Source organism: Delphinus delphis, chromosome 2, assembly GCF_949987515.2.
Source record: "Delphinus delphis chromosome 2, mDelDel1.2, whole genome shotgun sequence".
NCBI lineage: Eukaryota > Metazoa > Chordata > Mammalia > Artiodactyla > Delphinidae > Delphinus > Delphinus delphis.
In genome coordinates this window covers 130,348,697-130,879,254 of record NC_082684.1, presented here as the reverse complement: position 1 = coordinate 130,879,254, position 530,558 = coordinate 130,348,697, and the positions used below count along the sequence as shown (strand labels likewise).

The 530,558-nt window shown below is 40.4% G+C and overlaps 2 protein-coding genes, 1 non-coding gene and 2 pseudogenes across 13 annotated transcripts; 2 read left to right on the top strand and 3 right to left on the bottom strand.

The window, feature by feature from the left end:
- Positions 1-6,213: 6,213 nt before the first annotated feature.
- ADPGK (ADP dependent glucokinase) lies at positions 6,214-33,857 on the bottom strand. 4 transcript variants are annotated; one of them, XM_060005653.1, is made up of 7 exons: positions 33,571-33,857; positions 26,592-26,817; positions 22,684-22,746; positions 16,634-16,754; positions 11,991-12,187; positions 11,270-11,368; positions 6,214-8,611 (listed from the first exon to the last, which is right to left on the bottom strand). In XM_060005653.1, the coding sequence occupies exons 1-7, from the start codon at positions 33,801-33,803 to the stop codon at positions 8,060-8,062; spliced, it is 1,491 nt and encodes a 496-aa protein (XP_059861636.1). In that variant the 5' UTR covers positions 33,804-33,857; the 3' UTR covers positions 6,214-8,059. The 4 variants fall into 4 exon arrangements, with proteins under 4 accessions (XP_059861636.1, XP_059861637.1, XP_059861638.1 ...); XM_060005654.1 differs by having other exon boundaries at positions 6,214-8,608; XM_060005655.1 differs by lacking the exon at positions 33,571-33,857 and adding an exon at positions 33,285-33,444 and having other exon boundaries at positions 6,215-8,611.
- A 111,473-nt stretch (positions 33,858-145,330) lies between these two features.
- LOC132419811 (ADP-ribosylation factor 4 pseudogene) lies at positions 145,331-145,873 on the top strand (annotated as a pseudogene).
- Positions 145,874-279,270: 133,397 nt separating this feature from the next.
- Positions 279,271-518,233, top strand: NEO1 (neogenin 1). 8 transcript variants are annotated; one of them, XM_060005644.1, is made up of 30 exons: positions 279,271-279,323; positions 279,782-280,098; positions 350,513-350,830; positions 356,479-356,754; positions 359,709-359,862; positions 372,067-372,203; positions 412,859-413,013; positions 414,385-414,505; positions 454,106-454,325; positions 461,364-461,518; positions 465,864-466,012; positions 466,389-466,527; positions 473,332-473,381; positions 474,345-474,492; positions 477,379-477,489; positions 478,572-478,766; positions 485,324-485,419; positions 487,980-488,203; positions 488,284-488,422; positions 490,286-490,393; positions 492,213-492,407; positions 493,097-493,129; positions 496,122-496,190; positions 500,504-500,651; positions 505,159-505,397; positions 505,972-506,064; positions 509,742-509,900; positions 514,221-514,484; positions 516,545-516,681; positions 517,456-518,233. In XM_060005644.1, the coding sequence occupies exons 2-30, from the start codon at positions 279,969-279,971 to the stop codon at positions 517,537-517,539; spliced, it is 4,446 nt and encodes a 1,481-aa protein (XP_059861627.1). In that variant the 5' UTR covers positions 279,271-279,323; positions 279,782-279,968; the 3' UTR covers positions 517,540-518,233. The 8 variants fall into 8 exon arrangements, with proteins under 8 accessions (XP_059861627.1, XP_059861629.1, XP_059861626.1 ...); XM_060005646.1 differs by lacking the exon at positions 279,271-279,323 and having other exon boundaries at positions 279,717-280,098; positions 454,166-454,325; XM_060005643.1 differs by lacking the exon at positions 279,271-279,323 and having other exon boundaries at positions 279,717-280,098.
- Positions 447,864-447,970, bottom strand: LOC132421501 (U6 spliceosomal RNA). Its single transcript, XR_009518745.1, has one exon. It is a non-coding gene; the product is annotated as a U6 spliceosomal RNA (small nuclear RNA).
- Positions 518,234-524,253: 6,020 nt separating the features above from the next.
- LOC132419810 (sorting nexin-4-like) lies at positions 524,254-525,608 on the bottom strand (annotated as a pseudogene).
- Between the last annotated feature and the right edge of the window lie 4,950 nt (positions 525,609-530,558).

The following is a 530,558-nucleotide window of genomic DNA, read 5'->3' as shown; positions in this document are numbered from 1 at the left end:
ATTGAGGCCCAGGCTACTGAGTATCCCAGCTGCACTTGCCCAAGAGCATCCAGAACAAGTCCCTATATCTTGTTCTTGAGAGGTCAGAGTGTAGAGCCAGACCATGTCAGGATGAAAAGAAGTAAAGGGCTGGTCTGGTGTCAGCACCAAGGATTTAACAAAACGGAAGTGCTGCTTAACTGAGGAATTTTTATTTGACAATCAATGATACCACTGACCAGATGTTATCAATACATTATATCTATAGATACTTTTCAGAATAAGGATTATGTATCATCCCTTTGGGGAAAGTTATTCAGGTATAAAAATGAGGGATCACAAAAAAAAACTTTTTAAAAGAACCTCGTACCTGCCCAGTCTTTGGGGCTTGTGGATTTGCAGTCTCTCATTCACTCTGTTGAGAAAGGAGCTATTCTAATTCCTAGTATGGGAGTTGCTTATGTCATCACAGGAAAATTACATGACAATTAGAAAAATGAGACCAAGTACACAGTTACAGATACAGACATGGTTTTAGATGGCTCAAATTAGAGGCAAGAAAGCAGAAGCGTGTTCTTCTTACTGAATAATATTAGTACAAAACGAAGTAAAATTTTGGAGTGTATGATTACAATGATCATTTTGTTCTTAAGGAAAAATCCCAATTGTCTGATAATAGAGAGTAGCTCACAATGGACCAATCCTCCCACAGACAACAAATATAAACCAGTGGGTAAATGTAAAATACTATCTATCTTGGTTTAATTAAAAAAAAATACACATAACTGTTCCAAGTAAAAATTATAACATTATAACTAAAGGACAAGGGGGTATATGGAAACTTATGGTTGAAAGGTTTTTATATTTCACATGATATGGTACAAAACTAATCCTAAATAGTTTGTGAAAAGTTAAGGCTGTATATTATAATCCCTAGAGTAACCATTAAAAAGATGCAAAGAAGCACAGCTATTGGGTTGGCCAAAAAGTTTTTTTTTTTTTTTTCCTCTGTAAGACAGCTCTAGTAGCCCTTAGCTGGAAGACTGTAAAAGGCACCTGGAACAGTTCTTTACTCAAAAAGATAAAAAGTTTCGGGAAGATGGAATTATGAAGTTGCCTGAAAAATGGCAGAAGGTAGTGGAAGAAAACGGTGACTACGTTGACTACGTTGTTCAATAAAGTTCTTGGTGAAAATGAAAAATGCATCTTTTTACTTAAAAACCAAAGGAACTTTTTGGCCAACCCAATAAAAAGACAGTAGAGAGGGGGGTAAAAAAAACAGATGGAACAAGGAGAAAATAAATAGCAAAATGTTAAATGTAAATCCAGTCATGTCAATAACTACATTAAAATGTAATTAGACTTAAAAATGTAAGTGGACTAAACATGTCAGTTGAAAAGCACAGAGGGGCTTACCTGGTGGCGTGGTGGCTGAGAGTCCACCTGCCGATGCAGGGGACAGGCGTTCGTGCCCCGGTCCGGGAGGAGCCCACATGCTGTGGAGCGGCTGGGCCTGTGAGCCATGGCCGCTGAGCCTGCACGTCCAGAGCCTGTGCTCCGCAACGGGAGAGGCCACAGCAGTGAGAGGCCCGCGTACCGCAAAACAAGCGAATAATCAAAAAAAACACAGAAAGGATAAAAAAGCCTAGTGCTATACTAATGTTAGATAAAGTAGACTTCAAAACAAGGGGTGTTACCAGAAATAAAGGGGGGCATTTCATAATGATAAACAGTCAATTCAGTAGAAAACCATAAATATGTATGCAACTAACATTACTTCACAGTACATCAAGTAAAAATTGATAGAATTTAATCCACGATCATAGTTGGATATGTTAGCACTTTTTCTTTCAGCAATTGATAGAATTAATTAGACAAAAAGTGTAAAAGGACATATTGGCCAGCTTGTCAATTTCTGTTGACATTTATAGAACACTACAAGCAGTAACTGTAGAAAATACATTCTTTGCAAGTGCACATAATACATTTAGCAAGACAGACCAAATGCTGGGCCATAAAATAAGTCTCAAAAGTCAACAGATTGAAATTTCCAGAATATGTTCTCTATACACAATGAAATTGTATTAGAAATTAATAATGATATCTAGAAAACCTACATATTTGGAAATTAAACACACATACTTGTAATAAGGAAGAAATCAAAAGAGAAATTAGAAAATATTTTGAACTGAATAGTGAAAACAAAATTTGTGGGGTTCAGTTAAGAGCTGTGCTTATAAGGAAACTTAGAGCTATAAATGCTTCTATTAGAACAAATGAAAGGTAGAAAATCACTGATAAAGGTTTCTACCTTAAGCTAAAAAAAAGCAAAATAAACCCAAAGTACAGAAAATATTAAAGAAAAATCTAAGAAGCTGAAAGTTCTATGAAAAAACACACACGCACAAAAATGGACAAATCCCTAGCTAAACTGATGAAGGGAAAAAAGAGGAGACAAATTACCAATATCAGGAATGAAAGAGGGGATAGCATTACAGGTCCTGTACAACATGGAAAAGATAAAGGAATGTTATGAAAAATTTTATGATAATAAAACAACTTGGATGTAATATACAAAATCTTTGAAAAATGCAACATACCCAAACTGAAACAAGATGAAATGTAAAGGCTTCATAGGTCCGATCAAAGGAATTGAATCTGTAAATCAAATCCTACCCTAAGCAAACTCTTGGCTCAGATGATTTCACCAGTGAATTCTATTAAATCCAGTCTTACAAAAATTTTTAAAAAACAGGATCAAGAACTTCCCATTATGCCATGAAGAAAATGAAAGTCAATCTACAGATTGAGGATATATTCACAAGATACATCTGACAAAGGACTGATATCCAGAAAATACAAAAACTCCTACAACTCAATAATATAAAAACTAATAACCCAAACAACAACATACACAAACCAAATGAAAAAAAAAATGGGCAAAAAATTTGGACACCTCACAAAGATACATGAAAGGCCAGTAAGCATGTGACAACGTGCTCAATGTCGATCATCAAGGAAATGCAAAATAAAACCACAATGAAATACCACTGTGTACACATCAAAATGGCTAAAATTAAACAATGACAACTCTAAATACTGGCAAGAACAAGAAACAACCAGAACTGTCATGCATCATTGGTGGGAGTGTAAAATGGGCCATCCGCTTTGGAGAAAGGTCTGTCACTTATCTCATGATATACATTCTTCCCAGCAATTCTACTCCCATGTATTACCCAAGAGGAAGGAAAATGCCCACACAGACTTGTCGATAACATTATTCATAAAAGCCCCAAACGGAAACACCATATTCACAGTGGAATACTATTTAGCCACAAAAGGTAACAAACTACATGCAACAACATAATCTCAAAAACATTGTGCTGAACGAAAAGGGTTTTTACAGCTACAGTAATTAAAACAGTATGGTACTGGCACAAAAACATAAATATAGATGAATGGACCAGGATAGAAGGCCCAGAAATAAACCCATGCACTTATGATCAATTAATCTACCACAAAGGAGGCAAGAATATACAATGGAGAAAAGAAAGTCTCTTCGATAAGTGGTGCTGGGAAAACTGGACAGCTACATGTGAAAGAGTGAAATTAGAACATCCTCTAACACAACAAAAATAAACTCAAAATGGATTAAAGACCTAAATGTAAGACTGGATACTATAAAACTCCTAGAGGAAAACATAAGCAGAGCACTCTTCGACATAAATTGCAGCAATATCTTTTTGGATCTGTCTCCTAGAGTAATGGAAATAAAAACAAAAATAAACAAATGGGACCTAATTAAACTTAAAAGCTTCCAAACAGCAAAGGAAACCATAAACAAAACGAAAAGACAAACTACAGAATGGGAGAAAGTATTTGCAAACGATGCAACTGAAAAGGGGTTAATTTCCAAAATATACAAACATAACAGCTCAATATCAAAAAAAACCCCCAAACAACCCGATTAAAAAATGGGCAGAAGATCTAAAAAGACATTTTTCCAAACAAGACATACAGATGGCCAAAAGGCATGTGAAAAGATGCTCAACATCGCTAATTAGAGAAATTCAAATCAAAACTACAATGAGGTATCACCTCACAACAATCAGAATGGCCATCAAAAAGTCTACAAATAACAAATGCTGGAGAGGGTGTGGAGAAAAGGGAACCCTCTTGCACTACTGGTGGGAAAGTAAATTGATACAGCCAATATGGAGAACAGTATGGAGGTTCCTTAAAAAACTAAAAGTAGAGCTACCATATGATCCTGCAATCCCACTACTGGGCATATATCCAGAGAAAACCATAATTCGAAAAGGTACATGCACCTCAGTGTTCATTCACTGCAGCATGATTTACAATAGCCAAGATATGGAAGCAACCTAAATGTCCATCGACGGGTGAATGGATAATGAAGATGTGGTACATATGCACAATGGAATATTACTCAGCCATTAAAAAGAATGCCATTTGCAGCAACATGGATGGACCTAGAGATTACCATACTAAGTGAAGCAAGCCAGACAAAGACAAATATATGATACTGCTTATATGGGGAATCTAAAAAACTGATACAAATAAACTTATTTATAAAACAAAGACTCACAGACATAGAAAACAAACTTAGGGTTACCAAAGGGGAAGGGGGGGAGATAAATTAGGAGTTTGGGATTAAAATTTACACACTACTAAATATAAAATAGATAATCAACAAGGACCTACTGTATAGTACAGGGAACTCTACTCAGTATTCTGTAATAACCTATAATGGAAGAGAATGTATCACTCTGCTGTATACCTGAAACGAACACAACATTGTAAATCAACTATATTTCAACAAAAATTTTTTAAAAAATCAGTGAGGAGACATAAAAAAATAAAACTGAAGAAAAGAGCTTTATACAAAAGGACTAAATACTGTATGATTCCATTTCTATGAAGTTCCAGAACAGGCAAAACTAATTTATGGTGAAAAAGATTATAGTGGGTGCTTCAGGGGGCTGGGGTTGAGGGTGAGGCTGAGTATAACTTGGAAGTAGCCTGAGGGACCTATCTGAGACAATAGAAGCATTCTGTATCTGGATAGGCACTTGGGTTAGATAGGTATATACTTTTCTCAAAACTTACCAAATGGACTTAAAATTTGTAGTTTCACTGTTTGAAAATCTTTACCTAAAGAAAGAGCAAAAAATAAAATGTTAAATTATCATTGTGGTAGCTTTTCAATGATTTTCAGTAGTCCTAAAGACACCCAGAAAATTGCCTGTTCAGTTTACTGACAGTTATTAAACTTTTATGTACATGCTACATACTGTGCTAATACTTTGCTCCACATTCCTCTTTAATTAAGAACCCTATGAAGGTAAGGACCCTTATTAGCCCAGTTTTACAGATGAGGAAAAATGAGGCTCAGGAAAGGTACCTTGTCCAATGTCATACAATACTCACCACCTCAAACTCTGCACAGAATTTGAATTTCTTCTGCTGATGAATAATTACCTCTGCCCCACTCAAACTTGACAGAGTAAGAGAATAAAATGCAAACTAAATCTGTGCAATAAATATTACTGATTTTTGGCTGAATTCTTATCTCCTGACAGTGTTTTGTGTGCTGCAGCTTTTCCCTGGGTGTTAAATCAATTTCAAGGGAATGCAAGAGTGTTAGAACATTTTTAGGAAGGATCATTTTTCACCAGGCACCCTTTCCAGTATAGGGGATTTTCAAGCTTTTCTTCTTCATATAAAATCATACATGGAGATCTCTGTAAAATATAGTTCAAAGCAAAGGGGCCTGAAGCTCCAGCTCTTGTTTCTCCTGCCTTTCCAACTCACTTCTGCCTCCACCTGTCTGTCCTGGGTGATACAGCCCAGTTAATCTTACTTCCAAAGCTTAGCCTACTTCTCAACAAGGTGGGACGTTCACAGAGGGATGCATGTATATTCGTATCTACACACACACATTCAGGAATACAGAAAGTTTTACAAAACAATACTTAAAATAATTATCCCCATAATGTATGATGCATTTTGATACTTTCTATAAACACCAAGTTGATTTAGTAATGATTAATCGTTCAAAACCCACCTTTTGAAAAACACTGCTCTGAGGTACATGCTGCCCACGTCTCCTGAACGCCTTCCTCGACATCACCAGTGAAAACTGGAGAAATGTTGAGAATATGCTAAGGACAGGGGCTGCCTGTAAGAAAAAGGTCACATGGAGAACACTGCTGCTTAGGTTTAGAACGTAAGTGATGAGTTATTCTAACTCTTCTTGGGAAAATAGAAATCTCTTCTCACTTAAGCTTTTCTAAAAATAGACTAGGAAGTGGTTTAATTATTTTTAATTGAGCTTCAAGGCAGACTGATGAGATAGCAGCCAGAGATTTTCTTAATAAGCTACTTGCTTTGAATTTCAAGCTGCATAATTCCCTAGGCTTGTCTTTGAAGGAGTAATCAAGCCTTTCCTTCTCATGCAAGGCAGGGGGGAAGGTCGTAAATGGAGAACTTGAGCTAGCTTTGAGATTCCAGAAGCTGCTGCTGTGAGCCCAGCGTGAATGATTACCTGTGACCTAAGCTGGCCTGCCACCAGCTGACACGTGTCTATACTGCTCTTTGAACGTACTGAGAAGGCTCACCACACTCTTTCCAACTGCTGGGTCATACTGGCTCGAGTACTTGATACTAGTATCTTGTCACTTTTTTAATTTTAATTTTCTTGGCTGCACTGCACAGCATGTGGGACCTTAGTTCCCAGACCAGGGATCAAACCTGTGCCCCTGCATTGGAAGCATGGAGTCTTAACCACTGGCCTGCCAGGGAAGTCCCTCTGCTGTCACTTTAAACCAGAAGACAGACCTACAGCTCAGACTCAGTGTGAGGGGCTGCCTAACCTAGTGATGGGGAAGACAAGATAATCAAACACCTCAAGAGCAGAGGAATATGTAAGTCACAAGTCAAGATCAAAATGATTTATGGCTCCAGAGTCGTGGTAGAAATGAAATCAATCACAAACAGACTTCACATTCCTGAAACGTAAATTGTTTTTAATATTTAAAAGCACGCTGAAGTCTCCTTGATTTATAAAAAATAAATACATAACATGACAAACTTATTCATGATCCTGGGACCCTTATGAGGTCAAACTCTTTAATGGATGTGATGTGTCAATGTAAAACACACATGATCTGTTATACACCCAGAAAAGCATATTCCAGTTGCAAGATGCCTTCAAGGATCAGAAAGAACATAGATCAGTCTTCTACTGCAGAAAGCACGTCCAGAGCTGGGCGATGAGGTTGGGCCCAGGCACAGGAGCCTCTGACCAGCCAGCCTACAGTTAAGGAGCCAGGGCAGGAAGGCGCAGCCCTTCAGCTCACAGCCCCACCCTGCAGGCCAGGCAGGCTCCTCAGCTGCAGAGTGACCGGCTCCCTCAAGGGAACCACGAGGCTCCCAGCCTCTGCTGTGTCTCTGACGCACAGGAGGGCCTGTTTTGTCCTTACTTGTGGCTCTGTCCTAAGTTTGAGAGCAGAAGACTGAGAAGGTGTGCTCATTAAATTTTTTCATTAGAACACTGAATGGAAATCATGATCCTGCCATGAGCGCTGAGCTGAGAGAACGCGAGAACTCACACTGCACTTTACCAGAGACATGGGAGCGGGTGAGGGAGCACGCACTCCCGAGGTTGGCAAGGAGGAGTGCTTTCTCCAAACCGACATGCTCTCGAGGGTAAAGAAGTCAGGCCTAAAACACTTGAAGAGGGGATCTGGGAATCAAGTTTTCACCCCTGTAACACACAACATAAAAAAAAAAACAACAAAAAACAAGAAGAAAAATCCAGTCTTGTTAGTAAATAGCTGAATTTTGATTAAAACCTGAAATGTTTCTGTGTAATCGTCAACTGGCTGGAATGTATCTGGTACAGTTTAATCTGCTGTTGTTTCTTTGGCTGTCTTCCAACTAGATCTAGAAACGGTTTTGACACTCTCAATCCTGTTTCCCAAACCACTTAATTCCTGTCATTCTTAGGTTGGCTAGTTTTCCTCCTTCAGAAAAATGACCCACAACAATCTTCCTACTAGTGAGGGTGTACTTCTGAATAGAAGAGTCCTTCGGCTGAAATGGCATCTCCGAGGCCCACAGTTCGAACAGGATCTTTACACACCAACACTGGTGTGAAGTGGAAGGACACTCCCTCCCTGTGCCATTCGACCACTGGCTCGTTTGGGTTTAACATGACCCTGGAGCCATCCGCCGAACGGGACGTCATGAACTCACGGGGCGCCTTCAGAGACACTCGGCGGGTGTCTATGGTTTCTGTCGCGCAGGCCTGTGTCCCGGCCACGCGAGCTCCTGCAGCCACGGCCGCCAGCTGGTTGGCCCAGTGTCCGTCCACAGTTGCCAGGATGTGGTAGGCCAGCGTGTGGAAGTGGATCCTGGTGAGGTCTGAGGCTCTGCTTTCACTCTTCCCATGTTCCTTCAAGATCCAAAAGAGGATGTCGCTGACCATGCCCACATCAGGAACACCGGTCCAGGAAGAGAGGGAAGAATGAGGTCCAGATGCCGACTGGCTGAGAAATAACAGCTCCTGTTCATTCAGCCCAAGGGAAGTCACGGCAGAAAAGACCTGCTAACAAAAACAAAATGCGGGTCTTTTTCTGATGGACATCTAGCTCCCAAGTATCCTAGGACACAGCCGACGACTAACGTCAGGGAAGGCAGGCAGGGCCGGCATCTTTCTTCTTTACCACAAGACTCCCTGCTCCTGAAGTCTGTGGGGGGAAGTGACAGATCAAGGTCCCTATTTTGGCTATTACACCTCTATCTCCACGCTCATCATCACTTGCGGTCAACTGGAAAGTTGCAGTAACTCTGTATTAGAGCCAGTCTTCTGTTTATATGCTGGAATACAAAGGCAGAGGGGTACGCTCTGTACTGCTTTCCACGGTGCCCAGTTTCTGCCTCTGCACACACAGCAGAGGCTCTCACCACCGACGGGGCCTGACTCTCAGTTCCTGAATGTCAGCAGGTGTCACACCAGTACAGTGGAGAAGCCCACAGGCAGGGTTGTAAGGGTTCCTCGCACACAACACCAAGAAGCAAGGAGAGTGGCTTCACGTCTGATCTAAGCTTTCTAGGCAGGTGTGGGTTAGGAAGACTGAATTTAGTAATAACACTGTGTGTGAAGGGGTACCAAACAAGAGCCATGGTTTTCTATCTTGAGGGGTACCACTATGTCCACCTTGCTTTCTTTCTTACTTAGCACTTCCTTCCTTAGAGCCAGGGACCTGAATAAGGTGAATGTTTGTGCAAGAGAGATGAGCCCTGTGGGTATGCAGGGGTGTGTCTGCACGCGCATATATTTTTTTAAAAATCAAGGGCCTGGGAATCCCCTGGCGGTCCAGTGTTTAGGACCCCGCACTTTCACTGCCGAGGGCGTGGGTTCAATCCCTGGTTGGGGAACTAAGATCCTGCAAGCTGGCACGGTGTGGCAAAAAAAAAAAAAAAAAAAAAAAAAAAAAAAAAAAAAATCAAGGGCCTGTCCCTTTGCTAATGTAACACCACTTCCGTTTACTGCATGTTCTGTTACACATTGAGCTACTGGCTCTATTTCATTCACTTCTCACTGTAATGCTCTGAGGGAAGGAGGGATTGCCTCCATCTTACAGATAAGGGGACCGAGGCTTAGAAAGGTTAAGTAGACAGTTACACAGAAAATGAAATAAAAATGGCTTTTTAAAGAAGTGAAAAAATAACCTCAAAAAGAGAAATATGAGAATAAAAATTATACCGAATGGGACTTCCCTGGCAGTCCAGCGGTTAAGGCTCCGCGTTTCCACTGCAGGGGGTGCAGGTTCGATCCCTGGTCAGGGAACTAAGACCCCACATGCCGCAAGTTGTGGCCAAAAAGTAAAAAAGAAAAAAAAAAAAAAGATACTGAAAAACACCAGGAGTGAACCCTAATGTAAACGATGGACTTTGCGTGATGTTGACATGTGAATGTAGGCTCACTGACTGTTGCAAACGCCCCACTCTGGGGCAGGGGATGTTGATGGGGGAGGCGCTGGGTGTGGAGGGCAGGGGCTACATGGGGCTCTACATTCTGCTCACCTGTGCTGTGAACCTAACACTGCCTTGAAAGTAGTCTATTAAAAAAAATTATTCTGAAATACCACTTTTTACCTGTCAGACTGGTCAGAAAGCATGTTTTTAATCACATTCCAGTGGCAAGGATATGAGGAAACAAGCACTTGTAGAGAATTCTAGTGGAAGTAAACTGGTACAGTGCTCATGGACGAGAATTCTGCAATATCAAACTTACAAATGCTTTTTGTGCCCCAATCTAGCAATTCTACTTCTGAGAACTTATCATACACATGTACCTGCTCATGGGCAAAATAAACTCACGTACAAAGTTACTTGCTGAAGCGCTGTATGGGACAGCAAAGGGCAGACAGCCAAATGCCCAGCTTTGGTTGGAGTTAAAGACACTGGATGTACCACACGCTTCTTCTAACCAAGTGATGACAAAGAGGAGAGCTCCAAAACTCATCCAGTGAAAAAAAGCAAAGTGTACAACAGTGTATGCAGTATGCTATGCTATCTTTGGGGGTAAAAAGGGATGAAAAAATAAGGCTATATTCCCATATTTACTTATATACGTACACAATACCTCTGGAGGGAGCAGGTGAAACTAGTAAAGAGGTTACTAACAGTGGATACAGGGGGCAGGAGGAAGTGAGATTTCATGAATATATTTTAATATTTTTTGGGTTTTGAACCACATGAATATATTACCCATTAAAGAGGTTAAATAACAATAAATGAAAGGTTAACTAACCTGCCTAAGTTCACAAAGCTAGCGAGTGGCAAAGGTGGCATTCCAACCCGGTTTCCAAAGTCTGTGCTCTTAAGCACCGCACTCTTGGATTTATCTGATCATTGCTACTGTCGAAAGGCTGAACACCTCAGGGCCTGACGGTGAGGGAGTGAAGCGCCCCCCCAAACTTCCTTTCTCTGAACTTCTTGAAGTTCAACTGAAAGCACCCAAGTTGGGCTTTCAGTTTTCTCCTTTGAGTTCTGCTGCAAAAGGCATTCACTTCTGACTTCCCCATTCCAGAAGGAGAAACACGCCCCAAGAGCCCATCAGCAACACCGCCATATTCCTAATCTAGTAGGAGATCCTGTTCCAGCACAGTCCTGGCTCCTGGACTTGGATCTCACGGACCCAGGTCTGAGTGAGACAACACCCACACCTCAGTGACCCCCCGTGCTGCCTGTGGGTTACCTGATGCACAATGCTGCTCATGAGCTCCCTGTTGGTCATGCTGGCCAGCTCCAGGTGAACTGGAATACCCGTGGGGATGTCAGAAATGGCGGTCATGACCTGCAGAGACAAGAGGAGAGCACTGCCATCAGAGACAGAAGGAAGTCAGGCAAGAGGGAAGGAACAGGTCCCGAGAGGCAGTGCATCCTCATGAAAGCTCCCGGCCACGTGGGCGGCCACAGACACTGTGGACAAGGGAGGCTTTTCCCAACAGGGAAAACCAGGCTCTGCAGAGAGGCACTGGGGTTAAGGACTCAGAGAGCACAAGGAACCGCCCCTAAACGTTCACGCAGCCAGCCTCTTCCTGGGGACCTAAACTGAGCAGTCAGTTTCAACTGCTGTGTGAATCTGCAGCACAGCTGATGTGAATGAGATGATACAGAAAACACGAAGGACACAAACTACAGACACTGCAGTCTGCAGCCACGTTCAGCTTAGCACAGGAAGCAGAGGCTCAGGCAAGACGATGTTCTGATCTGTCCTACTCAAGATGCTGCCCGTGCCTGAGAGAACCCCATGAGGAGCCTCGCTGGAGTGGGAGGCAGGCTTCTCGGCTGCCACGACACGTCCCGGGAGGCCAGGACCCAGGGCAAGGCAGCGCAAGCTGCAGGGGCTGAGAGAGGCAGGGATCTGAAGGAAAATGCTAGCTGCGATCTGTGAAATCCCGTAACAGTGCTATTACCTCCAAGAGTCTCTTCCTCTGGAACTCCTTGCTTTGTCCCTCCATCATGTGCAATCCAGAGAGGACCACCAGGTCTGGCTGAAACTCCTCCAGGCTAGACACAAACACCTCCAGCATATTCATGGCCCCGTTGGAGAGGTCGTGGGAGAAGATGAATCGGTTGGCATGGGGAGCTTTTAACTGGCCCCACTCCTCCCCTAGAAAAGCCCAGTCAACACAATGGGAAGAAAAGGAAGAGGCTTTAAGTCTCCTAGCTGTGCGGGGGCTGGCGGGGGCCTCACTGGAGCCTTGGCTCTGGGCAGGCTGGCCTCTGGCTGAGTGGGCCCCGGATGCCATGGCCTAAGGGAAGCATGGTGCCGCAGCCAGGAAGATGGTGGTCAGAAAGAAACAAACCCAAAACCCCAACCCCAGCCCCACAAAAACACAGAAACACAGCACGGGTGCTGTGTGCCTTTGTCAAGGAGCTGGCAAGTAGCTCCCCTCGAGTCCCAGGGAAGTTCTCCTGTCCAAACACAGGATGCCCGTGTCCCTCCCAGTCGCAGAGCACAACTTCCAAACACTGGTGCACAGTGGGCACCATGCGGGTCTCCGAACGTAGGACATGCTGCCTTTCCCAAAGCACCTTCCACCTCACAGAAACGCCCCAGCACCTGTCATTTAGCTGGGACCTAAGGAGGCTAGAATGACTGTACCTCCTCCTCCCTGCCGCCCACTGGTGGTTCCTGGGCACTGGATCCAGAAGCTAAGAGTATCTGGCTGCTCTAGCCTCCCGTGAGCGAGCTGCTTTGGAATAATGAATAATGAATAAAAGACTAAGTTCAAGTGTTACTACCGCCTGAAAGGGTTGCCAACTGCTCCAGCCTGAGGTGTACTTTCACTGCTTTGAGGATCCAGAGATTCTCCTTTACGTGGTTTGGTGATTCATCACTTTGCTTTGAGTCCTCTCTTCTACTATGTTAACTAGTATTCAAACTTGTATCATTACTTCACTTTTCGCAGGTTTGTGCCCCATCCCCTCTCAACACTGTATGTCTCTGATTCCCACAGCCCAGTCACAGTCCCCTGCACAGATTTATCTGATCATTGCTACTGTCGAAAGGCTGAACACCTCAGGGCCTGACGGTGAGGGAGTGAAGCGCTCAGCGTTCACTAATCTGATTCAAGCAGAGGGAGGCCAGACCCTCCCCGGTGGGGTCTTGGGCGGGGGCAGGAGCTGGGAATCTGTGTGCAGCTACAGGGGTGCCTCTCAGCACCGCGGCCAGGAGGAAGCATCTCCAGCGGAACCTAGTTTTTAATGTGCAGGTGGCAGGGCCCCACCCCTGGAGACCCGGATGTGCAGTCAGGTGGGGAACTACCAACTGCCAAGCACTTGAGGGGAGGGCGCCAGTGCCCGAGTCCTAGGGGAGGGGGGGCAGTGGGGGGCGGAGAGGCCTCTCCAAGTTCACTCGGTGCTATCCCACGCGCATCCCACATTCCTCTCCTTGAAGTCCTGAAAATCTCAAAACTCAGCCTGAGGCAGTGCCTTGGAGGCCATGTCCCCCGAGCACCAGGAGGAGCAGTCATCCCCAGCCTGGCGCGCTGCCCGAGACTGGGGGGCAAGGATTTATGACCTAGGGTTACACAGCTCTCCCTCCACGCAAAGGACCGGTCCCATTTACAAAATCAAAGCCCATATGCTGAAGCCTAGTCTTTCATTGGTTTTATCATTTACTGGCTATTCCTTCATAAAGTTTTTCCCCACGGCAGCCACCCCAGCAGAGGGTCTCCACGCTGCCAGCAAATGTGCCCCCCCAGGGTCAGGGCCCTGCTTCCTGCTTCCTCTGCCAACAGCAGCAGCCCCGCCTCCCTGCAGAGTGTGCGTGGGGGGAGGGGAGGGGCTTACTCTAGAGCGGGTGTCAAGGCGGGGAAAACCTATCCTTCCTTTGCTCCGAGTTCACTTTTACCGAATCCATTCCTCTGAAAACATTTCATATGTGGGTCGTTTGTATAACAGGAAAGAAAACATCACCTATTTCCTAAAACCTGATGCAATGGTTATACTTGTTAAAACACCACGTTCCTTTCTTAACTCCTGGCCCATGCCTTATTATTTGTCTAAAGAAAATACCCAATGGTGATCCACACGGCTGACAGCAGCATTCCAACTCTGCTTCATTTCTGAAGACCCAACGCAGGGACGGCCTCCCCTAGGAAGCCTTTCCGAACTCTGCCACCTCCAAGCAGACTCGATTACAGTACCTCCTTCCCTGGGCCACCACTGGGCCTTATTATAGGACTTGGCACATAACTGTGCAATCATTTATTCAAGACTCCACCTCCTGTAGGGAAATGTGGACTGAGGGTAGGGCCTGTGTCTTCTTCTATCATCATATTTCTACTGCTTCATATTGTACCCAGCATATAGCCACATGACTGAATCAGCAAAAGAACACACGAGGAAGAGAACAGAACGATGACTCCAATGTCCATGACACAAAAGATGCGGGTATGAATTCTAAACGAATACTTCCCCAACTAACACGACGCTGTACAATGGGAAAAACACACAACATGAGTGTTCTCCACGAGTAGAGACCTGGAACTGCCGCTCAGAGTGAAACTGTGAATAAGCACTATCTAACTTAACCTAGGAGAGAAGAGCCACATGGCATTCAAAACAAATTAATCTGCTCAGGGAAAAAGTGAGACAGGCAAAAATAAACAGGCTTCCGCAAGGCAAAGACAAGGAGGGATGTGGAGAGCTGTTCACTGGCAGTTTCCACAGGACGCAGGACTGACTGATGGAGTGGCCCGAAAAGCAAAATGATTGAAACGCAGACAGGGTGAGCCCGTAATAATATTCAACGCCCCTCTTTTCTCACTAAGCTTTGAATTTATTCCCTTAAGTGATCCCTTCTCTCAACTTATGATCTTGCCCTTCAGTCAGTAAGTCAGCAAAACCTATGCAGTGACTCACTGGATCCCCAGCCCAAAGCCTGAAAATAAGCTTCTCTGGAAAGGCCTGGTAGGAGAGAAGGAAAAAGAAGTTGACAAATCCCCTCTGGGAATTTATTCATTTAGAGAGAAGCAGGGGATGGATTTCTGTTAAGAGAGCTGACCTGAGGGCTGCTAGACTAGGTTTCCTCCAGGGGCCAATGAAAATGTAACTTTACATAAAGTTGAGTGGAAGGCCACTGCTTTGTACTAAGAAATAAGGCATAGAAAAGAAAAACTGAAATGGGAAGCTTGTAAACCCAAGGATGGAGACAATCTCCTTTCAAGATAAGCTGTGCTGTCTTCTGAACCACATACAAGGCACAGCCGTCAAATACAACAGCAAAGTCTTGGTGAAGAAACTAGTTTCTCTACTCTGTAGTCACCAGGGAAAATGACAGGCACAGGGACCAGAAAGGTCCCAAGTTCATGATGTGAGTGCCAACAGAGCGGATGTGAGATGAATCTGGAACTGGCAGCAGCAGCAGCGCCTCAAAGGCATATCTTCAGCTCTTCTAGATCCTTCCAGTCAACAGACTTGCTCACGCCTTTCATTTGAGCAGCTCACTCCATACCACTACCTTCAGGCAGTAAGAGCCATCATTCTGATTTCCCACTGAGAGAAACTCAAAAACTGTGCAAATGGGAACTGCCCACTCCAACATCTTGTCTTTAATTTTCTGACCCTGCCCTTCCTAACTCCTTCATTCTAGTAAGCACCCCAAAGAGAACCAGAAACAATTATTTTTTTTTGTACTTGGCGGAAGGCATAATTTTTAAGATACACTATATTTTGTATCTTATATTAAAGTCAATTACTCTAGTAGGTGAGGTTCTCTTAATCGTCTGACTCGGAAGCAGTTCACTGATGCATATTAAGCAAGTACTGCTTTAAGGTACCAATTAGTCTGTTTAGATGCTTGAATCTTTAACGTGAATTAATAATGTGTTGAATCAGAAATTCAAGAGTCTGAGTTCTGAGCAGGGAAAATACACGGGATCAAATAAACAAAATTAGAATACGTTCAGGTATTTAGGATTCTCTCAGAAATCAGATCTGTAGTCTGTATAACACATAAAATCTACTGGGGGGAGGTAGGGTGGGATGGGGTGGATTTGGAGTTATAAACATTGGAACATTATGTAATGGGAAATAATAGGTGTTGTTGTATACAAAACACTTCCACTTACACACCCAAGGGAAAATAAAATGCTTCAAAGGAACTTTGCCAGAGGCCTGGTATTACCCTAAGCAGCTTGGAACAGCTGGCCAGAAAGGCCTAGGACAGAACCCAGCACAGAGCTCAGCAGATTCTACCTGCCCTTCTTTCTTCTTAGTAATAAAGAAAAACTTTATATATATGCGTTTAACACATTTTCATTTTTATTCAAGATGCTTGCTTTCCTACAGCCTGATGTCTCTTGGGTTCAGATCAATTACATTTGCAGACCTGGGAATTTTCTTCAGTGCTGTAATACTCTACATCACTCTCCCTTGAGACAATGGTCAGTACCAACTCAGCAGAACCAGGGGCCAGGAAGCTTTTGGTAAGGCAAGAACAGGATCCTGCCAATTTACAAAGATGAATTTCTAGCACAGTGATACCCCCATCTGACAACACACAGCCCTCTAGCCAGGTTTACACCATTACTTACTCATTTCCTCTTACCTGCCTGATACTCTAAAATGAGGTGGAACTCATCCACTTCCTGCAGTGACTCTGGTGGAACAAATACATTGTCATCAAGAAGTTCATGCAGCTTTGGACCAACCGGACCACAAAGAAGAACCTGGAGACAAGCAATACGAAATCTATCAGGAGATCTGCCCCTTGTCCCACGGAATCTGTTCATTAAGGTACATCCAGCACTTCTATTCATTTCAACAAAACGCTGGATTCCAAATCCAATTTTGAAAGCTTTTGGTTTGGAGGTACAGACTAGAGGGGCTACTACCAGGGCCTGGGGGGTATAGACACAATGTACCCAGAAATGAGAGGCTGATAAAAGACCCATGTCACACACGTTACACAGGTACCTAGGCTGCTGCTGAATCCCATGCACCCTGTTAGGGACTGAACGTTTGTGGCCTCCCCACCCCCACCCCAATTCCCATGTCGAAGTCTAATGGCCAATGTGATGATATCTGGATAGGGTTTTCAGGAAGTAAATGAGGTCATATGGGTGGGTTCCTAATTCAACAGGATTGGTGGCCTTATAAGAAAAGGGAGAGAGAGAGAGAGAGATCTCTATTCACCACACCTGTTAAAGAAAGGCCATGTGAGGACACACAAGTAGGTGGCTGTCTGCAAGCCAGAAAGAGAGCTCTCATCAGAAACCAAACCCTGCTGGAACTGTGATCTTGGGTTTTCCAGCCTCCAGAACTGTGAGAAAATAAATTTCTGTTGTTTAAGCAACCCGGTCTATGGCATTTTGCCATCAGGGCAGCCTGAGCAGACTAAGACACACTGTACCTCACTTTCTCTCTTTTCTTAACTGACTCACATCCTGTGTAGGCAAACAGATACAGGATGCTGTCTGCTCAAAACTGCCAGATGAAAACAACTGTTTGAATTTACACAGTATAGAAAAGGACCACAATAATCAACCAGGGGACCTAATTTGTGGGATCAGGCTCCCTACTATACTTAGCTGCTTTGTGAACAAGACAGCCTTCCAAATAGAAGAATTAAAGAGCACCTCGATTCTAAAAGTATGGGGGGAGGTGCTCTGCAACTTTTTAAAAACCTTTTCTTCAACTCCAACCTCGGCCTCTTCCTGGCTTTTCCTTCTAGAAGCCATTTCACACCTGCTGCTGTTTCTGCCATGCCGGCTCTGGCCCCACTCATGACCAGGTTAACAGACTCAAAGCCCCTGAACCATGAGGGCCTGGATCAGGATTCGAAGGAAAGTCCTCAAAGATGATTGTAACCATTTCAGATTTGATATGTCCCATCCAGAAGCTTCGAAAAGCATTTTTACTTGCTAATTAACTACTTGTTTGTACAGAGGCATTTTCATGCATCTAAGAAATCCCAGCTTCTGGGTGAAAATACACTTCCCTCTCGACACATGCTCGCTATTTGCCAATTCTAAAAAGTCTTGCCCCTATAATTTTATTTATTTTAAAGTTCTTACATTCTATCTGGTGGTTTAATAATATCACTTGAAAGCAGACTGTGATAAGCTAAAAATGTACATTATAAACCCTAAAGCAACCACTAAAGAAAACAAGTAGCAAGGTGTCAGATTTAAACCTATCTGATATAGCAATAATCATATTAAATGTAAATGGTCTAAACTCCCCAAATAAAAGACAGAGAATGTCAAAGTGTATTAAAAAGCAAGCCCCAACTATATATTGCCTACAAGAAACACATTTTAAATATAAAGACACAAATAGGTTAAAAGCAGAAGGATGGAAAAAGATATATCATAACACGATTCAAAGCTGGAATGGCTATTTTAATCAAAATAGATTACACAGCAAAGAATATTATGAAATTATTTTCTTTATCCCTGGTAATGATAAAAGGGTCAATTCATGGAGGGAGGTAACAATTCTAAGGAGTTATACATCTAATAACAGCTTAAAAATACATGAAGCAAAAAGTTATAGAACTGCAAGGGAAATAGACAAGTCCATAAGTATAGCTGAAGATGTCAATACCCCTCTCTCAATAGTATTAGATAAATCAAGTGGACTGAAAATCATTAAGAACATAGAAGACTTGAACAACATTATCAACCAACTTGGCCTAACTGACATTTATATATAGAACACTCCACTCCAAAACAGAAAAATATGTACTTTTCAAGTGTACACTGAACTTCACCAAGATAAGACTATATTCTGGGTCATAAAAAAGTCTCAATAAATTTAATAGGAATCAGAGAAGCATATTCTCTGATCACAATGGAAGTAAAGTAGAAATCAATAACAGAAAGATATCTGGAAACCCTCCCAATATTTAGAAACTAAATAACACACTTCTAAGTAGTACATAGATGGGCCATTAAATACCTCATCTCAAGAAATCAAAGGGAAATCAGAAAGCATTTGAACTGAATGAAAATAAAAACAAAGTATCAAAATCTGTGGGATACAGCTAAAATAGTATTTAAGGGGAAGTTTATAGCACTAAACACCCTGTACCAGAAAACAAAGGTCTCAAATCCGTGACCTCAGCTACTACCTTAATAAACCAGAAAGTTAAATTCAAAGCAAACAGAAACCAATGAAATAGAAAAGAGAAAAATACAGAAAAAAAAAAAAATCAGTAGAATTGAAAGTTCATTGTTTATTGAAAAGATCAAAATTGACAAACCTATAGCCAAACGTATCAAGGAAAAGAAAAAAAGAAAAAGACATAAATTACCAGTATCAGGAAAGAGAGAGAGAACATCACTACAGATTCTACAGACCTTAAAGGAATAAGGGAACATTATGACTAACTTTATGCCAATAAATTCAACAACTTAGATGAAACGGACCAATTTCTTGAAAGATTAAACTACCAAAGCTCACTCAAGAAATAAAAAATCGGAATTTCTCTTTATCTATTAAATCGAAATTGTTAAAAACCTTCCCGTATCAAAAACTTCAGGGCTAGAGGGCTTTGCTGGTGAACTCTACAAACATGTAAGGAGGATATGATACCAATTCTACACAAACACTTCTTTAAAAAAATTGAAATACTTCCCAATTCATTCTATAAGGTCAGTATTACTCTGATACTAAAACCAGACAGATATACAAGAAAAATACAGACCAATATCCCCCAGGGAAATTGATATAAAAATTTTAAACAAAATTTTAGTAAATTGAATCCAAAAAAAAGGGTAATACATCAGAAGCAAGTGAGGTTTATTCTGGGGATACATGGTTAGTATCCCCAGAATAAACCTAACATTTGAAAATCCCCTAACATTTGAAAATCAATGTAATAACCATATACCAAAGTTAAAAAACAAAAACCACAGCAGCATTTGACAAGATCCAACATCTACTTCTAATTCTTGGCTAAATTCCAAAATATATTCCATAAAGACACTGCTCTCTTCTGCAATCTGGCTTCTATTTCACCATTCCACTGAATTTACCTTTACTATATTCACCAGGGTCTATTTCTGAGACAACATAGCTTGGTTGTAAAGAGCATGGACGCTGGAGCTAGAGTACTTGGGTTCAAATCCCAGCTCTACTCCTTCCTAGGTATGTGACCTTGAACAGTTTTAACTTCTCCATGCCTCATTTTTTCTATCTACAAAATGGGGATAATAATAGACTTCCCTTATGGGGCACTGTGAGGATCAAAAGAGTTAATATAATGTAAAGCACTTAAGACAGTGCCTGGCATACAGTAAGAACTATGAAAGTGTTAATGATTATTATTGCCTTTGGAAAATACCTAATCCTTAATCTGCGGTGGTTCTCAGATGATCACTTGGTCCATGTCGAGAAGCATTGCATCAAGTTAAATGGAATCTCTCTGAGAGAGCAATATGAGGTGGTGAGGTCATGGCAGAGCCTAGTGTTTGAATCCTGGCTCCATCATTTACTAGCTAGGTGACCCTATGCACAATACTTAATCTCTTACATTACTTAACCTCTCTGGACCTCCTGTCTTTAAAACGGTGATAATACCTTAACTTCATCAGATTGTTGTGAGGACTGAGTAACAGATATCCCTTTTCTTTCCTCAATCTTCTACCAAGGCCAGACATTTTTTTTTCTTTTTTTAAAAATCAGAATGCTTTCCAGTCAGACTGGTCTCAGGCCCAGCTTCTCCAGAGACCAACAGCAAATACTGGTCCCAGACGAGGGCAATATTGAAAGGTCAATGTAACCCAGGACTTCCAGGGCCAGAATTACTTCTCAGGGTCAAGAGAGTGGCCTTTTATGGACCCATTCAAATGCCCAGGATTCTGATGGGAAGGGCCTGGGTTCTCTCTAATTAGTTTATGACTGATCTTTCCTTCTCTTCCATCCATTAGCTGGTAATACTTCTGAAGGTCAGCCCTGTAACTTCTAATATTCTCTGTTTGGGAGTTAATTACTATCTATAAAGATAATGACTATTTTAAAAAAAATTTCCCACACCCTAATATTTTATGAAACTTTAATTCTTATTAAAATGTGAACGTTCACACTTTAATATGCTCTCCACATCTAAGCACATCCATCCCTCAGTGTACAGTGTGGCTCCATATGAATTTTTTCCCCTTAAACTGTTGAACATTTATCTGAATTTTTGGGTCCATCTCTGGGCTTCTGATTCTGTGCCCCTGAGAACTGTTTATGGTTTCCTTTCTCTGCCGTCAGTAGCCACATCTATTCTGCACTTCTCAAGTTCACTTACTCTAGAATCATCTTTGTTAAACCTATCTTCTTTGTCCCCATGTATGGTCTAGCACCAAGTGATTCCATTTTAGTAGGCTTTAGATAGGCTTCTCCTCTTCTGGCTACCATATCCAAACCTCAATCATTTTATAGCAAGACAGCAGCAATAACCTCCTTGCTGTCTTTCCCCCTCAGACCTATTCCACTTGTAGCAAAAGAGCTTCTTACTCAGATGTTATTTTGAACATAGCAGTAATTTTTAATTCTACTTAAACCAAATGGCCTAAGACTTGAAGACATGTCCCTATCTAGTGGCGTTCATTTTTCAACCCTCTGGATCCAGGCTCACAGAACAGCCAATTAAGTCTTCTCTCATCATTGTACAATTCCCAGCCTCAGGCACTGACTCCAGAGCCCACGTGCTCTTAACCATTACATGATAAGGTACTCAAGAACGTGGACTCTGGGGTCCTAGGTTAAAACTGTTCTATTTCTTTTCTTTCTTTCGTTTTTTTTGTTTGTTTGTTTTTTTGCTGTACACGGGTCTCTCACTGTTGTGGCCTCTCCCGTTGCGGAGCACAGGCTCCGGACGCGCAGGCCCAGCGGCCATGGCTCACAGGCCCAGCCGCTCCGCAGCATGTGGGATCCTCCCAGACGGGGGCACGAACCCATGTCCCCTGCATCGGCAGGCGGACTCCCAACCACTGCGCCGCCAGGGAAGCCTTCTTTCTTTTTTTAAAAAATAAATTAATTTATTTATTTTTGGCTGCGTTGGGTCTTTGTTGCTGCACACGGGCTTTCTCCAGTTGTGGCGAGCGGGGGCTACTCTTCTTTGCGGTGCGCGGGCTTCTCACCGTGGTGGCTTCTCTTGTTGCAGAGCACAGGCTCTAGGAGTGTGGGCTTCACTAGTTGTGGTACATGGGCTCAGTAGTTGTGGCGCACGGGCTTAGCTGTTCCGTGCCATGTGGGATCTTCCCTGACCAGGAATTGAACCCAGGTCCCCTGCACTGGCAGGCAGATTCTTAACCACTGTGCCACCAGGGAAGTCCTTGTTCTATTTCTTATTAGCTATGAACTTCCCTATGCCTCAAGCTTCATGTGGAAAGCAAGACAACAGCAGTACCAGCACGAGTACCAACTAGCCTTACAGGTTGTTGCAGGGATTAAATGAGGTAATCCACATCAAACACTAGAAACAACGTCAGGCACACAGTAAGCATTAGCTACCACTCCTCTCCTTCCACTACTATATTCCTAACAAGAGCCTCAGGGTCTGGCACAAGTTGAATCAAGGAACAGAAAGATACTCATTCTTACTCCTAAAATTACTTAAACACTAGTGAAGGACACAGGTTTTAATCTGGGAATTTGACTTACCTTTAAATCTGAGTTGGCTGCAAATTTCTGTCCAATTAAAGCTGCATTTCCTCCTACATAGTGCTATAAGACAGTTCAAGGTTATTAGACAGTATTTTAGCATTAACTATGTTACTCAAGCTTAATAATGTTTTGATTTATTGAATTAATTTACAGTCCATTTTTTTCCCAAAAAAATTTGCGGTGACTTCATAAGTACATACAGATGAGGTTAATAAAAACATTAACCCCATAGGTTAATAGACAATGAGTTATAAGGAAAGGTGGAAAAAACATATTGCTACACTTGGAAATTAGTATAATTGCCTTAACTGTAGATCAAATTTGGCCTTGAGCTTCCAGGCAACCGGAACAGATAAGGAAACAAAAGGAAATATGACAAGCATGGATAGACCTCATCTTCAGCACTGTAACCCTTCTAAAATGAGTATATGACTATGACAGTCTCCTCCTGAAAATCAATCAATAAATACTACAGTGAACTAAAATCCAACTCAATTTTTTTATCAAAGCATAGTTGATATGTAATATTACTTAAATTACAAGTGTACAATAGAGTGGTTCACAATTTTTGGAAGTTATACCCCATTTACAGTTACTATAAAATATTTTCTATATTCCCCATGCTGTACAATATATCCTTGCAGCTTATTTTATACCTAATAGTTTGTACCTATTAATCCCTTACCCCTTTACTGCCCCTTCCCCATTTCCCTCTCCCCACTGGCAACCACTAGTTTGTTGTCTTTATCTGTGAGTCTGTTTCTTTTTTGTTATATTCACTAGTTTGCTGTATTTTTTGATTCCACATATAAGTGATATCATACAGTATTTGTCTTTCTCTGTCTGACTTTATTTCATTTAGCATAATACCCTCTAAGTCCATTCATGTTTCTGCAAATGGCAAAATTGCATTCTTTTTTATGGCTGAGTAATATTCCATCTCTCTCTCTCACACACACACACTACATCTTCATCTGTTCATCTACTGATGGACACTAAGCTTGCTTCCTTATCTTGGCCATTGTAAATAATGCTGCTATAAACATTGGGGTGCATGTATCTTTCCGAATCAGTTTTAAAATCCAACTCTTAAGTGAGGCACACAGGCCTTTCTTTTTATCTGTCCCCTGCTTTCCTTTCTACTTCCATCTCCTGCCCTCCCTTCCGTACCATGCCTGCAGCTCTCCAAGTCTGCCTTCCTCCCTGTCTCTGTGCCTTTGGCACATGCTGCTTTCTTTGACTAGGATGCCTCCCCATTCTCATTCGTTGGTAAGACCCTGATCACTTTTCAAGTATCAGCTGCAGCATCACCTCTTCTGCAATGCCTTCTGTCTCCCTTTTCCCATGGCCACCTCCACCTCCACAACCCCCCTTCCAGACAGGATTACAGATCCCTTGCTACTCGCCACCCCTATACTCAGAACAAACCTCCATTACAGCCCTTGTCCACTTGGGCTAATGTCATCTGGGGACATGTCTAGCTCTTTCAGGGCAAGGACTGTCTTCTTACAATAAGTGCTCAGTAAATGTTTGTTGCCAGATTTTGAGAAAGGAAGAACACACTGATGCATCAGGAAACATAAGAGCTTTCCTGGGAGTAAATTCTAAAGGTAACAGACTCCAATAGAGGACAATGTTTTCTCCTAAACACCACATCTCTCAGCTGAGGACCTAGAGCAGAAGAGCAAATAGTTCAAGGCTAGTATTCCATTGTGCTAAGGACGGATTCATGTGTTTTGGAAACCTGACAAGTAGGAAATACGGCGGATGCTCTAGTTGAGAAACCTCATCAACTGCCTTGCCTGGGAGGAACGCTAGCACCTCACCTTCCTAGTTCCCAGTCCCATGCAGAGGCACAGAATAAATAACTCATCTCTGGATGCTAGACCTCACTTTCAGCCCAACCAAGGTTTGTGCTGACCGATCACTGGTTTCGGGTGGGACAGTAATGGCTTACTATAGATAAATTTAAAACTGTGATATACAGGCTGAAATTTGGCCTTTTAACATGTTAACCTTATTTTTTATTTACTATGGTGCCTAGAAGAATTTACTAAAAATCTTGGGTGAAACATTAAGATTCCATGAAGTGGATTTTAGAGTTTTCATGTAATAGTTATCATTAACTGCTGTTTATCAGTCAATCTGCCTTATAGTTTAAGGGAGTTTGACAAGGCGCCAAATGAAGTGTCACACTAGTGGAAGACAAATAACACATTTTAGGTTTTACAATGTTAAGAAATAATTTAGATGATGTAAAAGCTAGATAAAATTTCTGTAGAAAAAAATGTTTGCATTATGAAACAAAAGGCAGAAGAAACTAGAATAGAAAGCAAATTGGTGGTTTAAATGCTACAATCTTAAAGACTTTTAAGCAGTAGACTTGCCATCTTTTTAGAACTATCAAGATTCTTTCATAAAAGATAAGAATCTCAGGAGTTCCCTGGTGGTCCAGTGGTTAGGATTTGGTTGGGGAACACTGAGATCCCCCAAGCTGCGCTGCGCAGACAGAAAGGAAAAAAAAAAAGATCAGACTCTCACTACCAAACTCAGCTGTCAAAATGATTGTAACTGAAGTTTTAATAGCTTGCTGTTTCCTTTAGAAACTCAGCTGGGTAATGCTCATGCCCATTTCTAATGTTCAAATGGGTGGCTTCAAAGGGAAAAAAACTTTAAAATCTTAATAGTTATAAAAATAAGTGGTCACAAAGAATGGTCTATGAAAGGTACCAATCAAAAATGGCATTAAGAGCTCCCCCTGTGAGAAGTACACCCAGACTGGGGTGATGGGCCAAAGGAAGATTTTAGGTAAGAAAATTTGGGGGTTAGATGTGGTGGGGTGGAGAGATGCTTAAACAAACAACCAAAACTGGCCGGTAAGAGGTGTGAGGGCAGGTGTAGCAGCAGGTGTGTGAGCCTTGAGGAAGTGTCTGGACCATGCAGGCCCCAGGGCTTTGTTTATGATCACCAGGTGGGCTTGGGGAGCTCTAAGTTCTATCTCTGAGAGGCTCTACCCTGTAGAACAATGGTTCTCAGAACAAGGTGTTCAGAACAACAGCATCAACATAACTAGGAAACTAGCTGGAAGGGTAAATTCTTGGGTCCACCCCACAGGCACTGAATCAGAACTCTGGAAGTGCGGTCCAGGAACCTGTGTTTCAATATCCCTCCAAGTGATTCTGATGCACACTCAGGTCCAAGAGCCACCAAACTAGACCAGTGGTTCTCAACCAGGGTGATTTTGCATCCCTCCTCTCCCTGACCCTGGAAACATATGACCATGTCAGGAGACATTTTTAACTGTCACAACTGGGGAAGAAGAGGACTGAAACTGTCATCTACTGGGTGGAGGCCAGAGATGCTGCTAAACATCTTACAATGTGCAGGACAACCCCCACAAGGAAAAATTCTCTAGCCCTAAAGTCAATAGTGCTGAGGATGAGAAAACTTGCTCTGGACCAGCAGAGCAGAGGTAAGGACCCAGCTCCCTCGTTCCCAGGCAAAGGCTAGAACTCTTTCTCTGTGGGTTTGGCCTTGTTTTGCTTAGGAAGGACTCAGGCATATTAAGATTACTGCAAGTTATCAGCCAAGCAATACCCAAACAAGTTTGGAGTAGATATCTTTCCTACCTTAAACATGAATAACACGAAAAAAGAGCAATTTAATGGATAACCCAGAACCAAAATTTTAGGAAATATGCTTCATAAACGTTGGCTGAATTGCACTGACTAGGAACAGCAGAGTTAAAGGAAGGTCAGATACAGTTTTCAAAAAAGAGAAAAACACTGTAGAATTGGATTCCTAACAATTACCCTCTTAGGGCAAACTGGAGAAAAAAGCTGCTTGGTTGCTTTTAGAAACCATACAAACAAGGTGTCTTTCCCCACCACCACTGGCAAACAGACCTGGGCTCCTGGGAACTCTGATGCAATCTGGGCGATGTTATGGAAAGTTTCCTTATCACTGAAGAAGCGTTCAGCAGCTGCTCCCTTCCCCATGAAGTGAATGAAGGCTTCTTTTAGATCATTCCTCGAACGCAGCTCAGTGTGATCTTTCCCATTCCCAGGATTCAGGCCAAGTGCCTGCAAGAGCTTCACCCCTGACAGCACTACATCCACACATGCATTGACTCTGGAAGGAAGGAAGGAAGAGAGAGACAGTGTGAAAGAAACAGAAGCACTGGGGCAACTACTTTGCATTTAACAACCGGGAAATGTTTCAGAGGCCTGTATTCAGACAAAAAAACAGATGAAGTGGATTTGAAACCTGAATTGGAAAGTAAACAGCATATGGCAGAAAGAGGATTACTTTATCTGGATGTATGTCTTAGGATCAGAACACAGGACTCTTGGCAAGAGTTTGGCAAACTTTTACACTAGTTACAAAGAGAGAAAACAGGTGCTCAGCATTTCAGAACAAAGTATCATGATAACACAAATTTAGCATTTCTGAGAAAATGGTGGCAGAACCAAACTGTCTGGATTCACCCTGGCTGTGTGATGTGGGCAAGTCACTTTAATTTCTCTTTGTCTCAGTTTCCTCATCTATAAAATGGTGTAATATGAGTATTTAACTAAGAGCTGTTGTGAAGATTAAGTTAATAAATGCTTAGGAACACTGCTTGCTGCAGAGGAAGCAAAATAAAAGTTTTGGTCAAAATCCATCTTCCCCTGAAAGATATATTAGGATGGTAGTAAAATACACTAAATACCTAAATGTCTAAATACTCCCAGTTGAAATTCTTAGAGCTGAGTGGTGCCTTAAAGACTTAAGCGCACCTGCAGCCTGTAACAACTCATCACTTCGCAGGTGTTCACCGGACCCATCCATGAACTTTAAAGGCTGGTAAGAAGCCAGTGCGACATCACTTGGTTGGTGCTACAGAAATTATAAAGTACGTATAAGGCTGTCTGTCATGGCCCCTCCTATGTGTGCATGGAAGAGTTCTGGCTTACATTTTCAGTGTTTCTTTGCTAAAAGTCATCCCTTAAACGAGAAGTTCCAAACACTTTGGGTAGCTAAATGAGGTCTTTCTGCCCCACCACAGGCACCTTTATTCCTGCCTCTGCCATCCCTGACAGTGGGGCTGGAAGACCAACTGAAACAGCTTCTGGTGACAAGGCTGTGCTTCCAGGTTAATTCCGAGTAGCTTTGAAACCAGAAGGTAAACTCATCAATAAAGAAGGTCCAATGGATTGGATTTTAGTGTATAATATGTAACTACAGTGTTTCCCTTCCAGTCTCCTTTAAAAATCTGTTGATCAAATCATTAATGGTGGCCAACTCTAAGATGAGGAATGAGATGGTGGTAAGGGAGAGGAGATATATTTTTTTTCCATCAGATATATTTCTAATTTTTACAAGCATACATTACTTTTAGAACTTAATAACAATTTTTAAAAGGTTCTCATGTGGGCTAGATATTATTTACATCACTCAAGGAAGGTTTACAAGGGCAAGGAAGAAACACATCCCTCCTCATGACGCAAAACTGACTGCATACTCATCATAAAGATTCTTTTATTAATTCTTCTCCTATGAATCCCAAGTTTTTGAAAAGGTTTTTGCCTACCGCACAGCATTTAAATACTCAAATGTTCTTATTCCTTTAAAGTCAAACACACATATAATTACTCTCGTCAACTGGAAAAGCATAATCTAAAAGTGAGTATACTTTTCAGCACATAAAACACATTGACATGCATGTGGAAGGTTCTTAATGATACATTGAAAACATAATCCTTTCACAGCCTTACATAATAATGAACCAACACACCTTGTAAACTGGTCTCAATCCTACCTCACAGGAAGTGTCCTTTATTTCTACTGGATGCAGCGTTAGATGTCTGAAGGGTAGAATCTTAACAGGAATACAGCCATCCCTGGCTCTCAGACTCCAGTAGGCTACCAATGTTCAGACAGTGAGAGTTTGGATAGCATGAAACACCCATTCCCACCAAGCAGCCCTACCTAGAAAATGTATCCAAATGGATTTGGGTCCTGAGTCTGGACAGCAAAAGTTCAGGTACTGAGGGATATACCCATATTTGGAAATAACGACTTCAAAATCGACTTCAGTAAACACCACCTCCATATCTAGTTGTGCTGAGACTTTAGAGTTTGATTGTTTAAAGATGAGAATGGAGGAAGCTGCACTTACAGAAAAACAAAACTGAACGGAACAATGTTCAGCACATTTTGCAGCAAAGACAAAACCCAACTGAACAAATTTTGAGTTAAAACAATGTAACTATCATAGGAACATTTTCTATCCCCCACCTAATCATGTCATGAATACTAAAGGAAAAAATCTTAGGAAAAAATTTACTTGGTAGCTTTTTAAAACAAAAAAATCATTGAACACTACTATGTGCCAGACAGTTAACAAAGTACTTTTAGGTGTGCTTTCTAGTTATATTTTATAATACTTCAACCAGAACAAGAATCTTTCTCTGCACTTCAACGGTATACTAAAATGTAAACAAGCACATTACCTAAGGTGCTTTCTTACTGGGGAAAATTAAAGGGCGGCAGGGAGGTAAAACAACTAGAAGACAAAATTATGCTCATTTGACACTTAGGCAGAATTTCACAGCTCAATGAGAAATGTATAAAAGATTACAAGGTGAGTTTTGAGAAAACACAGACACAGATGAAACAACTGGAAGATAAAGTGAGGCAACAGATGCTGAATGCCTGAACAAGTGGCTGTGCTAGCAGAGAGGATGCTGGGAGCCAGGGTTGCCAGGCATATTATTAGAGACTTGGGGGTGGGGTGGGAATGAGGGACAGTTTCTTCTGGGTCGTAAATTCCTTAAAAACAAGGATGGTGGTCTTTATCACCTCTCCTCTGTTTTACTGTCTGTAAATCGTTTCCTAAGGTACTTTCTAGCTTTCACACTCTACCTGAGATATTATGAGAGCTAATCATAATCGCTGTAAGATACAGAACCGTAGAAAAGAGAAATTCAAGAGGCAGGAATAGTGGTCCTTGGGCCACACCCTGGATGGTGCTCTGGACAGAGAAAGAAGACAGGCATTTTCAGACAGACCACACCAATCTGCAAAACGTTCTAAGATAGGGAAGTAGTCATCACTGCTTGCAGCTGAGAAAAGTGAGGCTGGGGGTCAACTAACATTCCAAAGGCCATGACTGGAGAAGCCTAAATTCAAACCCAGATTTATCTGATACTGAAACCCACGGGAAGCATACACAAGCAAAGATGTAGACAAAGGGATTAACCTTGTTTCTGGACACAATAGGAATACTGATCCAGTTAGGAGAGTTTCAACAGGGGAGAAGAGCTAGACAGGTTTCAAAGGTCAGGGTGAAGCCAGGTAAGGGAGAATGAATGCTAGGATGAGGGGTTCATCATTCACCCAATGAACCTTAGGACCAGGGCCCGATTCTGAAGCAGGGGAGGGAGCACATGCTTTAGAAAGATGTGGCAGTGGGCTCGCCATTGACCATCTTCTTGAAACCTCTCCTATCCTTTATTCCCTGGTCCCTTCCCACCTGCCCCTTACATAGATGGCAGTGCCTCCCCGAATCCCACCCTTGCCATTTACCTCCCCTTCTTTCTCTTCCTAGGTGATGTTGTCCAGTCTCTGGCCTCGGCCTAAATGCTGGAGTCTCCAAGGTCTACAACCCTGCTCCTCAACTACAGCCTCTGGCTGTCAGCAGCTGAGGGCCCAGCTTCCTCTAAAATTCCACAGGAATGTACATTTCCCCTCCTCTGAAATCAAAATGCTTACCTTCCACCACAAACTTGTTCCTTTTTCTTAATCTCTTCGTGGCAACAACATGGCACGAAGGTGGAGCCAGGCTGCACCTCGGGCATTCGACAGTTGTGTGATCTTGGGCAAATCAGTATTTCCAAGCCCCAGTTTACTCCCTGTGAAAGCTGGATGACAATCTCTGTATCTACGTGCATAAGGTTGTTGTAAGATCCCCAGTATTAAGATCCTGTCATTTTTGATGCCTCTATTTACTGTACAACACCCAACCTCTTCTCAAATCTCACCTGTTGAAAACCACTGCCAAACAAGAAAAAGCTCTATGGACTCTTAACTAGCGTCAGAGTCTCAAGACTTTCCTTTTTTATGAGTCATATTAAATTGTGTGCTTTGACTGAGTATGTGAAAGATAGTGAATGTGTATGTGTGTGTGTGTGTGTGTGTGTGTGTGTTGTGTATTCTCCTAAAAGATCAAACTACAACACACACGCACCTGCCAAATGAGATTCTGGTACCAGTACTGCACCCACCTACTCCTTGTACATTCTCATCTTTAGGCTGAAAATCTGGGTAAGGAGAAATGTTGGTAACAATGGATGTCTGTTACCCACAAAAATAGCATGAAGCAGTCAAATAGGTTACAACCACAGCTCAAATTTCACATTCCACTGGTTAGGCTCTGCAAAGAACTTAGCATCATTTACTTGCTTATAAACCTTTATGGCTTTCCCATCACCTACCCTGATACAAAAGGCTCCTTTCAGCATCATCGCTTGACATCCCTCTACCATAAGGTCCTTGCCCTAAATACAGGGCCAACTTGCTATTCACAAACAAGCCAAATACCTTTTCACATTTGGTCCTCTCTGCCTAGGTGGGCTTATTCCCCCATCTTCTTGTGGAGAAATTCCATTTCTTCTCCAGGGCCTGGCCCTTGCAAGTCACTGTAGCAGAATATGTTTTCCAAGATGGCCACAAGATGTCCCATCCCACATGTTCTTTTTACAATGTGACGCTCACATTCCCCCCATCCAGGTGTTGTTCTATGTCCCCTCCCCTTAAAACCATTTGGACCTGAGACTATGACAGAAGCAACACTATGTGCTTCTAAGAGTAGGTCACAAAAAGGCATTAATGCTTCTGCCTGGTCCTCTTGGGGAATTCCCTCCCCTAGTCACCCTGCTGTGAAAAAGCTAAATAGAGAAACCACCTGTAGGTGTTCAGGTGAAACCAGTTGAGGTTGTAGCCGACAACAACAATCAACCCTTGAGATGATCCCAGTCCCAGCCATCATCTGCCTGAAACCGCACAAAACCCCAAATGAGAATTGCCTAGCCGAACCCAATCAAACCTCAGAATAATGAGAATAAAATGACCATTGTTTTAAGCTACTAAGTTTTGGGGTGATTTGTGATGTAGCAAAAGTAAATAGATTGTCACTTTCTCAGATGGAGCTTTTCCTGAAACCTCATCCTGGGAAGAATCAGTAATTCTTTGGGACACAAGGCTACCTTGTTTCCACCATGAGTTCAGCAAAGCACTTTTCTTAATCATTACAAACAGCATTGTGTCACCTCACCGCCCCCCGCCCCCCATTCATATTGAAGCCCTAACCACAGATGGACTGTATTTGGAGGTAGGAGCTATTTAAGGAGGTAATTGAGGTTAAACGAGGCCATTATCTAATAGGACTAATGTCTGTTTAAAAAGAAGGAGAGACACCAGAAGTGCTCATGAATGGAGGAAAGGTCTAATGAGTACACAGGGAGAAAGCAGCCACCTGCAAGTCCTTAAGAGAGGACTCGATCTTGGGCTATCAGCCTCTAGCACTGTGAGAAAATAAATGTCTGTTGTTTAAGCTACCCAGTCTGTGGTATCCTGTTATGGTAGCCCGAGCAGAATAACACAATAACGAATATATTTGTTTCCAACAAACGAGGCTGGGACCTTGCCTCATTCATCCCTGCATCCTCAGAACCTAGCACAGACCTGACACATACCACGTAGTTGACAAATATTTGTTGAATGAATGCTCACAAAACCAGGGAGGACAATTAATGAGCTGATAAGGATGCAGGTGAAAGGGCTTGAACTTGAAAGAAGAGGTAAAAGAGGATACATCTGAAGAAACAATAAATATGCTGATATAAAAAAATAGTAGCTAACGTTAGGTGTCTGCTCGTTAAAGCAGACACCATGCTAAATAACATGGATTATTTAATTGAATCTTCAGGATAACTCTGCTTTACCTTAACCTTTCTGGTCCCAATACTCACAGGAACTAGTAGAGCAGCAGAAGGCCTGTTTCTGTGTTGAGGGCAAGATACTAAAGTCGAACTGAGACAAGAACTAAACAGGGAATAATTACACGCGGGAGGGGAATACAAAGAAAGGAGGCACTGTGATTTGGGAGAACCCTAAATATGCAATGTCACTGAAATCAGGGGAAGAAAAGAGTTTCAAGGAGAAGGGTGTGCTTAACGCGCGGAAGGCTGCAAGCAGTCGACAGAGAAGGCTAAAAGAAGCCGTTGAATGTGAAAATCAACTCGGTTCCGGTGAGCTTTGAGAGAGAAGTTTCAGTAGAATGGTGGTCTCCAGACTACGGCATTAAGGAAGCGGAAACAAGGCGTAAAGAAATAAACTCGGTAGCTAATGGCACGACCCCTCCTTCAAGTAGTTCAGAAGCAAGAGGGTGCCGCCAAAGTGCTAAGACCAACCATCGCTGACTGCCAAAGAGCAGCCGCCAGAAAAGGAGGGCTTGGAATGAAGGAGGCTCGAACTATAAGGAGTCAGGCTGAGCGGGATTTGCAAGAGGCTATCAGGCTGGTTCTATGGAGATGAGAGAAGGGGGCTGGTCCTACCGAGACGAGAAGGGCGCAGGGGCCAGCCGACAGGAAAAAGCAGTCTGGTGAGTCCCTGCAGCAGTGACGAACGGGGCTCGTCCCAGACGTCCGACGCTTCTCGCCAAGGAGGCAGCGTGGACACCAGCGCCGAAGGGCCTCCCGGGGACCTCTGGGAACCCGTTTCCGCGCCGGCTCTACCTCCCAGCTCCCAAGCCGCCTGACCTCCGCCAAGGCGGCCCTCGGAGGCCCGGAGCGCCCGCACCTCCTGGAGAGGTCCAGAGAGGCAGGCTCCGCAGGCACTCACCCTACGGCCACGCGGCGCCAACGCCGGGCCGGCCGCACGATGAGCGCGTCCCAGGCAGCAGCCAACCGACCCTCAGGGGAGCCGGGTCCTGGGGGCGCGGGCGCAGGCCCCAGCTGCAGCGAGCTCCACAGCGAGCGCAGCGCCGACCCCGGCAGCTGCGGCTCCAGCAGGAAAACGCAGCCCACCGCTAGCGCCAGGAAGCCGGCGTACGCGGAGCCGCGCCACACCGCCATAGACACAGAGGTGTAGGAGCTGCTGAGCACAGCTCCTTTCTCGGTCCGCGCCTCTTCCGGGCTTAGCTCGTGCCGACGTCGACATGCGCGCTACGTCACGCCGGCGCGCCGCGGTCCCCCCGGAGGGGCGGGGCGAGGGGCGGGGCGATGGACGAGGGAGAGGGCGGAGAGCCCTCTTGCTTTGTCCAAGTCCTGGCTCTTGGGGACGCTCGCGGTTCGGAGGCCCTGAGGGAGGTTGGACAAAGGCCATAGTGCCTGTCCGGGCGCTGTACCCCTTCCGGGAACTCCATCCGTACCCCGAAATAAAGCGGCACGGATACGTTTATTTTCCCAGTAAGATGAACCCGACGGATTTTGAAGAAGCGGGCAAACCTCATGTCAATCTTTGGGCCAGTCGGTGTCCTCATTTGAGCTGCGCCTGCAGTTCCTCAGAGAGGCGCAAATCACACTCCCCCTGTTTTAATGTCCCTCTGCCCGTCTGTCCATCCTCCACTGTTTTTTTTTCTTTTTTTTTTTTTAAGTAGAGGGAAAGATTTTTTATTTATTTATTTTTGGCTGTGTCGGGTCTTCGTTTCGTGCGAGGGCTTTCTCTAGTTGTGGCAAGCGGGGGCCACTCTTCATCGCGGTGCGGAGGCCTTTCACTATCGCGGCCTCTCTTGTTGCGGGGCAAAGGCTTCAGACGCGCAGGCTCAGTAGTTGTGGCTCATGGACCTAGTTGCTCCGCGGCATATGGGATCTTCCCAGACCAGGGCTCGAATCCGTGTACCCTGCATTGGCAGGCAGATTCTCAACCACTGCGCCACCAGGGAAACCCCCCATCCTTCGCTTTTAACTAAGCTCATCCTCTTTCAGGCCCGGGGCTAGGCGCTCCCCCGAGGAATCAGATGGCAGCAGCGCTGCTGTGAGCCCTTGGGGCACGTGTGGCAAGAGGGATTCTATCCCTTTGGAGCGTGGCGGAGACCCGCAGCTGCTCGGGGCATTTGCCGAGACTGGGAGAGCCCGCAGTGATCGTCCTTGCTGGATGATCAGATTCAAACCTTAAAATAACCCTTTTGGGGGCGCTGTTCCCTTTAACAACCTCAGAAAATGCACAAATGCACACATTCTTGTGTACCGCATAGGGGGGTTTTGGACCTGGGTTAAGAAACCCTCATTTCTCCTCTTCTCCCTTGGTAATATGACTTAAACCCAGAAGGCCTTGTCTTCACTGTGACTCTTTTGTGTGTGAGCCTAGGTCGAGAGCCAGTGAAACTAGGCTTGCTGCCCACTCATTCTCAGCGCCATCATGCCGGGTCTGGTCTTGTTCCTGGCCAGTTTCCGTTTTTCCAGATCTGCTGGCTCCTGACTTTGGCTCTGCATCTGATTTTCCACACTACCCCTGACCTTTGGACTTGGCAGTGGATCTCATTTCTCTAGCTTTGATCTTGGGCATTAGGCTTCATTTCCCCCAGCCCCGTATCGCCAGCACTTCCCTATCCTGGTCATCTATCCTCTCCGGCTCACCCCACCCAGCCCACCTGACCATAGCATCGCTTTCAAAGGAGATGTTCACACAGGAAGAGATTTGGGCTATCACGGAAAAGAAAGAAGCCAAGGAGCCAGTGAGATCTGTGTGAAGCTGTCTTCACTAGAGTTGCCCCTATCCCTTCTCTCTCCTCAGGGAGACGTGTCATTTAGTTCCCAGAGAAACTGCTCCCCCAGATGACCCCCAGTGAGCAGGTTTTCCTACCACCCCAGAAGTGACTGAACCAGTACTTCTCTCAAAAGCAATGAATTCACTGGCTGGCCAGAGACCATTTCTCTCTACTGAGAATTTGAACCAAGAGTCTGTAGCTAGTTGGTTTTGGTTGTGGACCTGCAAGATCACATAAGATTGAAGGTCAGATAGGGCCAGTTAAATATATTTCCAAGGTGAAGATTTGGGGGAGCAGAGGAAGCTGAATTGTGGGAAGACCATGGAGCAGACAGGCTTAGAGGAGCAGGGAAGTGCTCCATGCCAAGTGATGTGGAGAGAAAGCCACCTGGGGCCTTCCCTTCTGGCTCCCAGGATACCTGCTGAACTGCCAGCGCTTTGTACTGAATTCTTCTGCTTCTTCCTAGCCTTGCGAGAACTTTTTCCCCCTCCAGTTTTATTGAGATATAATTGACATATAACATTGTATAAGTTTAAGGTGTACAACATAATGATTTTCTATACATATACATTTTGTGCAGTAAAATGGGGATTACCACAATAAATTTAGTGAACATTCATCACCTATATAGTTACTATTTTTTTTCTTGTGATGAGGACTTTTAAGATCTACTCTATTAGCAACTTTCAAATATACAATACTAGAATTTGGGGCTTACCCACAGAGGCGAAACAGAGGCAGGCTGGAACCTGGGACCTGGGACCCTTTACCGCAGTGCTTGCACCCGGACAAACATCTCCTCCTCTCCTCCTGGAGCAAGAGTACAAAGAAACTATGAGGGACTAAAAATAACTGCATGCATATGGGCAGTCGCAGCAAATTATGAACAAGATACAAAAAGGCCAAAAGCCAACTGCCTCTTCTTTGTTTCTTTTAATTTATTTTTAAAATTTATTTTTATTGAAGTATAGTTGAATTACAATTGTTGTGTTAATTACTGCCGTACAGCAAAGTGACTCATTTATACATATATATATATATACATTCTTTTTCATATGCTTTTCCGTTATGGCTTATCTCAAGATATTGAATATAGTTCTCTGTGCTATACAGTAGGATCTCGCTGTTTATCCATTCTGTATATACAAGTTCGCATCTGCTAATCCCAAACTCCCACTCCAACCCCCTCCCACCCTTCTGCCCCCCTGCCAACCACCACTTCTGGGGTGCGGGAAGCAAAAGCAGGGTACTGCCCATGCCCCCTGCACACAGCACCAGCAAGGGGGTGGGCACACCACCTAAGCCACCCCTCCAGCCCGACCCACAGATCCCCCCCTACCCTCACCCCACTTAAGGGACCAGCTTGCTCCCCTCCCCCCGACCTCGGGGAGCCAGAAAGAGCACCTGTTACTTGTTTTCACTCCCTTGTGCTGCATCATGAGTCCCAATAAAGCCTTGCCTGAATTTCTCATCTGGCCTCTCACTAATTTCTATCAATTAAAGAGTCCAAGAACCCAGGTTGGTAACAAACAACAGCAGCTTGAACAAAATGGAAGTTCATTTCTCATGGAAAAGTCTAAACAGGCTGCTGGTACTCTGTGGGTGGCAGCAGGAAGCGTGCCCCATCTGGTCGTTATGGAGGTACTCTGGGGCTCCTGTTTGTTGTTCAGTCAGCATCTGTTTGCATTGTAGGTGGTGGCGAGGCTGGACAATGTACCCAGCACCAACTTCAATTTCAACAGACAGTTAAAGGCAGGAGCTGCAGGAATTGAAGAACATGAGTGACAGTTGCCAGTCGTGGTGGAGCCTGATGTGGGTTCTGGTCTTATACACAATCACAGGGGCCTTGATTCCTTCCACTCCTCACTAGAGGCTCAGGGGCAGGCATTCAGCTCTCTTGGTAGTATGGTCCCTCTTGAAAGATTTCCTTAGTGAACAATAGTCATTTCAGATTCTGATCATCTATCTATTTAATGAGTTTGGAATGCTTCGCAAGCCAATTGTCTGTCTAGAAGTTAGATTTCTGGGGGCAATTATACAAAACAGCCCTGAGTGGGCAGCTGTGGCTCCCCTGCCTAGTCTGAACAAAGAGAAAAGGACTGGACAAGCCTCAAGACACCCCTCCCCCAACCCAAATTGCGTCCAGACATGGCCTTTGTTATTGGTTCTCTCTCCCAGGACCTTGAAATGAGAGATAAAAGCAACTTTATTCCAGAAAATTCAGAGGCAAATGAAGGCTACAGGTGTCCCACCCAAGATCCTGACCTGGAAGGCCAAGGAGCAGATCCCATATTTATAGAAGGGATTAGCAGAATCCCATCAGTCCCAAATTAGCTTAAGGCTTTGGCTTTGACATAAATGCCAGTCAACACAACCCATGTGATCTCAAGGGTTTTAAGGAGCACGTTTGTTCCCACGTTTGGAACAGAAACTAAAGTAGGACCAAACATCCTCATGAAACCTGGGCTAACCCACTCTTCCCGTAGCTCCAAGCCTCTGGGGTTTTATCCAAGCTGCTCGCTGAAGTCTGCTCTGTGTCAAGGCCTTTGCTGATGCCAAGGACACCACAGGCTATACCCAAAGGCCAGTGTCAGAGCACAGCTTTGAAGGTTATAGAAAACTCCCAGGAGACAAAAAAGAAGGAATAAAGGATCCCAGGATCTGAAAAGGGAAGGCTTTGTGTCTGCAGCCACAGCTCTGGGCAATTAGACATCCTCCTCCCTGACCTGCCATCAGGAGGGCACTAGCAGAGTGCAGAGGATGGGCTGCTGAATGGGGAGAGGCAGGGCCGTTGAAGGCACAGGAGCTGGGTGACAAGAATGTTAGCAGCAAAGCAGTGAGGAGGGCATGATAGCTCCTTGACAGTGACAGAACTTCCTACACAGGTTGGGAGCAGGGACCTTAGTTTGTGGGGATGTAACAGTGTGGTGGCTCTGGATTTCCACTTTGGGACGAACTGCTTGGACTCAGAGGGAGTGCTGAGCAGGGGAAAGTGGAAGGTGCAGAGCTGTTTGAACTTCTGTGTGGCAGGGACCCAAGAGCTTCACAGGGCAAATGAGTCAGGGGGTAGGGGGGGCAGGTGGTGGGGAAGCACAGGCTGGTCCCACAGTGCTCTCTCCTGGAATGGCTCAGCCTCCCTGCAATGCTGCTATCACACTGCCTATTGCAGCCCTTTTGCACGTACAGGCCCTTCTGCTTGGCGTTCCTCTGCAGGCTGTGTCAACCAGCCCTGATGGAGGCCATGCAGCATATGTTATATTTCTGATTTGGGTTCTGTAACATTTGCTATGTACGTTTGGAAGGCAATGGAAAGTGTGCCTTCCAACGGCCTTTCCTTCTTCATTCAAGAACCTTAACGGTTCTCGAACCACTTAGCCTAAGAGTTGTTTTCCAAACTACAGTAAAGGAAAAAATAAATGAAAGGAAGCAAAAACGTTCACCTGGTCTGGCAGGACGTCACTGCTCTCCAGTCGTCAGGGGCCCAGGCTTGTTCTGTCTTTGGCTCTGCCATCCCTAGGGTGACAGCACAGAGGAGGGGGTACATCATGACAAAATCAGGGTTCTGGAAGAAAGGAGAGGTGGTGAATGGTTGTTGCCAGGCAATCACCACTTGCTACTTAAATGGAGAGAATGTGGGATTTGATGCCTGGTTTTAAAACTCCACTTCTGCCATCCACTGTCTGTGTGACCTCAGGCAAGTCAGTTAACCTTTTCTGTCCCTCAGTTTCTTTACCTGCAGAATAATTCCTACTTCACTGAATGGTTGTGGGAGCTAGAGTTATCTTAAAAGAGCCTAGCACATGTCTGCTACATGTGGACACATGTCAAAACACTCCCTGCCATTGCTATGATTGGTTCCTGAGAGCTATATTTAATTTTCTTCTCAGGCCTCCTGGGTTGCCACTATCTCACTATAAGGAAAACAGGCATCTCTTCATAGATCACTGTACAGTGACCTTTTCTAATATTTAGCTGCTCAGAACCTAAACAATATTCCATTGAATGAAACTACTATAATTTATTTATCCACTTTACTGTGTATAGAACATTTGGAGTTTTCCCAGTGCTTTAGTATTATATATAATATTGCTCTGCACATACTACTGATACACAGGTATAGAAGTTCCTTTAGGGTATAAACTAAGCGTGAAATTTCTGAGTCATATGATAGCGCTTGTCCTCCTCAACTTTACTAGATAATATCAGACATCTTTCCAAGTGGTATATCAGTTTACCCTCTCACTGGCAGCATATGAGGGTTTCTGTTGCTCCACGTACACACCAACAGATTCTTAAAATTTTGCCATTCTGTAGGATGTTAGAGCAAAGAATGGTGTCTCACTGTGGTTTTGACAAGGTTTTCATCTGTGTCTCACTGTGGTTTTGACAAGGTTTTTATCTGTTAGTTAGTTGCGAATATCTTGTCTTCCACCCCCGTTGCGTGTCTTTTCATTCTCTTTATACTACCTTTGGTGAATAAAGTTCTTAATTTTAATGTAGTTAATAGTTTCTTCCTTTTTATTGCTGCCTTTTCCTTTATCATTGGTACTTTTTGTTACTTGTCTAAAAACATATTTCCCTACTTGGGGTCACAAAGATATTCTCCTATACTACCTTTTCAGAGCTGTATGTTTTTACGTTTCATATTTATGTGTTTAATCCACTTTGAAATTGATTTTTGTGTACTGTGGGAGGAATTTTTATAGATACCCAATTGACGCAGTGCCTTTTATTGGTCATTTCTCAATGACTCTGCTTTCCCACCTCTGTCCAATATCAATTGTCTACATATGTGTGGATCTGTCTGGGGGCTCTTTTTTCTGTTCCATTGGTCTGTCCTCATACCAGCACCTCGCTATTCTGATGTGATAATGTAAATTTTTTACCTTATTTTTCAAGAGTGTCTCGGCTGTCCTTGGCCTTTTTGCATTCCCGTATACATTTTCAAATTGACCTGTCAAAAAAAAAAATCCAGTTAGGATTTTCATCAGTTTCAGTTTGGGGAGGACTGACATCTTTTCAATGTTGAGTTGTACCATCTAAGACTACAATATGTCCATTTATTTATTTAGATCTATCTAAATGTCTTGCAATAACATATTAGACTTTTATGTGTAGAAGCTTTGCACATCTTTAGCATGATTTATTTCTAGGTACTTAATATTTTTTAGTACCTTTATTAAGATCAAATTAACATACAATAAACTTCACAATAGAGTATACAATTTAATAAGTTTACCCTATATACACACCCTGAAACCATCACTACAATTGAGATAATAAGCATATCCATTACCACAAAAGCTTCCTCATGTCTCTGTAATCCCTCTCTCCCACCATTTCCTTTCCAGACATTCTTGCTTCCTACTCTGTACCCAGGCAATTGATGAAATACTTTCTGTTGCTGTGGATCAGTTCACACTTTCCAGAAGTTTATATAAATAAAATCATACCGTATGTGCTCTTTTTGATCTGGCTTTTTTCACTCAGCATAATTGTTTTGAGATCAACTAGGCTGTAGTGTTTATCAATAGTTAATTGCATTTTAAAACCCTTTTACTTTGAAATAGTTATAGATTCACAGGAAGCTGCAAAAATAGTACAGAGAAGTCCTCTGGACCCTTTATCCAGTTTCTCCCCTGGATCTCTGCATGCCTGCCATTCATATCTCTGCTCAAATACAATCTGCTCACACAGGGTTTCCCTGACCAACCAATATAATAGCATGAGCCTGTAAGGCTCTATCATCTCTCCCTCCTTTACTTTCTGTCTAGAACTTATTCATATCTGATTTTCTCATTTGTTTATTGTGATCTCATCCAATTAGAATATGAATTCTATGAAAACAAACAGCTTGTCTGTCCTAGTCAGTGACTAGAATAGTGCCTGGCATTCAATAAATACTTGTTGAATAATAATAAATCTTCCAGCTACTGCACAATATGAATATTGTTCTTTCCATGTCACAGATGAGAAACTGGGAAAGATTAAGCAACTTGCCCAAAAGCACACAGTTAGTGATAGTGGTGGTTGGGACATTGGGTGCTGAGATTTGAATCTCTGATTTCCAAAGACATGCTACACTCTCTTTTAAAAAAATTCTGAGATAGAAAGAAAAAAATTCTTCTGAGAATGAAGCCGGTTGCATCTATCTCCTTCTACGGCAGAAGCCCTTCTTTATACCGCAGACTTAGACCATAGTGCTCAGCCCAGGGGCAGCAAACATCCCAAGCGGTCAGCTCTTGGGGTCACTGGCCTCAGCAGCAGTGGCAGGGCCTGCAGGTTCCAGTGTGGATGTTACTTCCCTACCTCCCAGAAAGGGCAGGCAATTCACTTCCCACCATCCTCATTCAAGTTTATGTTTTTCTTTTTTTTTTAGCTGTTAATGACTTAATACTTCTAGCAATTTATTTCTAAATCTTTCTTTAAAGGGTCATCTAAATCTTTCTTTAGAGGGTCATTACAGTTCATTACAATTTATTGCAGATTCCTTTAAACAAGTCATTCCTGATGTTAAAACTATCATACATGTTTTTCTTAGTTTTTGGCACTATGTACTGTTTAGAACAATAGAGAATAACTTTCAAAACAAAAAGTGGATACTACTTCACTGGAAAAATATACTAACAATTAGATTTTATTTTCACACATGAAAATTCTACATATCTTTAGTGAAGGTTTACGAAAAAGTTAACTTCCAAGAAAGATACAGGCTTAGTAAGTCATGATGAAAGTTAGCTGGCTTTCTTGAGAAATGAAATTAAAAACAGACGGTACTGCTTACTTTTCAGCAAATTCCGCTTTGCCAAGTTTCAAAAGGAAAAAGCCTAAAGTAGTTTTCAGTGTTGTCTCCTTGCCTGGGAGAATATGGACGACTTGCTCCTTTCTGACAGCCTACTTGGCCACCACCTTTCCCAATCACAAATGAATCCATCAACAGGATGGCTTTACATGCTCACCATGCACAGCCTAGAGCTGCCAGCCCAGGTTGGTGCAGAGAAATCCCCTCCTTCTTCAATGGATTTCAGACGTTGCTCTACGTGCTCCAGTCGATTTGCATGGAGCTAGTGCGTGAAAGGAACCGCATTACTTACTGCATGTTCGTCAACTTTCTGGAATCTGGCACATTGGTCAGTTACTTTATCCATTACCACTTGAGTGGGTATCCAGTAGCGATTTTTCTTCCAGAGCTCCTGATTTGTGGCCAAATGCGTGATCCACCAATTGAGTCATGTTGCAATCTGTGTTATAATCAACACTTTGGAAAATGTATCATCACTGTCACATTCTTCAGAAGGAGCAGCTCTTGGTGACCATGATTCCTGTGGCTGTCCTGGGATGGGGGAAGGAAATGCCCCAATAATCCTCTTTCTTACTTCCTTGATGCAACTCTTTAGGCTGCTCTTCTTGGGGTAAGTGAATACTGGGCTTTTTCTTCTTAAAAAAATAAATCATAAAACAATACATATTCAGTATATATCATTTAGAAAATACAGAAAGGTATAAGTACTTTAAAAGTCACCCTTAATCCCACTGATCAATGTTAATTTTTTGCTGTATATCTTTGCAGACTTTTTTATTTAATGAGTGTACACGGATACATCCATCTTTACAAAAGTGGAATTTTATTATTGTATATGTTGTTTCGTAATGATTTTTTTCTTAACAATATAATGAACATTTTGATATATCACCAAAATTTTTTATCCAATATGATTTTTCATGGCTGCATAGACTAGTAGTTATTTAACCTACTGGTAGAGAGTTAGACTTCTCACAAGTTTTTGCTATTACAAACAATGAGGGATGAACATTCTCACAGCAAAATCTGCTGAGTTTCTTAAACGTCTCTTAAGGATAGAGTCACACCTATGTCCAAGGGCACAACCGGTGATGTTCTCAGATTTGCCTCCAGTAAAGTTACTCTACCTCCCTTCTGTAGTAGACAGGAATAACCCCACTCCACATGCACTGCTGTCCACACCGCAGCCTTGCCAGCCCGTTCCATGAAGGATGCTTCAGGCGACCTCTCCGGCTCCAAGAAACCCTACAGAGAGGGAACGTAGAGTGCACTTCAAACCATCGAGTCTGTGGCCACACTAGGCTCTCTAGGGCAAAGGAAGTGGTCCCTAGGCGGAGAAAGACGAACGTGAATGAGGATGGGCCTTGGGGTCCCACAGACTCCACCTGGTGCCCGTGGATGCATCAGGCTCCGACTTTGAACCTCGGCTTCCTCATCTGCGGAATGGGGATGGAATTCCCTCGGTGATGGACATGCGTGGATGCGGCACCTTCGGGAATGCATGCATCAGAACCAAGACCCGCCTGCAGGAGCGTCCCCGGCTCCTCGAGGGGGCCGAGGACCCGACAGCCTGGCCGGCATCCTGGGGGCGCCCCTCAGGCTCCGGCTGACGCCTCCCCCGGCTGGCCCGCGCCAGGAGGGAGAGCCATTCGGAGCCCGCAGGGGGCGCCGAGAGCCCACGGCAAGAGCGTCAGACTCGCGGGGCGGGGACCGCGCAGGCCAAGGGGAGGGGTGTCTCGAGCCGAGCCGCTCCTGACTCTGGGGCCCGGCCAAGCGCCGGGTCTTCTTCTCGTGGGATTTCTTTTCCCACACAACAAAAACACTATCAGCTCAACCGGTCCGCGCTTGGAGACTCGGTTTTTTTCATCCCCTGCTCAGTCCAGCAGCCGCCGTGCTCCTGGGCTTGAAGTCTCGACTCCAGGGTTTTCAAACCTCAGTGCGGAGGCCACCGGCTCCGGGTAGCCTTACTGGACTCCCCCAGGACTCCGGGGCGTGGCGCCCGGAGCGGTGCCTGGTTCTCCAGGGGGCGGCCCACTTCCCAGGTTGCGCTGTCTCTGAGGATGCGGCTTGGCCTGCCTCCCAGGACTCGAGCCCCTATCGCAGCACCCGAGCACCACTCCGCCTCTGGCCCACGGTTATAAGTGAGGGAGCCACCTCTTCCCCCTGCGTGGCACAATCGAGGGTCTGCGGGAAGGGACCACGCTCCACCCCCAGACCTTCAGACGCTTTGTAGAAGAGAACCCGTGTTCCAGTGGTGCGCGCGCGCGCGCGTGGGCAGGAGGGGGAGGGGAGGGGTCCTGCATCTGTGTGGGAGTTCGTACATTTCAGCAGGGTGTTTGTGCGTGTGTGACTGTGTGTATACATATTTGTGAGAAAGCATCTTATAAATTAACGATATTCTATACGGAGTAAGTATTCAAGTCAAATTGGGAAGGGTTTCAATCATTAATAATGTAGGTAAAATAGACAAATTTGAGAGCACCTAACCTTGGGAAAAACTTTTCGTCAACTGGTCCTCACTGTCTCCACTTTCTTAAAAGATCATTGTTTAAACGGAAAAATCGTTAACTCATAAAAATATAAAATGAACACGTGTCAGATTTTATTTAATTAATGAGGGAACCAGTGATGTGTTAAACATCAGTTCAAAGGACAATACAACGACCAGATACACAGGACTTCCCTAGTGGCGTAGTGATTGAGAATCAGCCTGCCAATGCAGGGGACACGGGTTCGAGCCCTGGTCTGGGAAGATCCCACGTGCCGCGGAGCAACTAAGGCCATGTGCCACAACTACTGAGCCTGCACCCTAAAGCCCTCGTGCTGCAACTCCATTCTCCCAATGCAGGAGGCCTGGGTTTGATCCCTGGTCAGGGAACTGAGATCCCACAGATGGCGACTAAGCCTGCATGCCACAACTACTGAGCCCGCATGCTGCAGCAAAGACCCAGCACAGCCTAAATAAATAAATAAATTTTAAAAACCCCTGAAGACAGAAGTACAATGATCCAGCAATTCCACTCCTGGGTATATAGCCAAAGAAAACAAAAACACTAATTCAAAAAGATACATGCACCCCAATGTTCATAGCAGCACTGTTTACAATAGCCAAGACATGGAAACAACCTAAGTATGGAAACAACCTAAGTGTCCATGAACAGATGAACATAAAGAAGATGTGGTATAAACAATGTAATATATATATATATAATGGAATACTACTCAGCCATAAAAAAAGAGTGAAATTTTGCCATTTGCAACAATGTGGATGAACGTGGAGGGTATTATGCTTAGTGAAATGAGTCAGACACAGACAAAATTGTATGTTATTACTTCTATGTGGAATCTAAAAAAATACAACAAACTAGTGAATATAACAAAAAGGAAACAGATAAAGAGGACAAACTAGTGGTTACCAGTAGGATGAGGGAAGGGGGGAGGGGCAAGGTAGGGGTAGGAGATTAAGAGGTACAAACTACTATGTATCGAATAAATAAGCTACAAGGATAAATTGTACAGCACAGGGAATACAGCTAATATTTTATGATAACTATAAATGGAGTATAACCCTTAAAAATTGTGAATCACTATGTGGTACACCTGAAACTTATATAATATTCTAAACAACTATCCCTCAATAAAAAATATATTGTGGACATATTTCCATGTCAGAACCATAGAGGTCCACCTCAGCATTTTAATGGCTAAGTAGTATTCCAAGATATGTATACTTAACTTTTTTAAAATTAATTTTTATTAGAGTATAGTTGATTTACAATGTTGTGTTAGTTTCTGCTGTACAGCAAAGTGAATCAGATACACACACACATATATATCTCCACTCTTTTTTAGATTCTTTTCCCATTTAGGTCATTACAGAGTACTGAGTAGAATTCCCTGTGCTATACAGTAGGTTCTTACTAGTTATTTATTTTATATATAGTAGTTGTATATCATTAACTTATTTGGCCTTTTTTTTTTTTTTTTTTTTTGCGGTACGCGGGACTCTCACTGTTGTGGCCTCTCCCGTTGCGGAGCACAGGCTCCGGACGCACAGGCTCAGCGGCCATGGCTCTCGGGCCCAGCCGCTCTGCGGCATGTGGGATCTTCCCGGACCGGGGCACGAACCCGTGTCCCCTGCATCGGCAGGCGGACTCTCAACCACTGCGCCACCAGGGAAGCCCGGCCAGTTTTTTATTAATGGATTTTTTTAGATGTTTCCAGTTTTCTGGTTTGTAAACAAATACTGCAGTGAACTTCCTTAATCAGTATGTTTGTGTGGTGATCTCTCTCTATATATATGTAAAATTTTATGAGTGGAATCACTGGGATTAAGGGCAGCTGCATTTAACATTTTGACATATATTGCCAAGTTACCTACCCCAGAAGTTGTAATTCTTAATTTTTTTCTGCCAGATGGCCTATCTTTACACACCCACCAACACCGGATATTATCAAGCTTTTAAATCGTTGCCAATCTGATAGAGGGAAATAGCACCTCATAATTTCAGTGTACTTTTCTACAATTATCTCTAGCAGTTATAGTCTTCCCTTTGGTGGGAAATTGCTTCATTATTTGTGTGACTTCCTTCTGCAAGATAATTCACATGGCGTGATTTGAAAATGCTTGAGCTGGATTGATTCTCTGGGATCTCATATTCCAGGAGGCAGTTTCTCTGTAAGTGGGGATTGGGCTCTGCTGGGCCAGCGTGGAGCTTGTGTGTCACCTGCGTGTGTCTGGGTGTCTGATGTGCGTCTGAGTGCCAGTGTATTCTTGTCAATGAGTGTCCATGTCTCCCTGGCAATAGGGGAACAGAGATAGTGCAGGTTACAGGGGGTGGGGGGCAGTTATTGTAGGGCACAGAGATCTCTCCCAGGTGGGAAAAGAACAGCTGGGTCTTCTGTGACCTAGAACTGCAAATGGGAAGGGGGCAGAGGACAGAGGCAACCTTGCGCTCTCTGTCTGTCTCACCACATTCTGCTTCTCCTGGAGTGCGCTCGCTTCTCTCCGTGGACTCATAAACTTGCACCTATGGGCCCAGAACAGCCACCTCAGTATGACTCTGCTTGCTTTTCAGCTGAAGAGGCCATTGCTGTCTGGAACAGCACCTCAGTTCCCCAAGAAATCAACCACTCAGTGTGACTGGGGAAGAGAAAGCAGCCACCAACAAGGTCTGTTTGCAGGGGCTTGAAGGAATGATTATAAATCCCTGCTTCATCACATGCTCCATTGTTTGGAAAGTGGCTGGAAGCTCAAGTCACTGTCCACTGGCAGTGCCAACAGTGTGTCTGGAAGAAAGAGTAGGCACTCAGGAGGGAGACAGACCTGGGCTGCTCTAATCTCAGCTCTTACTAGCTGTGTGACTGAGGGCAGGCTGCTTGATTTCTCTGAGCCTCCAGCCTTCATCTGTAAGTCGAGGTTAATAGTGCCCCCGTCATGAAGTCATTGTGAGGATGAAATGAAGTAATAAATGTCATGGATCATAATAAGTACCTCAGTTAGCACTCCCCTAAAAGTGACATAATCACACTTTTCAAAATGAGAATCTCAAAGAAGGTCCCCAGACATCAGAAATGGAGGGGATCCTTCCTTCTCTGGTGCACCCATTCAACAGTAGCCTTGTGCCTGTGGACTCTTGCGAGGAAGACAAGAGCTGGTTCTGCCTCCCCTCCTGTGCCTCTTGATGCTCACACTTCTAATTTTATCCACATCATGCCACTTCATGCCTCTGTGCCTTTGCTCCTGCAGCCCCGTCAGCCTGGAGTGCTGTCCCCGACCTCACTCCACCTGGCAGATGCCTACTTATACTCAAGACAAAGCTGGGCAAAAATACATATTATTTAATCTGGCACATCTGGCTCTTTGTCTGAAATAGAGTCAGGGTGGACTCCTATCTTATGATATACAAACATAAAATTCCAGCTGAATTAAGGGCTTAACATTTAAAAAAGAAAATATTAAAAATCTGGCAGGACAACCCACAGAGCAACACTAGCATACACCCACCTAATGAAAAAGTCAGATGATAACCAAGTTCTGGGATGGATATAGAGCAACTAAGCCATCTCTTACATTACCGGTGAGGGTGTCATTGGAATCACCGCTTTGGAAAACTGGCAATACCTCCAAAAGCTGAATGTACACCCCTCCTGTGATCCAGAAATTACACTCTTGGGTAAATATACAACAGAAATGCAAACATAAATGCACCAAAATTACGTACAAGAATGTTCATAGCAGCACTATTTGTAAAAGACCCAAATTGGAAGCAACCCCACAATAAGACAGATAAACAAAGTATGGTATATGTATGTAAGGAATACTGCACAGCAATGAGAATGAGCGGACTACATGAATGAATCTCGCAAACACATTGCTGAGTTAAAGAAGGTAGACACAAAAGAGTACATATGGACGATTCGTTTAAATAAACTTTCGACACTAACTTATGATGTTCGAAGTCAACGTAGAGGTTAATCTTTGGGGAGGGTAATGACTGGAAGGAGACACGAAAGAGCTTGTAGGGTGCTGGGAATGTTCTGTTTCTTGAGCTGGGTCCCAGTTACATGAGTGTTTTCACTTGTGAAAATTTATGGAGCCACAAAAATATGTGCAGTATTTCATATGTATGTTATACTTCAATAAAAATTTGGCAAGGAGGCCTCATATAAACTAGGGGTTAGAAGACCTTCCCAACCAAAGTTGGAAATCTAGGAGATCAAAAAGATAGACATTTTTGCATAAAGATATTTTAAAAGCACGTTTATGGCAAAAGATACTGTAAGCAATGTCAAGAACAAACATTAGATTTGGAAAAAATATGTGTAATACAGCTGATAGTCAAAGCTGTAATATGGAGAGAGCTCTTACCCATTGATAAGATAACCCAATGGAGAAATAAATAAAATGATAGTAAATGCAAGTCAGAGAAGAAAATTATCCAACGCTATGGAAAGATGCTTAAATTCATTAGAATTCTGGGTAATGTAACTTAAAGTAGTAAAAAGATATCAGTTTGCACCTTTCAGGCTGGCAAGATTAAAAAGGGCTTCTATACCTATTGCATATGGGGGAAAAGTGTGCACTTAATCATTGCTGGTGGAGGGGGGCGGTGGTGGTGGTGGGATGAATTGGGAGATTGGGATTGACATATAAACACTAATATGTATAAAATAGATAACTAATAAGAACCTGCTGTATAAAAAATAAATAAAATTAAATTGAAAAAATCATTGCTGGTGGAGATATAAATTATTACAGCCTTCTTGGAAATCAATCTGGAAAAATCCATTAAAGTTAAAAATACATATGCCCTTTGACCTAGTAATCCCACTCCAGGGAATCTATTCCAGAGAAATGAAAGCCTCCACCTAAGGGCCCATGTACAAGGGTGTTTTATTGCAGCTTTGATCATAGAGGTGCATGCACAATGCCTGTCTGTGTGTAGACACACACACAGACACACACACACACACACACACCCCCTGAGAACAAAGCAAATGCCTCTCAGCAGAGAGATGGTGTAAATGACAGTGCTTTCTCCCAGGGCTCACGGTCCAGAGGCCCCGGGGTAAACTGTGATCTTTTCTGTCCATAGGAGATCTCCACCTCTAGTGTGGGGCAGGGTGGACAGTTGTGGACGTTTGGAAGCTCACTTCCTCCTGTCCTTAACCAGCAGCATTGATTCCAGAGCAGGGCTTGGAGGAGTGACCATCTAGGACAGAGGCATCCTCTCTCAGCAGGACTCAGATCCTGTCCCTCCAGGATCAAAGAAGGGACACCCACAAAGGAGGATCACGGAGGTGGCTCTTACAGACATCCACTGTCAGTCACACCCACGGTGACTTTCTTAAGCCAAAGTCAGACAAAAGTCTCTACTAACTGAAGAATAAATGAGACATGAGATCAGTTGCAAATAATTATGATCTAAAATCCATGTTTCCCTTTGGATATTTGTGTTCAAGTCATGTCTCCATCCACCTGATGCTCCCTCTCTTAAGTGAAGTAAAGTGTGCAGTGAACTCACTACCCTCCGGTCAACTGCTGGGCAGCCCTAGCCTAGCTCAGGAAGACAACTCTAAGCAGGTCTATATACTAAATGGAGGCCCATGTAGTACATGGGTAAATATTTAAAATTATAAACAAAGCCAATAAACTATTAGGTAAAAAATTCTATCCCCCTATCTTGAAAAATATACCTTCAAAAGATAAAAAAAATTATTTACAGTATAACACAGTGTAACACTGTGGTTTTTATAGGAATGAAAGTTGGCAAGCCAGTTAAGATAACAGAATTTAATTATTTTTGCACATATTTGGACATTCTGTGGACTGGCTGGTGATGTTTAGATAAGTAATAAGATCAACATCTACATAAATCATAAATTGTTGTGTATCTTTTCATTAACTTTATTTTTCTTGCTTTCCTTATTGCAATATTACTTAATTACCTTGATTACTTAATTACCAAAAATCAAGATTTTTGCACAATTTATGTTCTATTGAAAATGATGATAAACTAGACTATCTTTTTTGAATCAATGTAATTCTTAGATAATTAAAAAAATTCATTTTGATTTGGAGAAAGTTTCAATAATAAGTGAGATTGTCATCAAAATTTTTAAAACCATATTTAAATTTGCAAGTGAACCACGAATTGTACACATTCTATTCAAATATTTTAACGGAGTTAAGATAAGTTATCATTATTACAGAGAATACTACAAAATATTAAATTTCACAATATAAATTTCTACCTCTTACATTGTAAATTTCACCATCTCTTAAAGTAATATCTAGATTCATGCAATGATGGGAAGAATTAGTGTCATGTATCTATACTGAACATATATATGGTTTTAGAGGTAAAATAAAGTGTGAACATTGCAAAATGTTCCTCAGCCACCATGTGAAACTGTCAGTCCCACACCATTTCATGAGTATCCCCTGGACCACGAACTGGAGCACAAAGAAAAGCAAGAAAATGGATGTATGGCCTTCCTGGGAAATGACGCTTCACCCTGCAAGAAACTACTGCATTCATGCTATCTGAGAAAAAGGATTTGACAAGTTAATTAATTTGTCTTTTTTTTTTTTTCTTACCTAAGTGCTTCTGCCACTCAAATCTTCCTCTTACTCTGAAGCAGTGTCTGTCTCCGATGTGGGTAGACACACAGCCAAGAAACCTTTGGGACATTCAGACACAGTTGTTTTCTGTGACTAGGGCATAGGGCAGTGGTGTTTCCTGAGGCCTGAACCGTGTTACCTGCATACCTGCGCTATGCCCGTGCTGAGCACCAGATCCCAAGTGCTCCTTAATCAATTTATTTTGTGTGTATTTGTGATGTGTGGGACCTTCTAAAGCAGGGCTTTGCACATTTTCTGTGGTGCAGGATCGGTTTTTAACTTTCCAATCCAATCCAAACCAATTCTTTTGTAAAAATCCAATAAAAATAAATCACTAGAAAAATGAGATTTAAAAAATCCATACAAAATACAAGGCTAAAGTTTTACAGATTCAACAGACATGAAATTAGTCTCGGTTTTTGTGTGAACTCATCAAGAACCAGTAATAGACCGTTTGTGGACTGGCACTGGTCCACGGACCACACTACTCAGAAAGTCAAGAGACCCTGGGTAGGGTTTACTCTTGCCTCTGTCTAAGGGTGGCACCAGAAACCAGCAGGATGAGTCCTACCCCTCAGTCTTTTTCAGTCTCTGGTTGAGCTTTACCCTATGTCATGCGGCTCTCATTTCAGGCCACCAAGACCTCTATTCTCTCAATGTCCTGACATAGGTGCAGACCCCGAAGTTCCCATCATTTCCACACGCCTCTGCAGCTCCTGCTTCTCCCTGAGTCACCCCACATCTGTGTACAATGAGGGGGCCTTGAGTGTCATGCCTGGAGAGGAGGCTTCTGAGCCAAGGACCACACCAAGATTGTGATGTTGCCTTCAACACAGCCAGGACCTCTCCTGGGCCTGATGGTCAGCTCCACACATTGTTGGGATAGGGGGTCAGGCTCAAGAGGGCTTCTTTGTCCCTTGGACTCAGGGAATGTGGCTACTTCTGTGGTAGGGCCAGAGGGCAGGTGCATTTCTAGAGCTGAGAGTAAACTATTTACCTGTCTTTACTCTTAGGGGCTGATGCTAAAATCTGAGACTGAATTGCTTCAGTTGTTGTGTCTGCTGGAGGACTTGGGACCCTACATCCAGGGCAAATGGTCACGCCTGTCGTAGGAAGCAGGAGATGTTTGCATCTGAGGTGTTTATGAAGATGAGACCAGAAAGCCTATGGTCAGTCCCCAGACAGGCAGCTGGTGAAAGAAGGCCACGAGAGCTGGTCAGAGCTGATGCCCCCCTATGTTGGGGAGAGCAAACGGGAGAGAAAGAAGATTCCCAGGATGCTTTCCGTTTTCTTAGTGGAGGTAGGAACTTCCATTTCTACTGGGGTCGGCAGTAATTCCAGAGCTCACAACCTGCTTCCAGAAATCCCACATGGGACAGATATATGCCTCTAAAATCATCCACATATTTTTTTATCCCTACATATTTTTTATGACCCAATTCAAATTTTCTATGCTTGTCACTTCTCCTTCTCATAGATATTTTTGCAGTTTTATTCATTACCAGCTACTGGCAATTCATTTAAGCTTTCTCCTTTAATGTTTTAAAATTACAGAAGGAATTTAGAAGCATGCAAAGTGGGAGTCTATCTTCATCATTCCCACAGTCCTGTGCCCCTCAATCCCACTCCCAAGAGTTAAGGATTTTTACCAACTGTTAACAGTATGTCCCTCCCAGTTCCTGCCTACACATTTGCAAATATGCCTCTTTCAACACTCTCTGTGGGGGAAGCAATGTCATGAACAACCCTGTGGAGAAGCCCAAGGGGAGAGGAATTGAAGCCTCCGGCCAGCAGCCATGTGAGTGAGTTTAGGAGCAGATCCTCCAGCCGTCACCAATCCTTCAGATGGGACTGCAGCCCTGGCTGACATCTTGACTGCAACTGTGTGAGACACTCTGAACCAGGACCACCTTGAGGAATTCCTGACCCTCAGAAACTGTGTGAGATAATAAATGTTTGTTGTTTCAAGTTGCTAAGTTTTGAAGTTATGGGTTATACAGCAATGTAATTAACACAACTTTCATTCCTCTCGAATTCCTGCATCATTGTTTAGTTCCCCTCGACAGCAAAGCCCTTCAAAAGAGTTGTCTCTGCTCATCGCCTTCTTTTCCTCCCCAGGCCTTTTATCCTCCCAATGCTATCTGTTCTAATATGTTAGCCAATAACTACTACCTGTGGGACTAGGACGGGATAGGGCAGTGCCACATTCTGATTAGCTGAAATGTTCTCATGTGAGGTACCTGTTGCAGATACTGAGATGAGGGGTCACCTAAAAGGGATTTATTAGGGAAGAGCTCGTCAGAAAAATTGGAAAGGGAGTGGGGAAAGCAGGACAGGGGAGAGGAAGAGGTGAAGCAAGAGTGAAATCTCAGGCAAAGTCCGAGTCTTAGACTGATCCTGATGGCTCTGGAGAAAATTACCCCTTAGTTTGTTCCACCTCGAGGCAAGAGAGCTAGGCTTTCATACTGCCATACTGGTTGGTCATTGTGTGGGCTACCCCAGGGGACATAAACTCCCAGACACTTCTGGCTGTCTGCATGTACAGACAGAACAGCTCCAGTAAGGATCCGAGGGGAGCTGGGCAGAGTATAGTCAATATTTTCTTCTGCAGTGCTTCTTAAACTTTACCGTGCGCTCAACTCATCAGGGGTTCTTGTGAAAATGCAAACTCTGGCTCAGTAAATTTGAGATGGGGCTGAAATTCTGCATTTGTAACAAGTTTCCAGGTGGTCCTCAAGCTTTGAGTAGCAAGGAGCTACAGTACCATTCGTGGGAATTTAACGTTATGGGAACTGATCCTTCGGTGAAACATCATGCATGCTCTGGGTATCTACTGCTGTGTATCAAACCACCCCCAAACAGAGTGGTTTACAGCACAATGTATTATTCTGCGAGTTGATTGGGCTTAGCTCAGTGGAGCTCACTGGGCATCTCTCAAGCATTTGTAGTCAGAAGTTGGTTAGCGCTGTGTGGTTTTCTGTGCTGAATGTCCAGGAGGGCTCACTCACGCGGTTGGCAGCTGACACCAGGCGTTGTCAGGGAGCTCGTGTGGGGCTACTGACTGTCACGCCGCCCTGTGGCCTCTCCATGTGGCTTGGGCTTCTCATAGCATGGTGGCTGTTCTAAAGTGTACCCAGGATTTGTTTTAGTCAGGTATGGTAAGACATGCAGACATGGAAATGATTGACACGGAGGAAGACGTTTACACTCACAGATCCCTAGAAGCAGGAGGCACTGCGTGCCATGCAGGGCCACACAAGGAAGCACTGGGGTCATCAGGAGGCAGAAATCAGGGAGAGGAGTGCATGTTCCAGAGCCTTTATCAGGGTTTTTGCAGGAAGGCATGGGTGAGGCAGGGTAGGCAAAGTGAGTAGGTTTAGGATTGGATAGTTTGAATAATCTTGGTAGGCCCTGGCTATGGGGGTGGTCCTTGGTTGTCTGGTACATGGCCCTGGAGTGAGGTAAGGCACAGGGGATATTGGCTTAGTATGTAAGAATATGATAAAGGAGATAGTGGAAATGTGGGCTCTAGATTTGTATATCAAGGGTACACTCGTAAGGGAGGGTCTAGGAATGAACTAACCCTGGGAGGGGCATTCTCTCCAGATCAAGGCCTCAAATGCCAGAGCATTAAGAATACAGAAAAGAAAAAAAAAAAAAAAGAATACAGAAAAGAAGAAAATATAGTCAATAGCGCAGTTCTGAAAGGGACCCAAGAGAGAGCATTCCCACAGGCAGGAGGAAGAAGCTACTAGGCCAGTTAAAAGCTATGCCCAGAACTGATGCAATATCCCTTTTGCTGTATTCTATTGGTTGAAGCAAGTGTTGGATAACTTAGACACAAAGGGGAAATAAACTCAACCTCCTGATAGGGGTGTGGTAGGTTTACATCATAGAAGGACATGTGGGATGGGTGATATTGCTGTGGCCATCTTTGGAAAGTACAATCTGTCAGATGCCTATCTTAATCAATGTAAATATCTGTATAAATATCTGACAACAGCCAACTTGGTGGATTCTGCAGGTAAAATGCTCCCAAACAAAATGTCTCAATGTATGAAGGCTCTGCATCCCCACTAATCTGAATAACAGGAAGTCCAATCCTTCCAAGTGTTTCCCTCCTCAGTATTTCTGAAGTTTCCAGTAATGCGGAAGTCAGCCTACAGACTACTTCTGGTTCTTGCTCATTGCTGCCCCCTTCTGGTGAATCAGAAATTCAGACACTCCCCATCAGCCAGGACTCCAAACCACTGCTCCCATCCTCATCCCAGCCTACAGGTAACTCTAAGTCACAGGCTTAAATTCAAGTGCCATTAAGTTGAGCCCTTCCTAGGGGTTCAGCAATGAGACATCTATCTGGGGCTGCCCCAGTCCATTAGATATGTTTTTCTATCCTCCTCTATTAAGAGTTATAATTTTTTTCCCCCAGGGCAACATGTGGGTACAAACAGATACTAAAGACTCAGCTGAATTCTCCTGCCAGCAGCTTTCAGGCCCACCCCTGTAGAAACAGCTGTATTCGGTTACCTGAGTCGGATCGGCATGGCAACCCCAGCTTTTCCAGGTGGAAATAGGTGGGCAAGGCTTGAAGAAGAGAGGAGGAATGTGGTTGTCTCCTTTTCTCAAGGCATGTGGGAACCCAGCAACCACCCAATCAGAATGTCCTGTGACTTGAGAGTTTATAGTTTATAGAAGCTGCCCTCAGGCAACTGAAACATGGGCATCTTTTCCTGTAAAGATCCATTCTTGCACTTTCTTGCTTTAGTTTGGGTCTCTTTTTCCTGTGGTCTGGTGAGGCCTTTGCAGCCCACCTCCAAGTGGAACAGCCCCTGCTAGGCTCTTCAGAAGGATCTCAGGGCAGCCTGGACAGGAAGGCCCAGGTGGCTCTGGGGAGGTCCCGCAGCCAGAGTGACCACTAAAGCTGCTTCCTCATCCTCAGCCAGGCCTCGAACTGTGCTTCCCATGGAGTTCTGGCGCTCATTCACAAGCGAAAAAGGTCTGACGTGGAAAAATACTGTTTGCTATTTACAACTTCCCACTGCCTTCTGAAGAAGATGGAACTCAAAGACTGTTGAGTGAGCTCATGGGAGGGAGACTCTAAAATTGGAAGCAAGACGAGGAAAAGTTAAACTTCTCTTCAGAAAGAGAGAGAAATACATGGGGGTGGGTGGCAGGAGTAGAGGCTGAAGCTTCCTGAGAGGGTCAAGGGGGAGGGGAATTGTGTGGCTGACGAGAAACTTTGCAGGGAGAGTGACATGTCTAATTGGAATTTCTGTTGAGTTTGCTGTGTGCTCTGCGATGTGACCCTCTACTGTGTCTTCCTTGTTGAAACTTCAGAACCAAATCAATTTCTTACTCTAATGCATTGTGTGGTGGATTTTCTTTGGAGGAACAAGGAGGTATGCTTGAGGGTTGGTGAGGGTGGATCAGAGCCTTGCACTGCAAGAGCACCAGGCCCAGGTTCAGGGCTACATGGAGCACTGGGTACCTCTACACTGTGTTCTCCAGTCTGACAACTCCCTTCTTTAAGGAAAAGAACATTTAAAATAGAGGGCACAACTGGGTCAAAAGGTGAGTTTGGAGAAAAATGAAGAGACTCGTCTGGTTGGGGAATGTGAGCGGGTAAGGAGCACAGAGGCAATAGGTGAGTTAGGGCTCTGGGTAGGACCTTGCTTGCCTTCCAATCAAGGATTCTCCCAGATGTCCCACTCGTCAAAATCTAAGGGTACTCTCAATTAATCTCAGCGCTCCATGTGTTACCGACTCGGGTACTTGGACTCTTTTAATCAGTAGAAATTGAGAAGAGGCCAGACGAGGATTCAGGCAAGGCTTTATTAGGACTCATGCTGCAGCATGAGGGAGTAAAAACAAGTAACCCTTGCTCACTCCCTGAGAAGGGTGGCTGGTTCCTTTAACGGGATGAGGGTGTGGGCAGATCGGTGGGTCGGGCTGGAGGGTGGCTTAGATGGTCTGCCCCTGCCCTTGGCGGTGCTGTGTGCAGAGATCATGCGCAGTACTCTGCTTTTGCTCCCGGATCCTCAGAAATGATAGTTGGTTTGGCCTTTTTGTATCTTATTGTTCATAACTGCCCCGACTGCACATGCGTGCAGTTGTGTTTAGTCTCTTATAGGTTCTTTGTATTCTGTTGCTCGAGGAGATGAAATGTTTGTCCAGGTGCCAGCCTATCTCACTTGTGGCCCAGGCTTGATTCGGTATCACAATCCAAGTAACACAGTCCGTCTCCGTTGTGTGAGCCCTATTAGCTCTAATCATCCATTAGCTTCCTCCAGATGAAACCTTCAGTTCTACAGTGAGGGAGGCTCCCATGCTTGCTCTGTCCCTCCAGCTGGGGCAACCACCATGTTAGGACTTGGCCAAGGCATTGCACAACCCTAGGCTGCTTGAGAAAGTTTGTAAGGCATGTCCCAGTGGGAGATGAACTAGTACTGAGAGGCAGGGTCCTGTTGGCTGTAGGGAGGTGTTTCGGATACCCTTCTCCTCTCTGTATGTTACCAAAAAGGTCCCCAAAGTGTTTCCTGGCAAAGACATTTCACACTTTTTAATTACTTGGCGAGTGGCTTACAAATCCTTCTAAACGCCAACAGATTAGTCTGTGGAAATCCAAAACTTTAGAAAAAATTAATTGAAAGAGCTATTGAATTGAGGAGGTTTTGCCTGAGTAAATATTTTCTCTGTGGAATTCTGATCTATTCATTTAGTAATCCTAATTATGGTTCTGCTAATTTGGGGGTAGTTTCAGAGAAAGTGCTTTATTCCATCAGGAGCCGGTCACTAGGTTAAGAGGATTTTGTTTTTCATTTGTGGTGTTTCAAAGGAAATTCTTTCTTGGAACGGCTTTAGCTATTCTTTGCTTACGTCTGCTGCTTTGCCGCTCAAGGTTGACAAGAAGATACCTCTGGCTTTTGTTAGTTGCCGTGGCTGGTCCCTGGTGTGCTGGCCACGTTCTCTCTCTACCAGCCCTCCTGGGGGCTCACAGGAGATACAGGCAGAGGTGGATGTGCTGCATTTTCCAGGAATCTCCATTTTCTTTATTATTTTCAAAATGAGGGCCAGACTGTCAGAGCAGAGGCCAACTTCTCTCAGGCCTTGGGGTCTTCATGTACGCAGTGCCTTCTACCTGAAGCTCTCCCCCTTTCTCTTCACCTAGCTCTCTCTAAGTCATTCTTGGGTTCTCAGCTCAGCTATCACTTCTTCTGGGAAGTCTTCTCTCACCCTATGTCTATATCCATAGCCATGGACCTGTCTTCTGAACTCCAGACCTGTGGACCCATTACTGGACATTTCAGTGGATGTCTCATAGGCACCTAAACCTCAACATGTCTCAGACTGAACACATCACTGCCCTTTCCTTCTCACCTCCATCTCTTCCCTCTCCTCTGCTACAAACCTGTGTCTTCTGCAGTGTTCTCTGTCTCCAGGTAGGGCACTGTGGCCCATAAAATGACCAGTATCAGAAACCTAAGAGTCATTCCAGAATCTTCCCTTTCCCTTATCCCCATGTCTCTCTCAATTCTACTCCATTCCTGAATCCAATGGATCCCACCTCTTAAGTTTCTCTTAAGTCCATTCTTTCCTTTCCTTCTGTTACAGACTTCATGTTTGTATCCCTTCAAAGTTCATATGTTAAAATCCTAATCCCCAGTGTGGTTATATTTGGTGATGGGGCCTTTGGGACTTCCTTATAAGAAGGGAAACAAGATGGCTTGCTTCTCTCTCTGCTGTCCACCATGTGAGGGTACAATGAGAAGATGGCCATCTGTAAACCAGGAAGGTGGCCTTTACTAAGAACCCAACCATACTGGTATCCTGGTCTTGGACTTCCAGACTTCAGAACTATGAGAAATAAATGTTGGTTAAGGCAGCCAGTCTATGGTAATTTGTTATAACATACTAAGCTGAGACTCCTTACTCTTCCTAGCTTGGGATGCTATCTTTGTTTGCTTGGATTACTGCATTAGACTCTTAACTTGCTTCTCTGCCGCTGGTCTCATCTTCCACCCTGGCCACCATACTAATCTCTGATGTGAATCATGCAAATCATGTAATTTTACTCCTCGCTCTGGATGCTTCAGTTTCTACAATGCTTATCCCATTGGATAGAATCTTGTATGTGGAGTCTAAAACGTGACACAAATGAACCTATCTATGAAACAGAAACAGAATCAGGGACATAGAGAACAGACTGGTGGTTACCAAGGGGCAGGGGATGGGAGAGGGTTGGATTGGGAGTTTGGGATTAGCAGATACAAACTGGTATATATAGAATAGAAAAAAAACAAGGTCCTACTGTATAGCACCGAGAACTATAGTCAGTATTTTATATATATATATATATATATTAACTGAGTCACTTTTCTGTACAGCAGTAATTAACACAACATTGTGATAAACTATACTTCAATTTAAAAAAATTAAAAAAAATAAAGAGACTGAAGAGGTCACATAGACTTTAATCCTGGATGCCACCCAGATAGGAAGAGTAACAGCATCATGGATCACAGAATCAGGATCCACACAGAGCTCAATAACCTGGAAAAATGGACCAAATCTGCCAAGATAAGTTGAAATAGGACTAGGTGAGTAGTTCTGTATTTAGGTCTAAAAGAGCACTTATTTAGGTGGGGGTGGTAGGAATATCTGGCATCGAAACCTGGTAGTCTTTGCGTAGCTACTTAAAAATGCTAATATGATCTTAGGCCACATTAATGGAAATATGCTATTTATTCAACCTCTGATTCTTGGCATATCACTATCTTCAGTCCACACAAGCCCCTTTCCTTGTTTCATTTGTTTTTTAATTTGTTCTTCTTTCTCTCCATTCCTTGCCTGCCTAGAATACGCTCTTCTTATTTGTATATCTTCTTGTAAAGCGTGTATTGCTGTCATTCCAAATTTATATAAATGTATCCTATCATAGAGCTCATTCTGTGTTTTATTTTTCCCAAGCAGCACTTTGTTGTAAATTCCATCCATGTTGCCACAAGTACATCAAGTTCATTGCTTCTAAATGCTTCTAAAATGCTGAATCCTCCCATATTTACCTGCTCTCCTGGTGATGGATGCTCAGATAGCTTTCAACTTCCTGCAATTACAAACAACTGTATGAACATCCTTGGACATGTCCTTATGGACCTGTATGAAAATGCCTCTGGGCATTTAAATACCCAGGCAAGGATCTACTGAGTCAGAGGGTAGTGTCTCCTTATTTTACCTGGGCAGTCCAGGCTGCTGTCCCAAGTTGTTGCATCATTTGACACTCTCACCAGTGGTGAGAGTTCCACCACCCACATCTCTGCCAATAGTTGGTATTACTTAGCTTCTCTTTTTGCCAGTCTAACACATATAAAGTAATCTTTCATTGTTGTTTTAACTTGCATTTCTTTGATTGCTATACAGTTTGAGCATCTTTTCAGATACTCCTCAGCCTTTTGAGTTTCCTACTCCTTAAATTGTCTGGTTGCTATCCTTTGCCAATGTTCACGGTGCCTGTCTTTTTTACATTGATTTGTAGGAGATCTCAGAATTTTCTAGATATCAGTCCCTATCCCTACCTTGTTTTGGATATGGCAAATACTTTTCAACTGTCCTGCCTACTCTGATCTGAGTCTGGAGAATCATGTTGAATCCTGGGGGTCATATTTCAAGAGACCATGACAAAGCTGGCACAGGGAAGAGACACTTGGTTTGTGAAACCTGTCACATAGAACCTGTGTCAGTGAGTGGAATCTGCAGGGATACTGATTTCAGGTAATATAAGGAAGGTATTTCCAGTGATCAGAGCTACCTGATAAAGAGATGTACTCCCTGGAGTGGCAGTGAACACCCTAGGTCCCTTCATGAGTGTTTAAATGGAAGAAGACAGCTACTTTTTGGGGGTGCTGCCAAAGGGTTTCAAGCATTAGATGATTCTGTCCAACTCAGATTTTTTCAGAATGTTTCTGAGTCACCATGTGCTGAAAGTCAGAGAAGGTATACAGAAGAGGAGGAGAAGGGAGAAACACAATTTTACTTCCTTTAGTTCCTGTCTTAGTTTGGGCTGCTGTAACAAAATACCATACACTGAGTGGCTTAACCAACATTTATCTCTTACAGTTCTAGAGGCTGGGAAGCCCATGATGAAGGCGCTGGCAGATTTGGTGTCTGTTGAGAACCCTATTCCTGGTTTATAGACAACCATCTTTTTGCTGTGTCCTCACATAGTGGAAAGGGAGAGAGGGCTCTCTGGGGTCTCTTTTATAAGGGCACTAATCCCATTCATGAGGGGTCCACTCTCATGACCTAATCACCCCCAAAGGCCCCATCTAACTGTATCACATTGGGGGGTTAGGATTTCAACATGTGGATTTTGGGGGGAGACACAAACTTTCAGTCCATAACAATTTCTTTTTCTGCTTTCCTTATAAGCTTTTCATATTCTTCATTTATCACGGTATGGCGCCCCTCACTTCCTTGTCCTCTGGAAGAGTTGTGTGCATACATGCACACACCACTTGTGCTCAGTCATGTTCAAACAAACACTTGCACATAAGCAGACCCACATACACACATGTCCCACCCACAAGCACACAGGCACACACACATGTTGCAATGAATATTCCATGCCGCCCAAACCCACATGACTGGACACACGTATCTCTGCCCTCACACAACGCCTCACACATATTATGTGTGTCCCCAACGTGTGGGGGAATGGTTTGGGGTTCAATGTGAAAGGCCACAGTCCCACAACGTCTTCGGTGTGGAGGCCGCATCTGTGAAGGTTCAATGTCCTCAGCACGTATGAAGGAGGTGTGGCCCATGTTCTACAGGGAGGTTAATATTCTTCCATAACTCACCTCACTCCACAGGCCAGAAGCCTGAGCGGGCACAAGGAGCCCTTGGTAATCAGGGCTTCGCTCCAGCCCTCTCCACTCCCAACTTGGTGCCTGCCGGAACAATCGTTTAGCCTTTCCCGACAGGGGCTAAAAAAAAACCTCTGGAATTTGGCCTTTTTCCTCCCAGGAAGCCCGCCCACCAGACAAACTGCTCCCCAGTGTAGCATCTTGGTCACTGAGCCTCTGGGTCTTGCACATTCTTCACCCTGGTTTAGGACTGCTCATTTATTTAAGCACGTGTGGGTGAGGCAGTTCAGGAGACAGCGTGTCCGGGGAGGGCTGCAGCTCCAAACCGTGGAAGCTGTTTCTGCGGGTGGAGAGAACTCTGAGTCCAGACTGATTCTTTCCCTCCCAAGAGCCTCTGGGCAGAGCCAAGCAGCTGAGAAGCAGGCATAGAACCATGGGCCAAGGGTAACGACCAATTTATGGAGGAGGGAACTCAAAATGCTAAGGAGTATTTAAGAAGATGCTCAAACCGCATTAGTAATCAAAGAAATGCCAATTACAACAACAAAGAAAGACTGTTATGTGATAGACTGGCAAAAAGAGAAGTTGAATACTACCAAGTGCTGGCAGGGATGTGCAGATGGTGGAGTGTCGCATGGTGCAACCACCTGGCTCCGTGCTCGCTTTCTGCCTGCACACACACAGAGGCGCTGGCCACGAGTTCCTTCCCAGTGACCTTGGGGCACAGGGGCCTGAACACCTGAGAGCTGTGAAGGCCCAGGGCAGTGCTGCAGAAATGTCCTTGCTGATTGTGGGGGAGAGAGAAGGGAACAGATGTGGCTGCACATCTTGACTGGGAGAAGCCTTCTTAAAAGACATGATGGGAAACCTAGGAGAGATGTGCCACCAGGAGCCCTGCCCTAAGTGGTCGCCCACTGAGCCTCCATCTGACCTGGGGAAGGGAAGGGAGAGAGGTTCGTAAGTGGCTCTGTGTAATTTCAGGTCCCCTTGAGCTCCAGCTCTGGCTGATTCACAGCCTCTCCAAGGCCCGCAGGAGGCAGTCATGTGCTTAACAGGCTACCTGGACAGATTGCATGCAGGTCCAGATGACACTTTGAGAAACACTGGTGTGGAGAGGGAAGAGGACCGAGGGCAGAGCATGGAGGGAGAGCTTCATCTGGGCGTGGTCAGAGAGCAAGGAGATCCTGGGAGGAGGCGTGGGTGCAGGAGCCTGGGGAGGTGGAGACCTTATGTAGGATAAGGGGTGAGAAAGGGCCACGGTACTTCAGGACAAGGAAAAAGGCTACAAGATGCCATGAAAAGGCTTTTTCCCTCATGATGTATAATCAAGACTAAACGGTATTTAAGCATGATTGAGGAGATGAAAAATTCTGATATTGGGAACTGAACATCAGATGAAAATACATGCGCCTCTAAGTCTGATGCTTATTCAGAAAAAAACCCAAGAAGTTTGCCCAAGGACATGAAGTGTCCATAAAACTTTCATTTGTTGCCTGTAAAGGCTGCTTTCATTGATTCAAAGATTGTGCTGGCCTTCCCGATGCTACAGAGAATAGTAACGCTGCACACGGTAATGCAGAAGCAGCAAAAAGCTTTATGAAAGGGAGAGCCACTCTCCTCACAAGGGTCCCTGCATTGCTGACCTCAGTAAGATTCATGTGAGGCGCAGGACCGTCAGTGTGGCTTTATGTCTGACTCTGGGATTTCAAGAACCAGTAAGAAAGGTTTTTTTTTTTTTTAAAGGGAGGTAAACTTTAAATGGAGTATAACCTATAAAAATATTGAATCACTATGTGTACACCTGAAACTAACGTAGTCAGTCGACTATACTTTAAAAAAATAAATAAAAAGGGAGGCAATACTAAGTTGAAATTTTTAATTTGTCAAGTAAGTATGTGAAAAAAATATCTCATCATATCATAAAAAATAGGAAGGACAGAACCTGAGAATTAAGGACAGCGCTTTGAATGGAACACGTTCAGTTCAGGTGGAGCCCAGGTGTGACCGAGCGTCTGCTATCACCTGTGCCCCATGCTGGGGCAGGACTTAGCATGATCACATCCCTCCAAGGTCAGATAGGACTCCACAAATCATTAGCAAGGGATGCAGGTTTTACTGATGATTTGATGAAGCAATGGGACAGAGGGTGACCTCGCAAAGCACAAAACAGAACTAAAGTCAGATACCCCTGGGTGATCTCTGTTCAATCCTTGAATCTCTCTTTGGTGGCCACTTGCCTCATCTCCGACTCACTGTTCTCCATGCTGCTTCCACCCTTCCCCGACTCTCAGAAAAGCAGATGTAGACACCAAAAAGCCAATCTATTGCTTTATAATAAAAATCTGCAACCCAGGGAGCAAAATAGTTGAAATCTGTAATCCAGACGCCTCAGCATTCCAACGTTCTAGGCCACCCTTTTCATTAACATCTAGGTAAAGTGACTCCAGCGTGGTGGGGAGGAAACCAATGCTGTCCCCTAGAGCGTCAGGGCCGGAAGGGCTGTCGGCACAGGGAGCCCCTTGCGGCAGCTGCCTTTTTCCTTGGGCCCCTGACTTTTCCCTTCTTGCTGGGGACCCCTTTTCTAAGGCGACCTCCTGGAATGGTTCCAAAATTCCTGTGAGTTTTTACGTAGTGCAATTTAGCTTCCTCTTTGTCTCATCCTCACATCCAGAGCGGCTCTGGTGCCTCTCTTTGCATAATTAAGAGATCCATTAAGGTGTTTTCCCAAGAAAAAGAGCAGCTCTCTCCCTCTGAGGAATTCTATCATCCTCTTAGGACCACGTCTCCGACTGCAGTCAGATTTAAAAATAATAATAATAGTAATCACACACACGATACACACACACACACACACACACACACACACACACACACAATGTATGTAGAGAGAGATATCAGGGCTTCTTTTCCCTATGGTCAATGTACACATAAAACAGATCATACCAGAAGCCTGGAGTGCATTTCCCAGAACTGACCAGGAAGGCACCTGTGGCCAGCACCATGTCTCTGTGTCCCAGACAGAGAGGGCACGTGGAGTCAGGAGAGCGGAAGGCTGGGTGCTTGCATTTCAGGATTAGAGATGTCTCACCTCTAGGACTGGAAGGCCTCCTTGATCTGCTTCTCCCGACCCCTGTGTTCATCTTCACGAATATCCCCAGGGCCGTGGGCAGTATGCTTTTCTCCTAGGACAGTTTGCATCACCTCTCTCTACACCCTTCTTGGCTCCTGTATTCTCTTTTGGAACCCTTTCCTAGTTCCCTTGTGGGACTAACCCAAAGGCAGGCTGGTGCCTGGACACTGGTTATAGTGGGTTAGTGCAGGGCCCTGCTCTGGGTGTCATCTCCCACATCTAGGGAACTCTCCACATGCCTCGTGCAGCTGGTGTCAAGAGATGGACTAAGTCGTTGTTGGTGTCTCACCATAGCACCCAAGTGCCAACAACCTGATACCCCGCGTTACAGCAAGAGGTATCAGAATTGGCCTAAGGAATGACAGAAATGTTGGAGTTTTTGAACTGTGAAGCATTTATTAAAGTTTGGGGGCAACTAAATGATCAGCACCCCTTGCACCTCTCCTCAGACTGCTAGGTTCTAAGATGCTCCTGTAGAGGAGGAAAAGCTTCCTTCTGCCCTCTTAGGTTCTGTGGCTGGCCTAAGAATTAAGCAGACACAAGACCGGTTAACAGTATAATCTATCTGTTAGATTTGTATACTGAAAAGTATACAAATTTATTTAATATTTTTATGTGCACATGGGAGTCTTCAGAAGGAAAATGAAGACCCGAAGAAGCCATTAGGCCCAGAAGTTTCTATCCCCTTTTGTACAAAGAACGATAAATTGTGGGGATGTGTCAAGACAAAGGGGACCGGGCAGTACATTGTGGAACAGAGACTAGAGAATATATGGGGGAAATGAATGGAAGATAAGGGTTATTTTAGTAGGTTTGCTTGTACAGGCTCATTTAGGCGTCGGCTCCCAGGCTCTGCTAATGAGAATGTTCTTCTCTTCCTGGTGCAGGGAGAGCACCTTTCTCAGGGAAGATTTTATGACCTGCTTTTAGGTAGAAAGGGGGAGGGCAGAGAGCCCTTCCTGCACCTGCAGTTTCTCAAGTGCCTTCAGCCCAAGATAATCAACATGCCAAAGCAGTATATTTGGGGGTAGCATGTTCTGAACCACTTCACATCCTTTGCTGCCCCCCAAGGGGGATCACAGCCCCAAACATTTCCCCTAGTCCTCAGAGCCAACTGTGAGACCTTCCTCTCACTTTGTGCCAGCTGAGACACAGATCTGCCCTTCTAGCAGTCTCTTCTCTCCCAAGAATCCTCTTGGGGCTGCTTGAGCCCAAGAAGAACACACTTGGGGATGTCGTTAGCATCGTCTTTGAGAAGATTGTGGATATTTGGGTGATGTCCAGTCAGAGAGTGATACTGCACTGAAACTTCCCTGTAAATACAGAAGCCAAAGGTAACAGGTTACAGCTTTTCAGGATAGAGTCACTCAGGGCCAGACTGAAGGTGAAATGAAGTTGGGATGTGAGCAGGGCCTCTGGTGAGGCTGGTTATCAGGACTGGATTGTCACGGGTCCTCAGGGCCTGTCTCAGAGCAGCAGGGTAGAGGCTGCAAACCTGAGCAAGGGTACTAAGGCCAGAACTGGAGGAGTGAGGTGGGGTGAGCTCTTGGAAGAACACTGGGTTTTCGCTCGGGTCAGTAATCCCTCCTTTCTTCAACACCAGCAGTCTTTATTTTATATGGAACAGAAGCAAGTAGAGTGAGGAGTGTGGGAGCCTAGATCCTCTGCCTTTGCCCACTATACTAGGGGGCAGGTGGTGGTCAGGTCTCCGGGCAGAGCGCAAGGATCCGCCCCTGGGAGACAATGTTCTTGTCTGTTGGGCAGATTCAGGTGGAGTTACTGGTGGGTGGCTGCAAGCCGGGGCCTTGCTTCTGACATTACTAGGGTGCTGTCATTACTTCTGTAGGCTCAAAAGATGTCTGCATGTAATAGGACTCCATGCTTGAGCTAAACCAATGTCCATCTCCAGAATTCAGATGAGGCTAGATATTTCTGGCAACTGGTGAGACAGCATCCTCTTTCGTGTAGACCATCAATCCTTTGGGAAGAGGTGACCAGGCTATTGAGTTTTTCCAACGGAGGCATTAGGGGCGAAGTAGTTCTGGGTCCAGCCTTGCCTCTGTCTCCATTCCCAGCGCCCACGGGCTCACGTCTGGATGGTAAGGCACAGGAGGGGAGAATGGCTGGGATGGTCAGAATGGCAAAACTCATTTCCTTAAAATTCTGTAAGGCAGTGGGGCCCAAGCAGCCCTGCTCTGGATGCCTCTGACTGAGCATGGCAAGGGAGGAGAGAGGTTTTGCCCCACTTTGCCTGGCTGGGGAGCAGGCTCTGGCCCCATAGAGGTGTCAGAGGGACCCAGAGCTACCCAGCAGAAGTGGCGGTGTCAGGCGGACACAGTCCCTAGCAGAAGAGGAATAAATCTGCAGGTGTTGTATAGCAACTGACGACCTTCATCCACGAGCACATGTGGGTCACCTTCTGGGACCCCCTAGAAACACTTGGGGGGATTTGGCAGGTGGTTGGGGTCCTGCATGAGCCAGGGATCTCGTGTGCCTACTGGTTTCTTCCTTTCTAGAGTTTGTCAGCAGACTTGGAGTTATGTGAGATGAGAAAGAAACCAGATTTTCTGTTTAAGAAAACAAAACCCCATCTTTGTCCACAGACAGATCCTTCCAAGCAGCTGCTTTCTAAGAGGATGGGCCCTCAGGTTCCGGTCTCACGTGTGCCCAGGTCTGAGAGGCTGCCTGGAAGGAATGTCGGTGGCTGTGGCTTGGGCTGTTGGGGTCTTGGGGCCTGGATGCTGTGTGATCTGACCCTGGGGGGCACAGACAGCCCTGCCAGGGCTCACTGCAGCCAGAAGCTGCCGGCAGTCCCTCAGGGTGGAAGCACTCACTAGTTTGGTCATTCTGGCCACGTCTGAGTGGTTTTCTGTTCGCGGAATCATTTATTTCTGATGTCAGAGAGGCCCAGGGCAGCTTTTCCCACTGGCCGTAAATGCTCTGAGCCTCATCGATTCCTTTGCTCCCGCCCCTGCAAATCTGCTGGAGCAGCAGGTCTGCGTCGGGATTCCTAGTGAGGGTGGGGGGAGGGCAAGGGCCGGGAGGTTTTATTTCCCTCCCTCTCAGCAGAAGCCCCCTCAGGCCCGGATAGCAGCCCCTCCTTTGGGACACTGGGTTGGAGTTTCCTGCAGTGCAGTGTGGGCAGCGTGGCTAGCTGTACACCCCCAGACTTGCAATCGCCTGACACTTCTTCTGGAGCCTCCCCTGTCTCAGGGCCACTGGATGCATCCCTCAGCCTGGCTAAGGACTTCCTCAGAATGCATCTTCTTCCCTTCTCCATTTCCCCTCTTCCCGTCAGAGGCTTCAGACCACCCGGGTAGGGGCTGTGCTATACCCCAGGCTGTAGGGAGCACCGCCCAGCCCCGGGGTAGAGCCACTGTGATGCACGTGCGCACTGTGATCATGAGATTCGGGCAACCTCACGCGAACTAGTCTACGTGCAAGTGTCTGTGTGCCATGGCTGCAGCATGTGTGTATCTCCGTATTATTTTTGTGTTTGCCCATGACCCTGTGTGATGATGTGAGTGCCCTATGTCAGTAGGTACGTTTATGTGTGCATTTACCTGGGTGTGACTGTGTGCAGGCATTTGTGTGTCTAAGTATGTGTGTTGGTATGCTTGTGTGTGTATGTGTGTGTGTGTGTGCGCGCATGTGTGAGCGTGCGCCTGGTGTTTGTGTCTCTGTGTGCCTGTACATTGTGGCATGTGTGTGCGCCTATCCGAGAGGCATGTGCAGGCCTGAGTCTGTGTGTGCACAAGGATGCCTGTGAGCGTGCACCTCTCTCCAGTCCTCCCTCACTCTTCTTAGTCCTTTTCTCCCTGTCACCCAAGGATTTATGGAAAAATCCCAGGGAGGAGGTGGTGGCTGGGGAGAGGGACCTCAGCTCCGGGTCTCTTTGCCCTCAGAGCTGCTCTGGACGCAGAGGGAGCAACATTTCCCAGGCTCTAAGAGCCTCTCCTGAGAGGAAAGCATCAATCTGCTTGTCAGAGGGAAATGGCTATTTGTCCGCGTCTGGAAGGACCTGAGGGCAGGGCTGGCTCTGCATCATTGCTGTCTCCCAGGCCCAGCGCAGAGCAGGGGCAGGGAAGGTGACTGACTGATGAGCTCAGGGCTGTGCACTCTGGGGGCTGACACAGGTGGGCGTCCTGGAGGGGGTGGGAGGGTCTGGGGGCTGAGGGAATGGGGCTGGTGAAGGCTGTGTCAGGGCTGTCCCAGTTGGCAGCTGGGGCAAGAGGCTGGGGATACTGGGTGAGCACTGAGGGTTGGTGGGGGGAGGCAACATTCCCCTCTGATGGACCAGGAAGAACACGGCAAGTTCCGGACCAAGAGATACTCCCAAGACCTGGCCCTGCTTCGTGGGGTTCCTGCTGACGGGAGGCCTCAGGTGGAGAGAGGGTTCTGTTGGGGGGATCCCTGGGGAAGGGACAGCCTCCTCTCTCTTTGCTCACTCTATTTCCCCTGCACCCTCTCCTGAGCGCCAGAGGCAAGCCTTCAGATCCAGGTCAGTGTCTGCTGAGTGACCCTCTAAGAGAATAAATGGACTACTAAAGGTCAGACCCCCTGGCCTGAGGCATGGCTGTGCCACTGACCAGAGTCTCCTCTCCGGGCCTCCATTTCCACCTGTGCAGTGGCTCAGGCCCTCCATGGCCTATGGTTCTGTGGCTGGTGAGGTCATGCTGTGGTGGGGACATTCCCGTGCATCCTCTTGTCCACCCCCTCCTTTCTGTTCTTTGCCATCATTCTGGGTCTCTGGCCCAAAGCTGCTGTGCTGCTGGACTTCAGGGGAGAGTCCATTGCCATCATGGTAACCCAGGCACGATGACTCCAAGCGGGGAGCGGGCGGGAACCTGTGGCTACGAGGGTTATCCTTCCGGTCTTGGCTCCACATCTGCAGGTGAGAGTGGAGAGGAGGGGGCCAAAGCCAGAGCTTACAGTGAGGGGATGGCGATGCAGCAAAGGGCAGGACTGGGGCATTTCTCTCTCCTGGGGCAAGTTACTCTCTCAGTCAGTGAGGAGAGTAGGTTGCACATGTTCATTTGCTCATCTGTCAGCACTGACTGAGTACTTACTCTGGACCAGAGCCTCTCCTTTGGCCTAGAGGGTCCCAGACCAATTCCAATCTTTTAGGCTCCTGATATACTATTGAGAACCAAAGGTGCTGAATTTGTGCCTTTCTGTAGTTCTCTCCCATGATGAATCTGGGCTGGGCTCGTGACTTGCTTGAGCAAAGAGAATGCAGAGAAAGGGATGTTGTGCAAGTTCTGAGCCTGGTCCTTAGGAGCCTTTCCTGTTTCCTGAGACTCCCTGTAAAGGAGAACATGATAGCTTCCTTGACGATAATAATCCTCATGCAGAGAATGAGGCCCAGGCCATCTTCAATCATGTCAGTCATCCCAGCTCAGCCTAGGCATGTAAGTGAGGCCATCTTTGTTCCTCCATCCCCAGCTGAGGTACCAGCTGGCTGCAAATGCTTGAGTGAGTCAGATGAAACCATCTGCTGCAGAGACAAATTGTCCAACTGAGCATAGTCCAGACTGCTGACTTTAGGCCACTAAGTTTTGGGGTAGTTTTTTTTTAATGTATCAGAAACTAATTGAAACAGAACTTTGTACTTAGGAGTAGAGGTGCTATTAACAAAAATTTAAAACGTGGGTAGACTTTGGGGCTGAGTGGCAGCTAGAGGCTGGAAGGATGATGAGGATGTGGTTGCTGGAAAGGCAGTGAGAAAACTGCTCTTTAGATCTGGAGAAAGGGCAACCTGTGTTATACTGTGGAGGAACAATTAGTGTTACCTCTGAGAACAAAAAAATGTAGTTAATGAACCTGTGGATCTGGCTAAGGAGGTTTCCAGGAAGAATATTCAAAGTGCCCATTGGCTTCTTTTAGCAGCACATGATAAGGTATTGTAAGAGAAAAAGAAACTCAAGACTATTCAGTTTGCAGGAAGAATTTAGAGGCAATATGGAGATTCCAGGACACTCTTCGCCAGCAAAAGATTCTCAAAGTAAGAAATGGTCTCAGGTAAAGAATGAATCATGATTATGACTATAAGACTCTTTGTTTAGATCTCAGAAAGATTTAAGGTGGTGCTTAATAGATCCTCTTAGATAGACACGTGAGCTTCTAACACAACCCTGACACCAACCTAAAGTAGAAAGACACATAGTTTGGAAAGTATGAATGTGGTTTTTGAAGCATGCAGTGATTTTCAATCAGATTCATGGGAAACCCACACAATTTTAGAGAGAATTGTACCAGCAAAAACATTACTAGCTTGGATTAAAAGGAACAGAAACAGCAAAATGAAAAGAGGTCTCTGGGCTTTTAAATTTTTGCAGGCAGGAAGCAGGTAGAGAAAGCTACCCAGCTGTAAATATGATCCACTAATTATTGAAAAGGAAAGAAGTCTCAGATGGTGGAGCAAAGAAACAAAGCGAACAATAACTAGGGAACTACTCCCAGGAAGCAGAAAATAGACCCCTAATAAAGGAACACTCTTTGACCCTAGAGTTGGGGGAACTGCTGACATGTGCCCAGCTGGATTTCAAAAATGCTATGAAACAGTTACTATGATGTGTCTCCCATTTACCCTCTTTTTAAATGGAGGTGTCTCTTGGGGGATAGCCTATTCCTGTCTTGCCACTTTCTGTTAATTGTGTTGAGGTCAAATAACTTGTTTTTTTAATTCATAGGTCTCTGGATCAACATGAGCACTCTCCAAGGAGCTGTTCCCAAGAAGCCCCATCTACAGTTGAATCTGATTTAGATGATGAGCTCTTGGACTTGGAAACTGATGCTGTAATTGTTTGAAAATTTGTGGGTCTCATGAGAGGGTGAGTGTATTTTGCATGTGGCAGGGATGTGAATCATTGGGACCAGAGGGCAGTTTGTGGTAGATCATTATAACAATGGACCCCAATGGATCCTGCCCTCCCATGGTCACACATCTTTATAAGTGATGTTGCCTCTTCTTTCTTCATGAGGTAGAGTCAGTTCTCTACCCCCTTGACTCTGGGCTGGCTTAATAACTTGCTTTTCTCAATAGAATGTGGCACAAATGAGCTTGTGTGAGTTCCAGAGCCAGGCTTTCAGAGGCCCTGCGGTAGCTAATCTCCCTCTCTTGGAATGCTGCCCCGAGCCCATCATGTATGGAAGTCAATGCTGGGAGATGAGAGTCCACATGGAGGAGAACCAAAGTGCCCCAGCTGACATACAGCACTAGGCATGTGAATGAGGCTATCTTGAACCTTCCAGCCCAGCTAAACCTCCATCTGAATGCAGCCAAATGAATAAGCCCAGGAGAAACCAGGAGAAGAATTTCCCAGCCAATCAATATAATCATGAAAAATAATAAATCATTGTTGTTTTAAGCCACTAAATTGTGGGGAGATTTCTTCCATGGCAATAGATAACAGATACATCTGCTATTCATGCAACTAAGGAAACAGCTCCATTCATAATTGCTTAGAAGAATATTCATTGGTTTAATCTTTTTTTATAAGGACAATTTGGAAACATTCGGGTAGACATAAATTTTAGTCTGTTCACTCAGGTGTATAAGAAATACACACGTTCTTCATTTCCTTTAAAGTAACCTAATAATGATGCTGTAGCTTTATCCCACAAGGGTAATGGACAATTCCATTAGAGTAATTATTGAGCCTCCTTTTCCTCTTCAGGATCTCACCAGCATATCGAGGCTGATGTGGTACCTGGAAAATAGGGATAGGGTGTCTAATTGCCAATCTGTCAGGATTGCCGCTGATACCCAAGCGCCTCAGCCTCTGCCTCTGCTGTTCCCTGATGTTCCTCTGCTTCTGTACTGTGTGTGGAGAACAAGAATTGCTGCTCAGGGGCCCTGGCGTCTTGGGTTCCACTTTCTCTAGGGGAACAAGTAGCCCTGCTGACCTCCGAGCCCCCTCAAAGTCATTCTTCTCTTCTCTTGAAAGATAACAGTTGAGTAGCTCTACTGTCTGGTTTCCTGCCTGTAGAATTCCAGCAGTCAGTAGCGTTCCTTCATTTTGTTCCATCTCTGCTCTCTTGCGCCCAAGCTGGTAGTGTTTCTGATGGCATAACATCCTCAAAATCCTTGTGGGATCCATGTCACGGGACATGAGAGTTCTCTCTAGGTCCTTCCTGGATAACCCCAACTCTCCTCCTTACTTCTGCCGAGATGGTTAGTTGGATCAACAAATTACACACGAAATCTCTTGAGTAGAAGGTCTGGCCACACCCTTGATGTTATCTCCAGAGTGTGCCTTAGTATCTTTTATAATATAGATAAGCTGAGAATTTCCCAAATCATCAAGTTCTGGGTTTTTCTTGCTTAATAGTTCCTTCTCAATTTATCTCTTTCCTCTCACAGTTTGCTATAAGCAGCAAGGAGAAACCAGGCTGCACCTTCCATATTTTGCTTGGAAGTATCCTTAGCTAACTATCCTTACTAAGGATATCCTTATCTAATACCCTTAGTAAGTAGAAGACCTACTTTCCACACAACACTAGAACACAATTCAGCCCAGTTCACTGCCACTTTATAACAGGGGTCACCTTTCTTCCAGTTTCCAATACTGGAAGGAAGGTGACCTCACTTTCATCTGAGATCTCACCAGAGACATCGTTAATGTTCGTATTTCTATCAATTTTCTGTACATGACAGTATATGTTTTCTCCGAGATAATAGAAGTGTTCTCTATTATCCTCTTAACTTCCTTCTGAGCTCTCAACAAAATCTCCTTTAATGTCCATATTTCTACTAACACTCTCTTCAAGGCAGTCTAGGCTTTTTCTATCATTCACCTCAAAATTCTTCCAGCCTCTACCTGTTACCCAATTCCAGAACACTTCCACATTTTTGGTATTTGTTATAGCAGCACCACTTCCAGCTACCAAAATCTGTCTTGGTTTCCTATGACTGTTGTAACAAATTACCACACACTGGGTGGTTTAAAACAACAGAAATGTATTCTCTCACAGCTCAGGAGAACAGAAGTCCAAAATCAAGGTATTGGCAGGATTGGTTCCTTCTAGAGGCTCTCAGGGAGATTTTACCTTTCTCTTAGCTTCTGGAGGTTGCTGGCAACCCTTGGCATTCCTTGGCTTGTAGCTCCATCACTCCAATTTCTGCTTCCATCTTCACATGGCTGTCTTCCCATGTGTGTTCTCTGTGTCTCTGTATGTCCTTCTTATAAGGGCACCAGTCATTGAATTTAGGTCCCACTATAATCCAGTATGACCTCATTTTAACTAATTACATCTACAAAGACCCTATTTCCAATAAGGTTATATTCTGAGGTTATAGGTGGATGTAAATTTTGGGGGGACTCTATTCAACTCAGTACAGACATTAATTAATTTCTTAACTCCTATAGAGGATAGATATCAGCCACATTCACAAATGCATAAACAGGAGGAATAAATGTACTTCAAAGGAGACTGTAGAAAACATCTAGTCTTCTGTTCCACACAAAGGTATGTTACCCTCCACAGCATTCAATGTGGTCTCACACCTCTTCCCGGGCTCTTTCAACGCAGTGTTTTCTGGTCATTCCAACTAAAAATACACCCCCTCATGCACCTTAACATTTTAAAACCCACCTCCTTACTTTATTTTCTCCCTAGCATTTATCATCATTTAATAAACCTTATATTTTGCTTATTTATCTTGTTTATGGTTTGTCTTCCCTGCTAGAACAACCTCTGTGAAAGCAAAGCTTTTCATTCATTTTATTATTTCTCTATCTGCAGTGCCCAGAATAGTATCTGACATATAATAGCTGCTCAATAAAATTTGGTCAAATAACTGAATGCATACATGATTCAGGAAATTCCTGAAAGTGAGCATCTAGCTGCTATGGACAGGGAGCTGATTCCTTCATTGGACAAATTTTGCCCTTTTATGTCACTTTAAGTCACTTAGAGTGAATCATTAGAAGGGGCAGTGTCAGGCCTGCAGAGTTCTCACTTAAAGCCCCATGGGTCTGTTTGACAATATTAGACTTTAGGGAGACAATTGGGATTGTTGGTTAGCTGAGAGTAAGGAATAAAATAGAGTTGGGATGCTCCAGGGCTGCCACTGACCCACTGGGTCATCTTGAGAACTTTGTTCCATGTGCACCTGGCTCCCTGACCTCAGCTTCCTTTACTTGACTGTCAGGAAAGCAGTTGCTTTCTCTCTTGGCCCCTATTTCTTCTGTCTGGGATGTGAGAATTGAAGACAAAAAGTCTCAAAATCACTTTGAACTCCATGGAGGAAGATGCCAACTAAGCTGAGGACATTATTAGTAAAAAGAAAAATCCTTTGGAAAGGGAAGTTGCCGTATCACACAATCTCCCAACCATGGGGTGGAATTAATGAGGAATTTGCTCAGGATTCACAGCGTCAAAATGATCTTCCAGGTGGCCAAAGGAAATTCACATTTACACTTCAATCAGAAATTCCTTTGTAGAATGTAAGAGGGGAAGGCTTAATTTTCTGAGATCACAAATGGCCATCCTCTTCCAGAGAAGAAGAGAGCCTGAGATAAAGACCACCCTGGTATCTGTGAATTCTTCAGCTAATTAGAAAAGTGAATCTAATTTCACAGATTTCAACTCCAATTAATTTATTCTGAGCTTGTTGGTAATGAAGGCTGTGTGTTTGTTTCTTAAGAAGAAAACATCAGAGAGGAAAAGAATGGGTGTGAGGCTGTGCTGTTTATTCCCCTGACTTCATTACGTTAATTGAGGAAATAACATATGATTTAATATATATTACAATGTCATCAACACAGCTCTTGGTAATTTAGCTACTAAAAGAGCCCTGTGTGGTTAGCCCAAAAGGGGAATCTATTTTAACAAGACTAAAACACAGACCTTCTGGGGTCACTGAACATGTGACCCCATGAGAACACCTTTGGTGTAGATCAATATGGATGTAATTGTTTCCAGACACGTAGTCCAATCACGGTTACCTCATCCCATGGTCAGCACCCACATTTCCCTGGAATAAATGGCAGATTTTCCTTGGGAGCTTAAGTTCCATTTCTCAGGGCTGATGTTGAGGAAATCTAATGTTTACATCTCCTGAAACAGGTAGTTAATGTCGGCCTTGGCATTGGAATTTCACATTTCTGTCTTGAGATAGACCCCACTGCCTACTCTTGTCAGTATTGGGATTATACCTGGAATTGAACTTTTCTCATCTCTGAGGCCAAAGCCTTTATTTTTCTTTGGTTAGTGCCAAGTTTGTCCAGATACTGTTGATACTAGCCTGTTACAGAATTTTACATTTATTTAAACACTTACTTACCTTTATGAATCTTTACTGCTTAACTCTGAGTAGTTAATACACTAAGTAATATCTGAGCACCTAGATGAGCTTTGTCCTATAATGACTACAGAGGATTTATGGAAGGCTCAGGGCAGTCTCTAATGCCTGAAGTTTCCTATCAGGCTGGCTGGCAAGATATATATGTGGGAATAGGAAGGACAGAATACACTACTTCTTTGTAAAGCCCTTACAGCAATTGTAAACACATAGTTATTTATAATGATTCTCTGTCTAAGACTGCCTTTCATAGATTCTAAAATCTTTATCTGTCTTGTTTAGTCTAGCTTGCTTGGAACACGGGAGACATTCAATAGATACTTGTTGGATGTTGCAGGAAAGGGTTAGGCAGTAGAGATTAGAAAAGGTACGGATCTGCAGCAGACCCCATGAGCCACTTCCCCATTATTTATTTACTCCCTCTTTCTTCTTTCTTAGCTGTAGAAGACACTGTAAGCTGTTTCATTCATTACTTATTCCGACCAGCTTCAGCTTACCTTCCTGCCCTGTAGAGACTGGAAGGCTCCAAACAACATTTCTCAGACTCCCTTGCAGTAGGGTTCTGCAGGTGATCTAGATCATGCCAGGTAAGACCTGGATATGGAAGTGATCAGTGAGGGGGTGGTGGGAAAGGGGAGGCTATGCAGAGAGTGACAGGATCTTCTGATGCAACAGGTTGTATTTTCCCAAAGCGGCCATAATGTATCAGTTCTCATACGCTCTTCCGGAACTTGTTACTGCCTCATCAAGAGTTAGATTCCATTTCCCTTCTTCTTAAAGCTGGGTGAGACTTCGTGACCGTCTCCATGAGTAGAATGTGGTAGAAGTGACACTACAGGACTTCTAAGGCTAGGTCATGACAAGAGATATGGCTTCCATCTGGTTCTGTTTCTCTCTATCCTGATTTTGCCCTTGGAACCCAGCCTCCATAGTGTGAGGAAGCCCAGGCCATGTGGAGAGGCCACAGGAGACATGAAAAAAAATCTGCAGGGGGCTTTTGGGGAAGGTTTTCTCACTTCTAATAAATATCCTAGGAACAGATGGTCGCTCTTCTTCATCCAGCTGTGATGCCTGGAAACTTCTGTGACCATCTTGCTACCAGCCAACACATAGAGTGGGGCAGCTCTCAGAAAACGGCAGAGAGAAAAACTGGAGTGCTGAAATACCCTGTCTGGAGTCCTTTCCTCTCATCTCTGGGTTTCCTGATATGTGAGATGATAAACTCTCTCAGAGATATTGTACTTTGAGTTGAAGTTTTCTGTTACCTGTAGCTGAAAACATCATAACTGACCCAGAATTTGCTCCCTGATGTTTGTGGTCAATTCCTGCCTTCTCTGTGTGTTCTGGGGACTAGGGGCTCTCCCAGAGGAGCCATCAAGCTACAGAAAGCCCAGTGGGTCAGATGGGGGCAGAGCTTGTGCTCTGAAAGTCAAGTCTGAAACTTCTGGGGTTTGGATCCCTCTTCTAGAATCTTCATAATTTCAGCATGACCTGCTTTGTCCTTTCTTATGAGGGTACATGTGTGAGCTGAGCCTCCTTTGAACTTTAGAGATCATTTCCTGGGATGAGAAGTGGAGAAGGAGGCAGGGGAAGGGGGTGACAGAGCAAAGAAGCCTTGCTAAACACCAAACAAAATTAAAACCTTACATTTCCCAGCCCGGTTCTGGCCACTAAGACGTAAGTTAAAGGTTTCCAAGAAAGATTTGCTTTCCTTTCTTCCTGCCTAGATCATGATGATTAGAGCTACGACAGCCATTTTGTGACCATGAGGAGAAACAGAGACTGCAAACCTGGCATCTTTGAACCACTAACACAACACCACTACCTACCTTTCATAATAAACTCTTAGGTTTTTAAGTTCCATCTCTGTTTTCCTTAACTGAATGTAAGTCCTAACTGATAAACTATCCTTAAACCTGGGACCTGGGGCTGGGGCAGGTAGCTGAAGACATGCCTGTTTGATATCTTCCTCCCTCCCTCCCTCGTTTTTTTCCCTTTGTCTCTCCTCTCCTCCATTTCTTCTCTTCCCATTGAGCCTGTACTCTGAGCCCAGCTCTGGGCCATGCATTGAGAGAAGGGAGTGAAACTTTAGGTGGTCCTGGGGTCCTGCCACCTTTTCTATGGGATGATCTTATCCCCAGAGATAAGCCTGGGTATCATAGGTGCTCTCTAGGGCTCCCACCTCTGCATGTGGATCTTTCTCTTCTTAGGGAGACAGGAGGTAGAGAGGAAAGAGGATACATCTCTGAGTCAGACAGACCTCTGTTTGAAACCCAGCTCTGCCACCTGTTGGCTGTGAGATCTCAGGTAAATCACTGAGCACAGGCACAAACTCTTCTGCACCGTGAGTTTATGTGTGCATTAAATAATACAGCAGTAGTTCACCCATAGTAGGTGCTTTCTCTGAGGCAGGTGAGGCTCACATGAGGGTTATATTAATAAGAAAGAACGAGGAGGGGATGGGTATTGAGTAGACATTTGGCAGTATCAACCACGAATGGGAAAATAGGACCTAATTCCTGATTCCTTATTGAACCCGAGCGGTGCTCCCAGATCTGGTGATAACTCCCACACTCTCCTGGCCTCTGCTTTGCTCTGGGAATGAGAAGCTTCCCCTGCCTTTGCCCCTCCCCCTGCCGTGACCCCCAGAGGGTTATCCTCCCTCAGTGAGTGTGCTCAGGGCCCCATGAGTCCAGCAAGACGGTTGGAGAGAATCCATGTGTCTGGGGACAGCTGGACCACAGCCTCCCTGCCCTGGCTGCACACCTGTTAGAAACTATAGTTAGAACAGTCAATCTTGGGACAAGGAAAAGAGAGAAGCCAAAGGAGAAAAAAAAAAAAAAGCAAAGACACAGTCCAGAAAATAGGATGCTATTCCTGTGCAGCAAAGCCACAGTGTTCTCTGGGCACTCCTTGGGAAGAGGGAATGGCCTGTGGACACTTGTGAGCTAGCCTGGAATTAGGAAAACCACAACTGACATGATTTGGGAAGTGTAAACTTGACCTGCGCCGGCACGAATCCTTGTCCTGAGAAGCCCTAAAAAGCCCTTTACAATCAGGGGCTCCGGAATCTTTTGATTGTGGCACCTACAGGGAGAATATAAAGCTTTGTGTTCTCCCATCTCCTTGAGTTTCCACTAGGAAAAAACTCCAGGATTACAAAGAAAGAGAAGAAACACAACAAGTTGGATATATCATGTTGCCAGCAACATAAATGATTCACTTATTAGTTACCTTAGAAGAATATGAACATACTACTAAATTTTGTGCTATAAAACAATTTCCTAAAAGCTTAAAAATAACTCAATAATTTGATTTTACTTATTAAAGTAGCCGATAGTCACAAGCAGTCCAACACACATGACACCTTCCCCTACAGTCAACAGAGAGGTGAATAATTCACATTTGAACATCTGACTCACAGTCTTGAAGTCTATTATAGGAATATTATCGGTTAAAAATTATTGATGCAAATCTGAATCACTATAGACTGTGAAATTAACCTAACAACCTACAAAAAGCTAAATGGATACTGATAAAACTAAACGAAAAGAGACTTCTATAATAAAAATGGCAAGGCCATTAGCAATGAAAAAAAACACAGCCAGTTCAGGGTAACGCTGATGAAATACTGACAATGCATCCTTCCCCCAAATTGTGAAATTCTAACCATAAGCAAGTGTGCGTGCAGGGTAAGAGTTTGACAACATTGCTAAAGATTGGGTCACAGACAGATTTCTTAGCGAAGGACACAATCAAAGTGTGGGGTCATTTTCGTTGATGAATAGCACATTTAGTAACCTTTCATGACTCATTCATGACCTGACTAGTAAGTAACCCTGAATTGACTCAAAATATGAGAGTCAATTTGGATCTAAGAACTGAAGAGAGAACTTGTACTTTTGGGTCCTGTGACCCATTTGGGAGCCCCTGTGGCCTGGCAGGGAGCCTTAGGACACTTGAGGAAACTGCCTTTAACAAGTAGTTCTCACCTACTGGAGGCCTTTTCTCCTGCAAGTATCTCTTCTCAGTATTATAAAAAATTTCTCTCTACTAGATTACTTCACTTAGCACACAAACAGGCTGTAATGACTTCCATCTTAAAACTTACTTCCTTGACTTCACACCCGCTCCAGCTCTTCCCACCATTTTCTTCTCACTACAGCAACAAAGCTCCTCAAAAGAGTTGACTATATGCAGTATCCCCGATTCTTCTTCCCATCATCCCGCTGAGACAACTTTTGACAAGGTTGCCATTGACTTCCGCAATGGATGCCCCTATTACTCTTGTTAGTGTCGTCAGCAGGGTAACCAGCTCATCCCTATATGCCTGGGACTTTCTCAATTTTTAAAATGGAATGTCTTACACACACCTCAGTCCCTGGCAAGTCCAGACAGTAAGTCACTCTAGATTGTTAACCTCCATGTTACTGAATCCATTGATGAAGTCCTTTCCTTACTTGACTTTTCAGCAAACTTCTTAAAAAACAGCTTCATAGAGATATAACTCACATGCAGTAAACTACACATATTTAAAGTGTATAAATTAGTAAGGTTTGACATATGTATACACACATGAGACCATAGCAATTAAGATAATGAACGTATCCATCACTCCCAAAACTTTCTTCATGCCCATTTGCAATCCCTCTCTCCCACCTGTCACACCTGCCCCTACCCCCGATCTACAGGTGTATCAGTTAGCTATTGCTGTGTAAGGAATAACCCCAAAATGTATCAGCTTAAAACAATAAACAATTATCATTTTCTGTGGGGCAGGGATCTGGGCACAACTTACCTGGGTGCCTCTGCCTCAAGGTCTCTCTCAAAGTTGTAACCAAGGTGTTGGCCAGGCCTGTGGTCTCCTCTTACAGTTTGACCAAGGGAAGAGCTGTATCCAAGCTTACTTATATGGATGTTGGTGGGATTCAGTTCCTCATAAGCTGTTGAGTGCATAACTTCCGTTTTCCATCAGCCTGTCCTTAGGGCAGCCCTACAACATGGCAGCTGTTTTCATAAGAGAGAGAAAGAGAGAGAAGTCATCATCTCTTTACGATCTAATCTCAGAAGTGAAATATCATCATTTTTGCCACATTCTGTTCATTAGAGTAGCTACATCCAGCTCACTCTCAAGGGAAAGGAATTACACAAGGGAGGTGGCAAGTATAAGGAGCCATTTTAGAGATTGTCTATCACACCAGAGAATCATTCCTCTGCTTTCTGTCAATATAGATTAGTTTGCATTTTCTAGAATTTTATATAAATGGAATCACTCAGTATGGACCTTTTTTTGTCTATATGCTTTCCCTCAGCAGAATTATTTTAAGATTCACTTATGTTGTTGCATCTATCAACAGTTCATTCTTTTCCTTGCTGAGTAGTATTCCCTTGTATGGTTACACTGAAATTTTTTAATCTATTCATCTGCTGATAGACAATTGAATCATTTATAGTTTTTGCCTATTACAAATAAATCTGCTGTGAACATTCATCTATAAGTCTTTGTTGGGATATGTGCTTTCATTCTCTTGGGTAAATATTTAGAAGTGGAAAGGCTGAAACACGTGGTAGGCCTATATTTGTCTTTTTAAAAAACTGACAAACTATTTCCCAAAGTAGTTGCACTATTTTATATTCCCACTGGCAGTGTTCCAGTTTCTCTGCATCCTTGCCAATGCTTGCTGGGGTCATTCTTTTTTATTTTAGTCATTTTAATAACTGTGTAGTAATATCTCATTGTGGTTTTAATTTGCATTGCCCTAATGATTAATTACATTGAAAATCTTCGTATGCTTATCTACTATCTATATGTATTCTTTGGTCTTTTAAAATCTTTTGCCCATTTTTAATTAGGTTGTTTGTTTTCTTACTTAATTTTGTGAGTCCTCTGTATATTCTGTATACATATCCTTTAACAGGTAAATGATTTACAGATATTTTCTTCCAGTCTGTGATTTGTCTTTTTTCTCTTAACAGTATTTTTTAAAGAGCAGAAATTTTTAATCTTCAAAAAATTTAACCTAATTTATCAATTTTTCTTTTTTTTTTTTTTTTTGGCGGTACGCAGGCCTCTCACTGTTGTGGCCTCTCCCGTTGCGGAGCACAGGCTCCGGATGCGCAGGCTCAGTGGCCATGGCTCATGGGCCCAGCCGCTCCGCGGCATGTGGGATCCTCCTGGACCGGGGCACGAACCCGTGTCCCCTGCATCAGCAGGCAGACTCTCAACCATTGCGCCACCAGGGAAGCCCCAATTTTTCTTTTATAGAGTGTACTTTCAGTGTTATATCTAAGAAATCTTTGTTTCACCTAAGGTTACAAAGATTTTGTCCTATGCTTTCTTCTAAAAGTTTTATAGTTTTACAGACTTACAGACATAGAGAACAGATTTGTGGCTGCCAAGGAGGAGTGAAGGTGGGGGAGGGAAGGATTGGGAGTTTGGGATTAGCAGATACAAACTCTTATATATAGGATGCATAAACAACAAGGTCCTACTGTACAGCACAGGGAATATTCAATATCCTATGATAAACCATAATGGAAAAGAACATGAAAAAGAAAAATATATATATAACTGAGTCATTTTGTTGTACAGCAGAAATTAAACACAACATTGTAAATCAACTACACTTCAATAAGATTTAAAAAATTTATAGCTTTAGTTTACATTTGGATCCATGATTCATTTTGAGTTAATATTTGTAAATAGTGCAAGGTATGAATCAAAGTTCATTTTCCTGCATATGGAGAGCCAATTGTCCCTGTATCATTGAAAAGAATATCTTTTCTCCATTAAATTGTCTTTGCACCATTGCTGAAAATCAATTGTCCATGCGTGGATCTATTTCTAGATTCTATTTTCTGTTTTATCGATTTGTCTGCATTTACAGCAATATTTATCTTGATAACTGTAGCTTTATAGTAAGTTTTAAAATTAGGCAGTTAGTCCTCCCACTTTTTTCTTCTCTGCCAACTTTGTTTTGGCTCCTCTAGGTCTTTTGTATTTCAATATGAACTTTAGAATCAGTTTATCAATTTCTACAAAAAAGCCTGCTGGTATTTTGGTTGGGATGGCTTTGAATCTGTATATCGATTTGGGGAGAAATAACATCTTATTAAGTCTTCTGGCCCATGAACACAATTTATTTATTTATTTTTGGCTGCATTGGTTCTTTGTTATTGCACGCGGGCTTTTCTTTAATTGCGGCGAGCGGGGGCTACTCTTCATTTCAGTGCGAGACTTCTCACTGTGGTGGTTTTTCTTGTTGTGGAGCACAGGCTCTAGGTGCATGGGCTTCAGTAGTTGTGGCATGCAGGCTCAGCAGTTGTGGCACACGGGCTCAGTTGCTCCGTGGCATGTGGGATCTTCCTGGACCAGGGCTCGAACCTGTGTCCCCTGCATTGGCAGGCAGATTCCTAACAACTGCGCCACCAGGGAAGTCCCAACATAATATGTTTAGATCTTTAATTTTTCTCAGCAATGTTTTATAGTTTTCAGTGTTTAGATCTTTCACATCTTTTGTTAGATTTGTCCCTAAGTATTTCATATTTGTGTATGCTATTTTAATTGGTATTTAAAAATATTTCAACTTCTGATTGTTCATTGCTGATATCTAGAAATATAATTGATTTTTGTATATTGATCTTATATCCTGCAATAGTGCAAACTTATTTATTCTAGCAGCTTTTTTTTGTAAATTTCATTAGATTTTCTACATAGGTGATAGTCATCTGCAAATAAGGACTAGATGTCTTTCATTTCTTTTCCTTGCCTAATTGCACTGTTGAATTATGCTCCAACATAATGTTGAATAAAGTAAGTAGAAAGAGCAGGCATCCTTGCCTTGTTCCTGATCTTTGGTGTAAAGCTTTTTGTCTATCACCATTATATGATATTAACTGTAGATTTTTCATTGATTTTTCTGAAGCCCTATTTTTACCATTTTATCTTTGAGATGTACTCCTAGAAGTGTGATTGCTGGGTTGAAGACTGAATGCCTAGATAATTTTGCTAAATTTCTTTCCATAGGCATTGTACGATTTTGCATTCCCATCCTCAAATTATGAAAGTGTCTACTTCCCAGAGCTTCACTGACAGAGTAGGTTGTCAAATTTTGAATTTTTGGATTTCCCTGGTGGCGCAGTGGTTAAGAATCCGCCTGCCAATGCAGGGGGCACGTGTTTGAGCCCTGGTCCAGGAAGATCCCACATGCCGCGGAGCAACTACGCCCATGCGCCACAACTACTGAGCCTGCATTCTAGAGCCCATGAGCCACAACTACTGAGCCCGTGTGCTGCAACTACTGAAGCCCACGTGGCCTAGGGCCTGTGCTCTGCAACAAGAGAAGCCACTGCGACGAGAAGCCTGCGCATTACAACAAAGAGTAGCCCCCACTCGCCACAAGTAGAGAAAGCCTGCGCAGCAACAAAGACCCAACACAGCCAAAAATAAAATATAAACAAATAAATAAATTTAAAATTTGAATTTTTGCCCTCGTAACAGATGAGGATGAAATCCCTGTTTGCATTTCTCGTATTACGAGCAAGGTTGAGCATCTTTTCATATAGTGAAGAGGCATTCATTTGCATTTCTTTTCTGTTAATGGTCTGTTCATGTCTCTTGCTTATTTTTCTAAATAGTTGTTGATTTCTCTATTTTAGAAACTCTATTAAAAATTAGGGATGTTCACTCTTTGTAATATAAATTGACAATGTTTTCCCCCAGTGTGTTGGTTCAGACTTTTTTCCTAACACAACAAGAAGTCCAAAGGTAGGTGGTTGTCAGCGTTGGCTCAGTGACCCAACAGTGTCAAGGCCAGCCTCTCTGAGATTCTCTAGGCATTTCTCTTAGAGTCACATTATAACTGTGTTAAAGGCAGGTAAGACCAGGAAAGGATGGCTCCAGAGACATCTGTTCCTGTTAGTAGGAAGGTGAAAGCTTTCTCAGAAGCCCCCAACAGATTTGCATTCATATTTAATTGACCAGAACTAGGTTCAGAGAAAGCTGGGAAAGAAAGTATTTCACTTTTCCCTCCTCTAGAGTGGAGGTGGGCAAGGAGAAGGGGATTGGAATGTATCTTTTTTTTTTTTTTTTGCGGTACGCAGGGCTCTCACTGTTGTGGCCTCTCCCGTTGTGGAGCACAGGCTCCGGATGCGCAGGCTCAGCGGCCATGGCTCACGGGCCCAGGCACTCCGCGGCATGTGGGATCCTCCTGGACCGGGGCACGAACCCACATCCCCTGCATCGGCAGGCGGACTCTCAACCACTGCGCCACCAGGGAAGCCCTGGAATGCATCTTGAGCTGTCCAACAAACTACCACGGACAAGAATGGGCAAGTTTAGCTCAATGGAAGACTCATCCTTTCTCCCATTCTGTGACATGTCTGAAAATCCACAGTGAACCAGTAGTTGGGCTCACAGCTCCAAAAGGGAATTCAGTCTTGGGTGCATCAGCAGAGGTTTAATGTCTGCAGCAAGGAGGTGGGATGATATCTAGAGACCTGAGTTCCACCCTAGGAGCCTGTCTTGAAGGAGCACTGCTAAATGGGAGCATGTCCAGAGGAGAGCAACCAGGTCAGGAGAGTGAGGGCCCCAGAAACCTTGCCCCATCAAAAATAAGTGGAAAGATTTGGATATGTCACAGTAGAGAAGATATGGAAGGGAGCAAGATATATCTCACTGAAAACCTAAAAGACGGGCATGTGGAAAAAATGAGATTTGATCTGTGGTAACAATGTTAGAGTGAGGCAGATTTCAATTAATATTAAACAAGTATTTTTCACTAATTTGGGATGGGTTGCTTCATGAGTAGTGAGCTTCCTATCCACTGTGTAATCAATCTTACTGCTCTCATGGTTCCATCCTTCAGTGCTCCTAGGTTTTATCCTCCACCTCTATGTCAATGACTCTCCCACATGGGTCTCTAGTCCAGTCCTCTCCCCTATGCTCCCAAGGCTCCAGACTCCTGTCTTCACCTCACAGTGAAGCTCTTTCTTATTTAGAGTTGGATCAGTCAAGATCTAACCAAGAAATAGAAACCACTTGAATATTTAAAATGAGGGACGTTAATGAAAGGAATTTGTTAAACAACAGGTGATAGAAAGTCCAAGGAGTCAAACAGAAGACAGTGAGACAACTCAGAGATTAACAGTAGCAGGAAGAACTATCACCCTTAGGCTGGAAGGAGCTCAGTAAGCATTTGAACCAAGTGGGCTTGTCTGCCAGGAACTGGAGGGATGGAAAAGACACAGCAACTGCCAGAGATGCAATTAAAGCAGAGGCAGAGGGAGAAATAGCCTGGCTCTCCAACCCTGACTCAATTTCCTGCCAGTGCTCCCCAAGGGCCAAACACCATCAGAAGCCAGATGACACGTGAACCTGGGAAACATAGCCCAAGAGAGCAGGAGGAAGGTGAGGGAAAATGGGTGGAGGACAGGGACACAAGTGAAGGAGGGGTAGAAGTTCCCTTAGATTTGTGTTCTTTCCTCCCTCTGTGCCCTGGGACTGAGGCTACAGAGGGAGCTGGGAAAGTTGGATAAAGTAAGCATGTGGGCCAGAGTCCAGCAGTTGGTGTCCAGTATTTCAAAGGAGCAGCAGATTCTTCTGGGAATGATGGAAGATGCTTCCCAAGAAGGACAGTCGTTGGGTTGGGTTTTGGAGGATGACATAGGAAGAAGCATTCCAAAGAGAGGTTAAGAATGAATATTAAAGTCCAGAGGTGGGGAAAAGTCACGGTGTATCTCAGGCACTACAAATGATTCAGTGTGGCTGAAGCTCTGTGTGTGAAGATATTAGATTTATTAAATGTAAAATAAGATAACCTGTTAACAGATTTTATGTGGGGTGAGGGAGATGGAGGGTCTGAGGATACTTTTACCCTTCTGCTTAAGAACTGGAGAGGATGGTAGTGTCATTAAGCATAATGATGATAGGGACTCCCTGAGTTGTAGGTCTGTGGTGGTTGTGAAGTTGGGGGTAGGGTGGGGATAATTCATTACGTTTTAGACATATCAAGTTTGAGATTCCTATGGAATATCAAGGTCGAGATGTCTAGGAAGTGTACGAGCTGGAATCTTGGGGAACAGGTCTAGTCTGAAGATGGCAACTTGGGAATCTTTGGAGGTTTAAACCTTGGGGGTCTACGTGATCATCCAAGGGAACTGTGATGATGAAGGAGGCATTATAGCAGAAGGTAGATCCCTGGGAAACATTTAAGGGATGACAGGGGAAATAGAGGTAGGACACATCCTGAGAAGGAACAGTCAGAGAAGCTGGAGGAGACCCAAGAGAAAGCTATGTAAAAGCTGGGACCATGACTAACACAAGGATTAAATGAATCTACTGTGTTTGGCAATGAGGAATTAATAGGTTATCCTGGCGAGAGCTGTGTCCAGGAGAGTGATGGTGTGGAAACCAGCCTATAATGGACAAAAGAGGTGAGGAAACAGGGTGAGGGAGAATAGTCTGGTTTTCAGAGAAGGTTGGCTGTGAAGGATGGAGAAAGTATCAGGATAGCTTGAGGAGACCTGGGTCCAAGAATGTCCAGAGACTCTGTGTTCTAAAATATGGAGGGTCTTGAAGGAGACAGGAAAAGGGGGTAATTAATAAAAGGAGGCCCTCAAGAGGATAGACTGGTATGAGGGCAATTACAGGTGCACGGGCGTGTTTGGGGCAGGAGAAAAGGTAACTCTTCCTCTGAGATTGAGAGCAAGAGAGTGCAAGGCATTTGGAGCAACATATTGATATATGAATTATGTGCACAGCCTGTCCTTAAGAAATTCACAGTCTAATAGGGAGATATGGTGTCTTTAGGAATACTTGGCATCAGGATACAGAAACACACCCAGAAGTTTAAGGCTAGTGTGAAACAATAGACAAAATATATATTGGTCTCTGCCCCCAGTTCCTGGCACAGAGCTCCTAAAACTCTTTGAATTTCCTGGGTGATAGGAGTGTCTTTTATTCTAATGGGACGATGCTCGGTTGGCTCCTGGGTGAGGTCTGTTCACCAGAAAGAGCAAGCCATGATTAGAAGCTTGGAACTTTCAACGCTATCCTCATCCTCCATGAAGGGGAAGGAGAAAAGGGCTGCAGATTTTGTTAGTGATCGATCATGCCTACTTGATGAAGCCTCCATAAAGATCCCCAAAGTGTGGGGTTCAGGGAGTTTCCAGGTGTGTGAACACATCCATGTGCTGGGAGGGTGACACATCCCAACTCCATGGGGACAGATGCTCCTGTGTTTGGGACTCTTCTGGACCTCACCCCACATATCTCTTCATCTGGCTCTTCATCTGCATCCTTTATCATATCATTTATAATAAATTGGTAAGCATAAGTAAGTGTTTCCCTGAGTTCTGGGAGCTGTTCTAGCAAATGATTGAACCCAAGGATGGGGTTATGGGAAACTGATTTATAGCTGGTTGCTCAGAAGCACAGGTGACAACCTAGATTTGTGACCGGAGTCTGAGGTGAAGGTGGAGGCAGTCTTGTGGGATGAAGCCCTTAACCTGTGGGGGTCTAACTAACTAACTCTGGTTAGTGTCAAACTGCATTGAATTGTAGGATACCCAGCTGGTGTTGCAAAGAATTGCTTGGTGTGGAAAACCTCCACACATCTGGTGTCATAAGTGTTGTGCATGTGGTTGTGAGGAAGTAGTAAAGGAGAAACGCAGGGGGAGGAGGAGCCCGTTTATCAGGAGGATACAAAGAAATATCCAGTGGACCCAAGTATGAGACTTTGTTTTTAAATAACTTTAGTGAGATATGTTTTCTATGCCATAAAATTTACCTATTTTAAGTTCAGTGTTTTGCTTTTTAAAATTTATTTATTTTATTTATTTTTTGCTGCCCTGGGACTTGGTTACTGTGTGTGGGCTTTCTCTAGTTGCGGTGAGCGGGGGCTACTCTTTGTTGCGGTGTGCAGGCTTCTCATTGCGGTGGCTTCTCTTGTTGTGGAGCACGGGCTCTAGGCACGTGGGCTTCAGTAGTTGTGGCTTGTGGGTTCAGTAGTTGTGGCTCGTGGGCTCTAGAGCATAGGCTCAGTAGTTGTGCACAGGCTTGTTGCTCCGCGGCATGTGGGATCTTCCCAGACCAGGGTTTGAACCTGTGTCCCCTACATTGGCAGGCAGATTCTTAACCACTGTGCCACCAGGGAAGCCCCTAGTTCAGTGGTTTTTAAAAATATATATATATATATAGGGTTGTGCAACCATCACTGCCATCTAATTTTAGAACAGTCGCAACACCCCCAGAAGAAATCCTGGATGTATTAGCAGTCATACCCCATCCCCACCACCTCCCTCCACCACAGCACCTCCAGGCAACCACAAATCTATCATCTGTTTCTCTGCCTATTCTGGACATTTCACATAAATGAAGTCAAACAATATGTAATATTTTAGGTCTGGCTTCTTTCACTTAGCATAACGTGTTCAAAGTTCATCCATGTCAGAGCATGTATCAGTACTTCATTCTTTTTTTATTGCTGAATAATATTCCATTGTATAGATATACCACATTTAGTTTATCCACTCATCGGTTGAGAGGCACTTGGGTTGTATCTACTTTTTGGTTACTGTAAAGAATGCTGCTATGAACATTTGTGTACATGTTTTCATGTGGATATGTTTCATTTCTCTTGGGTATATACCTAGGAGTGGAACTGTTGAATCATGGTAGATCTAGGTTTAACAATTTGAGAAACTGTCAAAATGTTTTCCAAAGTGGCAGCGCCATTTTACATTCCCACCAGCAGTGTATAAAGGGTCTAGTTCCTCTACATCCTTGATGACGTTCGTGACTGTCTGACTTTTGGACACCTACTGGCCCTCCTAGTGGCTGTGAGGTGGTATCTTGTTGTGGTTTTGATTTGCATTTCTCTAATGATTAATGATGCTGAGCATTTTCTCATGTGCTTATTGGCACACAAATTGTGTTCCCCCAAATCAGTATGTTGAAGAACCAACCCCCAATGTGATGGTATTTGGAGATATGGTATTTAGGAGATAAGGTCATTAGGGTAGGGTCCTCAAGATGGGATTAGTGCCCTTACAAGAAGAGACTCCAGACAATCTGCTCTCTCTCTCTCTGCCACATGAGGACACCATGAAAAATCAAGAAATCTGCTGTCTGCAAGCCAGAAAGAAGGCTCTCACCAGGAACCAAATCAGCCAGTACCTTGCTCTTAGACTTCCCAGCTTCCAGATCTGTGAGAGATAAAAGTCTGTTGTTTAAGCCACCCAGTCTATGATATTTTCTTGTAGCAGTCCAAGTGAACTATGTATTTAAGAAACCATTGTCTAACCCAAGGTTGAGAAAATTTACTCCTGTTTTCTTCTAAGAGCTTTATAGTTTTAGTTCTTACATGTAGAATGATTATCCATTTTGAGAATTTAATTGACTCTGCATTGATAAGGAATCCACCTGGTCTAATTAGCTGTGGCCAGGGAGGTGAAGTCCTATGGTATGTAGAATTGCCATTTTGGGGGCTGTGGGCAGAGTTAGGACACTAGGAATAAGATTCTCTGAGAAGCAGCCTCTGAGGCAAGGATTTGAGCTCAAGGGACTTGCTAAGAAAGTGTTCCAAGGAGAAATCAGTAAGGGAGTGGAGGAAACACTATCAGAAGGGGAAGGTCAGTGAAAGGAAGGATTTCCGTTGAAGTCAAAACCTCTGCCTGGTCCCTGGGGAGCTCTGGAGTATAAATTGCATCTGAGAGTTTGCATCTACTCAGGCAAGAGAGGTAGGCTTTTTAACCCTGTACCAGCTAGTCATTGCTGGAAGGTGGTGGGGAGGGGATGGGGAGTAATCTCTTAGGCACTCCCAGACCTGTAACTCTGGATATGTGGATATGTTTGCAGCAGCTCCAGGAGCCCAACGGCAAACCTCTGAAGGAGGTCACAGCTGCAAACAATTAGTAAGGGGATCTGCAAAAGGGGATCTGAGGGGGATCTAGGTGAGGGGCTGAGGGTGTCCTCCAAAGAGCTTGTAGATGGAAGTGTACATGATACGACATGAGATAGAAAGTAACACATGACATCAGAGAGATGCAGATAAAGTGCTGAGGGGTGTCTATGGGAAGGAGAGGTTTTCTCTTCTTTGCTCTGTTGTGTAACGAAAAATTAATTGTGGTAACTATCAGAGATGTAGAAGTGCTCTTAGGGTGCTGCAAGAGTCTCATGAAGGTAGATAAAAATCATCCTGTTGAGACAGTACCAGAACTCTTCTTCTGATCACTGAGTGAACTCTCAACCCCTCAGGGACTTCTCACCAGGCATGTTGTGTCCTTGTTATCTCCTGGTTCTTGGGCCATATTCCCACACCATGCAGACTGAAACTGCTGCTTGCTGGGGATGTCTGGGGATAGACCCTACAGACTCCTGGTATCTGTCTCTGCCCAGCCCCAGGTATTCTGAGTAGCAACCCTTATTATCTTTTACCTTTCCAAATGGTAGCCCCTCCTCACCGTGCCCCAATAGCAGGGCTCTCTGTTCTATCTCTTTAAGAAGCTCATTTCTAAATATGATCTGGTGTATTATGAGTAGATGTGGTGATATAGTTAATGAGTCTCTAATGTGGACAATTATAACCTAGAATGAAGCCTGGCTTCGTTCTTTCCCACTCATGTGCACAGACTGATTCAGTAACACACACCCACTCACAATTATACTCTTGTCTCTGGGAAAATACCATACCCAGAGCTCACAGGCAGCAGACCAGAGCTGGGCACATGCATGCACACACAGGCAAACAAACGCTCACGGGCCCTTAGGCCCTCTCAGAAAATTCTCCTGTGGTAAATATGTTTGGGGTACCTTCCCAGACAACACTGCTTCTTAGAAAGGACCTGCTATTGTACCTGTCGGAGAGGTGGGTCAAGGTGGCCATTTGTAGCAAGTGGTCCTGCCCCCTCTCCTACCAGCTATGGCTAATGGGACCAGATGGTCACATACCCTTGGGTTCCATAAGCACAAATGCTTTTAGGAATTCTTTGGTAGCAAGAAACAGAAACCAACTTAGAGAATCTTACGAATCAAAGTTATCCACAAAAAACACGGACAGGAAAGACAAAAGGGCCTTATGAAGAAATGGAACTGAAAAAGGAAGCCATCGTCAACCAAAGCAGCTACTTTCGCTTCTTTCTTTCTCTCTCTGGGGCAATGAAATTCTTTCATTGCTCATCTGTTTTCCTTCCCCTCTTGCTGAAGTACCTGCATTCAAATCATTTGAAGCATTTATTAAAAATTCAGAGCCCTGCATCTCTAGGGATGCAGCCAAGGAAACCACATTTTTAGCAAACATCCTACATGATCCTGTGACACGCAAAAGGTTGAGAACCACTGTGCTAAGGCGCTACACAATTCAAACATTGACACGTGTCTTTGAGACATGTCCTCCTGGGTACACTACCATGAACTAACTCACATGTCTGTGTCCCAGTCCCAAATTTCTGGGAGTGAGAAGCCAACTAATGCCACGTGGGTCAGACGTCCCAGTTCAATGTGCTGTGGCTGTCAGTGAGGGGGTGGTCTGGTCCAATCAGAAGGTGCAGACTCTGACAGGGTAGGGAAACTGACCAACTTGTCTGTTACAGTGAGATGCTCCCAGTTCCTTATGATAAATTCCTTTTTACTTAAGTTGGCTTAGGTGGGTTTTTTGTAGTAAATGACTCCTTAGCCACAAGTTCACAGAAACACTTAGGCATACACGCTCACTTGCACACGCACACATATGCACGTATCAGCTCACAAGTACACACCCGTCACCTGGGGCACTGTGGGAGAAGTTTGTTCTGGTAACGATCTCTTTGCAGTCCAGTAAGACTATAAAAAAGCTGGGGTACCTTTATTAATTATATATCTTACATTCATTGAAACATAATATTTAATTTAAATAATTGCAGGAGGCAGCTGTGATACTTGGATTCACTTTCCAGAACAAATGGCTTCTCTCCCTCCCTGGCCTGCTGTGCTGATCTCTTATGATGAAAGACCAGCCTGGTCTGTCCCTTTCATAGGATTTTTGTCCTAGAAAATGATGAAATGCTTCCCTGACTGAGTAGAAAGCAGGGGTTGCAGCCACTTTGCCAGCTTTGAAAGGGAAATGCCAGGGAAATAGATCTATTTTATCTTTTCTAAACAACAGGTTGGGGAGATGATGCTTAGAACAGGATGCTGCTGTGTCACAGCCCGAGAGACTGATTGCAGGAGGCAAGTGTCCTGTGCAGATGGCCCCACAAGTGTGCTAATGCTGGACACTGCCTGTCAATCCACTCCCCCCACCCACCATCGGCCATGTCTCCTGATCTTGGCCACACCTTCTTTTGTGCTGGGCACTGTCCATCTCTGTGGGCTCTCAGCAGTCAAACGAGAAACCATCTTCTCCTGTAAGCTCTCTGGAGGTGAAAGTTTGGTCCCCTGCTGACAATTCTAGCCAACCCCACAGTCCATGATACTACAAAACCCCCTACAAAACTAGAACTCTGACAAAACGGGCTAGGAATTCCTGTTTTGACAAAAAGCTTCCAGAGTTCAGGAGGTCAGAGGGCTCATGCCAGGGTCTAATTGGAAGTAGGAATCTCAGGATCCTTTCTTCCCTGGGAGCTTCCCAAACAACACATCTGGCCAAGTCTGGGCCAGCTGGCTAAGTGCATCCCTGGAATTGCCTCTCTTCCAAAGGCAATAGACTTGAGACACAAAGACAAGAGACTTGGCACTGAATGTAGGTCAAGTTTGTGTCCAAGATACTTTTCTCTTTTTTCCAAGACAAAGTCTGAGAAGTAGCTGGGCTGGGAGTGGTTTGGGACAGGGAGGAGGGAATCTAATGTTTGTTGAGTGTCTCCCATGTGTTAGAGACAGTGGCTGGTGCATAAACGCTATCGCACTTGATCCTCACCAGTCTTGTGAACTAGGGAGGCTTAGCCCCACTTTACAGATAAGGAAACTGAGACTGCAAGTAGTTACTTGCCAAGGTCACATAGAGGCAGAGCCAGGATTTTAAGTTACATTGTCTGCATCCAAAGGGTCTCCTTTTTCCACTGCACTTGCCATAGGGGGCGGGGCTCCCCTTCTCTGAGCTTATTTCCCCAACTTCTAAGGGCTCATGGCGGTAGAGGAGGGGCCCAGGCAGGGCTTCTGCCAGTGAGCTTCCACAGGGCCAGGCCACTTTGTTCCATCCGTGGCTGTTCTCTCTCCTGTGTCTTCGTTCTCTCCCTTTGCCAATCAAATACCCTCCAATCAATCAGATGTTAAAACAAACAATGACCAACAATGAAACCTCCTTGACTTTCCTCCACTTCTAGACACCATTTTATCTCTATGGGCTGATGCAGTCCCCTTCTCAGCTGAGCTTCTTGAAAAAGTTATCCTCATATCACATCCCCATTCGTCACCATCCTCTCTTCATCCCATTCCAGTCTGGCCTCCTCTCTCTGTGCTTCACTGAAATTTTCCCACTATGGCTACTAATTACCTTCTTGTTGCGAAATTCATTAGATACTTTCCATTCTCATGATATTTGACTTCTCAGCAGCATTGATCTTTGACCTCTTGGTCTGCCCACTTTTTCTTTTTTTCCATGACAACATAGTCTCTGGATTTTCCTCCAACCTCTTGGCTACTGCTTCTTCATCTCCTTTCTAGCCTCTTTCTCCTCCATCCAACTTTCAAATATCCAAGTTTTTCGGGGCCTGACCTCATCCTCCTCCCTTCTCAAGCTCCGATCTCATCGCCATCCATGGCTTAATTACCTTTGGATGCTAACGACACCCACATCATCAGCCTACATGATCCTCCTGAGCTCCAGATCCATGCATCCAATCATCTATGCAAGGGCTCAGCAAATGTCTTTGTGTGACAGGCCAGACAGTAAATATTTTAGGCTTTGTGGGCTAAACGGTGTCTGTTCCAACTACTCAACTCTGCCATTATAGTGCAAACTCAACCATGGAAAATGTGACAATGAATGGGCGTGGCTGTGTTCCAATAAACTTTGTTTATGGACCCTGAAATTAGAATTTTACATAATTTTCATGTGTTAGGAAATACTCTCCTTTCAGTTTTTTTCCGATCATTTAAAAATTAGAATTTAATGTAATTTTTACATGTCAGGAAATATTATTCTCATTTGGATTTTTTCCAATTATTTAAAAATTTAAAAACCAGATGGCAAACCAGATGTGGTCCATGGGCTGAGATTGGTCGCCCCCAGGTCTATGTTTTGTCACTTAGATGTCTTGTAGATGCCTCATACCAGAATGTCTGTAATGTAATTTTGGACTTTCACCTCCAGATCTCAGTGTCCCCAGCTCAGTGAAGGACACTTGGTAAGAAATCTGAGGGTCATCCCTAAGGGATTCTTTTTACTCACCCCAACATTCAATCACCAAGTCCTCCTGGTCCTCCCTCCTACATACAGGTAGCAGGATAATGAGACAAAAGAAATCATTGCTATTCATATATGGGACTCTTTAAAGCAGTGGTTCCTGACCCTAGCTGCACACTAGAATCATCTGGGAGCTTTAAGAATCCTGCCGCCCAGGCAAAGCCCCAGACCAATTAAATCAGAAGTTCCTGGAATGGAAACTTTTCAGGTCCCTACAAAGTGCAGCTAAGAACCACTGCTTTAAAATGATGGAAATTTTAATGGTCATAAAAGCAAGATTTTCATTTGTTAAAGTCAGACTTTGTGGTGGAGAAAAAAGCATTTGTGGGCTCTGAAGATCCCAAGCACAGAGGACTGGGTGTTTGAACAGGGAAGAAAGAAGAGTAGGACACAGAAAGAGATAAAAATTCAGGCTGCGGGGCAAGCGATGAGGACCAGAGAGAAACATGGTGGGGCTGGTACCTCAGTCCCCACATCATGGTTCATGATGGGTTCGGGGATGTAAAGATGGAGGAGACTTTGTCTCATTTCTTCTAGGATATGAATGCCAGAACTTTTTGTCACAGAGAACCTGAATTACCCTCTCATTTCACCCCACCCAGAGACTCTTTCACTTCCAGTGGTTTGTGAAGGGGGTAAGAAAATGTTCCTGGGCCCTGGAGAGGCGCCAAGCAGATGGCTGACCATGGTGAGCTCCCATGGCTGCCAGGGGTCTCCCTTTTGTTGTAGGGCAAGGGGACCCTGGAGCAGAGACAGTGGGAAGGGCAGTCCCAGGCCAGCACAGTATAGCGATGGATCAGAGGACTGACACGGCCGGCCACTGTAAAAACGGGTGGTGGCTCAGAAGGGAGTAGACCACCGTACTCTTAACCTGCTGGGAAAATGGACCGCATGTCACGCCAGCAATGGACACTGTTGCAGGAATGTTGTGGGGACCCAGGCTGACACCTGGACAGTCCAGGTCACCTCTGCAGGGCTCAGCAAGGACCAGAGGACAACATATAGACCAGGAGCCCCTTCCCTGCCACCATGATGTCTTCCAAACCGTGCTAGCTCTCACTTGTGTTTTTCCTTCATGTCACTTTCACAACTGGCATTACCCGGTGAGTGAAAAATCGTTCAGTGATCACTTGCTATTGGAATTGGAGAGTCTAGGAAGGCAGGAACCACATCTGTGTCTGCAGAGCCTAGTGCAGTGCCTGGCACGCAGGAGTGGATATTTACCGAATGAATGAAGATAGGAATGGATGGGAGGCACACGCTTACTGCTGGGCTGAGGGATTGGGGCAGGATTCCAGACACAGGGACCGCTTGCCTAGCTCACCAAGGTGCTGCTGGGAGGAGGGAAGTCCTCCTCAGGTGCCTAGAGCACAGGGATCGTGTAGGCTTTTGCTCAGTTCTGCGGATTTGCGTCGGTCTGGACTCGTCTCCGAGTGACCAGGCAGTGTGTGGGAGTCGTCAGCCTCACACAGGTGTGCGGGGCTGGGCCACATGTCATGCTGCCTCCTGCCTCAGCACCCGCCTCCTCCACATTTGGCTCCACGGACACCCAGAGGGGCCTTGTCCTGACCAGGGGCTCCCCCAGCGCCCTTTCCACCCCCTGCTTTGTCCTTCCTACCGGCTGCAGAACATCCCCCCACCTCCCTCCTACAGGGGGCCCTGCCTTCCTGTCTTCGGACCCATAAAAGGTCACTTTGGCCTCAATCAAAAGGCCGTCTCTTTAACAAGGGAGATGCTGGTATGCAGAATGGAGCTTCCACTCTGGGGCAGGGGCAGGGGCAGGGGCAGAGCTAGTTCCCCCAGACAGCTCTGCTTTTCAGGATAATGCATTAGGCTTCATCAGCAGATTTTTGCTTTTTATGAGGACATAGAAGACTCCCCAAAGAAACCTTCCAGAGAGGCATGGAGAGGGTGCAAGGGCAGGGAGCAGAGTGAAGAAACATAATTCTGGAAGTTTAAAAAGAGTGCTGCTCAGATTCTGTCCTCTGACACATCCTGTCCCTTCCTTAGAGTCTTTTAAGTGCACCAGTAGTGCCGTTTCCCCACGACGTCCACACACGCAGTGTAAATACTCATATCCACCCAGGAACAGAACACACGCGCACAGGGGTTTTGGCTTACACACCCCACAGTCAAACATAGGGGATGCTGTTCCTTTGGCCGGCTGGGTGCCCCCTGCCATTCTCACCTCTTCTCATCACCCAGCTAACGCCTGGTCTTCCCTCACGTGTTAGCTCTTTCTTCAATCATCCCTTCCTCAGGGTGCCCCCTGGCCCGGTCCCCCACCACTGCCCACTGCCTTTTTGGGGCATTTTCTGTTGTAGATTTTGATATTCATTTGCTTGTTTTTTAGTTAATATGTGTCTCACCTTCCAGATTGTAATCTTCAAGCGACAGTCACCACTTTGTTCTATCATCCACACTCAGCATGGTGACTGGTACATAGAGGGTCCTCATTAAATAATTGCTGAATGAATTAATGGACATGGTAGGCAGCTTCCAAAACAGCCCCCAATGATCCCACTTCCTGGTAGTCATGTCCCTGTGCAATCCCCTCCCCTGAGTGTGGGCTGGACCTAGTGACTCACCTCCAATGAGTAGAATATGGCAGAAGTGATGGATGTCACTTCTTTAATTTTTTAATTTATATTTATTCATTTATTTGGCTGTGCCAGGTCTTTAGTTGAGGCATGCGGGGTCTTTTTTTTTTTTTTTTTTAGTTGCAGCATGCGGGATATTTTAGTTGTGGCATGTGGGCTCTTAGTTGCAGCATGTGGGCTGTTAGTTGCAGCATGTGGCATCTAGTTCCCTGACCAGGGATTGGACCCGGGCCCCCTGCATTGGGAGCACAGGGTCTTAACCGCTGGACCACCAAGGAAGTCCCTGGATTTCACTTCTGAGATTAGGTTATACAAGATCATGACTCCATCTCCCTCTCTCTCTCTCTCTCTCTCTCTTATTGACTTGCTGGCTCGATGAAGCCAGCTGCCACGTTGTGAGCTGCCCCATGGAGAGGTCTATGCGGCTAGGATTTGAGAGGGGCTTCCAGTCGACAGCCAGTGAGAAAGTGACTCCTGCCAACAGCCAGAAGAGTTGGGCTTTGAGGTGACTGCAGACCAGGCTGACCAGGCTGATTGCAGCTTCATGAGATTCTCATGTCAGAGGATGTAACTCAGCTGTGCCTGGATTCCTGACCCACAGAAACAGTGAGATGAGGAATGTTGTTCATTGAAGCCACTAAGTTTTGGAGTCATTTGTTATGCAGCAGTAAATAACTAATACAACAAATGGAGGACGGAGAAACACACAATAACCACCAGCCCATCCTGCACCAAAGCATGCCCTTGTCAGAGCCTCCATTGTACACTCAAATATTCCCTCCACATAAGCCAGTCCTATTTTGTCACACAGGAGCAATGTTTTCACACACACAGGCATACACACACACACACGCATGCATGCACACACACACACACACACCATATGCACACAAACCTGGGCCCTGAGAGGCACTCTCCCTTTCTCTCTTTTCGCTACCGTCCAACCCCACTCAGGTGGACATATTCCACCAGTTCCACTGTGTCAGGCCAGAGGGCCAGGCCCACGAGGAAGCCACCCCTTGCCCTGCTGCCGAGCCTCTCATCTCTACCGACCTCCCACCCGGCTCTGCATCACTGCCAAGGCCAGAGTCATCAATCACCCGGTATTCTTGTGAGAGGGGCTAAGTGAAGGCCCAGGCCAGCTCCGGCATGAGGAGCAGTAGCAAGGAGTGGGCAATCGCAGGGGGAGTTGTTCCTCAAGCATCCCCAGCTGCCCGCCTCTGCCCCACGTGGGCCTGCTCTGCTCCTGCAGCTGCTCAGCCCCTCTCCTGCTGTCAGCTTCAGCCCCGACCCAGCCAGCATGGAGGGAGTAAAAGGGAGCCGTTCTCAGCCTGGAGCCCTGCACCTGGGCAGCTGTGGGCAGTGGGTAGCACACACTCCCTCCCGGGCTGGTGGCTGGCAGGGTGGCAGGAACAGAAAACCCCCTTTCTCCTTGCTTACTCTGTCCCAGCTTCCCGGAGGCCTGGGAGGGAAGCCTTTCCTAGCCCTGGACTCAAAAGGTCCTTCTCTGGGAGTTGTTTATCTAAGTCGCATCACCATTAGAAACTGTGAAGGGAGGAAGCTCAGGGGACCAACTTTTAGAGACCTCTAACCTAAGCAGATTTGCTGGCAATAGCGTGAGTATTCCTGGTTGGCTGGCAAGAAGAGGTCCAGAAAGCCCGCATTTCCCGCTCCTCTTTCCTTACCCTACCATCGACGCAGAGGTGCCTGCCTTGCTCTGGGTCTAATGAGGTTACTCGCAGTCCAGTGCTGATTTCTCTGGGAAGGACGGTTGAGGACGATCTGTAGGCATTTGCTTCTTGCTGTCTCAGACCCTATTCTCCCCTCAGCCCTGCTTTCTTTGGGCAAAATATGGGGGCAACTAGAGCTCTTCCATCAGGGAAAACAAGCAGCACAGGCAGGTTGAAGAACTGAATCCTCTGGATGGACTGGCCGTCAGGACCCTCAGGGGCTCCTGGGGCCACTCTGCTTAGCTTAGTCCTCAGGCCGTGGGCGAGGCCGGCTGGCACCCTCAGTCATTCTCCCTGTGGGAGGGCCAGGGGCAGCTGGCTCTGTGGAGCCTGCTTCATCAGTCCCAGAGTATGGGTGGGAGGCCGGTTCCTGGTCTGAGAGGCTGGCACCATCAGTCTTTGGCCATGACCGGAGAGGGGAGCCCGGTGCGGCTGGAGTGTTGGTTGAAGAACAAAGTGGAGATGGCTTTAGCATTATTAGCGGTGAATCCTTGTGTTGGCCTCAGTCCATGTGCCCCCAGAGGCCTGCACTCTGCACCCTGTGTTTGCCTATGTCTGTGCGTGCTTGTGTGATGGCCATAAAAGTGGGGACCCCTACCTGGCAACTCCTCATAGGTAAAGGAACTGAAAATTTTCCCTGATGCAAAATCAATCTATCTATCTATCCTTATCTGTCATCAATGGCCAAGTAGCCCTGCATATCATGGAACTCATAACATAGTTAAGGAGACCCAAATCGCGAATGGGTGTTGGGGGCAGGCGGTAGCCTCTGGTTGGTATCAGGTAGGGGCTTCATGAGTGTCTGTGCCCAAACACACCCTCTCCACCTGTTCTCCATCCTCCCACTTCCAGGTTCCTCAACCTTCCACTTTAGCCTCTCTCTTAGCCTCCTCTCTTCCCTTCCCTTCCCTCCTTATCCTGCTTTCCAAGTGCCTCTACTCTGCTGTTCCTCAGTCCTGTAAAATCCCAACCCCGTGTGGGCTCAACCATTTGCTTTCTTCACACCTGTACTGATACTGCTGAGAGCGGCTCCACACGTCAGGTCATCCCTTTAGGTTTCTTCTGGGGCTCTGTTTCCTGTTCTCCACATGCACCATTCCAATCCTTCTCCTCAAACCTCCACCCTGACCATTCCCTGGCCCATTACCTCTTAGCCACATGCTGCCATCAGCAATAACCTTGCTACTACTTCACAGATAAAATTCCTCCATTTTTCTGCCATCAAACCTCAAACCTATCTGAACTGGCTCCTATATTCCCCTCTTACCCTTCTGTTACTATATGAAGGCTTATGCTCTAGATTCCAGTCCCTCTCACCTTCCCTGGGACTGCTCTGTCTCCTCCCTCACTTATAGCTGCAATCTTTTTTTTTTTTTTTTAATATTTATTTATTTATTGCCTGCCCCAGCTCTTAGTTGTGGCACATGGGATCTTCGTTGCGGTGTGCAGGATCTTTAGCTGCACCATGCGGGCTCTTAGTTGCGACATGCTGGATCTAGTTCCCTGAGCAGGGATTGAACCCGGGCCCACTGCACTGGGAGTGCAGAGTCTTAACCGCTGACCACCAGGGAAGTCCCAGTATAGCTGTAATCTTTACCTTCCTATTGGTCTCTTCCCATCAACATTTAAATGTGTTCACATCTTTGTTATCTTAAAAAAACTTCATTGACACGACCATGTCCTCTCCAGCTGTCATCCCGTCACTTTCCTCCCTTTACAACCACATTTCTTGAGTGTTTTCTACACTCGTTGTGTCTACTTTCTTCCTTGCTTACCCCTCAACACTTGACCAATAAAATTCTACCCCCTTTTGTCCATTGAGACCGTTTTCATCATGATCACCAGGGATGTCCCACTGTTAAACCCAATGAAATTTTCCATTTCTTTTTTGTTTGATTTCTCCGTAGCACTTGATGATATTGACCAAGCCCTCTTACAAGTCTCACTCCCTTTGTCTTCCATGACCTCACTCTCCTTGTTTCCTTCCTACCTCTCTGGCTGCTAGTCTTCAGTCTCTTTTACCTAAATGTGAGACCAGATACTATATAACTCTTAGAGGAAAACAGAAGCAGAACAATCTTTGACATAAATCGTAGCAATATCTTTTTTGATCCTTCTTCTACAATAATGGAAACAAAAATAAACAAATGGGACCCAATTAAACTCAAAAGATTTTGCACAGCAAGGGAAGCCATAAACAAACCAAAAGACAGCCCATGGAATGGGAGAAAATATTTGCAAACAATGTGACCGACAAGGGATTAGTCTCCAAAATTTACAAACAGCTCATGCGGCTCAATCTCAAAAAAACAACAACCTAATCAAAAAATGGGCAGAAAACCTAAAGAGACATTTCTCTAAAGAAGACGTACAGATGGCCAAGAGGCACATAAAAAGATACTCAACATTGCTAATTATTAGAGAAAAGCAAATCAAAACTACAATGAAATATCGTCTCACATGTCAGAATGGCCATCATCAAAAAGTCTACAAATAATAAATGCTGGAGAGGGTGTGGAGAAAAGGGAACCTACTTGCACTGCTGGTGGGAAAGTAAATTGATACAGCCACTATGGAGAACAGTATGGAGGTTCCTTAAAAAACTAAAAGTAGAGCTACCATATGATCCTGCAATCCCACTCCTGGGCACATATCCGGAGAAAAACATGGTTCGAAAGGATACATGCACCCCAATGTTCATTGCAGCGCTGTTTACAATAGCCAAGACATGGAAGCAACTTAATGTCCATCAACAGAGGAACTGATAAGAAAACGTGGTACATATATACAATGGAATATTACTAAGCCATTAAAAAGAATGAAATAATGCCATTTGCAGCAACATGGATGGACCTGGAGATTATCATACTAAGTGAAGTAAGTCAGACAGAGACAAATATCATATGATATCACTTATTCGTGGAATCTTTAAAAATGATACAAATGAACTTATTTACAAAACAGAAGCAGACTCACAGACTTAGAGAATGAACTTATGGTTACTGGGGGAAATGGTAATAGGGAGGGATAGATTGGGAGTTTGGGATTGACATGTACACACTGCTATACTTAAAATAGGTAACCAACAGGGACCTACTATATAGCACAGGGAACTCTGCTCAATATTCTGTAATAACCTAAATGGGAAAAGAATTTTAAAAAGAATAGAGACATTATATGTATAACTGAATCACTTTGTTGTACACCTGAAACTAACACAACATTGTTAATCAACTATACATCAATATAAAATAAAAAAATTTTAAAAAGCTATCAAAATACCAAATTTTAAAAAATACGCATACACACACAACTTTCTCTGACTGTTGCTCAAATGTTCCTGCTCTGTGGGTCTCTGCCCTAGTTCTTCTGCTCTTGTCGGGCTACATATTTAGCATCTAATCTATTCTGTTAGTATCTAATCATGATGCCATTCATATAGTGAGCACTTTCGGTTGCAAATGATAGAAACTCAATTCACACTAGCTCAAGTAAAAATAAAGAGAAAATTTTGTCTAGTATGACAGACTAGTTGAGAGACAGCATTGACCTCAGACATTTCTGGTTCTGGGGACTCAAATAATGTTGTCAGGCCTCTCTATCTCTCCATTCTCTTCTCTGGTTCTTTTTCTGTCACTGTATTGGCCTCATTTTCTTCTATTGCAGACTGGCTTCCTCATGCAGTGTAGGTGGGGGCAGAGGAGTGGTTGTAGATAGCTCAAGGTTTTATCACCCTAGAGAACCACTCTGGAGGAAAGAAAGAACTTCTCTCTCCTGATATCATTATTTCATTCCCTGGCTCTGGATAATCCAGCTGGAGTCACAGGCCTACACAATGGAATATGTAATGAGTCTGGGGTAGTGGAGATGGCTTGTAATTGCCAACCCCCCCAGGACCACAATGAATTGTGTGGAAGGATGGCTTTCTAAAGTAAAGGTGAGGTCCTATTACCAGAAGAAGAGAGAAGAATACAGACTGAACAAAACAGATACTATAATTTATTCCTCCAGTCCAGACCTTTCCCCTGTGCTTCAGTTTTAATCACCTGATAGATATCTCTACTTGGATGTCCCAAACTCAATAAGTCTTGGCATGGATATCTTAGGAAATATATTCTGAATCAAATATTAGGGTGGGCCTTAAATCCAATATCTTTGGGGTCTTTATTAGAAAAGGAAAGGACACAAAGAGACACAGACACAGAGTGGAGAAGTCCTGTGAAAACAGAGGCAGAGACCGGAGTGATGTTGTCACAAACCAAGGAACACTTGGGTCCACTACATGCTGGAAGAGGCAAGGAAGGATTCTCTGCTAGAGCCTTTGGAGGTAGCACAGCCCTGTAAACACTTTGATTTCAGACTTCTGGCCTCCAGAACTGTGAGAGAATAAATTTCCATTGCTTTAAGCCATCCATTTCTGCTACTTTGTTACTGTGGCCCTGGAAACTAATACACCAGAGTAGCCACAGCTTCATTAAAAAGTGTTATTGGACATGGACACAACTTAAATGTCCATCTACAGATGAATGGATAAAGAAGATGTGGTGTATAGAATACTACTCAGCCATAAAAAAGAATGAAGTGATGCCATTTGCAGCAATATGGATGCAACTAGAGGTTATCATACTAAGTGAAGTTAGAAAGAGAAAGACAAATACCATATGATATCACTTATATGTGGAATCTAAAATATGACACAAATGAACCTGTTTATGAAACAGACTCATGGACATAGAGAACAGACTTGTGGTTGCTAAGCGGGAGGGGGTTGAGGGAGGGATGGAGTGGGAGGTTGGGGTTAGCTGATGTAAGCTATTACATATAGAATGGATAAACAACAAGGTCCTACTGTACAGCACAGAGAACTATATTCACTATCCTATGATAAACAATAATGGAAAAGAATATTTAAAAAGAATATATATTTATGTATAACTGACTCACTTTGCTGTACAGCAGAAATTAACACAAGATTGTAAATCAACTATACTTCAATTAAAAAAAACGTTGCTTAGGCACATGGAATGTCCTCTAGACGGGACTTAGAGAAGAACCATGCCTTGGAGAACACTCTTTTAGTGTAGGAGGCATAGAGAGAAAGATTTACTTGGTGGCTTCTTCCTTTCTCCTGTACCTCATGGGTCAGATCTGTTTTATGATTATTAATTCTCATGCATTTCTGGGTTGTGCTGGAGAAACCAGATCACAAACTTCCAGTTTGGTGAGCCTAAAATTGATCAGAGAAGCCATAGCTTCAGTGGGTCCAGCCAAGTCCAAGGAGAGCTGGAGCTTGAAGGAACTATTGATGCAGAGAGTGGGCAGAGATGCTGCAGTGCATTATGGTAGACAAAGAAGTGGAGATGATGGAGCTTCACCTGGGAACATGCTGGCCAAGCTGCAGTACCTGGGATGGAATAGAATTAACCATTTGTGACAGCTGCCTGTGGAACATGTGGAGAAGGTTCTGGCGGCACATTTACCCAAGTCCTGTCTACTACATCTGTCTACTACACGAGCAGCCCTAAGAAGCAGTTCAGATAGCTAAAGAGAATCACTCCAAGTCCAACCTGATGAGGGATGAGGTGAGTGGGCACTAGTGATTGCAGCTGAGGATCCTTATTGAAATGGTGACTAAACGCTGAGGGGCAGGTGAGGATGAGAAGATCTTGGGGTGTGGGCATAACATAACAGCGTTTGGTATAACGTCCAAACTGCATTCATCATCACCCTGCTCCAAACCCAAACCTGCTATGTCTATGCTTCCTGATTCAATGAGTGGTAGCACCATAGACTCAGTAACCTAAGTCAGAAATTTTGAATCTCTTCTTGACTCTTCTCCTTTCTCCCATGTTCAGCCCATTGTCATGTGCAGTCCAAACATCTCTAGGTTCTGACCATGTCTTTCCATCCTGATTACCGCAGTACTCGCTGGGCTACCATTTTCTCTAGCTTGGATTTTGCAATAGTCTCCAAATGGACTCCTTACCTTTTTTTTTTTTTTGCGGTACGCGGGCCTCTCACTATTGTGGCCTCTCCCATTGCGGAGCACAGGCTCCAGACGCACAGGCCCAGGGGCCATGGCTCAGGGGCCCAGCCGCTATGCGGCATGTGGGATCTTCCCGGACCGGGGCACGAACCCGTGTCCCCTGCATCGGCAGGCAGACTCTCAACCACTGCACCACCAGGGAAGCCCCTCTTGTAGCTTTTCTACCATGCTATGCTCTCACCTCATCTCTCCATTCATTCATCCAGCAGGTGTCTGGTGAGTGCTTCTATGTCCCAGCACTGTTGTAGCCCTGGGAATGCAGCAGGGATGCTCTTACTCTCAAGTTTTGCACATGCTGTGCCCCCTGCCTGAAGCACTCTCCCCTCGTGGAAGACAATGGGACTTGGCTACTCAAAAGCTTCTTCCTTACCTTCCTATAATAGAGGTTGGAAAACGAAAAGACTATTACCCAGGCTTCCTTATGAGTAGAGGATATAGGATATAGGATATACACAGTTCTGGCCAATGAGATCAAGGCAGAAGTCCATATGAAAGGTGTCCTTTCCTGAATAAAAATCTCACCAAGAGCCTTTTGCTTTTCTCTCTTTTTTCCACCCGGAACATGGATGTAATACCTAGGGGTATAGCAGCTATTCTGTAACCATGAGGAGCCGAGAATGTGGACAAGGGCCTCCATGCTAAGGGGAGATAGTAGAAATAGGGAAAGAGCCTGGTGCTAAGGCCACTCTGCACACTCATGTAGATTGTGTGTTGCACAACTTTAAGGGCACCATGATCATAGACTGTGATATTGTTAAGCTGCTGCACTGGTCCTGGGTCTGGTCTAATCTCTGAAGGCGGGAATTAGAGGGAATGATAGGAAGCTTCAATTTCTGTGAATTGTGAATTCCCCCCAGTCTTTCCAGCAACCAAACTGTTTCCATAACCCTTTGTGACCAGGCTATTGAAACTCAAAATCTGAGAATTGACTCCATCTTTTGCTCTGTCAACCTGTCCCTGAGGCAGTGAAGTATGACTCAGTTCAGATGGGGAAAGGAATCTGGGCTGAAGGAAAGTATGAGAAGGGGTTAGAACTCATTGGCTAATATTTCAAACCATTACCCTGCAACAAGTGTACATAAGGGAGGTCTGGGCCAAGCAATATAAATATTCTTAAAGGCAAAGCAATGATTCTGCTCAAGTTGCAGTAGGAAATGAGGAAAAGTTGGAGAAGGCTCCCCAGAGAAGATGACGAGGGGACTGGAGTTTGAATTTATTTTCATGAGACAGGGAAGAGCGTTCTAGACAAAGGTCTGGCTACAGAAAGTCAGAGAGGCCTAAGTGTGCATGGCACATGGGAGGAAGTGATTCGATGCAGCAGGGAGTGGCAAGAGAATGGCTGGGAGGGAGTCTGGGGACAGAGTAAGAAGGTCCTTGAATGTGCAACTTTCAGAGAGCTGAGAAAATGGTGAAGCCCTATCTTCTTACAGACGTGCCCACCCTGGTCTCAGGTGACTATGCAACAATCCCTTCACCTGTTGGATAAGTGGCTGCACAGTGCTGGCCCATCTGGGAGGGGTCATGGGAGCTTGAGCTGGCTTGGGGAATGTGTGCACTCCAGGCAGTGGGGCTGCCCCCTGGCTCAGGGGCTTCTGGCCTCCTGAGAGCTTGGCCAAGATTCCTGGTATCTCCTGGGAAAGCCCTTCCCCCTCAGGCCCTTAGGCACATACCTGAGGAGATAGAGAGGTACTATTAGCAGATCTGGCTGCAGCAACCCCTGGCCTCCACCAGCCTGTGGTTGGGGAGAAGGAGCTTCCCTGGGTGCTCTGTAGCTGCCCACTGTGGGCCCATCATGTTTCTCCTGCACTGCCTTGGCACTCAGCATTCTGTGTGCCCAGCCCAGAGATGTAAATTGGGCTCCATCCTACGTTTAGCCCCAGTGTAGGATTCCTTCCCCTGCCCACCCCACCCCCACCCTTCGAAACAAGTGATTGGGAGACTTTCACATCTCTGGGGGTGGATGAAGACAGACATCTCCACACACGCCCCACCCCCGCCAATAGGTAGGAAGAATGCTGAGGCTGGGGAAGTCCTCTGGGGTGCATCCCTCCTCATGCCTCCCTACTTGCATCAGTGGATGGCAGACTCCAGTCCCCTGTCCCAGCCAGGGCGGCTTCCAGGGAGCTGAGGGAGAACCCTGTGGGCATGGGATCATTGCAGGCTTCAGTGAGGAGCTTGAGCTAGTCAGAAAAAGAGAAAGACCACCTGGCCACCCATGGAATCAGGGAACACTTTTCTGAACCCCTTTTACCCTGTTTGGAATAGAAAGATGGTGATCTTTTTCTGATTCTACTCTCACCTTGCCCAAACCCCCATCTTCTAGGGTCTAGGGAGCCAACCCCTTCATGGGTGTAGACCTTCACAAAACCTACTCCAGTCAGCTACAAGCCCATAAGGCCCAGGCTGGCTCCTGCTCAGTTCCCAGCACCCACTGGGATAGGTCTATGGAGGGAGATGTATTAGTTTTCTATTGCTGCTATAACAAATAGCCACAAATTTAGCAGCTAAAATGACACCTGCTTACTATTTCACAGTTCGGTAAGGCAGAGGTCCAATACTTGTCTTACTGGGTCAAAATCAAGATATCTGCAGGCTGCATTCCCTTCTGGAGGCTCCAGGGAGGAATCCATTTCTTTGCTCATTCAGGCTGTTGGCAGAATTCTGTTCCTTGCAGTTGTAGGACTGAAGTCCCTGTTTTTTGTTGGCTGTCACTGGAAGACCATTTGCAGCTTCTAGAGGCTGCCAGCATTCCTTGGCTGTGGCCCTCTTTCTCCATCCTCCATCTTAAACCAGCAGTGGTGGGTCAAGTCCACTCATTTAAGTCCTCTTTAAATTTCTCTTGCCTCTTCTTCCATGGTACCTATTTGAGTTCAGCCTGGAAAGGTTCTCAGTTTTTAAGGGCTCCTGTGATAAACTTGGGGCCACCCAGATAATCCAGAATAATCTTCCTGTCTCAAGATCTGTAACCTTAATCACACACGCAAAGACACTTTTGCCATGTTATATAACACGTTCACAGGTCCTGGGGATTAGAGTGTAGACATCTTTAGGAGTCACTATTCAGCCTATCACAGTGTGACCTGGGAGTTTTGTCTCTATACCCTCTTTCCCATTCCCCCTCACAAATTTTGGTCCCTTTACCTCAAGGTGGTGGAGAAGCGCAGGGCTCAAGAGAAGAGCCCAGGTGTCTTCTTGGCTTACAGGTTAAGGCTGCCCTTCTCTGAGGTTATCTGCATGACTTCTCCAAAGGCAAGCTGGCCTGTGAGCTGGAATCTCACTTATGATGTGACCTTATTTTGAAAGTAGGAATGAGTAAGGAAGAACTGGGGCCTACCTGCCATCCCTGATCCCTTCTTTCTTGCCCTGCCCCAGACCTTAGCCTTTACCCATTTACTGGCAACATGGAAACAAATGTTGATATTACATAGACTTCTCTCACCAGCTTTTAACTTTAAGCACACCCTAGACTCCCTCTCCTTGCCAGGGAGCCCAGGTCAGACAAGCAGGCTCTAAGAAAACACTTACATTTATTTATTAAAGTTTTTCATTGTTAAAAAATATAATTTGGGGAGCTGTTTGGAAACATGAAGCCTTTCCACCAGGGGCTGGCTGAGAGTCAGGGGACCCAGCAGGGACCGCTCCATGGGCTGCTTCTGTGCACCCTCCCCTTGTGTCTGCTCGGTATCCAGGTCCCATTGACCTCCTGCTCTCTGCAAGGGGCTACTATTAGTCTCACTGGCCAGATGGCAAACCTATAGGAGGCAGAGCAATCTGTGGATTTTTTTTTTTTTGCGGTACGCGGGCCTCTCACTGTTGTGGCCCCTCCTGTTGCAGAGCACAGGCTCCGGACGCGCAGGCTCAGCGGCCATGGCTCACGGGCCCAGCCGCTCCGCGGCACGTGGGATCTTCCCGGACCGGGGCACGAACCCGTGTCCCCTGCATCGGCAGGCGGACTCTCAACCACTGCGCCACCAGAGAAGCCCTGTGGATACTTTTAAGGACCAAATCCTTAGCCACAGACAGCATCTGCCCCTAGGAGAACTGGTGTCTGTCCCCCAGGGCTGACTACTACTTCTACCCCAGCCACTTGGAGGGCTGCGGTGACTCTGGCTACTGGATTGGCTTCCTCCCTGGCTCTTGAGCTCTCAGCCCTTGGGCTGTGCCAGCACGTCTCATATCCTCAGTGATGTAAACACACTTTGTGATCAAGAGGCAGGAGAAGTGTCGAGGTGGTACCTTACTGGGTACAGGGCTGGGAGAATAAGAACCTCATGTTATAACAATACCCTAAACATCTTCTCCACCACCAAGGGGAACTGGTGATTGAAAAGCACTTATCAGTCCTTTCAGAGTTGTTTACTTCAGGAGCCTAACCTTCATCTTTTGACCTTCCCAGTATCCACTGCCATCCTCATCTCATTTGTTCTGGTTCTCACCTCTTTACAGTGTCACTATAAATAATTCCACTAACATTTCATGATAAAAAAGTCACTAGATGTATTTTGCCATAGTAACATTGTCACTATATTAGTGATCCTCAAACTTTGGTGTGCTTGGGAGTTGCTTAATAGCAACCTTGAGGTGGCTTGAGCCACATCGTGAAAATGCTGATCTGGGCCTAGGGTGGGTCTGAACTTCTCTATCTTTAACGAGATCCATTTTTAACAACTCTCCAAGTTACTGATTCAGCTCACTGTCTGTGACCTGGATGACCAATCAATGCTGCATGCAGCCTGACCTCCTTTTCTTGGGGTGGGTATTTTTAAGCTCTTTGTTAATTTTATTTTAGTTTCTTTCCTTCATAAGTTAGACGTATCTTTGACTTGGACCAAGTCCAATCCAGTATTTGGTACAGGTATACTGGTAATTTTCAGTCAGTACTTACTACCCAAGATATTTTTGTTTGAAACTAGATTCTCAACTCTGAATCAAGTCGCTATTGGATACGAATTCAGTTTGCAAAGATAAATATATATATATTTTGTTTTTGCATACTTGGCAAATGCAAAAGTACTCTTGGTGTGATCTCAGTGGGTGATGGTCCATTTTCATTCATTAATTCATTGGTTAAGCAGGGACATAAAGATGAATAATGACCAAACACCTTCGCAAGTCCTGTGTGCTGTGTACTATGACACTTACCTGTATCTCAGCCTCATTTTGAAAGTACAGGAACTTCCAGCCCTGCACCAGCCACACTTGACTTCTTCCAGGTCCTTGAACTTGCTAAGCTCCCTCTCACCACTGGGTTATTGCTTATGTTATCCCCTTTGCCTGGAATACGCTCTCCTCTTCTTTCTGGTTAATTTATACTATATTCTTCCACCCTCAGCTCAAAGGACACCATATCTTCAGGGAACTTCCTCTTGCTTCCCAGATCTGGGTTAAGCTGTGTTCTCACATTATAAGATATCTTAGTTGTGTGTGCTTCTCCTTAGCTGTTCTTACATGCCTAATGCATATCAGGCTCTCGGTAAATATTTGTTGAATGAATGGATGCATGTGAGCACGCAGATCTTTGAATCCTTAGGTTGTTTGTTCATGGCCTAAGTAGGAGAAACGGATGTGTGAAGTGATCATTGTAATAGGTGCTATAATAGAAGAACATACAAGATTTTGTTGGAGAAAGAGAAACACAAAGATGGTTTGATCAGTATCCCTTGTGGAGTTGGGCCAGGGAAGATCTTAGAAAGAAGGAGATTCTTGAGATGGATTTTGAAGAATAACTAGGAATTTTCCAGGCATATGAGAGGAGGGCATTCTTGGCTAGAAAAGACTGTATACATTGGCAAAGGGTCGAAAGGTAGTGATGCTGTGGTGTGGCCTGTATTGGAGGAATGGAGTTTGGGCTCAGTCTCAGGACTTCACCCAATGCCATTTGGGGGCCAGATTCTACTCTGTAGGGGTTGAATTGTGGCCAGCCAAAGATGTCCAAGTCCTAACTCATCATACCTATGAATGTGAACTTATTTGGAAAAAGAGTCTTTGTGGATGTACCTGAGTTAAGGATGTACAGATGAGATCATCCTGGGTTAATTGGGTGGGCCCTAAATCCATTGACAAGTGTCCTTATGAGAAGAGGAGAATACACATACAGAGGAAGAGAAACAGGAGAGAAGGCCATGTGAAGATGGAAGCAGAGGCTGGAGTTATGCAGCCACCAGCCAAGGAATGCCAAGGATTACTGATAGCCATCAGAAGCTAGAAGAAAGGCATGGAACAAATTCTCCCCAGAGCCTCCAGAAAGAACCAGCCCTGCTCACACCTTGATTTTAAACTTCTGACCTCCAGAACTGTGAGAAAATACATTTCTGTTGTTTTAGGTTGGTGATAAATTGTTATGACAGCTACTGGTTACTAATACACATCATTAGGTGCCCAGCCTGGATCGAGCACGGCTCTAAGGCTGGCAGCATGTGTTATTGGAATCCAGAGAGGGGCTCTAATGAGTTTGACTCCAAGTCTGGCTTTTAGTTGCTTAACATAGAGGAAACTACAACCATAATAGACGTGAACTTGTAAACAGCCAACAAATTGGCTGCCCAAAGGGGGCAACCTTTTCAGAATTAAGAAAGGGCAGTCTCTCTGGCTGGGAAAAATTTTCTAAAATCCCTTTGTCTGGACTAGCTCCTTATTCTGACTATTGGGTGAGATCCTGGGGGTTTGGCATCATTTCCTCCATGAAGTTGGAGAACTGTAAGTACCTTTATAAAGACAAGCATTTACCTGAGTGGCTTCCAAGATCTCTTCATCAGGGAGAGAGCAGTGGGGTATCATTGGTGATTTTTTTTATGCCATGAATTAAAGCAACATTTCTCCTGTTCACCAATCTTCTTGTCCAAAGCAACTTCGAAGAAGCTGCTAAGATTCACCTTTGTCCCCCACTTCTTGGAAACATAAGATTTGTTTAATCCTTGTAATTAACTAGACATTTGAGTTTTTTGTGTGTATGAGGGGCAGGGATGGTAGGCAGAATAATAACTCCCCAAAGGTGTCTTTGCCTTGATCCCTGGAACCTGTGAATATGCCAGATGACAGGGAGGAAGAAAATTAAGGTTGCAGATGGAATTAAAGTTGCTAATCAGTTGACCTTAACAGAGAGAGATTATGCTGCATTATCCAGGTGAGCCCAATGTAATCACAAGAGTCATTGTAAGAGAAAGAGAGAGGCGGAAGAGTCAGAATCAGAGTGATGTGATGTGAGAAAGATGTTTCATTAGGCAAAATGCTGACTTTGAAGGAGGAAGGGTCATGAGACAAGGAATGTGGGTGACCTCTAGAAGCTGGAAAAGGCAAAAAAGTATATTGGCCCCTGGAACCTTGGAAAGGAAAGCAGCATTGCCAACGCTTTGAGAGAGCCACTTCGGACTTCTGACCTCAGACTGTAAAGTAATAAATTTTTGTTTTTGTAAGTTACTAAGTTTGTGGTAGTTTGTTACAGCAGCCATAGGAAACTGACAGAGTAGGGTAGGTGGAGATTGGAAAGGGGGAGGTTGGTAGGAATTCCCTTCCATTTTTCCAATGCTGCTACCCTAAGGGGAACTGTTGAGGAAATACAGGCCTGAGCTACTGTCAGCGGCAGAAGGAGACAGTGATACAGTGTCACGATCCCCTGACCCATGTCAAGAAAACTGACAGAACCCCTTCGCCAGCTTCCCCCTGGAGTGTGACTGTCTCAGACTCTTTGATTGCAGCCGGATCCCATGGGGTTCCAGGCTAGGAATGGCAGCATCCTGACGGTGGCTGCAAAACGTAGGGATATGTGGGATTCTCCCACATCTCTCTCTCATTGGCCTAGAGCCAGTTTGGGAGGAGGGCGTGGCCTTGCCAGCCCCTCTGACCTAATCAAACCGTCAGCCCTCTGCCGGTGTCTGGTTCCTCTGGCAAAACCCCCTGAGGCTTCACTGTGTCTGCTGCTCTCTCTTCTGGTTCTTCCAAGGCCCTCCCAGGCCTAGTGAGACATCCTAGAGCACCTGTCATGACTGGCCCCAGTGCCCCCCCCCGCCCTTCCCCCCACTCTGGGAGGATTCAGAGAAGCGGCTGAACCTGCAGATATTCCAGGCATGCCTTCATGTGTCACATTTCCCGAGAGCTTTCGTCTTCATCTTCTCAAATGTCTCTTGGAGCACTGGCTCCCAGCATCCTGGCTTGGAATTCGTGAGGCCAGGAATTGAAGCTTGTCGAGGATGGCTGTGCCTGCCTGGCCTCAGAGCATCCGGAGCAGAAACAGGAGGGGAAGGGCTCGTGGGGCTGGGCAGCTCCGAGTCTGCATGGCCCAGCAGAGTCTGGAGGGCTGGAAACTGCTCTTATCGGACTCACGCTAACACCTCCCTAATGTTGGAGGAAACGCAGGGCTCCCTCTGGTCTCTTCTGGAAACCCTCTAGTGATCTGGTTAAGTGTATGGGATCTGGATCCAAATCACTATCCCACCGCTCACTGACTCCGTGACCTTGCACAAATGCTTAGCTTTTCTGAGCTTCAGTTTCCCCCCATATAGAAATACAAGATAGTAAGCAGACAATAAACATTAGCTATAATAACAATAATAATTATTATTTCTAATATTATCAGTTGGATCCTTCTCTTTAAGAGTCATGAATCCCAAAGTATTCCCCAGTGACCTTCCCCAAACATCTCAGGCCTTCCTTTCCTACTTCTCCTTGTCTAACAATTTTATTGAAGTATAACTGACTTCATATTAAAGTGTATAATATGCACACTCAGGAAACCATCACTACAATCAAGAAGATGAAAATACTCGGGACTTCCCTGGTGGTGCAGTGGTTAAGAATCCACCTGCCAATGCAGGGGACATGGGTTCGAGCCCTGGTCCAGGAAGATCCCACAAGCTGTGGAGCAACTATGCCTGTGTGCCACAACTACTGAGCGTGCACTCTAGAACCTGCGAGCCACAACTACTGAATCCGTGAGCCACAACGACTGAGCCCACGCTCCGCAACAAGAGAAGCCACCACAATGAGAAGCCCGCGCACCGCAACAGAGTAGCCCCGGCTCACCGCAACTAGAGAACGCCCACATGCAGCGACGAAGACCCAACACAGCCAAAAATAAATTTAAAAAAATAAATATATTTTTAAAAAAAAGATGAAAATATTCACTGTGCCCAAAAGTTCCCCTTGGCAATCCTTTTCCACGCCTCTGTGCCCCACATCCTCTGCCCCCAGTCCTCAACCACTGATTTGTATTCTGTCCATATAGATTAGTTTGTATTTTGTAGCATTTTATGTAAATTGAACCATATAGTATGTACTATTTTTTTGTCTGGCTTATTTCACTTAGTATAATTTTTTTTTGAGATTTATCCATGTTGTTGTGTGTATCAAGGTTTATTATTTTTTTATTGCTGAGAACTATTCTATATCATAATTTGTTTAGCCATTCACCTGTTGATGGACATTTGGGTTGTTTCCAGTTTTTGGCTAGTTTGAATAAAGTTGCTATGAACAACATTCATGTATAAGTCTTTGTATGAACATATGCTTTCACTTATTTTGGTAAAACATATAGGAGTGGAATGGATAGGTCACATGGTAGGTATAAGTTTAACGTGTTAAGAAACTGCCAGACTGTTTTCCAAAGTGGTTGCGTGATTTACGTTCCTACTAGCAGTGTATGAGACTTCCAATTGCTTTACTTCCTCACTAATGCTTGGTATGATCAGTCTGTTTAATTTTAGACATTCCAACGGGGTATAGCGGTTTTACTTTGAATTTCCTAGATAATTAATGATCAGTGATGTCAAGCATGTTTTCTTGTGCCATCTGTTTATCTTCTTTGGTGAAATGTCTCTTCAAATCTTTTGCCTATTTTAGTAATTGGGTTGTATGTTTTCTTCTTACTGAGTTTTGACAGTTCTTTGTATATTGTCGACATAAATCCTTATCTGATATGTGTCTTTGAAAATATCGTCTCTGAGTTTGTGACTTTTTTTCTCTCTCTCTCTTAACAATGTCTATCAAAGAACAGAAGTTCTTAGTTTTGATGTTGTCCAGTTTGTCAATTTTATCTTTTTATGGATTGTGCTCCCTTTTGAGTTCATTCTTGTAGATAGTGTGAGGTAAGGATGAAGTAGGTTTGGTTTGGTTTTGTATTTTACACGTGGATATTCAATTGTTTGAGCATCATTCGTTTAAAAGGCTATAATTTCCACACTAAATTGCCTTTGCACCTTTCTTAAAAATCAATTGATCATACATGGGTCTATTTCTGGACTCTATTTTGCTTCACTGATCTACTTGTCTATCTTTACATCAATACCACAACTTCTTGCTTATTGTAGCTTTAGAAGTCTTGAAATCTGGTAGTGTAAGTTAAGAATCCGCCTGCCAGTGCAGGGGACACAGTTTGAGCCCTGGTCCGGGAAGTCCCCACACACCACAGAGCAACCAGGCCTGTGCGCCACAACTACTGAAGCCTGTGCACCACAACTACTGAGCTTGCGCACCTCAACTAGAGAGCCGACATGCTGCAAACTACAGAGCCCACGTGCCCTGGAGCCTGCCTGCCACAACTAGAGAAGAGAAGAAACCTGCATGCCACAACTAGAAAGAAGACTGTGCACTGCAAGAAAAGATCCTGCATGCCTCAACAAAGAATCCACGTGCCGCAACAAAGACCCGACGCAGCCAAAAAATAAATAAATAAAATATTGGGGAAAAAAAAGAAACCTATCTCATTTACAATTGCATCAAAAAGAATAAAATAACTAGGAGTAAATTTAGCCAAGGAGGTGAAAGACCTGTACACTGAAAACTGTAAGATATTAATGAAAGAAAGTGAAGAAGACACAAATAAATGGAAAGCTATCCCCTGCTCTTGGATTGGAAGAACTGATATTGTTAAAATGTCCATACTATCCAAAGCAATCTACAGATTCAATGAAATCCCTATCAATATTCCAGTGGAACAAATTTCCATTTTTTCACAGAAATAAAACAAATAATCCTAAAATTTGTATGTACCCACAAAAGACCCTAAATAGCCAAAGCAATCTTGAGAAAGAAAAAAGAAGCTGGAAGCATCATGTTCCCTGATTTCAAACTACATTGCAAAGCTATAGTAATCAAAACAATATGGTATTAGCATAAAAACAGACATATTGATAATGGAACAGAAGAGAGAGTCCCCAAATAAACCCACGCCTATATGGTCAACTAATTTATGACAAAGGAGCCAAGAATACACAATGGGGAAAGGACAGTCTTTTCAATAAATGGACAGCCACATTCAAAAAGAATGAAACTGGACCACTACCTTACACCATAGACAAAAATTAACTCAAAATGGATTAAAGACGTGAATATAACACCTGAAACCATAAAACTCCTAAAAGAAAACATAGGCAGTAAGCTCCTTGACATAGGTCTTGGCAATGATTTTTTTGGGAATCTGACACTAAAAGCAAAAGCAACAAAAGAAAAACAAGTGGGACTACATCAAACTAAAAATCTTCTGGACCGCAAAGGAAACCATCAATAGAATGAAAAGGCAACCTACTGAGAGAAAATACTTACAAATTATATGTCTGAAAAGGGCTTAATACCTAAAGTATATTAAAAATGCATACAACTCAACAGCAAAAAACAATCCAATTAAAACATGGGCAGAATATCTGAATAGACAGTTTTCCAAAGAAGACCCACAGATGGTCAGTAGGTACATGAAAAGATGTTCAACAACACTAATCATCAGGGAAATGCAAATCAAAACCACAATGAGCTATCATCTCACACCTGTTAGAATACTATTTTCAAAAAGGTAAGTAATAATGAGTATTGGCAAGGAGGTAAAGAATACATAACCCTTGTACACTGTGAATGGGAATGTAAATTGGTGCAGCCACTATGGAAAATAGTATGAAAATTCCTTTAAAAATTAAAAATAGAACTACCATATGATCCAGCAATTCCACACCTGGGTATTTTTCCAAAGAAAACAAAAACACCAACTCAAAAAGATACATGCACCCCCATGTTCATTGCAGTATTATTTACAATAGCCAAGATATGGAAACAACTTAACTGTCCATTGATTGATGAAAATGTGGTATATATATACAATGGAATACTATCCAGCCATAAAAAAGAATGATACCTTGCCATTTGTGACAACATGGTTGGACTTCGAAGGCATCATGCTAAGTGAAATAATTCAGACAAAGAAAAATACTGTATGATGTCACTTATATGTGGAATCCAAAAAAAAAAAAAAAAAAAGAGAACAGACTGGTGGTTGCCAGAGATAATGGGTGAGGGGTGGGTGAAATGGGTGAAGGGTGTCAAAAGGTATAAATTTTCAGTTATAAAATAAATGTCGAAGATGGCAGAAGAGTAAGACGCGGAGATCACCTTCCTCTCCACAGATACACCAGAAATACATCTACGCGTGGAACAACTCCTACAGAACACCTACTGAACGCTGGCAAAAGACCTCAGACCTCCCAAAAGGCAAGGAACCCCCCACGTACCTGGTTAGGGCAAAAGAAAAAACTAAACAGAGACAAAAGGATAGGGACGGGTCCTGCACCAGCGGGAGAGAGCTGTGAAGGAGGAAAAGTGTCCACACACTAGGAAGCCCCTTCGCGGGTGGAGATTCGGGAGGCGGAGTGGGGGAGCTTGGGAGCCGCGGAGGAGAGCACAGCAACAGGGGTGCGGAGGGCAAAGCGGACAGACTCCAGCGCAGAGGATCGGGCCGACCGGCACTCACCAGCCGAGAGGCTTGTCTGCTCGCCCGCCGGGGCGGGCGGGACTGGGAGCTGAGGCTCCGGCTTTTGTCGGAGCGCCGGGAGAGGACTGAGGTTGGCGGCGTGAACACAGCCTGCAGGGCGTTGGTGCGCCGCGGCTGGCCGGGAGAGAGTCCAGGGAGGGGTCTGGACCTGCCGAAGAGGCAAGAGATTTTTACGTCCCTCTTTGTTTCCTGGTGCACGAGGAGAGGGGATTAAGAACGCTGCTTGAGAGAGCTCCAGGGACGGGCGCGAGCCGCGGCTAAGAGTGCGGAGCCCAGAGACGGACATGGGACGCTAAGGCCGCTGCTGCCGCCGCCAGGAGGCCTGTGTGCGAACACAGGTCACTAGCCACGCGCCCTTCCGGGGAGCCTGTGCAGCCCGCCACTGCCAGGGTCCCGGGATCCAGGGACGGCTCCCCGGGAGAGCGCACGGCGCGCCTCAGGCTGCAACGTCACGCCGGCCTCTGCCGCTGCAGGCCCGCCCCGCACTCCGTGACCCTCCCTACCCCCCGGCCTGGGTGAGCCAGAGCCTCCGAATCAGCGGCTCCTTTAACCTCGTCCTGTCTGAGCAAAGAACAGACGCCCTCCGGCGATCTACACGCACAGGTGGGGCCAAATCCAAAGCTGAGCCCCTGGGAACTGTCAGAACAAAGAAGAGAAAGGGAAATCTCTCCCAGCAGCCTCAGAAGCAGCGGATTAAAGCTCCACAATCAACTTGATATACCCTCCATCTGTGGAATACCTGAATAGACAACGAATCATCCCAAATTAAGGAGCCCTGTGGATGAAAGGCTCTTGGTGCTGCAGCCAGGACTCAGTGCTGTGCCTCTGAGGTGGGAAAGCCAACTTCAGGACACTGGTCCACAAGAGGCCTCCCAGCTGCACATAATATCAAACAGCAAAAATCTCCGAGAGATCTCCATCTCAACGCCAGCACCCAGCTTCACTCAACGACCAGCAAGCTACAGTGCTGGACATCTTATGCCAAACAGCTAGCAAGACAGGAACACAACCCCACCCATTAGCAGACAGGCTGCCCAAAATCATAGTAAGTCTACAGACACCCCAAAACACACCACCAGACGTGGACCTGCCCACCAGAAAGACAAGATCCAGCCTCATACACCAGAACACAGGCACTAGTACCCTCCACCAGGAAGCCTACACATCCCACTGAACCAACCTTAGCCACTGGGGACAGACACAAAAAACAACAGGAACTACGAACCTTCAGCCTGCAAAAAAGGAGACCCCAAACACAGTAAGATAAGCAAAATGAAAAGACAGAAAAACACACCGCAGATGAAGGAGCAAGATAAAAACCCATCAGACCTAACAAATGAAGAGGAAATAGGCAGTCTACCTGAAAAAGAATTCAGAATAATGATAGTAAGGTTGATCCGAAATCTTGGAGATAGAATGGACAATAGAATGGACAAATTGCAAGAATCAGTTAACAAGGACCTAGAAGAACTAAAGATGAAGCAAGCAACGATGAACAACACAATAAATGAAATTAAAAGTACTCTAGATGGGATCAATAGCAGAATAACTGAGGCAGAAGAACGGATAAGTGACCTGGAAGATAAAATAGTGGAAATAACTACTGCAGAGCAGAATAAAGAAAAAAGAATGAAAAGAACTGAGGACAGTCTCAGAGACCTCTGGGACAACATTAAACGCACCAACATTCGAATTATAGGGGTTCCAGAAGAAGAAGAGAAAAAGAAAGGGACTGAGAAAATATTTGAAGAGATTATAGTTGAAAACTTCCCTAATATGGGAAAAGAAATCGTTAATCAAGTCCAGGAAGCACAGAGAGTCCCATACAGGATAAATCCAAGGAGAAATACGCCAAGACACATATTAATCAAACTGTCAAAAATTAAATACAAAGAAAACATATTAAAAGCAGCAAGGGAAAAACAACAAATAACACACAAGGGAATCCCCATAAGGTTAACCTCTGATCTTTCAGCAGAAACTCTGCAAGCCAGAAGGGAGTGGCAGGACATATTGAAAGTGTTGAAGGAGAAAAACCTGCAACCAAGATTACTCTACCCAGCAAGGATCTCATTCAGATTTGATGGAGAAATTAAAACCTTTACAGACAAGCAAAAGCTGAGAGAGTTCAGCACCACCAAACCAGCTCTACAACAACTGCTAAAGGAACTTCTCTAGGCAAGAAACACAAAAGAAGGAAAGGACCTACAATAACGAACCCAAAACAATTAAGAAAATGGGAATAGGAACACACATATCGATAATTACCTTAAATGTAAATGGACTAAATGCTCCCACCAAAAGACACAGATTGGCTGAATGGATACAAAAACAAGACCCATATATTTGCTGTCTACAAGAGACCCACTTCAGACCTAGAGACACATACAGACTGAAAGTAAGGGGATGGAAAAAGGTATTTCATGCAAATGGAAACCAAAAGAAAGCTGGAGTAGCAATTCTCATATCAGACAAAATAGACTTTAAAACAAAGACTATTAGAAGAGACAAAGAAGGACACTACATAATGATCAAGGGATCGATCCAAGAGGAAGATATAACAATTGTAAATATTTATGCACCCAACATAGGAGCACCTCAATACATAAGGCAAATACTGACAACCATAAAAGGGGAAATCGACAGTAACACATTCATAGTAGGGGACTTTAACACCCCACTTTCACCAATGGACAGATCATCCAAAATGAAAATAAATAAGGAAACACAAGCTTTAAATGATACATTAAACGAGATGGAGTTAATTGATATTTATAGGACATTCCATCCAAAAACAACAGAATACACATTTTTCTCAAGTGCTCATGGAACATTCTCCAGGATAGATCATATCTTGGGTCACAAATCAAGCCTTGGTAAATTTAAGAAAATTGAAATTGTATCAAGTATCTTTTCTGACCACAACGCCATGAGACTAGATATCAATTACAGGAAAAGATCTGTAAAAAATACAAACACATGGAGGCTAAACAATACACTACTTAATAATGAAGTGATCACTGAAGAAATCAAAGAGGAAATCAAAAAATACCTAGAAACAAATGACAATGGAGACACAATGACCCAAAACCTGTGGGATGCAGCAAAAGCAGTTCTAAGGGGGAAGTTTATAGCAATACAAGCCCACCTTAAGAAGCAGGAAACATCTCGAATAAACAACCTAACCTTGCACCTCAAGCAATTAGAGAAAGAAGAACAAAAAAACCCCAAAGCTAGCAGAAGGAAAGAAATCATAAAAATCAGATCAGAAATAAATGAAAAAGAAATGAAGGAAACAGTAGCAAAGATCAATAAAACTAAAAGCTGGTTCTTTGAGAAGATAAACAAAATAGATAAACCACTAGCCAGACTCATTAAGAAAAAAGGGAGAAGACTCAAATCAATAGAATTAGAAATGAAAAAGGAGAGGTAACAACTGACACTGCAGAAATAAAAGAGATCATGAGAGATTACTACAAGCAACTCTATGCCAATAAAATGGACAATCTGGAAGAAATGGACAAATTCTTAGAAATGCACAACCTGCCAAGACTGAATCAGGAAGAAATAGAAAATATGAACAGACCAATCACAAGCACTGAAATTGAAACTGTGATTAAAAATCTTCCAACAAAGAAAAGCCCAGGACCAGATGGCTTCACAGGCGAATTCTATCAAACATTTAGAGAAGAGCTAACACCTATCCTTCTCAAACTCTTCCAAAATATAGCAGAGGGAGGAACACTCCCAAACTCCTTCTACGAGACCACCATCACCTTGATACCAAAACCAGACAAGGATGTCACAAAGAAAGAAAACTACAGGCCAATATCACTGATGAACATAGATGCAAAAATCCTCAACAAAATACTAGCAAATAGAATCCAACAGCACGTTAAAAGGATCATACACCATGATCAAGTGGGGTTTATTCCAGGAATGCAAGGATTCTTCAATATACGCAAATCTATCAATGTGATAAACCATATTAACAAACTGAAGGAGAAAAACCATATGATCATCTCAATAGATGCAGAGAAAGCTTTTGACAAAATTCAACACCCATTTATGATAAAAACCCTGCAGAAAGTAGGCATAGAGGGAACTTTCCTCAACATAATAAAGGCCATATATGACAAGCCCACAGCAAACATCATCCTCAATGGTGAAAAACTGAAAGCATTTCCACTAAGATCAGGAACAAGACAAGGTTGCCCACTCTCACCACTCTTATTCAACATAGTTTTGGAAGTTTTAGCCACAGCAATCAGAGAAGAAAAGGAAATAAAAGGAATCCAAATCAGAAAAGAAGAAGTAAAGCTGTCACTGTTTGCAGATGACATGATACTATACATAGAGAACCCTAAAGATGCTACCAGAAAACTACTAGAGCTAATCAATGAATTTGGTAAAGTGGCAGGATACAAAATTAATGCACAGAAATCTCTGGCATTCCTATATACTAATGATGAAAAATCTGAAAGTGAAATCAAGAAAACACTCCCATTTACCATTGCAACAAAAAGAATAAAATATCTAGGAATAAACCTACCTAAGGAGACAAAAGATCTGTATGCAGAAAATTATAAGACACTGATGAAAGAAATTAAAGATGATACAAATACATGGAGAGATATACCATGTTCTTGGATTGGAAGAATCAACATTGTGAAAATGACTCTACTACCGAAAGCAATCTATAGATTCAATGCAATCCCTATCAAACTACCACTGGCATTTTTCACAGAACTAGAACAAAAAATTTCACAATTTGTATGGAAACACAAAAGACCCCGAATAGCCAAAGCAATCTTGAGAACGAAAGAAGGAACTGGAGGAATCAGGCTCCCAGACTTCAGACTATACTACAAAGCTACAGTTATCAAAACGGTATGGTACTGGCACAAAAACAGAAAGATAGATCAATGGAACAGGATAGAAAGCCCAGAGATAAACCCACGCACATATGGTCACCTTATCTTTGACAAAGGAGGCAGAAATGTACCGTGGAGAAAGGACAGCCTATTCAATAAGTGGTGCTGGGAAAACTGGACAGCTACATGTAAAAGTATGAAGTTAGATCACTCCCTAACACCATACACAAAAATAAGCTCAAAATGGATTAAAGACCTAAATGTAAGGCCAGAAACTATCAAACTCTTAGAGGAAAACATAGGCAGAACACTCTATGACATAAATCACAGCAAGATTCTTTCTGACCCACCTCCTAGAGTAATGGAAATAAAAACAAGAGTAAACAAATGGGACCTAATGAAACTTAAAAGCTTTTGCGCAGCAAAGGAAACCATAAAGAAGACCAAAAGACAACCCTCAGAATGGGAGAAAATATTTGTAAATGAAGCAACTGACAAAGGATTGATCTCCAAAATTTATAAGCAGCTCATGCAGCTTAATAACAAAAAAACAAACAACCCAATCCAAAAATGGGCAGAAGACCTAAATAGACATTTCTCCAAAGAAGATATACAGAGTGCCAACAAACACATGAAAGAATGCTCAACATCACTAATCATGAGAGAAATGCAAATCAAAACTACAATGAGATATCATCTCACACCAGTCAGAATGGCTATCATCAAAAAATCTAGAAACAATAAATGCTGGAGAGGGTGTGGAGAAAAGGGAACCCTCTTACACTGTTGGTGGGAATGTAAATTGATACAGCCACTGTGGAGAACAGTATGGAGGTTCCTTAAAAAGCTACAAATAGAACTACCATATGACCCAGCAATCCCACTACTGGGCATATACCCTGAGAAAACCATAATTCAAAAAGAGTCATGTACCAAAATGTTCATTGCAGCTCTATTTACAATAGCCCAGAGATGGAAACAACCTAAGTGTCCATCATCGGATGAATGGATAAAGAAGATGTGGCACATATATACAATGGAATATTACTCAGCCATAAAAAGAGACGAAATTGAGCTATTTGTAATGAGGTGGATAGACCTGGAGTCTGTCATACAGAGTGAAGTAAGTCAGAAAGAGAGAGACAAATACCGTATGCTAACACATATATATGGAATTTAAAAAAAAAAAATGTCATGAAAAACCTAGGGGTGAAACAGGAATAAAGACACAGACTTACTAGAGAATGGACTTGAGGCTATGGGGAGGGGGAAGTGTAAACGGTGACAAAGCGATAAAGAGGCATGGACATATATACACTACCAAACGTAAGGTAGATAGCTAGTGGGAAGCAGCCGCATAGCACTGGAGATCAGCTCGGTGCTTTGTGACCACCTGGAGGGGTGGGATAGGGAGGGTGGGAGGGAGGGAGACGCAAGCGGGAAGAGATATGGGAATATATGTATATATATAACTGATTCATTTTGTTGTGAAGCTGAAACTAACATACCATTGTAAAGCAATTATACTCCAATAAAGATGTTAAAAAAAAAAATAAATGTCATGGGGATGTAATGTACAGCATGGTGACTATAGTTAATAATACTTTATCGCATATTTGAAAGTTGCTAAGAGAGTAGACCTTAAATGTTCTCATCACAAGAAAATATTTTTTTTTACTATGTATGGTGATGGACCTTAACTAGGCTTATTGTGGTGATCATTTCTCAATGTGTATACAAATATCAGTCATTACGTTGTACACCTGAAATGTTATATGTCAATTATACCTCAATAAAAAAAGAAATAGATTTTTGTTTATTGATTTTTGTCCTGCAACATTGCTAAATTAATTTGTTTGTTCTAGTAACTTTCATAGATTGCATGGAATTTTCTATGTAGGTGACTTGCAGATGTCTACAAATAGAGTTTTACCTTTTTCTTTTCAATCTATCCCTTTTCTTTCTTCTTATTGCCTTATTTCACTGGCTAGAATCTCCAGTACAATGTTAAATATAAATGATGAGAACTGACAACTTAGCTTTTTCTGATTTTAGGAGGAAAGCATTCAGTCTTTCACAGTTAAGTATGAGGTTGCCTGTAGGTTTTTGCTGATATTCCCTGTTGAGATGAGAAACTTCTATTCCTAGTTTTCTGAAAAGTTTTATCAGAAATGGATGTTGGGTTTTGCCAAATATTTTTTACGCATTTACAGAAATGACCATATTTCACTTGATGATTTTTAAATGTTCAACTGATATTACATTATTGGAATAAACCCCGCTGCGTTGTGATATACTTTTTATATATTTTAGATACAATTTCCTGTAATTTTGTTTTTATATTAATGTTTATTAGGGATGTGGGTTGGTAGTTCTCTTTTCTTCTGTCTTTTTCTGATTTTGGTATCAGTGTAATAATAACTTCCTCATAGAATGAGTTAGAAAGTACTCCCTCTTTTTCAGTATTCTGGAAGAGTTTGTGTAACATTGGTATTATCACCTTTTGTTAAAGTTTGATAGAATTCACCAGTAAAGATGTCTAGGCCTAGAATTTGTTTTGTGTGTGTGGGAATGTTTTTAACTACAAATTAAATTTCTTTAATGGTTATTGGGCTACCCAGATTAATGGTCCCTTATTCTTTTAATATCCTTAGAATCTGTAGTGATGTCTCTCTCATTCTTGATAATGGTGGTTTGTGTATCCTGTTTTCTTGATCAGTCTATCTGGGGGTTATTAATTTTATTGATCTTTTCAATAAATATTGAGCTTTTGGTTTCACTGATTTTTCTCTTGTTTTTTCTGTTACCAATTTAATTGACTTCTGCATTCTTTGGGTTCATGTTGCTCTTCTTTTTCTAATTTCTTAAGGTGGAAGATCAGGTCATTGACTTGAGATCCTTCTTTTTTTATGTAGGCATTTAGTATTATAAATTTCTAAGTATTGTTTTTAATTGTACCCCAGAAATTCTGATATGTTGTGGTTTCATTTTCATTCAGTTCAAAATACTTTCTAATTCCCTTTGATTTCTTCTTTGACCTGTGGGCTATTTAGAAGTATGTTATTTAGTTACCGAATATTTGGAGACTTTTCCAGAGATGTTTCTGTTATTGTCATATAATTCAATTCCATTGAAATCAGGGAACATCCTTGTATGAACGGACTCCTTCTAAAGTGTTTGAAACTTGGTACATGGCCCAGAATATGGTCCATCTTGGTAAATATTCTGTGTGCACTTGAGAATAATGTACATGCTGCTCTTGTTGTGTGGAATGGTCTATAAATATCAATTAAGTCAATTTTTTGGGTAGTGCTTTTAGGTCTTCTATGTTTTACAGGTTATTTTTCTACTCATCCTGTCAATTATTGAGACAAGGGTGTTGAAATCTCCAACTCTAATTGTGAATTTTTGTCTATTTATCATAGTAGTTCTATCAGTTTTTGCTTCATGTATTTTGAAGTTCTGTTATTAGCTGCATAAATATTTAGAATTATTATGTCTTGAGTAATTGATCCCTTTATCAATATGAGATGATATTATTATCCCTGGATATATTTGTTGCTCTGGAATCTACTTTGTCTGGTATTACCATAACTACCCCAGGTTTTTTAAATTAGTGTTAGAATGTGTAGTGGGTTGAAAAGTGTCCCCCCCCCCCCAGTTCATATCTACTTGGAACCTCAGAATGGGATCTTATTTGGAATAGGGTCTTTGCAGATGCAATTAAGGATCAAAATGTGATCATACTGGATTAGGGTGGGCCAATGAGAGTGTCCTTTCGAGACAAAAAGACACACAGAGACAAAGGGGAGGCCAGGTAAAGATGGAGGCGATATTGGAATGATGCTGCCATAAGACAAGGAACACGAAGAGCCACCAAGAAGGCTGGAAGAGGCAAAGAAGAACTCTTCATTAGAGCCTCCAGAGGGATCATGGCCCTGCCAACACCTTGATTTCAGACTTCTAGCCTCCAGAACTGTGAGAGAATAAATTTCTGTTGTTTTCAGTCAACAAGTTTGTGATAATTTGTTATGGCAGCCCTCGGAATCTAATGAACTGTAGTATATCTTTTACCATCCCTTTCCTTCAAATCTATTTGTGTCTTTATATTTAAAATGGGTTTCCTATAGTTTGAGTTTGCTTTATTTATCTAATCTTATAATTTTTTTTTCTGGGGTAGTTTAGAATATATTCCTTAATTTGATTTTTTAAAACTATTTGGTTGGGTTTATTTTTATTTTTGGGTGTGTTGGGTCTTCATTTCTGTGCGAGGGCTTTCTCTACTTGCGGCGAGCAGGGGCCATTCTTATTCGCGGTGCGCGGGCCTCTCACTGTCACGGCATCTCTTGTTGTGGAGCACAGGCTCCAGACGCGCAGGCTCAGTAGTTGTGGCTCACGGGCCTAGTTGCTCCGTGGCATGTGGGATCTTCCCAGACCAGGGCTCGAACCCGTGTCCCCTGCATTAGCAGGCAGATTCTCAACCACTGCGCCACCAAGGAAACCCCATGGTTGGGTTTAAATCTAACATTTTGCTGTTTGTTTTCTGTATTCTTTTCCTGCCTTCTTTAGAATTAATTGTGTATTTTTATTATTTCATTTTATGTCCTTTGTAGGGTTACTAACTATACTGTTTTAAGCAATTGGTTGTGATATTTTTTGTACTTGGATCTCGTTCAGCTTTTTGGATATGTGAATATATAGTTTTCATCAAGTTTGGAAAATTTACAGCCATTATCTCTTCAATATTATTTCTTTTGGTCCTGTCCTCCTTTGGGGATTTCAATTACCCATGTATTTGGCTTACTAAAATTGTTCCACAGCTCACTGTTGCTTTGTTTATTTTTTTCGGTATTTTTTTCTCTGTTTTATTTTGGATAGTTTCTATTGCTGTGTCATCAGGTTCGCTACCCCTTTCTCTGTGCTGTCTAATCCCACCCAGCTTATTTTTCATCTCAGATATTGCAGTTTTTTCATCTCTAGACATACAATTTGGATCTTTTTTATACCTTTTATGTCTCTACTAAATATGCTCAATCTTCCCTTTAGCTTCTTGAACATATGGAACACAGTAATAATAACTTTTAATATCCTTATCTATTAATTCCATCATCTGTGTCATTTCTGGGTCAGTTTCAATTGGTTGGTTTTCTCCTCATTACGTACCTTATTCTCTATTTTTCAATCCTAATTTTTTTTTTTTTTGCAGTACGCGGGCCCCTCACCGTTGTGGTCTCTCCCGTTGCGGAGCACAGGCTCCGGACGCGCAGGCTCAGCGGCCGTGGCTCACGGGCCCAGCCGCTCCGCGGCATGCGGGATTCTCCCGGACCGGGGCACGAACCTGCATCCCCTGCATCGGCAGGCGGACTCTCAACCACTGCGCCACCAGGGAAGCCCCATCAATCCTAATTTTTTATTAGATGTCAGGCACTGTGAATTTTACCTTGTTGGGTGCTGGATATTTTTTTTTTCTTCCTATATGATTCTTTAGCTTTATTCTGGGATGCAGCTAAATTACTCGGAAACAGTTTGATTTTTTTTTTTTTCCAGATCTTACTTTTAAGCCTTGTTAGATGGAACCAGAACAGAATTTTTTCTAGGACATTTTTCCAATGTCCCATGATTTCTGAGGTTTTCCAGTCTGGCTGTTGAAAACAAGAATCGTTTCTAGCCTTGTGTGAGCCCCAGGAATTTTTCCTTCTAATCTTTTCTCTTTCCATGGTCTTGGATTGTTTCTTCACATGTAGGTACTGATGAGAACTTAGCTGAAGACTCAAAGAAGTCTCTCTGCAGTCCTCCAGAGCTCTCTCTCCGTGTATAGCCCTCTCTTTCCCAGTTGCTGGCCTGTGAATTGTAGCCTCCTTGCCATCCCACCTCCATCTCCTCAACTCAGGAGACTGCTGGGTTCTGCCTGGGCTCCCGCTTCCTGCAATGTGGCCTGGAATCTCTCTGGGCAGTTAGGTGGGGCAATCATAGGACTTACATTTATTCCCATCTCCCAAGGATCACCGTCCTTCTCATTCTGATATCTAGTATCTTGAAAACTGTTGTTTCATATATTTCGTCTGGGTTTTCCTTAGTTGTTTTAGGCCAGATGGTAGCTGGCAGCAGAATCCATAACCTTACCTCACTCTATCCATTCTCTGTTCTCTTGTATGTCCCCTCAAGCCCCACTCTTGCCAGAAATGTCATCTATGTTGAACCTTCCTTCAGATCAGCAGGAGGCAATGTGGCAGCAATTAGGGACATGCCCTTGGAGTCAAACATAACGTGTGCAGATCTCGGCCCTGCCAGTTCCCTGTGTAATATTGGCCAAATTATTTCACCCACTTGAGTCTTACTTTCCGTATTTGAAAAAGAGGAAAAAATGAGACCTAGCTGCAGTGTCGTTGTGAGGATTAAATAAGGTAATGCATAGAAAGTAACTAGTACCAGGTAATGGGCTCAATAATGTAATTCAATGACTGTATGACCCAATGAATACAAGCAGGATTGGTTTTTTAAATTGCTTCAATTTCTTCATCGTCTGCTCTAGCTCTGTTCCTAGGGACAGTCCTACCATTACTGTACAGCTCCCAGAAAGGGTGGTATGACCAGCTCTAAATTTCTTGCACCAACAGAGGGGAGCAGTCATGTGGAGAACTTCCAACAGCACATACTAGAAATATCACAGACATTTGGCTGTATGAAGCATCATAATGATCTTTTCTTTGCGGCAGATTGACTTTACTAATTAGGTTGGGTTTCAGCCAATGTTAAATACAGTTTGCATGTACAGAACACAAATCAATTGGCAGAACCAGTGGAACTCAGAAACATTTTAGGTATCAGAACAAGCCAGCTATGATTAAAGCTTTGCTTCAGATAATCCTTTCTCTCTCCCCCGGCCTCCAGTTTTATGAGCTCTTTAAATATTAGGGCTATTAACCCTTTATCATATCCTGCAAACATATCCTTCCCATTTGTTATTCAATTCTGTTTTTAAATTCAAATCTGTTGTAAACAGAATTTTAAATTTTCTTTGAAGTTAAACTATGGATCTTTTCTTTTGTAGCATCTTCTACCACTTTTAGGCCTTAGAAAAACCGTATCCAGAGGTCAAATAAACATTCATCTTTATTTTCTTCCAGTTTTTAACATTTATTCTATCTAGAATTTATTTTGATTTTGATGTGTGCCATAAGGTGCGAAGGCGTTGTATTTGAGATAATTAACGCTAGCTGCTACAACTGTTAAAACCTGAAATCTCAAAGACTTAACACAACAAAGCCTTAATTCTCACTGATGTCAAGCCCAGTAATGGTCAGGTGGCACTCCTGAGTGTGTTCTTCCAAGTGGTGACTCAGGGACCCAGGCTGCTTCTGCCTGCAATTCTACCATCTCAGTCTTTTGCTTCCAGTTGGGGGACCCTGTAGAATTTTGGGTAAGAACTAACTGCTGCTGCCTGAAGACCTAATTCGATTTTTCAAACAGCCAACCAATTACGTGGCAGCAGTTACTGATCACATTTGAATTTGTTATGTGTGTACTGTGGTCTGGACTACTTATTTTGTTCTGTTGGGTAGTATACTAGATTTTTTTCAAACTACCTTTATAATATGTTTCAGCATCCTCTAAAGTGAGCTCCTCCCTCATTATTTTCCTTTTTCGAAGTTTTCTTGGCTATTACACAATAGGTGATATTACATATTACATATCATCTCTTGGCTCTGTGAGCACATGAACTGTATTAGCACCTCAGAGACTGCACTCACCCCCTGGGGTTCAATGAATAGCTCAGGTAGAGGATGTCTGCTATATTCTGCACGTTTGTGTCTCCCCCCAATTCTTATGTTGAAGTCCTAGTGTGATGGTATTTGGAGGTGGGGCTTTGGGAGGTAATTAGGTCATGAACGTGGAGGCTGTGATGGGGATTGGAGTCCTTATAAGAGGAGGAAGGGAGCTAGCCCTCTCTCTCTTTGCCAAGTGAGGATACAGAGAGAAAGTGGCTATGTCTACAAGCTAGGAAGTGGGCCCTCACCAGATACTGGATCTGCCAATTCCTTGAGCTTGGACTTACCAGCCTCCAGAATTGTGAGAAATAAATGTTTGTTGTTTTAGTCACCAATCTCTGGTACTTTTGTTATAGCAGCCTGAACTGACTAAGACAATGTCTAAATCCATGTCTCCATCTTTTAACCCTTTTCCAAACTCCAGACCCACATTTCCAGGTGCCTGATATATACTCGGAAATACCTGGAAATTTGGCTAACTCCTCTGGGGAGACCTAGATCACGCAGCAGCAAACGGCTGATTTTTTTTTTTTTTTTTTAAGTCAGAGGTAGAGGCAAGTTGGGAGAAGGAGAAGAGCTGATGCTTCAGAATATTGCCCCATCACCAAACAAAACCTGGAGGAATAACAAGAAAGGAACGATAATTCAAGCATCTCTTTACTTGGGAGGGCCTGCTTCACCTTGGGAAACCTTGAGAAAGCAATTTCATGAGTCTACACTCTCTTCTCCATGGCTGGGGTTGAGGGGCAGGAGGAGAGAAAGTGCAGCAAGGGCTCCAGGAACGGTTTGGACCTTGGTCCCAGCTGTCAGCAAGAGGACCTTCAGTAAGATTGGGGTGAGTTTTCACAATCTGCAATGAAGAACGGATGTCACTAAAACAGTAATAATAGCAATTGCTCTCAGTTTTTGAGCACCTGTTATGGGCTGGGTATTTTTGAACATCAACTCATTCGACCTTCACAACTCCCTGACAAGCTAACCAGTGTGACTCTGGTATATGGACGAGGAAACTCAGGTTCAGAAATGTCGAGTAGCTTACCCAGGCCACAAAGATAAAAAGGAGCAGAGCCAGGAGTTACACTTGGTCAGTTGGCTCCAAAGGCTGTGCTTCAGCTATGCTGTATCTGCCATGTTTCAAAACAGTAGGGAGACCTGGAATGTTTAAAAGCTGGTAAACAGAATTGAAAATTGTTTTGAAAATTTGTAGCAGGTGTGTGGAAGGAGTGATGCTCCATCCTACTGGTGTGGTGGAGGGAGAATTTAATTTAATTCAAACGTGCTGAAGAAGAGTGATGTGTGGGGTGAAGTGGGAGCCAATTGGCTAGAATAACCAAACGGAGTTTCTAGACATTAGACAATTGCTTATATTTGCCCTTTGCTTTGACAGATAGACCAGCTATTAAGGAGGAGTACCGTCATATCTAACATACAACAGAGAGGAACTGTTGTATAAGAGGAAATCTTATTGAGCCTTAAACTGAACTAGGGCTAGGAGAGAGCTGGAGTGTGGACCAGGGTAGAGACCAGCCAGCCTTCTAGGTGACTGAAGGTCAAAGAAGAAACAAAAATGTCTTATTTGTGTCAATGGAAATCATGTGTGTTCTGAGGCGACCGCTCTTCCACGGCATTCAACCTTCAGAGCTTTAAATACAGTAAAGCAGTTGTCCTAATTGGCCCATGATGGTCAGGAAACTGGATGACCACATTCTTTTAGCCTAAAGGCTCTGATTCCGTGATGGGTTATTCTGACCAGTTTGGATTGCAAAGCAGAAAGAACCCTTATTCATAGAGCGTATTTCAAGAGAAATGCTTGGGAGAGAGAGTAGAATGGGTTTAACCCTGGCCATGCTCCCTCAAACGCCCTTTGACAAAGAGAGTCTCGAACAAAGGGAAAACTCTAGCATGTTTGGGATTTGCTGGGCATAATACTCTTTCTGCACAAGAAATCATTATGCATTTTGCCTAGTGTGCCTGTTTCCTTAATGATTACATACACGTGTATTTTAGGAGAACTTCAGTCTTCTGTTTCTTATTCATTTACACTTTACACTTCAAAAGATTGTTTTATAAGAGCTGCTCAATGCACAAGAAATCTCATGAGTTTTTCTTCTAAATGAGCCAGCAACTTTCCAAGAATCCGGAAGCAGCAAGTTGCCAAGAAGGAATAAATGAACTCCAGAAGGTTCAAGTTTGATTTAAAACTCTGTAAGGTTTTAAGTAGGTTCTATATCTGGCTTATGTCCATGTCCTCATCTAAGACATAAACCACAGGAAGGAAGACTATTCCTGGCATGCAACTTTTTCCCAAGCAATGAACTTAATGACCATTTCCAATAATGATTAATTAGAAAATCTTAGCAAAACAGTCATAAAACAATGATGTGAGGAGGAATGGGGTATGGTGGAATAGCTCTTGCCTGAAAGTTAGGCAGCCTCAGGCTTGGTTCTGCTACAAAATTTGCTGCACAAAGTAAATCTTGTCTATCTGTGCCTTAGTTTCCTCATTTATGAAATGAAGAAACAACAGTAGATGGTCTCTAAGATTCTGTGATGAAACTTCAAAATGACCCCTTGTCCAATCTGTGGAAGCGAGTAGTCTGGGGTTTCAGTAATGTTGATCAGGACTGGAATTAGGTGATTGTGTTCCTGTCCAACTATGAAGGTTTAAAAAAAAAAAAGTGAAAGTGATAGACCTGTCCAAAAAAAATATGCGTAGGAAGAGAAAAAGTAAGGGGGCGTGTCTTAGTCAGTTAGGGCTGCTGTAACAAGATACCGTGGAATGGATGGCTTTAAAAACAAACATTTATTTCTCACAGTTCTGGAACTGGCTGGAAGCCCCAGATCCAGGTGCCAGCATGGTCGGGTGATGGTGAAGGCCTGCTTGCTGGCTCATAGACAGCTGTGTTCTCACTGTATCCTCACATGGCTGAGAGAGAGAGCTCAGGTCTCTTCATTCCCTTTGAAGGGCACCAATGCCATAATGGGAACTCTACCCACACGACCTCATCCAAACCCAATTACCTCCCAAAGGTTCCATCTCCAAACACTACCACATTGGGGATTAGGGCCTTAACATATGAATTTGGTGGGGAAGGGGAACACAAATATTCAGTCCATAGCCGGGGGTGTAACAGATGTCAGTGTCTCACCCAGATCCCCAGTACCAGGCTGGTGCACCCAACCTCTGGCTGCTGTGGGTGTTGACTGCTAACAGCTTACACCTGCACTCTTGCCTGGAGGTGCGCCCTCAGCTGATAGAAGCTGGAAGTGGAGGAGGTTACAAATCTCACCTACTCAGGAGGCATCAAGAAGCCAAGGGCTGACCAGCGGGGGAGTCTAGTAGCCCAGCCCCCTCGCCTCTGGGCACTTGGTGACCCAGGGCTCTCCACTGATCAGGCTGTGGCTAGATTTCCCCTGACATCTTTGCAAAGCTTCCTCCCCTGCCTTCTCCTGTTTCTCTCACTCATCTGCAGGTTTCTCCTGAGAGTACTCCCTCAATACATCACTTGCCCAAGAATCCGTCTCAGTCTCTGCTTTGAGGGACCTGACCGACAATGAAGGGAAGAAGGAAAATGAGTTGTGTAACTCATTAGTGTTATAAGAACCATGCTGGGCTCAAGTGTCCTGGGCCTGGCATGGACCAGGTCGTGATGGAGAGAGCAGGGACGCAGGGCACTAGAGAGCTCTGGAAAACAGAGCTGTGTGGTCTGGGTAGGAGCTTTATGCAGTCAGCCAGCCAGCCAGCAGCCATTTGCAGAGCACTATTACTGTCATGATTCAGGGTTGCCAGCAGCTTCGCTCAGGTCAACTCAGTTCATGCTGTAACTTGACCAAGCTGGGCCTTGCGTGTGCTGAGGACTCAGCAGTAGGCTGAGGAAGGCAGGGCATGGGCATTGTAGCAGGGGATGGGAAGCATCTGTTCTGCCCAGGAGACATATGAATACAGGACTAGGAGATTTGAGAAGGAGGAAAGATCACACTCATCTGAAGATCAGAGAAGACTTTCTGATGGAGACGGCATTTATTCCAGACCCTGAAGGATGTGTCTGATTTAAAAATGTGGAGACATGTGGGGAGAGAGCTTTCTAGGAGGAAAAAGAGTCTTATCTAAATGAATGAACTTTTTAAATATTTTTTCTTTTTCTCCGTGAAACTATACCGAAGTAAAATTTCAACCTTGGGCGTGATTCACAGGTCTGACACTCCATATGGGGAATTGAAACTAAGGTCCCCTGGGACTGAGAGCCCCGGGATCTGTTTTCCTCCTGGCGGAAGCTATATGTCCCTTGTGAGCGCTCTCAAATACTTTCCAGGATGCACTCCCTTTTCTATGGTCCCATGTGGTGGCATATATAACACTAGGGGACTCATTCGGGGAGGGCTACAGACCTCAGTCCCCAAGGGGAAACCAGGGCAATGCTAAGTGAAGGGGAGAGATTGTGAAAGCTCCCTAAAGATAAGGACCCAGGCTGAGCAAGGGCAGGAGAGAATACCATGTGCCTGGATCAGGGAATTCTCAGGGGAGACGAGAAAGCTAAGACAGACGGCAGCTGGTGTAGGCATCAGCAGATGGTCTGCCTCGCTGCTGGAGATGGGACAGCAATCGTAGACAAAGGCGCCATCCTGGAGAGAGGAGGACGGCCACACTGGCCCTTCTGCAGGAGTCCTTGGCCAAGCTGGGGAGAGAAGCCTCTCGCCTTCTGCCAGGAAATGGGATAAAGGAGGGAAAAAGGCGGTCTCTAGCTTTCATCTCTACGAGGGTCAGGAAGCAAAGAGACGGATGGAGAGTGTTGAGAATTGTAACTGCTTTATGTCAAGGTCAAGAAAGAAAGGAGCCTGTTGCACTAGAACCCTTCAGGTTGTCTTCCCCGAGAGGTGGGAGTGGAAATGAATAAACGGGCCAATCTGAGCCACCAAGGAGAGGGGCCTGGAGAGAGATTACCTCAAAAGGGCTGAAGGGTTAAGAAGGCTTATGTTAGCATTTCTGTCAAAGTGTGAAGTCATAACCTTGGGACTTGAGATACTATTCTGACTTTACAATATTATAGAATTTTTATACAGCAAATCCTTTTCTTTGTGATTTCTCTGAGTATTCATACGTTTAGAAAATTACCCCCTTCAAGCGGTTTGATTTCATATTCTCCAAGTTTTGTACAATTTGAAAAGTTAATTCTTTAAAATCCCTGGAATTAGTTTTGGTGCATATAGTGAGCTGTGAGGATCTCATTTAAAAAATAATCTGTAACTCTCTCATTGATGAAAAAAGAAAATTGGTGTTTTGTTATTATAGCAGTAATTAGGAAAATAGGGAAGGACTGAAAGAAGAAAAAAACATCATGTTCTCATCACCCAGAACTAATCATTTTTGGTACATTCCCTTTCATTCTTTTGTTGTCTATAGTTTTATTGATTGTGATCATATGACACATGCAAAATTATATAGGCTAATTTTTAAAACTGTAACTATTTTGATAAAATAAATGTTATGTAGGCTCATTAGAGAAAGTCTGGAAAATACATAAGTTTATGAAGCAGGAAATGAAATTCAGTTTTGTGTATTTCCTCATAGTATAATTTTTATAACCATACTTTTATGTTTTTTAAATCACTGAGACCATACAATACATGGTGAACTTTAAGCATTGGGAACACATGTTAGCAGGCTCTAGATGAAAGATACTAGAATGAGGGACACAGAAATATATCTACATATATATCTAATCTATGTCTTCTGTGTATCTGTGGAACCTGTGATTTATTAGTCTTTCCCCACAAATATATCAACACTCAGGTTGCTCAATGTAAATTTTTTCAATTAGTAATATTTTATTTCTTAAGGTGGATACATAGTATTTATTGTACTATTATTTTTTTAATTAAAATTCAGGGGACATCAAGATGTGTTTAGGGACTTCCCTGGCGGCGCAGTGGTTAAGAATCCGCCTGCTAATGCAGGGGACACGGGTTCAATCCCTGGTCCGGGATGATCCCACCTGCCACAGAGCAACTAAGCCCGTGCGCCACAACTACTGAAGCCCGCGTGCCTAGAGCCTGTGCTCCACAACAAGAGAAGCCACCGCAATGAGAAGCCCAGCCCGCGCACCGCAACAGAGAGTAGCCCCTTGCTCGCCGCAACGGGAGAAAGCAACAAAGACCAAACGCAGCCAAGAAAAAAAAATCTGTTAACTGTTTAAAAAAAAAAAAAAAAAGGATGTGTTTAGTTTCTTTTTAACGTTTTATCTGGCAATAATTTCAAATTTATAAAAATAGAATAAGAAGCATCCATATACCCTGATTTACTTATTGTTAACATTTTGAACCCATTTGCTTTATCATGTACCCTCTCTCTCCAAAATTTTTTCCTGCACCATTTGATGGTAAGCTATATGCCTCATAGTCCTTTACCCCTAAATACTTTGGTGTTTCCTAAGAATAGAAATAGTCTCTTACATAACTACAGTACAGTTATCAACTTCATATACTTACAACTTACATTGCTACAGTAATTGTTATCTAATCTACTGTCTGTATTCTAATTTCGTCAATTGATCTAATAATGTCCTTTATTGCATTTTCCCCTCCAGCACAGAACCCAGTCAAGGGTCAAGTACTGCTTTTAGCTGTCATATCTCTTTAGCCTCTTTTAATCTAGAACATTTCCACAGCCTTTCTTTGATTTTTATGACATTGACATTTGTTAAGAATAGAGTCCCTCTCACCTATCTTTTAAACTAGAATATTCCTTATATATACAAATGCTCATTTTGATTAAATTGTGGTTATGACTTCATGACCAGAATACTGTATCGGAGATGTGGTGTCCTTTCAGGGTATCACATTTGGAAACACACAATGTTCACCTGTCCCTCCTAGTTGTCATTAATTTTAATCACTCTGCCAAGGTGTTGCCCTATTTCTGTCATTGTAGAATTAGTTCTTCGCCTCTCCCTTGCAACTAATAAGCAGCCTATAGATAGACACTTTAAGACCATATAAGTATCCTGCTTCTCATCAGAACTTCCCCTAGAATTAGTATCCACTGATGATTCTTGCCTGATTCAATCTTTATAATGATGATTACAAAATGAAGATTTTCCTAACTCTAGAATTCCCTCCACATTCACCAGCTGGCTCTTGACATTCTTCAAGAGACCTCCTTGACATTCAAGAGACCACCCCCCGACTCCCACCCCTATGTATTTATTTATTATTTGTTATTTATCAGTTTTCAGTGTAGGCTCACAAACCCTTATTTTTTCTATGGTTTATAACACATTACTGCACTTAAGTATTTTGGGCAGACTGTCCCAGATGTGGCCAGTGGGGATCCCTTCAAGCTGGTTCTTGTGTCCTTGTGACACACCCCAGCATTCTCTAAGTACTTCCTTACTTTCTGGAATAACAAGCTGTTCTAGGCTCATCTTGTACCCACCCTGTCCTAGCCTCGGGATCAGCCATTTCTCCAAGGAGCTAGGTGTTGTGTGCTTAGTTTTAAGAGTTCTGCATGGTTTATTACAAAATTGTAAACTTATCTCTTCTTCCCTTAACTTCCTGCTTCCCAGAGGCAACTATTATACTTTCAACTCTTTAACTGATTCTATTTGCCTCTGAATTACTAAATAACATGCTTCTGCTGCTACTTCTAGATTTTTCACAAGCATGAATATTTCCCATCTCCTTATGCTCTCAATGCACTTATATCATAAATTTGGTTACCTCAATATTCAATGTTTACATTATTATGGTGATGTAAGTACTATTCATGGTTGAACTATGAGTGTCCTATGATTAAGATGACTTTTCCCTTCCTGCATAAGGTTTTACTTTCCCTGGAATTAACTGTCTTAATTTTTCCATTTGCTTAGTTTCTTTGTGTGTATTATCATCACTAATTCAACCCCAAATCCTCTACCAATTCTCTAAATCTGCTCATGATTGCTCCAGATGCATCAGATGTACATTCAATTTCACTTTCTGGAAGTACCTGTCCCTGGAGCCTTCTAAACTGCTCTGGTATGGGCTGGTTGTGATACAGATGTGATCTTGGTTTCCTTCACCATTATCTTGGGGAGTTCCCTCATACCTTTTTTGGATCCCCTTGTCCCTGATTCCCATCTCTTTCTATATTTAGTCCTTTGTTTTGATGAATCACAACCTCTAGTAGTTTCTTAAAAAAAACAACCATTAATTGACAATTTGACTTGAATTAGGATTCTAGGTCAGGTATACAAGTTTAACTCAGAATTTTGGAGGAATTATTCCCTGTCTTCCAGCTTCTAATGTTGCTATCAAGAAGCCTAAAAAGCAATTTTGATTCTTAATTATTTGTATGAAGACATTTTCCCCCTTTCTGGAAACATCTCCTCTTTATTTTTAGTTTCTGAAATTTTATCATGACATGCCTTGGTGTGGCTCTATTTTTATCCATTAGACACTCAAAGGGTTCTTTTGATCTGGAAACACCTACCCTCCAGTTCTGAAAATTTTTCTTGAGTTATTTCTTTGATGATTCCCTCCCATTTTTCTTTCTGTAATTCATATCACAGACCTCCCAAACTGAGTCTTGATTTTCTTTTCTATTTTCCATATTTTTAGGTGTTTTCCCCCCTCCCACTTTCTGGAAGATTTTTTTTTTTTTTTTTTTTTTTTTTTGCGGTACGCGGGCCTCTCACTGCTGTGGCCTCTCCCGTTGCGGAGCACAGGCTCCAGACGCGCAGGCTCAGCAGCCATGGCTCACGGTCCCAGCTGCTCCGAGGCATGTGGGATCTTCCCGGACCGGGGCACAAACCCGTGTCCCCTGCATCGGCAGGCAGACTCTCAACCACTGTGCCACCAGAAAAGCCCTCTGGAAGATTTTTTTTTTGTTGGAAGATTTTTAAAAAATAATCTTCCATAAGAATCAATATCGTCAAAATGACTATATGACCCAAGGCAATCTACAGATTCAATGTAGTCTCTATCAAATTACCAATGGCATTTTTCACAGAATTAGAACAAAAAACTTTAAAATTTGTATGGAAATGAAAAAGACCCCAAATAGCCAAAGCAATCCTGAGAAAGAAAAACAGAGCTGGAGGAATCAGGCTCCCTGACTTCAGACTATACTACAAGGTTACAGTCATTAAAAGAGTATAGTACCGGCACAAAAACAGACATATAGATCAATGGAACAGGATAGAAAGCCCAGAAGTAAATCAACGCACCTATGGTCAATTAACCTATGACAAAGGAGGCAAGAATACACAATAGAGAAAAGAGAGTCTCTTCAATAAGTGGTACTGCGAAAACTAGACAGCTACATCTAAAAAATGAAATTAGAACACTCCCTAACACCATACACAAAAATAAACTCAAAATGTATCAAAGGCCTAAACGTAAGACTGGATACTATAAAACTTTTAGAGGAAATCATAGGCAGAACACACTTTGACATAAATTGCTGCAGTATCTTTTTGGATCCACCTCCTAGAGTAATGAAAATAGAAACAAAAATAAACAAATGGGACCTAATTATACTTAAAAGCTTTTGTACAGCAAAGGAAACCATAAACAAAATGAAAAGACAATGCACAGAATGGGAGAAAATATTTGTGAATGATGCGACTGACAAGGGATTAATCTCCAAAATATACAAACAGCTCATGCAGCTCAATATCAAAAAAGCAAACAACCCAATCAAAAAATTGGCAGGAGATCTAAATAGACATTTCTGCAAAGAAGACATACAGATGGTCAAAAATCACATGAAAAGATGCTCAACATTGCTAATTATTAAAGAAATGCAAATCAAAATTACAATGAGGTATCACCTCACAGCAGTCAGATGGCCATCATAAAAATGTCTACAAATAATAAATGCCGGAGAGGGTGTGGACAAAAGGGAACCCTCTTACACTGTTGGTGGGAATGTAAATTGGTGCAGCCACTATGAAAAACAGTATGGAGGTTCCTTAAAAAACTAAAAATAGAGCTACCATATGACCCAGCAATCCCACTCCTGGGCATATATCCAGAGAAAACCATGCTTTGAAAAGATACATGCACCCCTATGTTCATTGTAGCACTATTTACAATAGCCAAGATATGGAAGCAACCTAAATGTACATCGACAGAGGAATGGGTAAGAAAGATGCGGTACGTATATACAATGGAATATTAGTCATAGAAAAGAATGAAACAATGCCACTCGCATTAACACGGTTGGACCTAGAGATTATCATACTAAGTGAAGTAAGTCAGACAGAGAAAGACAAATATCACATGATATCACTTATATGTGGAATCTAAAAAAAAATGATTCAGATGAACTTATTTACAAAATAGAAACTGACTCACAGACTTAGAAAACAAACTTATGGTTACCAAAGGGGAAAGTTAGGGGGAGGGATAAATTAGGAGGTTGGGATTAACATATACACAGTATTATGTATAAAATAGATAATCAACAAGGACCTACTGTATAGCACAGGGAACTCTACTCAGTATTCTGTAATAACCTATATGGGAAAAGAATCTGAAAAAGAATAGATATATGTATACGTATAACTAAATCACTTTGCTGTACACCTGAAACTAACACAACATTGTAAATCAAATATACTCCAATATAAAAAATAAAGATAATCTTCCAACATTTCTATTCAGTTAACTTTTTTTGCTATTGTACTTTTAATTTATAAGAGCTCTTTTCTTGTTCTCTGAATATTCTTTCACTATAGCAATCTTTCTTATTTTGTAGGTGTTGTATCATTTTTTTGAAGCAAAGTATATCTCAGGATATTAATAGTAAGTTTTCATTAAAAAATTTTTTTGGCCCATACACAGTCTGTTTTCTCCAGCTTACTTTTTCTGGTTATTTCTCTTGGCCTCTTTCTCCCATATTAAATGCTTTCCTCAGATGTTCAATGATCCTTGAATATGTAATGAAGCTTTTTAAAAAGTAAACTTTATGAGATATAATTTGTATTCTCATTCCACTGGTATAATTTACATACAATGTACCAATTTTAACATGTATTTACGGGTATATACCCATGTAACCATCACTACAATCAAGATGTAGAATATTTCCATCACCCCCGTACCCTTTATAGTCATTATTCCCCCAACTCCAACCTTAGTCAAACAGTGATCTGCTTTATGCCACAATAGATTAGTTTTGCTTGCTCTAGAATTCCATACAAATGACTTCATGTGTAATGTTTCTGAGATTCATTAATGATGTGTGAATCTGTAGTTTATTTCCTTTTTTATTGCTGAATAGTATCCCATTACATGAATAGAGCACAATTTGTTTATCCATTCATTTAGAGATGGACATTTGGCTTGTTTCCAGGTGAAGCTATTAGGCATAAAGCAGTTATGAATATTTGTGTACAGTGTATTGTATGGACAAATGTTTTCATTTCTCTTGGGTAAATACCAAGTTGTAGAATTGCTGGGGTTTATGGTAAGGATATTCTTAACTTTATAGAAAAAAACTGTCAAACTGTTTTCCCAAAGTGGTTGCACTGTTTCTACATTCCCATCAGCAATGTATGAGAGTTCTAATTGCTCTGCATCTTTACCAACACTTAGTATAAACAGTCTTTTAATTTTAGTCATTCTAGTGGTATGTAATGTTACCTCATTATGGTTTTGATTTACATTTCCTTGGTAATTAATGATGTTGTCTTCATATGCTCTGCTCAAGGTGTAGGGCACTAAAAAGATGATTGGATAATCAGGCCAGCGTGAAAGACTTGTCAACTGAGGCTTCACTGAATAGGTTTTTTTTCCCCTCTTAGACTGGTTAGATTCCCCATAGAAACCTGCCAGAAGCCATGCATGGTTTCTAGGATTCTGAAATCCAAGTGTGAGAAGAGAGCAGGATGTTTCAACTTCCAGCATTTAATCCCTGCCTTCAACTGAGTCTGGTGTTTCTTAGGACTTGTTTTGTGCTCTCCAGAGAATAAAACTACAGTTTTCTGCAGAGTGAGGCAGGGGCTATTCCCTAGCTGAGCTAAATGGATGAGGGCATGGTTGGTGGTGGGGCGGGGAGGCGGTAGGGGGGGTGGTGGAGTCTAACTGTTCCTTTAGCTGACTTTCACTACCTTTCTCTTTCCAGATCTACCTTTACTCCTACTTCCAGAGGTATCCGGTCCTGCAAATTTCTGAGCCCTTTGAGCACTGTACAGTGTAATTGATTAGCTTCTCGACTACTCGAGTTCCCTAATTGTGAAAGTGATTGCTATGTCACTTTATGCAGCTCTATTTTTGTAAAGGGAAAGATAAAAAAATGTGTTTAGTAATTTTCTCAGCATACGATACCAACAGCATAAGGATGCAACCCCTGTTAGTAAGTGCTGGGCCAGAAGAGAGCTGCTATTGTTCAAGTTGTCAAACGGGGCAAGTTGTAGAGAAATGGCAAAACCAGAGTTCAGACATGGCTGCAACTTAAAGAAAACAGCAGAAAACTCACCAAGGAAGCACTTTGGGGGTCTAGCTTTGCCTTCGGCTTATAGACTGTCCCTGAGTACATGCAGTTCAACTGAATTCAGGATCCAAGATGACTTGCCAATCATTTAATGTCATTACTTCCATGTTGTTGATGTTCTTGTTTTTTTTTAGTTAATAGACTTTAAAAACTGTTAAGCCGTTTTAGGTTTACAGAAAAATTGAGCAGAAAGTACAGAGAGTTCCCCTCACTTCCCAACCCCAATTTCTCCAATGATTAGCATTTTGCATTAGTCTGGTACGTTTGTTACAGTTGATGGACCAATATTGATATGTTATTATTAACTAAAGCCCACAGTTTACGTTAGGGTTCACTGTTTGTGTTGTATATTCTATGCGTTTAGGCAAATGTAAAATGCCACGTACCCACCATTACTGTATTATGTAGAATACTTTCACTGCCCTAAAAAGCCTCTGTGCTCCACCCATTCATCCTTCTCCCCAACAAACCCTGGCAAGCACTGATCTTTTTACTGTCTTCATAGTTCTGTCTTTTCCGGAATATCATAGAGTTGGAATTATACGGTGTGTAGGCTTTTCAGATTGGCTTCTTTCACGAAGTAACATGCAGTGAAGTTTCCTTCATGTCTTTTTGTGGCTTGATAGCTCTTTTCTCTTTAGCACTGAATAATATTCCATTGTCTGGATGTATCACAGTTTATTTATCCATTCACCTACTGAAGGACATTTCGGTGCTTCCAAGTTTTGACAATTATGAGTAAAGCTGTTACAAATACCTGTGTGCAGGTTTTTGTGTGGGCATGAATTTCCGACTCATTGGGGTTAATACCAAGGAGTGAGACTGATAGATCACATGATAACAGTATTTTAGAGTCGTCGAGCAGGTTATCACCCTGCTAATTTCTGTCCCAGAGGGGAGCTCCATCATACACACCGGCTAGCGAGCCGTCCCTGCGGCCCTCAGCTCCTCTTTCCTCCCTGAGTTTGCCAGGAGCATGAAAGAAGGCCCGGGGTCGCCCCAAACCCCTTCTGCTCCTGCCCTTTGCAAGTGCCACTACCACCATGGCCTTCACCATCTCCTCCCTCTTCTCCTGTCTCTTCAGCAAGAAGCAGATGTGCATTTTGATGGCTGGATTGGATGCTGCTGGCAAGACGACCATTCTGTATAAACTGAAGTTAGGAGAGGTAGTCACCAACATTCCTATCATTGGTTTTAATGTGGAAACAGTAGAATATAAGAACATTTGTTTCACAGTATGTGATGTTGGTGGTCAAGATAAAATTAGGCCTCTCTGGAGGCATTACTTCCAAAGTACCCAGGGTCTTATTTTTGTGGTCGATAGCAATGATCGTGAAAGAATTCAGGAAGGAGCAGAAGAGCTGCAGAAAATGCTTCAGGAAGATGAGCTGCGAGATGCCATGTTTCTGCTTTTTGCAAGCAAACAGGATTTGCCGAATGCTATGGCCATTAGTGAAATGACAGATAAATTAGGTCCTCAGTCTTTTTGTAACAGAACATGGTATGTTCAAGCCACTTGTGCTACACAAGGAACTGGTCTGTATGAGGGACTTGACTGGGTGTCAAATGAGCTTTCAAAACGTTAAATGAAACTCGATATCTAACCAAGGACATGTTTGATGGAATCGGTCTAGGCTTGTTACAACGAAATTAGTTTGCATCTTGGTTATTAAACAGTATCTGGGACTGGTTTGGGCAGAATAGTACAGCGTTTTAACTTATTTTGTTGCCAATTATTGTTTACCAAGTATAATGTTGCCATTTAGCAATATGCTTGGTTTTAAAGAGATTCTCTTGGGGAAAAAAAAGTGTCCTCTTTTAATTTTACTTTCCTTAAGCCTAAATGCCTGGACGTAGCTAATGTGACACCTTTAAATAAATCCATTTTGAATGTTTTTTTGAGCCCACAACAAATAATGTTTTAAAGTTATCCCCTTGCTACTTTACTGATACCTTTATCATTCCTGGGACAGTCAACAGCTGATTTAAAAAATGTAGCATTCCATTTGTCTTTATTTTTCTCCCTTGCCAAAAAGACTTTTTTTTTTTTTTTTGCGGTACGCAGGCCTCTCACTGCTGTGGCCTCTCCCGTTGCGGAGCACAGGCTCCGGACGCGCAGGCCCAGTGGCTATGGCTCACGGGCCCAGTCGCCCCGAGGCATGTGGGATCTTCCCGGACCGGGGCCCGAACCCGTGTCCCCCGCATCAGCAGGCAGACTCCCAACCACTGCGCCACCAGGGAAGCCCTAAAAGACTTTTTTTAAAAAAGCGTTTTGAATACTGCTTGTACCAGCCAGGGAAATGCTCCAAAACACTATTCAGTTCTCTTGCACTGAGGAGCTTATATTTCCCCCCATTATTGATTCCTGGCTTCTATCAGCCAAGCTTACCTTGGTGTGGTTTGGATTTGATAGCTAATTCGTTCTATGCTAGTTGTGAAGAGTTCATATTGAGATGATTTTTAATACTCAGCAGATGGTCTTCCTTTATATTGTACCTTTTTTATGTTGCATGTTGCTTTTGGTATCAGCCTGACTCTTGGCCCAGTACATGATAGTTCTGCTGATGTTTTATCGTTTATTGGGGAACACGTCTTCATTAAGAGTTTTTGGACAACTCATCAAACTCAATGAATGAGTTTTATTCATAACCCATCTGGAATTATTCCTAATAAAATGATAAAACATGTAAAAAAAAAAAGAATATTTTAGTTTTGTAAGAAACGGCCAAACTGTCTTCTAAAGTGGCTGCACCATTTTGCATTCCCACCAGCAGTGAATTAGACTTTCTGTTGCTCCACATCCTTGCCAGAATTTGGTACCGTCTTCTTGGAGAACTGATCTCTTCATCACTATGTAATGCCCTTTTTATCCCAAATAACTTTCCTTTCTCTGAAGTCTGATCTGTCTGAGATTAATATGGCTATTCTTGCTTTCTTTTGATTATTGTTAGCGTGGTATATTTTCCTCCATCCATTTACTTTAAATCTATATGTGTCTTTAGGGACTTCCCTGGTGGCGCAGAGGTTAAGAATCCACCTGCCAATGCAGGGGACATGGGTTCGAGCCCTGGTCCGGGAAGATCCCACATGTCATGGGGCAACTAAGCCTGTGCGCCACAGCTACTGATCCTGCACTCTAGAGCCCATGAGCCACAACTACTGAAGCCCATGTGCCTAGAGCCCACGCTCCACAACAAGAGAAGCCACTGCAATAAGAAGCCCGTGCACCACAAAGAAGAGTAGCTCCCGCTCGCCGCAACTAGAGAAAGCCTGCACGCAGCAACCAAAGACCCAACACAGCCAAAAATAAATAAATAAAATAAATTTATAAAAAACAAAATCTATATGTGTCTTTATATTTAAATATATATATATATATATATATATATTTTTTTTTTTTGCTGTACGCGGGCCTCTCACTGCTGTGACCTCTCCCGCCGCGAAGCACAGGCTCCGGACGCGCAGGCCCAGCAGCCATGGCCCACGGGCCCAGCCGCTCCGCGGCATGCGGGACCCTCCCGGACCGGGGCACGAACCCGTGCCCCCCGCACCGGCAGGCGGACCCCCAACCACTGTGCCACCAGGGAAGCCCTGTGTCTTTATATTTAAACTGGGTTTCTTATAGACAACATCTAGTTGGGTCTTGTTTTTTGATGCACTCTGACAATCTGTCTTTTAATTGATGCATTTAGACCACTGATGTTCAAAGTGATCATTGATACAGTTGGATTACTATCTACCATATTTGTTACTATTTTCTATTTATTGTCCTTGTTTATTGTTCCTATTTTTGTCTTCCACTCTTTTTCTGCCTCTTGTAGTTTTACTTGAGCATTTCATATGATTCCATTTTCTCTCCTTTCTTAGCATATTAGTTATACTTGTTTTTTAAGACTTTTTTTTTGGTGGTACCTCTAGAGTTTGTAATACACATTTACAAGTCCATTTTCAATAACATTTTACTGCTTCGCAGGTAGTATGAGGACCTTATAATAATGAAAGGGTCCTAATTTCTCCCTCCCATCCCTTGTATCATTGCCATCATTCATTTCATTTATGTATAAACATACATAAGCATATATATAGATATATATTCAAACACATTGTTGCTATTATTTTGAACAAATTATTATTTTTAGATCAATTCACAAGAAAAATAAGTTTTTATTTTATCTTCACTTACTTCTCCTTCAGTGCTCTCCCTTTCTTTAAGTAAATCCATATTTCTGAACTATATTGTTTACCTATTCTCTAAAAAAACTTCTTTTAACGTTTCTTGCAAGGCAGGTCTATTGGCAACAAATCCCCTTAATTTTAGTTTCTCTGAAAAAGTCTTTATTTCTCCTTCATTTCTGAAGGATAATTTTGTAGGACACAGAGTTCTAGAATGGAGATTATTTTCTCTCAACACTTTAAATATTTTACTACACTTAAGAATTAATATTGTGAAAGCAACTATACTCCAATAAAAATTAATTTAAAAAGTCAACACTAAAAAAAAAAAAAAAAGAATTAATATTGTTAAAATGGCCATACTACCCAAAGCAATCTACAGATTCAGTGTGATCCCTATCAAATTACCAGTGACATTTTTTTACAGAACTAGAACAAAATAATCCTAAAATTTATACAAACCCATAAAAGACCCGGAATTGCCAAAGCAACCCTGAGGAAAAAGAACAAAGCAGGAAGCAACACCCTTCCAGACTTCAGACAATACTACAAAGCTACAGTAATCAAAATAGCATGGTATTGGCACAAAAACAGACATACGGATAAATGGAACAGAAAAGAGAGCCCAGAAATAAACCCACAGACCTATGGACAATTAATCTTTAACAAAGGAGGCAATGGGGAGAAGACAGTCTCTCCAGTAAGTGGTGTAGGGAAAGTTGGACAGCCACATGTAAACTAATGACATTAGAACACACCCTCTCACCATACACAAAAATAAACTCAAAATGGCTTAAAGACTTAAATATAAGACAAGACACCATAAAACTCCTAGAAGAGAACATAGGCAAAACATTCTCTGACATAAATCGCACAAATGTTTTCTTAAGTCAGTCTCCCAAGGCAATAGAAATAAAGCCCAAAATAAACAAATGGGACCTAATCAAGCTTACAAGCTATGGCACAGCAAAGGAAACCATACACAAAACGAAAAGACAACCTATGGACTGGGAGAAAATATTTGCAAATGATGTGACTGATAAGGGCTTAAGTTCAAAAATATACAAACAGCTCATACAATTCAATAGCAAAAAAAAAAAAAAAAAAAACCCAGTAGAAATATGGGCAGAAGATCTGAATAGACATTTCTCCAAAGAAGACACAGATGACCAATAGGCACGTGAAAATATGCTCATCATCGCTAATTATTAGAGAGATGCAAATGAAAACTACAATGAGATATCACCTCACACCAGTCAGAATGGCCATCATTAAAAAGTCTACAAATAATAAATGCTGGAGAAGGTGTGGAGAGAAGGGAACCCTCTTACACTGTTGGTGGGAATGTAAACTGTTGCAGCCACTATGAAAAACAGTATGGCAGTTCCTCAAAAAACTAAAAATAGAGTTATCATATGATCCAGCAATTCCACTCCTGGGCATACATCCAGAGAAAACTGTAATTTAAAAAGATACATGCGCCCCTATGTTCACTGCAGCACTATTTACAATAGCCAAGACATGGAAAGAACCTAAATATCCATCGACAGATGAATGGATAAGGTAGATGTGGTATATACATACAATGGTATATTACTCGGCCATAAGAATGGAATAATGCTATTTGCAGCAACATGGATGGACCAAGAGATTATCATACTAAGCGAAGTAAGTCAGAAATAGAAAGATAAACACCATATGATATCACTTATATGTGGAATCTAAAATACGACACAAGTGAACATATCTACAAAACAGAAACAGACTCACAGACATAGAGAACAGACTTGTGGTTGCCAAGGGGGAGGAGGGGTGGGGGAGGGAAGGATTGGGAGTCTGGGGTTAGCAGATGCAAACTATTATGTATAGGATGGATAAAGAGCAAGGTCCTACGGTATAGCACAGGGAACTATATTCAATGTCCTGTGATAAACCATAATGGAAAAGAACATGAAAAAGAAAAAAATATATATAACTGAGTCACTTTGTTGTACAGCAGAAATTAACACAACATTGTAAATCAATTATACTTCAATAAAATAAAAAATGTTTTACTGCACTCTCTTAGTGCTTGCATAAGAGGTTTCTAAGGAGAAGTCTGATGTAATTCTTATCTTTGCTCCTCTGTATGTAAGATGTTTTCCCCTCTCTGGCTTCTTTGAGGGAATTTCTTTGTCTTTGACTTTCTTTAGGTTGAAAATGATATACCTAGGTTTGGTTTTTATTCCCCAGCATTTATCTTGCTTACTGTCCTCTAAGCTTATTGGATCTGTGGTTTACAGACATTACTTTGGAGAAATTCTCAGTCATTATTGTTTCAAACATTTCTTCTCTTCCTTTGTCTCTTTCTTCTCCTTCTGGTATCCCCAACTACATGTACGTCACACCTTTACAGTTGTCCCATGGTCCTTGGATATTCTGTTCTGGCTTTTCCCCCAGTCTTTGTTCTCTTTGCTTTTCAGTTTTGGAGCATTCTATTGATATATATTCCAGCTCAGAGATTCTTTCCTCAGCTGTGTCCAGTCTAATAATAAGCCCATCAAAGACATTCTTCATTTCCATTACAGTGTTTTTGATCTCTAGCTCGATTCTTTTTTAGGATATCTATCTCTCTGCTTACATTGTCCATGTGTTCTTGCATGCTGTCTACTTTATACATCAGAGCCCTGAGTGTATTCATCATAGTTGTTTTAAATTCCTGGTCTGATAATCCCTGCCAGGACTGGTTCTGACACTTGCTCTGTCTCTTCAAATTGTGTTTTTTGCCTGTTATTATGCATTGTATTTTTTTGTCTTGATAGCTGGACATGATGTACCAGGTAGAAGGAACTGCTGAATATAGGCCTTTAGTAATGTGGTGGGGAGGTGTGGGGGAGGGGAAGCATTCTATAGTCTTGTGATTAGGGTTCAGTCTTTTAGTGAGTGTATGTCTCTGAACTGTGAGCTTCACAAGTGTTTCTCAGTTTTTACCCCTATTTAGGTGGGAGAGGATGGCTAGAGTGGCTGGATTTGTGTATTTCTAGCCTCCCACATGGGAGGCTAGAGCTAACTGGAGGTGGGTATTTCCCTTCCCCTAGATCACTTAGGCTCTGATAATACTCCAGTTTTATAGACATTGTGTCTTTCTGCAACCTGTTAAGGATGACAAATGATTTTCTAATTCTTTTCTGATTCTTATAGTAAATAATATTCTACTAATCTTATGTTTTCATAAGTTCTACATATGCCCCTACTCTACACTCCATTTGATTTCAGATGATGGCAGGTGGACATGCACAGCTCACCCCATGTCTGTCTGAATCTTATAAGACGTAGCCCCTGGATCTTCTATGATGGAGTGCATGAAAAACTCTAATCCCCAGTAGGCATTGTTCCCAGGACGACTCCTGTTTCCAACTCTGCCTGCAGTGTTCTATGTGAGCAACATCTTGCAAGATGAAAAGCACCATCACTAGCATTTGGAATGGCAAGAGGAATGGCTGGCTATCATGCCCAGCCACCAGTGGCTGGCTATCATGCCCACTAACCACATTTCTCCATTGATAGGTTTACTAGATTGAAATGTAAGAAGAGACCTTTAAATGTCTTTCATTATACATTGTATTTATTTATTTAAATGGTGCTTATTGAGCACTTCCTGTGTATAAGGTCCTGTTCTAGACAATAAAAACAGAGCAGTGAGCAAGGCAGACATGGCCCTGCCCTCAGAGCTTACATCTCAGGGCGGGGTGGGGTGAATATTAAATAACTGATTACATAATTAATCACTGTAATTAGAGTTGTGATTAGAGTTTCAGAGAAAACATCCAGCCCAAGGGGCAAGAGACAGGATCACTGGTGTTGGTGGTTCCAGGATGGTCTCCCTTGGAGAATTGGTGTTTGAGTTGAGCTCTGAAAAATCAGAATGAATAAACTAGGAGAGAAGGAGAGTATGAATGTTCCAGGCGTAGAGAAGAACATATACCAAGGCCCTGGGGCAGGAGGGATCAAGGCGGAGTTGAAGGTATATAGAAAGTTGCTGTGGCTGGAGTGAGGAGGGGAGAAACCAGAAGAGGTGAAGCCATGTTCATTGTTGCCTGGGCAGAGCAGGGGCTCTGTAAATGATTTTGTTTAGCAGATGAAAGAAGGCAGTCACGGCTGGTCTGTAATGAGGTTCCTAATGGTGGCTGTGGGGCTGCCCTCAGCTCCTTCTTGTCCTCACACTTTACCAGTGACTAGAGTGAGAATGCAGAAGCCGTGCCCAGTTGGCCAGGAGACAAGAGAATGAGGGAAAGTTAGAGAAGGTCTAAATGAGGGATGAGCATTTAGACCAAATACTAAGCCACCAATGTGGCTAAGACCAAAAGGAAGAGAGATCATGCTGATATGAGGAAGCCTGGAGGTTTCATGGGGAGATAGCTGTAGAGGCAGTTCTTGAGGAGTGGGGGGGAGAAGGCACCCCAGCAAGTAGCAGGGCAGGAAGCAAGGGCTCAGAGAACAGAACAATGTGAACAAAAGCTTCACAAAAGAGAAGCTTGGGTGTGGGGGTCCTGCTGGGCTGTAGGACGAGGGTGTGCAGAGTAGGAAGGCTGGATCATGAAGTGGATGAGGCAGCATCTCAGCTGCAGTCTGACCTGAATATGTCTTCAGACTACACGTGTCCCTTTCTTGGAGCCCATCAGGATGAAGCCCAGATCAGCCTTCTCTGTCCAGAGCCCTGAGGTCTACTGCTTTTCTTATTCAAGCACTGGATAAAGGTACCTGCTTAGGACTTTGGTTTCTGGGAGGTGAAGAAAAGTGGCCAAAGCTGGGAAAGCTCCAAATCTTCAAACGCAGACTTGACATCCTACTGCTTCCCAGTGAACTTGAGAAAGAAGTTGCCCCATCTCATCACTCAGATCTCAACAGATCTGAGACCTAGTGAAAACTCTGCTCTAAAGTCCTACAGAACCTGAACAAGGGAAAAGAGAAACCAGAACAGTCATGACTGCAAGCCATTAGTTTTGATAAACATTAGTTTGTTTTGACTGCAAAACATTAGTTTTGTGTCTGTGGAGCCAGGGTCCTTCATTCAACAAACATTTCCTGTGTGCCGTCTCTGTGCTACACACACCAGCTGGCATCAGCTATCTCTGTTGATGCTGAGACATGCCCTAAACAGCACCATTTGGGACATGAGACATCCCAAAGAGCAGTCTCTCAGGAAGTGGCTTGGCTTCTCTGAGCTCCCAGGAGTCTTTGTCATCCACTCTTAGGGGAGAGGATGGCTGGGAGGGACACGTGAGACTTTCTCCAAGACCAAGAAGCCACGAGGCGGCAATTCCCCAGGAGCAGGCAGAATTGTACAAACTTAAATGAATCAGGAGTGTAAATGGAGCGGTTCGACTTGGCTTGCACAGTACAATAAAGATCTGCAAACACTCAGCTCCGTATTGAACTCGAAGCAGGGTGATTAGTTCATTATTCACTTTCCATCCTGGAAGGGAAAGCGTGCATACCCGGGGGCCAGCATGGATGAGCACAGTCGTAAATCATACCATTTACAAGCCTTGCAATGAGAAAAGCAGCTGGCTGGAGGGGGGACGCTCTGCAGGCAGCGACAGCGGCTGGAGGACCGGCCAGTCGAGGCGGATCAATCTGCTCCCTGGAGTTGCACCAGTTGGCTAGTCATTCAGCCTTCCAGCCAAGGCAGCCAGCCTCTTGGCCACCCAGCTGGGCGCTTCCTGGCCAGACCACAAGGAAACAAACTCCACTCCACCCAGGAGGAGTGCTTTGGTGACCTGAGGTAGCCTCTCCTGAAACTGGACAAAATACTAGGAATAGTGTTAGGATCTTTCCAAAAGACCTCTCAGGTCCAATTGGGATAAACCACTACCTGCTTCCCTCCCTGGGCTGTTCTGGGTCCCAGGTCCTTCTGGCCCAGCCAGAGGGCCAGGCTTGTGTCTGCTCAGCATCTTCCAACAGGGGGCCCTGGATATCACCAGCTGCTAACCATGCCTCACAGCCTTTGCCCCCCCACCCCCGCCAATTTCTGCTGCTTTCAGGGCAGAGCCTCTTGGGGGATCAGAATTTCATTTAGAGCTGAAAGGTGCTATCGGCACAGGACATCCTTGTCAGGTGGCTGTTTGGCCACTACTGGCATACTGTGTAGCCCTTCAAGTAGACAATTCTTTCTCTTCCAAGCAAAACCCCCTTCGTTTCCTTAACTGTTCCTCGTATTTCAAGATTTCCAGACCTCCCATGATCTGACATTTTGTCATAGACTATTTCCCACTTTATGTTTCCTCTTAAATCTCCAAACCCCCAAAACAGGGTACAGCACCTCCTGTGTGTTATCGCGAGAACAACAGTAATTAAGACTTATTACTTCTTAATGCTTTACATGTATCATCTAACTCTCATAATGACCTGGTGGCGTAGTTATTAACTCTACACCATGAGATGTAGATGAGGCCTGTAAGCTAGAGGTAAAATGGCTGGTCAGGATTCAACCCTTGGTCAGTTTGACTCCAGAGGTTGTGCTTCTAACCTTTCTGATATGCCTGATCACTCACCCAAGAGCCTGGTGGGTTTATTAGCTAAGACACTAGAGACATCTGTTTCAGGGCCTGCTAAACTTGGGGGCTTTCTTCCTCAAAGCCAAGCTGAGTTTTGAGAGACTGGCGAAAACCCTTTAATCTTTACCAAAGGTACCATCAAAAAACAAATAATAATAAAATAATGAAAGCATTATCCACACTGTTTTCTACTCTTCCAGAAAAGGGAGAGGCGGTCCTTATTTCTCTCATTCTTCTCTTCCAGGCCAGATATTACGGCTCAGGATGCAATCTACTCACACCTTCCTTCTACCTTATTTCGGACACAGAGGAACATGATTCTCCCTAATCTGTTTATGGCACAAAAGAGCAAGCCAACAGGATTCCTGCACAAAAGGGTCTCTAACCAGGGATTAGGGGATAATGCTCATTCTCCTCAGGGCTCCCAGACAGACATCTTACAAAAAAGAGCACTGGGACTCAGTCTACCTTGCTTAAAAACAATAGGCCTAATCTATTAATACCTTCCCTTCCCCTAAGAAGGGGAAAAAATGTTACATGGCCAGAACTGGGGGCCCAGGCTCCAGTTGGGGATTTTGCCAAGCATTGCCCACAGCAGCACTACTCATGTATTAACAAAACTTCCAGGGGGTATTTGCAGAGGAGTATTCTGATCTTACTTCCATGTGGGCTGTATTGGACATTATCGTCAAGGAGAGAGGATGGGGGATTGGGCTGCTGCTTCTGTAAGGGTCTCTCATCCTAGGAGAAGTTGAGTGACCTGGAATGGGCATGCAGGTGGGGCCTGCAGAGCTATTCCCTGAGAGGTGGTACAAGGAGTTCAACCCCTACGTTCCTCTGGCAACCTCAAGGCAGTTAGAGTTACTCAAAGCCTGCCCATTGGGCTGGCCTTGCTCCAAGCTAACGGGAATATGGACGCAGGACACCAGCTGGTGCCTGCCAACCCTCCGTTAGGATCAGCATGGGATGTGGGTGGGTGAGAGCTGTCTATTTCGGGCAAGGGCATGAAGACTGAGGACGATTTGTGGAAAACTGCTTGTGGCTCAATCCCAGATGCAAATATCCACAATTGCCTGAACTCGGGACGCTGTGTGCTGACGTGTATGTTCAGATCCATCACCTGGCGTGACTTTTCCAATTAGATGTTATGAAAATTAAACTGTCATGGAGTTGAATATGCTGAGGGATGTCGCACATGTCTACCATTCAAATGAGGCGAAGCTCACTAAACGGGTACCACCCTGAAGGTGTGCTGATTTTCCTTCGAAATTAAAATTTTACCCCCCAAAAGTATTTAAAAACTTCACTAAACTTCAAACCAGAGGTAAAAATATTCAAACTCGGTGTGCTTTTGAGCGGAAAGTTACATATGAAATATAAAGAAATATAAACAATAATTTAGTGAGCTGTTAATTTACACCTAGTAAAATGCACAAATCTTAAGAGTAGAGCTTGATGACTCTTTGTGTATCTATGACTTTTTGCACATGTGGCCACTTTCCAGATCGAGACATAGAACGTTTCCTTAGCCCAGGAAATTCCTTTATGCTCCTTCCCAGTCAATTCCTACTCCTGGATAAGAACTGTACCAATGCTTCCACCATATTTTAATTTTTGCCTCTGCTTGAACTTCATACACATGGAATCATACCCATGCCTTCCTGGCTTCTTTTGTTCAATATGTTTTTGAGATTAATCCATGTTGTTGCATGAAGTAGTAATTCATTGTATGTAGGTAACTGAATTTGTTTATTCTTGTGTTGATGGATACTTGTGTTATTTCCAGTGTTTGGTTATTATGAATAAAACAGGAATGATCTTTTTTTGCTCATACGTGTTACACAAGTCTTTTTGTGTAAAAATACGCTGTTTTCTCTAGGGTCTATACCTAGGCATAGAACATTATTAGAATTTGCCAAATGATATACTGTAAGTTTAAAAATAACTTACAAAAATGTGACATAAACGTAGAAGTCCCTTAAATTTGCTTACAAATTCACAAAATATTTACAATAGGAGGAGTCCTCCAACACTCAAAATGCTGTATAGAGACAGAGTGATTTTATTCTTAAGAGCCACAAATGTGCTCTTAAGATATACATTTTCAGGACTTCCCTGGTGGTCCAGTGGTTAAGACTTCACCTTCCAATGCAGGGGATGTAGGTTTGATCCCTTGTCGGGGAGCTAAGATCCCACATGCCTTGCAGACAAAAAACCAACACATAAAACAGAAGCAATATTGTGACAAATTCAGTAAAGACTTTAAAAATGGTGCACATCAAAAGAAAAAAATCTTAAAAAAAAAAAGATATACATTTTCAACAGCCGGAACTTTAAGCAAATTGACTTTAGGCAAAATGGTCTTAGGCAATTTGGCCCAAAGGCTCAATGTAGAGTCTTGTCAAGGCAAGTCTCCCCCAAATTTAATTGAATTTTTAAACAATGCAGAATTGACATTCATCCCTGTGAGACTGCATACCGGTGGGAAGTACATATATATTTATGCCCATGGATATATGGGATTAGGATGTTGAAACAAGTAGACACTTGGTGGAAGGAGGGAAAGGAATTCCTGGTCCTGTTCACAGAGCTCTGGGGGACTGATAATGGGCCATGAGCTGGCAGGATGCCCAGAGAGTTAAAACGTGGCTGAGTCAGGACAGGGGCCTAAACTGGGAAGGTCTTGATGGAGCTCAAGTGCAGCAGTAGGCTTTGCCTGTCAATGTTGGGACCCATTTGTGGGGAGGAGCTGGGGTGTCATTAAGTTAACGAGAAGAATAAGATAGAGGATGACCCTGGGGCTGGTGGCATAGGGAACTAGGTAACCAAGAGGGCCCCCAGCGTCAGCGGGCTGTGCAAGTTAGCATTTGTTGGAGAGGGTGAAAAGATGGCTTGAATCAGCCCTCAGCAGGCTTTGCCCTGGTTGCCGCTATTTCAACTTTCACTGCCAAACTGTCAGCAGATATGACTGCAAATTTTAAAAAATTTATAGTTTTTCACGTGTGTTCACTATCTCTTCTGCCTTAGTGTCTCCCACACTTTTGATAAAATGGACTTCTATGTCATCTTCCAAGTTATTAATAAAAAATATTAACCTGGACAAGAGCCCGAACAAAGCCCACTGGAGTGCCTCCAGAGACCCCCGCCTCCTGGATGACAGGGATTCATTCATCAACACTCCTGCAGAGCAATTGTTCAACCAACTATAAATCTACTTCTCAGTCCCCACTGACAGGTCTCTACCTTTGCACAAGAGAATCAGGAGGGATTTAGTAAAAGGCCTCGCAGAAATAAGACACTGAGTCTACGACATCCTCCTGAGCCACTAATCTAATAATTCATACAAAAAAGAAACCAGGTTAGGCTTATGCTTAGTGACTCCATACTCGCTCCTGGCAAAAACACTTTCTTTTTAAAGTACTCAGAAAACCACCTGTTTAATAATCCTGTCAAGATTTGTGTTGGCGCTGGTGGCACTCATCAGCCAGGTTGTAAATTTCATCTATCGCCCCATTTAAAAATCAGGACATTTTCATGTTTTGGCTGTGCTCTCCATTTTCCAGGACATCGCAAAGATTTTACAGGTGACTCTTGTGGCCATCTGGAAGGTCGTTTTTCTGGACCAGCTGACTTAAACTCATTTAAGCAAGCTAGGCAGTGTATTCGGTCCAAGTGAACTTCTGGGGTATAAGCAGAAAGCAACTTTATTTCATCTCCATCTGTTTCTTAAAATTATTCCGGTGGGGGATATCCTTCTGCTGTTTGTGGATGAAAATTCGTCAGTCCCGTGACTTTTCTGATCACTCATGATAAATGAAAGTTCTATAATCACTTTAAGTCACCAAATACGGTCTCCATTTAGATACAGAAGTCTCCTCTACGTAAGGAGCAGAACTGTGACCTTTGTTGCAAGTTAAATCTTCCTCATCAGCCTGGGCCTGCTGCAGACAGGAAGCTTACAGCTGGTCAAACTGTGTGTTAGGCATCTTTTTTTTTTTTTTTTTTACCCTTTCCTCCTACTTCGGCGTACTAACCTGGAATTCTGACTCCTCTGGGGTGGGGTAGTGCTGAGAAATCTTGAGGGTAGGGAAGCTCTTCTCTTGTACTTCTGTAAACTAGCTCTTCACTCCCTGATCCTGGCAAGTGCTGCAAGCCTTCTCATTCTTTTCTGTTTGTTTGTTTTTTACATCTTTATTGGAGTATAATTGCTTTACAATGGTGTGCTTCTCATTCTTTAGATTTTTCAGGCAGGAGTCAGACCCCAATTTCCTGTGTCCCGTCCTCAGCCTCTGCCTTCCAACTGCTCTCCTTTGAAGCCTCTCTCTCTGTCTCTTTCTCGTTGAAGGGGAAGTACCCACAGGACGCAAACCATTCTCTCCAAAGACCTCTTTCTCCCAAATCCTCTCCCCTCTCTGCCCCCCTGACTCTCAGTGCTCTCAGTGTGGTTTTAAGGGGTCCAAGAAAAATTCTACCAGATCAAAGACACTTATGCAATATTTGAACAGTGGCCTCCCATGGAATGCAACTTTTCTTTTCATGTTGCAGCCAAGAGTGAGGCAGAGTCCAATTTGTGTATTTGGTTAAAGTAGTTTCCCACTATCTGTGCGCCTGTCTTGGCCTTCAGTTTCCTCCAATCTGGTTTGATGGCATTTCTCCTTGATAGGGAGACAGATGAAAATAGAAGTTAAGAACGTCTGTGTTCTCTCTGAAACCTCCCCTTGTTACCTGCCATCTTCCTCAAGCACAGAGATTTTCCTCCTTTCTGAAACATGTGCTTTTAAAAACCACAACTATCAGGCCATCCAATTAATTTATAATGAATAATAGAATGGTACATAGATCTAAATACTCACATTCTTTTTATTACTTCCTATTGGTAAAAATGAAAATAGGAGTGGGGAGGGGGGAAGCAGGAGAAAGAATCCAATATTTATTGAACACTTAATATGTGCTCATCACTTTATATTCCCCTTATTAAATAATCAAAATAGCCATGGGAGGTAAATATTATCATTCCCATCATACAGATGAAGAAACTCAGGTATAGAGAAATGAAGTGACTTGCCTAAAACCTGCAGCTAGCTGGATATGTGCCTTTTCTACTATACCTCTGAGTTCCACATTACTGTCATAAGATAAATTGGTGAGCTTGGTAGAATAACAAATAGATCCAATTATTATTTTTTTTAACATCTTTATTGGAGTATAATTGCTTTATCCAATTATTTTTATAAACAACAAAAAGCTGTCTCTTTGGTGAGGGATACAAAGAAGAAAATAAAGATCACCAGCTATGAATACCTAAAGGGTTGATATATTTCTTTTTAATATTTTACTTAGGAATACGCACATAATCATTTTATAAAATTAAAATAATATTAGATACACAGCTCTGAATCCTAATTCTTAAGCTTACCATACTATGACCATTTCCCATTGCCAATACAATTATCTGAAAATCACTTGTAATGGCTTCATGCTAGTCCAACATATGGGTATACAATTACTTAACCTTCTTCCCTTATAGTCAAACACTGAGGTTTTCATTTGTTACCACTCTGGGTGACACCTTAACGTATACCATTGTGTGTAAAGCTGTTTGAATTTCTGACAGTTATTAGAAGTGGATTTGCTGGATCAAAGTGTATAGACTTATTAAAGGCTCTTGATACAACTTGCCATTATTGCTTTCTAGAAAGTTCTGTAACAGATAGGCTTATCTTAATGGACAGTGGCATCATCAAATTCCACTAGTCTAAAGACCCATTTCCACACTAGGGCCAGCCAACGAAACCAGGACATTTATGAGGGCTGGCCAGATCATTCCCTTCTCTGGACAATGTCAGACACACAGAACAGAAGTGTTTTCTTGGCTACAGTAACCATTTTCTCAAAACTAGGAATCCGTTTGGAGGGAGTGGAAGGAGGGAGTACATTTGTATATCTGCATATTCCTAGTCAGGGTTCTCCTGGAAGGCTGTGTGCTCCTTTGATCCAGCCTGCATTGGGTTCATTGCCCTATAACACAGCCCTGCTTCAGCCGGGTGGGCCAGAAAGTCACAGGCAGGGCAGTTTTGTTTGCTTTCAGTCACATTCCGGTCACACCTTCCTACATGTAACTCCAGGGCTCCTCCCTGGAGCCAGGGTTTCACTCAGGAATCCCCAGCAACACATCTTAATAAACACATCTTAAGGTGGGTTTGCTTTGCGTCTATCACAGGTTGAACTGTCCTAGTTTTGCTTTCAAGTGATGACCTTTATCTAGAGCTTATTCTAAACCCTGCCCGTTTCCCACCCCAGAAGCACACTTTTAAGACAGAAAAGCAACATTCGGCAATACTAAAGATACTTTTAAATAACAGTATTTTAATAACTTTTCCCTCTAATTTCAAAAGCAGCACATGTTTAGGAAGAAAACTTAGAAATCCAGGAAAGAAGGAAGAGAAGGATGCAGAGTGACCAGCACGGACTGTGGCCTGCCCAGCAGATGGGGTGTGTACAAGTCTTGGCAGACGTCTGTGTGGCGTCAGCAGGGGTGATGTTCAGCTCAGCAGATGTTGGTGGACATACAACAAAGACTGAGAACGGGTAAGAACTCTCCCACTGGATGCTCTGTAAGCCCAAGAACTTACTTCCAATGCCAGGAAGAAGGGGAGGGGGAACTCCTGAAATGATTCAGGAGAAAATCGTCAGAGCGGTAGAATGGTGCTTGATACAGAAATGAAGTTCACTTGTACGAAAACAAAGAGCACGAGAGTCTGATTTGTATTCTCTTTCTAGCTCTCTGTGGCTTTTGGTCTCCAGCTTCAGGTGTACCAACCACCAGCCTCTGCTGGTACCTCGGCTGGGTTCTGCCCTGGTACCTGAGAGGACTGGAGGAACAGAAGTAGAATCTTTTGGGCTCCCCATGGGAGCTAACCTGCAAATTGCCGTGGAAACTGAAGATACTGTGATTGTTCATGCTGGGCTCAGATTGAGGTTGTTCCCAGGTAAAGGCTGGGAAACCCACTTTTACGAAGGCTGCCAATGGTCCTCTACTTCTGAGGATTTTCTTCCCCTAATTCTCATTGGAACTGGGGGAACCAAATCTCTGAAAGCAGCAGGTGGATATAAAACAAGACAGCAAAATAAAATAAACAGTCCAATAGGGCCATGATCCTTGGCAGAAACATATCAGGAGGAAAGGAATCTGGTTTCCCATGATGCTGGACCTGGCTCTTTGTACCACAAGGGCTCTCAGAGCCACCTGACACAGTTGCCTTTCTCTTGGGGGTCCTTATTTTTGCACTCCTGCACTCTTGGCAATGTTTCAGGGGAGCCCCTGGGTAGGGCAACATCCTGTCAAGACGATGCAGTATCAGAGAGAACCACTGAGGCAGGCTCTGGAATCCCTGGAGATCTCCAAGAAGAGAGCACATGTGCCAGGATTGTCATTGCAATGAGGTCTACAGTTACAAAGAACTTGAAACATCTGAAGTGTGCTGATCCACAGGAAACCACTTAAATTAAGGTACAGTCATACAAAGGAGCACTATGCCATCATTAGAAAATACACAGATTTATGTAAATTAAAAGGGAACATGAATACATGAATATGTTTGTAATGTATTTTCAGTGTAAAAAGTTTAAAACAGTATGTAGAGCATGATCTTATTTTTATATGTTATAGATAGAAAACCTCTAGTGGGATAACAATAATTTCCTTTTCTTTTTATACTTTTCTACATGTTTAAAATGATGATGATACACGTGCTTTGCTTTAATTTAAAAATATCATAACCTTTGTTGATGGAAATGTTGCTAAAACCTCTTGTGGCGGCCGTGGAGGTGTGCCACTTGGATCTCCCTTCAAGAGAGAACTTGATATCGTTATGAGGAGTGCAGTCAGCTGACAGCCTCTGGCTATAGTGCCTTGGGGATTCACTGGAGCTTTTGCCCCAAGCTCTAGGTGCACTTCCTGGGCAGCCCCTGGCAATGACCTAGCATGGAGGGTGTACTAATTCCCACTCTTGCTGCCCCACGTTGAAGTCCTGTTGGGCGCCCTTGGTGCTAGAGCTCCCTTTTGGGCTGACAGCTTTCTCAAAGCTGCCCCAAAGTCTGAGACTCTTCCACGCAGCCATTCCTCTTCCCCTCTCCTTCCACGGGTGTTAGACTGGCATGGCAACATGAAGCTTTCCCTGCCTCCTCTTTCTCCCCCCTTTATTCTTTACTCCTTACAGGTATCACTCCAAAAATCTCTATTGATGTCTGCTTCCTGGAGGAAGGACATAACACGATGCCTCTGTGTTCCTGAACCTATAAGAAACTTGGACTTGGTTTTACATTTTTTTACATAGAAATACCATCTCCCCACCCCTTGCAAGGAATTATTATCCCAGATGACCCCCAAGTGGTCTCACAAACAAAATGAAATGCCTTTTTTTTTTTTTACCAGGATTTTCTTCTGATTGTCATTATCTGCAATTTTACTAGAATATTGGCTGTTGTAGGCTGATTTTCCCAGATATGAGATGGACCTTTCACTATGAACGTTCAAGTCTTATTTCAGAAAAACTTTCTTAATTTAAATATCTTTGTATTTGTTTCATTCTGTTGCTTTAGTCTCATCTTCAGGATTTCTATTCCACATGCATTAGGTCTTCATTGCCCAATGTGTGTGCACACACCATCTTCTCTTGAATCATTTTTCACTTTCTTCATTTCTTTTTTATTTAAAAATCTTTGATCCTTTGCAACTAGTGTTCAGTCATATTTAGATTCTGTGGTGGCTTTAAAACATGGCCACAGAGAGCCGTGAGAAAACATTTTAAGGTGAGGGAATTGTTCTATATCTTCACTGTGCTGGTGGTTACAAGACTATATATAATCATCCCAAGTCATCCAATGGCATGATTATAATGGATGAATTTTATTGTATGCAGATTATACTTTAATAAAGCTGAGAAAAACAGACAAAAATTCTTTGACACTCTTCCCAACAAGAGATAGAATCTATGTCTCCTCCCTTCAATTTGGGTGGGTCTGTGACAGTGCTGACTGATAGAGCACAGTGGAAGAGATGCTATGTGACTTCCAAGGCTAGGTCAGAAAAGTCCCAGCTAGTCTGCCTTGGTCTTTGGGACATTCACTCTTGGAAATTTGAGCCGTTATGTATAAAACCTGACTACCCTAAGAAGGCTATGCAGGACAGGCCACCTGTCAGCACTCCAGCCGCCAGGCCTAGCTGAACCCGCCCTCCAGCCAGCCAAGCCCAAGTGCCAGAGATGAAACTGAAGAAGCCGTCTTGGAAGTAGACCTTCAACTCCCAGCTGTCTCAGCCTACAGCCATTCAAGTCATCCCAGCTAAGTCTAGAATCCATGATCCCCATACAATTATTGTTTTCTTCCACTAAATTTTGGGGTAATTCATTATGTATCAGTAGATAGCTGGAACGTGTCCCTTCCATTTTAATCTTCATTTACAAAATTGTTTTTTATTTCTTATTCTTTTCTGAGTTCTGTCACTTCTCTTTTCAAACCTTTCCCTTCTCAATTACCTCATCTCTAAGTGTTTCCAAGCTTATTAGAATCTACTAGTATTAGGACTATTCTTTCATAACATCATTTTTCTTAATTTATTTTAGTTCATTTCATATATTAGGTTACAAGGTTTATCTCTTTTGCGGGCATGTCTTTCTAGCATGCCTTTGTCATCTGCAGAGACAGTATTATGCCCCTTATTTTCTTTTCTCTTAGAGTGACTTGGTGGGGGATTTGCTCACGATCATTTTCTATTGCTCATTTTAATGAGAGAAATTTTTGTACCTTTAGGAGGGAAAGGTAGGCTAGGATTACTTTCCTAGGTTCACTACCTTGGAAGTTCTCCTTCACTGTTTTCACAACATGATTAAATCTCGTGAAAATCAATCAATCAACATCTCTCTCCAAGTATTTTCTCAGCTGTGTCTCCACTGCTCTTCTCTCTCACATCTACATGAATCCCCTCTCTCTCTTTTTTCATCCCTGTTATACTCAATTTAAATTCTACTCCCAGCAGGTACCCTAGAAAAAACTTTGGTTTGTTAGCTAAGAACATTCAGAAAGCCAGGACTCTTCCAGCACCTTCCACCTCCTGAGATCCTCTTGCACTCACATGCAAATTGGAGACTTTGAACTTCCTCCAGCTTCTGGCTGATGCTCTCAGGTTGGGCGACCAAGATTCCCAAGGCAATCTGTGGCTCCCTGGTTCTCAGGGCTACTGGACCATTTCTGTTTCTCACCTTCCTCCCACCTAATTGCCAAAATCACGTGATCTTGCAGCTATAAGTAGCTTGTACCCACCTGCTTGTACTTTGGAGTTTGTTATGATACCTTGTCACCCAGTTCAGTTGTAGATCAGTGGTTCTCGAACTTGAGAAGCAGCATCACCAGATGCCTGGAGGGCTTGTTGAAACACAGATGCAGAGGTCTAGTGTGGCCTCTGGGATCTGCATTTCCAATAAATTCACAGGTGATACAGATACTTCTGGTTTGGAGACCCCACTTTCAGAACCATTTTTGTTGATGTTTGTGGGCTTTTTGTTTTGCTATCCTTTCTGTTCTGTCTCTCCTTTTTTTTGGCCTTGCCTCACGGCTGGTGGGATCTTAGCTCCCCAACCAGGGATTGAACCTGGAACCTTGGCAGTGAAAGCACAGAGTCCTAACCACTGGACCGCCAGGGAATTCCCATGTTCTGTCTCTTCTTATGGAGGAAACTGAGGAGTTCAAAAATTATGCCCCTGCCACTTTGGCAAACAATCGGGCAGTTCTTCAAAATGTTAAACATAGAGGTACCATGTAACCCAGCAATTCTACTCCTGGGTATATACCCAAGAGAAATGAAAACATATGTCCACACAAAAACATGTACACGAACGTTTACAGCAGCATTATTCTACCAAAAGGTAGAAACAACACAAATGCCCATCAACAGATTAGTGGAAAAACAAAATGTACTATATACATACAATAGAATATTATTTAGCTTTAAAAAGGAAGGAAATTCTGAACCATGTTACAACGTGGATGAACTTTGAAGGCATTATGCTAAGTAAAATAAGCCAGACACAAAAGGACAGATATTGTATAATTCCATGTATATGAAATGTCCAGAATAGGCAAATCTATAGAGACAGAGAGTAGATTAGTGGTTGCCTAAGGCTAGGGAAAGCGGGGGGTGGGGGTGGGGGAATGAAGTGTGACTGCTAATGGGCACCGGGTTTCATTCTGGGGTGATGAAAATGTTCTAAATCGATTGCGGTGCCGGTTGTACAACTCTGAATGCAGTATGGTATGTAGTACAATCATGTAGTATGGTATGTGAATTATATCTCAATAAAGCTGTTACTAAAATAGCAACTATGTTGCCACCTCTGCCACCTTCCCAGTATCCTCTTATTTTTAAAAAATATTCATTATTCACAAAGGTTGGTACTTCTCTTCACTGTAACAAGTTTCGCATAACACTCCTTGCAAACAAGCACACACGGCCGTTGTTGGAGGGTTCGGTGATTGAAGGTGGTGGCTGAGGGCACCCAGAGGAAGGCTTTGTGGCTCCGAGCGTTGCTCCCAGTGTAAGCTGTGGTGATGTAAAGTGGGGTTTGCCATGATAAAGCCCTGTGTCTGGCCTGAGAACAAAGCCTCTGGGCTCCGGGAATCCGAGCCCCGCCCTGGCCCTCAGTGCCGCCCACTGCCGGTTGCCTCTACCATGAAAGGAAGCAGACACCTTCGTCCGTCCGCTGGCTAGTCTTTTCTCCCTGCAGACTCCTTCCCAGCCCTTCCCTCGGTTCCAAGGGCTGTCAGGGTCACCCTCCCTCTCCTCAAATCCCCCACCCCCTGCCCGATCAAGACTCAATCTGCTTTCCATCTTGTCAGACAACAAAGACACTGGAGGAATTTATTTATACGTCCAGCCAGCTAATGAGACAATTCAATAGAAAGCAACCCCAGCTTGCTGGAACCTCCTCAGGCCTTTGATTGTCTCTTCTGTGTTCCAATTCCCAGCATTTATTCTACATATAAATTCTCCATGGTGAATAGACACCATTCTTCCTGGAAACCCATTTGTTCCCCTGGTTATTTCATTTCAATCTCTGGCTTTGCTTTTTATTATTATTGTTAAACTGTAATTAATTCTTCTCCTATCAGCTTCTCTTTAGTGTACAATGCCTAATGCGGCATGAAGTGGCTTCACTCACCCCAGCTCCACACCCATTCTTGAGAAAAAGGAAGCCTCTGACATTTGAAAAACACGCCAGCTGCTAAGTCCTTTCCTCTCTGGGATGGGAGTCAGGGAGGGAGGTTTGTGCAGGCAGAGTTGAAATGGTTTCATAGCTGAGAGACTGTGGATTTCAATTTAGCGGAGATACTTTTGACTTTTAGCAGACAGACGCTTGAAGGGTGAGGAGTCATGGCCAAAGACTGAGAGAAAAGCCAAGATGCTCTTTAAAGTGTGGCCCCTGTCTTGCTGCTCACATTTGGAACCACTGTCATCCTACCTCCAGAAGAACTTTGCTGCACTGTGCGCCCTCTGTTTCTTGCAGCATCCCCTTGAAGTCAGCCTCTTTGAAAGATTTACCAGCACCCGTGGACAATTATGTGATGGTGTACGTAGTGGCCTGAAAGGTGACCCCCCCAGATAAATCCACATCCTGATCCCCCAAACCTGAACATGTGACCTTATTTGGAAAAAGGGTCTTTGCATATGTTATGAAGGATCTTGAGAGGGGGAGATCACCCTGGATTATCTGTCATTGGGCCATAAATCCAATGACAAGTGTCCTTACAACATACACCCAGAGGGGAGAGACAGACAGAAGAGGCTCTGATGGGAAGACAGAGGCACAGACCAGAGTGATGTAGCTACAAGCCAAGGACGGCAGGGCAGCCACCAGAAGCTAGACGAGGCAAGGAATGGATTCTGTCCCAGAGCTTCCAGAGGGAGTGTGGTCCTGCTGACACCTTGATTTTGGACGTCTCACCTCCAGAACTGTGAGAGAATAAATTTCCGCTGTTTTAAGCCACCAGGTTTGTGGTCATTCGTTACAGCAGCCCTAGGAAACTAACGTCACATTCACGGTTTGCCAACTCACAGCAAGCTGAAAACGCAGAAGAGAGAGGGATGGATAATATCAAGTCACAAAACTTTCAAATGTCAGCCTGCTTCCGTCAGAGGGTGACAGGCTACGTTGTCAGATCAGATGAGGCTGTCCCCATAACTCAAGCCTAAAGCACTCATTGGATGCGAGAAATGAATTCCTGCAACTCAGATCTTGCCAGAACTGTCTGCCCACAGTTTTGCTTTGCAGGAATATTGTTTCTCTTGTGCACGTATGACACGGCATGTCATTGCTCAGCTGTGACTTCTTGTTTATACATAAGATTCCTCCATCCCAAAAGATTTCAAGGCTCAAGATTTCTGTATTTCATCCCTCCTGCCCCCTATCTTCTGCATCTCTTTTAATGGCTGGAAAGAACACATTTATGAGTAGTTAGGGAAATGTCCTGGAATCACAGGGCCGCATGGGACCTTTCTGAGAAGTCACATTGTTTGTGAGCGGATACCCTGCCTTTGTCTCAGAAAGGGGCCTGTCCCAGCAGATGGGTGCCCCACTCTACCCATCTTAAGAACTGGCTCTTCTTTGTTATTCATTCATTCAAATAAATGCTTGCTTTTTAATATTTAAAATTTTCTCATCAGTTGATGACACCTTATAGGCATCTGTTTTTCTTTCTTATTCTATTGATTCAGGCAACTTCTGGTCATTCTCCCTGTAAGCTTCTCCTTGGTTCACTTGCCCCCTACTGCCAACCTCCCACGTAATATCCAAAACATTCCGTCGTCCTGTCCCCAGGACTGAAGGCAAGTTAGTTGAGGTCTGTATTTTTCATCTCTCAGTAGAAACAGAGACTACATAGGACCTGGCATACAGTAGGTCCTTACAAATGATCTGTTGACTAAAAGGCCAAGTTTCCAGTTATCCTAGCCATATATAATACCACTTTGTTATACTTTGATTTTTATCTTGTGGGAAAATGTTTGAAAATTTATATTGAAATTGCCTCTATTTCTATTATTTTAAATAACCTTCTCTTGCAGCTTACAGAGTGAGTTTTTATCCTAAATGACTAGCTATGTGTCTCTGTTTGACTTGTTGTAGCTGTGTGTGTGTGCTGCATCTGTGTGTGCATACGTGCGTGTGTGTTTACACACAAAATCCCACTGGTAACAGAAAGTTTATTTTTCCTCTTCCCATAACTCAAAGTCCATTGAATGAATTTAACTTAAATTACCTCTCCTGACCCAAATAAATAAATAAAATATCAACAGGGTAAATTTGGGCCTAAAACATTATTTCTTATTTTCAAAAAGTGAAAAGGTGAGCGTAATTGAGTTTGCTGCTCGAATCGCAGCTCTCGCTCTTGGCAACACCCTAAAATAACACTTTCCACCTCAGTTCTGTAGCCCAAACACAGAGGCAGCCAGGCCCCGCTTCTCCACCGATGAAAGGTTTTCATTTCTGGCAGGGCGCGCTGAAAACCGAGGCCCACAGCAGTGAAACAAGAGGTGGTGTGGAATTTACAAAGCTCAGAGGGGCAATCTGCATCCATTTGTGGTGATTAATATCTCCTTCCTGTGGGTTGAATGCCAGTCTTCCATTAGAAACAGAAACAGAACCCTGCTTGTTACAGAGCAGTCCCCAGGAGCCCTGGAGGTGACTGCCCCTGGAAAGGAAGGCCTGGTAAAATGGGAGGAGAAGAAGAGCTGACATTCCCGTCTATTAGCAGAGGACACTGCCTTCCCGTGTCTTCCAGGCCTTCCCTGCTGGGCACGTTACAACATGCCAGCCTTACCAGTGAGCTCAAGAAGGTGATGACTTAAGGAAGGAAGAAGACTTAGTGAATTTCTTCTTTCGTTTTTTTGTGACTATTTTTATTAAGGGGAAAAAAAATCCCAGGAGTCAGTGGGAAATTTCCTAGGTCTCATTGGTTATGAATGGGATAGTCTAAATGGATGAAAATGGAAACCAAACAGGGCTAGATTACTCTGAAAAGGTCACCAGTTTTGTCCTGGCAATCGGGTAGAGAGAGTCTCCAAGGCCCTGGGATGGGAGAAAGATCTAGAAAGGAGATAGTAAGAAAGAGAGCAGGTCCAAGGAATGGCAGATGCTGGGGCTCAAGGATAGGCTGGCCACTGACATCCTTGTGGTGGGGATGGTCCAGGCCTGTAAGATCCCATTGGTCTAAAATTCCACTGTAGGTTGTTCCCTGCTCCGTACCGTCCTATAGACCCCTTAGTTATCCTCAGACCTTTAGAAAAAAGAGTCTGTCACACAGAGATATCAGCTCGGTGCTTTGTGACCGCCTGGAGGGGTGGGATAGGGAGGGTGGGAGGGAGGGAGACGCAAGAGGGAAGAGATATGGGAACATATGTATATGTATAACTGATTCACTTTGTTATAAAGCAGAAACTAACACACAATTGTAAAGCAATTATACCCCAATGAAGATGTTTAAAAAGAAAAAAAGAGTCTGTCACATGTAAAACCTCATGTGAGTGGAGCTTTAGAAAATCAAAGAGAACACAAAATTGTTACTCAAAGGCAGGCAACAAGAAAAGATCAGGAATTCAGAAGGATTAGGAATTTGAATTTGAGTTTGTAAACCAGGAGAATGTGAAACCTTTTGGGATCCCTCAGAAATCGTGGGGAGGGCGGTAAATGGCCATGGCACATGGGATGGAGGCTTGAGCAAGTTTAACTGGCTACTAGAGTAGTGGTGATTCCAAAAGACTGAAGATCTTGAGGCTATGTGAGTTAATATAAGTAAAAACATGCTAATTGATTTTTAAAAATCAGAAACCTATAAAGAAGTAAAAATTGCCGGCGTAGCATTTCCATCCATTTGGTGTAATACATTCTCGCATTAAAAACTAAACTCATGCACTGCGCCCTCCGACTTTCCCCTCTGCCATCGCGTCTGATGGTCCAGCTTTTACAGTAATGCAGTACATGGAGTCAGAAGCCCAGAGATCCATAAACCATCCAGACACCTAATAGTGCTTTAAAAGGGACCCTGAACACAGGAGGGCAAGGGGCCAGTAATGGCTGAGTTGGGTGGTGAAGGGGAGGAGAGAGGGCTCAGGGCTTCAGGGAAAAGTGAAGTAGCCAGTGAAAGGAGAATTTTACAGTGGCTATGGAAACAAGCCCCACGCACGCACAGCTAGATTCTGAGTTGGCCAAGTAAACTCAGGCCTCTTGCTGTTTGAGTTGCCAGGCTTGGCTTCAGTTCTGGCAGCTACTGTCTTAAAGACCCAGTACAAAACACGTCAAGAGAGAAAGAGGCACCACCATCTCATTGTGTGGCCGGTGCAAGGATGGCTCTCAGAAGGGCTCCCTGTTACCAGGAGTTACAGGCAGCAGGCAGTCCTCCTGGTCAATAGGCTCCTGGCAAGTGATTATTACTATTCAGCACCAGCTTTTGGTTCCTGGGAACCAAACAATTATTTAGGCTTCTGAGCGAGGGCCACGCTTTGCAGACATGGAAGGGAAGGTCAGTATTTGCAAAATGCTATGATATAGGGTTGCTGACCCAACAGCCCATTCCCGTAGGAACTCCAAATGCAAACGCTCACCCATCAGTACTCCCGAAACTCCCTGCTCTCAACCCGTCCCCGGTGACAAATGGAAATTTCCCGCCTCGGCCCTGCTCTCGAGAGGTCAGAGCACAACTGCTGGCTTCACTGAAACTCCCAGTTTAGATGTGCTGGGAGAGGAAGGCCAGACCCGGGCTGATAAATGTTCAACCACCAGCTCTCTAGGGGAGAAAAGCCCTGATTTGTAGCATTTGCTGATTTCCATGCAGTAAATACTCCCACCAGCTACCAAATCATTTCTCTGGACAGAGTCGGGAAGAGGAGTTCAGTGGCACACCATGCTGTCATGGATGGGAATAACCCTCGGAACAGAGAGAGTCATAAAATGCAGTAAGAGAAGGAGGAAGTGATGTATTCTGAGTATTTATTACCTTTGTCTTTGATATAATGTATTTAACGGTAAGCGGATATAATTTAATCTTTAATAATCACTGTGTTTAACAACTGGCTTGCCAAATTCATGAAAATTTAGCAAACGACTCTCATGAGCTGGTGTGTGAACTGGATCTTAGCACACCAGTGGCTGGGCCCTGGGGCCTCCTTGGTTTGGGTTCTGGATCTAATTTCCTTCTATACATTTCCTCCACGCTTCTCTCTTTGTTCTTCTCTTCTCTCCTCCTCCCTTGCTCTGGGCCTTTTCTCCCCACTTTTGCCCTATTTATCGAGCATGTAGCCCCTGTGCTGGGCATGTGACATGTATGATCGGAGAGGCCCTCTATGGGGCAGACTTCCGTTTGTGCTTTTCTTTTGGCGCCAGGAGGATGATACTGCTCGGCCTCCCAGCAGTTAGAGCCGTATGGCCAGCTCTGGTCACTCATTGGTTGTAAATGGAAGTGACAGGTGTCACTTCTAGACCAAAGCATGTAACTGATGGTGGGAGACTTCCAAGGCTCTCTGTTTCTTCTGCAGTGGTATTGGAGAAGGACTTGTGTAAAGACGGCGGGGCCAGAACATGGAAGGGGCTCAGGTCACTGGGTCACCACATGGAGTATGGTTGCCCTAAAGAATCATCTGGACCTGGGGTGGATTTACAGGAGTAAGAAATAAACATTTGTGCATTAGGTTACAGAGATTTTGGTGTTGCTCATTAATCAAGCATAACCTAGTCTATCCTAACTAGTAACCCTCCTTATAGTGAATGGCCAGCCATGCTTGTATTATCAGGAAATCCAGTGTACCTCCTTCAAGACTCCCCTCCCCTAGCAAAATCTTTGTTTAGGAATTTCCGTGTGCTATAAGTGTTGGGGGTTTGTTTTTCTTAGGGGGTTGGACAGTTCAGTCGGTTTGAGTTTTATTTACTGAGGATGTAGACAAACCAAAAAATATGGTGAGTTATCTAAGGTAGACGTTTCAGATGCCTATTTCTCTTACACATAAAAGTCCATACATCAGCAATACAGGGTTGTTGAGGTACGTCCTGAATATGTGGCTTCCGCTCTGGGTCCAAGGCCTATGACCCATTTGTTACTCTTTCCCACCCAAAACAGAAGAGAAAAGGGAAACCCAGTCCCTTCAAGCTAAGACCGCAAAGTGGCACACACCACTTCTGCTCACATCTCATTGGCCAAACACCTCGTCACATGGATATACCTAGCTGCAACATAGGCTGGGTTATATAGTCTCTAGCTGGGCAGCCACATGGCTGGCTAAGATTTGCTGGGGCATTTCTGTTACTAAAAGTAAGAAGGGATACAGGGAGAAAGAACACATTCTCTGCCATGATCTATTGTGTTGTCCAGGCAGGGAAGGAGCTCTAGCTGCCGTGGAGAAGCTGCCTGGGGCAGAGGAGCTGTTCCCAAGTAGAGTAACTGGTCCCCTCTGGCTTCTACCATGGAATAGGCCATTTGGGGTAGAGGTGAGTCCACTTCTCCAGTATCATCATAGCTCCACCCCAAAATGGCCAAGGCCCTCGTGTCAGGGTGCTACATAGTGCTACATTTCTTCCCCCAGCCTTGGCCAGGGTGAAAGTCCTCTCCAGTGAGGTTGCCTATCATGGAGGTCAGAGATAGAGGGCAAGAAGCACTTGTCAGACTGTCTACAGGGAGACGGCCAAGGAATGGTGGGATATGTGGGCTCTGGAGTCAGACTCCCTGGGGGAAAGTGCTTCATCTTTACTCTCCTAGATTTGTCATCTGTAAATTGGGACTATAATGGTACCAAGTTCATAGCATTCTTGGGATTATTAAAGGAGGTAATGATGTCAACGAGCTTAGCATAGCGCTTTAACACCCATTAGCTATGACTGCTGCTACCATGGTAGGGAGTGACTGCTTCTTGCTGCTTCGGCAAGGTGGAGGTCTCCATTAGAAGGGGGAAACACAGCAGGCTCCAGCATGCCTGATATCCTAAACCTAGAACCATTCTCTCCCATTTCTCATTTATGACTCATACAGAATGCGGGTCCATTTCTGCTCTCATGGCAGCTTTGTTTCGGTGTTCTTCTTGCTTTCTCTGGCACTGGGCCTTGGTCAGGGGACCAGCCCGGGTCTCAGAGAGGAGTTGGGCTATCAGTTCAATCCTCCCAGAAGGGTTTCTGGGTGCTTTTTGCAAATTGATTCTCCTGCTTTCCAAAGTTCTGCTACTCAGGGCACTGTCTGGCTTTGCCACATCAAATAAAAGTCCTGTTACATCTTTTCTCCAGGGCTGGACTGACAGTTTGCATAACTGAGAGGGGTAGGTGAGGTGATCCCTGCCCACAACCAGACTGAGTTGTGGCTGGCAGCTTTTCTAAAAAAACAAACCAAAATGAAACAACAAATCATAACATCTTGGTAAGACACCCGGCTGGACCTCTCATTACATAAGTTTTATCTCATGTGATTCCCCACAACAGACCTGTGAGGTAGGCATCCTAGAGCCAGATCTATTTAAGTCCAAAATATTGTCTTGCTCTGGTCATTAACCTATTTAGGCAGAACAAATACAAGGGAAAAAAGACAACTTTACGTCCATCAGAGCTTATTTTTAAGATTTTGAGAAATATTCTTACGTAGGATTCTTATAGATACAACTGACAAACTCAAATCCAATTGGGTTAAACAAAATCTGTACTCCATTGACTCAATAAAGGTGAAACCCAGTGGAATCTTCAAATGGAGCTGGGTCCAGGTGCTTAGATGTTGTCACTAGTGCTGTGCCTTTTCTTTTTTTAATCTCTGCTCTCCCTGTGTTGGCCTCCTTTCCAGGCCCACCCTCTCTTCATGGTGACCCCAGAAACCTGAGGCTCACAGGCTACGAGCTTTAAGCCCAGGAGAGAGAGTTTATCTTTCTTGATAGCTTCAGGGAAAGTCCAAGGTCAGCAGCCTAATTGGTTCACTGAGCCTCGCTGAGTCCATCTGGGCCCTGTACCCACTCCAGAAGCTGGGGAGGATTGGGAGAGAGTGGGCAGAAATGAGAAGAATTGCTCCCCAAAGGAAAGTTGCTATGCAATTACTGGAAGGTAAAGCAAAACCCACAGATGAACCTGTAGCGCCTATAAAAATTGGGAGGATGAGAGGCCATATTTTGGACTCCCTGCGATGTAAAATGAACTTCTCTCAATCTCTCTGATTCAGGGGTTCTCACTCCTGGCTGAACATTGGTATTAAATATCTTTGATGTTTGGGCCACATCCTAGACCAGAGAAATCAGACTCTCTTGGGGTGGGGTCTAGGCATCAGAATTTTAAAAACTTACCAGGTGATTACAGCGTGCAGCCAGGATTGAAAGCCAGTGCTCCAATTTCCTGGTCTCATTATTAAAACCTGTGCTTTGTGAATACATTGATTATGCCAAGTTCCGAGTGCTGTTATGAGCTGTGTACTTGGGGCGGGTGTGTGTGTGTGTGTGTGTGTGTGTGTGTGTGTGTGTGTGTGTGTGTGTGTGTGTGTGTGTGTGTGTGTGTGTGTGTGTGTGTGTGTGTGTGTGTGTGTGTGTGTGTGTGTGTGCCTCTTCTCTTCCAAATGCTGAGCCAAGGGCAGGTTACCTGGGCCCCCAGAGAAGTCTCTGGACATTCACAATTCAACTCAGTGCCAAGAACCAGGCTTGGCTCAAGGGAAGAGGCCAACACCCCAAAGGGCCAGGGACCTGGCCATCACCCTCTCAGCACAGCTGTAGCCCTGTTAGTGCAACCCCTGCCCTCTGAGGGCCCCGGGAGGCCTGATGCTGCCTGCCCCCCAGGGTAAAGTCCTGGCAGGATGCCAAGTGGGAGGAAGAGATGGTGTCCCCTGAGGGAGAGAGGAGTACCCCACTCAGAGCAATGTGGGATTTATCTGAGGAAGAGAAGCCAGCTGCTTACACCACTGGGACAAATGAGTCTCTTGGCAGAGAGGGGGCTGAAGTGGCAAACACAGGCTCAGCCTTCCAGCGTCCATGCTGGTAGACAAGTGCTGGAAAGACAGCAGGGAGACGTACTGTGTTCTGGGTGTTGCCCGTCAGAGTCCCCATGCACTAGGATGGGTGGTAGGACTCATCTGTGATTTTGGCAAGTGCCCCTGCTCTCTGGGCCTGTCTCCCCTGCTCTATGACAAAGAGGCTATGTGACAAAAGGACATCCCTGAAGTCCTTTCCTGGAGGTTGTTACAGGGTTTACTTCAATGCTTGATGAATGATTTCCTTTCGAGAGGCTGCATGTCTGTGCTCTGCCCCGACATTTGTCCAGAAGGTGCGAGTCTCAAGGGGCCCCCTGGACCTGCCCTTACCACTCAGATTCCAAGGCCATTGCCCTGGTCTGACAGTCAGCCAGTCCCAGTTCACTACCTCAGCTGAGCCTCCCGGATGCTCTAGGGAGATGTCAGATCAGGTTTACTTCAAGGACCCCGGGTTCTGAGCAGTGCAAGTCTCTCCTCTGCTGCCAGCCTGAGGCTGTCCCCAACAGCCAGGCCCTCATGGCAGCTCTCCTGAGATACAGATTTCTCTGGCTCTATAGGACTGTCCTAGGTTGAGGATGCATTTGGAGTTTCCCTTGGCTTCCCCAAAGGCTGATCCTCCCAGGCTCAGACCTCCTGAATAACCAACCAGCCCTACCAGTTCCTCCCCGAGTTTCCTACTCTTCACCCTAATAGGAAACCTTGTTTTCTTATCTTGAACCCGGTCTTGCAGTTTCAGGACATGACATAGGCACCTTTCTCGTCCCCGCTAGTCCCCAGATCACTGCAGCCATCTCTTAACCTATTTCTCTGAGGCTCTCTCCCCTCTCACCCGGCACCATACTAGTAACAGGGTCCTCTTCCTGAAAGGGCCCTTCCTTTGGCTCAAGAACCTCCAAAGGGTCATGAATACTTCCGCACTCAGTACAAATTCTCTGCCCACCTTTCAGGGCCTTGAGGCCTCGAGCTGGTCTGTGAAGACAGCCTCTTTCTGGGTTGGTCCCGGGGAGCCCCTTCCACTCAGCCCGGACGCCTCCACCCCGTGGTGCCCTGTGCTTCATCTATTAGCCTGTGTGTCCTCCCCCAGCTTGGAATGTTCTCCATTTAAAAAATCCCACCATCCATTTAAGGCTCCCGCTCTGGTCTCACTACCTCCAAAAGTCTGTTCCAACTATTCCAGCACATACTGGTCTCTTCATCCTTTTATTTCTTTTCTTACTCAGAGTCAGTATCATCGTTTTTGTTGCACTTGACTGATACTGAGCTCCCTGAGGGTGGAAGCCACAGCTTGTACTTGTTTTGTGTCTCACTGTGACACCTGGCACCAGGCTTTGTGCATCTCAGGGTGGGACACACAGTTGCCCGGTTGCCCACCCAACGGCGACCCCTTCTTGCTGGCCCAGCCAGCCTCGCTGCAGGATGGCGTCAAGAACGGAACCCAAGGGTTGTGTTTGCCAGCCTCCTGTACAGCAATGGAACTGATGCAAGAGTCAGTCCTCGCCACTGGAGCCCGAAGGGAATTCCCATGGCTGGGGGCAGGGCGGTTGGGGGGTGTCTGGGGGAGATTCCTTCCTGTGTGAGGCAGGAAATTCTTTTACTTCTCAATCTGTGGAAATCAGAATGGAACCAAGAGATACTGGTCTCAATACCAGCCCCTCCCAGACTTGAGCCAGCACCACTGAACCGGAGCGTCCCCCAAGGCTCTTGGCAAGTCAGTGAGACCTCGGGAACAAGCCCAGAGAGAAGCACATAAATCCATAGGACTTTGTTTCATTTCTGATCATTTCATCAAGCCACTGACCAGCAATTAATGCTTCAGAAGAAGGTAAAAGTCTTTGATAATGGGCCTACCCACTCATGTAATCCTAGAAAATATGCCTTCCTAACCCCTCCAGGCAATCAGCTCATACCATGAAATATGAAATCCACGCATGCATAACTGTGAATGTTATTAACGGTCATAAAACCATCCAACTCCTTCGAAAATCTCAGCCTTATTTCCGACACAATTACCCCCTGCTGCAGGCTGGTTATTCATGATGAAAAGATACCTTTCCTTTCCTTTGTTAAAATATACCAGTCATTAACTCTACTAAATGAGAGACTTCTCATATTATGGACAAGTTGAAGCTTTCCCAAGAAGGGAGAACTGCACACCAAACGCTCCCAGCCTGGGTCTGGAGATGTCCAGAGACGGCCTTTGCTAACCTAGAAGAGTTCTCTCTGTTCGTTCCATTAATACCCATCTATGAGTGTAAGTTGGTATCTCTGCCGAGCAGGGTCTGGGAGCTGTTTGCTCTTGGGGAGAGGCGTGAGGTAACACATCAACCCTCACCCCCAGCTCAGTATCAGCCTGAGTGTATTGATTAACATGACAGGACAATGCTTTGGTAAACTATGGAATATCAGCATTGGTTGCCTGACAGACTCTGCCTGTCCCAGCATTGGAGAAACTCCCTCTTCTTTACCCTTCATGTTCATATTTCAATTGGAACAGCCAGGTTCCCACCAGATGACCCTGGTCCCCTCCCTGCTGTTGAATGGACCAGGGTCAGCACCTGATGATGGCAGCAACACACGGCAGAGGTGACAGGAGCAGTGGCAGTCATGCACGCAAGCTACAGCAGTGCCCAGCAGATGCAATGTCATTTTCCAATTAACGCGATGGGGTCAAGGAGTCCTACTGTATCCACAGTGATGTCTGGCAAAGCCAGCAATGCCCAGCAGGTGTGGTGGGTCCAGTGACGTAAGGATGGGAGTAAAGAACTCAGAAGAGGAGTAAAGGATCAAAATGTTAGTAGCTGCCTGGACAGCTAGATGGAAGCCTTAAAGTTAAAGCAGTCCCAGATGTAAGTTGGTGCAGCCACTGTGGAAAACAGTCTGGAGGTTCCTCAGAAAACTAAAAATTGAATTACCATATGATTCAGCAATCACACTCCTGGGCATATATCCGGAGAAAACTATAATTCAAAAAGATGCATGTACATCTATGTTCATGGCAGCACTATTCAAAATAGCCCAGCCATGGAAACAACCTAAATGCTCATCGACAGAGGACTGGATAAAGAAGATGTAGTACAAATATACAATGGAATATTACGCAGCCATAAAAAAGAATGAAATAATGCCATCTGCAACAACATGGATGCAACTAGAGATGATCATACTAAGTGAAGTAAGTCAGAAAGAGAAAGACAAATACCATATGATATCACTTATATGTGGAATCTAAAATATGACACAAATGAACCTATCTATGAAATAGAAACAGAATCATGGACATAGAGAACAGACTGGTGGTTGCCAAGTGGTAGGGGATTGGGGGAGGGATGTAGTGGGAGGTTGGGGTTAGAAGATGCAGGCTTTTTTATATGGAATGGATAAGCAGCAAGGTCCTACTGTATGACACAGCAAACTATGTTCAACGTCCTATGATAAACCATAATGGAAAAGAATATAAAAAAGTATATATATGTATAACTGAATCACTTTGCTGTACAGCAGAAATTAACACAACATTGTAAATCAACTATACTTCAATTTAAAAAAATAAATAAAGCGGTCCCAGAAAACCTCAGTAGACTGCTAATGCCTTATTGACCAGAATTTTGCCACATGGTCACCCCTGTGAAACAGCAGGTTAAAAAAACAAGTTTTCAACTTTTTTTTTTTCTTAATCTAGAAGCAAGCAAGGAAGAGGAGAAATAGGAATGAGTACTGCCTTGATAAAGGGGAGTTAAAAACAGTATCAAATTAAATATAGGCAGATATTATGGGGAAAAAATCTATAAGAGTTCTTCATTGAGACTGTAGTTTTATGACACATAGCCTTATATCAAAAAACAGTGAATGGGTGTTCATTTATGTGTTTTAAATGGAAATAAAATGTTTAACACATGCTTATGTCATTCTTTATGATCCCCCACAGTAACTGACATTTTCCAGTTTGTCAACCATGGGTTTCATCACTTCCAGTAGATCGAGTCGACTTCCACCACATTTCTTCTTCTTTTATTTTGAAAATAGCTTTATTCTGTTCAAGATTCATGCTCATTATAAATGTTGAAGTAATAAGAAATACACAAAGAATAAAGTAAAATTCAGCTGTTAAGGTAAACATCCTTCCAGACCTCTCTCTATGTGCACTTATTAAAATATTTTACAAGTGGGACCATGCTGTTCTGTTATCCCCCTTTTTGCATTCAATTACATGTGTCATAGGCAAATTTCCATGTCATCAAATAAAGAGCTCCATCATCATTTACACATTATCTATATGGAAGTGCTATAGTTTCTCTAACCAGTGATTTAACCCATCCACTTTTTTACTATTATAAACAAAGCCGAGATGGAAACCCTTGTCTGTAGCTCATTGTACGCTTTGGTAATTATTGTCTTGGGGAAAATTACAGGAAGTGGGATTGCTGGGTCAAAGGTACACTCATTTAAAATGTTCCTTCCTCCCATCCTCATGCATTCCGGAAAGGCTGGGCCAATTTATGTCACCACCAGCAGAGCATGAAAGAACTGGGCTCCTGCCTCTCACCAGTCCAAGGTTTTGTCATTCTTCTGTTTCCTCGAGTAAAATTTCAGAAGAATTCTCTTCATTCATCTTTTGTCTACTGTAGTCTTTTATTGTAGGTGCTTTTTTGCATAGGTGCCACGCTGAGTTTTTTGCTGCTTACTTATCTTTGACAGCAGTTCTATTAGGATTTACCATTTGCTTAAAAAATAGTATGAGTGAAATCTCTTTGACTCCCTTCCCTGTTGGTTTGGTTACTGTTAGGATCTCCTTTTTAGGATTTGAGTTAAAGGCTACAATCTAATTGGGATTTTCCTGTCCCAATTTATTAATTTGCCAGAAAGATTTGGTGAAAGGATAGAACCCTGGTTTCCCTCCTAAACTGTTACCACCTCTGCCACCTGGACAACTTGGTCAAGTTGGGGCTGTTTGGGTTTCTGCAAAGGCGGTCCACTTAGGTGAGAAGTTGGGAGTAATGCCTGGTGGTTCATCAGATGAATCTGCTCCTCTTTAATAAGGAGAGCAGGCCAATTGAGACAAATACAGTAAAAACCCAGCTGCATTAACATCCTCTGGCTAATTGGATCCAATCTGAGCAAGGTTACCTTCTAGATCATTTGTGTCCAGGCACTGTCGCCAGGGGGCCTCTCATGAAGGTTTAGGCCTATCCTTGGCTGATCCCACAGCTCAGAGCTGACATAATTCCCTCTGACCTGGTCTCCAGGAGGACTCAAAGACTTCTCAGTTGATACGTCTGTCCTCAGGGCCTAGAACCATACTGTTAGAGACAAGATACTACCTTTGATCACCACAACTCTCTCCTTTTGGGTCACGAAGTATGCTGTCCCTGGCTGCACTAGACATACCTATTCCCTGCCACTCTTTCTGCTTGGAAGGCCTCAGGGCAACTGTGGGGTCTCCACACTCAGAAAGCTATCTATCAGCAGGTGAATGGGACCAGGATAGCCATAGGAGGGCCCAGATAACATCCATGACAACAGTGTATGAGAAAGACGCAGAGTTCACTGCTCAGAACCAGAGCCCCCAGAGGCTGGTAGGGCATCCCAATGAGAATCAGCCTGTGTTTCAGGAATCCTACCTACCAGCTCTTGAAGGAAGTGCAGATGGCCAAGTGCATTCCAAGACCAAGGTCACGGACTGACTCCGTAATACCTTTTAGCCTTCCAGTTCTGTATTGGTTTTCTATTGCTGCCATGACAAATTACCACAAGAGGCTTAAGAGGCTCTGGGGGAGGATCCTTTCTGGCCTGTGCAGGTCGCTGGCAGAATCCAGTTGCAAGTAGTTGTAGGAATGATGGCCATTGGCCAGGGGTCATTCTTAGTTTTTAGAAACCACTCACATTCCTTGGCTCATGGCACCCTTCATTTTCAAAGCCAGTAACAGAAGTTCAAGTCCTTCTCATGCCTTATCTTTCATGCCTTCTCTTCTGCTGGGAAAGTTTCTACTTTAAGGGCTGTGAGATTACACTGAGCCCACCTGGATAATCCAGGATAATCATTCATTTTAAGATCCATAAGCTTAATCACATCTTAATTAATTAAAAGCTATAATAATCTTAACTACATAAAAGTCCCTTTTGCCACATAACTTAACATATTCATAGGTTCCAGGGATGACGTGTAGTCATTTTTGGAAGCCATTATTTGGCCTACTATGACCTTTTTGGCCAGGATTCATTCAGGAGTAAAAGGCCCCTCAGGGATCAGTCCAAGAAACACTTGCATGATTCCTGCCACCTCCCAACCCCCCTCTCCACACACACCCACCTCCCCGGGACCAACTGGTCCAGGCCTCCCAGCTGAAAAGCTTGCCAGACTCATGCCACAGTGCATCATGCTCCAGGAAAGGCTGAGCAACTGGCACAGTCTCCTGCCTCTGGAGAGCTGAAGGCAAGGCTGTTACTCTCACCCCAGGCCCTGAGCTGCCCAATCTGTCTGCCTACTGCTGTTTCCTGAAGCTGAGCCAGTATGCCTGGGAGGATCCCAAGGACTTCGGGCTTTGGTCCAAGGTGCCCATAAACAGAAAGCTCTGCCTTCCCTTTACCCTTAAAGGCCGGGGGTAAGTTTTCAGTGGAATTATAAATATTATAATGGTAGTATAACCAGGGACTCAGGAAGGCGAAAATATTGATACTATCCTGCCAATCAGCCTGCTCCTTTGGAGCCCGTATAAGGAAGAGTAGAAAGATGAGAACTAAAAAGTGCCACTTTAAAAATCAGCCTTGTGAATGGCAGACACGAAAATGAAGAAGCTGGTGCAACGATGATTGTGTGAGACGACTCAGGTCTACGCAAGATGCACCACTTCCCCTCTTCCTGAATCTAAATCTAGGGGGAGCAAATGCAGGTACACGTGCCAAAGAGTGAGCGGGCCGAATCGGACTCATTTACCTATTCAGGGAGAGAGAGCCGTGGCCAGGTTTGTCCTGGGGCTGCTCACCACATACAGGCAGGAAGCACAAGCACAGTAGGCCCCAAAGACGAAGACCTTCCTAGGACCAAGACAGGAAGAAAGAGAGAGAAAGTGGAACCTAGGGTGGGGGCCTTTAAAGAACAGTAAACTTGCTTGTCAGTAAAATGTGGCCCAATGAATATTCTGGACTCTGACCTGTCAGGCTAGCAACTGTTCTTCCTCTGGGCCAGATGGGGAGCCAGGAAGGAGCTAGAGGCTGTGCTGGCGTGTGAGGAGTACACCCTGGGCTAATTGATTCGGGCGCGCCTTCACCTACTTCTGCTCTCAACCCAGTGGCTGCCCCCAGATTTCTAGGGATGGACAGTATGGGTGCCTGTCTACCCACATGTTTGTGAGCCCGATTTTCTTGAAAATCAGGTGCCCAGCCACTGTGAGCTCGAGATGACCACACCCACCAGTGGAGGGGACACATCACCCAGTGTGAGCCACTCGGCCAGAGACCTGCAATGGTACAGCTACTTTGAGACCTCCTGGCCTGTAATGGCTGGGGTGAGCTGCTCCCTGAAATGTCAAGGACATCCTAAATTCCTAAAATGCAAAGACCAAATCCGGTGCCAAATTTCTGCGCTGAGAAATTTCTAACCTGGGTTAGGGGAACACAGATGGTTTCCTGGGTTCAAGAAATTATCAAGATTCTCTCCAGGAAGTTTTCCCTGACACCCAGGTCAGAGTTAAGTGTCCCATCTGAGGCTTCCCTGCCTGCCTCATACTGCACTGAAATCACTTTTTATTGGTCTGACTCCCCTAACACACTGAATTTTTTGAGGCCAGGGACTGTGCTTTTTCTCCATTATTTCCCTAGACTGATGTAGGATGTAACTCCGTAAGAAGTCAGCTAAAAGCTGTTGATGAGTACTAAATGATTGAAATACCCGTCCTACCCAACCCTTGACGGATGCCCCCCACCACCCCTATCCGTATAGCCCTTGCTAACCTCAAGCTTCCCAGGCATGGCATTTTTCAGAAGGACAACCTTTGTCATGGCCTGTACAGAGTCTCCTGCAAGCTCTCCCTGCCTCACATAATCTGACCCCTATATTGGGTGCTCCATATTGGAACTTCCAAGGACCTACTGAACCAGAGGAGGAAGGTTTCTTGCCATTTCTTCAAATTGTTGAAGGCACCAGAACTGTGGGCCTGATGGTTGAACTTAGAAGTTGGAATGCTTGGCCAGCCTGCTGGTCAGTTCTCCTCCTGGCACTCTGCTATCATCCCACTTCTTACTCTTTTTGTCCTGCTCTGCTGATGCCGACCACTCAGTCCTTTCATCCAAGAAAGAATAAGGATGGGATCAGGTGCTTTGCAGCTTCTACTTTAAGACACAGAGGGAATAGCGTGTCAAGATTCCCTGGAAAGAGCCCAGCCTGATGCCCTAGGCAGTGAATCTCACCCACCTCATTGCTTCATGGACCATCACTGACTCCCTACTCATCCCCGCCATCTCCTCTGCTCCACCCCAGGCAACTACCCTGTGCTTATAATCTCACTCTCTGCCCACACTCTCCTTGGCCTCAGACCTAGTTGTATTTCCTACGGATCTTGCTCTTGACTCTCTGCTGTGCCTCTCTGGCACTGATCTTCCAAGGACTGTACTAGACCCTTGGATGTACACTGCAGACCATTCCTATTCCCCAGCTTTCAGCCACCATTCAAGGCTGGTTCCATGCTCTTCCCAGAACCCCTTTCCAGTCCCACCCTGAGCTGTCCATGTAGACAGAAGAGGGAATGACTGGTGACTAGGAGGAATATGACCCAGGCAGGTGACAAATCCCCAGGAATGTAGGACACTTACACAACGCTGGGGTGAGTGGAGACTGACAGAAAATACAGAAGGCCTTCTACTTTTTTTTTTTTCCGTTACGTGGGCCTCTCACTGTCGTGGCCTCTCCCGTTGCAGAGCACAGGCTCTGGACACGCAGGCTCAGCGGCCATGGCTCATGGGCCCAGCTGCTCCGCGGCATGTGGGATCTTCCCAGACCGGGGCACGAACCCGTGCTCCCTGCATCGGCAGGCGGACTCTCAACCACTGCGCCACCAGGGAAGCCCCCAGAAGGCCTTCTACTTTTTAATCTGCCTTCCTTACCCTCCAACTGAGTATCATTTCATTATCTGCTCAAATCAGAAGACTTACATCCTCCTTGTTTGTTTGTTTGTTCTTACTTGTTCCATACATTGGTAAGACCTTTGGGATGGGGGAGAAGGAGTAAGAGGTTAATGAAGGCTTGTGAGCAAAAGATGACATGATCAGAGTTGCTTTGTGGTAAAACCATCATGGCAGCAGAGAATGGAGGAAACTGGAGACCAGTTTGGGGGTATTGATCTGGGCCATGTGAGGGATCTAAACTTGAAGTAGGTTAAGGGACTTCCCTGGTGGTCCAGTGTGTGAGACTGTGCACTCCCAACGCAGGGGGCTGGGGTTTAATCCCTAGTCGGGGAACTAGATCCCACATGCATGCTGCAACTAAGAGCTCGCGTGCTGCATCTAAGAAGCCCGCATGCCACAACTAAGAAGCCCGAATGCCACAACAAAGATCCCGTGTGCCACAACTAAGACCCAGCACAGCCAAAGTAAATAATAATAAATAAATAAATAAAATAAACTTCAAGGAGGTACAAAAACATGGTGATGGTGGTATTACTACAGATACAAAATATAGTCAACCCCTGAACAATGCAAGGATAAGGGGCACCAACACTTCGCTGCAGCTGAAAATCCACATTTATTATAATTTATAGTTGAGCCTCCATCTCCACATCTACGGTTTTATCCAACCTAGGATCGTGTAGTGTACTATTTGCTATTGAAATAAATCCACGTATAAGTGGACCTGCACAGTTCAAACCCATGTTGTTCAGGGTCAACTGTATTATGGAAGTAGAATTGCAGGATGTAGGAAGGGATTGGCTGTCAAATTTGGGTAGTGGGGAAAAAATCAATGAAAACACCAAAGTGAACATCTTAGCTGACTGGGACTGTAGTGGTGCCATTAACAAAAATACTGAACATAGGAAAATACGTTCCTAGGAGATCATTTTGAGTTCCTTTTATGGTATATTGAGTTGGCAGGCTATCTAGGTAGGATACCTAGATAGAGCTGTCCAGTAAGCAGTTGGGACTACTGCACATCAGTTTGGGAGAGGGGAGAATTGAAGTTGCAGCGATAGGAGTTATCTGCATAGAAAGGACAGTTGGAAACAAAACAGAAAGCAAGCTGAAAGGGAAGAATACCCAGACTGTCCCCTTGCCTGCAATGCTTTTTCTCCCACATCTGGTGGGGCAGTTAGCTATTGTTGGGTAACAAGTGACCTCAGAATTAGTGGCTTAAAACAACAAGTCACTTTATTGTTAACTCTAATGGTTCTGTGGATTGATTGGGCTTAATTGGGTGGTTCTTGCTCAGGATGTCTCAAGTACTATTGACCCTTGAACAACACAGGTATGAACTGCACAGGTACACTTATATACTGATTTTTTTCAACAGTGAACACTACACCATTCATGGTTGGTTGAATTGCAGATACAGAGGAACCTTGAATACAGAGGACCGACTATAAGTTAGAGGCAGATTTTTGACTCCACTCCTCTAATTCCCTGTGCTGTTCAAGGGTCAACTATAGTTCTAATCAAGTGGTGATTAGGGATGAACTAGTCATCCCTAATAATGAAGGTGGTTCCTCTCCCTCACACGTCTCTAGCTCAGGCTGGGAAGAATCCTACAGGTGGGGCCTGGAACAGCAGGGGCTCTTCAGGCGTCTCTCTGTCTCACCCCCTCTCTGTCATCTCTCCAGCATGGTGGCTCAGGTGTCCAGGGTAGCCAGACTTCTCACATGGTGGCTCCAAAAGTGTTCATGTCTCTGGGCTTCCCTGGTGGCGCAGTGGTTTAGAGTCTGCCTGCCGATGCAGGGAACACGGGTTCGTGCCCCGGTCTGGGAAGATCCCACATGCCGCGGAGCGGCTGGGCCCATGAGCCACGGCCGCTGAGCCTGTGCGCCCGGAGCCTGTGCTCTGCAAAAGGAAAGGCCACAACAGTGAGAGGCCCACGTACCGCAAAAACAAACAAACAAAAAAGTGTTCATGTCTCAAGAGAGACAGCCAGGAGAAAGCCACATCACCTTTTATGATCTAAGCTCAGAAGTCATGCAACATTATTTTTGCTACATTTTGTTCCTCAAAGCAATCACAAAGGCCCACTCAGGTTTTCAAGGGGAAGGGACATAGATTCCAACCTTCATAGGTCAGTGCAAAGGTTCTACAAGAGCATATGAGACCAGAAATAATATTTTAGTCACTCCAGGAAAAAAATCTGCCTTGTCTTCCAAAATCCAGCATAAGAAGCCTCCCTGAATCCTCATGGGTGGTGTAACACACCCTCCAGTGGCCTTCCAGCATCTTATACCCCTACAAAAACACTCGCCACTATAGGCATTTTAATTTAGTTCTATATATTGGCATCTATATAAATTGTAAGGCTCTATAAGCCAAGGCCCATGTCTTGTCTTGTTTTGGTGAAGCACAAAGTAGCAGGTAGATACGGCTTACTGACTTTAATTTCAAGACAAAAGGAGAGGACTGAGTGCAGAACACTGGGGAAAACCTATTTTGAAACACCAGGAGCAAGATCACCTATGAAGTGTTTAGGAAAGTGTTTTCAAAAGCAAACTGTAATAGTCTTTGCAAAAATATTGTGCGCATTTTTCCTATGTATGAAAATTGTTGCTGAATGAACCTAAGCACGTCTATGATAATTAGCAAAATTTGAAAATCCTCCACAATTAACACTTTTTAAGTAATAGTTTTGAACATTTCCTTATTTTTATACCAGGGAACTTCAGAATAAACCCTGTAATAAATCATAATGATAAAATAGAACCAAAGCTTGAAAGGATTTTTTTTTCTGCCCAGAAACTTACGGTATGATAAGGCATAACTTCACCAATAATCAAATAGTCTTAGAACAATACAGAGACATCATTTTATGTCTATTAAATTGGGAGAGCTTTAAAAAATATATTTGTAAAATGGCCTAGTACCATCAAATGGACAACACTTTTCTGACAAAAGGGTGAGTTACCAAGGCTTCTGGAGGATAAAGGCCTTTTTTTTTTTTTTTTTTTTTCCTTTTCCGGTACACGGGCCTCTCACTGTTGCGGCCTCTCCCATTGCGGAGCACAGGCTCTGGACGCGCAGGCTCAGCGGCCATGGCTCACGGGCTTAGCCACTCCACGGCATGTGGGATCTTCCCGGACCGGGGCACAAACCCATGTCCCCTGCATCGGCAGGCGGACTCTCAACCACTGCGCCACCAGGGAAGCCCGAATAAAGGCCTTTTAAGAGTGCATTCCTTTTGATGCAAAAATTCCACCCAAGACATTTATTCTAAGGAAATAACCCTGGTATTATTCATATGAGGGTGTACAACAAAGTATATTTTATGACAGTAAAATACTGGAAACCACCTACATGGTCAGAGGTTGGTTAAATGATATATTATGGTTAATTCAATCACTGAATAATTATACAGCCATTAAAAATAATGTTCTTGAAAATTATTTGACAGAAAGGGCATGCTTACAATATGATATTCTCTATAAATAAAACAGAATACAGAAGTCTAAGCTCTGCTCCAAGTCTGATGTGGCTAACTATAGGGAGCTCCATGACCCTTCAGTATGGAACCACTCCCCTCGAACATCCATGTGGCTAACAGGGTCTTGGTGCTCTGGCCAGGGGTCAGGCCCATGCCTCTGAGGTGGGAGAGCCAACTTCAGGATACTGGTCCACCAGAGACCTCTCAGCTCCATGTAATATCAAATGGCGAAAGCTCTCCCAGAGATCTCCATCTCAATGCTAAGACCCAGCTCCACTCAATGACCAGCAAACTACAGTGCTGGACACCCTATGCCAAACAACTAGCAAGACAGGAACACAACCCCACCCACTGCCTAAAATCATAATAAGGTCACGGACACCCCAAAACACACCACCGGAAGCAGTCCTGCTCACCAGAAAGACAAGATCCACCCTCATCCACCAGAACACAGGCACCAGTCCCCTCCACCAGGAAGCCTACACAACCCACTGAACCAACCTTAGCCACTGGGGTCAGACACCAAAAACAATGGGAACTACAAACATGCACCTGTGAAAAGGAGACCCCAACAACAGTAAGTTAAGCAAAATGAGAAGACAGAGAAACACACAGCAGATGAAGGAGCAAGGCAAAAACCCACCAGGCCAAAGAAATGAAGAGGAAAGAGGCAGTCTACCTGAAAAAGAATTCAGAGTAATGATAGTAAAGATGATCCAAAATCTTGGAAATAGAAAATACAAGAAACGTTTAACAAGAACCTAGAAGAACTAAAGAGCAAACAGACAATGATGAACAACACAATAAATGAAATTAAAAATTCTCTAGAAGGAATCAATAGCAGAATAACTGAGGCAGAAGAACGGATAAGTGACCTGGAAGATAAAATAGTGGAAATAACTACCATGGAGCAGAATAAAGAAAAAAGAATGAAAAGAATTGAGGACAGTCTCACAGACCTCTGGGACAACATTAAACACACCAACATTTGAATTATAGGAGTCCCAGAAGAAGAAGAGAAAAAGAAAGGGACTGAGAAAATATTTGAGGAGATTAGAGTCAAAAATTTCCCTAATATGGGAAAGGAAATAGTCAATCAAGCCTAGGAAGCGCAGAGAGTCCCATACAGGATAAATCCAAGGAGAAACATGCCAAGACACATATTAATCAAACTACCAACAATTAACAACAAAGAAAAAATATTAAAAGCAGCAAGGGAAAAACAACAAATAACATACAAGGGAATCCCCATAAGGTTAACAGCTGATCTTTCAGCAGAAACTCTGCAAGCCAAAAGGGAGTGGCAGGACATATTTAAAGTGATGAAAGGGAAAAACCTACAACCAAGATTACTTTACCCAGCAAGGATCTCATTCAGATTCAACAGAGAAATTAAAACCTTTACAGACAAGCAAAAGCTGAGAGAGTTCAGCACCACCAAACAAGCTTTACAACAAATGCTAAAGGAACCTGTCTAGGCAGGAAACACAGGAGAAAGAAAAGACCTACAATAACAAACCCAAAACAATTAGGAAGATGGTAATAGGAACACACATATCAATAACTACCTTAAATGTGAACAGACTAAATGCTCCAACCAAAAGACATAGACTGGCTGAATGGTTACAAAAACAAGACACATATATATGCTGTCTACAAGAGACCCACTTCATACTTAGGGACACATACAGGCTGAAAGTCAAGAATGGAAAAAGGCATTCCATGCAAATGGAAATCAAAAGAAAGCAGGAGTAGCAATTCTCATATCAGACAAAATAGACTTTAAAATAAAGACTATTACAAGAGATAATACATTAATGATGAAAAATCTGAAAGTGAAATTAAGAAAACACTCCCATTTACCATAGCAACAAAAAGATTAAAATACCTAGGAATAAACCTACCTAAAGAGACAAAAGACCTGTAATGCAGAAAATTATAAGATACTGATGAAAGAAATCAAAGATGATACAAATACATGGAGAGATATACCATGTTCTTGGATTGAAAAATTCAACATTGTGAAAATGACTATACTACCCAAAGCAATCTACAGATACAAGGCAATCCCTATCAAACTACCACTGGTATTTTTCACAGAACTAGAACAAAAAAATTCACTATTTGCATGGAAACACAAAAGACCCCGAATAGCCAAAGCAATCTTGAGAAAGAAAAACGGAGGTAGAGGAATCAGGCTCCCTGACTTCAGACTATACTACAAATCTACAGTAATCAAGACAGTATGGTTATGGCACAAAAACAGAAAGATAGATCAATGGAACAGGATAGAAAGCCCAGAGATAAGCCCACACACATGTGGTCACCTTATCTTTGAAAAAGGAGGCAACAATATACAATGGAGAAAAGACAGCATCTTCAGTAAGTGGTGCTGGGAAAACTGGACAGCTACATGTAAAAGAATGAAATTAGAACACTATCTAACACCATACACAAAAATAAACTCAAAATGGGTTAAAGACCTAAATGTAAGTCCAGACACTATCACTCTTAGAGGAAAACATAGGCAGAATACTCTATGACATAAATCACAGCAAGATCCTTTTGGACCCACTTCCTAGAGAAATGGAAATAAAAACAAAAATAAACAAGTGGGACCTAATGAAACTTAAAAGCTTTTGCACAGCAAAGGAAACCATAAACAAGACCAAAAGACAACCCTCAGAATGGGAGGAAATATTTGCAAATGAAGTAACTGACAAAGGATTAATGTCCAAAATTTACAAGCAGCTCATGCAGCTCAATATCAAAGAAACAAACAACCCAATCCAAAAATGGGCAGAAGACCTAAATAGACATTTGTCCAAAGAAGATATACAGATTACCAATGAACACATGAAAGAATGCTCAATATCATCAATCATTAGAGAAATACAAATCAAAACTACACTGAGGTATCATCTCACACCGGTCAGAATGGGCATCAACAAAAAATCTACAAAGAATAAATGTTGGAGACGGTGTGGAGAAAAGGGAACACTCTTGCACTGTTGGTGGGAATGTAAATTGATACAGCCACTGTTGAGAACAGTAGGGAGGTTCCTTAAAAAACTAAAAATAGAATTACCGTATGACCCAGCAATCCCACTATTGGGCATATACCCTGAAAAAACCATAATTCAAAAAGAGTCATGTACCACAATGTTTATTGCAGCTCTATTTACAATAGCCAAGACATGGAAGCAACCTCAGTGTCCATCGACAGAGGAATGGATAAAGAAGATGTGGCACATATATACAATGGAATATTACTCAGCCACAAAAGAAATGAAATTGAGTTATTTGTAGTGAGGTGGATGGACATAGAGATTGTCATACAGAGTGAAGTAAGTCAGAAAGAGAAAAACAAATATCATATGCTAACAATATATATGGAATCTAAGAAAAAAAAATGGTCATGAAGAACCTAGGGGTCAGACGGGAATAAAGACCCAGACCTACCAGAGAATGGACTTGAGGACATGGGGAGGTGGAAGGGTAAGCTGGGACAAAGTGAGAGAGTGGCATGGATATATATACACTACCAAACGTAAAATAGATAGCTAGTGGGAAGCAGCCACATAGCACAGGGAGATCAGCTCGGTGCTTTGTGACCACCTAGAGGGGTGGGATAGGGAGGGTGGGAGGGAGGGAGACACAAGAGGGAAGAGATATGGGGATATATGTATATGTATAGCTGATTCACTTTGTTATACAGCAGAAACTAACACACCATTGTAAAGCAATTATACTCCAATAAAGATGTTAAAAAAAAAGAAAGACTTACAAGAGACAAAGAAGGACACTACATAACAATCAAGGGATCAATCCAAGAAGAAGATAGAACAATTGAAAATATTTATGCACCCAACATAGGAACACCTCAATACATAAGGCAAATGCTAACAACCATAAGAGGGGAAATCGACAGTAACACAATCATAGTAGAGGACTTTAACACCCCACTTTCACCAGTGGACAGATCATCCAAAATGAAAATAAATAAGGAAACACAAGCTTTAAATGATACATTAAACATGATGGACTTAATTGATATTTATAGGACATTCCATCCAAAAAAAAACCAGAATACACTTTCTTCTCAAGTGCTCATGGAACATTCTGCACGATAGATCATATCTTGGGTCACAAATCAAGCCTTGGTAAATTTAAGATAACTGAAATCTTATCAAGTAACTTTTCCACCACAATGCTGTGAGACTAGATATCAATTACAGGAAAAAATCTGTAAAAAATACAAACACATGGAGGCTAAACAATACACTACTAAATAACCAAGAGATCACTGAAGAAATCAAAGAGGAAATAAAAAAATACCTAGAATCAAATGACAATGAAAACACGACAACCCAAAACCTATGGGATGCAGCAAAAGCAGTTCTAAGAGGGAAGTTTATAGCAATACAATCCTACCTTAAGAAACAAGAAACATCTCAAATAAACAACCTAACCTTACACCTAAAGCTATTAGAGAAAGAAGAACAAAAATCCCACAAAGTTAGAAGGAAAGAAATCATAAAGATCAGATCAGAAATAAATGAAAAAGAAATGAAGGATACGGGCTTCCCTGGTGGTGCTGTGGTTAAGAATCTGCCTGCCAATGCAGGAGACACGGGTTCGAGCCCTGGTCCAGGAAGATCCCACATGCCGTGGAGCAACTAATCCTGTGCACCACAACTACTAAGCCTGTGCTCTAGAGCCTTTGAGCCACAGTTACTGAAGCCCGCTCACGTAGAGCCCGTGCTCTGCAACAAGAGAAGCCACCGCAACAAGAAGCCTGCACACTGCAACAAAGAGTGGTCCCCACTTGCCGCAACTAGAGAAAGCCCGTGTACAGCAGCAAAGACCCAATGCAGCCAAAAATAAACAAATTAATTAATTTAAAATAGAAAGAAATGAAGGAAACAATAGCAAAGATCAATAAAACTAAAACCTGGTTCTTTGAGAAGATAAACAAAATTGATAAACCATTAGTCAGACTCATCAAGAAAAAAAAGGAGAAGACTCAAATCAATAAATTAGAAATGAAAAAGGAGAAGTAACAACTGACACTACAGAAATACAAAGGATCATGAGAGATTACTACAAGCAACTATGTGCTAATAAAATGGACAACCTAGAAGAAATGGACAAATTCCTAGAAAAACACAACCTTCTGAGACTGAACCAGGAAGAAATAGAAAATATAAACAGACAAATCACAAGCACTGAAATTGAGACTGTGATTAAAAATCTTCCAACAAACAAAAGCCCAGGAACAGATGGCTTCACAGGTGAATTCTAACAAACATTTACAGAAGAGCTAACACCTATCCTTCTCAAACTCTTCCAAAATATAGCACAGGGAGGAACACTCCCAAACTCATTCTATGAGGCCACAATCACCCTGATACCAAAACCAGACAAAGATGTCACAAAGAAAGAAAACTACAGGCCAATATCACTGATGAACATAGATACAAAAATTCTCAACAAAATACTAGCGAACTGAATCCAACAGCACATTAAAAGGATCATACACCATGATCAAGTGGGGTTTATCCCAGGAAAGTGAGGATTCTTCAATATACACAAATCAATAAATGTGATAAACCATATTAAAAAATTGAAGGAGAAAAACCATATCATCATCTCAATAGATGCAGGAAAATCTTTCAACAAAGTTCAACACTCATTTATGATAAAAACCCTCCAGAAAGTAGGCAGAGAGGGAACTTACCTCAACATAATAAAGGCCATATATGACAAACTCACAGCCAATGGCGTACTCAATGGTGAAAAACTGAAACCATTTCCTTTAAGATCAGGAACAACACAAGGTTGTCCACTCTCACTACTATTATTCAACATAGTTTTGGAAGTTTTAGCCACAGCAATCAGTGAAGAAAAAGAAATAAAAGGAAAATTTAGATTTTCCAATTTAGATTGGAAATTTAGATTGGAAAAGAAATTTGAAAAGAAGAAATTGGAAAAGAAGAAATAAAGCTAAATTGGAAAAGAAGAAATAAGGCTGTCACTGTTTGCAGATGACATGATACTATACATAGAGAATCCTAAAGATGCTACCAGAAAACTACTAGAGCTAATCAATGAATTTGGTAAAGTAGCAGGATACAAAATTAATGCACAGAAATCTCTTGCATTCCTATACACTAATGATGAAAAATCTGAAAGAGAAGTTAAGGAAACACTCTCATTTACCATTGCAATAAAAGAATAAAATACCTAGGAATAAACCTACCTAAGGAGACAAAAAACCTGTATGCAGAAAACTATAAGTCACTGCTGAAAGAAATTAAAGATATACAAACAGATGGAGAGATATACCATGTTCTTGGGTTGGAAGAATAAATATTGTGAAAATGACTATACTACCCAAAGCAATCTACAGATTCAATGCAATCCCTATCAAATTACCAATGGCATATTTTATAGACTAGAACAAAAAATCTTAAAATTTGTATGGAGACACAAAAGACCCCGAATAGCCCAAGCGGTCTTGAGGGAATGAAACGGAGCTGGAGGAATCAGACGCCCTGACTTCAGACTATACTATAAAGCTACAGTAATCAAGACAATATGGTACTGGCACAAAAACAGAAATATAGATCAATGGAACAGGATAGAAAGCCCAGAGATAAACTGACAAACCTATGGTCAACTAATCTATGACAAAGGAGGCAAGGATATACAATAGAGAAAAGACAGTCTCTCCAATAAGTGGTGCTGGGAAAACTGGACAGCTACATGTAAAAGAATGAAATTAGAACACTATCTAACACCATACACAAAAATAAACTCAAAATGGGTTAAAGACCTAAATGTAAAACTGGACACTATAAAACTCTTAGAGGAAAACATAGGCAGAACACTCTATGACATAAATCACAGCAAGATCCTTTTTGACCCACTTCCTAGAGTAATGGAAATAAAAAGAAAAATAAACAAATGGGACCTAATGATACTTAAAAGCTTTTGCATGGCAAAGGAAACCATAAACAAGATGAAAAGACAACCCTCAGAATGGGAGAAAATATTTGCAAACGAATCAACGGACAAAGGATTAATCTCCAAAATATATAACCAGTTCATGCAGCTCAATATTAAAAAAACAAACAACCCAATCCAAAAATGGGCAGAAGGCCTAAATAGACATTTCTCCAAAGAAGACATACAGATGGCCAAGAAGCACATGAAAAGCTGCTCAACATCATTAATTATTAGAGAAATGCAAATCAAAACTACAATGAGGTATCACCTCACACCAGTCAGAATGGGCATCATCAGAAAATCTACAAACAACAAATGCTGGAGAGGGTGTGGAGAAAAGGGAACCCTCTTGCACTGTTGGTGGGAATGTAAATTGATAGAGCCACTATGCAGAACAGTATGGAGGTTCCTTAAAAAACCAAAAATAGAATTACCATATGACCCAGCAATCCCACTACGGGACATATACCCAGAGAAAACCGTAATTCAAAAAGACACATGCACCCCAATGTTCATTGCAGCACTATTTACAATAGCCAGGTCACAGAAGCAACATAAGTGTCCATCGACAGATGAATGGATAAAGAAGATGTGGCACATATATACAATGGAATATTACTCAGCCACAAAAGAAATGAAATTGAGTTATTTGTAGTGAGCTGGATGGACCTAGAGACTGTCATACAGGGTGAAGTAAGTCAGAAAGAGAAAAACAAGTACCGTATGCTAACACATATATATGGAATCTAGAAAAAAGAAAAAAAAAAGGGTTCTGAAGAACCTAGGGGTAGGACAGGAATAAAGATGCAGACGTAGAGAATGGACTTGAGGACATGGGGAGGTGGAAGGGTAAGCTGGAACGAAGTGAGAGAGTGGTGTGGACATATATACACTGCCAAACGTAAAATAGATAGCTAGTGGGAAGCAGCCACATAGCACAGGGAGATCAGCTCGGTGCTTTGTGACCACCTAGAGGGGTGGGAGAGGGAGGGTGGGAGGGAGATGTAAGACGGAAGGGATATGGGGATATATGTATATGTATATGTATAGCTGATTCACTTTATTATACAGCAGAAACTAACACACCATTGTAAAGCAGTTATGCTCCAATAAAGATGTTAAAAAAAATAAAAAATTAAAAGTGGAAAAAAAAACCCCACAAAAAACCACAGCAGTTGCTTCTGTGACTAGCTAGGTGATTAACAAAATGGATAATGGAGAAATATTTTTCTGGAAGGAAATTAAATAATTTATGATAAACGTCTTGGTATAGAATAACTCACACTTTTTAAAAACCTAACATGCAAGAAAGCAGCCCGGACACACACAGAAGTGCTATCTCTGAGGTGTGAAATTTCACACATGCCAAAGCCTGTGCAGCCCCACTGAGTATTTCCTTTAATGGCACAAGGGAACTTGGAGTCCTCCGGCTGTAACTAAGACAGAATCTAATGCGCGGCCAGAGTGCTGAGCTGTGCCTTTCTGGTTCTGCCTCGGACTTCCTGGCTAACAAGGAATAAATCCTTTAACCTCTGGAGCTCTTCCCTCTCGGATATGGAAACCCACTAACATCAATAGAGCTCCTAAGGGCTTAAGCGGAAGAGAAAAAGAAACCACAAATAAGGTGGCTTTAGATGCCCAAGGATGGGGACACTACATATCTGTCTCCAATTGAACGGCCAATGATCCCTGGCTGGGGGGTTTCCCGATGCCCCTTGTCATAGCCCTCTCACTGCAACACTGCTGTCGGTGCCCAAGGAACAGCTGAGCTTTTGGGAGCTGCCTGGGACCCACCACACCTCCTCTGATAGGAGGAGCCTCTATTGCAGAAACTAGTTACCATAATGCCATAAAGGTGTCTGCCCTTGGCCATGCATCATGCAGTGGTGACAGGCTCATAAAACCTGACTTCCCTGTGGACACTGAGTGCTAGCCCTAAGCACATATATGGTCAGTATTCAGGCCATTCCCAATTTGCAAAATGAGCCAGGATTTGCAAACCTTGTTTGTAAAGCAGTCCTGAGGAACCTGGATGGCCAAGGAAACCACGTTATAAATATAGTATAGTACGTGGCACATAGTAGATACTGAATAAATATTTGATAACCAGTGATGGCCAATTGGAGGTCAAGGTCCAGTTCTAGCTCTTAGAGGCATAATGTAGAGAAAAGTTGCATATTTTTTCAATATGGGAAACAATTTTGCTTAATGCTAGCAAGTAAAATAACTGAAGACCATCCATAGCATTAAATAACTGAATACTTAGTCTTAAATATATTTATCTTAATGTGTTTGAGGAGAAAGCAGTCTTAACTAGAGGAAGTTGAAAATGTAGGTTCTAGCAGAGACCAAGGAGGAATCTAGGCAGTTTCAAAGAGTTTAGAGATGAGAAGCACTGCATTTTTATTCTTTTACTTTTTGTATCATTTCTATAAATGAAACAGCACTTATCTTTTGGTTGACAGCCAAGATAGAGGTCATTTTACAACAACTACAAGAGAAAAGAGGCGGAAATAGAGAAAAGGAGGCAGTGTAAATCCACGCTCAGACATTACAGAGTCGCAGGGACTTCCTGCCACACACCTGGGGAGCAGCCAGGACCAGCACACACAAATCTAAGATTTAGGAGCTGGTTCAGCCACTCACCAGCTCTGTGCCTTGCGATTCGTGACATCCCTCTCTGAGCTCCAATTGCTGAAGCATAAGCGTACCCATTTCATAGAGCGATTGGGAGGATTATATAAGGTCCTGCAGGTAAGCACTCTTACAATGGCACATAACAAATGCTAAATAATGGTTGTCTTTATTATTATCATTATTGGGTTTTCTTGACCTTTTCCTCTGAACTCTAAGTTTCATGAGAGTGGGACCCATGTGGCCATCTTGTTCACTGCTGTATACGCAGTATGTAGCCAACAAATATTTGCAGGGGAGAATTTGTTCTCATTGTTTCCTATGGTCAGCGGCAACATTTTTTATTTTGCTTACCTTTTTTCTCAAGTATTTTGTAATACATTGTAAAAGTCATAACACTTCATTCTTAGATATTATATATAGTATGCTTCTCTAAAAAGGACATTTTCCTCCATAGCCATGATATCATTATCATACCCAACAAAGGTAGCAATAATTCCTAAAAATCGTATAATACCTAGTCTGTATTCAGATTTCTTCCTTATTCCTAAAAATACCCTTTACAGCTGATCTGCTCACTCCAGGACCAAATAAAGGATCATTTGGTAATTAGCTCTTCTAAGTCTCTTTTGATCTAGATCTCACACCCCACTCCTTTTTACTATGACACTGACTTATTGAAGATACTGCAGAATATCCCATCTTTTGGATTTGCCTCATTGCTTCATTGAGGTGACACCTAACATGTTCCTGCCTCCCCTGTTTTTCTCCTGAGATGGAAGTTAAATCTAAAGTCCTGTTGTGATTCAGGTTAAATATTTTTATCCAGAAAACCTCATAGATGATGCTGTGTACTTAGCACTGCATCCCATCAGGAGGCATATACAGTTGACCCTTGAACAACCTGGGTTTGAACTGTATGGGTCGATTTATTTGTGAGTTTTTTACAGTAAGCATATTGGAATTTTTTTTGGAGACGTATGACAACTGGAAAAAACTCACAGATGAACTGTGTAGCCTAGGGATATCAAAAAAAAAAATTAAGCTATACATGGATTTCCCACTGCACTGGGTTTGGCACCTCTCAGGGTCAACTGTAATGTTGGCTTGGCCCATTGCTAGTAATGCCAACATTGATCACTGGGTTAAAGTGGTGATGGCTTGGTCCCTTCACTGCAAAGTAAGGTTTCCCCCTCCTTGGAACTAGCAAGTAAACTATAGGGTGATAATTGGTACCTTGTCAATATGTAATTCACTATCAAACTTTCTCTGGATGGTTTGAGCACCCACTGATGATCCTTGTCTGAATCAAGTATCCCAATAGGGGGTTGCAAAATGGAAACTTTCCAATTCTATCATTCCTTTTTAATTTATAAGCTTGCATTGTTCTGTAAAAAAGAGCTTTGCCTCTCAACTGGGGCTATTTGGTTATTCTGAAATATAGCACCTAATGGGAGAACAGGAGATATATAATTTTCCCTTTAAGAAACAATTTTTCAAAAAAAAAGTTATTGGTAAATAGCAGCAAATTAAAAAAATACTGAGAGTCAAAGCAAAGCATATAAATGGGCTTTTCTCTATTCTCTGGTCCCAGTAATTGTCTTAGCATAAGCCTGTGGAGGGATTGGGGGGCTGGGGAGTGTGGCAGTTACCCAGACTGCTTGGGTGGAAATCACACCTCTGATCTCGATTCCTCAGATTCTTTCTCCAGTTGGTTGATCCTACATCTAAGATAACATGTGTCTATTATGTTCCAGCTGGTCCTGGATATGTAATTTGTGAATTTGGTACTAATTTCCCCTCTATAATTGGAAATATCTCCTAACATTATTTTTCCAACACTTCCCTCAGAAGAGTATTCCACAAGCTGATAGAAGGCGGGGGTGTCATTGATTTTGCGGAAAATTTTATTTTATACATTCCAATGAGAACTCTTCATTCTGAAACCTCGAATCAGAGTAAAGTAACTCTCCTCCTTCCCTGCATACATGTGGTTGGACCCATCGCTAGCATAAAATCTTGACTCTCCTCTCAGCCAAGCAACACAAGCCACACTGAGCTCTTGAACGTGGCCCCATAAATCCAGCCCTGCTCAGTGCTTCTCCATCCCGGCCCTATCAGTGCCCTGGGATTCTGCGGCTCCAGATTTGCTCTCCCAGAACCGAGCTCAGCACTACTGTGGCAGGGTGGCGAGGTGCCCCCTTCCTGAAATCAGATGCAGAATGTCCTACCCTCTCTCTGACCCCTTTGCCGCCACGCTGCAACATAAGCTCCCATCTAATTGCTGCTCTGCCTCTCTCAGCAGAACTTGACCTCTTTCTGGGCTCCTCTCTTAAAGCAACTGTCTGTGTTTTTCATTATGTTTGCCAAGATGTATTAGCTTGAACTTTCCCTGGATGAGTGGATGAGGTTCATTTTGCTACTTTCCCTTCAAACCTCTGAGGCAGTAGGTTCAAGAATGCAGCCTTTGGTGGGGAAGTTTTTCGTCTCAGAGCCTTCAGCCAGACAGCTGAGTTCATCAGACTGTCCCACTGGTGCTGCGTGAGAACTGGCCCTTTAAGAAGTGGACAGATTCGGGTTCCAACTCCAAACCTCAGTTGGAAGTTCAAGCCACAATTGGAACACACACGTCCTGCCCAGAAAGCTGCCCCAGCCTTGAGTTGACGTCCTCCTACAAGGCTGTCCTCCTCAAACCCATCCCACGCAAACAGAAACATCTCCTTTTAAACATTGAAGTCTCAGAGCCTCCACCCTAAGAAGGAAGTTGAAAGCCAAGTTCCGGGTACCCTCAGCTTCTCTAGTCTGACCAGTCAGCTGGCCAGAAGCAGTGGCGGTGGACAGCATGTGTTTGTCCAACACAATGGCAATGAGAATTCCTTTGTGATCCCTGAGAAGATGTCATCTCTGTGTCTCAGCTAATCCTTCCCTTAAAAATAAAAGTGCTCCTGAGACTGAGAGAGAGGAGAGAGGAAATGTAGTGATAAGAATGCTAATCAGAAGGAAGGGAGTTTTCCAGCATTTTCTTTGCTAGCACACACACACACAAAAAAAAACAAGGTCGTCTATAAAAAGTGCTGGAAGTCTTTTTCATGCAGCCCGGGGCCTTTGCCAGGGGGACAGATTTCTCTCCCTCATCTCAGTTTCTTCCAGGCCCTTTTCTTGTGTGTTCTCCTTTTCTCTTGCTTCCTTTCTTCTTTCGTCTAGCAGTCCTCTCTGTCTGGGAAGCAATTTGTGGGGAATCAGAGGGGCCTGTGCTGTGCAGGCCCTGACAGCAGATGAGGGAGAATCCCTGCTGTTGGGGACACTGGACCATTTGGGGTTGCAGTAGGGAGACCCGACTCCTCAGCCTGGTGGGGTCCTGGTGAGGTCCTACCCAGAGCTCCCTGCTGCTTTTGCTATCACTTTGCTTGCTGTTTCATTCCCGTTTCCTTCTTCTCCTGGACTTCCCTCTCGTGCAAGCCCTTTCCTTTGGCAGCAAGATGACCAAGGGAGTCAGCACTCTGGAGGCTGCATCCTCACACTCCCTCCCTACACGTGATTTTTGACAAGACTGATCTGTGCAGCTCAGCACATGCAAAGGATGGCCTTCTCCCTGACTCCATGGTCCGGATGCACGACCCCAACATCTTTGTAAATAAAATAGTATAATCTCAACCTATACTGGAAAAGAATCTAAAAAGAATAGATGTGTGTATATATATATATATATATATGTATATATATATATATATATATATAACTGAGTCACTTTGCTGTACACCTGAAATCAACTATACTTTAATAAAAATTTTTTTAATCTTAATATAAATAGTATAATATTATACTATTAATAGTATAATCTCAAGAGGCTTGCTGCTATAGAGAGAGAAATAAATAAATAAATATGTAAATAAACACACAAGGGAGGTGGGTGGGGCTATACTAGGACTTTGCAAAGCTGTGATAAAGCATTTTAGAAGGTGGATGTTGCTGCATTTCTGGTGAGCTGATTGAAGGGCTAGGATTCCAGCCATGGGCTGTGGGAGAGAGAAAGTGAGCCGTGACTAAAACTCCCTCATGGATTGATCTGACTTAAATATATTCCAGGAGCTGGTCTAATTCCTGGTTCAGTCTCAGGCTTTGATTTTCCTTCTCTCAGTTCCCTGCATTTCAAATACTTTTTATCAAGGGGCCCTGAGCTGCCTTCAGTTCTACTGAGAATTTTTCTGGATTCACGATCGACTCTTCTGAGAGCACAGTGCTGAAAATTCTGCCCTCTGCCAAAGGGAGAACCAGATAGTTCCCACCTGGGAGAAACATTCTGGTAATTTCCAGGGAAAAAGGTGGTTAATTCTCATTTTGAAATGGGAGTACAGATGGCAGGCTTTCCCTGTTCACACAGACTCAGAGCCGCTTTGCTATTGCGGAGAAGGTGGGAGGAGAGCTTCCAGTCTTGCAGGCCCTCTCACATCGCCCAGCCAGCACGGAAGGCCACAGACGCTGATCTCTGGAGTCTAACCACAATTGCCAATTCACAGTCCCCAGCCCCACCCCTGCTGCCAGTCTCCTCTGCTCGACCCCCTGCACTACCACCTGATTCATTCTTCCTCCGCCTTCCTCCTCTTCTCCTTCTCCTTCTAGAAAATCTCAAGGATATACAAAAGTAGAGAGAATAGTGAAATGATCCCCCATATACCACAAACCCACCACCCAGCTCCAGCAATGATCAATTCATGGCCAATCTTGTTTCAATTTTATACCCACTTACTTTCACCTCCACTCCTCATCTGTCATTTTACTGGGATGATTCTGAAGCAAATTTCAGATATCATTTAATCTGTAAATAGTTTAGCATGTATCGCCAATGAGAAAAACTTTTTTGGATGCAATCCCATTATGACACATAACAATAAACGATTCCTAATGTCTCCAAATGTTCGGTCAGTGTTAAAATTTCCCAATGTGTTATTTTTATATTTGCTCAAGTGAGGATCCAGATAAGATCCATATGTCATAATTGGTTTATGTGGCTTAGAAGTCTTTTTTTTTTTCTCCATGTAGCTTCTCTTTTTATCTCAAAATTTATTTACTGAAGAAACTCAGCTATTTGAATTGCAGGGTTTCCTGCAGCCTGGATTTTGCTGATTGCATCCCTGTGGTATTATTGAGCATGTTCCTCTGTCCCTTATATTTTCTTTCATTTGGTAAAGAGCTTCAATGACTTCAGGTTTGATTTTTTTTTTTTTAAAGAAGAATACGTTATAAATGGTGTTGTGTTTTTCCATCAGGGAGTACGTAATTCTGTTTGTACTTTTTGTGTGCGATGTTAACAGCCATTGAGTGTCACTGTCTGATCAACTATTTCAACTGTTTTATAAAGGGTTGCAAAATGGTGACCTTCTATCTTTTGGTTTTCATTTATTTGCTAAAATGCTTCTATAAAGAGAAATTCTTTCCATCAACCAACTGGTTACGCTTAGTTCACGCATTGCTTGGAAACTGTAGTCTACACAGACAGAATGTGAAAGCTTTGTGGCCAGTGTCCCCTAGAACTTGTGGTAGATTCCACAGGAGGAAACTAATTTTCTTCCTGGGCCACCTATGCCCATTTTTTTCAAAGATATTTCAAAATTCATTTGCCAGCCAAGAGATTGGCCCTGCTTCAATATCTGTAAATTCTGTGTTTACCAATATGAAAATATACATTAGTTTCAGTTATGCAGAAAAAAATCTCCTCCACTAAGTTTTTAGAGACTCAAGTTCACCCCTCCAGAGTTCAGAGCTGGAGCTCACATGGGGTATAGAGCCAAGAACCCACCATTCCAGGGTTGTCCTATTGGCTGCACGGTAAGGAAGATCTATCCTAGGGTTTGGAGGTACTCAGTATAGGCTCTGAGGAGAAAGAAAGCATAAACTTCTCCATGTAGAGAGGCCTTCACTAGCTGAGGACAAGGGTGAGGCCAGGGTCCAGCTGCTTACCTTAAGCCACCCATAAGCCATGCTCGCTGACCATGATGGCTCCAATATCAGAGTCCCTGCTACCCTGTGCTCTGCAGTCTCTTTAGCCAGGTTTCTTTGCAACTGTGGAGATTTGCAGGCTGCACCTGGGTCATTGTCCATCAGATCATACCAATAGAGGCTTGTCTGCCCACACCTAATGCGGGAACCTAGAGGTGGGTCTTCCTGCATAAGCTGTCAACAGCCCACACAAGGGTTCTTGGAGTCCCAAGAGATCCACCTAAGCAGATACCATTCAGCACCCAGGGCCCTCTGTCAGGGCCAGGCCAGCTGGCTGCACCAACAGGATCTCTGAGGAGCGAGCCATAGTGAACCAGCTTGGACTGTAGCCACTGACTCAAAACGCTACTAGGCACTGGGACCAGGGTTGCCTTACTAGGGGTTTGAGGAGAAGTAGTGGCAGGAGTACAGCAGGTTTTCTATTCTTAGCCCCAAGCAGTCAGCCACAGAGAGAATGCAATGAGGAGGTAGAGCTGGGTACCATTTACCCTGATTACCATAGTGAAGTTTGGTACTTGGGGACCCAGTTGGGTGGGCCCTGTGTCCTTCTAGAAGAAATGTGGGAAGAGGAATTAGCCAGCTCTACTTGAGATTTTCACGAACCACCTCAAGTTCCTCTCTGATCCAGAGAGTGTTTTGACTACTCACCAAAATGCAAGGAGATTTTAATTAAAATCCATCCATTCCAAATTTGGGAGCTGGACTCTGGTTCAAAAGCACCCATAAACCACCCAGTGCAAGCTGGTCCCAGTCCAGGTGAATATATTGATATCTTTCGAGCATCCACATTTGGGGCAGAGTTTAGTAGGGAGTGGGAGTCGAACCTCTCACCTATAAGATGCTTTGAGTCTTACCTGTGGAGTTTGAGGTGGGTGGCTGCAGTTGGACGGGAGGGACCCAAGAGAGGTTAGTATTGTCACTCACCTTATGTTCATGTTTTTATTTCCTGCTAATAATCAGATGTAGCTGGAATGAATCCCCTGGCTCTGCCAGCTTCACTCTAATGTCCCGGTATCAACAGACCATGCAAATACCCTCATAGCCCACTTGGATAAGAACCAAGCAAACATGCCACCTCTGAGCTGTACTGGGACAGACCTTGCCAAGTATAAGGACTGGTTTTCAAAGCCTCATACTCAGGTCGGCAGGAGCTCAAGGGCACATCAGATTTTTGCCACATCCTGGGGCTTTTTTTGCAGGGGAAGCTCCAGATAAACCATGCCTGCAAGGAGGGGACATGGTGATGATATGAGGCTACCATTTGCTACTACTTGACACCAGCTTTTGGATTATCTCAGATCATTCCTAGGATTCACAAAGGCAGCCTTGCAGGGAGCAAAGCCTCATTCAAATCAGGAACCAGTGGAAACACTGAGCTAGTAGTCATTAATGCTATTCACCAAATACTCTTGATTCTCTGCCTTCTAGACACATGGCATGGCTGCTCTTCTTGAGCCCACTGTGTTTTAGTGTGACCAGTTGACTAGCTTTGACCAATGAATTGTGAGCAGAAGTGATATGTGTCACTTCTAAGCCCAGGTGTTTAACTGCTGGGCAAGACACTCCTCCCCCACCGTGATCTCTCTCCATCCTTCTGCCATGACAATGGGTGATGTTTGCAATGGTGGTTGCTGGGTCTCTGAGTAAGGAGCACAGAGCAGAGTCCTGTTGACCCATGATGGATATGGATTTACCAGGTTTACCCAGTAAACCTTGGTTGTTATAGGCTATCAAGTTTTGGGGATTATTTGTTACCACAACATAACCTAGACTACTCTGACCGATACACAGATAAGAGATGCTTAGGGGCAAAGTGGCTATCTAGGATGGCCTGGAAGACAGCCTTCTACAGGTTTCTTGAAGTTGTAGGTAAGCTCCTACATGATCTCTTGGACCAGGAGTGATTATCCATTAAATGACACATCCATGGACTTCCTGGCCTGCCTCCTTCCAGATACCCAGAATAGTGTCCTGGACTTCTGAGTGCAGGGCATCATGAAAGATGCAAGGCCTATCTGTAGGGCATGAGACAAATGATAGGCCGAGGAAGCCCAAGGTTTAGTAGGAAGAAGAATGGCCCCCCAAATATGTCTATATCCTAATTCCCAGGACCTGTGACTATGTTACCTTAGATGGCAAAAGGGACTTTACAGATGTGATGAAGTTAAGGATCTTGAGCTGGGGAGACTACCCTGGATTATCTGGATGGACCCAATGTAAGCACAAATGTCCTTCGAAATGAAAGAGGGAGGCAAGAGTATTGGAGTCAGAGGTTTGAAGATACTCTGCTACTAGCTTTGAAGTTGGAGACAGGGGATGATGTGCCAAGTAATGCAGGTGGCTTCTAGAAACCAGAAAAGGCAAGGAGACAGATTCTCCCCTAGAGCCTCCAGAAGGTACACAGTCCTGCCAACACTTTGATTTTAGCCCAGGAGACCCATTTCAGACATCTGACCTCCAGAACTGTAAAATAATATATTTGTGTTGTTTTAGGCAATCAAGTTTGTAGGACTTTTTACAGCAGTAGTAAAAAACTAATTACTCAGCCATAAAAAGAAATGAAATTGAGCTATTTGTAATGAGGTGGATAGACCTAGAGTCTGTCATGCAGAGTGAAGTAAGTCAGAAAGAAAAAGACAAATACCGTATGCTAACACATATATATGGAATTTAAGAAAAAAAAATGTCATGAAGAACCTAGGGGTAAGACAGGAATAAAGACACAGACCTACTGGAGAACGGACTTGAGGATATGGGGAGGGGGAAGGGTGAGCTGTGACAGGGCGAGAGAGAGACATGGACATATATACACTACCAAACGTAAGGTAGATAGCTAGTGGGAAGCAGCCGCATAGCACAGGGTTATCAGCTCCGTGCTTAGTGATCGCCTGGAGGGGTGGGATAGGGAGGGTGGGAGGGAGGGAGACGCAAGAGGGAAGAGATATGGGAACATATGTATATGTATAACTGATTCACTTTGTTATAAAGCAGAAACTAACACACCACTGTAAAGCAATTATACCCCAATAAAGATGTTAAAAAAAAAAAATTAATACACAAGGGAAAATGCCCTCCTGCTCCTGGGCATTCTCAGGAGCCCGTCACCCAAACTTGCCAGGGTCACAGCACAACCTGTGCTGGATGCAGCCACTAGAGCCCCCAGCAACTCTACAGTGGCTATGTGCCTATCAATAGACCCTCATTCCTGTAGTGATTATGGTAGATATTCTTCAAGATCCTCCAGGTTTGAATCTTCTGTCCACTGCCCGTCACTCTCAAATTGCTAAGTGCCCTTGAACCAATGCACTGCATCTTCCTTATTCACTGTTGTATGTCAAACATGGAGTAGGTGCCAGTATATATTAAGTAAATGGAAGAATAAATAAGTGAATAAATGCCATGAGGAATTATCTGATTATATGTGTAGATCTTGATGATTTATTGAAAATCTCCAGCAAGAAACACATCAAGCTGAGTTACTTACAGTAAAAAATTCGAACAAAACAGCAAATGAATACAAAAAAGAATTTAATGCTTTGCCCACTCACAGTGTTGTCAGGTGCAAACACAATCTATATGAGTCTCTTTACCTGGCTGATTCTTTTCGTTCCTTCTGCCGTGCATGTTTTATCTGTGTGTGTGCTGGCAGAGGGGTTTTCTGACAGTGCAACAGATTCATTCTCCCCTGGGCACCTGCTTCCTCCAGCTTATTAAAATTTCACTCATTTTTTAGAGAAGTAGCTTGGTTTTGTAAGCAAGGATGTTCAGTGGGACTAAAATGAAGCAAATAAACTCATATTTTAGTGACCTGAATACAGTTTCATCCATTCTTATTTATTCCGACCCTGCTATTGAATAATAATTACGAAAAGAGAGTTTATGCTTCCATAAAATAACATTTTGCATGACAGCTAGAGAGATACAATCCCATCTTAACAAAAACAAGCATATCTAGGGACTTCCTTGGTGGTCCAGCGGGTAAGACTTTGCTTTCCAATGCAGCGGGTGTGGGTTTTATCCCTGGTCAGGGAGCTAAGATCCCACATGCCTTGCGACCAAAAAGCCACAACATAAAACAGAAGCAGTATTGTAACAAATTCAATAAAAACTTTAAAAAAATGGTCCACATAAAAAAAAATCTTGGGCTTCCCTGGTGGCGCAGTGGTTGGGGGTCTGCCTGCCGATGCGGGGGGCGCGGGTTCCTGCCCCAGTCCGGGAGGATCCCGTGTGCCGCGGAGCAGCTGGGCCCGTGAGCCATGGCCGCTGGGCCTGCACGTCCGAAGCCTGTGCTCCGCCACGGGAGAGGCCACAACGGTGAGAGGCCCGCATACCGCAAAAAAAAAACCCCCAAAACCAAGCATATCTAACTTAACAACAATAGTATGTTCCTGAAAAACCGAAAGTTCTGCTCCCAAACACTGATCATTATTTTAAAAGGGGATAATCCATTCTGTAACAACCCAAAATTCTAATTTCCTAAAACATAACTGAAACATAGGAAAATGCCTGTGTATGTAACAACTATCATTTTTGCTTGTTAAATGCTTAAGACACCATCATTTGATTCTCAAAATTATAAAGTCTAAATCAAAACGGATCTAACACTTAAGTGAAAAATCTAAACGTATAAAACTTCTAAAAGAAAATATTTCTGACTTTGAATTAGGTAAAAATTTCTCAAATATGACACCAAAAACACAGTCTATAAAAGAAAAAAGATTGCTAAATTGGGCATCACCAAAATTGAGAACTTCTCCTCTTCCAAAGATACTGTTAAGAGAATGAAAAGACTAGCCATAGACAGGGGAAAACATATTTTCAAGGTACACATCTGATAAAGAACTTGACTCAGGAATCTATGAAGAACTTTCAGACCTCAACATTAGAAAATATAAATAATCCAACTTTAAGTGGGCAAAAGATTTAAACAGAGAAGTCACTGAAGAAGATATATGGATGACAAAAAAGCACATACAAAGATGCTTATCCTCATTAGTCATCAGAGAAATGCACTATGCTCCCATTAGAATAGCTAACGTTTTTTTTTTTTAAAGCTGACAATAGCACGTGCTGACGAGGATGTGGAGCAACAGGAGTTTTCATTCATTGCTGGTGGAAATGTAAAATGGCACAGTCACTTTGGAAGACAGTTCAATGGTATCTTATAAAGAGAAATATACAATAACCACCTGACTCGGCAATCCCTCTCTTAGATATTTATCCAAAGGAAATGAAAATGTATGTTCACACAAAAACCTGTATGTGAATTTATAGCATTTATTCATAAGAATCAAAGTCTGGAAACAACTCAATGTTCCTCAGTTGCAGAATGGATAAATGAACTGGCCTATCGATGCAATGGAAGGTTATTAGCAATAAGAAGGAACAAACCATGATACACACATCAATACAAATGAATCTCAAATGCATCATGCTAAGTGAAAGAAGCCAGACTCAAAAGGCCACCTACTGTATGATTCCATTTATATGTTACTCTGAAAAGGCAAAACGTACAGTTTTTCTGAACTTGTAGGTAAGAAAACAGATCAGAGGTTGCCAGGGTGGCAGGGGTGGGGGAGGAGTTGACTACAACGGGGCACAGAGGGGAGTTTTGGGAATGAAAGGAATATTCTTTATCTTGATTGTGATGAGGTTTGTCGAAACTGCAGATCTGTGCACTTTTTTTAAAAGAGCATATTTTATCGTATACGAATTATACCTTAAAAACCAGCAGCAGCAAAAGCAGCAAAGGCCAGTTGCTTCATGTGCAGTTCCCATGACCCTGTGAACGTATGTGATTCTGATAATCTACCATTTACATTTGGAAAGTAAGTTAAGACTTCTCTGCATGTTGTTTTGTTAAAAATGTTGAATTGAGTTTTTGGTATGTAAATACAATTTTTTCCTATGTAAACATCATACAAAAATATATTGACAAATACATGTGTTCAATAAAGTTTGGGTATTAAAAACCCAGAGAGATTCTACTGGGAAAACAAACTGAAGAGACATTCTGCAGGGTATGTGAGTCTCAGGATACTGTTGAACTCTATTTTTATATCCTGGCTGACAGCCTATACCATCACTGTTAAACTGACCTATATACAACAAACCCTGTTGAATAAAAAAATCCTCTGTATTTAGCATATCCTTTTCAGTTGCTGTCTGTTAAGCTGGCAAAATAGAGAGAAATCCAAAGGAGTTGAATAATTGAAAGAACAAAGATGATCTAATATTAATACTAATATTGATTTCCAGATCTGGTAACTAGAGAATACACAGTGTTTTCATGCCCGTGGAATATTTATAAAACTTGATCTCTTGGTCTATGAGACATTCTAAAATGTACAAATAAACTATATTCTCTGATTACAATTCAGTGCCACTATAAATAGGTAATGGGAGAATAACCAAAAACTTCTTGGAACAAAAATGTAAATACAGAATGTTTGTTAATATTAATAGTGTGAACAGTACACTTTGAAACTTTTAGGATGTAGCCAAAGCTGTACTTGGAAGGAAATGTATAGACTTAAACACCTCGCTTACCAAATTAGAAAAAAATGAAAATGAGTTAAGTAATCAATTGAATATGTCTGGCACATATTAAGCAACCAATAAACATTTAGCGAGTGAAGAAACTAGGGAAAAACAACAAAACATAGTTAGGGCAAATAGGATAAAAGAAAACATTTTAAAACCTTAATTACTAGTTTGAAAACAATAAAAAGAATTAAGTGAGATAGCTGGATGGGGAGGGAGAGGGCAATAAAATAGATTATCCATAAAGCAGTCAATTCAAGGAGAGAGAGAGAGGAAGCATAACTCTGCAAAATTTAGAATAAGGAAGGAGATGTAGCCACAAAGCAGATGAAATTTAGCAGAAGTTAAAGAATACTTTCTATGCTATGCTATTCATTTAATAATCTAAATGAAATGAGAGATTTCCTAAGAAAATACAGACTAGTAAAAAGTATGCAAGAAGTATAGAACCAGGAGACATTATCAAAGCAAAGGTAGAAAGTACAGAGCTTGGAGCCAGACAATCCTCATTTCAGGTCTGAGCTCTGCCCTATGGGAGCTGTGTAACCTTAACAAATTACTTCACCTCTCTCATCCTCAGTTTCCCTATCTGTGAAATGATACAAACAATAGAACTTACCCCATAGAAATACTATGTGGAGATTTTAAAAGATATATGCGAACAGCTTGTCTGATGCACTGCTGTGACTGTGAAAATTTAAAAAGACCATGGAAGAAATTAAGAATGTTGGCAAAGAACCAGCCCTCATCAGAACACTGCAAACAAAGAGTTTCACTGCTTGCACTGCTATTTCAGGTGTTTTAGAACTTAGAAAAAGTGGAAAGGCACCCCATTTCTTTTTAAGAGACTAGTACATCCTGACACCAAAACCTGACAAAGATAATACATGAAAGAAAAGTACAGACCAACCCTCGTAGGAATACCAATATAAACTTTCCAAATAAAATCTTAGAACTCAACCTCAGTAGTATTTATATATAGATATGGGTCAAATTAATATTGCTGCATTATGTCTCTGATCATATAGTGCACTAGTTTCCCATTGCTACTGTAACAAATCACCACAAACTTGGTGACTTAAAAACACAAAAATTTATTCTCTTATGGTTTTGGAGGCAAGAAGTTTGAATTCGTTTCACTGGGCCAAAACCAAGGTGTCTGCAGGGCTGTGCTTCATCCAGAGACTCTAGGAGAAAATCCATTTTCTTGCCTTTCCCAACTTCTAGAGCTACATTCCTTGCCTTTTTCAGCTTCTCATTTCTGCCTGTATTCCTTGGGTCATGGCCTCTTTCTCCATCTTCAAAACCTGGAGTATCTTCCAATCTCTCTCTCCATGCTGAGGTCATCACATTGCCTTTTCTCTGTGTGTAAACATTCCCTCCTTCTGCATCCCTTGCATAAGAATTGCATTAGGGCCAACCTGAAGAAGCCGGGATAATCTTTCCATTTCAATATCCTTAACTTAATCATATCTGCAAAGGTATTTTTTTCACATAAATTAGGATATGGATACCTTTGAAGGGATCATTTTTTTCCCACCCTACCACAGTCTACCCTTTGGCCTCAAAGATTCATACCTGTCACACATGAGAAATACAGTCACCCTATCCCAACATCCCCAGAGTTTCAACCCATTATAGCATCAACTCAAGTCCAAAATCTAATCGGCTCAGAAGTCCAAAATCTCACCATCTGTATCAGGTATGGGTGAGATTAAGCATCATCCATCCTGGGGTAAATTCTTCACTATTTGTGCACTTGTGAAACTAAAAAACAAGTCTCTGTTCCCCAAATAAAATGGTGGTACAGTCACAGCATAATAGTTGTAGATATTCTCATTCCAACGGGAAAAAAGTGGAAGGAATAAAGGGATCACTGCTTCTAAGCAATTTCCAAAGCCAGCAAGGGAAATTCCATTAGGTTTCAAGGCCTGGGAGCAATCCTCTCTTGTTCAAGAGTCTTTGCTCTGGGGCCAGGGCTCTGACTTCGGCCTCTTGTCTTCTGGGCTCAAGGCCCAAGGAGTTATTCTTCCTTTTCCTTGTTTGCAGCTGAGTAGTTTTCCTGCCTATAGAATTTTGGGAGTCTGACAGACATCCTCTATTTCATCCTCTCCCTGTCCTTTTTTTTTTTTTTTTGCGGTACACGGGCCTCTCACTGTTGTGGCCTCTCCCGTTGCGGAGCACAGGCTCTGGACGTGCAGGCTCAGCAGCCATGGCTCGTGGGCCCAGCGGTTCCACGGCATGTGGGATCCTCCCGGACCGGGGCACGAACCCACATCCCCCGCATCGGCAGGCGGACCCTCAACCACTGCGCCACCAGGGAAGCCCTCCCTGTCCTTTTTAATACAAGTTACCAGTATTTCTGCTGGCTTAATGTGCTCAAACACTTTGTAAGTCTCCCCTGTATTTCAGAGACTCATACCATTAGATAGAAGGGTCCTCCACAGACCCCTGGCTCATCCCACATCTATTTCTGGCTTCTGTTGAGATTATTAAGTGGCTCCATGAGTCCCACCTTTAATGCTTCAGCATTAGCAAAAGGTTGTCCAGCCATAACCTTGGCTTTCTCTCCAGAGCACAATTTCCTAACAGTTAATCTCTTCATATTAGCATTTTCTGCAATCTAGATAGGCTGTGAATCTCCCAGATCATTAAGTACTGGTTCCTTTTTGCTTAACATTTCTTTCCCGAATTTGTGTCTTTCCTCTCACATTTTATAGGAGCGATAAGAAGAAACCAGTCTGCATCTTCAACACTTTGCTTGGAATGCCCTTCTGCTAAATATTCAAGTCTATTGCTTACAAGTTCTGCTTTCCACATCACTGTAGGACACAATTCAGCTAGGCTCCCTGCCACTGTATAAGAAAGATCTCCTTTCCAAGTTCCAATAACATGTTCTTCATTTCCTTCAGAACTCTCACCAGCAGCACCTTTAATATTCATATATCTGCCAACATTCTATTTATGATACGTGTTGTACTTGAAGATGGTACAGGCTTTCTCTACCATGTTCCTTACTTCCTCCTGAGCCCTTACTGGACAGAGTCTTTAACAACCATATTTCTACCAACAGTCTGTTCAAGACAATCTAGGCTTTTCCTATCACGTGCCCCCAAATCCTACCAGCCTCTACCCATTTTCCAATTCCAAAGTCACTTCCACACTTTTAGGTGCAGTTGACCCTTGAACAACGTGGGTTTTAACTGCACAGATCCACTTATATACAGATTTTTCTTCACGAACTATATACTACAGTAGTACACAATCTGAGGTTGATTGAATCCATGATGTCAAACCATGGATACAGAGGAAGTGCAGATACAGAGGGCCAACTATAAACTATGCCCAGATTTTTGACTGTGCAGAGAGTTAGCGTATGTAACCCCTTGTTGTTCAAAGGTGAACTGTATTTGTTACAGTAGCACTCTACTTCAAGGTATCAAAATCTGTATCAGTCAGGGATCTGCCAGAGAAACAGAACCAGTTAAAAAAATTATATATACAATACATATATACACACACATAGGTCTAAAGTGTGTGTGTGTGTGTAGAGAGAGAGAGCGAGCTAGAAGAAAGGTGGGAGGTTGATCAATTTCAAGGAACTGGCTTATACTGTATAATTTGGGGCTGGCCGGGCATGTCTGAAATCCATACGGTAGGCCTTCAGGAGGGGGAGTCTGGAACCCTCAGACACAAGCTGAAGCTTCAGGCCCCAGGTGGAATTTCTTCTTTAGGAAAGCCTCAGTTCTGCTCTTAAGACCTTTCGACTGATTGAATCAGGCCCACCCATATTGAGGATAATCTCCTTTAATAAAGACAACTGATTATAGAAATTAATCACATCTATAAAACACCTTCACAGCAACACTTATATTAGTGTTTGATTGAATAACTGGGGACAATAGCCAAGCCAAACTGACACATGAAACTAACCATCACACACTGTAAATAGGTAATTCATGCAAAATATTTAGACAAACTCCAAATAGAAAATATGATAATGAAAACTACCAGGAGACCTACCAGCCAGAGATACCACTGCTAAGCTCTCAGTGAATATCCTCCCAGACTTTATTCTATGCAACTACAAATACAGACACACACACACACACTTTAAAATAAGATCATCGTATAAATTCTGTTCATTTTTACAAAAGAAAATAACTCTGTATTTTTTTATTTTAGAAGTAATACATGTTCACTATGCAGCATTCAGAAAGATATAAAGGAGAAAGTAAATATTATTGACAGTGTCATCACTCAGAGATAAATCACCATGAACATTTTGGTGTATTTAAAAAAAGTTTTCAGAGACATATAGATAGAGATAAATATATATTGTTATACACATTTAATTTTAATAGACATAGGCATTTTATTCTAAGGATGTACTAGAATTTATTTAACCAGTCTTTTCCTGGTGATCCTTGCATTATTCAGAACTGTTTCTCTTGCAAATGACAAATGCCCGACTCAAACTAGCTTGTAAGAAACAAAGGAATGTACTGGTGTAGCTGGGAGGTTAAAGCACAGCTGGAACAAGGAGTCAAATGATGTCTGACTTCTGTCTCCCCAGCTCTTGGTAGGCTCTTTCCATATGCTGTATATGATGACTGCCAGCTGCTCTACACTCACTTTTTATAGACTTAACAACCTGATGCAGAGATTGCTATTAGTTTAGCTCGTAACCTTATAGAACTCCAACTTTATTTTGGGACTCAATGTACCCCGATCAAAACTACATTTCTGAGACTCCCTTGCAGGTAGGATTCAGTTCTGACCAAAAATAACAGTCATAAGATGTGGCTACAGGCAAAGCTTTCTAAAGGGTGTTGACCCAGTTAGCATGCATTATTCACAATAGACAAAAGGTGGAAGAAACCCAAACGTCCCTTGATGGATAGATAAACAAAATATGGTCTACACATCCAACAGAATATTATTCAGCCTTATAAAGGAAGGAAATTCTGAAACATGCTATGACATGGATGAACCTTGAACATTATACTAAGCCAGTCACATATATAAGGCAGTCACAAAAGGACAAATACTGTATGAGTACACTTACACAAAGTGCTTAATCAAATTCGTAAAGATACAAAGTAGAATGGTGGTTTCCAGGGCCTGAGGGAACGGGGGAAATGGAGAGTTATTGTTTAATGGGTACAGAGTTTCAGTTTTGTAAGATGGAAAGAGTTCTGGAGATGGATGTTTTCTATAGCAGCTACACCATTTTACATTTCCACCAGCAATGCCATGACCATTTATTTAGGTTGTCCTTAATTGCTCTCAAAAATGTTTTGCAGTTTTCAGAGTACAAGTTTTGTACTTCTATTAAATTCATTTTTATTTTTTTGATGCTATTATAATGGAATTGTTTTTTAAATTTTATTTTCATATTTTTCATTGCTAGTGTATAGAAATACAGTTGACTATTTTTTATTGACCCTATGTCCTATAACTTTGCTCAACTTGTTTACTAGTTCTAGCAGTTTTTAGTGGATTCCTTAGGATTTTCTATTTATAAGAACATGTCATCTGAAAATAAAGATAGTTTTATTTCTTCCTTTTCAATCCAGATACCTTTTATTTCTTTTTTATTGCCTAATTGCCCTGGCTAGAACCACCAGCACAATGTCCACAAGAGCAGACATCCTTGTTTTATTCTTGATCTTAGGGGGAAAACATTGTCTTTCACCATTAAGTATGACTATTAGCTATGCTTTTTTGTTGTTTGTTTTGTTTTTTGCAGATGTACTTTATAAGGTTGAAGAATAGAATGGTAGGCAGAATAGAGAATAGTGGACCCTCAAACAGGCCCACATCCCTGGACCTTGTGAATATGTTAGGTTACCTGGCAAACAGGAATTAAGTTAGCAGATGTGATTAATGTTGCTAATCATCTGGCTTTAAAATAGGGCAAGTCACTGGGAATATCCAGGTGAGCCCAATGTGATCACAGTAGTCCTTAAATGTGGAAGCAGGAGAGCAGAAAAGTAAAAGAGATATGACAGTAGAAGCAGAGTCAGAGAAATGCTATGTTGCTGGCTTTGCCATGGAGGAAGGGGGGCACTAGCCAAGGAATGCAGGCAGCTTCTAGAAGAGGGAAAATGGAAGGAAATGGATTCTTTCCTGGAGACTCCAGATGGAACATAGCCCTGCTTATGCCTTAAATTTTATCCCAGTAGCCCACAAGTGTCAGACTTCTGACCTCAGAACAGTAAGACAATAAATGTGTGTTGTTTAAGCCAGAAGTTTGTGGTAATTTGTTACAGCAACAATACAGAATGAATACACCTTGTATTTCTACTTCGAGTATCCTTATCACAAACAATGGGTTGATATTTTTCTTTAAGCCTCACACCTTATGAATTCTAAGGAAAAAAGAACATCTTAAAATCATCTAGTCAGAAAGTAATACATTTGCTACCATGAAAAGTGAAATAGATTGGTGCCGCACTTTTCTTCTGTAGAGATACTAAATATCGGGAGATGACAATGTTCACAGACTTCTGAAGGTAGAGGATTAGGCCCGAAGAGTCTATGGCAAACCAATGGCTGTTCATGTGTAAGGAGAGAGAAAAACATGCTTAGACATGCAAAGGTTTGGGAAGGGTGTCACTCATGTATCCTTTCAAGAATTTTTCTCAAAGAAAAATTTCATCCAAATGAAAAATAGGAATAAAGGAATGAAAGGATGAAGGAGCATGAAAAACTGAAAAACAGTTAAATTTAAATGCTGATACTCTCAGTGTAAATTACAATGCAAACGTGTTTTAAACATTTCTTTATGGAGAAGGACATATGATGTCAAACAAAATCAGTAGTACTCTCGAATTCTTAAACAAGATTATAAGGTAGCAGAGGAGGTAAGAATTGATAACTGCCAACTGTCATTTCTTGTTGAGCAGGGAACTCAGAGAAACATAGGCTCAAATATTTTTGTTACAAATTGTAGGATAAAGGTAACCATAGGCAAATCAGAAATAGAATATGCAGATTTCAAATCCTAAAAGAAGAGAGGAAACAAAGCCATTATGAGAGGTCAGGGTGACAGAAAAAGAAGAAAGGAAACAAAACAAAAAATAATACATTAAGAAGGCAAATGACCATAAAACACATAAGAGTACTGGATCTCTCTATTAAAAGGTAAAGATTGAGGTTGGGATCATTTTTAAAGGTGAAATGAGCTGTCAACTACATTCTAGAGCTCTGCCTAAAACAAAATGACATAGCCAGTTTGAAAAAAGACGGATGGACAAATGTATTCCAGGTCAAAATAAAAAACAAAAATCTGGGCTTCCCTGGTGGCGCAGTGGTTGACAGTCCGCCTGCCGATGCAGGGGACGCAGGTTCGTGCCCCGGTCCGGGAGGATCCCACATGCCGCGGAGCCGCTGGGCCCGTGAGCCATGGCCGCTGAGCCTGCGTGTCCGGAGCCTGTGCTCCGCAGCGGGAGAGGCCACAACAGTGAGAGGCCCGCGTACCGCAAAAAAAAAAAAAAAAAAAAAATCTGGGTCCGAAATCTAATTTTAGACAAAGAAGAATTTGGGACTTAAAGAACAAGGCGAGAGCAGATACTACTCGTTGGGTAATCTAACATCAACTGCCAACCCCTTCATCTTTTTCTTCCTTAAATACAGAGGCTAGAAAAGCTAAATATTCACTTCACCTTTCCAACACCCCATACAGCTCTGGGTGGCCTTGTGAATAGGGTTGCCAGATTAAGCAAATAAGAACACAGGAAGCCCAGTTCAATTTGTATTTCAGATCAACCACAAATAATTTTTAGTAAAAGTATGTCTTAGTCAATATTTGGGACATTCTTATGATAAAAAATTATTTGTGGTTGATCTGAAATTCAAACTGAACTGGGAATCCTATATTTTTTTAACATCTTTATTGGAGTATAATTGCTTTACAATGGTGTGTTACTTTCTGCTTTATAACAAAGTGAACCAGCTATACATATACATACATCCCCATATCTCCTCCCTCTTGCATCTCCCTCCCACCCTCCCTATCCCACCCCTCTAGGCAGTCACAAAGCACTGAGCTGATCTCCCTGTGCTATGTGGCTGCTTCCCACTAGCTATCTATTTTACGTTTGGTAGTATACATATGTCCATGCCTCTCTCTCACTTTGTCCCAGCTTACCCTTCCCCCTCCCCATATCCTCAAGTCCCTTCTCTAGTAGGTCTGCGTCTTTATTCCCGTCTTGCCCCTAGGTTCTTCATGACCGTTTTTTTTTTAGATTCCATATATATGTGTTAGCATATGGTATTTGTTTTTCTCTTTCTGATTTACTTCACTCTGTATGACAGACTCTAGGTCCATCCACCTCACTACAAATAACTCAATTTCGTTTCTTTTTATGGCTGAGTAATATTCCATTGTATATATGTGCCACATCTTCTTTATCCATTCATCTGTCGATAGACACTTAGGTTGCTTCCATGTCCTGGCTATTGTAAATAGAGCTGCAATGAACAATGAGGTACATGTCTCTTTTTGAATTATGGTTTTCTCAGGGTATATGCCCAGTAGTGGGATAGCTAGGTCATATGGTAGTTCTATTTTTAAGGAACCTCCATACTGTTCTCCATAGTGGCTGTATCAATTTACATTCCCACCAACAGTACAAGAGGGTTCCCTTTCTCCATACCGTCTCCAGCATTTATTGTTTGTAGATTTTTTGGTGATGGCCATTCTGACAGGTGTGAGGTGATACCTCATCGTAGTTTTGATTTGCATTTCTCTGATGGGGAATCCTGTATTTTATTTGGCAAACCTACACATAACCAGCTCTGGCCAATGAGACATAATTGGAAGGGGTTAAGACGGCAATGAGTCTCAGATGGAGCAACAGATTCAATACAAAGCCTATCAAAATCCCAGCTGCCTTTTTTTCCCCAGAAATTGACAAACTGATCCTAAAGTGTATATAGAAAACCAAGAGGCCCAGAATTACAAAACAATCTTGAAAAAGAAGAATAAAATTGAAGGACTCACTTCCCAATTTCAAAACTTACTACAAAGCTACAGTAGTCAAGACAGTGTGGTACTGGCAGGGGGTAGATATATAGATCAATGAAACAGAATTGAGGTCTAGAAATAAGTTCTTACATTTATAGTTAACTAATTCTCCAAAAGGGTTCCAAGACAATTGAATGGGGGAAAGAATCATCTTTATAACAAATGGTGTTAGGACAACTAGAGAGCCACATGTAAAACAATGAAGTTGGACTCTTACTTCATACCATATACACAAATATTATGTGAAAATGGATAATAGACCTAAAGAGCTAAAACTATAAAACTCTTAGAAGGAAATCAAGGAGTACATTTTTGTGATCTTGGGTTAGACTGCCTTCTTAGGTATGATACCATATGCACAAATGAAAAAAAAAGATAAATTGGACTTAAGCAAGCTTAAATTTTTGTGCTTCAAAGGACACTACTAAGAAAATTAAAAGACAACCCACAGAATGGGAGAAAATATTTGCAAATTATGTATCTGAGAAGGGTCTAGGACCTAGAATATACAAACAACTCAACAATAAAAAGACAAACAACCCCATTAAAAAATAGGCAAAGAATTTGAATAAACATTTCTCCAAAGAAGATATACAAGTGGCCAATAAACACATGAAAATATGCTGAACATCATTAGCCATCAACGAAATGCAAATGGAAACCACAACAGGATGTCATTTCATTACCCACTAAGATGGTTAAAATCAAAAACAGGCAATAACAATTATTCTTGAGGATGTGGAGAAATTGAAACGCTCATGTATGGCTGGTGAATTGTAAAATGGTACAGCCACTTTGAAAAACAGTTTGGTAATTCCTCAAAATGCTGAACATAGAGCTACTGAATGATGCAGAAATTTCACTCCCAGGTATATGCCCAAGAGAAATGAAAACATACATCCACATAAAAACTTGTACACAAATGTTCATAGCAGCATTATTCATAACAGCCAAAATGTGGAAATAATCCAAATTCCCATCAAGTAATGAATAGATTAATAAACTGTGGTATATCTATACCATGGAATATTATTCAGCACAAAAAGAAATGAAATACTGAAACATGCAACAGCATGGATGGACGTTGAAAATATGCTAAATGAAAGAAGCCAGTCACAAAAGACCAATATATTGTATGATTCCATTTATATGAAATGTACAGAATAGGCAAATAATAGAAAGTAGATTAGTGGTTGCCTAAATCTGGGGGGTGGGACAGTGGGAGGTAGAGAATGAGAAATGACTGCTAATAAGTATGGGGCTTCATTTTGAGATTATGAAAATGTTCTATAATTAATAATTGCATGACTGTGTATATGCTAAAAACCATTGAATTGTACACTTTAAATGAGTGATTGTAGGCTATGAGAGTTATATCTCAACCAAACCTCTAACAAAATAGAGCCAGCCTCTCATTTGGTGCGCCTTTTGATCTGAAGATGATCTTCTATTATTTGTTTGATAATTTCATCTGCACTTGTTCATTTATCTACTTCTGGAACTTCTGTTACATATAGTATATTTCTGACATCCATCCTCCATTCAAGACCACAACATTGGGACTTCCCTGGTGGCACAGAGGTTAAGAATCGGCCTGCCAAAGCAGGGGACACAGGTTCGAGCCCTGGTCCGGGAAGATCCCACATGCCATGGAGCAGCTAAGCCTGTGCGTCACAACTACGGAGCCTGCGAGCCACAAATACTTAAGCCTGCGCGCCTAGAGCCCATGCCACGAGAAGCCCACGCACCGCAACGAGTCGCCGCAACTAGAGAAAGCACACATGCAGTGACGAAGACCCGACGCGGCCAAACATACTTACATAAATAAATTAATTTAAAAAGAAAAAGACCACAACATTACACAACCCGGAAGCCACCACTCACAGGTGGTGAAAGGTGCACAAGCAACCCACCTCCCATCCCACGCCCCCACCCCACTCCCGCTGCCCCAACAGAGTTTTGCACCATTATGGCCCTTTCTGTGCCCCTTATTGTTTGTTGTTTCTCAAAATTTCCCTCTATCTTTTTCTTAAGGGTTCTGGGAGAATCCCTTAAGCCTGTCTTCTGACTGAATGGTTCTAAGATCTGGTACCCCATCAAAATGACCTCCAGAAGCTTGTTAAAGATATAGATTCCCAGCCCCCACCTGATGATTCTGATTCTACAAGTCTAGGGTAGGGTCCAGAGACATTTTTAATATTAAAGTGCACTGGAAGATTGCTGACTTTAATTCAGCTAGTGGGGCATTTAGAAACCACTTTTATAACTAATTCCTCACCCTCTAATATACATTCTGCTATTTACTGCTCTACCGAGCATTTTAACAATGCTTTTCATCTCTAAGAACTTTTTGTTCTCAGATTGCTCCTTTTTCATGGCAGTTTTTTTTTTTTTCTATTTTAGCACGGCAATGTCTTCTCAAGTCTCCCTGAGAATACGAATTAGAGGGGTGTGTGTGTGTGTGTTTAAGTTCTCTTCTTTTTTTCTGTATTAGTTTCTGTGCGTGCCCAGAGTACTCACATTTTAGGAGACTTCTCTGCTGCCTTGGCCGCTCATGTCAGGGCTGTGAATGCTCAGTGTGGCGGGCACCCTGTTTACAAACAGGCAATGCGGCAGGAAGAAGACTCGAGTTAAAGTGCAGTTATCTCCCCGGCATTGCTAGAAATTCCCGTCAACAATCATGCAACAAACACTCACCCAGCGTCTTCTTCAGCGGTGGTTCTCCATCTTGACTGCGTGTTAGAATCACCTGGAGAGCTTTTACAAATCCTGTTGCCTGGGCTGTACCCAGAGCAATGAAACCAGAACTCTCTAGAGCTGGGTTCCAGGAATGGGTCCGTTCTATAAGCTTCCCAGGTGATTCTAATGTGTAGTTAAGGTTGTAAACAGGCTATTATCGAAATCAACACGTTTCAAACTTTCATGGGATGTGAATCACCTAGGGATCTTAGTAAAAAGCAAATCCTGATTCATGAAGTGTGGCGTGGTGCTTCAGATTCTGCATTTCTTACGCGGGCCTCTCACTGTTGTGGCCTCTCCCGTTGCGAAGCACAGGCTCCGGACGCGCAGGCTCAGCGGCCATGGCTCACGGGCCCAGCCGCTCCGCGGCATGTGGGATCTTCCCGGACCGGGGCACGAATCCGCGTCCCCGGCATCGGCAGGCGGACTCTCAACCACTGCGCCACCAGGGAAGCCCAGATTCTGCATTTCTAACAAGCTTCTGTGTGATGCTAATGCTGCTGATTTCTAGGCACCATATTCTGAATATTAAGGGTCTAAAGCAGTGGGTGGCACAGTGTGATGTCTAGACCAGCAGCAGCAGCAGGATCACCTGGGACCTTGTTAGAAATCCGGGTTCTCCACAAATTTCTCCTGAATCAGAAACTCGGGGGGTGGAGCCCAGCATCTTTGTTTTAACAACCCCTCCTGGTGATTTCTGATGCTTACTCAAGTTTGAAAACCTACAGCACACCTCTCCACGCATGGGCCTCTGACCACCTTAGTCAGAATCACCTGGCTTTATAACATGCAGATTGGTGGACCCCACCCCAGCTCATCTAATCAGATTCTCAGAGGGTGAAGCCTCAATTCTGCAGGTTACACAAGCTTCCCAGGTGATGCTAATGCATGTTCACTTTAAAAACTACCCTGCCTCACCCTTGCTAGGCTTCTGAAGATATTTCAAAGTCCCAACACCAAGCAGTTTTGGTTATTTCAGTGCCCCAGGGTATTTCTACCCAGTTAATTACCTGTGTAGAAGCTTAACGTGATTAATTCAGGTGGATACCATCTTGGAAGTCCCATAGTACCCTATGATTATGTGTGAAATACACATTTAATTTAAACACAGGGGTAAAGATTGCTCTGATGATGCCCAGGGGCCTAAGGGTGTGAAGAGCAGGTTTTGAACAGGGGATGAGAACTGTTCCTTCCTAGGCTTATGCCATAGCCATCTGGTGCTGGTAGGATTCTCAAGATTTGGGCTCTCCCATTCCCAAGTCAGTCTTTACAGCATCCAATCAAGTCGTAGTGCCGCTAGGGGCTTAAGCTCAGAAAAACGACAGTGGAGTCCCATAGATAACACCCAGCAGAGATCTAGGTGTAATTATTTGGATAACTTGACCACAAAATGTGCAAAATGAAATGTAATTTTATTTTCCCCAAATGTATTTTTGGGGTCTGAGTGGTCAACATCTCCTTGGTCTCTTGTTTTGTCTCTTGCAGTAACTTGGTCACTGTTTGATTTTTGCAAAGAATACATTTTAGTGTGCTGGCCTATGATGTGTTAAACAAATGGAGAGATTTGGGTTCAGAAATTCTTTTTTCCTCTGTACTGGCCAAGAATTTCAAATGATTTGGCTTTAGTTTCAGCGTTCCTTTGGAGAGCTGATTTTTTTTTTTTTTTTCTGGTAATGGCTTAGGACAAAAATTTAAAAGAAAAATCAACTCCAAAGTGCCAAAGGAACAGCCAGCGCAACTCCATAACTGCCACCCCACCCCTGGGCAGAAAAAGTAAAATCCAAACAACACAAAATAGCTCAACAGGCTGTCCCCTAACTAACTGAAAACAGGTCTCAGGGGAGTGTTTCCTACCATGGCTTTCTCTCCACTACTGGGTCCTGGCTGAGGCTGGAAGGGGGCCAGGCCTCGGCACCTCCTTGCTTTTGATTGCTGTTTATCCCCCAAAACATGATTGTCTATAATTATGTATAATCTCTCCCTTGTTTACTTTTTTCCACCGAACCTTGAACGTGGTTCAATCTTTCTTTGCTCTGCCCAGGCCCAGCGAAGAAACATTTCCTGTATTTTCAACCTTTTTTTTTTTTTTTTTTTTTTAAAGCAATAAAGGCGTTAGGTCTCCCTTTGTCCCTTCATTCTCCAAAACCTGACATTCTGGCCATTCCTGAATCGATTCATTCAATATCATTGCCAAGCACGGCGCTAAGTGCCTTGGAGGAGTTAGAAGTGAAACCAAAACGGACCTGGCTCCCAAGGATTGATCAGAATCGGTATCTTTTGTATAAAATGTGTGATAACATAGGGAGAGCATATACTTGAGATAATAACGGGAGGAAGTAAAGCTACTCATGTTCTCTTAACGACAACATATCACTCGTCAATATATTCTCCCTTTCAGTCACTTGCTGGTTTAATTCCAGACCTTGAATTAATCATTAATAGCTGAGCTTATTAGAGGAATGGGCCCAGGAATATCCTATTTGGTTTATTCCATTACAGGCCATCTCTACTGCTCTGCTTAAAGAAAGTGAAGTAGTGTTCTCTACATGCAAAGCAGATCCCTAAGACCAGAACAGGCACATGGATACATGCTTACAAGAACATGAATCGTACAGGCAGCCTGTGCAGTCACATAGGACCCCATGCTCAGACAGACCCTGTACTTGTTTTAATGCCCTGCTGTCACCTCTGTGACATTCTTAATACTTTTTGAACAAAGGGCAGGCATTTTTATTTTGCATTGTGTCCCACAAATTAGGTATCTATTCCTACAGATACCCCAGAACCCATCTTCTTAAGGCCTTCTCATCCAACTTTGAGCAAAAAGCAAACGGAAATTCATCCAGAATCTGATGGCAAAGAGGGAGTGGGGAAAGAGAGAAAAGTTTGTGTGTGTTCATGTGCTAATGACTTTTGTGGCACTCCTCCAGCCCGTGTTTAGATTTCTTTAACGTGCCTATTAATCTTGTCAAGTTTAAGCCTAGCTCTTCTGAAATAGAACTGCCACCAGAAATATCCTGGCAGTGGGCTGTTTGGACCCTGCCACCTTTCTCCGGCTTCCTGCTCACTGAGGGTGCTGTTAAGGGGACATCTGTCTCCCTTGAAAGGAAGCTGCTAACTCCTGTGACTGAGCTTGGAGGACAGACTGAGTGTAAAAAACGCTTCCTCGGGGCAGTGATGGGGGCTGTTTGATAAACCATGTCCAAAGGGAAGGGGGACAGAGCCCGTTGGCTAAATCACCAGAGAATTACATAAAGGGAAAGCAGGGCCCTCTCCCGAAAACCTTATAGATTCCAAAAGGAGAGAGGGGAAGGTTACTTCCCAAGCTGTGAAGAAGTTCAGCCCCATCTCTTGAAAGGGCTGTGGGAGAGGAAGAGTGCCCCAGGGCTGTCTACATGGCCCAGTGGTGAATGAGAAAAGTACAGTTGTCTTATAAGGTTTACTTTGTATTTGGTGAGGCAAATATTGGCGAGGGAATCAGTTTCTTAAAAAAAAAAAAAGAGCAAAATCTTGAAAGTCAAAGCTTTCAAAAGACTGGAAGAAAATGCAACGAAATGTTACAGCACTTGATTTTGGATGGTAGGATGACGATTGGGAGTCCCCCCCGCCACATTTTATTTCTGACTTTTTCAAATATTATACAGAGATAACCTTATCACTTTCATCATATAAAAATAAGTTTATTGACCAACTACTTAAAAATGGAAGGGTTAAATTTTAAATAGAGAGACGTAGGCACACATTTAAGTATGCTTGGGTCATCTGCTGAAGCGGAGAGCTTTTCTCCTGTCAGTTTCCCACCCCGAAGCCTTACGAAGAAGGTAGAAAATCATGGACTTACACATCTCACTTCAGTATTTTTAAATCTTCGGGATTATTTGTATGCAAACAGGAACGTGCGCTGATGCTGGCAGAATTCATTTGTACCTGCTGAACATTCCCACCTGAATCTCCAAGTCATTCCTCTGCAATTTCCAGAGCGGAAGGAAGCAAAGCCATACAAAGCTGGCTGTGAAAGGCGGCTGTCAAGGGGCACAGCTGTCCCACAGAGAAACTGGGTACTCACTTTTCCAAAGGCGAGACGGGCAAGTGGACCATCGTTGTAAATTACCTGGCAAGCGTAAATACCGATGTTTGTGAGAAAGTCTTTCAACCTTTTTTTCCCAAGAAGGTTTGGTGGCTCTTTGAAGTACCAATTATAAATTTCCAAACCCCAGACATTTGGGTGCCAGTCTGAAACAGGGACTGTTAATGCTAAGACTTGTAGTAAATTGCAACAGTTTGGAAAGTGGGTGATTTGTTTCCCAGAGTTCAAGCATGGACTGTAGCTGCCAGTGGCATCTCTTCCAGACGCTTCTACACAGGGCTTTTGGCTATTCCAAGATGCGAAATAGCTTTCACAGGCTTCCTAAAGGGGAGGAGTGACAGGCAGGAGACAGAACTCTCCAGCCTTTGGGCTCTAGGCTCATCAGTAAAAAAGTAACGGCTTAATGCAGCTTCCAGCTATGAGAGGAATAAAAATGAACACTGTGTTCTTCCAAAGGCATCTAATCTGAGGTGCCCGGGGGATGAATGAATGTGTTAAATTTATCTATAAAGAGTCAGGTCTTGTGGATGTCCCTTTATGACTTACAAGTCAAAATGTGTGCAGCAGTGGAAGTTAACTTCACAGATTACAGCCTTGTTTCAGAAAAAAGGCCACTGGGCTGTCACTGAAAGATTCAGTGAGAAAAAAAAAAGGTGCACAACGCCTCAGAATGGCAGCATATTAACTTGGGTAAACACCAGCATGTGGTGTGTCTTACACATGTATGTTTATGCCTCAGTCAGATGAATAGCACCACGAAACGGCTATTGAAGTGATTAAGTGTATTTGAGATTTTATTGATTCTAGAAGAGGTGGCACGTGAAAGGAGGGATGGGCAGGCAGAAAGCAGTATGTAGGCTGCAAACAAGAGAAGGATGTGCTGCCTTGCTGGGTGGCTGGGAAGTCTTGGCCCAGGAGAGAAATGCTTGAGTTAGCCACCACCATCTGGGACCAGATCCAATATGGCTACTGACTTATCTGAATATAGACTTCAAAGGTCTACAGGCAAATCTGGCCATACAACCTGGCACCTTAAGAGTTGACATCAAGACCCACGATCTCCTAAAGAGGAGGTGAAGTCAAAAAGAACTTCTACCTCAAGATAAAACCTCTAAGTCAAAGAGAAGGCACAGGCTTCTTCCTAACTCATCAGAGTTCCCTGAAACAGTAAGCAAGAGACCAATCAGCAGGAGGGGAATGGGGATGCCTGGACTCCACCTGCAATGCTAGGTACCAAAGGGCAACTTGAATTTTGACCCAAGGTGGTACCACTTGAACTGGGAATCGACAGAACCAGGGAGAAAGTTCCTCAAGAGAAAAAGCTCTAAAAACAAACAAAAACCTCGAGGGTGGATGGTCATCTTTTCAGTAGGCATTCAGAGTTGTAACACTGACTATGTGAGCCCTTGGCCAGGGCAGGGAGAGATCAAGGACCAACAGGAAGAAATCCAAGGGAAGGTGTGACCGGGGGAGCTCTGGCAGCTGAAGGGCAGGTCTTGGAAGGCTTCAAAGCTTTCTCTACTGGTGGAAGCTGGGGCTCGGGACACCAGGAGAAACTAAGGCTATTTAGAAAAGGGTGACAATGACTTGAAAAACTTGTTGCTAAATATGAACTTGAAAGTTACAGAACCAGAAGCATGGGCTATGGCATCAAAGAGCTGTGACTTCATCGCTTACTACCTTCCTGAGCTTGGCTTAGTTAAACAATTTGAGCCTCAGTTTCCTCACCTTTAAAATATGTGTAATAAAACCTACCTCACAGGGCTGTTGGAAGGATTTAATAACAAAATACTTGCAAACAGTAGGCTCTCAAAAAGTGTTAGTTCCTGGGCTTCCCGGGTGGCACAGTGGTTGAGAGTCCACCTGCGGATGCAGGGGACACGGGTTCGTGCCCCGGTCTGGGAAGATCACACTTGCTGCGGAGCAGCTGGGCCCGTGAACCATGACCGCTGAGCCTGTGCGTCCGGAGCCTGTGCTGCGCAACGGGAGAGACCACAATAGTGGGAGACTCGTGTACCGCAAAAAATAAAAATAAAAAGTATTAGTTCCCTTCTCCTTCCTTCTCTCCCCTATTTAACCTTCTTGATTCAGGTCATTTATTCTTTTTTTTAAAAATTGAAGTATAGTTGATTTACAATATTATATTAGTCTCAGGTATACAATATAGTGATTCACAATTTTTAAAGAATATACTCCATTAGTAGTTATTATAAAATACTGGCTATGTTTCATGTGCTGTACAATATATCCTTGTAGCTTATTTATTTTACACATGGTAGTTTGTACCTCTTAATCCCCTACCCCTATATTGCCCCTCCCCTTTTCCTTCTCCCCACTGGTAACAACTAGTTTGTTCTCTTTACTTGTGAATCTGCTTCTTTTTTGTTATATTTAGTAGTTTGTTTTATTTTTTAGATTCCATTTTTAAGTAATAACATACAGTATTTGTCTTTCTCTGCCTGACTTATTTTCCTAAGCATAATACTGTCCAAGTCCATCCATGTTGTTGTAAATGGCAAAATTTCATTCTTTTTATGGCTGAGTAGTATTCCATCACATATATATGCACCACATCTTCTTTATCCATTCATCTGTTGATGGACACTTACGTTGCTTCCATATCTTGGCTATTGTAAATAATTCTGCCATGAACGTTGGAGTACATGTATCTTTTCAAATTAGTGTTTTCGTTTTCTTCTGAGATGTACCCAAGAGTGGAATTGCTGGATCATATAGTAGCTCTATTTGTAGTTTTTTGAGGAACCTCCATACTGTTTTCCATAGTGGCTACACCAAATTACATTCCCACCAACAGTGTACTAGGGTTCTGTTTTCCCTACATCCTTGCCAACATTTGTTATCTGTGGATTTTTTGATTGTAGCCATCTGACAGGTGTCAGGTGATATCTCATAGTGGTTTTGATTTGCATTTCTCTGATAATTAGTGATGCTGAGCATCTTTTCATGTGTATGTTGGCCATCTGTATGTTTTCTCTGGAAAAATGTCTATTCAGATTCTTCTGCCCACAGGTCACTTACTCTTCTCCTTCAATTATGTCTTTTCTCAATTTCAACTCCCTCTATTGTCATTCAATGAATGGTGGAGGCTAAAGGTATACATCAACTTTCCTTGTCCTTGGCCATGCCTCCAGTTCTGAGACCTACTTCCCCCTTGTTGTCAGATGGGTTAGCCATGCAGAGAACTCCCGGATACCACAGAGCTGACAGTAGAGCCCCATGTTGACTTCGATCTGTGTCTTGATTCTAGAATAGTCTGGAAAACTGCATTTCTCTTGGAGTAGGCTACTTATAACTTTAAATTGGGTTATTGTCATTCTTTGGCCTAATAATATTCAGTTATACGCCTCTTCCAAAAATCTTTAAGAAATTGTTCTGCTCAGCTGCTACTGCCTGCACTCTTGGACCAAACACAACTGACCTGGTTCTAATTTGCACGGCTGATAACTTTGGGATCAGTTCACTGTTTTGAAGATAGACCAAAACTAGGTCAGCCTCTGTTAACCAAGGCTAAAATCAGCACACAATGTTGAGGAAAGCAGCCAACAAACATAAATATATAGACAAGTAAGTATTTTTGGTTCTTTTTTTTTATTAATGTATTCTCATGGTTAAAAATCAAAGCAGTATAAAAAGTTATAGAGTGAATGTAAGGTCTTTCTCCCACACCCCACCACTTTGTTCTTTATTCCTCTGCTCCAAGAGACACTTTTTAACTATTTTACATTTCCCTCTATTTCTTTATGCCAATGCGAATATATTTTTATTGCTTTTTCCTTTCTTAAGAGGTAACAAATTATATACCTTCTTATGTGTCTTTTTTAAAAATTTTGCAATATGGCCTGTATATTTTGACAAAACAATATTTAGAGAGGTTCCTATATATTTTTCCTTTCATTTTACAAATGCACAGTATTCCACTGGGTGTCTTTATCCTAGTTAAATCAGATCCCAAATTATGGACACTTGGGTTATTTCCAGTTTGCCGAGACTAACAAAGCTGCCATGACTTAACTTAGGCATCTGTCATTTTGCACATGTGCAGGTGGATCTGTAGGATGAATTCCCGGAAATAGACTTGTTGGGTTAGAAAGTCAGTGCATTTGTATATTAATAGATATTTTCATATTGCCCACCACAGTGTTGTAGCACTGTGCACTCCCACCAATGGTGTATGGAGGAGAATGCTTCTTTTCCCAAATAACTTCACCTACAGAATATGTTGTCAAATGCTTGGATTATTGCCAATTAGATATGTGAAAAATGGTATCTCAACATCATTTCAAATGACATCTCATTGCATTTCTCTTATTATGAGTTAGGATGAGAATCTTTTCATATATTTAAGAATCATTTGTGGGCTTCCCTGGTGGCGCAGTGGTTGAGAGTCCGCCTGCCGATGCAGGGGACATGGGTTCGTGCCCCGGTCCGGGAAGATCCCACATGCCACGGAGCGGCTGGGCCTGTGAGCCACGGCCGCTGAGCCTGCGCATCCAGAGCCTGTACTCCACAATTGGAGAGGCCACAGCAGTGAGAGGCCCGCGTACTGTAAAAAAAAAAAAAAAAGAATCATTTACATTTTTTCCTGTCAACAGCCCATGTCCTTTACCTAATTTTCTATTGAGTAAGCAGTCTTTATCTTCTCAGTTTTTAGACCTCTTTATATAAACAGAGATTAGTCCTTTTTCTGATATGTGTTCATTTTTTTCCATTTTTGTCATTTGTCTTCTGACTCTTTTATATAATTGAACTTACCATGGTTTTCATGTATGACTTTTGAATTCCTGTTAGAAAGGCTTTTCCTACCCCAGTGTTATAGAGGAATTTGTCCATGTTTTCATCTAGCATGCATATGACTTTATGTTTATACTGAAACATATATTTGATCTATATGGAGTTTGTCCTAGTGTACATTGTGAGTTAGGGATCCAATTTTACCTTTCTCCAGATGGCTGCACACTTGCTCCAATACCATTTATTTATAAATCCTTTTTTACCTGCACTTTTTAAAGATAGGCCCTTTGGGGGCTTCCCTGGTGGCGCAGTGGTTGAGAGTCCGCCTGCCGATGCAGGGGACACGGGTTTGTGCCCCGGTCCGGGAGGATCCCACATGCCGCGGAGCAGCTGGGCCCGTGAGCCATGGCCACTGGGCCTGCACGTCCGGAGCCTGTGCTCTGCAACGGGAGAGACCACAACAGTGAGAGGCCTGCATACCGCAAAAAAAAGAGGAAAAAAAAAAAAAGGCCCTTTATCATCTATAAGACACTCACATGTATTTGGGTCTATTTCTGGACTTTCTACTCTGCTCCATACAACCCTGGAGATGTACCAAGGGGGTGATTAAGAGCAAGAGGTTTGGGGTCAAACTGCCTAGATTAAAATCAAATACATCACATGCTGTGTGGGTGACCTAGGACAATTTACTATCTTAATCTGTAAAATGGGATTAAATGTACCCTGCACTATGCCTGGCACAAGGGCACACTATGTTAACAATGAGGATAAGAATGTTGGTGTGGTTCCCACCCATTACGATGGGTGATGGATATTATCTAAGAAGCTCCTGGGAGGGGTGCCTCGTCCTTTCCGCCTTTGCTGGGTCCTCTGTGAGAATGTTACTGCTTGTCCTGAAGTCCTCTCTCCTTGGGTTCCCAGTGTTGCCAAAGAAGGCCTATACCAGCAGAGTTCCTTACTGCGTGGGAGCTACCCAGTGATCTCTGGGTGTTTCAAGTCCCTGTGGAAATTGTTCCTTCTTCCAGTCCCTCTCTCCACAGACCTCAGGCCTGAGTCCTTGGGAGAGGAGCATAGAACAAGTTTCCAGCTGACACTAGCTCTCCCTTCATAAGCTCCAACCAATGCCTTATGTTTCATACTAAACCTTCATATAAATCAACTCCTTCTTGTGGATCTGTCCTTTGGTTCATCAGACATTCCTGGATAGGTTTGAATCTCACTGCATGCCAAGGACAGGTCTTTCTCTCTATCTTACACACATACACACAGACACATACACAAATGCATATTAAACAGAGACCTGTAGAGCTAAGAATGTGAAGGAATGAGTCCTAAGGGATTGAAGAGAGAGGCAACTTGGGTTCCAAAAAACACTGAGACGGCAGAATGCAAATGGGAGTCAGGAACCCACTCTTCAGGCATCCAACCACTTCCCCTGTTCAAGATCTCTCACTGAACAGACCACAACTAAATTTTGTGGAGGAGAACAAAAGAAAGTGAAAACCTCAGATTTTTATTTTTATTTTTTTAATCTCAAAGGGGTCTCCAGGTTAACATGTACCCCAAAACTACAAAGACATACAACAAGCAAGAGAAAAAAGTGTCTGATAGCAGCTAGCCCATGGTACACAGAAACACAGATCTGGTCACATTTCCTTCAGTAGTGATTGGAAATCCATACGGAGCAGGGCACATTACTTTTCACTTGATAATAATGGTAACGTCTACTCTAAAAGTCCAAAAATACCAATACCATTACAAAACAAACAGCTAAATCAACTTTATATATAGGAGTGCACAGTTAAGGTCTCCTGTGAACCACTGATGAATTTGGGCCAAGTCAATGAAAACAGAGCTATTTAACAGACCAAGCACATAACATGCAGGTAAACATTTACTTTGTTTCTTAATCCCTCAGGCTCTGTCTCACGGACCCTCCCCAGTTTTAGCTACTCAGCAACTTCAAGGACACAACACAGTTACTGAGAATTCAGAACACAAATGGTCCATATTAAGCATTTGGGGTCAGGATGAGAGTTAAGAGATTTTCCTCTTGTCAGGAATCTCTCATGGTACATGTGCTTCACTATATAATTTGGGTGGAAACACCAGCCATTGTAACAGCAGCATCTGGTACTAGTTGAGTCCTTGCTGTGGGCCAAGCACTGTGCTACTGTACTAAATGTTTGACCTGGGTTTTTATTTAACCCTAACAGTTGCTCTCTGAAGCAAGTACTATAATTATTTCCATTTCACGAATGAGGAAATTGAGGCCAACATAGTTCAAGTGACTTTCCCAAGGTCTTAGAGCTACTCAGTGGCAGAGCTTGAACTCAGGTCTGTCAAAGTCCATACTCTTAACCTCTTCATTAATGAACTAATTACATGTGACCTTCGAGTACAAGCACAAATTGAATCGTGCGCTAACAGCACCTGGAGGCATCAGTTACACCTCAGGAGCTGGGGCAGGTGGTTTGACCCTATTCTCTTCCAGTTCATGTGGGTGAGCTCATTGCTAAACACTCTCTTTGCCTAAAAATATCAGGCTGTCCACACCCTGGAGCCCCACAGCTGCTCACGGCAGATGCCCTAGAACTAGAAAGTGCTTCATAAAGCCTTTAGAAAGGCTTTTTGACCAGGGTGATGGTGATGGTAGTGAGAGGAAAGGGAGGGAAGTGAAAGCAAGAAAGACCAAGAGAGACACCGTAGAGGTCCTGCAAACAAGGCAAGAACTAACGACATAGAGGTCCTTCAAACAGGGCAAGAACTAACAATGTCTGCTCCCTTAACTGAGGGGGAGCCAGGCGCCAAGGCCCCTCCTTGAGGAGTCAGTCTCGGCCAGCTCGGCCAACCACCTTTACCTCTCCCTGGCCTTCATGGATCCTTCCTGAGTTCCAAGGGATAGCTAAGGGTAACTGGCCGATCATTCAATCCTTCTATTAAATGTCTACCATATGCCAGGCATTGTTATAGATTCTGGGGCTAGAGCAAAAAACAAACAACTCATTTCCCACCCCACCCCACAAAAAAAAAATCCCTGAGTGGGCCTCATGGCCCATTCTAGAGTGGAAGGAGGAGCTGCAGAAATCAGACAAACTATAATAATAGTAAGTACATATCGTAGGTCAGAGAGTGAGAAGGACTATGTAGAGAAACAGAGCAAGTATGAAGATGGGAAGTGAGAGAGGAGAGAAAGGCAGAGAATGAGGGCAATTGCTATTTCATTGAGGGTGATCAGGGAAGGCCTCCTTCGATAGGTACCTCCTGTGAATCATTCTGCTCTCCAGGAAAAAGTGTTCCAGCCAGAGGGAACAGCTAAGGCAGAGCTCCAGAGGCAGGGACAGGCCTCACTTATTTTATGAGTGGCATGGAGGTCAGCATGTCTGGAACACAGTGAGCCAAGGGGAAAAGTGAAAGGAGCTAAAGTGAAGTAAGCGGGGGCCAGATTACATAGGGCCTTGCAGGCTGGAGTAAGGACTTCCGGAGTCGACGGAAGGTGATTGAAGAGCTTTGAGCAGGAGGATGACACAATCTTGGGTTTAAAAGAGACCAGTCTGGCTGTTCTCATGAGGGCAAGAGAGACCAGCTATAAAGGTATTGCAATAATCCAGATGAAAGGTGAGGATGGCTTGGACCAGCATTGCAACTGAAGATAGGACACAAAGTGATCAGGTTTGGGCTGTATTTTGGAGGTAGAACAGAATTTGCTGAAGGAATAGATGTGAGCTGTGGAAGAATGAAGGGAGTCAAGGAAAACTCCAAGGTTTTTGGCTTGAGCAATTGGAAGAATGGAAGGAGATTGCCAGAAGGACAGATTTGGAGATAAATTAATAATTTGTGTTTAAAATCTAAGTTTAAGATGCCTATTAGACATCCAGTGAAGATGTTTAGTAGATAGCTTGGCATCAGTGAAGCTTGGATCTCATAAGAGTTACCTGGGCCTTTCTGTGTGTAGCCTTTGCAGAAAGACTTATTTTCATTTGTTCTCACTATATAGCCCATTGATTAACTTTGCTGCTATGTTGATTAGTACAAAAATATTCATTGCTCTTGTATTTCATTATGGCCATAGTATTTTCCATTTAGCACTTTTTGCTTTGAATTCAACTTTATCTGATAATAATATCTTAATCTGTTTGGTTTTTTTTTTTTGGTTTGTTCACATTCCTTGCACATATTTTCCCATGTTTGAATTTTCCATTTTTCAGAGTCAGTATATTGTAAAAATATCTCAAATAAATAACCCATATAATGTAATTAAAAAAATAAAAACCCAGTGAGTCTTTTACTTTTAATAGGTAATTTTATCTCATTTACATTTACATTCATTTACATTCATTGCTGTCGAATCAGAACAGAGTCTAGGTAAGATTTCCACTGGTTCATTTGTGCTAAGAACTTAATTTCAAAGCTCACCAAATATATTTAGGCTTAAAAATTAATAGTATTTAGTTTCATTCCAGAATATGGGTTCACTGATTCTCCCTTCGTTCCTTTTATAAAGTCTGTCCCGATATTACAAAACATACATTTCTGGTTAGGAGGCTACTACTCTGACTATCACAATAAAGGCCCTGGGACCCAGAGTTGGCAAAACCTGGAAAGTAGCTTCTTGTTCACAGTGTTTATCTGAACTCATTTTCATCTGGGTACACAATATATTCCAGGAATCATCAATTAAATCTGACTGGTTGGGAGGGACATGAGAAGGTTTTTCAAAGCAGCGGGCATTTGAACTAAATCACAAAAGATATGGAGGATATACAAGTGAAGGCTATTTCATAGAAAGGGAAAAACACGAATGCAGGCATACTCCTGGGATCTAGAGTCCAGAGTGGCTGGAAAGTGGGGAAATTAGTAAAGGGATGTAAAGCTATAACAGAATAGAAGGTTGGAAAAGTAAAGCCAGACTGTGAAGACCCTGAACACCATGCTGAGGAGACTAGACTCCCATAAGTAAGAAATAAGGAGCCATGAAAGGTGTAAGAGGAGGAAAGTGAATGTTCCTGACTATTTTAGGAAGATAGTATTATGCAGGCAAGAGACTGAAGATGAAGAGAGAGTGGGGAAATTGTTAAAACACCTGGGCCAGGGATGGTGCATGCATGGTTGACATTCTGGCCCTCCTTCTGCCACATCCACAGTAGACATCACTCAGTGATCTTGATATTCTTTCCCTGTGTACCTGGATGAGGCCTCAGAATCCTTTTCAATACAGCGCCATTTGAAATGGCACAGGAGTTATATATATCTTCTATCCTTGGTTTAGACAAGAGGTGTTGAGAGTCTGAGCTGGGGTAGATCTGAGATATGAAGTGTTAATAATATAAAAAAAGAATCGAAAGAGATGGATAAGGAAGAAAAAGGTGTTTAGGATGAGTGGACCGTCTTTAGCCTTGCAGAAATTCTATCATAAAGTGTATTATGAAAGCATCACCCCCAGGGTCTTTGATTCTATCCCATGACTGTATTGAGCTATGCTGATGCAAAGAGGAGATTTGTGTTCAATAGTAAATATGCAGATCAACAAACACAGCAACTCATTTTGAAATTAATTGGTATGAAAATGCAATGTGAAAAAATGTTAAATTATTTTTATGTCTTTTCCCGTCTGTAACTGGTTCTCTTATTGAGTGTTTTATGTTAAGTGCTTTATGACATGGAGTATTAAGGAGATTGCATAAAAATGAAATGGATTATACAAGGTAGACCTCATATACATAACCCAAACTCAACTCCATTTGTCATTGCCTTAAATTATCTTCGGCTATTACAATTTTTTTTTGGTCTTTTGCAGCTGTTCATTGATTTTTTCTTCCATCTCCTCTCAGTGACCTTTATTACACAGTCCTTTCTGTTGCTAGTCCCTCCTACTCCATTTCTTCTTTTCAATTTCTCCCTGATGAGATACCTTATCTTGCTGGTCCTGTTTCAGACAGAGACTGAATTATATAGATTCCCCCAGAGAGCCTGCATCGAACCAAGGAAGTGACTGATATTTCTACAATAATACGTCTGAGTTTGTAAAAATGTTCTTTCACCCTGTTACTGAAAATTGGCATTAATTAATTTATTAACTTAACAAATAATTATCTGGCGCACTCTACATTCTAGGTACCACCCTAGGCACCGGAAATACAAATGTCTATCTGCAAGCTCAGTGTCACAATTTTTACGCTATTGACATTAGTAATTGAGTCAAAAATTTATTTGTGCTCCAACTCAGACGTGCGAAGAGAATGTTGCTTCTCTAGGTTGTTCATAACAAATCTTTGATGAGGTCTCACCTACTGGGAAGCCAGCAAAAACGTTTAAATTTTAGGCCAATCTTATAACCTGGTATAGTGGTACAATCATTTAAACGATGTCTTTAAGAAAATGCTCAATCCCTTTAAGTAAAAATGCTCTGCCTCTCAGATATCTAGCTGTTCTCCCTGCTCCTCTGCAAGATGGCACCTAGGTGTGTGAGAAAGGGGCATGGCTCAGTGCCTGTGAGCAGGAAAGAAGGTCCTAGATCCAGATCTGTGTTCCTGTGTGGCTCTCCACATCCTCACTGGCCTCTCTGGCAATGGTGTCTCTTTCTGACACCTTCATTTGCTCTGTGAGCCTCCTCTGCCATTGTCTGTGGTCTGGTCTCAGCCTGAGCAAGCCACAGAGAAGCTCCCTGGCTGACTGGTTCCTCAGCTCCTGTGGGCATCACGGAGCCCTCTGAGGTTCTGCCTTGGCTTCCCCCCAATTCCTGGACAGGTCCGACTCTTTGCCCCTCACCATCACAAGCCCTCTTGCAGGCCCCCCAGCCTTCAGATCAGCTGTGTCTTGAATTTGCACTCACACAGGGGCATGTGGAAACTTCTAGGTTCTACCCACGTCTCAACAAAACCAGCAGCTACTCAGAAAAACCAAACTCCTTCTGCAAATCATGCTGCCCCACCAAACAGTACTCTGATATAACCCCCAAAGGCTGGGGCAGTGCAGCCTTTGAGACAACTCCTTCCAGAATGTCAAAGACATCTGCCCCCCACCTAGCATCCCCCATAACCCAGCTAACACTCCTCCCCACTCTGAGCTGAAGTCTCCCTGAAGAATTCTGGGCACAGTCTCGTTTCTCCTGCTTTTGTTCTCATTCTTTGTTCCAGTCTCCTTGGCCAGAGGAGGGGGTGTTTCTTTTACTTCCTCTTGCTGTTTGCCTGGGACTTCCTTCTCAGTAACCTTGGCCAGAAGAGGTGGGCGCCCTCTTCCTTTTCCTCCCTACTTTCCCTCCTCCTCCTTTCAGTCTTATGGCTAAGCCTTAACAGTCAGTGGGGAGGGCAGGAGAGAGAGGCTTAAAAATAATTTAACCTTCGCTGAGAGATATTTTGAAAATACCGTCAAACACTGAAAAAGAACCAGGACATTTTTTGAACCATTAAAAGTTTAGGTCATAAAAATTTAGCTCTGAAATTCTGGAACAAAGAATAAGCCTCTTTGTGATTTCCTTGTGATTCAAATCACTCCATGACATGCGTTTCTATTGTTGCATGGTCTGATGGTATATAAAAGTATTACATGAATTTAAATATTATAATGTAATGTTTCAATTATAATCCCAGCCTGTAACAGGAAAGTGGAATAGAAATCTTACATTAGGGATCATCTAATTATTTGTCGCCTCCAAGTAGGAACCCTGACCTATATCTCTGAGCCCCTGACTTAACATATGAACTCTAAGCACTAAGGAAATGCAACAACTCAGCAGGCAGCCCCTCTCAGAGCTAAATAACCCCCATTGTGAGAAAATTCTCCCTCTCACTGAGTCAAATTTGTCCCCTTGAGACTTCCAGGCATTTTTCTTAGTCCTGCCCCCTGGAGCTACAGAGGCAAATTGTAACATCTTTTCTCCATAGGGCCACTTAAAATATTCTAATTCTAAAATATTCTGCCCCTTTCTCAATATGTTCTTCTACCATCCATGGAGTGTTTGTGTGTGTGTTTCTTTCATTTTAATTTCTGCCACCTGGATACTTTTTCCCAGGCACATTGCATTCTCTCAGTGTAGTGTGTCTGTCTTAAAATGAGGGGCCTGGATGTGAACACGATGCTTCCGTTGTGGTCCTGAGTCCGGCAGGATCTGGATCACAGATTTCTTGTGCCAGAGTCTATTAACAGAGATTAATAAATGTTTGCTTCCCACTCTCTACCCCCAAGACCCGGTGGTTCATTGAAAAACCCCAGCTACACCTGCTGTCATGTAACATATTTCCTTGGCCCGGCATATCCCTGCCTCACTCTACAGTTTATGAAAAATCAGGGGCAGGACTTGTCCAGGCTCATACAGTTAGTAGAGGCAGAACAAATGCTGACATATCAAAGCTTAGGGCTGCTGCATTTCATAGCAAAGAAACAACAGTTTGGTGCGGGGGAAGGCTAAGAAAAAAAATTAAAATATTATTTTCTCCTTTTTTCCTCTTTGTTGTCCTAGTAACTCATTTGCCCTCCTCCCTGCCCCTAACTTAAAAAAATCTCTTTTCACATTTGAAGGCACTATGCAGGACTCCTTAGAAAATAAAGTTACTGGGACTTCCCTGGTGGCACAGTGGTTAAGACTCCATGCTCCCAATGCAGGGGGCCTGGGTTCGATCCCTGGCCGGGGAACTAGATCCCACATGCATGCCGCAACCAAGACCCGGTGCAACCAAATAAATAAATATTTTTTAAAAAGAAAGAAAAGAAAGTTACTAATATCACACTAGGAGAAATGTACCGATACAATACTACACTTTCTTATAATGAGACACATTTATGGTCAGTATGAATCATTTTGAAATGGATAGATTTGTCAACCTCCCCTCACCAGTATAATATTAAGATAGTCCCCCTTAATACGCACATCTGTAAATAGTTAATTCAGTCCTAATGAAATATTAACCTGTGACTGTTGCATTAATACATGTAAAGTATGAAGTACCTTAGATTATTACTCTGCCTCTTAGGTGAAATACCCTAAGTGAATGCAAAGATGGTGATATAATATTCCCACAAGAACTGCAAATTTTGCATTTCCTGAACTGGGTAGGTTTTAAGTTACATCATTTACTTTGAAAAAAAGATATATAAATGGCTTCTGGTTGGCAGCAGAGTGCTGTTCCTGATACAGTTCCCCCTGCCTTCTCATTAACATGCCAGGAGGATAGACCATGATACAAAACTAGCAACAGTGTTGGAAACTATAAATAAGACCATGTCATAGGCCTGCAGTGGGGCAGACAAGAGGAAGGATTAAGAAGCATATTATTTGATTTGCCTCCTGCATGCTCTAACCTCTGAAGGAGAACAGGGCAGATGGCCTAGAGAAAGAAGGAATTACTTAGAGTCTTCCTTCATTATCTAAACATAATTCAGGTGCAGACCAGACAATCCAGAAAAACAAATTGCCGTTTCCTAATTGTTCTGGAGTCACATTCTGAATGAACTGGGCTCAGCCTCCTGTCAGTCTACCAGCATTCACATTGCTCTCCAGGCACTTGGAGACTGAAACTCCCAGCATGCAATAGAGCAGGAAGTGGCAGGAGGCAAGCCGAGAAGCACCACGTCCTGGACAGAGAGTCACCTCTACAGTGAGAGCAAGAGTGGAAATAGGAAGACTGCTGGAGGTGTGCGGCCTTCAGTCTGACACTGTTTAGAGAAAAGCCACCAACTGCATCTGAAAATTTACAGGTTGAAATGGATGGCAGGTAGATTGGAGTATGTCTCTGCGCCCAGCAGAAATACGCCAAAAAATGTCTGCTGGGAACTCCTTTATCAATCCAATCTATGGGTTTCGAGCAGAAAGGGTCAAGCAAATTCCTGTATCTTGTCTGTTGGCAAACCCTGAGTCTGAATCTACTTACTTCATTCACTGATGACTAAACAGAAAAAAAAACAACATGAGTAAAGATGCAGATGTAGAGAATGGACTTGAGGACACGGGGAGGGGGAAGGGTAAGCTGGGGAAAAGTGAGAGAGTAGCATTGACATATATACACTACCAGATGTAAAATAGATAGCTAGTGGGAAGCAACTGCATCACACAGGGAGATCAGCTCGGTGCTTTGTGACCACCTAGAAGGGTGGAAGAGGGAGGGTGGGAGGGAGGGAGACGCAAGAGGGAGGGGATATGGGGATATATGTATACATATAGCTGATTCACTTTGTTATAAAGCAGAAACTAACATACCATTGTAAAGCAATTATACTCCAATAAAAATATTTTTTAAAAAGATAAAATATTAATTATAAAAAAACAACATGAGTTTTATGAAAAGATTTATGCTTTTGCCATTGATAAAGAAATGAAGATTTAAGGATTACTTTTCTAAGCTGAAAGACATTAGTAGAATAGTTTAAACAGAACTTCTGAATTATAAATTACCACAGATAATTCAAGCAAATAAAACATTCCTATTACAGGATGTGGAGAAAAGGGAAGCTTCCTACACTGTTGGTAAGGATGTAAATTGGTGCAGACACTGTGGAAAACAGTATGGAGATTTCTCAAAAAACTAAAAATAGAACTACCATATGATCCAGCAATCCCACTCTTGTGTATACATTTGAGAAAAACAAAAAACACTAATTTGAAAAGGTACATGCACCCCGATGTTCATAGCAGCATTATTTACAATAGCCAAGATATGGAAGCAACGTATGTCCATCAACAGATCAATGGATAAAGAAGATGTGGTGTATATATATATATATATATATATATATATATATATAAAATGGAATACTACTCAGCCATAAAACGAATGAAATTTTGCCATTTGCAACAACATGGATAAACTTGGAGAGTGTTATTCTTAGTAAAATGTCAGAAAGAGAAATGCAAATACTGTATGATATCACTTGTATCTAAAAAATACAACCAACTAGTGAATATAACAAAAAAGAAACAGACTCACAGATATAGAGAATAAGCCAGTGGTTACTAGTGGGGAGAGGGAAGGAAGGAGAGGTAATATAGAGGTAGAGGATTAAGAGGTACAAACTATTAGGTATAAAATAATCTACAAAGATATATTGTACAACATGCAGAATATAGCAAATATTTTATAATAACTATAAATGGAGGGTAGCCTTCAAAAATTGTGAGTCACTATATTGTACACCTGTAATTTATATAATATTATATATCAGCTATACTTCAATTTAAAAAAAACCAATAAAGCATATATTGCACAATGCAAGGAATATAGTCAATATTTTACAACTATAATTGGAGTATAACATTTAAAAATTGTGAATCATTATATTGTACACCTGTAATTTATATAATATTGTACATCAACTGTATTTCAATTAAAAAACATTCCCATTATTTTTGTTTGTTTGTTTGTTTTTGCAGTATTCAGGCCTCTCACTGTTGTGGCCTCTCCTATTGCGCACAGGCCCAGTGGCCATGGCTCACGGGCCCAGCCACTTCGCGGCATGTGGGATCTTCCCAGACCAAGGCACGAACCCGTGTCCCCTGCATTGGCAGGCGGACTCTCAACCACTGCGCCACCAGGGAAGCACCCCATTATTGTTTTTAATACAACATAGAATATGGAATAAAATATAGAAAACAAAGGAAATACCTATAAAACACAAAAAGGAAAAAACAATTTGATAAAAAATAATCCCTTTGGCAAAAGATGTAAATAAATTTATATATTTAGTTTCTGTGAAAACAACAAAAATTTTACTTGGAGGTCATGAGAAAACACTTGCCTAATGGAGAATCAGGATAATGATATCTTGCAGGTGAGAGAAACTTACTCTAGGAGATTATAAACATTTTATAAAGCTATAGAAATTAAAACAGTCTGGTTCTGGCATAAGAAAAGACAGATCAATGGAATAGGATTCAAATTACTGGAAATCAGATAACATTCAATAAATGATGTTGAGACATCTTGCTGGCCATTTTGTGGGGAAAAAATGGCTAGATCCACATTGCACTTGTTCATATCAAAGTAAATTCATGGGTGATTACAAATTTAAAATGCAAAAACTTGAACCATAAAGATGTCTAGAGAACAAATGGGGAAGTTTTCTTTGAAACTTGCCATCAAAGGCAGGAAATGTAAAGAAAAGACCAGTAGGGTAACTATCTTAAAATTAAAAATTTGTAGAGAGGGGAAACCACTCCATAATAAAAGTTAAAAGACAAATATGTGCTTGCAACATATATAAAAAGGAATTAATTTCTTTAATATTTAGAGTTCTTATGAATTAATAAGAAAAGATGAGCACCCAAATGTAAATATAGGCAAAAGACATTAACGGGCAATTCACAAAAGAACACAAATGACCAATAGCCATACAAAAAGATGTTTAGCCTTACTAGTAAACAGATATACAAATTAAGTAATCAGTGAAGGAGCTTTTTTTTTTTTTAAATGATATTGGCAAGGCCTAGAAAGACTAATACTCCTCAGCGATGTCAAGAATGTGGGGAAATCAAATATAGCTCTGCTTCCATCTCTGCTGGACACGGCATCATGCCATCTCTAGCACCAGAGACCACTTCCGATACTAATGTCTCTGAATTAATGACATTAGAATTAGAACGGCACTAGAATGCCGTTTCTGCTAAAGGAGCTGACAGACAAGGAGAAAGCAGAAAGGTCAAAGGAGTAGCTCCAATGAGGCCCCAATATTGTTGAAGGGCAGAAATGGTGAGTCATTGGATGAGCAAGATAAGATAAGAAGTGGTGGTTAGATTAGCAGGATGTTGAAATTAGTGGCAAGGACATTAGTACAGTTTTGGGGAAATGACAGGATCCAAACAGAAACAGTGGGAGGAGATGTCTGGGGTGGTGTCAGAGGGAAGGCCTTTGGCAGTGAAAAAGTCAGTGACTGGGAGACCAAGATTTTGGATGGTTGTTCCTGCAGAGACCTTGAAGTTCCCCAGGATGATGGCATGCATTGGGATGGAGAGAGAGTCTGTGAGTCAGGGGCAATGTCACCAGTAAATGAAGGAGAGATACTAAGAGGGCAGTAAAAGGCGGCATCAAGATGAGGAGAGGGTAGTAGGGCTAAAAATGGGCTTCTTAGTTTCACAACAGAATAAGGAGATAATGTTCTAGAAGCAGCCTTTTGGAACAAGGAGGACAAGATGTCAATTTCTGAGGCTGAAGAACAGGAAGCATATAAAAACAAGCAGCCTCCTTTCAGGAGGGCAGCAGAGCAAGTGATGTCTCTGGGAGAAAGTTTGGCACCAGTGAAGATTGGAAATGCAGGAAATATTTGAGGAAAATATTGAAGATATAAAGGAATTTGGTAATAAAGGAATGGGAGCATCAGAGGAAAAGAGATGGGGTTTGGGAGGGAGGGCAAAAATAGAGTTTGAGTAACAGAGAGGAAGTACCGAGCTTATAAAGATGAAAGGTCAGGTAGAGAATTTATCGTAGGAGAGTTTAGCCACTTTAGCGCAAGCTAAACTGTTTAGCCACAAGCCAGTTTAGCCCAAGACCATAGCTTTGGCTGGTGCAGCTGGTAAGTGATGGCTCCAGCCAGGGTCTCTCGCCTGGGTTTATCTCCCACTGCAACCCATCGTGGACTTAGGTGTGAAGAAGGGTAGGTATGAATACTGAATGAGGAGTGTCACGGTGTGGTGAGTATACTTCGGTTTACAAGTAACAGGACCCAAATTAAACTATCTTACACAAATTTGACTCATGTAACCAAATCACAAAGAAGGGCAAGGGTTCAGCCGGGCCTGAAATCCAGGTCTCTGCTTTTCTCTGCGTGCTGGCTTTCTTTTTTTTTTTTTTTTTTTTTAATTTTTATTTATTTTTGGCTGCGTTGGGTCTTCGTTGCTGCACGAGGGCTTTCTCTAGTTGCAGCGAGCAGAGGCTACTCTTCTTTGCGGTGTGTGGGCTTCTCATTGCCGTGGCTTCTCTTGTTGCCGAGCACGGGCTCTAGACACGTGGGCTTCAGTAGTTGTGGCTCATGGACTCTAGACCGCAGGCTCAGCAGTTGTGGTGCACGGGCTTAGTTGCTCCACAGTATGTGGGATCTCCCCAGACCAGGGATCGAACCTGTGCCCCCTGCGTTGGCAGGTGGATTCTTAACCACTGCGCCACCAGAGAAGTCTGGATCTTAAGATTAAACATGAAAAACTGCACATTCTCTCATTTAACTAACTTTTTAAATTCTGAAAGAAAGAAATTATTTATTTAAAACAAAGAATATGGAAGATATAGCATACAACTATTTAAGGTGAAATGTGGAAGTCCCATGCTGACTTTCTTGACTCAAACCAGTTCTAGAAACTTATCTGCCAGCAACTCCCAAGTTCACATTAGATTGACCACTCTAGAGACTTGAGTTCCCCAAGTTCAAAAATTCCAGGGAAGAGCCTTTATTGGCTCAGTTTAGGTCACTTGCCCATTCCTAGACAGTAAAGAGGACTGAAAACATGACAATAGTGTAAGCCAAAAAGAGAGATACAGTAGTTATTTCCCCTAGTTTGCAATAGAACATGGGGACAACTATGCACCAGCAGCAACCAGAGGAAGCAGCAGTAGTGCCTGGCTAAATGCCAGCACTGAGTGGACTTGAGCACTCCCGAGGGAAGGAGTACAGACCAAAGGAGAAGAAAAAAATAACAGAACCTCATGCAGTGGACCTAACATACTTGCTAGGTGCATGAGAGACACCCCAGGTATCTCACTGGAAGGCGAAGTCCCAACCACTGGACTGCCAGGGAAGTCCCTGAATGATTGTTAATACACTCTTGTTACAATGAAAAAGACAATTTATAGGTAAAGAAAGAATACATTCACTTTTACTAACCACCTCTCTCTTGTCCTTTCCCAAACAACGTTTTTCAGATCCAAACCTTTCCTTTCATAGGTGCAGAAGAGTGCCTGAAACTCAACCAATTTATTTAAGAGCAGGGTCCACCAAAGATATGAGCTGTGTATTCTGAATCCCTCAGCAGGTTGTCTTTTTTAAAAAAAAAATAAGAAACACACCCCATGTTTCATTGAATCTAAAATACCATTGTTTTTAAGACATGCCATTGTCTTATGTTCTTCTAAGAAATAATAAAGGCTGCCAATTAAACTCTGATATCACGCTGTTTTATTGCTTAGAATTTTTTATACTTGTTGAAAGAACTCTTTAAATTTATTTAGACATAGAATTTTATCCTACATTACTCTTGTGTGTACATAAAAAGGAAAAATCTAAACAAAATAAATTGGTTACAGTGTTCTTAAAACTTTTCACATTCAGAGTTCGGTTCTGGTAAGTTATTTTTTGAATTAGTGTTTTTTTTAAGACTGTTCCTTTCCCCTCCTTACACACACACACACACACACACACACACACAGAGTATCATCCTTGCTGATGCAACATTTCTTTTAGAATTTTAGAACTAACATCTCTTAGATTTTCTTCCAAGCCCCTGATCAAATTTTGCTGTGCACGTGCAGGCAATGACAGCCCCCTCACCAACTGCTACCTGGAGGACAGACATTTTTAAGACACATCCTGATTTCAGAGTTCTTAAAATATGACAAAAAGAGTGTTTTAGAACCATTGAAACACGGTATTCATAACAGGTTATTGCAGGCAGGGTGCCATGAGTTACATCAGGAAGTGCCATGTTAATGTCAAGGACAAAATTTCTGGTGACATTTAGATTCAAGACCATGCAGTAGTAACATCACTTTAGTAGGTACAGTCTTCTCCAACATACTGTTGCCAAGTCTATGACTTCTTTGCCATTTTCTGATAAGACTAACCTTAGTGGTGATGCTGGGGCAATTACTTTTTTCTTTTTTTTTTTTTTCTGCGGTACGCGGGCCTCTCACTGTTGTGGCCTCTTCTGTTGCGGAGCACAGGCTCCGGACGTGCAGGCCCAGCGGCCATGGCTCACGGCCCCAGCCACTAGGCGGCATGTGGAATCCTCCCGGACCGGGGCACAAACCTGTGTCCCCTGCATCGGCAGGCGGACTCTCAACCACTGCGCCACCAGGGAAGCCCAAGGGGCAATTACTTTTAAATATGGCTCATGTGACCTTAATCAGAAAGACAAGTCATGTTCTACATACCTTGCTTTTTTTTTCACTTAATAATATGTTCTGCAGACCTCTCCATATAAGTGCTTAAAATGAATTCATTCTTTGTAATATCTACATAGCATCCCATTGTATTAAATAAATTTAAAAAGTTTATTTTACTAGTCACTACCAATGAACACTCGGTAACTTCTAGCCTTTTTGTTATTATAAATAATGCTGCAGTGGGCATCTTTGAAAACATAAGAAACCATGAATAGAGGTTGCCTTTTAAGAATGGGCCCACAGATTTGAAGTTAGAAGGAGACTTCCTTTTCATTGTATACACTTTTGATTACTTTATTTTTGCAATATAATTTTTATTTTAAAATTAAAAAGTAAACACTTAAAAAAAGGTTTCCCTGATTTTGTTTTGACTGGTGGTTGATGTTTTTGCCTTGGTTTTAGAATGAATGTTGGGTTTAGGCCTCCCCACTGATTCTGCTCTGACCTGGGAAGTCTCTGGCTCTCTGTTGCTTGATTCTTGGCCTTGTTGGACTTTTCCAAAGGACAACTCGTTTCTGCAAATCCAGTTGATTGTTCTCTCCCAACCCCAAGTTAGAAAGAGGCACTTTTTCTTCAAGAGATCCTCCAGGCTGCCTATGGTATCAATACTGCAATTTTTTCTGCATTTCCAGACAGGAGAAGCACTATCTCTGGTCTACACTACCCCGTCAAGCTTCTGCTCTCTGGTTTGTGAAGGAGCTTGTACCCTTCCTTTTCTTCTCTTTTTAATCCTGAAGATTAACATTCACCTTTCACAAGAGACAAGATCATTTTTTCCCTGAAAATTCCCCTCTATGGCCTCAATTCAGAAGTAACTCCCAGTCCTTAGCAAGGCCTGTTGAAGTGGACATCTCGTGATTTGATATCTTTTCTAATAACTAGTATGTATTACAAAGTGGTTAAAGAGAGGGTATTTTAAAGCATTTTTTAAAATGAAAGACTCCATTAACAATTTCAAAATTCCATGATTTTGAAATGGGATCTAAGCCTTCTATTTTTTGATTCTTTTTTTTTTTTTTTTTGGTATTCTTGCCTGAGAATACTTGACTTTGTTTCAGACCAGGAGCGTTGAACTTCCAGGGCATGTACTGTGATATTTTAAAAATGGATATCTCATAAATAAGTGGGGAAAAAGAGACAAATCTTCCCAAATAATATATATATAGATACTCTCTCCTCTCATCCCCCACCACCCAGGGTTAGCTGGACTTAGTGACTCACTTGCAAAGAATAGAGTATGAAAATATAACTTTACAGTGGAGAAACTTGGCAAACACCACCCTTATTAAATGATCAAGGTTAGCATCATCACTGATGTCATGTAGCTATCAGGTACCCTCTGATATGGTGTGATGAGAAGGGCACATGACCCCAGTGGTATTCTTTCCAAAAAAAAAAAAGCCATAACCTCAGTCTGATCATAAAAAATATATCAGAACAAACCCAAATTGAGAAATATCCTGCAAAATACCTGACCAGTATTTTTCAAGAATATCAAGGGCATGGAAGACAGGGAAAGACTAAGGACCTGCAACAGATTAGAAGAGCCTAAGGAAACATGACAATTCAATGCAATGTGAGACCCAAAACTGGATCCTGGAACAGAAAAAGGATCTTAATGGAAAATCTGGTGAAATCTGGGTAAAGTTAGACTATCGTTAACAGTAATGTCCCGATGTTAGTTTCTTAATTTGACAAATGTCCCTTAGTAATGTAAGATAACATTAGGGGACACTGAAAATAGCGGAGAGGTATACAGGGACTCTCTGCACTATCTTTGCAACTTTTCTGTAAATCTAAATTTATTCCAAAATTTAAAGTTTATTAAAAAAATTTATATTTGTGTTGTCTCTTTTCAAGATTGTGAACCAGTGCAGTCAGGACTTTGTTTAGCCTGATTGCCTTTATCCAGAGCCTTCTATGATATGATGAAGAAACTTGTGGCTGCAACAAAGAGTTCTCATTTCTCCTCTCAGTCTAACAACCAGAAATACTGGTGAGAAGATGACATCAGCAGCCAGGGCAAGAGTGAGGGAGTGTGTGTTTCCCGGAAGACCACTGTCTCTGGTCTTCCTGGCACCTGGGGTACCATCATCACTGCAGCTGCTGCTTTCTAACGTGCTGTCACATTAGAAGGGGTCACTCTGAGATCTCCAGCTGCTGCCATCTCTCCCAATGAGCTTAGGCTGCTGGTAACTGTACTGTGATAAGTGAGATGGCAGTAGCATCTTCCTCAATGGCATTCTTAGACCCCATCTTTAATAGCAGAGTCTTTTAGAACAATCATGCTAGTTGTTTGAACACTATTAAAATGATAAAGATGCTGTAAACCACAGAGAATCAATAACTTCTTTCAAAGGGTTCCAATCCACACGTGAGACAAGGAAACAACAAACAAACATTTTTATCACTGGGCCAAAGTTCCTGACCCACAGGTTAAAGACTGCCTCCACCCCAAATAAGGGAGATTTTGCAGGGCTTCTGAATAGATGAGAAGATTTTGCTTCTCTTCCCTCCATCCTGCAGAAGAATGAAGGAGATTGATAAGGACTGTGTTGTGTCCCCCCCAAATTCATATGTTGAGGCTCAAATCCCCCACGTGACTGTATTGGAGATGGGGCCCTTCAGGAGGTGATTTTTGTTAGAGATCATAAGGGTGGAGCCCTGATCTGATAAAACTGGTGCCCTTATAAGTAGAGGAAGAGACACCAGAGCTCTCTCTCTACCATGTGAAGACACAGGGAGAAGGCAGCCATCTGTAACCCAGGAAGAGAGGCCTCACCAGACCCCAACCCAGCCAGACCTTGATCTAGGACTTCCCAGCCTCCAGAACTCTGAGAAATAAATTTTGTTGGTTAAGCCACCCAGTCTGTGGTATTTTGTTATGGAAGCCTGAGCAGACTAATATAGAGCTTTTTCTCCCTTCTGCTTTTCCTCTTTTCACCGGAAGGGAAGAATGTTATAGGTAAAACTCAGAATAAGGCCATTATAAACAAAGGGACTTCTATCACTTTTAATCCCAATAGTGGCTGCTGGGGAAGAGACAAGAATGATAGAAAATACATCACCTTTCCTGGGCCCTACTCAAACTCCTAGGCACAAGGCAAAGTTTAGCTGGCCAGAACACTAACTTGTTACTACTACTAGTACTACTACTAGTACTACTACAACTACTACGACTACTACTACTACTATAATAGTAATAAAAACTGGTCTTTGGAATTTTCCCCACTTTTTTTTATCCTATTAATCGTATGACCTGGAGTTTCTTCCTGGGTCCTTTAAAAGCATCTAAAAGTGAACTTATACAATTTCCCTATGCTTTCTCCCACCGTAGAGGTCTCTGAAGGCTCTTGTGAGGAATTGCATGAGGTAATGGATGCCAAAGTATTTTGTAAAATACAAAGCATTCCACCCATGCAAGCTATTATTGGAAGGAAGCAGAAGGATGAATTTAAATCCCAAGATCCCCTGAAAATGTGTGAAAGGTGGCCCTGTTTAGATTGCCATCCTCACCATGAATTTACAGATTGTTTAGCAATTTCTCCAAGTGCTCACACCCGTTCCCTCGGTGACATCCATGCCCTGTGCTGGGTAGAGCAGGGAGAGGCTGACTCTCCCAAGTCTGGCCTGGTGGACAGCAGCAGTGCCTGCAGAGAAAGGGTCTTGGTTGCTAGGAAACCGGCAAAAGTGGGCAGCCAGCTCCCAAGCAGGTTAGAATTCATCGAGGAAGGATTTTAAAAGCCTATTTCTGTCTGCTTCTGATAGAATTGAAATTCTCTTCAGGGTCCAGCCACCAGCGATACAATCTGCTTACATTACTGGTATTGAGAGGCCCTTGAAAGGGATCTATTTGGCCATTTCTTGTGTCTCCCTCCCCACAGTGCCTAGAAAGGCAGGCACTTTAAATAAAAGGGGGATGGGGGTTGGGGGGAGGCAAGAGTTGACAGAGTCCACAGCAGAATCAGAGAAGTGACTGCAAGAATTAACCCAAGCACGACTGATCATGACCCTTAGACTCCAAAGAGGAAATAATTGTGCTCAAGCTATGTTAAATTACAGTGCACCTTCCACTGCTTCTAAGTACATCAAGGCCAATGGCTACACAGCACTGAAACTGTTTTTCAAGTCCACAAGGGGTATTTCAAGCAGGTCCTTTTTTCTGGAGTTTATCTTCACAGAAACAGCCTGACATATGCTTCTGGGCTAATTGGATGAGGTTGACACTGTATTTAAGTTTTCCCTTTGAGGATTATGAAAAGAATACGATTTTCAAATAAGAATTGTTTGTTTGGTTTGATTTTCCCAAAGCATGCAGCACACCCAAGAAATCAAATGCTTTCTCCAACCCTGTGAGCCTTCAGCAAGATACAGGGATGCTTACAACTGCCTAGAACAGAGTATTGAACTCAGGAGGAGTCAGCTGGAAAAACAGTGGAATAATAGGTGCATTTAGAGTCACTTATGGGCTGAAGCTTGACGGTCTTTGTGCCTTGTTACTGCTGGAGCACTGAGAGTAAAGCAGCAGTGCTGATTTATCAGGAAGAAAGAAGCTCGCAGGTGGTATGAAAATAAACCATCTCTGAAGAGGTTCCTGTGCCCTCAGCAGACATGATTTATTTGGTTAAAGGGTAATGTCTAATGACAAAACACAAGAACAGTTTCAGTATTTACTGGGACATGCTGGCTTCCAGCCTGCTTTTACAGGCAGTTGGGGTGGGGTGGAGGGACTCCAACAGGGCACAGTAATTGGGTGAGCAAAGAAAGATTCAGGAAAATCAAGCACATGCATAGGACAGTGCCTGTTTAATGGAGGTGAAGATGAGGGCAGATCTGAAATCTGAGAGTAGCGTCCTTCTAAAAGACTGCAAACCCTTCATTGGCTAATGGTAGGAGGTGTGAGAAACACAAGGATGATCAGATGTGTGAATCGCAGCAAGGTGGGGAGATGAAATACCATGATACTATGCATATAAACGAGAAATAACTGAATCTCATGTATGCTTCTACATCAAGCTCACTGAATGAAAGTACCAAGCACTATAGCCATTTCCCCCTAATTTCTCCATTGTAAAAAGTGGAAATAAGTACTTTGTATATGGAGACTCTTTTGATGAACGAAACAATCATGGGCTTTGGGGTTGCACAGACCTGTGTTCAGATCCTGGTTCTGCCATTTACTAGTGTGGGACCTAGGACAAGACATTTAATCTTCTGAGTCTCAAGTTTTCTCATTTTTTTTTTTTTTAAATTTTACTCTTTTTTTAAAAAAATTTATTTTGGCTGCTCTGGGTCTTAGTTGTGGCACACGGGATCTTCACTGCCACATGTGAGATCTTTTAGTTGTAGCACGCGGGAAATTTTTTTTTTTTTTAAGTTGTGGCATGCAGACTCTTAGTTGCGGTAAGCATGTGGGATCTAGTTCCCTAAGTAGGGATCAAACCCGGGCCCCCTGCATTGGGAGCACGGAGTCTTACTCACTGGACTGAGGGAAGTCCCTCAGTTTTCTCCCTCAGTTTTCTCATCTTTAACACAAGGGAGGTGCTGCCTTCCTTCAGTGCAACAGTTTTTGGGGAAAGCCCAGTTCCATCTGTCTTATGACTCTCTGGGTTCCCACTCCAGGTTCAAATACCTGGGAAAGAGGGTCTGTCCAGGGATTGTGATAGAAGGGTCAGGTCCCCCTAATTTGTAGCTTTCCCTGAATCACACAGTATGAGGGAGGGACATTTTTCCAAGATGAAAGATGCCTGGCGGACAAAAACATAATCCCAACCAAACAACGTGAAAGGAGTCTTTGAACACCTTAGTTCGAAAACCAGGTGAAACTGTACTTCTTCGGAAGTTTGTGTTTATGGTAAAGTGGCGGTAGCTCTGCAACTTCAAAGAAACATCACTCTAGGACTTGGGTCGCTCTGACAGCACTGGCCACGTCTCCTAAGAGGAGACCCAGGGGCTTGTCATCGGGTGGTTCTCCAGGTTTTCTCTAAATACCTGAATACCTTCACTACCCCTGGGTCCCAAAGGGCAAACTTAATGTCTCCTGCTGGGCAGTGGAATCTACAGAGCCAAGTAGCTCTGGGAGATGCCTTCTCCCCCTTCCTCAGTGAATGAACACGATTCTGTAGGCCTGGCTGCTCCCCTCAAAGATTCAGCTTTGGGAACCTTGGGTCCCTTCACCGGATGGATGAGGAAGAGCCGGTATCAGCTCTCAGCAAATGCCGCATTTAGGCCTGGTGAGCAGATGGAACCTCAGCTCACTGGTTACTGTTTTTTCCTTTCAAATAGCACCAGAACCCTAGCAGAAGCAGCTGAGTTTAGGCCGAAAGGCACCTTGGGGCTGAGTCTGCGGCAAGGCTCTAACTGAAAACTAAAGAAGGGGGCAGTTCCTTGACTTTCTGCTCCCTGGGAGGCAGTCTGTATGTCCTGGGTCATCCTGGTACCAGGAGGGGAGAAGGGTGAGAGGTCCCCCAGGAGCAACGCCCGCCCAGGTGTGGGTTACTATGGCAGCAGTCCAGGTCTTTTCTGGCTCAAGTGTCTCAACCTATGCATAACCTAGCCACCTGGTCCATGGCTGGAGGTGCTTCTGGGAAGAGTCTCATTTGTTCCTCTATCTCCCCCTCTCCAGCATGGGCCTGACTACCTTTTGCCATGCCTAAGGGAGCAGACTGCCAAATAAATTATCTATGCTTACGTGTCTAGCCGTACATGAAGATGACCCACTTCTTACCCTCACCCCAGCAGGTGGAAGCCCAGAAAGGCCCCTGTGATGGTTAATTTTACGTGTCAACTTGACTGGCCATGGGGCGCCCGGATTAAACATTATTTCTGAGTGTGCCTGTGAGGGTGTTTCCGGATTGGATTCACATTTGAATCAATGGACTCAGTAAAGTAATGGCCCTCCCCAATGTGAGTGGACATCATGCAATTCACTGGGGCCCTGGACAGAACAAAAAGCAGAGGAAAGAGGAATTTGTCCCCTTTTTTAACTGTCTCACTGCTTGAACTGAAACATCTCATCTCATCTTCTCTTGCCCTTGGACTACGGTTTACATCATTGGCTCTCTTGGTTTTCTAGCCTTTTGATTTAGACTGAATTATACCACTAAGTTTCCCAGGTCTCCAGCTTGCAGAAGGCAGACTGCCGGACTTCTCAGCCTCCGTAATCTCATGTGCCAACTTCCCATTTTATATGTATGTATATCTGTTTCTCTGGAGAACCCTGACTAATAGAGCCATTCTCTCAGTTACCCTAAGAATTACAAAGTATGTAGGGTGATAAGTCTTCTAGCCATGTCAGAAGCTTCAGCACTGCATTCCCCAAAAGCCAAAACCTGAGCCCTGACCCACCATGTTCATCAAACCTTCACGCCCAAGATACCGTGTGCAGGTTTGTGTCCCCATCCTAGAATAATCAGATAGGGGCTGCCGCAGGGGAGCAGACTGATGGAGAAGTACTGGAGTCCAAGTCAAGTGTGACCTGGAAAGCAAGTCATGGGATTGATGAGCTAAGGGAAGATCTGAAAGCAATAGTGAGGATGTTGTAGTGAGGTTAGAAGCCCAGAGAACTGAGTGGTTTATAAGAAGTATTAGTGGAAGATGAGTCAAGGGGTAGATAACAAAGAAACTAGAGAGAGCTGCCATTTTGCCAGGGGAGGGCTGTGTGTATGTTTAGAAGAGTCAAACCAGGGGAGCCAGTGATATAGAAACTGGCTCCAGGCTGGAGAGGGCCAAGGTGAGGTTGGGCAGGGAGGACAGAGTCCTGGGTTTCAGATCTCAGAGGCTGAGACCTGGTCTGATGGGGCGGGAGGGAGGAAGCACCTGATATGCTGCCAATAGCTGGCAACCACATGAATTCTCAGCCTGTGCTACAGGAGTCGGAGGATACCTGCCACACCTGAAGTTACCTTTCAGGAAAGTGGCCCAAACCGGTTCTTTCCTGTGGCAGTTGCTATTGCTTATGCCATGTTTTGAGTGAAACCAAATCATTACCCTCACCATAACTGGCTTCATCAGACACAGATGCCAAACCAAAGGCAGCCACCCATGAGCCGGGCATGGTAACTGCCTCTGGCATAGTGTGGCATAAAATCTGCCCAGTGAGGGAAGGTGGCAAACTCACCTGTTAGAGGCTGACTTGTGTTCCTCCTCCAAAACCATATGCTGATGCCTTAACCCCTAGTACCTCAGAATGTGACTGAATTTGGAGACAGATCCTTTAAAGAGGTGATTGTGTTAAAATGAGGTCATTAGAGTGGGCCCTAATCCAACCTGACTCTTGTTCTTCTAAGGAGAGGAAATTTGGATACACACAGACAGGCACCATGAGCGTGCACGCGAAGAGGAAAGACCATGTGAGGACACAGCAAGAGGCAGCTGTCTGCAAGCCAAGGAGAGAGGCTTCAGAAGAAACCAAACCTGCTGACACTTTGATCTTCAACTTCCAGCCTCCAGAACTGTGAGGAAATAAATTTATGTTGCGTAAGACATCCAGTGTGTGGTATTTTGTTATGGCAGCCCTCGCAGACTAATATACACCCAATTCAGTTCTCCCTTTTGGGGAAACTAAGTGCAAGGTTTGGATCTCTCATAGTACAGTTGGAAGCCCTGGAATCTAGACAGAAAGTCCAGCTGAGAAGACACGTCCCTTATGACCCCACATTCTTAACTCTACTGACAATCAATTCTCACCAGCAAGGATCTCTTGCTTGAAACGTTATGGAGCCAGGTTAATGCATAGGAAGATGTTGAGGGGCAGGACAAAGACTGCAGGTAATGGGCATAGTGTGAGCACCTAGGCTGGGCTGGGCTGGGCTGTGCAGAGTTGGGCTAGGCCAGAAAGAAGCTCACAAAGTCCCAGGCCCTGACCTGGAACAGGAAGCACTCTAGGAAAGAAAAACAAAAGAAGGTAAAAGGCTGAAAGTGTGTGTTCATGGTTATAAGAAACACTAGAGGTGAATGGGGCTCTAACTAGATTTACAGACTAAGAGCAAGCAATTGTGTCCCAAATTAGCTCTGAGCCAGTGGCAGGGTTCATAGAGAGTGGATGTTAGAGTCTTGGGGGCTGCTGGGACCCTGGAAGGGTTTCTGGCGGTGGAATTTCTATATTGATTGGAAGTGAATCGCTCCCGGTGAGGACTTGCCCTAGTGGGGTTGTAGAGTCTAATTCTTAAGGCTGAAGAGAACCTATTTGCTTTCCCTGTCTTCTCACAGAAAAAAAATTAGATTTCTTTTTATAATTGGCTCACAAAATAGTTAAGCCAGCTCTTGTGCATACTTCTTTTTCCCTCTTTCCTACAATGTTGCTTCTAAGCATATTTTAAAACTGTTTGGGGGAATATTGCTATTTTGTTACTCCACAGAACTTTGGATTTTTCTGGAGAGACGGGAATCCAGGGAAAGGGAGATAAACTCCAGTTGCCCTTTCAAATGAATTCCGGCAACTGTGTGAAGAAGTTTAAGAGCATGCTGAGTGTGGTAGACAGGCCGCGTGCAGGAAAGGCTGCTTGTGTCCTACAGGCTTCCATATGTGGTCTGCAGTTTTGCACTGTCTGCTTTGCTTTGCTTTGCTTTGTTTTGATTTTTTTGCTTTGCTCCGCGGGAGGAGGGACCAACACGAGGAAAAGCAGAGGGCGAGGGGAAGGGCACGCTGGACCGGACACATGGGACCAAGACCATCTCCATCTCCTGCTGTTCAGTTTGTCCTTCCCCTTCTCTTCTCTCATTCCTTGAGGGATGGGCTGGTGCTCCGGGGCAGGGAACAATAAAGCGTTAAGAGTGAAGCTGGTTTTGTAATGGACTGTGAGAGTCTTTAGTTCTAATGGGGACCCAGAAGAGCATAGAACTCTTGCCAACAGCTAAATTTATTTTTGTTTTGACCTCCCAGAAAACTAAGATTTCTAGAAATTGCCTGTGGTCCTATGGACCAGAGGCATCAAATAGGCAATCAGCCCTGCACAAGCTGGGCCATGGTGGGCCAACACCTGAGGACCCTTCAGGGCAGGGAGAGAAAGAGCCTGGAGGGAGTAGAGTCTCCTGTGGACTTCAGGGGTGTGTGACATTGGATTTCTTGACAGATTTTCTAAGATCATATCCCTAGGGCCTTCCCTGGGAAGGAAGACAAATGTGATCCTTCTTTTTTGTGGCAATTCCCAAGGGGTTGTTTGTTTGCTGTAAAAAAACAATTTTAGATATGTAAATAGGCTTCATAGCAGAATAGAGATCTACAATAAGGGAACATTAACTCTCAATTCTGATTAGTTTAGGCATTTCCTCTGCTTACAGATAGGTAGGTCGACAAGATGCTCTCTTGAGAATTCTCTCAGATCTATGATACTATATTTTCTCTGGGTTGGGTAATATTCCAATTGTACTACTTGAATTTATGACAAAGGAAATGAGTGACAAGTATCTTTTTATTATGTGCTCTGCATAAGTACCCGCGTTATGTATGCACGCTGCAACGTAGATCTGCTCGCCTACACGTTTATTTCGCACTCTGGTGCAATACCGTGACCGTGCATTTTGAATGCATTTCAAAAGCTACCTAAATAAAGATAGTTTTTAAGACTTGGATGTATTTCTGTTTAACCATGACCTCTTTAAAAACACCAATTCCGGGCTTCCCTGGTGGCGCAGTGGTTGAGAGTCCACCTGCCGATGCAGGGGACACGGGTTCGTGCCCCGGTCTGGGAAGATCCCACATGCCGCGGAGCGGCTGGGCCCGTGAGCCAGGGCCACTGAGCCTGCGCGTCCGGAGCCTGTGCTCCGCCACGGGAGAGGCCACAACGGTGAGAGGCCCGCGTATCGCAAAAAAAAACCAAACAAAACACCAATTCCTTTGGCAGCAATTCATTTGAGGGTCTCTCAGTGGGCTGCACTGATTCTGTGTGCTACAAGGGTATGTGAAAAGCTGAGTGTAGGGCTGTTTGAATCAGAGTTTGCTGGAGGAGCGCTGGGAAGCTGCAGTGCCATGGGAGCGGTAATCAAAATCCAGAAGGCAGCCGGTAGCACGTCATACTTGGGCACCAGAAGCCAGGTGACTCAGAGCCCATCTGCCCAAATGCCACCACAGCTGCTCTGTCTCCTGTATGAGGACCAGATTTCACATTTGAGGGATATGGCTGAAAGCACCCTGTCCATTTGTCCTAAACTTCCAAAGAGCATATAAATCATACAGGAAACTAGAAAGAGGCAGTATGCACAGAAATTGGCAAGCTCTCCAAAAACAGCAAAACAGAAGGCCTAGCGTAAAGAAAGGAAGTGGAAGAAATCTAGTACTGTACAAAGAAATCAGGAGTTAGGTAAAAAGAGTCAGGTGTGTACAAATCCAAAGGGCAGAGAAGGAAGAGAAAGTTATTCCAGGCAGGAAGGTATAGTACAAAGAGCCCTAGAATTGCAGAAAAAGGGCTTGGCCTCTGTTCACCAATCTCTGGCTGTTTTTTCTTGGGAAAGTTGCTTGACCTCTTCTCGCCACCAGTTCTTGGGCTGTAAAAAGAAGAGCGGGAAAGAGAAAAGCAACCAACCCTCAGCACCTGCCAAGAGTAAGCACTTTACACACATGGCCTCACTTAAGTTCAACCTCGTGTGGGGGATATGATTGTCCCCATTTTACAGATGAGGACTTGGAGGCTTAAAGGAAAAGGCAACTTTCCCAAGGAAGCTTAAAGAGATTAAATGATCTCCCCAAGTTCCCATGGCTAGTGTGTTGCTAGTGAGAATTTCAACCCCGATTACCCGGCCTAGGTCTGGGTTCTTGCCCCTGTAAAACAACCCCCCTCCCTGTATCACAGAAATGAGGGTTTAAAGAGCATAATGTATGTGAAGGCTTTTTGATAATTGTGAAAAGCTAAATAGTTGTAAAGAATTCTTACAATTTAAAGTCAGATCTCTCCAGACCAGCCCACAATGAGATCGTGGAAAACTGTGGTCCAGAGAAATGCTCTCACTTGCCAAGTCAGTGACACTCCTTCCCAGATCACCAACAGTAATAAAGTGAGTTAATGACTGAATAAAGCTTTTAATGGTGGGTTGGGCTAGATGACCTCTAAGGTCCTGCCAAGTCAGTATTTCTGAGGATCAGGAATTTTATCAAAGCAGTAAGAATGTAGCTCTGTGCTGAATCTGACCTCCTAGAAAACTGAAAAGTCAGCAAAATGTTTCCTTTTTGTCTCTATTTTCATTTCTTTGTTCTTTCCCCTCACTTTCAACCCTCTTGCCAGGCAGTCATCGCTCTCAAGGCTATCGTTAGGTTTGCTGTGCCACAGAGGAGAGGGATTTGATAAATGAATTCAGACGGAGGGAGGGAAAGGTCACATTTGACTCTTGGCTCCTACACTGAGGGCTGTGTGATCTGGCAGTTTGTCATTTAACCTGTCTGGACCCCAGATTCCTCATCAGTAAGATGAGAAAAGCTTCTCTTAGAGATCGTTGTAGGAATTAACCAACGTGACATGTGAAGGGCCTAGCACGCAGTGTGACCCCTTTCAGTGTTAGTTCCCTTCAATCTTCTGGATGTAGTGACTGTTAGCAGAGTATGATAACTTCCTCCAAGAGGTGTCTGCCTATTTTTAAAAAATGATACCTAGAGAAGGCAATCCAGTACAGTCCCATGGTGGATTTTTTTTCCTGCAGTGAGACATCTGGGTAGAAGAGAGAAATTGGGGTAGGGAGAGGGGAGTGTGGGTGGATGGGACTTACCTGGCTTTTCCCAGTTGACTGCATAATACATGCCATTTTATAGCATTGTACTTGTAAGACAAACCTACATGCAACAGTATGAGAATATTTCCTTATTTGATTTGATTAACTTTCATTGACCCAAACTACTTTTTCTTATATTACTAGAGATGTGTGAAGAATGGTTGTTTCATGCGGCAATCAGGTAAACCTGAAAAATATGTTGGTTATTTACATAAAGAAATTCTTCCAGGGATTCAGAAATGTTTTGTCCAGAAATGGACCATCCATGGTTTCAACAAATTACTGATGGGTTTGACAAACACTGGTCTGGGCAGAGGAAGAGTTTGGAGAGGGATACTTCTCAGTCCTTTTTTCCAGGAGGGTACCACCCAGAAAGAAATTTATAATCTGACTGTGGAAGCCTGGATTTCTTTAGATTCTAGTAATCTCTCATGGACTATATATACTTTTAGTAAGCTAGTACTGTTAAAGGAACTGTGACTTTCTTCTCACAGCTGTAGAATGCAGGGATTTTCCTCTATTTTGTTTGCTGCTGTATTTCTGGTGCCTATAACAGTGCCAGGCAATAAACATTTGTGAAACAAATGAATTGTGAAGGTGATACTTACGAGAAGCAATTCCTCAGATCCACAGTAGAGTTGCATTTCAGCAGCCAGTTGGGTAACACATTCTTAGAAATATAGTCGATGTGGTAGGATTTCTTTTTTTTTTTTCCCTAGGCTTGGGGATACTTTATTGTTATTGCTAAGAACTTATATGTGTGACACAGAGCCTTCTATTACAGCCTGTACCTTTTTGCTAATATACAATAAATAATTCCTTGGAAACATCTGCCCTTTATGGGTAATTGGAGAAATGTTTGCTTTGGTGTTACGATGAGAAAGATGTGACCTTTTAACTTTTATTCAATTGTTAGGTGAGGAAAAAAAGGAAAAAATTATAAAGTGGAGAAGATAATATTCTGGCAAGCTTTCAAAAAATGAAAAACCAGTACAGTTTAATATAGTCCCAAAGCTTTGTATGTTCCAGCTCTTTTTGGCAAAAAATGCTTCTTAGCTCAAAACAGAAGAAATTATTAAAAGAATTCATGAGGTGCTCTTAGATATCAAATAGCACTTTAAAAATACATCATTAAATGAAAAACGAATAAAAATCATGATTAAATATCCTTTGAAATCCATCTCTATTTTAAAGATTAGGAGACAAATTTTAGGGAGACCACATTTTGTATACTGTTGAAAACCAAACATTTGAAAATAATTCTAAATAGTTGATGGAACACACACTTTTGTTATCTATATATCTTCCTAACATACATAGTTTGTTTTAAAAAATGGCAGAGCAAGTTACTGTACTTTCTTTTTTAAAATGGTTAATTAATTAATTAATTAATTTTGGCTGCCTTGGATCTTCGTTGCCACCTGAGGACTTTCTCTAGTTGCAGCGAGTCAGGGCTACCCTTCGCTGTGGTGCCCAGGCTTCTCATTGCGGTGGCTTCTCATGTTGAGGAGCACGGGCTCTAGGCACGCCGGCTTCAGTAGTTGTGGCACGCATGCTCAGTAGTTGTGGCTCGTGGGCTCTCGAGTGCAGGCTCAGTAGTTTCGGCACAGGGGCTTAGTTGCTCCGCGGCATGTGGGATCTTCCTGGACCAGGGCTCGAACCCGTGTCCCCTGCATTGGCAGGTGGATTCTTAACCATTGTGCCACCAGGGGAGCCCTGTACTTTCTTTTAACAGTACATTTTTAAGTTAAAAAAAGAGGAGGTTCAGCATTCAACAATAATAATTTAGGTTTCTAGGTTTTTTTCTATAAACGTACCAAACATGCATTTGGGATGGGGCTTGGAGGGAAGAAGGGATGATATAAAAGCTGATTTAAATAATTTATCTGCCTATTTCAAATGTTTGTGTTTATCATTTGTGTAGCATCTTATATATATAACATTTTAGAAATAGTTCTTTTATCTCGTCAGTATTCAGAAATATGTGCTTTCTTTTTTAAAAAAATTTTTTTTTGTTTTGTTTTAACTAGACAGGAAGTTAAAGTACCAGATTGTCTGGTTCAGTACCAGACACCTGGCAAACCTATTACAACTTTATAAGTTCATATAGCTCTTTTCCTGGAAACTTTGAACATGTTTTGTACAACCTTAGTGACTGGGGGGGAGGGGGACTGGGAGATGCTCACGAAGCAGGTCTCCAGGTAAGGGTCTTCCCACAGCTATGGTAAGGCGAGGCCACCAAAGTTATAAGAGGGGAGCCCCCAGGCAACGTCAAACCTGACATTGAGGTGCAGAGGCTAGGCTCTAAATCCGAGGGTTAGTATTCCAAAGGCAGAGCCAGGCCCAAACGGACAGCTGTCAAACCAGCTAGGCGGCTGCAAGTGTTAAACTCAACAAACAGCCGACAGAGCACAGACCAGGGAGAATTCCAGAACTGAGCTGTGATCAGCCATCTCCAGCTTATGGTCAGCCTCTGAGGCTACTAGTATCCTGTCCCTCAGAGTTAAAGATATTAGTGGAGGATGGACACATTTGGAAATTCCTTGTATGTTATGTCTATGTCAGGATCTCATTTAAGACCTGGGATTTGGTGTCACCTAATTCACCACTCTCAGCGAGTGGTCCAGGCAGGATGGAAGCGGTGTGTGTGTGCCTCGCCTAAAGAGGCAGCAGTGCATGCATCCTTGTTCTAGGGAGATGGGTGGGCCTGGTTGAAGAAGGGTATCCAAAACAGATCACCAAAGCAAGGAAGGGCTAAAATGAGTCTTGGTTGCCAAGGGGCAGAGAACAAAGGAGGTCAAAGAAACTGGAGACAACAGTAGGGAGTAACAGGTTAAATAAACAAAGTAGGAAGTAGCCTTAGTGACTCTGGAGACTGGGCTGGAGCTGGCATAAGGAGGTGAAGAAGATTATATTAACAAGATTACTTACTGGGGAGAATACTGGTGTTGTTCAGTGTCTCTTTGGGTGAGGGTGAAACCCCCAGAGGGTAGGCTTATATAATAATAAGTGGTTACTAACTTGCCTTCTAAAGAGGGTGATAGGTCCAATAACTGCAAAGCTTTTACTGACAGGACTCTGCAAATCAGAGGGCAGAGCTGAATTTAGAGCTGTGTGGATGAAGGGTAGAGAGAAACACAATGCACATGTAGATGATGTCTGGGGGGTGTTTCTGGGTGGTATGAATGTTATTTCTCTTCTCCATTCCTTCTCTCTCCCCCAGTGAAATCTTCAGCAAAGTTGACGTTAATTACCGAGGTTTTGTGCCAGTGGATGAAACAGGGTTGGCGGACCGCATGTAAAGCTGCTAGAGCTGCGTCAGAGCAGTGTGTAGTGGAAACAGAGCACACACATGGTGACAGCTGACAGAGGGTCAGCTAGCTGAGGGTCACTGGAAATTTATGAACTTTTCCACGAGTGTATTCAGGCTCCTTGTCTTGATTCACTGGGGACATCTCTGGGTGTTGGTGAGCTGAATGTAGGGCTGAAAATGAAGTGGACGTACCTGGAGAGGGGTAACTACTATTAAATAAGAATATGCATTGATTGACTTCACAACCTCGAAGGACTCACAGTTATCAACTTGAGCAGTCCAAAGATGTTGTTTTTGCTGTAATGAGAGTATAATCCCTTCTGGATAAAGTGAAAAACATGGTGAAAATGACTTCCAGACTGAAGTGGAGTAAGTAAAGTGCCAGTCCTTATTAAGAAGTAGATGATCCAACGTCAGTGAAGTGGCTGTTTTGTGCCAATAAGTTGTGTTTAGCAATCAGGAATGGAACACATGTATCCCTTCCCCCACAGACTTCTCCTCACTCCACGCAAAACAAATTGGAGTGAAACAACACCATCTGCTCATTTCACACTCTGAAGAAGCACGTCAACTCCTTCTCAAGGTTAGGAAGTCCAAACTCAAAAAGACACTCTCTAGCTGTGCAGTAAAAAATGCTTCCTGAAAGCAGGAACTCCATAAACTTAGAAGAGTCTGATATTTCCTGAAAGCTGACACTGCAAGGGCTGAGCTGAGGAGGGCTAAAAAGCCAAGGGCTTTCTTACAGGGGCATCACAGAGGCTTTACTTAGTGGCAGAACGTCCTGTTTCCCTAGTAAATTGCATTTCCATGATTTGGGGCCTCTGATTTAGATGAGAAGAATAACGTAGATACTACTAATCTACATAATCACCACAGTTCTTGAATCCCAGCACTGAAAGGAAGAGAAGGAAATAGAAAGGTGAGTCTTTCTCAGTTTGAGTCCTGTTTTATTCTGATATTTTTCTTTGCTGTAGCAACCACTTTTTTTGGAAATCACTGTAAAAGACCCAAATCCCTAATGAAACTTCATTATCCTATTCAGAGAGGATGCTTTGAATTAGAGAGGAAACTCAGCCATTTGATTCTAGTCTGTTTACTTTACTCAGCTAAGCTCTGGGCTCAGAAGTAAAGATAAGGGAGTGTTCTTACTAATTCATAAGAACACCTCCAGAGATTAGAAGGAGGGCAGACCTTTGGCTTTGGCAACAAATCTTAAGCTCCACACGGTTCTAACTGGTTGCCCATTAAATAATGCTGCTCCCAGGAGGACCCCTGGAACAATAGGGGCTGGACTTGTCTTGGAGACCAGACATTTGCAATACAAAGTCCCAGAAGAATCAAGTCTCTTGCTACCTACAGCATGCCTCACCAGTATGTATGTTGGTAAGTTATGATCTCCTGGGAGAAACAGGAGATTAATATAAAAGGATAAATTGTGACATGCTAAGTGCCAAATGAGTGTACATTATATAAAATTTTACCTCTATTTATTCATAAAGCTGTTGTACCACAGTTTTGAGATTTTGTGAACAAGGCCGCATTAACTTGAATTCATTCATCCATTCAACCATCTGTTGGTGTGTCCATCTGCCCAACAAACGTTACCCTAGCATCTACAGTGCCAGCCCTCAGAATTAATGAGAAATATAAGGCGTGGTCCCCGCCCTAGTGGGAGAGCCAGACCTGCAAATCATAATATGTCAAAAAAGTACAATCACAGAAGTGTGTTCAAGATGGTAACTATAAAGGAGGGAGCTGTATGATGGTGGGATTGTGGGAGTATGGTGTTTGGGGCAAGGAAAGCTTCCTAGAAGAGTTGATGTATGAAAGAGGACTTGGAATTTACCAGGCATACACATTCTAATCAGAGGGCACAGCTTGAGCAAAAGCATGGAGGCGTGAAAAAGCATGGGATAACTAAGGAGCTAGAAGCTATGTGATAGTGCTGCAGGGTTTCGGGTGGCAGTATTGGAGATGAGCCTTGGAAAGTAGACAGAGGCTAGAGTAAGAGGGATCTGATAGGCCACGTTTTGACATTTCCCTGTAGACAATTGGCATCACTGATGGGATTGAAGGAGGACATGTGTTTTGAATCATCTTTATGATGGCTATAAGGAAAATGGACAGGAGGAAAGTAAGAGCAGAACAGGAAACCCAAGAAGGGTGAGTTGTCACTGTGTTCACACCATATCTTTTTAAAGTTTTGGTCCTATTTTAGCCTTTGTATTTCTAGACTGAGAAATGTCAATATTAGTAAACCCAGTGTTTTTAATATCTTGGACCTTATAGAAACTGATAATATGTTCACAGCGTGCTGGGGTTGAACATTCTACTGAGTATGCTTATGACCCCTCAGCCACCCCAAGGGCTGAGGAAATCAGCATCTCAGCTTCACCTGTAACCCAGTGGAGATACTCTTCGTGCCTCAGCGGCACTCAGAGTCTAGCTGTATTGGAAACAGATGAAGTCATAATAAACAAGTTCAACTAGAGTAGAACAGGAAGCCAGGCTTTGGCCTCCTGACTCGTGTTATACCTTCTTTTCCTCTAATTCATCCATGCTGCCTCTTGGAGCTGTGCTTTAGGAGAATTACTCTCTCAGGACGTAGAAAAATGGGCAAATAGTTCATAATGGCCAATCAGGGAAGCTGTGGATATTCAGGGCTGACCCCCTGGAAGAAAATCATGTTTCCTCATAAAGTATCTTTCAGTACCAAAGTCGGAGGAAGAAAAATGAAGTATGTAGTTCGTAGATTACTTTCTACATTGATATGGTCCACCTCATTGCTCATAGTTGTTGAAGTATCTCTGGAATCTGGCACATGTAGCTACAGGGAATTTGGGTAATCTATGAAAGTAAACTAGTGAGTGAGTGGCAAAGCTAGGCACACAAAAAGTTCAATTCTTTTGAGTTGTGGCTGACCTATTCTACTTGCCATGGTTACCCTTTCTTTCTCTTAGAGTTTTTGTGTTGGCGAAAAAGGATTGGGCAGTAATGCTATTTTTAATTTGCTATTTGGTCTACGAATAATTCATTTAAAATAAAATATAAACATCTTTGAGCTCATTTTAGGGTCCAAAGCATTGATGAAAATAACAGCACACGGCAATCCTCAGGAAAATGTCTTCCTTCCATGTGCCGTCACACACTTCCAGTGGATTCCTTTTGCATTATATCATATTGAATTATATTACAACATTTCCTTCTTGCCATTAACTTTACAATCCAATTATTAAAGGAATCCTCTGATTTTTCTCCCTAAATGTTTGCTTCACTGTGATTAAAAGAGCTAAACTGAACATTTTGAAGATAACTGTCGAGTTGGCTGAAATAGTAAAAGTTATATGTTGTCACCTCATTTTTGTCTTCAGAGCACCACATCTAGGACTGAGAAAGGAATGTATGCTGTTGGTAACCTTATACTTCTTATTTGTCTTGCTGAGACTGTCAACACAGTAGCCAAACAACTGTAATAATTTCTAGAAGGCATTTGTGCCATTGACATTTGGCATATTATGAACTACACCAAACCCCTCTGATCATTTCATATGAGTCTGAAAGTGGCTGTCAGGCAATAAATGCTCTCATTTGTTACTGACTTGGGCTAGGTTTGTATTCTACTTATGAATTTACATCTGGTGTTTCCATTTGTTTTTTGAATCAGGGCAAAGGTACATTTGGACTCTTAAAATTCGTTCCGTATTTCTTTTAATCAATACAAATCAAAGGCAGCCTCAGAAATGCTTAGCTGTCAATATGTCCAGCCAAGTCACAAGTAAATGTTGTGGCTTCTGAAGGTTGCGTTTTCTCAAGGAAGCACTATTCAGGCATATTTGTTACCTCAATTAGTCTGATTTAGTGGTTCAGTCGGTGAGCTAGAGCCTCTGGCAGCCAGCCAAGTAATTTGATTTCTAAGCTGCTAGTAAGGGACTAAAACTATCCATAACGATGACTCCAACGTCCTGAAAGCAGACGTACAGATCTTGACATTCTTGGTGGCTTAACTGTCAGGGAAATGTGGTAGTCTTTGATTCCGTTTTCATCTAGGATCAGTACCCCTCAGTGTCACGTACCTGGAGAGTGTGACTTTGACCATCAATTCCCTAAGAATGTTGGGAGGTGACAGGACAGATGTTCCTTTTGGAAAGTCAGTTCCCTGAAGTGATTCTTTTTCTTCTCTAACTACCTTTATCTGGCAAAAGGTACAAGCTGACAGTCCTGGGGACAGCACTGCAGGGCATGTTTTAGAAGGGGAGTAGTTTATTCTCAAAGGCTATCAATCTAGTCTCTTTTCCTCTCACTTCATCCAGAGGCCATGAAACTAGCTGGCTGCGGCCCAGATATGTGCTCTGGAAAAGTGGTCACATTGTGACTAGACCACCTATGACCTCAATCCAGTAGGAGAATTGGTGGCAAAAGAGGTGAGGGGAATGGGACCTAGATAACCTAAACTAATGTATTCTTCCCGCTCTTAGTTCTCTGATGAACTGATCTGGCCAATATAACATCAAAAACAATTATTTATCACCTTGAGAAATTGGAAAGCTATCTCACTTGCATTCCTGCTTCAACAGTGAATCTCAACTGGTTACAAAGATATATATTATATTAGCTAGGAATCTTTTGATTGCAAGTATTGTTGAACAACTCTAGGTGCAGAGATGCAGCTGTACCTCAGAAACACCAGAAACTGAGGACTTGGATGACATTCACCCATTCATTGTTGCTGAGCTTCTGTATATCAGCTTCATTCTCTCTTGCTGGACACATGCTGAAAAACATGGCCTTGGACAGTTTCTGGTTTTAGAATTTTAGACTTTAAACCACCAGAAAGAAACTAGACTCATTTTTTCAGGATTCAAGTCAAAGAGTCCCTTTGGACTCCATTTAGGTCAGGTACACATACATGAACCAATCAAATATGGCCAGTGCATTAGGGTGCCACGACTGGCCAATCTCAGGTGAGCTGTCTACATCAAGCCCAATCAGCTGTGGCCAGGAAGTAGGGTCACACTGAACTAACATGGTAGCACCAAGTGCTTGGAAGAGAATGGGTGAATGACAAGCACTCCCACAAGTGTCCACTATACAAAGCTAAAACAAAAAGGATAAAATTTAAAAATAAAAGCAAAGCAAAGATATATTAGGCATAAATAAACATAAAGAAAGTAAAATTCAAAGCCAAAACCATTCAGTAAAGAGTCTAATGTTATTTTGATAAGAGGTGTATTTCAAAATAAAAACATAACAGTAATAAATCCTAAAACATCAAGTAACATCTTATCAAGAACACAGAGTAAAATCGGTTAGAAAGAGAAGGGAAAACGAATTATATATCTATAAAACCAAAGAGATTCCATTAAAAAGCTATTTGAATTGGTAAAAAGAGTTCAATAAAATGGTAGGATTAGATAAACATACAAAAAATCAATAGGTAGCCTGTGTAACAGCAATAATGTATTAAAATGTGATGAAAAAGGAAATATCATTACTAAATGGCATCAAAAATGCAAAAATGGTAGGGAGCAGACTGGGATGAATATTTGATCAAATTAGTATAAAATTTACTTAGAAGAAAAACCATAAAGAAAACAAAAAATATATACTAAAGGTAGGCATAATGAGGGAGTTAGCCGGGCCAGATAGTAGAATGTCTTACACTTGTATAGTTAAAACAGTGTGGTATTAACTCAAAATAGACAGATAAATGAACAAGGTAAATAACCTTGAAACAGATCCTGATGTACTTAAAATGTTAATACTGTATATGATAAATGTAACCGCACAAACCAATGTATGAGGGAAATATCATTCAGCAGAGTGTTGGGACAAATAGTGGTTATGGAAAGAGAAAGCAGCACACCACCAAAATCGAGTCAATCAAGAATCTGGAAAAGTTATATGCAGCAAATATGATAAAAGTTAATTTTGTGCTCCTTAAAATCTCATTCAAATCAACAAGAAATCCAAATAAGCAAAGATTATAAAATAGTGTAAAAACCCAATGATGCCACTGCAAAGGTAGGAATACAGATTGCCATAACCCTTTGGAATGTAATTACGAGTATGTATCAAGAATATGAAAATATTCACACTTCCTGACGCAGTAAATCTTTCACTGGTAAATTATCGTGACAAAATAATTTGAAGAGGTTGAAAGTACTGTAAATTAATCTACTCACTGCAGCATTATTTGTGCTAACTGTGCTCTATAAAATAGCAGTCATCTTCTAGCCCCCTTTCCCTGTTTTATTCTTATGGCATTTATTATCATCTGACTTTTGTTGTTTGCCAGTCTCCCCCCACTAGAATGTAAGCCCCGTGAGAATGTGCCTACTTTCTTTTCTTCTTTTTTTTTAAAATAAATTTATGTATTTATTTTTGGCTGCATTGGGTCTTTGTTGCTGTGTGTGGGGGGCTTTCTCTAGTTGTGGCGGGCAGGGGCTACTCTTCATTGCGGTGCTCGGGCCTCTCATTGCGGGGGCGTCTCTTGTTGCGGAGCACAGGCTCTCTGCTCTCTGCGCGTGGGCTTCGGTAGTTGTGGTTCACAGACTCTAGAGCACAGCCTCAGTAGTTGTGGCGCATGGGCTTAGTTGCCCCGTGGCATGTGGGATCTTCCTGGACCAGGGCTCGAACCCTTGTCCCCTGCATTGGCAGGCAGATTCTTAACCACTGCACCACCAGGGAAGTCTCTGCCTATTTTCTTTACTACTGTATTTCCAGGCTCCAGAACCCTGCCCAGCACATAGTAGGAAGTTAATAAATATTTGTGGAATGAATGAACAACTCCAAATGTCCAATAATAAGAAATGGTTTCGATAATAATGATTCACCTACCTAATATAATATTGTGAAGCTATTACCTACCTTTTTTTTTTTTTTTTTTTGCGGTGCGCGGGCCTCTCACTGCTGTGGCCTCTCCCATTGCAGAGCACAGGCTCCGGACGCGCAGGCTCAGAGGCCATGGCTCACGGGCCCAGCCGCTCCGCGGCATGTGGGATCTTCCCAGACCGGGGCACGAACCCGTATCCCCTGCATCGGCAGGCAGACTCTCAACCACTGTGCCACCAGGGAAGCCCTACCTACATTTTTAAGAATAATAAGTTATAACATGGGGAAGTATTTATGATGAAATAATAAGTTTAACAGAGCAGGATATATATGTAAGGATAACGAATTTTCCTACAAAGTTAGAAACTAGTTTAAGAAAGTACATATAGAAAAGCTTATAAAGTTTCTTTTTCGATATATGTTATGATTATAAATATAGAAAAAGAAACTTTGTGGAGAGAAATAAAAATGGAAGGAGATACAGCTAAGCCTTCAGAATGGTGTGGGAAAAGGGAATACAGGTGATTTTCCTCTTCTATTTACTTTTGACATTTTCAGGTGTTCCATAAGATGCATTTCTTTAATATTGGAAAATATGATAAATGCAACACCAAAAGGGACAGTTCTTAAAATCATCAATGATAGGAGGGTATGATATCAACTTAAAACAATGACAAGCAGGAAAAAGAGAGGAGAAAAAGCAAAAGTGCTAAAAATAAGGAATTATAAGAGAATGTTTTGATTTATTTTAGTATAATTATATAAGTTTGGGCTTAAGCATATGAAAATCTATAAAGCTGATTATACTTCGAGTCACTGCTTACTTCTGTTACCTAATTACATCACCACCCTTAAGTTCCTCCTATACAGAAAGTCACTGAGTGACTTCTCAAAAATACATATTCCTAGGTCCCACCCCTGGGAGTTTCTAATTCAAGACGATTGGGGTGAGGTCTAGGAATCTGTGTTTGTTTAAACACAGTCCCTGGGTGACTCTGAGAATACCTGACCTAAGTGGCAGGGAGGCTTTCCCTCCGAGGAGCAGCACCCTTGAACTTCTGGGGTGGAGGAACCTCTCTTACATTTGCCCTTGGGTCACCTACTGCTCCTGCAGTGTTGCTCCAGCTGCTATAGTTCTTGGCTGTCCACCTGAAGGTGTGTGTGAGAGATCTAGAACCCTCATGCGAGGAGCCAACAGACTGACCCTGCTCTGGCCCTTGGGCCTCCACCTACTGACCCGAACACAGTCCACAGACCTCAACATGATACATCGGCTTAGTGTCACCACTGAGTCAGAACCCCTCATGCTAGTGGTCATTGTCCTGCAGGCTTATTTTAAAATGTTCTGTGCTTCCTCCTCATTGATGCAAGCTCTCAGTGCCGACCCTCCATTCTAACCATTTCTTCTGTTCCCCTGGAAGTCCCCCTGGATGGTAAACAAACGCCTCCATTCCCCCAGTCTCTGCACAGGGACTCCCTCTATCTCCTGCTTTATTTGAAAGCTGACTGTCTCTCCTGAGGCCACTTCTGTGGACCTCATTTGTTCAGATCTCAAGTGACCAGGAGGTGGTGTTAATATTCACCTGGGCCTCCACTGTCATTTCTCAACATTTTGCTTATGTTTTGAGGCAAAAACGAAGAATCCCAAGCAAAATAGGAATTCTGTTTGATTTTGAGAATCATGGCATCCAGGCATCCAGTTCACTGTCTTTTTTTTTTTTGTGGTACATGAGCCGCTCACTGTTGTGGCCTCTCCCGTTGCGGAGCACAGGCTCCGGACGCGCAGGCTCAGCGGCCATGGCTCCCGGGCTCAACTGCTCCGCGGCATGTGGGATCTTCCCAGACCGGGGCACGAACCCGTGTCCCCTGCATTGGCAGGCGGACTCTCAACCACTGCGCCACCAGGGAAGCCCTTTTCTTTGGTCATCTAATGACTGACATCTGAGTCACTTCTCAGATATCTTATGTGTAGAGTGGCTTGCACTCTTTCTCTCCACTCCACACCTAGCATCCTGGGTGACTTCATTGGCCTTGTGGATGACCCATCTCTTGAAGACACTGCCTCTGCTCTCCTTCTCCCTCCCCACCACCTTCAAAACCTAGGAGGAGATTGCATGGCAACATGCAGGGCAGGAAAAGACTGATACAGAATAGCATTCCCATTGATTCCTTCCTCCCACTGAAACCTGGAAAGAGGCAACTCTCTTTTGTTTCCCGATTAGTGGTAAGGTTGGGGGTGTCTTCTGTATGGGAGTTTCTCAGCTCAGGATGGCCCAGGAGGGCTGAGAAAAAGGGACCAAAACACAGGTGACCCTTATATAGAACATAAGCTAAAGGAATAAATAAGCTTCTTGGGGTTTTTTATGTTGCTTACTTCAGCTTCCTAGTGTTGGAGAGCTGTCTGTGCATGTGCCGGGGGTTGTAACTTGGAATAAGGAGCCTGGTAATCTCTGCTTGAGTCACTGCTTACTTCTGTTATCTAATTACATCACCACTTCTGGTAATCTCTTTTTTTGGCCACTTCAAATCCTTTGTGGAAAGCAGCTTGGTGTGTGTGTGTGTGTGTGTTTATCATATGCAAGCTCAATGCAGGCAACTGGATGGAGTAAGAGCAGTAAGAAAGAAACTCCCAACATTTCCAACACGTATGAGTAATGCACCCCAAGGCAATGCACCGAAGACTACTATCTAAAAGTTTCTCAGTTCCTTAACTCTTCTGAAACAGTAAAGTTTTAGTGTTGAATACATAATCTTCTCTTTTATGCTTGTGCTTCCTTTCTCATACATAGTGCATTTACTCTTTGGTTTTCTTGAGTGCTCCAATTCCTTGACACTCTCCTTTTATCTTAGTCATTCTGCCCATTTTCGATTTATTTCCTCCCTATATAGACTAAACCACATGATTTACCACTTCAATAAATTCACTTTTCAGAATCCTTCAGTGCCTCAGTCCCTTGTCCTTTTGCTTCTTCACCTACTCCTAGAAACTGGGTCATTGCAACCATCTACCGTCTCTCTTCTTACCATGCCTTGCCTGATGGAGAAAAATCACAAATATATTATTACTACTGATAATTTCAGCTGGGCTCATATATATATATAGTTCTTTCTCTTAAACCCTTCTGTGACTCTTTCAAACATTTACTACTCTCCTCAAACACCCTGCCACAACCCTTCTCTTCTTGCAGTAGATGGTCTTGTTGCCTACTTCACGGAGAATATCAAGACGCTCAAGGACAAATTTTGTATCTTCTTACAACCCTATTTGCTTATACCCATCTTTGCCTCCTTCTTTTCTGGCTCTTCCCATCCAAGCAAATCCCTTGACCTATATCTAAATTCCCTTCCATATTAAAAAAATCTTTATATCAACATCAAATATCTATTCCTTAGACAAATGTTTATTAAACACCAGGTACCAGGCTGGGCAATTGAGATATAGCGACAAATAGAACCCAGCTGCCATAATGCCTATTGAATTGTTTGGCACCTCTTTTCCATGAATTTCACATTCCTCTTTTATTTATTTGGTTACAATGGGAGCTGTCATATTACTCCCCGAATGATTTGGAGTAGGCATCTAAACCAAGATTGGCAATCAATCCCTTCACTGGGAAATTTGTAATTGGGACTGACAGTCAGCATCACACGGCAACAGAGTAACTTGGAAGTTGATGGTAGTGGCCGTTTTCTGTGATGTGGACCAAGACACGCAGAAAGCCATTCTGTAACAAGAGTGACGCTGAGGCAGATTCAGAGATATGAATAGAGGCAAGGCACTTTCCAAAAGAGGACTTTCTGGGTTCTTTAAGGTGCTCTAGGCTCTGGTTCTATTCCTGAGGTCCAGCTGCATCCTTGCTCTAAGATTCCAGGGTTCTTCCATTAAAATTTCTTTCTGCTTAAGATAGTATTTTGTTTTAGGTTTTTGTTACCTGCAATCAAAAAGCAAGATTCTGTCATTCTTACTGGAAAGCTGGACTGCCTTGTTTTGTGACTGCTGTCTGTTGGAACCCAACCACGTATCCTTTGAGGTTAGAATTTTAGAGGACTGGGTAGCGAATGTCAGAATACTGCCTCTTATTTTCAGTCTTCATTAAGGTGTCACGAGAAGGGAACATGCTCAAATACAGCTGAAAGCTGCCTGGAAACCACAAGGCCAGGGTGTAACTCTGTTCTGTGAAGTCCTTTTTGCCTATTGCCAGTTGCCTGAGACTACTGAGGTCAGATAATCACGGGCTTTACTGAATTACAGCTGCCAAATTATCTACTACGCTTTTTCTACAGCTATCAATTATTCCCTTTCTCTCTTGAATCTTCAACACTTCCCGCTATATTTGCTCCTTATATTAGCATTGAAGTCCACAGCCCTCTCAACAAAATCCTAGATTTCACAACTCTTTCTTCCTCCTTCTTCTTCCTTAAAGAAGTTGTTCATACTCAGTGACAAGCTGTAGCAATCAGGTGGCCTTACTCTCTGCTGTAACTGCACTTACTAAGGTTGTCCATGACCACCTTATCACCAAATTCAATGGGTGTTTTTCAGGTCTTACCTTACTTGACCTCTCGGGAGCACATGCCACTACTGACTGCTCCTGTATTCCTGAAACACTTTCTTTCCTTGGTTTTTGTGATACCATATGCCTCTGGTTTTCTTTCACATGTCTGCTTGTTTCTTTGCAAGTTCCTCTTTCTGTTCTATACTTTAAACATATTGGTGTTCCTTGGGTTTGGTCCTAGTCCTCAATCCTCCTTTCTGTCCTCAACTTTCCTGGGACAATCTCAACCACTTTCTTGGCATTACCGTACATACCTGAATATAAGACCAACACCTGCCTTCTTCCAGCTCACAATAATCTCTTGAGGAAGTCACCTTATATTCTGACCCTTAAAAAGTCCTTGAATAACAAAATGCTCTTTGGGGGAATACACATTAGCATGCAATGATCTCATTCAATGTTCATATAGAAGTCACCTGGCAGAATTGGTAAGAAAGGAAAGAAGGAAATTTAACACAGATTTAGAAATTAGTTCTAGAGAAATTCCTTCACATTTGCAAATATTGGATGTCCTTGTAAACAGGCCTTTGAAAGATGATATGGAAGATGATATGATAGTGGATATGATTACAGGATGAATGATATAATGTGATTAGATACAGTGGCCTGGAATAAAATTCCCAGTGACAACACCATATATAGGGTCAAAAACTTAGGTGGAAGTGAAGATGACTGTACTTAAGAATTATGTCAGAGATTCAAAATGTGACCCTGGTGACCATAAATCACTGTGAGGAGTTTCAATAAAATTATTTTAAAAATTACATTTTATATAATATGTAACTTAAAGTACTTAAGTATAATTAAATTAATACAGGGAACATTATAAGTAGATCCTTGATTATTTCATCTATATCTCTAAAAATTTATACATGCAAGTTGACCACAAAATTTTATTAGGTGGATGGATTTTATTTGGGAAAATGGGGGCCACCCTGTATTCAAAGGCACCTTATATCTGGGAATATATGGTATACACTGATGACTCACCTCTCTCTGGCCCAGTTCTCTCTGCTAAACTACAGAAACAGATAACAGTTTACTGATATTTCTACTCAAATATCACATAGACACCTTAAACTTGTCCAAAGTTAAACTCACAGTGCCTCCAATCTACTCCTCTTCCTTGGTCCCTTCTCACTGAATGTCGCCACCTTCATTCAGTGGCCCAAGCTGAAATCTATCACCCATATCGCCTCTCTCCCACACACCCCTGTGGTTTCTATCTCTTAAATCTCTCTCTTATCTGTTCGCTTCTCTTAATTCCCTCTGTTTTACTCCAGGCCACCCACATTTCCTCCCCAGACTACTGTTAACAAAAATCTAAACTGGTTTTCTTGGTCTTGTCTCCTTTTACCCTACACTCCTTGAAGCAGCCTGAGTAATCCTTCTAAAATGCAAATCTGATGTCAATTCCCACTGCAGGGGTAGTCAAGTCCTTCCCTTCTTCCACGTTCGTCTCAGTTTAGAGACTCATGCTGCTTCTCTAATTCCCCAGCCCTCCTCCTCTTTCCTCCCTAGCGCCTCCCCCCACAATTTAGTGAGATTAGATGCTCTTACTATGTTTTCCCACACTCCTTATCTTTCCCTACCATAACACTCTTCACACTTCTTTGTTATAATTGTTTATCTTTCCTGCTAGGCCGGGAACCTTGTCTATATGGCTAACCATTGCATTCCCCTAAGAGAGGGCAGGACCTGAGACATATGAAGTGCATTATAAATATTAAACAAAAGAACAAATAATTTTGTTATCCCAGTACCCAGGATATCTGGCAAATAAGAGGTCCTCAGTAATATTTGTTGAGTCAATAGATTGTTGTTGAACTAAAGATGTGTGATTAACTAAAGCAACGTGTAACAAGCAAAATTAATACTGTGAAGGCTTTGTCCTTAAGGAGCACATATCCTTCTTAACTGGGCTTAATTAGAGATGGCTCCCTAGAACAGGTGGCTTTTGGAAGAGAAAGGGAGAAATAAAAATTCTTACCTAGTGGAATGTAAAGAGCAAATGTAAAAATGTCAACATCTATGCAGAAGAAAATCATGTTCTTAAGACCTGGGTAATTCCTAGTTTAAAACTGCTGTGACTTGGGAGTGTTCTGTACTGGGATCTACTTGTCAAGGAGCTAGCTTTCTTCTCTACCTTGGATACTGGGATTCAGCCAGGGAATCAGCTGCAGAATCTAATTACTGCCAGCAATTAAACACTGAACTATATTGCCTCTCTAAAGTTGAAAAATAATCCTTTCACTATAGAGAATAAGATTCTGACCAAGTTTTATATTCATAGGCTTTATTAATTTTTATATTATAGTACTTAGAATAAATTTCACAAGAATATTTGCTCTAGTTATTTTTGGCCTGCACTTTGATAACTTACACTAACACAATGGCCAGTCTGTTTTCTTTGCTGTAAAAGTTTCTTTGTGCACTATTCCTTGAACATGGGTCTCACGTTCTAACTTTACTTAGATGAAAAAAAGTGTTAATTTCATGAATGGTTTAATATCACTTCGTAGATTAATAGACTACATAAAAATACGTTGGCTAGCCGTATAAATGTGGATTGATGTATTAGTTGGAAATCTTGTTTGGAGAATGAAAATGATAAATAAGATGCCTAATAAAATGTTTTCTCAGAGATGCCTTACTAAAGAAAGGAGAGGTTAATTACTCCAAATGATGATTTTGAAAGGGAATGTCTACAATGTCGGTTACATTGAAACAAGGTGAAGGATCTGAATTCAAGTGTGTGGGTTACTTTACAATCTTACTCTTGAACTGTTATAAAGTCTGTAATTTTTAATCTGGGGCTTCATTTATTAGTGGTTTATTAGAGTGGGTTTTGTTAAAACTGATTTAAGCACAAGCCAGCAATATACTATTCGGTCACCCTATTTTACAGAAGGTGCTTTAAACTTCTGATTTAATCCTGATACACACAGTGGACTGATAAATTAACTAGAGAGTTCACAAAGGTCATACATGAAAAACAATCTGATTACTTTATTAGCCACAACTCATTTATTTTTCAAACTTGGAGATAAATGCAAGTTTCCTTTTCAAAGTCACATTATTATGCATTTTATACTTATGATACAATGAAAATTTTCCAGACTTAGAAAAGATGACTGAATATTAACATTTGCCAGGCAATTTACAGTTTCCAAAGAGCTTTCTCATTAATTACCTCAGAAAACTGAATAATGATGTGATTATTAAAGGTTAATTAAGCAAATACTTGTGAAGTAATTGGGAGGTAATCTATTTCTAATGTAACTGGTCAATCAGGGGTATTTAGGAAATATTTTTGCTGGTTAACAAGTCTAACCAAAACAAAAAGATATTTAAATTGTTTCCCTAGTGGAAAACAATAAGCCCGTGTTTGCTCTTTTAAGCGTCAATTGTTTCAAAGGGTTCCTGATTCCACCGTTTTGATGGTTTGAGAGGTTTTATGAGGACTCTGAGCTTACCCCTCCCAATGTTACCGCAAACCTCACACTGCTTTCTGCCACTTGAGAATAAAAGAAAATATCTGAAGAAAGTAATTACGAGAAGGCACAGAGGGCTGTGGAAGTCAGAGAACTAGCCATCTACTTGCGGAAAACAACACATTTTGGTTACTGGGTATACGGAACAGTGAATAAAAATCCAACTCATTAACAATCGAACATGACTCTCCAAGTGCATAACCAACACAACAAAATTTTCTCAAAATATTTTCCATGGGTGTAACTTATAAGATTTTCAGTATTCTCATCAGCAGTATAACTCCAAACTGCTTACTCCTAACTTTGGGTAGCCTGGGTGCTGCCTCACGATTACCAAGTGGTTTAAAATCACATCCCTCCTGCTCCCGCTTTACCAGCGAAGAGACGTTATTTCCAGGTACGAAATGCGAGGTGGCCCGCAAAAGTAGAGGTAAAAGGTCTCAGTTACAGCCCGAGGATCAGCCCTGGGGAGTCATGGGGCTCGGCTTAGGTCCCCGCACTGGCTGGTGGAGTGGACACCGGGCACCTTTGTCTGCGCCCTGCTTCCCTGGACCCGGGCGGAGAGCCGCGGGTGGGGGGGCGGGTCCAGCGGTCCGGGCGGGCCCGGCACTGTCCTGGGTAAGCTCGCGGCGAGGGCGGCCCGGCCGGGAAGCGGGAGGTCAGAGGCGGGGCGGCAGGCCCCCTCCCACGGGAGCCGCGCCAGGTCCCAGCAAGAGCCGGGAGGGATCGCTATTGTTTTTGGCTGGCACGTTAAGCCCCACGCCGACCCTCTGCGCACCCAGGTTTCCTCCCGGAGGCCATTCGGCTTCCTCTGAGGCCCTATATAGGGGCCTTGGGCCCAGGCTGAAAGAGGTGCGCGCCCGCTCCGGCCTCTCGGACAAGCCCGGGCTCAGAGCGCCTCTCGCCCTCAGGTCTCCGTAGCCAGAGGCGTCTGGAGAGGTGAGGCGGGGGAAATTTCTCCCCGGTGCGAGGAGGCCAGGAGGAGGAGGAGAAGTAGGAGGAGGAGGAGGATCCGCTTCTCCGGGGTTTCCCTGACGCCAGCAGCAGCGCTAGACGCGCGCTCCCCGCGCCTGTCCCCGGCTTCGGGGACAAGGGGGAGGGGAGCGTGCCCGCCGCCGCGGCCCGCGAGGCGGCAGCCGGGATTGGAGCGGGGGCGGGCCGCGCGCGGAGCCTAGGAGGTGTCGGCGAGGGAGGCGCGCGCCTGCGCGTGCGCGGGGGTGCGCGCCCCGGGTCCCCGCCCCCCACCCCTACCGCCCGTGGTCTCCGCCCCCCTTGCGCTGCTGTGTGGAGCCGGAGTCGGCGGTGGGTGGCGGCGCCTGGAACCTGGAGACAGACCCACCTCCCCGCCCCGGAATGTAGTGACTCCCCGCTCTCCTCCCCTCTCCTCCCCACTGCAGGAGGGAGGCGCCCCCGAGTCTCCCCTCCCGCGAGAGGGGCCGCGCGGGCCGGGCCGGGCTGGAGCAGCGGCGGCGGCGGCGGCGGCCGCGGGAGCCTAGCCTGCAGCGAGGGACCGGCTGAGGCGCGCGGGAGGGAAGGAGGCGAGGGCTCCGCCGCGCTGCCGCCGCCGCCGCTCGCGGGGAAGAGATGGCGGCGGAGCGGAGAGCCCGGCGACTCCTCAGCACCTTCTCTTTCTGGCTCTGCTGCCTGCTGCTGCTCGAGCGCCGGGCGTCGGGCGCCGCGGCCGCCAGGAGCGGCTCCCCGCCGCAATCCCCAGGTAAGCGGCGGTCGTGGGGTGCGGGCCCGGGAGGCGGGGGGTGGGGGTGGGGGCGGGGGCGCGGCACCGGCACCGGCGGCGGCCGCTGCGGTGTTTTTGTTTAGGATCCAGGAGGAAACGTGTAGGAACTTCTCTGCCTCGTCTCGGGTTGCCGAGGAGAAAGGGGGTCGCGCAGGGTAGAGAGTGAAGTGGGCAGGCGGGGGCGCTGCTGGGGGAGGGGCGGCCGTGGGGGCGCATCGGGGGCTCCGGGCTATAGTTCTGCGCTTTGTACCCGGAGGCAGGTTCACCCCTCGCCTCCCTCCCCTCCCCCAGGCTCATCCCACTTGTAAGAGTGGGACATTCTTGTGCTCACACAAGCACCAGTAGAGGCCACTACACACCTCATTAAATAAACAATCGTACGGCCAATTCATTAATTTTCAGGAAAGGAAGCGGGAGGGGGGCTTGAACTCCGCATTCCCTGGCCAGGGATTTCCGAGCTGAAGTCTCAGGGAAGCGCTGGTTGATCTCGAGGGACTCCTCGTGCGGGATTTGTAGCCCCGAGGCTGTGGAAGATAGAGGGTGTCCGAGGGACACGGTTGTCCCCTCATAACCAGTGGTGTTGACTTAACGATGAGGGCGCCTTGGAGAACAGCTCCAAGTGATTCTGTTAGTGTTCCCGTTATGAAAATGCTTGTTCTTTCCTGGGAATTACAACTATATTTACAGCCTGTTAACTGCTCTTAACCTAGGGAATGGTCTAAGCATCGGATTTTAAGTACTTGAACGTTGTTTTCAGGTGGCAATATTTAAGTATATTTAGCCGCAAAAGCCATTTTCAGGTTTTCTATATCATAGATTATTGAAGTCACCTGCATTCCTATTTATTTAAGGGGACCAATTAACAAAACGCCAAACCTGCCCGTAAGGACCTTACAGTGTAATTGCGGAGCAGATTCAGCAGATGAAGGACAAATTAGCATGTAATCTGTTTAAATTGTTTGACCAAGGTGGTGTATCATAAAACTTGACAACTTTCACCTACTTGCATGAGATCCGAAATTTCTGTATTTGAAAGTCATCTTGTCAGGCACAGTGGCAGCTTCTATTCACTAAACCATTACTTGTTTTTCTCTGGTTTATATTTAAAACCACACGGCAATGTAATTTGGCTGATAAAAGCTTTCTTTTGATATTCTTACAGAGTATATGTAGTACACGGCTTTTGCCAGTGTTAAATGCTTTAACCCTGAAGTACCAATGGGTATTATCAAAACAGCCACATAAACAATAGTGTTTTAGTATCACACTTGCACATTCAGCCTAGAGTACACATGTTGGTCCTGAAATGTAGGTAACTGATCCAACCCTTTCTATGCTTGTGGATAGGCAAGAAAAATGTAACTATCTTGGAAGACTCTTATTTAATTTTACATGTAGTTCATCTATTATGTGTGTGTTACTGCTTAAAATTTTGTCAATAATTTTGTAAGTAAAGTGCTAGTAATTTTAGATTAATAAAAGTAATAAGTCTCTTAGGAAGTCATAACATCTGTCTCAACGTTAATTCAATTGATGGGCTTTTATTTTGTGCTGATGAGAGGTGTAAAGCATGGCTGAAATGTGCACTTTGCCTTCATGGAGTTTGCCGTCTGGCATGTGGGTTAGAAAGATAGCCATTTAGCCACTAATTATATAGTAATTAAGTTGTGATAAGCACTACTGAGGAGAAGAGTAGGTTTTGAGAAAGCGTATACTGCAGGGACCTAACCTAGACTGGGTGTCAGGGTGTCTCAGAAGTGAGATCTGAGTAGGAGTGGAGGTGAGGAGAGTCACAGCTAATTAGTGGTATGGTTTGGTCTAGAGCACGGATCTTCTGATCCTGTGCAGAGTGCTTTCCACAAACCATTCTGCCTCACTTCCAAAGGGAAAGGAATAACTGCAGCAAGGAAGGGTTGGTCAGTTCTTTAGCCAGCTGCAGAGACATCAAGGGGATTGAGAAGGGAGTAAGCAGCAATGGAACAAGCTGTTTCAATAAATCAGATGTCATTCGTAAGTGGTTTAATTTTTTAATTGCTGAGATACCTTTCTGTAGGGGATTACAGTGAATAGGTGCTAGGGTATGGAGATATTTGGTAGTAAAAGGAGAACAATAGGATGTGGGACAACAGGATAAATGGAGTGTTTTTCCAACATTGGGTAGACATGAGGAGGTGGAGGAAAGAGAGAAGGACTGGTGATAGAAAATGGTCAGCAGTGGCAGAGGGTTGGAAATGATTAGGCACACAGTCTGGCTTTAGGAAGCAAGGAGGGGCAGATTACTGAAAAGATATGCAGGGACCTAGGGAAAGATGACATGATAAAGTCACCCGCGCATTGCAGGTCTTCTCTAATCAGAGTGAACAGGTTAAGGAATGGTGCTCAGGTGGGATTGGGATGCCAGAATGGAGAATGTTAGGAAGACAATGTGAGAGCTTATTTGAAATCAGTTTGAATTTGAAGTAGACTAGATCAGCTATTTCTACCATTTCAGCATCAATTTTTTGTATCCCAAGAGCAGAAATAGTGAAAAGTTTTAATCCAGTATTGGTTGCTTCTGAGTTACATGAAATATGTAGAAATTGTTTTTTAAAACTTTTCTTAGAATAATCAAATATCCAATTCTCTGATCAGATTGCAAAAGAACATTTGATGTCCTAATGATGCTGAGGCTAGCCTTGACCTAGACTTCAGAGGTGTACTATAGAGGTCATGTAGCTATACTTCTCATTTAAGGTAAGAATCCTCTTGTCAACATCCTGCATAGGTGACTCTGTCTGCCTGAATCATTAACTTGATGATGTGATTCATTACCTCACAAGGTAGTCTATTCCCGTTTTGAATAACTTCTTTTAGTAAACTTTGCTTTATGTAGTACATTTAACTTTAATTTTCACCCTCCCCACCTTCTTGAATTTTTTTTATCTTCTCCTGCCTTTTTTTAGCGTCACCCTATCTCCTGATTCATCTCTTACTCCTCTGATCAATTCTTCATTTCTTTTCAGGTTTTTCTTTCATATTCTCATCAAATATTGGTATCTAAGGTTGATCTCATTCTGTATACTTTACTTGTGTTCAGTTGCTACTGTAAGCTAATGACTCTCCTAGTCCACTCTGCTTCACGTGTCACTCTGTAGCTTCACTGAAGAGGTACCTTGCATTACACAAGACCAAAGGTAAACTCATCTTTGTACCTCTTCCCTCATCCCCTCTCTCCAGACAATAACAAACCAGTTTCTGGTCCAGGACTCTCATTGTTTGAATGATTGCATGGACTTGTCTTCCTTTGTTACCCACCTTGGACATCACTGTTCATCACTCAACCAAGTTGTGATCTAGAAGTCATCCTGGACTCTCCTCCTTCCCTCTTTCCCATAGCCAGTAGTTCTCCTTGATTTTTTTTTTTTTTACCTCCTAGATATTTCTCGAATCATCATCACTCCACCTAGAGTAACAATAGTAGCTCTGTAAATTAATCTCTTTATCTCCGCTATTAGCCTCTAGAAGTCTGTCCTCCTGCTAGAATGAACTTTCTTATATATTTTTCTGAGCATGCCACTCTGCTACTTATAAACTCTTAGTGTTCTGTAGCTTGAGTGTTAGAGTCTGAACTTCTTGGCATGAAGATTGTGAGGCCTTTTGTGTTCCTTACTACAGGCCTCCCACACTCCCAGCTTAAAGCCTCATCTCTTGGCACTTCTAATGTGTACCTGGTGCTCCACCACTCCAGGTTAACTGCAGAGCTTCAGGTCTCCAGGCCTTTGCACATGCTGTTCTTTCTTCCTGGTTTTTTTTTAATTAATTAATTAATTAATTAATTTTTGGCTGCATTGGGTCTTTGTTGCTGCGTTTGGGCTTTCTCTAGTTGCGGCTAGCGGGGACTCATCTTTGTTGCGCTGCACGGGCTTCTCATTGCGGTGGCTTCTCTTGTTGTGGAGCATGGGCTCTAGGCGTACAGGCTTCAGTAGTTGTGGCATATGGGCTCAGTAGTTGTGACGCACGGGCTTAGTTGCTCTGTGGCATGTGGGATCTTCCCGGACCAGGCCCCTGCATTGGCAGACGGATTCTTAACCACTACACCACCAGAGAAGTCCCTTTCTTCCTGCTAATGCCACTTCCCACCTACTCATCTATTCAGTGCATTTTTTTCTAGTAGCCCCCTCCCCCAAAGAGAGTTAGAGTCATCATTCTCTGTGTGCCCATAGCTTTCTGAGTCCTTTTCATCTTGTGTTACTTATTTCTTGTCTTCTCTACTAGTCTGACCCTCCTGAGGATTTGGATTTTTCTTACGTGGTGTAGAACAAACATCTAGCACAGAGTAGATCCCCATTAATTGTTTATTGAATGAATATTGAATTTCTTTTAACTCCCGGGCCTTACAGCACAAATCTGATCCCTTTATATGATGGTCCTTCACATGTCTGATGACAAAATTTGTGTGTGTGTGTGTGTGTGTGTGTTGCTCTCTCCTTTCTAAATTAATCATCCTAATTCCTTCAGCCACTCTTCATCTTACTTAGTTTTTGACCTTTTGTGAGTTTGGTCATCATCTTCTGGATATGCCGCAATTTTAATATTTATTAGTTTTGTCATTTTTGGAAAGATCAGTGATCATACTAATTGATCTGTAAACAGAGAGTGATGCCCTGCTTTGCCTGCCTAACTGGATGAAGTATAAAGGAGTTCATAGATTTCCAGGATGAATGTTCAAAGGAGATAAGAAATGTGACCGCTTTTAGTAAACCATATGAAAGTTAATATGTAGAATGGTGAAAAAAGACGTAGGATATGGAGGCAGAGGATTTGGATGTGACTCATGGTTCTACACATTTCCATATATCTGTTGGGGGCTATAGGCAGGCAAGAATAATACCTTGCTTGCCTAACTGAATTGTCAGAAGAATGAAATGTAAAATTGCTTATAAACTGTAAAGTACAGTGTTTGTATAGAATGGTTTTAATTTTTTTTGTGAACTTAAAAATATAGTATAATTCTATTAAATTTTTTGAAAGTGTAGTTTTCTTTCCAGCAATTTATCATTGTTGGTTTCTTCTTTACGAGTTTTCTCTATGCTAATATAAAATATAGGGATAACATTAATCTCATTATGTGGAAGTTCTGTTTACCTATTTCATAGTCTTTCTTGCCAAACCCTTCATTTTATTACTGACTTTTGTGTGTTTGGGAGGTATTTACCATGCCATTGGTAGGCATTTTGGCTTCTAGGTAAAATTGCATCAACAATAAGAGAACAGTCAGTGGAAATGACTATAGGTAAGATATTATTGACCCAGAGAGCTAATAAGGTGAGGAAAAGTGTTTATGATGTTTAAAAATTGACTTTGTCATGGGACACAAGCCAGTGAAAGATGATATTAAAATATAACCCCAGTTTTGGATTTGTTTACAATCAAAGGAGTTTTTTGACTAAGGATTTTGAAAACAGACAAAAAATTCCATTTAGACCCACTGGTATAACTGTTGGTATATTTCTTTCTAGTCACTATCTATATGGCACATCATTTTTATGTTGTAATCATGGTGTATGTACAACCTTATATGTGCATTATTCCATTTTTCTTTGTTGCCGCACTATCTTTAAATCGTCAATTAAAATAAGTTTTTAAAAAAATACTTAAATACATGTTTGTTTTGAAGTAAAAAGAAAGTACATAAAGTAAAACTTCCACCAGCACATTCCTTTTTTAACCCATAAATAACCACTGTTAATACTTTTTCTTCTGTATTTACAGAAGATATGTGTGTATAGTTTTATTTTTTACACATAAGCAGGATCATACTAATTGTTTTTCAACTTGTTTTTCACTTAATAATGCGTTGGAGATCTTTCCATACCACTGAATACGGATTTTCCTATAATCATTATTTAAAATGTCTGTACTCTTCCAGTGAATGAATATAATATTAATAGTGGCCAATAAAAGTATTAACTGAATACTCACTGAGCTGTAGGCACTGTACCACTCTCTATTACATGCATTTAATCCTTTATACATCCTCGTGAGGAAGATGGTAATATCTCCCCATTCTACAGTTGAGGTAACTGAGTGTCAAATATTAAGTGACTTGTCATAGGCCTCACAGTTCTCATGTGGAAAAGTCGGCATTCAAATCCAGTCCTTTACAGGTCAAAAGTCTATGCTCTTTATTATACTGCATACTGCTGCTAACAATTATTCTCCTTTTATAGATGTTGACGTTGTTTTCAGTATTTTGCTCTAATAAAGAATGCTGTAATGAACATCTTCCCATGTGTAGTCTTTCCTTCCGTATTTTGGATTCCCTTGGATAGGATTATTGGTGAAAAGATAATTTGTGTGTGTATGTGGGAGTCAGGGTTCCATTTATTTTAGAAGAGTAATGATACCATTGAGTAACACCATTCATTGACCAGTACTTTTACAATTTCTTCAAGATATTTCATCTTTAATTGTGACCTTAAGGCCATAATTTTAAAATGCAGGTCCCATAGCTTCTCTGTTTCATCTGTTAACTGAAGGAATTAATTAATAATTAATAGGTGATCTCAAAGGTCCCTTCTATCTCCAAGTTTCTATAACTCTGTAGTCTATAAAATTGAGTAGTAGATTTATCTCAGCTAAATGACTTCTGCTAAGTTTTGTGTTTGAACACTGATCTCGTTTCTGTTCTTTGATTCAAGAATTACCTTTTGTCATTCTCTAAAGCCCAAGTTACTATGCATCTTTTTTTTTTCCAGTGTGAAGTCGGATATGATTGGGAAAGTCTTTTAAATTGCCTGTAAATGATCGTGTATGATTTTATTTTATATGTGTAAAAATAGCTTTAGGGCTGATTTCAAGAAATAAAACTTCAGTGTTAAGCAATTGTGAGATATTTTAAGTTGCAGTACTACTTGAAATATTAGATACTTAGGCTTATAACGGATGTAAAGTAAACTGGCAAGGTTACTGATCTAGCTGATATTTTGATTCTGCCTTCAACTTCTTTATGTAAAGAAAGGAGAGAGAGGTAGTGAGTGGTTTTATATGTCCTATTTTACTAAAATCAGTACTTGAGTTCTTCTTGTTAAGGAGTTAGCAGTTGGGCAGTCTGAATTTCAGATTGTGTCTTTGCTTTTCCTATTAAAAAGAAGCATGAGAAATAACTTCTTGTTAAAAATTTGTTATTGAAGTATAGTTGATTTACAAGGTTGTGTTAATTTTTGGTGTACAGCAAAGTGGTTTAGTTATACATATATATTCTTTGTCATGTTCTTTTCCATTACGGTTTATTATAGGATACCCTGTGCTATATAATAGAACCTTGTTGTTTATCTATTTTATGTATAGTAGTTTGTATCTGCTAATCCCAAACTCCTAATTTACCCCTTCCCATCCCCTTTCCCCTTTAGTAACCATAGTTTGTTTTCTATGTCTGTGAGTCTGTTTCTGTTTTGTAAATAGGTTCATTTGTGTCATATTTTAGATTCCACATATAAGTGATATTATATGTTATTTGTTTTTGTCTTTCTGATTTACTTCACTTAATATGATAGTCTCTAGGTCCATCCATGTTGCTGTGGATGGCATTAAGAAATAACCTCCTTTAAGTTTGTTTTATGGCAAGAATGTTTACATTTAATTTTGTAGTCAGTCGGATAGTTCTTGTATAGCCAAAACTAGAAATTTAGGTAATTTTGACTAGTTGCAAATATGTTATCTTTGAGGTATAATTATGCACAAAGCCATGCACTGTGGAGATACTAAGATGAATTGGACATATTTTCTATCCTTGGTCTAATAGCAGAGATAATAACTTAATTTGGAGAGAGAAAGTGTAATTACTGCTGTAGGTGGAGAAACAAATTCTGGAATCATTGTGTTACTATTAATCAAGTAATAGTACTACTTTTCTCATAATTTTGGTTCTACGTCTTTAGTCCCAACTTAGTTTTAACAGGTCAGTAGACTATAACTCTCAGAGAGAGTTATTTTTCATTTCCTCTGTGTGAAATGATTACTGGAATGTTTGAATATATGAGAATGCTAATAATGGAGCCAACTGGGGGTGCAGCTACTTCCATGTCTTCAGGAAATCCGGAGATTGATCGTACAGGTTTTCAGGATTTATTACTGGTCAGTAATAGCCAGTAAAACTTACTGAGGAGTCCTGAGCAGAGTGAATTTTTAAAGTGATACCACATGGAAACTGAATACAGAACATTTGTTTTTCAGGTGCAAAGTAAATGAGTAAAAAAAAAAATTACCAGGAAATATCTTTATGTGTAAGGTCTAGTTAAGATTATAGCATTATCATATACAAATTCAGGGAATAGAATAACAAATTATAAGTTTTATTTATAATTTTTATTCATAGCATGACTTTTAATGTAAAAACTAAAATTTGAGGATCTTTTTGGTTAATAGTTGAAAGCTTTTGGTTTGAAGTTGGGTTATTAGTTTTAAATTCACACAGTGTTGTGTGTCCAGGAGATTGTATGTACACTTCCTATGGCGATAACCCCTTTATTAATAGCACCCCACCTACATAGAACTCAACCATCATGCACCCTCACCTCCAGAACGTAACTGAAGACTAGGGAATAAGAGAAATAATTTTCAAAGTCTGTACATTGAAGTAAATAAGTTTCTCAGAGTCCCAAAAGTCTTTATTTAGAGCCTATTTATCTTTAATTCATATGTAGTTCTAACAGACTGTATTGTCTTATTTCTAAGTCGATAGTTGATCAGAAGTGGTAGAAAGACTGTCTTGAAATGCCCCCTAACAACAGCAGTTAGTCACCTTTGTAAGGAATAAGATTTAAAATAAACATAAGACCACAGAGATCTTCCTTAAACAGAAATGGTTGTCTCAGCCAAGTTGAGGAAAGTTTCTTTTCCTTTCCATCACTGCCAATGGGTATCTCCTGCCCCTGGCCATTTCTTTTGCCCCTCCTCCTATAGATACAGCTGCTGTCTGGAAAGAAATATCTTCCCTCAGAAAATTCTGTGGAGTCCCATCTCACCTCAAATTAGTGTGAGTCCAGGCTGACACTCGAGGTGGGAGAAAAGGAAATATGAATAGGAAAAGAGGTGAGGTGCCAGGGCAGGGTTCCTTCTCTGCTAGTCCCTACTCCTCAAAGCCATAGAATTTCTCTATTAGCAGCATTTTTAACCCTGATGGCTAAAATATGTCTGTCAACTTTAAATTTGGGGGTAAAATTAATTGTTGGTTTGATTTTAAGAAAATAAAAAATATTAAAATTTTTTCAAACAGTATGTAAAATAAAAAGTGAGATCATACATTCCAACCCTCTCCCCAGTGATAATCACTTTTAATAGCTATGGACTTTCTGTTTTATCTATACAATTAAATATTTAAAATATATAATATATACATGTATAACTAACAAGTGATGTAGTGCTGTGCATACTGTTTTCCAGTGTGTTTTAGGACATCTTCCCATGTGAGTACATACAAATTTATCACAGTTGTTTTGATAGCCACATGGTATTTTATAGATGTATCATAATTTATTTAACCAATTTCTTTTGATGCTCCCCAATTTTTATTGCAGACATATGCAGTGAACCCACTTTTACAAAATATCTTTGTGCACATGTTCAAATATAGTATAGAATAAGTTTGTAAATGTGGAATTGTAGGGTAAAAGAGCATGTGTGTTAAATTTTTTGCTAGTTATTTCCAGGTGGTTCTCCAAAAAGCTGATTTTTCTCTATCAACAGCAAATGAGAGAGTGCTGTTTCCCCACACCCTTGCCAACATACTAGTTATTTTCAGACCTCATAGTCTCTGCCAATCTGATAGATGAAAATGTATATCTCTTTAAATTTTATATTTTAAAATTATTAATGGAATTGAGCATCTTTCAGATTTTTATTAATGGTTTATATTATTTTTGAGAATTGTCTATTTGTCTTTTGTTCATATTCCTTTATCCTGTCTTGAATTAATGGTTCACTTGTAAATTAAACAATATAATTAAGAATAGGAACAATTTAAAACTTACAACTGTCAAAACTCCCATGGCTACTTGTGGTTCGTCACGTAATGAGAAGTGCATAGAGTAGTCGACTCAGTCTGCTTACCCGACTTCTGCTAACCACTGTTCATGTTTGCTTGATATAGATTCATAAACTTTCAAACTGCTCTACTTTGAAGGAAAAAGAGCTCATTGATTTGAGTGAAAAATAGGAATTGAAACAGATGCTACTACCTCTTTTAAGACAGAGCAATTTTAGTTTGGAGTAAGTTCAGTTAATCAAATACTTGCATGCCAGTTTGACTCAAGATACTGAGGTGGTGGTTTAAAGTAGAAAATGGATTAAGGATGTAGCAGGAAAGACAAGTTTAAGGGACAGGATATGATTTCCATTTTTGAATACCCTGAGCCTGAGATGTCAGCAGATCATCTCTGTAAAGGTATTACAGAATTGGGGCTCAGATGAGAGGTCTCTCTAGACCTCTGGCTAGAAATATAGGTTCAGGAATTATCTGATAGAGGTGATAGTTCAAGCCATGAGACTAGATCATTTCACTGAGGAAGGAAGAAGAAAACCTAGGGCAAAGACTTGAATATACACCCATCATTGGGTGTCCAAAGGAAGGAAATATTACTCTGTCTGCAGAACAAGACAAGTACCTAGAATTAGAGCTATGTAAAATGATAAAAGTTCATTTTGCCCCTACATATCTTATTCAGAAACATCTGTGTGAATAAATGGGATAGTGCTAACATAATGTTTGTTCTTTTCCCTTCTACATGCATGGTGTGACCCTGGGTTAGAGTGCTAGGCAGGGAGAGGGGAAGCTTAAAAGGCAATTCTGAACAATTTTTTTTTTAAAGAATTGTAAGATATTTATTTAAAAACATTTATTTATTTATTTGGCTGTGCCGGGTCTTCGTTGCGGCATGCAGGATCCTTTAGTTGTGGCATGTGAACTCTTAGTTGCGGCATGTGGGATATAGTTCCTGGACCAGGGTTGAAACCTGGGCCCCCTGCATAGGGAGCGTGGAGTATTATCCATTGGACCACCAGGAAGTGCCCCCAATTCTTTACTATAAATAACATATATAATAATTTATCACTCTGAACTGAGGTAAACAATGAGTTAGTATGTGTCTGTGCTTAGAACAGAGCCTGGTTTATCTTAATCACTAATTAAATGTAAACTGTTGTTTGTTTTTATTATTTCTATAAACTGGATGGAGAGGCTAAAAATACATGAAAATTAGATAAAACTTATATAATTTGGTTTATATTATCTGATGGCTGTGTATAATTAGATTGTTAAATGAGTAAGCTTATGTGGGGAAGGATAAGGGTTTGTTTAATTTGGAGTATTTGGTTAACAAGTTTCGAGGAGCTAGACTTGAGCTGGTTTTGAAGGCGTGAGTAGGCTTTTTAGATGGGCAGGATTTTCTGGCAAGGAGAGTAAAATGAAGAGCAGTATGAGTTGAGGCAGAGTAAAGGCAAAGGCAACAAAAATGTTCTTGATCAGTAAACCATTTCTAGAAGAGGCTCACTTTTGTTATTCTGAAGTTTATCTTTTGTTATGAAATGGCAGGTGATTATTAGATGATGAAATCATAGGCCAGGTAATCTTTAAAGATTGTGATGCTAGAAGGGAAGCTGAAGGTAGTGCTTGTTCCAATTCTTAATGCCTGAAAGTTAACCTTATCATTACATATTTGCTTCCTAAAACTTCATTTATTTCCTGTTAGGCTTTGTGGGTATCTTTTACGAAACATTGATTTCTCTGGATTTTATTCAGAGCCGCAGAAATAAGCTTCAGGATGATGTGTATTGGGAAGTTACTGAGGAATTAATTTTTGCTACTTTATGAAGAAATCCTTATTTTAAAAAAATTCTGTGGAAGTGTGCACTTCCTTCTTCAGAGTAGGTGTATTTAGGTAGAGATTTTGCAGTTTCAGAATCAGCCTTATTTATCAGTCATTAATGTTCGTGGGTAAGAAATATCAGGTAATATTATGGTACTAACTTGGTATGTAGTTCCACTTTGTTCAAAATTGTTTTAAGATTTGCCTCTGCATACGCATAATAATTTGACCTTGATATAAGGTTCCTTTTTCTTTTAGAACTCACTGGACAGCCCCCCCTGCCCTCCAAATTTAGTGCTATACATAATAGTAATGTCTACTAGGTACCCTCATACCCTCATCTTTTTAAAAAAATCTGTATATTTGTAGAATTTTGTGTGTGCGTGGACTTTGAGATTTAGAAATTTCATCAGGATATGATTAGATGGAAGTTTATTCATTGTTTTTTTTTTTCCTCTTTAAAAAATGGTACAGTGAAGTTGCATTTTTGGTTAGGCATTAGGTTTAAATTCAGCCAGTAATGTGAAAACTGCCTATTATCATTTTCTCATTTAAATACCTTAGGAAGACCCTACATTGGAGGCTGATATTTCATCTCAGTAAGTTGGGCTTAGATAACTTTTCTTCTTAGTCTTGGAACAAGTTATTTCTTTTGTTGACTACTAAATAAAGATGAAGACTTGCATTTGTATTGTTCAAAATCATTTTTTTTTTTAACTCTAGAACTGAAGTGTGATGAGATGCACATACTAAGAGAGGCACACTGGAGCTGAGCTCAACTAGGAGAACAACAAGTTCATATCTCATATTGCATGCTTATACTGAATGGCAGGTAGAATGGTTCTATTTAAATTATTTCATATTTTCTCATGTATGATTGAATTCATTTAACTTAAAATGTGTGTATGATATGATTTCTCTCATTAGTGAGTTTTGTTGTTGTTCTGAACACACGAATCTATTTTAGGGTAGGAAAATTTCTTCTATTACTTTACTACGTATACTCTGTATTCTCTTTCTGGAATTCCACATAAGTATATTTTCTCTGTCTCTTTTCTCTATGACACTTTATTTCCCCCTTTTTTGGTGTGTCAATTTTTGCTTTATATGTTTTGAGGCTATATTATTAGATGCGTATGGATTTAGAATTGCTGTCTTTCTGGTGATTAAAGTCTACTTTTTTCTGATTTTGATATAGCTATATCAGCTGTTTTGCTTAGTGTTAAAATAAGAGTTTTCACCCTTTCACTTTCAGCCGTTTTTATAGTCTTATATTTATGTTGTGTATGTAGCATACTCTTAGGTTTTCTTCTTCTTTATTTAGACTGACAATTTTTGCCTTTTTTTCTAGAGCTCTTAGTCTATTTACATATAATGTAATGGCTAATATATTCAGCTTTAAATCTTCCATTTTTATTATTTACTTCTCATTGCTTTGCCTGTTCTGTGGTCCCCTTTCTCTTTTTTCTTGATGCCTTTTGGTTATCTTCAGTTATGCAGTTTTTCCCCCTCTTAGTTACCAGTTATATATTCTTTTACTATTCATTTAGTGGTTCTTAACACATTATTGACTGGGATTTTTGCAGACACTAACGCCTGTGGCCATAATACGTCTCCGGTCAAAAATGTGTTAAATGTATCTTTGACTTATTACTTTTACCATTTATTGGATAATACAAGACCTTTTGAACACCTTAATTCTATTTGTCCTTTTCTTCTAATTTTTGTTATTATTGTTATATATTTTAGTTCTGTTTATATTTGATAGCCACATGACATTATTATTTTATAAGCCATTATTGATTTAGATTTACCCATGTTGCTTGTATTTGTCAGTTGCTCTTCATTTCTTTCTGCATCTCTGAGCTTCTATTTGGGGTCATTTCCTTCTGCCTGGAGAATATCCTTCAGTATTTAGTTAGGTCTGCTGGAGATGAATTCACTCAGCTTTTGTCTGTCTGAAAACATCTTTATTTCATCTTCAATTTTGATATTTTTGGTGGGGGCTGCTGAATGTAGAATTCTAGGTGACAGTTTTTTTCTTTCAGCCCTTTGAGAATGTCATTCCATTGTCCACTGAACTCCATTTTTGATGAGAAATCAGCCATAAGTCTTATTTTTACTCTCTTGTGGGGAATGTGCTTCTCTCCCTCTTTCCCCCTTTGGACACTTTTAAGATTTACTCTCTATCTATGATATTCAGAAATCTGACTGTGATGAGCCTCGTTGTGATTTTCTTTGTATTTATCATCCTTGCTGAGTTTCTTGTATCCGTGGAATGATTACTTTCATCATTTTTGGAAAGTTCTTGGCCATTATGTCTTCAAATTTCTTTTCTTCCCCATTGGAGTTTAGGCTTAAGGCTTCTTTGAATCCTCGTCATTCTGATGGGTTCAGAAAAACTATGGTTTTTGTAGTTTATATGTGTTGTTTTGGTTGTTGAGGTAAGAGTGACAGTCTCTTATGACTTTCTGCATTCTAACCAGAGGCAGCACTCCATTTATTGATTTCTTAATTTCATTTATTGTATTTTTCAGATCTAGAATGTCTGTTTTGTTTTCTTTTATAGTTTCTAGGTCTCTGCTGAAATTCTCCATACTGTATCTTTATTCCTTAACCCATCCTGTCATACGTGTTACCATGAAGGTTTGCTTTTATATTTGTTATTTCTCCTGGTTTTGGGGTTGTCTTTTGTTTTTATGTGCTTGTTTATTTGTGATTGAGTGCCAGGGATTGTTTATGAAAAATTATAGACATAATCTGAATGCTACTATCTTCTCTCAGAAAGGATTTACCTTTGCTTCTCTTCTGGAATGTGGTTATATGAAGTCACTAATAATCTCAGGTCACTTTAATCCATTCAGGGATTGAGATGATTTAAAATTGGGCTTCAGACCTTATGAGCTGAAATATTTTGGGTTTACTTTTATTTCTTGTATGTAGCCCTTTGAGGTCCTAATCCACAGTTTAAGAGGTTTATCCTCCTCCTTGGCAGGTCCTCACTCCAATTTTTGTCCCCTCAGGGCTTACGTCTGTCAAGAGCTATGCTCATCTTCTCAGCCTCTTCAGCAGTAGTGGCCTTTAGAATCCACAGATACCTCTAGGTTAAAAAAAAACAGCTCCAAATACCAGGTTTATTTATTTTGATTTTCTCATTTTCTAGATCTTGGTCCCTTAATTCCTCATGACCTTGATTGCCCTCACACAGATCTTTTGTATTTTGTCTAGTTTCTTTATTTCTCCGTAGTGGAAGAGTTGGTCTGAACTGCCTACTCCGTCATTCCTGGAAGCTGAACTCTTGCAATGCCCCTTTCGTCTTTTCTCTTATTTGTGTTCTGTTAGAAATTTTCACGCTTGTCTGGTTTTTTGTCATGTGCAATCTGCATTTGTTGCCCCTGTTGTATTTCTTTGAAAAATTATTCAGTTGTTTTGTGGCTGAAAGCAGTCTGTCCTGATTTCAGATTCTCTTTTCATGTGCATGGTATTCTCAAGTTTTTTTAGGATTTCTACAGTTGAGATTTCTGTAGTTAGGAATTCTAGTACTTTAAAGTTTTCTCTCAGTAAATTTTCCAGGTGAAAAATTTTGTTTCAGTTGATAGAACAATCACTCCTTTAGCTCCTGGGTCTTTTAAAGTGTCTATTGATGGGTACTTGTAATGATGGGATGGTGTCTGTGTGTGCAGAGTATTGCTAGTTGAGATGGACTCTTAAACTTACGTGGGTTCGTGTTCTGATGTTTCAGGTCTAGATGAAAGGAGAAAATTTTAGACTTGCAGTAATTTTGTGTTGCTAGATCATTGGTTTGTAGGGAGTAGGGGTGCAAGGTATAGTCATACTGCTGTGAAATAGGTTTACTGTTACCGTGTTTGTTTTCAGTGCTGGAATTAAAAAATTCACAATTTAAATGCTGGCAGTTGGCTGTGGAACTAGCAGTAGCAGCCTCTTCTCTTTCTGCCCCTTGTCTCAAAACTTCACTTCACACATGATCTGCAATGTGAATGCTCTGCCAGGTGCTTTGCCAGGCTTTTTTCTTGGAGGCACCCCAGGCCCACATATGGTTGGCACTCTTCTGTGATTTTCAGTGGGCTGCAGATTTTTCCCCTGGGTTTTTCTTTTAATCTATTCCTTTGATTATTTCAGCGGGTATTGGGGGTGGAGTGTTGGGTAGGCATTGATTACATTTATGAGCTCAGTTTTGCCATCTTGAACTGATAATCTACACTGTGTGTGTGTTTTCTCTTTTTTCAGTTGGTTTAGTTTGGTGTCTGACCCAATTAAAAAAGAATAGTTTTATTATTTTCTTTTTACTTTTATGTACATATAGATTATAATGCAATTTCTGAAGGACTCTAATAGGCTAATTAACTCTTGCCTGATACGAACTCGTATGGAATGGGGTATTTTTTATTCCACAGACATTTTTGTGAATGTTGAGTATGTTTTCAGGACTGTGCTAGGTTTTGGGATTACAGACTTCAGCAAGTCTCTCAATCTTATATACCTATTCTTGAGGCAGAGATACATTTCTCTGAGGCTGAAAGACTTTTCTTCGGGAGAATGACAGCAGCAGTGTTCTTAAAATTTTGATTGTTTTTACCCATTGTTAAATATAAATGGGTACAAAGTATTGATAATAGTTCTTAATGTATGTAGAAAATATTCCAGTTAAAATCTTATTTATAATTTTGGCTGTGTTACTCATTTTTTTCCATATATAGTAAATTTCAGTGTATTCTCTGACCAGGTGATCATATCAAATAATAAGGGTTTATGTTACATGCATTATTGCATTTATTCATATGTAACACATACATGGAAAGTAGGATGGCATGACTTCTTTTTAATAAGGAATTCAGAGTTCAGTAAGGTAGGTAGGACATGAAACAGAAAAGTAGAAGTGTTATGTATTCATTATGCAACCTTTTACTTACGGGAAGAAGAATTAGGAATCTGCTTCAGTCTTAAATCTAGAATTTGCCAGTCTGAAAATCATTCTTTGGAAGTGGTTTGAATGATAAGGTATAGTAGAAGGAATTAGGAAAGCAGGTAGCTGAGGCCACAGGGTGGATTGGAAAAGAAAATGGCTAGCTTCATTATGCTGTTTCAGGAAGGACAACGTTATTTCTATCATAGACATAAAATACACTATAAGGAATGTTGGCTGTCTTCACTTTATATCCAACAAGAATAGTACAATTTAGGAAAAGCTGTTTAAATTGAATCTTCCTGACTAATGTTTTGTTGTGATATAAGTTGATTTTCCTCATATGTTCATCTTAGGTTAAATACATTATTTATGTAATGTTATAAACTTGATATGCCAAAGTACACTTGCTGCCAGGTTTTCAGTTTTTAATGCAGTGGCTTTCACACTTGTTCAATTGTTAGAACATCTGGAAGCAGTGGTGTGCTTTGTGAGATAATTGTGAAGTATTAATACCTTTAATTACATTAAACAAATGAAGTATAATTCTGCAAGCTGTAAATATGACATGAATGCGGTTCAACTCAGTTTCAATTGAAGAAATATTTAATCAATATTTGTTGTGTACCATAACACAAGATAATTTCGTGATGAAAATGAATTATGGAAGAGGTAACAGAAAACAGAAGTAAGGTTCCCCTCCCCCCCACCTCCTCCCCCAAATCAATGGTTTATAGTATCTTTTAAGATTAGTTGAGGTCTTCATAGGGGCTGGTTGCTTTAGCCAATGGCAGCATGCCTAAGTGATTCTTGAAGTATAGTCAGTATTTTTCAGAGCATCATTATACATATACTGAGGTAAATCTGTGCTCCAGAGGCCTGGTAATCTGCATTTTAAGAAGCATCTGCGAGATTTCTTACTCACAGAGCTTGAGAAGTATTTGCTAAATGTTGCCTGAAAAAAAACCCAGACTATTGCTTCTGAATTTAAAAGAAATAGTGTTTTAGAATGAACTTCCTCTCCAAGGGAATATAATTCATATGATAGGGTAGTTGCTATTTCACTTATATTTAGGAAATGTCTTTTTATAACTATGAACATTTGGAATATTGAAAAGAATTGCCATTTCGTTGAAAGTCTTTTGTTTTTTTCCATGGGAATAATCATATCTAATGATTTTTCAAATGTGAAATTTATTAGAATTTGGACTGTATTAATGTAATATCTGGAAGATTCAAAGTTATAATACATTTTAAAAAGTTTTAGTTTTGCTTTATTAACTGCTTCAACTTTTGGAAGCAGGAACATAAATGAAAAGTTAAACTGAAAGTCTTATATATATAAACTTTAAAAAATTCTTTCTCCAAAATTGTGAATTTGAGACTCATTCATTCAGTAAACCCTTATTGAGTATATGCTCTATGCCAGGCTCTGTGCTGGGGTGTTGAGGATGATTCAAACTTAAACCCTGTTTTTGATAAAGTTCATTTTAGTGGGAATGAGATAGGGAAGGAATATATATATATGTATATATATAAATAAACAAGTGATTTGTGCATTGCCTAACTTTAAAGAATTTGAAATTCCAGTAAAAGGTATTTAAATAACCATTATATTACATGCAAGAAAAAAAACCACAGTGTGTATACATGTGTGGTGGTAGTGCTAGTGTTGCCTTATAGGCTGTTTGTTAGTCTGGGCAGTCTGCAATGATTTCTTGGATTAGAATGATGGAGGTGCAGAAAAGTTTATGGAATGCGAAGACATTTAGGTGATAAAATAGAATTTGGTGATGGATTGGATTTTGCAGTGAGAAACGTGTCCAAGATGATTGCTAAGTTTCTTTAGGATTTGTATAGCAGGATGGTTGATGTTATTTTTGAGGGGAAAGAAATAAGTTTATGGGGGACAAGAAGAGCATGAACTTAATTTTGGATATAGTGAATTTTGATATGCCTTATCCAGGGGGCAGTTTGTTACAGTCTGGAGTGTAGTGAAAGATGTGGACTGTAGGTTTGTGAGTCATCTGCTTAGAGTGTATGGTTGAGTAGAGAGGATGGGCTGTTACAGGACAGAGAAGTGAGTGGAGAAATAGGAGGAAAACCAGGAGAGGGTTGTATCATAGAAGTCAAGAAGGGAGTATCAGACTTGCTGGTAGATTAAGTATGGTGAGAAGTGAAAAATGTGTTTTGCATTTAGCTACCCATGAGTCACCCATGACCTTACTAAGAGCTTTAATTGGAATTTGGAAGCAGCTTGAGGGACAAGTGGGAAGGGAGGAAATGAAGACTGTGAGAAGTTCCAGAAATTTAGCTGTGAATGAGGATGACTGAATGCAGTGGTTGAGTCTAATAAGAATGGTGTGTGTGTGTGTGTGTGTGTGTGGGGGTGTGTGTGTGTGTTTATTGGGCAAGACTCTTGAGCATGTTTAAAAGGCAGTGGAAGACTATGTGAGAGGGGTAGTTTGAATAAACAAGGAAAACAAAATAATAATATAAGTTTCCTGAGAAGGTTGGGAGCATATGGGGTTGGTTCTGAGCACAAGTAGAAGGATTTCCAGTAGATCAGAGAGGACAGATAAGGCTACTCTTTAACTGGAGGGAAGGAGCGTAGAATAGGTGAATATTCTTTTTTTTTTTTTTTTTTTTGCGGTACGCGGGCCTCTCACTGCTGTGGCCTCTCCCGCTGCGGAGCACAGGCTCCGGCCGCTCCGCGGTATGTGGGATCCTATCCCGGACCGCGGCACGAACCTGCGTCCCCTTCGGCAGGCGGACTCTCAACCACTGCGCCACCAGGGAAGCCCAAGGTGAATATTCTTAATAAGGAAGTGAGGTCTTCTGCTGTGCATGTAGAGGTTTGAAAAGCAAGAAACAGTTTTCAGGAGAGTTGGTGAGCAAGTAGACCAGAGTTAGGATTGTCAGTACTTTAAAAAGTACTAATATGAGAATATACTGTACTAGATTTACCATGAATTTAAATTCTGTGGGGATAACACTGTTTTCTATGCCTTTTCTCCCCTCATATGCTAGGGGCTCATGAGGTGAGCACCTTGGAGATGGTAGGTTCTCAGTAAATATTTACCCTAAACTACTGTCTTTAAGTGAAAAATGCATAAACAGCAACTACTCTTGACTGACTTAAATTTTGTAGATTAATGATAGAATTAATAAGTGAAGGAAGCCTCTTCCTGTAATGGTGTTTAATTCACCATTTCAACAAAGCTCTCCCTGCAGCCTACTAAACTTTTCTCTTTAATTAAGTAGCTGATTTACACAGCAGATTTTGCTCATTTGAGGACTCAATCCATGTCTAAACAGATAAAGGTAACAGCTCAGGCATAGTTAAGATACATTGTAAATGTGATCAGAATTTCACCTCAGGGCAATTCACTTTTGAGACATCCATCTCTAAAAACCTGTTGTGTCTAAAAGTGGGGACTTTTATAACCAATTCTCCCTTATTCAGAGGCTAATTATGTAGTTTATTTGTCTCAAGATTAGGCACAGTCTCCTTGTTTCTCCCCTTCTAACCTATCCCTCGGTTTGGGCATTTTGTTACTCTAAGCTCATGGGTAAGGTAAGGAGAAGAAAAGCATAGAAAGTAGATAAATTAATGACTAAAATGAAGGTCTCTTGCTTGTTAGTTTTTCTTTTGTCTTATTTCTGTGGTCCATTGGAAGCTGTCAGAAGTGACTTCAGTATTCAGTGTAATAAAATGGGTTTTCAGTGTGTGAGGGAAACCCTCATCTTGTTTAGATGATAGAGATAATAACAGTTCCAGGCAGATAGAATTATTTCCCTATGTTTCCATATAGGCATATGGCTCTTTATGGGTGGGGAGTAACCCTTTTCTCTGTGTCTGTCTTCACACCCCTCCCCAGTAGCTGTCCCCTTTCTGTCAGTCTTATCCATAGCCGTAGGCATCCCCAGCCTACTCCCCCTCCTCACTGCTTACATGGATTGCTTTGCAAACATGAAATGCTGTCATCTGGTGACCTGGGCAGAGTGTGACCAAGGTCAGGCAGGGTGCAGAGACCAGATGGAGGAATTCAAATTATGATAACTAGACCACGCCCCCCTAGGTAGTGGCCTAAACTTTTATCTCAGTATCCTCAGTGGCCTAAACTTTTATCTCTGTATCCTCAGGGCTTCAGTATCTGGCACATATTATGTCTCCAGAAATATTTTATTTTTGAATGAAAGACTATTTCAAAATCAGAGTATAGGAGGAATTATTTAATTTATCTTTCTGCTTTTGTAGATGAAAAATGTGAGGCTTAGATGCAGTAGTAGCTATTTATGTTCCTCTGACGTAGCTAATTATATTGTAGACCATACAGAGAGGTAAGTGAATATAATATGCAATTGCACCCTTCCAGGAATCCCAAGTTAAATAGAAAGTCAGCCATTTATCTAGCAGTTTGTGTGTGTGTGTGTGTCTGTCTGTCTGTCTGTCTGTCTGTGTCTGTGTGTTGGGCGGGTTGGTGGTGGTGTTTTTTGTTTGTTTGATTTTGTTTCTGGTGCCTATATTTTCTGGATACTGTGATATGGCAGGTACAGAGTTGCAGAAGACATAGACAGCTTTTGCCCTTAAGGAACTTTTCTGATGTAACATGAGACAGTGTAAGAATCAATATGTCTCAAAGTGGTATATGATTAAATGCCAAGTAAGTGGTACACCTTTATATGGGCCAACGTTATAAAATGAAAAAAATGCTCATGATCCATCATTAGGAAGATATATATTTTCAGTTGTTTTTCTAGAAGTGGGAACAGATTTGAGTTGGGAGAACTCTACATCTGGAAGTACATGTTGGTGCTTATTGTCTACTTGATGGAGACGATGGAAGGGTGTTGCTCAGTGTAAACTGTCCACGTGGAGACCAGGCTGGTTGATGGATTCTTCTGTGTCATATGATGCCTTGAGAACTCATGACTTTTTTTCCACTGGAAGGGGACCTTCAGGATCATCTGTGTCACCCTTTCCTTTCTCTCTGGTCCACTTGATTAGATCCACCATTACTTGAGCTGTGACTGGCACTATGACACTTTGTCATGTAGCTTATTTTCTCTCTGAATTTCCTTTATTACTAGATTTAGCAAAAAGTTCGTCACGTATAAAATGGATTTCTCATATTTTCACTGTTTGGGGAATAGTTGAGTGTGGAAAGAGAGTGTAGAAATCTGGGAGGGAAATGGTGAACTATTGATTCCGGTGAATTTATCAGAAGTACAGAGAACCAGGAACTTAGGTGCAGTTCTGGTCTCCCTTTTGGCTGCTTTTGGTTTGTGATGGCATAACTTCACCTGCAGATAGTCATGATGAATATTTTCCTTTTTATTGGTAGCAACACGGGGGTATGAATAGATCCTGTGGCATATCTAGATATAAGAAGCTATGAGGATAATAACATTTAGTACATAATATTTACCTTACTATCAAGGTGTTTGTAATCTAGTTGAAATATATTACCTTCAAAAGGTTTATAGTCTGATTGAGGGTTAAAGGACCTGAAAAAGTTAAATAACAATAGCATATATCTTGTTCTTTGTGCCAGATGAATGCTCATTACTGTTTTCCCAGTGTCTAGAACAGTGCCACGTACATAGTTGATTTTCAGTAAGTATTGGTCGATGGATAAATAGAAGGTACTGACAGTAAACATAGGGGGCCTCTTGAGGGCTATGGCAGTTGGAGAAGGACTGAGATCTTGTACAGTGCAAAGGATAAGTAACTTCATTCTGTCCAATTTTGTGTTTCTGATTCTTCCTGACCTCAACACTTCCCCCCACCCCCAACCTCGTCAAATCCTGAAGCTGTTTCTTCCTTTTGATCCCTGATTTTTTCCTTCAGAAGCAAGCCTGACTTCTCTTTTATTTTGCCACTGCTTTGTTCATCTCCTTAAATCTTCCTTGCTTCTTCTCTTCCCAAGTCATTGCTGTTTATTTCCTACGATTTAGAAGGATCATGTTTTGGTTTATAAGGTGACTATGTTTTCTTACGTCCTAGTTCCCTCTTCCCCTGAAGAGGAGGTGAGGCACTATCTGGGAAAGACCTGAGTTATCAGAAAAAGTTCCAAAACATCTATGATTAAGAGGAAAATTCTGTAGGATAGGTGGTATCTTATAATAACATAGCAATTTTTGAGCCACATTTTCAGGCTGTCATAACTACATTTTAATTGGCTACGTTTTTTTAAACACAAATTAAACTAGTTATGTTCTCCACCCTCCTCAATTTTGGCAGTATAAAGGCCTGTTTCACAGAGAAGAACACGTAAACAAGTAAGTACAAGGAAGCTTGTGTGAATGAAATTCTGCTCTATAGCTCAGTGACTTTCTCTGATTTAAGATGTAGCTCTTGGCAACTTCAAATAGTTTGTGTTCTCTGAGGGAGAAGTCCAGTCTATTTAACTGTTTACTAAAAACTAATTATGATTCTCCAATGGGAAATAAGATTCTCAGACTCATTCATTCAACAAGCATTTATTGAGTAGCTAACATGTGTGAGGCACTGTGCTAGGTATTGAGAGATGGGAGAAATAAGAGTTAAATGGCATATCATACATAAAAATAATCAAAATGCTGTGTAGCAAGTGATGATGCTGTAAAAGGAGTGCAGAGTGCTTTACGAGTTCTAAAAACGGAGAAGTTACTTCCAGACAGAGGAACTCAGGGTAAACTTTATAGGAATGGTAGAATTTGAGCTGGATGGTGAAGGGCTGAGTACATGGTCTCTTCATCGGAACACAGGCTGTTGGCCCTGGCTGAGTAGAGTATGTGGAGATGGGAAGGGGGGCAGGAAATATAATGAGCAAACACCTATGAGTAAGAAAGCGTTTGTGATATGGGCACAGAAAGTGATTTACTTTGAGGTTTGGAGTGTTAATGTGAAGTGGCACAAGATAGGGATGGGTGCTTGATTTGGCAATGGGGTATGCTATGAATTGGAGGAATGGGTTGAGTCTAGGCTGTTTACCAAAAATTGGTGTTTCGTGGAACATTGTTCCTCTAGTCAAGAAGTTATTAGTTTTATTGTGGGAAAAAAATAGTATTCTCTGCTCAAATAAGTTAGAGAATTCCTTAGGAGAGGGAGAATGATATTGATATCTTAATGATTTCTGTGGTATACTGTTTTCAGTTATGTTGCTGTATTAAAAATAGTGGCTGTTCCAGTGTTCTATAGATTTTGTCAGTTGAAATTTGTTGCAGTTTTTCATGATGATGTCCTTCAAGGATGGTTGAAGAGCAGCAGTGTGGGTGATTGGGCTGGCCTCACTCCCCTCTTCTCATTCCACAGAGGGTTCTGTGTAATTTAGATAATGGCAGTGCTTCCTACCTTGCTGCTCAGTAAGAAGTCCAGTACACAGTAAAAGATTCTTAGAAGGCTTTAGGGACACTCTGGAGTAGGGTGTGGCATGAGCAGTTGTTGGTTATACAGGTATAGGAGATGCCCTATGTTTCGACTGTGTAAAATACAGTTGGCTAGGGGCCTTCCCTGGTGGCGCAGTGGTTGAGAGTCCTCTTGCCAACGCAGGGGACACGGGTTCGTGCCCCGGTCCGGGAAGATCCCACATGCCGAGAAGCGGCTAGGCCCGTGAGCCATGGCCGCTGAGCCTGCGCGTCCGGAGCCTGTGCTCTGCAACAGGAGAGGCCACAACAGTGAGGGGCCTGCCTACCGCAAAAAAAAAAGATGGCTGTATTTTCCTCGTCTTTCTGTAAATCTCACTAGCAGTGCTGGGTGTTCCCAAGGTTTTGGGAACTTTAGGCAAGTTGATTAACCTCTCTGTGCCTCAATTTTCTCATTGTGGAAAGCTCTATATGCCAGAGACTTTAAAAAAGTGCGTCGCATGTAACAAGTCATTTACTCTGTGGTTATATAACTAGTAAGTGACAAGCAGGAATTTAATTTAGGCAAGGCTGTTAACCAGCTGGCTATACTACAATACACTAAACAGTGTAGTTTTCCCTCCTGGAATGCTGGTTTTTTAACTTTTTTTTTTAAATTTTACTTTATTTATTTTTTTATACAGCAGGTTCTTATTAGTTATCCATTTTATACATATTAGTGTATATCTGTCAATCCCAGTCTCCCAATTCATCCCACCCCCACCACCACTTTCCCCGCTTGGTGTCCATATGTTTGTTCTCTACATCTGTGTCTCTATTTCTGCCCTGCAGACCGGTTCATCTGTACCATTTTTCTAGGTTCCACATATATGCATTAATATATGATATTTGTTTTTCTCTTTGTGACTTATTTCACTCTGTATGACAGACTCTAGGTCCATCCACCTCACTACAAATAACTCAATTTCGTTTCTTCTTATGGCTGAGTAATATTCCATTGTATATGTGTGCCACATCTTCTTTACCCATTCATTTGTTGATGGACACTTAGGTTGATTCCATGTCCTGGCTATTGTAAATAGAGCTGCAATGAAACTGTGGTACATGACTCTTTTTGAATTATGGTTTTCTCAGGGTATATGCCCAGTGGTGGGATTGCTGGGTCATATGGTAGTGCTATTTTTAGTTTTTTAAGGAACCTCCATACTGTTCTCCATAGTGGCTGTATCAATTTACATTCCCACCAACAGTGCAAGAGTGTTCCCTTTTCTCCACACCCTCTCCAGCATTTGTTGTTTGTAGATTTTCTGATGATGCCCATTCTAACTGGTGTGAGGTGATACCTCAATGTAGTTTTGATTCGCATTTCTCTAATAATTAGTGATGTTGAGCACCTTTTCATGTGCGTCTTGGCCATCTGTATGTCTTCTTTGGAGAAATGTCTATTTAGATCTTCTGCCCATTTTTTTGATTGGGTTTTTTTTTTTTTTAATATTGAGCTGTATGAGCTGTTTATATATTTTGGAGATTAATCCTTTGTCCGTTGATTCATTTGCAAATATTTTCTCCCATTCTGAGGGTTGTCTTTTCATGTTACTTGTAGTTTCCTTTGCTTTGCAAAAACCTTTAAGTTTCATTAGGTCCCATTTGTTTATTTTTGTTTTTATTTTCATTACTCTAGGAGGTGGATCAAAAAAGATCTTGCTGTGATTTGGGTCAAAGAGTGTTCTTCCTTTGTTTTCCCCTAAGAGTTTTATAGTGTTCAGTCTTACATTTAGTTCTCTAATCCATTTTGAGTTTATTTTTGGGTATGGTGTTAGGAAGTGTTCTAATTTCATTCTCTTACATGTAGTTGTCCAGGTTTCCCAGCACTACTTATTGAAGAGACTGTCTTTTCTCCATTGTATATCCTTGCCTCCTTTGTCATAGATTAGTTGACCATAGGTGCGTGGGTTTATCTCTGGGCTTTCTATCCTGTTCCATTGATGTATATTTCTGTTTTTGTGCCAGTACCGTATTGTCTTGAGTACTGTAGCTTTGTAGTATAGTCTGAAGTCAGGGAGTCTGATTCCTCCAGCTCTGTTTTTTTCTCTCAAGACTGCTTTGGCTATTCGGGGTCTTTTGTGTCTCCATACAAATTTTAAGATTTTTTTGTTCTAGTTCTGTAAAAAAATGCCATTGGTAGTTTGATACGGATTGCGTTGAATCTGTAGATTGCTTTGGGTAGTATAGTCATTTTCACAGTATTGATTCTTCCAATCCAAGAACATGGTATATCTCTCTATATGTTTGTATCATCTTTAATTTCTTTCATCAGTGTTTTATAGTTTTCTGCATACAGGTCTTTTGCCTCCTCTAAGATCAGGAACCATAGAAGGGTGCCCACTCTCACCACTGTTATTCAACATAGTTTTGGAAGTTTTAGCCACAGTAATCAGAGAAGAAAAAGAGATAAAAGGAATCCAAATTGGAAAAGAATTAAGACTGTCAGTGCTTGCAGATGACATGATACTATAGAGAATCCTAAAGATGCCACCAGAAAACTCCTAGAGCTAATCAATGAATTTGGTAAAGTTGCAGGATACAAAATTAATGCACAGAAATCTCTTGCATTCCTATACACTAATGAGGAAAAATCTGAAAGAGAAATTAAGGAAACACTCCCATTTACCATTGCTCTTTAACTCTTTAGTGTGCACTCATTCCCATCCTCTTTATTTAGTCATACCTACTTCTTCTGTTCCAATGCGAAAGGAAAGAAGTTCTTTTTAAATTGTTCAGGAATGTATATGGTGAAGAGAATGCCCATTATTGGAGTCTTACTGTTCCTAGTTATTTACTACCCCAAATCCTTTGCTCCAAAGAGCAGAGGTTTTGCTGTGAAGTTTGGCATGTATTATATGCTGTTATGCCATACAGTAGGCCCCAAATTGTGACCCTAGGAATACAAATTGTGTATTAAAAATATTCTGGTGTTAAAACAAGGTAATTTCTAGGAAGCATTTTCCCTGAAACTAGAGTTAGTAAAGAATGCCAATAATTTTTCTTGTTAGTGGGTGAAATTACCCAATCTTACTCTTGATCTTTTTTTTTTTAATTTTAATTTTTTACTGAAGTATAATTGAAATGTAGATATAGTTGAAATGTAGATGTATATTTTAAATGTACTATTCAAACAGTATGAATATACAGTTTTAATTTTTTTGCATTTTTAAAATTGGTTTGTGAAAATATATTCTGATTTAAATAATTGTCTCTCTTTGCTTTCTGTGTGTTTGTTATGAAATTCATATGTATTTTCAAGTCATATCTTTTTTACTCAGACATATGTCAAACAATAACCTAGTAGTGGAGGTAATCTTTTGTATGATCTTCTGGTATATTTGAATAGTTTCCCTTCGAAAATGGACTGTTAGTGTTGGAGCTACATAGAGTGAATAAATTTCCTGGGAGGAAACGATAATAAAATATTCAGGAAGTTATTAGGAAATGAGAACTTGTGTTCTTGTTCACTTAGATAAGCTGCTGAGACCTTTGTGTATATCAGAACAGTTTGTATTAGAGGAAGGAATGAGAGGTTTGGCAACTTTCTTCTGATAGTGTTAGGGACTGTGGTCTATAGAATGATGGGGTGTATGGTGCAAAGTTGTTTGAGAATTGTTTTTTCTCTATTTGAGTGTTTCTGTCAGGGAAGAAAAGTGAGAGTTTTCTGAAGCTGGGTTATGTAAATAAGAGCCCAGTGGGGAAAACTGTTCCCTACATTCCCCTCCTTGGTTCTACTAACAGTTTTTCTTCCTCATGCTTTGTTCTCATGTCATCATTAGACTGTTGGGCTCTGTCCTTAATTTTAGCCATTTTGTTCTAAAGTAACTAAGAACACTGTAACTCTCTAGGCAGTGTTATTCCTTTTACTGGCTGGAATTGATGTACCAGTTGTATTTAACAAGAGGCTTGTTTTTCCTTAGCATGTGTTCATGGCAGGACGATTCACCCGTAAGTTGATGAGTTCTGCATCCCCTCATTTGCAGGGACACCTTTTAGGGTCTGGGAGAGGCTCTAGCAATGTGTTCAGTACTTATATATTTCTGTACAATCTGCAAAAGTGAGACTTTTTCCCTATTCTTTTTCTTACAGAAGGCCCCCAAATTATATATTCTTCAAACCCAACAAAACTCAGATCAGCCCTGGTTCATGAGGCAGCTTGGGTATTGATTTCTAATCGTGGCTGAAGTAGATTTGAAGGATATCAGGAAGGAAATATTAGTGAGGAAGCTGAGCTATTGCCTGGTATTTGCAGCGGCGAGGGGTCTCTTTCTGAATGTCGGGAGCCATGGCTGCTGCTTCTGCAAACATGAGCCAGGAAGAGGCAGGAGAAGTTGGATTAGGGCTGGAGGAGGAGAGGTGGAGGGGAGGGTTTGCCACAGCCAGGGTGGTGAGCAGGTGAGGATGTTCTCCTTAGATTGAAAAGATGCATTTGCAAGAAGTGTTTCCAATAGCATCTTAAAATAACTGAAGAGTCATTCCAAGGTAGTATATTTCATCTTGAAATTTAATACATTTTTAGAATTTAAGAATCATTTTAATGAAAATTTTTGAAAAGTCAATTTCTTAATTAACTGCTTCACTTGAGATTAGTGTTTATTGATTAGAATATTTTTCTGAAAACACCGAAATGTCACTGGTTTTTTGGGTTGCTATAACTTGGGTTTTGATAGCTTCTTGGTTTGGTAGGTGTTTCTCCTCTTTGTCCTTTCTTCTCTTTATTCATGTCTTTCTTCACAATTTCTTTTCGTCTCTTGCTTTCCTTACTTTTGGATTCAAAGCTCTTTCTTACACTTCTGAGGGTTTTGAATGACTGGACTGTGGATAACCACATTTTAAAATTGTATTTTAGTGTTCTGCTTTCTTTAAAGATAATTGTGTGCCCTGCATGGCCTGGAGACAGATTTACAGTTAAATAGATGTGTAATGTTCTAAGGAGCAATCACATCTAGCCTGTGGTTAACTGGCTTAGGTTCAAATATGCTTAAAATTATTTCACTTTTGCTAAAATTCCTTCTAATTGGACTAACTTCTCAGGACTGATAAGAGCATTTCTAGAAAGTTGCATGGATCTGCCACCTGGTGGTGAAGTATTACAGCAAGCACTAAATATTTGATGAGAGTTTAGATTTAGAGTCTACTTAGCCTCTTTAGATATGACATTTTCTTCCCGTAAGTTTTCTTTGAGTGAGAAAAAGTTACTTAAACATGACAGAACAGGGAAATTTTGACTAATGTATTACTGTTGACTACCTTGTATAGGACTCTTCCTGGCTTATGAAATTTGTTTATTACTGAGTTGAAATAGTTACTCTAGTCACTATGAGAATGTACTCCTCTTGAATTCGAAAGAGATGAACTTTTTGAGAAGAAAAGTTTGTCGTTAATTATTCTAAAACTTTTAATATGAATAATCATTGACTCAGAAAAAAAAAGATATCAGGACAAAGACAGTTTTTTGGAGAGAGAAATAAAGCATTCTGTTTATTCACTTTGAAAAACAGCCAAAGGCGTTTTAAAGTTTTTTTTAAGCAAATACATTAACAGTATTTAATGGCCCTAAATTAGCTTATTAATACAAATAAATATTTATTATATACTGGGCACTGTATTAGGTATAGAAGAGAAAGGCGTGAAAAACAACCCAAATGTCTTCTGTCCTTGTGGAGTTTATAAACTAGCAAGGGAGGCATACATACAGCGTACTTATAATTTAATTTCACTAAATATGACCTGATTGTTTTCCAGAATGTTTGTATTCATTTATACTCCCACCAGCAGTACATATGAATTACCATCCTCGCCAATATTTGATAGGACTTAATCTTTCTAACCTGCCATTTTGACACAGGTATAGTGTTATTTCAGTGTTGGTTGAATTTGCATTTTTCTGATTACTAATGGGTCTTGCGATGATTGCAGCCATTTAGCTGTCTGCTTCCTTAACTTTCCTATTTACATCCTGTATGAATTTTTATGTCAGATTTCTGGTCTGTCTTGTTGATTTGCAGTTCTTTTTATATTCCTGATAACTAATGAGTCTTGTAGTGATTGCAACCATTCAGCTCTCTGCTTCTGTAACTTTTTAATTTACATTTTATATTCATTTTTGTGTCAGGTTTCTAGTTTTTCTTTAATTTGCAGTTCTTTGTACATTCCTGATATCATTTTTGTTGATTCTAGACGGTGCAAATCATTTTTCTCTGTCATCTGTTTACTTTGCCTGTGGTGTCCTTTGAACAGAAATAATTAATTTTCATGTGGTTAAATCCATTGTTTTTTAAAAATTTCACTTTACTCTTTGGGCATTTTTGTGTTAGTGACCCTTTGTCTCCTACATTCTCTTCCTCCTTAATAGTTTTAGATTTCACATTTAGATAACAAATATCTATCGAGTACCTGCTATATTCTAGGCATTGGGTACAGAATTGTCAACTAGATATAATGAGTACTTAGCTGAACCATAGAGCTTTTCATAAGCTCTGTGAAAGATGCTCTTTCATAGAGCATCAGAGCAACCGGATGGATAGTGGTATTATTTACTGATGTAGGGAACATAGGTGATGAGAAAGTTTGGGGCAAGAGTGGGGGTTGGGTGAAGGTAATTAATTCTGTTAAAAATTTAAATTAATATATTATAAAATTAACTTTGCATGCATGTACAGTTCTGTGAGTTTTATCAGTGTATGGTGGATTCCTTTAACCATTCACTTGGTGAAGGGTGACTGGATTGTCTTCAGTATGTGGGGATTATGAATAAAACTGTTACTAACATTTATGTACAGGTTTTGTGTCAACATTTTTTCATTTCTCTAGGGTAAATATCCCTGAGTGAGATTGCTGGGCCACGTAGAAGGTGTTTAACTTTATAAGAAACTGCCAACCTGTTATCCAGAGTGGCTGTACTTCTTTATATTCCCTCCAACAGTATATGAGAGTTCTAATTGCTTGGTATCCTTACGAGTACTTGCTATTGTCAGTTTTTGTTTGTTTTGTTTTGTTTATTTGTCATTCTAATAGGTGTGTAGGGGTATCTTGTATTTTAAGTTTGCATTTCTTGGGCTTCCCTGGTGGCGCAGTGGTTAGGAGTCCGCCTGCCAATGCAGGGGACATGGATTCAAGCCCTGTCCAGGAGGATCCTGCATGCCGCAGAGCAGCTAGGCCCGTGCACCACAGCTACTGAGCCTGAGAAGCCCGTGCACCGCAACAAGGAGTAGCCCCCGCTCGCCGCAACTAGAGAAAGCCGGTGCGCAGCAACGAAGACCGGACGCAGCCAAATGCAAATAAAATTGATTCTTTAAAAAAAAAAAAAAAAGTGCATTTCTCTAGTGACTAATGTTGTTGAGCGTCATTTCCTGTGCTTACTTGCCATCGTTGGTGAAATATCCATTTAAATCTTTTGCCCGTTAAAAAAAATTAGGCTGTTTTCTGATGGTTGAGTTTTCAGTTTTTAGTTCTTATATAGCCTGTTTACAATTTTCTTTGTTAATGGTTTGCAAATATTTACTCCCAGTCTTTTATCTTTTCATACCCTCAGTTCTTTCACAGAGCAAAAGATTTAAACTTTGATGAGGTTTGAATTATCATTTTATTTTCCTTTATGAATTATGTTTGTAGTGTTATGTATAAGAACACTTTGTCTAATTCAGGTTTACAAAATTTTTTCTTCTCTGATTTCTTTTAGAATTTTATAGCTTACATTTGATATTTAGATTTATGATTCATTTTGAGTTTTTTTTTTTTTTTTTTTTTTTTTTGTGGTACGCGGGCCTCTCACTGTTGTGGCCTGTCCCGTTGCGGAGCACAGGCTCCGGACGCGCAGGGTCAGCGGCCATGGCTCATGGGCCTAGCCGCTCCGCGGCATGTGGGATCTTCCTGGACCAGGGCATGAACCCGTGTCCCCTGCATCGGCAGGCAGACTCTCAACCACTGCGCCACCAGGGAAGCCCTTGAGTTATTTTTTATGTAAAGTTTCTCTGTCCTCTTTTCTTTTTGTGGCATATGGATGTTCTGTTTTTCCAGCCCTATTTGTTGAAAAGACTGTCGTTTCTCCATTGAATTGTATTTGCATCTATGTCAGAAATCAGTTACCATAATTGTGTGAGTCCATCTCTGGATTCTCTCTTTGGTTCCAGTGATCTATATGTCTGTCCTTCTGCTAATACCTCATTATTATTGTAGCTTTGTAGTGAGTGTTAAAATAGGGTAGTTTGAATTCTCCAACTTTGTCCCTAATTTTTGAAATTCTTTATTCTACTTTGTTTGCCTTTGCACATACATTTTAGTCATCTTGTCTTTATCTACAAAAATTCTGGTTGGGATTATGATTGGAATTGTATTAAATCCATAGAACAATTTGGGAAGAATTGACTTTTTAACTGTGTGAGTCTTTCAGTCCATGAACAAAATGTCTTTTCATTTATTAAGGTCACCTTTGATTTCTTTCATCCATATTTTATAGTTCTCAGATACTTAAGTATTTCATGTTTTTAGAGCTGTTGTGAATGGTTTTGCTTTCTAATTTTGATTTCTGATTGCTGATTGCCAGTATATAGAAATATGATTGATTTTTTGTATGTTAACCTTGTGTCCTTTGACCTTGCTTAACTCACTTAATAGTTCTAGAAGCTTTTTTGTAGATCCCTTGTGATTTTCAAATACGGTCTACAACTAGTGACACCCTTATTTCTTTATTTCTGATGTGTATGCCTTCTATTAGTTTTTCTTGCCATATTATACCGGCTAGGATTTCCAGTAAAGTGCGATATAGTAATGGTAAGTGTCGACATCTTTGACTTGTTCCTGATCTTAGGAGGAGAGCAGTTCAGTCTTTCACCATTAAATATGATGTTAGCTTTAGAGTTTTTGTGGATGCCATTTATCAAGTTAAGAAGTTTCTATTCCTAGTTTGCTGACAGTTTTTATCATGAATAGAAGTTGAATTTTGTCAAGGACTTTTCTGCATCTTTTGGTAAGATCATGCAGTTTTCCTTTTTTGTCTGTTACTCTGGTAGATTACATTGATTAATTTCTGATTATAAAAGTAATCTTACATTCCTGGGATAAACTCCTACTTGGTCATGACTTAGTATTCTTTTAATATATTGATGGATTTTATTTGCTAATATTTTCTTAAATTATTTCATCTATATTAAAGAGGAATTTTGATCTGTAGTTTTCTTGTTCTGTCTTTGTCTGGTTTTAATATCAGGGTAGTGCTGGCCTCATAAAATTAGTTATGCCGTGTTCCTTTTCTGTTTTTAGAAGAGATTGTGTAGAATGTTATTTCTTCTTTAAATATTTGGTAAAATTCAATTCTGAAACTAAATGTAAAATATAAAAACTTTAATAATCAGCATAGCAGTGTATTTATTGGAGAAAGCTAAGAAAATATTATTAGAAACTATAGAAATTGATTAAGAGAACCCAAATCACTTATCTCACAATTCAGATGATTATGGTTAACATTTTGGAATTTTTTTTCTAGTTTTCTTCTTTTGCATATATGCTTGTATATGTTTTAAATGCATATAAGTGCGTGTGTGTATTTAAAACAAAGTTTGGGATAATATTACAAATGTCATTTTCTACCTGGACCCAGTATGGCTTCCTAATTTCATTGTATGCCATAATTTTACATAAACAGTATTCTAATGTTGAACATTTAAGTGTGATAAATGCCTTTTTTATAATTTTTTTTCCTGACAGTTTACTTAAGATTTATTTCTGGAACTAGAGTTTGACATATTGACTCTTCATAAACATTGCCAAATTGCTTTCTAGAAAGAATGTATAATTTTTTTCTCCCTAATGGATACTTGAAAAATGTTTGTGTGTATATATATTTATATTTTATATATAAATACATGTTAATATATGAATATGTATATACATAGTTTAAGAAATTTTAAGGACTGGAGTGTACCATTCTTAAAAGTTTAGTTTTTCAAATGACCGTGAGTGTATTTTATAAGTGTGCACACGGAGATAGTTTTGATATAGAAATTAAAACTTTTAAATTCCGACTGTGAAAAAATATCAGGAAGAAATTAATTCTGATCATGCTAACGGTGTGACCTGTGATTCACAATTTCCATAATATTATTCTCTACTGATTTTATTGAGTAATTTACACGATATACCTTTAATGAAATTGTTCTCAAAAATATGTGCTTTAAATTTTTCGTAGGAAATACTTATGTCATTTGTGTCAGATAGACATCTTGATCTACAAGGTTAGTGAAACAGATTCCTTTGGTGTAAAAGTAGAGAAGACTCCCAAAATAGTAGTCAGTAATCTGATTTTAGGTGTATTTTAGCAAGGTTACATATATGTAGTTAACATAAGTCATGGTTTGCTTAGGGCAGTTTTTACCTGTTGTTGCTGGTATAATTATTTTTAGTGTTCCCTCTCTCAAGAAATGTCCTGGTTTGGATAATAAATTATATAATCACCTTGTATTTATAATAAATTGGGCCTTTTCAGAATATAAACTTGTCAAAAGCTTTGAACCAAGTTTAACCGGCTAAGGAACTTTCAGATTGGTGTTTAGGAAATTATGTGTGCTCAAGAAAAATGGCGTTTTTTGACATCTGGCACTCCCTTGTGAAACATGGTTTTCCAGTGACAGTTTTGAAAAAATCTGATTTTGTATTTGTGTACCAACATTTTAAAATTCACTTTCTCAATGTATGTTCAGTTTCATTCAGTTCCCTTTAACAAAGTAACAGGACAACAATTATTGCTTCCTCCCACTGTAGACTATGTTTTCAGATCTTTGAGGTAGTGCAAAAAGCAGAAATTTTATTTCCATGTCTTGGTATGTATAGATAAAAGTCTAGACTCAAAAAATAAAGTTAAGCCTTGCTTAATTTGTGACAGGTGTTTTGCCAAGATTCACAAAATGAAAAAGGAATCCAGATACAAAGAACACTCTCATTTCAGGACAGCTAGAAAACAGATACAACCTGCAAAACACAAAACTATGGGATGTTTAACAAATTTATTTTATGTGTACTGTGTTCTAGGTACTATTCTAGGTTCTGGGGATGAGCACTGAATAAGATAAACATAGTTCGTGTCCTTACGGAGCATATAGTCTAGTGGGGAAGACAGAACGTACACTCTATTAAAATTAGGCATTAAGTACCCTAAGCTTAAAGTAAGTACTAAAACTGCAATATCCTGGTGTGATGTGATAGGAATCCACACTTTACTGTATAATTTACACAAACCACACGGAATAGATGTGTGCAAGTCTTGCTTAGAATTTAATCAACCTAGGTGCATTTTTTCAGTTCTTGCTTACACATTTTATGTGCGTTCTTATGTAGGTTTACATTTAATCAAAATCTCAGTATTATAGTAACAACTTTTTTTCCCCACATCCTTATTGGAGTATAAATGCTTTACAGTGTCGTGTTAATTTCTTCTGTACAACAAAATGAATCAACTGTATGTATACATATATCCCCATTTCCCCTCCCACCCTCCCTATCCCGTCCCTCTAGGGTTGTCTCAAAGTACAGAGCTGATCTCCATGTGCTATGCAGCAGCTTCCCACTAGCCATCCATTTTACATTTAGTAGTGTATATATGTCAGTGCTACTCTCTCACTTCATCCCAGATTCTCCTTCCCCACCGTGCCCTCAAGTCCATTCTCTGTGTCTGTGTCTTTATTCGTGCCCTGCCACTTCAGTACCGCTTTTTAAAATTCCATATATATGCATTAGCATACGGTATTTGTTTTTCTCTTTCTGACTTACTGCACTCTGTATGACGGATTTGAGGTCCATCCACCTCACTACAAATAATTCAATTTCATTCATTTCTATAGCTGAGTAATATTCCATTGTATATATGTGCCACATCTTTATCCATTCATCTGTTGATGGACATTTAGGTTGCTTCCATGTCCTGGCTATCGTAAATAGTGCTGCAGTGAACATTGTGGTACATGTATCTTTTTTTTTTTGAATTTTACTTTATTTATTTTTTATACAGCAGGTTCTTATTAGTTATCTGTTTTATACATATTAGTGTATATCTGTCAATCCCAATCTCCCAATTCATCCCACCACCCCCCGCCCCGCCACTTTCCCCCTTTGGTGTCCATACGTTTCTCTATATCTTTGTCTCTATTTCTGCCCTGCAAACTGGTTCATCTGTACCATGTTTCTAGGTTCCACATATATGCATTAAAACACGATATTTGTTTTTCTCTTTCAGACGTACTTCACTCTGTATAACAGTCTCTAGATCCATCCACATCTCTACAAATGACCCAATTTCGTTCCTTTTTATGGATGAGTAATATTCCATTGTATATATGTACCACTGCTTCTTTTTCCATTCGTCCGTCGATGGGCATTTAGGTTGCTTTCATGACCTGGCTATGTAAATAGTGCTGCAATGAACATTGGGGTGCATGTGTCTTTTTGAATTATGGTTTTCTCAGGGTATATGCCCAGTAGTGGGATTGCTGGGTCATATGGTAATTCTATTTTTAGTTTTTTAAGGAACCTCCATAGTGGCTGTGTCAATTTACATTCCCACCAACAGTGCGGGAGGGTTCCCTTTTCTCCACGCCCTCTCCAGCATTTATTGTTTGTAGATTTTTTGATGATGGCCATTCTGACCAGTGTGAGGTGATGTCTTATTGTGGTTTTGATTTGCATTTCTTTAATGATTAGTGATGTTGAGCATCTTTTCATGTATTTTTTGACCATCTGTGAGTCTTCTTTGGAGAAATGTCTATTTAGGTCTTCTGCCCATTTTTGGATTGGGTTGTTTGTTTTTTGATATTGAGCTGCATGAGATGCTTTTATATTTTGGAGATTAATTCTTTGTCAATTGCTTCATTTGCAAATATTTTCTCCCATGCTGAGGTTTGTCTTCTGTCTTGTTTACGGTTTCCTTTGCTGTGCAAAAGCTTTGAAGTTTCATTGGGTCCCATTTGTTTATTTTTGTTTTTATTTCTATTACTCTACGAGGTGGGTCATTTATGTGATTTATGTCAAAGAGTGTTTTGCCTATGTTTTCCTCTAAGAGTTTTATAGGTCTGGCCTTACATTTAGGTCTTTAATCCATTTTGAATTTATTTTTGTGTATGGTGTTAAGGAGTGTTCTAATTTCATTCTTTTACACGTAACTGTCCATTTTTCCTAGTACCACTTATTGAAGAGGCTGTTTTTTCTCCATTGTATATTCTTGCTTCCTTTGTCAAAGATAAGGTGACGATATGTGTGTGGGTTTATCTCTGGGCTTTCTATCCTGTTCCATTGATCCATATTTCTGTTTTTGTGCCAGTACTGTACTATCTTTTTTTTTTTTTTCAGTACGTGGGCCTCTCATTGTTATGGTCTCTCCCGCTGTGGAGCACAGGCTCTGGACGCGCAGGCTCAGCGGCCATGGCTTAAGGGCCCAGCTGCTCCGCGGCATGTGGGATCCTCCTGGACTGGGGCACAAACCCGCATCCCCTGCATAGGCAGGTGGACTCTCAACCACTGCGCCACCAGGGAAGTCCCATACTGTCTTGATTACTGTAGCTTTGTAGTACAGTCTGAAGTCAGGGAGCCTGATTCCTCCAGCTCCATTTTTCTTTCTTAAGATTGCTTTGGCTATTTGTGGTCTTTTGTGTTTCCCGACAAATCGTAAAGTTTCTTGTTCAGATCTCCAGTCCAGTATGAAATTTTCATAGGTCTCCTCTCATAACTGAAACCTAGCTCCCCCTGGACAATCCTTGTCATTTCTCTATATCCTGATGTCCAAAGAACAGCAAGTGTCGTAACTTTCTACTGATACTTCCAAAGCATTAATCCAGAGTTGTGTAAAAACCCCTCAACTATCATGAGGGCAGAAAATTTGCATATAATTTCCGAAAGAGAGGAGTATAGAAAAAGAAAAGAGGACTGATTTTTGTGAAATACTTTGATCTAGAGAATCACAGAAGGTGGCAGGGAAGTAGAGATGAAAGACAGAATTTTGAAAGTGCACTGTCACAGAGGAGAGAGCCCCAAAGGAGGTGGGGGGGGGAGTGGTCAACATGAAACACCTGAAGGCTTTAGAAGTTAGAGGCCTTTGATTTTTGACAAAATGGAGAGTGTTGGTAGCCCTGGAAAAAGTTTCAGTAGAGCTGATGAATGCATAAGCCAGGTTGTAAAATGTTAAGGAATGAGAAGTGAGGAAGATGAAGGCAGGAATACAGATTGCTATTTTAACAAGTTTGACAGTGAAAGGAAACAGTGAGAAGAGAGTATCTCAATGCTTTTGCAAGAGTGAGGGAAAGATAAAACATTTCTTTTTTCATTTGACAAATGGGGCATTTTTGTGGATCAGGGCAAAGATCCAGTATAAAAGAAAAGATTGAACAGGAGCAGGGGAGCAAGAGAGTTGCTCCAAATGATGAAATAAGATCTAGATGAAAATATGGGGCAAAAATGGCACCAAGGAGACAGATGGAGGGAGCAAAGGAATTGTGCCTCTTTTAGGGTTAAAGCATATGAGATTGCTGATATTTGACCAACTTTTTACCTAAAAAGTTTGTAATTTCAAATGGTTTAACGTGATGTTTGTGACAGAAAGTAAAGAGAAAAGATGAAAATAAAGAAATTTTGAAGTATTGATATAAAGGAAAATCCAGTTTATATAAAGCAGATTGTGTTTTCTCGGTCAAATAGGAGGCAGGGTCATCTTAATAGAATGGGCTCAGGCCATAAAAGAGGGAAAAGGCTTGGGATATATACTGTGTGGAATGTGAGGTTGGAGCGTCAAGAGACAAAGATAAGTCAAGAGGCAGTGGTCTCAACATAAAGGAGAGGCACTAGGAGCGGAGAAGATGGGCACCTTTGAAAGAGATCATTAATTTGGTAAATTAATTGGATCTGGGATGGAGTTGGGTGAGATAGAAGATAATAATGTTTTGAGACTACAGGAGTAGATAAATGATGTTTCTTCCTAAAAAGATTTGGAAAGATAAGGAGGGAGAAGTGTTAGGTTTTACCTTGTTGAGCTTGAGTTGACATGAAGAGATTCAAATTTGTGCACCATTGTTACAGCTGATAGTTGAAGTTCGGAGAATGAGTAAACTGTTTGAGAAAATACAGAGAAAAGGTAATTTTATTTTTATTGGCGAGTAATTCAACAGTGTCCTGTATTTTCCAACCACTTATCTTGCTACACCTGTTTGTTTCTTTGAGATGTAATTGACATATAACATTGTATAAGTTTTAGGTGTACAATGTATTTGATGTATGTATGTATTACAAAATGATTATCAGGATAAGTTTAGTTAACATATACTTACATTTTTTTCCTGTGATGAGGATTTTTAAGATCTACTCTCTTAGCTTTCAAATATGTAATACTGTATTGATAACTATAGTCATTAAACTGTTCATTACACCCCCATGACCTCTTTATCTATAACTGGAAGTTTGTACCTTTTGACCACCTTCAATCCATTTCACTTACTCTCCACCACCAATCTGTTCTCTATCTATGAGTTCAGTTTTTTTTTAATAGATTCCACATATAGGTGAGATCACAGAGTAGTATTTATCTTTTTTTTTTCTGACTTAATTCACTTAGCATAAATGCCTTGGAGTTTGTCCTTGCAAGTGGCAGGATTTCTTTCTTTTTTATGACCAAATAATGTTACATTGTATGTATATTCCACATTTTCTTTATCCATTCATCCATCAGTGAACACTTACGTTGTTTCCATGTCTTGGCTTTTGTAAACAATGCTGCAGTGAACATGAGGGTACAGATACCTTTTTTAGATAGTGGTTTCATTTCCTTTGAATGAATACCCAGAAGTGGAATTGCTGGATGGTATGGTAGTTCTGTTTTTAATTATTTGAGGAACCTTTGTTCTGTTTTCCACAGTGGTTATACCAATTTACATTTCCACCAACAGTGCACAAGGGTCCCTTTTTTTTTTTCACAGCCTCTCTCCAACACTTGTTACTTGTCTTTTTGATAATAGCCATTCTAACAAGTATGAGGTGATCTCATTGTGGTTTTGATTTGCATTTCCCTGGTGATTAGTGATGTTGAGCATCTTTTTATGTACCTGTTGGCTATTTGTATGTCTTTGGAAAACCTTCTCTTCAGATCCTCTGCCCAATTTTTTATTGGATTTTTTTGGGGGGGGGGGGCTGTTGAGTTCTGTTGAGTTCTTTATATATTTTATACGTTAATCCTGTATCAGATACATGATTTGCAAATATTTTCTCCCATTCCATATGTTGCCTTTTCATTGTTGTTTCCTTTGCTGTTATGGAGGCCTTTTAGTTTAATGTAGTTCCACTTAACATATTTTTGCCTTATTTTGCCTTTGCTTTTGGTGCCATTATTTCATTTCTTCATATGTATTTTTTAAATAGATCTTTATTGGAGTATAATTGCTTCACAATACTGTGTTAGTTTCTGTTGTACAACAAAGTGAATCAGCCATATGCATACATATGTCCACATATCCCCTCCCTCATGAGCCTCCCTCCCATCCTCCCTACCCCACCCCTCTAGGTCATTGCAAAGCACTGAGCTGATCTCCCTGTGCTATGCTGCTGCTTCCCACTAGCTAACTATTTTATATTCGGTAGTGTATATATGTTGATGCTATTCTCACTTCGCCCCAGCTTCCCCCTCCCACCCCGTGTCCTCAAATCCATTCTCTATGTCTACATCTTTATTCCTGCCCTGCGACTAGGTTCATCAGTACCTTTTTTTTTTTTTAGATTCCATATATATGTGTTAGCATACGGTATTTGTTTTTCTCTTTCTGACTTACTTCACTCTGTATGACAGACTCCAGGTCCATCCACCTCACTACAAATAACTCAATTTCGTTTCTTTTTATGGCTGAGTAATATTCCATTGTATATATGTGCCACATCTTCTTTATCCATTCATCTGTTGATGGACATTTAGGTTGGTTCCATGTCCTGGCTATTGTAAATAGTGCTGCAGTGAACATTGTGGTAACTGTCTCTTTTTGAATTATGGTTTTCTCAGGGTATATGCCCAGTAGTGGGATTGCTGGGTCCTATGATAGTTCTATTTTTAGTTTTTTAAGGAACCACCATACTGTTTTCCAAGGTGGTTATATCAATTTACATTGCCACCAGCAGTGCAGGAGGGTTCCCTTTTCACCACACCCTTTCCAGCATTTATTGTTTCTATATTTTTTGATAATGGCCATTCTGACTGGTGTGAGGTGATACCTCATTGTTGTTTTCATTTGCATTTCTCTAATAATTAGTGATGTTGAGCATCTTTTCATGTGCCTCTTGGCCATCTCTGTGTCTTCTTTGGTGAAATGTCTATTTAGGTCTTCTGCCCATGTTTTAACTGGATTGTTTGTTTTTTTTGATATTGAGCTCTATGAGCTGTTTGTATATTTTGGAGATTTATCCTTTGTTGTTTCATTTGCAATGTTTTCTCCCATTCTGAGGGTTGTGTTTTTGTCTTGTTTATGGTTTCCTCTGCTGTGAAAAAGCTTTTAAATTTAATTAAGTCCCATCTGTTTATTTTTGTTTTAATTTCCGTTGCTCTAGGAGGTGGGTCAAAAAAGATCTTGCTGTGGTTTATGTCAAAGAGTGTTCTTCCTATGTTTTCCTCTAAGAGTTTTATAGTGTCTGGTCTTACATTTAAGTCTTTAATCCATTTTGAGTTTATTTTTGTGTATGGTGTTAGGGAGTGTTCTAATTTCATTCTTTTACATGTAGCTATACAGTTTTCCCAGCACCACTTATTGAAGAGGCTGTCTTTTCTCCATTGTATGTTCTTGCCTCCTTTGTTGTAAATTAGGTGCCCATATGTGTGTGGGTTTATCTCTGGGCATTCTATCCTATACCATTGATCTGTATTTCTGTTTTTTGTGCCAGTACCATACTGTCTTGATTACTGTAGCTTTGTGGTATAGTTTTAAGTTGGAGAGCCTGATTCCGCCAACTCCATTTTTCTTTCTCAAGATTTCTTTGGCTATTCAGGGTCTTTTGTGTTTACATACGAACTGTAAAATACTTTCTTCTAGTTCTGTGAAGAATGCCATTGGTAGTTTGATAGGGATTGCACTGAATCTGTAGATTGCTTTGGGTAGTATAGTCATTTTCACAATATTGATTCTTCCAATCCAAGAACATGGTATATTTCTCCATCTGTTTATGTCATCTCTGATTTCTTTCATTACTGTTTTATAGTTTTCTGAGTAGAGGTCTTTCGCCTCCTTAGGCAGGTTTATTCCTAGGTATTTTATTCTTTTTGTTGTGATGGTAAATGGGATTGTTTCCTTGATTTCTCTTTCTGACCTTTTGTTTTTAGTGTATAGGAATGCAAGAGATTTCTGTGCATTAATTTTGTATCCTGCAAGCTTACCAAATTCATTGATTAGTTCTAGTAGTTTTCTGGTGGCATCTTTAGGATAGTCTATGTATAGTATCATGTCATCTGCAAACAGTGACAGTTTTACTTCTTCTTTTCCAATTTGGATTCCTTTTATTTCTTTTTCTTCTCTGATTGCTGTGGGTAGGACTTCCAAACTATGTTGAATAAGAGTGGCGAGAGTGGACATCATTGTCATTTTCCTGATCTTAGAGGAAATGGTTTCAGTTTTTCACCATTGAGAGTGATGTTTGCTGTGGATTTGTCGTATATGGCTTTTACTCTGTTGAGGTAGGTTCCCTCTATGCCCACTTTCTGGAGAGTTTTTATCATAAATGGGTGTTGAATTTTGTCAAAAGCTTTTTCTGCATCTATTGAGATGATTGTATGGTTTTTATTCTTTAATTTGTTAATATGGTGTATCACATTGATTGTTTTGCGTATATTGAAGAATCCTTGCATCCTTGGGATAAATCCCACCTGATTATGGTGTATGATCCTTTTAATGTGTTGTTGGATTCTGTTTTCTAGTATTTTGTTGAGGATTTTTGCATCTATGTTCATCAGTGATATTGGCCTGTAGTTTTCTTTCTTTGTGACATCCTTGTCTGGTTTTGGTATCAGGGTGATGGTGGCCTCGTAGAATGAGTTTGGGAGTGTTCCTCCCTCTGCAATTTTTTGGAAGAGTTTGAGAAGAATAGGTGTTAACTCTTCTGTAAATGTTCGATAGAATTCACCTGTGAAGCCCTCCGGTCCTGGACTTTTGTTTGTTGGAAGATTTTTTATTATGGTTTCAATTTCATTACCTGTGACTGGTCTGTTTATATTTTCTCGTTCTTCCTGGTTCAATCTTGGAAGGTTGTACTTTTCCAAGAACTTGTCCATTTCTTTGTGGTTGTCCATTTTATTGGCATATAGTTGTTTGTAGTAGTCTCTTATAATCCTTCGTATTTCTGCATTGTCAGTTGTAATTTGTCCTTTTTCATTTGTAATTTTATTGATTTGCGTCCTCTCCTTTTTTTTCTTGATGAGTCTGGCTAAAGGTTTATCAATTTTGTTTATCTTCTCAAAGAACCGTCTTTTAGTTTTATTGATCTTTGCTATTGTTCTCTTCGTTTCTATTTCTTTTATTTCTGCTCTGATCTTTATGATTTCTTGCTTTCTACTGACTGTGGATTTTATTTGTTCTTCTTTCTCTAGTTGTTTTAAGTGGTGGGTTAGATTGTTTGAGATTTTTCTTGTTTTTGAGGTGAGATTGAATTGCTATAAACTTCCCTCTTAGAACTGCTTTTACTGCGTCCCATAGGTTTTGGGTCATCATGTTTTTGTTGTCATTTGTTTCTATATATTTTTAAATTTTTTCTTTAATTTCTTTATTGATCTCTTGGTTATTTAGTAGTGTACTGTTTAGCCTCCATGTATTTTTGTTTTCTATAGTTTTTTTTCTGTAATTGATTTCCTATCTCCTAGCATGTGGTCAGAAAAGATGCTTGATATGATTTCCGTTTTCTTAAATTTTCTGAGGCTTGATTTGTGACTCAAGATGTGATCTATCCTATAGAATGTTCCATGTGCACTTGAGAAGAAAGTGTATTCTGCCACTTTTGGGTGGAATGTTCTATAAATATCAATTAAGTCTATCTGGTCTGTTGTGTCTTTTAAAACTTGTGTTTCCTTATTTATTTTCTGTTTGGATGATCTCTCCATTGGTATAAGTGAGGTGTTGAAGTCCCCTACTATTATTGTGTTACTTTTGATTTCTCCTTTCATGGTTGTTAGCATTTGCCTTATGTGTTGAGGTGCTCCTATGTTGGGTGCATGAACATTTATAATGGTTATATCTTGTTCTTGGATTGATCCTTTGATCATTATGTAGTGTCCCTCCTTATTTCTTATGACAGTCTTTATTTTAAAGTCTGTATTATCTGATACAAATATTGCTGCTCCAGCTTTCTTTTGATTTCCATTTGCATGGAATATCTTTTTTTGTCCCTTCACTTTCAGTCTGTATGTGTCCCTAGGTCTGAAATGGGTCTCTTGTAGCAGCATATATATGGGTCTTGTTTGTGTATCCATTCAGCCAGTCTGTGTCTTTTGGTTGGGGCATTTAATCCATTTATATTCAAGGTTATTATTGATATGTATGTTCCTATTACCATTTTTTAAATTGTTTTGGGTTTGTGTTTTGTGGGTCTTTTTCTTCTTTTGTGTTTCCCACCTAGAAAAGTTTCTTTAGCATTTCTTGTAAAGCTGGTTTGGTGGTGCTGAATTTTCTTAGCCTTTGCTTGTCTGAAAAGCTTTTGATTTTTCCATCGAATCTGAATGAGATCCTTGCTGGGTAGAGTAATCTTGTTTACAACCTACAGAAAAACCTACAGGTTTTTCTGTTTCATCACTTTAAGTATATCCTGCCACTTCGTTCTGGCCTGCAGAGTTTCTGCTGAAAAATCAGATGATAATCTTATGCGGATTCCTTTATATGTTATTTTCTGTTTTTCTCTTGCTACTTTTAATATTTTTTCTTTGAATTTAATTTTTGTTAGTTTGATTTATATGTGTCTTGGTGCATTTTTCCTAGGGTTTATCCTGTTTGGGACTCTCTGTGCTTCCTGGACTTAGGTGACTATTTACTTTCCCACGTTAGGGTAATTTTTGACTACAGTCTCTTCAGATATTTTCTCAGACTCTTCCTTTTTCTCTTCTTCTTCTGGGACCCCTGTAATTCGAATGTTGGTGCGTTTAGTGTTGTCCCAGAGGTCTCTGAGAGTGTCTTCAATTCTTTTCGTTCTTTTTTCTTTATTCTGCTCCACGGCAGTTATTTCCACCATTTTGTCTTCCAGCTCACTTAATCATTCTTCTGCCTCAGTTATTCTGTTATGATTCCTTCTAGTGTATTTTTCATTTCAGTTATTGTGTTGTTCATCTCTGTGTGTTTGTTCTTTAGTTCTTCTAGGTCTTTCTTGAACATTTCTTGTATTTTCTCAATCCATGCCTCCATTCTATTTCCGAGATTCTGGATCATCTTTACAATCATTACTCTGAATTTGTTTTCAGATAGATTGCCTTTTTCTTCTTCATTTATTTGGTCTTGTAGGTTTGTACCTTGCTCCTTCATCTGTGACATAATTTTTTGCCCTCTCATTTTTAAATTTTTTTTGTGGGTGAGATTGTGTTCCTTTCTTTTTTCTTTCTTTTTTTTTTTTTTTGCCGTACATGGGCCTCTCACTGTTGTGGCCTCTCCCATTGCGGAGGACAGGCTCCAGACGCGCAGGCTCAGTGGCCATGGCTCATGGGCCTAGCCGCTCCGCAGCATGTGGAATCTTCCCGGACTGGGGCACGAACCCATGTCCCCTGCATTGGCAGGCAGACTCTCAACCACTGCCCCACCAGGGAAGCCCCTGTGTTCCTTTCTTACTGGTTGTTTGGCCTGAAGCTTCCAACACTGGAGTTTGTAGGCTGTTGGGTAGATCTGGGTCTCGGTGCTGAGATGAAGACCTCCGTGAGACCTCACTGTGATGAATATTCCCTGGGGTCTGAGGTTCTCTGTTAGTCCAGTGGTTCGGACTCAGAGTGCCCACTGCAGGAGCTTCGCCTGACCCCCAGCTCTTGAACCAAGATCCCCCAAGCTACGTGGGGTGGCAAAAAAAAAGAAAGAGAACACTAACAAAGTAAAACATAAAATTAGACTGGAAAATTAATAGATATGTTAGAAAGAATATAAAAATAAAAATACAGTTGAATCAAAAACTGGGAGGTACATCAGTACTACAATAGTAAAAAAAGAGGAGGAGGGAAAAGAAAAAAAAAAGGAAAAAAAAGGGGGTGGGAAGGCCTTGGCTGTGGAGGGCGGGGCCTAAGCAAGGGCAAGATTTGGGCGGTGGGTGGGGCCTATGCTTAGGACCCACAGGACTGGAAAAGGCCCTGGATGCTGTGGGGTGTGGGGCTTAGGCTCAAGGAACAGAAGGGGCCCAGGCATGCCTTCTCACCTGGGAGCCCAGCTGGCTTCCTGGGCTGGAGTGGGCAGGGCAAATGCCCTCCTCTTCTCTCCTCCTCTGGTCCCGGAGGGCCCCTCCGACCTGCTTCTACTGATCTCCCTGGCCTCTCTTCTATGCCCCTAAAGACCCACTCGGCCTGGAGGGGGCCTTGGAGGGCAGGGGACGGGCCTGGGAGCTCAGCAGCTCTCCATGCCTGAGTGGGTGGGGCAAATGCCCTCTGCTCCTCTCCCGCCCCTCCTGCCTGCCTCTCCTGTTCTCCCTTCGCCTCCTTCCTATGCCCCAAGGATCAGTGCAGCTGCAGGGAGGGTGAGCCTTGGAGGGTAGTGGACCAGTCTGGGAGCTCAACAGTCTCCCCTGCCTAAGTGGGTGGGGCAAATGCCCTCTGCTCCTTTCCCTCTCCTCCTGGATGGCTCCTCCCACCTGCCTCTCCTGATCTCCCCGGCCTCCCTCCTATGACCCCAAGGACCAATGCGGCCTAGAGGGGCTCCGATCCTGTCTGGCCTCCACTTCTCCTCCCCCCTCAGTCCCCCCACATCTAGCTGGTTCACTTGGCGGTTCCTCCTGTTTCCTTGGGCATCAGGGTCCCCCACCAGTGGCCGGCAGGTGCCCTAGTTGTGGGAAGACGTCAACTCGGTATCTTCCCACACCATCATCTTGACTCTGCCACCCTCTTCATATGTATTAAAATATTTTTTTTATTGAGGTATAGTTGATTTATGATATTATATCAGTTTCAGGTGTGCAAGAGCGATTCAGAATTTTTATAAATTATACTTCATTTAAAGTTATTATAAAATATTGGTCATATTCCCTGTGCTATACTACATATCCTTGTAGCTTATTTTATATTTAGTAGTGCGTGCTTCTTAACCCCTATCTTGCTCCTCCTCCCTTCCTTCTCACTGGTAACCACTAATTCTCTATATCCATTAGTCTGTTTCTGTTTTCTTATACATCTTTTGTTTTATTTTTTAGATTCCACATATAAGTGGTAACAGACAGTATTTGTCTATCTCTAGCTTACTTTACTGAGTATAATACTCTCCAGGTCCATCCATGTTGTTGTGTTGTTTCTTGATTATAATTATGAAACTAAATTTTGTTTCATTAAAAGCAAATTTCTTTTGTCCCCTCGTCCTCTTTTCAGAAGTAGGAAATTTTGCTTTTTCAAGACAGGGCATATTAATATGTAGTAAAAGGAGTGGGAGTACAGATTATAATTAATTTTCTCAGTGATTTGTAAATAACCTGATAAAGTATCATTATTGTTCTTGATATCTTAGAGAAAAATGTCTGATAAGCAAGCCAGTTTTTTCTGGTTATAAATAAAATGTTTTGAAATATTATATAGGACCAACTAGTGGACAGTCACTTGACTTTTTAGACATCTATGTCACCTTGCATAGAATGAGGGTGTAGTTAAGGTTCTTTCCTGTCTTAAAACAATTTTTAATTCTGTAATTTTGACTTTTAAAGTACTTTTAGAAGAAAAGAATAAAGACTTTGTTAAGCAGTCAAATAAAACTATATAATGCATGGAAGATGTGTTAAAAAGATGCTTGGCTTTACCCATTATTGAGGGAAGTGCAAGTTCAAACAAATTTTTAAAAAGCTACCCAATTTTTTTTTTTTTTTTGAGGTACGCGGGGCTCTCACTGCTGTGGCCTCTCCTGTTGCGGAGCACAGGCTCCGGACACGCAGGCTCAGCGGCCATGGCTCACGGGCCCAGCCGCTCCGCGGCATGTGGGATCCTCCCGGCCCGGGGCACGAACCCGTGTCCTTTGCATCGGCAGGCGGACTCTAAACCACTGCGCCACCAGGGAAGCCCAAAGCTACCCAATTTTGATAAAAGAAAAAGGAAAAAGTTATCTTACATACTATTGACAGGAATTATAAACTGATACATCCTTCTTGTAGGTGATGGTATTTATCAAAATTTAAGAGATATATATATATATATATATATATATATATATATATATATATATATATATATATTTTTATTTTGCTGTATGCGGGCCTCTCACATGGCATGTGGGATCTTCCCGGACCGGGGCACGAACCTGTGTCCCCTGCATCGGCAGGTGGACTCTCAAGCACTGCGCCACCAGGGAAGCCCCAGATAGGTATTATTTTTGACTCAGTAATTCTGTTTCTTGAAACCTACCCTACAGATATCTCTTACATGTGCAAAGAGTTATAGGTACAGGGATGCTCATTGAGGCATTGTTCATAGTAGCAAAAAATTTGAGATGACTTAAATGCTAACCAGTAGGTATAGCTCTCCTTTGTAGGGTGGTCATATGTCCCAGTGAGCTTGGGATGGGTCTGATTTATACCTGTGCTACCAGCATAATTTTAAGAGCACTCTCAATAGTGTTCTGGTTTGAATGGTAATTTAGATGTTATAAGTACACATTAATAGCATGGATTACTATGCATCTGTTAAAAAGAATGAACTATATGCATTGACATGGAACTATATCAAGACACATTGTTAAGTGAGTTGCAGAATTATATATACTGTTCCTTTCATTTTTTAAGGTAAAACCCCGAAACTGTGTGTGTGTGTGTGTGTGTGTGTGTGTGTGAATGAAAGACAGAGAGGATTGTTAAAAAGGTGTGGAAGGATTCACACTAATTTGGTAATAAGGTAACCTCTGGAGAGAGGTGGTAACCCCATGAATGGGCATATGTTGATTGATTTTTTTTTAATAGAAACAACAAAATGGAGGGAACTGTTGATTGCCAGCAGATTCTATAATTTTTAACTAGAAATCATTAATAAAATAACTATTAACATAAAAATTATAACTGTTTTATTCTGTCTTGTATAAATAGGTTTATTATAGTTTTTTAAATGTACTGATGGAAATTTTTAAAGTTATCACTATAATTCCAACATTACAAATAAATAAGGTTTTCATATTACCTCTTTCCTGTTCCTTGTATCTGTATATACATAGTTTAACATAGTTATAATCAGAGCACAGATATAATTTCATATTTTTTTAAAGTCACACTCTGTAGCATAGTTTTTTGCTACAATCTAGTACTTGGCATTTATGAATGCCTACTATGTGCTAGGTACTGTTCTAAATGTTCTCCATGTATTATATGATTTAACCCTCCCATCTGCATTATGAGGCAGTGACTCTTATTTCCATTTTATAGATGAGTAAACTGAGACTAGATAATTTGCCTAAGGCCACATAATTAGCAAATGATAGAAATGGGATTTGAAATCATGCGGCTTGACTCTTGAATGCTTGCTGTTATGCACTACTCTTGTTGCCTCCCTTCACAATTTTTCGGTGACTTTATAATATCAATGTGCTGTAATTTACTTAGCCATTCTCGTTATATAGCTAGTTTATAGACTTTAAGATTTGAACCCCAGAAGTTTTTAATTAAACAAACTGGTGCCTCCTCTGCAGGAACCTGTATGGGCATCGGTTTACGTACATGCAGTTATGGTTTAGTATTATTTGACCTTGCATTATGCATTACATTCCTGAAAAGTGGAGTATACGAGGCAAAAGTTTGTTTATGTAACCGTGTTTTTTCCAATTAGTTTCACAGTTTTAAAGAATTAGTCCTATGGAAAACAATATTTTTCTCATAAATAATAAAAGTATTGATACTTAATAAAAATCAGCAGTGAACTCAGCACTGTGTTTGGTTCCTTCACAGATTCTTCTTTTGTGCTCTATTATATTCTTTCATATGACACCTGCAAGAAAAAATATTGAAATAAACACTTAAAATGATTTGTCATTACTCAGTGGAGGTGCATGAAGTTGAATTATCTGTTCAAATGGAGAGATTATGTGGATAATTCCCAAATCTTTTGTTTGCCTTTAGAATATGCCTTTATGCTTATGTTGAAATAGGGTAAAATTACAGGGTTCTTACAGAGAAGTCACATTTGTAATGCAGGAGGGGTTAGATGGCTTTCTGACTTCTGTTCCCTGGATTTAGGTTAGTTACTGCTCTTTTATCTTTGGGTGATATAGAGTATCAATGTAATAGAGAAATCTGGGTACTAGACAAGTGTCAGCTGCTGTCTTGGTCTGAGGGAGATAATTAAGAGCTTTATTTCAAAGCTCACCTGGATTTCTAGGTACTTGTTAACAGTGTGTTTTGTTCTTATTTTATCTAACAAATACCTTAGAATCCTCTTTGCTAAATTATATCATTTATTTTTGATGGCACTTCTAATCTTGCAACAAAAATTTTGCATTTATTGTAGCATTTAGTTGATGACACTTTCATTGGAAATGTTCATTAGTCCATTGATCTTGAATGTATAATAGTTGGTATTTGGTTATACCATGTAACTTCTGTATCTGTTCTTTTTCAGTTATCTTATTTTCTTGGGTTTATATTTTATGTCAGTCATAAAGATTTTCACACATAAAACAAGAAAAGTGAAAATACTGTGTCATATAATACCCACTTAGTGTTTACATTTCTAATTGTTTTATAAATGTCATAATTATTACTTTTTAATAAATTTATTTTTAATATTAGTTTTAGACTTACAGAATTATTGCAAAGGTAGTACAGACAGTTCTCATACTCCACACGGTTTCCCCAATTATTAACATCTTATATTAGAATGGTACATTTGTTACAATTAGTGAACCTATACTGATGCATTATTGTTAACTAAAATCCATACTTTGTTCAGATTTTCTTAGTTTTCACCCAGTGTTTTTCTGTTCCAGAATCTCATCCAGCATACTATACTACATTTAGTTGTCATGTCTCCTTAATCCCTCTTGGCTGTGAGAATTTCTCAGACTTTTCTTGTTTTTGATGACATTGGCAGTTTTGAGATGTACTGGTCAGGTATTTTATAGTGTCCCTCTGTTAGGATTTTTCTGATGTTTTTCTCATGAGTTGACTGGGTTTATGGTTTTAATAGGAAGACCATAGAAATAAAGTGCTAACTGTTGTCATCATATCATTTCCAGGATATATAATATCAACCGACTTATCACTATTGATGTCTACCTTAATCACCTGGCTAAGATAGTTAATGTTAAGTTTCTCCACTGTAAAATTAGCACCACCTCCTCCCCCCAGTCCAATACCATACTCTTTTGGGAAGGAGGTCTGTGCACAGCCTGTACTTAAAGAGTGGTGATTCTGCTCCTCCTCCTTGAGGGTAGAGGATCTGTATCAATTATTTGGAGTTCTTGTATATGGGAGATTTGTCTTTTCTTCTCTACTGTTATATTTATTCAACCTTTTATTTATATCAGTATGAATAATGGATATTTGTTTTATACTTTGGGTTATACTATAATACCACTTCATTTTGTTGCTCAGATTGTTCCATCTTGGGCATTGGAAACGTTTATTTGTTCATTTGTCCCTTTCATATAGCTCCATCTTGGTTTCTTTTGTTTTGTTGTGTTTTTGTATTTTTAAGTACTTCTTACTTTCTGTCACTACAAGATGCTCCAGACTTTCCTGCCCCAATCCTAGAATTAGCCATTTCTCCACGGAGCCCTGGTTGCTTTCATAATACTTGTTTTTTAATAACAGCTTTATTGAGGTATAATTTACATATCATATATTCACCTGTTTAAAATGTTAAGTTCACTGGTTTTTAGTATATTCACAGAACTGTGTAGTTACACCACAGTCAATTTTAGAACATTTTTATCCCCACAAAAAGAAACCCTGTACCCCATTAGCAGTCACTTCCCATACCCTATCCGCACCCCCCACCCCCCAAGGTAACGCTTTCTGTTTCTGGATTCACCTGTTTTGGTCATTTCATATAAATGAAATCATACAATGTGTAGCTTTCTGCACATTGCTTCTTTTACTTAGCATAATGTTTTCAAGGTTCATCCATGTTGTAGCTTGTATCAGTATTTCATTCCCTTTTATAGCTGAATAATAATCCATTGTACGGATATATCACATTGTGTTTATCCAGTCATCATTTGATGGTTATTGGGTGGTTTTTTTTATTTTTATTTTTTATTTTTTGCGGTACGCGGGCCTCTCACTGTTGTGGCCTCTCCCATTGCGGAGCACAGGCTCCGGACGTGCAGGCTCAGCGACCATGGCTCATGGGCCTAGCTGCTCCGCGGCATGTGGGGTCTTCCCGGACCGGGGCACGAACCTGTGTCCCCTGCATCGGCAGGTGGACTCTCAACCACTGCGCCACCAGGGAAGCCCTGGGTTGTTTTCTTGTTTCTACTTTTGGGCTATTATGAATAATGCTATGTATGTTTGTATACAATACTTTTATTTTAAGATTTCTTTTTTGTTTGTTTGAATCCGAATCAAGATCTACACAGTTGTTTGGTATGTGTTTCAAGTTTCTTTTAAGTTAACAGTTATCCCCCCTACCTCTCTTTATTCCTTGTAATTTATTTGTTGAAGTAACTGGGTCATTTGTCTCAAAGAATTTTCTCTCAGTTGGTATGATGTTGATTGCATCCCCATGGTGTCTATCACCATATTACTCTGTCCTTTTTATTTATTTTTTCTTAATTTGTAGTTGGATCTAGAGACTTGATTGAGGATTTTGTTTTTGTTTTGTTGAGACTACCACATAGGTAGTGATGGTGTATGCTTTCATCAAGAGGCATATAATGTGTGATTGGGTCGGTTTCCCTGTTGCTATTAGCCACCAGAGTTCAGCATACTATGGCCATGGGTCACATCTGGTTTGTGGCCTGTTTTTGTACGTTCTATGAGCTAAAGTTGGGTTTTATATTTTTAAAGGGTCTTTAAAAATTTTTTTAAACAAAGAAGAATATGTGACAGAAACTGTATGTAGCCTGCAAATCCTTAACATACTTACTATCTGGTCCTTTTCAGAAAAAGTTGCTGACTCCTGGGCCATTGATGTTTATTTCCCAGAGCTGTTAATTCATTAGGGGTTGCAAAATTGTGATACTGTGTCATTCCTTCATTATTAGGTGGGCAACTTCTATAAACAGAAACTTACTTGATCAACAATTTTATTGCTATAAGGAACAGTTTGATTAGGAAAAACAATTACATGACACCTTTCAAAATAATAATTTGATTCTGTAACATTCTCCAAAGCTGACCAATTAGTGTTTGTTTTTTAGGTCATTATAAAGTAATGGTATTCAGCATACTTGAGTATTTCAGTTTATTATGTTATTATGGTGATTGATGCTTAAATCTCCCATATTTGGCCAGTAAGAGCCTCTTGGGTTTTTTGGGATGACCCTAGTAGTCATCGATAGCTTTGCGTTTTCTGGTGTGACAAGATGTTGCAGATTCATCTCATGTTCCAATTGCAAACCTAGAATTAGCTAGTTTATTTGAAAGTTATTTTGTGTGGAAAAATGGAATTTAGAGGCCAAATCTGGGTATGGAAAGTATTTATTGATACTGGGTTGCTCATTGTCACTAGTCCTTTTCAGTGAAGTGCACTAGGAAATACATGTTTTTAAAATAAATAAAATACAAATTCGTGTTGCTACATACAGGTAAAACTGAGGGATGATACATGGCTTTTACCTAATCTTACTGATTTTACATCTGTATTGCTTTTCTTCCACACTGAGAATCTTGTTCTCTGTGACCTCAGTGAATTTACTCATTTCCTTTATTCCAACACACACACACACACCCAGTCTCAATATCAATAGCAACTGCAACAAAATGGTTATTAAAAGAGTTTAAAACTTTTGTAGTTCTTTTGGTCCTTAGGGTTTATTCCACTGTGTACAGTTTGGCTATTGTGTTCCTAAATTCTCTTAGACTAGTTTCTTTCTGTGTGGTTAAAAGGACAGCTGGAGATGTGGGTTTGTTTCATTTCTGCTTTTAATATTTAGGAGCTTTGAAATTTTAATTTTTTGTTTTTTAACTATGTAAAGTATTTACATGGTCCTAAAGTCAAATCTATGAACAAGATCCATTCAGAGACATCCAGCTTCAATTCCAGTCTGCTGTAGTCATATTTTTTCTCTTTAAATGGATTAAAAATTATGTGTGTATGTATTCATATTTTACCTTTCTTAGATAAATGTACCCACTTTCTCCAACCTTGCTTTTTCACTTAATTTATTCTAGAGATCACTCTGTAGTAGACTACATATAAAGTTATTCTGTTATCCTATTTACCACTGCATAGTACCTCATTGTGTCAGTGTACCATAGTTTGTTCAGTGTGGCCCTTACTGATAGGTATCAGGATTGTTTCCAGGCTGTTACTGCAAGTAGTGCTGCAATGAATAGTCTTGCTTGTACCTTAGTCTTGCTTTTCATATTTTGGCCAGTCTACTGTTGGGATAGATTCAGAGACATGGGATTGCTAAGTCAAAGGGTAAAGACATATATAATTGTGCTAGGTGTTGCAAACTTCCCTCTGTAGTGGGTATGCCATTTTGCATTCCCATCAGCCTGTTTCCCTATCCATTACCTGGAGAGTATGTTGAAAACATATGGGTTTTTGCCATTATGATAGGTGAGAAATCGTATCTCAGCATAGTTTTAATTTGCATTTTTCTTATTATGAATGAGGTTGAGCATCTTTTAAAATGATTGAGGACCATTTGCATTTCATTTTAGTCTAATTCTACATCTGTGTGAAAGTGGTAAGCAATTATAGTAGCATAGAAAAGTCTTATTTTATTCCCACAAATGTATTTAAAACTGTTTGGTTATTATATATATGCACATATGTGGCTTCATTGGGAGGATTTTGGGGCTCGTGTCTTATCCTTCTGATACTATTAACATCTTTCTTAGGTTTTAGAGGTTTTCACCTCTTTTTCCTCCCCCCAAGATTATTTCACATCAGAAGTGTGTTACCAAGAGATTAAGAGGTCAATGAATGAGATTTGAATTTGTCTGTGACAACATAACAGCTTACTAATGCAGGCTTGAATTAACAAGCCTTTGAATTCAGTTTATTTTCATTAGTAAATATACAGTTGAATAGAAGAATTCTAGAACCTAGTCTACAGACCTTGTGAGACTATGACATGGTTTTCTGAAACATCTGTATATTTTGCAATGAGAGCTTGTACATGCACAACATTCTTTGCAGAAAATAGCTTTGATACTATAAGATTCATTATTAAGGATTTGTAGTCTTGTGTTATTCTCTTTTGTGTATATTTAAGTTGTTAGATTGTCCTGTGGGATTTCATAAATATTGCTTTTGTTAATAAAGCTGCTGACAGCAAAAGCTTTCAGTAAATTATTCATATGCTGTTTGTTTTCTGTGTTCAAGAATTAATGCATCTTTATGCAGGGTTTTTTTAAGCTGAGCTTGGTAACAATTTGTAGACATGGTGTACAGTGCACTTGAATAAAATCTGTAATGCTTGTTTTCCATATGAGAAAAGTACTCTGTGATATTTAGAGCAACATCAGCTCTCTAGAACATAGCTGATCTCTGAAGTATAATGGAAAATAGCTTTCAGAAATGTGAAATAATTACTCAGAGAAATTTCTCGTCTTTAAAGATGCGGGCCACTGAATTTTATCTCTTTTTCTTGTTCACTATCATTTGTGTACTTACTGTTCTCTTTGGTTCATTGAAAGCTTTACATCTTGTTTTACCATCTTCCCCTTCATTCCAAGTCTGTCATTGTTCTGGATAATTTTGTGTGTCTGCTTGGCTTATCTTTCTAATACCAGCTTCATTACTTTCAGTACTTTAACTTCCTCATCTCCAGTGACTTCTCTTTTATGCTACTTCAAGCATCAGCTTCCACAATGGCACCCTACCCCTTGTCATCACTCAGCAGTGCTGAAATACTGAAATAATATCACAGTCTCAGCACAGTCTCCTGTCCTTCCAGCTTTCTCACATTGTACTGGCACCATTTTTACCTATCACAGTTCACTTCTGTTTATTTCCTTTCCTATCTGTTTTAGGTTCCATTGACAACCACTTTCTGATATCTTCAGCTCTATTTCATTGTCACTTTCTACTCATCTGCCTAGAAAAATTCAGTTTTAAATGTCTAAACTTTCTCTTCACTTTATACTCTACAAAATCATGTTCTCTTATTTGAACCTCTTTAAATACAGTTACCAACCTTAACTGAGCTTTCAGTGTAGCTGAGTAATCCTATTTTCCCTTTTTCTGTGCTCTCTTCCTTTCTCACTGAAGCTGCTTCAGGTGTTTATCACTACCAGCAGACACCTTCCTCACACCACCCCCCAGCCTACCCACACCATCAACAGTTGTACTCACCTTATGCTTAAGAGACTATACAAGCAATTAACAATGACTCCCTTAACTACCACCAAGCCTACTCGTAATCTTATCCTAACTTCTTGTTATAACAAAGGAAGTGTCCTTTGTCTGATCCAAAATTAACCCTCCTACATGTCTTTTTACACTATACTTTTTATACTATAGATATTAATGCTATTGATACAATTTCCCTTTAAGCATTGCTTTAGTTTCATTGTGCAAATCTGACATGCTGTATTTTTATCTTCATTAACTTCAAAATATTTTGTAATTTCTCATGTGATTTCTTCTTTGATCTATGGGTTATTTAGAAGTATGGTGCTTAATTTCCAAATATTTTAGGATTTTCCAGGTATTTGTTATTGATTTATAGTTTAATTCCATAATGGTTGGAAAACATACTTTGTACAATTTCATTTCCCTCATATGCACATTAGTAGTCATCCAAAGATTTAAGGGGACTCTTATGCCAAACTCAGGAGATCCTCTCTCCCTCCTTCCCTCTCTCCCTCCCTCCTTCCCTCTCTCCCTCCCTCCCTCTCTCTGCAGCTTCCTCCTCTTTCATACTCTGCCCTGCAAATTGTAGTCACTTTGGCCTCCCCAACTCTGACCTCTGTCTTTTCAATTCTGTGTGATTTTGGAACTCCCTCTGCTTTGCTCTTCCTCAAGCTAAGGCTTGGAAAGATGGGATATCTATAGGCTGTAAGATGTGGTAATTTTAGAAATCATCTTGTTTGTTTACTTTCTCTCAGGGGTCATAGTCCTGTGCTGCCTGTTGTCCATTGTCTGAAAAGCATTATTTCATTGATTTTTGTCTAGTGTGCTAGTTGTCTAAGGCAGGAGGGTAAGTCTAGTCCCTGTTACTTTGGATCCTAATCTTACCCTCTTCTTGTCTGAATATTCTACTTTACCCTCTACTGGTTCTATCTTTCAACATGCTCAAGTCTCTCCTCTGTAACAAAGAATATAAAAGAAGACCAAGGTCAGATTTTCTTTATTTACCACCCTGTCTCTCCTCTACCTTTTATAGCCAAACATTTTGAAAGTGGTCTTGATACCCTTGTTTGTCAAACGTGTTGTTTGGTGAAATGGCAGAATCTGCACCACCTGGACACTTGTTATGTAGAAATCCCCACCCTAAAACTACTGAATGAGAACTTGAATTTTAACAGAGTATAACAAGGTGATTGGTCTATACACTAACATTTGACAAGTGCTGTTCTACATTTTACAGGCTCTGTTTCTTCATTTTTCCGTCTTGTTCCTGAGTGCATTGTAGTCTGGCATCTGTCTTTGCTAACTATACTAAATCTGTTCTTGCCTAGGTCATCGATGACCTTCTCAAAATGTATCCAGTGAATGAGTGTCCGTCTGTATTTTACTCTCAGCAGTTCATCCTCCTCCTTGAAATATTCCTTTGGCTCCTGGGATGACATGTTCTCTTACCCTCTGACCTCTGTGACTTTTGCAGGCTTTTTCTCTGCCTTAAATGTTGGTATTCTGCAGAAACTGGCCCTCTGCTTTCTTCACATTTTACATTTCTTAGTCTATCTCATTTTCTCTTGTAACCTCAGTTTCAACATGTATTTCCATCCTGAATTCCAAGCTTGTATGTCCTTAAACTCTCCATCTCTGTGACAGACACCGTGATCCCCCTACTGTGTCCTTTTCCTCAGTGATGGCACTTCAGTTTAGCCATTGTTCTGGCCAGAAACTTGTCAGTCGTCTTGGACTCCTCCATCGCGCTTAACTCCATACTTACCTCACTTCCACATTTAATCAGTCTCCAAAGCTTATTGCTTTGACTCTAAAAATTCATTAAATCTGCCCATTTCTCTTAGTCACTCTAGCTACTTGTCTAAATAGGACTTCATCAGGTTTTAACTGAGATCACTGCAGTGGTTTCCTATTTTCCTTATCTCCAGTCTTGTTCTCTTTAAATTAATCTTCATTTTGCAGCAAAAATGACCCTTTTAATAAGTAAATGTGATCTTCACTTCTTATCTTAAAGCCCTTGCCAAACTTCTTAACTTCTTAACTTAGCATATAAAAATCCTCATGACCTGGTCCCTGTCCACCCAGTTCTGAATTTCTTTGAGTGCTTTGCCTCTTCCACTACCATCTTGTTTCTAGGCTTTTGTGCCTGCTTTTCCTTTGACTGGGCACATCTGCTCTTCACTGGCTGGCTCCTCCTCTCAGATATCACATTAATAATCACATTTTGCATGTATGTCTTCCCTGACTCTCTAGGCGAGTTTGCCTCTCTCTGTGCAGCTTATTATACATACCCTGTCGTGGCTCCTACCATGTTGTTCTGTGGTTGTATTTGTGTGAGCTGTGATTATATCATTGTGTGTCTTCACTGTAAGCAGTCTGAGGGTGGGTACTAGTGTCTAATATTGTAACTTAGGTGCTTATCGTCTTTCATTCATTCAACAAACATTCATTGAGCACTTACTGTAAATGCCTGGCAAGGTTTCTGCTCTCATCAAGCTTACGTTGGATTGTGGGGTTGGGAATAGCTTAAGGGTGGAGCGAGAAACAATAAACAAGAGAAGAATTTTTTATTCTTATTCATGATAGATCCTTAGTAATATGTTTGAAAGAATTATTGTATAAATTATTATTTTAAAGAGCCCTTGAAGTCCAGAAATCTTTGATGTCATTGTTATTAATTTAAGCTCTTGAAACTCTGCTCTCTAAAAATGTAATAACCCTTTTGGACCTAGTGATCTGTGGTAATTAGCTTATTATTCAGGAACTTTTACTCTACCTAGTCTTAGTTTTATTTTATCTAATTTCCCTGAACAAAGCTGTGGTATCAAAGGTTATTAGAGGTCACTTTAGAAATAGCAGTGAGAAGTAAACTTCAAAAATAATAAATTATGTTATTATTAAGAGAGGATATTTTATGTGCATTGTTTTTTATAAAGGTCAAGATCTAGATCCTAAAATTAGAAAAATTTCTCCTTAAATAGCCAAAATATAGATTTGATAGTCAGTAGGTTAAGTTAAACTGAAATTGACGTAATATTTGGAACACTTTTCTTAAAACGCTGTCACTTTATTAATTTCTAACTCTTTAATTATATGAAAAAGTGATATTAAATTTATTTTAAAATCTTGTATACCCAGAGTATCAATTAAGATTTTTTATTCCAAGCATTACAAATTTTAACTAACTTCAGCAAAAAAGAAATTTATTAGAATGATGTGGGGTAGCTTAAAGGATCAGTGGAAAAACTAAAGAACCAAACAAGTGTCTACCATATCATTTAGGTCAAAGAGATTATTTTTTTATAAATTATAACTCTTCTGGGTTATATAATTAATTCTACCTGTTTGAATTTTCTTGAGACCTTATGCCTAAGAGTATATGCTTCATGTTGCATAGTTTCTGATATATTGTAATTGCCTAGACAATCAACAATCCAGTTGAGTGTTTTGCTCTTAATGTTTTTATATTGCAAAAGCATCTAGGAGTAAGGACATTTTCCTACATAACAGTACCGTTAATCACATCTAAGAAAATTAAACTGAGTATTATCTAATATACTAAAAATTTTAATTCACCCGAATATTCCCTACATGCTTTTTGAAGCCCAGGACTCAATAAAAGTCCACTCATTTCATTGCATTTGTTTTTGTCTCTTCAGTCACTTTTCATCTAGAATAATTCTCTTGCCTTTGTTTTTCATGACATTGACTCCTTTTTGAAGAGTCCAGGGAATTTGTCCTGTAGAATGTCTCACATTCTGAATTTGTGTATTATTCCTTCATGCTTAGATTTAGGTTCAACACTTCTAGCATAAATATTACGGTGCTTCTTACTGCATGCCGTCAGGGAGTATATGATGTCAGGCTGTCTCACTACTGGTAATACTGAATTTGATCCCTTAGTTAAGGGGGTGACCACCAGATCTGTTCATTATGAAGGTACATTTCTTCTTTATAGATAATCAGTAATTTGTGGATGACACTCTGAAATTGTGTGACTATCCTTTTTTCAGAAACCTTCATCCAATAGTTTGAGCATTCATCAATAATGAATTGATTATTACTGCAATTTTTAATTAAAAGTTTCCAAAATGTTTCATTTCTAAATAGGCATTTCTGAGTAAGTGTCGAAGAGAGGGTGCTGATAGTTGCTTAAAATTCTTTAATTTTTACTATTTAGATATGGTAGACCGGTTATTTATATTTGACAGCCAGAAAGAGCTTTGCTTTGATCCCTCATATCTACTGTCATGATTCATAGTCTTTTACCCTTTGCAGAAACAATGCAGCTTTTTTTTTTTTTTAGAAAGAACTTGCTTGTTTGCTTTAAAGCATATTAATGAAGAGTAGCATAGTCCATTGCAGTGCTGACCAGTAGAAATATAGTGTAAGCCACATAATTAAAATTTTTCCATGTACCACATTAGAAAATTTAAAAGAAACAAGTGAAATTAATTTTTAAATATTCTATTTAAATATATCCAAAATATTTAAACATGTAATCAGTATAAAAATTATTAATGAGATATTTTGCATTCTTTGTGTGTGTGCATACTAAGTGTTCTAAGTTTGGTTTGTATTTTATGAAATCTTAATTTAGATAGTCACATTTCAAATTCTCAATAGCCACATCACGAAGTGGCTACTCTATAGGTTAGTTCCAATATCCATTTGGATATTGGTTTAGTGGTTATGATCTTGGGCACAGGGAAGCCAGACTAACTTGGTTCGAATCTCACCTTCTTCATTGGTAGCTTCATGACTTTGGACATTATTTATTCTCTTTGTGGCTTAGTTTTCTCATTGTAAATGGGGATAATAATAATTACTACCACTAGTTTTGGAGGATTGAAAGAATTAATATAGGTAAAGCACTAGAATAATGCCTGGCACATGGTAACTGTGCAGTAAATATTAAGTATTATTATAGTACCTTTAGACTTGGTCCCATAATTACTATTTTGTCTTAGAAGTATCCTTGTATTTTGTTAGAGTTAGGACTAGTTCTTGGATCCCTTGACTTCTGTTTTGTATCAGGCTGTTTCTTGCCCTCAGTCTCCTGCTTTACCTCTTCTGTGGTGACTTTATAAATGAATAAGATGAACTAGATTTTCCAGGACAGTTTTGGTTTCAAGTGTTCACTCCTCTGGTTACTATAATTTGGTGAAATGAATGGGAAAACCCCAAAACTCTGCAAATGGTAATGAGTTAGTAAAAAATTTATTGTTATGACTTTTTAAAAAACCCACAAAATATTGACAGCCACAGTAAACTGGGTTGTTGTTGCCTTTCTCTTTGTAAAACCCACAAATGCCTCTGTATTACAAAAGCCTATATAATTGTAGCAGCAAGATAAAGCGTTAGCATACGGAGTAGAGGTGGTATTGAATATTCATGAGTATAGTTGTATCCAGTTCAGAGTTATTTAGAATGTGTTTCAAATTAGATTACTCTCCATTTTTGTATTAGGTCAGATTAACTGTAGATGATTGGAAAGGAAGTATTTAAAGAAGTTTTACAAAGGAGATACCCTGTTTAAAAAAAACTTGACAATTTATTGTGATAAAACATTTTGTAGTCAAAACACTACTGCTCATGGTAGAAAAGTATGAACCATAACAATCAAAGAAGTATTGAATTACAGCGTAAAACTGTCACCATTCAGATCTTTGGATTCACCTCCAGGTTAATATTCGCATTATATTATCATTGAGCTTATATTTTCTTCAGTATAATATGCAAAAATGGAACTGAAAAAAACTCTTGTTTCAGAAATTCAGAAGACCCATCAAGTACTGAGTGAGATGTATTACTCTTAGGACAGTCTTCTGGCCACAAATAACAAAAAATTGCTTATAAAATGTTTAGATAACTATCTAAACATGAAGGTTTATATAGTTAATAGAAGTTCTATATAGTTAATATAAAAATTCTTATATTTTTCTCATCTAGCAGAATGAAAACTGACCAATTCAGATTTTCCCTCTATTTTGATGTGTAATATAAGTATTGCTAATATTGTTGGCATGTTAACTATTATTAACATACTTTTTCTAAGAATTAGAGAATTTTCAGTTAACTGTTCATAACATTAGTGGTACTGTTTGTAGGTTATCAGATTGTACCTAGTCTTCTTGCTGATCACATGGAAATGATAAGGTATTAATATTATTTATTTATGACACTTTAAAAAGTGATACTAAAACATTTTTACAAAGGACAGATTTGAAATCATCTGAATATAAAATTTTTGAGAATGAAGCTGATCTTAAAAAACAGTGGAGATTTGATGTTATGCAAAGTCACTCAGAATCACTAATACTGAATTCCATCTTGGCCCACCCACCCTTCAAACCTGTAGGATTCTGAAAAGGATACAAACAAACAAAACACAAGAACAAACCAAGGTACAAATAGCAAGTAGCAGTGACAAACGAGGGGTCACTTTAATACTCTTTTGTAGTCTCGCCTTCTAGTTGGGAAGATAGGCCCTTAAAAACAAAGTTAAATGCTGAGAAGAGCACATGTTGGGCAGGATAAAAGACTTTTTCAGAGAGAGTTGTCAGAGAAGGCCTCTGTAGAAGTGACAGTTGGGTTGAAACGTGAAGGAAGAGAAAAAGCTAGCCCTGTGACAGTAGAGTGGTGTGGAGCTAGTGTTCACGCAGAGGGAGAGCAAATGCAAAGACTTCAGCATGGGAAAGAAAACTGCTTGTTCAAGAAATTGAATTATGTGGCCAGAGTTTATTGAGTTAGAAGGAGTGTGATGTAAGATTAGGCTGTAGAGAGGCAGGAACCAGATCCTGTAGCCCTTCTGAATGCTGTGGTAATGAATTTGGATTTTATATTAGCTGTAATAGGAAGCTGTTGAAAGATTAGGCAGAGAAGAAAGATGACCACACTTGAGTTTTAAGATCACTTCACATTATTTTATACATAATTGTCAAAATGTGACTAAAAGTAAAAAAATAAGGTCCATATTTTATGCATAACAATTTCTAAAATGTGACTGGTGAACACTGAGGTCCTAGATTTTAGCAGTTTGGGGGGAAATATTGTAAGCTTTTGAACTATGAATAGTTACTGTTTATTGAGGACCAAGTAATGAGGTGGGTGCTTTTACACATGTCTTCACAGAAATTTCCTTAAAAGGAAGCTATTATTTTTCCTATTTTATAGGGGAGAAAATTTTGGATACAGAGAGAAATTAACTAGCATAGCAGAGTTAGGATTCGAAACCATGTCTGCCTGACTGCATTTTACCAAAGTTTTTTTCCACTATGGCTGTTTTTGCGGGGGGAGGGCAAGAGGAGGAAGGCTGAAAATTGAAGAAAAGGAAAGCACTCTTACTATAATAAATGTTTATTGAATAAATTCACATAATTTCATTTTGAGGAGTGGTGGGGAAGGTAGATGCTGTAAATTAGAACAATCAAATGTTACCGATTAGGATATTATGATCTTGAAAAAGAATTTCTGACCCTGCTTTGATTAGAAGTTCACATTTGCTGTTTTTATGGTATATCTGTACCATAAAAGTTTTTCAAAACATATGTGTTTGTCACACAGTTAAAATCATCCATGTAATATTAACTACTAACCACTTATCTTACTTGAAATCCCCAGGAAAGGAGTTTTGCATGCTCAGTAGTTCAGTTTAGCGGAATTAGCTGTGTGAGGAGGAATTAGCTATGTGAGGCAGAGAGGGGAGCAATGATTGCTGTATAGCAAAACGGGGTAGAAAACATTTAACTCTAAAGTGTTGTTTGTTCTTCTTAATAGATAACATGAATGTATTTGGTTGAGCCCTTAGAATGTTGAATTATTTGAACTTTCTAATTTTTAAATGTTTTAATTATAAATTGAGAACTAGAAGCTAGAGAGCCTGAGCTATATGGAGATAGTGGACACCAAGAGCTCAGGAAGGATGAAATATAGGATTTAGAGACTGACTGGATGGGTTGGGATGATCAAAAGTAATGTTAAGGAGTAAAAGAAATATGAAGTCCTTCAACATTAGTCTCTTAGCTTATAGTGAAGAGATAATTTTCCTAGGATGAATAACATTCTACAGAATGCTTATATTTGTAGGTATTTAAAAATGTTTGCTTACCCTTCTGTTCTGTATTTCTGCTACTGTCAATAACTTTGAACCTCTTTGGGCAATAAGACAGCTAGGTATCATTTTATTTCTGCTAGTATTTATATACTATGTGGTGTTTTGTTGGTTTTTTTTTTTTACTCTGGGTACAGTAAATTTAGAATAATTATTGGCCACATAATTAAAGTGTGCAGTGAGTGTTATGATTTGTTGATATTTGGGGGTGGGGGGATTCCAACTGAAATGAGTTCCCTGTGGATATTTTCCTTTCACAAGATGGAATTCTGTCAAGAAGTGTGAAATATTCTATCAAAAAGTGAGGAATAGTCTATCAAGAAGTGAGAGCTATTCCATTAAGAAGTGAGAAATTTGCAGAGAACTGAGAACGTAGAAGAGATCAGATAGAATCATTAAGCCTATTTCAGAATAATTTGTACAGTGACTCTGGTTGTAGTAAACTAAAATTAAGCAAACTTAAGTGGATAGGGAATCAGGACCCTGGTGAGGAGTATAGGACAGTTTTTATACAAAGTCAGCCAGGGAGTGAGTGTCTGATAACTCTTCTACTGTGACAAAGGAAAAGTGGTTAAAGACAATGGTGATGGATCTTTTGAAAAATAAACCCTCTGTCCTCAACAAAAGATTAATCACCACCACCAACAAAAAATTTTTTGTCATAGAATAAAAAGATGACAAGAATGCATAAGCAATTGTTCATATTTTTTAAAGTGAATAATACAGAAATCCATGGAGTAAAAAGCCTTCTCCCTGTACACTCTCCATCAGCAGCTCAATCCTGCTACTCTCCCCAGGAGAAAACTCTGTTGACTTTTCTTCCAGACTTTTCCCTCTATATTTACATTTAATTATATGCATACACACACACACACATATATATATATACCTGTGTACATATAGTTTAATGTAAGTGGGGTCATCTTATACACATTTTAAAACTTGAATGTTTTTTATTTAACAAATATATGTATTTTGACAATCATTCAATCTAAGTATATGAATATACCCCAGACTTTTCATCTTGTCCCCTCCTATGTACACTAAATATAAAGATGAAAATAGCTTTATTTCTGCTTAAAGAAACAATACTATTTTTAATGTAAAATATTCAGACAATACCAAAGATGAAAGAAATAGTTAAAAAGCAACTGAAATCTCACCACACTGAGATGATCCCCATTTTGGTGACTAGTTAAGCCTATCCCTTTAGGTATTCACACAAGTGTAAACATACACCCATATCTACCACATACATGTTTATAATATTTATCAGTGGATTACATACAAGCTGATTTTTATCACAAAATTGTTTTACTTGTGCTTGGGGATTTTTATCCTCCCTCCCTGTCCCCCCATCCCCCACCAGTCCCCTCTCATCTTTCCCCTCCCAGTGACAGGTCGTAACAACCTGGTGTATACTTTCCTATGTTTCTCAGTGCTCCTACAATCATATGCATATGCCTGCATTGTTCATTTTTCACAGAACTCATTTCAGATCAATTGAAACGTAGCTTACTCGTTTTTTGCTTGCTAAATATTCTAAGGCAGGAATCAGTAAACTACAGCCAATAGATCAAATCCATCCTGCTGTTTTTGTAAATAAAGTTTTATTGAAACACAGTTTCACCCATTTTTCTGTTGAGTGGTGTGACCTTTTAAATTTTTTATCTGTTATATGTGATATATTTTCTTCCAATCTGGTCTCTTTTGCTTTGTTATGGTATTTTGCCATACAAGAGTTTTTTTGTTTTGTTTTGTTTTTTAATTTAAACACAGTGAAGTAAAGCAAATCTATCTTCTCTAGCTTTAAGGTTTCCTATTTTGATTTAGAAGGTTGCCTAACTCCAGGGTACTCTCTCTCTGTATTTTCCTAAAACTTTTATGACTTAATTTTTTCATAAGTCTGGAATGTATTTTTCTATATGTATATGAGTGGTGGTGTAGTGTGGTTAAGATCACAGACTCTGGTTCTGTCACTTACTATATACCTGTGTGACCTTGGACAAGTTAATTAACATTTCTGTGCTTCAGTTTCCTTCTTTAAAATGGAAATAATAATAGTACCTATCTCATAAGGTAGTAGTGAAGATTGTGTGGTTACTATGTAAATAATGTTTAGAACAGTGCCTGATACACAGAAACACGTGTCTATTATTATATGTTGTGAGTAGATGTCCCAGTTTTCTCCTCTGTGGATAACTAGTTGCCCTAGTAACATTTGTTGAGTAATTCATCCTTTTCCCAAAATGCCATCTCTACTGCATATTAAGTTTCCAAATATATATAGCTGTATTTTGGGGCTCTGTAGCTTGTTACGTGGCTCTGTTTTACCCTGTTTCAGAACATAGTGGCTTAATTACTGTAGCTTTATAAATATTGGTAACTGATGAGTGCAGTTACTTTACTTTGTTCTTCTAAATTATTTTGACTCTTCTTGGTTTTCTTTGCTCTTCTATATAATTTTTTTTAAAAGCTCATCAAAATTAACGAAAACCCTGCTTGTTAGTAAGTTTTATTGTGCAAGAGAGTGATACTAATTGCCTAGTATTGGAATGGAACCTGTGGTCTCATTAATACTTTAAGCAGTGGAAGTTTTTAGAAGTTATCTGGTTGTATAATCTAAAGATTGATACCATCCACTGTGCTAGGTGGGCACTGAGAATATGGTGAATAAAAACACTGGAGAAAGATAGATCGTAACCCTGCAGTTCCCAAACTGTACCCTGAGATACCCCACAGCACCTCAGTGAACTTACAGGAATATTTCAGACTTTTTAGGGAAACATATCTGTTAGACACCATGTAAACTTCTAGGTCAAGGTAGTTCACAGTTCAACATTTAATTGTGCTGCTTTCATCTTGATGCTGCGATATCTTCCTGAAGTTGGGTTTTTGGTGGTCACTGTGATAAAAAGCAAGTATCATGCAGAAATGTGTGGAACAGGAAATGAGGATGGCAATATCCAATGGGATTTCAAGGTTTGAGAAGTTGTGCAAAGCCCAGTAGGTGCACACAACCCATAAGTAATTGTGATTACTGAAAGATGAAATTAAAATATTTTTCAATTTATGTGTATTATTTTTTCAAACGGGTACTAACTTGTTAAGACACAAGTATTTATTCATTCATTTGAACCTAACAACCAGAACTCTTAGGTATTTCTTTTAGCCTAAGGAATTCATGAAAAAAATTACTGAACAAATAAGGGTACCAGGAACCAAGAAAATTTGCAACTCTCTATGCCTTAACAAGTTGTTACAAACATTTAAAGATTAATACATTTGAAGTGCTATGTGGGTAGATTACTGTATGCCATGCCTGCTTGTAACAGGGCAAACTAATCTTGCCTGGGCTTTAGGGACAGATAGCTTTTCTGAGAAAGTGATATTTAAGCTGAGCTTGAGGGAAGACTAGTTAATTGGAGAGGGGTGCCGGTGAGAATAGCTTGTGTGAAGAGGGCAGATGTTGTATGAGACTGACAGGAGTGCAGCATGCTTTACCGGATGAAGGAAGAGCGATTCAAGGGGAGGGGCCTGGAGAGGAGGCAGAGACCAATCACAGAGTGATGCGGCAAGCCAGTTAAGGAGTTTATTTAGATTTTTTTAAATAAAAAGTAGTGGCAAGCCTTTGAGAGATTTTAAGTGAAGGAAGACTATCTTAGGTCACCCCCTGCTGAGAGAATAAAATAAAAGATGATAAATGTAAATATTTAAGGAATGCTATATTCTAAGTATACTGAATGGATGGATATTTTTTGGTAAAATTTTGAAGTGCCTTGATTTTTCAAAGGCATTTGTAAACTTTAATGAGTATAATTTTTTCTTAATTTTTTGAACACATATACTCTTTTGTTCAACTTGGTTGATATGACATAGGCTTTTTAAATGAAATAAAACCAAGATAAAACATTAAACTGTAAAATATTTATATTGGTGTAATTTTTTTGTATTTTTTGTCAAATGGCAAAGACTTTGTCCAAATTTTTAAATTAATTTTATTTATTAATATAGTTAATGACTATTTTAAATTGTTAATTTGCATAATTTAACTGCCAATCTAATATATCTCTGAGTTTAAATTTGGGTGGTGTAATGAAGACTTAATAGTTATACAGAAAAGGTATAAAGGTAATTTTTCTTATTTAACCATTTTTTACTGCCCTGAAGTTTATATTTTGATTTATTTTACTATAGTTCCAGTAAATTAATGCAGTATAAAAATTTTTATCGTAATAAGAAGCAAATTACTGTAGGTTACTTCTGAAAATTTCCTAAAGCTCACTTTCAAGAGTTTTAGGACTTGAAGAATCAGTTTCATATTCATCATATGGGGATTGAAACCCCTCGTGGTGTTTGGGAAAGGGTGCTTAGTCTATTTGGAATTTATTTATCGTTGTAAGTGTTGGAAAATGTTAAACCAAGTGAATATTATTTCCTTTCCTCTGCCAGTGTGTTTCATATTTATTTATAACTATTCTTTTATTAGGTAATAAAGAATTAGTGTCATACTTAAATTCATAATGTAAGTAACCTATAAATAAAGGGCTGTGTAGATGTATATTTGAAAAAGTCTTGGTTTCATTTGTTCATATGAAGAAATGTGATTCCAACTCGAGTTGTTCACAAAGGAGTTGATCAGTAGTTCTCGTGGAAAAAAGAGGTAAAACTAAGTTGGAAAGCTTTCTCTGGCTGAGAATATAGGGTTTATAGCAAATGTTTTCTTTAAATTATGTTTTTTCCATGTTCAAAGAACTGGCTGAAGACTTAGAAAAATTAACCTGATCCCTCCAGTGGTCTTTACATCAAAATGAATTCTAGATGAAGATTAAATATAGAACATGAAACCACAAAAGTACTAGCACAAAACAAAGCTGAATTTTAAAAAATATTCTTGCGATAAAGAAAACCTTTTTAAATGTAACAGATTTACTTTTATGTAGTTAAAATATATTTTCTTATAACAAAAAAATCATAATATCAAAGTAGAAAAAAGAACATTTACAAAACTTGATAGCTATGTCCAAAAATTGCTTTTAGTCAATAGGATGAATAATCCACTAGAAAAATGGACAAAGGGTGTGTATAGTGAATTTATGAAAGAAATACAGCTGGTAAACATAGAAGAGATACTGTATTAACAAAGAATCATTTCAGTTTTCTACCTCCTTTACATTCTGTAGAAAATTTCACTTTGAATACCGTAATTTTAAATATTTTTAAATCCCATTGTAGGGTTTGAAATAAAACTTTTACTAGATACTCACATCATCTAACAAGGTTGGATTATCTCTGCTAGCAGGGTCTTTTTTCCTAATGTTCTTCTAAGTGGGTCAAATTTTGATTTTCTAATAAAAAGCAGATTTTATTTATTAGATATTCATAGTGAAATGACTGTATTTGTGTATCATACCTAAGGGGGAACCACTTAAGAATAATTTTTGGACATGTTATATTTTCTTACAGCAGTAGTAGAGGAAAGTTTTGCTTAACTTTGTTCTTTTTCTTTATTATTTTGGCAGGATCCAGCATTCGGACATTCACTCCATTTTATTTTTTGGTGGAACCAGTGGATACCCTCTCAGTTAGAGGCTCTTCTGGTATACTAAACTGTTCAGCATATTCTGAGCCTTCTCCAAAAATTGAATGGAAAAAAGATGGAACTTTTTTAAACTTAGTGTCAGACGATCGACGCCAGCTTCTCCCAGATGGATCTTTATTTATTAGCAATGTGGTGCATTCCAAACACAATAAACCTGATGAAGGTTATTATCAGTGTGTGGCCACTGTTGAGAGTCTTGGAACTATTGTCAGCAGAACAGCCAAGCTCACAGTAGCAGGTAAGTTTTGTTGAGTAATTTATTTGTATTTTCAAATTTTTTATAAAGGGTAAATCTTGATGGAAGCAGTATTGTCTTAGAGTTTTCATTAAACTGGTTACAGCAAATACACTCATTTAACAAGTATCTATTGAGCATATACCAGGTGTATAGGATTATGCTAGGACTTGATCAGTGCTGTAGGGATTAAACTATACCACTTTTCCGCTTTCTAATGGTTTAGATGGCTTAAAGTTGCTATCAGAAGTACTGAGCCAGGGCTTTTTATCTTTTTAACTTGGAAATGGCAAAAGAAGTTGTGCAGGAAAATTGTCACTTTGATTGTGAACTTTTACCCTACCCACATAACCATTTAGCATGAGTCAGTCTTGGTTCTTTATGCCTTAACCAAGGAAATGACATTTAATTGGAATATTTAAAAATCTGTAGGATACCGTGCTCTGAAACGGGAGAGGCCACCGTAGTGGGGAGCCCGCTCACCGCAGTGAAGAGTGGCCCACACTCACCGCAACTAGAGAAGGCCCACCAAAAACTAAAAATTAAAAAAAAAAATCTGTAGGATATATATGTATATATATAAAGAGCAGAAGGTTGTAAAGAGAAAAATTCACTCTCTTTTAGCGCATTCCTGTTTGAAAAATGTTGGAAAGTGTAAGAACAATTAAAGATCTAGAAAGATAAGCTATGGTTCCTAAAGAGATCATAGTGTTTGCAGTAGATATTATAGTCCTCAGATCAGTGTTTTTACACTTGAGAACCAGATGAAGTAAGTTTCTGTTAAGGGTCAGATTGTACAAAAATTGTTTTATCTTTAAGTCTTATATTTATTCTCACCTTGGTGAAATGCTAACATGTGAACAAAGAATATGACTGAGACAGTAGTTTCCCATCTTGTTCCCACTCTTGGATCATGGCTCCCCACCTCCTACTCACTACAGGTTGTATTTGCTTGTTCATTCAGAGTGTGATGGCTCTTTTTCTCTTTGCAGCCAAATACTCAAAAGTTGAATTTGAGTGTGATGTACAGCCACTGTAATTATTTCATAATCACAGATTGAGGATGGAAAAATAAAAGGAGAAAAGAATCAGGCCTTTTGACAGTTTGCCTTTTCTCTTTTTTCTTTCTTCTCTTTCTTTAAAAATCTTTTTGCCATACTTTCTCCAAAATGTTGATAAATAAGTTAGCATTATGACTGACTGCCCCTATAATGTCACTTAGGTCAGCCTTTGTTTATCATTCACATTTTAAGCTGGGCTTTTGATCTTAACTCCTTCCTCTCAGCTGTCCCCCACGTCCAATCACCAAATCGAGTGAATTCTGCTTCCTAATTCCTCTGTACTTGATCCACATGCTCCTTCCTGAGGCTACTCCTGGTCATCCCTCATCACAACCTTGTAACTGTCTGCCACCTCATTTTTTCCCTCCTCCAACCCAGTCTCCACTGTGTGGTCAGAGCACTCTTTCTCACCCTTCAGTGGCTCTCCAGTAAACAACATCAAGTTAATGTCTAAACTCTTTAACAGGCCTGTTGAGTTCTTTCGTGAGGTTACCTCCACTTCTCCAGCTTCATTCCTAACACTCCGTTCTGCTTCTGTCCCTGCCCCCTACCACCATCAGCACCCTCACCTCATTTTAGGCTCTGGCAGTACTGAATGTTTTCACTTCCTTTCATCCTCTGCCTCTGACCTTTGTTCACGGCTTCCTCACTGCCTATTAATCCTGTCCTCCACCTTTTCTTCTCTTTCTTCTCCTCTGCTAGGTTTGTTCATCATTCCTTTTAGCTTTCATATCCTTTAGGAAACATTTTTGACCTAATATCTAAGTAAATAGGCAATTTTAATACAAAACCCAAGTTCTTTTGCTGCATACAACATTCTGTAGGAGATTTGTTTAACCTGCTCTTGGCCTGGGTATCAGGAGGAAATAATATCTAAGCTAAGACATGAGTAGAAGTTCTTCTTAATAGTTGCATAGTATCCATTGTATTTGTATATATTGTGATTTATCTAAAAATTCCCTTTTTGATGAATAGTTAATGGATAAAAATTGTTTGATCTTATAGACAGTAGTATAGTGAACAAACTTTTGCAAATCTTTATTTCTGTAGAATAGAATACGACTGGAGATGGGGGGAATGAGGTCATGAAGAGGGTGGGAAAGGGGTGGGTACAAGGAACGGGAATGACTGCAAGTGAATACAAAGTTTCTTTGGGGGATGGTGAAAATGTTCTAAAATTAGATGATAGTGATGGTTGCACAACGCTGCATATACTAAAGACCACTGAATTGTGCACTTTAAATGGTAGCCTTTATCATATAAATTGTACCTCAGTAAAACTATTTTTAAAAAAATGCTGCCAAAAAAAGATACGCTCCTGCTAAATTGCCATTCTGAAAAACTATTGGTTAGAGTTCTTTGTTTGCAAGCAATAGAAACTGACTCTGCCTAAGTCAAACAAGAAGGGGAATTTTTGAAAGCACACTAAGTAGATAGCTCATAGAATTAAATGTGACAGGTCTTCTTCTCTGGGCTGTCTCATATCTCCACAGCAGACATTTTTCTTTTACTGCCTGGGCAGTCCCCTGGCTGTGGGTGTTTTGTGCCCAAAGGTGGGGTAACTGGGTAGTCTAAATACACACACTGTTAATCCCTTCTTGTCAATCCCATGCCTCACTCCCACTCTCTCTCTTTTCTCCTGCAATTCTCCAAAGACAGCAGGACAAACTGGCCTCCTACTCGTGAGCAAAAGAAGCTGCAGCGTTTTCTGCCTCGATATGTCAGTTACTAGTTCCTCCATCTGCTTTCCCTATCCAGAAACTTTTTGAAATCTCTTGTCTGCCAACTTCCCATATGTTGTTGTGGGTGTATATTTTAAAAAATTACTCATTTTCATGAGAGCACAGGAGGGAGAATATTTTGACTTTTTAAAAATAGAACTAGTTCTTGGTTTTATTTGATTCCTTTTGTCCTCTACTTTATTAGTTTCTGTTTATCTTTGTTAATTCTTGCTTCTAATTTTCCAATTTCTGAAAAGTAGATATTTGGTTAATTTTATCTTTATTTCTTTCCTTCAAAAATCCCCTTGAAATAAAAAATAAGAAAAAATTTGTAGCAGAGCTAGACAACCTGTGTGTCATTTCCATATAGACTAATTGACTATCATAGAACTAGAAAACCTGGAATTATGTTTCTCATTATTTAATGTTTGCTAGTCTTTGAAGAAACATTTTGTTGTGTTCTGAGCATATCAGAGTCACTTAAAATTTTTTTTTTATTTTTATACAATTTTTAAAGGTTACTTGCCATTTACAGTTATTATAAAATTATTGGCTATATTCTTCATGTTGTGCAATACATCATTGAGCCTATCTTATACCCAATAGTTTGTACCTTCCACTCCCCCTCCCATGTGTCCCCACCCCACTTTCCCCCACGTTAACCACTAGTTTTTTCTGTATATCTGCTCTTTTTTTTTTTAAGAAAAAAAGATAATTTAGATTTTATTATAAGAAGAGGTTCTGCTCATCTAAGGCACCTTTAGAAATAAATAGCCCACAGATTGGGGAAAATATTCACAGTATATGCTTAAAAAAGAACTCATGGCTGCAATATATTTTTAATAACTACTACAAACCAACAATAAAAAGAAAAACAACACTTTTTTTTTTTTTTTTTAAATGCGGTACGCAGGCCTCTCACTGTTGTGGCCTCTCCTGTTGCGGATCACAGGCTCCAGACGCGCAGGCTCAGTGGCCATGGCTCACAGGCCCAGCCGCTCCGCAGCATGTGGGATCTTCCCAGACCGGGGTCATGAACCTGTGTCCCCTGCATCGGCAGGTGGACTCTCAACCACTGCACCACCAGGGAAGCCCCAACCCTATTTTTTAATGGGCAAAAGACTTGAACAGACATTTAATAAGAGAAAATGTAGGTGTAGCTGATATCACATGTAAAGATGCTCAAAATCATTAATCATTAGGAAAATGCAAATTAAAACCACAATGGGGTACCATTTCACACCTGTTAGAGTGGCTAAAAGTCAAAAAGCACGCCAGTACCAAATGAGGATGTGGAGCAGTGGATCCTTGTATATCTGCTCTTAACCATTACGTTCTGTGGCGTCTACAAAGTATTTATGACTACATTTTTTTGGTTAATATTCTATTTTGAAATAATTTTAAATTTGTGGAATTGTCATAAGAATGAAACCAAGAAATCTCATATATTCTTCAATCAGATTACCCGATTGTTAACATTTTACCACATCTGCTTATCATCTAATATGCACATACCCACATAAAATTTTTTCTTAACCATTAAGAGTAAGTTGCAGATGTTACCCCAACCTAAATACTTCTGTGTGTATTTCCTAAAAACAAGGACCTCTTCCTAAGTAAACATCCATCAATATTAGGAAATTAACCTTAATAAAATTCTATCATTTAATCCATAGATACAATTCATATTTCATTGGTTGTCTCAATAATGTTCTAAGTAGCAGAAAAAACAAAAGCAGAAACTTTGCCCCATCATCCCCCTTCCTTTCTGGTTCAGGGTTACAAGTTTTACTTAGTAGTTCTCTCCTTAGATTCTTACGATCTCAAACCATTCTTCAGTTTATCCTTGTCTCATTTCAGATTTTCTAATTTTCCTCCATGAATAGATTTAGATTTTGCATTTTGGGGAGAAATATCACAGAAGTGATGCTGTATTATTAGTGCATCATATCAGGAAGCATGTGGTGTTTTGTTCCATTACTGGTGATGTTAACTTTTATTACTTGGTTAAGATTGTCTGTACTATGTTTCTTTACTCTAAAGTTAATAAATACTTTGTACTTTTATTAATTAGTAATAAGTATTTTGGGAAGAAGTAATTTGATACTCTGTAAATATCCTATTCTTCATCCAACTTTCACGTACTAGTTTTAGCATCCATTCTTGATTCTTCCTGCATTAATGTTCATTATCCCAGATCTAGCCAGAGGAAACTCCTTTTGATCTGACTTCTGTGTCCTTTTGATATGTCCCTGTTATCCTTTAGATACTTCCTTACTTTCTCTCACAAGATTTTCCAGACTCATATTGTTCTTTCCCTACTCCAGTCCTAGAATCAGCCATTTCTCCAAGCTGCGTTAGTGGAGAATAGTATTTAGAAATCATGATTAGGTCACCGTATGTACACATTGCTACTGAAGTGACATTGATTCTGGACTCTCTGGCCAGAGTTAGTATGCGTGTGTGTGTATCTGTAATAACTGTATATGAAACGTATATATATTTTACGCATATACATTTATATCCAGATATACATCTATCTATATACATCTATAGTTTTATAAAACTGTTAAGTTTACACTGATACCTCTGTTCTAGTGCAATACCATGGGATTTATTCTACCCTTCTGCTTTTAATATTTGTACCTTGCTTCTTCAACTGTGAGGAATCTGACTCCAGTTATTCCTAGTACATTTATTTACTTGATCTGTATCCCTGTATGTAGCCAATATCCTGACCCATGGACCTTCTTGACCCTGGTTCCACTACACATGTGGCCACACCGGCTGACTTGCTCCTGGTTCCTATGACTACATTTTAAAGTAATATTTAACTACTTTTTATTTTCTCGTTTTCTTTATTGTCTAGGTCTTCCAAGATTTTCCAGCCAACCAGAACCTTCTTCGGTTTATGTTGGGAACAGTGCAATTCTGAATTGTGAAGTTAATGCAGATTTGGTCCCATTTGTGAGGTGGGAACAGAACAGACAGCCTCTTCTTCTGGATGATAGACTTACCAAACTTCCAAGTGGAACACTAGTTATCAGCAACGCAACTGAAGGAGATGGGGGACTCTATCGCTGCATAGTTGAAAGTGGTGGACCACCAAAGTATAGTGATGAAGTTGAATTAAAAGTTCTTCCAGGTATTAGATTATTATCAGCACTGATGGTTTTATGTTTATTAATGGATAAAAATTGTTCTGTTAGAATTTTTTTTAATAAACACTGTTACAGGTGTGGGTTGAGATATTAATGTCAGCATAAAGAGTTTCAGTTTCTTACAGGGAGACAAAAGAAGAAAACATACCAGACAGATTTTTAGCAAATGTGTTGGTCAGTAAAAATTTACCAAGCAGTAAAGTATGTTCAGTATCTGTGGCATTCTTCGTGGCCAAAGAAACATTAGCTCTGTGTCTTTTGTCAAACCTCTATCTTCTGCTCTCTCCCCCAATAGCATACTTTTTATAGTTCTCTTACCTCCCTGTAATAAGGTTGTTTTTATAGTTCTCTTACCTCCCTGTAATAGGGTTGTTTTTGTAGTTAAGTCTTTTTACTTATAAGAATCAGAGACTCACTCAGGCTGGTTCATATAAGGGATGGGCAGAGTAGTAACTGTTAGTACAGCATCTCTAGAGACACTGGTGAGCAAGAGTTCTTGGATCTTTGTGATGCTCCCCCATTTTAATGAACGCTCCTCTTTCTGTCTTTCCTTCTCTTTGTGGGTTCTCATTCTTTCTGCCCTTACTGGCTTTCCTCATAATCTGTTTTGTGCATCTTTTCTCAGCTCTGTAACTTCTGCTTTCTTGTAATGTCCTCTCACTTGTGGCTCATCATAGTCCCTCTACCCTCTTGGTGTTTCATGACCTTTCAGCTTCTGTTCGCACTGCTACATGCCTGATTCTTTCCATATTTCTCATTTCAAATCTGAGTTGGACCATCCCTACATTGTTCGGACAGTTTTTATATATAACCATTTTGTAGGCATGTTTTTAGCCTATGGATTGGCTTGCAAAGGGAGGCCAATGTTATCCAATGTTATGAGCAGCCACTCTTGAGAGTATTCCTAATGGGCCTTGAACTGATTTTTTAAAATGCAGTTTCTTCCTTTGTCATCATCGTTCTTGCTCTTATCATTCCTATCCCAGTGTATTCTCAGCTCAGCAGCCACAGTTAATCTTTTAAGATGTTTATTAGATCATGTCACATCTTTGCGTAAAACCTTCTAATGGTTTCCCATCTCAGAGCAAATGTTAAAAGTCCTTGGCCTGTAAGGTTTTGTATAACCTTAATGCCACCTCCCTTCCCCATCTCTCTTCTTACATCTCATACCCTTCTCTCCCTCACTCTGTGATTGTTGCCACCTTATGTTTTTAGAACACTCCAAACATGCTCTTGCTTTAGGGTCTTTCTACTTGCCGTTTTCTCTGCCTGGACTCCTCTTCCCTCAGATATCTCTGCCTGACTCACTGTCTTACCTCTCTGCTCAAATATCACTTTATCAGTGAAGCTTTCTTGGACCACTGTTTAAAACAACAGTCTTCCATTTGTGCCCCAGCACTTTCTCCTTCCCCCTTCATTTTACTTGAGAACATATCACCAGCTGACATACCATGTCTTTTATTTGTTGTCTCTCTCCCCTTATTAGTATGTAAGCTCAACTAGGGCAGGGAATTTTGTCTGCTGCCAAGAATGGTAACTGGCACATAGAAGCCAATAAATATTTGTTCAGATTTGTTTGTTTTGATCAAAATTTGATTAATTCTAGGTAAATAGTTCAAGGTGAAAGAGAACTATTGCTATATAGCGATGTCTTCCTGCCTACTTCCTGACTTGCTTTTATGTGACAGAGGGCATATTTGATAGCAGACAGAGGTCATATTTTTTTCTCTAAATCTGTGGTAGCAGTCAAGCAAATCCTAAAACCAGATTCAAGTAAATAAGATTCTTGGTGTCAAAAGGATGAGCCACCATGAAATATCTGAAACAAAAAGTACAGAATGTTTTGTTTACTTAACGGAGAGCTATGCTTGTAAAGCGTAGTCGTCTTGAATAATGCAAACTGCTAATCTCCTATAAAATTTTTGGGAAGACATTGTTCTTGGTGTGTTGGTTAGGAGGCTGGGTTGGGTTGATGTCAGTAATAGAAGCATGTTTTGTGGTTGGTTACAGAGATGAGAGCAGTGTCAGCCTTAGAAGCAAGGGATTCCACCACTGAATGGCTGACTTTTAAAGGCATTGGTTAAACTCATTGGTTGGCTTTCAAAGGCATGTTCACTGAAGCGAGTTGTACTGAACTATTAGACAGTGTTTACTTGTTACCATAGCTACAGAACTGTCATCGATTGGTTACATAAGTTTAAGGCCAGCTCTGGTGGTTGTGGCTATAGAACATCTTTTTCTAAGAGTATGGGGATAAGAGTCACATCTCTTTGCCTGAGAACAGTCTTTTTTTCTCAAAACTTAACATTAGAAATAGCACCCCCATCTAGTAGAGAACCCTATCTTCTACCCCACGAGTATGGCCTTTTCATATGCTCATAAGAGGGCAGCTGTATGAAGTGAACACACGTATAGTGGTAGCCTGTTAGTTGCACCATTATAAAATCAAAGGTTTGACAGTCTAAGTGAGAAAGTCAAAGCGATGAAGATCAAAGATTTTCAGAAGTAACACACAGGTGTAGGGAAGGAAAAGAAACCACTTATGGTATCCCTGTGAGTGGGGAGGATACTGCTAAAGGTCCTGAGCTTGATCAGTCTTTTTTCTATTTGTACCACTCATGAAGCATTTACTTTATGTTACCTTTTAAAATGAAGGGGATTCATGTCAGATCTCACTCAGATGACCAGTAAGCACATTGAAAGCAGGAGCTATAACTTATACATCTTTAAGGCCCCCAGAGAGCCTAGCACAAAGTTTTGCACATGGAAATTATTAAGAAATGTTTGCTAATTTAAATGGAATTTTCTTGTCACTTTTGCTTAAACTATTTTGTTGTATAAAGCCACACAGACTGAATAGGAATTTGCCATTCTTTATCATTAAAGTGGTAAAGTGCTTTCTTAATTATTGTCTTTTGTTTAATTTTTTTTTTTTTAGATCCTGAGGTTACATCAAACTTGGTATTTTTGAAACAACCTTCTTCCTTAGTCAGAGTCATTGGTCAGAGTGCAGTGTTACCATGTGTTGCTTCAGGACTTCCTACTCCAACCATTAGATGGATGAAAAATGAGGAAGCGCTTGACACGGAAAGGTAAAAATGTCTGCCTAAAAGCCTTTTCAGCCTTAGTGTGAGACTTGATCTGATCTTATTTGGGACTCTTGATTAATTTTAAAACGATTATATCTTTCATTTTTATTTAACTATATCATGATGCTCATTTATCATTCTTGAAATATGTTTATATTGCTGTATATGATTAGGATGTTTAAAGAAAAAAATGCTTTTAAGATATTAAGGGATAATTATTCCATTGTTTTTTTCTGAGCTGCAGTACACTTAAATTCAGGCCTTAGGACCTCCTTCCCTAAATTGTTGCAAGAGTTTCTGATCCTGACTACCTGAGACGTCTCACTTACTCTCATATGCATTTTGTCGATAGTAGTTTTTTTTCTTTACTTAAACAATAAAAGAAAATGTATTCCTCATTCTTTTGTTTTTGCCTTTTAAAATCATACCAGCTTCCTTGTATGATCACAAAATTTTCATCTTACACACCAGCCTTTTCTGTTGACATCAGCCACCTGTCATCTCTCCCAACCCCCCTCATTACTTCCTTAGGTAATGGATACTTTTCTCAGTTGTATTTTGGTAAGAGAACTGAGGTGGTGGTGGTGGTGGTAGTTAGGTATGTTTTGTTTACAAAACAAAGTCGTTTTGTGCATTGTAGGATGTTTAGTAACATCCCGGGCCTTTGCCCATGAGATGCAGTAGCACTCCCAAGCTGTGACAACCAAAAATGTTTCTAGATATTGCCAGATGTCTCTTGGGGAACAAAATTGTCCCCAGTTGAGAACCAATGTCCTAGAGCAGTGCTTTCCAATAGAAGTGTGATGTAAGCCACATACATATATAATATTAAAATTTCTAGTATACACGCACTACTAAATATACTAATTTATGCAGTGTACAGGTGAAAGGGAAATTTAGTTCTACCAAAACAGTGAAGTTTGTGTTTAATGCTGCTTCAACTTTTACACTTAAATAAAAATTAAATAAAATTAAAATTCTGTTCCTGAGTCAGTCTGGCCACATTTCAAGTGTCAGTAGCCACATGTGGCTAGTGGCTATTGATTTGGACAGAGCAAGTATAGAGCTTCGCAGTTGAGTAATTCAAAGTAAGCAGATAATCTTAATTTGTGTCGTTCAGTAAACAAGACATGGAAGGGGATATCTGACTAGTCAGCTTAGTGATCAACCTTTACTGATCAGTGGGGATGCTAGAATACAATCAGATTGTTCCTCACTTGTTCCATTAGCAAAACTGAGAGTATCATCTTCAGTATCATCTGATTTCTTGCTGAACACCTATGCAGTCACCAACTTCTGCCTGTATTTTACTTCCTTTTTTCCACACTCTTTTTCCCAGCTAAATATTATGCAAAGAATTTCTAAGACTTCAAGGGAATTATTTTAAACTTACGCTACCTGAAACATAAGGAACCTTAAAATAGGGGATACAAATTTCAAGCTCTTAGAGTAGAAATTTTAATTGGCTGCATGTTAGAACAAAGTATCAGGAATGGGAAAGCTGAGCTAGGTTATTTTTAAAACTTTTATATTTCATAATCATAGACGTACATTCTGAAGATAAATAATGATATAAGAGTTTGATTTCTTAAGTAAGAAATAAAAGTGAGAATTTCTGTGATTCTCATTTGTTTATACAGTAATTATTCAACAAATATTTATTGAATGCTGATTACGTTAGGCCCTATTCTAGCAGGGAATAGAGTAGTGAACCAAATAGAGGTTTTTTGCTCTCACGGAGTTTGTATTCCAGTGCTGAAGAGTGAGGCAATAATCATATGAACGTATGAAATTTTAGTTTATGATAAGTGCTATGAAGAAAATTAAGGCAAATTTAGTAATTTCCTAGTAATATTACTCTGAATTTTAAGGATAAATAGGAGACATAAGATTGAGTAGACTGTTTCCAACCTTGAGTTCTGTAGGCTTCTGAATACTTGCGTTATATGGTAGAAAAGTCTGAGAAGCATTGCTTTGATATATCACTGTCTCAGGAAGCTTCAGAAGAATATAAGAGCAGGATACTGTTGGTGTTGTTCACATTGATGTTTCCAGACCCTGGCACAGTGCTTGGCATATAATTGGGTAAGGATAGTGGTGACCAGTATATTTTGGTTGAATATCTGAATGTAGTATAGGAAAATGTAAGTAGATGAATGGAACACAAGAGTGCTTCAGGTTAGATGCAGGTAATTACTCAAAATATCTGTTTCTCCCAGGGCCTTATGAGATATATAGATGGACCTTAGTTAATAAATTGTTTAGACTTCAAATTAGAAAGAAATTTAGAAATTGAAAGGAAAAAGTGGCTAGAAATCCAGGTAGTAACTGGGCTGGGTCTAGTAAAAAAACTTAAATTATTGGACATCCTTCTCTATCGTTAATTTTAAGACCTCTTTGAAAATGAATATTTTAAAACATTTCCATGGCTTTTATAAATGTCTTAAGAATTGATATATTTACTTAATCTTTTGATCAGATTTGTTCCGATCCAAACCAAACATAGGTATTGAAGTGGAGGTGGTGGTGGAAATGTATCCCATTCATTGAGTAGTTTTATTTGAAAGGGGGAGAATTTAGAAAATACAGATGCCAAAGTACAAGGTGACTGACAGCAAAATGTAATTTAGTAATTAAATAATGTTATGTTTTAGTGGAATGATAGATTAGAACCCAGCTGCAAAAGAACAGGTTATAGTTATAAAGATGCTTAATGTTATTACAGTTGACAATAGTAGAAAAATTAGAGTATTTAAAAAACAAGTAGAGGACTTCCATTTCTGGGAAGATTGAACAGTATTTTTCTGTATTCTTCCTGCTAATTACAACTAAAAACTCTAGCCATTATATGTAAAACAAACATAAGAAGACTCTGAAAGATGGAGAGAGGAAGATTGACTGGCTAGGGGCTTTTAGACCGAAGGAACACCATGATGGTGTGTTCCCTGGTTTTTGTTTTTGCCTCGTATGTCCCAGCTTGAGCTGAAGAAGCTGATAACTTGGAAACACCACTAGGCATAAAAAGAAAAGCTCTACCAAAAGTGTGCTCTCTCTAGCCAAAAGACCAGGAAAGAGGCAGCCTGGCAAGATAAAAACTGTTAGACTATAATCGCTCCTACTCCAGCCATACACCACATAAGAAACTGTGGCCCCATCCTCTCCCATGCCAGCAAAGGCCAAGTGGGAGGCCTAGACTTCCATCCTTACCAGGTTGTAATGAGGTCTCCCATCCTCCCTGCTATATGGTGTCAGAGGCTAAGTAGAGAGCCAAGATTTTCATCCCAACTGGGAAGTATTGAGGCCCCCACCCCTGCTGTATCAGTGGAGACACACGGGGAGCCTGGACTTTTATCCCACCTGGCAATAAGAGACACTCCTTCCCAACTTCCCTTTTCCACTGGAGTGGTATCAGAGGAGGCCTGTAGAGAGTCAGGACTTTCAGCACCATGTAGCATTGACACCCTCTCTTCATGGTATCATTGGATGCCATGTGGGGAACAGTAATGAGTTACTGTTACTGCACCCAGCCAGGGGGGCAGTATCAGTGGAAGCCTGGTGAGGAGCCAGAACTCCCAACCCTGCTAAGGGGTAAAGAGGAGTCCCCACTTCCCCCTCAGGTATCAGTGGAGACTGAGTGTAGAACCTGGACTTCTACCTCCACTGACATAATGAGGTGGCACCTCCCCTTTCCTCTGGGTGTCAGAAGAAGCCAGCTGAAAACAAAAGGTTTAGTAAGATCCAGAGTCTTATATAATATGATGCCCCAAATATCCAGATTTCAGTTGAAAATCACCCATTCATACCAAGAACAAGGAAAATCTCAAAAGAGAAAAGAGAGTCAATTGATGCCAACACTGAGATGACAGGTCTTTGAATTACCTGACAGAGATTTTTAAAGCACCCTTAGGTAGGTTTATTCCTAGGTATATTATTCTTTTTGTTGCAGTGATAAATGGGAGTGTTTCCTTAATTTCTCTTTCTGATTTTTCATTGTTAGTGTATAGGAATGCAAGAAATTTCTGTGCATTAATTTTGTATCCTGCTACATTCATTGATTAGCTCTAGTAGTTTTCTGGTGGCATCTTTAGGATTTTCTATGTATAGTATCATGTCATCTGCAAACACTGACAGTCTTACTTCTTTTCCAATTTGGATTTCTTTTGTCTCTTTTTCTTCTCTGATTGCTGTGGCTAAAACTTCCAAAACTATGTCAAATAATAGTGGTTAGAGTGGGCACCCTTGTATTGTTCCTGATCTTAGAGGAGGCAAAAGACCTGTATGCAGAAAACTATAAGACACTGATTAAAGAAATCAAAGGTGATACAAACAGATGGAAAGATATACCATGTTCTTGGATTGGAAGAATCAACATTGTGAAAATGACTATACTACCCAAAGCAATCTACAGATTCATTGCAATCCCTATCAAATTACTGATGGCATTTTTCACAGAACTAGAACAAAAAATTTTACAATTCGTATGGAAACACAAAAGACCACGGATAGCCAAAGCAATGTTGAGAAAGAAAAATGGAGCTGGAGGAATCGGACTCCCTGACTTCAGACTGTACTACAAAGCTACAGTAATCAAGACAGTATGGTACTGGCACAAAAACAGAAATATAGATCAGTGGAAAAAGATCGAAAACCCAGAGACAAACCCACACACATATGGTCACCTTATCTTTGACAAAGGAGGCAAGAATATACAATAGAGAAATGGCAGCCTCTTCCATAAGTGGTGCTGGGAAAACTGGACAGCTACATGTAAGAGAATGAAATTAGAACACTTCCTAACACCATACACAAAAATAAACTCAAAATGGATTAAAGACCTAAATGTAGGGCCAGACACTATCAAACTCTTAGAGGAAATTGTAGGCAGAGCACTCTTTGACATAAACCACAGCAAGATCTTTTTTGACCCACTTCCTAGAGTAACGGAAATAAAAACAAAAACAAACGGGACTTAATAAAATTTAAAAGCTTTTGCACAGCAAAGGAAACCATAAACAAGACAAAAAGACAACCCTCAGAATGGGAGAAGATATTGCAAATGAAACAACAAAGGATTAATCTCCGAAACGTACAAGCAACTCATGCAGCTCAGTATTGCAGAAACAACCCAATCCAAAAATGGGCAGAAGACCTAAATAAACATTTCTCCAAAGTAGACATACAGGTTGCCAACAAACACATGAAAAGATGCTAAACATCAGTAATCATTAGAGAAATGCAAATCAAAACTACAATGAGGTATCACCTCACACCGGTCAGAATGGCCATCATCAAAAAATCTGCAAACAGTAAACGCTGGGTAGGGTGCAGGGAAAAGGGAACCCTCTTGCACTGTTGGTGGGAATGTAAATTGATACAGCCACTATGGAGAACAGTATGGAGGTTCCTTAAAAAACTAAAAATAGAACTACCATATGACCGGGCGATCCCACTACTGGGCATATACCATAATTCAAAGAATTACATGTACCACAGTGTTCATTGCAGCACTGTTTACAATAGCCAGGACATGGAAGCATGTCCATCGACAGATGAATGGATAAAGATGATGTGGAACATATATACAATGGAATATTACTCAGCCATAAAAAGGAACGAAATTGAATTATTTGTAATGAGGTGGATGGACCTAGAGTCTGTCATACAGAGTGAAGTAAGTCAGAAAGATAAAACCAAATACTGTATGCTAATGCACATATATGGAATCTAAAAAAACGGTATTGATGAACCTAGTTGCAGGGCAGGAATAAAGATGCAGATGTAGAAACGGACTTGAGGACCTGGGATGGGGGGGCAGGGGGGAAGCTGGGATGAACTGAGAGAGTAGCATTGACATATATACACTATCAAATGTGAAATGGATGGCTAGTGGGAAGCTGCTGCATAGCACAGCGAGATCAGCTTGATGCTTTGTGATGATCTAGAGGGGTGTGATAGGGAGGGTGGGAGGGAGGCTCAAGGGAGGGGGTTATGGGGATATATGTATACATATAGCTGATTCACTTTGTTGTACAACAGAAACTAACACAACATTGTAAAGCATTTATACTCCAATAAAGATATATTTTAAAAAGATTTTTAACACAGTCATCATTAAAATGCTTCAACAGGGAATTACGAACACACATGAAACAAATGGAAAAATAGAGTATCTCAGCAGATAAATAGAAAGTCTCTTCAAAAAGAAAGAGAAGACTTAAAGGAGAGCTAAATGGAAAATTTTGAACAAAGACAATAACTAAAATAAAGAAAAACTCAATAGATGAGCTCAGCAAGAGACTAATGGGACAGAGGAAAGAATCAGTGAACTGGAAAAAAAAAGGGAGAAGACACAAATGATCAGTATTAGGACTGAACCAGGAATGCCACTATAGACCCTGCAAACATCAAAAGGGTAATAAGGGAATACTATACACAACTATACATCATGTAAGTTTGATGACTTAGACAAAGCATATCCTCTAAAACACAAACTACCACATCTAACCCAATGTGAAATAGATAAATTGAGTTAACCCTCTTACTCTTAAGTAGATTAAATTTGTAATTTTAACCCCCCGCCCAAAAGTCTGCAAGTCCAGATAGTTTTATTGGAGAATTCTACCAGTGTTTAAAGAATTAAAACCAATTCTACACAATCTTTCCAGAAAATAGAAGAGAAGGAATTGAAGCTATTACCCTGTTAACAAAACCAGAGAAAGATAGTACAAAAAGGGAACACAACAGACTAGTATCCCCCGTGAATATGAACATAAAAATTCTTAACAAAGTATTAGCAAATAGAATTCAGCAATAAATAAAAAGTTATATGTTCTGTAAGTGTGGTTTGTTCCAGGGATGCAAGGCTGACTTAGTATCCCCGAATTAATCAGTACAATCCACCAGAATTAAAGAAGAAAAAGAAAAACCTGAACCTGATCAGATTAATCAGTGGAGAAAAAGCTGCTGACAAAATTCAACACCCATTCATTATGTTAAAAAAAAAAAACCCTTAGAAAAATAACTTCAGAGCATCTACAGAAACCTACAACTAACATTATACTTAATGGCAAACAACAGTACTTCCCCATCAAGATGAGGAACCAGTTAAGGAAGTTCACCATCACAGTGCTAGAAGTTCTAACCAGTTCAATAAGACGAAAAAAAAGGTATATAGATCAGAAAGGAAGGCATATAACAGTCCCTATATGCAGATATGTTTATGTAGAAAATCCTAAGGAATCCACAAAACTTACAACTAAGAAGTGAGTTCAATAATGTCACAAGATACAAGATAAACATAAAAATCAGTTGTATTTCTGTATTCTAGCAATGAACATGTGAACACAAATTGCAAATACAGTAGCATTTGCAGTCACTCACATCTTAAGTGTAAATTAACAAAACTTGTTAAATTTGCATACTAAAAACTATAAAATGCTAATGAAAGAAATCAAAGAAGAGCTAAATAAATGGAGAGACATACCATGTCCATGGATTAGAAGACTCAGCATAGTAAAAACGTCAGTTCTCTTCAAATTTATATACAGGTTAACTCAATTCTTGTCAAAATCCCAATAAGATTTTTTGTAAATATAGATAAAATTATTCTAAAATTTATATGGAAAAGCAAAGGAACTAGAGTAGTTAAAACAGTTTTTTTTTAAAGTGGGAAGAATCAGTCTATTTGATTTTAAGACTTACTATGTATCTAAAATAAAAAAGACTATATGGTGTTGATGGAAAGATAGACCGATATATCAGTGGGATAAAATAGAGAATCCAGATATAGATCCATGCAAAAATTCCCAACTAATTTTTGACAAAGATGCAAAAGCAATTCAGTGGAGGAAAAGTAGCCTTTTCAACAAATGCTACTGGAATAACTGGACACCCATCCATAGACAAAAACCTGAACTTCAAGCTGAGTCTTATACGTTATGTAAAAAATCAACTCAGAATAGATCATGGACCTAAATGTAAAATATGCATCATGAAATTTTAGAAAAGAAACATAAGAGAAAATCAGGATCAAGGCCTAGGCAAAGAGTTTTCAGATTTTACACCAAAAGCACAATCTATAAAAGGAAAAATTGAAACTGGATTTCATCAAAATTAAAACGTTTTGCTCTGTGAAAGACCCTGTTAAGAGGATGAAAAGATAAGCTACAGAGTGGAGAAGATATTTGCAAACCACATGTCTAACAAAGGAATATTATCTACAAGGTGTAAAGATATCTCAAAACTCAGTATTAAAAAAAAGCATATAATTTAACTAGAACATGGGCAGAAGGGATGGATAGGTGGTTCACCAAAGAAGATGTACAGATGGCAAATAAGCACAAGAAAAGTTGTTTTAACATCATTAGCCATTAAGGAACTGCAAATTAAGACCACAAGATATCACTACATACCTATCAGAATACCTAAAATTTTTTTAAAGTGACAATACCAAATGCTGTCAAATATGTGGAGAAACGGGATCACTCTGACATTGCTGGTAGGAATGTGAAATGGTACAGCCACTCTGAAAACCTGTTTGGCAGTTTCTGAAAAAATATGTTGCAACTGCCATATGACCTAACATTTTACATTCTTGGGCATTTATCCCATATAAATGAACTTATGTTCACACAGAAACCTATACATGTATGTATATAGCAGCTTTATTCATAATAGCCCCAAACTAGAAACAACCCAGATGTCCTTCATTGAGTGAATGGTTAAACAAACGATGTCTATCCATACTATGGAATTACTCTTAAGCAATAAAAGGAATGATAATTGCAACAATCTGGATGAATCGCCAGAGAATTATACTGAGTGAAAAAAAGCCAATCCCCAGAGGTTACATGTTGTATGACTATTTACGTAACATTCTTCTTGAAATGACAAAATTATTGAAATGGAGAACAGATTAGTGATTGCCAGGGGTTAATGAGGGAGGTGGTAGAGGGAGGGAAGTGGGTGTGGCTGTATGTAAAAGGACAATATGAGGGATCCTTGTGGTGGAAATGTCAGTCTCCTGGTTGTAGTTTTACTAGATATTACTGTTGAGGGAAACTAGGTAAAGGGTACATGAGATCTCTTTGTATTATTTCTTAGTACTGCATGTGAATCTACAGTTCAAAATAAAAAGTTTAAAGAAAAAAAAATGAGAGCATGTAAGATTAGCTTTCACCTACCCTTCCTTTCCTGCTGTTTTAGAGGAAGAGGGTGTGTAAGAAGTCCTTTTGTGCTCTCGATATTATTGTTTTCCATTCTCTCCAGCGAAATGTCTATTTCTAACTTCCTGGCAAGTTCTTTTGGTATACCATTTTGTAGAATTACCATTTTTTATGTCTGTCTTTCCCACTCCGTTGCATGACAGTACTGATTTTGTTTTTGTTCACTGCAGTATCTCAGCTGCTACCTGACATATATAGGCACACCAATAAAGAATTGTTAAATGAATGATAAATCCCTCTCCTTAACTTTATCATCCAGCTTCTTAAGAGTGGTCATTACTTTATGCCTTCTCTTTACCCCTCTTGTTACTGCCATAATTCATCCTCTTTAATTCTGAACCATTACACTAACTTTACAACTTCTAGTCTTTTCCCCACTCCTCACTTCTCTTGTTTCCTCACTAAATCTGATCTTGTTATTGATCTGCTCAAAAGCCTTTCCCTTTTGCTAAAGAAGTGTCTCCTTAGCACAGCGGTCCCCAACCTTTTTGGCACCAGGGGACTGGTTTTGTGGAAAAAATTTTTTCCACGGACCAGGGAGGGCGGGGTGGGGGGATGGTTCAGGGGTAATGCAAGCAAAGGAGGGGATGGTTCAGGGGGTAATGCCAGCGATGGGAAGCGGCAGATGAAGCTTTGCTTGCTCACCCGCCCCTCACCTCCTGCTGTGCGGCCCGGTTCCTAACAGGCGGCGGACTGGTACCGGTCCCGGTTCTGGTCTGTGGCCCGGGGTTGGGGACCCCTGCTTCAGCACACCAAGCTCTCCTCAGCTGACCCCCGGCTACTCAGAGACACATATATGCATACACTCTTGTGTCCAGCAACACTCGATTTGGGTCCGTTGACCATGAATGCTTTTTCACTCATTGTTTCTGTTGCCTGCATTTTTGAATTTTGGAGCTGTAAAAGCTTGATTGCCATTTTACTATAAGCCACCATATGTTAGGTGAACAAGTTAAGTAAATTCTGATAAGCTAGTGGACGTTCTTCCTCCCAGCCTTCTTTTAAGGAAAGTAAAGTAAGCTCCATTAAGAAAGATTGACTTCTCCGGTACTTGTACTCAGTTATGGCAAACATGAGGCATAGCAGTATCAGGAATATTTTTTAGTGTAAGTATTAGATATAAATTGCTGTACCTCAATTTCAAAAGTACCATACCAGCCAGTGTTTCAAATTGTGTTCCTCTCAGCTGGGTATCATGTGTGTGTAGTGCTAGTTTCCCTTTTGTGAACCTTGTTTTCCATTTATGAAACTTAGTTGTGATTTTGTCCAAGAGTAATATATAGGATATTAATTTTTGTAAATTTATTTTGTGAGGCACCCACACCCTGTCTTATCTCTGTTTCTTTTATCCCAGTCATTCTTGCTTTCTTCCATTATATGTTGTCTTGCTTCTCTATCACATAAAGTTGTAATTTGAGGGTATAATTAAGATAGTTCACATTGGAAGACCACTTGATGAAGTTTAGTCTTGATCTTGCAGGGTATTTCTTAGAGAAGTCACCAAATCTGATTCTGGTTTTCCTTTCTTTGTCCAGAAACTTAATCTTGCCTATCAGATTTAGAAAGACTACCCAAACCCACAGTGTACTGAAACTTAGACCAAGATAGTACTTTACTTACAATGAGAATTATTAAGTGTGGCACAGACTGAATAGTCGTCGTTTCCTCTGACTTTTTTCCGTGTCAAGAATTCCATATGGGGCTTCCCTGGTGGCGCAGTGGTTGAGAGTCCGCCTGCTGATGCAGGGGACACGGGTTCGTGCCCTGGTCCGGGAAGATCCCACATGCCGCGGAGCGGCTAGGCCCGTGAGCCATGGCCACTGAGCCGGCGCATCCGGAGCCTGTGCTCCACAACGGGAGAGGCCCGCGTACCGCAAAAAAAAAAAAAAAAAAAAAGAATTCCATATGAAAAGCCAAATTGTAATCAAAACTTTTTTGTTGAGCATAGTTACAGGAAATATAACAATATTAAGATTTGAGAGAGAAATCTGCCTGTGAAAGTCAGTTAGATGTAGAACCTCAAAGTAAAAATAAAATTGTAATTCTCTAAAATCTCCAAATTTAACTAAACTTATTCACTTTATAAAAATTTCATCAGAATGTTAGTTTGTGATTTCTTCCTTGATGTTATAGGATCATTTGGCTTTCTTTTTAAGTATTCTGTTTGAGGGAGAGAAAAAGGGAAGGAGGGAGTGGGGAGAGGAAATGAGATTTTCTTCTGGTAGTTATTTTCCTTTCCAAGGATAACTTCAAATAATATATAATACATCTCAGTGTTACATATAGCAAAATTCCTTTATAAAAATACTTTACCTGTACAAAAATAAAAAATATATATTTTCCTTAAATAGACTTAAGACATTCTGAGATGGGTTAGTAATGATCAGCATCCTTGTTGATGATAGCGTGATGGTGGCTGTTTCATGCCCAGCTACCACACCCAGGAAGCTGCTCTCTGGCAACTGTTCTCTCTCCCTTCCCTTCCTCTTTTCCTCCCTTTCCTAGCCAAGCCACTGTCGGAAACTTTCAGTAGGCACTGTGACCCCATGACTTACTGTTTCTGATCTGACGTTTGCCCTCTCTGTTAGTCATTTGAGTATAGCATAGGTGTGGTGGTGTGACTCTCAGATTGATACCAGACTTGAAAATTACGTAATTTGCAAAAAAAAAAAACTGGGCAGAGTAAAGAAGCAGAGATGGATTGTGGGGAGTGGAATTGGTCACAAAAATGGTATCCCTTTGGGAATAATTAAAGTGTCGGAGATAATTCATTGTAACATTTTGATTTGTATTTGTGATATTTATGCATGTGAAATATGAGCAAAGCAAATTGGAGTAAATTAAATTCTGATATTTTATGTTGGTCTCAGTCCATCTATAGCCGTATAAATAATACTGTCTAAGTGTTTTATCTGTTTTATGTGGAATGCTTTTCAGGTGTTATTTTCCTGGTTCTGAATGGTATCAATATGTTTTAATGCAGCTCTGAAAGATTGGTACTGCTGGCAGGTGGTAGTCTGGAGATCAGTGACATCACCGAGGATGATGCTGGCACTTACTTTTGTATAGCTGATAATGGAAATGAGACCATTGAAGCTCAAGCAGAGCTTACAGTACAAGGTATGCAAATGTTTCCTTTATAAATTTTAAAAAGCCTGTGTACTTTATGGGTTTGTAATTGTTAAAAGTTAATGTGGAAGAGGCAATACACCATAATAGTTAAAAGTAAATGGGCTACTTGAGTTCAAATGCTGGGTCTTACACTTCCTAGCTATATAACTATAGGAAATTTACTTCTCTGAGCTTCATTTTTCTCATCTGTAAAGTGGAGATTTAATGAGAGTACTTACCTCATTGGAGTTGTTTTCAGGACTAGAAGAGTAATGCTTGTAAAACTCCCAGAATAGTGACTAGAATATGGTAAAAGCTCAAAGTTAGTTATTGTTGTTATTATCTGTAGTGTAGGGTAGGGAAGGGTGTGATCTATGGCATCTGGAAGGTTCAGTTCACTTTTCTTGTCTCAAAAATGCTTTCTCTTTCTCTGACCCAGAACCACATATCCTAAGCATTGGTGTTCCCTCCTTTAGGGTGAATAGATCACCTAGGAAGGAGCGCAGTGTGGCTCTCAACATAACAACCTGTTTGATTTGATGATTTCTTTCTTTGCAACTAATGCTGACCATTGCAGCATCTCCCTTATAGGTTCTCTGATTTGGAAGTCAAAGAAAATGACCATGGCATGTACACATAATCTCCCCATCTCCCTTGTTTTTCCTCCATATGGAAGTGTACCCTCAGAGGAACATTTGCTCTCTCTCCTATGAATTGTCTGCAAATCTGTCTTTGTTTCAAATAAAAATCTTTAAGATCTTCTCTGTTACTTTTAGGGAAATCCAACACTGCTTGGATATGTAGAGGTATATATTAACTTATGATATTCATTATCAGGTTGTCTCAAAGTGTATTGTATTTGATAGACTACTTCCTGATACATGGTTTGGGGTGATCTCATATTTTATATGAAGGTTTCTTTCTCTTGGTACATTTTGTGGGTTTCAGAGTGGAAAGTAGTCACATTCCTACTCTGTTTGATAGGAATTGGGGAGCACATTGGGGTTCTGTGCTGGCAGAGGCATAGAATGTTTATATTCTGTATTGCTATTTGTGGGTGGATTCATAATCTCTGCAAATCAAAAGAGCAGGCCTTAGAGTTCATATAACTGTTACCTCACTTGAGCTCAACCATTGCTCTGGCTAGATAGTAAGTAGGATTAGACCAGTGGTAGAATGACTGATTTCTTTACCTCTATGTAATTGGAACTGGACGAGTAAAATATTAGTGAACTTCCGTGCCTCCCTTGGTGGATGTTTTCTCTTTTTGTTTTTTTCGTTAGTCAGGTTCTTGGCTTGATGCTTTCTCCATTTTTCTACCTGTGCCTCAGTTTCCTCCAAAGTAAAGTACCTTGTTATTAGCCTCAAATGGGAGGCGTAGTGTCTGCCATATGTATTAGTTACACTTGTCCATGCAATTAATTTCTGCTCTTTGTTTTTATTCATTGTATGGAATCTAATTAAGACTCTGTCTGTTAGCTTAATTAACTGCAGTTTTTAGTTACAGGATAACACATACATCTGGTACTTTGTATCCTGTTCCATCTTATCATCTGTGCCTTAAGAAAATGCCCTTTAAGTGAATACATTCTAGAAAACTGAGAAAAGAATAAGAGTGAAGAAACCCAGATATTAAAATTAAATAACCTTCTCCAATCAAAGCAGCATGGCATTGGCCCAAGAATAGACTAGACAATAGAAAGGAATAAAATCTAGCTGATACAAGTAATTATGGAACTTTAAAATATTATCAAAGTGGTACTTCAATTCAGAGGGGAAAAGTGTTTTATTTATTAAAGGGTATTGGTACAAAAGACTTTTAAGTGGAAGGAAATAAAGTTGGATCTCTACTTCATTTCAAAGGTCTAAATGTGAAAAGGTGAAGAATATATGGGATAGCGTTTGTATTCTCTCTGATGGGAGAGACTATCTTAGGAAAAAGAGAAATGGCATGTCAAGCAAAACCCAACAAATTCTGACAACATACACATTTTTTAAAAAGTTATAGAACGACCCTGTGCAGATGATATATTGGGAGAAAATATTTGCAACACATAACTGAGAAAGGGTCAGAATCATTAAAATAAAGAGACCTTTCAGAAAGAGATTTTTTAAAAAGAAATAACCTAAAGAAAGCTGATAAAGACTGCCAACAGGCAATTCACAGGAGTTTGTTAGCTATTTGCATTTCTTCATCAGTAGATAGTCAATTTTACTAGCAGTCAGAAAAATACAAATTTAAAAGATACCATTTTCCCCACCATCATATTGGCAAAAATTTAAAAGATTTTGACCTTCAGAGAATGTGGTGTGGTGCTCAGTACTGAAAAGTATTACTGATACCATCTCATCAGTACAGAACAGAGCAAAAACATCACCTCCTTGGTACTAGATATTGTATTCTACAATACAATTTAAGGTTGAACTAGCTTTTTTGATAACCTTATTTTAGGGGGCAACCAAATTCATTTACTTACCAAGTCTTATCAATAGTCCACCAACTCTTTCTTTTCCTCCCCAACCTCAACTGGGGAGAATGTCTAAGGTTCTATGTTAGGTCCTTCCATTTTTGCCTACTATTGAAATAGCAGCCTATCTGCTAACTTCTCTGTATCTAACATAGTTTCATATTGGCTTGAGGCTAATAGTTGTACATATGTGTTTTAGAGTGCCTGCCATGATTTTGATTTTCATTAGATGACTGGGGAACTCTGGTGCTTAAAAATATCTCAAGGTCAAAAATCTTAGTGAGCAGACCAATAGAAGAGTTTTAGTTGTTTTTTATTTCACCCAGAAGTTTACACCGAATGCTTTATAAGTCTATGGTGATGAAAAGTTAGAAAAAATAGCTAAAAGGTGTTTTCAAAGGTATGAAGCTAGAGATGGCATAAGATCTCTATCCATGAAAGAATTACTCTCTAAACTAGATGCCCCTGGTAGCTTTTTTGGTGGTAAGATGTTCTATTAAATATTAACTTTTCATTCATCTGCTTGCCTGAAATCTTTGAACTGAGTTGGGAGTGGTTGAGATTGAGCAAGACTTCTACACCTTTGATGAAGAAAGTAGTTTCTAGGCTGGTTTCCATTTTCTGTCAATCTAATTCTAGCTGTTGACTCCCTCACCCAAAATCAACTCTGAAGAAACTAGAGGAGTGAGAGGGAATTATGGGGAGACTCAGGTGCTATGAACCTGTATGTGTTTATGGATGAGTGAAAGAAAGATGGTTTGTGGGGGTGGTGGCTGCAGCCTGGGACGAAGGACTGCCAGCGGTAACAGCGAGAAAGTAGATTGGAAGGAGGCTGTTAAATTTTATCTTCCTCGCTGGTGTTGCCTTGAGACTATCTTTTCACAGCAGAAATGACAGGAATGGCCCAGGCTTCCATGTCCATTCGAAAGGTCTCCTGGGGCTCTGATGGCATTAATGAAACTGGTATGGCCTGACTGCCCTTAGGGGATCACTTTTCAACTTTTTCCCCCACACTGCCTCCAAACTCCCAGATTGGTAGGTTTTAACCTAGGAAGGCTCTGAGGCCGGTGCTGTTTCTACCTAAGAATTTAAATATGAAACCTTGACCAGAGGAGTTACCTGTGGAATGCCCAGCAAATTGGAATAAAAAACAGTAGTTCTGAGGTCCTTAGGACTCTTTGCTCCAGGGCTCATCCTCCTGCAGTTAGGGCCTGGGGACCATACATGTTCTCAGATAGAGTGGCTGGTACGCCAGAAGAACATTAGTTTATAGCCAAACTACTCCCCTGAATTGTACAGCTGCTCTCAGAGAAAGACAACCAAGTGAATAACATATACCATCTGATGGAGAATTAGTGGAAAAATTGACCAAGAATTTAAAATAAGCATGATAAATACATTTAAGGAGATAAGAAGGATATTAGCAATATAATGCAAGAACTAGAAAATGTGAAAACAGAACCAAGTAGAAATATTAGGTATGAAAAATGTAGTGAAGGTAAAGAACACGGTAGACTGAGTAATAGTCTAAGATATACAGCTGATGAACAAACTCCTGAGTTGGAAGATTACATTGAGAAACTCTCTAAGAACATAGCATTAAATGAGAGAATGCATAGAATAAAAACCAAGGGGTGTGAAAGTTAGATGTAGAAGGGCTTGTATCCAGATAAATAGGAATCCTAGAGGAGATCTGAAATAAAAAGAGAGAAAGAAATATTTGAAGAAATAATTAAGATAAATTTCTCAGAATTAAAGATTAATGGAAGACCTAAGATTGAGAGGGCTTTTAATGACTGCTAAATACTGGAGAGGAGAAAACACTCACCATTAGACTCATTTACAGTGGCTGATAACATCAAAGTCAAAAAGAGCTTCTAAAAGCTCCCAGTGACAAAGAGCAGATCACCTATAAAGGGACAAGAATTAGATTGCACCTAGTGTTGATTTTGAGAGATGTGATTTCAAGAGGACAGTGGAGTAATTTTTTAAAGGTTTAAAGGAAAAGAACATTGAATTCACATAGCATTTATATATACCCAAAATGTGAGGCATAGTAAAAATTCTCATCGTACAAGACCTGGGAAGGTTTGCTACACAAAAATACACACTGAAAGCACTTTTGGAATGAATACTCAAATAAGAAGAGACACATTCAGGAAAGGCTGTAAGAGATATGGGAGTTTTAAAATGTTGCCCCCAAATTCTTTGAAGTCCTCCTAGTGAGTGCTGGAGTTTATTATACCCCTTGTCCTTGAATCTGAGTGGGCTTAGAGCTATTTGAATCAATAGAGATATCACATGATTTCTGAGACTTATAAAAAGCCATGTGGAGTCCTCTTGGTTCTCTTGAAGTTAGTGCTTTCCAGACACTTCCTCTTGGGATCTCCATCTCAGAACCTAGCTACCATACTGTGTGAAGCCCAGACCACGAGGAAAGCCTACATTGTAGGTGCTCTAATAGACAGCTCCACCTGAGACCAACTTTCAGGTCATCTAACCAAGGAACCAGACTTGTGAATGAAAAAGTCTTCTGTTGACTTCAGCCCCCAGCTTTCTGTGTCACCCCTAGACATTCAAGTCTTCTTAGACATTGTGGAGCAGAGATAAGCCATCCCTGCTGTGCCCTGTCATAATTCCTGACCTACAGGATCTGTGAGCATAAGAAAATAATGGTTGTTTTATGCCAATAATGGTTGTTTTATGTTTTGGGGTTTGCTGTGCATCATTAGTAACTTGGGAACATTCATTATTGTTGTTTTTTAAAAAGGAGAGAATCAAAGTAAAGAAAAAGTATGTTAATGATAGCCCACTACTAAAATTTTTGACAATACCAAGTAGTGGGTGTAGACAAGTGTATTTGTGTTGTTAGGGGAAAGCTAGAAATACTAATATCTGTATACCTATAGATATAAATATTAAGAAATAAAATATGAGTTTGGAACTTAAGGGCAGTTACCACAGAACGAAATAGAATATACATATAACTTTTAAACAGCAGAAGAAAGGTTTATCCAACTGAAAGCACAAAAGGGGGAAAAATAAACATTGTATACTATAAAGACAAAGTATGAATAAAATGCAGAAATAACTCCCAATATAATGGTAATTATAATAATGTAAATGGGTCAAACTCATCAATTAAAAGCAGATTGGATTACAAAAACACCCCAATATGTTGTTTACAAAGATACACATAAAACTAATAAGACAGTGAGATTTAAAATAAAAGGATGGAAAAGACATAATAGGCAAAACAAAAGAAAGTTGAGGTAGCCATCTAAAAGATGAAAATAGCAGAAGGAACATTTATTCATAAGAGGAATCATAGATCAAGAAGATATAACACGAAACATATAGTGAACAAATCACAGCAAAATCATTTTGATCAACTGCCTAGCGTAATGGAAATGAAAATAAACAAATGTGACGTAAATAAACTTAGAAGCTGTTGCATAGCAAAGGAAACCATAAACCAAACTGAAAGACAGCCCTCAGAATGGGAGAAGATATTTGCAAACGAAGCAGCTGACAAGGGATTAATCTCCAAAATATACAGACAGTTCATGCACCTCAATATCAAAAGAACAAACAACCTAATCCAAAAATGGACAGAAGACCTAAATAGACATTTCTCCAAAGAAGATATACAGATGGCCAACAAACACATGAAAGGATTCTCAGTATCACTAATCATTAGAGAAACGCAAATCAAAACTACAATGAGGTATCACCTCACCCCAGTCAGAATGGCCATCATCAAAAAGTCTGCAAACAGTAAATGCTGGAGAGAGCGTGGAGAAAAGGGAACCCTCCTACACTGTTGGTGGGAACGTAAATTGGTACACCCACTATGGAGAACAGTATGGAGGTTCCTTAAAAAACTAAAAATAGAGCTACCATATGACCCAGCAATCCCACCCCTAGGCATATATCCAGAGAAAACCATAATTCAAAAGGATGCATGCACCCTGGTGTTCATTGCCGCACTATTTACAATAGTCAGGATATGGAAACAACCTAAATGTCCATCAACAGAGGAATGGATAAAGAAGATATGTTACATATATATGCTGGAATATTACTCAGCCATAAAAAGGAATGAAATAGTGCCATTTGCAGAGACGTGGATGGATCTAGAGATTGTCATACAGAGTGAAGTAAAGTCAAAGAGAAAAATAAATATTGTATGTTATTGCTTATATGTGGAATCTAGAAAAATGGTAGAGATGAACTTATTTGCAAACCAGAAATAGAGTCAAGATGTATGGTAATTTACGATTACCAAGGGGGGAAGGGGGGCTGGGATGAATTGGGAGATTGGTAATGACATGTATACACTACTATGTATAAAATAGATAATGAGGACCTACTGTATAGCACAGGGAACTCTACTCAGTGCTCTGTGGTGACCTAAATGGAAAGGAAATCTAAAAAACATGGGATATATGTATGACTGATTCACTTTGCTGTACAGCAAGAAACTAACACAACATTGTAACGCAACTATATTCCAATAAAAAGTAATTAAGAATAAAAGAAAGCTAAACAAAACAGTACAGTCAACATAAATGTATATGCAGCCTCAAAATATATCAAACAAAAACTAAATAACAGCTGAGGGAAATAGATAAATCAACAATTGTTAGAGAGTTTACCATACTCCTCTCAGGAAATGACAGAAGAGACAGAAAAGTTTAGGTTGGCCAGAGTTACCTCTACTATTTAATAACATAGTTCTACCAGTACCATAAGAGAAGAAAAAGAAATAATGGTGTTGAAATTGGAAGAAGAGATAAGATTGTTCTGTTGACAGATGATTTGGTTGTCTACCTGAAATCACCTACAGAGTCAGCAAACTAGTATATAATAGAAAACAACATTGGGCAGGTTTGCCATACAGGATAAATTTATCAAAATCAAAATTATTTCTCTGTACCAGCAATAATCAATAGAAAATATTTAAAAAGAAAAAATATTTTAAAATAGATAAATTTTCAGTAGGAAAAGACTATAAAATATCTAGAAATAAAACTTACCAAGAATATACAAGACCTTTGTCAAGAAAAATTTAAAACTCTAGTAGAGAACATAGATGATAAATAAATAGCAACGTAGATATTTCATGCTCTTAGATGGGTTGATATAATATTTAAAATGTCATTCATCCTCCCAAGTTAATGTATAAATTTGGCATATATGAATCAAGATTCTTAATGGATTTTTTGATGAACCTGGAAGTTTTCTTCTAAAATGTACATAGAAGAATAAAGGTTTGTGAACTACTGGGTTTGCTATGGAGAGTAAAAAGAGTGGAGAGCTTACTCTACAAGATATTTAAACGTATTAAAAAGTCACAGTGCTTTTTTTTTTTTCTTAAAGAAAGTATTGTATTGTCAAAAGAACTGAGAAATAGACCAGCGGAAGGAATGAGGAATGGGCTAATTGTTCAGTAAATGGTTTGGGGGGAAATGGCTTCCTAAAATGGAGAGAAAAAAAAATGAATTTCTGTGTTACAGTGACCATGCAAATGACTTCCATTTGGTTTAATAGTGACTGAAATTTGAAGGGTAAAACTGTAAAGTTTATAGAAGAAATTGTAGGAGAATAACTTCGTCACCTAGGAGCAGGAAAAGATTACTTTAGGTAAAACTTTAGATGCAGAAATCATGACATAAAACATTGATGGCTTTGATCGCGTCACAAATTGATGGTATTTTTCATGAAAGTTCAGGTGATGAAAGAAAAATGAGGAGCAAAGGAAAAGTTAAATATTTGGGTAAATCTAAGTGAATATTGAATATGTAAAATAATAATGTTATATGAGATTTAAAATACAGTACACAAACGTATAAGTCAGGAGTAAGGATATTTAGTCTTCTAAGGTTCTTAAAATTTCCAGGAAGTGGTGAAAGTACTACTTTATATTAGAGATTAATAAGGCAGGGATGTGTACTGTAATCTCTGTGAGAAGCCTTGAAAGAATAATAGAAGAATCTATAACTAACAAGATAATAGAAGAAGAAAATAAAATTAAAAATTCTCCAAAAGAAGGTAAGAAAGGAAAGCAAAAGGAACATAGAATAAGTTGGACTAATAGAAAGCAAATAGTGAGATGGTAGGTTTAAATACAAATATATCAGTAATTGTAAATGGACTAACTATTCTAATTAAAAGTCAGATTGGAAAGAAATTAAAACCTAACTATGTATTACTTGTATGAGAGACACACTAAATATAAGGATACAGAAAATTTGAAAATTACAAGGATGGAAGAAGGTAAACCATGCCTGAACTAACTGGAAAAAAGCTGTTGTAGATACCAAGCAAAAAAGCAAGATGCATTATTAGAGATAAAGTGGGACATTTCATATTATTAAGAGTTAATATACCAGGAAAATAAAACCATTCTAAGTATGTATTACCTCATAACATAATCTCAAAATGTGAAAGGCAGAAACTGATAGAACTACAAGGAGAAGTAGACGAGACAAACCCACAGTCCTAGTGATAAATTTTAACACACTTCAGTAGCTGATAGGATATGTAGCACGAGACAAATAAGTATAAACAAAATAAAAACCACAAACAGTTATATTGCAAAACTGAACAACACAATTAACAAACTTGACCTTATTGACATTTGTAAAATATTGCACCAAACAAATAAACTCTATGTTTTATAAGTGCCTGTGAACCGTGACTATTGGGTGGGCCAAAGGTTCCTTCAGTTTTTTCTGTAAGATGACTCTAGTAGCACTTAGATGTCTTCAACTTCATTTGAAACAATATTGTTAGATTGTATGTGACAGTTGCCGCATCAGCGTGCATTTAAAGCAAGACTTATCAAAATTGGTGAATTTTTGTAGAGCCATTTTAATATTGAAGATGGAAGAAAAAAGCAAAAATTTTGGCATATTATGCTTTATTATTTCAAGAAAGGTAAAGACGCAACTGAAACACAAAAGAAGATTGTGCAGTGCATGGAGAAGGTGCTGTGACTGATCAAACGTGTCAAAAGTGGTTTGCCAAGTTTCATGCTGGAGATTTCTCACTGGACAATGCTCCACGGTCGGGTAGACCAGTTGAAGTTGATAGTGATCAAATCAAAAGAATAACTGAGAACAATCAACGTTATACCACACGGGAAATAGCCAACATACTCAAAACATCCAAATCAAGTGCTGAAAATCATTTGCGCCAGTTTGGTTATATGAATCGCTTTGATGATAGGGTTCCACATAAGTTGAGCGAAGAAAACCTTCTTGACCGTAATTTCGCATGCGATTCTCTACTTAAATATAATGAAAATGTTCCGTTTTTAAAACAAATTGTGACGAGTGATGAAAGTGGACACTGTACAACAGTGTGGAATGGAAGAGATCATGAGACAAGCGAAATGAACCACCATCAACCACACCAAAGGCTGGTCTTCATCCAAAGAAGGTGATGTTGTGTATATGGTGGGATTGGAAGGGAGTCCTCTTATTATGAGCTCCTTCTGGAAAACCAAATGATTAATTCCAACAAGTACTGCTCCCAATTAGACCAACTGAAAGCAGCACTTGCTGAAAAGCATCCGGAATTAATCAACAGAAAACGCATAATCTTCCATCAAGATAACGCAGCAAGACTGCATGTTTCTTTGATGACCAGGCAGAAACTGTTACAGCTTAGCTGGGAAGTTCTGATTCATCCGTTGTATTCACCAGATATTGCACCTTTGGATTTCCATTTATTTTGGTCTTTACAATATTCTCTTTTTTTAAAAAAACATCTTTATTGGAATATAATTGCTTTACAATGGTGTGTTAGTTTCTACTTTATTACAAAGTGAATGATGGAAAAAATTTCAGTTCCCTGGAAGACTGTACAAGGTACCTGGAACAGTTCTTTGCTCAAAAAGATAAAAAGTTTTGGGAAGATGGAATTATGAAGTTGCCTGGAAAATGGCAGAAGGTAGGGGAACAAAAGGGTGAAATACGTTGTTCAATAAAGTTCTTGGTGAAAATGAAAAATGTATCTTTTATTTTTACTTAAAAAACCAAAGACACTTTTTGGCCCGCCCATTAAAATATACCATATACTGACTACAGGACAAATCTTAAATTTGAGAGAATAGAAATTCTATAGGTTTGACCACTGTGGAATTAAGGTTGGAACTAATTACAGAAAAGTGACTTTAAAAAAAAAGTTAAGTTGAAGATCTCCTAGTGTTTGAAACTTAAGTGAATCACTTTGAAATAATCTATGGGTCAGAAATGAAATGTTGAAAATTTAAAAATAGGTCATATCTCTGTTAGCTTAACCTTTCAAAACTTAGGGGATGCTTAGAGGAAATTTATAGCCTTAAGTACGTATATTAGAAGGGAAGAAATGCTGAAAATTTAGCGATTTAAATATATATCTCAATGAATGGATAAAGAGGATGTGGTATACACACACACACACACACACACACACACACACAGTGGAATACTACTCAGCCATAAAAAGGAATGAAATAATGCCATTTATAGCAACATGGATGGAGCTAGAGATTTTCATACTAGTTGGAGTATGATACAAATGAAATTATTTACTAAACAGAAACAAACATAAGAAAACAAACTTATGGTTACCAAAAGGGAAGGGTGGGGGGAAGGAAAAATTGGAGTTTGGGATTAGCAGATACAGACTTCTCTATATAAAGTAGATAAACAACAAGGTGGTACTGTACTGTATAGCACAAGGAACTATATTCAATATCTCGTAATAACCTATAATGGAAAAGAATCTGAAAAAGAATATATATATATATATATATATGACTGAATCACTTTGTTGTACACCAGAAACTAACACAATATTGTAAATCAACTGTACTTCAATAAAATAAACAAATAAATATCCATCTCAAAAAAGCTATAAAAAGAATAGCAAATTTAACCCAAAGAAAACAAGTAATCATAAGAGCAAAAATTAATGAAATAGAAAACAAACATTCAAAATAAAGAGTTTCAGCAAAGCCAGAAGTTGATTCTTGTAAAGAATAACAAGACAAGACTTATATATAACTTGACAAAGGTCTTTATTTAGACCAAGAGTCAGCAAAATACAGCTCGTGGACCAAGTCTGCCAACCCCTTCGTTTTTATTCAGCCTGTGAACTAAAAATAGTTTATATAGTTTTAAATGGTTGAACCATATCAGAAGAATAATATTTAGTGATATATAACATTTTATGAAATTCAGATTTTATTGTCCATAAATAAAGTTTTATTGGCACACAGTCACACTCATTTATGTATTGACTGTGGCTGCTTTCATGCTACAGCAAAGGAGTTGAGTAGTTGTGGTGGAGACCACATGGCCCACAAAGCCTAAAATATGTACTATCTGGCCCTTTTCAGAAAAAGTTTCAACCTCTGATACAGACTCTGTAAAGAACTATAGATCAGTAAGTAAACAAAGACAGATAATCCAGTAGAAAACGGGCAAGACTTGAACAGCTACCTCACAGGTCTCCAGGTGACTACTAAACATTTGAAAATGAGGTTCTTATCATTAGTTCTTAGAGAAATATAAAGCCACAATGAGGTACCACTGTACTCCACCAGAGTGGTTAAAACTCAAGAGACTAACAATACCAGGTGTTGGCTAAGATGAGGAACAATAATGGGGACTCTAATATACTGCTGTTAGGACTATACATTGATTTAATCACTGTTTGGCAGACTCTACTAAAACTGCATACAAACGTTATCTTTTACAATGGTTGTATTCCTAGGAGTATACTCATCAGAAGTATATAACTATATGCATCAAAAAACATGCATGATAATGTTCTCACCAGCTTTATTCACAGTAAATCAAAACCAGAAACAATCAGCCATAGAATAGTGTTCTAATCATACAGTGGCATATTATCAACAATGAAAATTGACAGACCACTGCTCAACAACATGGATAATACCATTGAATCAAAAAAGCCAGGCACGAAATAATACATACTGTATGATTCCATTTTTATAAAGTTTAAAAATAGGCAAAACTAACCTATGGTTTTATTTTTTTAATCTTATTTTTTTATACATCAGGTTCTTATTAGTTATCCATTTTATACATATTAGTGTACATATGTCAATCCCAATCTCCCAATTCATCACGATAGTGATCACTTTTGGACAAGGGCAGGGTAGTGACTTGCACAATGGGGTTTCTGGTGTGTTAATGTTCTATTTCATAATCTAGGTGGTATTTACAGTAATTCAAGCTGTAATGTTAATGTGTGTCACATGAGGCCTTCTCTTTTCGTTTATAGATAGGAAGTCACTGTGTACAAAAAATTTTTGGAAAATTTTATTTTGAATCTTGTCCCATAACTGAAAGTATTTGTTTCTTTTTCTGATGGGGAAAGCAGTTTATGAGAAGTGGTTGGAGGTTATATATGTGTATTTATTTATATAGTTATATTTATAGTCATAGCTGTCTGATTTCTGTTATTTTTTAAAAAGTTACAGCTACAGGAAATTCTTTAGTGAGTGTTAATGCAGAAAGGGTTATAAGTTCAGTCTTCATCTGTTAAATATTTCAAATTTATTGTTTTATCGTTAACTCCTGGGATTTCTACACATGCTGTGACGTGAATTAGCTCATCGTGTATTTCCTGTCATCTCAGATTGTTGATAACACTTAAAATGGGTCATGAGTTTTTTTTTTTAAACAGGGATTTTTCCTTTTCTCTTAAAATGTTCATAATTGCCTACGATACACATCTTCCCTCCCCTGCAAAAGAATAAATTTTTCCATTTGTATTTTTGTGAGACAAATTGATAAATTCTAAATTGACTTTGTCAATACTCATAACAAATCTATCACTGAAGTTTTAAATTACACCATCTTTCTCTGAAGTCATACCCTAACGTCACCCTATTGGGTTGGCCAAAAGTTCCTTCGGTTTTTAATTAAAAATAAAAGTTACATTTTTCATTTTCACCAAGAACTTTATTGAACAGCATATTCATCCTTTTGTTCCACTGCCTTCTGCGGTTTTTCAGGCAACTTCATAATTCCATCTTCCCAAAACTTTTTATCTTTTTGAGCAAAGAACTGTTCCGGGTACCTTTTACAGTCTTGCAGGGAATTGAAATTTTTTCCATTAAGAGAATATTGTAAAGACCAAAATAAATGGAAATCCGAAGGTGCAATGTCTGGTGAATACGACGAATGAATCAGAACTTCCCAGCTAAGCTGTAACAGTTTCTGCCTGGTCATCAAAGAAACATGCAGTCTTGCTGCGTTATCTTGATGGAAGAGTATGTGTTTTCTGTTGATTAATTCCGGATGCTTTTCAGCAAGTGCTGCTTTCAGTTGGTCTAATTGGGAGCAGTACTTGTTGGAATTAATCATTTGGTTTTCCAGAAGGAGCTCATAATAAGAGGACTCCCTTCCAATCCCACCATATACACAACATCACCTTCTTTGGATGAAGACCAGCCTTTGGTGTGGTTGGTGGTGGTTCATTTCACTTGCCTCACGATCTCTTCCATTCCACACTGTTGTACAGTGTCCACTTTTCATCGCCCATCACAATTTGTTTTTAAAACGGAACATTTTCATTATATTTAAGTAGAGAATCGCATGCGGAAATACAGTCAAGAAGGTTTTTTTTTGCTTAACTTATGTGGAACCCTATCATCAAAGCAATTCACATAACCAAGCTGGTGCAAATGGTTTTCAAAGCTTGATTTGGATATTTTGAGTATGTTAGCTATCTCCCGTGTGGTATAACGTTGATTGTTCTCAGTTATTGTTTCGATTTGACTGCTATCAACTTCAACTGGTCTACCCGACCGTGGAGCATTGTCCAGTGAGAAATCTCCAGCATGAAACTTGGCAAACCACTTTTGACACGTTTGATCAGTCACAGCACCTTCTCCATGCACTGCACAAATCTTTTTTTGTGTTTCAGTTGCGTTTTTACCTTTCTTGTAAAGCATAATATGCCAAAAATGTTGCTTTTTTTCTTCTGTCTTCAATATTAAGATGGCTGTACAAGAATTCACCAATTTTGATAAGTTTTTTTTTAAATGCATGCTAATATGACAGCTGTCACAATACAATCTAACAAAATTGTTTTGAATGAAGTTAAAGATCAGTAAGCGCTACTAGAGCCATTTTACGGAAAAACACCAAACGAACATTTTGGCCAACCCAATACTGCTCCTACCCTTCTATTCTGCTCACTCTGATCTCTGTCCACGTTAAGCATTGATCTCCCGTTTTCTCCCAGTCTTCTTTGTGATCTAACTTTCCTTTACGTCATGATTAATTACAGTGTTCTGCTCTCATGTATTAGAACTCTCAGTTCTCTTGGCTTAGGATAAACGCAAACTCCTTATAGCACATGTACAGAACACACCCAGACCCTTCATGTGTTAACTACTTCTCTGTGGTACCCCTCAGTTAACAGCAGTCTCTGGACCCAGAATGCCTGGGTTCCAGTCTTACATCTGTCACTTAGCTATGTGAACTTGGCCAAGTTATTTAACTTACCTGTTTCTTCATTTCTTTTAGCAGTTAAATGAGTTATTATAAGGGTTAATTAAATAAACTTCTGGCACTCTTCCACCTGAACCTTGCATGGAAATGGATTCATCTTTATCAGACAGCATTTAGGATCTGAACATATGCAATTTGATGGCTCTGTTCCCTGTATCCTTTCACCCACAGCTAAAATTTCTAGATAGTTCTTAAAGAATAGTTCACCTCACTCCTCTTTGAAGCTTTTCATAACCATTCTCTTACCCTCAGGTAATTATTATGTGTCTTAAAATAGCTCTCTTTTTACCAGTAGTTTTTCTCACTGATTTGTTTATGTGCCTTTCCCCACTACTGCTAGACTGAGGTCCTTATCAACAGGGACTGGTCTTAATAATTTTTTATCATTGTAGATTATCAGCAAATAATTATTAAATATATGAATGAAACTTTGTGTTGAAATCGTGAAATATGACAACTAGAACGATTTCATGTTTGTGGTTACTTTATTATTCATGTTTTCCTTTGTACCTTTTCATAGACTTTTAGTATTTTAAAAGCAACTGAGATTTATTTATTTATTTATTTACTTTTTAAAATTGAACTACAGTTGATTTACAAGTTGTCTTAGTTTCTGGTGTAGAGCAAAGTGATTCAGTTATACATACATATATATATATATACTTTTCATTTTCTTGTCCATTGTAGTTTATTACAAGGTATTGAATATAGTTCCCTATGATATACAGTAGGACCTTGTTGTTTATCTATTTTATATATAGTAGTTTGTATCTGCTAATCCCAAACTTCTAATTTATCCCTACCCCCACCTTTCCCCTTTGGTAACCACAAGTTTGTTTTCTATGTCTGTGAGTCTGTTTCTGTTTTGTAAATCAGTTCATTTGTATCATATTTTAGGTTCCACATATAAGTGATATCGTATGATATTTGTCTTTCTCTTTCTGACTCACTTCACTTAATATGGTAATCTCTAGGTCCATCCATGTTGCTGCAAATGGCATTATTTCATTCTTTTTTATGGCTGAGTAGTATTCCATTGTGTGTGTGTGTGTGTGTGTGTGTGTGTGCGTGCGTGTGTGTTTACACACCACATCATCTTTTTAAAAAATTTATTTTATTGAAGTATAGTTGATTTACAATGTTGTGTTCATTTCTGGTGTACAACAAAGTGATTTAGTTATACATAGATATATTCTTTTTCATATTCTTTTCCATTATGGTTTATTACAGGATATTAAATATAGTTCCCTGCAGTGAAAAGTAGGACCTTGGTGTTTATCCATTCTATATATAATAGTTTGCATGCTAATCCCAGACTCCTAATTTATCCCTCTTCCCCCTTTACCCTTTGGTTAACCATGTTTGTTTTCTATGTCTTTGAGTCTGTTTCTGTTTTGTAAATAAGTTCATTTGCATCATTTTTTAAGATTCCACATGTAAGTGATATCACATGGTATTTGTCTTTCTCTGTCTGACTTACTTGAGTAGTATTCCATTGTATGTATATACCACATCTTTTTTTTCTTTTTTTTACATCTTTATTAGAGTATAATTGCTTTACAATGGTGTGTTAGTTTCTGCTTTATAACAAAGTGAATCAGTTATACATATATGTATGTTCCCATATCTCTTCCCTCTTGGATCTCCCTCCCTCCCACCCTCCCTATCCCACCCCTCCAGGCGGTCACAAAGCACTGAGCTGATCTCCCTGTGCTATGCGGCTGCTTCCCACTAGCTATCTACCTTACATTTGGTAGTGTATATATGTCCATGCCTCTCTCTCACTTTGTCACAGCTTACCCTTCCCCCTCCCCATATCCTCAAGTCCATTCTCTAGTAGGTCTGTGTCTTTATTCCTGTCTTACCCCTAGGTTCTTCATGACATTTTTTTCCTTAAATTCCATATATATGTGTTAGCATACGGTATTTGTCTTTCTCTTTCTGACTTACTTCACTCTGTATGACAGACTCTAGGTCTATCCACCTCATTACAAATAGCTCAATTTTGTTTCTTCTTATGGCTGAGTAATATTCCATTGTATATATGTGCCACATGTTCTTTATCCATTCATCTGATGATGGACACTTAGGTTGTTTCCATCTCCGGGCTATTGTAAATAGAGCTGCAATGAACATTTTGGTACATGACTCTTTTTGAATTATGGTTTTCTCAGGGTATATGCCCAGTAGTGGGATTGCTGGGTCATATGGTGGTTCTGTTCTTTATCCATTCATCTCTAGATGGACATTTAGGTTGCTTCTATGTCTTGGCTATTGTAAATAGTGCCTCTGTGAACATTGGAGTGCATGTATCTCTTTGAATTATAGTTTTCTCCAGATATATGCCCAGGAGTGGGATGGCTGGATCATGTGGTAGCTCTATTTTTAATTTTTTGAGGAACCTCCATACTGTTTTCCGTAGTAGCTGGACCAATTTACATTCCCACCAACAGTGTAAGAGGGTTCCCTTTTCTTTACTCCCTCTCCAGCATTCATTATTAGGTAGACTTTTTGATGATGGCCATACGGACTGGTAGTTTTGATTTGCATTTCTCTAATGATTAGTGAAGTTGAGCATTTTTTCATGTGCTTGTTGGCCATCTCTATGTCTTCTTTGGAGAAATATTTATTTAGGTCTTCTGCCCATTTTTTGATTGGGTTGTTTGTTTTTTTGATATTGAGCTGTTTGTATATTTTGGAAATTAATTCTTGTTGGTGACATCATTTGCAAATATTTTCTCCCATTCCGTGGGTTGTCTTTCTGTTTGTTTATGGTTTTATTTGCTGTACAAAAGCTTTTATGTTTGATTAGGTCCCATTAGTTTATTTTTGCTTTTATTTCTGTTGCCTTGGGAGACTGACTTAAGAAAACATTGCTATGATTTATGTTAGAGAATGTTTTGCCTGTGTTCTCTTCTAGGAGTTTTATTGTGTCATGTCTTATATTTAAGTCTTTAAACCATTTTGAGTTCATTTTTGTGTGTGGTGTGAGGGAGTGAAAAGCAATTGCGATTTTTTTTTAAAACCACTAAAAGATTATTCTGGAGGAAGATGAACCATTACCCTCATTTATATTATTGAGGTCATAATTGTCACCTTCATATACACATATGTTCACAAACAGTACTTTATCATCTTTATTAATTCCCATTCTTGACCTTTTGAGGTCTTCCATAGTCACCATAAAACTTAAAAAAAAATACTGAGATCATTAAAGATGAGCTTTCTTCCAAATGGCTGCTTTAAAACCCTTAAAATCCATATTTGCCTTCTTGGTGTGCATTGAATCCCTTCATCTTTACTTACAGCCCATGAAATGCTCCACTACTTTGGCTTGATAACACTGTATTTATGTTGTTTCTCCTCTTATTTTCCTGTCCATTACTTTTGTTTTCATGAGCATCTTTTCTTCAGCTTTCTCATTAAAATATTAGTGTTCCACAAAATTCTGTCTTCAACCTATTATTCTTCACACTCACGGTTTCAGATATAACTTACATAACAGTAACTCCGAGATTCCTAGACCAGACCCTCCGCTGAGCTTCAGACATTTCTAATTGGATGCCCCTAGGTACCTCAAACTTCACCTGTCCAAAACTGAACTTAGCATTTTTCTCTAAATATCTTTCTCCTCTGATTTTTCTGTATCTCAGTGGTATCACTGCCCACCTATTCACTTTTGCTAGAAATCTGGGAATCATTCTTGATCATTCCGATCTTCTAAATTTCTTCCCACATCCAGTTCTTTAGTCTTTCTTTCTCCTTGCTTTAATCCCCTAGTTCAAGTTCAGTTAATCTTTTTTCTAAGACAGTGGCAGTAGTATCCTAACTGGTCTCTCTTGTTCTAACCTGGTCCCTTATGAAATCCATTCTTCAGAGTGGCTAAAGTGATCAAAATCCTTTAATTAAAAACTTGGAAAAGTAATTGCAGCAGATATAAGTGGCACTTATAAATTAAGAAGAATGAAAGAAAGCCTCAGTTGAAGGGAAGGGAAAGATAAAATAGTCTATGAAACTGAACAGTTGACCTGAAAAGAGTTCAGCCTTGCTAATAGTGGAATAAATGCAGGTTAATGCAGCCCCCTTTTTTGGCCTATATAGAGAGTTTTAAAATAATAACCTACTCTTGGCAAAATTACAGTAAAATGGGGATTCTCCTACATTGCTGGTAGTAGTCGTGCAAACTTAATCTTTTTGGAAAGCAGTTTGATGATATAATTTAAAAGGCTTAAAATTTGCACCACCTACTTTGACCAGCATTTCTACGTCTAATAATTCGCATTAATGAAATAATCCTGGATGTGTGTAAAGATTTATGCATAGAAATTGCAGTGATATGTATTGGAATGATAGATATTTAATGGAGAAAAATTGTAAATGGCCAACAATAGCTGATTGGTTAAATAAATAATGGTCTCTTCATATACCAGAATACTATGCATCCAGCAAAAATCATATTTTAGAAGACTATTAAATGACAAGTTAAAATGCTTTGAATATATTAAATGAGGAAAAGTAAGGTGCCAAAGTACCATGTGAGAGAGATGATTTGTGTCATAAAGTTATGATGTAAATTGGGTCATATTCTTTGACTTTCTTCTTAAAATTACCTCAAACCAAATAGCAAGAAACCTTAAATATCTTCCTCTTGAGGTCTCCTCCCTGTAATTTTCAGAAGGGGTCGTTTTTCTTCCAAATGCCAAGCAGAGCGAGAACTAGAGTCTGAGTCTGAGCAATATTGCCACTGCTTCTCAAAGTATTTTAATTTCAAGGGCAACAGCTAGCTGCTGAGATACCCCATACAGTTGTTTTGTTGTACTGTCCCTTCTGCCTAGAATCTTTCTCTTCCCACCCTCTTGCCTGGCTTTCTTCAGAAATCTCTGAAACTCTGGCCCTGCTCACTCCCATCTCTTGTGCCCATCCTCTTCCCACCTCCTTCCGTTAGGTACTTTTTAGTTTTGCACATATACCTTATACATACCTTCCTTGCTTTACCTGTCACATTTAAATTTCTTTTCATTTTGTGTATCTTTCTCTCCTGCCATTCTCAGTTCCTTGAAGACAGGACTAGGTCTTGTCAACTTTTAGATCCTTAGTACCTAATGTAGTGCATTTGACAACTAGTGGATGAGATGTTGGGACATTTTTATAGTTTGCTGTCTTTATCCAGACTATTTCACAATTTCACTTTATAAACTTTACATTTTTGAAGTCCTTGCCGTAAATTAAGAATGATTTACAATTGTTTTATAATCCTGTGTTGGGACCTGAATCATTTTGAATTGGTTTTGCAATTCTTAGATTTTTATCGCATCAGTGGTCATGTTAGCTTTCAGATAAATCCCATATTTTACAAGCTTGAAATAATTTTCTAATAGTTATGTAAATTTATTCTGAACTACAGTAGCCTCATTTCCATGGTAACTAACCACCTTCAGGAGAGAACCTGCAGGTATTCTAGAAAAGACAAGGAATATCCACATGAAATAAAATGAATGATGTAAGGTTAGAACCTAGATTTATGTGGAATACAGACGCACGTTTTTTGACCATGAAAATGCTACAGAATAGAAGAGCCATTGAGATGCCTGAAGATTCTACCTGCTTGTTGTTTGTGCATTAGTCAAAATACAGCATGAGAAGAACTCAACTCTCTATTGTGATTTTATGTTAACAAGTGACCCTAATCAGGGGGAAGCTTTGTGGGACAAGTAAGCAGGAACTGTGGTATAGAAATGGATCCCTGGTTTCTATAAAACCACTAAGAGATCAGCACTGAACTTCATAGAAGGAATAGGGTATGATGAAAAGAGAGATGTTTTTGGTGGCATGTCACTGTTTTCCAGTCTCTGGCCATGTGATCTTGACAAATTAATCAGTTTACTTCAGCTTCATTTTTCTTATTTGTAAAATGAAGATGAGAACACCTTCTTTGTAGTGATGATGTAAAGAAGATGCCTAATATAGCACCTGACGCATTGTAGGCATTTAGTAAATGTGCCTCAGGTAATGTTCTCGGGGTTCAAAGAATCTTTCCTTTCTGTCTAAGCCCTCTTTACTTGATCCTACTTCCTTTGGTTCTTTTTTGCCTATTTACCTAGATTCTGCTTCTTCCTTGGATCATTCAGATTGACATCTCAGAAGACTTTCTGTTTTGGTTTTGTCACATGCCACTAACCATCACATGACCTTTGCACCATATTTTGCAGTCCGTGAGCCAGGCCGGTCACACTTCACTCTTGTGCCCAGTCTAGTGCATGCTGGACGTTTGCTTGTCTAGATGAGCAGATTGGACAAAATATTAGTAAGCATTCTTCAGTATTTATTTAAAGAACATAAGAATTGTGATATTAGGGCAAAGTCATCCCCTTCTAGCCCAGAAATAAGTGAGGAAGTTTGACTGTCATCTTTGGCATTACTACTCTACTTCCTAAATTACGTACGTGTCTTTACCTCAGAATTTTAAGCTTAGCCCACTCCGGGTCTCTTATTCATTGATTTTTAGATATATTCAGTATTTCTGAGGGAATATGTTCTATATGGTATTTACTGTCTTACTTTTACTGAACAATATTTCTTTTACTCTAAGGGGTGCTATCAAATTTACCAAATTTGTGGCAGAGATCCATGCTAGGAAGAGTGTCAGTAATTTTAGTCATATTGTCAGTAAGTTTCTCAAATATATTACGTCTCTTAAACTCCCATTCTCTTCTTTAATTTTAGTTATATTCCTCTTTCTTCATTAAAGAGATGATAGCCAGAATTGGGAGCAGCAGAAGTTTTAGGAACCTCTTACTAAAAATTGAACTCAGAAGCTCCAAAATGGGAAGTAGAAAGATAATCTCCTAGTGAGAAGAATATCTAGAACATATTTCTTCTTCATTGCAGATTTCTTCCACCTTTACACAGTCCCACCCCCACCATTGTTTATTGATGACACTTTCAGATAAACCCAGTTTATACACAGGGATGGGATCTTGCCCCAACAGGAGTATCTTATCTCAATACAACACAGTTACCCTTAATTTATCTGAAATGTAACTGCTTTGAATCGTAATCTACATTCGGAATAACTGCCAAAAAGCTATGTGAATCTAAATCTATTCTGCTTTTTCCCAATCCCCATTGTAATGATAACCAACATTTTACTGGTCTTTTTGTCCAGAAAGATTTCTTAGATTGAGATCATGTCAGAGATTTTCAAACTGTTTTATTGGCCGGGGGGCGGGGGGGGGGGGGCGCGTGCGGGAGGCAAAGAACTAAAAAGTAAAATCTCATTTTGAAAGCCAGAAATTTAAAATATTGATAGATAAGCATGGCATTACTCTACTGGAGACTGGGCAGGGTGGGCGTAGAGTTTCCTCACACCATCCCCTTCATTACTTATTTAGATTTTTTTCTGGTCTGTGATTACAGAAACAGAATTTCAATGACTATCTTAAAAGTAATATCAAAGATATTTTCCAAGCAATATTTATTCAGTATCTACTGTAAATTAGGCAGAAAGCAGAATCTAGTTTCACTGGAGATGGAATCAAATAGGATGCAGTTCTCATCCTCAAGGATACAGTAGGCAACACAGAAAAGTAATTAAGCATTTCTAGCCCAGAATGACAAAAGCTGCATTATTATGTGTCAGCCGTGTCTTTGAGACTCATTCTTGTCCAGTTGATTTCAGTGATTCTTGTTCAGAAAGTAGAAAAAAATGACACTCGTTGTTTTTAACAGATAAATTTATTCCTTGAATTTTTGACATCACATTGTGAATCAGAAAAGGAAAATGAGTCCACACTTTTTTAATTTAAATTGTTCTTTGCCATTTGAGAGAACATGGATGGACCTTGAGAGCATTATACTAACTGATTTTTTTTTTAATTGTTCTTTGCCATTTGAGACAACATGGATGGACCTTGAGAGCATTATACTAAATGAAGTAAGTTAGATAGAGAAAGACAAATACCATATGATTTCACTGATAGATGGAATCTTTTTTTTTTTTTAATAAATTTATTTATTTATTTTTGGCTGCATTGGGTCTTCGTTGCTACGCGTGGGCTTTTCTCTAGTTGCAGAGAGCAGGGGCTACTCTTCATTGCGGTGCGCAGACTTCTCATTGCAGTGGCTTCTCTTGTTGCAGGGCACGGGCTCTAGGCGTGCGGGCTTCAGTAGTTGTGGCACATGGGCTTAGTTGCTCCGCAGCATGTGGGATCTTCCTGGACCAGGGCTCGAACCCCATGTCCCCTGCATTGGCAGGCAGATCCTTAACCAGTGTGCTACCAGGGAAGCCCTGACAGATGGAATCTTAAAAACAACAACAAACTTATAGATACAGAAAACAGATTGGTGGTCGTCAGTGGTGGAGGGTGGGTGAAATGGATGAAGGAGATCCAAAGGTACAAACTTCCAGTTACAAGATAAATAAGTCCTGGGGATATAATGTATAGCATGGTGACTATAGTTAACAATACTGGATTGTATATTTGAAAGTTGCTAAGACAGTGAATCTTAAAGGTTCTCATCACAAGAAAAATATTTGTAATGACTTTTTTTTTGATGTTAACTAGACTTGTTTTGGTGATCATTTTGCAATATTACACGTATTGAATCATTACATTGTACACCTGAAAGTAGTATAATGTTATATGTGAATTATTTCTCAGTAAAAGTTTAAGAAAGGAATATTTATGTGAAAGATAAAATTCAGTAATGATCACAGGCCTAAATTATTTTCTTCTATAGTTTTGAAGAAACAGAATGGACAGAATTTGGTTTGTGAACTTTGGAATACTGAGAAATGACTGTGGTCAGTTGGGTGTTCTGTGTCATTGTCAAAACCAAATCATTTGGCAAGATGCTGATCTTTGCCATCCATTTCTACTTCTGTCTTATATGGTATTATTCTTTTTTCTCAACTATTTTTCAAATGGTAGCAGTTCTTTTTCAACCCTTAATCATAGTAATTTTCTAGTAGCAAGAATGACGGGGTGGTGAAGAATATTTTTTTCCTAAAGAAAAAATCTTTTCCATTTTTTTCAACATTTCTCTGTATTGGGAAAATTTCATAATAAAATGTTGAAAGAATTTTACAGCAAATACGCACTACCTAGAGTCTACAATTGACATTTATTGTAATTGCTGTATCACATGTCTATCAACTCGATCTATCCATCTGAATTTTTTGATACATTTCAGAGTAAATGGTAGACACCCCCAAATACTTCAGTTCATATTAGCTAGGCGTAATATTTTGTTTGTGGGTATTTTTTCTTTTGAGATAAGATTTATATACAGTGAAATGCACAGATATTAAGTGTACTGTTAATGTGTTTGTTGGGCTGCACTTGCCCCCCTTCAAGACTGAAGAGCCCAGAGTCAGCAACAAAGACATGAGTGGTTTAATGGATGGGAGCTCTCACATGTCTGAAGCAAGGTCCTAGAGCAACACCCCATCATGTGCAGCAGATGGCAGGGCGGGACATGGTGGCAGTCTTCGCTTCCAGGGCAGAGGGTGTGGGGTGGGGGATAGGGAGACTACCAGTTTTAGGGGGAATTGATGTCAGATTGGCTCATCAGTTACCAGGGAAGCCAGCAGCGGGGCACACCCCTCACTGGCCCCAGAGTAGAGAGTTCTGTTGTAAAGCTAGAACATCAGTAGCTGGGGCCTAGGGCAAGTATGTAGGAAGGTCAGTCATGTGAGTAGGCTGTAGGTGAAGCAGGCACTGGTAGTGCAGGGGATGTATAGAGAGCAAGAGAGCAGCCATCTTAGGTGGCCTGACCATAGTGTTTCAACAATATGCATTAACTATACACCAAAACCCCTATCAAGATACAGACTAGTACCATCACTGCAGAACGTTCCCTCCCCAGCAAATCCTGTCCTTACTACCCCAGAGCCATCTACTCTTCTGGTGTTTTCCCACTGTGTATTAGTTTTGCCTCTTCTAAAGCTTCATATAAACGTGGTCGTGTCATCTATACTTGTTTATGTAAGGATTCTTTCACAAAGCATAACGTATTTTAAATTCATCCATGGTGTTGCATAATTAGCAGTCTATTCCTTTTTATTGCTGAGTAGTATTTCTGAGTATTATACCAGACCTTTTCCCAAAGTGGTTGTTTATTCCTACAAACAGTGTATGTGAGTTCCCTTTGCTCCACATCCTGGCCAGCATTTGGTGTTGTCAGTCTCTTTAATTGCAGTCATCCTGGTGACTATGTAGTGGTATCTCTCTATAGTTTTAATCTGCATTACCCTGGTGATTAATGATGTTGAATACTTTATCATCTGCTTATTGGTCATTCCTGTATCTTCCTTTGTGAGGTTATTTTCTAGATTTTCTAAACATAGATTTTTCTCTGTAGATGGTACATGGGTTTGTCAGTCATCTTAAAGAGAATTCTTAAAGTGTTGTGTTAGAGAATTGTCCATTTATTGGTACCTGAAAGAAATGGCCAATAGGAAAATTAAAACACTGCTATAATTTCAGGCCTTTGGTTTACATGTCTTTAGAAATAGTTGAATCTTAGCTCTCCATCACTTCTACTTTTATTATTTTTGGATTTGAAATTTTTCTCAGGATAGCTATTTGAATTTCTCTTGAAGTAACAAGGAATAATGTCAAATGTGCTATGAAATGTCAGTAATTTACAAATTGATCCCAAATATGTTTGCTTTCATATATTGCTCTTTGATAATATCTGTACCTAGAGTAAATAATTAAATTTGCTTAGTATATTAGTCTTCATCTAATTACAAGGTTTTTTAAAAAATCTAATTACAAAATCTAGTCATTGCATTGGCAGTGGTAGAACACCTTTTTGCCAAAACCCTGGGGGAATTTTGGCTTTTCATGCTTGTAGGTAAATTATTTGTGATTCATTGGCCCTGAGGTCCAGTCAAAGAAAACTATAGAATCTAGACCATATCACACTAGTGTGTTAAAGTGAGAAAATAATATGTAAGCAAACTGTCAGAGTTGTTATCTTCAGCCCTTTTTAGCAGCAACATAATGGTTGATTTTCAGTGATTGTGTAACAGAATTATACTTTACATATATATGCCTTACATTTTGAGACTTTAAAGAGATTTAATAAAGTACATGTTACAATACCTGACTTATAGCTGATACTCAACAGATTTTAGTTCCCTTTTCTCTTCTAAAACCCTTTAGAGGTATTGTTACTAATCTACTGATTGATAAAGCTTCTGAAAGTCCCCAAATTATATTTTCCTCTTAAATTTTTTCCTTGGCATGCTGCAAATAGTTGGCTCATGCATTTAAAAAAAAAATGGAACAGTGACAGCAGTGGAATTATGAGCCATTTTGATTTGCCAAGAAATTTTATTATAGTAGAAATATCATCAACCAACTTTTATTTACAAAGTGTAGTCTGTATACTTTATCACATTTATGTTACATGGATCTACCTGGAATATTCTTTAAATATCTTTTGTACTAACAAACAAGGTGTTTTTACATACGTATTTCTTATATCCTTTTAAGGAAAAGTAATTTCCCTAAAATCACAAAACACATTTGAAGGCAAAGCCCAGAACTTCTGATTCCTGGTCTGGTATTCTTTAATCTGAACACTTTAATCAGTGTTTACCAGTTCATGAGGGTCTTTATTCTCTCCCAGTGGTTTTAAAACATTTTTAACTACTATAAATAGAAAGAAATAATTTTATGCTACAATCTAATACACATATATATGTCTGTCTCTGAAATAAGTTTTACAGAGCAATATTTACCCATACTATGTGAAGTGCACTGTTTCTTAATCCACTCCATCCTGCCTTTTCCTGTTCTATATTTTAAAAAATTGATTTCATGAAACATTGATAAGTCAGCTGACAAAGGGGTGGGAGTAGTCCTCTCTGATTGGGAGGAGTATCTAATCACTGACATTGTTGAGAATTGCTGGCACATTATTGATGGAAAGACATCAGTATGTGCTAGTATATAACTTCCTTAGTTACCTTTTTATGTTAATTTCTAGGACTACTGTTGCTAAAGTCCAAAGTATTAATGTTTTAAATATTGAAGTTATTGTTTTTACCTTGTATGGACAATGTACTTGTTCAATGCCTACACCCAAGTTGACTATGACTATTGGACTGCCCTTGGCTTACCAGTGGGTGAACAGTTTGAAAAATAAATATTCTGCTTTGTATTGAACTGCTGGAGCTTGTATTGAGCAGCAAATTCAGGGATTTATTGAACTTCTCCTAAGAGTTAAAATGCTCATTTTCAGCTGCTCTGCGGAATTTTCAAGCATATATACTTTAATTTGCATTTGGAAAAAGTATACAGAGATCTTTCTCTGCTAGGCCAATTTGGAGAATTTTCATGAGTGGTAAGGAGTGAAAAATAAATATGTCAGTAACAGTTTGATAAATAAAGAACATGTTTAAGAACAAGCTTTTCATCTTTGGAAATGAGGAATTAGTTCAGAAGAAGCTTAACAATCATTTACTAGTTTTTATAATAATAACAATCATTATTCAGGGAACTGTATTCGTTCAAGGTTTTCATAATAAGATTACAAAATTATTTCTCCAGCTGTAAATTGATACTACAAAAATAATTTTATTGCTTTTTTAGATTATAAGAATAATTGATATTTTATATTCCCTCTACAAAAGCAAAAGAAATCTGGAAAGAAGAAAAATTAAAGTCACCTATAATGTCATCACCCACAAATAGCATTGCTGTTAACCTTTTAGTTTATATATTTCTAACTATTTCATGAACAAATTCATGGTTTCTTAAAACATGAAGTAATACCATTCATTCTGTTTTTTTTTTCTGTGTCTTTTCTATTGGGTATCGTGGTCACATCTTGGTGTCAGGACATACAAATCTATATTTTATATAGTGGAATTATAGCAGAGTCAGCAAACTTTTTTTAAGGACCAGATTTTTAGTCTTGTGGGCCTTATAGCCTCTGTCACAACTACTCAGTTCTGCCATTGCAGCAGAAAAGCAGCTGTAGACTGTACCGAAACAAATAAGCATGACTGTGTTCCAAAAAAACTTCATTTGTGAAAATGGCCCTTAATTTGCTGACCCCTGCTATATAGTATTCCAGTGTCTTCATTTCTTTATCCAGACCCCTAATAAGTAATGTAGGTGGTTTCTACTGTTTTACTACTATAAATAACACTTTTATGAACATCCTTATACATATACATTTGTACACTTGTTTATCTTTTTATGATAATTTCTAGGACTACTGTTGCTAAAGTCAAAGGTATTAATGTTTTAAATATTGATATATCTTGCTAGGTTGCCCTTCCAATAGGTGGTATCACTTTATTTACTTACCAGTAGTGTGGAAATACTGGTTTCCCCATAATTTCCCCTGTGTTGGTGTCATCAGGTTTTTTAGTCTGTGCAAATGAGATAGGAAAAAAGAGATCTTATTTTGCTTTTTAATTCACGGGGGGGGTTGGACATCTTTTCAGATTTTTGTACTTTTATTTTCTTTGTTCTTACTGGACAATTTTTGAGTTGTCTTCTATTGACTTGTAGATATGTATTCTAAATATTCTTTGACAGATGAATTGCAAATAATTTATTCAGATATTTCACGTATTTTTTTAACAGCTTTATTGAGGTAATTGATACAGTACAGTGCACTTAATATATTTAAAGTGTACAGTTTGATAAATTGTATATGTTTACACACATGAAAATATCACCACAGTCAATATAATTAACATATTCATCATTCCCAAAGTTTGTCTAATGCTTCTTAGTAATCCCTCCCACCTGCCCTTCACACTCCTTATCTCCAAGTAGCCACAAATCTGCATTCAGTCACTGTAGATGAGTTTGCATTTTCTGAAGTTTTATATACATGGAATTACACAAGTATGTGCTCTTTTTTTTATCTTGTTTCATTCAACATACTTGAGATTCAGCCACACTGTTGCATGTATCACTATTTCTTTTTTTTTGCTGAGTAGTATTCTGTTGTATAAATATATCACAGTTGTTCATTCACCTTTGATGGACATTTGGGTTGTTTCCAGATTTTGGCTACTTAAAATAAAGCTGCTATGAACATTCTTATAATTTACATTTAATTTTTTTTTTGCGGTACGCGGGCCTCTCACTGTAGCGGCCTCTCCCGTTGTGGAGCACAGGCTCCGGATGCGCAAGCTCAACGGCCACAGCTCACAGGCCTAGCCGCTCCGCGGCATGTGGGATCTTCCCGGACCGGGGTACGAACCCATGTCCCCTGTATCGGCAGGCAGAGTCTCAACCACTGTGCCACCAGGGAAGCCCTTACATTTAATTTTAAGGTGTATTTTATCATACAGAAAATTTTCATTTCTATGTAGTCACTTATGTTGCGATTTTTCCTTTTGGAATTGGATCTTGTTTAGGCTGCACAATTCCCCCTCCCCCTAATTAAAAATATTCTTTCCCATTTTCTTCTAATACTTTTGTAGTTTATTTTTACTTTTTGATCTTTGGTCCATCTGGAGTTTTTAAAATATATGGTAATAAGTGGAGATCAAACTCTGTATTTTCCCAAATGGATTGTTACCCCAACACTATTCTTGCCCTACAGTTATTTGAAATATCACCTCTGTATAATCCCAGTTTCCAAAATTATGGGTCTTATTGCTAGACTCTATTTTGTCGATCAGTTTGTCTGTTCCTACATCAAGACTGTACCATTTGAGTTAGTTTTGATATTTTGTTAAGAGTCCCTCATTGCTCTTTATGAAAATGTTTTTGCAAAGTTTTTGACTGAAATATAGTTGATTTATGATGTTGTGTTAGTTTCAGGTATACAGCAAAGTGATTTGGTTATATATATATTTTTTCGGATTATTTTCCATTATAGGTTATTAGAAGATATTGAATATAGTTCCCTGTGTTATCCAGTAAATCCTTGTTGTTTATCTATTTTACATATAGTAGTTTGTATCTGTTAATCTCAAACTGCTAAATTATCCCTCCTGCCCCCCTTTCCCCTTTGTTAAGTTTGTTTTCTATGTCTGTGAGTCTGCTTCTGTTTTATACATATAGAGTCTCACATTTTTTAAATAGACTGTGAAATCAGCTTGTCAAATTTTCTTAAAATTTTTCTTGGGATATTAAATGGCATTTCATTGAATTTATAGATTAACTTCAAAAGAATTATAATTGACCTTTTTACAAAATCAAATCTGCCCAGCCAGGTGTATATATGTCTCTCCACTTTTATTATTTTTAGCTAAAGATTTTTAATAGGTAGTATATGCAGAGGATAAAATATATATATATATATATATATATAAAATGAAATATAACCCTATGTCCTAGCCCCCCCTCCACAGAAGCAACCACTACCATTAATTTCTTTTATATCCCTCTAGAGATATTCTGTTCCTAGTCAAGCAAAAATATGTGCAGAAATGACATTAGGTATAACAAGCGGTCAGAGAATATTATTGTCATCAGGAGCAGATGCAGCTTTTCTGGGGCCTAGAGTGTAAGAAAATGAATAGAGTAGTTATTTACAATGAGAAAATTAACCACAACAAATTAAGTTTTTTAAAAAACTAATAATCACTGCAAACAACACAAAATTCCAGAAAAATCACATTTCTTTTTGACTTTTGACACGTAATATTTGTTTTGGCTGCATTTTATTTGATTGTCTCCTCATATGACAGTGATTTTTAAGGTCATTTTCTATGAGAATAGAAAGTTAATTTGGTCTTTTTGCTCCAGTGTTTAGGCTGTGGTGACATGAATATGCCTCTGCACCTTTGTGTCTCTGTTGGGTCATGTTGGTACAGTGGTCAGAAGGAATATTTCAGAATCCATTCTATACTGAGACAGCTTAAGTATACATGGATGCTTTGGCAAATCACATAAATACATCATCCCACTAAAGCAACTAAAGGTGTATGTAGTTCAGTTTCCTCATGGCTTGTCTTGAGTTCAAAGATGCCTTCAGCCACTCCACTGTTACCCAACATGAAGGGAAGTAAAAATGGAAAAAACAGTGATGTCTTAATGGATTGTGGTTAAAATAGCTTATTCTTTAGTGGTTCCAGTCTTTTGCTACTTCAAACAGCGAGCAGGGAATACTCTCATGTCTATGTAAATGTGTGTCTATCTGTTAGATGAATCTCTCAAAGTGAAATGCTGGATTATAAAGAGTATATGTAACTTAGATTTTGCTTTACTATACTTCATATATCTATACTTTATAGATACTGATTACCCAAGAAAGATTGTATCAGTTTGTATTAATACCAAGATATATGAGAATGTCCATTTCTCCTGCTCTTGTCAACCTAAGAGGTAAAAAAGAGTATCTTGACATTTTTATTTGCATATTTTTACACGAGTGATGTTTAGTATCCTTTCACATATTTCAAAGTGTATTTATTATGCACTGTACATTCATATCTTTTTCTCATTTTTTAACTGGATTGTGAGTTTTTTTACTTTATTAGAACTTTTATATTTTAAAGAAGTTAGACCTCTGTGTACCCTTCCCCCCCATCTTTTTACTTAATGATAGTTTTTAGTCATGCACAATTTAAACTTTTTATGTAGCACAGTATGTTTATCTTTTACGGCTTCTTGGTTTGTGTCATATTTAGGCCTCCTTCCAAGATTATTTTTAAAAATCTCATGTTTTCTTCTAGTGCTTTTATGGGTCTGTTTTTAACCATTAAATCTTTGATAGATATGAGCTTTATTTTGGCATAAGGAGTAAGGCATGAATCCAGCATTATTCTTTTCCAAATAGCTTCATCGTTTCTAGGATTATTTACTGAGTTAGGCATCTTTTCCCCCTGATTTAATGTGTCACTTCTGTCATGAGAATTTCTTACATGCCTGGGTCTATATTTGTGGCTCCATTCTTTTATACTTTCTTTTATGTCCTTTAGTAAAGTTTTATAGTTTCCGTCTTAAAGGTTTTATACTTTCCTTGTTAGGTGCATATCTATTTAATTGTTTTCGTTGTTATTGTGAATTATATTTTAAAATTTGTACATATGTATTGTATGAGAATATGAATGACAGAGAAAAATATGTTAATCATTTATACTGCTAGTTTAAAAAATTTATATTCAGTTCTAATAGCTTTTCAGTTCATTGTTTTGGCTTTTATTTTTCCTTTTTAAATTTTATAAGTAATACAGTACCATTATTAAATAATCAAACCATGTTAACAAAGTAAATCTCCTTCATTGCCCCTTCCTCATCCCTACCCCTTTCCTCAGAAGTAACCACTGTCATCATTTTACTGTATATACTTCTAGATGTCTTTAAAAAGCATTTACGTATGTGTACATCTAGAAATATATTTTTTGTTAACAAATAGGATCATCCCATCTGTGTTGCAAGTTGCTTTTTGACTTTTTAATCTTTAGATTGTTCCATGTTTGTACATGTAGACTACATCAGTATTTAAATGCTCAAAGCAGTGCTTATTTATTAAACTTTTCACATGCAGTGAGTCAACTAGAGATCTTGTAAAAATGCTGATACTGAATCAGAGGGTTTAGGGTGGGGGATAGAGACTGTGTTTCTAACAAGCTCCCAGATGATGCCAGTGCTGTTGTTCCTACACTTTGAATAGGAAGACTATAACATATCCTTCAGCTAGGTGTACCATAGTTTAATTATTATCCAGTTGATTAAATCATTGAAGTTTCCCCTTGACTACAAATAGTATGACAATGCACACTGGAATTTTTCCATGAAAGATTTCTTGAGTATTCTAGTAGACGGTCATTGCCATGGTGTGCTTGTGTGAGGGAACAGGAATTTCTCCAACTGCACCCCTATATTTGTATTTTTCTTTTCCTTAATTGCACTAGCTATGACCTCCAGTAGAATGGTAAATAGTCATTGATACTGATTCTTTGATGAGAGCATAAAACTTGTACAGCCTTTGGTAATATTTACAAAATTTTTAAATATGAAATCACCTTGACTAGCTGTTCCCTCTAAAATTCTGTTCTTCTGAAACTCTTACACATGTGTACAAAGATCTATATGCAAAGATGCAAATTACAGCATTACCTGTAATAGAAAAATTAAAAGCAACCTTAAATGTCCATTAGCAGGAGAGTGGTTCAATAAACTGTGATATAGTCAGACTCTGGATCACTATGCTGCTATCAAAAGAGAGGTGGCCATATATACTGATATGTAAGATTACTAAGAGAGAAACGTAAGTTGCAGAAAAGTATTTATTGGCTGATCCATTCTATATCTTTAAAATGTGTGTATGTGTGTAGTGTGTTTGAAATACATAGAAAAAATTTGCAAGACTCACACACCAAAAATATTAGTAGTGTTTATCTCTGAGGAGGGTAGTGGTATTGGGCTTGATAAAGGGGAGGATTTTATGTTTCCTGTATTCTTTATACCTTTTGTACTGAATACTTATTCAAAATGATAAAAAGGAAGATGGAGAAAAGAAAGCAAAAGCTAACAGAGAGAACCAAGTGAAAGAATACTAAGGAGTAGCTGGGAGCAGACAAATCTAAATCATCCAGTAGTCAGTAAAAATTTCTAAATAGACAATCCATGAACATGCAAAAGGCCAAATGGTACAAAAGCATAATGATACGATGAAATACCACCTCACACCCATTAGGATGGCTACTAACAAAGAACCAGAAAATAACAAGTGTTGGTGAGGATATGGAGGAATTGAAACACCTGTGCACTGTTGGTGGGAATGTATAGCCACTTTGGAAAACAGTATGGTATTTCCTCAATAAATTAAAAATAGAATTACCATATGATCCAGCAGTTCTACCTCTGGTATACTCAAAAGAATTGAAAGCAGTATCTCTAGGAGGTAATCGTACACTCATGTTCACAGCAGCATTATCCACAATAGCTAAAACATTAGAAAAAATCCAAGTGTTCATTGACAGAGGAATGAACAAGCAAAACATGGTATGTATGTACAATGGAATATAATTAGCCTTATAAAGGAAGGAAATTCTGACACGTGCTATGACATAGATGAACCTTGAGGACATAGTGCTAAGTGAAATAAGCCTGTCACAAAAAGACAAATACCATATGAGTCCACTTATATGAGGTACTTAGAGTAGTCAAATCATAGAGACAGGAGGTAGAATGGTGGTTGCCAGGGATTAGAGGGAGGCCGGTGAGCGGGGTGTTACTGTTTAATAGGTATAGAGGTTCAGTTTTACAAGAAGAAAAGAGTTCTGAAGATGGATTGTGGTGATGGTTGCCCCCAGATATGAATGTACTTAATACCACTGAGTTGTGCACTTAAAAATGGTTAGGATACTAAATTTTATCTTATGTTTATTTTACCACAGTTTTTAAAGTTGAGGGAAAAAGTATATGGTGACAAGTCACTCTCCTTATTTGCCAGTTTCCCAGTTACCCTCCTGTGAGATAACTACTGAACCAGTTTTCTGTAGATCCCTCTATGCATCAATAGCTAATTATATCTCTTCCTTTTGAATTCACATCTATGTAACACTGTCGTCTTCTCTTAAAATATCATACCTTTCTATCTTACTTTACAGTTCATTAAATACATGTCTTTATTATCTCTCTCCCTCACAGCATCCAGTAAAACATCTTTGTAGCTTAGTAGTTGCTTATTACATATTTGTTTAATAATTGAGCAAACAAATGAATTCTGTGGTCCTGGAAGGCACAAGAATTGGGGAGTTCTCTGTGTATATAAAAAGGTGATGATGTATACAGTAGTCTCCTTTAGTGACCCCCTAATGCACGGTTCTCACACCTTAGCATGATAGAATAATCTGGGAGAACTTGTCAAGATGATGATTATATGGCCTTATCTTTTGGAATTCTCAAACATGTGTGGTGAAACCCAACAACCAACATTTTTCTAAGTATCTTTGCATATCTCTGCAAATAGTCTGTGAACCTCTTTAAGTCATTTGTATGCTCCTACAATGCTGAAAAGCAGAGGGCTTACAAATTGAGTTTAGCTATTTAGGGAGCATATCTAATGTATGTATAATACTAAGTGAAAATAATCAACCATGAGGCCTTCATACCTTCTCTGTGTAAATGTGGCACACAATTAATGTTCATCATGATAATAGTGGGATATCATTACAAAGAATAAGTATGTTCAGGCTTGTCAGGGAAGGGGAACCTATATTTAATAAAGATTTCTGTGAATTCTTCACCAAAAAACCATGTGTAGAGCTGTTTGTCAAATTTAAGAGCTTTAAGGACCCTGAGACCCTAATTTTGAGAAACATTGCACTAGGATTAAATTCTACAGTCACAAAAGCCAACTTATAAACATAAATGTGAGTGCTGAAGTTATATGATTATTAAGATTTTATATTATAAACATTTAAAAGCACATTTTAAAACTTATGCAGAAAATTCACAGCAAAGATTAGATGTATGAATTCCTATTGGAGAAGCAGTGGTATAAAACATTAAATCCTTGAGAAGCTTGAGAGTCCTTGAAAAAATTCTTATTTATTTATTTTTATTTTTGGCTGTGTTGGGTCTTCGTTTCTGTGCGAGGACTTTCTCTAGTTGTGGCAAGCGGGGGCCACTCTTCATTGTGGTGCGCGGGCCTCTCTTGTTGCGGAGCACAGGCTCCAGACGCGCAGGCTCAGTAGTTGTGTCTCACGGGCCCAGTTGCTCCACGGCATGTGGGATCTTCCCAGACCAGGGCTCGAACCCGTGTCCCCTGCATTAGCAGGCAGATTGTCAACCACTGCCCCACCAGGGAAGCCCCTTGAAAAAATTCTTATTCTCAACATCTAATTTTCTGATAGTGCCGATTAATGGAATTTTTAGAATTCAAGTAACCATTGATTTTAACAAATATGCATTGAACACCTATTATGGTTTAGGCCACTGGGGTTTCAATGGTAAATAGGGCAGTGATGGCCTTGGACTGGGGAGGAAAAGGGGGGGCGGCTATGGATCAGGAAAAGCTTCTTTAAGGGATTGTTTTTAGAGATCTGAAGGATGAGTACCTGTTAGCTAAGTTGAGAGGTAGGGGTAAGGAAATGCAGTGCAACTGGACGTGGAGGTATAGGGATAGGATAGAAATGTAATTTCAAGGTCGTGTGGCAATTCTGTCATAATGTTGCTTCATAATTGATTTCACCTGTTTCACCTGGAGATTAAGGACAACATTCATCTTCTTTGGAACAAGAAGCTTTCTCAAGAAGTATTGGAGGGTTCTAATGTATTTTTGTTAGTTGAGCCAGTACTTACAGCAGACTTGTGATTAGACTGTCAGACAACATCCCTGAGGGGATTTCAGACTTTAAAATGCTTGGGTTTTATTTGTTGGGATTTTTTTTAAGGACTTACATGTAATTTTGTGAATTACTGAAAAGAAGCTTAAGAACAGCAAGTGTGCAGTGTGCAGTTTAACATAAAATGGACAAAGTTGCTTTATTTCTCTGCTTAAAGTGCTTTTTAAGAATTTCAGTGTCTAAACCTTTAAAATCAAACAATAGGAACTCCAACATTTCAGAGCTAATGTAAACAAAACTGGTTATAATCTTCTAAATAACAGCATAATAAAGTAACCTTGAAACTTTGGTGTTGGCCCTGTATTGTTTTCTGTTTGAATTGAGTGGCAATTTCCATCATTATATAATAGTTATGGAATTAAGTGATGTTTCCAGTAAGGGAATTTTGCAAGTGTAATATGTTTTAGTATTAAGTTCTACTTGTGCATTTAGCAATTAAAATTGTTCTTGTAATGATGATGGCATTAGAAGGGATAGGGAGCTGTCAAAGAGAATTTGAAGCTTAATTATCTCTTTGGTAACAAAATGCATAATCTTCCATTAAGATGCTTATTTTCTTATGGTAATTGACTCATTTGCTCTCTGGTTATCAATTTAACTTCCCAACCACAAACATCTGCTCTTACATTATGTTTAATTGGTGTGAATACTATCTGCAGAGAGGTTAAAATCTGGAGAACATTTTAAAGGCATTATTTTATAATTCATGAAAGGGAAAAGTAAATGATGAATTGAACATTGTTTGTGATGATTTTTTTCTGATAGTCTTTGAAAGTCTGTTTACTGAAAATGCATACTAAAATTATATCAATTGGATTTTCTTTTGAAGAGAATTTTGCTGTTTTCCAGAATTACATACTCTGCTTCAGGGGGCGCCTCAGTCCCTTAGACTTAAGGGATATGTCAGTTCCTCAGAAACATGGTACCATAGTGGTTAAGATTGAAGGCTTTGAAGGTAGAAAAAATTGTTTAGTACATAACTAATCTGAAGATGAGGGGTGGGTACAAATTGTGTTTGTTTGCTTATAATTTTTTAAATGAAAGGTAAATCATTCAAAAAAAATTAATGGTTACCTATAGGAGAAGGGAGGGAAAAGGGTAGAGAAAACAGGGTTAGAAGCAAGACTTGTTGGAATATACCCTTTTTTGCAGATTTTAAATGGCTGAAAAGGGGAAGTAAAATGAAACAAATGACTCTATATGTGTAACTAGTTGGTAGTATAGCCACACAGAAAGTTAAAATTCCAAGTGAAAGTTACTGTTCCAAATAAATTTAAAATAGTAATTAAACTATATATACCTAGTAGAATATTCTCAAGGACAAAAAGAAATCTTCAACTTGTTTGTTTTCTTTGAGAAGGAACAGAGAAACATAAGCAAAGATTAAATTCATCTGGGAAGAAACATCTTAATGAACATGTTAGGAAATTTTTGAGGAAATAAAGGAATAAATTAGGAGAGTACTTGTTCTGCCAAGTATTTTAAAATACTATATAGTAACAATCATTAAGTTTGTGGTTCTGGCCCAGGAATAAACAGGTCAATGAAACCACTTAATATGCAAAATAAACCCCTAAGAGTATATAGGATTTAGATATTAAAACTATTTCAAATCGGTTACTTTGATTGGGACTACTGGAGTTGCTGTTTAGAAAAATATAAAGCTGGATGCTTAACTCAGTGAAGTCAAGATTGTTTCATAGACATACTAGAAGAAAAAGTAAGTGAATATTTTTATAGTATGGAAGCAAGGAAAACCCTTTGGAGTAAGAATAATAAAATACAGATGCCAAAAAAAGAGAGGACTAAAAAATTTTACCACATACAGATTTAAAACTTTGATACAATAGGCATCCTAAATTTAAAAAGACAAAAGAAACAGCTGAGAAGAAATATTGGCATGTAAGAGAAAGGATTAATATCTTACTGTATTAGTCAGGGTCCAGTCAGGAGCCAGAAATTGCACCAGGAATTTGAACAAGGAGAATTAAACATAAATAATTATTAACTAATAAAAGGTGTTTTAACTACTAAATAGGATAAAGTAGGATTCTAAAGAATAAAGAAAGAGTAAATATAAGAATTAGCTACTACCTCAAGAGCCGAGGGAGAGAATCCAAAAAAAGGAACAAACTTGGAAGAGGGCACCCTTACTCAAGGTTGCAATTCAGACCTTGGAGAGAGTGTAGTCACTGCCAGAGAACACAGCCCATGGGCCAAACTGGTCCACAGGAGATCGCCTGTTGGATGCCACAGGCCTGAGCTGGTGTGTGGAAAGCCGCCTGCTGGGATGCCATGGGCCTGACTGATGATGAGCAGGAAGTTCCCCAGTGGGGTGCCTTGAGTCAGAGCTGATATATTGGATGCTGTTTAATGGAATGCTAACAGTCAGAGCTCCTGCACAGAAAGCTACCTGCTAGAGTAAACTGGAGAAACTTACTAGAGACTGAGCAGAGAAACTTGCAGGAGGGTGATCACCAATGGTTCTCCCACATACCTTCTAGCTGCCACACTGTAGGGCCGAGAAGAACAGCACACCCCAACCTGAAAGATAAACCTTTTCTTCTGCCATGCCTTACAATGTCCCTCCAGTGTCCTCTGTTCACAAAGTCTAACATTGCATCAGCTGGCAAAGGTCCACATCCATCATTACAAAGAAGAGTGGATTTGGAGCTGAGAGGCCATAAATTAATAACTGGCATTATGTGAAAAGCTCTTACATATAGATAAGAAAATTGTGAACACTCTAATTGAAAAAATAGCAGAGTATGTGTACAGAGAATTCACCAAAGAATACAGATGACTAACCAATGTTTGAAAAGAGAGTTAAATTCACTGCTAATAGATTTCCCTTACTTCATCTAGTTGTACACTTATGTTTTCTTGATCTTGCATCACTGTGTTACATTCTTACCATCTTTGGCTTCTACTGCTTACCTGGGGTTCTACCTGCTCTCTATACTCTTACTCTTCATTTACCCAAATTATAAAGCTAGTCTGGACTTCTTCCCAGGACCTGTCCCCTCTAGCCAGTGCAATAGATTAAAAAAATGAAAAAAGAAAGAAGATTGGAAAGGAAGAAATAAAACTCTCTCTATTCACAGGCAACATGGTTGTCTACATAGATAATCCCAGAATTGTCTATAAAAAGCTGCTAGAACTAATGAGAATGAGTTTAACATGACCACAGGATAAAAGGTCAATATGCATAAATCAGTTTCATCTCTAGATACTAGCAGTGAACAATTAGAAACTAAAAAAAAAAAAAAGTACCACTTACAGTAGGACCAAGAAATTTAAAATACTTAGGGATACAGCTAATAAAGTATGAACAAAATTTGTATATTGAAATATATAAAACAGTGATGAGAGAAACCAAACATCTAAATAAATGGAGAGATAAACCATGTGCATGGAAAGGAAGACTCCGTATTGTTAAGGTGTCAAACTGCAGATTCAGTCCAGTCCCAATCAAAATTCCAGCAGGCTGAGCACATTTTAACTCAACTGTTTAAAAAAAAAAACCTGCTGTTGTTGTCTTCTTTGTGATATAGGGAGTTCCTTGTCATTTGGAACTTCAAACGGATTTGTAAGACCACTTGTCATGGTTGTAGCAGGAATAGGAAATTATGGCATTAGGTAGGAAGTTGGACTAGATGATCTACTTTTACCCTTTAAATTCAAAGTCTTACTGAATCTATTTGAGTCAGTGATTTACAACTTTGGGTTAAGGGGAAAGGGAGACAATGGGATAATCAAACTTTTTCAAATACATTTAACTTTTTCCCAAAGATTCTGTCACTCTACCTCCCACCCTTAAAAACCATTGCATGTAATGAAGGGTGTTACTAATGGAAGTGTGTGTGTGTTTCTGTGAGTAAACTATTTAAGGCCTCTAATGTGACATTTGTATTACTTTTTGGGTTCTTTTGTTACTCATCAAGCTGACTGAAAAGGAAGATAATGTCAGTCTTCTCAGCTCTTTTTGAATTGTAATCATGGCTTTTCTAAAATGGTTTAAATCTTAGGGAAATAGACTTCAATATTCAATTTTTGGACAGCTTAGAACTTTCCTATTTTCATTTTCTTCAAAACAGTCAACTTAGTAAATATTTCTCAACAGAGAAACTCAGAAATTATTGTTATAATTATTCTGCCAGTCAATTATGCCAGAATATCAATTTTTAAAGATATCATGTCCCTAACATATATTTTAAATATGTATTTGTTATGTTTTTATGAAAACATATGAAAGCCTCAAATAATTAAAAATCCTATTAATTCTATGATTTTTAAAAATTGCTTGAGATATAAATAGCTACCTATTTTTATTTTTATTAATACCTTAATTTTCTTTCTGTTTTAAAGCTCAACCTGAATTCCTGAAGCAGCCTACTAATATATATGCTCATGAATCTATGGATATTGTATTTGAATGTGAAGTGACTGGGAAGCCAACTCCAACTGTGAAGTGGGTCAAGAATGGGGATATGGTTATCCCAAGTGATTACTTTAAGATTGTAGTAAGTATTTTTCAAAGAAACTTATCTCTGAAACCTTTAAATATCTTTAAATGTAATCACCAAGAGATCTGTTATCTGTAGTACATGAAATGGTGTATATAAGATGAAGATAGAAAAATTCGCTTAGAATATAATCTCTTCATTGACTGATGAGAAAGCTGAGCCCAGAAATATTTTGGTAGCTCATGTAAGATCACAGAGCAAGTCAGTGTTCGAACTCAGCCTGAAGTCCACATCTCCTGACCAACAGTCTAGTCCTCCTCGGACGTACTAGCACTCTTTAACACAGCCGCCACCACTTTCTGGGTAATGATTATCCTGTGTGTATATTCACATGTACCAATTGTCTTCATAGCTCTCTATTCAAGGAGCAGAAGTCTGTCTTTCTTATACTGATGCCCAGACCCTTCAAAATAAGGGTGGCCCAGTGTTGGACAGTTGTTGTGAAAATAAACATAAAGATTCTTTTAAAAAGTAAAGCAAAAGTAAATAAGTAGCCTTAAGTCTACTTAAGAAGACTCAGTCATTATTTCTTTTTACTTTATATGTATATAGGAAATGCTTAGTAAATATTATCCACTGTCATTATTATCATTATCTAACATCCTGTTAACAGAATTATCTAGGTTTTAGTAATAAAGATTAATGACATATCTTAGGATGCATACCTGACATTCATAGACATAATCAGAAGTAATTATGGTTGTTCAAGACTTAATGTCTCATTACAAATTTCTCATATAACTAATTCATTCTTCATAGGAATACATTTTCTATTTTTAAAGTACGTAATCTCATATGTTACAAAAAGTAATTCACAAGTATTTAACCTTAATTAAAAAGCAGCGTGTTATGGTTAAATTAGCATTTTTCCTCTTTTATCATTATTTTCATACTATTTTTTAAATTATCAATAACAATAACTATAGTTGACATTCATTTAGTACTTTATAGTTTAAGAAAAGCTTTTATATATGTGGCCTCATTTAACTTATCTGTTAGAACTATTGATATTAGAGATAATCTTAAGAAAATGCCTTGAATTCACAAATTCAGACTCTCACTATGGTCACATGGTATTGCATGCCAGATATTTTTCCAAGCAAAGGTGTAAGTTTGCATACATTGCAGATAAGACTTTCTATAAGGATTAAGTTCGTAATTGTTAATGACAGTGTTTCCTTTTCTAGTCACTTGAGTCAGTATCTTGTCAATAAAATTGAGTTAACAAGTTCATAGGTAGATAATATTCAGTAACTGAATCATACAATTTTACTTGTTTTTCCTCTCCAGAAAGAGCATATCCTTGAGATTTTGACCTGATGTTTATCAGGTAAATCATAAAATTTTATTTATGTTTTTCTTCCTCAGAAGGAACATAATCTTCAAGTTTTGGGTCTGGTGAAATCAGATGAAGGGTTCTATCAGTGCATTGCTGAAAATGATGTTGGAAATGCACAAGCTGGAGCCCAACTGATAATCCTTGAACATGGTAAGAGGGGCTGAAATAGTAAGATGAAAGAGGCTGACTGTGTTTGAGGAACTAGGACCTATCACAGGAGCTATCATTCCAGGATATCTAGTGATTAATAACCTGTTTGTAAAGGCTAATATATGGCATAACTAAGAGAGAAAAAAATAGCAGTCTAAATCATTTCTGTTTTCTTAAATGACCTAGAAACACAATTTTGGATAATGTTGAAAAGAAATTGGTATTAAGAAAAGAAAAACTGAACATTTATAGTCTTACACAAATGAATGTTCTTCAGATTTCAGTCATTTTAATCTTACAAATATATTTCTGATCTATTAAAGTAGAAAAACTTTACTTAATGTTTATTTAGTAGTGAATTTTTCTTTAATTTTTCCAAAATAAACTTGCCTTTTCTGATTTTCACACACAAAAAATGCTTAGAGGGCTTCCCTGGTGGCGCAGTGGTTGAGAGTCCACCTGCCAATGCAGGGGACACGGGTTCGTGCCCCGGTCCGGGAAGATCCCACATGCCGCGGAGCGGCTAGGCCCCTGAGCCATGGCTGCTGAGCTTGCGCGTCCGGAGCCTGTGCTCCGCAACGGGAGAGGCCACAACAGTGAGAGGCCCGCGTACCGCAAAAAAAAATTTAAAAATGCTTATTATAAATTCAGACAACATTGAAAAGTAAGAAGGGAAAAAAAAACTCACATCAGTCAGGGTCAGTTCTGGGGAAACCACACGGTAATTTGAGCAAAAACTAAAGAATTAAATATTCTTTATTAAAAATTATTAACTGTAACCAGGGATTGGAGTAGCAAGGGATTGGAGTGGCAAGGGGTTGGCTAGTAAGGAGTAAAGAGAATTCTAATGAATATAAAAGAATGGCAGACATAAGGAGCAGCCCCATCCCGTAGGTCTGAGAATGTTCAGGAAAAGGCCCATCTCAGGGCTGATCCAAATCATGTTAGAGAGGGTGTGGCCATCGTTTAATGGATGATGGAGAAGTTGCTGTGCTGCCATCCCATAGAAGCTTGTTCAAAACCTCCTGTCTATTGTGCTGGGCAAAAGCTGTTCAAAAGGAGGTGTCTCAGTGAAGGTATTCTGCTAAAAAACCACCAGTGGGGTTGGGGTATTGAGGGAAGCTACTCACCAGCACACTGTACTGATAAAGTTTTAACACATGTCAGCAAAGGAAAAATATGTAAAGGGCCCAGCTTCCTTTTTGCAGAGCAAGCAGTAAAGTATGAATTTGGAGCTGAAAGACAATAAATTGATTACAAGCACATGCTTCAAACCCTGCCATCTAGGAGTACTGCGTATGAGCACACACAGATGTGTATATGGTTTTATAACCTATTTTCTTGCAACAGCATGCTGTGAACATCTTTCCATGTCAGTGAGTATACATCTGTGTCAACATTTTTCATTGTTGAATAGTAAATATACACTTTGTTTTATATAAATGATTCCCCATTGGTTAGCATTTAAACTGTTCCCTGTTTTTTTACTATGATGAATGAGGCTATGCAGAACTTCTTTATATGATTATTTTCTCATACTAAATTACTAGAAGTTGAATTGTTGGATGACAGGTTTTTATGAAATTGATAACGGTTGGGTGTACTATTTGTTTTAGCAGGGAAAGCATTTTTCATTTTGTGTGTTTCTCAAGAATGCATGAAAAAGAGGCTGCTTTAGACATCTCATTGGGTGTCTGAGTCAAATTTAAGTTCCGGTTGCGTTGTGATCAGGGAAACTAATGGGCAAAGCTACTCTGTCTTTTCACTAAGGTAGCATGTAGGATTTTAATATGCTATTTCTTGAGAATGTATTTCAGAGTACTGTCATAAAAGGGCGTAAAATAGTAGAATTGCTCTTTTTCTTCCTATGTTTGTCTGTCATCTTACCTTTCCCTTTACATTGAAAATGATATAGTAGAAGCATATCACTTTTCCATTTTGGCAAAATGCCTGAGTATGATTCCCAAATAAGGCATTAACAGAATAAGTGAGGTAGATAGGCTTATTTCTTTTTATTAGTGGCAGTGTTTTTCCTTAGTACATGTCATGGCTCTCCTAGGGTTATTTCCATGGAACTAAATAAAGGGACTTCAGTATATTTGTGCTTGTGATTACCATTATAGATTTAACACTAACAGTATAAATGGTGGCTTTGCTAGGAGGATGCTAAACTAATCCTAACCGGACTTTCCTCTGAAAATGCTTGGATGGCATAATAATTATAGTCATAATGTGTGTTTTATTCTTTTTGAAACAACCTTTCAAAAACAGACGATGTTTTGTGAGCTGGTGAAAATTTTTAGTGACCTTGTCAGGGATGCATTAAGGATGCACAGATTCTAGGAAGGAGAGTAAATGTCATATTATTAATTTGCTATTTTAATTTGTAAGATAAATATTTATGTGGGAAAACTAAAAGAGAGACTGTAACGGTTTATAAGATCTGATCTCTGCCTTTCTGAGGTTTATGATGTAAGGGATGTAAGAGGTGTGTATGACATTAATACTAGTCCATAATAAGTGTTATTTTTATAATATAAATAAGGCAGCGTACAATTCAGAAGAGAGGAATTCTGTGTCAACAGGGAAGTTTTTTCATGGAAAGTGTTTCCTTTGTAATAGACCTCAAATGATAAGATTTCCAGATGTTAATAAGAGGACCTGGCTCAGTATGGAAACAGAATAGAGTATCTGTTCCGGTAGGAAGGAGGCCTGTAAAGTCAGAACAGGATCAGATTGATCACGGCCTTGTTTAATAATAATCTGAAAGTATTTGAGCATCTTTGACACAGTCTTATTTTTGTAGAGGGAATTTTCTGATTCTTCTTGGAGGTGTGTAGTTATAAATCCTGGTCATCAGCCTTTTGGCTAGTGCTTGGCTGCAAGAAGGTAATTTCAAGCAGCCATAATTGGCCTGTGATATAATTGGACAGCATGACTTTTAAGTTAATTATCACCTATGAACATTAAATGAAATTTCATAATTATAGTTAAAATATATAAAACATCTGTGCAACAACACTAGGAAACAGTATTTCTAATCAAATTGGGAAATAGAATTTGAGAATAAGTATGTCCCAAACATACTTCCTCCCCCTCCCCCAGCTTTATTGAGGTCTAATTGACATATAAAACATTGTATAAGTTTAAGATGAACAATGGGTGTACAATGTGATGATGAATGTATATATTGCAAAATGTTTACCACAATAAAGTTAGTTAACACATCCTTCACCTCACATAATTACCATTTTGTTGTTATGGAGAGAACATTAAAGTTCTATTCTCATAGCAACTTCCAAGTATACACCTCAGAATTGTTAACTATAGCCACCATGCTGTACATTACATCCCTAGAACTTATAACTCTTAAACTAGAAGTTTGTACCCTTTGACCAGCATCTCCCCTTTTCCCCCCATCCGTCAACCCCGTGGCAACCACCATTCTAGTCTTTGTTTCTCTGAGTTGGATGTCAAACATACTTCCTTAATTAAAACATTTAAAATGCATTTTTTAGTATTTAACTTTACTCTTATGCATTTTAGGAGCAGCAACTCTTGATTTTAGAAGATTGTGGCTTTTAAAATATTTTAACAACATAACAGTATTATTTTTATTTGCTGCTAGTTCAAATTATGTTATTTTATGCTAATATACTTTATGTCTTATAATCATCTGTTGAATGATTTTTTTAAGTATTGGCATATAAAGTACTGCAAGTATGAGTAATAAGAATTAAGGTAAAATGTGTTTTTGTCAGTTAACTTTTTATTATCCTTTCTTTGTGTCAGTTGGAATTTAAAAATAGATTCCAAAACTATCATGTGTCTTGAGATATAAAAACACAAATACGATTTTTCTTTGTATATTCATTCATGTCAAGTCTGATAATTGGCAGTTTTTTAGTTCCAGTAAGGGAAAATGGATTGGTGAAAAGGGATTAGTACGAACTTGTTTTTAGTAAAGGAAATTCATATTTTACCGACTAATTAAATGACTTCTAGGATATTATGGCTGTGGTAGATAAGGTTCCTGAGCTTTACTTTTTTTTTGACAGAAACATTTGTAAAAAATTCCGTATAGTATCTGAGGTAAATATTGAATAGTAGAAGTTCTGGAATAAGTGACTAATGACCTGGCATGATTAAAAGTTGGCTAGATAGCAGGAAATTGTTAGTCATTAGTGGAATATTTTAAATCTAAAGCACTTAGAATGTGTGATAGTTGGTGTTGATTTTAATCAAAGGATAAATTCTAATCAGTTATTTTGCTTTTTTGTAGCAGTAATTATAACTTTAATAAAACTTTTAACTCAAGACAGCTCTGATGAAATTTGACTTCTTAGCATGAATTCCATGTCTAGGAACTTTCTAATATTGAAAATGCATCTAATGTCAATGCCTGGGTTCTGGTTCTTATCTGCCATTAACTTGCTGAGTGATTGAATCAGGCACTGAAATTCTGTGATTTTTAAATTTTATTTAAAATTAAGGAATTAAATGATCTCTGAGGCCCCACATCACTCAAATAATCTGTTAAATGCAGTTGTTTTAGAAATAGGTGCATTAAATATAAGGTGCTTTTCAGAACACTCTTTAGGTATTGAAATAAATAGATACATTGTTTGCAAAAAGATTAAGACATTGCCAGCTAATTTTATGTTACCTGCCACAGTATGTAACAAAACAAACCTGGTGCTCAAAATCTGAAGTATTGGCTTTATGTTCCAACCCTACTAAGATGAGGTAATCTCTATGAGCATCGGTTTTCTTATCTATAAGTATAAACAATAATCTCTGCATAGCACACATCTGAGGGACAAATAGAATAATATATGTGAAGTATTTTGTAAATTTTAAGTACTCTAACCTTAAGGTACTTTTTTAAATGTTTAAATTTATTTTTGGCTGCGTTGGGTCTTTGTTGCTTGCTGTGCACGGGCTTTCTCTAGTTGCGGCTAGTGGGGGCTATTCTTCGTTGCGGTCGGCGGGCTTCTCATTGCGGTAGCTTCTCTTGTTGCAGAGCACGGGCTCTAGGTGCAGAGGCTTCAGTAGTTGCGGCGGGTGGGTTCAGTAGTTGCGGCTTGCAGGCTCTAGAGCACAGGCTCAGTAGTTGTGGCGCTTGGGCTTAGTTGCTCCATGGCATGTGGGATCTTCCCAGACCAGGGATCACACCCGTATCTCCTGCATTGGCAGGCAGATTCTTAACCACTGCGCTACCAGGGAAGTCCTAAGGTAATAGTAATTTGAAAGAATATACAAAGGCAAAACTACTGAATAGGAATTCAGTAGTTGGCATTAATCCAAATCAAAGTGCATCTAAAAGGTTAACTTCATGAAGCAAGGTTTGAGGATTTTTTTTAAGTAGACAACAGAAATCCATTTAATATTCAATTATATCATTTAAATTTGTAAAACAAGAAAAAAGATCTATGTGACCAGATTGCAAGGTATTTGAAATAAAACTAAACTTGGCACTGAAATAGATGAACATAATACATGTTCATTGTCAAAAATAAGAATGCATAATTGACTGAAATATAAGTAACTGTACCTTTCTTTTAACCCTTCCCCTATCTCACTTTCTAGAGATAGCCCTTGTTAACATTGTATATGTATTTATTTGTTCAGTAAATATTTGTTGAACAAAGTTCTGTATGTAATATAAAATTCTATATCCATTGCCCTAAGTGGTAGGGATTAAATAGCTAACAAGCAGACATGATTCTCTGCCTTCACAGTGCTTCTGTTGTATTAACAGAGACAGACGTTAAGCAAGTAAATAAACAGAATAATTCAGCTTTTATGTCTACTTAAAGGAAATAAAAAGAATGCTCTGTTAAAGAATTATTGAGGGTATATTGGGAGTTACTTTAAATAGGATAGACAGAGAGGCCTTTCTGATGGGATATGCTAGTTGGGACCTGAGCATTAGAGAAGTCTCTGTGTGTGTGTTTTATGCTTATATATACACATACACACATTCATGTATAAACTTTTTATTTGAAGGTGTGAAATCATTCTTTTGTGATTTTACCAAACAGTATTTTATGCACATGTCGGTACTTAGAGGTTTACCTTTTTTTTTTTTTTTTAACTTCTCTATTCTCATCAAACTTGCGTATGAGGAGACTGGTGTTTTGCATTCTTGATGACAATATAAATTTTTTTGAAATGCAGTTTAGTAATTTAGAATTCACATACCCTCTTATCACATAACTCTCTTTATAGTAATTTATCTTGCAGGTATAGTTACCAAATATTTAAAGATATTTGTGTTAGACTAGCATAAATCTGAAAGCAATCCAATCAATGCAACCAATAAGGGGGCTGAGTAAATACATGAATACAATGGAATACTAGGTACCTGTTAATAATGTAGATCTGTATAAGGTAGATATGGAAAAATACTTAAGTTTTATTATTAAGCAAGTAGCAGAAAAGATTTCTTGGGTGGAAAAGGTAGGAGAGAATGATAAAGATTTATGTATGCTTATATGTGTAAGAAACTTTTAAAGATCTACACAACAATCTGTTAATTGTGCTTGTATCTGAGGAGTAGAATTGGAAAAGTCTGAAGATGAGGAGGATAGAACAATGTACTACTGTAAAATTTTGAAAAGCCAAATAAAAACTATTAGAAATTAAACTTGGAATATTGCAATCAAGTCTATACATAGTGATTTTCACTTTGTTCAGGGTAGTTTAAAACTTTCTGAGTTTTTATTTCTTGAAAGAAAATGCTGTGGGAGAAAAAAATAGGTTGTTAAGAGTATTTGGTAACTATCTCCAAATAGCTTATCTTCTTATCTCCAAAAGCTTATCTTCTTATCTCCAAATATAATATCTTCTGTTACAGCATTTTTTCCCTGGAAGATGAATCATGTCATATAAATACTAAGACAGCTATAATTCGTTAAAATATTGAAAGCAAATTTGTTTTGTTAAACCAACAAGTATTTTATTGAGTACACATACTGTGTAAATAAATCGAGATTTATAGTTACTAACCCTACTATATAGGCCATCAGGAGAAGTAATGTAAAATCATGGAGAGTCTAGCTGGGATGGACCTTAGAGACCTGAGTATCTAGTCTAGCTGAGCTGGAGACTGAGTTAAGTGACTTGCCTTATATCACATAGCTAGTTGGCATCAAAGTTAGGACTGATAATTAGGTTTTCAGTTTCAAAATTCACTTCTATCACTTAAGGAAGTTTAATTTTTTTTAATAAATTTATTTATGTTTATTTTTGGCTGCATTGGGTCTTCATTGCGTTGCGCGGGCTTTCTCTAGTTGTGACAAGCGAGGGCTGCACTTCGTTGTGATGAGCGGGCTTCTCATTGCGGTGGCTTCTCTTGTTGCCGAGCACGGGCTCTAGGCACGCGGGCTTCAATGGTTGTGGCATGTGGGCTCAGTAGTTGCGGCTCGTGGGCTGTAGAGCGCAGGCTCAGTAGTTGTGGCACACGGGCTTAGTTGCTCCATGGCATGTGGGATCTTCCTGGACCAGGGATCGAACCTGTGTCCCCTGCATTGGCAGGCGGATTCTTAACCACTGAGCCACCAGGGAAGTCCCTAGTTTAATGTTTTTAAGACAGAGATCATTTACGTTCTTTTAATTTCAAGTTTAGTCTTTTAAATCTACAGTCTACTGTGGTTACACTTATTGATAAGGTTGGTCAGGTATATCATTTTGCAAGGATGATCATGCATCTAGTGTGCCAGAGACAGTCCTAGTTTATGTCTGTTGTCCCACCATAATTACCAAAAGTGCCTTTTTTCACTCGCAGAGTTATCTGGGTGTGGACAGTATGTTCTAAAGTCACTCCAATAATTGCTAATTTATTGAATCTAAAAGGTTCTAAATAGTTAATAGGGTAGAGGTTTTGGATTATGAATCTTAAGAACTGCAGTACAAGCTGTGCTAAACGCCAGAGTGGTACTGTAATTCTGAATGGGAAGAAATGCTTTCTGCTAGATTTGAAAAACAAGGAAGGCTTCTTGAAGAATATGGCATTTAAACTGAGCATAGAAGGATGAATGGGATTTTAGATTGGTCATGTTACACAAAGGGGAAAAAAGAATGACATTTCAGGTGTATAAGTAAGAAGACTCAAACTGCATTTGAACAATAGAAAGCAGTACAGTTCAGCGTTCTCAGAAAAGTATAAATACAAGATTGTACATCCTGGGAGATGTGTCCAAACCAGATTATTTAATACCAAGTCAAAAGGTTGGAATTTTTTGAGTAGCTGGAAGACCCTAGCAATTTTCAGGTACATGAAGAAACAGTAGCAGTTTAGGAGGATTAGTGTATTTGAAATGTGTTGAATGCGTTTAGAGAGAAAAATAATGGTATCCGTGATACTGATTAGGAGAATTTTCTACCAAATCAGATGTGATGTTTGAGACCCTCAACTGGGCGGTGACAGTGGAAAGAGAAATTCTTTTTATCCCTCAATGGCTCATACATGGGAAATATTTATTAAATGTCAACTGGATGTTTCTACAAAGAAGATAGGACAAGATTTGTGATATTTTTTTGGATATTTAAGATAAGGGAGAGGAAAAAATTGAAGTTTTACACTAAATACAAGTAGAGAGATTCTCTGTATAAAACAGGGTTATGATCTTAGCCTACTTAGGTTAGGAAAGTTTGTCCCCATTACTGTTGAGTTGTGCTGTAATTGCTGCTCTGTTTTTAGATAATTCTGGGGAGGTAGAAATAGAAATAAAAGTATGATTAGTTTGTTTAATGTTTAACAATTCATCTATATCAAAAGTCATGAATTTAAGACCAGGACTTGTGAGGTCCAGGTAATAACTTAGTGCCTTAATTATAATTTTTGGTGTTTAGCAGTTAAATAGAAGTTTTGCAGATGACCTTTCTGGACACAAAATGGATTTAGAGATTATCAAAGAGCAGGCTTGAATTTGAATTGTTGCTATTATTTTGTTATAAAGAAAGAATCCATTATGCAGTGCTAAAACACCAGAAGGAAGATAGTATGTCTGAATATCTTTTAATTGGTAGCTATGTTTAAAAGATGTTAAATTACACAGTAATGTCATAGTTGGCAGAATATCATTTGGGTCTAAAAGACATCACTGACAATCTGGCTGCTTATAGCCTTGATTTCATATAGTTTCAGTACTGGATCAGAGTGGTTTTCATTTTAGATTTTAGTGTTGTTGATGTTGAGAATATCTCCTGATTGATGCATGCTTAAGAGATCACCAGACATAAAATGTATAGTATAATTTGATATGCATTTTGAGAAATTTTGTCTATAGTATTAGCATTTTAAATGCTACTACTGCCTCATAACTACTGTAATGTCCTAATATTTTAGCTATATGCATATTTTAAGAAACAGCCTTTGTTCACCAGCAGAATTACTCTCTGAGTTTCCTCTTACACAGTTTCTTCCTGACCGTTTCCTGACTTTTTAGCTAGATTCTAGTCTGATGACAATTGTCTCCTAATTTTTAGAGCTCCTCTTCAGTTTACACCCCTTTACAAATCTGAGTAGATGTAGTTTCTTGTCAAGTAGTTTTGTTAAAGATTTGGATTAGGTACTACTTGTATTCTATTACTTTTTACACAATCAGAGGAAATAAAAACTGTTAGACTTTGGACTTCTGAATCTGAATTTTTAAAAATGCTAATACTCAAATGTCTTGGAAAATTGGTTATGATTAGAGTTAATGTTAATCATTAAGCACACTGGAACAAAGTCAGTTTTCCCTTTTTGTTAGTCTAAATGGGTAATGAGCAGAAATACCTTTACACATTTTGTCTTTCCTTTCCTCTTGGGTTTTGGAATCTTGTTAAGAAGATAGCGTTTTGATTTAGGATGAAAGGAGAGAAGGCTGTCTTTTTTCTGGGCTCACTGCTGTGATAGGTGCGTCATCAGCAACTGGCACACCTTTTTTAATGAGTGCTTTTGATGTCAGGAAAATGTCAGATGACTTCCTTAAAATTGAAACATCTCTCCTGCACACAAGAATGGGAGGAATGTTTTGTGTTCATTTTGTTTTATAACTTCCTTCAATTGTTTATATAAGTCATTTGTTTAAAGCAGCAGTTCACTGCCAGGGCTGCTTTTCAGAACATATGCCTATGAAAACTGTCCAATAGAGTGCCTTCCTCTGGTATCAGATTAGTTCTGCTCTACCTTTGGGACTTAGTTCCTCAGAGGGGGAGCTTTAAAGTCTGTGGGAACATTCACATGCAACTCTATTCCCTTTCTTTGAAACTGAATACTCAAAATAAGTAGCCTTAACCAACTGTTTTTGTGAGTATGTGTTCACAACTGCATTGTGCCCCTAACCAGTCTCTTAGCTATTCAGCAACGGTGCTAATGGACGTTTCAGGTATTTGGATAGTTTTGAATTATTTTATTTTGGCGTATGTTATTCTCTCACAACCAGGAAGACCAGTACTGAATTCATAAGTACCAGCTTTATTTGGGCCTCAGACTGCTGGGAAATCATTTTAAGTTTTTCTAGTCTCCTCCCTCCTCCTTCCCTGTATAGCAGTTATTTTAAATCTACTGTTCCCTTACTGTTAGCAGATGACTGCATTTCTCAATTCATTGGAATTTAAGATTCTTTTTGTGATAAAATGCACGGTCAGTTTTTTGGTGACAGTTCTGTGGGTGTTCTGTTTGCTGGATATTATGGTTCGTAAATATTAGATCATTGTTAAGTATGGTTGTAAAATCCTTTAGAGCTTCACCCAATTTTTTGTCTACTGAATCTGCCAATTTCTAAGAAAATATATTTCTAAGAAAGGTATGATTGTAGATTTATTCAGCTCTTGTGTTTCTAACTATTATTGCTGTATATATTCAGAAACTATATTGTCAATGCATTAGGAATCATAACTTATCTTCCTGGTGGATTACTGTGTTTCATCAAATCTAAGACACCATGGATTATAAGATGCATCCTGATTTCAGACATGTTAAAATGTGGGAAAAGTGCATCTTAGAAACAAAACAACATGGTATTTATTTTATCAACAGGAAACACTCATTGAAGGCCCTAATTCTTGTTGCCTTCAACTGTGTTTTGTCTGATACTGACACTACTATACCTGCTTTCTTTTTAATAGCATTGCCTGATGTATATTTTCTAGTCTTTCATTTTCAAACTTTTGTTCTCCTTTTATTTTATGGTTATTGACTATAGACAGGTTTACACTTATCATCTGTGTGAGTCCTGCCAACCCACCTGAATTTGTTTCTATTTTTCAAATAGTTATCCTTGAAATTTGACATACATATTGATATTTACCCATATTTTTCCCTAGCAGCACTTAGGGTTAATCATGATATCTTTCCCCTCACCAGATAATTGAAAAACTTTATCACGCTGCTTTCACTGCCTTCTTGCTCATATATTGTACCTTCCCCCAGTTATATTCTTTGGATTACAATTTATACTTTCTTGGAATTGTTGTTTTTAATTTATTTTTCTAAAGTATATGTTACAGTACATTTTTCAGAAAGGATGTGTGAGAAGTAAATTTTCAAGACTGCATATTTGAAAATGTATTATTTGCTCTCTTTTAAGGTTTCATTGTATTTTGGCATACTGTTGGGAATCTTTCTTGTTCATCTTTAAATAATAGTCTAAAGCTTTATTCTCTGTAAGCTTTTGGAATTTTTACCCTTTGAATTCTGCAGTTTCATGATGCTGATTTCTTTCTTCCTCCACTCCCAATTCATATTGTCCAGTGTTGAGTGGTTCCTTTAAAACAGACATCTGTTTAGGTCCAGAAAATTTTTATGATGGTATGTATTTGACATTTGTTGCTCTTGCTACTTATTCTGTTAACTACTCTTAAATTTTCCCTTTACATGCCACTTCTTAAGTGTTTTTTTCTGGCAAAATCCCTAGAATTACTTTCTAGTCCACTAATTTTATCTTTGAGTCCAGTTTGCTTATCTGCCTATATTTTTAATAAGCTTTTTATTTTAAATTTTAGTTTTAGATTTATAGCAAAGTTATGAAAATAGTATAAGGAGTTCCCCTACATCCCATGCCATTTCCCCTATTGTTAATGTCTTACATTAGTAAGATATAGTTGTCACAGTTAAACAGCACTGATACTTTTTCTTATTAACTAAAGATCATACTTTATTCAGAGCTCCTTAGTTTTTATCTAATGTCCTTCTTCTGTTTCAGGACCCTATCCAGAATACCACATTACATTTAGTCATCACATCTCATTAGACTCTTCTTGGCTGTGGTAGTTTCTCAGACTTTCCTTGTTTTTGATAAGTTTCAAGGAGCACTGGTCAAGTATTTTGTAGAATGTCCTTCAGTTAAGATTTGCCTGATATTTTTCTCATGATTATACTGGGAATATGGGTTTTGGGGAGGAGGACCAAAGAGGTAAATTTCCATTCTCATCACATCATATCAAGGTATGTACTATCAACATGACTGATCACTGTGTGTGTTGACTCTGATCACCTGGCTGAGGTAGTGTTTGTCAGGTATGTCCACTGTGAAGTGACTCCTTTTTCCCTTTTCCATACTATACATTTTGGAAGGAAGTCACGGTACACAGCCCACACTTAAGGAGTAAGGAGCTATGCTCCACCTTCTTATAGCAGAGTACATAAACTATTTGCAGTTTTTCTGCACAGGAGATTTGTCTGTTCTCCCCCCCTTTATTTATTTATTTGTTTGTTTGCTTGCTAATATTTTCTCAAGGATTTTTGCATCTGTGTTCATGAGATATATTGGCCTGTAATTTTCTGGCAATATCTGTGTGGTGTTGATATTAGGATAATACTTTCTCTATAGAATGACTTAGGAAGTATTCTGTTTCTATTTTCTCAAAGAAATTATGGAGAATTCATATTGTGTATCCTTTGAGTGTTTGGTAGACTTCACCAGTGAAACCATCTGGGGCTGGTTCTTTCTTTACGGAAGGAAGGCTTTTAATTATTGACTCAGTTTCTTTAATAGATATAGGGCTATTGAGGTTATCTATTTCTAATTGTGTGAGTCTTCATAATTTATATATTTCAAGGAATTGGTCTGTTTCCTTAATTCTATGGGCATGGAGTTTGAAGTACAGACAGTCCCCAACTTAAGATTTTTTGACTTTACAGTGGTGCAAAAGTAATACACATTCAGTAGAAACTGTACATCGAATTTTGAATTTTGATCTCTTCCCAGGCTAGGAATGTGCCACACGATACTCTCTTATGATGCTGGGCAGCAGCAGCAAGCCACAGCTCCCATTCAGCCGTGCAGTCACAAGGGTAAACAACCAGTACGTTTACAATCATTCTGTTACCCATATAGCCATTCAGGTTTTCACTTTTATTACAGTATCTAGTAAATGACGTGAGATATTCTACACTTTATTATAAATTAGTCTTTGTGTTAGAAGAATTTGTCCAACTTAGGCTGAGGTAAAAGTTCTGAGCACATTTAAGGTAGGCTAGGCTTAGCTATGATGTCCGGTAGGTTAGGCATATTAAATATATTTTTGACCTGCAGTAGTTTCAACTTAGAATGGGTTTATCAGGACATAACCCCATTGTAAGTCGAGGAAAATCTGTATTCCCTTATTATACTTGTAATGCCTATGAGATCAGTAGTGATGGCCCCTCTTTCATATCCGTTATCAGTGATTTGCAGCTTTGTTTTCTTGGCACCTGGCTAGAGGTTCCTTGATTTACTGATTTTTTCAAATATACAGCTCTTAGTCTTACTTTTTCTGTTGTTTTCCTGTTTTCATTTTCATTACTTGCTGCTCTAATTTGTATTATTTCCTTTCTTCTGCTTGTTTTAGGTTTAATTTACTCTTCTTTCTCTAGTTTCCTGAGGTGGAAACTTAGGTTATAGATTGTAGATGTTTTTTCTTTTTCTAATATGTGCATTAATGCTATAAATTTCCCTCAGTACTTTTGTTGCATCCCAGAAATTTGTATAAGTTGTATTTTTCATTCAATTCAAAGTATTTTTTCGTTTTCCCTGTGACTCTTTGACCCATGGATTATTTAGATGTGTGTTTATTTCCAAATATTTGGGGGGGCTCCATTTATTTCTGTTACTTATTTCTAGTTGAACCCCATTGTGGTCAGAGAACATACTTTGTGTGATTTCTATTCTCTTAAATTTGTTAAAATGCGTTTCATGGCCCAGATGCTATCTCTCTTGGTAAATTTTCATCTAAGTTTAAGAACAATGTGCATTCTGCATTGTTGGTTGGAATGTTTTATAAATGTCAGTTAGATCAAGTTGATTGATGATGCTCTTCAGATCATGTATATCCTTACTTATTTTCTTCCTGCTTGATCTATAATTTACTGACAGAAGGGTGTTTAAACTCTCCAACTTTAATAGTGAATTTATCTATTTCTCCTTGCAGTTCTATCAATTTTTGCTCATAAACTCTCCAACTTTAATAGTGAATTTACCTATTTCTCCTTGCAGTTCTGTCAATTTTTGCCTCATATATTTTGGCACTGTTTTGTTGGATGCATATGCATTTAGGATTGTTATGTCATCTTGGAGAATTGATAACCTTATTGTTGTGTAATATCCCTTTTTATCCCTGGCAATCTTCCTTTTTCTGAAGTCTGCTTTGTCTAAAATTAATACAGCTAGCTGTTCCAGCTTTCTTTTGATTAGTGTTAGCATTGTATATCATTTTCCATCTCTTTACTTTTTTTTCCACTGAATTCATTGTAACCTTTAATTATGTGGTTTTATAAAGAAAAGATATTTAAACAATAACCACTAACACATGAAGTTCTTCAAAGATATGTTTATGGGGCTTCCCTGGTGACGCAGTGGTTGAGAGTCCGCCTGCCGATGCAGGGGACACGGGTTCGTGCCCTGGTCTGGGAAGATCCCACATGCCACGGAGCGGCTAGGCCCGTGAGCCATGGCCGCTGAGCCTGTGCGTCCAGAGCCTGTGCTCTGCAGCAGGAGAGGCCACAACAGTGAGAGGCCCGTGTACCGAAAAAAAAAAAAAAAAAAAAGTTTATGTAAAAAGGGATCCTCCTACTCAAAATTTTGAAGTCATTGTTCTAATCCGTAACAAAAAGATGTTTGTAACTCAGCCCCCTTTGACAGTGCTTAAGAAGAGAATTTGTAATCTGCTTCCTGTTCATGGCTGCTTCATCCCTTGAATATTATCCTAAACTAGAATTTGGTTTTTTGTTCTAGCTATTCTTGTCCTCTTCTTCCTTGTCTCTATCTTATCTTCTGCAAGTGTTTTTTCCCAATTTTTTATTGTGGTAAAATACATATAAAGTTTACTGTCTTAACCATTTTTAAGTGCACAGTTCGTTGGCATTCATACTGTCATGCAACCATCACCACCGTCCATCTCCAGAACTCTTTTCACCTTGGCAAACAGAAATTTTTACATAATATTTGTCTTTTTGTGACTGCCTTATTTCACTTAGCATAATGTCCTCAAGCTTCATCCATGTTGTAGCATATGTCAGAATTTCCTACCTTTTAAAGACTGAGCAGTATTCCATGGTACATGTTTACCACATTTTTGCTTATCTATTCATCCACCAACGGACACTTGGGCTGCTTCCACATTTTCATTATTGTGGATAATGCTGCTGTGAACATGGGTGTACAAATATCTCTTTGAGACCCTGCTTTCAGTTCTTTTGGGTATATACCCAGAAGTGGAATTGCTGGATCATATGAATTCTATTTTTAATTTTTTTGAGGAACCTCTGTACTGTTTTCCACAGTAGCTATACCATTCTACTATTTTACATTCTCATCAGCAGTGCACAAGGGTTCCATTTTCTCTACATCCTTACCAATACTCTGTTACTTTCTGTTTTGTTGTTGTTGTTATTTTATAGTAGCCATTCTGATGGGTGTAAGCCATATGTTATACTTTTTGATACTATCTTACAGTTTCTGGATTTTTTGTTTGTTTTGTTTTTTCCTCTTTTCATTTCAGTTTGGGACGTTTTCTTCGACCTATCTTTAAGTTGACTGGTTCTTTCCTCAACCATATCAAGTCTACTGATGAGCCTGTTGAAGGCATTCTTTTCTGTTACTGTATTTTATTTGTAGCGTTTCCTTTTGATTCTTAGAGTTCTGTCTATCTGCCTAGAGTTCTGTCTGTCTGCCTATGTATCTGTTCTTTTATGTTATCTGCTTCATGCATTAGAGCCCTTAGTGTATTAGTCATCGTTATTTCAAATTCCCTACCCAGCAATTCCAACATCTGTGTTCGTTGTTCTGAGGGTTGTTTTGTTTCTTCAGACTGGGTTTTTTCCTTGTCTTTTGGCGTGTCTTGTAATTTCTTGCTGAAAGTTGGGCATTTTGTATCAGGTAATGGGAACTAAGGTGAATAGGCCTTTAGTGTGAGAATTTATGTTAATCTGGTTAGGAGTTGAGTTGTGTTTAATGTTTGTTGTAGCTACAGGTAACACGCTTCAAATCCCAAGGCATACTTGGTTTTTTTTTTGGCTTCTACTCTTGACTTTGAAACTTTCCTATTTTCTGTTCCTCAGAGAGAGTGTTTCTTGCAGTTCTTTCACCTGTAATCCACTGTTTTACCTGAGCCTCATTTGTGTGATGTTACGCTGTGGAGAAGGAGGACCATTATTTTATAATCTTTTGATTAAGTCTCAGATTTTAAGTGGGCCTGTGTCTCATGGCTGTGACCTTCACAGGTGTTTCTCTAGTGGTATAGCTTTTTCCTCCTTGCTTCCTTCCCTGCCTATAGTGTTCCCAGTCTACATGGAAGTTCTGTCCCATGTTGACTGTTGGTTGTTGTATTTCCCTCCCTCCCCTTAGGTGAAACAGGAAAGCTAGAAGAAGTTGGAGAGGGTAGAACTTCCTTTTCTCCAACTGGAATAAAGGTTTCAGAATTGTCCTCCAGCAAAATCTTTTCCTCTAGAAAGTAGGCTTTTGTTACGGAAAAGGCTCTCAGCATGTTTCACAATGGTTGGTTACTCCTTCACGGCCCCTGCCTGAGACAGGAGGGGATCTTTTTTGCATCCTCCTGGTGAGAACCTGGTAGAGTTCCTATAGGGAAGGCCCATAAAAATACTAAGACTGTGGCCCTTAGGAGTTTTTTTTTCTGACACTAGTCTCTCAACCTCCAGCAATTCACCAGAATTACCGTTTAAGTGTTCCTACCAGTTTATGGCTCCAGTGGCTTCTGATTCTTGTAAGCAGATCTTGGTTGCTGTATGTCATTGGATGCACCTGTCTCACCAGATTTGGGGGCAGCAGTTTGCCTTGTAATCCTGGAAAATCCAAGAAAAGTAATTCATTGTAAGTTTCCCCAGCTTTTTCGTGTTGTAAGGACAGGAATGATGACTTTCAAGCTCTTTATATGCCAGAACCAAAACCAGACATCTCTCCTGCATTTATTTTTATTTTCTAAGATATCTAAAAGTTCTTAAAATAATGACTTATTCTTGTTTTATGGCATCCAAATCTTTAACATCTTTTAAAGTTTTCTCGTGTTTGCCGATTTATTCTGTTCCCTTGATTATTACTTCTTGAGTTTCGTAAACTTCTTTCATTGTGTTATTTCCAGATGCTTTAGCTTTCTATACGTATTTATCTTTATCCTTATCTGCCTGTTGTTGACCTATGTAGAGTCTATTCAAAAAGTTTCTTCCTTGGGGAAGGGGTTTTAACATTTTAGATCAAGGGTAGAACCAGGGCAATATGTGGCTTGGTGTGAGCAGAAGAGAAAACATATCTGGCCAAGGTATTTCCAAGATAGTTTTTTATTTAATTACCCACGTGTTTTCTCATGTCTTTAATCTGTGGAACATGTCTGGTCTTGCTCTTTCATGCTCGTTTGAAAATTATTTTCTCCTCTGCGAGGTTTGGCTGTAGATTTTCTCTATTCTTTTGTTTTCACCAAACCACTTTCTATCTTTTAAGAATTCCTCAACATTTTAATTTTAAGGATGGCATATTTTCTTATTCAAGTGGTTTTTTCTGTAATTTCAAGGGATTTTGGTTGGAAGATATTTGGTAGATATGTGTGTTCAGCTCAGCTTGTTCCAATATCTTTCAATTAACAAAATAGATCAATTATTACTATTGATAATAGTAAGTTAATATTAATTGAACACTTACTCTGTGCCAAGGAACATGCTAAATGCTTTTAATATATTATGTCTTTTAATCCTTACATCAACACAGTAAAGTGGACGTTGTTATTATTTGTATGTATACTTAAGAAAAATGAAGTTTAAAAACCACAGAATAACCTGCCCAGGATAACACATTTAATGTATGTGTGAGAACCAGGATATGAACCTAGCCTTTCTGACTGACAGGTCCATTTAAACACTGGTAATTCTGTGGACGTATAGCTTCTACCCCACCAAGCTCAATTAAGTTCAGTTCCTTACTTACCTTACAGTTTATCACTTAAGTTGCTTTATTCATAAGATAAAATTCCCTCTACCAGGACCAAATCCTGTATGTTTTTAAGATCCAGTTTTAAATGCCACCTCAGCTGCAGTGCTCTTGGCAATATTCCAGCAAAAATAGATCTTACTTTTTACTTCATTTTACATTTGTTTGATCTCCTTCCTAGCACTGTCTACTTCCTACTTTATACATAATATAGTCATTTGATGCATACAATTTCTTCTCTACTAAACTGTAAGACCACTGGGAAAAGGATTTGTGTCTTCTATCATTTGTGTCATTTATCTTTATGATTCCCAGCATTGCCTGATATGTACCATTTTGGTAAATATTATTAATAAATAATGTGTATTTATTCAGTTCAATTTGTGTCTTTATTTATAAATGGATCCTTTTAAATCAATTTCTACATCAGGGTTGTTGACTTATAAGTATTTGTGTGGATTTTATTTAGTATGAGTAGGGATCATGAGCATATCTGCTTTAATCCTGCTGTTGGGATTAATATTTATGAATATTCGGGAAATGACAAATAGTTTTAAAATTAATTAGAGGCTCCTCATTATACCGGTATGGATAAAGTTTTAGAATTAATTAGAGGCTCCTCATTATACCGGTATCGATCTGAATTTGCATAAATATATCAAGGAGATTCAAGATATTTGGGAGTTGTTTGAGTGTGAAATAAACCTTTTGATTTCTGCTTCTAGAAGTTAAATAATATGAATCATAATATGGAACATGATTCATAGATCAAAAGTGGCATCAAATAAATCATTGTTTCTGTCACAGTAAACCCAGAAGGAGAATAGTATGTATTTGTGAATTCTTAAATTCATGTCACAATTTCACAAAGCAATTTGATTATAAAGTATCTTTTTAATAGTACATAACAATTAGATTGTGCCATTTCAAACAAGTGATATGTTAAGCATAGAATCCTTGAGATTTATTGGGAAGACCATTTTTTACTGTTTCAGAAATTCATAGAATTTTAGAGTTACAAATTTTACCTATACAGTGATTGTTTTTACAGTCACCTTTAACTATTTTCCAGTGATAGGGAATTCTTTCTCACAAGACATCTGTCCCATTCTACTGTTGAATAGAATTTTATGTTTAAAAAATTACTCCTTACTTTCAACTAAAATCTGCCTCTATTTTTTAAAGCTGTACTTTGAACCTTTAGAATCTATAAAAATCTTAAGATTCTTCACACTAACTCCCACGTGGGGGCATCCAGCAGAATGGGATAGGGCAATAGGTAGCGGAGCTACAGCTATTTCTTTATATGAGTCTCTTGAAAGCAGATGTTTATAAATCAGATTGTGACAGTACAAGAGGATGCTGAGCCTAAGTCACCACCATTATGTAGCATTACTCCTTTGCTTTAGCTTTCTTTAATTCAATGTTATTATATTTTAAATTGGAAAATAACAGTGAATTGTATTAGTTTGAGAAGGGGGGAGAAATCTTTTTCTTATGATTCTCACTAATGAGCTTTCATGAAATATGCCTAATCTGTTGAGAGATACCATTGGGAACAACCAGTATACAGCCTTGAACTCATTATAACTGCCACATATTTTTCAGTGGCTCCTTTATGTGACAGATTACTCTCAGGAGCAAATAATTTGCAGCTCTTTTCACATTGTGTCAGTGTTTTTATTTTTAATAAAGTGTTGTGATTAATAGTCTCGTATAATTGTCGTTTCCCCAATTGAGTGTAAATGCTTCATTTGAATGTTTTTAATCTGAAGGAACAGATTGTTTTTTTATTGGACTCTCGTTGTTTTTCTATGCTTTCAAGATTTTTTGATTGCTTTGTTTGAGGTATCTACAGTGGGGGAAAATGAACTTCTCTGTTAGAATTGTGGAGTAGGACCCAGTAGAGAAATTTTAAGGATGAACACTGAGATACTTGAACATTCATACATATATTTTTATGATAATTTCAGAACAGGACAAGGACATATGGCAACTTCGATTGACTTTCCAATGGCAGTTATAAAAATAGCTTATCTCTTTGGCCCAATGGTACTATGGTGACATTACCTTATAGTTACTATCTGAAATGCCAGGATGCTTTCACTGTCATTTTTTTTTTTTTTTTTTTTTTGGAGGCCAGACTTAATGTATAAGGTAAGACAAGAGGTGGAAGAAAAAGAATTATTGAAAAATTGAGAAATTATGAACTGCATTTTTACAAGAATCCAATGCCTCATGCATCATTAGGACAGCTGTTTGTTGGTTTTGCTCTTGAAGTGGTGATACTTTTCATCCTGGTCACTCCTTCATCCACTCCCAGGAACCTGACTGGGATGAGAAGTATTTCCTGTAGCCATAGAACAATTTTGCTTTTGTTCAGGAATCCAGAGTGCAGGTTGGGCTTCATTAGCACAACCATTGAGTATTTCATTAACCCTATCCTGGGCCAACTACTGTGCTTATGGTGTAATGGAGTTGGAATTGTGGAACGTTATATGAATTCAAAACTACTTACTAATAAGAAAGCTTGAAGACCTATCTTGTGAAATTGAGTGTTGAATACATGTAACTTTTATTTGATAAAGCAAAGAAGTTGGGTGAAACTTTTAACAATTAGAGAAAAATAATTTGAGATTAATTTGAAAGTTGAATAGCATATGTTTACTTATAAACACACAAACATTTTGGCTTTTTTTGGCTAATAAGAGAATTACTTAGATTAGAATGTTAGGGGAAACTGCCTAGCTTTGTGTAGTTAAAAGTTTTTATTTTCACATAAATTAAATAAGTCCTCTTTATAAATTCAGCTTCAAAAGTTTTCTTTATGATGTAAATGTATATTTTAAAGTCCTTCATATCCCCACAATTACATATTTTTGTTCTTAAGTGTTTCCTTAGTTTTTATTTATTCAGTCACTGAGCAAATACTTATTGAATGTGTAGTAGATATTAGTTCCTGCAAAGGAAACAAATGAATACAACAATTAATGTAAAAATACATAAATGTTTCCTATAATGATCAGAGCTTAGAAATGCTTTTAATACAGTGGGTTTTTTAAATTACAGTTCTTTGAAAGGGTATTGATATAATGGTATTATTGTAATATTTTAAAAGTACTTGGAAGTTATACTTTTCTGAGTATGCATTCCAGAGTAACCAGTATTGGACTGGCCTTCCTCATGTAAACAACTAGAAAATTGGACAAAATAAATGTTTCTAGACATTTGAAAATATGCAGGACCATAATCCTTAAGAGATGACCCCCAGCTTTCTTCCTGGAAGCACTTTCCAGACTGGAGTACAGGGTTGGGAGAAGGGAGCAGGCAGGTTAGCAATCTCAGTGAGCTAAGGAGACAGAGAACAGAGTTTAGGGCTAGAAAGGTAGTGGAATTTGTGGGGCAGGCTGCTGGAGAGAAGAAAGATGTGCGAAGAAGCTCAAGAAAACTGTATAGGGTTGCCCTTGAGTCTTTTACTAAATACTAAGCTGCACATAAACAGAGCAAAACTCTCCACAGTCCAGACAAAGAACACCTACTAAGGAAAGAACAGCTACTGGAAAGCTGAAAAATTACTGGAGCATACACAGAGGTGAGAAGTATTCACATTCTGTTCAACTAGAGTAGAGAGAGATCTCAAAACACACCAGGTATTCAGCAGATACTATAGAAAGGCTGTATTTTAAGAATAGGGCTAATACAGCTCTAGGTTCAAGCCTACTGTAGAACCATCCTAACAGCTTAAAACACACCTTGAAAGGAACAAGTTGGGTTAACTGCCTGCCAGAACAAAGTTCAACACTCTCCTTAAGAAAATGACAAAATTCAAACAACTAACAGGTAGCATACACAATGTCTAGCATATAGTCAAAATTAGTGGACTGGCCAAAAAAAAAAGGAAAATGAAATGTGAACCACAATCTGGAGAAAAGTCAATCAGTAGAAAACAAACCCAGAAATGGAAGACATGATGAAATTAGCAGACAAGGAATTTTAAAGCAGCTATTATAAATGTGTTCAAAGATAAAAGGAAAATATGAACATAGTGAGGGAACAAATGGTAGTTCAGTAAAGAAATGGAAATGTAGGGCTTCCCTGGTGTTGCAGTGGTTGAGGGTCCGCCTGCCGATGCAGGGGACACGGGTTTGTGCCCCGGACCGGGAAGATCCCACATGCTGGGGAACGGCTGGGCCCGTGAGCCATGGCTGCTGAGCCTGTGCGTCTGGAGCCTGTGCTCCGCAACGGGAGAGGCCATGGCAGTGAGAGGCCCACAAACCACACACACACACACAAAAAAAAGAAATGGAAATGTAAAAAAGAACTAAATGGAAATTCTAGTATGGAAAAATATGATATCTGAAATAACCCTTGGAGGAGCAGAAGTTTGCCAGAATTAAGGAAAAGCAATGATGCTAACAAATATAAATTTCTCTTTTCAACTATCTTGTTGAACTGCGCCTAAAGGTTCACGTAAGTTAATGTTAATATAATCACTATTAACACAGCTCTACACAGAACATTCTTTTCATATAGCTCTGTACAAGCAGTATATAATTAATTTTAAATAGTCACATAATTGCAGTATAGGATAGTGAAATAAGCTCTTCTTAGTACCACATGTGAGAAATTATGTGGCTTTTAGGTTACTGCTGGCTCTGTAGATTTAATCAGTGTGATATGGATGCCAGGAAGCTTTCTTAATTTTTATTACAATAACAAAAATGTATAGTATCTTTGTGTATGTTTTGGCAACTTCATTTTGAGAGTTTATAAAAAGGTTCTGGAACCATATTATAAAGGGAACAGAAGAAAAAACTGGGAAAATTTGATCAAATAAGAGAACTACCCCCAAATACTTGCCAAAGTGGTCTTTGGAAATTCATTCATATTTGAAAGTATGGTATTTTAAAAAGTGTTGAAAGCTCTGTTTATATAAGTGGGCCTTTTTAAAAACTTTATTTTGAAGTAACTTTAGAATTACAAAAATGTTACAAAGATTGTGCAGAGTTCTTATAGTCTTCACCAACTTCATCTAATGTTAACTTCTTATATAACTGTGATACTGTAACATCTTGTATAACTTTGATACTGTAAACAAAACTAAGAAAGACATTGGTTAACTATTAACCAGACTACAAAGTTTGTTCTGATTTCACCAGTTTTTCCACTAATGCCCTTTTTCTGTTCCAAATCCACTTTTGGATTGCATATTGCATTTAGTTGTCACATCTCCTTAGTCTCCTTCAATCTGCAAATGATCTTCAGTCTTTCCTCGTCCGTCCTACCCTTGACAGTTTCAAAAAGTATTGGTCAGGTATTTTGTGTAATGTTCTCAGTTTGCATTTGTCTGGTGTTTTCTCATGATTACATTAAGATATGGACTTTTTTGGGGACAAATACTACAGAATTGCTGTGCCCTTTTCAATACATCCAAATCAGGGGTACATGATATCAATATGTCTTATTATTTGGTAATGTCAACTTGATCGTGTGGTTATGGTGGTTTCTGCTAGATTTCTCCATTGGGAAGTTATTATTTTTCTCTTTGTAATTAATAAATATTTTAGGTGTTACACCTTGAGATTGTGTAAATATCCTGTTTTCCATTTTGGGGGTAAAGCTTTTTAACTGCTGAGCTTTATTATAGAATAATTGGGTAGCCAGTTTTTTTGTAACTGTTGCTGGGACCTCACCGGATAGCAGTATTTCTGAGTCTTCTCTGCTTCTGCTCAGTCTATCCAGAGAGGGATGCTTCAGTCTTCTACGTAGTGATAGTAAGCCTACCTGGTTGCCAACCTACTGGAACCTGTTGAGGAGGGAGATAGGCTGTTCCATGTTTTTAGTATGTGGTCTTAATCCCTCTGATGGTCTCCTCTGAGCCCACAGCCTCTCCGATTTAGTTTCTCTTGAGTGTAAACCTCCCATCTTCAGGGGTGAGTTGGAGGTTTAAAAGCTCTTAAGTCCTCTACCTCCACATCATCCCTGTCTCCTGAAGTGCTGCCAGTTCCTCAAGGTCGGTTGGTTTGAGTCTCATCAGTGTGTCCCTCTGGAGGCACTTACCTTGACTTTGCTCCATTAATTAATTTACTTCTCTTCTCTCTCCCTTCTTTTTTCGTATATTTTGGGTTGGGATTACAGATATCACTCAGTTTCGTCCAAAATGGAGTTTGTGTTCCTCTTTCTTGTCCTGTTTGTTGTCTGGGGTATTTTAATAAAGTGGTGAACCCAGAAATGTATTTGACCCTTTGTCCTAAAACTGAAGCCAAAATAACCTTCATCTCTCAGCTTTCACATTTACAAACCTTTGGCTTGACATTTTCGCTTTTAGGAATTTGTCTTACAGAAATGTGTATACCTGTACACAAAGATACATGTATAAGAAAGTTTACAGAAACATTGCCCATTAGTAGCCTCAATTAATTAATTAAACAGCATAAATGTAAGCAACATAAAGAAACGATGAATAAAATTGTGATGTATTTGTATTTTAGAATAATATGCAGCAGTTGAGAATATTCAGGTCTGTTTATATATACTAATGGGAAGCTCTTAAAGACACATTATATCATACAGCAGTTTGGAAAGCAACATGTTTGGTATAATTTCATTCTCATACTTATGTGTATGTATAAGTGTATCATGAAAAGGAAAATATTTGGAAGAACATGCACCAGACTTTTAACAGTGGTATTTTGGAGGTGATGAAAAGTGAAACTTTGATTCTTATACTTTGTATATTTATGTAATGTATTAAATAACTTTTATAACAAGCTTATTATCGCATTTTGATTTTTAAGTAAAAACATATGAAATAGATTATCTACCGAAGCAGTTGAACAATGACTGGAGGTTTTCAGGCAGGGGCTCTTGTAAAGGATCTCTCTGCTAGGTACTAGCTCATGTATCATTTAGTTCAGGATTGCCCAAACTGGATTACTGTTTGGGGGAAAAGGGATTTCATGATCGAATAAGAATGAGAAATCCAGGTTAACAAACTGAACCGGTTTTTCTCCTACAAAATTGCTGTGAGTCTTCAACATGCTGATAAGCATGGCCAATCTCCACAGTCTTCCAAATATGATTGTTTCCACAAAGAAATGCTCTGTGGAACCGTACTTGTGATCACATCGCTGTTATGTTTAGAGCAATAAGCACCATGTAAATCTGACTCAGTTCTGAACACTGAATTCTGAATAATGCTGCTGTGAATGTTCTTGGGGAATACAAAGTAATTCCTTTACACAAGGAAATGTGGGGGCAGCAAAAGAGACATTTTCCCCAAGATACTTTCTTAACTTCTGAAGGAGTTCAGAAGATTTTGAAAGAAGTTCTAAAACTAATCTGTCTTCAAAGAAATATTATGAAAAAGAAACAAATTTTTAAAACAAGTCTTGAAAATTTCAAAACAGAGTTTCAAAAGAAAACTTAAATGTGCCTGCTCACAGCTCACTTGGCTGGTATGAGTGGGTGTCAAATTAGGATAACTGGATCCACTTAACCGAGAGCAACATGCCCAGCACAGAATTTAATGATCTCTACCTAGAAACTGTTTTAAGTGCATAGATCTATTGGTTAAGCTCATAATTATAATCTACTAGAAGTGACACTTTGTCACAGATCTAATGTATCATTAAACTGGAGCCATCAACCACAGTGTAGCTGGATTTTGAAAGTGATTTCTCACTTTCAAATGAAAAGTGACAAATCCTTTTATTTTCAAATGAAAAATGAAGAGTAACTCTGATGATTAATTCAGGTAACAAAAAGCTAGATCAGGAGAAACATAATCCTTCAGGATCTCACATAGATCACTTCAGTTAGTTCCACTTAAGAGCTGATTGAGATCATTAGGTATCAGTGAAAGTGCCAGCGTGAAGCTACTGCCAAGCGTTTGAGCAGCAGGTCAAAGCTAACAGCATTTTTGATGTTCAGATTTTCAGGGTATAATACCATTTCTCAAACAAATTTCCCAGTTGTCTTTGACTCGAGTCCGATTTACATGTTGTTCATCGCTCTAAACCTAGTAGTGGTGTGAACATAGGTACAGACCTGGAAAGTCCATTCTTGTTCAGTAACCAGGCAAACCTAGAGCACAGCATGTCCTGGAAATGAGACTGGAAAGCTAGATGGGACCAATCTGTAGAGGACCTTGAACACTGTGCTGAGGCATTTGGACTTTATTCTGTAGGTAGTTTGGGGAAGTGATGTGATCATCAGATCTTTTTCTTTCTTTTTTTTTTTTTTTTTAGCATGTTTTATGTTTATTAAGCAAATATTATACAAGTGAAACATGAGCATATTGTCATAGAAAGAAATGAAACAATTAAGTACAGCAAAACCAAGAAATCCCCTTTTCCATATCTCTTGAACTCTTCTTCTTAAAGATAACCACCGCCAAGAGTAGAGTGTTCATTGTTTTCCCCCACTGAGGCATTTACATATGTGTGTATTTATGTCTTCGGTGTCATATGGGAAAATCTACCTGTGAGATAATATTATCCATGCTGCTCTGGAACTTCCTTTTTCACTTAAGCAAATGAGTTGATGGTAAATCTAGTGTTGACATGTGGATCCTACCTCATCCAATTTTACAGCTTCACCGTGTTCCTTGGGAAGGTAGCCTTTTAAATTACTTAACCACGTCTCTGTTGATGGACATTTAGGATGTTAGCAACTTTGCTGTTATCAACAACATGGAAATTGAACATCTCTGCATCTTTCGGCACTAGTGCAAGTATTTCTTCAGCATAAATTCCTGGAAGGATTTATCATTTCTAGTTTGATAGAGAGTCGCAACTCACCTTCCTAAAAGTCAACACCAATATACTTTTCACATGACTCTTTTAGATTTTTTTTTTTTTTTTTTTTTTGCTCATTCTTGAAAGTCTTTTCTATCATCAGTGTTTTTACTCTGGCAATTGGATGAGGCCACCCAGCAATATAGCTCATGCTTTCACTGCTCCCCAGTAATTTCTATTACTTATTGATCAGAAAAGTCAAAAGATAAAGCTTCCTCCTCAGTTTTCATCTCTCCAGACTTGGGACTATTAGTAAAATTTCTCAGGTTTATGGCTCTTCACCAGAATGGTTTCTAGGGATTGAAACAGACATAGGAGCAGTCAAGTTTATCCCCAGCTCTGCTCAAATTGAATTAGGTCTCCTCTCTTCTTCTTTCCTGCCTCCCTCCCTCCCTCCCTTCCTTCCTTCTTTCCTGATACATTTTGTAATGGGAGAGAGGTAGCTTGTTTCTTAATTTTTACTCATTTCTTTAGGTATTGGCAAAGAGGTTTTCTGTGAAGAAATTTCAATCTTAAGGCAGAAGTCGAGTTGATTCTTTTCTGTGAATGCAGTGGTCTTTTTAATCATCACTGACAATATTAATTTTACTTACTGAAAAGTGTTTTTTGCTGGTTTTGTTTCTTTTTGCAATTTTACCTGTGGATATTGTTCCTTCTTTTAATGCAATTAAGTATCGATCTTTCCTGGTGGTTCAAAGCAGGTTAACCAAATGTTATTACTGATGTTTGACTATTTTCTAACCTACAAAAACAGCGAATTCATATTTTGCAAGGCTTGTAAGACCCTCTTTTTCTCTGCCTATGCTTTTCTGTGTAGTTTGGTCACCGATAGGGTTACCGGGTGGGGTGGACTGGCCCCTTGTGAACCAGAACCTCTGAGGGCTTCCCACTGCTGGGCCACACCGCAAGCAGTGTGGGGGGGAGGGGCAGAGGGAAGAGGTTGAGCACTGCTTCCCATTTCAGCACCCTGAGGAATTACTCCTCCACTTTTTATACCCACCTGTTGACTGTGGCACTGGGACTACACGGGACCACGCTTATCTCTGCGACAGTGTCTCCTACAACAGGGGTCCCCAACCCCTGGGCCGTGCAAGGGAAGCTTCATCTGCCCCTCCGCATCACTCACATTACTTTATTCCTGCCTTGCCCCTAGGTTCTTCATGAACATTTTTTTTGTTGTTTTTTAGATTCCATATATATGTGTTCACATACGGTGTTTGTTTTTCTCTTTCTGACTGCCTTCACTCTATATGACAGACTCTAGGTCCATCCACCTCACTAAAAATAACTCAATTTCGTTTCTTTTTATGGCTGAGTAATATTCCATTGTATATATGTGCCACATCTTCTATATCCATTCATTTGTCAGTGGACACTTAGGTTGCTTCCATATCCTACCTATTGTAAATAGAGCTGCAGTGAACATTTTGGTGCATGACTCTTTTTGAATTATAGTTTTCTCAGGGTATATACCCAGTAGTGGGATTGCTGGGTCGTATGTTAGTTCTATTTTTAGTTTTTTAAGAAACCTACATACTGTTCTCCATAGTGGCTGTATCAATTTACATTCCCACCAACAGTGCAAGAGGGTTCCCTTTTCTCCACACCCTCTCCAGCATTTATTGTCTGTAGATTTTTTGATGATGGCCATTCTGACCGGTGTGAGATGATATCTCGTTGTAGTTTTGATTTGCATTACTCTAATGATTAATAATGTTGAGCATTCTTTCATGTGTTTGTTGGCAATGTGTATATCTTCTTTGGAGAAATGTCTATTTAGGTCTTCTGCCCATTTTTGGATTGGGTTGTTTGGTTTTTTGCTATTGAGCTGCATGAGCTGCTTGTCAATTTTGGAAATTAATCGTTGGTCAGTTCCTTCATTTGCAAATATTTTCTCCTATTCTGAGGGTTGTCTTTTCGTCTTGTTTATGGTTTCCTTTGCTGTGCAACAGTTTTTAAGTTTCATTAGGTCCCATTTGTTTATTTTTGTTTTTATTTCCCTTTCTCTAGGAGATGGGTCAAAAAGGATCTTTCTGTGATTTATGTCATAGAGTGTTCTGCCTATGTTTTCCTCTAAGAGTTTGATAGTGTCTGGCCCTACATTTAGGTCTTTAATCCATTTTGAGTTTATTTTTGTGTATGGTGTTAGGGAGTGTTCTAATTTCATTCTTTTACATGTAGCTGTCCAGTTTTCCCAGCACCACTATTGAAGAGGCTGTCTTTTCTCCACTGTATATTCTTGCCTCCTTTGTCAAAGATAAGGTGACCATATGTGAGTGGGTTTATCTCTGGGCTTTCTATCCTGTTCCATTGATCTATATTTCTGTTTTTGTACCAGTACCATACTGTCTCGATTACTGTAGCTTTGTAGTATAGTCTGAAGTCAGGGAAGCTGATTCCTCCAGCTCCGTTTTTCTTTCTCAAGATTGCTTTGGCTATTTGGGGTCTTTTGTGTTTCCATACAGATTGTGAAATTTTTTGTTCTAGTTCTGTGAAAAATGCCAGTGGTACTTTGATAGGGATTGCATTGAATCTGTAGATTGCTTTGGGTAGTATAGTCATTTTCCCAATGTTGATTCTTCCAATCCAAGAACATGGCATATCTCTCCATCTATTTGTATCATCTTTAATTTCTTTCATCAGTGTCTTATAATTATCTGCATACAGGTCTTTTGTCTCCTTAGGTAAGTTTATTCCTAGATATTTTATTCTTTTCATTGCAGTGGTAAATAGGAGTGTTTTCTTAACTTCACTTTCAGATTTTTCATCATTAGTGTATAGGAATGCCAGAGATTTCTGTGCATTAATTTTATATCCTGCTACTTTACTAAATTCATTAATTAGCTCTAGTAGTTTTCTGGTAGCATCTTTAGGATTCTCTGTGTATAGTATAGTATCATGTCATCTGCAAACAGTGACAGCTTTACTTCTTCTTTTCCATTTGGATTCCTTTTATTTGTTTTTCTTCTCTGATTGATGTGGCTAAAACTTCCAAAACTATGTTGAATAATAGTGCTGAGAGTGGGCAACCTTGTCTTGTTGCTGATCTTAGTGGAAATGGTCTCAGTTTTTCACCTTTGAGAACGATGTTGCCTGTGGGTTTGTCATATATGGCCTTTATTATGTTGAGGTAAGTTCCCTCTCTGCCTACTTTCTGGAGGGTTTTTATCATAAATGGGTGTCTGAATTTTGTTGAAAGCTTTCTCTGCATCTATTGAGATGATCATATTGTTTTTCTCCTTCAGTTTGTTAATATGGTGTATCACATTGATTGATTTGCATACATTGAAGAATCCTTGCATTCCTGGGATAAACCCCACTTGATCATGGTGCATGATCCTTTTAATGTGTTGTTGGATTCTGTTTGCTAGTATTTTGTTGAGGATTTTTGCATCTATGTTCATCAGTGATACTGGCCTGTAGTTTTCTTTCTTTGTGACATCTTTGTCTGGTTTTGGTATCAGGGTGATGTTGGCCTCCTAGAATGAGTTTGGGAGTGTTCCTCTCTCTGCTATATTTTGGAAGAGTTTGAGAAGGATAGCTGTTAGCTCTTCTCTAAATGTTTGATAGAATTCACTTGTGAAGCCATCTGGTCCTGGACTTTTGTTTGTTGGAAGATTTTTAATCATAGTTTCAATTTCAGTGCTTGTGATTGGTCTGTTCATATTTTCTGTTTCTTCCTGGTTCAGTCTCTGAAGGTTGTACATTTCTAAGAATTTCTCCATTTCTTCCAGGTTGTCCATTTTATTGGCATAGAGTTGCTTGTAGTAATCTCTCATGATCCTTTGTATTTCTGCAGTGTCTGTTGTTACTTCTCCTTTTTCATTTCTAGTTCTATTGATTTGAGTCTTCTCCCTTTTTTTCTTGATGAGTCTGGCTAATGGTTTATCAATGTTATCTTCTCAAAGAACCAACTTTTAGTTTTATTGATCTTTGCTATCGTTGCCTTCATTTCTTTTTCATTTATTTCTGATCTGATCTTTATGATTTCTTCCCTTCTGCTAACTTTGGGGGTTTTTTCTTCTTCTTGCTCTAATTGCTTTAGGTGTAAGGTTAGGTTGTTTATTTGAGATGTTTCTTGTTTCTTAAGGTAGGATTGTATTGCTATAAACTTCCCTCTTAGAACTGCTTTTGCTACATCCCATAGGTTTTGGGTCGTTGTGTTTTCATTGTCATTTGTTTCTAGGTATTTTTTGATTTCCTCTTTGATTTGTTCAGTGATCTCTTGGTTATTAAGTAGTGTATTGTTTAGCTTCCATGTGTTTGTATTTTTTACAGATTTTTTCCTGTAATTGATATCTAGTCTCATAGCGTTGTGGTCGGAAAAGGTACTTGATACGATTTCAATTTTCTTAAATTTACCAAGGCTTGATTTGAGACCCAAGATATGATCTATCCTGGAGAATGTTCCATGAGCCCTTGAGAAGAAAGTGTATTCTGTTGTTTTTGGATGGAATGTCCTATAAATATCAATTAAGTCCATCTTGTTTAATGTATCATTTAAAGCTTGTGTTTCCTTATTTATTTTCATTTTGGATGATCTGTCCATTGGTGAAAGTAGGGTGTTAAAGTCTCCCACTATTATTGTGTTACTGTTGATTTCCCCTTTATTGCTGTTAGTATTCGCCTTATGTATTGAGGTGCTCCTGTGTGGGTGCATAAATATTTACAATTGTTACATCTTCTTCTTGGATCAATCCCTTGATCCTTATGTAGTGTCCTTCTTTGTCTCTTGTAATAGTCTTTGTTTTAAAGTCTATTTTGTCTGATATAAGAATTGCTACTCCAGCTTTATTTTGATTTCTCTTTGCATGGAATATCTTTTTCCATCCCCTCCCTTTCAGTCTGGATGTCTCCCTAGATCTGAAGTGGGTCTCTTATAGACAGCATATATACGGGTCTTGTTTTTGTATCCATTCAGCCAGTCTGTGTGTTTTGGTTGGAGCATTTAATCCATTTACATTTAAGGTAATTATCGATATGTATGTTCCTATTCCCATTTTCTTTTTGTTTGTTTGTTTTTTTTGGCAGTACGCGGGCCTCTCACTGCTGTGGCCTCTCCCATTGCGGAGCACAGGCTCCAGACGCGCAGGCCCAGCAGCCATGGCTCAGGGTCCCAGCCTCTCCGTGGCATGTGGGATCTTCCTGGACCAGGGCACAAACCCATGTCCCCTGCATCGGCAGGCGGACTCTCAACCACTGCACCACCAGGGAAGCCCTCCCGTTTTCCTAATTGTTTTGGGTTTGTTAATGTAGATCTTTTCCTTCTCTTGTGTTTCCTGCCTAAAGAAGTTCCTTTAGCATTTGTTGTAAAGCTGGTTTGGTGGTGCTGAATTCTCTTAGCTTTTGCTTGTCTGTAAAGGTTTTAATTTCTCCATCAAATCTGAATGAGATCCTTGCTGGGTAGAGTAATCTTGGTTGTAGTTTCTTCCCCTTCATCAGTTTAAATATGTCCTGCCAGTCCCTTCTGGCTTGCAGAGTTTCTGCTGAAAGATCAGCTGTTAACCTTATGGGGATTCTCTTGTGTGTTATTTGTTGTTTTTCCCTTGCTGCTTTTAATATTTTTTCTTTGTATTTAATTTTTTTTTTTTTTTTTTTTTGCGGTACACAGTCCTCTCACTGTTGTGGCCTCTCCCGTTGCGGAGCACAGGCTCCGGACGCACAGGCTCAGCGGCCATGGCTCACAGGCCTAGCCACTCCGCATCATGTGGGATCTTCCCAGACCGGAGCATGAACCTGTGTCCCCTGCATCAGCAGTCGGACTCTCAACCACTGCGCCACCAGGGAAGCCCTGTATTTAATTTTTGATAGTTTGACTAATATGTGTCTTGGCGTGTTTCTCATTGGATTTATCCTGTATGGGACTCTCTCTGCTTCCTGGACATGATAACTACTTCCTTTCCCATATTTGGGAAGTTTTCAACTATAATTTCTTCAAATATTTTCTCAGCCCCTTTCTTTTCCTGGGACCCCTATAATTCTACTGTTGGTGCGTTTAATGTTGTCCCTGAGGTCTCTGAGACCGTCCTCAATTCTTTTCATTCTTTTTTCTTTATTCTGCTCTGCAGTAGTTATTTCCACTATTTTATCTTTCAGGTCACTTATCCGTTCCTCTGCCTCAGTTATTCTGCTATTGATCCCTTCTAGAGAATTTTTAAATATATGGAACGCTTCACGAATTTGCATGTCATCCTTTTGCAGGGACCATGCTAATCTTCTCTGTATCGTTCCCATTTTAGTATATGTGCTGCTGAAGCGAGCACATCATCAGATCTTTTATTTTCACAAACGAACTCTGGTGGCAGAAGGAAAAGCCACCAGCCTAATTCTTAATATAATCAGACCTTTTTTTTTTTTTTAAGTAACAGATTTTTTACTACATTTGGCCTAGATATCTGTATAGTTCACTTATGCTTTAGGATCCTTGATAATCAGTTGGCATACCTGTGAAACCTTTGAGTAGTTTCTGGGCATTTTAATTTTGTCATGACTTCAGATAGGTTGATTTTAAGCTCAGGTGTTTTGAGCAACAGAGAAGTCCTAGGACTCAGTAACTATTGCTGTTTTACACTAGAAAAAAAAATATTGTTTAATTGTTGCAACTAGTCAGTCTAAACCGTTTCATTCTTTTCAACAGTATTATTGAAGTATGATATGTAAAACTCTCTACAGATAACATCATTTTGTATATAGAAAATCATGAAGAATCCATGAGTAAACTATTAGAACTAATAAATAAGCTTAGCAAGTCAGTATCAGTATACATAAATCATTTGTATTTATATATACTTGCAGGAACAATCTGAGATTGAAATTAAGAAAACAATTTCATGTATAATAGCATCAAAAAGAATAAAATACTTAATAAATTTAGCAAAGGGATTTCAAAACTTATGCTCAGAAAACCATAAAACATTTTTTAAAGAAATTAAAGATGTAAATAATAAATGGAGACAATTCGTGTTCATCAACTTAAAGAATTAATACATTCCCAACAGTGTATGAGGAGTCCAGTTTTTCCAACACTAAGTATTGTGTACCTTTTTTGTGTGTAACCATTGTAGTGGGTGTGTAGTAGTATCTTTTTTTTTTAATTAATTTATTAATTTTTGGCTGCCTTGGGTCTTCGTTGCAGTGTGTGGGCTTCTTATCGCAGTTGCTTCTCTTGTTGCGGAGCACGGGCTGTAGGCGCACAGGCTTCAGTAGTTGTGGCTTGTGGGCTCAGTAGTTGTGGCTCATGGGCTTCGTTGCTCCATAGCATGTGGGACCTTCCTGGACCAGGGATCGAATCCGTGTCCCCTGCCTTGGCAGGTGGATTCTTAACCACTGTGCCATCAGAGAAGTCCCTGTAGTAGTATCTTATTGTGATTTTAATTCACATTTTCCTAATGACATTGATGTTAAACACATTTTCACATGTGTGTTGGCCATTTGTATGTTCTTTTTGGTGAAATGACTTTTCAAGTCTTTTGCCTGTTTTTAAATTGGCTTGTTTTCTTACTAATTTATAGAAGTTGATTATATATTCTGATCCTGAATATATATTCTGAATTATATGTTCAAGTCCTTCATCAGATACACACTTTGGAAATATTTTCTGCCAGTCTCTGGCTTATCATTTACTTAGTTATGTTTTCCTTAATGTGCTGAAGTTTTTATTTCTAATAAAATACAATTTATCTGTTTTTTTCTTCTGTATCTTGTGCTTTTGTTATCATGTCTAAGAATACTTTTCTAACCCAAGGCACAAAGACTTTCCCCTATATATTTTTTCAGAAATTTTAGTTCTTCTATTAAGTCTAGGAGCTGTTTTGAGTTAATCTTTGTATGTGGTGTTAAGTAAGGATCTAAGTTCATTGCTTTGCATGGGGATATGTAGTTATACCAGCATCAGTTGTTGAAAAGACTGTTCTTACCACATTGAAACTTCTGGACACCTTAGCTGAAAACCAGTTGACCACAAATATAGGGGCATACTTCTGGACTCTCAGTTCTCTTTCACTGATCTATATGCCTATTCATATGCTGGACTGTCTCAATTACTAGAGCTTTATAGTAAGTTTTGAAATCGGGTAATCCAAGTCCTCCAACCATTTGCTTCTTTTTCAGAATTATTTTGGCTATTCTAGATCTTTTGCAGATCTTAATATTAAATTTTAGGGGCAGCATATCATCTTAACAACATTAAGTCTTCTAATCCATGAACATTTATTTATTTAGATGTTTTCATTTAGATCTTTATTTAGAGTTTAAAAAATTTCTCTCAGCAATGAGTTGTAGTTTTCAGGGTACAAATCTTACGGGAATAAAATAAAAATATTTTATTCTTTTTTGATGCTGTTGTAAATGGAGTTGTGTTCTTAATTTTACTTTAGGATTGTTCATTCCTAGTGTATAGAAATAGAGTTGGTTTTTATATATTGATCTTGTATCCTATGACCTTGCTAAACATATTTATTCGTTTTGGTAGCTTTTTTTTTTTCCTAGATTCATTAGGGTTTTCTACTCAGTTAATTATTAATTACAAATAAAAACAGTATTACTTTTTCCTTTTTAATCTTTATTCAGTTTTTCTTGCCTTCTTGCACTGGCTTGGACCAGTACAATGCTTAATATAAGAAGCAGGAGCTAACATCCTTGTTTCCAGCATTGGGGAAAAAGCATTTATTCCTTCACCATTTAAGTATAATGTTCACCATATGTTTTTTAGGTCTAGGAAGTTTACTTCTTTTCCTAATTTGTTGAGAGTTTTTATTATGAATAGGTGTTTGATTTTGTCAAATGCTTTTTCTGCATCTATTGAGATGATCAGGTTTTTTTCTGTTAATATAATATATTACATTGGTTTTTGGATGTTAAACTAGTCTTGAATTCCTGTGATGAATTCTACTTGATCATGGTTTATAATCCTCTTAATATGTTACCAAATATGGTTTACTAATATTTTGTTAAAGATTTTTGTATCTATGATCATGAGGGTTCTGTAGTTTTCTTTTCATGTGGTATCTTTGGCTTTTATATCAGAGTAATACTAGCTTCACAAAATAAGTTAGAAGTGTTTCTACTCTTTTTCTGAAAGAGTTAGGAAGGATTAGTATTAATTCTTCTTTTAAATATTTGATAGCATTCACCAGTGAAACCGTCTGGGCTTGGACTTTTCACTGTGGGAAGATTTTTATTTAAATTTTTCTATCTATTATAGTTCTGTCTAGATTTTGTGTTTCTTCTTGAGTAGGTTTGGTAATTTTTGTCTTCCTGGGAATGTTTTTATTTCCTTTAAGTTGTCTGATTTATTGGCATAAATTTGTTCATAATATTCCCTTATAATTTTTTTTTTTTTTTTTTTTTTTGTGGTACACGGGCCTCTCACTGTTGTGGCCTCTCCCATTGCAGAGCACAGGCTCCAGACACACAGGCTCAGCGGCCATGGCTCATGGGCTCAGCCGCTCCGCGGCATGTGGGATCTTCCCAGACCGGGGCACGAACCCGTGTCCCCTGCATTGGCAGGCGGACTCTCAACCACTGCGCCACCAGGGAAGCCCTTCCCTTATAATTTTTACTATCTGTGGGATTCGTAGCATTGTTCCCTCTTTTATTTTTTATTTTGGTAGCTTACATCTTCTCTTAATTTCTTACCCTTGTATTTTTTTAAGAATGTGGTTAAAATTTAATTTTTTTCCAGCTTTATTGAGGTATAATTGACAAATAGTAATATATTTAAAGTGTACAACATAATGATTTGATACATATACACTGTGCAAGGATTCCAACATTTAAGTTAGTTAACACATCTATCACCTCACATGGTTACTTTTTTTGGGTATGTGAAAAAGCTTAACCTGCTATATTAAGAAAAGAAAAAAAGCTTAAGGTCTACACTCTTCAGTAAGGTAGAACCTTAGGTAATTCATGTGAGACTTATCTTCTGGTAAAGGTATTTTAATTTTCCTCTAAGCACTGCTTTAACTGCATCTTTTCATTTTTAATATGTTGTATTTTCATTTCATTCAGTTAAAAATATTTAAAAAAATTTTTTCTTGCTATTCATTGACTTGGGTTATTTAGGAGTGTTTTTTGATTTCCAAATATTTGAGGTTTTCCCAGATTTCTTTGGATTCATATATTTTGGGGCTCTTTTGTTAGATGTATATGCATTTGTAATTGGTATATTCAAAGAAGAAGTACATAAATAAATGATAACAGTTGGAGATTTCAATATCCTACTCTCAAAAACTGATAAAACAATTAGAAAGAGTATAGAGGACTTAAGCGATCCTGTCAGTCAACTTGACGTAGCTGACATCGTAGACTCTCCACCCAGCAACTACAGATACAGATTCTTTCCAAGCACATATGGAACAATTGCCAGGATAGACTATATGCTGGGACACAAAACAAGTTTCAGTACCTTTTAAAAGGCTGAAACCATACAAAGTATGTCTCCAACCACAACAGAATTACATATAGAGTGGCATGGACATATATACACTACCAAGTGTAAAATAGATAGCTAGTGGGAAGCAGCTGCACAGCACAGGGAGATCAGCTCGGTGCTTTGTGACCACCTAGAGGGGTGGGATAGGGAGGGTGGGAGGGAGGGAGATGCAAGAGGGAAGACATATGGGGACATATGTATATGTATAACTGATTCACTTTGTTATAAAGCAGAAACTAACACACCATTGTAAAGCAATTATACTCCAATAAAGATGTTAAAAAAAAAAAGATATCCACAGCAGGTCCATTCTTTGTCTGGATCTTGCTTTCCCTTGCTATGAAAGTGGTAAATCCCACAAGCTCAGGGTTTTTCTCCTGTAACACCTACTGCACGTGCAGGCATTCATCCTGGGCCCTTTGCATTGCCTTCACGAGACTTGGGGGCAAGGGGAATTGACAAAAACAAACAAGAGTCCCTGACTGCTCCCATAACCCTGAGTGGCACAACAAGGACTAAAAACTTCTATTGGCTAAATCCAGAGGCCTCTTAAGCTAAAAACCATGGCTGGTTTTAACACTCCACCACTTCCTATTCCTAGGAAGGGTGATTTAGCCTTTTTTAAATGTCAGTCTCCATATATAATATAGAGATAACAATGATAGTACCTATTTCACAGAGTTGTAAGGATTGAATGAGTCCATGTAAAGAGTGAGAGTGCCATGTAGAAAGTGCTCAATAAATGGTAGCTGTCTAGAGACTTTACGTTGGTCTTCCTCTGCCTTTCCCTTGGAGAATTTATGCTCTGTGGCATATTTATTTAGACTGCCTCACTTTAAAAGATTCTCCTGTAATTCATAGACATTTTCAGGAGGTTGTTGTCCTACCATTTCATTGAAAACGAGGTCCAGAATTGTCATGCTTTCCTCTCTGCCTCTCTTCTAATTTCCCCATTAAGGTTAGGACAGAATTCTAACGAATTCCATGAGTTGAAAAGTGTGAGATTAAACGTATACTCCAAGGTGAAGGAGATTTTAGGTTAATATTAGGAATGGACTTCTAAAGTCAGAAGTGTCCAGCAACAGAATGGGCTGACTCCGGGCATACAGACAGAGGCTTTCGACTTGCAGAGCTCTGATTTGCCACTGCTTCATCTGTCCCATCAAGTCCCTGGGGTCTGCAAGCTGTCGTAATCTATTACACTGCAGTGAGGACTGTACCAAACAGATATGCTACCTAATAAGTGTTATATTTGTGTGACTTTGGAATTTGTGATGCACGATTTTATACTGTTGTAGTCAAATGAATTGATGAGAGGAAATGAACTATAACTTAGTGAATTGAGAAAGGTTATCAGACTTCCCTGGGTATTGCCAAATACAGAGAGCAAACTTTAATGTTAGACTCCAGTTGAAGATCTGGCTCTTGAATCTCCTGCAGAGCTAAAGGCACACACAGCTCTGCAGTGAGGTCATGATAGTCTGGGGCCTATGTTGAGTGTAATTAGGCCCATCCATACTACACACATTATTCCATATTTTGATAAAGTGGGAAAAAATATTGAGGTTTTATCATATATAAGACTTTTATGTGCAAAGTTCAACAGATGTTGCATGCTGCTGTCAGAATTAAAGAAAATTACTTGGGCACTGATGTGTCCTTCCGTGAAATGTTTTATTCTTAGCTGTCACACTCCCTGTCCCTTGCCGACGACCATTATAGTGACCAGAAAGTCTGCTTGCTCTGCAGTGATGTGTCTTGACTAGTGCCCATTAGTTTTCAGTAGTTACCCCTGGCCTGCATGTTAGCCTTCAGGTTAATGGCCTTTTTTATGTTCATTCATTTTATTTTATTTCCCATCGTGGTTTTGTTTATTTCTTTTTTGTTTTTTGTTTTTTCTGTTCTCTTTTTTAAAACCGTCGTGGTTTGCCCTTCATATTCCCCAATATTTGCACATGACAAGATGTTGCCATCCCAACATTACCTCCCACTTCACTGACCAGTGCCACTACTGACCATCTAGCACCAGCCACAACTGGACCACTGCCTTCAGCTCCTCGGGATGTCGTGGCCTCCTTGGTCTCTACCCGCTTCATCAAATTGACATGGCGGACACCTGCATCAGATCCTCATGGGGACAACCTTACCTACTCTGTCTTCTACACCAAGGAAGGGATTGCTAGGTAAGTGCCTGTACGTCTGGAGCCGGTTAGTTGCATCTTGTCCACCCAAGACCAGCCGTCCCTACCCTGACTCTTTACTGTGTAGAATCTGTACCAACTTTCAGTCCAGAAAATATGATCACCGAGATGACCTAGTTTTAGGTCATTAAAAGTAAATTCCTAAACAGACTGAAGTCCTGGTATTCTTTCCTGCCTCTCTGGGATGACTTGGGGAGAGAGTTATTTAAGTTAGAAGTATTAAAATGTAACCAGGGCTACCGTTTTTTCATAAGAGTCAGTCAGGCACAACCCATAGGCTATGTCTTTCTTAGAACTTTCAGATTCTAGAAATCAAGGTAGTTATTAAAGTAATCTTAATGAATATCTGTCTGCACCCGTACACGGATGTGGGTTGCTGAGCTCTGGGGTGGGGGGGTGGGGGTCTCCTTGATGACACAAGAGTATTTAGTGACTCATTTTCCTAAAACAACATTTCATTAAATTTCTCTCCATCTCCACCTCTTTCAGGAACTCACGTTGCCTCTCCATTGCTTTTGGAGATTCTCCAGAATCACCAGGCTGCTTTACTCCACAGTCTACCTTTGTTTTATCTATCCAACCTTATTTTCCTTTAACCCCAGTTTAGCTCACTTTCTAATGAAACCAGTCTAATTCCTGTCACTATGCAGCCTATTTTCCCGGTCTGTTCTCTTCAGTCACTTCCCCCTTGAAAAAACCGTTTTTCAACTGAAACTAAAATTCAGTTAATCTTTCTTGGCCCAGACTAAGCCCCATGAAGCCCTCATAAATCTTTCTCTACCTTTTTCAGCACATACAGCTTTTCTCTTGTATGTATGTCTGTGCCACTGATACTGGCACTTAATTATGATAACACATGATCTAATACTACCATAGTTGTTACTCTTCTGTTATTTTATGTGTATTTGTGTTGTTTTCCCAACCAGGTTATAAACTCTTTGGGAGGTACCATGCCACATGCTGACTGTGTACTCTGAATATTGCTGAGTAGATTCCTTCATTGTGCTGTTACTTCACACCAAAATAAGAAAACTAAAATAATCTGTTTTGGTTATGGCCCTAACCCATGAAATAAAGCTTGTATTTCTACAAGGGTGCTTAGATTCGATATATATTGTATTTAATACCAGACTGGCAAGTTCAGCAAGTATAGGCACCTTCGTCAAGTCAGTACCCCTTGGTTTAATACTCTTGAGACATCTGAGTGACATAATTTGAGTCAGATAGGTGGAGCTGCTCCCAGGGTCATAGAATGTTCATCCGAACACTGCACTGGATGTTTGGGGAGTTACAAAGATAAGGAAACGTAGAGCTAGTCCCAGAAAGGCAAGATATTACTACCAAACAGAACCTGTCTTAAAATGTTTCCAGTAGGCTTTTAGATCGCATTGCAAACGTCATGGGATTACACAGAAGGAAAAAAGCTTTTAGTAATTCCTCAGAAGCAAGCTTATGTGCATCACAGGGCCTTTGCCCTTGTTGTTCCTTCCACCAGAACTGCATTTCCGTCACAAATAACTGTCTGGCTTCTTGTCTGTCATCCTCAGATGATCCCTTCTCAGGTCTTCCATGACTACCCACCCAGCTTAACCCCTTGGTCACTGTCGCACAGCGGGGCACTTGTTCCCAAGCCAGTTGTTAAATTTTCAGGAAATTTTGCAAACCCAGTGACATGGCTCAGTAGCTCAGAATTGGGTAGAGGGAGTATTTACAGTGAGAAGTGCTACAAACCGGAGCCAGTTGTTAAACATTTACCAGAACATCACTGTAACATACCACCGTATTTTGTTTTTTAGCTTTTGTGTTGTGTTTCTTCAGAACACTTAATACTCGAAATTTTCTCTTCATATTAATGCACTCATGGTGTTTGTCTTGTTCAGTGGAGTATCACCATCACCTGGAACAGAGCCTGGCTTATAAGTAGCACTACAAGTATAAATAAATACTTGTTAAGTGAGTAATTCTAATGAATGGAGAAATAATAATTATTCAAGAAATGTTGAGATAATTAACCTCCGTTTAATAGAAGGAATAAAGTTGTATCTCTGTCTTATGTATAACAACAAGTTATAGATGTATCAAGATGTATTTTTAAAACTTCTAAGTGTATTAGAAGAAAATATAGAAACTATTTTCATCACTTAATGTATCTTTTAAAGGAAGACAGAAAATTCAGGAACCATATAGGAGAGATTGACAGAGTTTATTATATAACTAAAATTCCATGTGATAAAACATAATAAAAAAATCAAATTATCAACTGATAAGCTGGGAAAAAATTTAACATTTGTAGAAGATTGTATTGATATCCAGTCTGTATAAAGAACTTCTACAAATCACAAGTAAAAGACAGATATCTCAAGAGGCAGATGGTATAAGTAGGTGCCTCAAAGAAGTTAGTGGAAAGCCCATTAAAGTTCAAAAAAAAAGTTTTCACGATTACTAACAATCTTGGAAATACAAAATGATGAGTTACTATTTTTCACGTGTAAGGCTGGCAGAAATTTTAAGTTGATAATATCCAGTGTTAAGTGAGCTGAATGTTGGGATTAAATCCAATCTAGGCTCTTGGTGGTAGTATAAGTTAGAGGAGCCTTTGGAGAAGGTGATTTGGCAGAATTAAAAAAAAAAAATTTTAATGCACATTCCTTTCAACCCAACAATTACACTTCTAGGTGTCTGTCCTATAGATATGCCAATATACATACACATAGGGCACTCATAAAAAAATGTTTATGTAGCATTATTTGTAAGGATTAAAAAAAGGAAACAAAGTAAATGTCCACTGGTAGAGGAATGGGCATATAGTTAATATATGTATATCCATATGAAGTATGATGCAGGAATTTTTTCAATGACTTATATCTATATATTTTGATGTGTATATAAATGCCTAGGTCAGTGATTCTCAACCAGGGCCAGATTTGCCCCCCATCTCCCAGTGGGCATTTGGCAATGTCTGCTGACATTTTTGGTTATTGCAGCTGAGATGGGAGGGGATGCTTACTGCTGTCTAGTGAGTAGAAGCCAGAGATGCTGATAAACATCCTACAATGTACAGGACAGCTCCCCCCCACCCACCAAAACAAAGAATTATCTTGCCCAAAATGTCAAGATACAGGTCTACATGCCACCTTTAGGTCTCAGGGTGGAACAGGTTTTAAGGAGGGAGAAAAACTAGGACTTTTAATTATATATACTTTTGTTTTTAATGAAAATCTGTCACTTATTAGTGAATCATGTATTGAAATAAGCAGGGATGATTAATAAATGAAGTTGGAATTGAAAAAATGTAGAAGATAAATTGGCAGGGGCAGGAGGACAGGGCAAGTATATGTGAAGAAAGAGGAGATGCAAGGAAGATCCAATTTAATTTGTGTTGTTGAAAGGATGGGAAAGTAAGAAAGCTCTGGCCTAGAGTTTTTGGTCAGAATTAGTAAGAGATTACAATAAAGTGGAAATTTGGAGCCAAGTGTTGGAATGCCAGTAAGAATTTTGACAATCAGTTAAGAAGGGACCATTTTGGACTTCTGAGCAAGTGTACACTGTAGTTTTATTAAACAGCTTTTATTAGCAGTACTTGGAGGGCACTGCATAAGATTAGAGAGGAAAAGCAGTGGAGTCAGGGAGACAGATCAGTAGTAGTTAGGTTGATCTAGGCATGTGGTAGGCCCAGATGAAGATGACAGCAGTGACTTGGAACAGACAATAAATCTGGGGAATATTTCAAAGGAATATTCTTGGAGATTGTAATAATAATTTTTGTCGCTTCATTACTTTATGATTTCTGAATAGAAGCAGTGAAGGAATAGAAATAACACTAAGTCAAAGACTAGATCCCTGTTACTTGTTTTATAAACAAAATTTATTTAACCTTTATAAGTTAAATTTTCTTATCTAAAAAATGAAGGTCTTCATAGACATTATCTTCATAGACTTAAAACATTTCGATGTGAGGATATATGCCGCTGCCTGCATTTACGAATTCCCTTACTTCCTGCATTTGATAACTCAACCACCAGGTGGCATTATGTGCCTTGGTCATGAGCTATATAATTCTGTTGGGTACCTGAGTTTCCTGAAATTCCAAAGGGTTCTTCCTCTGCCATTTCACCTATGAAATGTTCACCTTTTTTTTTCAATGCCTTTAATGTAAACAGCAGTATTTTCTGTTAGCCACCAAATGGAAAGTACAGAGTAAGTTATTCCAGAAATTAATAGCCTTTTAGAGTTGGACAAAGCCTTACATATCTGTTAGTCTAGTCCGGGAGCTGGCAAACTATAGACCCTGGGCCAAATCAAACTTGTTATTTTTATGGCCCAAGAGCTAAGAATAGTTTTTACATTTTCAAACGGTTACATTTTAATAGGTTATACAAGTAACTACAGTTGACCCTTGAACGACATGGGTTTGAACTGCACGCATCCACTTATATGTGGATTTTTCTGTACTACGGTACAGTACTACATGATCCACAATTGGTTGAATTCCCAGATTCAGAACTGTGGATAGGGAGGACCAACTAAAGTTATACTTGGATTTTTAACTGTGGAGATGGTTGGTAATATTTTTCATTTGGCATCTTGGCCTGTAGATATTTACTATCAAGCCCTTTAAGAAAAAGTTCACCACCCTGGGCTCGTTCTTTCATTTAATACATGAAGAAACTGAAGCCCAGAAAGAATTGGTGACTTTCCCACGATCCCCTAGCAAGCTAGTAGTATTGCCAGAACTAGAATTGGAGCTCCTAACTTCTGGCCCAGCACTGTCTTAGTATAAAGTGTATCTTTTTCTTTCTCTTTTGACTCTTAGCTAAGACATTCTAACCTAAGACCCATCATAACCTCACACATTTATGAGAATTGTCCTTCATAACTCACCCTGGATCTTTCCTGAAGTCAAAAGTTTTTTTCTAGACAGACACTTGGTTCTGGGACCTCAGACCAATCTACTGTTAGAAGCCTTTTCAGGTGCTAGATGTTTTATCTTAGGGAATCATACCTACTACTGATTTTTTCTTATTGTAATGCTTCTGTAGAAATTTGTTCTAGGTATTTTCCCCTTTTACATAGAAACAAACAAAAAGATAAACGTGATATCATTAGTATATCATTTACACATCAAAAGGCAAATTTTCATTCATTCATTCAGTACACATTTGCGATGGTACTTCTGTGTGTGAGCCTTCTGCTAGTGCTTCTGTGGTATGTGAACATGAATGAACACTCTTTCACTTTTATTTAAAGTAAGATAGTGCCCCCCTCCCCCCACCGGCTGTCTTTCTGAGAGAGAACTTATTTAAAGTTTCATGTACAGTGAGCGAAACAGACTATTCTGTGCTCTGGCATGGAGCTGTTAGTTTAATGAAATGTCAAATACCATACTTCCTTTTAGACGGCATTTGTGATTGGATCAAGTGTCAGAAACCTCACAGCATAAGAAATCAGTTGATACTCTCCTTCTAAATCTTGTGATTTAGAGGTTTAGCTGAAGAGAAAATAATATCTATAGATATCCCAAGTGTCTCTGAGCAATAACTTTTATTACCATAATATTCTTTTCCAATGGACCTAACTGACTGTAGACAGACAACCTTTATAAATACGTTGTGGGTGGGTACTGTTTGTTTGTTTTAATTAAAATAACATAGTTTAAAGAACTATAGAAAACTATTGAAAAACGCTCACATCTCCGAAATGCAAATGTTCACACACAGTCAGACAAATTGGCATATGGTCATGTAGAACTAAACAAATCTTAATCAGTAGCTTCAGGGAAAATTATCAGTATTTTAAAGTAAGAATTTAATTCAACAGATTATTAGGTAATTTTAAATAATTTCTTCCACAGAGTAGTTTTGGGCCCTTTTATTGCTCTCTCAAGATAGACACAGATCTTTCCTCACATGGTCAGTAATTCTTAAAGACCAGCTATTTGTCTAAAGCAATTATTTTCCTTTACAATATTTGTTGAAAGCAAATATAATCTGGTTTTTGTTATAGTGAGTACAGTATACTGAGCATAATTATGGGCCCAAGTGTGGACACAGAGACCCCCAAAATAGAGCCTGGAGGCCACCTTTTTTAAGAACCTAACTGATAACTGTTTTTGTGTTTTCATCTCATAACACTAGACCACTGGCCATTTGTACTGTTTGTGATAAGATTTGTTAAACGTTTCAAATCAGTTTGAAAATCATTCAAGAAGATTTTTTGTTTTAAGAAATAAATTATAAAAATCAGAGGCATGGGCTTCCCTGGTGGCGCAGTGGTTGGGGGTCTGCCTGCCGATGCAGGGGACACGGGTTCGTGCCCCGGTCCGGGAGGATCCCACATGCCGCGGAGCGGCTGGGCCCGTGAGCCATGGCCGCTGGGCCTGCGCGTCCGGAGCCTGTGCTCCGCGGCGGGAGAGGCCACAGCAGTGAGAGGCCCGCGTACCGCAAAATAAAATAATAATAATAAAATAAAATCAGAGTCATGATTAGCTTATTTTATAGACTGGATTCATTTAAATTGTTAATGTTTTGTTCTCAGCTTTGAAAGTGATAATCTCTAATTTTCTTTTTATTGAGAGTCTGTTATCCAGAAGATACACAGCATTCTTTGATACTGTATGAAAATTGGGTCATACCTATAATCACCTTCTATATGTCTCCCTGAGGATAACCCCTTAAAATTCAGTGATTCCTAAAGCGTACAGAATTGGTGACCAGCTGCCCCATTTGAGATGGCACCAAGAAGATTCTTTGTGTCTTTTCTGAAAGGAAGTTGTGATTATAGCCAGCAATATCAGTAATGTTTAAGCAAGAACACCAGCGATTTATCAGACATGTATGACATTGCTCTTTGCCAGCGTCCACATTCTGTGCACTGTTCCGCCCCCAAAGGTTTCCTTCTTTGAGAGTTAATTTGACTTAGATTTATTAAGATTTTGATGTCATATGGTATCTATAGGCATTACAATGAAAATGAAACTGCACATTCTGGAAATTTTCCTAATCGATCCCTCTTTCTCCAAAGGGAACGTGTTGAAAATACCAGTCGCCCCGGAGAAATGCAGGTAACCATCCAAAACCTAATGCCAGCGACTGTGTACATCTTTAGAGTTATGGCTCAAAATAAACATGGCTCCGGAGAGAGTTCAGCTCCACTACGAGTAGAAACACAGCCTGAGGGTAAGTCTCCCACCTCTCTGTCAGCCCCACCTGTAGGGAGACCTGTATGAAGGGCTATCTTATATATAGCCTGGCATACCATAGGAGTGCAGAAGATAACAGTTCCTCACCTTCAAGGTCCTTACAAAATAGTTTCGGGAGATCAAATTAATTCACATCAAGCAGTAGCAAATAGTGTAAGACAATATAATTCTGCTGATAGACACCCAAATTTCACTGATCCGTTAAGACCTAGCTCAGATGCCTTCCTAGAACCTTCCCTCTGATCTTATCTAATATTGTATCTCAACAGTCCTAAGATACATTATCATTTTCTTCCTTGAATTATGGTTATGAATATATCTCATTAATTTTATGGCAAAGACAGAGTCTTGTCTATCCTTTTATTTCCCACCATATCTAATGCAGTGCCTCACACAGGAAGTAGGTATTTAATCATTGTTCAACGGGATTGCCCTGATCTTTATACATACCACACTCTTTGGAATCTCTTCAGGGCTTTACTTTGGACCTGCTGTCTTTTGTGCTAAATAATGTTACTTCCAGTTACATTTCTTAAGATTTTCTCCAACTGAAATGAGTGTCAAGTTGATTTATCTTATAAATGTCTTCTATGTCTTAAATTTTGGTTTTAAACTATAGGCCAGAAATGACAAGCAGTCAAATCAGAATTAATGCTTATCTCATGAGGCTTTCTTCTACACTTTTACCTTTTAACATGAGCCACTGTTTTTCCTTGGAGCCTTCTCCAGATTTCTTTTACTGTTAACTGCACTAGTGTTTCTGTATTAACAAACTTGCAGTAATAAAATTTTACTTCAGCTAGGGAGCATGGGAGATAAATTCATGAAAGCTACTGACCAGGGAACTAAACATATTAAATGAATTTACCGCTGAAACTATGGAAATAATTCAAGGACTCTGCCTGATGGGTAGAATAAGTAAAGTCGAAAAGCTGTGGAACTTCACTTTCTAATGCTGCAGCAAATCATTTACCTGTCAAACAGTTATTGAGGACCTCCTCTACCAGGCACTGCAAAAACTATAAGAGATGCAGAGGATGGACAAGATAGGAATTCTCCCCTTAAAGAATGAGCAGTCAATATAGGAGGCCATTGATCATTCCAGTAATAGAGCTTAAAGATCAGGAATCAAACCCAAGCAACAACAAGACGGCCAACAGAGAGCGGGGTGGTGGTGGGGGGGGGGGGGCGTTGATTTAAGGAAAGAATGTGTTCTTGCTGCAGGGAAAGGATGTTGAATTTCATGGTTACTGTGTTCACATGAGAGCAGGAGCAATCTATTAGATTTCAAACTCAAGCCACGAAGCAAAACTCAATTTCCTTCATTAACTCTCACATACAGGCGTCATTCATGAGAGATAATGGGATACAGAACAAGGAAGAGTTACTGTAAAAGTTAGGTATATCAAGTCAGGTTCCTAGAAAAAGATGAGACCTGAGGTTGGCCTTAAAGCATTTGGCTTAGAGCAAGCATTCTTGGGGAAGGACACTGCTTGACCCCACCCCAAAATAGGACAAACAGTGCACGTGCAAGGTGAGTCATGATGAAAGTAAAGGAAAAGACCACTGAATTTGATTCAGTTCCAGGGTTCAATCCTGGGGCCATGAACTTTCTGAAGATACATGAAAATATTTGTGTGTCTGTACATGTTCACATTTTCCTTGGGAAAGAGCCTGTGGTTTTCATTATCATTTCAGAACTTACAAGTCAAACTATTGAGAACCACTGGACTAGAAGGGCCATTGTCAAGTTAGAGATGAAAGAAGAGATTTATTGAGTGCCTGTCATGTGCCAGGCACCATTCTAGGCAGCAAGATGTAAAGACGAGTAAGACTTGACTTCTGTTCACAAGGAGCTTACAGTTTGGTACCAGCGCCAGACAAGTAAACGGGCAATAATGTGATGTACAGTCATCACAAGGAAAGTAGGCAGCACAATCATTTATTCAAGGAATTCGATTAAACGAAAGTAGCTAAATAAGAATATAGATGGAAGGGCCAGCAGATTCTGGTGTGAGTATTTTAGGGGTAGAGAGTGACTATAACATGTTTTGGCAAAAGAGGAGTTAGTGGAGAGAGATTTGCATTTTATCTGGAGGTATTCAGCTTGGGGGCAGGTGGGAGGGGCCGTAAGTGTGGGAGTCAGCCCTGGGAAAATAGTTTACATTTTTAGCTTTTCAAACCAACTTAAATTTTTTTCCATTTTTTAATGCCACTGTACAGATGAAATGGAAGAATTTACTAGCTCCTATTTTAGGATCATCTTTGCCTACATTTAGCCAATGAATATACTGAAAGTGATTTCAAGGGAATTTGTTCTGTTCTCCTTCCCTTTTAAAAAGTTAGGGGAAAGTTTTCCATAGCAGCAGAAGTGTGACGATTCCCACCTGTCAGGCTGCACAAAATATGCTCTTAAGAGAATAACATGATTCATGCCTAAATAAAGCAAACAACTGCCAGAAAACCATATTCAGGTTTCTCTGCTTTGGTAGGAAAACGAATCTTCAACTGTCATGCTGTTATTTAAGCAAGCCAGCTTGTTTTACATTTTGTTTGTTTTTTCCCCTTTCCTTAAATCTAATGGATGTCTGTTACAGAAGCAGTGGCACCAGAGAAATGGTTTTCAGATAGAGAGTATCCACCAAAGTGTAGATATAGGTACCTGCCAGGATTTGTGTATAAACTGGGACTGGAACCTGTCAGTCAGACAAAAAGAATATAGTAAAAAAGGATGTGAGCTGTTGTAGGATTTAGAGCTGGGCAGACAATCAGTCAGCCAATTGTGGGATCTTCCAGTCACATCATCCCACAGAGGGTGTTGTCGTAATCCCCTAACTGGTTTTCCTGAGTCCACGTTTTAGAACGAGGAAGTGCTCAGCTCCTAGCTCCACTACCCGCCAACTTTTCCATCTTTGGGGAATGGTTCTTAACCTCTCAGCCTCATCCATAAGTAGGGATGATAACAGTATCCGTCTCATTTGGGTTAGTGCACAGATTAAATAAGATGTAATTTAAATAAATGTAAAGCACTTAATGCTGGCCTGATTGCAAGCATTCAATAAATGGTGGCTATTTTTTAAATTATTATTTATCTAGTCTTGTGCCATTATTGTTTTTCTTCCATGCATGTGTTCACATGTTCTTTTTAAATGCAGATCTGATCGTGTCATGTTCCTGCTCATAATTTTTCAGTAATTACCTAACACCTGCAAGAAATAATCCAAACTCATAGCAGGGCCTTAGAGGTTCTCCTTTATCTGGCTCTTGTCATCCTTTGCAGCATTCTGTCTCGCATATCCATTCTTTGTTTCAACCTGAACCACATGACACAGTCTTCTTACCTGTTATGTCCAAATTGATTGGATCAATTTCCCTCTTGGTGTCTGAGAAAACTACTCATTCTTCCTGCTCCCCAGAAGTCCTCACCAATCCTTCCCTTTCCTAACCACCCCCACCCAAAGCAGAATTGTGTGCTCTCTTCTTTCAGTTTTCATTACAGACGTTACCTAATCTATCAGCACTTAGGATCTTCTTTGTAACTATATGTCTGACTTCCCTCTAGACTGGGAGTTCTTTGTGGGCAGGGACTCTGTCCATCATTCATTGTATCCCCAGAGCCTGGTAAAAGAAGGCTCTCTTTTTGTGATGTTTGCTTTTATGTGCTGCAGTCCCACTGCAAAACTAGGATTTTATAAACCACAAGAAGAATTCTGCACTGTTCACTTTTTTCTTTGAATAAATTTGAGATACATCACAGATGATTTTTGGTTTTTCAGTCATAAAGACGGAAATCACTTAATTATATATTATCCTGAAACCACTTCAGTCAGATCACTTGTTTTCGTAGTTTTTATTGTTTTAAAAACATAGCCAGGGCTTCCCTGGTGGTGCAGTGGTTAAGAATCCGCCTGCTAACACAGGGGACATAGGTTCGAGCCCTGGTCCAGGAAGATCCCACATGCCGCGGAGCAACTAAGCCCGTGGGCCAGAACTACTGAGCCTGCACTCTAGAGCCTGCAAGCCACAACTACTGAGCCCACATGCCACAACTACTGAAGCCCACGTGCCTAGAGCCCATGCTCTTCAACAAGAGAAGCCACCTCAGTGAGAAGCCCACGCACCGCAATAAAGAGTAGTCCCTGCTCGCTGCAACTAGAGAAGACCCACGTGCAGCAACGAAGACCCAACACAGCCAAAAATAAACAAATTAATTAATTAATTAAATTAAAAAAAAACCATAGTGTGCCATTATTGCTGAGAATGGTCTTGAGGGATGCAGTAAATTTTATTTATGTCCTACTGTCTTGAAATTTTCTTTCTAGTTCAGCTCCCTGGCCCAGCACCTAACATCCGAGCGTATGCAACTTCACCTACTTCCATTACTGTCACCTGGGAAACACCATTGTCTGGAAATGGGGAAATTCAGAATTACAAACTGTACTACATGGAAAAAGGAACTGATAAAGAACAGGTATAATAGGAAGCCATTTTTTAATGCATTGATTGGAATAGTAGAGTTGAAATATATTTCCAAAACTCAATACCTGCTTGTCTAGAAATCTGAGGAAAAAAATACGTATAAGAAATGAAAAGTTGATAGATTCTATTTCTTGGTACAAAGGTTTATTCTGTAGTTTTTGCCAGCAAGGGTTCCTAAACATCAAGGAGTATTTCTCAGCAAACTGCAGTGCTTATGATTAATTTGCTTTAACTGTTAAATAATATTCTGTAAAAGGGACAAAAATCTGCATTATGTCAAATATAGAATTTGTATAGTTAATTCTTTATTTTGCAGCATTTCTTTTGGCTTGAGTTGTGTATATATAAATTGTTTTATTTTATTCAAGGATGTTGATGTTTCAAGTCACTCCCACACCATTAACGGGTTGAAAAAATATACAGAGTATAGTTTCCGAGTGGTGGCCTACAATAAACATGGTCCTGGAGTCTCCACACAAGATGTTGCTGTTCGAACATTTTCAGATGGTGAGTCTTTCTTCCTCTGGAACAAAATACCATGCTTGGGGGGCGCTGGTGGCATAGTAGCAAGATCATGGGCTTTGATGTCAAGGAGATTTGACATCTGAACTGGTTCAGATACCAGTTCTAGTAGTGTGACTTCGGTCAAGTCACTTCACATGTCTGAACATGTTTCCTTATATGTGAAATTTATAATACCAACTTCATTGGGTTGCTGTAAAGATCCAGTGAGAGAGCATAGAACATGTAGTGCCTGGTACTGAATAGTTTCTCTGTATTTTTATTTTTACTAGATGCTTTTGTATAAGTAAATATTATTGCTTGTTCATAGCACAGACCATCCCAGGGCTGTTGGAAGGCTGGGCTTGCTCTACTTAGTAATCATATTTGCCTGCCAAATAGGTCTTTTTTTTTTTTTAACATCTTTATTGGAGTATAATTGCTTTACAATGGTGTGTTAGTTTCTGCTGTATAACAAAGTGAATCAGCTATACATATACATACATCCCCATATCTCCTCCCTTTTGCATCTCCCTCCCACCCTCCCTATCCCACCCCTCTAGGTGGACACAAAGCACCAAGCTGATCTCCCTGTGCTATGCAGCTGCTTCCCACTAGCTACCTGTTTTGCATTTGGTAGTGTGTATATGTCCCTGCCACTCTCTCACCTCATCCCAGCTTACGCTTCCCCCCCCATGTCCTCAAGTGCATTCTCTATGTCTGCGTCTTTATTCCTGTCCTAACCCTAGGTTCTTCAGAACCTTTTTTTTTTTTTAAGATTCCATATATATGTGTTAGCATACGGTATTTGTTTTCCTCCTTCTGACTTACTTCACTCTGTATGACAGTCTCTAGGTCCATCCACCTCACTACAAATAACTCAATTTCGTTTCTTTTTATGGCTGAGTAATATTCCATTGTATATATGTGCCACATCTTCTTTATCCATTCATCAGTCGATGGACACTTAGGTTGGTTCCATGTCCTAGATATTGTAAATAGAGCTGCAGTGAACATTGTGGTGCATGACTCTTTTTGAATTATGGTTTTCTCAGGGTATATGCCCAGTAGTGGGATTGCTGGGTCATATGGTAGTTCTATTTTTAGTTTTTTAAGGAACCTCCATACTGTTCTCCATAGTGGCTGTATCAATTTACATTCCCACCAACAGTGCAAGAGGGTTCCCTTTTCTCTACACCCTCTCCAGCATTAATTGTTTGTAGATTTTTTGATGATGGCCATTCTGACTGGTGTGAGGTGATACTCATTGTAATTTTGATTTGCATTTCTCTGATGATTAGTGATGTTGAACATCCTTTCATGTGTTTGTTGGCAATCTGTATATCTTCTTTGGACAAATGTCTATTTAGGTCTTCTGCCCATTTTTGGATTGGGTTGTTTATTTTTTTGATATTGAGCTGCATGAGCTGCTTGTCAATTTTGGAAATTAATCCTTTGTCAGTTGCTTCATTTGCAAATATTTTCTCCCATTCTGAGGGTTGTCTTTTCGTCTTTTTATGGTTTCCTTTGCTGTGCAACAGCTGTAAAGTTTCATTAGGTCCCATTTGTTTATTTTTGTTTTTATTTCCATTTCTCTAGAAGATGAGTCAAAAAGGATCTTGCTGTGATTTATGTCATAGAGTGTTCTGCCTATGTTTTCCTCTAAGAGTTTGATAGTGTCTGGCCTTACATTTAGGTTTTTAATCCATTTGGAGTTTATTTTTGTGTATGGTGTTAGGGAGCGTTCTAATTTCATTCTTTTACATGTACCTGTCCAGTTTTCCCAGCACGACTTATTGAAGAGGCTGTCTTTTCTCCATTGTATATTCTTGCCTCCTTTGTCAAAGATAAGGTGACCATATGTGAGTGGGTTTATCTCTGGGCTTTCTATCCTGTTCCACTGATCTATATTTCTGTTTTTGTGCCAATACCATAGTGTCTTGATTACTGTAGCTTTGTAGTATATAGTCTGAAGTCAGGGAGGCTGATTCCTTGAGCTCCGTTTTTCTTTCTCAAGATTGCTTTGACTATTCGGGGTCTTTTGTGTTTCCATGCAAATTGTGAAATTGTTTGTTCTAGTTCTGTGAAAAATGGCATTGGTAGTTTGATAGGGATTGCACTGAATCTGTAGATTGCTTTGGGTAGTATAGTCATTTTTACAGTGTTGATTCTTCCAATCCAAGAACATGGTTTATCTCTCCATATATTTGTATCATCTTTAATTTCTTTCATCAGTGTCTTATAGTTTTCTGCATACATGTCATTTGTCTCCTTAGGTAGGTTTATTCCTAGGTGTTTTATTTTTTTTGTTGCAGTGGTAAATGGGAGTGTTTCCTTAGTTTCTCTTTCAGATTTTTCATCATTAGTGTATAGGAATGCAAGAGATTTCTGTGCATTAATTTTGTATCCTGTAACTTTACCAAATTCATTAATTAGCTCTAGTAGTTTTCTGGTGGCATTTTTAGGATTCTCTGTGTATAGTATCATGTCATCTGCAAACAGTGACAGCTTTACTTCTTCTTTTCCAATGTGGATTCCTTCTGTTTCTTTTTCTTCTCTGATTGCTGTGGCTAAAGAGAAACCGTGTCTTTTTAGCAAGCCTTGTCTTTTTCCTGATCTTAGTGGATGTGGTTTCAGTTTTTCACCATTGAGAATGCCGTTGGCTGTGGGTTTGTCATATATGGCTATTATTATGTTGAGGTAAGTTCCCTCTCTGCCTACTTTCTGGAGGGTTTTTATCATAAATGGGTGTTGAATTTTGTCGAAAGCTTTTTCTGCATCTATTGAGATGATCATATGGTTTTTCTCCTTCAATTTGTTAATGTGGTTTATCACACTGATTGATTTGAGTATATTGAAGAATCCTTGCTTTTCTGGGACAAACCCCACTTGGTCATAGTGTATGATCCATTTAATGTGCTGTTGGATTCTGTTTGCTAGTGTTTTGTTGAGGATTTTTGCATCTGTGTTCATCAGTGATATTTGCCTGTAGTTTTCTTTTTTGTGACATCTCTGTCTGGTTTTGGTATTAGGGTGATGGTGGCCTTATAGAATGAGTTTGAGAGTGTTCCTCCCCCTGCTATATTTTGGAAGAGTTTGAGAAGGATAGGTGTTAGCTCTTCTCTAAATGTCTGTTAGAATTCGCCTGTGAAGCCATCTGGTCCTGGGCTTTTGTTTGTTGGAAGATTTTTAGTCACAGTCTTAATTTCAGTGCTTGTGACTGGTCTGTTTATGTTTTCTATTTCTTCCTGGTTCAGTCTCGGAAGGTTGTGCTTTTCTAAGAATTTGTCCATCTCTTTCAGGTTGTCCATTTTATTGGCATATAGTTGCTTGAAGTAATCTCTCATGATCCTTTGTATTTCTGCAGTGTCAGAAATACAGTCAGTTGTTACTTCTCCTTTTTCATTTCTAATTCTGTTGGTTTGAGTCTTCTCCCTTTCTTTCTTGATGAGTGTGGCTAATGGTTTATCAATTTTGTTTATCTTCTCAAAGAACCAGCTTTTAGTTTTATTGATCTTTGCTATTGTTTCCTTCATTTCTTTTTCAGTTATTTCTGATCTGATCTTATGTTTTCTTTCCTTCTAACTTTGGGGTTTTTTTGTTCTTTCTCTAATTGCTTTAGGTGTAAGTTTAGGTTGTTTGAGATGTTTCTGGTTTCTTGAGGTAGGATTGTATTGCTATAAACTTCCCTCTTAGACCTGCTTTTGCTGCATCCCATAGGTTTTGGGTCGTTGTGTTTTCATTGTCATTTGTTTCTAGGTATTTTTTGATTTCCTCTGATTTTTTTCAGTGATCTCTTGGATATTTAGTAGTGTATTGTTTAGCCTCCATGTGTTTGTATTTTTTACAGGTTTTTTTTCCTGTAATTGATGTCTAGTCTCATAGCATTTTGGTCGGAAAAGATACTTGATACGATTTCAATTTTCTTAAATTTACCAAGGCTTGATTTGTGACCCAAGATATGATCTATCCTGGAGAATGTTCCATGAGCACTTGAGAAGAAAGTGTATTCTGTTGTTTTGGAATGGAATGTCCTATAAATATCAAGTCCTTCTTGTTTAATGGATCATTTAAAGGTTGTGTTTCCTTATATTTTTCGTTTTGGATGACCTGTCCATTGATGAAAGTGGGGTGTTAAAGTCCCCTACTATGAATGTGTTACTGTCGATTTCCCCTTTTATGGCTGTTAGCATTTGCCTTATGTATTGAGGTGCTCCTATGTTGGGTGCATACAAATAGGTCTTTTAAATTCCTCAGGATTTTGTGACAGTTTATTTCTCACCTGTGACTGAATATTTGCTTATACCTATGACCCTAAAGCAGTCGTTTTCAAAGTACAGCCTGCCAACAAGATTGAGTTGGTCAAGACCAGCATTTTTAAAAAATGTTTTTAAAGTAGAACAGAAAATAGCAGTTTATTGCACTTAGCGTACGTATTATGTCCTGAAACTCAGCTAAATCCAAGTGTTAACAAAAATGTCTTTTTCTTAAAAATGTGTGTATATGTGTGTAGCCCTTATATATAAACAAGCGTGCCTTAGAAGCTATAGTTTGACTCCTTTAAGCCGGTAGTCAGACATCACATCACCAACAAAGGAGCAGACTGACATCATGTGATATGTTGCATCGAGAAAGATATAACTTCTCCTCTATGTTGTATCCCTGCCAAAAATGTTTAATTTAAATATGATCATGATGAAATAACTAGACATATTGAAATTGATGGACATTCTGCAAATAATTAAATAAACTGTCCTGAATTCTTAGAAAATACTAGTCTCATGAAAAAAACCAAAAAATGTAGGGGAATCGTTCTAGAATCTAGATTAAAGGAAAGTAAAGACACATGAAATAAAATAAAACATGTGTGATCTTTGATTCTGGGAGTTGAAACAGCTAAAAAAGACACTCTTGGTACAATTACTTAATGTTAGGTTGGTATAGTATCAGTCACTATTAAATATTAGCTATGTTATTAGGTATATTAGGTAATATTTTTGTGTTGATTAGATTTTTAGTGTGATCACTGTATTATCATTTTGTTGGAGAATGTTTTTGTTCTTAGGAGATACATACTGTAGTATTTAGGAGTGAAGTATCATGACGACTGTAACTGTCTCTCAGCCATCCAGAAACAATATGTAGATAGATAAACATGTTTGTGTAAATATAATGAGAGAAATAAAGCAGATGTGGCAGAATATTAACAATTGGTGAATCCAGGAAAAGAATGCATGGTGTTCATTGTATTCTTCTTGTCACTCTTTGTGCTTGCAATTTTTCAGGATAAAAAGTTGGGGAAAATAAATGCAAACTGTAGTTTGGTTAGCCAACTACATTACCCTGTTTTTTGAGGTAGGCTCTTAAATCTACCCATGAGCCACTTTTAACTGCATTAAGTGGCTTGGCATGCTGACTACAGTGCCTGTCACGGGAACTGAATGTGTCTCAGCATGGTGGTTAAGGGCAGCAGTTCGGAGTAAGATAAATCTTAGTTCCTATACCAGCTGAAACAAATACCTTGAGCAAGTTAACTCTCCTGAGCTGCATCTGTAGTTTTCTTATCTATAAAATGGGAATAATAATAGAAACTCCTTTGTAGGATTGTTTTAAGGATTAAGTAACTGTCATGTAGGAGCATGCAGCAGATCTTAGCTATGATGGTGGCAGTGGTGTTGATGATGAAGAAGACGACAACAACAACAATTATGTTGGTGCCTTTGCAGCTAAGTCAGAGGTTCAGGGAGATGATCAGAACCATCCATGGACTTTTTTCAAAACACAGGTTCCTAAGTCCTTCTCCAGACCCTCTGTGCCTGAATCTCTTGGTTGAGGCCTGATGTACTTTGTTGTTAGCACAGGATTCAACAGCGAACAAGAAATAGTCTCTGTCCTCCAGAAGCCTGTAGCTCAGTGGGCACTTAGTTATACGCCTGGTCACCAAATGTCAGAGAATGGGAGGGAGAAATTTCCATGGATGGATTAGGAGAGAAAAGCCAAGGTTAGCATTTTGTGATGGAGAAGAAACTAATCAGGTTTACTTAAATTTTCTTTGCTTCCTATAATTACTACAGAAGACGACACTGGAGGGTGTATGGACCATAAACTTTGAGATACCCTTGTCTTATGTTCTAATATGTGAGAAGCTAAAGTTATACAGCTGTTTTTTAACCAACGGTCCCAAACTTCTCACATCTGAATGAGTGTTCCCTGCTACGTAGTTCCCTTGGGAAGCCAGATCGTTTCTTAACTGGACTGTCATTGCTTAAACATCTCTTTGCTCTACTTGGAAACTGCCTTTAAAACCAGTTTAGGACCCCACAAGAAATCCAAGCTCATTGGTTTGTGTACATCACATTTTGGACTCATAGTGATATTACCCAGTTGATTCACTTGCCATAGTCATTAGACTTGTTTCCAGAAAATGTATCCCAAGATAAGGATATGCTACTCCCAAGAATATTCAAAAGAATACGTTAAAGATTCAGAATGTATTTGGGGTCTAGAAAAGTTTACAGTCACTATCATATCCTTGAAATAAGTACCTGACTTCCCAAAGGTACAGCCTGACTTGGATATGGGTGCATATGTGAACGGGTCTCATTATTTTAAATGAATCAAATATGGCCCCACACCTTGTCCAGATACTTTCAACATGAGGGCACTGGCTGCTGGGTTAGACCTTCAGGTTGTATAGCAGTGTTTGAGATGTGCATTTGTATAAAGTCCAGCCAAGAACAGTCACATGATGGGTGATGCCTGAGTGATTGAAATTTTTTTTCTTTTCTTTTTTTTTTTTCGCCTATGCAGTTCCCAGTGCTGCTCCTCAGAATCTGTCTTTAGAAGTAAGAAATTCAAAGGTAAAACTTCATATTGCTGTTGTTCATTTTCTATTTGCCTCAGGAGGGCAAATAGAGAGGGAGATTCTGCATCATAACAATCATAATCAAGCAAAGAAATAAAGTAACATAGATATTACACTTGCCAGTTTAAAGCTGGGCTTAGAAGCCAACTCTGGTTGATTCTGTTCAACTTTACTGCCTTTCTGCTGTGCAAAAATTACTTTAGCCTTTCTTCAAGTACATTGCTATTATTATGTAAATCATGACATCCTAGATGTTAGCCATCCGGAACCTTGGTGACAGGTAGAAAGAAGTAAGTTGTTTATAATACCATAGCCTGTTTAGTACTGTGAGGTGAGCCCACTGTGAATCAAAGGCAGATGTCTGTCAGATGGTTGCATTGCTGAAGCTGTCCCTCCTGGTCAAGTTCACTGTGCACTGAAGGCCATGTGTGCCTCTCAGATGCCCAGAACCCCTACTGGGCTGCATAGACAACTGAGACAGTCAAGTTCTTTCAAAAAGGACTATGGGACTCCTTTTCCTTTAAGAAACAGCCAGCTGTTGATTAACAGTCCCCTCTTTGAAAAGTTTTAGACAGAAATTGTCTAATTTCACTGTTGTTACAGTGGAAGTAGAAGAGAACCTTACACCTAACAGTAGTTTACTTCCTAATCCACATGCCTCTGACCTTATGTTTTCCTTCAAAAACTTTCCTGAGACTTTTGCCCTATGTCTTCATTCTGGCAAAATAAATCAAGTGCCCAGCGTATACTGCCCACAAATACAGTCTCCCCATTTGAGCTTTGATGGTTTTAAAATTAAACACTATTTTTGAGTGATTATTAAATAACTTAGTAAAACTCTGAACACTGTTGCTTTTATGGTTCCTTCTCTTACACACTGAATTCAGAGTAATAATACATAAAACAGGACCAAGATTTGATATATTCGGTCTTTTCCCTGTAACCTTGTCTTTCCCAGAGTATTGTGATTCACTGGCAGCCACCTCCTCCAGCCACACAAAATGGGCAGATCACTGGCTACAGGGTTCGCTACCGAAAGGCCTCCCGAAAGAGCGATGTCACTGAGACTTTGGTGACTGGGACACAGCTGTCACAGCTGATTGAAGGTAAGCTGCTTTGCACATAGGCGAAAGCTAGGAGATGGTGTCTCTCTCAAACACTGAATTGTGCTAGTCTAATGACTGCTCTGGGCCGTTGACTTACACAAAGCAAAAATGGTTTAAAACAATTTGTAAGAGTTCAGTCTACTTCTGACTTGATAAAAATTAGTGGAAAACACTCTTACAGGTTCTGCCATCTCTGGTGAAATTGCATTTGAGTTTCATTGCCTTACTTGTGTTTTTCTGTGTTCTCCATGTTTTCTTTTTTGAATACACACACACACACACACACACACACACACACACACACACACACACACACACACACACACACACACAACTCTTTTGTAATCTGAAAGAAAGGTAAAACAAAGCTATATAAGCAAAGAATCCACTCAGTCTAGTTGGTAGCAGAGGCCTACCAAATGACTTCTATAACGCTGACACCACTCAGGTATATGTGGCCTGAAGCAACATTTGTGAATAGCCACAGCCATGCAATAATCTTTCTTGCTTCTACAGACATGATAAAGTTCTAGAAAATTCTGTCAAGGATAGCTCTTTTGTATAGTTCTCCCTTTGTGTGAAACAGAGCAAGTGGCACACCTGATAAAAATGAACCCTAATCCGTATAATCTGAATAGGTATAGGTTTCTGAAAATTGGAGAGCCAGTGACAGTGAAAAACTGTACTCCAGTAAACCAGCAAGCTTTTCTCTGTACTCCTCACCTCATGGATGAGATTGACTTCTTTCAAAATAGGAGAAGGTGAATGTTTGTCTTCAAGGGTATCTTTCAGTCTTCTAGTTTCCTCTCATAACCCCACAGCTCTAAGCTGCAGCAGGTAAATATGGCTGTAGGGGTGTTGCTGAGAAGTCTCACCAAAGGAGCCTGACAGCAAAATTGGTCATGGATGTTCTTAAAAGTCAGTCTGATTTTACTCCAGACACAGATAAATAACATTTCCCAAAGATAAGGCTTTTATTTTGTATGTTTAATAGTAGATATTTATGGTATACCAGGCACTCTTCTTGTTTCTAATAAATAAAAGTAGATACAGTCCTTGCCCATGAGGAGACTATTCGTTTTCTCAGTGGAACATTTGATGTATAAGCAGAGTACCACTTTCATCATAAAAATAGCCTTTGCTTTATCAAGAAAATTCTTGCATTTTAAAATCATATTTAGATTCATTCATTTGTTTAATAGACTTTATTGAACTTTTATTAGCAGGTACTGGCACTGAGTATACAATGATGAGCAAAAGTGGAGATCATTGTTCTCCTGAAGCATTAACTTGAAGCTGATAAGTATTAGAGAACAGTAGGGGTTCCCAAGATCCTGTACTGAACAACAAATGATAGGATTTTAAGTTTTAGCCAGAAGTAATTGTTGTGTCTTCTTTTTGTACCACTTACAGCACTAAACACATTCTGCCGTGTCTTTATAATATGAATCGAGTGCCTTGGTTTTAGTCGATGAGCTCTCTAGGTTATCTTGAGGGAGAGGAGCTCAGCCTCTATACTCACGCGTCTCTCTCACTTGCACCTACTTACGTGCACTCTCTCTCTCACTTGCTCTCTCCCTCTCTTACATTCCAACTCCCCAGAGGCGAGGGAATGATAATCTGATTGGTTGAATTCTTCCAGGTCCTCAATTGAACCATGTTTGTTGTCTGTTAAAGTTACAAATGCTTGTGTAGCCCATTCTGGCACATCCTGTTCAGTGTGTGCAGGGAGGAGACAGAGAGGTAAACTGACTTGGCCCCAGCCGTTCTGCTTCTCCTCCTGTCTTGCTTCTTGCTTTCTTGTGGACAAACAGAATCAGGATGGGCCTGCAGAGGACAGAACCTCCCATCTCTCCTCTCACACCACGTGACAGGATTGATTAACTGAGCAAGGGCTCATCCTGCATCCTAGCCAACTTCTCTCTCAGTAGCTCTCTCTTTGGAGTTTCTGTACTATGTTGCTGGCCAAAGATGCTGTTATTTGAATATGGGGAAGTAGAATAATTTTTCATAACCCTTACAAGACCTATCACAATATCTAGAATCTAAGTGCTCTAAAAATGTATGCATGTGAACTGTACACTTAAAAATGACTAAGATGATAAATTTTATGTGATATGTATTTTAACACAATAAAAAGAGAAAAAAATGGAAGCATGAATATATGAATAGCTGACCATATTATTGACTGTTACCCCACTTTGTAGGGTAGACTTTTACATGTAGATCTTTGTTGCCTTTGGTACATTTGTATATCAGGTACTTTGTTAGCTGATAGTAAATATGAAACATTGCATAGTAGAGAGGCTTTATTTCTCTTTTACTTATAGTATATACTTATGGGCAATAGGCTGTTGAGAAATAGATTTCTAGGCCATATTAGATGTTTAAATTTTTTTCTACTGTGGTTATGGGGTGGCCCAGAGAACAGAGGTAAACTGGTAGGTGTTATACCTCTGCATTATTTTCTGGTCTTTGGTGTCTTTTGAGACCAACTGACTTTGTTCCTTTGTTGTAACTCTTTCATTCCTTTGGCCTCTTTTTGGCCTCGGCCTCCTTAGTAACAAAATGAAGGGATTGCATTAAGTGATCTCTAAGATGCCTTTAAGCTCTTTTAAAAGATCTGAAGTCTCCTGGGACCTTTACTCATTTTGTTTTCCTCTTGGATTTTGTGGGCTTTAGCCTCTACTTCAGAGGTGGGAGCTCCTCTGTGCTGTATTTATGTATTGCTTGTTCTGTATTAACTTTAACTGGAATGTTATCAAGATAGTAGCTTTTTATTAAGTTGGTGGATGAGATATTTGCTTTAATGAGAGATTGCTGATCTTTTGTTTTTCCAAACCTCTTGTTTCAGCCCTTTTTTTTTTTCTGTCGTTTGGGTTGCAGGTCTTGATCGGGGGACTGAATATAATTTCCGGGTGGCTGCTCTAACAATCAATGGTACAGGCCCTGCTACTGACTGGCTGTCTGCTGAAACTTTTGAAAGTGACTTAGATGGTAAGAACAGCAATCGGCAGGATTGGCACAGGCTAGGTACTAACTGAAATCAAATAAGTCAAACTGGAAAGGCACAGATTTTGGGTGTTATGTGGCTTAAATCTGTGAACTTTAGTGGATTTATACTGCTGTCATTCCTGTAATACAGCAAGTGTCCTGGAATGTTTTTTTTTTTTTTTTTAAGAGAGAACCGTCCCTTTAAGCAGAACCAGCACAAGTAAAAATATACAAGTGCTTTAAGTCTGGTTTTTTACCAAGGCCGTCAAGTAGATAAATGATCTAAAATTTAAGGCTGAACCACATAAATTGTGCCTTTATTTCAGTTACAGTTTCCCTCTTCCCTTAGTCCTGGAAACCTTTCCCTTTTTCTCACCTGTTTATTCAATAACTCCATGTGGGTGTGTGTATGTACCTTTATCAGAGACAGGTGCTGCACTTAAAAGACAAAAGACCTGGGTATTTACTCTAATTCTTTGTTTACTAATTTTTAAATAGTGGTAGAAATTTATGCCTTGAAATAATGTATGTGAAAGGTACTGTAAATTGCCACCTTTTAAAGCCTCTTAGTCTCCCACCATTTAAATCAATTTGTGGTTCTAAAGTTTCATATTTTCTGACTTACCATATTACTTTGGGGAGTAAATAATTGATATCATTGCTGTAATATGATACTTGATCACCTGTTGACAGCAGGCTTCTAATTAGTTGATGTGCCTTTCTCATTCCACCTGGTAGAGTTTGGGACTCAGATGTAGGACCAAGAGGAATGGGTAACAATTGAAAGACAATTTATTTGTTTTTCTCCATTGGGAAGACATTCTTGGATCTCTTTCTCTTCCCTTCCAAATTAATACTGCAGTGTTTTGTATTTCAGGCTGTTTGAGTTTGTTTTCTTAGACTGCAGTAAAACCATGGGCCATACTTTACTGTACATACAGATTCTCTGAATTCTTGGGCAAAATGGAAAAAACTAAGCCCCAAATAATTTGGCAGAAGGCTGAACACCATTTCCCAAGCATGATGAAATATTCTAAAGGAAAGCGGCTCTGGATATCATCCTGCTTTTCTGTTTTCCTTCCCAGAAACTCGTGTCCCTGAAGTGCCTAGTTCTCTTCACGTCCGCCCACTTGTCACTAGCATCGTAGTAAGCTGGACACCTCCGGAGAATCAGAACATTGTGGTCAGAGGTTATGCCATTGGTTATGGCATTGGCAGCCCTCATGCCCAGACCATAAAAGTGGACTATAAACAGCGCTATTACACCATCGAAAATCTGGGTATGTGTGCTAAGTAGAGGAAGTAATCGCACGTGTGATTTCTTTCTTTCTACCTTTTTATTGTGTAATAATTTTATTTTTACAGAAAACTTTCAAAAATAGTACAAAGAATTTTTATATATCCTTCACCCAGATTCCCCAGAGGTTAACGTTTTACCACATATGCTTTATCTGCTGTATGTACCTGTTTTTTTTTTTTCGCAGAACCGTTTGAGAGTAAGTTGCAGACATGATGCCCCTCTATATCCACTCATATTTACTTTTAATTTGCATTTCCTAAAAATAAGGGCATTTTCTAATATAACCACAGTGCAGTTATCAAAATGAGCAAATTAACTGTGAAACTATCTAAAGACTTCGTATTTTACTAGCTGTCTCGTTAATGTCCTTTATAACAAAAGAAAAACATTGTTTTCTGTTGCAGGATCACATGTTGTATTTATTGTTTCTCATTAGTTTTCTTTTATATGTAACAGTTCCTTGTTTTTTCTTGACTTCCATGACTATGACATTTTTGAAAAATACATATAGACCATTTATATTTTATAGAATGTTCCTCAGTTTAGACTTGTGTAATATTTCCTCATTACATTCAGCTTATGCATTTTTGGAAGGAGTGACATAGATGCATGTGTTCTTGTCAGTACATCATATCAGGAGGCACATGAGAGTCTAATGCTAGTGATGTTAACTTTAACCACTTGGTTAAAATGGTATCTTCCACATTCTCTACTATAAAGTTATTATTTTTTTCCTTCATAATTAAAAAGTACCTTGTAGGGGAGGTACCTTGAATCTTTGTAAATATCTTGTTTCTTGTCCAACTTTTACTCACTAGTTTTAGAATCTTTAGTTAACAGTTATTACTGTGGTGTTTCCCAAGTGGTGATTTCCTAATTCCATTATTTCTTCTACATTTATTAGCATGCTTTGATAAGAAAGAGCTTTCCTTCTCTTCATAGTGAAAGAGCGGCCAATGGGAGTCTCTTTATGACTAGTTTCTCTGTCCGTTTGACATCTCCCATCTTTCTTTGAGCACTTTCTTTCTTTTTGACACAGTACGATGTTACAGGCTTATCTGGTATTTTCCTAGCCTTTGCCCTTGAATCAGCTATTGCTCCTGATTTTTTATAAATGATATTTAGAAACCAGTATCTGAGCTATACATGCTCATTGTTACTGGGGTAGAAATCCTGAGGAATCTATTAAAAAGGCTACTAAAACTATAACTGGGTTTAAAAGGTCACAAGATACAAAGTCAATATATAGAAACAGTTGTATTTCCACATACTAACAATAAGCAATTGGAAATTGGAATTAAAATAACAATACCACCATCAACAGAGGAATGGTTAAAAAAGTTGAGGTACATATATACAATAGAATATTAACCATAAAAAAGAACAAAGTAATGCCATTTGCAGCAACATGGATGGGCTTAGAGATTGTCATAGTAAAGTCAGAGAAAGACAAATATCATATTTATATGTGGAATCCAAAAAGAGGGGTACAAATGAACTTATCTACAAAACAGAAATAGAGTTACAGATGTAGAAAATAAACTTACGGTTACCAGGGGGTAAGGGGGAGGAGAGAGAAATTGGTAGAGTGGGATTGACATGTACACACTACTATATATAAAATAGATAACTAATAAGGACCTACTGTGCAGCACAAGAGACTCTACTCAATACTCTGTAATGGCCTATATGGGAAAAGAATCAAAAAAAGAGTGGATATATATGTATAACAGATTGACTTTGCTGTACACCTGAAACTAACACAACATTGTAAATAACTATACTCCAGTAAAAATTTTTAAAAATAGCAATACCACTTAATAGCATCAAAAATATGAAGTACTTAGGAATAAACTATATATATATATAAAGATTTGTGCACTGAAGAGTGGAAAATGATGACTGAGAGAAATTAAAGAAGACTTAAATAAATGGAGATACCATGTTCATGGATTGGAAAACAGTATATTACAATGACAGTCCTCTCCAATGCAATCCCAAGTAAAATCCCAGTAGACTTTTTTCTAGACGTTGATAAACTTATTCTAAAATTTACATGAAAAATCAAAAGAGCTGGAATAGCCAAACATTTTTGAAAAAGAAGAATAAAGTTTAGAAGACCCACACTACATGATTTCAGGATTTATTATAAAGCTACAGTAACCGAGACATTTTGATAGTGTTTATGTAAAAGGTAGGTGAAACAGGATAGAGTCCACAAATAGATCCATACGTATATGGTCAATTGATTTTTGACAAAAATACTGAGATAATTCAGTGGGAAGAGGATAGTCTTTTCAACAAAAGGTGTGGGAATAATTGGATATCTGTATGAGAAAGAAAAAAGAACCTTCATTTACCCTTATCTCATACCATACACAAAAACAGATCTAAATACAACAGTTAAAACTATAAAACTTCTAGTAGAAAACAGAAAAAAAATCTTCATGACTTTGGGGTAGCAAGGATCTCTTAGGATGCAAAAAAGCACAAATTAAAAATAAAAAATTAATAAATCAGGCTTCCTCAAGATTTAAAACTTCTCCTTGGAAAGACACCAATAAGATGAAAAGTCTCTGAGCCAGAGACTAGAAGAAAATACTCATCATTCAAGTACCTGACAAAGAATTTCAGTCTAGAAGATGTAAAAACAAACAAGCAAACAAAAAAAAGCACCTCTAACAACTCAATAAGAAGATAACAATCCAATAAAAAAGTAGGCAAAAGATTTGGATGGACAGTACACCAAAGAATATGATATATGAGTGGACAATAAGCACATGAAAAGATTCTCAGCTTCATTAATCATCAGAGAAATGCAAATAAAGCCACGATGGAATATCACTACACAACCTCTAGAATTGCTAAAATTTAATAGACTGATAATACCAGATATCAGCAAGGATATAGAACTGGAACTCACGGTTGCTGATGGGAATATCAGATGGTACAACCACTTTAGAAAACAGTTTGGAGGTTTCTTAAAACGTTGACCATACAACCCAACATTCCCACTCATAGATTGTTAACCAAGAGAAATAAAGACACATATCTACACATAGACTTCTACACAGATGTTCATGATATATTTATTTATAATAATCTAAAGGGGGTAACCAAGTAAATGGTAAATTATACTATATCCATACAGTAGAATACTACTCAGCAATTTGAAGAAATAGGCTATGGATACACACAACAAAACAAATCTCACAAACATTATGCTGAGCAAAAGAAGCCAAACACAAGAGAATACATATTGTGTTATATTTTTATGAAATTACAGAAGGGACAGCACTTATTTATAGTGACACAGCAAGATGAGTGGTTGCCTGGAAATTGGGGTGGTGGAAATTTACTGCAAGGGGCATAAGGGAATTATTTGGAGTGTTGGAAATATTCTCTATCTTGATTGTGGTCATGATTACACAGGTGTATATATTTATCAAAATTAAAAGTATACATTTAAATTGGTACATTTTAGTTCGTACTAATTATGCCTCAAAGTTGAATTACAAAGCCAAAATTTTGAGATATAGTTAATATTGTATAATAGAAAATGAATTGATTTGGGTAGATATAATTACTTTTCCAAATTGGATTATATCATTATTGAGATCTTTCTTTGAAAGACTTGCCTTTTAATTCAGAATCTTCCCTGACCAACTTTTTTGTTCACATCATTTCTTTGTAAATATCTTTCCTAAGGACAATTTTAGGTGTCCAACAAATTACTTACCTTCATCTTTTCTGGTAGAAAATAAGCAGCAATCTAATGCTTTATTCAGAAACAGAGTAGCCTTTCTCTTTTTCCTTTCAAGAAGAAACAGCACAGTTAACCTAGGAAGTGTTCCCCACACGAACAGTCTTATAAGGCAATTGTAGGAGAGCAGAAGAATAGGATAGGATAAAAATATCTCTGTGGTGACCCACTCCTACTGTTTCCTTTATGAAGCTACTGAAATGAAAATCCTCTGCAGTGCAAGCAGTACGTGGTCTTTGAATTTCAGGTGCGTTCAGTCTAATCGGAGAAGAAATGTAAAACACAGGAAACAATGAGATGAGTTGAAGTCAAGTATGTTCAGAGAAGGAAAAGGTGGTACGGCACAGTAGAGCAGTCAGGGGAGAAGCTTGACCTGTACTTGAAAGACTGAGTCAGAACAGAGTGGTTGAAAAGAAGAGATGAGAAGGAGCACTGCATGTCTGAAAACAGTAAACAGATTTTATTAGTTAAGAGAGTGTACATTGAGAAGTAGCAAAAAATTAATTTTGCGTAAAGTAAAATAAGCTTGCTATATTTATCATCACAGATAGAGCTAAGATGCATATAATATTGAACAAAAGTCAGCAGTTGAGAAATACTTTTAGGAATTCATTTATTCACACAAGAGCTCTCTCCTGAGCTTCAGATCCATATAAACATCTGCTTGATGGGTATTTGCACTGGGATATGTCCCATAATCTATCATAATTTAATCAAAATTAAAATCAGTATCGGGCTTCCCTGGTGGTGCAGTGGTTGAGAGTCCGCCTGCCGATGCAGGGGACACGGGTTCGTGCCCCGGTCTGGGAGGATCCCACATGCTGCGGAGCGGCTGGGCCCGTGAGCCATGGCCGCTGAGCCTGCGCGTCCGGAGCCTGTGCTCCGCAACGGGAGAGGCCACAACAGTGAGAGGCCTGCGTACCACAAAAAAAAAAAAAATTAGTATCTTCTCCTGCAAACTTTCAATCAGCAAATACCCCAGACCCTGTGCTAGAGACAGAGCAAAGAATCACACAGACATGATCCCTATTATTAGAAATGATACAATTCCTAAATAATTGAAATTGTTTAGAGTGCTGAGGAAGAGAAATGAGGTGCCACAGGCTATGTAACTAGAGAGGCTAATCCAGTCTGGGAAGAGCCCTTTCAGATGAATAGGCATTGTCTAAGTAAAGAAGGGTGGCATGTGTCCCAAGCGTAAGGGACAGCTGCACATGTTGCAGCCCAGTAGTAAGAGACCACATAGTGCTCAGTGAACTGAGAGATAGCCAGTAAAGGTGGAGCCCAGTGAGCAAGGCAGAGTGGTGAGAGGCAAGTAGGTATAATCAGCAAGGCTTGATCATTTGTGTAGGGGAGGAGGGAGAGGTCTTAATGACTCCCAGCTTTCTGACTGGAGCAGCAGGGTGCATAGTCATACCATTTATGAACTCTAGGGAAAACTGGAGCAGCTGAAGGAGCAGGGAAAGGGGAGAGAGAGAGATTTGAGACATCCAAGTGGAAATCCAGATAGACAGTTGAACTTAGAGGTCTGGTGCTCAGAAGAAAAGTCAGGACTAGTTTGCACTTGATGGCACATACATGCTAATCCAACCAAGGAAATAAATGAAAGCACATCGGGAGAGAGTGAAGAGTAGGAATAGAAGGGGACCTAGAATCAAGTCTGGAAAATGTGTATCGTAGTTGCTCTGCCTCTGTCCCCAATCTCAGTGAATGACATCACCTTCCACCATGTTGCCCATATCAGCACCCTTTCCTGCCAGTCAAGTACTAAGTCTCATTGATTCCATTTGTTGTCAATTCTTTCTCACATTGGAAGACCAGGTGCCTTTATATATTGCTCACTGGTATCTAGAGGATGGGCCACCAAGCAGCTTTTAAAGTAATGCAGGACACTTGAGGTGTGGCCACTTTGGAAATCTACCCAACTTTGCCAGAAGTGAGTGTTATGGGTCAGCTTCTCCCCCTGCAACACTTCAGTGGAGCCCAAGTCTTCATTTCTGAAGCTAGACTTTTGAAGTACCCATACTAAACCTTGTCTGGATCAGAAATGTGATAAAGTAGACTCTTCCTGATTTGCCTTAGCCAGTAGGAGAATGAATACTATTCCAACTATTTAATACCTCTCTTTTTCACCAAGTCTGACTAGCAGCATTTTATATGATCACCTGGAGAAGTGTTTCTTTCAGTCTTACACTTCCTGCAGCACCACCTCCTAGCTGGTTGAAATTCTGGGCCATGTCTTTTCCAACCAAGAAGTCTGCATGAAGGCTAGATTAAGTTGGCATTCCTGGATTTGGAGGCACTCCAGAGAGTTAAGGATCTTCAGCAGTTACTGAGTTAACAGTTTATCTCCTACTTGTCTAGCTTGGCTGTTCCAGTTGCTGTCCTCCTGAGAAGGAAAGGGGTTTGTTTAATTCCAAGCTCCACCTATGGACTTCCAGCACATGAAAATCTTATTTATTCATTTTAATCCAAGCTCTTCACTATACAATAACATCACTAAACCATTGATTAGCTGAAGCCAAGAGAGGATTCAGGAACAGTCAACCTGACTCCTGGGACTAATTCCAGGAAGTTTATCCCAGCCAGTTTTTCTATATACTCTGTATGCTGCCATCTCCATACCTCCCCACCCCCAGAATAATCCCACATAAAAAATTTAAAAATCTTTCCTGGCTTTTTTTGCAATTAAGATTATGCATCGTCACCCGTGAATTTTTTTAATTCTGTAGTGAGAATTTTTTTAAGTGTTTCCACTTGTTTCTTTCCTTCAGATCCCAGCTCTCACTATGTGATTACCCTGAAAGCATTTAACAATGTGGGTGAAGGTATCCCCCTCTATGAGAGTGCTGTGACCAGACCTCACACAGGTAAGGTACCCTGTCCATCTCTGGTCTTCAGCATTTTTTCCAGCAGCTTAAGTAGAATGTTGGCATGAGGCCTGCCCCATAGGTATCAGTGAAAGGAAAAGAATATGGCAATTTAGGGTACAGGCTTCAAATAGGAAGATAAATGGGCTTTAAACATGGAAAGTTCTATGAATCCCTGTTTTGCTTTTTAGAAAATGTTAACAGTCCTGTCATGTAAACAAATCTATGTAAATGTGTAACACATGTTTTTAATATGTTGGGATCTAGAAAGCATAGTCGTGAGAGAATTAAAAACGAATTTTCATCTTTTGGTCATGTGAGTTATAACTAAAATGAGAAAAAAAATGAAAGAATCTCCATATCTCTGAGGAAATATATAGGTTACTGATGGAATAAATGTATATGATTGATGAATCCAACATTTTTTTTATTAGTCACCTGAGTTATTTGGGAAGGTATTTTTCTATGTGCTGTTTATATGCTTTATCTATAGAAAGTATGAAGTCATATGTACTATCCATTTGATCAACTGTACATTTATTAAAAAAGGGACCAAATATTTATTATTTTTCTTTGTAATTTAATCTATTTTATTTAATCTATTTTAATCTAATTTAATCTATTTTATTATTTTTCTTTGTAATTTAATCTATTTAAAATATCTTTAAAAGAATAATGTAAAATTTCTGTAGATTATGTAAAACATGATTTAGGTTTGAATGAGAAAGTTCATTGAAGTGAATATATTAGAATTGCAAAATTTTCTAAAGGGTACTGAAAACCAAAGAATTTATCACTTTCAGAAATGCTCTTTTCTATTTGTTTCTCAAAATTGTGAATCTGTATTGCCTGCTATGTATTCTGGATACTTTGCTTAATAGTATGGATTTGGCATTATTCGTTTTAAAAAGATAATCTCTGTCCCCTTTTTTTATGCTTTTACTTAAAAACACCAGCACCGTGCTACATATCCTGTCTTCTGCTCCTGTGTGCTTACAGTTTATAAGTTCTCTTAAAAATAGCTTTGGTATTTCAGAAAGGAAAAAAGTAAGATGAAAAAGAATATTTAAGCCGTTTGCTACTTTCTTAAATCAGTCTATAATAGAAAAAACAAATTCGGAATTATTTTCTTTTATGTGACTTAAAAATATAACATGGCTAGAAATATACAAGGGGAAATGTTCATAAGTCATGTAACCTAGTTATCTTTTCCAAGAGTTGTTACAAATAAGAAAAAAGTTCTCAAAAAAGTCTTGGTGATGTTTGCACCTGAAGGTGCATTTTCTGTAACTAATTGGTATGTGTCCTGATCTTTGAACAAAGCCCTTGATTATAATGTATGCTGTTCCTGTGTTATTTTTAGTCTTCATTGTGTAGGAAATACACAAATAGAGACTATTTCTTTAGTTTGGCAATTATTCATAAACAAGGCCCACGCCATTTCAGATTTAGGTTACAGAAAGGACTAGTCACCGTAAGTATATGGGAAACCCACTTTAAAACCTTCACTTAAAATAGATCAGTGTGTATATACTTAGAAAACTGGCCAAGAGTTGGGAAAGCCCAAATGGATGCTGCTGTATTGCCGTGGGCTCATGGTGCCTTTGTGCTCATTCTGGCCTTTGTTTTGACAATGATGCTTAGAGAATGTGTCTGTTGCATATGGTGCAGGACAGCACATGAGTATAGACTTTCCTTTCTATCAAATAAGTGCTCTGATTTCTAAAGTTCATCAAGGCTGTGTCATTTAGACCTTTAATAACTATGGCATTTCCCATAGCTGATTGGGATTCATCAGAGGGTTGTTCTAAGTCTACTGGAAAAAGTGTGGAAATATTCCTGCGTGGCGTCAGCTTACCTTTCCTCTATGAAGAGTAATGCCCTTGAGTTCCCTTTGCTTTATTTGCATGTGAGCCATATTGCTGCACTTCTTTTAGACCCAGGACATCAGCAGATCTGAACTGGACCCTGCGCCCAATACCAAGGCCAGGCTAAGTTGCTGTTGGCTGATATTCAGGACTCATGTTCCAGAGTAGGGACCCCTACATGTCCGGTGATAGCCACTGATAAGCCATGTCCCAAAAATTCATCCATAGTCACTGAAATATTAAAACAGATCATGAGCTTTGTGTTATTTGTTTAGAAAGAATACCCTTGATATTAAAAGCAGTTTTCATCTTTTAATGATTTTTGGACAGGAGGTAGAATTTTCAAGTAATGTAAAGGAAATTTTTTAGGAAAAAGAAAATTCAAGTTTGAATACATTAATATAATCACTGGATTATCAAATTTTATATACCTGTTCAATATACATACAGAATACAGGAGAAGAAAATAGTTAATTACTGTTTCTCTAGAGGCTTTCCTGCAATTTTTTCCTGAAAGAACACAAGTGGAAATATTCTTTTAAATGAATGGTGGTTATCTGTTAACTCCGGATTCTCTTTCTCTTTCTCCATTTCTCACCTTTCATTCCATTATATTACCCTGCATTTCCCTTTTCTTTTATTTTTGTTTATGTTAAAATGGCACTTCCATTTTTTAATTACTTTTTACCCAGACACTTCTGAAGTTGATTTATTTGTTATTAATGCTCCATACACTCCAGTGCCAGATCCTACTCCCATGATGCCACCCGTGGGAGTTCAGGCTTCCATTCTGAGTCATGACACCATAAGGATCACATGGGCAGACAACTCACTGCCCAAACACCAGAAGATTACAGACTCCCGATACTACACAGTCCGATGGAAAACCAACATCCCAGCAAACACCAAGTATAAGGTACTGGCACATTTGTTCTGGTTGAAAACCTAATTCTTGATATTTTCTGACTCTGAAGCTCTTGATTCATATATTTCCAGAATGCTAATGCAACGACTTTGAGTTATTTGGTGACTGGTTTAAAACCAAATACACTCTATGAATTCTCTGTGATGGTGACGAAAGGTCGAAGATCAAGCACATGGAGTATGACAGCACATGGGACCACTTTTGAATCAGGTATGTGTTGTCAGAACTTTGTCACATGGCATTTCTTCTCTTTGCAAGAAGTGAAAGCCAGTGAAAGTCCGTGCTAATGTCGTGCCATATCTCAAGTCATAAGACATCTCATCACCTGTTTTTCCTACCCAAGGAAAGAATTGAGTGCATGAATTGACATATTTACAGAACACAGTGAGCAGCTACAGCTGGAGTTCAGTGTTTGCTTTTTCAGCTGATTAATTATGTTTTTTCATCGTTGTACAAGAACATTAGCAAATAGGACAATATAATGCAAAGTGTACTAGATTTTAGGAGTCATGAGACTTGAGTTCAATTCCAAGGTCAACCATCTGTTGACTGTGATCATAAGCAAGTCATCCAGCCTCTCTGAATCTATTTCTTCCATCTATAAAAGAGGGGTGATCTCTGCCTTTCCTACTTTATAGGGTAAAATAAAGTACCCTATAAATAAAGTACGTGGTAAATTGTAAAGCACTGTGTAGACGTAAGGAATTACGGTTATTAACCTTGCCTTACTGGGAAATTGAGATAGAAAAGATGAAGTGGGCTGCCCTTCACCAATGCTATGCTTGCTAAAGCCTCAGCACTTTACCAGAGCCTCCCAAGCCTTCCCTAGGAGCTTTCTTGCAAACTGGTTAGTGTCTTATAAAATCTCCCACTGGAGTATTCTTAGGGTTTTTCTCTGTAAGTAAACATGAAAGAAAAAAGACAGCTAAGTAAATCAAGGGGAAAGCAAGCCATCCAATTTTAAGATTTTGCTTGCCTTTTGCTCACTTGTAGACCTACCCTTCTGCCCCTTGTACTTGCCTAGCATGGGGAGGTGTGTAACCGTTGGGAGGCTCTGTCTATTCCACCCTCCTATTTCTTTCTCTCTTTTAAATGAATAATGAAAAAACTAGAGCTATAAAGTCTCCGTAGACTGGGTTTGGCCCTAATGTCTTTTTATCTTCACAGTTGGTTGAATTTCCTGCAGAGAAAAGGAGATAGATTTGGAGAGAAAGAAATATAATGCACAAAAGCTTAAATAGACCTTGAGTTTGCTTTCTTTGCCAGTTTTAAGAGTATCTTTGTGCTTTCATTCCAGCCCATTAGGTAATAAATGATACTCCATCAGGAGTTTGCATTTCACTGGGCTCCCTTCCGTTTTATACTAGGAGAATTCCAGTATTTTAGGAAAAGAAGAGTAAGTTTAAGGATATACTTACTTTGCTCATTTTCCAACTAGTACATTAAAAGTTTTCAGCCATAACATGGAAATACAGATGCACTGTCATTTTTATTTTATTGGTTTTTCTGTTCCATAAACAGCTTTACATTTCAGAGCAATAACCTTCGTATCTTTTCAGCGTAAATTTAACTTAAAAAAAAAACCCATCAATTTGTAAATCATTTATTCTTTGGGGGAATGGTGGTTTTCAAACACTGTATTTGGTTTAGAGAGCCAACTGTAGGTAGAGAGAAAGTTACTTTATACTTAAAACTATTCTAACAAAACAATCCAAATTGGGGGGGAAATGTCATCTTGGGCACATTATATAACATTTCTCATTTTCAGTCTCCTGATCTATCAAGCAGGGACTACAAATGTCTTTTGATTTCCCTAACTAGCCTGCATATCCCTGACCTCCCCATCTGGATGCCTATACTGTATCCTCATGGTGTGATATTTCCTCTTTGGTACTTTGCATATCCTTCTTTTCATTGGAGCTATTTATAGATAGACAATGAATTCTTTGAAGCCAGGAGGCTTTATCTTTTTTGCCTCTGCCCTTCATTGTGCCTTCTAAATGGAAAGGGTTGAGGAAAGGGTGAATTAAATTGAAATGGATGGGAATTACTGAAAGTATTATTATTTTGTAGCTCCTGCTTCTCCACCCAAGGATGTGACAGTTGTGAGTAAAGAGGGAAAACCTAGGACCATAATTGTAAATTGGCAGCCTCCCTCTGAAGCCAATGGCAAAATTACAGGTAAGAGGCCTAAGATGCCTTTGAGTGTGTGACTGTTCCCTGTTCCTGCCTGGCAGAAGCATTCCAGAAGGGTGCCTCCTTGTTAGGAGAAATGGGGGTCTTAAAGCTGCCTTGGCCATTTTATGAGGTATGAGTCGTGATGGTCCTGGAAGGTGGAGCAAGGACGTGCTGTTTAGTGACATAAAAATGATTCACTAGCTGGTTGTTCTGACCCATGTTGCATGAAAGTCTGAAGGTTATGGGTTGTACTAGACAGCCTTTGGTTATAGTGGAACTTACGGACATATTTATTTTCCTCAGGAAAGCTGTTCTTCTCTATCTCTGACTAGATGACCAGCTTTGAGATTAAAGACCCTGCCTAATTCTACAGGATAATACCCAATAAATATAAACTCAGTTCTTTTACCCAGAAGCCAAAAAAAACCCATTAGGCTTTTAGTTTCTTTTTTCACCCAGAGCTGCTACTTCAGCTTCCCATGCTCTTACAACTAGAGTTAACAGTCCGAGTTGGCTTAGGCCTTTGAAGGGACCTTGAATTTTTTCAGAACAGAGGGCACTATGCCTTCCTTGGCCTTATCAGGGAGGAAAACCTGCCTCTGCTCCAGGTAGGTGTATGCCTCCTGAAGTTTCTTCGTATGAATAAGGCAGCCTAAGGAAACTGAAGGCCTTTCTTAGCATTGTCCTGCCTTGGCTTTCAGGAGGAATCCCTTTCCGTAAATCCCAAGTCTTTATGAAATTTTTACTTTAGGTTTTAGAATGTGCCTCTTCCATAAAGGAATTAAGCATGACTTGACATGGATTACATTTTGTTTTGTCTTTAAAACCAGTAATGATGCAGTGCATTTTTGCACTGTGTAGGTCAGGTAGGCTTGTGATTGTGGTTCTTCCTGCCTCAACCATGGAGATTGAGTGCCCTCTGGTGGATGTATCAGGTGACGTTTCACTGTGACTTCACCCACCCCAAGTTTGGGAGAATTTAGCAGAGGTGGCTGCGCATCTCCTAGGAGTTTTTCTCCTGGGAAATCACATTGGTGAGAGTTAAAACAGCATTGATGGGCTTCCCTGGTGGTGCAGTGGTTAAGAATCCACCTGCCAATGCAGGGGACACAGGTTCAAGCCCTGTGGGAAGCCCTATGGGAAGATCCCATATGCCGCAGAGCAGCTAAGCCCGTGCTCCACAACTACTGAGCCTGTGCTCTAGAGCCATGAGCCACAACTGCTGAGCCTGCGTGCCACAACTACTGAAGCCCACGCGCCTAGAGCCCGTGCTCCGCAACAAGAGAAGCTACCACAATGAGAAGCCCGCACACCACAACAAAGAGTAGCCTCTGCTTGCCACAAGTAGAGAAAGCCCCACATGCAGCGACGAAGACCCAATGCAGCCAAAAATAAATAAATAAATTTAAAAAAAAAAATATATATATATATAGCATTGTCAGGCCATTACTAGTTACTAGTTTTCAAAACTGCATTGAGTTAATTGTAGACCCTTGAAGTATAGGATGTTGGAATGATGATTAGGTTATTTTGCTTATATAATTTCCTAGCTTATGAGAATATTTAACCCTATATTTTTATCTTTACTTTTATTACTTCAGCTGCAGATATAGATGGTAACTTACAGTCTGGCACTGTTGAAATTGTGGTTTTATCTATATTATGTTTAGTGTAGCATTTAAAATGCTTTTTACCGTTGCTAATTTAATCTGTAACTAGTTCTTTATTTGTATATGCTGTAACATATATCTTTATTGACTTAACTGATTGCAAAAGAAAAAGCAGGAATAAGATTTCTTTTCCCATTAATTCCTTTGGATAGGTTACATCATATATTACAGTACGGACGTGAATGCAGAGATACACGACTGGGTTATTGAGCCTGTTGTGGGAAACAGGCTGACTCACCAGATACAAGAATTAACACTTGACACACCATACTACTTCAAAATCCAAGCTCGGAACTCAAAGGGCATGGGGCCCATGTCTGAAGCTGTCCAGTTCAGAACACCCAAAGGTAAAGCCTCCCAAACAGAGTGTTTCATTGTGTGTCTCTTGAGTGGGGCTATGCGTGCACATGTCACTTTAGCATGTAGAGACTGTGGATGATACAGGAAGTCCTGATGATGCGCTTAGGAGCCACAGTGTGAGCATTAATCTCAAAATGATCCCACCCACTGATACCAGATCAATGTTCCCTAGGTTACTGACCTAACCATGTAATTTACAGGGGAACTCTTGACTTCAGGCTGTTTGAGGCAGATGAATCGCAGTGATCTAAAAGTTCTTACCAGTCAGATCAGATGGGATTCTCTTGGTTCCCATACAGCGTAGCAGCATGTTTATTGTGATGGATGATTCTCTTTCAACACATGCAGGCTCTTAACCTGAAAGGCTTATTCATGGACCTTTGTAGAGAGAAAGGGTTGAGGCTTTTCTCAAAAGGGGCCCTTTAGAGAAAACTCTAGATAAGAAAGTGAAGGTAAAATATTGAACCAAGTAAGCTTAGGAATAAAAGTCGGGGACTGAGTCTGGAAGTATGGAAACCATACATGGATTTCTTTTCTGTTAGTACGAAAAACAAGACTCAACGTGTTTGGAAGTTTGTGGGTTTTTATTTTTTCCTTTAAAAATTCTGCCTGTCCCATCTTCAAAGCTTGTGATCCTTGCTCTTGTTTTTTTCTTCCCCTGTGCTTGGCCTGTTAGCGGACTCCTCTGATAAAATGGCTAATGATCAAGGTAAATGAGTAGATGGCCTCTCTTTCCTTTCCTCTCTTTTGTGACCTATTATTAGCTTTTTGGTTTTTTGGGGTTTTTTTTTCCTGAAAATCAGTACCAGTACCATGTGTTAAAAATCGAGTATTTATTGGCCAGAGTAGAGTTGAGTCCATGTTTGTGGCACTTGGAGTATCTGAAAAGCTGGGGAATCTATTGATACTTAGGAGCTAAATAGACTGGCAGGAAAAAAACTGAGTCAAACTTCTGCAGCTATAGGAGATTGGCCTTAAGTGTCGGCCAGATTATCATTTGTGCTAAGATACTGAAATTCTGTAACACAGATAGGGATTTGGGACATGATGAGAACAAGCATACCAATTTGTCATATTTGTAGCATCTCTAAGTGAAAAATTTAATCAAATTCAGTGAATACCCTCTTTTCCTCCCCCCAACAGAAAATCTACAAATGTACCCTACTGAATTGTATGATTATCTGTGATAAAATTAGTGGTCTCTGTTCTCTTGTTTTAAGCTTAATTCAGAGCTGTTTTTCCATTTCTTCTCTTAAATATATCTGCTTATTTTAAAAGAGGTTAGAGACCGTTTACAGTGGAAGTTTAGGGAGCTTGGGCCTCAGTGTCACCATTCTTGAAATTGTCAGTGTAGTCTGTTCACTGCAATTGCTATGGTGGAGAGGTAACCATACTTTGTGATTTTCATCTCTGGGAAGTCAGCTAAAGTAGGTATCTGTTTTCTATACTAAGAGCAGTAAAAGTAAATTTGATGGTTGCTTTTATTCTTTAGGAGTAGTTACTAGAAATACAGAGTCTTTGGATCTGGGTTAATGGCAAGGAAGATTCAAAATTTGAAGTTTCAAGTTTTAGGGCTTTGGAAATGTGTTTGCATTCAATGAGCCTTTTGTTGTATGTTAGAGAAACTGCAAACATACCTCTGTGTCTGTGTGTGTGTGTCTGTGTGTAAGGCACCCTAATCATGGTAGAACCTTTGACTTAAGCCTGAGAATAGAAAAGTAACTATACTGAATATGCACAGAATATAAATGTGCTCACTGTTCTTCCCTCACTTCACTCCATAAGCCAGGGTGCAATTCTCAGCTACACCGCACCTTTGGTAGTTAAAATTCTTTGCCCATATTTATTTTTGGTGTTTGGCTAATCCCTGGAATTTCTTGTTCATAGGTTAAATATAAAGGAAAAATGTTAAGAAATATGGGAATTAAGTCAATCGGTTTCTTGGTAAAGTGTGTTCATTGGCAATTATTTACATAATATGTTACTCTGGATAGCTTGGCTTAAATGTGGGCTACCTGACAAATAAGTACACTTAAATATGAAGAGCCTTACAAGGGCTGTTTCATCTCTGCCAGCTTATCACAGTGAAAAGAAAAACTGGAATCTTGAAATATGGTGTGTGCCATTTGGGAGGAATGACGGCATCAGAAGTAAAGGGATAAAGTAATAAGTATGGACAATGGGAAAGGGTCAAGGACTGTGAGTTAAATTCTAGAATATGCCCTTTTGGATACCCAAGACCTTCTTTGGGGGTTTTGAGCTTCTGGAAACATAGAAAATACTCTTTTCATTTCTAGATTTATTTGTTAAATGAACTCATACAGAAACCTTCAGATTTTAATTTCTTCCATTTCCTCCAAGTCTGATCATTTATAGCAGTACTTGATATTAGCTGTAATGTTTTACAGCAACACGTCCGGTTTATGCATTTCCAGGCAAGCTTTATTTCGTAGAAATAACTCTCATTTGTAAGTGTTTTCTGAAGCTTCATGCTCTTTACCTCTGCAAAGGATAAGATAATATTCTTCCCTAAAGATTTATTTAGTAGTTAATATTTATTGAACATTTACTGTGTGTCAGGCAGTATTCAGAATACTTTATAGGATTAAATTTCCATTTAATCCTCACAACCATTTCATGAAGTAGGTACCATTATTATCACTGTTTTACAGTGAGGGAACTAAGACCCAAAAATAATAGCTAAGTAACTTGCCAGAAGTCAAACAGTTAGTGCGTGATGGAGCCGGTGTTGCGGTGCAGGCAGTCGGTTACGCACTGTGCTGTATTAACTGTGTGGAACAGCTCTGCTTTGCAGTTCTTGCACACTTCTTCAAAAGAAGCATGAGACTGCCTTCTGGCCCCAGACTTTGCACTGAGGAATACCTTTGCTTTACTGGGGACGGACTCCTTATATTTGCTTTACAAGGCAGCTTCTTCTATAAATGTGAAGAATAAAATTCAAGACCAAGAATATAAATTTCTAAAAAGCTGATATTTGTGTTTTCTGAGGTCTGCTTATGAGGTGGTCCCAAGCCCAAGGTCAGCAGCCTCACTTGTTATGTTCCATGATGATGGATTAGGAGACAGTGTCCTTCGTGAGCAACTAGAGGGAAGACTTTGGTTTTTTTATCTTTGGATATTTAGGTTGACTGAGCAAGAACTGAGAACCCAGTTTGAATGTCCAGTTGCCTTCCTGCTCCCGTTAGGGTAACTTTATATTTGGAAAGGCAGCTTTATATTTTGAGAAAAGAATCCAAACGCTACTGACACTCACTAGGCCAGATCAACATAGCCGGTCCCTTGGAAGAGTCCATTTCTTTAATGCAGATTAACCTAACTGGTCCCCTTAGTCCCTTTTCCATGAGAAGCTACTTTAGCCATAAGTGCTGTGGGTAGTATTTCAGCTAATGTTTCCTGGGCTAGAGAAACCTTAACAGCAAGGGGCAGCTTTGTTACACCCTAGGTACAGCCATGGAACAAGGGTGTCAGACTTTCAGATGCCTCATTGCATAGAAAGCTATACCTTAGTTTGTTTTGCACAAATAGGCTATATTTTCCCATTGTGTGTGTGCTACTTCCTTTTCTCATGGACAGAGTAGACTGAAAATATTTTTTTTTTGTAGAAAACACTCGCTAGCTGTGAAGTAGACTTGTCACACCAATGGATTGGGTTGTTATTGACATGAGTTCTTCTTCTTCAGCCTCAGGGTCTGCAGGGAAAGGAAGCCGTCTGCCAGACCTAGGATCCGACTACAAACCTCCGATGAGCGGTAAAGCCCTTCCTGTGGCTTTTTTGGCCTCCTGTGGGCATGATGCAGTTCTGCTTGAAATCTTGAAATGTTTTTTGTAGCTCCTGTGTGGTGGATTGTAGCATGTTACTCATTTCTTTTTATTTAATAGAACTGGCTTTAGGCATTTTCTGGCAAATGTTTGCTGAATTACTATAAACTCATTCATTATAGGATCCAGAAATAAAATTGTTTCCCCACATATCCAGCTTAAAATAATTCTAAACAAACAAGTCTTCCTTTTGCCCACTGCCTCTAGAAAATAATTAGAATCTTGCTTTCAAAAATAAACCCTTTAGTGGGATTAGCTATCATCTAGCACAAGGCAGAGAAATGCTTTGGAATCATTAATTTATCCCCACACTACTTACTGCAGTGTTTTTAGTTTGGGAATTCTAAAAAATTATTACCAGTCTCCAAGCCATCCTAAGAGCTGATGCCTTCTAATTACTTAAATGATGACACCTACTTCTCTACTGAACGTCACCATTTGTAAGTTACTTTCACACATGAAATCACATTTGATCCTCATAACACTGTGGTGAGGCAGGGAGAACAAGTATCATTATTCCCATTTTATACATTAAGAGACTCAGCGGAGGGGTAATGTGCCTGGATCCACCCACATATTCTGGAAGTCCTAGAACCAAAACCCAGGTCTTCTGACTTCAGATTGTGCCTTTTCCACTGTCACACACAGCCTGAAAAGCATGGGGTTCTATACCAGATGTGGGAATCCAGGATGGCAAAATGTCCACAAAGGTAGTTACTAGAAATGACCCTTACTGTCTCCTCACTTGTAGAGTAATTTTACTCCAATAAAAAAAAAAAAAAGAAACATATGGAAGAGAAAGGAAAAGAGTTACTAGTTCTCTGGAAACTCCTGATCTAATTGTGGAAACAAAATTATCTCAGTCTCCAGTATCTATTTAAATAAAAAGTGATATTGCCCAGACTTCTGTGAAATCAGCCAGTTCTTAGGAGAGCCAGACAAATTTGCTTGCTTCAAGAAATTTTTAGGCTCTGAGTTCTAGGACTTTATGAGTTTCTCCTCCTGGGATGCATATGTTATATTTATGTGCTGTCCACAGTATAATATTCAAGACTGTGAGAAAAGCAGTTATTTCTTTGTCTTTTCTTTCATTTATGCATTCATTCATTTATTCACACATATTTCTAAAGGTTCAGGTTCTATGTAACAGGCTGTAGGAACAGGAGGATTGAGTAACAAACTACCTGATAGAGAAAAGAGAAAACTTTGTAGAAGAGATGATCTCTGACCCAGATTTTAAAAGGCACAGAGAAGATTGCTAAATGTTGAGGAGGGGGTTGAACATCCTAGGACACAATAAAAGCACGTGTGGAGGCATGGCAGTTTAAAACAGCCTGCTTGGACATGGAGGCAACCTAGGTGTCTGTTGACAGGTGAATGGATAGAGAGGGTGTGGCGCATATGTGCAATGGAATATTATTCAGCCATAAAAAGGAACTAAACTGAGTTATTTGTAGTGAGGTGGATGGACCTAGAGTCTGTCATACAGAGTGAAGTAAGTCAGAAAGAGAAAAGCAAATACCGTGTGCTAACATATATATAGAATCTTAAAAAAAAAAAAAATGGTTCTAACAAACCTAAGGGCAGGACAGGAATAAAGACGCAGATGTAGAGAATGGACTTGAGGACATGGGGAGGGGGATGGATAAGCTGGGACGAAGTGAGGGAGTAGCACTGACATATATACACTACCAAATGTAAAATACCTAGTTAATGGGAAGCAGCTGCATAACACAGGGAGATCAGCTCGGTGGTTTGTGACCACCTAGAGGGGTGGGAGGGAGACGCAAGAGGGAAGGGATATGGGGATATATGTATATGTATAGGTGATTCACTTCGTTACACAGCAGAAACTAACACAACACTGTAAAGCAAGTACACTCCAATAAAGATGTTAAAAAAAATTTTTTTAAACCTGCTTTCTCCAGGGATCACACTGCCTAGGGACAGGATAGAGAGTCTCGTGTTAGAGAAGGTAGGTTAGAACCAGCCTGTCAAAAGCTCAAGTGCTGTTGCTAAGAAATGTGAGCTTCCTCATGTAAGTAACATATGTAAGATGTCTGATACTACTGGTAAACTATGACTTCCATTTATTGAGTATCTACTATGATTACCCTGATGACAGCGGAGAATGAGTTGGGTGTCACGAGTATGAAGTCAGAAAAGAGTGGTTTGGAAGCTGTTGCAATAGTCCAGGTGAGCCTTAATGTCCCTGGTAGGAGGGATGATGCTCCCATTGGCAGCTCATTCTTACTCTATTTTAAAAGGGAGCTTTTGGCCAGCTCAGAAGTTAGAGGTCAACTGCAATTAAATGAGAATTTGTCTCTGTTGAATGCAGGAAAGAACTGCCACCACCACCTCTGCTTGCCTCCCACACCCCAGCTCCCCAGCCTCTGATTGCAGTGCCTGCCCCACCCAGTAACTCAGCACTGCTGTTAATAAAAGTTTTATGTAAGGCCCTAGTATGGTCTAATTGTATTGCCTCCCAGTTCCATAGTCGTTCCCAAATATAAAAATGTTATTTTATTGAAGGTCAGTGTGTACAATTTAAGTTGTCTATCTGCTGACTTTTTTCTCAGAAATGAAGGATAAAAGTGATTAAAGCAAATGTAGAAGAATAAGCTCTTAAGCTGTCAAAATTATCCCACATTTAGGACTGTGCTTAGTAGCCTATAAAATCATAGAATCAAAAGTGAAAGGTCCGCTAATCCAATCCAGTGTTATGGAAGGGATTCCCACAATAAGTATAGTTTGGATTAGATCGTAAGTTTATAAGCCAGGCTGTATATGAGAATCACTTTAGGAGCTTTTCTAAGAACACGGGTAGGAGGCCATACCTTCATGGTAGGAATTTCTTCCACAACATCCCAGATGGGTAGGATGACTCTTCTTAAGTACTTCTTCTAGTGACTAAATATTTAGTCACTAGCAATAGTTAAGCAAAACAGCTCATCCTATTAATTGTACAGCTTTGATTGTTAGGGCAATAAGAGAGAGTAACTAGAAGAAAAGATGTCATCTATCCATGATGGTTAGATCTGTGTAGAGGGATTTCCCATATTTTATAACATGAACTTGCATAACTTTTATAACGAGGTGGGAAGCAAAGAACTATGTTTCAGAAAATGGAAGAGCAAGACTACAAAAGGCCTTGATAAAAAGCTGAGCCTCATCCTGTGAGCAATGAGGGAACAATAATAGGAAGAAGAAAATCTGTTTCTTCAAGGTCCTAAATGATGTGGCCTCTGCACACCCCTCCAGCCTCACCTTCATCTTTTTTCTGCTCACTTCCTTCTCTCTAACTTTGCATATCTCTCTTTGCTTCAGCAATACTGGCTGCCTTTCTCTTCCTTGAACGTGCCAAGCTCATTCCTGCCATAGGATCCTTCCACTAGCTATTCCCTCTCTATGGAATGTTCTTCCTCCAGGTCTTTGTATGGTGGGATCATTCATGTCATTCAAATCTCAGCCCAAATGCCATCTCCTCAGAGAAGCTTTTCCCATCCATTCAATCTAAAATAGCCACCCAGTCACTCTGTATCATATACCTTCATTTTATTTTTTCATAGCACTTATTACAAACTAATAATTTCTTATTTGTTTATTGTCTGCCCCCACCCCTACCTATCTTTGTTGTTCACTGTTGCATCCTTAGGACCTAGAACAATGCCTGGCTCATAGTAACCACTCAATAAATATTTGTCAAATTAATGCATATGTACATACTTTTTCCTGAAACTGAATAAGAAAATTAACTCTGCATAGACTGTGTATTTATAAAAAGAGAGACGTTATTTTTCAAATAATTTTTTTGTGATGGCAGACATCTATACGTTGGAAAAAACCTTTTGTTTTCTATGAATGTACATTTTTTAAATAGTTTTGCAAGTCAGAAAACTAAAATGATTCACAAATGGTGCTTTATAAAATGAATTTACATACAACATGAGACACCAGGAGACAGACCCCCTTATTTGTCCAAGCACAGTGTTCAGTATAACTTGAGAAACTTTTATTGAACATCAGCTTTGTGCAAGGTACTGTGCATAGGGCAGAAACTCCGCTCTCTAGATTTCATGAGCTAGTGGAGATGGCTGTGTTCATGAGGCACTTTTATACAAGGCACGGTGATGACTGTTATCAAGAAGCTCACAGAAGTATCTATACTCACATGACGGTTCTGTAGCCTGATTTTATGCTAGAATTCTCTAACACTAGCAAGCGTACGGTTTTCCCTTTCCAGGCAGTAACAGCCCTCATGGAAGCCCCACCTCTCCTCTAGACAGTAACATGCTGCTGGTCATCATCGTTTCCGTTGGCGTCATCACCATCGTGGTGGTCGTGATCATCGCTGTCTTTTGCACCAGGCGTACCACTTCTCACCAGAAAAAGTAAGGAGCCCCAGTTGTAGCCCATACATTTTTTTTGTACGTATTCTTTTGCTTCTATGTGACTTCTGTATCTGGAGTTGTACACAGAGTTAAAACATAAAATATGTGAAAAGCGATGTTTTAAATATTTTTAAAGGAAATGCAGAATGGTTCCTCTTATTAAGTGTGTGTCATTCAGGGTCCTGGCAGGAAAGAGATGGCACACTGAAAGGGGGTGAAGGAGGCTTTAATGAAGGGACCATTTACAATGTCCTAGGTGGGGTTAGCGTTAGGCAGCAGTGTTCAAGGGCCAGCAGCAGTGATAGGCCACTGTCACCCTTAAAAGGGTGAGGGTTTTTTCTGATGAAGAGAGAGCTGTTTTCAGGGATCTGAAGCAGCAGGAGAGGGCTTGCGACAGGAACCGTGTGGGGTGGTAGGACTGTAACTACTGCCAACCTCTAGCCCAGCAGTGAGGGGGCAGGAGAGAAAATACCTCCTACCTTCCAGTGTCTTGCCTGTGCATTCTACCTTCCAAACCAACTGGAAGCCAGGGACAGAGTTACCTTGTAGATGTAGTTCATTTAACTCAACCTCTCAAGTCACAGAGCCAATTAGACAATCGATCTGGAGAGGAAAGTGGACTATGTCCAGCCTTGTTGGGGGCCCCTTTGGAAGACTGTCTCTGTGCACACAGTGAACCAGATGCACAGGAGTTTGTGGAATTTCATGGCACAAATGTCAGCTGAGATGGACGGAGACCATAGACCATAGACTCTAAATCTAAGCTTAAGAGTATTTTTAAAGAAGTGCTACCAAGTGTAGAAGTTGAGGTTGGGACTGCAGGAGGTGGGGTGGGGGGAATGCGGTGGAGAGATGTATTGATTAAATGAACGAGAAAGGATTACTTATAATCAGCATATCACATTAGCAGAGAGGTCAGGTGGCTGCTAGCTCTGAACTCCTCTGGGATTTTGAGGCTTGCGGCTAATTGTCTAGAGGAGCTAGCAAGGTGATTCCATAATACGGTGCTTGATAACAGCCTGCACTCCGGAACCTGAGAGAATCCTTGACCCTAGGTCATATTCTACTCCTATCTCTGGCCAGCAAGACAGATGCCATAAAAAAGGACATTCTTGAGTTACCCCTAATAGCAAAAACACAGTATGGGTAATAGAACAACTTTAGTTGCAGTATCCTAAAGGATCGTAAGATGGAGGTATTGCTCCATAAAGAGAAAAGAGAAATTCACGTCTGTGTGATTATCATCAGACCTGGTCTGCCCAAGGCAAGGATGCGAGGATTTAATAACAATAAGTCTGTTCGTTTTCAAAATAGAGGGCAAGTACAAGCTACCATCTAACTGCTACTAGTTATGGCTTTATGTCATTTTCTGTAGGTTCTGTGATGTTTTTAATCTTTCTTTTGCCGAAATAAAATAGCTTTCTGTAGCTCACCTTCATCATGTTTCCAAGAGGATGGGGGCTCTCTTTATAAGCCTCTTGATGGCTGCCTCTTACAGCTTTCCCTACCTACCTTTGACTGTAGAAAACGGTTTCTCTTTAAAACCTCAGAGATGACATTTTTCTACACTACAACTTTTCTATAAGCTGCTTTTTCAGCATTTCCCATTTATCTCTATGAACTTGATTTTGCATCTAGTTTTAGACATCTTGAGATCTTTATTTAAAAGAATCTGGAAAAACAAAATGACAACATTCCTTAATGTTTGGGGCGATTTAAAATTCAAAGTAAATAAAAAATAAAGTACTTAGTCTTCAGATTGAGAGGTGGGAAAATGAGTTTGTAATAGGCTCTGTACTCTGTATTTGCATCTGCAGGTCCTATAATTTGCGTCCCTTTGGCTAAAAGAATCGTATCAAGTCTTCATAGAGCTTTCCCCTCCTCCTCCCCCAGTGATCTGCTTTCCAAGTGTTCCATTGACCATCGAAAATATGTGAGCTCTTCTCAGTACTTTTCTTCCTCTTTAATACCTGAGACACCTCCCATTTCAATTGTAGCTGTTTATAGACTCTTACAACCTCAAAGCTGACAGAGTATTTAGAGTCTAGCCCCTTTTAGTTTCTCAGCACATCCCTCTATAGCCCCCTCGCTCTCAAAAGATGAGACCTATCTCAGTGTGCCGCCATCAAATCTGAAAACCTTTCCATGTCGGGAATAATCATTTTCTCCCCCTTCCTCCTGTCGGAGACCAGTTCTCCACTTACCGTCTGGATCCCAGCGTCTCCTGCTTTCTAAGACCTTGTACTTGTGGTTGTCCCTTTCTCCAGCACAGCTAACCTCTCACTCTCTGTTGGCTCTGCCCCTTCAGCATGTAAGTGTGCTCAAACTTCTTCTATCTTAAGAAATAATTATAACCCTTCCTCTGTTGCATGGTCCTTACCACCAACCACTTACAAATCTCTGTCTTTCCCTTCACCACAAATTTCTTGAATACTTGTCTACACTCACTTGTCCATTTTTTCACTGCCCATTCATGCTTCAGTCCTTTTCTAATCCAAATTTTGCCCCTACTGCTTCAGCAGAATTGCTTTTGCTGAGGTCACCAGTGACTTCCATATTGCTAAAGCCAAAGGAAATTTTTCAGTCCTTATCTTCATCTCTCCCCACTTAACACAGTCAACTACTCCTTCCTTTTTGAAACATTCTCTTGAATACATTCTCTTGTATTCCGTGATTGTGTGTTCATTTTCGCAGCCTCTCCAATCTACTCAGCCATCAAATACAGACATTCCTCAGGGCCTGGTCCTAGAATTACTCTCTTCTCCTTCTACGCTCTCTCCTAGTGATACTTGCTCCTTTGACTTCATTTACTTCTGAATTTCAGCTACTCCCATATTCCTCTCTCTAGCCAAGGCCTCTCTCTTCTGAGTCTCAGGCTTGCCTCAGTCTCAGAACCAATTACCTGTTTTATGTTTCATCTGTAGTGTCTCAGAGCCACTTAGCATGTCCAAAACAATTTATAATCTTTTCTGTCAAACCTGCTTCTCCCCAGTGTTAGTAAATGGCTTAAGCCAGAGACCTCGGCATAATCCTTTATTCCTCTTGTTTCTTTATTCCTATCCTTTCCCACATCCATTTTTTCACCAAGTCTTGTCATTTTGGGCTCCTAAATAACTGCCAAATCTCTCTCTTTCCTCCATCCTCACTGTCCCAGGCCACCGTCAGTCATGGCTGAGATTATTGCAGTTGCCTCCTAACTGCCCTCCTGTTTTGTCCCCTACCCCTCAAATCCATTCTTCTCATCCCAGTTGGTTTAAATTTTTAACTCAGAGTTCATCTCCTTACTCTCCTGCTTAAAACCATTTAGGGGTTTCTCTTTACTCATAGAGGGAACTGCAGACTCTTGGCATGGCTCTAATAGCCCTTTATGATCTAATCCCTGCCCATCTTGCCAGCATCATTTCATATCATTCTCTCTATGGTTCATACGCTGCCACCACTCCGGACTTTTTACAGTCCCTCTAGCACACCAGGCTGTTGCTCTGTGCTTCAGGGCTCTGACATAATCTGATTTTACCACCTGGAATGCACCTTCTGCCCTGTCCCATTTAGGTCTTAGCTTAAATGTCACTTTTTCCGTCACATTTTTCCTGTCCACTATATGTCCAGCTATTAAGAGGTTACTATAACACTTGGCATTTCATTAAGCTCAGAACATTTAAAAATAATAGTTCAGGGCTTCCCAGGTGGCGCAGTGGTTGAGAGTCCGCTTGCCGATGCAGGGGATGGGGGTTTGTGCCCTGGTCCGGGAGGATCCCACATGCCGCAGAGCCATGGCGGCTGAGCCTGTGCATCCGGAGCCTGTGCTCCGCAACAGGAGAGGCCACAACAGTGAGAGGCCCACGTACCGCAAAAAAAAAAAGAAAAAAAAAAAGTTCAGTGTCTGTCTTCCTCACTTGGCCAGAAGTGCTGAGGGTACAGCAATCCAGCATAGGGCCTGACATACAGTAGGTACCTAATAAATGCTTATTGAGTTGGGTGAGTGACTTAATGGAGAAACTAAGGCACAGAAAAGTCGACACTGTCATCCCCATTCTTGACTTAACCCAGTGGTGGTCCTAGTTTGAGTTACCTATGGAGTTCCCTTCCTCCTTTATAAGCAGACTCTATGTCTACTCCATTGTTATATTTCTAGTTAATGGTGTCCTTTCTCTATTGATTGGAAACTTGGGGAGAAACCTTTTGCTTTAGAGATTATTTGATTCAAAAATGCTGTCTAATCTGCTTATACTCAAAAAGTCACAAGGCAATATTCAAATATGCCCTCTGCTTATACTCAAAGTCACAAGGCAATATTCAAATACGCCCATGTACATACCTCTAAATAATGTGGACAAAGCAGTGATACACTTACTATTCCCAGAAGGAAACTTCTTGACTCTGTTTTTCTTGTTTGTTTCTGATTTTGCCTGAAGCATCTCTCAGAAGGGAAGTTTTAATCATTGAAACCTTTTGACTAATAATATTCAAGAGTTACTTTTAAAAATCCTCTTAATTTTGTACCTAGGAAACGAGCTGCTTGCAAATCAGTGAATGGCTCCCACAAGTACAAAGGGAACTCCAAGGATGTCAAACCCCCAGACCTCTGGATCCATCATGAGAGACTGGAGCTGAAACCCATTGATAAGTCTCCAGACCCAAACCCCATCATGACGGATACTCCAATTCCTCGTAACTCTCAAGATATCACACCAGTTGACAATTCCATGGACAGCAACATCCATCAAAGGCGGAATTCATATAGAGGTTCAGGTTTTTCCCAAATGTTTGGAGACTATTTTCATTTAAACCATTTTCCATTTTGTAAGGTTGCCTTAATTTGGTGATTCCTATACGAGGTTAGGTTTAAAGAAATGTGTGTTACAGGATCAACCTCTGATGAAGAATAGCTAGCTCGTTAGGGGGGAGAGGTTCTATACCCAGATGAGACAGTCTTCTAGCTCTGTTAGGTCTCTCATCGTGTTCACCAACCTGACACTCAAGCATTTGAGACAACGTAGCCTATGTCTGTGCATTTCATTCCATCCCTTCAGTGGGGCCCCAGCTCTCATTGTGGTGTTCAGCATGTTCTTGGTCTGGCTGCTCTCCCTCACAGACCTGCAGTGAAGCATGGTAGGCAGCGTTGTGTCAACTGAGTTGACTCAACAGGGACTCCTGTAATGCACTAATGGTCATTCCTCTTTATTTCACTTCCTGCAGAACCACCTTGTCCCATTGTTGTTTGTGAGTCCTGAATCCCCCACTTGAAATGTTTTACTGCTGAGGCTGCTCATTGGCCTAGGGCACATGTTTGTAACCAGCCTCCATATTTGATGTCTAGGGCATGAATCAGAGGACAGCATGTCTACACTGGCTGGAAGGCGGGGAATGAGACCAAAAATGATGATGCCCTTTGACTCCCAGCCACCCCAGCGTAAGTTAAAAGCTTCTCTTTTCCCGAGGGCTGCCAATCTATCCAGTCATGTTGGGGAACAACTATCAGTGATCTCTTTGACTTCACTTGATCCTAACACAAAAAATAATCTACCAAAGCTTTGGCACCATGAGGGAATAAGTATCAAGCATTTGCCATATTTTGCAATTAATATTTATTCTTGCAAGTAGCTCCTTTAATTTCAGTGCAAATAAGCTAAGAAGCCAATTTCCACAAGTCTCCCAGGCATTAGGGAAGTGACCAGTCTCTTTAAAAGTACATCGAGTCTCTGCAGGAGAGATGGGGCTGAAGATGGCTAGATGTCACAGTATTCCTTAGGCTTCCCGATACATAATCAGTGTTGATAGGCACCTGCGGAATTTTTTTTTAGTTAATAGATGTTATATTTTAGAGGAGTTTTAGGTGGACAGCATGGAATATTTTTCAACCTTATCTGACCCATGCTTCACTTTGATAAGCATGAAAATTGCCCAGCCTCCTTTAATAATATTTGAAACTCAAAATAAGTTAACTGTCATGATTAAAAAACCAAAAAGCAATGGGACAGACCAATTATATTTTTAAACTAGTGTTTCTTCTCCCTTGTTACTGTTTTCAAGGTGGGGAAGCCTTTCAGATTAGCTGGCACAATGGGACTTGAGGTTGAGGGTCCTCTGTGCCATTCTAGAGAGATAAGAAGCCACTTGCCTACCAATATCAAGTTTAAAAAACTATTTGATCTTGAAGTTATTTGCTCTGGACTGAACAGTAGGTTAGTAAACATTAACACTGTCAGGTGCCTAGATTCAAATCCTGAAAGATCACTTTTTAATTTAACCTAAATGAGCTTTTGGATTTTTATTCATTTCTTAAAAGATGTCCCATTTCAGAACTATTAGCCATCCCTGTTAACAAACGACAGAGATTTTAAATAATCACAGATATCCTACACACAGAAGATGGTACCATATACTTGGAAACTGGTGGAATCCCTGAGAGTGTAAACGTCTGCACACACGCTGTCACTTGCACGAGATTCTCAAAATCAGCTTTGAAAGGGAAAGGGCCCATTTGCTAACAGGTCATTTCTGCACAAAGTAGTTTTTGCTTAGGGTCCACGATAAAAAAAAAAAGAGGAGCCTGTACTTCGAAGTGTGCAAGGAAAACCAGTTTCCCTCTCATCAGAGGTGCCCTGGACGGGGTCCCCAGGTTTAGAAGTGTCCAAAAAGAGTAAATTATTCCATTCCAGTTGCTTTTGATTTATAAGAAGATGGTAGCTTGACTACTTACTTGTTTGTTTTATATAAGACTTTAGTTCTTGCCTGAACTGGCTTATTTTTAAAACTTGTAAAATTTGACTAACCCTATTCCTAGATTTGTTATTTTTAAATATGTTACACAGAAAAGATGTGCTGTACTAGTTGATAGCATTCCTGTTTTTTTTCTTTTTTTGGTGGTGGGAAGGAGTATGCATAAAGGTACAGTATTACTTAATTTGTGCCTCAACAGTTGGGTGGGTGAGTGGATCCTTTAATTCAAGAATCTGAAACCCAAATTTACTTGTGATGTACTTGTGATCTTCAGGTTTAGAGATATGCTTTTCCCCACGTGGCTTCAATCCTTTTTCACAAGCTGGGATTCCCTGGAGTCCGCATCCCCCATCCACCTACCATGGCTTTAAATGTCTGAGCACTGTTGAGAAAGGCTTGGTGGTGTCAGGATGAGGTTCCATCAAAGGCCTTGCACCAGAAGCTTTGGATTCTGATTCAGCTAATAGCTAATGATTGCCAACTGTATTCTAGACAGACACTTTCACATTTTTAATTTGGAAAAACTGGCAATGCCTTAAAGTCAACTTTGTTTTTCTTTTGTGAGAGTTCTCTGTACCTAAAACACTTTCAAGTTGCACTTCCTAGATAAAAATCAGGAGGCTTTTTCCCTCACCCTAGCCTTAATTCTGGAAAACATTGATTCTGAAACATCCTACTTCTGAAAACTACCTGTCTTCCCCTGGAGGAGGTGCTGACTGCCAAGCTGCCCTAAGACCTCTGCTCAGCCAGATTTTCCAAGTTGTATTTTATTCCAAGGGACCACCTGCAGCTTCTGATCCCTGAGGGCAGGGAAAGCCCCTGATTAGTTTCCCAGGCCTTGAGGGGGGGAGGGGCAGCACTGCTCCAGGGTCCCTGGCTGGTTGTGCCACCTGCTTGTTTGCACGTGGCAAAGAGAAAGCTGCAGAATAAAGGCCTCAATTTTTTTTTTTTTTTTTTTTTTTTTTTTTTTTGCTGTATGCGGGCCTCTCACTGTTGTGGCCTCTCCCGTTGCGGAGCACAGGCGCCGGACGCACAGGCTCAGCAGCCATGGCTCACGGGGCCAGCCGCTCCGCGGGCATGTGGGATCCTCCTGGACCAGGGCACAAAGCCGCGTCCCCTGCATGGGCAGGCGGACTCTCAACCACTGCGCCACCAGGGAAGCCCAAGGCCTCTATTTTATTGACTGGGATTTTCTTCACCAGTCATGTTGAGTGGCTCCCCAAAGATCTAGGGATTCTTGGTGACAAGGCATTTTAAGAGACTCCAAAGGCAAATTAAGTTTTATCACAAAGTTTGTGAAGTCCTTGCCTAAAGGGAAGAATAAAAAGATGCCATGTGTTCCTAGCCAACCCTGCCTGTTTACCTGTTTGGGGGATTTAGAGCTGGTTATCTTGATGTTAAACATTCTGCTTCTCCAGCTACTCTATGGGAGTACCTAAGAAAAGTTTATATCCCAACTGGGCTTCTGATTTTGTTTGTTTGCATCTCTGGGATTGATAATGAAGCCTCATTAAAGAAGCACTTTGTCTTCATAGGAAGTTGTATGTGGAACATCTGTGTGAAAATTTGGATTTGTTTGCTAAATGCAGCAAATTGAATTCCTTAGCCAGTGTGGGAAGGAAAGAGGCAATTTAGGAAAAATCCGTTTATCTTTTAATATGTGCATGGATGTGGCTGAGCTCCCAGACTGGAAAGCAGGAAGAGATGGTGCCCTAGGCCTGTGTTTCATGCTTTTAGTACTAGATTGTAACGTAAGAATTCAGTTCCACTTGCATTCCTTTTAAGATGAAAGCTGATTAAACAGCTACTTATTCATTCAGCCTAAATACCTATTTCATGCTTCATTCAGCAAGTAAGAAAAGACAGAATGAATTAGGAATATACTCAAAGGAAAAGGGACTTCTATCTTTTTAAGCAAGAGAAAAAAATAATAGATACCCAAACCACCATTTGTTTGCTTATGGATTTATATTTTATGACATATTCAAGGAGATATTTTTAATAACTCACATAATCCATATTTATTGTAGAAGAATTGGAAAATAAAGATAAACCAAAAGAAATTTTTTAAAAAATTCTTCACCACTCTTCCCCACAAGATAATCACTGTTAACATTTTAGTAAAAATCATCAGGGTTTTTTCTTTCTGTGTTATATCTAGAGACATATGCATAGGAGTGTGTTGATTTTTTAAAGCAAGTATAAAACCCATGGCTAATTGTCCAAATTCAGCCATCTGCCACCAAAAAGCCAAGGAAGTGGTCGTACGGTATGGGAGGGGGGCGCGGGGTAACTGCTCTTGAACTGTGATATGTGTGTGTCTGTGCAAGCATGTTAAGCATTTCTCTGTCTTGTGTTCATTCACAGCTGTGATTAGTGCCCATCCCATCCATTCCCTCGATAACCCTCACCATCATTTCCACTCCAGCAGCCTCGCTTCTCCAGCTCGCAGTCATCTCTACCACCCGGGCAGCTCATGGCCCATTGGCACATCCATGTCCCTTTCAGACAGGGCCAATTCCACAGGTGAGAGATGAGGATGGAGCCCCAGGTGGAAAGCATTCCAAAAAGCATCGGCAGGCTGCAATGGGGAGGACTTGCCCTGCTTAGAACGACTTGGATTTTTTTTTCAGTGTTATTTGTTTATCATAACGTTTCTGTTACTGACTCAAATTTGTTTCTATAAAATTCAGTCCATTTTTTTCCCCTACGTTTTAAGTGCTTAGGGCAAGGTGTTGTTTTAGTAAAAATGTAACTCTAATCACATAACCATGTCTTGTTCCATCATCTTGCATCTTAATTCCGTCATATTTTCAGTTTGTTTATTTTTTTAATCCTCCAGTTTGAAAGGAAAATGTATTCTGGGTGATTTTCAGACACTAGATGTTGCCTTTGCCTAATGTTGGGAAGGTTCTTAGGGCAGCCATAAGGTAGTTCTAATGTTAGGCCTTAATTACTTACTTCTGCCATGTACCAAAGTAAGAGCAACACCTGGGGACAGCAGGGCCAGTGGCCATGTTGAGCTTGTGCGTATTGTAAACCTCAGGTTGCCTAGTGGATTACTGAAATTAGAAAGGGCTCACAGGCATAGATCATCTCTAAAAATAGATAGGAAATTAGCCTAACAATCTGCAGTGTATTTAAAGATATACATTGCCAGACTAACATGTCCCAGTTTGGAAATCTTAAGAAACAGCTTTATCGAAACAGTTTTAAGGAAGAAAAAGTGAAGGTGAGAGGACAGCAAATGGAATAAATACTGTTTCTCATTAATTGAAAATTAATTTCCATCTTCTCAGTTTTAAGGTACAAAAAAAACCCACTTCTCATCTATACAGTGTACTCTTTTTCCATCATTTGAAACTTGTCTTTTAATAGTTACACATGTTACTAGTAGAACTAAGTTTTGGTAGTTCTGGAAAATAAGGGAATTTCAAGTGAATTCCATTTTAAAAGAGCCTCAAAACTTCGTGCTAGAAGCTTGGGTTGCCGGTAACATCCCTTCCTCCTTTACGTTTTGATCAATTATAAACATACCCAAAGCATCAAATGGAGGTCAGAGCTTATTAAGAGATGCCTGATAACTCCGAAAGTTATCTACTCCCAAACCTTTACTTGGTTTGGAGAATGCTGCTTGAACTCATGTCTAAAATTGGTCTCTCCCTCCCTCCAAATCCAGGTGTGGGGTCCTGCCTTTAGGGAAAGACAGTCTACAGGAGGCTATGGAAAACCAAAGGCTGCCTCACAGACATAATCTCAGATAGAACACACAAGAAAGCAGCCCTCCAAACCTGCTCTTAGAAAGTGGTTTTTGTGTCCTGACTCTGTTTCTCCATTTTTAAAGGCAGAAAGGCCTCACCCACTGGGATATGGGCCTACCTAAGTGCATGGCAGGGTCTTCCCATCAGATCAGCCCCCTCCTCCTCCCTCTTGGACAAGGAGGGGGTTGAAGGTTGGCAAGAAGCATAGGGCTCTCGCCCACCCCTCGTCCAAGTGGTCCAGTGTTGATAAAAGCTTGGTTCTGTATGGATTCAGGCAGAAAGCGAAAACAGGAAAAGTAACTATTTGTACCACTAAAGGGTTTCCTGTTTTAATGACCAGAGGAGATAAAAGAAGGTAAAACTTGTAATGGAGCCACTGAAGATGGATTTGAAATGTAGAGCAGGTATCTAGAAGTGATCAGAGTTCTCCTCCTGTTGTGTTTTCCTGTGTTTCTAGAGCCCAGTATTACCACAGACCTGTAGATGTGGGCTTGGCATGACTAGACCTTGTCCAGGGCCATCTTTGCTCTAGAGGGCATTGGCTGTGTCTTTTCCTTGGACATTTACTATGTCACTACCACCTGATGCAGAAAGCGTGCTTTCCACTTGCCCAAGCGCTTGGCCACTGTTCACTTTGTGTGTCTTAGACAACTCTGAGAGGTCAGTCGGGAAGTAGGGTCCCTCACCAAAGCAGAAATTTTAGTTACAACATACTTTCCCTCGTGGGCCAGAGGTGTTGCACAGTTTCAGGGCACACCCTTCACAGAGAATACAGTGTGCTGGTGCCCTCTGCAGTTGCTCCACAGTCTGATTCATGTAGGCAACCCTCTCTTCCTTTTTCACGTTTCCCACCATTTCTGGCCCTCAGAAGCATATGCATCAAATGAAGGCAGTTGCGGCATCCCAGGTAGGCCTGTGTGCCCAGAGCTGACCTAACATATCTGCCAGTACAGTCGGACATGGTCCAGGCTAGAGCCTGCTTTCTCTCTCCTCATCCTTGTAACCCTCGCTAACCAGCTTCCACCCGGCCCAGGATCACACAGGGTGGGACCAGCAGCTCCCCAGGTGTGGTGATAGCTGACCTGAGCAAGCATAAGAAGTGAGATCCTCAGCGTACCCCTGGAAAGGACAAGAAGTGACCTAGGCCTGCGAGGGTTATCACAGCCAGGCTCTCAACACTTGGGGAGGGTGTATGAGTCCCTCATTGCTGGGACCCAAGGCCTTTAAGTTAAGGGAGTAGCACTCATAACTGCCATGGCCCATCTCCTGAGAGCCCAAGGGAACAGATTCATTGCTATCTCAGCAACAAAGGCAGGGAAAGGTTGGATTTCTGCGGGTTGCTCATGCATTACTGCTTAAAAGGGTTTATTTTCCTTAACAAGGTTGAGGACTCTAGGAATCAAGGGAGGCCCTCCTTCAGGCTACCTGGTGCAGCCTATGGCCCTGAGCTGGTATCCTCCAGACCCCTCCTCAGGGTGGGGATGGTGATCTGCACCAGCTCACACTATTGGAAAGGTCTTCCTCATATGGTCTCCCTGGGACTTGGTGCTGCTTCTGCCCCTGCAGAGTCGGGGGACAGGTGGTATTGGGCATGGAAGAGCAGTGTGATGTGTATTGGATGGAGCATGGACTTGGGACTCGGGCAGGGATTCGGAATCCTGCCCCATTGGCTCTGTGTCCTTGGGCGGTGCTTAACCTCCCAGTGTCTAATGAGTTACTAGGAGGATTGAATGAGCTAATGAGTGTAAAGCACTTAGCATGGTGCCTGGCTCAGAGTAAGCACTCGGGTAGTTTACGAAGAAAAGAACCTTATCAATTACTCAAACCCTGTGTATACCACTTTACATACATTTTCTTAATTAATTCTCGGGGAATTACGTGTTATTCTCCCTATTTTTATAGGTGAAGAAACAGATTCAGAGATTTGGTGACTGCCAAGTTCGCTGAGCCTGTCTGTAGAGATTAGGGTTCAGGTCTGTCTGACTCCAAAGACAGTGCTTTTACTACCCCCCATGCTGCCTTCCAGAACAACTCTGACCCCTCTTCACATATTTTGAGATTTTTGTCATGTTCTTGAGTTTTCCCCGTCTCCAGGCTTTTTCTTTCTCTGGACCCCCAAATACCTCATGGCATGATCTTAAAGCCATTTACAGACCTCTGGACTGTTTGGTTGTCCAGGTCTCACTTGAGCTGTGGGGCTGTTGCTCAGGGGAGGGTGTGCACAGTAGCCAGAGAGCGTGCAGGGCCTGTGTGCCTCTCCTGCACTGACCACCAGGCCTCGCAGGCAGAGCTGGTCCTTGTCAGGTACCCAGCCAGTCTTGGTGGTAAGACATGTTGTCTGTGAAAGGCTAGTCTCTGAGACTGTCAATCAGTGACTGACATTTTCAGTTTTCTTTTCTTCTTCCTTTTATTTATTTATTTACTTACTTACTTACTTACTTACTTACGGTTGCGTAGGGTCTTGGTTGCTACATGCGGGCTTTCTCTAGTTGCGGCCAGCGGGAGCTACTCTTCACTGAGGTGCACAGGCTTCTCATTGCGGTGGCTTCCCTTGTTGCAGAGCACGGGCTCTAGGCACATGGGCTCAGTAGTGGCTCGCAGACTCTAGAGCACAGGCTCAGTAGTTGTGGTGCACGGGCTTAGTTGCTCCACGGCATGTGGGATCTTCCCAGACCAGGGCTCGAACCCGTGTCCCCTGCACTGGCAGGCGGATTCTTAACCACTGTGCCACCAGGGAAGTCCCTTCTTTCTTCTTATTTACATCTTAATAGACAACATCTCAGGAACCTTGATATGTGCTCCATAGTGAGTACTGAGAAGAACTTTAAATCTGTAAAATTGGGACCACTTGGTTGTGTAGGTGAAACAAATCCAGCATCTGGTTGACAAAATTGTTCGGGACTCTTAGATTAGACTGTTCTTACTTAGCCTTGACAGTGGTGCCAATCCATGTTCCCTTGGACTAGCATTGATCCTAAGTGCTTATTGAGCTGGTTTCAGGAGCCCTTAGAGGTAGCCAGAACCCTGGAATGTGCATATGTTCAGTGGTAAAATAGATGCTAACATTTGGACTTTCCTGCTGTAGAATCTGTTCGAAACACCCCCAGCACTGACACCATGCCAGCCTCCTCGTCTCAGACATGCTGTGCTGATCACCAGGATCCTGAAGGTGCTACCAGCTCCTCTTACTTGGCCAGCTCCCAAGAGGAAGACTCAGGCCAGAGTCTTCCTACAGCCCACGTTCGCCCTTCCCACCCACTGAAGAGCTTTGCTGTGCCAGCAATCCCTCCCCCAGGTCCTCCCACCTATGATCCAGCGTTGCCAAGCACACCGTTACTATCCCAGCAAGGTGAGTGGGGACAGCAGCACCACTGGAGGGGCCCTTTGGCTCCGGCTTATGGCGCAAGTCACCTCTTCTTTGCAGAGGAACAAAGCAAATGTCCTCCAAGCTTATCCCTGCAATTTAGTGTTGCAGGGTGCATTGCCCCTCTCAGGGAGTGTAAGGGCTCCTCCTTTGGGAACATACATAAACCAGAGAATAATTTGGCGGGGAGCAAGGGCTGATTTTCTGAATTGTGTTTTGGGTGCAGAGTCCTTGGCGGTAAAAGCCAGTGGCATGGGTATGAACAACAGATGTGGTCTGCCCAGCCTCCTCCCAGAGTTGCCTCACTCCATAGGGTTCCTGCCAGCTGGAGAAGGGTCAGGGAGGTCAAGACTTGGAAACAAGCAAGAACCTTAGGGTGGAGGAATAACCCTGCAGAAGGAAAGTTAACTCCTCGAGTTCACCCAGCTCAGCAAAAGCCCTCTCACCTCCAAGACGTGCTTTCTGCCTCCTCCTCTTTCACATTTTTCTCTATTATGATGGTTTGTTTCAGAATAAATCACTGGTTTTCAAGCTTTCTGGTCTCAGGACGCTTTTTAACTCTTACAAGCTGTTGCAGCTGCACAAGAGCTTTTCTTCACATGGGTCGTACCTATCATGATTTACTATTTTAGAAATCAAAACAGATTTTAAAACTATTTTATTCATTTAAAAATAGCAATAAATCTACCATGTTAAGATAAATAGCATATTTTTCATGAAAAATAACTTTCATAATAAAAGAGTAGCATTGTCTTATATTTTTGCAGATCTCTTTAATGTCTGGCTTAATAGAAGACAGCTGGATTCTCACACCTGCTTCCGCATTTAATCTGTTGCAATATGTTGTTTTGGTTGAAGAAAATCTGGCCTCACAGATATGTAGTTGGAAAAGGGAAGATTATTTTTATAACCTTTAAAGACAACTGTGGATATTCTTTTTTGATACTACGGCAAACTCAACAAGTTGTAGTTTCTTATAGGTTTGTTTGTAATGTGGAATCAGAAACCATATAATTATTTGTACTCTGTTCCAATAAATCTGTATATCTTGTACTTTGAATGCGTGGTGCTGAACATCACATGTTGGTCTTTGGAAAGTAGTGGTTCACTAAGTTACACAGATCCTCCGAATTTTGATACATTTTGTTAAACAGTATCTAAAAATACATTCGTTAATATCACCAATGTCTGGAAGTATTGGGAAGCTCTCAAGCTCATGGTGGCAGATACAAGTTTTTCAAAATTCTGATTTTTCACTTTAAACTTAAATTTTATCATTGGAAATAAATACTGTCCGTTGTTTTCCCTGAAGTGACTGACTTGACTTCATTCACTTTCTAGAAAATATCTGCCAAATGCTCAAGTCTGAATAACCGGTTTGTGTGTCAGTCTTTCTCTGACCTAACATTGATGTTTCGTGATGAAAGCAGCAGTTCAGCCCACAACTCAATTACAAGTCCCTTTATTGAAGACAGCTGTTATGCTTTGGTGTACAGCAGAAGTATTTTACCCATATTTCCATTTTAGAATATTTAACAGATGTGTAATCAAGGTTGAGATTTCATAACATAATTTTTGCTACTTCATTAACGATGATCTTTAACTGGCTCTTTTTAAACTTGCAAGTATGCATGTCCATGAATGACTTTACAGTTTGGTGCCACTGCCTTAATTTGTGCTAAGGCTCCAGCAGTTTTACCCACTGTTGCTTTTGTACCATTGGTGGAAGGGCAAAAACTGTCTTGGCATGATTATGAAAAGAGTTTTGACCTCCCAGATATCCTGCCAGGGGCCCTTGGGCCGCCACACTTGGAGAGCAACTGGACTAGGAGATGAGCTTTCTAAGGCCAAATGGAACAGTTGGCCTCTTGGATGCCCTGCTTTCTCCCTCCTGCCACCTTGTTCCAGGGCCTTCTCAGAGCAGGATCTCTGCCCTGGGTCTGGGTGCATCCCTCACCCTTAGCAGCATTTGGACCTTGGGTACCCTTGTGAGGTCTGGGGGAGCAAGCTCAGCCACCCACCTGATGGTGCCCTTTCCCCCTCAGCTCTAAATCATCACATTCACTCGGTGAAGACGGCGTCCATTGGGACTTTAGGAAGGAGCCGGCCTCCTATGCCAGTGGTGGTTCCCAGTGCCCCTGAAGTGCAGGAGACCACAAGGATGCTGGAAGACTCCGAGAGTGTGAGTTCGCAGGGCCACCAGCCCCGCCAGGATGACTAGGTGCATGTCCCAAGGCCTGAGGGTGCGCTGGGCACGCTGATACTCTGTGCTGGCCCAGAAGTGTGAGGCAGAGTCGCTCACTCATTCGTCAGGCGAGCACTGAGCAGCTCCTGTGAGCTGGGGCTGTGCTGAGGGTTTGATCTGCTTGGATTAGCTTGTCACACCAGCCCACCCACCTGCCTTCCTTTTAACTGTGTCCTGTCTCTCTGGTCCTCTTGTCTTGGTTTGAACCATCCACGTGTTCTTTTTCCCCTTAGTCCCCCTTCATGACCTTTCCTGAGCAGGATGCTGGAGAGGAACGTGCCTGCATGGTTGCTCTCAAAACAAAAATCAACAGGGTCTCTTCTTGATCTTTCACTCCCACATTCCAATAAATATGTTCTGCCTCTGCATTTCCAGGTACAGGACTCTCTTAGGAGGAGAGCTTGGGGCCCAGAGATACAGGGGACATACCAACTGTGCTGGGTCCAACAGAGACTAGAAGGGACGAGTGAGGTCCTCATGACCCTGGCAGTGTGGGTTGGAGGAAAGGCATTCTGCAGTGGAAAGAAATGAGTGGTTGCTGGCTTGGGCACATCCTGCAACCTCTGATGCTGCTGGGCCAGCAGGGATGTGGGTGGTCCAGTCTCTTAGGCAGTGTTGTCACTGACCACTTGACGCTTTGACGTCTCTCTGTGGGCCCTCCTTCTGGACGGCTGCTTGGACTGTGCCTGGTAACTGTTCTCTTTTCTGTAGAGCTATGAACCAGATGAGCTGACCAAAGAGATGGCCCACCTGGAAGGACTGATGAAGGACCTAAATGCCATCACGACAGCATGACGACCTTGACCGGGACGTGACTCCAGACCTGAGTCTAGAAGTCTTGGGACTTAGCCTTGAAAACAAGGAGTTGTACAGAGCACGAGAGGACAGCACTTGAAAACACAGAGTGAGCAGGCCGCCCGGCCAGCACCCCCGCGTGGGGCCAGCTCCAGGCCTGGCCACCTGCCTTCTCCTGGTCGGCCTGGAAGACGCCGTGTCAAGGCAGCTTCCCTTTGCCTGCCGATACCCTGCAGGACTGGGCACCATGGGCCAAAATTTTGTGTCCAGGGAAGAGGCAAGACGTGCAACCTCTGTTTCACTTTGTGGTCAGGCTGCGTCTTCATGCTGCGACGGCATCGCCTTTATGGAGTGTAGACGTTGGCATTTATGTACAATTTTATTTGTGTCCTATTTTATTTTACCTTCAAAAGAAAAACACTATCAAAACCCAAGGAAGTCTGTGGTGTTCTCCACAAGTGGTCGACGTTTGACTACTTGTTTGAATTATGTCTGGAAAGTCATTGACAGTGTGGGTTGTTCCAGGGGTTGGCGTGTTTTGTGTTTTTGTTTTTATTTTTGATTCTGAGTCATTGCATCCTCTACCAGCTGTTAATCCATCACTTTGAGAGGGGGGAGGAAATGTTGCATTGCTGTTTGTAAGCTTTTTTATTTTTTTTATTATAATTATTAAAGGCCTGACTTTCTCCTCTCATCACTGTGAGATTACAGATCTATCTGAATGAAATGTAACATTGAAAAGACTTGTTTGTTGCTTTCTGTGCAGTTGCAGTATTGGGGTGGGGGGCGTTGGGGGGGTTGGGAACTGGAAATGGAGGGGCTGCTGAGGTCCTGTGAATGTTTCAGTCATTGTACTTCCTTCCAGAAGCCTGCAGAGAATGGAAGCATCTTCTTTATTGTCCTGGCATGTCCATCTCTATTGTCACTAAGTTGCAACTGGAGTTTCATTTGGATCTGGTTAAAAATTTCTTCTGTGCAATAGGTGGGTTCGAGGATGTAGCTGCCCTGGTGTCTTGGTCATATCCTGATAAGAATGTCCACGCTGAGGAGTCAGGCGCTGTATTGCAGGAGTGATGGCAGGACAGGGCACGAGCCTGGCCGAGTTCCTGGGAAATCGGAGAAGAGGTTAGAGACCCTTTCCTGCTGTTACCATGTGTTCCCTTCGGGGAAGTCGGAGGTTAAGGAGGGAGCTTTGTTCCCATGTAGGACTCCTTGCTTCTCCCTAGCTCCTGTCCTCAGCCAGTCCAGCTCTCACTTCCACGCCTCAGAGCCCCACGGGGAAGGTGTTAGCAAGAATGAAGCAGGCAGGGGCTGCAGCACCAGTGAGGCTCCCCACTTCTTTCTGAGCACTGTTCTGTACACAGCAGGGGACGGGGACAGTGGCCTCCCCAACTCCTACACACCATCCCAGCAGCTCAGCTAAGCCCCTGATCTGAACAGGGCAGCAGGAGGTCTCTGAGGTGTGCTGAGAGGCTGGCCACACAAGAAGCCTTTGCCTTTGCAGGAGGTTCTTGTATGCTTTTTCTCAAAAATGTAAGGAGCTGAGATTTTTCTTTTTGTTTAATATAAAGAATCTCTTAAGAATACAGGACTGACCCTCAGGCATCTTCCCCTACTCCCCAACAAATCCCCAGAAGAGAGTGTGGAAGGCAGTGCAGAAGGCGGATTGCGCTTTGGTTCTGTAGCCAGGAAGAGGTCAGCTGCTGAGAACACCAGTGGGCACTCGGACCCGCCTGCCCTGGGGCCTGTGCTCTGCCCTGGCCACACAGGCGCCCCACTTGCCTTTGTACCTTGGTTATTTCCCCTATTTAGGTCTTACCACACATTTGCTTTTCTAGAAGATGAACTCTGTTTCTCAACTGGGGGCAATGAAAAGTGCAATGCCGGAACTCCTGTTGCCCTGCTAGCTGGTCACGGAGGATAGTGCCAGGCCGGATTCTGGAAACCCAGTGCACTTAAACTGATCCTGAAAAGAGCACTCAGAACACTCTGGACACCAGGAGGGCTAGATTCCCCAGAAACTGTCTTACCTTTTGCCCAAAGAAACATGCTCGGTATTCGGGGCATTCCCTCCCATGAACCCTGATACTTTGGTTACCTCAGGGCCTTGGTACCTGGATACTGCCACAGAACTGGGGTGGGGGGAGGGGCCTATTTTTAAATAACTGTTCAAAGTTGGGGGATTTTTTTAAATTAAGAAAAAGGAAAGTTATTCTGTATTGCACCTTTTCACAGTTTAATACATTTTCTTACATTTTCCTGTGATTTTTGAAGTTAAACCATTGTGTGTCTTGTAATGTCTTAGTTGAGCTGCTGACCAGCAGTTTCCTTCAGGAGGATTTGGAGCAAATGTGTCTGTTGCCTTGTCACCTGCTGGAAGGGGACCTGGAGGGCTGCTGGGGACTAGTTTCTGTACACACTTGTTTGGCCTTTTCTGTAGTTGATGCTGTAAACTCTATGGCTTTTTGAAAAACAATTTCACGTTTTTATTTAGTATTGGAAATCCAATACACTTTTTTAAATCCAATCAAACTCTGGTCTGGACAAAGTGTTATTTTCCTTTTTCCCTAGGAAAACAGAACTTCGGGGTCCCGTTTCCCATCCTCAAGTGGACTTCACCATTGCCCTCGTCACTGTAAAGGCAGGAGTTCGGAGGGGCACCCAGGGCGGTGTAGCGGGTGAGCCAGGTGGTGATCTGGGTGTCCTCCAGCCCCAAAGACGAGCCCTGTCCCTGTCCCCACCCCCATGACCATTGCTCCCCTGCAGGGACTGAGAGCCCGAAGGATCAAAGATGACACCTGTCAGAAAGAGCCAGGTGCCCCCCTCCCCCGCCGCCCCAGGCAAAAAAGCGCAGCCGTTCCTGAATGGTGTGCAGGCCGCATCCCTGCTGTGGCAGCGTCCTGCGCAGCAGCTCGTACTGTTGGCGCACAGCCTGGGACCCACGCTAGGCCCGGGCCTCTCCGCCCCTGCCTCGCACAGGTGTGTGATGCCAAGAGCGGGTGTCTGCAAGGAGCCCCACCTTTCCCAGGCTGTTTCAACTTCTGACTGCATTCACTGTGTCTCAGCTTGGGCTGCTATGACAAAAATATCATAGACTAGGGGGCTTAAACTGCAAACTCTTATTTTCTCACAGTTCTGGAGGCTTGGAAGTCCAAAATCAAGGAAAGGGCAGATGTCAGGTGAGGACCCACCTCCTGGTTTATAGATGCTGTCTTCTCACTGTGTCTCATGTGGCAGATGGGTGAGAGAGTTCTCTGAGGTCTCTTTTACCAGAGCACGAATCCCATTGTGGGCTCAACCCTCATCGCCTAATAATCACCTTCAAATACCATCATACTGGGGAGTAGGATTTCAACATGCGAATTTGGAGAGAGACAAACATTTGGTCCATAACACTCTGTAAGATTTCTCACAGTGTATGGAGTCTGGGCTCAGAATAGTGAGTGGGGAGCATAGCAGCCACAGGCCTGCCCTCCATGAATGTGGAGTAGCGTGAGGGCTGGATACAGAGCCCAGCCTCCTTACTAACTGCTCCCTCGGCCCCAGGACTACTTCTGCTCTGCGGCCGTGTACTTTATGAAACCCAAATCCCATCATTCCCATTAGCCATGCCCCATTGGCCTCAGGGTGGAGTCAGAGGTCCCAGTGCCAGAGCCTGTGCCAGTCTGCCGCAGCCCCAGGCCAGACGCTGTCACCCTGTGTACCCAGTGTCTAGCAGAGGAAGGTAACCTGGGACACGCTTTTCAGTCTTTGCATCTGGAACACCACTACCCCCGTGTTCTAACAGCCAGAGAACCGGTGGGGACCCTCCTCTGCATCCCTAGATGGAGCTCTTTACAGTGATTTATGTTTTGTGTCTTTTTCCACTGGACTGTGGACTCAGTGGAGACACAATTTCTCACTCCTCTCTGAAGGCCTAACGCCAAGGGCAGATTCTGACAACAGCAGATGCTTGTCTCCTAGAAGGATGGATAGACAGGCAAGAGGACTCATGGCCTGGAGTGTGTGGGAAGGCTTCCCGTATACACACACCCCCTCCCGCTCCCTTAGAGGGATCCTTGTAGGTCCCTAGTGTTACTGGTGCCAGGACCCTCCCATTCCAGCAGCCATGGCCCTTTGGTGTCCTGGGGTGAACTTGAAAGATAACAAAGACCTGTCTGCCTGGCACAGTTATAAGAAATGAGGCTGATGAACTGGGTGCAAGGTTGTCCTCCAGTTGGTTCTAAGACAAACACTGTGAACAAGGCTCTATATGAAGAAGAAATGCCCTCTTTCCCCAGTCTATCAGCCCCTCCCAAATTTAGACATCTTCCTGCCAGGAGTGTTGTGTCATCAGGAGAGACTGGAGAACAGCACTGAACCAGCTGTCAGACTGATGGGGAGGGGGCAGGGGGCGGAAAAGCAGGGCCAGCCTTACCCATAGACAAGGGGCCTCAGACAGGAGGTGCCTGACTCTTCACCTTGGGTCTCCAGCTACCAAAGGAGAGAGTTCACCAGGGAGGGGGAGAGGGGACGAGGTGGGAGAGAGTAATTCAAGGAGATAGTACTTTACATTTTCCATAATCTTTTAAAAGTATGTAATGTTGAAAAAATGTTATCTGTGACTATAATTACTACTCTCTGGGCACAGCGGATGATGTTCATCCCAAGATGCTCTTTTACTCAACTATGGATTGGATGGGTTTGTGAAATGAAAACATGGGCCTAGAGCTAAGCTCAGAAGGGGTGAGAGGGAGCTCTTGCTGTGCTATAGTGAGAAGAATTTGGAATTTCCTGAAATAATTGGGGGTGGGGAGGCAGCGGGTATATCAACAAGAAGATGAGAGAATGAGGGGCAGGTGGGAGGATGCCCACAGTGGGAAGAGGCTGCCCTTAAGGTGCCCCAAAGAATGTTTTGAAATGAGAAGATCTGAGAGGTAATTTAGTGCAGTTTGCTCTTTGCACCTCCATGACGTAAACCCATCCAACTCCCCAAGTCTTGTATAACGTCTGCCATGTGCACAAGGCCTTGCACAAATTACTGGCTTTCCCCCTTCAAAGAAAGGGGTATCTGGGTCGACGTGGTGACGGATAGACCACAAGTCTGGCATGGTGATTGAGGGTGACCAAAAATGGGGTTGGCTCAGAGCCAGAAGTGACCAAAAGAGTTGAAACCTGAGAGTTCGCAGAAATCAGGGGACACAGGAGGGCACAAGACCTTTCCCACGTCAAGGTATGAGAATCCCAATCCGCCTTATCCAGGTTTAAATAGGCAGACTGACCGCAGCTGGTGTCTGGGTTGCAGTCATCTTACATTTCCACACCCTCCACCTCGGTGTCCTGGAGCAAAGCTCCACCACTCCATCATAGGTGTGCACACAGCTGCCTGCCCCTCATTAGTGGCTCTACCTTTGTGGAGCTGGTCTCCCCAAGGAGAATTCTGGGAGCCATTGTAAACTCTTCCCTCAACACCACAGTACATGGCTCGGCAAACCCTGCAGCTCTCTCTCAAATGTCTCCAAACTGGCTCCTGTTGGTCTCTATTGGGCAAACTCCTCATCGACCCATCCCCCCACCTCAGCCTCAATGGCAATCCAGCCTCCACACGATTTGATTTTTCTTTTTCTTTTTTTTTAAATAACACATTACTTCATTTATTTATTGCATGAGTTTGGCAAACAGCACAAAACTTCAGCAACATTTTAAACATGTAAAGTCAAACGCTGAACAGTACTGGAAATCTGTTTTTACATAATTAGTTATAGTGAGTACACAGGTAGGGTTCTACGAAGCTAACAAAATACCAAGGATGGCTTAGCTTCTGAACATATACCACAAAAACACACACAAAAGCAATATAATTTATCTTTACAAAAATTACAGCCAAGCAATAAAAAAGGATGTTAATAATGAAGATACTAACACGTATGTTCACTACGTATATCTTATACATTGAAATGCTACACCTTGTACCCTGAAATGCCATGTGTAGAGAGCCAGGCAGAGTAAATTTAGGCTCATCACTGAGGTTAAGAATTACCTGAGAATTTAATGCTTGTATGTAACATACTCGATTGAAACTTGCTATATGCCAATTCCTAGATCACAACAACGCATTTCACCATATATCTGAGAAGTTGAGTCTTCTTTGTTGGCAGTGTAAAATTTTTAACCAGTGTCAAAATTCTGGTAAAACACACATTGAAGGCATTTTCTAGTGTATGCAATGTTTGGGGGCATTAAAGAATGTGGGAGAAATTCTTAGATTTCACACTAAGTTTCTGCTGAGCTTTGTCAAACCAAACAGCTCAACTATAAGGCAAGAAAAATTAACCCCCCTATAACAGATTAGGGGGTCTTAACCAAATAAAGATAAGAATTCAACCTTAGGAAAAAACTCCTTACATAAGCAGATATGAAACAGTGGGCACTAAAATGAACATCTAAAAATTACCTAACATCTTGATATTCAGTCATTGGTTCAGAAGCCTGACAATTTTTTGGTATAGTTTATCTAATTAATGTTTTAGAATCAGCACCAGTCCCCCAAACCTCAAATTGTAATATTTAATCTTCATTAAAATACATCCTTTTGTGCTGTATTAACACTACAATCAAAGCTGAATTTACTCAACTTATTATATATTTTTGTGTACACTGGTAGGAACTTAAATTTTTTTTATTTACTTGTGTTTCTGTTTTGGGGCACTTTGAAGAGAAACTCATTTCACAGGATTATATCTTGCTAAAGCATTCCTCAGCATTGGTCCAAACTTCAATTCCCTTTTTGCATATACTGATCTGCATGACTGCATAGCTTATGAGGGCCTCCTTTAAATCACGGTTCTTTTGTTCTTTGAAGTGTTCAATATCAGCCCAAGCATTTCTGACAAATTCTCTGCCTTCCAGATTTTTAGAGTTAAGTTGTTCTCCTTCATTTATTTGTTCTTCTAGCACCTTTATTCTGGCGTCTCTCTGCTCTGGAGTTTCTTGACCAAAGAGCTTGGTAGTCATTCCCTTCAAAGAAAATGTTCTCAGGGTCCCAGTTGCCAGTTTGTCACACTGCTGCTTCTTGGATGCTAAGTCCTGAGCAGCCGTCTCCAAGTCATACTGCATAAGTTCATGTTTCCTGCACACAGCCCGCATTGTATGCATGGCTTCTGCATAAAAAAGGTACTCCTTTAACTGATCTGCATAATGTTCTTCATCTTCCAAAATATAATCGATAGAAGATGCATACACCTCCCTATGATGAGCAGCACTCTGCAGTCCATCACCCATTTCTTTTTTCTACGGCACTCCACTCACCAAAAACTCGCCCGTAATTCCCATATACTGTATATACACCATACAGTCGATCTGCTACTCTCGCTCTGACTCGAAGAAGATATGCGATGACAGACTGTAGTTCATCACTGTAGTGTTTTAGTTCAGTACATCTCTTGTCTGGGTTTTTCACTCTGAATGTTGCATTAAACGCTTTTAACCTGCAGTCTGCCTTCAGCTGAAATCCTGTTTCATTCACAGTCTCCTTCCAGTTGCCTGCCTGTGTTAAAAACAAATAGATTATGTCTCTACAGCGGACGGGATATGAAGCAACTCTCAAGAGGAAGTTTTCTAAACCAATTCATTGTCTTTCCATGAAATCCTTGTCAGTGTTGTCAGCAGAGAGTTTATGCCAAACTAATTCTGCTCGCTCTTCTGGTAGAGGTGGCACAACAATATGTGGATAGTATACTAAAAGGTAGTTTCTCAACAACTCAGATTCACTCTACTGCCTCCAGAGTGAGTCTGCTAGGACACTCTGACCATCAATATGTTCAACTGACCTTGTTTCAATGAGGTAAGCAGTATATATTTCTTGCATGTTCATGGCATTTCTTCCAGTTTGCTTTTCTGCTTCTGAAACATTAATTTCTATCTTCTTCAACCGAAAATTATTTTCTGTCATTGTGCCGTCCACGGGGGTCCTCGTCCCGGGCCCCCTCCGCTTCCTCACTGGCCACAGACTCCAGCCCAGGGTCGGGGTGGCCCAGCTCTAGGGGCTCAGGCTGCAAAAGCCGCTCGGGATCGGGAGGTGCGTGCTGCATGGCTGCGGTTCGGCGCGGCCTGATTTTATTTTTCTAATTCAAATCTGGCCTCTCTCCCCTGCTCAACATCGTGCGATGGCTCCGCGTCACCTGCCCGGCAAAATAGAATCCAATGTGGCCCTGTCTACCTCTTGGCTTTTATTTGTCAGTTAATCTGCCCTTTGACCCAAATTTGGCCCTAGCAATACAGACCAATTTGCACTTAGAGAATAAGCCATGAAGTCTGACCTGTGTACTCTTCCCTTTGCCTCAAATTGTCTCCCTACCCCCTACCCTCACTACTGGCTTTCTCTGCGTTGTAAATTTCTATTTATCTTTAAACACCCAGCCTAACCATTCAGTCAGCTGAACCTGATGGTTCCTGTTCCTGTCCTCTGTCTCTTCTAATACACTGTGAACTCCTTAAGGAAAACAATCATGCTTGTTTTTGTATTCTAGGTCTGAGTACCTAGCACATTAGAGGTGTTGACTCAATGAACTTGACAGGTGAGGAAGATGGACTTGCAGTCACTGTGGCCCAGTGCTGGGGGAATTTGACAAAATCCTAATCCTTCCTGAGGGCATGTACTCGGAAAGGTTTTGCAGCAGAGGTAAGGCTGAGCTGAGTCTAGGAATTAATGAGACTTTCTGTCTGGAGGGAGGAGGAGGCCAGTGCAGAGGTAGGAAGCTAACCTGCTTCACATGGGCATCAGATACCTTGAGAACAGATCCCAGCCATCCTGCATGGTGCTGGGGCTTCTAGGACTGTGCTAGGCCTCCTGTCACTGGATTAAGTGCCGGGGCCCCAGGATATGGAGGATGCACAGAGCTGCTGCTATGCTCCCCCAAATCCCTGGAACACTGCAAGGGTAATGCTAGGCCCAGTCGAGCTGCATTTGCTTGACCAGGTGCCACAGGTGGGGGTCAGTCCTAGTGAGTTCAGAATAAGATGAGTTTTTTCCATAAACTCAAACCCCAGCTGAGAATTCTGGGCAGCTTTCTGTAAGCGGACAGGAAGAGCTGGGATCTATTCTCGAAGGCAGAATGATGGATCAGGCTCCCATAGACAAAGTTCCCTAGGAAATGGCAAAAGAACTAGCTGATGAACATTCTAGACCAACACATAGGAGGGAACCTGGCTGGAGTTAAAGCCAAAGAGATCTCCATGTGGGTGGGTGGGTGGTGTGAGAGAAGGAATATTATGGGCCAGTCAGAAAAGAGTCTTCCTCACCCTAGAAGCTGGAAGTCATTCATGGTTTCACAAAGGTTCCCGAAGGCTGACTGCATGCCAGGCGCTGAGGATGCGGAATGAGTACGACCGTCTCTATTGATGTGTTCACAGTCTACAGGAGGACACAGACATTTAACAGACAGAAACTACCAACCAGCATGAAAAGTGCTAAGAGACCTGACCAAGTGATCTGGTAAAGTGAGGAAGGAACTTCCAACCATGACTGCAGCGTCTGCCAGTCACAGAGTAAGTACCTGTGAGAATGGTGGGGAAGTCACTAGAGAAAGGAAACAGAGTTTCTTCCAGCACTGCTTGCACTAGATCTGAAAAGCAGGAAAGATTCAGATACTGGCTAAATTACAACAGAACGACTTGTAAATTATTTGCTCAAAAGAACGTAAGGGATTTCCCCAACAGAGGACAAGAAACAACCCAAGTGGCAAACAAAAAGGGAAGCTAGTGCTTCCCTGGGGAAAAGCCTAATACCAGGAACCTGGAAGCAGAGAGAGGAGCCCTGGGACCTGGAAGGGAAACTTGTGAGAGGGTGGCCCAGGAGAAATCCACCTGTCAGGAAACGAAACCAAGGACGCCTGACTGGCACCGCTGTATTTTAAAAATAGGTAAAACTCCTCACCTCCCTTGAGAATTTGTTGAAGATTTTTGTGTCTATATTCATAAGGGATATCGGTCTGTAGTTTTCTTCTTTTGTACTTTTTTAGCTGGTTTTGGTATCCGTGTAATACTGGCTTCATCGAGTAAGGAAAGTTTTCCCTCCTTTTCTATGTTTTGGGAGAGTTTGTGAAGGATTGGTGTTCGTGGTTCTAAACATTTGATGGAATTCACCAGTGAGGCCATCTGGTCCTGGGCTTTTCTTTATGGGAAGTTTATTCTGAATTGAATCTCTCCACCTGTTATAGGTCTCTTCAGATTCTCTGTTTCTCCTTGATTCAGTTTTGGCAGTTTGTGTGTTTCTAAGAATTTGTCCATTTTATCTAGGTTATCTGATTTGTGGGTGTACTGTTGTTCATAGAGTTCCCTTATGTCTCTTTTCACTTCTTAAAGGTTAATAGTAATATTGCATCTTCCATTCCTGCTGGTACTTTGAGTCTTCTCTATCTCTGTCCTTTGGTTTTTGGCAGCCAAGCTCTCTCTTTATGTATGTGTGTGTGTGTGTGTGTGTGTGTGTGTGTGTGTGTGTGTGCAAGTAGCAAGTTTATTTTCTTCGATAAAGAATTAACAGGGTTGGACTTCCCTGGTGGCGCAGCAGTTAAGAATCCACCTGCCAATGCAGGGGACACGGGTTCGAGCCCTGGTCCAGGAAGATCCCACATGTCGCAGAGCAACGAAGCCCGTGTGCCACAACTACAGAGCCTGCGCTCTAGAGCCTGTGAGCCACAACTACTGAAGCCCACGTGCTTAGAGCCCATGCTCTGCGACGAGAAGCCACCGCGATGAGAAGCCCACGTACTGCAACGAAGAGTAGCCCCCGCTTGCCACAACTAGAGAAAGCCCACACGCAGCAACGAAGACCCAATGCAGACAATAAATAAATAAATTTATATTAAAAAAAGAATTAACAGAGTTAATTTGATGTCCCCCAAATGAGGTAACATTGCAATATTTGCATAAATATTCAAGGAAAACTTTCCTTGAAACACTTATTCAGATCTTTTTTATGGACTGTCAGATCAAAGAAACTGCAATTTCAAGTTTGTTCACAGAAATCAAAACATGTTTTACTTGGGAAGTTTCAAAATGGCAATGTAACCGAGCGGGACCCTATGGGGCCTTCCCTATGGGGCAGACCTTTACCCTATACCCTCTGCTTTAACTCCTCTCTGAAGTACCTAGATGACAGTATCTGATGCACATTTCCTGAGTTGTTTCACAGATGCTAAAATTCCCACCAAATGGAAGAAATTAACTACTTGATGACCAGGAGCATGGTAGACCCCAGACCTACTGGCACCTAAGGACTGATGTTAACCCCTGTGACACCAACCCTGTTACCTCACGATCAACCAGTCGGAGGATTGTACATGAGCTGATCACATACGCTGGGATGCTAAATGCTTTGCTGAAAGTCATCAGGGAGTTCAGGCTTTTTGGGCACTAACTGTCCCGGACTCCAATGGCACCTTATAATAAATGCTACACTTTCCTTCACCACAACCTAGTGCCTGTAGATTGGCTTTACTGCATGCTGTGGGTGAGCGGACCCAAATTTTGGTTTGGTAACAGCAATTCTATCCCAGAGTCATAATTACCAGGGGGAAGAATGTTCTCTAACTAAGAGTTTGTTTTTGTTTTTTTTTGCGGTACGCGGGCCTCCCACTGTTGTGGCCTCTCCCGCAGCGGAGCACAGGCTCCGGACGTGCAGGCTCAGCGGCCATGGCTCACGGGCCCAGACACTCCACGGCATGTGGGATCTTCCCGGCCCGGGGCACGAACCCGTGTCCCATACATTGTCAGGTGGACTCTCAACCACTGCGCCACCAGGGAAGCCCTAGCTAAGAGTTTTGACAGCACTTTAATACTATGTCCATCCACCTTATATAAAAACATGTGTGTTTTGCAAAGAGTACATATTTCTGTTACATCATTTTTGGAAATGTACTCAGTTGCCTTACTGTCTCCAAGAGGGTCACTGGTCAAATTGTCAATATTTGTCAATTTTGTTCATCTTTTCAAAGAACCAACTTTTGATTTTGCTGATTTTCTGCGTTGTCTTTCTATTACCTATTTCATTTATTTCTGCTTTAATCTTTATGAAGTCCTTCCTTCTGCTTGCTTTGCTTAGTTTGCTCTTCTTTTCCTAGTTTCTTAAGGTGAATGTTTAGATTATTGATTTAAGGTCTTTTTATATTTTAAATATAGGAGCTTCCCGCTATAAACTTCTCTCTGAGCACTGCTTTTGCTGCACCCCATAAGTTTTTGTATTTGTGTTTTTGTTTCTATTCATCTGAATTTACTTTCTAATATTTTTTGTGCTTTCGTCTTTGACCCACTTGTTCTGTAGAAGTGTGTTAATTTCCATATATTGGTGAATTTTCCAAATTTCCCTCTGTTGTTGGTTTCTAATACCATTGTATGATGGTCAGAGAACACATGTTGTATGATTTCAACCCTTTTAAATTTACTGAGGCTTGTTTTGTAGCTTAACACAGTCTACCCTGGAAGATATTTCATGTGCCCTTGAGAAGAGTATGAGTTTTGCTGTCGTTAGGTGGAGGATTCTAGATGCCTGTTAGTTTATATTGTTGTTCAGATTTTCTATTTTCTTGCTGGTCTTCTATCCATTATTGAAAATGGTGTATTGAAGTCTACAGCTGTTACTGCTGAACTATTTATTTCTCCCTTCCATTTTGTCAGGTTTGCTTCATGAATATTGGGGCTCTGCTGTTAGGTGTATATATGTTTATAATTGTTAAATCTTCTTGACAGATTGATCCTTTTATCATCTTAAAATAGCCTTTGTCTTTAGCAACAATTTTGTCTTAAAGTCTACTTTGTCTGATATTAGTATAGCCACTCCAGCTGTCTTCTGGCTAATGTTTATATGATATATCTTATCACATTCTTTCAACCTATTGTGTCTTTGAATATCTAGTGTGTGTCTCTTATAAACAGTACATAACTGGATTATATATATAATACATATAAAGTATATATTAATATATCAACAAATAGCATTCTCTATTCTTAATATATTAATGACTAATGTTAATATATTTATAATT

Excerpts from the sequence above, each read along its gene's own strand:
- NEO1 (XM_060005644.1), top strand. The coding sequence starts at position 279,969 with ATGGCGGCGGAGCGGAGAGCCCGGCGACTCCTCAGCACCTTCTCTTTC. Across the intron at positions 477,490-478,571 it reads TTTTGAAAGTGACTTAGATG|AAACTCGTGTCCCTGAAGTG; the intron begins GTAAGAACAGCA and ends TTTCCTTCCCAG. Across the intron at positions 490,394-492,212 it reads AGCCAATGGCAAAATTACAG|GTTACATCATATATTACAGT; the intron begins GTAAGAGGCCTA and ends TCCTTTGGATAG.
- ADPGK (XM_060005653.1), bottom strand. The coding sequence starts at position 33,803 with ATGGCGGTGTGGCGCGGCTCCGCGTACGCCGGCTTCCTGGCGCTAGCG. Across the intron at positions 26,818-33,570 it reads TGGCGCCGCGTGGCCGTAGG|AGTCAATGCATGTGTGGATG; the intron begins GTGAGTGCCTGC and ends CCTTCCTTCCAG. Across the intron at positions 22,747-26,591 it reads CAGAGTTCCCAGGAGCCCAG|CACTATGTAGGAGGAAATGC; the intron begins GTCTGTTTGCCA and ends ACTGTCTTATAG.